Source organism: Bos indicus, chromosome 28, assembly GCF_029378745.1.
Source record: "Bos indicus isolate NIAB-ARS_2022 breed Sahiwal x Tharparkar chromosome 28, NIAB-ARS_B.indTharparkar_mat_pri_1.0, whole genome shotgun sequence".
Lineage (NCBI taxonomy): Eukaryota > Metazoa > Chordata > Mammalia > Artiodactyla > Bovidae > Bos > Bos indicus.
Window position 1 is genome coordinate 30,687,777 of NC_091787.1, and position 576,716 is coordinate 31,264,492.

Genomic DNA, 576,716 nt, shown 5'->3' on the forward strand with positions numbered 1-576,716 from the left:
AAAGTGAAAAGTGAAAGTGAAGTCGCTTAGTCATGTCCGACCCTCAGCGACCCCATGGACTGCAGCCCACCAGGTTCCTCCATCCATGGGATTTTCCAGGCAAGAGAACTGGAGTGGGGTGCCATTGCCTTCTCCATTAGGGAGCCCTATAAGAAGTGGAAGGTGGTGTTGGGAGAAATGGAGAGGAAATAGTGGAATCAAGTTCAAGGCCAGTTGTTCCAGTCACGCTTGAGCCAGGCAAGAGCTGGCTAAAACGCCCCTGCAGAGGTTGGGCAGTTTCCCTGATGGGGAAGTGGATGAAAGCTGGCGCTTAGGAAATTGATCTCTGTCTGGGTCTGTTGGCCCCAGCAGCATCCCAGGGGCTCTGAAGAAGGACGGAGATGTTACATGGCACTCCTGTCTCACCTCCCCACTCCTCAGCAGTCACCATGACTTTTCATGCAGCCTCCATCGCACCTCTAACAGACCCTTCCTTTCTACCTTATTGCTGTAGCAAAGTGAACTGTAGCAAAGTGATTTCTATGACTAGTCTGTCTCCTTACCTGTAATGCTTCTCTCCTCCAACCAAATTATACCAAGTAATCTATCTAAAATCAGTTTTCATACTTTAAAAAAGTTAACAATATCTCATTCTCTACCTACTGAAATGTAAACACAGGTGTTGAATGAACTCTGTGGAACTCTATCCTTTTCCAACTGACACAGGCTGTGCTTCCTCTTCACCTGCCTGTCCTAGGATTTGGGGTGTTTATTTTCCTTTTTTTCTTTTTATTATGGAATATTCTAACACATGCAAAAGTACAAGGAACCCCTATAGACCTGCCTCAGTTGTCAGCAAATGATCAGTTTTGTTGCATCTGGACCTCCTCCAGCTCCCCACACACTACCTTTTTTTTTTTGGTTTGTGAGGTTTTCAATTCTTTATTTTCTTTCCTGATTTTCAAATAATATTTCTTATAAAAATTTGAAACATCACAAATGTACAAAGAATGTGACAGCCTTCCAAAATCCCACATTCCTCAGATAATAATCATTGTTCACAGTTTGGTGAACGTTTTCAGATTTTTTTTTTTTTTGCTGTGAATATATTATACAATATAAATAACCATATTTAATCTGCTTTGCAAATTGTTTTTCCATTCAACAATATATTTTTGACAGGTTCCATATTAGATCATGTAGATCCATCTTATTCTTTCTAACAATCAGATTATATTATACTATATGCTTTGCTGTAATCTATTTAACCAGCCCCTATGGGTGGACAGTTGAGAGAGCAGTTTCCATCTTTTCATTGTTACAAAAAGGTTACAGTGAGCATGCTTTTACATATTTATTTCTGCACTTGTGCAAGTATGTTTATAGGAAAGAATCCCAGAAGTTGAGTTGCTTAAGTTTAAACAGATGCTGTAAAATATGAAAAGTATATAAAAGTACTTATTTTGTCATTTTCTTACATATAATTAATCTGTCTTGTCTTTGCCAAATTGATAAATTTAAACTATTTCATTATGATATAAATTTATAGGATTCTAAGTTGAGCCTCTTTCCTTCTATTAACCAAGTATCAAAACTCCAGGGAGGAGGTGGAGACAGCATGTTACTGACAGAGGAACGTGGCAGAGGGAGAGCCTGAGCCTGGAGAAGTGGGCAGATTCTCAATGGCAGGTGTGTTGAACTTCAGGTTAAGGTAGCTGGACCATAGTACAAGTTATAAGGTTCAGACCAAGGAGTAACTAAGTCGAATTCTCTACATTCAAGATTTGGTGCCCTTGAGGAGAGCCTGAAAGCCTCCAGCCTGCCTCTGCATTCATTTCTATAAAGAGGCTTTTCCCCAGAGCCTGCCTTCAGACCACGAGTACTCTCATCCCACCCTCCCTCCTCAAATGTACCAGGACTCAAGCAGAATTTCAGCCAAAGATGGTGGACTTTGGGCTCATACTAAGATTGAGACACTTAAATCATTAGTAGAAGACATTTTTGTTAAACTGTAATACTTGAATTCCTGTACTTCTCAATGTGTACAGTAATTAATAGAAACCAAAATTATTTTTTGTATAGGACTTGGATTCAGAAAATTCAGTATGTAGCCACTAAATTCATCCAACCAGTGTTTCCCAGAGGTTTCCTGAGTGGTACCAGGTATTATTGCTAGATAAAGGGATACAAAGGAGAATAAGAGAGACTTATGGTGTGGTATGGGCTTCCCAGATGGTGCTAGTGGTAAAGAACCGACCTCCCAATGCAGGAGACAGAAGAGACGCTGGTTTGATCCCTGGGTTGGGGAGATACCCTGGAGGAAGGCATGGTAACCTACTCCAGTATTCCTGTCTGGAGAATCCCAGGACAGGGAGCCTGGTGGGCCATGGTCCATAGGCTCACAAAGAGTCAGACACAACTGAAGCGACTTAGCACACACGTATGCATGCGTGCATGGTATGGTATGGGAGGAATGACTTCTATTTCAAAATAAAATGTCAGTATCCCTACTATAAACAGATATAAAAAACAAAACTGACAGAGAATGAACCAGCAAGAGAGACTCTCTGATCTGTGTTCAAAAGAACAAATACTAAATGCAAACAACAAAAAAAAAATTACCATGTTTAAAATTACCAAAAGGAGATAGTTCAAAAATATAAGAAATAATGTTTTAAGAAGTTAGCCACAAGTGAATATGAACTATAATGAAAAAACTTGCTTCAAAATATGACTCATTTGATAATTTGGTTATAATATACAAGAATCATGAGCAATTAAAAATATTTTTATAAAAAATGTATAAACTGAAATTAACCATAGAGAAACATCAGAAAACCCAAACTAAAGGAAATTCTACAAAGCAGCTGGCCAGCAATCTTTGAAAACATCAAGATCATAAAATCTAGGTGGAGGAACTCATCTATATTAAAAGAAATTAAGAGAGAAAAACTAAATGCAATCAAGATTGGATCCTGGTCTGGTAAAGAAGGAGCTGTTGGAGGCTTTATGTGGACAATTAGCAAAATTTGAGGGACTTCTTTGGTGGTTCAGTGGTAAAGAATTCGCCTGCCATGCAGGAGACTCAGGAGACACGGGTTCAATCCCTGGGTTAGGAACATCCCCTGGAGGAGGCAGTAGCAGCCCACTCCAGTACTTTTGCCTGGAAAATTCCATGGACAGAGGGGCCTGGTGGGCTACAGTCCATGAGATCACAAAGAGTCAGACGTTGCTGAGTAAAATCTGAGTGTGGACTACAGATTCCGGTCAGTTCAGTTCAGTCGTTCAGTCGTGTCCTACTCCTTGCAACCCCATGGACTGCAGCACGCCAGGCCTCCCTGTCCATCACCAACTCCTGGAGCTTACTCAAACTCATGACCATTGAGTCGGTGATGCCATCCAACCATCTCATCCTCTGTCGTCCCCTTCTCCTCCTTCCTTCAATCTTTTCCAGCATCAGGGTCTTTTCCAATGAGTCAGTTCTTTGCATCAAGTGGCCAAAGTATTGGAGTTTCACTGCAGATTAGATATCAGTAATTTAACAATGTTAAGTTTTCTGAATTTAATAACTGTATTGTGATTATAAGAGGATGTCTTCACTGTTAACAGCAAAGATGAAAATGTTTAGGGGTAAAAGTCTACAATTTGCTTTCAAATAGTTCATTTAAAAGATAATTTTAAAAAAGATAATAATGGTATATAGTGTATAGTGAATAGTGAAAGTCGCTCAGTCGTGTCTGACTCTTTGCAGCCCCATGGACTGAATTCTCCAGGCCAGAATACTAGAGTGGGTAGCTTTTCCCATCTCCAGGGGATCTTCCTAACCCAGGGATTGAGCCCAGGTCTCCCACATTGCAGGCAGGTTCTTTACCAGATGAACCACAAGGGAAAACCCCCTAATATATTGCATCAAGAATGGTAAAGCAAATGTAGCAAAAATAAGAACAATTGGTGAAAATAGATAAGGAGGGTTTGGGAGCTCACTGAAATGTTTTTGCAACATTTCTGTAAATTTTACTTTTTTTTTTTTCAAAATAAGAAGTTAAAAATTAAAAAGTCTTGGGAATTCCCTGGCTGTCCAGTAGTTAGTGCTCTTTGCTGTCACTGTTCAGGGTCTGGGTTCAATCCCCGATTGGGGAACTAAGATCCCGTAAGCTGTGCCATATGGCCAAAAAAATAAAAATAAAAAAGCCTTCTTTTTTTTTTTTTTTCCACACAAGTTTACTCTTAAGTATACAATAGATTCCAAGACAACACTTCATTCTAGCTATAGATGGCAATAGATGTTATGGCAGGCAATCCAGATATTTAAACAGGAATGGAACTAAGAATCATCATTGCCTCAGGCATAAGGAACAGCTTACTTTCTGCCAGATTTCTTGATTCCACCTGTGGCCAGGGGGCCTTTCTCTGAGACTTTGGCTTTTAGCTCCTTTAGTTTGGAGAAGGCAATGGCACCCCACTCCAGTACTCTTGCCTGGAAAATCCCATGGACGGAGGAGACTGATGGGCTGCAGTCCATGGGGTCGCAAAGAGTCCGACACGACTGAGCGACTTCACTTTCACTTTTCACTTTCATGCATTGGAGAAGGAAATGGCAACCCACTCCAGTGTTCTTGCCTGGAGAATCCCAGGGACGGGGGAGCCTGGTGGGCTGCTGTCTATGGGGTCGCACAGAGTTGGACACGACTGAAGCAACTTAGCAGCAGCAGCAGTAGCTGCTCCTCCTGTTTCTGCTTGCATGCCTCATCTCGTCCATCTCTTGGCTTGCTTTTTGGGCTGCTTCAGGTGCTTCTTCTTGCCACCTTTGCACCCGACACGCCACCTGCCCAAAAAAGCCTTTAGGGTATATAAAGATAGAAAGATATTTCCAATATTTCTGGTATGGTAGAGATCATTATTTAGAGTGGCTCCATCAGGCTTTCTGGGAAGAAGAGGCTAACCATTTGAGTAAAGCAGAATTGGATGCCTGAACACAGCCCTTCGATGCCCCTTGCTCTTGGATTATAGCTGTTAGAAAAAAACAATACCAGTGGCTGAGCTGCAAAATAAAATCAGTGGGGCCAAGGTGCAACTTTCTGCCTCTGCCCAATATTGCCCCTGAACAGCAAGCAGTGAATGAAACCCTGACAGCAACCTGACCCACCTCTGCCAAAGGTGGACAGTTGTTCTGTACACTCTTCTTTTTCCTTTTTTTTTTTTTTTATGTTGAATTTTCTTGATTCTTCCTTGTCAGCCCAGGAATGCTCTGAATTTTCTATGGATTGGAGTCAATCATTTGCATAGCACAGTCTGGGCGGTCCTGTTCTTTGCTGTTGGAAAGGAATTCTGCTTTTCCTCCTAGGTCCCTGAGAAGAGTAGAGAGTCTTCTGAAGCTGCCTCAGGCCCTGTAGGGGAGCACTTGCCTCCACCCCCAGCCCCAGCCCACTCATCTGGGAGCCACAGCACAGTGAGTCCCTGAGGGGCTGTGTCCCACTTGGATGGTGGGCTGGGGCTGGGCCAGGTGGGAGGCTGGGTGGACTGGTCAACTCTCAGTGTGACCTTGAATATTGAGGCCGCCAACATCTGAGGCTGAGGTGAAGTAAAGTGTTAATTGCTCAGTTGTGTCCCACTCTTTGGGACCCCTTGGACTAGAGCTCGTCAGGCTCTTCTGTCCATGGGATTTTCTAGGCAAGAATGCTGGAGTGGCTTGCAATTTCCTTCTCCGGGGGATCTTCCTGATGCAGGGATTGAACCCTGATCTCCTGCATTGCAGGCAGGCTCTTGACCGTCTGAGCCACCAGAGAGGCTGGGGTAATACCTTGAAATTCACACATTTTGTTACAAGTTGACCATGACTGTTTTGTGGCAGAAGTGGATAGGGCAGGAGAATATTTTTCCCTTGTGTACTATGCAGATTTACCTAGGAGGCACAGCTGTTTGGCACTTACTCACTAAGTGTAACCACAATCACTGAACAGGTTCTTTTGGGTGCTTATCAGGGGTTCAAGTGATGAAGCAGATATTCGCAGTCCCAGCCCTCAAGGAGCTCAAAAAGAGCAAGAAGAGTCAATGGATTAGGACAATACAGCGTGTCACAGCACAGAAAGAGCAATTTCCTAGAACCTTGACAATATGTTTTTTATTTTAAAGCTGAATGGCAAAAACCACACAAAAAATTAAAAGCTAAGTGATAAACCGGAGGAGAAAATTTGCATATGTTTCAACTGAAGGGCTAAATGAAGAAAAAAAAAGAGACCTACTACTCAATAGAAAGTGAGGCCAAAAGCAGACAATTCAGTGAAAAGGAAACACAAATGGCTGTTAAACATATGAAAAGGTGCTCAACCTCACTCACAATAAAAGAAATGCAAATTGAAATTTCAATAGAATACCACTTTCACCTTGGCCAAGAACGCAGGTTGACAACACTGATGAGAGCTTCAGAAACAGCCCTTCTGATATCTTTGTCCAAGAGTGCGTTGGAACCTCTGTGCGGCAAGTTGGCCATAAGTGTACATTTTTATTTATTTATTTTTTTTTCTTTTATTTATTATTATTTTTTTTATTTTTAAACCTTACATAATTGTATTAGTTTTGCCAAATATCAAAATGAATCCACCACAGGTATACATGTGTTCCCCATCCTGAACCCTCCTCCCTCCTCCCTCCCCATACCATCCCTCTGGGTCGTCCCAGTGCACCAGCCCCAAGCATCCAGCATCGTGCATTGAACCTGGACTGGCATCTCGTTTCATACATGACATTTCACATGTTTCAATGCCATTCTCCCAAATCTTCCCACCCTCTCCCTCTCCCACAGAGTCCATAAGACTGTTCTATACATCAGTGTCTCTTTTGCTGTCTCGTATACAGGGTTATCGTTACCATCTTTCTAAATTCCATATATATGCGTTAGTATACTGTATTGGTGTTTTTCCTTCTGGCTTACTTCACTCTGTATAATAGGCTCCAGTTTCATCCACCTCATTAGAACTGATTCAAATGTATTCTTTTTAATGGCTGATGAATGGATAAGAAAGCTGTGGTACATATACACAATGGAGTATTACTCAGCCATTAAAAAGAATACATTTGAATAAGTGTACATTTTTAAATACACATCTTTTGATTCAATAATCCCAATGCTAGGCACTTACCCTACAGACACAGAATTTGCGGAATGTTAACAGTTGAGTGAAAAAAAGCAAGGTACAGAGCCAGGCGTATCATACGCTATCAGCTGAGTTTCTATCTGAAGCCACATGTCTGGACCATAACTTTCTTAACGTTTCCCCTAATGCTGGATGCATTGTGTCCCTGTTTTTATGATCATAAACAATCCTGGAGGGACTTCCCTGACAATCCAGTGGTTAAGACTGTGCCCTTCCTCTGCATGGGGGCATGGATTTGATCCTGGTCGGGGAACCCCACATGCTGGGGTTGCAAGGAAGGGCAAAAAAAAAATAATACTGGATAGACATGTTTTGTACATGAATCTTTGCCTACATGTCAGATTATTTCTTTGGGACAGTCTGGATTACTGGCTCAAAGAGAATTTAGAATAACAGCCACTGCGGCATCCCTGTGTATTAAGCCCTCTGTTTTTTCCCTTCAGCCTCACAACAGCCCTGTGAGGCAGGGAGAAGCGCCCGTTGTTCTCATACTGGAAAAAACAAGTGTAAAGTAGGCAAAGTGGCTTGTCCGCGGGCACACAGCTGGAATGGTGGGATCAGGACTCACACTTGCTTGGCTCCCACGGCCCTGCTTTAGAGTCCGCTCATCTGCACGGAGCATTGTTAAGGCTCTTGATAAACGCTGTCAGATATTTTCCAGAAACTTCACGTCAGTTTATGCTCCCAGAGAGAGTGTCACACTTAACCACACCCAGGCCAGTGTCGGGGGACTCCATGCTTTCATTTTGCTTATTTGGAAAGGGAAAAATAGGGTCTCACACATCTTCAATAACTAGGAGGTCTGGACATTTTCCATATGCTTATTAGCTATTTATACTTTTCCTCATTAAAACAGGTTTGTTTATTTATTTTTGGCTCTGCCGGGTTTACCTTGCTGTGCGAGCTTTTCTCTATCCGTGCTGAGCAGGAGCTACTCTCCAGTTGCGGTGCATGGGCTACTTGTTGCAGTGGTTTCTCTAGTTGCACAGCGTGGGCTCTAGGGCACAGGCTTAGTGGTTGCAGTACATGGGCTTAGTTGCTCCTGGCATGTGGGATCTTCCTGGACCCGGGATTGAACCTGTGTCCCCCTGCATGGGCAGGTGAATTTTTTTACCACTGAGCCACCAGGGAAGCCCTTTGTCATTTGTTAAAGTGTTCTTGTTGGACTATATATTCTTTAAAATATATCAAACTTTCTTTAAAAATGTATCACATCAATTCCTATCTAGTCTCCGTAAGAACACTGGCTCATTTTGGCTAAAGCAGCCGCCCAGGCAACCGGATGGGTTATGCCTGCTCCCGTGTCCTTGGCTTTACACTGGAGATCCAAGTCCAGGAGGATGGGATGACCATGGCAGAAACTGAGTACATTCATACTGAGAAAGGTGGCAGCAAGGAGTTGGATGTGATGCTTAAACAAACCCATAGGACGTAGGATAATGTCCCATCCACATGTTAATTGCTTTCTGCTAGAGTAACAGTTATCTGGGATCATCCTCCCTGAAATGACCCTTTCTGCATGATGGCTGATGCCAGGCTGGTGATGACGCTCAGGCTGGACCCCGCCAGAGGCAGGCACATTTTCAGAACGGAGCAGAGGTTGTCCGGGAGGGAGCCTGCCAGTTTCCAGAACCTTCTGGCTGATTTCCCTGCTTCCATCTGTACAGGCCACTGGGGTCATGTCCACCAGGGAGGTCAGGAGGGAAGTCTGGGCTCAGGATCCTGGACTGCAGAGGCCATGCCAGCCCCAGGCCCTGCCTGGCTGGCTCTTCTGGGGTAGGTGGGGGCATGTGGTGTGGGAGGCAACCGAGCAGGGAAGGGAAGGCTCCTGTCAAAGCCAGCTGAGCCCTGTGAGTTTTCTCTGCCAGACATCAGCCCTTCAGCAAGGTGAATTCTTTCAGAAAGAGACTCGCTCACATGCTGCAGAGGCATCCACAACCTGTTGGTGAATTCACACTAAAAGACAAAACAACCACCGGGCTAGTTTAGCAACTTTAGTTAGTTTAGCAGCTGATGCTCCATCCCTTTGAGCCCAGCCCCTGCTCAGGGAGGTCTCTCCGGAGTTACTTTGTATCCAGCCACCCCAGGCTTGGCTGTGACAGCGGAGTGACGTAGATGGCACTGTGGGATGTGGAATGATGAAGGTGCAGAGTGTCTCCTGGTAGCTGGTGGGGGACAGCGCCACAGACACGGGTTTGCGCCCCGGAGTCCCTGCCTCAGCACCCACCTGTTAGGAGCTTAGTATACTCACTCATTTCTCCTCTCTCTAAAAAATATTCTTGTTGAAATTAAGTGAGAGGCTTTGGCATACCAGAAAGTGGTATTCCTATGTTCTCACAGCCTGGAAGTGGTTCGGCCTCTGGACTCCTGGAGACCTAATGTGGAGGTTCTTCTCTGTCACTTTCTCCTCTCCATCGAGTGCCAGGAATCCTTCTTTCTGCCCCAGAGGCTGCTTCGCCTTCCTGGCCTGCAGCCTTCCCGTGCCTTCCCTTTCTTGGTGGAGCCAGCTTCCTCTCTGACCAAGAGCCTTGGGCCTGGGTGCCTGGGTGAGGTCGTGTGCACCTCAGGGGTTGCCTCTGTTGCACAGGCGCTGAGCTGGCAGTGCTAGGAGGGCAGGTTGCTCAGTGGCTGCCTGGACTCCTAGACAGCCCCACAGGGCCACTCCTATGGAGCAGTGGCTGGAGGCCCGGCTTTGAGTTCATACTCCATCAAGGGACAGGTAAAGGGATTTCTGACCTCCACACAGCCACTCAGCACCTCAAGGCCACAGTTTCCTAGTCTGTAAAATGGGGGATAATAGCAGTATTTAAAGAGGATTTTTGTGAGGATCAAATGAGCCAATTCAGGGAAATCACTTAGCCCTGTAAGTACTCTGTAAGTGGTAGCTGTTATTAATAATATTGTTAGGCCAAGCACTTAAAAGCCATGCTCAGCCAACATGTTCCCGCAGTCCACTTCAGCATCCCGTGTTCCCACGCTGTTTATCCTAAGAGGTTTTGAGTGGAGCCACAGAATTACACAATACCATGCCCAACATGAGTCCCCCTTCTTTAACTGACAGGAACAAAATGCACTTCTCCTAGCCACCTTGCAAATCAGCTCCTGTATCATTTGTCATTTCTTAGAGCTCAAGACTAGGCTGAGAGACTGCAAAAAAGGACGTGGAGTGGACTGGGGCAGAATGTCTTTCTCTTAAGAAGCAGCAGTTTTTCCAAGAAACACCCATATTTAAAAAAATTCAACTTACAGTGGTGACAAAATTAGTTATTTGGTAGCCAACAAAGCCATGCTAAAGTAGTAAAGTGATTCCAACTTAGTGTTTCTACTGTGTTCAGAAATACAGTAGATTCTAGCCTGAGAACGACACGACCACCCCAGACTTTCCATAGTTTTTATTTACATGGAGAAACACATCCTTTAAAAAAAAAAAAAAAAAAGCATTGTATCTTTAAGATTTAAATAAATATATCCATTTATTGATTTGGCTGCCCTGGGTCTTAGTTGCAGCATGCGGCACCTAGTTCCCTGATCAGGGAAGGAACTTGGGGCTCTTGCATTGAGAGCCCAAAGTCTTAGCCACTGGAGCACCAGGGAAGTCCTGGATCCACTGTTTAAGTCCCTTCATCTCGACAGTTTCACTAAAGCATTCTGGGGGAAATCCAACATAATATGATATACCTGAATATCCATCACAACCCTGGTCAATGGGCAGTCAGCTGGGGTGCTTGGAGAAAAAGGATAATTAGTGAGGAGGGAAGTGTTTTTACCTCAATGACACTAAGATTTTTAAAAAGGTATTTGTAAAGTACTGCACTTAGGAAATACATTAATTTAGGTTCTGCAACTCTACTGCTTGCTGTAATAGACACACTTCAACACATATCTCTTTGGCTTAACACAACAAAATTTATTTCTCCTGTTACACACTAAACCCAATTGTGGGATCTGGGGAGTCTTCTCCATTTAGTTACTCAGGGGTCCAGGCTGATAGTGGCTCTGCCAACTTGTAGCTTCTTGTCTGTAACACATGGCTTCTGAGATGCTTCAGCAAGGAAAGATTGGCAATGGAGAACCACTACCCTGGTTCTTAACTTCCTTGACCCAGAAGTAATACATACCACTTCTGCTCAGAGTCCATTGGCTGAAACTAGCCACATGATCTAACCAAATTGAAAGGAAGGCTATGAAATATAGGGGAACGTAGGGAATACTTGGTGAACAGTCATCTCTCTGCCTTGCCATAGATTAGATACTACAAACTACAAATAAACTGAACTTGGAGTTGTTATTTTAGATCATCAATTAAGATTTAGGAAGCAGAGTCAGGAGCCATTATAGACTCTTTACTAAAGATTATCATTAGATGTGTGGCGCAATGGAAAAAAAGGAAGATATCAGTCCCAGCTAGTAGATATGCCAAGTCACATGGGCTACTGAAGTGAGCCGCATGGAGCACTATAATAGGTCACAAACTGCAGAAGTGGGTAGCTAAAGTAGTTGTGGGAATAGGAGGATTTCCTCAAAGTATGGTCTTCTTGGTCTTAGAAACTGAGATGGGTGTGGTTTCAAGTCTGTGTGTATATGTATGTATATATATATAAGTATATATATACCTGTGTGTATGTATGTGTATGTCTGTGTGTGTGTACGTATATATGTATATACTGCAGCCATGAAATTAAAAGACGCTTACTCCTTGGAACGAAAGTTATGACCAACCTAGATAGCATATTCAAAAGCAGAGACATTACTTTGCCAACAAAGGTTCATCTAGTCAAGGCTATGGTTTTTCCTGTGGTCATGTATGGATGTGAGAGTTGGACTGTGAAGAAGGCTGAGCGCCGAAGAATTGATGCTTTTGAACTGTGGTGTTGAAGAAGACTCTTGAGTGTCCCTTGGACTGCAAGGAGATCCAACCAGTCCATTCTGAAGATCAGCCCTGGGATTTCTTTGGAAGGAATGATGCTAAAGCTGAAACTCCAGTACTTTGGCCACCTCATGCAAAGAGTTGACTCATTGGAAAAGACTCTGATGCTGGGAGAGATTGGGGGCAAGAGGAGAAGGAGACGACAGAGGATGAGATGGCTGGATGGCATCACTGACTCGATGGACGTGAGTCTGAGTGAACTCTGGGAGTTGGTGATGGACAGGGAGGCCTGGTGTGCTGCAATTCATGGGGTCGCAGAGAGTCGGACACGACTGAGCGACTGATCTGATCTGATCTGACATATATATATATGTCGTAAGTCATGTCTGACTCTTTGCAACCTTATGGAGTGTATGTAACCCACCAGGCTCCTCTGTCTATGGATTTTTCTAGGTAAGAATACTGGAGCGGGTTGCCGTTTCCTACTCCAGGGGATCTTCCCGACACAGGGGTTGAACCCACGTCTCTTGAGCCTCCTGCATTGGCAGGCAGATTCTTTACCACTGAGCCACCTGGGAAGCCCGTGTGTGTGTGTGTGTGTGTGTGTATATATATATATATATATATATAACCAAATGTAGTATATAATAAATAAAACATACCCATTGATCAAACGCTGAAATGTTAAATGTTTAAAAACATTAATGTTAATGTTTAAAAAATGTTAATGTTTAAAAACTCTCCAACAAACATACATAATTTAGAAAAAATGGTTTTAGAAAACTCAGTTTTACAGTGGTTAGGGAATGTATTCATCCAACCTTCATATGTTGAATGAATGCCTGTGAAGAAGTATATGGGACTTCCCAGGTGGCTCAGTGGGTAAAGAATCTGCCTGCATTGCAGGAGATGCATGTTTAATTCCTGGGTTGGGAAGATCCTCTGGAGGAGGGCATGGGCAACCTACTCCAGTATCCTTGCCTGGAGAATCCCATAGACTGAGGAGCCTGGTGGGCTACAGTCCATAGGGTCACAAAGAGCCAGACACGACTGAAACAATGGAGCGTGCACACATGATGTATATGACCGTATACAGAAAATATTTAAGCTTAGGAAGTTTACAGTCTGCTAAATGAATTTTATAAGATAAGCAAATAGATAACAGATCCTTAACTTTTTATTTTACTCAACATCATTTATTAATACCATGTACAGGGCAATTTGGGAACTATACAAATGAACCCAATCCCAACCCTGAAGTTTCTGGCCAAGGTTGTTATGAACAAGCAAGCTCTCAACCATGGTCTCCCACAAGCAGTTCTGTTACTAATCCTGGGAAAGGTGTAAAGCAGATTAAACTGCTCACCAGGCTGACCTTCTCGACTGCCTTTAAGATGTTTTTGACTTGCTAACTTGAATGATGGGATGTGGACTGCATTGAGAACCTTATAGTTGGAAAGGCTCACTCAGGCCCTCTGTCTGCAATTCTATCAAAAAATTGGAGTGATTATCACACAGATATCATACACACAAACTGTCTGAGAAGTTGGAATATTCTGGTTAGTCCTAGTAAGTTACTTTTCAGTTTCCTTAGCTGAAAAATTTATCCCAAACTTCAGCCACAATAGAAATATTGATTGAAGTAAAAAGTTAGAATACTTGCCAACATATTATCTTTCGGTGTCAGGACTTACAACTAATTTCTGTTTACTTTTCTCCCCTTTTTCTTTATTATCCACACTTTCTATGACAATATGTATAAATATGTTATAATTAAAAGATACGGTAAGAAAAAACATATTCAGAAGTTTCACTCTTTCATCAGTTCTTTAGAAACTTTATTTACAAAAACAATGACCTTTTGGGAATCAGGTAAGCCAATAATAAATTAGTAAGAGCAGAGATGAATTTCAAGATGTTGCCACTCTGGATTTGTCCAAGGACACACATTAGTTGCTGACAGAGATGGATACAAATCTGGTACCTACTTTTATTTTGGTGCTCTCTTCCATATTCCTTTGCCACTATCTCTCTGAGCTGTATATTTTCTTTCTGTATTAAATATAGAATAAGAGAAAACCATCTTCAGTTAGTTGAGCACATTGAGTTGGGCATGTTGGAGAAAATTGTTGATGATTAGATCAAATATGATCTATACTTTTTGCCCCTGGTAAAGTGTAAAATAGTCCAGTGATTCCTGAATGCACTCTGGTCAGGTAGCCAGATTCAGAAGTAAAGTTTCAAAGTCTGCATTGAAATGGAGAAAAAGAGGAAGAAAGAAAATGTACATGTTGATACAGTCATCCACTTTCATTTCATGGGTGGGACTATCCTGTATTCAGAAAGTTCTTTCTTTTTTGTAATAATGCAGATGCATCAGTTCAGTCGCTCAGTTGTGTCCAACTCTTTGTGACCCCATGGACTGCAGCACGCCAGGCCTCCCTGTCCGTCACCAACTCCTGGAGTTTACTCAAACTCATGTCCACTGAGCTGGTGATGCCATCCAACTATCTCATCCTCTGTTGTCCCTTTCTCTTGCCTTCAATCTCTCCCAGCATCAGGGTCTTTTCAAATGAGTCAGTTCTTCGCATCAGGTGGCCAAAGTATTGGAGTTTCAGCTTCAGCATCAGTCCTTCCAATGAATATTCAGGACTGATTTCCTTTAGGATGGACTGGTTGGATATCCTTGCTGTACAAGGGACTCTCAAGAGTCTTCTCCAACACCAGAGTTCAAAAGCATCAATTCTTCAGCGCTCAGCTTTCTTTATAGTCCAACTCTCATATCCATACATGACTACTGGAAAAACCATAGCTTTGACTAGCTGGACCTTTGTTGACAAAGTAATATCTCTGCTTTTGAATATGCTGTCTAAATTGGTCATAGCTTTTCTTCCAAGGAGCAAGTGTCTTTTAATTTCACGGCTGCAGTCACTATCTGCAGTAATTTTGGAGCCCCCAAAATAAAGTCTGTCACTGTTTCCACTGTTTCCCCATCTATTTGCCATGAAGTGATGGGACCAGATGCCATGATCTTATTTTTCTGAATGTTGAGTTTTAAGCCAACTTTTTAACTCTCCTCTTTCACTTTCATCAAGAGGCTCTTTAGTTCTTCTTCACTTTCTGCCATAAGGGTGGTGTCACCTACATATCTGAGGTTATTGATATTTCTCCTGGCAATCTTGATTCCAGCTTGTGCTTCATCCAGTCCAGCATTTCTCATGATGGACTCTGCGTATAAGTTAAATAAGCAGGGTAACAATATACAGCTTTGATGTACTCCTTTCCCGATTTGGAACCAGTCTGTTGTTCCATGTCGAGTTCTAACTGTTGCGTTTTGACCTGCATACAGATTTCTCAGGAGGCAGGTCAGGTGGTCTGGTATTCCCATCTCTTGAAGAATTTTCCACAGTTTGTTGTGATGCAGATGCGTACATGCATGCTAAGTCAATTCAGTTGTGTCCGACTCTTTGTGACCTTATGGACTGTAGCCCAGCAGGCTCCTCTGTCCAAGGGATTGTCCAGGCAAGAATACTGGAGTGGGTTGCCATTTTATTCTCCAGGGGATCTTCCCGACCCAGGGATCAAAGCCTAGTCTCCTTATGCCACATGGGTTCGTTACCACTAGTTCTGTCTGGGAAGCCCCAGTAATGCAGACAGTGTATGGCCATTAGGTCTTTTAAAAAATGTCCTTATTATCAAAATTATAAGTTTGCAGCTTTGTCATTTTCCCCAAATTTAAAATTCAAAGGACTGGGAATCATTAAATGAAATCTTGGTATTGTTTCATTTTTCTTTTTTATAGCCTGGTGCTAAAAACTGAGTCTTCATTAATACTCTCTTAAGTCTCAAAACAAAACCAAAAAGATCCTGAGTCCTCTGTCCTCTCATCAACATTTAGCTAATTTTATAATCTTTCACCATCCTCTTGTCTTCAGAATTTCTCACTTGATGCTGAGGCATCCTCCTGATAAATATAAAACAATGGTTCTGAACTGTTGACTGCACAGGGTGCTTAAATACTAATGCTAATAAACAGGCCCACCCCAAACAGTCTTAGGTGTCCTCAGGTGGGACTTGGTGCTAGGCTGATTCAAAAGTTCCTTCGGCTGATTCTAATGTGCAGCCAGGGATGGGAACCACAGGTGTGTGTGGTGGTTGTTAAGTAGCTTCTATGGGTCAGGCTCTAGGGCAGTTTTACAGATGAAAAATCCGGACCATGTAATAGAAAAGCTCATTAGGACAACAAACTGGCAAAATGTGACAACAGAGTGTAAGTGCTTTTATTCCGTAATTTGACAAACAATAACAGAGCACTCAAAAGCGCCACAGCTGGATTGCTCCCGGTTAGCTTCAAGTCCTGTGGGCTACCTACAAAGACCAGGGAAACTTCACAGAAGAGGCAGCAGCCAAGCGGGGATTTGGAGGTATCTTTTTTTCAAGGTCTTCATCAGATAAGGTAGAGAGGGCAGGCATGACTGCGGAGGGAACAGTGTGTGCTGGGCACGGAGGAGTGTGTGGGGCTGGGAGAAGCCGGAGATGAGATAATGGTTGGGTGCAGATGTGCATAGCCTTAGAGGTAGACTAAGGAGTGTAGACTTGGTTCAGAATGCTTTTAAATGACACTAAAAGTTTTTAAGCTGGAACTAATGGGGTAAGAGTACAAAATATTGGTATTTAAAACAATGCAGACTTTTCATACACACCTATAGCTTGAATTTGCTAGCCTATTTAAAACTAATGGTTTGACTGATTGCCCTTCACCCCCTTTGCCCTTGACTGACATAACCAGACACTGTGACCTTGTGGGGATACAGTTTCCAGTCCCAGTGGCAGGTGGAAGGACAGTGGAGACTGTTGTTTTTTTAAGTGACTAATTGAGTGTAAATAGACTTCATCCTGAGCTTTGGCCCAGACAGATCAGCTCAGGGTCTCTGCCTGCTGCCTCCCTTCCTCCGTTTCTTTCATAAGGCTTTGTTGGTGCATCTGTGGATATGATCCCTTATCAGAGTGTTTGTTTGACTTGCTTCAGAGCAAGTAAACAAACCCCAAAGATCAAGCCCTTCAGTTCCCTTCAGCTCCTGAAGCTATTCTGCATTCTTTTTCACTCTTACTCAGGACTGAAGGACAGATAGGTCAGACCATGGAATCATCTCAGTATACTAGGGACTATAACCTTCTGGCTAAGAAGCTCACAAGATACATTACTTTGCAGAAAGACAAGGATTCAGCCTAGGCCAGTGGTTGTCAAATCAGGGATCATAAGCTTCAAGCCAAGTCATGGGCTAAAAATGTAGATTTGGGAGACTCACTGTAGACCTACTGAATCAGAATCTGGGGTTAGGCCAAACAATCTGTGTTTTAAGCACTCATTCCCAGATCATTCTGATGCTGCTGATCTGTGGACCACATTGAGCAGTTCTGGTCAGTGGTGCCCACTAGCAACTCTTTTGGGGAAGGGGGAGGACTCATCAGATGGGCCCCTGGATTCATAATCCTTCAGTCCAGTCAGCTTGCAAATTTTGCGCTGGGCTTGGTTTTCAAGTTATTTCTAGATTAAGTTATTAATTGAGCTGTTTAGCTCAGCTGAGGCTTTGAGATACTATAGATAAAGAGAGGTTTAGAGGAAGCATTAAGTATGTATCTCTGGCTGTGACTCTGTTATCCTTTCCAGTCCCACTTACCTGAAGAGCCAGGATTTCTCAAAAAGGACCAGTAAGCTTAGAGGGGAGTATCATTGGGAAAGCAACACAGTCCCTTTCCTTGCCATGCCCTGTTAGAGAACTGTATTAAGAAAAGAAGCTCAAAAAAAAAAAACACATCAATTTGTTGGATAAAGATAGTTCCATCTTCTGCGTTTGCCAGGTCCTGGGGTTACGGGAGCACAAGTTTAGGCAAATGAGACCCTTTTCTATCTAAAGTGTCTGTTCAGGTCTTGATGCACTGGAAATCCATCTGGCTAACTCATTAGTGATAACAAGTGTTAGATGCTCATAAATCTCCCACGATTCATTGGCTGAAGACATCTTAAATGCGGACTTTTGGCTTTAATTGTCTTTGGTTGCTTCTTTAGCATACTTTAGTTTGTATAGATATGGAGTTTTGAAACTTGTTTTTAATTAAGACATGGTTTATTTTTATTGCTTGAGATAAAATGCAGGCTGGGAGGCTCAAATCTAAGTTACAAAATAAAGTGCATCTGGGCAGACCACGGGAAAAAAAACAACAACAAAACAGAACATAAAGGCCGAAGTGTGTGCCAGGATTCTTAGATTTACTTAGTAATTTCTTGGAGAATAAAAATCCCAACACCTGCATTATAAAAAAAAAAAAAAAAAGCATACCTTATAAATGTCCTTCTCTTTGAAATACCTAAATGAACTAGACTGAATTATAAACTAATGGCTTGTAAAAATTCACCTTGAGCCAGCTACTGAAGATATTAAATAAAAGAGGTAGGAGAGGCTACAAGGAAACCCAACCTGCTGTTTGTTTGTTTTATCAGTAATGTAACTCAAAAGTAGCCAAGCCCAGAGCTTTCCCTGTGTTTTGTTTCCCCAAGCTGAGCCGGTGAATGCCAAGATTTAATCTAAAGAGGTTTGTGTTTTAAAAACTAACAACCAAGTAATAAAACACCTATAAAAGGGATTTATAATGGAACGGGTGACAGTTTTGAGGGTAGTATTACAACTCTTCTGCTCCCCCTCTCCCCTCTTCTGTCCTTTCATCCAATTCTGCACCCTTTGTCTTAGTTCTTTTCTCACCTTGCTGCCAAGAAGCATGTAAGTAGGGGCTGCTCACACCCTAGAGAAGCAAACCATCTTAAAAAGTGAAGTGTGTTTTAGCTCTGCAATCGATGACTGCGCTGTGCTGCTGCTTTTGTTTGTTTGAGAGAAGTTGCTCTAACAAAGTACCCACCTAGCTTACACAGTGGTTGCTATGTGAAGTTGAAGATGCTGCTGCTGCAGTGTCACTGCCATGAGGATGCTAGAGTCAACCAGGGCAGGAAGCCTGGGGATTCCTCTCCCTGGTACCATGTGTCACCCTGTCAGGGCCCAAGATCGCCCTGGGGCAGACTTGAGTCAACAGGTGGTTTGCCATCTAGGCCACCATGCCTGAAACTTGGTTCTTTTACAAAGTCATAGTTCTCCTCCCCTCACGAAGCAATGGCGCCTCGGAAGGGAAACTTCGTACTCAAACTCTGTAGGAGCCATTTCTCAAGGCTACTTTTGACTATTTTCTGAAGTCTCCCCTGTCAGCATCCCACCGGTCTCCGGGAAGAACGAGGGAGTCTCTCTTCAGAGTCTGGACGGCGCTGGAGGCATGTGGGCAGCGTCAAAGTGGCCTCGCCTGGGCGGCCAGATGAGCCCCCAGCCTCCCTCTTGTGGGCCTCAGGAACTCGGGGGGCCCAGGGGAAGCCTGGAAAACCGAACTTCGCCATCAGCCTTCCTTCGAGCGCTGGCTAGAAGAGAGGGGGAAGGGCCCCCCCTCCAGCCGTCTCCCCCCGCCCCTAGCCCCTCTGCCACCCGGCTGCATCGCCCAAGAAAGCACTGGGAACGCAGCTCAGAGCTCTCCAGCTCCTCGCAGACCGGGAGAGGGCATCGAGGGGCAGCTTCCCCCTCCAGCGGCGTCTGACATCCCCACTCCCACCCAAGGATGCCGCCGCCGTGCCCTGTCCGCAGTCGCTGAATGTCACTGCTCCCTCTTCCTCCTGATCAGGGTAGACACAGCTCCCGAAGCATCCCCCACCCCAAAACTGCCGCGACCGCCCAGGGTACAAGACCCAGCAGAGGACGAAGTTTGGGGCCCACGGCGGCGGGGCGGGGAGGGGGGGCGCTTTGGCGAGGACCGCACCTCTCAGTCCCAGCCCAGGCGGGCACACTCCCCGCCCCAAACGGCCCAGGCGTCCCCATCCTCCCGCGGACACCGGCATCCCCGCCCTCCCCCGAGGGCGGCAAGCGGAGCCCCCCAGGGCGGAGGCAGGTACCCCCGGGGCGGGGACTGGGGCGGGCGGGGTCCAGGCTGCGCCCCCGGCCGGGCCGGGCGGGCTAGCTGGCGGCGCGGGGGGAGCGGGGCTGGGCGGCGCTGCCTCGGGCTCTGTGCGCTGCAGCCCGGAGCCGAGGAGGAGGAGGAGGCGGAGGAGGAGAAGGAGGCGGCGGCGGTGGGTCCCGGGCGGGGGGAGCGCGGCGCTGCGGACCCGGGCGGCTGGCAAAGGACGAGGCGGAGGCTGAGGAAGACAGCGGGGAGACCCGGGCTGCAGCAACAAAGGGCAGCAAACGATTGGCCGGGCTGCAGGCGAGGTTAGCCCGGGACCGGGGTGGCTGGAGGCAGCGGCGAACGGTGCACGTGCTTGCAGACACGGGCGAGTGTGGAGCCGGGGGGTGCACGCCCGGCGGGTAAGGGCTTGCTCCCCCTCGGCATGGGATGGCGAGGAGGCTGCAGCGACATCATACTGCCTGCACCCGGCCTCGGCTTGCAGGGTAGGGGTGCGTGGGGGGTAAGGATGCAAGCCAGGGGGCGGGCGAGTAGTCGCCCGGGACAGGACGGGAGAAGGTGGAGGAGGGGGCGGGATGGAACGCTCCAGGCGGCGCGCCCGTCCGCGCGCTCCACCGCAGGAGCTGGCGACTGAGAACCTCGAATTTTAACTTCGCGTGCCCGCCCGCGCGCGCCCGCCCGCTCCCACCCCTAAATCCTGCGGCCGCCGCCAGCGATCAGCTCTCACACAAACTTTAGCTGCGGGCTAGGGGGTTCGGGGTTGAGTGGGGGAGGGGAAAGGGAAAAGGCCCTCTGATTGGCGTCGTCTGCAGCCAATAAGGCCAAGTACCTCTCCTGCGAGTAGACCCAATCCCTTTCTAGAGGTAGAGGGGGCGGGTAGATGGAAGTAGAGGTTGCGTGGTGTCTGGCGAGAGAAAAAGGGCTGGACCAATAGGTGCCCAGAAGGGGCGGGCCAGGCGGTCTGTTGATTGGTACTGGCAGTGGGCCCTCCCCCGGGGTGGTACCGGAGGGGGGGCTGATGGGTCGAGGGGTGTGCCTATGCGGAGGCGAGATGACCGGCAGGATCCTGCCCCAATGGGCTGCAGAGTGGTTAGTGTGTGGGTGATGGACAGACTCCTAGGCCAACGGGTGGCCCTAAGTGTCTGCGGTCTAGTCCAATGGAGCAGCACTAGGGCGGGACCGTGGCTCGGGTTTAATGAGACTCCATTGGGCTGTAATCAGTGTCATGTCGGATTCATGTCAACGACAACAACAGGGGGACACAAAATGGCGGCGGCTTAGCTCCTACCCCTGGCGGCGGCGGCAGCGGTGGCGGAGGCAACGGCACCTCCTCCTGGCGGCAGCCGCGGCTTTTTTCTCAGGCAGCGGCAGCGCCCCCGGCAGGCGCTGTGGCGGTGGCGCGCGGCCAGGTCTGTCACCCACCCCGCGCGTTCCCAGGGGGAGGAGACTGGGCGGGAGGGGGGCGGGAGGGGGGAAATAGGGGGCTTGTGACGCCCCTCCCATAGGCCTCTGCGCGAGGGTCACCGCGGGGCCGTTCGGGGTCAGGCTGCCCCTGAGCGTGACGGTAGGGGGCGGGGGAAAGGGGAGGAGGGACAGGCCCCGCCCCTCAGCGGGACCTCCAGGGCAAGGGGCGGGGCTCGAGGGTAGAGGGGCGGAGCGATATCGGGTTGGGGGCGGGGTTCGGGTGGTCGGAAGGCGAGGGCTTGTAGGGGTTTTCTGAGTGGGAGGGACCTACTAGGAACGGTAGGGGGCCAGTGAGTGTCTGGGAAGTGCACTCCCAGGGAGGGGGTGGGTGTGAGGGGAAACGAGGTGTGCAAGCAGGTGCATCAGGGAGGGTGAGGAGAGTGCAGAATTGGGAGATGTGGAAGGAGGACCGAGGGGCAAGTGAAACGGTGCAGAAGGGTGAACTTGTAGATATGGGGGTTGGGGGGAGGCAGAGTAAGAATGGATTTGGGTGTGGTGGATATGGAGTAGTGTTGAGAAAGCGGTGCAGAGTAGATACTGGTTTGGAGGAAGTATTGAGGAAACGGGGGTTAGGTACATTTACTATGGGGGGAAGGAGGTATCTGGGTGAATCGGCATGAATAGAAAGGTTTGCTAGCTTTGGGGTATAGAAGCTTGGAAAAAACATGGAGGGGTGGGAAACGGATATTCTTTAGAGAGTCTCCGGAAGACAGAAGAGCAAACTTAAATTCCAAGGGAGCCTACTTAGAATTTAGATATATTCTAAATTATTAGATATATTTTGCCCCGAGGTGACCCTTGCCCAAAATATATCTAACAGAAAGTCTCTTAGGAGTCAGGGGGTTCAGGAGGTGGGAAAAGGTGACAGGTGTGAAGAAAGGTAGGTGGGACTGGGCGAATGTGATTTGGATTGAGTCGGGAAGGCATATGGGCAGAGATGTTAGTGTGGGAGACAGGGTTGTTAGAGGCTTCCCAGGTGGCTCAGTGGTAAAGAATTCACCTGTCAGTGCAGGAGGGTGGGGGACAGGTTTAATCCCTGGGTCTGAAAGATCCCTTGGAGTAGGAAATGGCATCCCACTCCAGTATTCTTGCCTGGAAGGGAAATTCCATGGACAGAGGAGTTGGTGGCCTACAACCCATGGGTACGCAACTTGGCACACACTTTGGATTTCTTGGGTGTAACTTGAGCTGGAGTCAGCAAAGGGGGAACTGGGTGTCTGTCTCAGAAAGAGGCTCCTTGTGTTTGCATATTTTTGAATTTTTAAGTACTTTGGTCTGAGTGCAGGGAGTGGTAGGAGACAAAGGGCAAAGGCAGAGGAGGGGCTAGGTGACAAATGTGCAAAATAGGAAAAGAGAACCAGTGAACCAAGATTTGGGTGGAGGTACCTGGAAATTCAAAGTGAAGAAGAGCATATGAACACTCCTCCATATATGGACAGGAGGTGGGAGTAGCTAATGGGAATAACTTACACCAAGATAGTGTTCTAGTTCTGTGGTACTCCAAAAAAGGTGTGTGTGTGTGGTATGACTGTGAGTAAAGTACATTGATTTTCTCGGATAATCTTGAAGTGAAACACTCCATTCTTTTTTATTCATAAATTCTTCACACATTTATCAAAATGAATTTGGGCAGGATTTTTTTTTTTCCCCAGAAGGAAAGGATAATGCATTTTTCAATAAAGGATAAGATTCTTACCTGAGAACTTGAACTTAGGGTCAAAGATTGAGATGGTGAAGTGATAGTTAAAAAGAGAAGATAAAGACAGAGGGAGGGTTTAACATTAAAGGAGGAACTTAGGAGAATGACTGGCTGGTGGTGATGACAGGGTCAGTTGAAATTTTGCCTACCAGTCAAGCCCAGGCCTCTTGAGTAGAGTGAATGTTACATCATAGCTGTTACACCAAATGTTTCTCTCTCTCACTGCTTGTGCACATAAGGTGGGAACTGTCAGATATAAGGCATCAGGGGAGGGAAAGTTAAAATAAGGTGAATATTGGAAGGTAGTTTAGGAAGTTGGATAAATAATGTACTTCAGAAACTTTCATGGACTGTTGAATACCAGTCAGAAGAAGGCTTAGCCAACTGGTACAGTTTTTAAATGCCAGGGTTCCTAACGAGTGACTTTTCATCTCTTAGTTCTCTACACAGTAGTTTCAGTGTTCTTGTATACAGATCCCTGTATTTGTATCAAGTGAGAGAAAAGGAATTGTTTTATGGAAGCAGGTATGTGTGAGCTACAGTGATCAGTCTTCGCCTATAAAATAGTGAATGACTAGTGAACGGGAGAAGTGTGAGCAACGGAGATTTCTTCTTGGTAGTGCTTTAATTTGCTTTTCCAGAACGCCGTTAAGCAGCTTTTCATGGGACTCCCGTAATCTTCCACGATTTTTCTATCATTGGTTCCACTCTTTTTTTTGAAAGGCTGTAATATGTCCAAGTGGCCATTTTAAAAATAATTTTATTTCTTTATTTTTATTTTTGGCTGCTCGTGGGTTTTCTGTAGTTTGTGGTTAATGGTGGCTTTTGTACGTGGGCTTCTCACTACAGTTACTTTTCTTGTTGCAGAGCACAGACTGCAGGCTGCAGGGGCTCAGCAGTTGTGGTTCCCGGGCTCTAGAGCACAGGCTGCATGGTTGCCGCGTGTGAGTGTAGTTGCTGTCTGGCATGTGGGGTCTGCCAGGACCAGGGATCGAACCTGTGTTTCCTGCATTGGCAGGCAGACTCTCTACCACGGCCAGGAGCCACCGGGGAAGCCTCATCAGTTCCACTCTTGCTGGATATTTGAGTTGTTTCTGGTGTGGGGAAGTTGTGAACTAATGTTCCCTGCCAGCGTTCCCATGCTCATCACCTGGTATGAGTGTGCACAGTCTCCGACTGAGGTGTGCATCTGCGAATAAACTGCTTCATAGGCAGCGTGAATGTTAATGCTGCTTATTCCTATTGTCCTGGTGTTAGTTGTATAATGCTCAGTCGTGTCCTACTCTGCGACCCCAGGCTCCTCTGTCTAAGAATACTGGAGTGGGTTGCCATTTCCTCCTCCTGGAATTAGTATAACACCTTTAATTCTCAGAAGTCTCTGAATTTGGATGATGATCTGTATGTTTGCCCTAGTCATGGGGTATACTTGTCTGCAACTTTACTAGGTACCAGTTTGACTATTTTCCAGAGTTGTACCGGGTTATACTTCCTCCAGTATATCTGTGTATCTGTATGTATATCTGAGCTCCCTGGCTTCTTACTCTTCACCAACTTGACTTACTCCTGTTAGTTTTTCAGCTCAGCCAATCTGGTACACTTTGCCTCTCCCTTATTAGTAAGGAGGTTGAACAGCTTTTCATTTATTTATTGGCTACTTGGATTTCCTCATTTGTAAAGTTCCTGTTCAAGTCTGTCCCTGCACCCCTTCCCCCTTTTGTAAATTGGTCCTTGTGTCTTTTTATAGCTATGTAGTAGTTCTTGCTCTAAATATGAAACTCTGTCCTTTGTGTGTGTTGCAAATGCCTTCCTTCATTCTCTGGCTTGCCTTTTCACTCTTTGTGGTGTCTTTTAATGAACAGAACTTCTTAATTTTAATGGAGTCAAATTTAATGGTATTTTCTTTATGGTTAGTGCTTTTTGTGTCTTGTTTTAAGACTTTTCCTGCCCTCAGGTTAAGTAGATATTCTCCTATCAATTTTATCTTCTAAATCTTTACTGACCTTAAAAGATGTATGATCATGAGGAAAATACACGTTTCTTGACCCCGTCCTCACCATTTCAAATCTCTTTTTGCTCTTCTTCACTTTTTTCTATTCTCTGTCTTGAATTTTTCTTGGCTGTAACTATAACTAAGGCAGGTGCTGACTTTCCCTATCGCATAGGAGAAAATGGTCATATAGACAGAAGTTCAGCTAGATGAGATTTTACAGGTCTCTAGCTGACTGCATTGCCCTTTTTCCTTTTATGAGCTAGTATTTTATTGTGTTCCTGCTATGTGTCCTCCGCCTCGGTTCTTTCATATTTGTTATCTCAGTTATTCCTCTTTACAGGTCTACAAAACTACATTTTTCTCATTTTTACAGGTGAGAAAACTGAGACTTAGATTGACTCAGTAACGTGCCCTATATCCCACAGCTTAGGTAGCTGACAAAGTGGGGACTTGATTCCTGAACTCTCTAGATCCATCCCATCATAGCACATTGCCTTGTTGAATAAGATTTCATGAGCCTGTTTGACAGTATCCAAAACCGATGATAATAACTTTCTTTTTTTCCAATATAACATGTTTTATTTTAAGCACATATAGAGATAATTATTGTGAAACTGGACAAAACTATCAACCTCTCTGTGTGTTAAAGTAAGTTAAGTTAGTGAGTGGACCTTTAGAGGTCCTTGGATGAGCAGTAGAGATTCTGGAAGCCCTTGAAATTGTATGCAAATGTCTGTATGTACTTGTATTCCTATTTAAAAATAGATCTGTAATTTTCTTGAGATTCTCAGAGAGCAGCTTTAATTTGTTTTAAGGAACTGTGTGATAAAGTTAATGCAGAATTCTGAAATGATGTGTATTTTCAAAATAATCTTTTAAATTTAAGATGTCAGATTTTTTTCCCAAATACATTGTTTTTTGCCTTTGTCATTAAAACCCAACTAAAGCTAACTTGAGGTTAGAATTGAATAGGAATTTTTAAATGTCAGGAAAAAAAGTCACTCTAAATTCAGTTGATTATTTCTTAAGTGAAAGTGCTTGGTTATGATATCATTATTACTTACTAATCAGTGTACCCTGGCTCCAAAGGCCTGATGACTTCGAATGACTTTTCATCTTGTCTCTAAAATCCTGTTTTAGAGACGGGGATCAAATTTCCTGTGAGGTTCCTGACAGTGTAATTAAAGTTTAGAGACTGAAACTATTGAGCACTTAAATTTAGGGATGACTATGCAAACAGAATTCATAGGCTTCACCAGGAGATTTGGGACGAGTCTCTACTAATTTATGATGATGATGTTGAAACTAATCTTTGCTAGGGATTATGGAAGACATAATAGTTTATTGATGGTTCAGTTATTGTTTGTTGAAGCAGATTTACACAATTATAGTTTAATGACATAACAAGGATACTGTCAACTAGGAGAGCATGACATGAAAAATTAAACTTCCAATTAATATAATATGTATTAGTTGAAATTATAATTTTCATGGTGATTTAGCCTCTTAGAAATCCTTGGAAAACATTATTAGCTTTTGAATTGAAAACTCTATGCTAATGAGTAGTGAGAAAGGACTTAGTATTATTCTAAAAAGATGGGAATTAAATATTCAATTCAACTAACATTTATGGAATGCCTACTCTGGGCTTGCTGCTGAGTTAAGCTCATAAATATAAGTTGAACAAGATTGATATTTGGGGAGATGACATACTGATTACTTTTGTTTGTTCCTTCAGTCATCCTTCCCTTCAAAGTACACTGGATGAATACCATAGCCAGAATTATTCACACGTTCAGCACATTTGTGTGTGGGGGGGTGTGTGTGTGTGCGTGCACACACGCGCTTGCATTCCACTCTACCTTGTGTTGCTACTCCTGTTCTGGCTTTCTGTTACTTCATCTGTCGTGTTCGCATGCCTCAGCCTGGTTTTCGTCACGTCCAACTTTATTTCTTCCTCCTAGTCAAAACGTCCCTTCTCCAGTCATGCACATGGACTCAGTGTCCCTCTATTCTGACAGCTCGTTCTTGTTCTCTGCCTTCTCCCAGATTTCCCTTCATTCATTCACTGGTGCATCCATTTCACAAATAGGCATTGAACCCCTCTTACGTTCAAGTTGTGGTCCTTGGAAATCTTGGGGCATGCCACGATGAATCAAACATGAGTCCTGTTCTTCAGAATTTTGCAGTCTAGTAGGGGAGATGAGGTAAGCAAAATACGGATTAGAAATATCAAGTGATAAGAAAGCTAAAAGTTTCCTGTTAGACAAAGTGATGTAGGGCTTCTGAGGAGGTATCTGTGGAGAGAACAGGCAGTTCATCTAAGTTCTGCCTTTCAGGGTCCAGTTTAAGTCCCATCCATCCAAGGGATGTTCTCCCGTCCATACTACTGAGGAATAGTCACTAGTCACGGTTGTTTTCAGACTTTGTTCCTTCTGTATTTAGAGGAGCCCTTTCTTTGAAGTGAATATTATAGAGAAGACCATTAAATATAGAATAGTTAAGGCAGAGATGCTTTGTTTGGTGCAGGGATTATGGTGGCCCTAGTGTGTAACCCACAAGGGCATCTGCAGGTGGTTCTGAAAGCCCAGGCACTTTCTCACAAGAGCGCCAAGGAGCCTAGTTTGAAAGCCAATGGAGAGACAGGAAAGCGTTTAGCATCTGAATTAAAATCTTTCATGACTTACTGGTCTGAGGTCTTGACAGTCAGGAATCTGTTTTTCTTGTGCAAAATGTGGGCAACAATGCTACCTTACAGGGTGGTTTTGAGGTTTACTTGATAATTATGTAATCTATGGCTTGCCCCGGTGGCTCAGCGGTAAAGAATCCACCTGTGGTGCATGAGCTGCAGGAGATAGGGGTTCAACCCCTGGGTTGGGAAGATCCTTTGGAGGAGGGCATGGCAACCCACTCCAGTATTCTTGCCTGGAGAATCCCCATGGGCAGAGGAGCCTGGCAGACTATAGTCCATGGGGTCTCAAAGAGTCGACACGACTGAAGCGACCTGACATACGTATGCACGTGATAATCTATGTAAAGAGCCTGGCTCACAGTAGGTGTCAGACAGTGGTTGCTATTATTATAGTTTATTGCTCTATTTCTTAAAAAAAAAAAAAAAATTGGTGAAATTCATATAACATAAAAGCATTTTAAAGTGAACAAGTCAGTGACATTTAGTATAGTCACAGTGTTATGTGACCATGACCTCTATGCAGTTTTCAAAACATTGTCATCACTCCAAAATAAAGTCTCTTACCCCTTAAGCCTGGAGAAGGCAATGGCAGCCCACTCCAGTACTCTTGCCTGCAAAGTCCCATGGACAGAGGAGCCTGGTAGTCTACAGTCCATGGGGTCGCAAAGAGTTGGACACGACTGAGCAACTTTACTTTACTTAGCCCTTATGCCAGGCTTCCCTGGTGGCTCAGATGGTAAAGAATTTGCCTACAGTGTGGGAGACCCGGGTTTGACACCTGGTTGGGAAGATCCCCTGGAGAAGGAGTAGCTACCCAATTCAGTATTCTTGCCTGGAGAATTCCATGGACAGAGGAGCCTGGCAGGCTACAGCCTATGGGGGTCGTAAAGAATCTGACACAACTGAGTGACTTTCACTACTTTTCACTTTTACCCATTAATTAGTTTCTCCTCACCATCTCCCCCATCCCTGCCCAGGTCCCACCAATCTATGTTCTGTTTCTAGCTTTATCTATTCTAGGAGTTTCTTATTAATGGGGTTAAATGATATGTAACCTTTTGTGTCTGGCTTCTTTTCACAACATATTTTTGAGGTTTGTCTATGTTGTAGCATGTATCACTACTTCATCACTTTTTCTTTTTTTAAAGGTTTGTTTAATTTTATTTTTGGTTCTGCTACTTTTCTTCGTTGTTTCACACAGGCTTTCTCTAGTTGCAGTGAGTCGGGGCTCCTCTTGGTTGCAGTGCTCAGGCTTCTCATTGCCATGGCTTCTCTTGTTGCAGAGCAGGGGCTCAAGGTCTGAGGGCTTCAGTAGTTGTGGCTCAGGGGCTCTCCAGTGTAGGTTCAGTAGTTATGGTACCTGGGCCTAGTTGCCCCTCAGCCTGTGGGATCATCCCAGACCAGGGATCGAACCTATGTCCCCTGCATTGGAAGGCAGACTGTCAACCACTGGATCACCAGGGAAGCCCCCACTGCATCATTTCTTATTATGATTGCATACTATTCTAGTGTATGGATATACCATATTTTTTCACCCATTTATCTGTTGATGGACATTGACCTGTTTCCACTTTTTTTGGCTGTCGGGAATAGTGCTGTCGTGAACATGAGTGTACTTGTGCTTATCTAAGTCCCTGTTTTCAGTTCCTTGGGGTGTGTATCTGGAAGTGAAATTGTGACCTCATACAGTAATTTTATGTTTAATTTTTTTGAAGAACTACCAAGTTGTGCTGAATTGCTTCTTATCCCCACAGCATCTACCATAGGGCTGCACATGCAGAACAGTATCTCACTAAATTTGCTGGTTGTTCTTTGGTAGTGTTTATAACCTCACCTCCCAGTTCACATGTTTTGGGTCTTGAGCATTAATTTTGAGAAGTAATTGCACGCAGGATTTGAACGTTAAACCAGTATTACTGTATGGATGAGGTCTGATGTCCCAGAAGTGTGTTCACTGAGTGCTCTTTGGAGCAACTGTGCTAGTAGTCTGTGCTGGGTGGTTATAGAAGAAAAGAAGTTAAGTTCCCTTCCCTTAAACAGTCTATATTCTTTTTCAGATGATATTGTTACGATTTGTGGATCCTTACTCAGTTACATAATAGGCTATGAAAAAATCCAGGAGCCTATAAAAGTGGGAGAGCTAAAAATAACTTTTGTCAGTATGACAGAAGAGTAAACTCTACTATTAATCTTTATTTTTTTCTACCACTGCTTTTGGCTCATCCGCAATCTCATGACTCGAGTGTTATGACATTGATTTTGAAACAACACACAGCCTTAGTAAAAGCTTAGAGGAGGCTTCACATAGACTTTATGATGCAGGGTATTTTGACTCTTCTTATGCTGACATGAGTATTTCTGAATAGTGTTGATATTTTTATAATACTAATGAAGCCAAAAGCTCAGTGTTGGACGAAGCATTTCTCTAGATTTGTTTAGAATAGTTTGTAATGAATGATGTAAATAGTGTTTTATTAAAAACTGTATGATACAACCATATAATTTACTCATGTTACTTTGTAGTTAAAAATAGTGATTCAAAACCTTAGAAAATAGAGTAATTTAATTTTGATGTAGCATGAGTCCCCAGAATTAATTTGGAATGACTCATTCTTGGTTTTGATAGCCTTTTAGTCCAACTTTCAAGCTTTTATAGAAAAAAATGAAAACAGCATAACAGTTTTTAGGGTTATACTTGTGATAGCATGAGCTGTCTACCTATGGGACCAATCCTAGGGCTTTGGAAGAAATGGTGTGGCTTTGGAAGAAATGGTGTGGATAATTCTGAATCAGGGGAGGCAGGGGGTGGAAAGCATTTCTAACTGGCTTTTTAATGAATTATGCATTTTTTTTGGCCTTGGATTTGTCTTTCTAGTTAAATATTGTTTAGACTAAAATTAAATTGGTTTTCAATCTATTCTCTTAACATATACCAATTTACAGTGGGGCCATTGGGATGTCAGAAACAAACCAGCCTAAGATTAAAAAATTTGCAGTGGATAATATACAAAGTGGATAATATACATGTGTTTAGTTGAGAATTGGCTACAGATAAGAGACTTATGATTTTGTTCCTTTCTTAGCTGTGTGTGTATGTTTTTAACACTGATTCAGCTTGTAGCAAAGAGCTGTGGGGTTACATCTGCTTCTGCCTAATTAACTCTGTTGGTTGGTGTCAGAGGAGAGCTAATTTTGAGATTAAATTGAGGAGTAAGGTGTGTGTCTGTGGCTAGGGGAGGGGAGAAGGAGGCTCTAAGGTTGCTTGGTTGGTCTGCACGGTATCCAAGTACAGCCTGTCATAGGTTGTTTCACATTTATTTTTTGCCTCCCTCGTGGCGATGAAAGAGACCACCTGTGGCGCAGGAGACTCGGTTTTGATCCCTGGGTTGGGAAGATCCCCTGGAGAAGGAAGTGGCAATCCACTCCAGTATTCTTGCCTAGAGAATTCCATGGACGGAGGAGCCTGGCGGTCTGTGGTCCCTGGGTTTGCAAGATTCAGACACAACTTAGCGACTAACCACCACCACCTGAAATGTGTCCTGTGCTGACATACTGTGGAAACTGGTGTACCTTTCTCTTAGTTGCAGCTGTTGGCCGTATCGTGATAGCTCCCAGTACTTAGATACCAGATGACCCTTGGGGTAAATAGCGAATGTTGCCTGGAAAGTTAATATTGACCTTTAAACAATGTTTGACTATTTTTTTTTCCCATCCAGACAAAATGTTATACCTGCCTGACTACTTGAGTAATAGCAAGTTGTTTGTTTTTTTTTTTTTAAATGATGAAATACTTTCTTAGTCTCTATCGCAAACCTGATTTTTTTTTTAATTTTTAAAAAATCCAAATTTTTTAAAATTTGGAGGTCAGGTCTAGCTTTGAAGAAGCCTGAAAGTTTACTTCCTGAGGTACTTGTCGTGGGGCTTCTTGTCAAAGAGAGCTAACTTATCACCAAATAGGGTGTATCAGTAAACTCACTGTGTCTGTCTGGATTGAGTAGCCTGGAGATCCAGAGATGGTTGCTGAATTTAAGGGGTGTCCTAATGCCCGAATTAACATTTACATTTTTTTCTTTTGGCAGATTTGCCTGACGATCTGGACAATCTTCTTTTTTGTCATGGACTGTTAAAACACTTGGAGTTCCAATTCTGGTATTTTGCCTTTTTTTTCATTGTATTTTTCAAATGTAAAAGTGTCAGTCTGGTTGAAATGTGTTGGTCATGGAGATGAACAGTTCTTTTGATTGTGGGTTAGGATTGTGGTAATAGCTTGTCATGAAGGTGTATTTTGAGTATTAGTTATGAAATGTATTTTGTTTTAATGTATGTTCATTGGCCTGTGTAACCAAAATGCCTGAAAGCAACTTTGCAATATTAGATACTTTTCTGTGACCTCTTTTCCTGCTTCCTGCAGTTGTATTTTGTGCAATCAAATTAAATTAGTTGATTCATCCTGAATAAATGATGAAAGATGAAATAATTACTTGGACACGGTGAAATGTCTTCTAATGAAATTTTGCCCTGAACCATTTTACTTTGGAAAGATCAGCTTCCTGTTCTAAACTTGCTAAAGCAGAATGATTCCTGTGTTCTGTCCTGAAAGTGGTTGCAGGATGAAAGCCAGTGATTTCATTCTTAAACACACTGTGTTCCAAGTCTAACATTTTTGTCAATGATTTATGTAATGACACAAAGGGGAGTGCTTATTAGATTTGCAGATGACATAGATGACAGAATCAGGATTCAAAACAGTTTTTAACAAGTTGGAAGATAGACTCAAACCAATAAGATGAACTGTGATAAGTGTAAAAATCTGAGCATGTATTAAATTTGTATGGGGTAGAGAATGAAAATCCTCAGCTTAACAGTTTTTTTAAAAGAATATCTGAGATTTTTAGTTGGACTGCATGCTTGGCATGAACCAGTTGTGTGGCAGTGCTGGTAAGAAAGTTTATGTAACCCTGGTATAATTGGATAATGCCTGGACTGCCAGATTTTAAGATGAGCATTAGCCTAAGTAATGAGTGAGCATGAGAAGGAGGTGCTTGGAAACCTGTAATGTGTGGGCATGTTAAGGAATCGGGATATGAGTGGTCCAAGGTGGGAGTGGAAGTATAATGGGGTTTGATTGTAGTGGTTTTCAAAAGATACTTGTTTTCAAATATATGAAGGCTCATTGTGTTTTCAAATATATGAAGGAGTGTAGTATTAAAGAATTCCTTGAGTTTGTTCCAGGGGAACTAGAACTAGTGGGTGGAAGTTATGGGAAGAAAGATTTTGGCTTCTGTGAGCAAGAGATATATTACAGTTAGAGCTGCCCAACAGTGGCATGAGCTGTCTTAAGAAGTGACAAATCCTCAGTCACTGAAAGTATTTTGAGACTTTATGGCCCGTCTGTTGGGGAATTGAACAAGGGATCTTTTACTGTTTAACTAGAAGTTGGATTGGATGACCTATAAGATCTCTTTAGTCTGAAGTTGCTAAATCTGAATGGAGAAGAACAGAGTGAAACTATAATATACTAATTGCAAAAAGGACAAATCCTTTTTGAAACTGCCACTTTCAAGCTAGTATAGTTCAGTGGTCCAGTTTTTTAGCAACAGAATCTTTGAAAGCAAATGTTAAATTCTTCAGTGTATCTGCTTAAATTTTTTGGAAAAACATTATTTTACCCTTTTTAAAATGTTTATTTTATTTCATTTTTATTTTGTTTTTATTGTTTTACCAACTCTTTGCACCCCCATGGACTATACAGTCCATGGAATTCTCCAGGCCAGAATACTGGAGTGGGTAGCCTTTCCCTTCTCCAGGGGATCTTCCTAACGCAGGGATTGAACCCAGGTCTCCTGCATTGCAGGCAGATTCTTTACCAGCTGAGCCACAAGGGAAGCTCATTGTACTCTTTGAGGTACATTAAATATAAATAAACAATCAGAGATAACTTTATAATTTTATGAGTCGTTTTTCAGAGTGTGTAGGCATTGTATTAAGTGGAAATGATGATAGCGGTTCTGTGCTGTGTATTAGATAATGTGTTCACTTAATTCTCTCAACAGTCCTGGAGGGATATACTATTATTGCTCTACAGGTAAAGTGACAGAAACTTAAGTCGTTTACCCAGGGTTTTTCTGCTTGACATGGGTAGGGCCAGCATGTGAACTACTAGTCTTAGTTGCAGAGGAAGAATAGCTGGAACAAGCAGTTGAGGCTCAGGTGAAGGCGGAACGGACTTCAGTATAGAATAAGGGCCTGTGAGCCTGGAGTCTACCACTGACTATTATCCTGTGTTCCACCTTTCCCCCAGCATCAGGTTATCCATACAGTCATCCTGCAGATTACAAGTTATATGTGAGCACACTCTGAAAACTTCAAGCTGTTTGAAAGAGTTTTAAGATGTGGATTTTATCTGTGAAGAGCAAGATTAGAGCCCAGTTCTGACTCAACTCTCAGACCAGGGTGCTTTGGCTGGTGCTCTTGGCAGGTGTTCTCAATCCCAGATTGGAGATCTAGGGGATTTTTGTGTATATCAGGAGGGTCTCAGAAAGCAGTGTCAGTGTCTACCTGGAATAGGATGTGTACAAATCTTGCTTGAATTGAGCAGTTTAATGAGCTAAGCGGGTAGAGACACCTAGAGGGCTCCATTATTCAAAAGGTGACGGGTTATGTTACCACATTAATTTCAGTTTTCTTGCAACCTGTGGATGAGAGAGTGTTACAGAACCTCTTCAAAGGGCTGGGGGAACATGGTTCTGTAGCAGAGGCTTAGTGGGAAATTTTCTTATGTGTGAGACTTGAGAAATATGTAGAATGTTTAGCTGAAATAGAAGAGTCAGGACTATTGCTTCTTTTTTTTAAGTTTAAGATTCTTTTTACGTTTAATGTACTCCCATCAGAGTTTTTTCCTTTTTTAGAAAAAAATATTTAGTTTTTTGGCTGTGATGGGTCTTAGCTGTGGCATTTGGGATCTTGAGTTGCAGCGTGTGGTATCTAGTTCGCTGACCCGGCATCAAACCCCGGCCACCTGCATTGGGAGCACAGAGTCTTAGCCACTGAACCACCAGGAAGATCCCCACCATCAGATTTTTTGCACCATAGATTTATTTTGGTGTTGATTTTATGTTTATGGTAGATACATATCTTGAACCACTAACATGTAATTTTATTAGTTTCAGTGAAGGTTATCCATTAAATATATATTGATAACTTAGATATGATCTCTTAAATGCCCCATAAACTACTCATATAAATAACAAATGAAAAATCCTAAAAGAAATTCCTTTTCAGACTGTGACCCAATTTCTGGTTGGAAAATATAATCATTGTGGCTTTGTTACATAATACCTGCTTGTCATTATTTCTGTGGACATTTTGCATCTGAAAAAGTCTTTTACTTTATTTTTAGAAGTTTCATTATTAAGAGTTTTTCCTTCTTTTTTATCTTTTAAGGTTTTGATTTCCTGGTTAAAGATGTTCTTCACCTGAATGCAGTTTTTCCTATTGGTCGAATAAGACAACTATCAACTTTGCCTGTTCATCCTCTTTTAAATCTCTAAAGGATGGATATTTGTGAGATGTTGCTTAATATGGTCTGGAATAGTCTGCCCATTTGTTGAATTGTAAGTGACTTTTAAATGTGCAAGTTCTGTTAAATACAAGGAGAACCTCTATGGGTAACTTTTGTACTGAAGTCATTTGTCAACCATGGTAAAACTTGCAAACCCACTTTATACAGAGTGGATTCTTGAAGCTATACAGAAAATAAAAAAGCAAAAGCAAAGGCCCTCTGAAGAGAGAATCTGCCATGCCGTCAGCACTTCCCATGGGTTGGATAAGAAGACAGTCTCTGAACAGCTGGAACTCAGCGTTCAGGATGGCTCAGTTCTCAAAGTCACCAACAAAGGCCTTGCCTCCTACAAGGACCCAGACAACCCTGGGCGCTTTTCATCAGTTAAACCAGGCACTTTTCCTAAGTCAACCAAGGGGTCTAGAGGATCATGCAATGATCTGCGCAACGTGGATTGGAATAAACTTCTAAGGAGAGCAATTGAAGGACTGGAGGAGCCAAATGGCTCCTCCCTGAAGAACATTGAGAAGTATCTCAGAAGTCAAAGTGATCTCACAAGCACCACCACCAACCCAGCCTTTCAGCAGCGGCTGCGACTGGGGGCCAAACGCGCAGTGAACAATGGGAGGTTACTGAAAGACGGACCGCAGTACAGGGTCAATTACGGAGGCTTAGATGGCAAAGGGGCTCCCAAGTACCCCAGTGCTTTCCCATCTTCGCTCCCACCTGTCAGCCTTCTACCCCACGAGAAAGATCAGGTAAGTGCAGACGAAATGTCAGTACTTTCTAAGTATTGCCCATTTGACTTGTACGGTTTCAGTTAAGTTTTACACAGACGCAAGTTCTGAGTTAAGTGTGATAAAATCAAATGTTTTGCCTCTGCGCAGTCTTTTATATTTTAAGAGATATACTTATTTTACAATAGAAATCGCTCTCTATTGTTCTACAAGGTGTTGAGGGCTTCCTCATTGGTTGACTAAGAATTTAATATGATGATTATGTGATTTGTTTTTTAAACTCTTAATTGCTAATCCGTGGGGGCTTAAAGGGCCCAGGATAGATAACTTCGCTCTTTACTCAAGGCAGGATCGTATATTTATTTCAAAAATCCAAGAAAGGCCATTGCATGGTTTTCTCTCTTTAAATTATTACTTATTTTTTTTTTAGCTTTATGAGGTATAATTGATTTATCTTCCTCTTTATTGTTGTTTCCGAGAAGAAGAATCTTTAAGATTAATTATTTTAATACAGATAGCTTGTGCATTACTGGAACTGTTACAATATGTGACCTAAATCCTGCCTGTTTCAATTTAAAGTCATTTATTACTTGTTCACTTTTCTCATCTGGTGAAAGTGAATGTTTATTTTGTCTCATCTGTATCTTTCTTATAATCTTTGGTTTCTCTGGGCTTTCTGTTATTTCTAGGATAGTTATACATTTATGGCAGATTTCTCCTAAAATTACTGCTGCAATTTAAAGTCTGGTTATGTAGGGTTATCCTTTATTTTATTTCAAAGCTATTGAAGTTACCACCCAAAGTAAACCCAAAATAGAGCAGCAACAAATTGTTTATAATGGTTTCAGCCCTCCAGTTTATCTGTCTATCCCTTGAGGGAGTGGATGTATTGATGCCAGTTATTAATAACTTTATGTCTTGTAAACTGTTAGCCATTGTTGATAGACAGGGTGGTGGTTGTATGAGCAAACTGCATTTTCAAAAGTGATAGAAGCAGTGTCAGGAAAAGCTGTTCTCCTGAGGACTTGTTTTTCCTCTTTGGATACTGTTGCCCTTGAGATAGCCCCTGCTTCCCTCATTGCGTTAAGCTGATAGAGGCTCAGCTCTTGCAAACTAAGTGGGACCAGGTGATTTGCTTTTCCATGGACTAATCTAAACCCTAGCATTTATTTTTTAACTGTATTTTTATTTTATTAATTTTCCTCAACATTTATTTTATCCTTGGGTGGTATTTGTGTTTGTGTAACCAACCCCCAGTTCTTTGTGAGAGAATGTGGGCATAAAGAAAGAAATAAGTAAACCTATGAAATTTTCTTTTTAATAACAATTGTTTTAAGAAAATACAGCAAGTGACTTAAATCCTAATTTCTGTTTCTGACACAGCCACATTGAGCACTTCTGTTTCTCATTAAATATTTTTATAAAAGCTTACGCCATAAGGAAATTCCTTAAGGGAATGTAGAGCCATTTCTTGATGGTTTTGGATGTCTTTGTTTTAAAAATATATGCATTACTCTAAGGCATTAATATATTAAAGCTTTATAATTATCAGGTACATGGACTAATTCAGGCAGCTTTAGGCAATTTAACAGCATGTTTTAATAATTTTGTGATCCAGGGGAATATCTTAACTTGTGGTAGAGGAATCATTACAGGTTTTCCACAGTCCCTTTCCTCTCCTTCTCTTTAACCTTGCTCATCGTTATTTTTGCCATTCTTATCATATTTTTTTCATACAGCATCTATACAAAAGTATTTTTAGTCTAAGACTCTTGTCCAGAGGTGTCTAGAATTGAGAACAGAGTGATTTATTGCTTAGCATGCAAATTGTTCCTGCTCTTTCTGTGATGCTATTCTTTAAATTGTCCAGTTAGCATCATCCTATAACAAGGAATGCTGAGAAAATGTGTCCTGTAATTTTTATTTGATGAAATTGGGAATTGTATTGAGTAATCATAATCTAATTCTTAAAAGAGGACAAATAAACATAAATGAAAATCAGATCAAGTCACTTTGGCCAGAATGTACTGTATTGCTTCCATTGTATATTACAATGGCATTTTTCCTTGAAAAATGTAATAAGAACTACATTAGAATATATTGCCCTTTGAGATTACAAGGGGTAAATAGTTTAAAACCCTGTAAACTTTCCAAGTCAGTGTAATAGAAATTCTTATCCTGGGTCCATGAATGAGTTTGGGGTAGGTAAGCTAACAAATCCCCTTAAATAGAACAGTCGTTTGTATCCACATGTTTTCCTAGGGTCAGGGTCTGTAATTTTTATCAGATTCTCAAAGGGATCTAAAGTGTCAAAGAGCCAGTGTGAACATTTTTATACTGTAGAAAATATTTTTGAGTTTGTTATACAAAAACCTATATATGTGTATGTGTGTATATATATATATTAATTGTTACCTTTCCATTGTTTTTGCTTCAGCTGTTGAACTTGGATCTGTATGTAGACTAGTTCTCCTATAGCTTCATGTATATAGGACTTGCTCTAATATATTTGAAAGGCAAATTATCATTGTTCTTCTGCTAGAAGTCTGAAGAATTCACAGTGTGGGAGGACATTTATGATATAAATGGCCACTATACAGAGATGAAGTCATTCAATCACAATTTAGCCGACCAGTATCTTTTAAGAAGCTGTTACTCTAGTTACTCTAGTTTCATTTAATTGTAAAAAAGAAAATAAAAATAGTGAAAGTAATAACATTTCTTAAGTGTTAAATGCTGGCACTATTCCAGGTGCTTTACATTTATTGCCTCATTATCACAATAACTGTGAGGGCCATAGATTATTATCCTTTTATAGATGAAAAACTGAGGCTCAAAACCTAAGCAGTTTATCCAAAGTCACTTACAGAGCTGGTGAACGGTGCAGCCAAGATTCTGAGACAATCTGACTCTAGACTTCTTTACCACTGGGCTGTATACTGGTCAACAGGTGTGGCTTTCATTAACAATAAAAGTATCTCTTTCAATTCCTCAAATGCTTTGAAGCAGTTTTCCCCCCAACTAATAGATTTTTGGCATTTTAAATTTGGTAACTGCAATGAGCTTATTACAGTTTTTAAAGCAGGTACTGTTTATAATATTAGCAGTATGAAAAAGCAGTAGGGAAAATAGTAAATCTGTGTCTAATTAGATTTAACATCATCATCATTCCTATGCATGACTGCTAGGAGGAATACAATGCAAGTTAAAATAGAAGGGCTCCTTCCTTTCTAAAATGTAATTGCACATCTTCTGATAGTCTAGAATTCAAATTGGATATTACCATACTGGCTTCTTAGCATAACTTCTTTGTATTTATTTAAGAAAGCTCTCTTTGGTGAGGTGATATGGAAACGAATTAAACCACTGAAGATAAAAGTTTATCTTTGACTTGATGAGGGAACTCCTAAAGGATAGTGTTAGAGTTTCTCATTAAAAATGGTAAAGCTCAATTAGGTCAGATTATGAGGACTTTGGAAAAGTCAAATATGCTAAGAGAGACTTTAGTTATCAGTATGCATTCTGTAGCATTAAGATTCTATTTGAACATTTGGGCTTTAGCATTTTTTTTTAACTTTACCATATTGTATTGGTTTTGCCATATATCAACATAAATCCGCCGCAGGTATACACGTGTTCCCCATCCTGAACCCTCCTCCCTCCTCCCTCCCCGTACCATTCCTCTGGGTCATCCCAGTGCACCAGCCCCAAGCATCCAGTATCGTGCATCGAACCTGGACTTGCGACTCGTTTCATATATGATACTATACATGTTTCAATGCCATTTTCCCAAATCATCCCACCCTCTCCCTCTCCCACAGAGTCCAAAAGACTGTTCTATACGTCAGTGTCTCTTTTGCTGTCTCGTATACAGGGTTATTGTCACCATCTTTCTAAATTCCATATATATGCGGTAGTATACTGTATTGGTGTTTTTCTTTCTGGCTTACTTCACTCTGTATAATAGGCTCCAGTTTCATCCACCTCATTAGAACTGATGCAAATGTATTCTTTTTGGGCTTTAGCATTTTAATAAAATCAGTTTGGTTCAGTTTTAAGCAGATTCCTCAGTATTTCACTTTATTGGTAATATCTTCCTAAAATTTATTAAGTGTCAAATCTTGGTATGTTTCTAGTGCAGTACATATTATTATAATAGGAGCTCTCATTTTTGGCAGCTGTAGTTGGAAAGGGAGACACTTCTAATATCAGGTAGGGCTTTTGATGTTTTTTTCTTGAAGAAATGAAATACCTGTATTATAATACTATGAAAAAGCTTCAAACATAATTACCACACCAGTGATACTGTCAAAAAGAAAAAAAAAAGAATGAGTTTCAGAAGGAGCACAGATGATCAGAAATGGGGCTGAGAGATAAAACTATATTAAAAAATCACTGTTTGTGCTCTTGGCCTGTTCAGTTGTTTATTCTATTTGTCCCTCACTCCTTTTAGGGAGATATTTTATTTATGGTTATTGGTTATTACTATGAAATAGTTCCTTAAATAGAATAATTTTTTTTTAAAGGAAGTGTAATAGGGAAGAACAAATCTGACTCCATATTAGATCTGTTTCCTTTTTTTTTTTGAGTTTTCATAAACAGAAGGTTAATGTATATCCTACATCAATTTCCTGTGTTGTGTAAATGCCATAATTTAAATAACTTAATTTTTTCTTTTCTTCAGTTTTCTCCCTGCCCCCCTCCTCCCTCTCTGGGATTTTTTCAATCGCCTGTACTTTGTGAAGGACCATTCACTAGTCCATATTGTTCTTTGATGTGGCAGGCTTCCAGAAGTTTCTCAGCTGTAGAATTGTCCATGGCTGCAGACAACTCTGGATCTTTTTGACGGAAATGTGTGTATCTTTTATCTGCTAATCATGGAGTCCAAACGTCCTCTCTGTTGTCCTTCTCAGTCCTTCTTTGAATTGGTGTGCTTTGTACTGCAGATGTCACATTTCTCAGAGTGCTTAGCTGTGTGCATTCAACTGAAAGTTGGAAAAAGCCCTAAATACACCAAAATATACTCTTCCATGTAACCTGAATTTTGGAATTGGAATGGATCAAAGTCAGTTTTGGAATGACTGAAGGCAGACAGAGAGCTGTTCTGTCGTGTGAACGACTAGGGGAATCCATATGTTCTTTCCCAGGTCAGGGAGGGCAGAGGATTGCTATGCTGTTCCTGTGTTTAAGCTTCAGAAGTTCTGCGGAATAACATGCGCTGCTTTTGTGAGCAGATAGTACTGGTTACTGAGGGGACGTTGAGCGCCCAGGAATTGTCTGAGACTAGTTAGCCAGGTCAAGGGAAGGACGGAATGAAGAACACCTGTGTCTTTCTTACTCGCAGGGGTGACAGTGTGTTCCACTTTTGAGCTTGTATCTAGGTGGGACTTGTGTACACTTCTAATGAAATACATTTCAGGTAAAATAGAAACTTTAGAGGATTTTGGACTCTTAAAATGAGTGTGAAATACTCCTTTTAACTCTTTGGATCTTAGATATGTTTGATATTGTAGCTGCCTTTTCCTGACCTTGACATGATACAGAGAAGAGTATTTTCTGATTTCCTAATGATATTTTCTTTCAAGCATTGAGGATGCTAAGGGTGTAGTTTTGTAGTTTCTTGACTAATTTTGGATGTTTTGAGCAGCTTTCAGGAATTTACTGTTGTATTCCTTATACCTATTTGGATTATAACAGCTATATTTCTTTCAGTGCTAAGAAAAATCTAGATTTTTATAGCTTTGACATTGTTTAACAGTTAAGTGCTGTTTGCTGATTTATTCTGACTGTATCTTGGATGGCAGAGATATTTATTCATCCTTTCCTTTCAAACTTTATTTAATAAATAGTACATTTTAATGTATCTCAGAACAAAAGTTTACATTCTTTTTATGTATTTTATCTTTGTACATGGTAATATAAAAAGAATACATGTGATTGTTTTATCACTGTAATAGCAAATTTTGATTGGAAAATTCATGACTTCGGGTATTGTTTATAAACTTATAAACTTAATTTTTCTGGCCTATACATTAAACTACAGTTTAATGAAACTACAGTTTAATAGTTCTCTGGTTACACCAGCATTTCAAATGTGAATCAGCATACTTAAGTACTTTGATTTCTCCAATCTATTAATGTTTCTAAGTACATAAACATCAATTACTGGAGTGGGTTGCCATTGCCTTCTGCGAAACATCAATTAGCTCACTGAATTAAAGTTCACAAATGAGTCATCCATGTAATTTGTGACGTTTTGAGTTAGCAGGGCCATGAGGAAAGTGTGTTTTTGTTTGTGTGTGGGTTCCCTTATCTCACTGTCTTCAGGTGGTGATGGGGAGTTTATATAAGTAAAAGGAGGAGGCCTGGCGGTGAGCCTTGTGAAATGCTAGTCACTGTTACCAGGCTTATACTCTGGACTAGACTGCTTTCCCAGAGAAGTCTCTAGGAGTTGCAGACGGTATACTGTTGTTTTTCCTTTTATAAATGAACCTTTTAATTAGCAGAGTATTAATTAGAGTGTAACTTTTTTTTCTTTGGTGAAATATAATATATTGAAAACTCTGCAAAATGGACTATACACGCAAAATTTTAGAGTGAAGGATACTAAACTGTGAGGCTGGTTTCTTCAAAGATACAAAATAAATACTAATCAGCGGTCTAAGCAAAATCCAGGAAGGATTTGTGTTAATTTGACAAGTGGGTTTAGAATTCTTTAGCCATTATTTTTTAGAAACCAGCTTTGTTCATACATCCTTTCTGTAATTTGCTTCACTTTTGATCTTTGATAAAACCAGCTGCAATTTTGTTTCATTAACAAACTTAACTGGTTAACAGATGTTTGTTTTGGCTTGATTGTGTCCTTTCTATTAAAACCAGTGTAAGCATACATAGAAACCATGCTGGGCCTTTTCCTGTCTGTAGTTAGACAGGCGTTTCAGAAGAGCAACTTAATTTTATTTACAAGTTCAATTTTTGTCCCTCTGTGCTATTACAGTAGGTGTACAAACATTTTAGCTCTTGTTCCTCCTGTCAGGGAGGTCTGAGGTCTTTTGTTCTTAATCCTCCATCTGTTAGTCCAGGACACCCTCCCCCGCTCTTCTGTTTTAGCATTACGGAATCTTAGCATGCCGAAAAAGGTATCGCAGAATTGGTAATTGAGATATCAGTGACTCTTCCACAGTTCAAGGGATGGAAAGGGACTAGCCTGGTAAATTTAGATAATGTCTTGCATCTTCTTTGATGTTGGTAAGCTGCCATATGGAAAGCAGTGAGGCCTGCAGGAAGGAGGTGAGCCTTGTCTGGGCTGTCTGTGATGCTCACAGCGATGTGGGCTGCGAGCCAGAGGCGACACTTGAATGTGTCTGTAGTACTTTCTGATGTCACCAGTCCTGAGTTTTGTCCATGGTTGACTGCCATGCCTGTGACCGTCTTGGATCATAAATGAGAATATGAATTTCAAGAAACGGAGAGTAAGGGTAATACTGGGTAAGAGAAACGGTAGTAAGAGAAGCAGAGAATTCGCAAACTAAAATCCAGTTTTAAGGACCTGCAGTGATGATTCCAGTTGGATATTTGATCAACTTGTTTCCCAAACTGGTATTCTAATACCATGTAGGAGCTTCTACCTTATATCGAAATCCAGCTGCAGCTGTTGAGCCTTGGGATGTGAGTGAAGCAGCAGAATGCAAAATGTGCTAGTGGAAGAGTCTGCAGTTTGAAGAATATGAGCTATTCCAGCTACAGTGCTGGCCAGGCATGAGGAGGCTGGGGAAAGGTAGGCAGTGTAGGCAGCCTGCTGCTTCTCAGGTGGCTCAGTGATAAAAAACCTGCCTGCCAAGTTGGGAGAAGCAAGAGACCCAGTTCAGTCCCTGGGGCAGGAAGATCCCCTGGAGGAGGAAATGGCAGCCCACTCCAGTATTCTTGCCTGGAGAATCCCATGGGCAGAGGAGCCTGGCGGGCTGCAGTCCATGGGGTCACACAGAGTAAGGACATGCCTGAGCACGCATCACTCGCACTCAGTGGGAGCCAGGAAGACGTCTCCCCCTTAACCTTGTAATTTATGAAATTGCAATACTGTAGATAAGTTGCAAGAGTAATACAATAAGTGCTGTATTTCTTTCCTCTAGACTCACCACTTGTTAACATTTTCCCACACTTGTTCTTTCTCTCTTTCCCCTATTGTGTGTGTGTGTGTGTGTATACACATATATTCATACTTATGGCTGAACTATTTGAAAATAGTAGCAAATATGATGTTAAATTATAATTACAATTATATATCAAGGAACATTTTCCAGTGTATCCACAATGGTATTATCTCATGTAGAAATTCAACAGTGAAACAAGAGTATTACATTTAATAGACAGTCACAGCTTCAGTTCAGTTCAGTTCAGTCGCTCAGTCGTATCTGACTCTTTGCGACCCCATGTATTGCTTCAGATGGCCCCAAAGTGTCGTTTATAGCTTTTGTTTTTGAGTTGGAATCCAGTTAAGCATCTTGCATCACACTTGGTTATCATGTCTCCTTTAATAGGGACCCGTTTTCCATCTTTATTTACTTCTCCTGTCAGTGACATTTTTCAACAGTTTCGCCCAGTTATTTTTGTAGAATGTCCCACAATTACTGTTAATTAGTCTGATTATGTCCTTATGATTAAGTTCAGAGTCAGTATTTTTGGTAAGAATACTACGTGGGTCATGTTGTATATTTCCTGTTTCTGGTCACATCTTTTAAGGTGGTCTTATTACTGGCAGTGCTTATTTGATTAGTTGCTTAAGGTGGTGTCTGCCAGACCTCTCTTTATCAAGGCACCTTTTTCCTTTTGTAATGAATAATTTGTACAGTATCTCGTGATCCTCTGAGACCATGTGAATAACCTTTCATCCAGTGTATATTAGTTTTCTGTTACTTGCTGTGACAGATCACCACAAATTTAGTATTTTGAAACACTGCAAATTTATTGTCTTACAGTTCTTTTGGTTGGAAGCCCAACATGGGTCCCATAGGATTGCAGTCAGGGTGTCAGTGGTTCTGTGTTCCTTTCTTGGGGCTCTGGGGGAGAATCCGTTCCTTCACCATTTCCCGCTTCAGGAGGCTGCTTGCATTTCCTGACTAATGGCCTCTCCCTTCACCTTCAGAGTCAGCAGCATCTCATCACTCTGACCATTTCACCATAGTCACATCTTTCCTCGACCAGCAGCCTGGGCAGCTTTTCAGGGATTCATGTGGTTAGATTGGGGCCACTTAGATAATCCAGGATAATCTCCCCATCTCAAAGTCTTTAACTTAATCACAGCCATAAAGGTCATTTTGCCGTGTAAGGTGACAGATTGACAAGTTCTTGGCATTAGGAAATGGCTCTTGGGAGAGGGGGTGGCATTATTCTGCCTGCCACACAGTGGATTCAATATCCTCACCTAAATCAACTTTTGCATAAGAGGTTGTGGATCTTTGAAGATTGTGGTGCTCTAGGGTAATGGCATGGTTTAAGTCTGCTTAGAAAGGAGTGGAGGCTGGGAGGCAGACGGCTTGAGTTCTAGGTCTGATGGTACGTCCTGAATCATTTCCATGAGGGCAGGAACAGGGGCTGCCCCCGCTAAGTACCCCCACTTCCACTTAGCGTCTCTTTATTTCTGAGTCGAAGAACTGAAGAATGGGTTTGGCAGTAATAGCTTGGGAGTTTTTACCAATAGGAGTCTGGATATCCAAAATGTTTTCTAACACAGTACATTTAAAGTTGTAGATAAGGCTCTTTCATTTAAATACAGAGTGCAGGAAAATATATTGCGTATATAATGTGGGGGACTCTTTGGTGATATTTTGAAGACTAAGTAACATCTGAAGAGTTTTATGTCTATTATTTAAATCTGAATCCTCATAGAACTCTTAAATAGGCTGATAAAGAAACTGACTTATTTAAAAAAGAATAATATCTTGGTCACAATGTTATATGTCAGTTATACCTCAATAAAGTTGGGGGAAAAAAAGAAAAATATTCAGGTGAATGTCTATTATGTTCTTTCAGTTCTTAGTAAAAACTGAGGAGGAAAAAAAATCACATCAAGATTGACAAAGGCATTGAACCTTCCTTTCCTTTCATTCCATAGTGTTTCAGTAGAATCTTCTGCAGTAGCTGCAATTAGTTGGCATGCCCTGGTAATACTGACCTTTTCGGTTGTTAAAGAAAAACTGTTTGTTATCCGCCTGTAAATGTGCTTCCTAGAGCTGATAAAAAAAGATAATCTCATCTGATGGGCTCTGGCCCTCTGTAAACCTCCTTTCCAACTTATTTTCCACCAGCTACTGAAATACAACAAGATGCCAACAAGTACTTCCTCACAGAGCATTTATACCAACTTATATAAAATCATCTCTTTATTGGAAAATTGTGTAATGTCTTGCTTTCAATTTAGCATAGCATGTTGGTTAGCAATAAATCTTGTTAGGGTAGGAACACAAGCTATAGGCAGTTTGCAGAACACTGATCAGGGGCAAATTATGTGTGTTTTTCCAGCTTCTAAAAATTTCAGAGCAAGAAGAAATAAATAGTTATCATCAAGACCACCGCTTTCTAGGTTGTTTTACAATCTGACATAGTAGAACGTCACCGTGTATCTTGCAGTTAAGTGCCTTGACTCTCCTAAAATACGTTGTTTGTGCCTTGACTATTTCAGTTCCAAGTTCTGTCTGTGATACACAACAAAAGCAAAAGAATGTGGTTAAAACTTGGTACTTGTGCCTTGTAAAATAGCATAATAAACAGCTCAGATTTGAAGTCTGTACAGAAAACATGCAAGAAGATATTAGTATGAAATATTGATACTCAGTACTTGCTAGGTACCAGGTAAATTTCTAAGTATTTAATATATACAAAATAACTTTACATGAACCCTGAGAGATAAGTCCTGTTATTGATGGAATTTTACAAATGAAGAAACACAGTCCAGAGATGTTTCCTTGCCCAAGAGGACACAGGAAGTGTCAGAGCTAGTGTTTCAGCCTGGCATACGACTTGGAGTATAGCCACTTCACACCTTCTCGTCTTCTCACTTACTTGGATGGAACCAGCAGATGCCTATTGAATTCTTGTAACGTATAAAGCTCTGTACTAAGTGCTATACAACTTACATAGTATAAGCTGTATTCAAATTGTAGTTAGAATTACCAGTTGAAACATTCATAAACATACAGCTGTGTGGTACCTTTTCAAACGACCAGTGCGGTGATCTTCATTTTCACAGTGATTGAAAATTTATTTCCTTCAGGAATGAGTAATAGCAGCCAACGTTTATATACTGCTTACTGTGAGTCAGATACTACTTAAAGTGCTTTACGTACTTGCCTGTGATGTAGTACTTCTTTGCCTTCTTATAAGGGAGGGGACTGAAGCACGTGAGGTTAAAGGACTTGCCCAAAGTCTCATGTCTGTTGTGTGGCGAAGTGGAGCCAGAATTCAGGTCCAGGAGTCTTGGCTCCACAGTCTGTACGCTTAATTGTTATGCTGCTGCTGCTAAGTCGTTTCAGTCGTGTCCCACTCTGTGCGACCCCATAGACGGCAGCCCACCAGGCTCCCCCGTCCCTGGGATTCTCCAGGCAAGAACACTGGAGTGGGTTGCCATTTCCTTCTCCAATGCATGAAAGTGAAAAGTGAAAGTGAAGTCGCTCAGTCTTGTCTGACTCTTAGCAACCCCATGGACTGCAGCCCACCAGGCTCCTCCATCCATGGGATTTTCCAGGCATGAGTACCAGAGTGGGGTGCCATTGCCTTCTCCGAATCCTTATGCTATACTCCCTTATATTTTCCTCTAGAAGAAAACTTCTTTTAAAGAAAGGGTATTGAAACGAGTATGCATTAAGTTCTTATAAACCTGGACCTCTAAATGCCTTTTAAGTGTTTATAATAGGAGTCACTGAAAAGACTTAAAATTTGTAGTGTGACCTCATCTAATGTAGCTTTTCCCAAACATCCTGAGGTAGAAGGAAATGGTACTCTTTAAGATGATAAAGATGCTAATAATGTTCTGAGTTTTAAAGTTCCTGAGAGATTCTGGAATTTGACTTGCTTAGCCTACGGTTTCTCAAGATGGTTTGATAATGGGCCGTCCTCTTTCTCCTCACTCCTTACAGTAGCTGTTCACTTGTCTAGAAATCTTTACATTTGGTTAAACACAGCTTGGATAGTGCTAATGTCGGGTTATACTGCTAAGTCCTTTCCTCATGTCTCCCAAATACTCATCCCAAGGGAAGCCATTGACTAATTGACTTTGGGTTTGTGCTTCAGAACAGAAAGCCTCAAATCATCATTTTCATTCCTTGTCTGAGTTATGAATTAGTTAAGTGTTAGTCGCTGAGTCATGTCTCACTCTTCGTGACTCCATGGACTGGAGTCCACTGGGCTCTTTTGTCCATGGGATTTTCCAGGCAAGATTACAGGAGTGGCTAGCTATTCACTTCTCCAGGGAATCTTCCTGACCCAGGAATCAAACCTGAGTCTCCTACATTGCAAGCAGATTCTTTACTGTCTGAGCCACCAGGGAAGCCCTAATTCATTAAAACCATTGTGTAGTTCTTCAACTAGAGAATAACATTTTAGAGTAGCAGGTGGCCTTTGAGGTCACCAAGTTCAGAGGTTTTAAGTTGATGTCCCAGTATTCCTTTTAGGGGGTTGTGAACTTCTGAAATTGTATACAGAATGTTAGGCTTACATGTTTTATGAGTATTTTTTGAAGCCTCTCATCTCTCCCCTCCTTCAGCAGGTCACTTGACTTTAGACCAGTGGTTTCCCAACTTTGCTGCATGTTTGAATCATTGGAAGAACTTTTAAAAATTCCATGCCCAGACCTCATCCCACCTGTTAACACACCATGTCTGGGTGGGAGGCAGGCACGAGAACTTTTTAACAATCTCTGGAGGGATGCCAGTGTGCAGGAAAAGTTTAGAAATCACTGCCTGGGGCTAACTTTCTTCTTTTATAGATGAGCAAACAGGGACTACTTTGTGGTTGAGGAAACAATCTAAATATGTTAATTGGACAGGGCCCCCACTGTTGCTAAAAGAGATCTTAGACATCATGTGAGAAAGAAGTCTTAGGAAAAAGAAGCTCTGGGGGCAGAATGCTTTGGTTCAAATCCCGACTTTTCCACTGGGCGAGTAGCCTTTGTCTTGGTTTTCCCAGCTGACAAATGGGGACGATAAAAGCATAGACTGCATAGGGGTAGTTTTGCTGCACTAGAAAGGGCAGCTGAACAGAGTCTAGCGCTACGGGAGGCACAGTTGCCCGTGGCCTCGCTGCTTTGAAGCAGAAGTGATGCCCTTATCACCTCATAAGGAAGGCCTCCTTTCCTACTGGAGACTCGCTGTAGTCACGCAGGCCACCAGTGGCTACAATTTACGTTTCTTTGTTGTTTTTCCCCTCATTTCTTGTTATTTAAATAGTAAGAAAAAGAGTATATTTTCTAGGGTAATGTACATGTACAATAAACCTGTACATGTTTATTGTACAGGTTTTGAGAATACAGAAAAGTTCAGGGATGATAAATACTATGTAAATTTCACTCCAAAGATAACTAGCATTAAAAGTTTGTATTTCCTTCCAGTCTTTTTTCCCCTACCTGTGTATTTGTTCTATTTAAATAAAAAGATGTTAGCTGTATAATTTTGTATTTTGCTTTCTACATTTAAAATATGTTGTGAACCTTTCCCCATATTAATTCTTTGAAGTGTTACCTTAAAAGACTGGTAGTATTTCGTATGTCTTTGTTGCTTAACATTTAAGATGTTCCTAACTTTTTTACTATTACAACTAATCCTGCTACTAAAAATTTGTGTACGCATGGGTAATTATTTCTCATGGGATAGATTATTAGAGGAGTATACTGGGGCATAAACATTAATTCTTCTTCTATGACTTGTGAAATATATGGTAAAAAACGTTTCAAAAGGTAGTACCAGTTTACACTCTTGGGCAGAGTAGAGAGTCCCTGGGCATCCACTTGCTTCTTTAGTTCAGTTCAGGGGCTCAGTTGTGTCCGACTCTTTGCAGACACTGCACACACTGCACCCATGGACTGCAGCACGCCAGGCTTCCCTGTCCATCCCCAACTCCCAGAGCTTGCTCAGACTTGCTTCTTCACCCTTATTTATTTATTTGGCTGCACCGAGTCTTACTTGTGGCATGTGGGATTTAGTTACCGGACCAGGGATCAAACCCCGGCCCCCTGCATTGGGAGTTGCAGAATCCCAGCCACTGGACCACCAGGGAAGTCGCGGCCTCATCCTTACTTTTTATCTTGCCCATGTGGTAGACGGAAGAGTGGATCTCTCTTACTTTACTTTGTATTTCTGTGATTACGAATGACTTGCACGTTTCTGTTTAGCGGTCATTGCTCAGTAGCTGTAGTGTTGTGGTCATCCATCCTTCATTCCTGTGCCTGGAGGCAACCATCTTCAACTCTTCAACCATATTTAGTCATTTCTTCTGGAAGTTAGAGTTCTTTGTTTTTAAACAGCATTCTTATAATGCTGTTTCTTGAATTTCAGTTTTAGACATTTTCTCTTGACTTCTTGCCAGGGGAAATAAGGATAAAGTTCTCATACACCCTTCCCTTTCCCATTGCCCTTCTCATCTCAGTATGATTAGGTCATCATTTTTGCTTAAGTAATTGTATTCAGTGTGCAAATATTATTTAGTTGTGCCTTGAAGTATACTGTTATCAATTTTGGTGATTTTTGTTGTCTTTTTTAAATAAGTAAAGATTTGTTTATTCATGACCATGCTGGGTCTTGGTTGCTCTGCGGGCTTTTCTCTAGTTGCCGTGAGCGGGGCCGCTGTCTGGCTGGGTGCACGGGCTTCTCACTGCGGTGGCTTCTGTTGCAGAGCGTAGGCTCCAGGGCAGGCGGGCTTCAGGAGCTGCAGCTCCCAGGCTTTAGAGCACAGGCTCAGTAGTCGTAGCGCATGCGCTTAGATGCTCCTCAGCATGTGGGACCTTCCAGGACCAGATATCGAACCCGTGTCCCCTGCACTGGCTGGTGGTTCTTTACCACTGAGTCACTAGGGAAGCCCTGTTTTGTTTTGTTTTGTTTAGAAAATTCTCCATCCTGAGTTCAGAGAGACATTTACTGTTTTTTCCTTCTAATTTTTTGTCTTTATACTTAAATCCTTAAAATCATGTGCAGTTTTAATTTTGGTAAATGGTGTAAGAGTCTCTTGTTGTTGTGTTGTTTTTAATAGCTGACATTGTTCCAGGATCATATAATAAAATTCTTACTTTCCCCACTAATTTATGATACCTTAAAAAAATCACATCATAACTTTTTATCTGTCAGAAAGCTAGATCTCTCTTAATACTCAGCTTCATTTTTACCTTTGACAATTTTGATTCAGTTAACTTTGTAACATTTATTTCACTTAACCTCATTTAGCCGAATTGTCTTCCAATTTTGCTTTGGAATGTAGGGGAGGACAGAGGAGGCAAAAGGCAAGTGGCCTCTACAGTACAGTATTCCCATTTTCAAAGACTTATGGAGTGCATATCCCTGGAAATCATTTGCTGTCTAAATTCTGCACATCTCTAGAGCGCCTTAGCTAGCCTATTATGTCAGCCTGTATTTCACTAATTGCTTATGATTATTTTGTGAAACTGAGGGGTCAGAAAAGAATGTATTTTACCCAATTAGCTATTGTTTTTAATGACATGAAGTGCATTTGTCAGAGACCCTTGCTGTGTTCAACCTGCCACGGTTGGAAGAGAGTGAGTTTGCTCTTGGGCATGCCTGAGCTGGCGCCCATCAGACTGTCTCCTGGCCTGGCATTGGATCTTCCCAACTATCCCACTGCCATTCAGTATCGCCCAAACGTTTATACTTGGCTGTGAATTTCCTAAATTTACCTCTGTTGTTAAGATTTCTGTTTTGTTCCATTGTGATCAGAGAATACAATTTATATGATTTCAGTCCTTTTATATTTATGCCTAACATATGATCTGTCCTGAAAAATGTTCTGTATGCTCTTGAGAGGAATGTGTATTCCACTATTGTTGTGTGATGACATCTGTAGATTATCTGTTAGGTCTGCTTGGTTTGTAGTTCTGTTCAAGACTTGTTTCCTTGCTGATCTTCTGCTTGATTATTTTATTATTGAAAGTATAATATTGAGGACTCCAACTGTTACTGTTGAATTGTCTGCTTCTTTCATTATTACCAGTTTTACCTACTACTGAGTGTATTGTCAGGCTCTGTTGTCAGGTGTGTCTATATACATGTTTAAAATTGTTATATTTTCTTGATACATTGACCCTTTCATCATTATACAGTATCCTTATTTTCTTTCAGTAACAATATTTATGTTAAAACATTTTTTTCTGATAGTAATATAACCACTTCACCTTTGTCTGGTTATTATTTTCGTGGTTTATCGTCTTCCTTTCTTTTACTTTCTAATTATTTATATCTTTGAATCTAAGGTGTACCTCTTGTATAGCATAAACAGTCCTGCCATGAAGACTTGAATAAAAGTATTTGAATCTGTGTTCTGTCTTCTTTTGGATATATACCTAGGTGTGGAATTGTTGAGTCATACCGGAAAAGGCGATGGCACCCCACTCCAGTACTCTTGCCTGGAAAATCCCATGGACAGAGGAGCCTGGTAGGCTGCAGTCCATGGGGTCGCTAAGAGTTGGACACGACTGAGCGACTTCACTTTCACTTTTCACTTTCATGCATTGGAGAAGGAAATGGCAACCCACTCCAGTGTTCTTGCCTGGAGAATCGCAGGGACAGGGGAGCCTGGTGGGCTGCTGTCTATGGGGTCGCACAGAGTCGGACACGACTGAAGCGACTTAGCAGCAGCAGCAGCACGATAATACTGTGTTTAATTTTTTGAGGAACTCCCTAGTTGCTTTCCACAGTGGCTGCATCATTTTACATTTCTACCAGCAATGTTTTGAGAGTTCCAGTTTCTCCACATTCTGACCAACACTTGTTCTTTCTCTCTTTCTTAACTAGTGCTCCCTTATTCTCCTTTTCAGAATTTTCACAGTTAGTTGTGCTTATTTTTCCACATAGACTTTATTTATTATTATTGTTTTCTATTTGGTTGTGCCACACGGCTTGTGGGCCCTTAGTTCCCCAACCAGGGATCGAACCTGCACCCCCTGCATTGAAAATGTAGATTCTTAACTACAGGACTGCCAGGAAGTTCTCCACGTATAATTTAGAATGAGCTGTTTAGTTTTCAAAAGCTCTTGTAATTTTATTGGAGCTTTTAGGGTATAGAATGGCATTCTTACAATAATACTAAAGCTTCTACCAAAGAACAGATGTATCTTCCATTTTTTGATATGTTTTATTACTTCAAGTTTTCTTTATTGTGGAAAATTTAAAGCATATGAAAAATCAAGAGCAATGCTCATGCATTACCATGACACTAATTCCTCATGACTACTCAGGTTTCATTTATATTCCTACACATTGTCCCTAGCCCCTCCACGGCTGAATTATTTTGAAGCAAATCCAAACACATTTTGTTTATAAATATTTTTGTAATATAACCATTATCATCCATTTAAGGTCCTGTATGTGAATGTAAGTGTGTAGACTGAGTATGAGCAATGTGTACTGAAGGATTTTAAGTTTCTGTTAAATTAATTCCTGGATATGCTATTTTTAGGGTGCTATTGTAAATAGAAACTTGTTACCCTTTCTAATTGACTCTTTTTAAAATACAAGATAGTTTTTTATTTTTTAAATACAAGATAGCTATTGATTTTTATGTATTAATTTTGTATTTAGCCACCTTACTGAGTTCTCTTTTTGTTCATAATAGTTTTTAGTTATTATCTTGGGTTTTCTGGCCAAGTAATGCTGTATTGGCAAATAATGATCATTTAAATTCTATTTCCTCCTTGCTAATTTCTATATCTGAAATTTTTCTATAGTCTGTTTTTATCAGCTTTATTTATTTATTTTTTTTATCAGCTTTAGTACTTCCTTAATGATGTTAAAAAATACTGGTGACAGTGGATATGTTTTGGGGGAGTACTTCATTATCTCTCAAGTATGATACTGTCTTATGTATTTATCTTGTTGATAAAGAAATTTATCAGGTATAGATTTTTTTATTTTATTCAGTATCTTTTCAGCATTTATGGAGAGAGTGATTTTTCTTTGATCTTTAATATGATGAATTATAATAACTGATTTTCTAATATTGACCATTCTTGCTTTCTGAGTATGAATTGCAAATGTTCATAGTGTGTTATTTGTTTAAAGATTTTAATATTTTAATAGCAAAATTTCCTGGCATGTTTAAAATTTTCAGTCTTAGTAAGTTCACTCACACATTTTAGAAACATGTCTGTTCCGTAAAGAAGCATTCTTATTAGTAAGGTATTTCCTTGTGCCTTTTTGTTAAGCTTGTATTAGAGGACAGTATTCAATATTGTGTGTGAGAGAGAGAGAGAAAGAGAGAGAGAGGGAGAGGGAGTGCACATGGGGGCTTGAGGAAGAGTTATAACACAATATTGGGTTTTAGAAGCTATGATATAATAAATTGTAATGCATGATATAGCCACATCTTTGTTGTAACAAACCATAATGTAATAGTTTTTACTAAAACAATTTAAATATTTTTACCACTAAATTGGAATCAACATGTCTATTTTTTTTTGTAGAAATGTTGATTATGATTTAATGAGATAATGCATTGGAGCACCTGACTTGGTGCCTATTCAGTAAAAGAGATGAGCTAGTTATTTTGGACATGTATAAACTCTGAGAAAAATTTTTTAATTATTTTATTTGTAGCTTTGAAATTTTTAATGAAGCACATTCTGGCATATACCTCTCTCTTCTGACAGTGATCTTTTGACTGTCCTTTTTCAAGGCCTAATCAAAAAAGAGTAGGTATTAAGTGTTTTCCTTATAGCTTTGCATTCTGTAAGTTTAGTTTAATAGCAGAGGTTAAGTTTTTTTTTCTTTATTAATTATTTAGATTACCTATCCTCTATTCTCAGGGTTTTGGTTAGTTCAGTGTTTTCACAAATCCAAGTTGTGTCTCCATTACAATTTTTGCCAGTTTCATATACCATCTATTAATTATTTTCTTAATATTTTCTTTCTTATTGCCCTACTAAAGGGATAACAACCAAATGCCATGCATGAATTCTGTACCAGAAATTGGGGGATAATTAGTTATGTTTGAATTTGGGCCAGATTTTATGGGAAATTTCCTGGAGAAAGAAATAGCAACCCACTCCAGTATTCTTGCCTAGAGAATCCCATGGACTAGAGGAGCCTGGTGGGCTATAGTCAATGGGGAAGCAAAGAGTCGGACACAACTGAGTGTCTAACACGTACACTTAAGGGAAATTAAGGCATTACTGGTAATGTTCTTCATGTGATAATGGTATTTTGGTCATCTAAGATTATCTCCTTATGAGTTAGGTAATACCTTCTGTAGTATTTAATGATAAAGTGTCATGCTGGTGCAGCTGACTTTCAAGTGGTTCATCAACAACCATAACAAAAGTATGTGTGGTTCCCCGGTGGCTCAGACGGTACAGAATCTGCCTGCAATGCAGGAGCCCCGGCCTTGATCCCTGGGTGGTGAAGATCCCCTGGCAAAGGGAATGGCTCCACACTTCAGTATTCTTGCGGGGAGAATTCCATGGACAGAGGAGCCTGGTGGCCTGCAGTCCGTGGTTTGCAAAGAGTCTGACACGACTGAGCGACTGACATTTACACACACATGTGTATGTTTAGATAGATAGAAGATGTAGATAGAGCTATGAGGCAAAATCTTAACAATTGGTGAGTTTAGGTGAAGGGCATACAAGCATTCATTGTACTTATACTCTTCTATAGGCTTGAAATTTTAAAAAAATGTAAATTTGGAAAAATAAATATAATTACAGTACTCGCTGTCTGTGGGGTTGCAGATTCGGACAAGACTAAGTGACTGAACTGAATAGTACTTGTTAAAAATTAAATGGCCTTATTTTCTTTACTTTGATCTACTGCAAAAGGAAACTTTTCATTACTGTAAGTGGAAAATATGTATTCTATATCATAAACAGAAGATAGTTGTGAAAGTTATTATTTAAAAATTTTTAATTAAAAATATATTTGTATACTGTTATCTGCCAGGAGCCCAGGCTGGCCTCTCAAAGATTTAGCAAATGTTAGAGAGGTGTTAAATATGTATTAGCACCAAACTGAGACTTTCTTCTTGGCTTAATAAGAAGGTATGAGAGAAAATTGCAAAGGGAACAACGGTTTTCTTATTCTGGGTGATGTAGATTGCTTCAAATTATCTTGAATCTCACCTCAAAGCATCTTGAATCCTACACTTTGAGAAATGCTGCATCCATTGATTTTAGTGTAGTGTGTTAGAAAGAAAATAAACTTGTATACTGTTTATAGTTCCTATTATGTCTTTGTTTTTAAACCTTCTGTGTTGAATCATCATCAACATCATTATTATTGGGTAGTTTTGATCACTACAGATGCATGTCTAGCTGAATGGCATCTTGGCCTTAAGGCAGATGTCAGATTCTGCAGTCTAAATAGTTAGTGGTTTCTTGCTCTGAAGTTGCTCTTGTCCTTGGGGTTTTCCTGGGGTTTTGATCTTTTTGTTTTCCTTTCTCTCTTTATTTTTTTCTTTCCTGCTACATTGTCCCTGCTGTTATTTGGAAGCCACTAGGTCGCTTTGCCTCTTGAACAGTGAAAGGACCCAGATCGTGTCTGTCTCACATTTTGTTATCCCAGCACAAGACTCAATTGAATAAAACATATTACCCATCTGGCCTGGAAATCTCAGTGGCACTCAAAATAACTTACTAACAAGTTGTTGGATCATGAAATCTTGAAATTTTTCTGAAAGTTCAGCTTCTTTGTAGCTGTTGCTAAGAGAGAAACGTCGTTGACATGAGGGACATGAGGACATGTCTGCATACGGCCAGTTGTTTTATAGGCATTTGGCTCTGCCGCCTTGCAGATGGTTAGACTCTGGGTGGTGGGTAAATGTGTGCCGATTATCTTATTGAATTAAGGTAACCTTTTGTCATTCATTGAATTCTGCAGACCAGTTGGTCAGTGAGCAGCTGCTCTGTGTGGCTTGGTTTGGGTTTGGAAGCACACAAAGGCTATCTTAAAGGGTGGTCAGTCTAATCCAGGTATTCAACAAAGCAGGAGCGAAAGCCTTCTTCCTCCTTTGACACTGTTTTCTATTCTGACGGAAGCAAATGAACAAAAACGTTTTTGCTTCTTGCTCAGTTAACTAAATGATTTAAAGCAGTGATTTATTGAGTGTTTGGATGAGTGCATTTTTGTAACCTAATGTTTTAAGTTGGAAAAATTATCCTATCATAATATTTGATGTTAGAAGCATTCTAGTTTTAGGGCAGAGTCTGTGTTTGAAAATGCTTGGTAGACTAATGGAGTTGTTGTCTTTTTAGTTTATTTTCACAGATATCCTGGAAACCAAAAGCATGCCTTCATGATATCATCTTTTGGCAGATTCCGGCTGTATAATTTTTGTAGGGCTATTTTGTTTTGAATCTGCCATATTTTTATATGAATTCTAGTCTCAGTTTCTGGAAACTGTTTCAGGAGGCTTTATTTTTAATAAAGGGGTTCTAAATTGTTTTTAGTAAATTGCCAAAATTGTGTGGCTCATTTCATCTTTAGGAAAGTTTTTCTTGGACTCATCTTTTTGGCTTTACTCAGAGTACAGCGTAGGGGGCCTCAGAGAAAGTGACTGGCCACTAGTTGATTTCCTTGTTGTCAGAGAGAAGTCATTTAACAATGATTGATGAGTCATCTGATTTCTCTAGTTTGGTCATCTGTTAGGCCTGGGAGACTTTTGATTCAAAGCCCACTTTTTCATTTGGATTTATATGCTAGTAATGATCATGATGTCTATCAACATTTATTAAACACATACTGTGTGCTAGGCTTTGGACTTGGTCCTTTACATATGCTCTTTTCTTTTATCTGCTCAACAGCTTTATGAGGTAGATCTCATTAGTTCCATCTCAAGAGATGATGAAACAGCCTCCCAGGAAGGGTAGCTCGTCCAGTGTCACGCAGCTTATTAGTGCCTGGGCCTTAGTGGTCCAGGGCTCTCAGCCTCCAGGGTTTGTCCTCTCTCTTGCCATGCTGCTATTTTAATGAAGATCTAAGCCACAGATTTTTGGTCAAGCCTTAGAGTAGGCAGAAACTTCTTTAGGGCTTTAGATTCTGTCTGTGCTTATCTTAATTATGGTGAAAATAATAAAGCAACATTAAAGGAAAATTTTGAAATGTGAACACTGTCCTTAACATTGCCACCCTCACATAACCATTTTATTTTGTATTTCTCTTTCAGATTTGTCTCTATGCATGCCCTTTTATATAACTATAGTCAAATCATATCCATAGCTGTATATTCTGCTTTTTTTAAAAAAATACTATTAATTCATAAATATTTTCCATTTTAAATGTGATTCTTTTAAAACATTTTTCCTAATCTCTTTGAACCTCCCATCCAAATGAAGTCCCTTAAGTAATTCCAGCGAAGTACCCGATACTTTATCTTATCAGCACTTATTACAGCCTACAACTGCATATTTATTTGTCTGGTTATTATTTAACTTCAGTTGTCCCCCTAGGTGGAAGAGCTCCATGAAGATGGAGGCCTTTTTTCTTTGTTCACCTCTGTTGAGTGAGCGCAAGGAGTTATATTATTTATTAGCTAATATTAAATTTTTGTTTGTCTTTTACTCCATTGCAGGAACACAGAGTCTGTCCAAAAACAGTTGGACAGATTTTCACCAGACTTGGAGAGTTGTGGCAGAGTGTGTTTAGGATGATCAGGAGATGTGTCGTATGTTTTCTGATCCTGTCTGTGTCTGAGATAGCATACAGAGACTTAAGAAATGAGACCTAAAAGCAGAAGTCCTCAGGGTGGGTCATTGGAATTGCAGCCTATGGTTTACATTTTAGAGTTGAGTAGCTTCTCACTTGGGCTATTCCATATCTTAATCTAGAATGAGGGGCAAGCAGCAGTCTCTTTATTTATTGATGACCACTGAATCTCACAGTTACATATCAGCTCATTTCAAATAGATCCATTTGATCTTTTCATTTTCACTTTGCTTCTTTAAACATGAATTGTCTTTTGAAAGCGATGATTTTAATCGCCACTTCTCTTCTGTGAAACACTTGTGAGCTAATGGAACAAATTAAACAGTGCAGGTGTTTATAGTACAAAAGACATGATCTATCGACGTCTGAGGCTAGAATTTTGTTAGAAGAGACTCTGCTACTGTATAGCACAGGGAACTATATTCAGTATCCTGTGATGAACCATAATGGAAAAGGATATGAAAAGAATATATGTGTATAATGAATCACTTTGCTATACAGTAGAAGTTAACACAACATTGTAAGCCAACTATACTTCAATAAAATAATTTTTTTTTAAAAAAAAGAAGAGACTCTGTATGTTATACATAACTCTGTGGGATATATAGTGATTATTAGGATGGTCAAAAATAAATCAGATACTCGAAATGTGTAAGCAAGCCAACTGCTTGGTAATTTAAAAATCTTGGCAAAGTAATCCGTAGACTCCTGCAACTGGAAAAAAGTTGAAAGAGTCAAATAAAAACAGTTCATTTTCAATCTCTGACATTTTAAAAACCAGTTTTGAGTTTAGGGTAGAAGGTTGCCCTTTAGAGTGTCTGGACAACAGACAGACTGGAATCCATCTCCCAGCCACCACCCTCCCTGGTTCTGGGGGCTGTGTTCCGGGCACAGCCTGCTACCAGGGCCCTCTTGTTTCTCCTGCAGGCTCAACCTGCTCTTTAGGTCCCATAGAGGATGCTTCAGCCCTTCCTGTCTTCTTCCCACCACCCTATGCCACCTCACCCCACATAGCCGAATATTTGCCAAATAGCCACATGCTCTGGTACCTGTGCTGGATGTTAAACCAACAATCAGATGTACATGCGTCCTGTCCTGGACGTGTCGGTACACGGCTACATGTGTCAAGCTAAGGCCAGAGCCAGCACCACAAGAGGAAAACTACCACTGAATTCATTAACGGAGAATACACCCCTTAAATAGCCTTACGTTATGCACCGGCCTTCGCATCCTAGCAGACTTTTCACCTCTTCACGGACAGTCTCCTGGTCTCCTCTGGGCCACTGTAGCACTGTGGTCCTTATTGTCCATCCTGCTCCTTGGCACTGTCTGTAACTCGTCAGTTCTGTGGGCGCTGACATTCTAGGCTGATTGTCAATTCCTTGGAGAGTGAGACTAAAGCTTAAATTGATAACATCCATGCTGCCTACCACAGGGGCATACTTAATTCAATTAAGAAATCACAGACTCTTGAGGTTGAAAAAGACCTTGTGGGTCATGGGGCTGAGCCCGCGCTTGAGTCTCTTCTGCAGAATCCTCCCAAGTGGTCATGCAGCCTCTGCTCCCGCCACAGGGAGGATGGGGCCCCTGTGCCCAGAAGCAGCTTTTGTTCTAGGTTCTGTTGGTATCTGAATGCTCGCATATTTTGAGCTGCTCTCTCCTCTGGGTCCAAATAGGGCTGAACAAGAGCGAGAAGGGAACTATTGAGAGCCTACTCTGCCAGATACGGTGCTGGCATTTCACTTAGGCTGCGGTTCAGAAGTGAGCACTCACTGTTGCTCAGCTGTGCGCCCTGGTTCACTGCTCCTCACCTCTATTCAGGAGCCTGTTTCCCTTTGTTTCAAAGGACCTGCAGGACCCTCTGCTCCCACGTGGGCTAAGAGCGAGGCATTATCCTTACTAAACATTTGAGGAAATTGAGGCCCAGAGAGAGTTACGGCCACACAGATGGGAAGCTAACCCCGTCTTCTGACTCCAGAGCCAGCCCTGTCTCTAAAATATTGTGGCCTTCCCCTTTCAAGCTGAAGACGTGGATCTTTCTCACACTTGAAACCACCTTGTGCTGGCCCGCTAACCCCTCTTGTCACCATTGATCTTAGAAACCTTCACAGTGCTTCCCTGAGGGTGTGCATTCACGCTGACTGCCCCCGGCTGGGCCCACAAGCGATTGCTGTCCCTTCAGAGGGGAAGTGGTCTCACTGAGTTGTCCCTTCCTGTGTGCGATCTTACACAGTGAGGTCTTGACAAGGCCACTCTTTTTAAAGAGCCGTTTGTTTATTCTTTCATTTATTCACTCAAAAATATTTATTGAGTGCCTACTCTGAGCCAAACACTGTTCTCTTTTCACAGAATTAGGTGCTGATAAGCAAATAAGCCAACAAGGTATATACGGACTGTTAAGTGACAGGAAGGTAATCAAGAGTGAAGTGAGACAGAGGAAAACCAAGGATGTGTCTGTAGACACTGTGCCCTGGAAGTCCCTGGGTAGAGATGAAAAGATGAGGAGGGGTCGGCTGTGGAAAGAGCTGAGGGGCTCCAGGAGGGAAGGGAAAGAAAAGGGCAGCTTGTGTGGCTGTAACCGAGAGAAACAGATCAGCAGGGAGTTTAAAGTTGGGGAACAACAGAATCTGACTTATGTTTTTAAAATTATCCAGAGACCTGACACCTACATGAAATGTGCAATCCTGGATTGAGGTGGGGGAGGTAGGAAATGTTAACTCTAAAGGACAGTGCTGGGATAAATGGCAGAATTTGAATACAAACTGCATATTAGATAATAGTATTGTATCAATATTAAGTTTCCTAAATTTGGTAACTCCTTGTGGTTATGAAAAGAGTGTCCTTGTTCTTAAGAAGAGTGAAGAGTCTTGGTCTTTGCAGCTTATTCTCAAATAGTTCAGGGAGGAATAGAAGGTGACAAATATGTTAGAGGACGTATGGCTGTTTATTGTAATATCCTTGCAACTTTTCTGTGGGTTTGAAGTTTTTTTTTTTTCCCGAAACAAAACTTTAAAGGTCTCTGAGGCTGCTGTGTATGAGAGGAATTACAGGGGATCACCTACTCCAGTGTTCTTGCCTGGAAAATCCCAGGGGTGGGGAGCCTGGTGGGCTGCCGACTATGGGGTCACACAGAGTCGAACACGACTGAAGTGACTTAGCAGCAGCAGCAGCAGCAGCAGAGTAGGGGTAGACAAGTCCAGAAGGAGGCTGTTGGGATGATGGAGACGTGGATTGCGGTGTCACAGTGGGATGGAGAGAAGAGGACAGATTTGAAATGTGAATTGGAGCTAGAATTATTGGAACTTGCTGATGGAGTGGATGTGGTGGCCTGGGGAAGAGCAGGAGGTTGAAATTGTCTCCTTAGGGGAACAGACTGAGTTCCAAAAGAATCTTCTTCCCAGAGTACTCTCACCCCAATCCATTCTACTGAAGGCAGCCACTTTATGAGTAGTTAACATAGTGATTTATTTTACAGGTGAGGTGAGGCTCAGGGCTGTGAAGTGGCTCATTTGAAGTTGCCAGATGTAGGCAGAAATTTTACTCTCTTTACCCAGAAGAAACAAAATATAGGCATGAGTTAAAAATGTTCTTCAAACTGAATCCTATCCCATCCATTGGTTGTGAAATTGATGTTGTAGTTGTTAGCAGCTTTAGAACACATGTATACCTGTGGTGGATTCATTTTGATATTTGGCAAAACTAATACAATTATGTAAAGTTTAAAAATAAAATTTAAAAAAATAAAAAAATAAAAATAAAAAACAGTAAAAAAGAAACGTTGTAGCATGTCCTGTGTGGAAAGGATACGTAATGTTTCATGAAACTTCAGTTTTAGTTAAATATGTACATATGTGTATTCTCATCATGATATAAAATGTGTTATTTACTTTGAGTTACCGTTGAAAATTGAAGCACCATGCACAGGATCATTGTAAACAGGTCTTACAATCCCCGTGGGAATAAGAAAGCAGAAGATAAACTCACTTGGGTGGCTACTGTTGGCTGTCCTGTGTTTATTTTCTTAATGATTGATGGGCTTTAAGTCAGTGTGTTTTTTGTGGACTTCATAGTCATCCTCCCCTTCCAGTCTTGGAGTCTGCAAATATTGAGTGCCTGCCGTGTGCCAGGCTGTTGTTCTAGGCAACAGCAATGAGCAGAACAGCTCTGGCCCTCAAGGAGCTTATCTTTAAACACGTTACCAAGTGAAACTTTAAGATTCCTTCAGTTTTGTGAGTGATCGGTGCTCTAAAGGTTTAGGAGGACTGATCTAGGAAGGCCTCTCTGAGAAGGTGACATTTGAGTTCAAACCCAAGTGAAACTGAAGGTGCAGCTTTGCTTCAGGGAAGAGTGACCCAAGCAGAAGCAATAGCCCAGGCCAAGGTCCTGAGCTGGAAACAAGCCAAGGGTGTTGGCGGGACAGAGCAGTGGCGAGGGCATCAAGGGAGAGTGGAAAGCGAGGAAGTGAGATTTAGGATATTTTTTTTGGAGACGAAGCTAACAGGACCTGTTCGCTGTATAGCACAGGCATCTGTATTCAGTATCCTGTGATAAACCATAATGGAAAGGAAATATATAACACGTATATAATGGTGGTGGTGGTTTACTCACTAAGTCATGTCCAACTTTCGGCCCCATAGACTGTAGCCCGCCAGGTTCGTCTGTCCGTGGGATTTCCCAGGCAAGATTACTGGAGTAGTTTGCCATTTCCCTCTCCAGGGGATCTTCCCAATCCAGGGATAATTGAACTAGGGTCTCCTGCATTGCAAACAGATTCTTTACGGTCTGAGCCACCAGGGAAGCCCTAGCGTAGTAAAACCATTGAGTAGTTCTTCAACTAGAAAATAACATTTTAAAGTAGCAGGTGGCCTTTGAGGTCACCAAGTTCAGGGGTTTTTAAGTTGAGGTCCCAGTACTCCTTTAAGGGTGTGTGTGTATATGTGTGTGTGTGTGTGTGTGTGTGTATAGAGAATAGCAGTTCACTCCAGTATCCTTGCCTGGAGAATCCCAAGGACAGAGGAGACTGGCGCACTTTGGTCCATAGGGTGGCAAAGAGTCAGATATGACCGAAGTGACTTAGCACATATATATATATATGGGTGTATATATACACATACACACACATATATATGTATAATTGAATCACTTTGTGGTCCAACAGAAATTAATACAACATTGTAAATCAGCTATACCTCAATAAAATTAAAAAAAAAAAAAGCTAACAGGACCAAATAATGGATTGGATATAGGATGTAGAGGGAAGGGATACAGGGATAAATCTAGGTGGATGATGGAGCCATTTACTGGTAAGGAAGACTAGAGGCTGATGTAGAAATATGATTGTAGAGGAAAGTAATTCAGTAGTTCTGTTCCTGGCCATGAGTTTCAGAGGCCTGTTGGACAAACAAGTGGAGACCCAGGGTGGTCAGTTGGATGGTCAAAGTCTTAGGTCAGAGTCTGAACTGGAGAATTTGAGAGCCATTAGTATATAGCTGATATTAAAAGGACTGAGATTGGATGAGCTTCCCGGGGTCAGGCTGCGGGGTTGGGTAGGCCTGGGGTGGGTGAGCTGGGAGTGTGGATCAGAAGAGCAGAGGCCTGGGGACAGAGCCCAAGGGCAGTTAAGAGAAAGGTGGAGGAAAAGCTCTGTGAGCACCTGGAGAAGATGTTTTATGGAGGGAGGGGGAAGGGCCCAATATCAATTTATGTAACAGCTGATTCCCTGCTTTTTTGAGCCCTGGACTTACTAGCAGTAAGTGAATTTATTTATTCTGAGACGTTACTTCTCTGTGTGAGATACATGTTTTTAATTTTTTTATTTGATAAATTAGAATAGTACTCATTTCACAGATCTGTTTGGTAAATTAAATTAGGAAATGCACACAGTGTTTCAAACAGTCCCTGCCACACAATAAGAACTCAGTAACTCCTAGTTTTTTGTTGGAGTGGTGCTTATTGCAAGAAATCAGTTTTAAGGTCTATATTCCAGGTTAGCATAGAGGTAAGTAGTAGCAGAAATGGCTGTGTGTGCTGTGCGATAATCAATTTGGTTTAGCTAGTTCTCTGAGATATTTAAGGAGTCTTGCACAATGAGGGAACCTTCTTACTCGATTAAGTAATAGAAAATTGTCTTTTTCTCAGACATTTAATTTGCTGTTTCTTCACCACACATTATCCTTCCTTTGTTTTTTGTTTTTTGGCTGTGTCATGCAGTATCTTAGTGGGATCTTAGTTCCCTGGTACTGCTACTGCTAAGTCACTTTAGTCGTATCCAACTCTGTGAGACCCCATAGACGGCAGCCCACCAGACTCCCCCATCCCTGGGATTCTCCAGGCAAGAACACTGGAGTGGGTTGCCATTTCCTTCTCCAAAGCATGAAAGTGAAAAGTGAAAGTGAAGTCTCTCAGTCGTATGGGAATCTTAGCGACCCCATGGACTGCAGCCTACCAGGCTCCTCCATCCATGGGATTTTCCCTGACCAGGAATCAAACCTGAGCTCCCTGCCTTGGAAGCACAGTCTTAACCACTGAACTGCCAGGGAAGTCTCTGTCCTTCTTTACTTTCAAGGTCAGGGGAGATATTAATTTATACCATACTGCTACCTTGTCGAACAAATTATTGTGTAAAGGAGCTTCTTAGATTTGACAAATGAAATCTCAGGAGGAACTCGTTAAACCAATAAAATTAAAAATTCTAATTCCCATTGCTTTCTAGTGTGTACCATTTTATTCATCTCAAATAAACATACAAATTCAAGCATCCTATAAGACAAATAGATGCCTTTTTAATTAGTGGCTCTTTATACAGAGTTTTTATCATCATGAAAGTTTTAAACCAAGAAAAGAACAAATATTTGCAGTTGCAACTTCATGTCAACTTTGCCCACTCTTTGAACAGCTCTGAAAATGTAAATGTATCTCCCATTTTTTCACTATGGCAGTAAAAAAATATGCTTTGACTTCTTAGGATCATGTCCCCTCTGTTATGTATGGAATGTGGGAGATACATAGAAGTGTTCTTTTTTGGTGACCGATGTTACTGTTTCTCATGCAAAGACTTGTTTATCAAAAGCTGATCTTTGCTTGTGTGTGTGTGCTTTTCATGGTACTATTTCTTAGGCATCTCCAAATACTAAGGCAGAGTTTTATTTTGAGGAGTTATTGCTTTGTTAAATATTGTAGAGAATTATTTCTCATTTAAGGAGGCCTTGTAGTCCATGGCAAAAGTAAGCCAACTACAAGGGTTTCTGGGAGCAGAAAGAATAATGTAGTGCTAAGGTTTTATGTGTCAATGTGGGCAGTGTAATACTTTACACTAGATTTTTAATGATGCTTAAATATGTGGTGGTTTTAAGATCCCATTTGAAGTGAATAAGCTCTTTAGAATTCATTGAAATAATTTAGAAAAGGGGGGAATTATTTTGCCAAGATTTGAGAGATATGTACTTTTTTCCAAAGCTTTACTATGGCTTTGATGCTGCTGAAAGTGGCTCTGCCAAATTTCACCTTTATATATGGTGGTTATATTATGCCTGGAACCAAAAAATGATTTTAGGTGACTTAGGTGATTAAAATATATTTAATATATGAATCTTCTTTTCTAAAGTAACAGAAATAAGATGAAAGACTAGATAAATCCTATGTCTAGATTGAAATAGTTAGTTCTAAACATTCTGAACGCTAAGGGGAAAGAGAAGCATGGTTTTTAAGATTCTCACTGTCAAAAGCATAGAGCTATGAAGAGAGAACATTTCTCCAGCCTTTTCTGAACTTAAGGATAATATGTTTTTGGATTCTAATTCTATATAATCAACAGTGAGTAATAACATTGACAGTCTCTCTGCCCACTCTTTCCTCTCCCCTCAAAGGTAAATACCCAATTATAAAAATAATGCATGCTGGTTGTACAAAAGTGTAAAACAAATAAAAAATACATCTGTCAAAATGAAGTTTCTCTGAATGACACCTCTGTCTGAGTAGACATTTCTCAGTTCACAGAAAGGGATGGCTTTAAATCACAACTCAGTGGCGTTATTTGTAAGGAGCCATGATGGCGAGTTCAGCACATAGTTATTGGGCATCTCAGATTTGCCAGTGTTAGGGATACAGAAATGATTAAGACACTACTCTTTTCCTTAAGAAACTCAAGGATAAATGGGCTTCACTCTTTGTCAGTGACCCATGAAATATTTCTGTCTGTTTCCTGGCTACCTATTATGGGTATAGTATGTACTGGCCAACCAGGGAGACTCTAGTTGGGTGCATTGGTTACTCACTAAAGAACTAGTTATGAACTAACGTTCATGCTGATGCTGTGTTCTAAGTAAGTGGGCTGGGCATGAAGAAGGAGAGAAACTTGTTTTTCTAGGCAAGGGTTTGCAGAGGAAGGAAATTTTAGGTTGAGATTTAGTGTCAGAGTGCCCCAGACAGCCCCGAAGTGGGGATGGCATTCTAGGCACAGGGCATAGTGAACCCAGAACTTTGGAGGTGTAATCCAGAATGCACGTTTGGGAGACGGATAAACAGCAGATGGCCGAACAGAGTGTATGGCTTGGAGGAGGGGGAGTGTGAGGGAGGATGAGGCTGAGAGGATGGTAGAGCTGTGTCCAGTGAAGAAACTTGGATTTTATTCTGTCAGTAGGCTTTTAAGCGGAGGAGGAGAGATTTGTATTTCAGATACATGACCGGTGAAGTGTGACAGGTTGATTGTCGGGCAGAGAGAGTGGAGGCAGAGAATAGTGTGCAACTGAGGTCAAGGAGAAGCGTGGTCTCGGGTGTGGAGCAGTGTCCGAGAGGACACACCAAAGTACTGAGACGTCTCTAGTCTATTGTGTGGGATGAGTGAGAAGAGTGGGGAGCAGTGGTTGCTGAGGAGAGGGCGGGTCTCTGGGAATACTGACATTCAAGGATCAGTCCAGGAAGGGGGCCTGGTCTTCATTTTATTAGGTATTTTGAGCAATTTTACTTTTCGTTTTCTCCCTGATCAGCAAATTTTTTTTTCATTTTATTTTTAATAATTGTATTATAGATATCTCGACTACTTTGATCCACAAGATACTTTATTATCTAATACACACACATATACGTTAATATATAAATCTTTATATAGAGAGTAAAGCCTCTTTATAATAAACTTAGACTTGTTTATACCCCCCTTTTTTTTTTTTTTTTAAAGAAACTGTGGTGAAGTTATATGTGCCACCATGTGGAGCTTCATCTTGTCCTCTCCTCATTTAGGCAAACTGGTGCATCTTTCAAAGCACCCTCTCCAGCCCTGACAGCCCTGGGTCAGAGGCTGGAAGTCTTTGGGCTGGTGCTAGGTCCTGGCTCCTCTGCCTCCTAACTGTGAATGTGGGCCTTTCACTTTTTATCTCTGAGCCTTAGTCTGCTCATCCATGAAGCAGAAAGATTAAGTATCTATTGAAGCTTTAAAAGTTAAAAAACATTTGTTGATTCAAAATGGAATATTTCCAAGAAAACTATATGACATTTTGAAGAGGCCATTTTGATATTGTAGATTTGACCTTCATGCCTCTTTCCTGACTATGAAACAAACTATTAACCTTTCAGCTTTAAAACATTTCCTAGTTGTATACACAGCAAACCAGCAAATACCCCTATCCCAGGTCTGATCCATGCTGTACTCCATCCCTGAGCTTTTTTTTTTTTTTTTAATAAAATATATATACCTGGTATAAAAATGAGAACAATTCACTTTTTAATATTGTTTCTCATGATTTCCTTTAAACCTGGAGTAGCCTGATGACTCTTTCTCAAGAAGTTTCACAGATACTGTAGGTAAGGGACATTGGATAGTAGAGAGTCAAGAGCTTCAGTGGAGGTTGAACAGGCAGGGGGTTTTTGTCTCCTGCAGCAGCCAAGGTGGGCACTCCAAGGCTGCCAAGAAGCCGTGATTCCACCTTTGCATCTTTCTGCTTTCCATCCTTAGCACTGAGGCCTTCCTCACACTCGTCTCGTTCTCACAGTGTAGCTTCTTTATGTGTAGTCACCACTGCTGTGTTCCACCAGGGAGAAGAGGGAAAGGGCCAGGTGCAGCAGCACAAGCTTTCTCCTGGGGAGGCTTTTCCTTTCTGTTCAGGAAATGGGGCATCTTGTCCACCACAGGGGCCTGTGCTTGTACTTCGTTGCCTCAAGCTAAGTCGCATGGTCGTCACAAGCTGCAAGTGCTCTGGGAGGTCACGAGTTTAACTTTGCAGTCTCTCTGGTTTGAAGGTAAAGAAAAAGGTGGTGAGAATGAGTTTGTGTCAGTCATTCTGTTTAGTATCTGCCCTTGATAGGGTGACATTGTCTTGGTGTAGTTACTCACTTCAGAGTCTTATTTAGGGTGACCAACTATCCTGGTTTGCCTGGGACTGAGAAATTTCCTGGGATGCAGAGCTTTCAGTACTATATAGCCTGGACAGTCCTAGGAAAACCAGGGTGGTTGTCGCCCTAGTCTTACCATATTCTCTTGGGCCTAAAAATACAGAAGTGAGTTATCTCTTGAAGATAAAATCACCTTGGCTGGGCTTACAAAGATTGAAAGGCAGCTTAATAATTTAATTTTAGTACTAATTTAATAGTATCAAATATTTAATTGTAAATTATACAAAATAATTATCAGATTATTAAATAATAATGATGTACAGCAAGAAATAAGTGATATTGGATCCATGGAGCATACTGGAAGCAGAAGCTGCTTAGTACATCTGAGCTTTTGACAAAGGGTCTTTGGGCTGCAGTGTTGCTCAACTCCAGGGGGGCTTTGTTCACTCCAGCCTGGGGTGAATTCTGTAGTGCTAATGCTGTTCAGAAAAGCCTTTCTAAGGAATTCCCTGATGAAAGTGAAAGAGGACAGTGAAAAAGTTGGCTTAAAACTCAACATTCAGAAAACAAAGATCATGGCATCCGGTCCCATCACTTCATGGCAAATTGATGGGAAAACATTGGAAACAGTGACAGATTTTATTTTCTTGGACTCCAAAATCACTGCAGATGGTGACTGCAGCCATGAAATTAAAGACACTTGCTCCTTGGAAGAAAAGCTATGACCAATCTAGACAGCATATTAAAAAGCAGAGACATTACTCTGCCAACAAAGGTCCATCTAGTCGAAGCTATGGTTTTTCCAGTAGTCATGTATGGATGTGAGAGTTGGACTATAAAGAAAGCTGAGCGCCGAAGAATTGATGCTTTTGAACTGTGGTGTTGGAAAAGACTCTGGAGAGTCCCTTGGACTGCAGGGAGATCCAACCAGTCAATCCTAATGGAAATCAGCCCTAAATGTTCATTGGAAGGATTGATGCTGAAGCTGAAGCTCCAGTACTTTGGCCACCTAATGCGAAGAGCTAACTCATTTGAAAAGACCCTGATGCTGGGAAAGATTGAAGGCGGGAGGAGAAGGGGATGACAGAGGATGAGATAGTTGGATGGCATCACCAACTCGATGGACATGCATTTGAGCAAGCTCTGGGAGTTGGTGATGGATGGGGAAGCCTGGCATGCTCTAGTCCATGCAGTCACAAAGAGTTGGACATGACTGAGTAACTGAACTGAACTGAAGGAATTCCCTGTGGTCTCGTGGTTAGGACTGTGCACTTTCACTGCTGAGGGCCCAGATTAGATCCCTGGTCAGGGAATTAAGATCCCACAAGCCACAAGTGGCAAAAAAAAAAAAGCCTTTTTAACGGGAACAGACCAAGTTCCTGGTCTCTCTGCAGGTGAAGCTTCTTCTCTGGACACGGCAATTTTGTTTCTTCACCCTTTCTGAGCTTCTGTTGCTGACAAGTCTCCCCTTCTGATAGACAGTCTTTGGATATTTTATTGTCTTCAAGCAAATATTTTTTTGAAAAATTGAGATATAATTCATATATCCTAAAATTCACCCTTTTAAAAGTATACTGTTCAGTGGTTTTATTAGTATATTCACAAAGCCATGCAACCTTTACCACTACCTAATTTCAGAACATTTTCATTACAAAAGGAAACCTGTACCCACTTGCAGTCACCTCAGCCCCTGGCAGCTTCTAGTCTGTGTACTGGCTGTTTGGAATTTGTCTGTTTTGGACCCTGCATTTGAATGGAATCATACAGTTTGTGGCCTCTTTTGTGTCTGGCCTCTTTCACTTAGCGTAATGTTTTCAAGTTCATTCATGTTGTAGCATGAAGCAGTGATTCATTCCTTTTAATTGCTGAATAACATTCCACTATATGGATATGTCATATTTTGTTTATCCATTTATAAGTTGGTAGATATTTAGGCTGTTTCTACTTTCTGGCTATTTACCGCTACGAACATTTGTGTACAAGTTTTTGGGTGGACACATGTTTTCAGATCTTTCAAAATAGATCTATCTATGTGCATGTGTGCTAAGTCGCGTCAGTCGTGTCCGACTCTTTGAGACCCTGTGGACTATATATAGCCCTCCAGGGTCCTCTGTCCACAGAATTCTCCAGGCGAGAATACTAGAGTGGGTTGCCACGCCCTCCTTTAGGGGATCTTCCCTATCCAGGGATTGAACCTGCATCTCTTATGTCTCCTACTTTGGCAGGCAGATTCTTCACTGCTGAGCCTCCAGGGAAGCCTGAAACACACCTATATTCTCTTAGAATAAACCTAGGAGTAGAATTGTTGGGTCTTCAGGCAAATCTTACTCTGATTCTTTAAGGATACTGTGTATAACTTATTGTTTGACTCTCATTAGACAGCATTAGTTTTCCAAGATTGGGGGTAGATTAGGATTCCCCTCATTGGCTCTCTCCACTTCATCTGTAGGCTTATCGTGAGGCTTTCCTGAGATCAACTTGTGTAAAGTGAAGTGCTGGCCTGTAGCTGCACGTCCCTCACTCTTCTGGCATTTCCACTGCCCTTAGCTCCCTGCCTTCCCTTCTGGCCAGCTTCAGACATCCCAGACTCCATCTTCTGTCCTTCTGTCAAAACATAATAATTTGATATCTTTCACTGATACTTTTGATTGACTGATTATACTGAAAACAAGTATATGTTATTTCAGGCATCATTTACATGTTAAACTCTATGCTGCAGGCCAACACACTGTAGGGGTGGAGCTTTAGATGCCAAAAGCCCTCCTAGGCTTCCTGCTGAGGTTGACCTTGAAGGCAGTCTTAATGTAGACAGGCCCTTGGTGGGTGGTCTACAGGGGGAAGGGTATGATTGGAAAGACCCTCCCCTCTCCTTTCCCTGATGCTGAGACCCAGATCTGGATGTGGATGGGCTTCCAGAATCCTCCCCTTCACCTCACTTAGGGCCTGGAGCCCTGCCCCTCCTTCAAGATTTCCTCTGCTGTCATCCCTTTCCTGTTCAAATAGAAATTCCTCATATTTCTCCTCTTGCTGTTAAAGTAATCTGGCTTACTCTCTTTTTTCCTCAACCTCTTCCTCAAACTGTCTGATGCATATTTTATATTTTCTTGCATGTTTGACTTTTAGTTAATATTTAATGATAATTTCATTCTGCAGCCATCTTCTTATCTGACATCCTGGAACTCATCCCTGGGCTCTCAATTCTAGCCGCTGATAATTACGTTTTATAAAAAAGAAGTGTGATATTTGGATATATTCTCTTATTAGTAAAGGTATTACTGAACGTGAGGCTAATGCCATGCATCTGTAACAAGCTGTTCCGCTCTGTGAATACTAATGTAATTTAGAGAGAAACCTTTCTTTGTTAAACACTTTTTCTCCATGGGCCACATGTTTCCAGACCAATTTCATAGTAATTTGTGGTTTTTTAGGTATGTCAATAGAGATGCTGTAGCCAGAATGCCAGGATTTGGTTAGATAAACATTTTATAAGATTGCTTACTTTAAAAAATTATCTTTGTTTAAAAAAGTTAATTTCTTCCCTAATATCTGGTAAATCGAGGTTAAAACATTAGTTTTTTTTAATGTTTTAAACATTTTAAACCTGGTTTCTGAGAGTTGATATATTAGTGCTTTATTTACCTCCTTCTGAATTTTAAGAAATCAGTACCAGAATCTTATGGATTTTCTTTATTAAAAACAGCTAACTAAAAATTTCAGTGAATGATAGTGTGCATATAGTAACATATTCCTCATCATTTATACACTATTGGGAGAGTGACTCATGCACTGTTTTTGCTTGAGTTTCTAAGAGTTTGTAAAAAGTTTACAGACAGTCAGCAATGGAATTGAAATAATGGATGTATAAAATGGGAGATTAAGTTGTTTCTCATCTGTTTCTCTCTTACCTGGGTGAAATTTTAACCTCTTAAAAATTTCCAGTAAAGTCAAGATCAGTACTGTGAGCCCAGTATGGTTCTACCCATCACGGTCTTAAGTGTTTCCTGTCCCGTCACAGAACATGTATATTTCCAAAGGAAAAAATACAGTTTTGTTTCATGATGATAAACAGCTCTTTAAGGGCAAAGGAGTCAGGCGTAAAAAGATGGTCCCCATTTTAGGACTGTGAGGTGCGGCAGCAGGAAAAGGGAGATGCAAGTTAAAAGCTCCCCGTCCGTTGCCTGCCCATCATGCCTCCTGCTGCCCTCCTGGCAGAATTTTAGGGATGTATTTCAGTTAGTTGGAAATCATTGGCCTTAGCAGAAAACTGACCTGAAGACAGTCAAATTGTTTGTGACCCACTTGACTGGTCCTTAAGGTAGAGTACATCTCAGTAAGAAGTGGTAAATGAATGACCTTGGGTAGTAGGTAAGGCTCAATTTCTTAGACAGGGTGGTGGACAGCCCAGTAAGAATGTCACAAATATACACTCAAAATGTGTAAAATTCAGACTCTAATGTGCCGTTTTATACCTTGACTGTCCTTGGTAAGTTGTTATCTTGTCTTTACCTTCAGGCCTCTTTTGTCTGTCCACTGTCCACCGTGGTTTTGATTTTTTTTTTTTTTCCGTTGTTTATTTATTGTCCCTCTTACTGATTTCACCGTGGGAAAAACTTTTCTGTCAAAGTGATGTAACTTGCTTTCTGGATCTTTTACCTTGAAGTCTCAGTGTTCCTAGAAGTCTGCAGAAGATCACTTTTCTCTCACTCCCCATGTGTGTATTTTATCTGTTAAGGAAAGTGACATTTAGTGGGAAGGGGTGGGAGATTGGCCACATAGAAGAGGCTTCCTTTGTTCTAATTTACATATTTAACATATTCATGGCAACCTTTCTCCTAGTTGCAGATTCTGAACTCTTAGAGATTTTGTATGTACACGTAGTAAAATCCCTGGGTTGAAAAAATTTCTAAGTGTTTTCATACTTGGCCCAAGACATTAAGGGTTATATAAAAATTAGTTCCTTAAACGACCATTAACCAGAAATTTTATCTGGCCAGACAGAGGAGACATGTAACTTAAAGTATGCATTGCCCTCTGCCTAGCAAACTACTTTTGGCAACCAGAGATAGATGAGAACTATGCTGTGTTTAAATTTTTCATTGTCATGAGACAAATCTATTATTATAAAAGCTCTGCTGATCAGTGAGTGTTTCCTTCTGTTGATTTAATTAAAGGAGCAGTATATTTTTAATTTAATCATGGCAGTTTGATGATCTGATACTTATTGGATGCAAGCTAAGAATTGTTCAGTTTTTCAAGATTTATATTGCATCTAGAGTGGTGCTGCAGAGAAGGCAATGGCACCCCACTCCAGTACTCTTGCCTGGAAAATCCCATGGGCGGAGGAGCCTGTTAGGCTGAAGTCCATGGGGTCACTAAGAGTCGGACACGACTGAGCGACTGAACTGAACTGAAACAGCGCTGCTGTTAGCCATAGGGAAAGTCTTATTTAACAAAGGAGTAAGTTTATCAGACCTAAATATATTAGAAATGAACTTCTTTGAGAAAGCAAATGAGTCCAAAAATAACTCCAATGTAATTAATTGAACAAATATTTAGAAAATATTTCCTGTGTGTAAAGAACTATACTAAACGTGGAGGCCTTAGGAGTGAATTAAACTTAGGTGGTCCCCTCAAGGAGCTTTCTATTTGAGTCTTGCTGGGGAGGTTTTGATAAGCTGAGGGGGTGAGCTCTGTCCAAAGGAGCCCAGAATGCCAAGCCAAGTAGGGTGTTATCATCAGACTATTGAAGTCAGGATTCGACTTCAGGGCTTTGCAGCCTGGCTGGGGCTGTAACAGCCCAAGAAGGAACTGTTTACATTTGGGAGCATTAAGATCCCAACATCCAAGATTAATCTGGAATGAGAGAGGGTTGAGGTGGGACTGGGATTTCTCCAGGTGTACACTGTGAGAACCTCTGCTGAGTTCCAGATGTGTTTGAGCAGGCCCCTCAGGTCTTCAGCGTTTCTGAAAGATGGACTTTCCCAAGACTCTGGAAAGCTGGAGGGAGAGATACTGGGCATGAATCCCCCCACACCCCCACCCCACCTCTGCACACGCATTTCTCCTCACCTCTTTGAGGAGGGATTCTTAATAAATGCCAAGTTCGGCTCAACAGCCAGGATTATTTAATGTATATAAATATTCCCTTAAACAGAAGTATAGAGAGTGTAAGTAAGCCAGATTTTTAAAAAACTTGCAGCAAGAACTCAGCTTTTTCCCCTTTCAACTGACAAGATCCTGAGTTCAGTTGGCTGTACTCCTAGTTGGAAACCCAGGGGCAAAGGAAAAGCCACAGGAAAACAGGCTGCATCTGCTCCTGCTCTGTGTAGCCACCTCACTTGTCCATTAAGTTCTGTGATTTTAGCTAAATTAATCATGAATTTAGAGCAGAGAGGTGTGTGTTCCCACCGATCTGTGGCCCTCCGCAACCCTGCGTCTTCCCATTGAGCCACTAGGCACTGCTCAGGAGGCAGGGAGCTCGGAACCTAACTGTCCTGGGCCCTCTTTCTGGCAGTTGGGTGAGTCATGAGGGCCTGAAGGGTAACGCTCAGGCAGGCGGGGAGCAGTAGGTCATAGGCTGAGAGGGAGGCCGTGTAAACAGTGGCGAGCTGGAGTTAGTGATCTGATCTCATGGTGCAGATGTGGAGGGAGAAGGGCCAGGTTTTTCCCCTGGGGACAGGAGCCCCTGTCACACAGACTGTGTCTTGGCAGCTGGGCCTGTCAGGATCCAGTCACCAGAGCTACCTGCTGTGGGCACACACTCACTCTGGGTTTGTTTTTGCCAGGTCAGGGATGCAGTGCCACGTCCCTGTCACAGTCGGTTACCTCTGAGGCTGTGGTGGGTGTGGGTGTGTGTGTGTGGGCTTGGGTTGGCAGTCTTCACGTAAGGTGTCCAGACACTCGTGGTTCAGAAACTCAGCCACAGAGAGTGGGATGCTCGCCTCTGTGTGTCTGGGCCTTGGTCTCTGGCCTTGGGTCAGGAGTCAGGCTGACTGGTTTGGCACACAAGCCTGGAATAGGTTAGGCTTCTGCCTCAGACATTAAGGAAGGGAACTGGCTGGTCCTTCCTGGTGCCCACTGGCTGGCACCTGCCCATTTCAGAGGTGGGCTCAGGATAGCTGTGGAAATTTTCCAGTGTTTGGGTCGTGGGAGTGTACGCATTCTCCCCGTAAGCACTGCCAGGCCAGAACCCAGCAGAATTGCAAAGAATGAGTTACTGTTAGAAGAAAATATTTCCTATATGTAAGTAAACTCAGGTACAGATGGGAAATGATGAGTAAATTGGATTTGCAAAGATTTGAAACCTCTGTATCACCAAAGACAAAATCACAAGTATAATTAAAGGACAAGTAGGAGACTAGGAGAAAATAGACCATGTGTAATAGACAAAGGATAAATGTAGAGCGTATGAGAAACCTTCTGCAGAACAATCAGATATTTTTTTTCCTGTTATATTGACAGAAGTTAAAAAGATTAATAATGTTCTGTTTTGGTGACAGAAAAAAATGGATGTACTTTATATATAGTGAGTATATAAATTGTTCAGGTGTTTTTGGAAGGCAGTTTGACAGTGTCTATGAAAATAAAGTCATATACCTTTGATTCAGTAATTTTGTGTCTAGTACTGTATACAAGGGCACACACTTATTCTCTCTGTGTGAGCAGTGGTGAAATACTGGAAAAGCTAAATGCACAGTGGTATAGCCAGCGTATAGAATATTATGCCACGCCTAGTAACAGTGTGGTAGTGCATCTGTATGCAGCTGGTATGGTAAGCTCTCCCAAATACATTCTTAGTGAGAAAAATAAATTACAAAATTATCACATTATGTTAAAAAAAAACCTCAGAACTAGATCTATTTCTATATGTATTGTATTTCATAGATTCTTTATGTATTATGCATATGAAATCTATGTACAAAATAAATCCATTTCTGTTCTAAATGTATTTCATGGATTCCAAAGCATGTTTTTCACATTTTAACATTTTTTAAATCAGTGCGTCTATGTATATGGGGAGATAGAGCTGCCTAGTTATCTGTGTCATCTGAGTCATTTTTCCCTATCTTATATTTGATACTCAGCTCATCCGAGACTGTAAGGCTTGCATGGCTGAGAGATTGTTCAGCCTCATTAAGAAGGTAAGGAGCTGTGAAGTGGCAGTGGGAGAGAATTGAGTACTGAGGTCCAAGAGAAGCGTGGAGCAGGCGCTCGGCCCAGGGCCAGCCGGCATTGTCGCCTTTCCTGTCAGTGTGAAAGGTTGAAGGGCTCAGTCTACAAGGTGGTACCAGGTTAGCCAGGGCTAAGAACCGTGGGGTTATTCATCTGCTAACTAGGGGTTCCGTGGGACAGGCCTTGTCAGTGGTGTCCCTTCCACTGTTTGATTAAGGTAATGGTACGGTGAAGCAGGAAACAGGTCAAACGACAAAGCGTTAAACTCAGTGCTTCTGAAAGAAAGTGCATTGTCTGGGTGGAGAACCAAGTCCTGGTGATGAAGAGCCAGAGGAGTAAATGAGCTTTAATACCTGAGGCGGGTAACAAGGCAGACAGGAACCGTAGGTTGGGGGTGGGGTCTGCCCTGTTCTGGAGGCCGGAGCAGGAGATCTTTGTACGCAGTGCATAGTGTGGGTGTCTCCCCATAAAGTTAGAGCTACGTTGTGAAGGTAAACACAGACTGTAGTGCTAATGCTGTAAACTAAGTGAAGGTCGCTCAGTCATGTCCGACTTTTTGCGACCCCGTGGACTGTATGGTCCCTGGAATTCTCCAGGCCAGAATACTGGAGTGGGTAGCCTTTCCCTTCTTCAGGGGATCTTCCCAACCCAGGGATCGAACCCAGGTCTTCCACATTACAGGCGGATTCTTTACCAGCTGAGCCACAAGGGAAGCCCCCTGTAAACTAAATGACTGTTAAAAAGGTACAGAGTGTAGTTTCTTGTAAGAGGTCAGCTGGGGCTCTGGGAGCCAGAGGAAGGGAAGAGCACTCCCTGGGAAACCCAGGAAGATTTCTTGGCCAAGATGTCATTGGGGTAGTCACTGGAGGAAGAGTGGAATTTGAACCCCTTGACTTTTAAGGAGTGATGCAGGAGGAAGGGGAGAAGGGCTCATTGCTGTGAACAAGGGCACAGAGGAGAATATGAGGAACTGGGAGCAGTACCGCTTGCTGGTACAGGCATGTAAATAGGTAGATGGAAAAGGTAGATAAAAGGGACGCAGGAGGAAGTAAGATTTTAAAAGGTAGGTTACAGCTGGGCCATGAGGAGCTAAGAAGGCCAAGTTTAGAAGTTTAACTTTGATTCAGTAGGCACATATTTTACATTGAATCCTTTGGTTACAGAGTATTAAATATTTTTGTATCATCATTGGTTAATTTTTTTTAAAGTGGTCATTTCCGATTTAGTTTTTGAGGTTTTTTTTTTTTTTTTTAATATAAATATTCAGATCTTGTGTGTAGAGCACAGGGGTTTTGGGGTTTTTTCCCCTCGTGCACATGGTTGAATTTTAAAATTACATGTGTTCTATAAACTTTGTTTTTACTCTCTGCCTTCCAGCATTTGCAAATAACCACATCTCTTTCCCAGGAGATCATAAGAGATCCTAGCATTTATCTCCATTCAGTGAAAGTGAAGAACCGAGCCCTGTATGAAGAGGTGGAATTGAACATGAAAGATTTACTGGGAACATTGTTTAGGGAAAGCTGTGATCCCTGTCCCTTTGCTGTGACGTGATTCAGAACAGCTCTTCCGGTCCTGGCAATTCTTTACAGCCTTTCTTTTGAACTCAGCCCTGCTTCCGTTGCCAGCTTAACCTCGACGTTAGCTGGTACTGCTGCTTCGAGGGCTGTCTTTGGCAGGAAGCCTCCAGGCATTTTTCTGGTTTTGGCTCCCCAGGTATCTTGCTGAGCTGAATTGATCGTATCTGCAATGTGGAGGACCTAGTCTGAAATGTGGAGGGTCAGTTTGGAGTAGGAAAATACAGTAACAATTCTTGCTTTTTCTGCCACAGTATATAACTTATCAAATCCTCTTGTTTTCCCCTTGATGGTACAAGGAGTTGCACTGAAATGGTTATTCATCTGTGTCTGTGATGTTTTTAAAAATAATAATTTCACTGATATGTCACAACATGCATTATTTATTACTTTAGTAAATGGATAGTTTAACAAGCAGCAATTTACAAATTTAAACATGACAATTAACATGATCTGACATAAAAAATTAAATAATCTCCTGGCATCTTTGTCATCAGTGTTGCATTAATGATTTTAGCCCTTCTGGGAGCTTTCATTTTTGGTTGACTCTGACTGATGATGGCAGACTGTGGTAGTGATATGCTTTTATAAATTATTTTTTAGTCGGAATGCTATTAGCATGTAATGTGGACTTGCAGAAATAAAATTGTTTGTCATTGTCAGTGTTGTTTTGACCTATATTCTGGTTCTTTAAGGAAGAAGATAAGGAGTGTCTATAACAGACACTTGGCGTCCACTGTGGTTTGCCCACTGGTGTGCCATGGGGAGGGCCTGCCTTCTGCTATGGAAGCTGGTGCAGGTCAAATGCGCGTTTCCTGGTCTTGCCTCTTAGGAGTTACAGGAGTGGGCTCACTCCTTAGGCTCAGCCTGCTGACTGCTTTCACCCTGGAGCTTGAAACTGGAAAGAATGGTGTAAAATGCAGGGACCTTAGTAATGGCAGCAGAGCTACTAACATGGCCAGGATTTCATCTTCGTGTTTAGTCCTCATTGTACACATCAGTGTTGATACAGGTGGGCTTAGCTTTTACTGTTGTATGTTTCGCACTGATACCTCAACCCTGCTTATGTGCACACGATCGAAAGTTAAATGACAATGAGCACTGGGTGACAGACCGTTCAAGCTATTGTGTCATGACACTGCCTGCCTGCCAATATTTTGGGTTCAGCAGGGTTGATTTCTTTTTCTGTGCAGCAGTGCTTATCGGTGCAGTTATTTGAATATTTAATAGAGTTGAATTTTAAACTCTTCTTGGAGGAATTTTCGACTTCATGGAAGTACCTTGAATACCTGATAAATGAGTACCTCAATTTGATATAGCCCTTCTCATTTTTTATCCTATTAGTAAGGAAATATATATGGTAGTGTATTAAATGGGAGTTTTTCTTTTGCTTAAAATTCTGGCCAAGGTCCAGAGCTATAACCGATAGGTGGTAGGCACCCATATAGTCTCAAGAGAGATTCTAGAAGCATCTATCATGGGACTTGTAAAGGGGTGTCTAAATAGGTCTAGCAACTGTTACACCCTCCATCCTGCAACCCAGCCTCTGTCAGGAAGACTGGAAATGAGTTACATGCACGGAACTCCTAGGAGGAGAGAATGCTTTTCCTTGAGGGAAAGGAAGATTTCGCTCTGGGTGTCATTCTCTCAAGAGAATAACAGAAAGACTGGGATGATGGCTAAAGGAGATTGACACTTTATTGAATCACAGTCACCAGCCAGGTGCTGCTGTGGATTTAGGATGAAGTCCTAAGGAAGAACTCCTGAGGGAGTGTGGCATGCCTCTCCTGGAGTTTGGAGGTGTCTGTGAACAGAGGCTGGGGTCTTCCTCTCACCTGGAACTAGCTGTGTGGCTGGAGCTGCCTTGGGTGGGGAGTTGGGGGAGCAGTGTGTGGAGAGGGGGCAGCAAATGCCAGACACTTCCTGCCAGCTAGGAGGTCTGCTTGGAGGCCACCACTGAGTCTTCGTGAAAGAACTTCCCTGCATGTGCTGACTGGTGTGGGACCCCAGCAGAAAGAGGCTGTGGATGAATCATGGGCAGGAGCTGGGAGAGACGAGCCAGAGGGCCCCTTGCCTGCCTCAGCGGGAAGGAGGATCCAGAGACGGGGTCTCACTGGAGAGATCTGGCATTTGGGCTCTAGCAATTGGCAGGTGTTTTACAGGCCAGAGGACCACAGACAAATAGATGGGCATTTCCTTTTCCTTTTTCTGCCATTTGCCTCTTTTCATTCTCTGGCTCCCCACACTTTCCTCTCTGCTGGTCTTAGGGGAAGAGCTTCACATTAGATGAAATTAGCTTTGATATGGATTAGACTGGACTTTTTAGTACCCGAAAGTTTGACTGTATTTAAGATAATTTCTTTTTTAAACTCGTAACTACAAATATATAGTTCTAAGTTACTGAACTTGGAAAAAATCCTTTCGTGATGATACAGTCAATATTCTCAGCACCAGTAGATTAGAGCTGGGCTTTATAATTAAGTGCACTTTCACTTATTTTGTGTCCTGCAGATTTCAGGTGTACAGCTTGCCAACAGTTACTTTGTCAACTGAGAAAGGTGAAATTTCACTATAAACTGAGCATTGTAAACTTGCTAACTAATTTTATAGCTAGTACAAGTCATGGCCCTGTGATGGCATTTGGGACCCCTTATGAAGTAGCCTGAAACTCTGCAACTTTTCATTGCTTTTTTGGAGTGTTTTTGCTATTATTTATTTTTAAAGTGTGTGAAAAACATTAAAATTTACCATCCCAACCATTTTTAAGTGTAAAGTACACAGTACAGTATATTTTTAAAGTGCATAGTTCAGTAGTGTTAATATGTGCACGTTGTCATGTAACAGATCTCTAGAACTTTTTCATCTTGTAAAACTGCAAGTCTATACTATTAAACACTATTCCCCTGCCCCTTTTCCCCCTTCCTCAAAACCCACGGCAGCCACCTTTGTGCTTTCTAAGAGCTTATTTTAGATACCTCATGTAAGTGGAATAATCATGTAATATTTATCTTTTTGTGACTGACTGTTTTCACTTAGCATAATATCCTCAAGGTTCATCTGTATTGATGCATACGACAAGATTTCCTTCCTTTTTAAAGACAATGATATTCCGTTTGATGTATACACCACCTTTTCTTGACTCATTCATCCGCTGATGGTCATTTGGGTTGGTTCCGCCTCCTGACTGTTGTGACTAGTGCTGTGGCGAACATGGGTATGCAGGTGTCTCTTTGAGATCCTGTTTTGAATTCTTTTGACTATGTTCCCAGGAGTGGAATTGCTAGATCACATGGAAGTTCTATTTTTAATTTTTTGAGGAACTTTGTACCATTTTTCCTAGTGGCTGCACCATTTTAGATTCCCACCACAGGTCACTGGAGTTCCGATTTATCCACGTCTTCATCAGCACTGGTTATTTCCTTTTCTTTTGATAGTGCCCGTCCTGATGGACATGAGGTGCTCGTGGCATTTCTTTTATGATTAGTGACGCTGAGTATCTTTTCTTACACTTGTTGGCCGTTTGCATATCTTCTTTGAAGAAATGTTTGTTCAAGTTTTTTGTCCAGTTTTGAATCTGAATATTCGCTTTGGATCATTGAGTTGTAGCAGTTCTTAATATATTCTGGATGTGGCCCTCTCATCAGATATAAGATTTGAAGATGTTTTCTCCTATCTCATAGGTTGCCTTTTCACTGTGACTGTCCTTTAACTGTATTTTTTTTTTTTTTTTTTGCAGTTAAAACATTGATCATAATGATTAAATATTTTGAAATACTGAAAAGTTTAGGAAATAATATGACAGACTTTGATCAGATCTTCAGCATTTTCCCAGTAGGCCTATTGAGTAGTGCACGAAACTTGAATTAATTCCGTCATTTGACTAAAATGCTCTTCTCCCATAATCCGGTTGGCATCAGCCGTTCCAGCTTTGCGCACTCCCTCATCATTCCTCCTTATTCTCTCCACTCCTCTCTGTCCAAAGACGCCTCAAAAATACCGTCTCATCCTTTCGTCTGTGCCCTTCACACACACGGGTTTCTTTTGTATGGTGTAAGGCGAGCCTTATTTTACCTCGTGTTCTACCTTTTCATGCTCCTTTAAGACTCAGCCAGTCAACCAGCAGCTTCTCCGATGTGCTAAGTTGCTTCAGTCCTGTCTGACTCTCTGCGGCCCTGTGGACTGTAGCCGCCAGGTCCCTCTGTCCATGGGGATTCTCCCATGGCAAGAATACTGGTGTGGGTTGCCAAGCCCTCTTCCAGCGGTCTTCCCAACCCAGGGATCACACCCGAGTCTCTTATACAGTCTAGGTTATCTGGAGGTATTATGAGGGTTTTTATACTTTGCCCACTCCAATCAAGCAGTGTAAACTTCTAAAGCGCCCAGCTTGTCCTTGTCTCTTTAGTCCTCATTCCCGTGGACCTGCCACAATATCTAGCCCATAGTGTTTGGCGTGTTTAATGATTATGGCTAGAGAGAACAAATGCCTTTTTAGAAGTAGCAGAACTTTTTGCCAATTTTGTGTCTAAGTATCCTTTCTCTTCTAATTTTATCTGGTAAAATTTTGGCAGCTAATTGTAGATTTTATGAACTTACATTGGATTGCTTTTGTCTTCTGTTATAAAAGCAATAATTAGAGGAAATGATCCTTTTGAGAGGTTGCTTAATGAATTCTGCTTCTTTCAAATGTGCTGCTTTAAATCTTATTTCAAGTAAACTGAACTAATGCCCAAATTATTTCACTGTAGATTCCAGAGTATTATGATTAATTTCCTTCCATTAAATTCCTTTGCGTCTTTTCTTTGGTGGTAGTGGTGGGGGTAGGGGCTCAACAATCGAAAAAGTCTTTATTGATTTTACATTTAGTGTGGTTTACTCTGCTCAATTATATCGTTCAAATGTGAGTTTGTGTGTGGTATAAGATTGTGTATATTGGAATTCTATTTTCTCTTAAATTACTTTGTGTTTTATTCACGACTGGTGTTTAATGGTTTAAGATTTCAAAAAGCCTTTTCTTTGTAAGTCCTCAAATGCTTTTATTGTAATCCTGCAACCTAACCTTCTGGTTTCGCTGCCTCCTTCTCCACCCTTGAAACAAGCCCAGGCACAGACACACACTCTGGCATGCACCCCTGTGAGCCCGTCCGCTCCCCTGCCCCTCACCCCCACCTGTCAGAACCGAGAGCAGTAGCCGTGGTATCGCAACTCCCCTCCCCACTGTGGTGGCCCATGGACAGAGGTCTCTCATCTTCAGCTGCAATAAGCTGGTCAGTTCCTTTTACTTCCAATAAGCTCATGGGCAATGAAAATCCATTAGGTCATCACTACTTGGAGACTTTTTTCTTTTACCTTTTCGCAAGGCATGCTGCTTACATCCTCCAGAATGTAAGAGATGAGACCAACATCTATTTTTGTGTCTTAGCAGTGAACTTCATCCAAGACGGTCTTGATTTTGAAATGATTTTAGCTTGCATCATGATTTAAATTACTAGTCAAAAAATTTCAGCTTTTCTATAAAACATTCTATTAAAAATTTAAGATGTATTCCTCATGGCTTACACTCAGTAAATGAACACTATAAGCAGGGATCTGTGTTGTTTTTTTGGCTTTGAAAATTGAAAATTTGGGAGCTATTATGTTTTAGAACTTGAAAACTCCATAGGAAATTAAGTATAATTCAGTTGTAGATATTTTTGCCATATTAAATTAGAATTTTAACTATACCAAGACAGACACTTTTAAATTACTTTGTTCAGCAAAATGCAATAGATGCTTATGTGTATTTGTTAGACCTTTTCTTTGTCAATAATAAACTGCATGTTTGTTTAGTAAAAAAGAACAAAGTGCTTCTTACAAAATGTTCATCCTCTCAAAACATATGAAATGCATTTGTAAACTAGGCAAAATCACCTAGAATTTGGGTCCTTTCCAGTCTAGGTATGTAGCTTTCCTGTTCTTAGTAACTGGAGGCAGGGTTGTGATGGAAAGAACGGGGCCTGGGCTGTGGACAGACCTGTTTCTTCTTCCCGCTCCATAACTTTTCGCAAGTTAGGATTAACCTCTCTGAGCTTTGTTTTCTCATTTATAAGTTGGAAGAGGATTAGCATCATGTTTGCACATAGCACATGATACTAAGTAATTTATTTTCTCTAGACAGCAGCTTACATTTGTGAATTCCTTTCAGGTGATACTATTTATTTTTTAAATTTCATCTCATTGGATTTTTACTGCCCATTTAGATGGTGGGTAAGGCAGATATCATTCTCCTCGTGCAACTAAGAAAACAGGTTCAAGAGAAGTTTTATGCTGTATCTGTCTTATCTTTTAAAAAAATTATATTTCTTGATGGCTGTGCTGGATCTTCGTTGCTGCGTGCGGGCTTTCTTTAGTTGGGGCGAGTGGGGTCCACCCCCCCGTTGTGGTGCGTGCACTTACTGTGGTGGCTTCTCTTTTGGGGAGCATGGGCTCCAGGTATGCAGGCTTCAGTAGTCATGGCACACGGGCTTAGTTGCCCCGTGGCATGTGGGATCTTCCTGGACCCCAGGGATTGAGCCCCTGTCTCCTGCATTGGCAGGTGGAGTCTTAACCACTGGACCACCAGGGAAGTTCTATCTGTTTTATCTTTACATGGCCAGTCAGTGACAGAGCAAGAACTCCAGCTTGTGTCTCCTGGCCCCTGTCCCATGGTTTTCCCACAGAAATGCTATTTAATACTGTGAAATGGCAGGAAAAAAGAAGCATTAAGCAGGTCTCTGCTGATAGTCACTTTATTTTTCCAATGTAATTATATCTTTGGGGAAAAAAATGATTTTTTTTGATTTTTCATCTCCCAATAATTCCTTTATTTATAGTCAGTTAGTCCAAAGAAAGAAAATATTTTTTCATATATTTATGGAAGCAGCCACTATTTCTATGAAAGACTAGATAATATATCACCTTTCTAAATGGATTTTTTAAAACTCTGTAATCCAATGAATGGTTCTTGAATGCCTCTTAGCCTGAAGCACGTAAGGTGGATTGTGAAGATTTTATCGCTCGGGGTTTGTTCATTGTCACCACTCTCCTTTAGATGTGAAGTTGACCTCCACTGCTGTGTAAATGAGTGATCATCTGTTCTCTTGGAAAAAAGAAAACAAAAAAACCCCTGAGTATATGAGGTGTGACAGTGTTGCAATGAAACAGACTCACCAAGTCACACATCAATACCAGCGTCGTTATTTTTGGTCAAATGCATATCACATAGCTAGAATTTATCATCCTTATCCTAGTCTAACTTCAAATATCTTAGACCTAAGCAGCCTTTGTATTCTTTTCAATATGTAGCAACAAGAGATTTAAAACTTTAAATTAATTACACAGGTGGGACAGTAAGAAACAGTTCAAGATAAAAATCTCAAGGTAATGTTGTAGAAATTGAAGTTGTATAGAACTTCAGAAAAAAGAAGGATAAGTAGGATGGCCTTGCGGAAATGTGAGCTTAGCTGCATTTTGGTTAGAATGTTTTTCCTGTTATCTTATTGCTAATATCTAAACACAGATAAATCTGGCATTAACCTAACGTTAATGTTATCTAGAGACATCTAATGTTCAAAACAGAAAGTGGAGGTGGATTAGGCTCAGTTGGCGGCCCTCGCTCGGAGGATGTGGTCAGGGCTGTTTGTGTGCATCCGTAGCTCTGCCCCCTGCGTATGGGCTCACTGTGCCTATAGGCCCTCCCCTTGGCGACGGGGAAATGGCCGCCCGTACCTCCTGCCAGGTAAGTGGTTCCAGCCTCCAGAGACTTCTCTCTCCCAACACATATATAGAAACGGCCTTCCTAAGGCATGTGTCCACCCCTTAGACCAGCTGTTGTCACCAGATGCCTGGGCACTATGGTTTTGAGAATCATCCCTGTGAGTTGGGGGTGAGGACACTATGATTGGCAGTTCTCCAGGACCAGAAGTGGAAGTGGGTTCGCCAGAAGAAAGGGGGTGATGCACTAGAGGAAGAGGAGAGAGTGGGGAATGTGTGCACAGCAGCACAAATATCAATAATAACCCATCGTCTGTGACATAGGACTGTAAAACAGTTCTTAAATTGTTCTCTGGGTTCAGGTCGGTATTAAACACAGAGGAGTACTCTGAGTAATTCTAGACGGTTGGTCCGGGTGTCCCTGTTACAGTGGTTTCTAAAGCTTTCAAATCCTCAACTACTCTTTTAGCTAATACCCCATGGAAACATGTATTCTGAGTGTCCCAAGTGTTTGTGCTTTGAAATATCTATATGTACCTTTTATATTTGTGCTTTTATAAGTTGAAAAAGGTAATCACCATGGCCATCTATTTGGATGTGACAGCCTTCCATTTTATAAAATAATTACTATGGAATCAGAATTTTTGTTCAACCTGTGCTATTAGGTTACCTATCAAAGCCAACTGAATGAATGACTAAAAGGTTCAGATCAAAAGCAACTGGCTTAACTTCATGGAGATTTTCATCCTTTAATTTAAAATGTGTCTGTGTCTAACTGATTATCTCTCACATTTTATAAAGAAATATTGACGTCTTGTAAAGTATATGGTGACCTCACTTCTGGCTGTGTGGGCAGGCTTCACTGCAGGCCTCTGAAGCATTGATATTCCTGTAACCTTTGAGGCAAGATGTGTGTATAGTGTATTAATGAGCTGGTGGAAGTGATGTACAGTAATTTCATCCTTGGGTAAAAACAGATGTGAAAGATTCTGTTTTAATATTTAATCAGGCTCCAAGCCTCTGTTGGCTTGTTTAAGTTGACCTGACAGCATTATACCTGGAAACACTTTGAATTAAACTCTGAGTGCTTGACCTTGTTCAAACAGTTGTAATTTAATAAGGCTGCTGTCTTGGTGGAGATAGCGGGGCTAATAGGCAAATCCCTTTCTGGCTGGGATTGTTCTGTTTGTGAGTGCTGAGGGTGGGGAGGGTCAGAGATTACCAGGTTCTCACCAGCTTTGGGGAGGAGTTAGATTTGAAGAAACAAAATGTCTGAATTAAGAAATTGCCTTTTAGAAGGCAATTTAAGGCTTCGTCTTTTGTTTTAATTTTTAGCCTTACAGAGTAATGTTTTTAATGTAATTTTAGTCGGGCTCATTTTGGTTGAAAACAATGAAAAATCATTTGTTAAGAATGATTCCAACCAAGGGGGCTGGAAAATTCTCAGAAATCACAGGAGCCCTAGGAGAAGCACATGCCAGCTCTGGCTCTTTGTCTGTCTGTTTGTCCTTCCATCTCCTGTCTTCCCTGCCCAGCCATTCATTCATTCTCTTTTCCCTCTGGTCTCTGTCTCTGCCTTCCACAGCAAGTCTCTAGCTCCTCTCTCCACTCTCCTCTGCTGGTTCCCTCACTCTCCTTCCACCTTGTCCTCTACCTCATAGCTTCTGTTTACTTAGCGTTTCTTTTCTCTCACGCCACCGGTTTGTAGTGGTCCTTAGTAGTTTTACCTTTTTGTATCCTTACTGATGTGGTTTCTGTCATTAACAAGTTTGTTTCCTTATTCAGATTCCACATAGTGGGATGCTATGTCAAAGCTACTGTGTTATCTGGAACATGTACAGCAAATGGTTTTGGCTTGAAAGAATGTTTGGACCGAATACCATGAGTTTCCCAATATAAATGTGTGTGTGTGTGTGTGTGTGTGTGTGTGTGTGTGTGTGTGTGTGTGTGTGTGTGTATATGCTGGTTATAAGAGTGTTCTTACATGCTTATTGGGAAAAAAATGAGAAAAATTAAAATTAATCAAAATGCAATTAAAATCTCCTGTGATTCCTGCTATTCGAATAGCTAATCACTTTGGTATATTTCCTCTCGTATGTTTTCTTATTTGTGCATAAAAATTATATACACATTAAACACCCTCACCAAACTTGGAACCATATTGGTAATATTTTAAAAGCCTTCGTATGTACTGCTGTCACCAGTGACGTTTGTAGGTATACTCGGGCTGTGAGACTTGTATTAAAAGCCATGCAGTTTGGTATGACTTTGTTATTCTTGGACATCTGACTAATATTAAGTGTGGCATCCTTAATCATTTCATACTATCTTTTCTTTGACTTGTGTTATTTATCAGTCCCTTCGAGAGGAGTTAACTTTTATGTATTTCCAGCTTTCACTGTGTTTAACATAATGACTCATATAAAATAAATGTCCAGTATTTGGTGTCTTTTGCTTTGTTTTATGAAATAATTTCTGTATATGCTCTAAATACATTGATAAGTTTCCAGCTCAGAGAAATAAAAAATATGTGTGTGTATATATGCTAATATGCTGAGTTTATAGAAAAGGAACAGGGAAATACTAATTGCTTTAAAACTAGTGGAAATTTTGACAGTCCTTGTAGTATATGTGTCTTCTGTAGAAAGCTAGCTGGTTCTTTTTCAGGATGCCTTCCAGGATGGCATTCATTGTCTTGTTGGGTTTGCTGTGGTCCAGTATGGTAGGCAGAGTGCTAAGAATGCCCCCCGATGACCTTTGGCCTTTGAACAAGCCCCTCCGCTTTGAGCGTGGGTGTAACCTGTGAATGTGTTGAGCTGGCACGCCCACAATTATATTGCCTTGGACGATGAAAGTGGGCCGTGTCCATGTGGGCTAATGTAATCAGAGGAGCCTGTTAATAGCAGAGCTTGCTCTCTGGATAATGGGAAGAGAGAGAGATTTGAGGCTTGAGTAGGATTTGATTGTGTTTTGCTGGCTTTGAAGATGGAAGGGAATATATGCCTCAGAATGTGCATTGCTTCTAGAGGCTGAGTGTGGCTCCCAGCTGACAGCCAGCAAAGAAACGGGGACCTCAGTTCTACAACCAATAGGGACTGAATTCCACCAGCAATCTAAGTTAGCTTGGAAGTGGGTTATTCCCTAGAGGCTCAAGATAAGAGCCTGATCAACGCCTTCGTTTTGACTCTGTGATACCTTAAGCAGAGAACCCAGTCCAGTCAGCCTGCTTGGACTTTTGACCTACAGAACCATGAACTAATAAATGGGTGTTGCTTACTCCACTGTTTGTAGCAATAGAGAACTAATATAACCCAGAGTCTTGCTAATTCTTAGCTTAGTCAGATTTTATTTTTATTTTCTCTGGATATCAAGGACAGAGCTCTCTGTCACACAGACTCACATTTGCCTAGCTGAAGAACTGATGTATAAAGTTTGGGGGCCAGTATATATGTTTATTTGCCTAAGAAGTAATTATCCTGGGGGTAGTTGGTTTCTGTTATCTCCCTGAAAGCAGACCTGTGTAGGAAGCCAAGCTTGTATCAGTGGGCATGACATCTAGCCTGAAGAGCTAGATGATTTTAGTTTTTCTGTCTCATAGCAGGGATGCCAGTGTCCTGGACAGTGTTTGAATGAATGCTGCCAGCTTATCTGGAGACTCACTCTATTAGTTTTCAATTACTCTGTTAACAAATCACTGTAATTTAACAGCTTAAAACAACATTTGTTATCTCACAGTTTCTAGGGTCAGGAGTCCAGGTATGGATTAGTTGGGTCCTTGGCTCAGGGTCTCACCAGGCCACAATAAAGATGTTGGCTGGGGCCGTGATCTCTTCTGAAAGTTGAGTTCCTCATCTAAGCTCACTGGATGTGGGCGGAGTTCAGGTCTTTATGGTCCTAGGGTTGAGGGCCTTTGCTTCTAGAGGCTGCTCTTCCATATGACCCTTCTCCACAACATAGTTTTGTGCTTTTTCAAGATCCTTTGAGAATCTCTTATAGACTTCCAATCTCTGATTATTTGAAAAAACTCAGTCTAATTAAGTCAGGCTCACCTTAGATGATCTCTATCTTGATGGACTTGAGGATCAGTGGATTTGGGACCTTAATTATATCTCCAGAATTTCCTTACCTTGGTCACATAACTTAACCTAATCTTTGGGGGCTGGGGAGAACCCATAATATCCATGGTCCTGCCAAGGGGAGGGAATTACAGAGGTTGTATACACCCAGAGGCCGTCCTAGAATCCCGCCTACCACTGCTTTAGTCTCAGTGTCCACTGCTGACTGGCTTCTTGTTTCCCTCACCTTCTTTCAGTTCAGTTGCTCAGTCGTGTCCGACTGTTTGCAACTCCATGGACTGCAGCACGCCAGGCCTCCCTGTCCATCACCAACTCCTGGAGTTTACTCAGACTCACGCTCATTGAGTCAGTGATGCCATCCAACCATCTCATCCCTCTGTTGTCCCCATATCCTCCTGCCTTCAATCTTTGCCAGCATCAAGGACTTTTCAAATGAGTCAGCTCGTCACATCAGATGGCCAGAGTATTGGAGTTTCAGCTTCAACATCAGTCCTTCTAATGAACATTCAGGACTGATCTCCTTTAGGATTGACTGGTTGGATCTCCTTGCAGTCCAAGGGATGCTCAAGAGTCTTCTCCAAGACCACAGTTCAAAAGCATCAACTCTTAAGCGCTCAGCTTTCTTTATAAGTCCAGCTCTCACATCCATACATGACTACTGGGAAAACCATAGCCTTAACTAGACTGGCCTTGGTTGGCAAACTCATGTCTCTGCTTTTGAATATGCTATCTAGGTTGGTCATAACTTTTCTTCTGAGGAGCAAGCGTCTTTTAATTTCATGACTGCAGTCACCATCTGCAGTGATTTTGGAGCCCCCCAAAAATAAAGTCTGACACTGTTTCTACTGTTTCTCCATCTATTTGCCATGAAGTGATGGCACCGGATGCCTTGATCTTTGTTTTCTGAATGTTGAGCTTTAAGCCAACTTTTTCACTCTCGTCTTTCACTTTCATCAAGAGGCTCTTTAGTTCTTCTTCACTTTCTGTCATAAGGGTGGTGTCATCTGCATATCTGAGGTTATTAATGTTTCTCCCAGCAGTCTTGATTCCAGCTTGTGCTTCATCCAGCCCAGCGTTTCTCATGATGTACTCTGCATATAAGTTAAATAAGCAGGGTGACAGTATGTAGCCTTGATGTACTCCTTTTCCTATTTGGAACCAGTCTGTTGTTCCATGTCTAGTTCTAATTGTTGCTTCCTGACCTGCATACAGATTTCTTAGGAGGCAGGTCAGGTGATCTGGTATTCCCATCTCTCAAAGAATTTTCTAATTTGTTGTGATCCACACAGTCAAAGGCTTTGGCATAGTCAATAAAGCAGAAATTGATGTTTTTCTGGAACTTTATTGCTTTTTCAGTGATCCAGCGGATGTTGGCAGTTTGATCTCTGGTTCCTTCTTCTTTAGCTGTGTTAATACATCCAGTGTTTGGAAGTCTTGGCTTGGAAGCTGTTTTGCATAAAGCTGCTACATAGTTCTACTCATATTCAGTATGTATTGATTTTTAAGTTTAAATTTATAAAGCAGATTAATTAATATTTTCCCTTCAGTAATTGAGGAATGGAATGAAGGGAAATGTCTTCACTATAATTGCCAAGATCCTGACAACAGTGATGTCTCTTTGTAGTTTTATGACCTGAAGATTTTATATTATTAGGGGAATTCTGCCCTCATCAAACAGTTTTGTTTTGTGGCCACGTTCTCGGGATCTTAGTTCTCCAACCAGGGATTGAACCCAGGCCACGACAGTGAAAAAACACCAAATCCTAACCACTGGACCACCAAGGAAGTCCCCTCATCAAACTTTTGAGGACTATAACTTAACATTCTACGTAACAGATGGAGAAACTGGGGAGAGGAAATGAGTTGTTTGCACAATTAAATTATTAACCATTGAAGAAATGCCAGAGTATTGTTTGTTATTTCTATTCTACATTCTCTCACTATGAAGACTCCTGGTAAAAGGCAGAGTCTAAAATTAAAGCAATTAAGATAAAATTGTATTATGAGGATTTTGACAGTACCTAAACATAGATGTCTTTGTTCATTAAAATGAATGCTAAGGAGTCCAGAATGTGTTTTCATGAGGCAGGTTTTTACCACTGCCCATCTGTTCTGAGAGATATTTGCCTCAGGCCACAGTGGCCAGGAATATGGCAGTTAACCTACCTTGCTCTCTAGGGAAAAGTCCAGAAATGGGCAATGAATTAGTAAGTAAGAAGTGTTCTCTGAGCTATAGGCAGTCAGTTGTTGATTCACTGATGAAAAGGTAGGCGGCAGGCTAATGAAACACGACATTGAGACTCGGCTATTGACTCTCAGCTGAGCTGAACTGGGGATTTCTGCTGTTTTGCTCATTTTTCCCTGAGTGGAGTAGTTTGTAGGTTAAACATGCAGCCCTGGGAATCAGGCTGCCTGGGGTAAACCCTCATTCTCTATTTACCTCTGTCTCCCGAGCCTCTCTTTCCCTGTCTGTAAGATGAAGGGTAAAAGAGAGTTCATGTAAAACACTTCCTATGATGCTGAGCGCTAGTACTGGTGGTGGGCCCAGGAGAGATGGCTGAGATGGGAGCCATCAGTCCCAGCAGGGAGGGCTAGAATGGTTTAGAATTGCCAGTGCAGAGTGATAATAAAAAGCAGACTGACTTTCGTCAGTTTATTACTGTTTTTAAATTCTCTGCAGACAAGATACCCCATTATTGCCTGCACCCTGGGTGGAGTACTCCTTCCATCCAGCCCCTTGAAATGCCACCACTGCCTAGCCAGTAAATGCCCCCAAAATGTTTACTGCTTTTCTCACATTTGAGCCAAGGTAGGTGTTTTCATTAGAGAGGAATTGCTAGGTGAACATGGACTAATAACATTTGTGATCGTAGAGTGTAAAAAAATTGTTGTAATAAAAATAATAAGGCATTTTGAATACAGTTTATAAACCATTAAGAACAAAATGTAGCAGAATCTGACCTGAATAACGGAAAAATGAAGCAGTACTGAAATCAAAACATAGCTTTGCTTTTTTCTTTGTCTGAGTCCCTAACATTATAATACTTACAACTTGTGCATGAAGACATGAACTGTCCCTTCACTTATGACTTCAGTCTTACGTTTTGTCTGTAAACCATACTTAGACTTACAGTGCCAGCCTGAGCTTGGCAATCAAGATGGTCCGTGTCCCTAGTCTTGGCCGCACCACCCTTTCTCTAACTCATCACCCCAGACTCTCTGCTCACTTACATACGTTCCGTCCAGCTCTGCTGGACTGCTTCTTGGGCTTCAGCCCCTGGTGTGCTCTCTGGTCTGTGTGCCAAGCTACCTAAGTCACAGTTCTGCAGGTCAAGTCTCTTTGCATCAGTGAAGCCTTCCTTTCCAGATCTCTTTATTGCTTTTTCCTGGTCCTAAACCTTCTTTTAAATTTATAGCATTTGTTTATAGGACTCATTTTTTCCCCTGCCTGAAGATGTTGGCTGAGATGTCACTGTGGTCAGAGCAGGATGATCCCTGGGTTCTGCAGAGAGGGGGCTGAATGGGTTGGAAATGGTCACTGTTGCCTTCCTGAACTTCTCTTGTCCCATTTTCTTTTCAGGATACATTTGTTTCATAGTCACCTGTCTTCTCGACTCTTACTACAGATGGAAATGAATCCACCAGAAATTGCTTAGACTAAGTGGGCAAGAGAAGGGATCTTAGAAGCAACTTAATACAGAAACCTCTTGAGAGGGGATTACCCTGTTCTGTTTGCACACTGGTTGCTCTGTTTGTCAGAGGTGCTTCCTTAATATTGGGTCTGAAATTCCTCTTCATTCTGGTGCTCTCCAGTGCAGTTTCCGTGAATTTTTCGATGCAAAGTACATGCGAACCTTATAAAATTGCTGACACTGCACTTTTTTGGATCTGTGAAAATAGCGATTTTATATGGATCAACCCAGTGTATTCCTCCTGACTCTGTTTGGTTTTGTTTATATATTCTTCTAGTTTAAATAACTTTCTGTCACTTAAATCCTTAATATAAGTTCGTAGTTCCTTTTTACATATTTTTTGTGATTTATGTATATCCTTCCTCTGGTAGACCTCAGGGTTTTAACCCACAGCAACTCAGATTCTGCTTTGTATCGTCTTCCCCAAATCAACTGCAAATTCTCCCCCAACTGCTCTCGTTTTTTGGACTCTGAACCAAGGTTTTTAAATCACAATATCCACAGTATGTATACGATGAGGTTAGGGGGTGGTAGTCATTTGTGCTGGGCTCAGTCACTCAGTCATGTTCGACTTTGTAACCTAATGGACTGTAGCTCGCCAGGGTCCTCTGTCCACGGAATTTTCCAGGTGAGAATACTCGAGCAGGTTGTCATTTCCTTCTCTGGGGGATCTTCCCCACCCAGGGAACAAACCCATGTCTCTTGCGTGTCCCACACTGGCAGGCAGATTCCTTACCACTAGTGCTCCCTGGGAAGCCCAGTAGTCAGTAGTGGGGACACAAGAAACCTGAAAAGTGAAATAAGAGGTGGCCATCTTGGCCTTGTTAGTATGTAAATGAGGCCAGGCCTGTTCCCTCAAATCAGTTTTGGAGTTTATCCTCTTGATTGTGCAGAATTATTCCCTGTTTAGTTCTTTATTGGCTAGATACCAGGCTGCACTTCTCAGATTTGGGTTAGCGTTAAGCCAGAACTGGACTCCCACATCCTTCCTGGATAATCTCCTCACGTTGTGCATAAAGCCGTGGCTCAACTCCTCCCCACCGTGGCCGCATGTCTTTCCCCTCAGTTCTCTAGGGCTCTGGGTGGATACTGGCCTTCTGAGGAAAGAGTTCTGTGGCCAGAGATGCTTTCTGATTTGCTTGGACTAGCTTGAGTTCTACAGCAGTCTTAAATTTCTTTCCCCAAGTTTTTGGTGCACATTTTGTGAATGCTTGTTGTTCTTTACCTGTTCTTGTTTCAGAGGAGTAGAGCAGTTGTCATACTTAAAAGATGAGCAGATTGCCTGGCTTCCAAGCCCCACCCTGAAGCACTTAGATCCCAAACTGCTTGAAGGGAGGAGGTTATTGTGCTGTTGTGTTCAGCTGTCTCTTCTTTCCCCTAACGTTCTGTTTTACTGCTATTTTCTTCTTTGTCATTCAGTCCCTCAGTCGTGTCCGACTCTGCTCCATGAACTGCAGCACACTAGGCTTCCCTGCTGTCCTTTCTCTATCTCCTCGAGTTTGCTCATGTCCATTAAGTCGGTGATGCCATCCATCCATCTCATTCTCTGTCTCCCCCTTCTCCTCCTGCCCTCAGCCTTTCTCACTATCGGGGTCTTTTTCAATGTGTCGGCTCCCCACATTAGGTGGCCAAAGTATTGGAGCTTCAGCTTCAGGATCAGTCCTTCCAATGAATACTCAGCATTGATTTCCTTTGGATGGACTGGTTGGATCTCCTAGCTGTCCAAGGGACTCTCAAGAGTCTTCTCCAGCACCACAGTTCGAAAGCATCCATTCTTCGGCACTCAGCCTTCTTTATGGTTCAACTCTCACATTCATACATGACTATTAGAAAAACCATAGCCTTGACTGTACAGACCTTTGTCAGCAAAGTGAAGTCTCTGCTTTTTAATACATTGTCTAACTTTGTTACAGCTTTTCTTCCAAGGAGCAAATGTCTTTTAATTTCATGGCTGCAGTCACTGTCCACAGTGATTTTGATCGAGCCTGAAGAGAATGAAAACGCTGGCTTAAAACTCAGCATTCAAAAAACTGCTTTCGTGAGGTCATATATTTATTGAGTAAGATGAGGTAAAGGGATACATCCCATTGTTGTTGCTTTAGTAATCTGTCTACTTTGGTTAAACTCGAGTTTTTCAGTAAATTAGTGAATTCGCCTAACTACCTTACCTTGTTTTTCTCTCTGTCTGTAGTTATAACATGAAAAGAATTTATTACCTGCCTTTTGTTTTGTTTTGGTTTTGGGTCTGTGGCATTTTCCTCTGACTAAGTGTCCAGCAGCCTTATTAACGGATGAATTGGGGGCTTCCCTGGTGGCTCAGTGGTAAAGAATCCGCCTGCCAGTGCAGGAGACACTGGCTCCATCCTGGTGTAGCAAGATCCCACATGCCTCCAAGCAACGAAGCCCGTGCGTCACAACTATTGAGCCTGGGCTTCAGAGCCTGGGAACCACAATTACTGAGTCCATGTGCTGCAGCTGCTGATGCCTGCATGCCCTTGAGCCTGTGCTCAGCAACGAGAGAAGCTGTCCACAGTGAGAAGCCTGCATGCTGCAACTAGAGAGTATCCCCTCTCTCTGCAACTAGAGAAAGGCCCTTGCAGCCATGAAGACCCAGCACAGCCAAAAACTAAATAAATAAATAAATATTTTAAAAACAGGAGACATGAACTTAGTTTTTGAGGTTTAGTGCCCAAGTGACTCCACCTTGGAGTCTAAAAATACTTCATTTCTGGGTACTTAGAAATAAGCTGTTTACTTTTTTCTAAAGTTTTTGCTCAGGGGGAGTATAGTATCTGCTTGCCTGTTACTTTCTGAATTTTCTTCCTTAACTTTATTGTTGTTGTTGGCGTTTGCTCATATTCAGACTTCTGGCATCTCAGCCGTTCTCCCTGACTTTAAAAACTTAATGGACAGTAGGTCTGCTGCCTCACTGGTAAGTCATCTCAGCTTTAAGAGGAAGTTTACTGAAGGTTGGAAACTTGAACTTGTATAAAACAGATATCCAGACTTACATTTTATGGATGAAGGCAGGGAGTAAATACACGTACATACAGAAGCTAGGTCCTCTCTTAGCATTTCTTCCCTAATCTTGGGCTTGAGCCGACAATCGTGTCTAGCGTATTCCTTGCCATTTTCAAGATCCTCTTCTTTGATTCTTGCTAGAGAATCTTGGGTATTTGTCTTCATTCCTGAAAGAATATGTTTTTTAAAAAATATTTTGAGAATAGGCACTTTATTATGTAAAACATCTTCCTCTAAAATCTTCAAAGCAACTTTATTTTTATTTGATTACTCTGAATAGCCTAGCAGAGTATAATGTGTGAAGATAGTTGATAAACACTGTTTGCATTCCTCCGGGATTCAAGCTCTTACATGGCAGCCTATATGTGTGTGTGTGTCACTTGTGTGTATGTATGAACATATTTTTTAAAGTTGATTGAATGTAATTTTTAACTGTCTTCACTCACTTTAGAATTTAGTCCCCCTGCTGTTCTGTGCCATTTTTATAGAACCATGTCATTTTCCCTTGATGCCTTCCCTGTCTTTCTTCTCATCATGATTTTTAAATCATTATTTTGTAGTATTTGTGATTCTTATATCCATTCCAAATTACCTTTCCTTTAAAAATATTTTGATACATTTTCTTGAATGACTGTGTATGTCTGTAATCTGGGGAAAAAACAGTAAGTGTTTGTGATTACTTTTTAAAAAGCAGATTCCATTTTCTAAAATTATATCCCCTTTGGGTTTCTAAACTGGTTTCCTTCTAATTGTGTCTTCAGTAGCTAATGAGTTCAGCCTTCAAATATCCTAATTTCTAAGCTGTTTGGGCAAGTTACTCAACTGTTTTGCATATATTTATGTGATAGTTAAAGGTTGAAGGGGATAGATAGAGTTGGAGGACGAATCCTAACTTTCAGTAGATTTTCTATTAAGTAGCCATTCAGATGTATAATTTCCTATATTGTAAGTCTGTTAACATTGCTCAGTCATGTATCTTGTATTTAGCACTGCCTGTATTATAGAAAGGTTATATATTATATGACCATTTGCTTTCTCTTATTTTTCCCTCTTTAATTTCAGTTATAACCACTATGGGTGCAGTTTATAATATGGACAGCCGTGTCTAGTTTTTAGGCTTTCAGAATTACAAAAGAGGCTATAAATATTGGTTTATAACATTGCCTAATTACAGTCAAATTCATTAATGACCTATATGAGTTAGTGCTCTACCTGATGTCTGTGTCTGTGTGGTGGAGCAGAGTGATCATGGCACATGGGGCCAGTCTGGCAGGGCTTTCCAAACATGGTACCCCAGCATCAGCCCCAGGGGAGCCAGCAGCTGGAGCAGCATCTGCTTTTGACAACAGAGTGTTCTTGTTGCTATTGATTGGGTTGTTCAGTCAAGTGCAAAAAAAAGAATCTAACCATAAATGGTAGTTATATGATAATCCTAGAGATAAGTATCATGTGAAGTGTTACTTGCATTTGGGGATGTGAAGAGAGGGAAGGGGTAGGCAAGTAATCAGTGGGAGAAGTTTGGTGTCACAAGCTATTCAGTGGGAACTCTGCAGATAACTTTTGTTAGTGAAATCTGAAATCAAGCACCCCATACATAAACTTCAAACTAGATTTCAAAATATTCTCATAATGTTAATTGCTTCTGGAATTTCACAAGGATTGAATTAGACTTGGATCTTGCTACAGAAGCACATTATTCAACATTAGTCAAGCAAGAACTTGTATTTTAGAAATTTGCTCCTTTGAGAAAGTGCACATAGACGAAGAAAACATGTATGCTCGAGGCCAGCGGATAGATCTACATTTGGAGACAGAAAGCAAGCTGACCTGTGGGGGTCACCCAGGCCTTCCCCAGCAGAGACCCACACCCGGTGCCTGAGTCACCTGCTACTTAAACCAATACAGTAGACCTGCCCTCAAGCCCAACGTGAGCTTTAAGTGTTATTTTATTAGCAAGTCTGTAGCATTTTCTTCATGTAGTATGTCACTGCGCTTTCTCAACATATAATTAGTTAATCCAGAAATTAAAAGACCTGTGACAGAAAACAGATGCTGTTCTCACCAAAAAATGAGAAATAAAATTCAATCAGGTTTATTATTTAAATGAGTTCTTCTTAAATTGAAGAATTGTTATGTGGGTAGCTTTCAACATAATTTTCTTGGTATTAGATGTGTAGAACTAATTTGGATTTGGTTAATTTCATATTTATCACATTTAGTTATTGTTTACTGCCAAGGTTAAAGCAATTTATTTCTTCTAGAAAATTTTAGGATCTTCTGAATAAGGAACTTCAGCCAAACTTGGTAACTTTTTCAAAGTAACTGGCTCAAGAAATTAGGAATTTCTTTAATAATGAGCCATTTTTATTTTGAATTCAGCAATTTAAAAGGCCTGCATAGTTAGGTTATGATTCCAGTATACCCTCAATGCAAATGGATTTTTTTTTCCCCCCTGATATAGTCTGCTTTGTTTTCAAGCTTGTCCAGTTCCCTTAGAAGCAAAGAATGTATCTTTTGAGATAAAGCTTTTTATTAAAACCTGTTCTTTGGCAAAAGTAGTGATAATCATAATAATAAACCATTACTATATGTAGCTTTGAAAAGCATCCTTATAAGTTTCTCTGTGATCTTGAGAATCATGCTATACAGGCTGATAAATGCATATACTACCCCATCCTGCCGTGTACTCTAGCATTGTTCATTTTCCTCACTTCCCTCATCTGCCATGCTCCATGTGTTTTCTAGACTTTTCCCATAAGGTGCCTCATCCACCAAGAACCCCACTTCCTGCCTTCACTTCCTTTGTCCAGCTGGCTCTCACTCATCCTTTAGTCTTCAGTGTCAGTGTAACTGGAATGTGTCTGGGAGGCCTTCCTTGACTAGGCTCTGAGCGTCCAGTGCTTCCTCGTTCTCACTAATATAACATCATCACATTTATTAGTGGTCTCATTGTAAACCCCAATAAGGCAGGGACTGGATCTTTCTGTGTCTCCAATACTACCCCAGTGCCTGGCACATACTAAGTTGCAATGAATTATCTATAGAATGAAAGACTGTTTCTGTTCTTTATCACCAGTCTTTCAGATAAAGAATTAACTGGTTACCTTTGTCTTAAATTGAAACAATTTAAAGGTTACAAGTGCTGGTAGATCAATTCAAATCCGCCACTTCAATATTGCTGCTTGTTGCCACTGTTGTCAATATTCCGAAGACGATTTAAAATTCACTTACATTGCTTGCAATGGTTGTTTTTAAAAAATCTATATTTTTTATAGTGGTGTTGCCGTTGTTGTGACCCTGAGAGGTATCATAATGCCTTGATGGTAATCTGTCTCGTAGATCTGTTTGCATTTTCACTTACATCTATAGTTCTACGTGTTTTATTGAATTGGTGCTTCTTTGATAATTTGCTTTTTTCTCTACGTTAAACTGACCTCTCAGACTCGTATTTCTACCATCTCAGCAGTTTTTATTCAGGACATATTCTTCTGTTGTATTCTGTAGCATGGCACAGTGCTTTATGTAGAGCTTCGTTTCTTGTGCAGTGATGAATCAGAATGAAACATCTGCACAGTAGTACTGGATTTCATGTATAATGATTTCCATATTCTGTGTATCACTACGTTACATCTTACCCGGAGAGCGCTTATAGAGGCTGTATCTTTATTGACTGTGCTGCTGCTAAGCTGCTGCTAAGTCACTTCAGTCGTGTCCGACTCTGTGTGACCCCATAGATGGCAGCCCACCAGGCTCCCCCGTCCCTGGGATTCTCCAGGCAAGAGCACTGGAGTGGGTTGCCATTTCCTCCTCCAATGCATGAAAATGAAAAGTGAAAGTGAAGTCGCTCAGTCGTGTCCAACTCTGTGCGACCCCATGGCCTGCCACCTACCAGGCTCCTCCATCCGTGGGATTTTCCAGGCAAGAGTACTGGAGTGGGGTGCCATTGCCTTCTCCGATTGACTGTGCTGGCCATAGACAAATTTCAGGTCTATTAAATTTGCTTTGTAGTTCTCATATACTTTATTTGCTTGGGTTTTTTTTTTTAGTTATACTTGACACACTGTTTATGAATTTATTTTGGGTAAAAATTCAGATAGTATATATCTGGTTAATGGTTCCTTTGACCTATTTCATTATTTTTATTTACATTGTATGGCTGAACACTTTGTATAAAACTGAACATTTCTTTGTGACATTTCTATCATTTGAGAAAACAACTCAATCCAGCAAGCACTTTAAAAAATTATTTTGAATAAATAATACAGAAAAATTATGAAAATAGTGTAGTTTATATATACTCTTTAGCCCCCCTAATGTTTACCAGTTACATTGCTGTAATATGATTATCAAAGCCAGAAATGTATTAATACAACACTATTAAACTACCCTATAGACCTTATTAAAAAGCAGAGACATTACTTTGCCAAAAAAGGTCTGTCTAATCAAGGCTATGGTTTTTCCTGTGGTCATGTATGGATGTGAGAGTTGGACTGTGAAGAGGGCTGAGTGCCGAATAATTGATGCTTTTGAACTGTGGTGTTGGAGAAGACTCTTGAGAGTCCCTTGGACTGCAGGGAGACCCAACCAGTCCATTCTGAAGGAGATCAGCCCTGGGATTTCTTTGGAAGGAATGATGCTAAAGCTGAAACTCCAGTACTTTGGCCACCTCATGCGAAGAGTTTTCTCATTGGAAAAGACTCTGATGCTGGGAGGGATTGGGGGCAGGGAGAAAAGGGGACGACAAAGGATGAGACAGCTGGATGGCATCACCGACTCGATGGACGTGTCTGAGTGAACTCCGGGAGTTGGTGATGGACAGGGAGGCCTGGCGTGCTGCGATTCATGGGGTTGCAAAGAGTCAGACACGACTGAGTGACTGAACTAAACTGAATAGACCTTATTTTAATTTTACCAGTTTTCCACCTACTGAATTTCCTTGTCTCAGATCCAGTGCAGGATCCTACGTTGCCTTTAGCTGTTGTTTCTTCTTTGTCTTCTCCAGTCTGTTATACTTTCCTGTTCTTTCTTTCAGTCTCCTTAGCAAACAGTTTTGGATACTCACTATGTCCTAGACACTAAGGTTGGTGCTTGGGGCTAGAAAGATAAAAGAATGGAGAAGACATGGCCCTTCCCTTCTAGCTCTCAAGGTAGACAGTGTATACGCAAGTGCTGAGCACAATGTAGCATATAATACCTTCTGTAAAAAGCCTTTGTTTCGTCTGAATGGAGGGGGGAGAGTTCATACTGGCTCATTGGGTGACAGTGTTGAGGCGGCCTTTTCTGAAGAAATGACATTTGATCTGGTTGTTAAAGAATGAGAGAATTTTTCTTTTTGGAGAACTGGCATGGAAGAGAAGGACATTATGGACAGAGACAACATTATTGGCGTGAATGCATAACAGACAAAATGGTGACTGCATAGACTGGCACATCACTTAATTGAAATATGGAGCGTAAGGTATGTAGAGAACATAGTGAGAGATGAAACTAGTAACAGTTAAGAACTATCTTTTTTCATTGCTTTTTAATTATGTAGATATAGTCTCATATTTATGAGGTAAGTTTGGCTTTTTAAAAAAAGTTTCAAGTTAACCATACTTATAAGCTTTTAATTTGTAATCAGTGTTTCTAATTTTAGAATATATAGCATTAAGATTGTATTGTCTGAACAAAGGAAACATTTTCAACTCTTACAATGGAATCTAAAGTCTTCTAAAAATTCTGTCAATATTATGAATTTATTTTATAACATCTTTAAGCACCTGTTACATGACAGACATTCTTTTAGGTGAGGGATATAACAGCAGAGAAAACAGGAGAATTCCTGTCCTTGTTTCAGTGCATCTTAGTGGGTTTTGTTGTAATACATGAACTGACACGGCAGTGCCGTTCGTCAAGCGGTCTCCTGCCTCCCGTGTGTAATGCAGCGGGTTAAAGCATCGAATAACCATGTGACTGGGTCATGTAAGAGAAAAAGAGTTTTGTTGAGTTCAAGTTTGCCGGCACAAATAATTTTATCTTTATTTTGCATTCTTTCTTGATTATTTTTGCTACGTGTAGAATTCTGGGTTGTTGTTTTCTTTGACATGGTGAAGGACAGGGAAGCCTAGGGTGCTGCAGTCCGTGGAGTCACAAAGAATCAGACGCGACTTAGCAACTGAACACCAACAATGATTTTCTTTGAACGTGTGGAAGATAGTCCATTGTCTTATGACTTCATTTGTTAAACCAAGGAATCTGCATTTTAATCTATTTTCTTCAAATTTTATCTGTGAAGTTTTGCTGTGGTATGTCTAGATACTCATATCTTTTTATGTGGTCTACTAGGTATCTTTAGCAGCAGCAGTAACTTCTCCCCTGGAGAAGGAAATGGCAACCCACTCCAGTATCCTTACCTGGAGAATCCCATGGACGGAGGAGCCTGATAGGCTCTAGTCCACGGGGTCGCAAAGAGTCGGACACGACTGAGCGACTTTTTACTTTACTTTTACTTTACTAGGTATCTCAGTTCATATAAATTCTCAGCCATTATTTTTTTACTGTTCCTGCTTCATCCTCCTTATTCTCGCGTGTCAGCTTTCTTTTTTTTCTTTAGTCCTAGAACATTCTGTTTAAGATCTTTTTCTTTTTTAAAAAAAAGTTTATTTTTAATTGGAAGATAATGGCAATATTGTGATGGTTTCTGCCGTACATCAACATGAATCAACTGTAGCTATACGTGTGGCCCCTCCCTCTTGAATCTTCCTCCCTCTTGAACCTTCCTCCCTCTTTTCAGGTTTTTAATAAAATACATGTTATAATTTCTCACTGTATGCCCTATGCATACAGGACATACAGTATTTTTCTATGTTTTTCATCTTTTGAAAAATAAAAGATTTTTCTTTTATTTCTCTTCTTTATTTTTCATCTTTTTTTCTGAGCCATGCTTGAATTTTCTTCTCAATTGCAGTTTACTAGTTCTCTCTTCAACTGTATCTAATCTACCAATAAACTTATTCACTGAATTCCTGATTTAAGTTACTGTCTTTCAGTTATAGAATTTTTTAGTTATTTTTCACATTTGTCACATTTTTTAGTTGATGGTCCCCTGCCAAATCTTTAAGCTTGGTTTTTGTCTCTTTGACTATAATAATGTAATTGTTTTTTAATCTTAGCTTGTATTTTCAGCATCGGCAGACCTCAGAGGTATTGCAGGTTCGGTTCTGTAATATTGAAATAAAGGAGTCACACAAATTATTTGGTTTCCTAGTGCTTATAAGAGTTAGGTTTACACTATACAGTGGTCTTTTAAGTGTACCTTAGCATTGTGTATATAAAAAACTGATGCACATATCTTGAATAAAAATATTTTATTGCCAAAAAATGCTAACCATTCATCTGAGCCTTCAGCAAGCATATTAGTAACCTCAAAGATCACCAGTCACCTTAATATAACAATAGTAATGAAAAAGTTAGAAATATTACAAGAATTATCAAAATGTGACATAGAAACACAAGGTGGGGAAATGCTATCGGAAAATTGGTTATGATAGACTTGCTTAGTGCAAGTCTGCCCCAAATCTTCAATTTGTAGAAAAGGCAATATCTGTGAAGTACAATAAAGCAAAGTGTGCCTATATCTGGTATTTCTGCGGGTCTGATCCTGTCCTTTAATGTTTCAGGTAGTTCTGACGTACGGTGTCTTATCTCTCCATGTGCTTGATTATATGTTGGATACTGTTTTTGAAAAAACATTTTTATAGAAATAATTTGAGGCCTAGAATTTTCATGTGCCCTGCCTTAATGCCTTAGGCTGAGGCCTCCTCATCCCAGGGTCACAGTTCAGACGTTGTAATGTGTGTGTTCAGTTCTTCACTTGTATCTGACTCTTTGTGACCCCATGGACTGTAGCCTGGCAGCCTCCTCTGTCCATGGAATTCTTTAGGCAAGAATACTGGAATAGGTTGTTGTTCATTCTTTAAGGGGATCTTCCCAACCCAGGGATCGATCCTGAGTTTCCTGTATTAGCAGGTGTATTCTTTACCACTGAGCCACTGTAAATTGGACTGCAGATCCGTATGTAGGCTGGTTACTTATGTTTCCCTTCCCCACTTACGCGTGGCCCAACTTACAGTAAGGGTCGGACTACTAAAGACCCCAACTTCTTAGGCCCCAGAGGCCACCACAGTTTCACCTCAGCCTCTCTTCCTGAATAGGTTTAAAAAAAAAAAAAATGGAGGACAAATGCAGCTCTTGAGTGTTGGGCTTCTCTCTCTGGCATCCAGTTCTCACCAAATCTAACCCTGTCTGGTTAGCTCTTTGGTGCTTCTATGAAGATGTATTTGTTATCCAGCTTTTTACATTATCTTTACAGAAAGTTTGATATGAACTGCCTATTCGCCCATCACCAGAAGAGTGCCTCCAGCATTTACTGCCTCAACTATGCAGTTCAGGATTTTAGTTGGATTGTTCGTTTTTTTAATATTTATTTATCCTGGATTTTTAACCAGATCGTAAGCTTTGTGGATAAGACTTTGCCTAATATTTCTTATCTATCTCACATAGCATTTACTATAATGGTAAGTAGATAGATAGTTCTTTACAACTTGGTTGATTGGCTTATTAAAGGGCAGTTTTCCAACCTCCTATGTTTTCTCCTTTTTGTTCATAAGACTGCTTTTGTTCCTCAAAGAGTGATTTATTATAATTTAAAAATAGCTTTGATTTTTCTCTTCTCCCCTGCTTTTCCATCCCAAGGTGGGATAACCCCAATTAAACCAGCTGATAAAACCCTGGCACAAACTGGTGCCCAGGGAGCATTCTTTAGTTTTAATTTGTATGTCTTATCAAAGGAAAGATTGTTTAGATGTTTTAGAAATCCAAAATTTTGGTAATGAAAATATTTATGTAATGATTTCTTTTGAGCTTGATTTGCTGTGGATTTTTGTTTCTTTCATTTTTCCTTAAGATAAATGGTTTCCTAATGTAAATGGATTACTGTAATCTAAGTATTTTTTGAGTATAGATTTTTTAGGTGTGCAGTTCTCAAGTACAAACTGTCTTTTGCTCTTTTTTGTGCATCTTTCAAGTATGTCCTAACCACTAAGAAGGGGCATAACCTAGGAAGTTGTAGATGTGCTTTTCTTCTTTTATTATCTTTTATTAACATGCACTGAATACCTAGTGTATGACAAATGGACTTGCCTATTATATTCTCACTTCCCTTCCAAATTTATCCTTCCTTTGGAAGGTGGAGGGCAAAAGCAGGACAGCAAGACCCTTTTAATTCCCCCTCACCGTTGGTTCTTCTGTACTTTTGGCAATTCTCTAGTGGCTGCTTGAACTACTGGTTGTCAGACTGACCTGATTTGTTTCACTTGTAAACAAAATGGCTTAAGCCACTGTTGATTTTTGTGGCAGCTCAGTTGCTTGGAGCAAGGTGCTAATGAGACCCGGGTCATAGGTCCGGGCTCTGAGTGGGTTGGTAAGCTTTGCCCTGGCCCATGGCCACAGACCCCGACTCCCGTTGCCAGCTGTCGTGCACATGTGTGCCGTGGCTCATTATGGGGACAGAGCAGGGGGTGTAGATAAGACAAGGCAAATCTGTCATCTCTGCCAGAAAAGACAACTCCTACTGATGGGTCAGTAACCTTTTTGTTGGAAGAACAGCACATTCGTATTAGCTTCCGTGGATATGTCCATCTAAGTCTTTTTCTTAAAATAAACCCTTGTGATTGTATGGGCTGTCTGAAGCAAGTTTAGACTACTACTGGCATTTTAAAATGTGTTCGAATATAAGAATGGCCTTTCAGTTTGTTAAAGATCATTGTTCTCAATCAGAAATTTCTTACCATCAATCTCTAAAGTAGAAAAGTAATCTTTAGAAGTCAAATTTGATAAAGCACTAGAAATAAACTGTGAAATTGCTGGTAGGAAGAAATCATCAAGTTTAGGAAATGTCTCCCAGGTCTTTTTACCCCAACCACCCACTTCTAAAAGAAAACAAGGAAGGAAGTTAGGTAGGAAGGAAAAAGACAGACAGGCATGCAGGCAGACTGGGTGTTCAAAAAAAAAAAAACAACTTAACTAGAAAAACATACAAGTTTGCTCTTTACCGGAGCATTTTAGCAGATACCATCTTAGAAAAGGACCCAACAGATAGTTGAATAGATTTCCCTTTAGGAGCTTAGCTTTGATGGTCTGAATCAATCTGACTAGGAATTTAGACATTTCTTCATGATATATTTGGAATCTATAGATAATCTGATTCTTTTGGGACTTGAATTCTTAACTTAGATGGTGTAAAGCAAAGGGGAGCATGTGGGTGTGTGTGTGGGTGTGTGTGTGTGGGTGTGTGTGTGTGTGTCTGTTTCTTCCTAAAGATATTGCCTCGGTATAAAGTTTTTGGCTTGTATCAGTGAATCCTGGAGTATGGTTTGTACCACTGGTGGTGAACCGTGGACAAACCCTTCATTCCTATAGTCGTTACTTTTATTTTTATACATATTAGTGGGACAGAACCTGCTTCAGACTTCTCTTTTCATAGTTGTTACTGCTTAAGATGAGATTCTTCTTACATTCGTTTTGTTTAAAGAATAAGTGAGCCAAGTTAAAAACATTGTTAAGAAAATAATAGCACAGTTGATGTGTAGATGAAGCAGAATTGCTGAGGATGGTCTGGGAGTGACTAAAGATTGGAAAACACGTCTAAATTGTACTCTGCCACAGAAGAAGTGTAGACTTTTAGAAGCAGGCAGAGGTTATTGGAAAGATTGGAGTCTCCAATGTTTAGCTAGAAGGTGAATAAGCTGGTTGCTTAAGTTCCTGTTTATTTATTGGGTATATCCTCAGGTAGGTTAATAAGAGTTATATTTAAAACGGATCTTTGAGAAATGAACTCAGAACAATTTTAATGCTAAATCATGGGCAAATAATTGTATTACTAGAAGTAGCATGGAGAAGGAGAAGGCGTGGAAGAAGGAGAAGTCTGGCATTTTAATTTATCCATTAAATCAACCAGTATTTCCTGAGCACCTGCTGTATGTCAGGCTCTGTTGTAGGCGTTGAGGATACAGCAAGGAACAAAACAGACAGTCCTCTGCCCTCATGAAATTCATTTTACATTCTAATGGGAAGAGACAGATAATAAACAAGTAGATATATAGCACGTCACCTGGTGATGAGTACTGTGGAGATAAATAAAGCAGAGTTAGTGAGTGACAGGAATGGGAGGCAAGATTGCTATTTTAATTAGTTTGATTAGGAAAGACCTCCCTGAGAAAGTGACATTTGATTCTGAAGGATGTGCAGAGCATGCCGTGCATGGAGACGGAGTGTTCTAGACAAAGGCAATAGCTAGTACAAAGACCCTGCTCTTGGGAGTGTGTTCTGACCTATTTGGGAAACAGAAGGGAGGCCAGTGTGACTGGAGTGGAGGAGGAGAGTAGTTAGGGATGACAGAGGGGAAGAAAGACCCCAGCTTATGCCAGGCCTCAGGAACCAATGTAAGCCTCTGGCTTTTCTGAGAGGGGAGTCCTTGCAAGGTTTTAAGCAAAGAAGGCCATGATCTGAGAGATTTAGTTTTAACCAGATGTTCTGGCAGCTGTGCTGAGAAGAAACTTTGGGACGGCCCTAGGGAGACCGGCTAGGAAGGCAGGGCTGCAAACCAAGCAGGAGCTGTGATGGCTTAGACTGGAGTGATGGTGGAGAGTAGTGATAAGCAGCTGGATATAGTTTGAAGCAGAGCCAACAGAATTTGTAGATGGACTTCGATATACAGTGTTAGGAAAAAAGGAGACCTCAAAATTATTGGCCTGAGTAACTAGAAAGATGAAGTTTTCTTTTACTGAGATGCAGAGAGACAGTGGCAGGAGAGGAAAGGGGAAAAACAACGAAAGTACAGAGTGCACTGTACCTTCACATTTTAAATTTATTTTTGTTTAAAATAGCCACAACTCCCTGCCCTGTTGCACACAAAGGACCTGTGCTTGCCTTTATTCCGGATTTGTTACTGTAGATTTCCTGGAATACTTCTTAAAAACTATAAATAAAGTAGTCATAATATAGCTCATTTTGCAGATTTTTTTAAACTTCCTTCATAAGCTATTGGTTTCCAAATAGCAGTGTATTCTGCCAATTTGGTGACTAATTGGGTCAGAGGTTAATAGCAAGACATTCTTATAAACATCAATGGGAGTGGTGTCTCCAAACGTAAGCTTGTTTTAGGCAGAGATTCAAAGAATGGGAATGACTAAAAAACATGTTCCAAGCTGAGTAAATATTAAGAGTTTTAACTTTGAAAGGAAGAGACGTTATCCTTGGAAATAAGTGTCTTAGTTGGATGTTCTCATAGTCAGGTTTTCAAAATGAAAAGGTATTCATTACCATCAAACCATTACTTCTTAACCATGAAATTGCCTTTTTAAAATTAGAAATTCTGTGACTTGCTCTCTACTATGATGATTGGACATTTTTCCTTTTGCCAAAAAAAAAGGAGGAGGAAAGAAAAACAGTGTTGGATTCAGTGCCTTCCAGCCAAGAGAACTGCTCTTCTATCTCTGCATAGGCCAGTTAAATGCTTCTCACTGCTCTGTGATGAAATCAGATGATGAAATCTGTCAGTTTGCTCTATTGAATTTTTTTTTTTCCAACTTTGTTTTAATTGAGCCTTTGGGGCATAAACTATGTTTTAACATCTGAAAGCTAAAGGCCTAATATTGTGAGATAATCATTCTATACCTCCTCTCTCCCCAAGCCGCCCCCTCTCTCCCACTGAAAATTTTCAATGAAGAGGATTTCCTCGGTAGGTCTAGAGGTTAGTCTTGTTCCAGTCTTTCTGTATAATAACATTTCTTTTTCATAATCTTCACGAAGGCACTGGTAATCACAGTGGTTGGCAGAGAATAAAGCATTTTGTGAAACCTATACCTGGAAATTGAGTCACTTTTATTGCTTAAATTTCCTTCACAGAATAACATAGTTTCTGTTGGATGAGTATTTGTTATAAAAGCAAATTATTAAGGGTAGAAGCTGTTTATACAGGGTGACGTGTAGGAGGATATATGAACTCGATTATTTGCTCCTTTGTCTGTGTTTTCAAAGCTCTTTAATAATACCTCTTAACACTCATTGCATAGTGTTGCCATTAATTTTTAGGTGTCTGTATTCTGTGGGGTGGGAATTCTTTTATAACACAGTGCCCAGTATACATCATTCATTCATTGGGAGAATGTTCTGAGTGCTCACTGGCTGCCAGACATGTAATGGCGTGTGTGCTGGAGGCACATAGTAAGCAGAACAGATGCAGTTGTGCCATGTGGGGTTCACAGCCCGTGGCGGGGTCCAGGGATGGGAGACAGCAAACCAGTGATTGTGTAGATAACCATGCAGTTGTGATGGCAAGCACGAGGCACAGTGAGCGTGGAACTGGGCACCTAATATGTATATTGTGAAGACTCAATAAATGAATGTTGAATTTGGTTTTGACATTGAATGAATACCAGTAAGTCTCCTACATATAAACAAGTTCCAATCTGAGATCATGTTCTTAAGTCCAATTTGTTCATACATCCTACAGAGTTAGCCCAGGTACCCAACTAGCACAGTTGGTTATGTATTGATGGTACTAGAGTATCATAGGTTTATAATATTTTTCATACAATTCATACACAAAAATCAAAACATTTTTAATCTTACAGTACAGTACCTTGAAAAGCATAATAGTACAGTGCAACAGCTGGCATCCGGGGGCTGGTAACAGTACCGGCCACATCAGTGCTGCTTTTATGCTTGCTTCCAGGCATCCTGGGCTTGACATGAGGCTACTGTACGACTATACACTATACAGTACTGTGCAGTAAAGTACTCACAGCACAGCCGCTTATGGAGGGTCATGCACGTGACGGTGTATGTCAGACAGGTGAACTGGCTGACATGACTGGACATGTGAACGCATGTTTGTATCTTTGAAAGTTTGCAAGTTGAAGGTTTGTATGTAAGGGACTCACTGTACTTGAGGTTTTAGACTAGTCGAAATAAAATGTGTTTTTGAAAAAAAAACATTGGGGGGAAATACCATTGTATGTAAGAGAAAATGTAAACTACTTATTTATTTTATGATGGCTTTTTTTTTTTTTAATCTTTACTTGGCTGTACTGAGTCTTAGTTACAGTCTGAGTTGCAGCGTATGGGATCTAGTTCCCTGACCAGGGATCGAATCCAGTTACCCTGCATTGCAAGCCACTGGACCACCAAGAAAGTCCCTTTTGAAAAAAAAAAAAAAAGGGGGTTAACGTGACCCAAGTTCTTTCTTGGGTCCATGCCTCTGAACATCTTCACATGTGTGTTCCAGTCTTCTTCAGTAATGGCAGGCACTTACCCTTCCAGACCCAGCCTAAATGCCACCTTATTCCTTCCCTGTCATCTCACAACTCCTTTAAGACCGTGCAATATTTATCTGAAATCCTAGAGCTTGGCCCGCTGCTTCCCACAGAGGCGTCGGGCAGAGGTTTGTTTAACTAATGACTCTGCTTCCGCACCTTCCTCACTGAACCCTAAGACCTTGTTTTGGTTCAGGAAGGAGTGACCTGTAGTCCGGTCCGCTCCGTGCCTCGCTCCTTCATTTTGAGCTGTTTGTTCTTGCTTTTCTCACACAAGGTTGTGAGGATTAAATGTAGTAATGAGGAAGGAGGCAGGCATGTTGAGTGAATGTAAGGCAGTGGAATCATCATCATCAACAGTAATTATCACTACACTGCTGTTGTTCCTTAGAATACGCATTCCAGAAATGTAATTACAACATCTTACTGAGGACGCCAGTGTTCTAGGTTTGACCTAGATGTTAACGTAATAAACTATTCTCTACCAATTAGTGTGTTGGCCGAGCAGAGGTCCTTGACAAGGCCCCTTTCAGGCTCCTGTACGTCGCTTCAACCCCCACCCCCACCCCCACCCCCACTCCACTAGTACTGACTGCTAATGAATCAGGCGTCGTATCTGTCAAGCGGCAAGGGGCTGCCTGAAGCAGATCCCCGTGGAGTGAGACCTCGCTGTTTCTGTGGGTATAAAGAAGCCTCTCAGGAGAGCCTGAATGATTCAGGAAATCTGAACTGGGGAGCCAGCAGCTCAGCAGGAGACACCCCTCCTTGCCTGACTAAAGTCTGCCATAAGAAACCTTTTTTTTTTTGGCTCTGACAGACTTGCTAGGGAAATTGAAAATCTCCTTTTTAAGAAACAGATAATTTAAGATCCTTTCTGATTCTGAATGTCAGCAAGTGGTGATAGGCTGGATTACTCACTGGTGGGGTTAGGAGGAGGGGGACGCCGCAGAGAGCTCTGGGTTCTCTCAAAGCCCATCTCCCCAGCTCCTCACCCCTCACCCTGATTCAGAAGGTGTCTGTCTCCTGCTGGCATGGAATGGATGTTGTTTTTCCTACCCAGTCACCGTTGTTGGTGTCCTTCGCTGTTCACAGCAGTGCTGCCAGGAGACTGTTTGGTGGCTTCCACAGCCATCTTTGCCCTTGGACGCTGTGCTCTCCAGCCACGAAGTATGCAGACCAAGTTGTCATGCACTGCTTTTCAGTGCTGGCAGGTAGAGAGACCCTCCAAGCCACCCTTAATTCAGGAGGACGCCACAGGCTTACGCAAGCTAACCCAGATCATGAGTCAGGCATCTGAATTCATCAACAAAGAATGCTCTAGGAAAAACAGTTGGTCTACCTGGCATTTTATTATTTGGACGTTTCTTTTAGCTGGCAGTTCTGTTTCATCAAGGGTAATGTAATAATGCAAGAGTATACAAGGCAAAACTCAAAGAAAGATAATTGTGTGGCTGTAATATCAAATTTTTTACTCTGCTCAAAATTTGTGAAATTGTTAATCCTACTTTATGAATCAGGATATTTGAATAAAGCAAATGTCCATTGTTTATGTCAGAAGCAAGAGTTTGCTTTCTCTTTCCCTGATTAGATTGTCACTTACTTGATAGATAAGTAATTTTTAAAAAGTCTTATATGCTGATGGTGCATTAGGCCCCAAAGAGGATATAAAAGTATAAGACCTTCTCCCAAGAAACTAGTGGTATGATTGAATGGATAAGATTATGCATGTGAAGCAGAATACTTGATATTTTGAGTAGTAATCAAGTGTAATAGTGTATGGTTGATTTCAGCTTTAAGTGCAATGTGTGCAAGAAGAGATGAAAAATAGATATTATTTAGTAAAATTCACTACTTTAGAAGAAATAAATATTAGTAATATTTTTAATTCTGTCAGGAAGAACATTTTGAATCACTGATTTAGAGAGCCTAGGTTTTATCCTGAACCTTGAGTTTTTAGCTCCTTTATGTCATTTGACGTATGAACATGTCTTTTTGGAGACAGGAATCTTTAGTTTTTATACATAATTTTTAAAATTTCCATAGTCTTTTTCTTGAAAAATTAAGACGTCAAGTCAACAAGTATTTGTTGAACACTGACCTTGGGCCAATGCATGTACATTTTTCAGTTTTTAAACAGCGGTAGTGTAACCCTGGAATAATGCCTCTTAAGATGACTTTGATAAGTACAAGATGGTGAGTTGAGCTTTTAGCCAAGAACCTTTGTTTTCCCTTGCTGAATACATTTCTCTTTTCTTGTGTGGTAGAACTTGAGTTAGAAATGTTCAGACTGTTTCTGTCCAAGCCACATTCTCATTATTGTCAGGGTTTGTTTAGTGATTTATAATTGATGAAATAAAAATTTGCAAAGCTTGTGAGGCTCTGCAATGGGAAAATGCTGTGCCGTACGAGGGGTGGTGGTGCTTTGGGCCTCATCTAATGTATCTGGATGTGTGTCTTTCATGATTTTATGCCTATCTCTCCCAAACAGAGATTCTTCCTCTTAATGGAATTTGAAAAAAGATCATTTATCTTGAATGAAATTGGTTTCTTCTGTCTATTGCTGGGGGATTTAGTTTTCAACCAGAATGTCTGATCTGTTTTATGCGCCTGCCAAAAAAAATCCCAAAATACTGGCCGCCTGAGTTCTGGCTAATGTTTCCAGGCGCTCTGTTTTGAAAACATTCCGTTTCTACCCTGTGTTACAGATGCTCTTGCATACAGTGAAATCCTGTGATAAATATTTTTCAGTGAACATAAAGTATTTGAAAAATAAACGAATGGCAGTGTTATCATTAGTCATACATTGACTGAGCGCCACCAGTGTATTCATCATTGTGTACAGGACGTAGTCCAAGACACAATCCCTATTTAGTGGTTTTATGGTCTAATTATCTGTGAAATGGTCATGTCAGAAAAAACCAAGGAGCTATCAGTTGGGCAAATTCTTTGCAATCATGATTAATATGCTCTGAGTAATTAATGGGGAAGTATATGTGGCTCCTCCTGGCCTGCTAGTTTCAGATCTATTGGTGGTAATTGTGTATTCAAAATAATTCACAGTAAATTAAATAATTCTTTTTAATAATCCTAGGCTGGTTCTTACCTGTATTTTAACCCACTGAAGAAGAAAATGAGTGCAAGCAGGAGGTATCTACCATTCTTTATATTATTTAGATCTTAACATCAGTCAATAGCACATTATATTATTTGAAAAATGATTGCTTTGCAGAGACTGATGATCCTTGCAGCATTTATCCTTACTGGATTACTTTAAGGTACTTTGAGAATACTTAATATCTATTTAGACTTCTTTTGTATTAGAAATAAAGTATTTTACATTAAATAAAGTTAAAATGTATTAAGGTCAGATTTACAAATGCAAATATATATTTAAATTCAATATTCAGATTGAAGTTTTGTAGGCAAAATATTTAACGATATTTGTACTTCATTTGGGGAATCCCAGGGACGGGGGAGCCTGGTGGGCTGCCGTCTATGGGGTTGCACAGAGTCGGACACGACTGAAGCAACTTAGCAGTAGTAGCAGCAGTACTTCATTTACCTGTTCTTTTGACTCACACAGATGCGATATAGTGAGTATAGATACAAAAACTTATGTATTTGAATAGGATTTTTCCCATCTATTTGCAGGTGCAGTTTTTTGATAACTTTAATTCAAGTGTGATTGTGTGGTCCACTTGACTTCATTATAGTAGAAGCTTTCTTATTTGATGTGATAAGAATTGACCAATTAACCCAAAAAGGTATTTAAAAGTAGGAAACAAAAAACTGTATCAGTATATATGTGGCAACATTTTATTAATATTTTAACTTACAATAAAGTATGTATCGTATATATACTTGCCATTTGTTTTGTGGAGCTCCCAGTCTTGTCTTTGGGGATAGGTTGGAGTTTCCCATCTTTTTTCTCCACAACTTTCAGTCTCAGTTTCCCTAGATGCACTTGTGAAGTAATTAGAATGCAGAGTTCTTCTCGTTGTAATTTCCTCTAAGTCTTGTAATAATTTTTTTCACTATTAGTCAGATCTGTCTAAAAACATTCAACAAAGTGTCCATAGAGACTACAACTCTCTTTGTATAGCTAGTTTATTGGGTATTGGATAACTGTTTAATTAAGGTGCTTAATTATAGTAACAGGCATAACTGACATAAACAAATTTGAAAACAAACACAATTAAGCACAGACCTCAACAGGTGGAAGCAGAAGGGCATGGGTGTCCTAGAAAATAGCTTATTAGCCACTGGTGTTGAGCATTTTGTGGGGAAATCAAGAGCTCTGGACTGGGGAGGCTGTGATGTGGTGGTCAGTGAGGGAGAGCTTTGTTTCTTTTTAATTTGAGGCTCTTGCCAAATTGGATCTCCATCTAAAGGACATTCTTTTTTTTTCCTGTCATTCATTCCTGCATGAATCCTTGTGTATTTTCATCATTACAGCTGCCACCTCTCTCCTTTCCACCCAAGTCTGCTGCCATTAGCCTCTACTATTTGTGTCTATCTCCCACCCCCCATTTGAAATTTTGCATCAAAATTCAGCCCCCTGTAGAAGCCCTGTGGATTGACTCTACCCAACTTTTATGCTTTTGTTGATAATTTGTATATTATCTATATAGCTTCAGTGAGATAAAACTTTGAACACTTTGAATTTTGGTATCAAATACAGTATTCTGTATATATACTAAGTGCTCAAATATTTCTTTAGCCATATGAACCAATAAAATAGGACAGTTCTTCCCCTGGACATCCTCTCTGCAGTTTTATTGAGAAATAATTGATGTGACAGTTGTTGAGATGTTTGATTTTCAAGTGTTCACCATACCTTTCCTTTAAAGGCGGTGGAGGAAGTGGCCTTTTAGAATGTGACTTGCCAACCTTCCACAGAACATACTGTTGAAGAAAGCAAGAAACACATGTGTCTGTGGGATTATGTTGTCTGAACCATGTTCTTGAATCGTGCGTGTATGCTTTTTTCCCTGTAATTTGTAAACCTTCCAAAAGCACAGGTCATATGTTCTCCTTCTTTGAATTTTCTATGGCACAGTGGATAGAGACTCTGTGCTCTTGTACAACTGAAATAAGAAGCAGGTGCTGAAAAAATGTTGAGTGGCCAAAATGCCTACACCAAATACAACAGCAGCTCAGTGTCTTCCAAGCAGTCACTACATGCGGTAGTACTTTATATATGTGGTCTCGTTAATTCATGCAACTTTTGTTATTCCCATTTTACAGATGTAGAACCTAAAGGAGGAGTCAAATTCTTGGCTACGTTCACACAACCAGAAAACGGGAGAGCTGGGGCTCAAACGCAGGGAGTCTATTCCAGATTCTAGGCCTTAAATTTCTTTACTACAGTGCGTGTCAACAGGCTTTCAGAAATCTTCTGTAACAAGTTTTGAAAATTTAATGAAATATGATTATTTTCTTAACCAAACCAAATGGAGAACTAATTCTTAGGGGAAGCCAATTTATGCTAAGAAGGAAGGCCTTGGGAAGGCCTGGTCAGAAAATGAGAGAATGGGAGATCAAACATGGTGCTGACCACTACCCAGTGAAAAAATATCTACTTAATGTTGTGAGCCCTTTCACTTTATACACGTAACACCTGAGTGAGGATGGGAGCGTTATCAGGCTCTCACGTCTCATTGCTGGGTGACATCAGGAGCTCTTTTTTAGGATAGCTGTCCGTCTGTCCTTCTCCAGGACTCCTGGACCTGTGCCACTGCCACTTGGCTGCTGGCTTCAGGAGAGCTTGGATCAGAGTTGCTCACACCAGGGAGAACAAACAGGCTCTTCTCCTTAAAGTGTCTGCAATTATATGACCATAATTAGAAATAAAACCTTTAGGTAATTTGCAGCTTACAAGGGGAGACTTTCTGCTTACACACCATTTTATCCTCTATTGTTTCACATGCTGATCAGGGAAACAGGTTTCTTGGCCTAACAATAGATCATTAAATCCAACTGAGAGATGCAGATTCCCCACACTCCCTAATTTTGCTGCATGGTGTGGGGTTTATCAGGTGCTTTCTCAACTTTTGGTTTGTAGTATTACATGTTGTGGCGGCAAATACATATAGGAAGTGTTTCATGGGACAACCTGAATTCCTGCTATTAATTCTCTGGAAAAAGAGATACCCTACAAATAAATAACTCATGAGTAGAGACACTAGTTTTGGTGCTTGTGGTTAGGGTTCAAGTTTGTTGTCATGATAGTAAATGATAACATTGTTTGGGTGTTCAAAGAGATGGAGGTCACTGCTGTTTTTGTCTGGCGGTTTGAGTTGGAGTAGATTCTGATTAATTCATGAACCCCAACTGCAAGGTAGATGTTCAGTATTGATTAGACATATGCCCCTGGTTGTATGCTGTTAAAAAGGACTCAGTTGTGAAAATACTCCTAGAGCTAAATCAATAAGCTACTAAAGTTGTTTTTCTCCCATAAATGTTTGTATTTTATCCTTTAACTAAATGAGAAGGACTGTGAGGAATGTCTATGATCTGGGCTGTTAAAGAAACCAGCTGTATCTTTGGAACAGTACGCTCATATGTTAACCATTCCAGGTGAGTATAAATTATTCATATGTACATCTTAGCTGAGGATAACTCTGGCTTAATGGAGGAGACAGCATAACAATTTTCTCTGGGAAATTATCTTTTTTTTTTCTGGTGACATGGGTAGAGAATTTGCTCAGAGGACACCCAAATACTAATGAAAATTTCAAGGGCTTTGAGACATAGTTCCTCATAGCGTAAGGGTTTAAAAATGTCTACAGTTTCTGTGATGCTCATAGCCAGTAATTGCTAAGCAATTAGCTGTACTGGCAGAATCACTGGGAAGTTTTCTGCCTTGGCAGTTTTTTTCTGAAAACTTTATTAAATTTAGAGAGCAATTTCTGGCTGACTTTCCTTCCTCAACATACAGACTTGTCCAGAATAACACCCGTCTTTATGAAATCATCATGAAATCCACTGAACTCAGGAGCTTCTAGGCCTGTCATTCTCTCCTGGCCTTCTCCTCCAAGTTCCTAGAATGGACTGTTACCTCCCGCCGGGTGAATTTCCTGACCACGCCAGCCCCTTCCTTAAATCTTTACAGGGGCTTCTCATTTCCTTTTGCATCTCCTCTGGCTGTTTGCCCCATGCATCAAAGCCAGTCTCTAGCAAGCTCTGGATTATCTCATTTCCCTCATCTGCTGCTCAGGTCCCTAGCCTTCTCTCTCCATTCGTTTCAGTTCCTCTAGGTAGCACCTTCTCTGTGAACTCATTACTAGTCTTCTGAACAGTCTCCCAAGCACGATCATTTTCTTAGATTCTCTCCTCAACAAACTGTCCTTTTTCCTTCAGTTCTAAATAACTCCTGAAAGCCAATCTTCTGTAAAAGTCATTTTGAATTAAGTAGAGAATTGCCAATGGTCTCCTCTTCATCTCCTCTGACAATAAAAGACCTTGCGTGGCTTCTTCCTCTAATATCCATCCCTGTTATAAACTTACCTCTTGCTTCCCACTTCCAGAATGACCCTTGCCCTTGACTTATGTGTGTATCCCATCCTGCTCTAGTTACTGTTCCTAATTTAGAGACTCACTCAGGGGAGAAGAAGGCAGGCTCTGAGGTCGGCCTCCTAACACGGAATCTGAGCTCTGCCGCTTGCAGCTGTGGACTCCTTGGGGTCCATTATTTAACCTTTCTGGGCTGCAGTTTCCTCCTTAATAAGTTTGGAACCATAAGAACACCTCGCTGAGTTTGTTGAAATAATGTAAATACCTCACACAGTATCTGGCAGGTTTGCATGCAATAAATATTAGCTTTTATTTTTTTTAACAGGGGAAGAGAATGAAGAACACACCCTATTAATATATCTGTATATCTACACAGTATGTATATATATGTGTATATACATATATGCATATGTGTGCACACATCTGCATTCACTTGCATAGTTACATAGTTTAGAAAAACATTCAGAATATCATTTCTCTTTTAGAAAATGAAAATTACGTATTATAAAATACGAAACACATTAAGTTGAACAAAATCTTGGCTGGTGAGGCAAGGGTTTCAATAGAGGTGGGGAAGTGCACTACAGCATTTGTTTCTGCACACCTCCTGAAGGCGTTAGTGGTTTGGTCTTTGTTTAAAAGCACCAGAGTTCCATACGCAACAGAGTCCCACATGCATGTGTAGGCACTTGTTTGCTTTTCAGTGATAATGATTAAGGCAACTGATTTTTCTTAGGGAAGTTTCAAAAGCTAGTCCACCCCAACCTTAAGTAAATGAAAGAGAAATTAGTTTTTTTAAAAAAGAATAGTGTGAAGGAGAGCATTCTTTTTAAAAATGACTGTGGAAGGAAATGCTTCAGATAAGCCTGTCATGAGATTACACATATCCCTTTAAAGTCTGATGCATCTTCCGTACAGCAATCATTTAGCATGAGGATAATTAATTGCTTTTGTTTTCCTAGTTTTCCTACTTGTAATATTCTGTTAATGAATTTTATAAACATATTGAAACTAATCCTGGGCTGATGGGTATATTTTCCAAATAGAATAATTACCAGGCTTATGTTGATTGTTTATATTTGAAAATATTGAATGTAGATATTGTTGGATTGCTGTCAGATTAGTCATTTATTCCTAATTTACCAGAGATGTATCAGTGAAACATTTGTTTAGAAAATAGAAATCATTTTAGATATGAAACTTAAATTTCTTAAAACTAATAGTAAATGATTTAATATACCAGTGTTTTTTTGTATAATATTGAAGGACCCAGAAGTATGCAGTGGGCACATGACTTTGCATAGTGCTATTAATATTTATCATATCTTCGAGGTTGCTACTCTTGTAGATGTAAAAATTACTTGAATTTCTCTATTTTCATTTATGTAATTTTAAAGCTTACATCATTTTAGGTTGTCTTTTAATGCCAGTTTTATAAAATAAAATAATTGAGAACTTATAAGGAAGGGTAGCATGAAAGAGGCGACCAGAGTTACACAGTTTAATATTTGTAACTTTCATTTCTTTTCAAATGTAGATTTATTCCTGGTGATACAAATTGCTGTTTTCCTTGGCAGGCATTAGGAGCAAGTCTATGTGAAATTATGTAATGTCTGAAAAGTTATATTCATGATTAATTGGCCTATCCTAGAACGGTATTTGTGTGTGGAATAAGGCGATCATGCTTTTTTATTTGGCAGTGAGTTAAAGTGCCCCTGCTCAGATCGGGTTACTCTACAGAGCTTTTTTGACTGAGAACTGTATATTTAGCTTGATCTCTTTTTAAAAAGCGTAAAATGTAGCTTCGAAGCCAAATATGCTGGAATTCATATTGTAACCAGTGTTAGTCTTTGGATAACTTCAAAAGCAAGCTGTTCCACTCTGTCACACCTTAGTTAGCAAATGAAGCCAGAAGATTTAAAACAACAACATTATCGTCTCTTTGGCCTCTGAACTCACAGCCAGTCTTGATTATCTAAGGGTAGATTGTCTGTAGTGTCAAATCAGTTTTAAATTCTTCCTGACCTTGACCCAGGCTGATCAGTTACAATGATCTGTTTGTTTATCTAAGCTGGACTTTACAGGAGCTAGAAAATAAGGCCTTTAAACAATTGCCCTTTCCCATGTGTCAGCTTGAGAAATGATGACATTCATTACTAAGAACACAGTGATGGTGAACTTGATAACTGGAGACTGCAGTGATCCTGGAGCCCAACTGTAGGGAAAGTTAACTTCTGTTTTCTGATCTGTAGTGTAGAGATAATAGTGCCTACCTTCTGGTATTTTAATGATTGATTAAGCGCTTACCTGAATATCTGTTATTAGTGCTTTTCAAATGCTTGCTGCTGCTAATTACTGTTATTCCTGCTCCTGCTGCTACAACTGCTACCAAGCCAAAGACTGTGTTACTATGCCTAATAAAATAGTTCCTGTGGCAGGGCATTAACTCCAGGGTTCTGCTCTTCAGTGAATCCTCATATTGAAATGGTAAAACATATCCCAAAGTTGAATATGACTAACGTGGGGGTTACTCTTTAAAAGTATCTATATTCTTATTGCTCAAAGGTGTGGACCACAGATCAGCAGCTTAGTGTCACAGGAGAGCTTCTTTGAAATTTAGACTCTGACCCCACTCCAGAATTAATGAATCAGAACCTGCATTTTAACAAGATCTCCAGGTGTTTTATGCGTGCGTGCTCAGTTGTGTCTGACTCTTTGCGACCCCCATGAACTGTAGCCTGCCAGACTCCTCTGTCCATGAAATTTTCCAGGCAAGAATACTGGAGTGGGTTGCCATTTCCTGCTCCAGGGGATCTTCCCAACCCTGAGGTCGAACCTGCGTCTCTTGAGTCTCCAGCATTGGCAGGCAGATTCTTTACCGCTGCACTACCTAGGAAGACTGTCTATTAAAGATTGAAAAGTATTTATCTCCATCATTTCCCAGCCTCTCCCCAACATTCTCAAAATCATCTGAATGACTTAGAGATGACTACCAGCAGTGCACCACCAAGCAGCATCACGTGAGCCAGGCCCTCAAAACAGACAGGCTGTTCATTAGAAAGAAGGGAAGAAGGGAGGAAGAAAAACCATGCCTGCCAGTACTGATACTGTACTTCTGTAGTTGAGTCTGTGCTCACTGATTTTAGATTGTTTTTGTTGTGACATGGACCATGGAAAGAAGCACTGAAATTTTATGGGCTGGTAGCAAATTTCTTTGGCTCTGTAAGTTCCAGTGATCTGTCAAACTTACTTGGCAAAGTCTCCTTTTAACTCATGGTCTCAAAAATTAGTATGCATCCCTTATTTTCTTAAATATATACATACACAGTGCAGTCATCTTATAATCATGCTTCATTTACCTTTTTAATGTGAAGACGGTGTTCTTACTGTGCCGATCCTAAAAGACCAGTGGGTAGGAGAGTAGAGTTCCACGTGTTGTCCTTACTGTCCTTTGGCCAGTACGTCTCCCTCTGGTTTGTTTCCTCTGTGTAAATGTTGTGAAGATATATAAGAACATTGGTCTTTAATTAACTATGAATCATGGATGGTTGTGGAGGAACAGCTCTATGTATTATCACATACTAGGGAGTAAAAGAAATTGCTAGTTTTTTTACTTAAAATATGACCTTTCATCTATTGTTTAAAGTTAATTTGAAGAACAAATTTAAGTTAAAATATGGTATGGTTTTCAACTATTGTCAAGGAAAAATGTTGCTAAAGTGTTAGGTAGGAGTGATAGAGTGGCACAACTTTATGCTGTTAAAAATGCCTGCATTCTGTGACCCAGCAGTCTCACATCTAGGCGTTTATTCCACAGGTATATTTGCACACGCAAATGCACATATGTACATTTTTGTGGAAGCAAAAGAATAATAACCTCTATATCTATTGCAATGAAACGGGTTTCATGTACCTCAACTTTTAATTTTTGTAAGATGAAGGTATCTCACTTTAGCTTGTGAAAGGGGATTTGAGTGTCCAGAGATTAAATGTAGGATGGAGACTTATTTCCCATTCGATATGTCTTTCTACTGTTTAAATTTAAAAAATACACACACACACACACAACTTTAAATCGACAAAATGGCCCTTGTATTGAAGAAACTGAAGCCATTCAACACTTACAATTTTTTTTACTTCACTTTTAAAGCATCTTCATGTCCATAAACTCAGTCATCTTCCCTCAGACACACAGGAATTAAGAGTAGCCAGTGAATTCTTAGTAGCCTCTCAGTTCTGTGTATACTCTTGTACTTCTCAGACTCTTCCTAGCATAAACTGCCTGATGTCCTAATCATTCAGAGCTATGATTCTCGACCTGGGGTATCAACAGAATCTCTTTGAAGTTTTTAAAAAATCAAAATGTCTGAGTTGCCTATTTAATCAAAATCCATGTGTGTGGCTTAGGCATGTACATTTTTTTTAAAACTACATAGGTGATCCCAATGTTCACACCTGTTTAAGAACCCCTGAATAGAGAGCAATTATTGATAGGATTCCTCTTCTGCCAAAGCATTAGCTGTTACCTCCTCCCTCTCCCCTGCCTCTCAGAGTAGAATGGGCTCTCTGCTCTACATCCCAAGGAAAAGGGACTGGCACTCTGAATAACCACATGACTCTATATGTTGTATTAGAATAAAAATGATAGTGATAATAACAAATCAGGTTTCTGCATAAGAATCAACATCTTCCTGCATATAAAGAACATTGAAAGTAAATAGGGGAGATCAAAAGCTGATTCTTTGAAAACATCAATACAATTCAGAAACCTCTAGGTAGAACAATCAAAAAATAAAGGGAAAACAAATTATTGATAGCAGGAATGGAAGAGAGGATATCACTTGAAGATATAAAAAGAATAATAATGGAACATTATGAGCAATTTTATGCCAATAAATTGGGCAGCTTAGATTACATGAGAAAATTCCTTGAATGCCCACATCACCACAGCTGATACATACAGACAAAATGGCAACTCTGAATAGCTCTATATCTGTTGAAGAAACTGAAATCAAAACTTAAAACTGTGGTACAAAGGAAACTCTGTAAATGTCAGACAACAGACAACTTTAATGGTGAAGTCTATAAAATATTTAACAATACAAATGTTAGATTAATTCTTTCAGAAAGTAGGAGGTAACACAATTTTATTTCTCTTTGGTAGCAGTGAACATTCAGAAATTGAAGTACCATTTATAATAGCATCAAACCATATGAAAGTATATAGGGATGAATTTAGCAAAATATGCACCCTGTAAAGTATAACCATTATTGAAAGAAAGGAAAGAAGACCTAAATAAGTGGAGAAATATACCTGCTCATGGATTGGAGGACTCAGTAATGTTACAGAGTCAGCACTCCCCAAACTAGTCTACCTAGTCAACACAATCATGATAAAGCAAGCTTTGTTCTAGAATTTGACAAGTTGGTTGAAAAATTGAAATGGTGATACAAAGAACTTAGAATAACCAAAACAAATTTTGAAAAAGAAGACCAAAGTTGAAGGACTAATTCAATGGGAAGAAGAAAATCTCTACAAATTATCCTGGAATCGCTGGATATACATAAGGAAAAAAGTGAATCTTGACCCTTACTTCACTCCATACACAGAAATTAAGTAAAAATGCATCATAGACTTAATTTATAAATGAATGCCATGTAACTAGATGAAAATATATGATAAAGGCTTTGTAACTTTGGATTAGGCAAAGATTTTTTAGAGTGGACATGAAAAGTAGAAAAAATGGTAAATAGGACCTCATAAAAATGAAAAACTGCTGTTTCTCAAAAAAAAAAAAAATTGTTAGGAAAATGAAGAGATAAGCCACAGAATTAGAGAAAATATTCAAAGTACATGTATTTTTTATATATAAGTAAGCGTTAGCCCCTTCAGTTGTGTCCAGCTCTTTGTGACCCCATGGACTGTAGCCCGCTAGGCTCAGGCTCTTCTATCCATGGAATTCTCCAGCAAGAGTACTAGAGTGGGTTGCTCTTTCCTTCTCCAGGGGATCTTCCCCACCCAAGGATCAAACCCAGTCTCCTGCATTGCTGGCAGATTCATTACCATCTGAGCCACCAGGGAAGCCCTTTATATAAAGGAGTTGTATCTAGAACATATATCTTGCAACTCAGTAATGAGACAAACAACCCATTTTAAAAACAGATGTTATAGGGTGTGTTCCTTAGGAATCAGACACTGAGATAAAGTTTTATGGTAGGATATTTATTAAGGGAAGCCTTTAGTAATACCTATGCTTGTGGGAGGAATTGCAGTGAAGCAGCATTGGGCAGAGGAGAGGGTTGAGCAGCGATGCAGCTCAATAACAGCCATGGCTGACTTTTTGTGTAGTTCTTGGATGTGGGCCACTGCAGGAAGGAGGGTATCCTTTGGTGACGTGACTCTGCAACTGAAGCAGTCCCTGAAGGGAGTGACAGCTGACAGCTGCCTGCTGGTAGCATTTCAATAGCTGGGGCAACAGGTTTTTAATTGGGAGAAGGTTTGGCAATATATTGCAGTAGACCATGATGACAGGTAGACAGTCTGATAGAAATTGTACAAAGGAAGATGTGTGAATGGCCATTGAGCACAAGCCATCAGGTTTATGCAAATTAAAACCGCAATGAGATACTCTTACACACTCTCTAAAATGGTTAAAATTAAAAAGACTGGCAAAACCAAAGTGCAACCAGGAGTGTAAAATGGGGCAATTCACTTCAGAAACCACTCTTGACAGTTTCTTATAAAGGTAAACATATACTTACCATTTTACCCAGCAGTTTAACTCCTAAAAAGACATGAAAACATGTAACTCCAAAGAGAAATGAAAACATGTTGAATAGTGCATAGCATTTCAGCTGCCACATAAATCTCTGTGGAGGCAGAACATTGTTGGAGTTGGTGGTGTGATAATATTATTGAGAAGGTGACCAGCTACCATGTTAATATCCATCTACCTGTGCCTCATCTTTTCACTCTGCTTCCCTGTTTGTACCCGATTACAGTCAGTTCAGTTGCCTATATTAGGACTTCCCTGGTGGCTCAGATGGTAAAGCGTCTGTCTACAATGTGGGAGACTCGGGTTCAATCCCTGGGTTGGGAAGATGCCCTGGAGAAGGAAATGGCAATCCACTCCAGTACTATTGCCTGGAAAATCCCATGGACAGAGGAGCCTGTTAGGCTACAGTCCGTGGGGTCGCAGAGAGTCGGACACGACTGAGCGACTTCACTTTCACTTTCTGTTGCCTATATTTCTGAGCAGATGATGCAGGTTTCTGTTGGTGAAACTGGTAATGAGAATGTTTACCTTCACATCATGCCTAGGTGGCCTTGGATGTAGGCACCAGATTAAAATGGGTTCCTTGGGGCAACTGAGGAAACCAATCCTATGATTCCAACTATGTGATATAGTAAAGAAAAGATTAGTGGTTAACAGGATTAGAGGGGGGTGGGAAAGATGAATAGGCAGAACAGGAGGATTTTTTTTAGGCAGTGAAAAATACTCCCTATTAATATAAGGGTAGATACATGTCATCTTAAATTTGTCCAACTCCATAGAATGTACAGCACCAAGAAAGAACCCTTATGTAAACTGTGGGCTCTGGGTGCTAATAATGCGTGAATGTAGGGTCATCAGTTGTAACAAATGTATGAGCCTGGTGGGGGATGCTGATAATGGGGGACACTATGCATATGTGGGGGCAAGGGGATATATGGGAAATTTCTGTACCTTCCTCTGAATTTTGCTGTGAACTTAAAACTGCTCCAGAAAAAAAAAAAAAAAGAAAGGAAAGAAAAGAAATCTGAAAGATTTGTGACACTTGACTATGAATTGATTTTAAAATTCCATTTTTCAAAATCTAGGGTAGGGTTTATATTATATTGCTAATATTGTGACATACTCACTGAAAATAGTAGTTTGTAAATCCTAAGCTGACTTCCTATAACCATGTGTTGAATTTCCAGCTGTGTTGAGTCAGACTTTGATCCCTCTTGAGAAGATAAATGGAGTATCTGCAGTTTTTAATGGTAGAGGTGTAGGAGGGACGTTCAGATGAAATCTTAAAAACCAAGTCCCTGTCCAGATAAGAAATTAAAAACCCTGGGAAAGGCAGTTGTTTCTTTATCCTACCCCTCCCCCATTTGTAGGCCTCATTACACCCCCCACCCACTCCCACCCCGGCTGCTGCTGCTAAGTCGCTTCAGTCGTGTCCGACTCTGTGCAACCCCAGAGACGGCAGCCCACCAGGCTCCCCCGTCCCTGGGATTCTCCAGGCAAGCCCACCCCTGGCTAGGGGGGGAAAAAAAGAACAAATGAGATGCTATTGTTAAATGCTGTGTTCAGGATCAGATTTGTTTCCTTCCAATAGAATCACTTTCCTTAATCAGCACTCTTATAAATGGCACACCTGCCTAATTAGAACAAGTTCTAGACTGCAGGATATGGTGTGAGCATTTCAGTTACCTCCACACAATTGATAGCTATTGTGACTGATATTCTTAGAAAGTCTTCCCCTCTCTCCTCTTTTTATTCCTCTGTGGCTAAGCTTTTTATTATTTTATACTTATGACTCTGCCTTTGATTGTGGAAATTTCATGGTATGTGGTCATTGATGTTGTTTCTGTTTCTACGTTATTCCTTAAGTGAAAAAAGAGGTGATGTATTTATGGATATGTGTAGGGATGCTTTTAAATATTTTTATTTTATTAGATTTAATTTGCTTGTTGTCACTCTTAAAATACAGAGAACTCCCTTGACTGTGACAAGGAGGTGAAATACAGCAGTCACATTCAAGATCTCCATACATTAGCCATAATAAATCCTTTTGCCCTGAGTAATACAGAAACTCAATCCAGAGCCAGTGAGGATGATGTAGTGCTCCCTCACAGAACCAATCACCCACAGAGAAGCATAATGAGCAAGGGAGGTGATATAATAAAACCTCTATGGCCAGAGGAAAATTATGGGAAAAACTGTTGCCTATGAAAAGTCTTGTAATAAGTATATCTCCAATTATCTTCCGAAAGAAATTATTTAGGCATCTGCTCAGGTTAAGATTCATGACGGAAATGCAAGAATGGCCTTAGAATAAAGCAAAAGGGTATGTGAGCGTAGAGAAGATGGCGCTGGACATGTGAACAGAGCTCTGTTGTGCCCCAAGGATCTGCAGTAGCCCCGGTGCCACTCTGAGGGTGCGTGGTCACCAAATCTTCTTCTTGCAGAGGGGTGGCTGCACTGACCACCGAGGGGGACAAAATAACACTCTTAAAAAATAAGATGATTTCAATGATCACGGAAAAACTGTCAGAGTTATACTCTGAAATATGCTGTTTCCCAAGACCACGACTTAAGCCGATCACTATAAAGGAAAAAATCCTGAATGTGCATGATCTGTATCCTCATTAGGAGTGGGCTTGATCTGTTCAGACAGATATCCGTTGAGTAAGTGTGTTAAGTGGTGAGAAATGAAGTCTAGCTCTTTATTAGATAAACGGCAAGTAGAGTGCTGAAGCAGCCAAAAAATAAAAAAAGAGGAAGTATGTTACCCAAAAACATGAACAATGTCATCCTCCGTTGTCCCAGTGCTGTCACTTGTACGTTTTGTGGGAAGTAATTCATTACCAATAATAAAACACCAAGGCTTGTAAAATACTTTTTTTAAATAGATTGAACAGATTAATGCTTTTTTATAATTCTGTTACTCTGACCATGGTGTATTCATCTTTCTTGACTTCTTTTTTGTGTGTTAGGTAGTAGCACCTGAGTGTGGCCCCAGATCTATCTTGCATACAATCTATAGTGAGTGAGCCCCAATAGTTAATATTTGTGGGAGTGATGAGGCAGTTTTCCTCCCAGCTGATTTTTAAAATTTTCTATCTTGTCAGATTAGACCCACGGAAGTATTATGTCCAAACATAAGTATCAGTCACTGTAGAAGATCAGAATAGGAAAAAAGCAGTCAGATTAGACCTTATGGCACTCACTTTGCCACCAGTCATTGCTTCATATTAAAGTCATTAAAAATATACATTAAAATAAAGAACAGTAGTCAGTACATAGGGCCTGTTAAATCAGAGAAGTCAGTCTGAACCAAAAAGCAGTCTTTTCGTTTGTTCTTTCATTTATTCCATAAATGTATTTTGAGGCTGGAGCAATAGCAACAAATCTCTGCTCTTTTAATGTTTACTAAGTGAAACAAAACAGACAGACGATCCAGCATATGTCAGATAGTGATGTACACTGGGCAGAAAAATAAAGCAAAGCACGGAGGATCCAGAGGCGCTGCTGGAGCGCCCTTTGGAGAGAGTTGTCAGGGACAGCCCTTCTGATAAGGTGGTACCTAAATCCACCTCCAAAGGAAATGAGGGACCAGCCATGGGAAGCAGAAAGAGCGAAGAGCTTAGAGTCAGCAAGACGCCATGTCTTAATAGCTTTGTGACCAGAGGGAGCATTTAACTCACCTGTGACACAGAGACAGACAGGAGTCACCAGGCCTGTTTCACAGGGTTCGTGTTCGGCACAAGTGAGACACTTGAGAAAACCAGGAAACAGGAAAGCAGTACCTTGACTTCAGATTTCAGCGTGAAACGATAAGAGGGTACAAATTAAAGAGATAAATACAGCAGCCTTAAAACAGCCCTTTCATACGGCTTGTTGTGAAATTTTGAATTGAGTTGTCTGAGCTGAAGTGTAGAGAACTTTCTCCAAAGATGAACCATTTGATACTGGGGTGCACAAGATTTATATTCATCTTTGTTTGCCTTCATGGTATTATTTGTTTAAGATTTTATGTTTGTTTGTGCTTTTCTTCCTTTGACGTCTTTTTCTTTCCTTTCCCTCTGAGCTTTCCTTTTATTAAATCGGCTCCAGGCCTCTTCACTCTCAGTTGAGGCGATTTCTACCCTGTTCCTGTACTCTCTGATTAACTCATTAAAAACAAAACCCAGAAAACCCTTTAAGATGAATACTTATCATGGGGCTCAGAGCCTCCCAACATCCACCTTTTATAGAGAAATTCTAGACTCCAGATCAAATTATTTGCACTGATGTTTATTAAGGACTTGAAGTTGTTTGTTTACCCTGTTTGTTTTTATAGCCTGAGTGAATTTTGCAATAATTATAACAATGTTTGAACAGAACTTTGTAGCCTACAAAGTACTTCACACACTCACTCACATGGGAACTTTAGCAATCCTGGATCAAGACAACATGGACTCTATTGTGCTCTTTTTAAAATGGGGGAAGCTGAGACTCAGAGAACAGAAAATAAATTCAGGTCTTTTCATGATACAAGTGTGAATATATGAATGAGAAGTGCGGAATTGTTTCCAGCACTTGGCATTACTAAAATGATGTTTTATAAGTGAAAGTGAAAGTCGCTCGGTTGTGTCCGACTCTGCCACCCTGTGGAATCGTCCATGGAATTCTCCATGCCAGAATACTGGAGTTGGTTGCCGTTCCTTTCTCCAGGGCATCTTCCCAACCCAGGGATTGAACCCAGGTCTCCTGAATTGCAGGAGAATTCTTTACCAGCTGAACTACCAGGGAAGCCCTGTTTTAGAAGTAGATTCAAGAAATTTTGTAGATGACTCCAGGAGAAGAATCCATAAGGGATTGTGGAAAGAGAGGACTATGTCCCTGATCACTGTGAATGGTGACTGTGGAGACAAAACCCCCTTTGGTGTCATTGTCAGAACGAGGAGGTAAGCCTGGGTGCTCTTGCCTCCATCTGTGCATGACCTTTTTTTTTTGACAGTTACTTTGACTAACAAGACTAGCAAGCATCTTTTTTTTTTTTTCCCCTTCAGGGCAGAAATAAAAGTAACCATAAACAAATATAAAACTTACCTAAAATGAGTTGTCTTGAATTTAAAAATGTTTCCTCAGAAAATACTATTTTATTTTTATATTGAGGGTTCCTGAAGACTCTTAAAATGTCTTTTAAAGTATAATAGAATCAATAAAAAAATTAGAGCTCAGCTGGGAAGGGCCTTTGAAATTATCTAGCTACGGAACCATTTAACTATTTGATCTGGAAAGGATCTTTGAAAAGGTCCCAGATCCCAACTTGTGGGAGACTCCTTTTTTCACCCTGGTGTCCTTGACATCCTGATAGAGTCCACCCAGCCTCTCATGGCCTCTTCTGATTATGAAGACCGTATGGTTCCATTTATATGAGGTCCTTAGATTACTCAAACTCATGGAGACAGAAAGCAGAACGGCATTTGCCTGGGGCTAGAGGAGAAAGGCAATGGCACCCCACTCCAGTATTCCTGCCTGGAAAATCCCACGGACAGAGGAGCCTGGTAGGCTGCAGTCCATGGGGTCGCTGAGGGTCGGACTCGACTGAGCGACTTCACTTTCACTTTTCACTTTCATGCATCGGAGAAGGAAATGGCAACCCACTCCAGTGTTCTTGCCTGGAGAATCCCAGGGACGGGGGAACCTGGTGGGCTGCCGTCTATGGGGTCACCCAGAGTCGGACACGACTGAAGTGACTTAGCAGCAGCAGAGGAGAATAGGGAGTTAGTATTTAATGGGAACAGAGTGTCAGCTTGGGAAAATGGAAAAGTCCTAGAGATCAGTATGTTGGTGGTACAACATACTTAATGCCACTGAACTGTATACTTTAAAATGGTTAAGATGATAAATTGTATGTTATATGTATTTATATATATATATATATATATATATATATATATATATTTTACCACAATGTGAAAAATAAAGAAGCAAGGAAAAAAAATCATTTTGTTGCTGGAGGGTTGGGGCATGGGAAGCATGGAGAACAAACCTAACCCCTCCCCCAGAAAGATCACACGCACTGTCCCCTCCCAACAGCCTCTTCCCAGCGAACTAGCCCCAGTTCCTTCAATAGGCCATTGCATTTTGTTTTACAATATATTTGAATCATGATCAAGATAAGGACTATACATTATAATTGGCTGATAAGCCTTTTAAATTTCTGTTAGTCTATTGTTTCTTCTTTCAAATCTGTTTCTCTGTCTCTTCCTCTCTCACTCATTCTGTCTCCCTTTTAATTTATTTGTTGAAGAAACTGGGTCATTTGTCCTCAAGAGTTTTGGTACTCGCATCCCTCTGCTATGTAGACTGATACCTTCCTCTGTCCTCTGCATTTCCTATGAAGCAGTAATTGGATTGAGTTATTTTATTTTATAAATGCTGTAATCCAACTATATAATAACTCATTTTAGGTCTTTTTTTTTTTTTTTTAATAAGTGCCTTCCTAGCCTTTTGCTTGGAAAACTGTAAACATTGAATGGATAATTGAAAAAATTGAAAGAATCATGTCATGGACACCCTCCTACCTTTATGTAGATTCACCAACCATTAACATTTGCCGCATTAGCTCTCTCCCTCTCTGCACACAAACACACTAATACACATAGGGGTTTTTCCCCTGCATCTTTTGAGCTCAAGTGGTAGACATCATGACACTTTACTCCAAAATATTTCAGCACATAACTCCTAAGAACAGCTCCTGTATAATCAGTCAGAGTCTGGTTTGTGTATTGTCTATTAGCATATTACCCTACTAATCCAAATAATGTTCTTTATGGTCATGGCTATTTTTGAAAATTTTGAAAACCAAGTGAAGATCACAAATTATATATTTCATTTTCCTGACACTTTAGTTGCCTAAATTGGTTCTGCCCTTTTTTGGGGTCTTACCTGACATTGGCATTTTTTGAAGTGTCCCAGGCTAGTTGTTTTACATCATGTCCCTGACTTTGGATTTGCCTGATTATCTCCTTATGATGAGTCAGACTAAATGTTCCCAGCAAGAATACTGCACAGGCAGTGCTGAGTCCTTTAGCGCCACGCTTGGAAGGCACCAGATGTCAGTTTGTCCCATAATGGCTGCTAGGTTTGATTGCTTGATTAAGGGGGTGTCTACCATATTTTTCCATTGTAAATGTACCATTTTCCCAGTTTTTCTGTTTCCCCATAATAAATAATCTGTAGCATATTAAACATTGCTTTTTAAATAATTTTAAAAGCATGCTATTTGGTCATGGGAGAAATTGGATGGCAGAGATTATGAGCACATGAGAATTATTACCGTCAATGGAAAAAATAATTTTTAAACATTTGTTTTTCTTGATAGAGGAGAGACAAGGAGGGGAGGTAATAAAGGGGAGAAAATGGGCTTTACTGAAGGCAGATTTGTGTCTGAATCCCAGCTCCACACTTGAACCTGTGTGACTTTAGGAGAGTTACCTCACTCCTTAGAGCCTCAAGTTCTTTCCTATGATGGGCATAATAATATACATTCCTGGCAGGATTGTTAAAGTGATTAAATGAGCTAGTGTATGAGTGGCCTCTGGCCTAGCAGCTGCCCCAGGACCATCATGTGGGAAGTGAGGAAGAAATGGTCCCCAGCAGCTTGCAGAGTTTATACCTCTCCATGAGTGTTTGCTCTCCCGATGAGATTGAAATATTCATGCATGTTGATAAGAAAATATGATCAACAGGTAAGATGCCTTTTTGAAATTTCAAAGAAAGGAATTCAGAACTGGAAGATGTTTGGTTCCATTTTCAGACCTCTTAAACATGATTTGTCTGTAGTGGAATTGAGCTGCCATTTATTCAGACCTGTTTCTGATTGCAATCCATTTTAATCTATTACCAGGGATTATTTTTTGAAACAGTTTATATGTAGTCGGATTGAGAATAGTGAATCATAATAATCCCATGACCCAATTTACATGCCTTACTGTAAAAGTTTCATTTCATACAAGTGACAATTTTTTAAAGTTAATTAGACTCGGCTATACTGAGGTTAGCAAAAAGTGCTTTGAATTATCAATAATTCAGCAGAGCAGACATTTCTGTATAATGCAGTGGTTTTATAGAGTATTGTGAGATAGTTATCCCTAAAATGAATGGTTGTGAGCATACATCAGCATGGTGGGGCTTGCTTGAATGTGGCGTGAAGTGATATCATCTGTGCTTTCTATTATTGAGCAGAGTGTGAACCATCGGTCTTTCTGGCCATGAACTACTAGCAACCTTTGTCCTTTGTGTTACCTTTAGTTAAAGACGAAAATGAACATGAATGCTGGCTGATGGCCATGTCTTCTTACAGTGAAAAATTCATCTGGAAAAGAAAAATAGGATTGCAGATTTGGATTTGTTTCATTGCATGAATGATATGTGACATTTTGTAAATTATTTATCACTGCAAGGATGGCAGCAATGGCTCGAGCATTGTTATATCAAATGAAAGTAGGAATCCCATTAGTACAAGGACTGGGTTTTAGCTGGAATCTATCAGGGGAATGTTGTCACTTGAAAACCAGATTGTTCTTTTAATTGCTATTTAAAGGAACAAAAGTGTTCCCAAGGTACTGCAGTTGAGCATTTGCAAGTAATAACTGTGGATCCATAATTATGCAGTGCTGATTATCTGGCATTTAAAAAATGGTGGCAGGAGTCAGTGACCAATTTGTTGTAGCTTGTCTTTTTTGGTTTTTCTAGAACCGAGTTTTATTCTCTGCTTTTGAACTGGGGCTACAAAAATATATTTGCATAGTTACCTCAGAAAGTAAAGCCTGTGCATATTAAAAGAACAAATTAAACTGAAAATAAGGGCAAGATAATGAAAGTTTATATTGTAAGATGAAATTAACAGTCGTATTGAACAGTTTGCAAATGCTTGGTCATGAGATGATTTCTGGTTTTTGATGACATGCCACATTGAACCAAGATGTTTGTTGGAATCACTGTTACTATTTGAAATATTATTTTAGAATAAGGTTTTTTAAACTAGCATATATTTCTTTCATTTATTCACATATATTTTTATATAGTTAGCAAAAAACATTTTGAGTGCCTATGTGCATCAGGCTTTTGGAATAGAGTGGCTGAACAAATGAGGTTTATTCTACACTGATGTATATTTGGAAAGTTAGGCCTAGCAAAATCTTGTTTTTAATTTACATTTAAATAAAAAAAATTTGTGATTATACTAAGCTTTCTTGCCTTAAATTTTTGATTCACGAGATTCAAATATAAATGCGTTAGAGTTACATTCTGATGGCTAGCAGACAACGTGTGACGCTTGGAATATGCAGTAAAATTTTAGTTCTCATACCGTTTGGCTGTGCAAAATAATGTGACCAGACCTGTAGGCACAGTCAGCTCTTCGTATGGATGGGAACACTAGCGTTGCTGGTAGTCATAAATAACAATGAAGGCACTAAAATGTATGCAGATTTATACATTGTTAAAAGCAGTTTCCTTTGTGAGAGTTAAAGGGGTGCTAGGGATTAGACAAATGTTTTGTTTCTTTTATTGAAGGGGAATGTCAGAGATTGAGAGTTTATCCATTTTGTGTGGCATGGTGTGGTTTACTTTTGAAGACGTTGGTGTCAGAAAAGCCTTGTTAATGGTCTTTTGATCATCTTAAACGATCCTACAGAATTTTAAAGTTCTTAACATTTTTTTGGCCATGCCACGGAGCATGCAAAATATTAGTTCCCAGACCAGGGATCCAACCCATGCCCCCTGCAGTGGAAATGCAGAGTCCTAATCACTGAATCACCATGGAAAACCCCTTCTTTAGTTCTAAGGCTGTTATTATGTCACCTTTTAACATGCCAGTATTTTATGTCATATGTTTAATTGATGGATAATAGTAACCTGTACTAAAACACTTGATGAAATTTAAGCAATCTGGTCTGACTAGATGATATTCATAGACTGTAATACTGAATAGATGAATCAATTTATTGTAGGCATATAGATTATGGAAACGATTTGAGACTTCAAATGAATTCTTAATGTTCATTTCAGGAAGGTAATACATAATATATATAAAGGTTTTAAATTTCATTGGCTTAATAAAAATTATTTCTGAGTCTTATGCATTACACTTAAATGTATTATTCAGGCAGTACTTCACTATCAAATAATTTGAGGGTTTTTTTAATTATCAGAAAATATTGATATGAATACCCTATTCTTTCTTTGGTAAAGAAATATGTAAGACGCTTTTAATACTTTGTTTTTAATTTTGAAGTGGAAAGCTAAGTGTTTTTTCATTTTAATTTTTTCATAGCCCCGTGCCGATCCCATTCCAATATGTAGCTTCTGTCTGGGGACAAAGGAATCAAATCGTGAAAAGAAACCAGAAGAACTTCTCTCTTGTGCAGATTGTGGCAGTAGTGGTAAGTTGTTATTTTTTGTGTGTGTGTAAAGTGACTCCCTATTATAGCTACGTGCAATTTCTCTATCCAAAAATACTTGTTATTTAAAGCAATTATTTGATAATAGTGTAAGCTTTAAATTTAAAAAGTAAATACAGGTTGGGGGGAAGTGAGTATATTCTCACTGATATAAACAGTGTTGTATACGTTTATAAAATATTATGTATTCATATTTTAAATTAACCTTAGATTTCGTGCCAGCATTGGTAATTCAACGTGGAATATTCTACCTTGAAGGTAAATTCAGGGTAGAAAATTCTAAATTTTCAAGTTGATTGCAGCTAGAATCACTTGTTTTTATAACCTGAAGTCTCAATTTAATACATTTGAGTAGAAATATATAGTGTTTCGGAGAAGGCAATGGCACCCCACTCCGGTACTCTTGCCTGGAAAATCCCACGGACGGAGGAGCCTGGAAGGCTGCAGTCCATGGGGTCGCTGAGGGTCGGACACAACTGAGCGACTTCACTTTCACTTTTCACTTTCATGCGTTGGAAAAGGGAATGGCAACCCACTCCAGTGTTCTTGCCTGGAGAATCCCAGGGACGGGGGAGCCTGGGGGGCTGCCGTCTATGGGGTCGCACAGAGTCGGACACGACTGAAACAACTTAGCAGGAGCAATAGCATATAGTGTTTCACGTCCTGACACCTACTGGTGAAATATAATATTACAGCCCAGCTCTGTGTGACAAACTGAAGGGGATGCACAGGATTCTGGCAACTGCACTGATAACAATCCAGAAATCATCAGGCAAAAAAGAAACTCAAATTGCCCAGAGTAAGCTAGGAAAAGAGTGGTCTACTCAGAAAGTGATACTGAAATCAAGGAGCTACTGGGTAGGGATATTGTTAGTTGCTCAGTTGTATCGGACTTTTTGCAACCCCGCCCGCCAGGCTACTCTGTCCATGGAACTCTCCAGGCAAGAATACTGGAGAGGACTGGGTCATTGGTACATTGCAATATCCAAAAAGCTTTCAAGATTGCTGTCACCTCTTTTTCTCAGCATAGGACTTTAAGCGCACATTTCCACTTTTGTAATGGAAATTAAGTCACATTATGCTTATACTAAAAGAATTTGTCTTGGAATTTACTTGGTGGTGCAGTGGTTAAGACTGCACTTCACTGCGGAGGCAGGGTTCAGACTCAAGATCCCACAGGCTGCAAGGCTTGGCAAGAAAGATAATTAAAAAGAATGTGTCTTACCAGCCAGCCTTCCTTCTTAAGTTGCCTAGAGATATATATGGTTATATGTATGTGTGTATACACACACATACACAACTCAGCAGAGTGGCAGTTACTGAACTTTTAAAAGTCAACCTCTGTATTAATCTTTAAATTTTCTTCTCCTAGCCTACTGAAACTTTTCCCTGAAAAAATGTTATTTTAAAATTAACACCCAAGTATTGCTCTAGTTATAGTTAATTCTTTAAAAACATCAACAAATCTGCAAAACACAATAGCATTCTCTTGTTTAGCAAGTCAATAATATAGTATAGTGGTTAAGACCAAACTAGAAAGCTGGCCATAGCCCCTTTACTTCGAATGAGTTAACCATCCTCAGCCTCAGTTCCCTTATTGGAAACATAGAGATAATGATAGCATCTTATATCTTGGGTTGTGTGGAAGCTAAAGAAGAGAACACAAGTAAATAACCTAACACATGGTCTGCACTCTGGTAAGTGTACTCTACACATCAGCAGTTGTTGGTCTTTTTTTATTTTTGGCGGATCAAATTGTTTTCCTTGATTGCTGCAGGAAATTTAAGATCTTATTGTTTATGACAGCTGCGTGATGGTTGGATGGAGGAAATGTTTCACACTGAAGAATGACACTGCTGTGTAATGATTCTTCCTCCTCCTATGAAGGTTTAACTTGATAGATCCTAAATGGTTCTCCAGCTCTCAGGACTTGACTCGGAGAAATAAGACATTTCAAACTCTGCTTGAGAAATGCTTTCTGACAGTCTTTTTGATGGGCTTTACAGATTCATTAAAACTCTTCCACCTGCCATCATATCGTGGCTGGTGGCAAAAGGGCATGGAAACATTATCTGTATGTTCGGATTAATAAATCTCAATCCTTCACTCTCCTTGTTTTATCCTGGTGAGCTAGTGCCTCACTCATCAGTTCTGACTCTGCAGTTATCTTTTGGGTTTTCTCACGAGGCTCATTCTGAATGAATTATTGTTTTGTGTAACCGCCTGATCAATTTAGTAGTAGTGTTTAGTAGTAGTAGTGGTCTCTTGTCTAAGGTTTACCCTTTGTGATTTTTAAGGTGGTACTTTAAAAACACTCTTAACTGTTTTATTTCTTCAGTGTCTATTTGTCTGGGCACCTAGACAGATTAAAGTCGTACTTAAATCTGGAAAGAAAAGTTCCCTTCATATATTTCCTTACCTCTAGTGATACACTTACTTAAGTTGATAAGAGATCATTATCTTCCAGATCATATCGTCAAGGCTTCTTTCACAGGGTATAAAGGCGTAATTCTAAACAAGTACATCTTAGATTTTCTGATGTAACCAATCTCCCTTCATCTTTCCCAGATTGAAGCCTGCCAAAAGAGAGGTTTGAGTTCCTTTATAGTTAGAGGTGACTGAAATATTTTTACTCCTAAAGTTTCTTACTTTTCCAGAGTATATAGGTGTAGTGTTGGGTTTTCTTTTTTCAAAAATGGTCTCGTTTTCTCTTTTAACACATGGGGAAGAATGGATTGAGGATGCTGTCTAAAAGACTTATATCCAGAGTCATTTTGTGAGCACCCCGCCACACACACACACAGCATGAGCTAGAAGCTTTGGAGTTGAGATGTGGGTCATGGTAGAAATTCAAGACCTGGGATCGTCAGGTCCCTTTTTTTAGGATAGAGGATGTATGGTTCAGTGTGCTTCTCTGGACTCCCCTATGTGATCTGGCTCTAGTGTTAGGTTCACTTAATCTTCCCTTGTAATGCTCAAAATTCTCCAAGCCAGGCCTCAACGGTACGTGAACCGTGAACTTCCAGATGTTCAAGCTGGATTTAGAAAAGGCAGAGGAACCAGAGATCAAATTGCCAACATCTGTTGGATCACTGAAAAAGCAAGAGAGTTCCAGAAAAACATCTACTTCTGCTTTATTGACTACACCAAAGCCTTTGACTGTGTGGATCACAACAAACTGGAAAATTCTTCAGGAGATGGGAATACCAGACCACCTGACCTGCCTCCTGAGAAATCTGTATGCAGGTCAAGAGGCAACAGTTAGAACTAGACGTGGAACAACAGACTGGTTCCAAATTGGGAAAGGAGTACATCAAGTCTGTATATTGTCACCCTGCTTATTTAACTTCTATGCAGAGTGTATCATGAAAAACTCTGGGCTGGAAGAAGCACAAGCTGGAATCAAGATTGCCAGGAGAAATATCAGTAACCTCAGATATGAAGATAACACCACCCTTATGGCAGAAAGTGAAGAGGAACTCGAAAAGCCTCTTGATGAAAGTGAAAGAGGACAGTGAAAAAGTTGGCTTAAAACTCAACATTCAGAAAACTAAGATCATGGCTTCTGGGCCCATCACTTCATGGCAAATAGATGGGGAAACAATGGAAACAGTGACAGACTTTATTTTCTTGGTCTCCAAAATTACTGCAGATGGTGACTGCAGCCATGAAATTAAAAGATACTTGCTCCTTGGAAGAAAACTTATGACCAACCTAGACAGCATATTAAAAAGCAGAGACATTACTTTTCCAACAGAGGTCCATCTAGTCAAGGCTATGGTTTTTCCAGTAGTCATGTATGGATGTGAGAGTTGGACTATAAAGAAAGCTGAGCACTGAAGAATTGATACTTTTGAACTGTGATGTTGGAGAAGACTCTTGAGAGTCCCTTGGACTGCAGGGAGATCCAACCAGTCCATCCTAAAGGAAATCAATCCTGAATATTCATTGGAAAGACTGATGTTGAAGCTGAAACTCCGATACTTTGGCCCCCTGATGCAAAGAACTGACTCATTTAAAAAGACCCTGGAGAAGGCAATGGCAACCCACTCCAGTGTTCTTGCCTGGAGAATCCCAGGGACGGGGGAGCCTGGTGGGCTGCCGTCCATAGGGTCACACAGAGTTGGACACGACTGAAGCAACTTAGCAGCAGCAGCAGTCTTTAAATAGAAGGACTAAAAGAAAAATATGGTTCTTCTTAGAAAGCTTGGGGAGATTTTGTAGTTACAGTGCTCTGTTGTGACATGTCAGTGATTATAGGGAAAAAAGAATCAAATAGCTTGGCCTGGCTCAGCAGTGGCCCCCAGTAATGGTGGGAGCCCTGGTGTCATGGTCCAGTTCAGTTTCAGAAGTGAGAATTACAGAGTGGCTGGTAGCCCTGGTTGGCCTTACAGAAATGACCACTATCTCATACTCTAGAGTCCATTGGTTCTGGGATCGGATTGAGACTGCTTGTAATGATCAAAGGAATCCCTAATGTAAGACGTTTCTGTGAAAAAACAAAACAAAACAAAACCAAACCATAGCCTTGTAAAACAAAATAAAAAAAGGAAATATAGATAACAGCCCATAAAGAGCTTTTAAATGTGTTTCCCACATGTGCCTGTTGGTTTTTAGTCACCTCTTTCTATCTGAAGTATCATTTATATGATGTCACATTTAGACTGCTTAGACTTCACAGACCTGGGTAATAAGTGTTTCCTTCTGCTTACATCATAAAGTAAAGCCAATTAGAAATTTCTGTATTTTTAAGATGGCTCAGTGCTGCAAATGGGCAGTATTTTCTTTAACTGTGTTTTTTCTGCTAAAACTTTTGAAAAAAAATTATTCAAGTTTGCAGGTAGTAAAACTGTGAAGGGAGGTAAATAGTGCAAGGAGCCCCAGATGCAGCGCTGCAGTCCTCTTTACTTGCTGGCCATGGAACCGTACGTAGCTGTACACATCTGTGAGGTTTGGAGGGTGATGTCTGTATCCTGCATCCACAGGGCTGTTGTGAGGATCCAGTGAGATAATGCTATGAAGATCATCACTATCTATAAATCATCACACAAAAACACCAAAGGGCTGTTCGAAGCACTAATAGGAATGTGGGACTCATCACATAGTCTTCAGGTCTATGGAAATGCTGAGACTAAGAAGTGATTTTACTTGACTTTCATGGATCAGCCTACTTTGAAATTAACACTGTTATATTCTCTTTGCCTCATTAAGACCAAATTATCTTTAATTAGCTTCACATAAGTATTAGATATTATACCAAATGAAATTTTGTGTCTGCTGCTCAGATTGCTGGGTGGTTAAATCTTACTTACAGATGAGTTCTGTGCATGTGTGTTTTCAAATTAGCAAATCTAAGATAAGTGCACAGTTCAAAATTACAGCATCATTCTAAGTGGAAGCTCATTGACACTGGAGACAGCATGGCTGCTGAGATGCAGCTGGAAGATTACCTTTGTACAGTGAAGGAAGCCGGAGACGTGGAGTCGCGTACCAGTCTGTCCTCAGGAGCCCTGAAGTCTATCCTGGGTTTGTTTTATTAGTGTTAACCCTGAGTAAAACTTGCCTGCCTTCTGCTCCCAGGGAGCTGGTTGGTGCAATATACACATATATGTAGTCACTAGCTTCTTGATGTTACTGTGAGAAAATACCCCAGGGATTGGTTAGTTAGTTGTCCAGTTTCACACCGACTATACACAGATTGAAAACTGGGTTTGGAAGAAGCCCCTTAACTAGGAAGAAACCTAGAGATGGACTCCAAGAAGAAGGAGGGATGGAGGAGGAAGCCCCCCTCTCCACAAGCCCACAGCTGGATTGGCAGTCCATGCAGAGTAACAGGAAGCAGAAGCCTTGCTTCCGACCTGTTATTTCACTAAAATTCTGCTGGTATGATTAACAGTGACCTCCATGTAGCGAACTCTAAAGGTGCCTTCTAAGTTTTTTTAAAACTCTAGGGACTTCCCTGGCAGAAAAGTAGCTAAGTCTCTGAGTTTCCACTGCAGGGGGCACAAGTTAATCTCTTTTGGAGGAACTAAGATATCCTGCATGCTGTCCAGAAGCCTGGCAAAAAAAAAAAAAAAAGTCTAGTGGACATCTTTCAATCTACACCAAATACTCCTCTCAGTCATATTTGAGTTGTTGAGAATCTTTTTCCATGAAACGTTCTCATCTTTTGACTTCTGTGATTTCATATTCTCTGTGCTTTCTCTCTATCAGTTCAGTTCTTCCAGATCTTTTGTGAGCTCCCTGGCCTCTCTTCATCACCTCCGAGTTTCTTCAGCCTTTCGTCCTTGGCCCTGTGTTTCCTCACTTTGGTTCATAGCTTCTCCTGGGTTCCAGACCCTTAGATATAAGCACCTCCAGGACTCCTCTCCTTGACACTTCATGGGCTCCTCAGAGATAATATCCAAAACAGCTTATGAACCTTACACTGCTCCCTCCTCCCAAAACAACCACCACCACTCTAGCAAAGACAGAAATCTTAGCAAACAAACGACATCCTGCTTCTCCTCGGGGATTTCCCATTTCAGCAAACGACACACCACCAGCTACGCATTCAGTTCTAGAAGCCCTCCTCTGTCCTATTCTCTCACAGCAAGAAATTACCAAAAATGCATTGATTGTACATCCCAGTATTTATTCTACGTCCTCAGTATATCCACAGCCTTCACCAGACCCGCTCAGAGCTGCTATGATAATAAGCTAGCTTTCCTCTTCATATTCTTTCTCCTCATCCATTTTGCATACTTCAGCATAAATTACTTTTTTTTTTTTAATATAAATTACTTTTTAAAACCATAAATCTAATCACAGAATTTTTAGTGTCCACCAGTTAACCTTAGGAAAAATCCAAGCCCAAAACACTCTTCTGGATTGGGCTCCTGTTGACCCCTTTGCACATCACCATCCCTGTCATATAACCTATAACTATATGAGGTTATGTAGAGGTTGTATCAAACTTCTTTCCTCTTCTTAAATGTCCCCATGTTCGTCCCCGTGTTCTCCTGTCACTCTGCACATGCTGCTCTCTCCCACCCTGCCCGCCTCTGCTCCCCTCTGATCTCACTCATCCTTTTGGTGTCTTTTTAGGAAGGCCTTCCTCTAATCTCTTGCTAGACTTGCCCACATCTCCAAGCCAGCCTACCTCCAGGACTCCTCTCCTTGACACTTCATGGGCTCCTCAGAGATAATATCCAAAACAGCTTATGAACCTTACACTGCTCCCTCCTCCCAAAACAACCACCTGCTGGACCATGTGATCTGAAATGTCTGTCCTTTCCCTCATCGGGTCTTCAGTGGACAGGTAGTTGGTCAGATAACTGATGTGAGGGACCCAATGTCTTGAGTCTTTCATAGTTTTTCCATTGCTGCTATAACAAATTACCATACAGCTGTGAACAGAATTCAGTTCCTTGCATATGCAGGACCAGTGTCCCCATTTCTTGCTGTCACATAACCGGATTCCCTGCTTCTAGTGGGCACCTGCACTCCTTGGCTTGTGTGCCTCCCACTCCCCGCTGGGTGCAGTCCTTCTCCTGTGTTGAACCTGTCCTCCTCCTTTTGTCTCATGTTACTAACCAAGCTGGAGGGTTCTCTGCTTTTAAGTACTTGTGATTAGATTGGAATAATTACACAGATAATTCAGGATGATCTCCCATCTCAAGGCCTGTACCGTTGGTCACATCTGCAAAGCCCCTTTTGCCATGTCGGTTAATATATTTGTACGTTTTAGGGATTACAAATAGACATATTTGGAGGGCATTGTTCAGTCTACTACAGAGCCCATGGTTTTTTACTCCCATAATACTTGACTCAAAAATCACTTCTACCGACTTGTGGTCTCATTGGTACTTGTTTAATTTTAAACAGTACTCCTTTGGTTTCGCTGGATAAAACTGTTGTAAGTTATCAGTGCTTAAAATCTACTGGTATAAGAATGAGTGTGTGTGTGTGTGTGTGTGTGTGTGTGTGTGTGTAAACCACCATGAATTGTGTCAGCAGAGAGAACCCAAATTTTAGAGGGGATTGTTGAGTTTACAGAATGGCTAGAATGGGAGGTAAGGAATTGAATTATTAATAGCATGGTTGTCCTTTTTGTAATTACTATAGATTGTGTACTAGCGTATCAAGACTCAGTTACAGTCTTTTGTGTAAAGTTGGCAGTAAGAAAATAAAATGGAAATATTTCTTCATCCCTCAGCATCCTTTACAGAATCATAGAAATTTAGAGCTGGAAGGGATCTATGGCCAGTTCTCTTGAGCTAAATAAAGGTAAGATTGTTGCCTAAAGGAAAGATAGACTGAAGATTTTAGAATTTGATAGGGTAGCTTAAATGGTAGTAGTTGCAATATTATTTAAAGTGAGAGGAAGCAATAAGAAGAAGAATATTCCTTGCTCTTGATTGAAAGTGGCTGAAATCCATTAACTTTCAAAAGTATAATTAATTATTAAAAATTATTTTTATAGGATATCTGTGAGAAAAAAATAGTAAGCTATAATGTGATGTGAATTACCTTAGTTGCTGGATATTAAGCTACAAAGTACAAAAGCAGATTTTAATGTAGAGAAAAATTTAGTGCATGAAATTGAGGTCATATGTGCTAGTGATGTATGACTTACAGGAAGTAATAAAAAGGGAGAAAAAAGAGAAGTAAATGGTATACTTTTAAGCTGATGGGACCCATTTTAAGGGTGGAATTTAAATTGCTGTTCTTTAAAACTTGAGTTTTTACCCCTCACTATATAAGTGGGGGCGGGAAAACCCTGATCAAAGTAGACCTTCCCCTCCCTCTTCAGAGTATACTTCTTAAAGTCGAGAAGCGAGCTGTCTTTGTTTGCTGTTCCTGAGCAGAAAGAGGTGATTGATACATGTATATATACATAAACGCCCTCCCCCCACATTCATTTGAATGAGAGAAGCCCTTGTAAAAGAAAAGTGTCATAGGTTAAATGCATCTGCTGGGTGTCTACTGCCTGAGGTCATAATCCTATGACAACATTTTATTTGCTCAACATCTTAAATACAGATGTTTAGGTTTTTGTTGTTGTTGTGTTTTTTTTTAGCTCAGGAATAGTGTGCTTTTATTAACAGTATTGATGATTGCTTTTGAATGTTTTTACTTCAAAAAGCCAAATCTCCTGGTGGGTAGAATTTTATGAAGCACCTGTTAAGCTTTAGGAAGGAGGACCTTTTTGGCAGCAACCCAAAATACATATTTAAACAATGAGCCTGCCAAAGTCAGGAAATTATAAAACAGTTTTGAAATTGCAGAATCTGCTTTTTTTTTTTTTTTTTTTTTACCCCTCAGGTTTCTTTTGCAGCTTGGTTATAAGTTCTTTCACATGGGACTTACTAACATCTGTACTATTTTAAGACCAGATTTAGAAAACTAAAATCAAATTTGGAGGTCTCAGGTTTATGTGATAAAAGACCATCAGATTTTAAACTTCCAGAGTCTGGACTCACACTCCCCAAACCTTTCAGAGAGATCTATTACTCAGTGTAGCCTGGCTGACTTTCTTAAGTGGTGCTATCCCTTGGGGTCTCCAGTTTTCCTGTGTGAGGTGAGAGCTGCTAGATGAAAAGTGTGTCCAAAACAGGGTGGAAAAGCCGAACTCTCAGAAAAATGTGGGACACTTGCTAAGGGTGTGCTTCTTGGCGTGTTCTGTGTAGCCTGGACTTTGCAACTTCTTAACTCCCAAATTCACTGTTTCTATTCCTGCTTCCAGAGCTTCCCAGATGACTCAGTGGTAAAGAATCTGCCTGCCAAGCAGGACACCCAGGTTCGATCCCTGGGTTGGAAAGATCCCCTGGAGAAGGAAATGGCAACCCACTCCAGTATTCTTGCCTGGAAAATCCCATAGACAGAGGAGACTGGTGAGCTACAGTCAGTGGGGTCGCAAAGAGTCAGACGTGACTTAGCGACTTAAACAACAACTCCCACTTACAGATTTTAAATTCAGGAACCCGGGGCAAGATGGCAGTGGTGCCTTCTTTGTATATCCCAGCAATGGGGTAGTCTTTGTATACTCCTGAGTTTTTTTTCTTTTTTTGCATTTGTTCATTGTATTATGTTAAGCAGCGTCAGGTTTTTATTTAGTTAACTGTTGTTTTATGTTTTATGATTTCATTACACACAGAAAGTAGGAATCATTTGAACTTCAGCACTCTGCTCACAGGCCAGCAGGCCAGAAAGCTTTGGGGTAGATGGTGGTTGATGAAGAGGGCAAGGGCAAGAGATTTAACAGAAGGCACAGGTATGAGAACATGATCTGAGCATACATTATCTTCAAGTTCTCCAAGACTTGTGATTAGAATTGGTATACATTTTCCAAGTTTCTCTTAGGGAAAACATTTGTACAGTTACTCTGTCACATATCGGTGCTAGGGGGAAGGGCAGAAGGGAAAATATAATTTGGAATCTTTGATTTTTTTCATATTTTCAAGTTCCTAAGGTTCTTTGGCTGACATCGTCACTGTCTATTAAATATTAGTGAGTTTAAAAAATCGACGGCACCATTCCCATAAAGCAGTTTATTTTTTTTATTCTTATAGGGCACCCATCCTGTTTGAAATTTTGTCCTGAATTAACAACAAATGTAAAGGCCTTAAGGTGGCAGTGCATCGAATGCAAGACGTGCAGTGCATGCAGAATCCAAGGCAAAAATGCAGTAAGTATGGCTCTCAATATCCATCTCCAGGTAAATTGTTAGCTTTCAGTGTTAAGGCCTTTCATTTTTGTAGATCGCTGCTATTTTCTTTTTAAGTGTTTAGGTGCGTGTGATACCAAATTTCAGTAGGGATCGTGGTGCCGCTTTATCTTATTTTATTATTGTTAACCAGATAACAAAAGAATTTGTGGCCTTTTACAGTTGATTTCAGTCTCAATTAGTCTCTAATATGCTACATTACAGGATAATATGCTTTTCTGTGACTCCTGTGATAGAGGATTCCATATGGAGTGCTGTGATCCCCCACTTTCCAGAATGCCAAAAGGTGAACCTTTAAACCTATTAAAAAATGTGCTTTATTAGGTACACATTAGCCTAGTCCTAATGTCTGACAGCTCAGGAGTATATAGGTTCTTTAAGCATTTTTTCATCCCTCCCACCTTCCTTATACTTGTGGGTTTAGTACAGGTTGTGAGCAGAGAAGTGTAAAAGTTTATAATTTGGGGGTAATGTATATAATAAATACTGTAATTCGGACACCCGACTAAAAAGATGATTCTTCTCTTAAAACCACTCCCCATTAGAATAAATTTAGACTAGGTCGGTTAAAAGTTTAGAGTTTTCTCCATGTTGTTCAGTAGAGTGTTCAGAGGTAAAACATTACTTGTTCTCGATGATGGTGATAATGATGACCCCAAAAAAGCCCTATAACAGGAGCCATTACCATTTTCTTGGCCATTCGTTGATAATCTTGAACATGAAGATCTGAACCATCTTACATGGGTATATCCATATAGAATATGGATTTTCTTCTCTGTTTATTGAGCAGTCAGCCAAGTTTAGCCTTCTTTTTCTCATATGATAGTATATTGAACGTTATAAATAACTCTGCCTTCTTATTACAAAGTTTATACATTTTCATTGTGAAAAACTTAGAAAATACCGATTGACAAAAAGGAATGGAAAGAATAATCAATTAGAAATTCCTTCCCTGCCCCACCCACCCTTTTAAAAAGAAGTGGAAAATTCTGTACATGTTTATGGTTTTTCCCTCTTAACAATAGATTCTCATATTCCCACATCATTAAATATTCTCCCAAAGATAGTTTTTAATGAATGTGTAGAATTCCGTAGTATATAGAGCCGAGATTATAAACATGATGACTGTGGGCCACAGAAATGTTTTATTGAGACTTCTCTTAACTATGTAACAGAAGATCTGGTACTATATTTAAAGATTTTTGAATTTGAATTTGCCAGCACTCCATTCTGCCTCAGTCTCACTGCTACCTGTTGCTTTACATTCCAGCTTGCTTCAGTCACATATATTATACCTGGGTGGTTCCTGAACATAACTGATTTTGCAACCCCATATTTAAAAAAAAAAAATTTAACCAATTTCATCTAGTGAATATTACAAATATTTCCAATTTTTTCATCAACAATTATTGCCTTAAGATAAATTCCTCAGGGAGGAATTTCTGGATTGAAGGCTATGTCCATGAAAGGTCATGTTAGTTTTCAGGCCAGCCAGCAGTGTATGAGAATACCTGTTTCCCTGTATGATCATCAACACTCACCATTACTATATTTCATTGAATCTAAGACACACATTTTTAAAAAACATTTCAACATCTTTGAAATCAGATGCATCTTGTAGTCATAAATAGCTTAGATTCAATGTAATACAGTGTTACTGTTTAAAATTTTTACCAGTTAGAGAATAGAAAAAATATGTCTGATAATTATTTTCTTTAGTGAAATTGAACATTTTTTTGTGTTTGGTTATTGGCTGTTTGTATATCATCTTGTAAAGCACCTGTTTTTATCCATTAATCATTTTTCTATTAGGGGTTTTCACCTTTTTCTTACTGACTTGCAGAAGCTCTTTATATTTTCATGTAGTCAAATCCATGAATCTTTTCTTTATGGCTTCAGTCTTAAGTGTCAGTCATGCTTAAATTATGTAAAATAGCCATGTATTTTTCCTGGTGCTTATAACATTTAATTTTGTCACATAATGTTCATCTGCCTAGAATTTGTGTTTATAAAAGATAGGAAGTAATTATTTTCCTTCCAGATAGACTTCTATTTGTTCTAGCACCCCTTTCTGAATCATTTCATCCTTTCCCCACTGATTTGAAATATGACTGTTATGATATGCTAAACCTCTCCGTTGTTCTGGCCTTTTAGTTCTTATCCATTGACCTGCTTCCATATGCCACACTTCAAATTATCGTAGCTCCACAGTACTTAAACGTTTTAAGTTTTCACTTTAAAAACTATATGTTAGAATTATAACTTATTTAGTATAGAAAATTCCCAAAAAGAGATGATAAAACAAGTATTTTTTTCCTAGAAGTTCCAGTTGACTTAAAAATGTTCCGATTGACTTAAAAATGTCTCCCTTAAATCCAAAAATATATAATATCTGACAAGACTGGGTTTTCACGTGTGTGTACGTGGTGGAGGGAGGCTTGGTGACATGTTGGGCAAAACCTTATTGGAAGACTTCTCAGATGGGTCAGCCCTCTGCTCTCATCACCTTGACCCTGGGAAAACTGACCTTTAGTGACAGCTTCCTGAGCAGAATGACAAAAGGGAACGATCCACCTTCTAGGGTAAAGTTCTGCGTACAGGCATCCTTGGGCAGCTTATTACAGCTGCACTTTATATTTCATCTCTCTCCTAAAATGAAACATTAAAATATTTTTCTCATATATATATTAATTCAGGGATGTGGATTTGCCAAGTCTGCAGACCAAAGAAAAAGGGAAGAAAACTACTTCATGAGAAAGCTGCACAAATAAAACGACGATATGCAAAACCCATTGGACGACCGAAAAATAAATTAAAGCAACGATTGTTGTAGGTTGAGATCTTATCAAAAAAAATCTTTTATGTTGTGCTTTAAAATACAGTTGATTGTAACCCCCTTAGATCCCATTAACTTTTTAGCATCATTTTTACAAACTCAAGGGATGAGGAATATTTCTTCTTTTGCATAAGCTGTAGAAATCTTTTTGAAAATAACATTTAAAATTACAGTTGGCATTTTGAGGTCTTCTGTTGCCAGTATCTGTGATGCTTAGTGACATTTTTCAAGCAGCAGGACAGAAGCAGAATATAAGAATTGGAAACACTCATTGTGCCTACTTTATTACTGGCTGAGCATTAAAAGAGCTTAATTATATAAATATTTTTATAGGAATTTTTAAAACAAGAGAGGGATTTGTTCACATCTATAATGACTCTCTTTTGTTACCCCAGATAACATTTTAGAAAAATACTCGTTTCTGGTGCTAATGTAGTATTACAACTTTTTAAGATCCCTTTTATGAAATAGAAGCTTCTGAGAAATCTGCAAATGACTGTCCTAATGTTTGCCTCCAGAGAGTTAGACAGGACCATTTGGTATGTGCACATGTATACAAACATATAGACAAAATAATATATTTGCAGTAGCATGCAGTCCTATTGTATTGGCCAAAAAATTCATTCAGGTTATTGCATACCATCTTAGGGAAGATCCAAACGATATACTTTTTGGCCAACCCAATGCTATGTTAGCCCCATTTCCTCTAGCCTGTGGCCATGTGGTTGCCATTAAAGCCAAATAGAACATTTAGCTGGAATTACTGGAGAAGTAGAGAAAAGAGTTGTAATGAGTGTGTTTGTTTTTTTAACCCATGTAGAATATAGAACTGAATATCAGCATTAGGTAAGGTGTTTAGAAATGAAATCTGTAGACTTGCATATCTGAAGCAGCTGTCTGTAAGACCATTGCCTTTCTCTTTGGGCTTAGTGAAAGGGTCATTGCAATGTAGAAATGAACAGGAACTCTACACACAGTGAACAAACACCAGGTGTCTTACTTGCTTACTCTCCCCTCTCCCTTAGTTTTATCTGGAGCAATTCATTTTATTATTACCTGGTCTCAGGAAAACAGGATCCTCCTGCACTTCTATCTCCCAAAGGAGAAGTAGAAAATGCATACTCCTTTCTAGAGTGTTTTGTGAAACTTTATGAAAATCTTCTAACTGGTGGCCATTCTAATGTGGAATTTGTGTTAATTTGTAGAGGCAAACATGAAACATATTCATGAATAAAATCTTTCATATTAGCATCACTTGAAGTAGGAATTACGTGTTTTTGCGTTCATCCAGTGTTAAGCATTGTTCTTGAAATGGGACTGTATCCTCAGGGCCCAATTTAAAAAACTGAATTAGGATATAAACTTTCTAAACAAAGGACACAGCTGAAAATTACATCTGGCACCAATCCTAACTTTTTGTTTGTCCAAAATTGTCCTTTGAGCTTAGGAATTTTTAAGACAGTCTGGGGAGTTTTCCTTTTTACATGCTTTATAAGCATATTATCCTTTCTGGGCAATCGATTCCAGATACAGTCCAAATGTAACATTCCGATGCAAAACGTTTTATCCTGGATGAGTTGTTTACTGGTGACTCTCAGTGTGACACTCGAGATCTCCAGCTCTAACCTGATTTGGCTGACTCGGTGGCGTTGGGCGAAGCTCTTGGCGGTTGAGCTGCTTCAGATGGGCCTTAGTAGCTTGCTCCATAGACCTACGCCAGCCTCCCCTTTAGGGCGACCGCTGAAATTGTTCATCAAATCTCTATGTACAGGATAACCACTAAACTATGCTCTTCTTTTTGTAATTACTTAAGATATTTTTATAATTTAAGATCATATCATTTTCAGGCTTCCATTTCTTCATTACTAGCCGTCAGCTCAACTGATAATTTTTAAGGTCCGTTCTCGGGCCCCAGCACTGCCATAATTCACATGCACATGTTTCTGTTGTATAAAATTCTGCTGCAAAACGGGTGGCTTTCCAAGCCCTAGCCTGAGGCGAAGGCAGGCAGCTGCCGTTCCTGTAGGCAGCTGTGCTAGCAGAGTGACCTCCAGTCTCCATTGAGCACACAGCTGTATGAGCAGAACCAGCATCACAGGAACTGAAATAGCAGTCAGAACCAGTGTGTAAAGATTCTGATGCCAGGTGTCTGATAATGACCATGGTAAATGTGCTGCTTCTCCACCAGACTTTCCATGTCATGTCTGACCCGCTGTAGCTTTTCTTTAACCATTTCTTCAGTTTTTTGCTATTGTTGTCCTTTTTTCAGCAATATTTTATGCTGCAATTAATTGTCTCCTCTACTTAGAGAGTATTATTGGTTATCTTATCATCCTAAGCATAAAATTCTAAGAGGAAGAGGGTATTTTTTTAATGTTTACTTTAAAAAAAAATTAATTTATAGTTAATAACTAAATTCTGTTTCTATAAATTTTCCATTGGAGTTAAAATTGCTTCTAACTAGAGATTATATAAGTTTCTTCTTGCACTTCTAGATAATACTTATGACTTCTTTCCTTTAATACTTTTTTTTTTAAAGGCATTTCAGAAAATCACAATTATGTATCATGACACAAGGGGTAACATTTTTTTATTTAATTATAATGAAACCATTGGGTGATCTTTTAATCTCCTCAAAAATTTTCTTACTTATAATCCCCTTGGGTCCACATGATTCTTCCAGTACCTGTTGGACAGGCCCTGGCAGAATCATGACTTGCTAGCGTAGTGGCTGCAACAGAGAAAAGCACCTCAGTGAAGGCACACACACAAGCAGGGCTTTAGGGTCACAATTCAGTTTTTTAAGTTTAAGCCCATTGACTGCATCTAGTTGCTATAAACTTGTGTTAGATACCTTTACAATTTTATTATTAAATGCTGATACTATTCTCTAAATTTTTGCCTAGGTCTGTAACCAGTGATGAAGGATCCATGAATGCATTCACAGGAAGGGGGTCACCTGGTAGGGGTCAAAAGACTAAAGTCTGTACCACACCTTCATCCGGTCATGCTGCATCTGGGAAGGACTCAAGCAGCAGATTGGCTGTTACAGACCCCACTCGGCCTGGTGCCACCACCAAAATCACCACCACCTCCACCTACATTTCTGCCTCTACACTTAAAGTTAACAAGAAAACCAAAGGGCTCATTGATGGCCTTACTAAGTTTTTTACACCATCACCTGATGGTCGCAGATCACGAGGTGAAATAATAGACTTTTCAAAGCACTATCGTCCAAGGAAAAAGGTCTCTCAGAAACAGCCATGCACTTCTCATGTGTTGGCTCCAGGTACCACACAAAAGCTAAAACCTCCACTTTCTTCACTCCCACCCCCGACCCCCATCTCTGGTCAGAGCCCCAGCTCACAAAAGTCCAGCACTTCTGTTTCTTCTACCTCTCCTCAGAGTTCCTCCAGCCAGTCCAGCGTGCCCTCCTTTAGCAGTCTTACTAATAACAGCCAGCTGAAGGCACTCTTTGACGGACTCTCTCATATCTATACCACTCAGGGACAGTCTCGCCAAAAGGGACACCCAAGTTATGCACCGCCTAAACGTATGCGTCGTAAAACCGAATTCCCTCTCACAGCAAAGTCTAAAGCCCATTTCTTTGGAAAAAGAGATGTTAGAAGTAGGTTTATTTCTCACTCCTCCTCCTCTAGCTGGGGGATGGCTAGAGGGCGTATTTTTAAAGCAATTGCTCACTTCAAGCGAACAACTTTCCTTAAAAAGCACAGGATGCTAGGCAGGTTAAAATATAAAGTGACCCCTCAGATGGGGACCCCCTCACCAGGGAAGGGGAGCTTGACAGACGGAAGGATTAAACCTGATCAGGATGATGGTAAGCAAAAGGTCAAAGCTCCAACCAAACCTGCGTCCCGTCCCTTTCTCCCCAACCCCCGGAAAAAAAAGAATCAATCAATTCCTATTTGTCACATAGGTCTTAGCTATTTCTCTTGTTCTCAACTTCACTTTCATACAGAAGCAGTGAAACTTTGACCTTTTTCTAATGCTGACTAAACCTCCAAAACATTGTTTTTTCAACTAATACTCTCCCACTCTGGTGATTTCCTTCCATTTGTAGTGACACTAGGGCCCCCCCAGATGCCGTCATAGCGTTGCTTATGGCGCTGTGGTCCCGCATGAGCAGCCCCTGTCGCGCTTCCGCCACGCTCCTCCCCGCGCCACCTCTCCAGCCACAGCGCTGTGTGGCCTCGTGCTGTCCGCGCTTCCGGCAGCGCGGACGTGGGCTCCTCGTTTCCCTCTGTCCATTGCTTTCTCATGACAAAGTTCATCCTGCTTCCTTCTCAACAGAGCCTGATCTGTGATTCTGTGATGTGTGCTTTTTTGGATGTGAGTGTGTCTGTGTGTGTATTCACCTCAGGGAGAAAACTGATTTCATGATTTCATTTAACAAATTGGCCCGTTACATTTGGTATCCTTTATATAAAACAAAAGCCAAACTGTGTCATTGGGACAGAATGATAGATTTTATTGTCTCAAACATGATCATGGGAATTCTATACCTAGACATTGATATGCCTTCTAATCTTGGTTGAAAACTGTGATTTTGCTTTGTATTGCTCTTACTTTCCTGCGTTTGTTTACTGAAGCTATAAGAAGATGACAGTGATAATTCAAATAATTTGGGTACAGCAGGGAAAAGGTACTGCTGGATCTATGAGTAGTGCTTAGACGTAAAAGCTTATAAAGCTTTAAAAAAAATAAAATTCCCTATTTGCCCACTGTGCTAATTTGGTACCATTTTGGTAATTATATGGTGGTTATTCATGATGCAAGTCAGTAAATACACTTTCTGCTGGTTTTAAATGACAGATACGGAAATCAAAATAAGCATCAAACAGGAAAGTACAGATATAAATGTGATTGGAAACAAGGATACCGTTACTGAAGAGGATTTGGATGTTTTCAAGCAGGCCCAGGAACTGTCTTGGGAGGTAAGGCCAGGACACTGCATTCCAGAAACTAAGATAATATATGACTTTTGTATCTGACTGTTGTGAAATTAACTGCCTTGATTTTATAAAGAATCCCCTTCAAAATCCTTTGTGGTTCTTTAACTGCTACTATCATTTCTGTTAACTGTACATTCAAAAGTTCTGTCTTTGAGTTGTCTTCACTCTCACAAGTTGGTAATGGCTCAGCTAGTCTCACAAAATAGGCCAGAGTAGCAGTTGTTGAGGCAGATTTTGAAAAATGCTCCTGGTGGCTCAGCGGATAAAGCGTCTGCCTGCAGTGCAGGAGACCCAGGTTTGATCCCTGGGTTGGGAAGATCCCCTGGAGAAGGAAATGGCAACCCACTCCCGTATTCTTGCCTGGAGAATCACATGGACAGAGGAGCCTGGCAGGCTAGAGTCCATGGGGTCCCAAAGAGTCAGACACGACTGAGCGACTTCACTTTCACTTTCTAGGGGTAAAGGAATAGATTTCTGATTATTCTTGCTCAAATTAAGAAAATAGCCCTTTTAAATAGCTCAGTGAAAGAAGAAATCACTTTTAAATTGACCGGTGCTTCTTCCAGCTCAGACGGCCAACAATACGAAAAACGTCTCCTGATTTTAACTCCTGGGCATTGGTGAAGACAATATTATGTTGCATGATCAGTTGTAATTACTTTTATTTTCAATATCCAGTAATTTCTTTTAAATGATTTCCCTAAGATAGTAACTCTACTTAGCTTATTTTCACCAAAACGTTGAAAGGAAGGGCTATTGGACTTGTCAGAAACAAATTTATTATGGATTGTGAGTTTTTCTGTTAGTAGACCACATTTAGCAGCCGACTCATTGGAAAAGACTGATGCTGAGAAAAATTGAAAGTAAAAGTAGATGAGGGCGGCCTAAGATGAGATGGTTAGATAGCATCACTGACTCAGTGGACATAAATTTGAGCAAACTCCAGGAGATAGTGAAAGACAGGAAACCCTTGCATGCTGCAGTCCATTGGGTCACAAAGAGTCAGACACGATTTAGCAGCTGAACAAGATCACATTCTCAGGGCACGATATTTATGGATCGATTACCTGCTCTACCTCACTTCCTTTTGTGGGGAGTAGGGGTCTGTCTGAAGGTTCTTTGAACTTTGAACTAAAACTTGAAGTTTTAGTAGAAACCACTTGGACTAAATATTTGTGCTTATTTCTCCTTGAGGGGCCATTGGATATTTCCATTCCTCATTCTGCATTCTTTGTAGTGTTTTTCCCTTTGGCTAAGATAAAATATATCCCATACCCTCACCACCACCCACCCAGCCACCCCCGCCCCCCAGTCACTGAGATTTGAAGTCCTTAATATTACCACTTTGGGAGATTGTATCTGGCATTCATATTTAAACATGATGAACAGCAAGAAATTACCTGAAAGTTACTGCTAAACCTAAAGCCTGTTCTATCCAACCCAGTAACCCTGGCTTTTCCATTCAAGAACATGTCTTGGCTGTGTCAGGCACTGGGCTAGATCCTGGGAATGTCCCGATGAATCAGGCAGGCAAAGTTCTAACCTCCTGCATGAGTGTAAAAGGAGATGGGTGTCAGACTGCAGACTTCAAATTGGTTATTTAATTACAGTTGGGGTAAATGTTACTTGGTGGAGAAATAGGAACTGTTAACAGTGTGACAGTGTGTAATAGCTGCATCATCTTAGAATTTCCTCAGATTTAATACACTATAGCAGATTATTGACTGTTCATAGACATTTGTATGTTTTAACAGGTACTCACTTTTTTCCTATATTGGTAATACTGTTTCTTAAGAGTGTTTATATATGAATATGATACAAAGTTGACTGTTGTTTCACAAGGGCCTATAATGTTTTTTTCAACAACATGAAAATTCACAATTATGGTTAGCGTTGGTAGATTTTCATATCCATTGGTAAAAGAACCAAAGTGTAAGTGAAGAAATCCTCTTCTGAGACTTCTATTTTGTTTTCTTTCTGACAGAAGATAGAGTGTGAAAGTGGAGTAGAAGACTGTGGCCGGTACCCTTCTGTAATAGAATTTGGGAAATATGAAATCCAAACCTGGTACTCCTCGCCTTACCCACAGGAATATGCAAGGTAATGGAATAAGCCTGGCGGGTGTGCAGCCTTGACGTCTCACACGTAGGAAGGAGCCCTCTAAAACTGAAATTAGGTGATTTTTTAAGACGTAAATTTTGAGTGTCAATTTCAGGTGTTTCCAAAACTATTACGTTTGTCAGCACCTTATAGCAGTCGTTGTTCTCGATAAACACCGTATGCTCCTTAGTTACACCATTGTTGTAAATTTCGTCTTTAAACTTCCAGTCCATTTTTTTTTTGCTCTTGATTAACTGGGGAAATATTGTTTGTGTAAGAAACCAAATCAAGAAAAAAAAATGTAGCCATTGTAAAGTATTTGGTAGTTTCTTCTTGGTTGCCTTTTGCATTTTCCTAATTAGGCCTGTTAGTTTTATCTCATGATTTCTGGCATTTTATTGTCAAGTATTCTTTTTTTTTTTAACGTAAATTAGAACAAAAGACCTGGAGGAGGAATTGGCAACCCACTCCAGTATTCTTGTCTGGAGAATCCCATGGACAGAGGAGCTTGGCGGGCTACAGTCCACAGGGTCGCGAGAGTCAGACACAACTAAAGCGGCTTAGCTCTTAGCATGGGTAGCAAGAGAAGGGAATGTGGAAGAAAATAGGTGGGAGTGGGTAGCCTTCAGAGGCTTGACTTTTAGAGCCATCTGTGACTAACTTGCTAAAAATGAAGACAAAATAATGGTACTAGGATTTTCTTTTGTCCTGAACTAAGATTAGCTGTGAAATTGTCTTGAATTAATGTATCTAAAAATGGGTGTTTTGTGAACAGATTTTTTTTTTCCTTCAGGTATGTCAGGGCATACTTCGTTAGTATCTTCTCAAATGCTTTAGCCTGCAAAGTTTGGTAATCACAAATTTACTTTTCTTCTAGAAAAGATATCACCCTTTTCTCTTTCTCATGGGCATCTGCCCAGTCATCTAACTGGAGAAAATGGGGAGGATTTCTAGAAGTTAAGTGGGAGACTAAGAGTCAGGGGTTTTGGTTTCTGCTCCCAGTTTATATTGCTCAGCTCCGTGTTCCTAAACAGTTTTTGAAAAACACCAAACACCAATGAGCTTTTATATGTATGGATAATCATAAGTCATGTTGTTCTGAGAGCTTTGGATACATTTTGTATATGAATCTAAGATTTGAGATTTCCATGATGAGTCTGTCTAGTTCTCCCCAAAACCCTTCTCCCCATGTTTATATCCCAAAGCCCTTGAGAATGCTTCCAGGCATTCTCTTTTAAATACAAGCAGTGTCCACCTAAGCACAGCAGGGCACTGGTTAACAAAATGGTATCATTTCTAAGGAGGAGAAAAACTCAGCAGACGTGAGAAAGCTGATTGTCTAATGTTACTCAGAGTCAGTGGAATTGGTAGGAAGAGATAAGGTCATTTGACTTGACTGCATTTAGTGCTTTAGATTGTGTATAACTGATAGTAACCTTAAAGTTACCTCATCCATAAGAAATGGAGACAGCTAAATTCTAGGACTTCCCTGTCTTATAAGTACACAGATCACTTTAAAAATAATGAGTTCACTTCTCTCTGAAAAGATTTGTTATCATTACACACCACTGATTATATGTAATATTGAAATCATGACATTAAGTGTGAAATTTGAAAAATATACATGGATGACAGGATGCCATTGTTTTTAGAGTCATAGTTCCAAGTCTGAAAACCTTTTTTCTGTAGGACATTTCTAAGGAAAGAAATGATTTTTTGCACAGTAAAGACAGCAAATACTATCAGATGAAAAATAATGTGAAGTTTGTACGTTCTGTCTACTACTGGCTTTCTTTTTCCTTTTTAAACTACTTCTTTCAGATACTATTATACCGCCTTTGTGTGGCTTAGAGAGAATTGAACAATGTTTAATATTTCCCCCTGAAAGGAATAACCAATCAGATTATATTCTTTGGTTTTAAAATTTCAACAGATTACCAAAGCTTTACCTGTGTGAATTCTGTCTTAAATATATGAAAAGTAAAAATATTTTATTAAGACACTCAAAGAAATGTGGATGGTTTCATCCTCCAGCAAATGAAATTTACCGAAGGAAAGACCTTTCAGTATTTGAGGTAAGCATGTGTAAATAAAAAACTCAGCATTAGAAACCTAGTGCTTCTAATTGTTGACTATGTACTGATTTGTTCATAGAAGGTACAATGTTTATTCAATTTTGGCACTGAAATTCAGACTGCTTTTTCAAATATCTCCATATTTTGAAGTGTTTTTCTAACCATGTTAAGCAACCTTTGAGATTGATGATGAATTCCTACTTCATCACATTAACTTTTTTGTCTTCTCCCAAATCCCTGTCTGCACCAGATATATTCACCAGTGAATTTATGATCTCCTTAGCTCTTTGTAAATTCTACTCTCTTTGGCAGGAGAAATTAGCTTTGTTCAGCAGCTCCAGCCAGTGTCTGGCAGGTGCTCACTCTTCCAGGGAATTGAGCAGCTGTACATATCTCCTCAATACACAACCACCTGTGTTTCCATCCACTTCTTGGCAGGGTGGATAATCCTTTTGGTGAGACCTCAGCAGATGTTGGGACTCCCTCCCTTCCCAGTCTGGGTAGGTGGCCACCCCTGGAGAACTCTGCTGTTCACAGGAAGCCCGTGTGGCCATGTGTCTGTTGTTGTGTGTTCTTGAAGACATGTTGTGTTTTCAGAAGTGATTTAGTAGCAGAAGATCTTTGCTGGTATATCGTTTCATTGTTTGATCATGTTTTGTTGTCAGTTTCAGGGATCCAGCTTAGCTGAGTCACTTGTTCCTTGAAGAGTCCATGCCTTTGTTTGCTATTATTGCCTATTCACAGGCCTTCTCAGTTCTCTTACTCTGGTTGACCACTTCCATCACCCTGCCTTATTATCCTTTCTGTTACACATCTCAGTCATTGAGTTCATTCCTGAGTGCTCAGAACAAGCCTTCCCTGCACAGCAGATATGAGCTCCTCTTTCTCCGAAATAGTTTTACTTTAGGGTTCTCTTTTTCGGAGTTGTTCAGATTAGAAATTTATTATTCTACCCCCACATTTCTCTATAATTCTGGTCTGTAATGTCTTGCATTGAATTTAATGTAGGGGAGGGTCATGCCTAGGTTTCTCTCTTGGATCAGGCTCCCTGTCTCAGACAGTCTTGGGCCCATTGCTTTTTCCCAAGACTCACCAGAGAAACACGTGTATTGTGTCTTATGATCTTTCTGAAGCCCCTCCTCCTGGTTAAATCAGGCTCTCTTGGCAAGCTTGAAGGGAGAAGGGTTTTGTTGCTGGGAAGATTTGATGTGTTAGTCCTTACTAAACGGGAGGCACAAGGTTTCTCACCCTGGGGGCTGTTTACGTTTTGGGCTGGATGATTCTTTGGTATAGCGGGCATTGTAGGATGTTTAGCAGCATCCCTGGCCTGTACCCACTAAATGCCAGTAGCACCAAACCCCCTCTAGTCAGAATATCCAGACAGCCAATGTCTCTTGAAGGACAAAATCACCCACAGTGAGAACCACTGGGCTAAAGGGAGAGGCAGATGCCCGTTGCTGTCCTGTTGTTCATCCTGGGATGCTAACAGGCCAGCCCCAACCAGTTGAGACAACAGAGCTGTTCTCAGTTGAAGCTTAATTAATGAATGTCACAAGTTCAACTTAACTGTTGGCTCCTTCCTTGATGCCTTGGAAGCTTTCTTCTAACCAAAATAAAATGAAAATCAGTGTCTCATTGTTTCTCAAAGGACAGAACACATTGTTGGCTTTAAGTAATTGTTAAATAAATCAGCATAACTCTGCCAGAGGGGGTGAACCTCTCATAAATTCAGGAAAAGTCTTCTCGGGGTAAGAGAATCAATCTTGTTAGGCTAATGAGAATGCTCTAATTCAGGGTAGGTACTTTGGGACCATACATAGATAAGAAGGGAAAAATCAGAAGCAGATCTGTAAATTTTTTATTCATAAAAATAATTGAAGGAATTGGATTGGATAAGTGCCAAGTTCCCTATTTTAGAATCTGAGTTAATACTAAGAGTATAGCATGTGGGAAACTTTTGTCTTTGCAGTATCCTTAGTAACTTATAAAATAAATGAATAATAATCACAGATTACTACTTTCCTATCTTTTCTATATCCCTCTTGAAAGCATGTCATTTTAGACCTTTCACAACTGGTAAGACTTTTCAGCGTTGTCATCTCTCTATTTTTCTGGTTCAGGGATACATACATCTCTGTCTTTCTTTTTTGTAATATACTACCATTTCCAAAAGGACCATACTCCCAAAAACTTACTTTAATTAAAGAGAGAATTGTATCCTCTGTGCCTGTTGCCCATATTTGATCATGTTGCCATGTGTGGGACCTAGGTATCATCCAAGGGAAATGGTTATATGAAGTCTAAAAATAATCTGTGCATTATGAGAACTGGTGTGGTCCACAGGAGACTCAAGAACGATCAAGTTCATTGTCCAAGAGCTCTGGTTAGCAAATATCCATTTCCCGTAAGAAAAGTGCTAGGGAAATTCTTCTTGAATCTGCTGTGCTTTCTGTTTTCAACAAGTAACTACATTTGATCAACGAAATTGGCATCTATGCCTCGCCTCCTGTCTGTAACCATCAGTGTCACAGCTTGATTCTTTTATTTTGAAGAGAAGTAGACTGTAATCATGGTACTCACTGTAGGTTAAAATTCATCTCACTTTCTCTGTAAGTATTCCCAACATAGAAATTTTATCTTTTCCAATTATATTTAAAATGATGCTTGGGATAAAACCAAAATGGAAGCCTCTTTTGTGCATCCACGTCTCTGAGGAATCAGAATAATATAGTTTGTTTTATTTTTATGTGAAGCCCTTTGGAAACAACATAAAGTTTAACCGACTCAAGCAGCATTTTGATTGGTTTACGTTTCTTTAATTCAGGTTTACTTGGTTCAAATAGAGAAGGCATGCCTACTCATTTTTTTAGTTGTAATAAATAGTAAATAAAAATTACTCCTTTGTTAGCAATGTGTGGCCTTTCTTCAGGAAGTGTAAAGAGAAATTTAAGCTGCCTTAAATTTACCCCAATTTAAGAGAAAAGGTGGAATTCTGATTTGCCAAATGACAGCTATTTTCTGGTGAACTTTCTTGGTTAATGGAGTGTGTTAATTGTTTAGTTTGGGATTTGAAAAAATAAGTATATGCTTTCCAAAATACCATATAAAAGAAACAGTTTTATATTGAGTGGTATTTTGATGTTAAATAATGTTGTCTGTTTCTCTTTGCTAGGTTGATGGGAATATGAGCAAAATTTATTGCCAAAACCTTTGCCTGTTAGCCAAGCTCTTCCTGGACCACAAAACATTGTATTATGATGTCGAGCCATTCCTTTTTTATGTCCTTACAAAAAATGATGAAAAGGGCTGTCATCTGGTTGGATACTTCTCTAAGGTAAAACAAGAGCCAGTATGACCTTCATTTTCTTTTTCAGAATGTTTTTGGTAGAGTCCAATTCTTCAAACAAGGCCTTTTTATGACTCTAATTTGAATAAATGACATGTTTCTGAAAAGCTCAGATTCTTATTCAGAGCTCATGAAGAAAAACACATACACAAAAACCATGAGCATTGTGCCTAGGAAGTGTGTAAAAGACCTCAGCACTGTTAGCTGTGTTGACTGTCAGCATTCATGTAATGTTATAATTGCTGCCTTGCAGACCACCTAGCATCTTTCATTTTCTAAATTTTAAGCTTAGTGCCCTTTTCCTCCTAAGTGGTATCAACATGAAGGTTTCAGTATAATGTAGCATTTAAAAGATAATTCTCTTTTCTCCTTGTTGCATTCCCTCTGTGGTCTTCAGTATCTCAGTGAGTTGGAACATTGGCATTTGGACAGTTAAGCTGATATAATGGCTGGTTTTACTCTTTCGTCTGTTACTCTCTTTGCTATTGTTTTAAGATCTGAAGTAGCCTCCTCTTTAGAAAGCCTAAGGATCTCCAGCTATTAATATAGGGGAGCCCTTGACATATTGAGTGGCCATAGTTTGTCTTTTTCACGTGGTTCAGAGCAATTATCTCACATTCTTCTGTTCAAAGGCTTCTGAGATACATTAACTTGTATGCAATAAAAGGAATCTGAGTTTGGAGATATTTATCAGGCTAACCTTAAATTTTCTTAGGTACTTAGGAAATAGTTTAATATGCCAGAATGGTAATTATAAGATTTCTAGGGCAGAATATAAATGCTCCAAATCCTATAGCTTATTTATTTTAGGATATATGTTTACATATTAGGTGATAAGTGAACTTTAATTAATCTACTATTGCATAATGGAACACCTAATGGAATTGTCGTTTTCATGGAAGGTCAAAACTTTGCATACAGAAGTTTTTCTAAATTTAAGAAACAACCCAGAGACCATAAACAGAAACAGGAATAAGTGACAGCACTCATGGGAAACGGCCTCACCATTTTAATCCATGTATTTGGTAAAGCTCTAAAATGAAAAAGAAGACTGTTAAATTTAATAGGTTACAGATGATAGAGAATTAATACAAAGGAAAGCAATAGCTAGGAAATTTATATAATTTATAGAACATTTTACCTTCTGTATAGATGTGTCCAAAGAATTTAAAAGAATTTTTAATTTTTTCTCCAAAGAATTAAAAAGAATAATGGTCATGACTGTCCTTTCTGTTTGAAAATGGTGTTTCTTTAAATCTATCTGCATTTTAAAACAAATAGTGATGCCCATTGACATTGTTCTGCCTTATGTTGAATTGACCTCTAGGTCTTTGGTTCACAGTAACTCTTGGGGTTTGAGTCCTCTTTGTCACAGGGCACCCAACATTTTTATTTGCGTGCATGGTCAGTCTGACTCTTTTCAACCCCATGAACTATAGGGTGCCAGGCTCTGCTGTCCATGGAATTTTCTAGGCAACAATACTGGAGTGGGTTGCCATTTTCTTCGCCAAACATTTTACTTAGAACAAGCTAAACTTTTTTCATTTTGTCACTGTTTCTTTTATAGTATGGCAGCAACTGCTGTCATTTCTTACCATACTTGGAATATTAAAATATCCTTTGCAAGTGCAGTAAAAGAAAATCTAAAAAACAGCCATGCTAAAAGACTAGATACAAATTAAGCCATATTCTAACATCTCGGTTGGAGTTTAAAGGACTGTGGCCCTTTGAGATTAAACCAAATTCTAGATGTTATAGCCAAAGGATGGCTGAGATGACCTAGAAAAGTTTAGTGTAAATCATTACATGCATATATCTTTCTAAGCATGATGACTCAAAACAGGAAGGAAAGAGGGAGCAGTTGTTTAGAGTTTAGCTGTGGTAACATGTGTTTAAAGGCAGGGGGCAAGGATGAGGGGAAAGGACCACTTTGGGGTTAGATTTCCAAAATTGCCATACAGGTAAAAATAGTTTGGAATAGAGAAAAGACTTGTGTCAAGGATGAATCCTTTAGCTCAGAGTACCCCTCATTTTAGATACAGTGACCCATTTGTCTGACTTTGCAAAACAGACTAATTATGTGAATCCTTGCCGTGGGTGCACACATCCAGTGATGGGACCGTCCGGTTTCTTAGGAAAATTGACATACAGGATTTCTTACTTGTCATTTCTTGGAGACTCCACAGACAGCTCCAAATGTGCAAAAGTTGGGAGCACATCTTTTTCACAAAGAAATCTTTAATGCTGCCCTGTAGTGTTTTTTCCTCCACCATTTCCTGTGATCTTTCAAATAGGTTCATTAAAGATCTGGGTGTTCCAAAGTAATTCTTTGATGTGGTTAGTACCATTTGTGGTTAATCTAATTTGTGGTTTATAGTTGGCCAGAGCATTCACAACCTCAAAAGCCTTTTCCAGGTCTTCTCTGTGTAGGTTTTGGCGGCTTCTATGTACTGTGAAGAAAATGTTGCTGCTCTGATGCCATAGCCCATGAACATTACAAATTTTCCCTGAACTACAAGAACCATTTCCACTATATTCTCTCCAGTCTTCCTCCTGGTTTCAGACTGTTGGTAATCTGTTGGCCTCACTTTGGTTTGGAGGCTTGGGGATTTCTTCTTGTTGTTGTCTTTTTTGTTTTGTTGTCCTTCTTTGAAATATAGATTATTTCTCCAGCGTTTTACTTTGACTGTTTATTCATAAGAGAAATGTATTGTGCAAGTCTTCCCACACAGACACTGTTTTAGTTTCACTGTGGCCTTTAGCAAGGTGTTCTTAACTGATCCCGCTGGGTGACTCTCTGGATCTTCCCCCACCCTCTCTGCCCATCTCCCAGGTTGCTTGAGCGTAGAAAACCTTTCTTCCATACTGTGCTGTTTCATTTGACTCACATTTCCTTGGATTCTTTATTCATATTTCATGGTGCTGACTTTCAAGAATAAAGACGTAATTGAGAGGCATGCCTGGAGTGCGTAGTTTGTTTTTGGCTGATAGTTTGATTGATTAAGATGGTCGCATTATTCTGCTTGATCCTGACCCAACACGTCGGCTCACCTCAGTGGACCGTGGTATATGGACAGCGGCAGGTGCAGGGAATTGCCCGCTTTAGCAGCGCTCTGACATACTTGATCTGTTTCTCCTCCCCTCAGGAAAAACTTTGCCAGCAGAAGTATAATGTCTCCTGCATAATGATCATGCCCCAGCACCAAAGGCAAGGATTTGGACGGTTTCTCATTGATTTCAGTAAGTGAAGTACTGTATTTACTTTCATGATCCAGGGAGCTGATGGCTATTAAAGGAGAGCAGTACTTAAAACTTTATTTAACCTACTTTGTTGTTTTTATCAACAGATAATGGGTTTTCTACTTATATTTACATAGGTTAGAAAATCTTCCTCAAGTGAAAAATGTATTGCTGCTCACTATTGTACTCTAGGAAATTGAGACCCCATCTCTAGCAGTGTCACCAGCTCACAAAGCCATTACCCTGAATGAACCGGCAGAATTACATTCCATTCTGTGAGGCTCATGCTCATTAGCACCAAAAGAGGCAATTATTTGTGATTAAAGCCAGAGGAAGTGTTATTTAAAAGGATTTTCAGCTTTCTGAAATTCTGCCTATAATCTTGTGCAGTACAGAGCAGAAACAGGGATTTTTCTGTTTAGAAAAACAATTCTATAGGTAGCCTATCCTTGGAGCCTCTCTAGTAGAAATAAATATCTTGTTTTGTTTATTTCCCTTGTCTGTTAGGGAAATTACTATGGAAATGTTTGTATTTAGAGGTTGCCCAAGTAATACTTTTTATACACATTGTATCTGCTGAGTCTCCTCGATGAAAATCCGAATACTACTTTAAAGTATGCATAAAATAATGTTTAAAGAAAGTTGGTTGTTTATTTCCTCCTTTGTTTATATTAGATTGGATGTGTAAATACAGTATTAAGGCTGCATTTGGAGATTTTATTCAAACTATCCGGGTAACAGGAAGACCAGGTATCTTATGATAGTAATCACTTCTGACCATGTGAAAATCTGTTGCTAGGAACTGTGTGCTTCTTCATTACCAGAGTTAAACTGAAAGAAGGAAAACACAGCAAATCATGTAATCTTCATAAGGTACATCAGATGCAAAACCAAAATGTAAATATACTCAAGGAAAACCACGAAGTGACATGTTGAGTCTAAATCTATATTATTAGATGTTGAAATATGAAATTTTGGGTGTAAAAAATAACTATATAGCAGTGTTGGGCTGATTTGTATAATTTATTGACATTGAAAGATGGTATTCTTCTTTGAAGTATTTTAATTGATTATTTTTATATTTTCAGATGATATTTCTAGTCATTAATTCATTACCTTAGTCTTACTCTTCTTTCTTGATCTAGTTATCCCACGAAAGGTCGTCTTACCAGAAGTTCACCATTTTATTTTACAGCCCCAGTTGTAATGTGTTCTACAGGCAAATCCAGTTGTTTTATTTTGGAGCTTTTTGTGGCCACTGTTCACAAGTTGTCCCTAATAATTTTGGGTATGCCTCGCAGCCGTTTGAGCCTTGAATTTTGGATAGCATTTGCATGCTTACAGAGTAAGGCAGGCTACTTAGTTCAGTATTCGTGATCTTCCAACAGCTAGTTCCAGCCTCTCTTTGGGGCTTTTTCATGTATTATGTTGTATATTAACCTCCATTTCCTCAAATACTTTGAGCAGGTTCCCATATTTCCATTGTCTCTGCTGGGCCTTCCTTAAATGACCACTTCCTCCTTTTCTAGCCTCAGTCTATTCAAAATCCTACCCATTGTTAAGAACTGGCTCAAGAACCTCCTTTTTATTTTTTTCTTAATTGGAGGATAATTGCTTTACAATGTTGTGTTAGTTTCTTCTACACAACCACTAAATCAGCTGTAAGTATACACACATATCTACTCCCTTTTGAGCCTCCAGCCTCTTCTTTTTGATCCCATCTCCCAGAATTACATCCTGTTTTTTTCTTGGCTTTATATCTCCGCAGTGTAGCACTTAGATTCAATTCATTCTTTTGTAGTAATTATTTGATACAAGTGTCATGCTTCCAGCTTGCTGTAAGCTCCTTGGATACCTTCTTTATATTCAGCAGGGCAGAGCACTCAGTATTCTGCATTAGATGTATTTTTGCTCATTTGAATGGAGTCTCCAAAGTGATATGGTCACTGCCCATGATGATTGTCTACCTAAAGTTTAAAAGGGACTGGTACTTACCAGGTAAAAATGCAGGTCTCTAAATATAGTAGCCACTTATTTGTTCAGCATGGTCTGGTACAGAGGCCTTCTGCATAAAATAACAACCCAGGAACACATGCCAAATCTGTATGTTAACCATTTTAGTGAAAACTGTATTAGAGTCTACTCTGTTCTTTAAAACAACTAGGGAACACAGTGGAATCTATCTGGATGGCTCAAAGCCATCATGATGAATGCCATCCATTAGGGTGCAGCCAGGCAATGCAGTGCTAAAAGGTGTCATTTTAGATTTTCTCTTTCATGTACCCTTGGCATCACTGCACTGGAGTGGGTTAAGAAGTATGGTGAGTGATTTGAATAAAGCTGAAAGGGGATTGGTGCTGTTTCTTCAGAGAAGAGATCAGGGGAAGAATTTTATAGCGCTCAAAGAAAATGGGGACTAGTATAAACCAAACAAATTCAATTTAAAACCAAAAAATAATTCCTTGGCTGCACACATTTTAAAGAAGATAGAGTAGGCTGCTGCCAAAATTGATAGCCTCTCCTCGTTTGGAGTTACTTAAAATAATAGTAGATAAATATCTTTCTGTGATGATTAGATCCAGTCTTTTGCAGAAGGAGGAGATAAACCCCATGACCTCGCATAATCCTTATCGACCTTATAATTCAGAACTCAGGGCAAAACAGATAACCGGAGTTACAGATTTTCTAAAATCTGCTCTGTTTTTTTTTAAGGAACCTTTTAAGGGTTAAATTTATTTTATCTCTACTTGTACATGAGCCTGAGGGTCTTGTGGTCTGGGCAGGTATTTTCAGTAATTTAAAGAAGGTTGTAAGGCATGAAATCTCTATTTGGTTTATAATAACTACTGGTTCAGGAAGCTAAAACAAGACACCAGTAGAAAGAAAGCTGTTCACTGCCCAGCTGCCCACTGGCACACAGAATTATAGACATGGGCACAAAATGATGAGTGAATATAAAGAACTGTGACTCTAAAGCTCTGAACACTGCTCTCAACAGATGGCATGGTCATCCCAGGACCAAATGCTGTCCTTGGAATAACGTTACTGTGTGTGTCTTCCTAGGACAGCTTGTCTGGGATGTGTCAGAGCAGGGCTTCCCCAGAGGTCATCTGCAGATTGGCCCAAGTGACTAAGGGCACCTACTCCCAGTCTGCTCAAAGCCAACTTATAGGTTTGTAACTCTGCCCAAAACTTCAGTCAGAAGTGGATAGCAGAAGGAGTGACTTGTCATGGGTTGAAGCTGATACTCTATTTCTCTCTCTCTCCTGCTTTCTAAGATTTCCCTCTCTCCCTCAGTTAGAGAATTTCAAAGTCCTCCCCTTCTCTGTGTCCACACACATATACATACAACTCTCCATCCACACCAGGCATCTCACAACTCCAGAGAAGCCCCCTTCCCTCAAAACTTCTGTGATTCCTGCTTCCAGGTCTCCCAGGGTGAGGCAGTAGCGTGTCTCTGCCAGGCCGTGCCCTGTCCCTGCTGCCAGAGCCCCCCAGCCGTGCCTTGCCAGCTTACTGCTCTCCCTTCAATTTTGAAGTACTCTCAGACTCAGAGGAAAGTTCCCATCTACTCCACCCCAGACCCCCAGATACTGACATTCTGTCACGTTTGCTTTATTGTTCTCAGTCTTCCTCTTGCTCCCTCCATCCCCTCTGTCATTCTGTATTTCTTTTCCAGAATCATTTGAGAGTAAATTACAGACCTGTTGCACTTTTACCCTTACCATTTCAGTGTGTTCTTTAAAAAAAGAAAAAAATGCTCTCATACAAAACCATAAATTATCAAAACCAAGAAATTAATGTTGATTCAGCATTATCTGTTATCTAATCTACCTATCTTGTTCAAATTTCAAATGTTGCCAGTTTTCACTTATGTCCTTTCCAGGGGGGAAAAAAATTTTTTTCCCCAGTCCAGGATCGCATGTTGAGTTATTATATCTCTTGAGTTATTTGGAATAACACCTTAGTCATTTTTTGTTTTGTTTTGTTCTTACCTTGACATTTTTGAAGTATACAAACCATTTTTTTACACATTGTCCCTCAGTTTGGGCTCGTTTGAAATGTTTCCTCATGAGTAGATTGGAGTTCTCGATGTTTTGGCGGGAAGACACAGAAGTGACGCTGGGTCCTCCCGAGCACCTCCCAGCAGGATCACATGATCATTTCTTTGTCCCGTTACTGGTGTAGGATGATGCCTTTCAGATTTCTTCACTATAGAATAACACTTTTCCCTTTGTAATCAGTAATATCCTAGTAAGAAATACTTTGGAATTAAGTAAATATCCTGTTTCTCATCCAATTTTTACCTACTACTTTTAGTGTTTATTTATGATTCTTATCTAAAACAGTTATTACTTTTGTAGTTACCAGATAATGATTTTTAAAGTCCCAATGTATCATCTAGTTACTTGTTGATATTTGCTGTAAGGAAAGTGAGTGAAAGTGAAAGTTGCTCAGTTGTGTCTGACTCTTTGTGGCCCTTCCTTTGTGACTCTTCCATGGACTATATGGTCCATGGAATTCTCCAGGTCAGAATACTGGAATGGGTAGCTGTTCCCTTCTTCCCAACCCAGGGATCAAACCCAGGTCTCCTGCACTGCGAGCAGATTCTTTACCAGCTGAGCAGCCAGGGAAGCCCAGAGCTTCCTTTATTAATTTTTTTAGTTAAATAATCACTTCATTTATCTCATTATCCTTTAATTTATATAATTATGGATTACTTAATGAATTTTTATTTTATTCTATGGATTATAACCTGTAGCTGCCATTATTTATTTTGATATTCAGATTGCCCCAGATTTATTCTGTGCGAACTGCTTCAGACTGGCGCCTGTGTCCTTCTGACACGTCTGATCCTTCCTTACTTTCTGGTACAACAAACATGATGTGCCAAATTCATCTTACTCTCTCTCTGACCCAGCCCTGGAATCACACATTTCTATTTAAAAAGTCTTTAACTCTTTATGGTGAAAAACAGTGTAAAAACCAAGATCTGAGCACTTAGGTGTCCATACTGCTACTGGGTGTCATTACTTCTAAGGCCTCTCAAGGAGGAAGAACCAGGAAAGAAGAGAGATATGTTTATGTGTGTGTATGTATACACACACACATCCCTGTTATGAGTTCACTGAGCTTTGCATTCAGATCAACACCTCTGCAGAGTTTTCGTCTATCCTTCCGTATTATTGTGTTTGCAGCTCTCTCGTAGTGAGAAACCTGATTTCCATTACCTACAATATATTTATTAATGTGCTTAGTCCTAGAATACACATTAAATCATTTTAGGATTGCTAATCACATCACTGTATAAAACAGACCTTCTAATGAGAGGTCAGTAACTGTATATAGTTCTTCATGGCTTTACCTGAGTACAACTGTTTTCAAATGTTAAGAATATAGAAGAACATGATTTTCAAAGTTGAAACTGAATGAAAGGGTATACTCAAAGAAGTGTTACTCCTTCCTCAGCCCCATTCCTGAGCCTTTCCTTCAGGTCACCAATCTTATTAGTTTCTGTTTATCCTTTCATTGTTTCTTTTGGTACAGATACTTATGGAGCAGTGATAATCTGCTGTATACACTTTCAGTTGTCAGGACTGTGCTTGGTGGGGCAATGGGTGGGCAGTGACGCACTGTCTTTTACTTAGGCCCGCAGAGCCAACACCCTTCCTGGGGAGCAGGATGCAAAACCCAGGCTCCTGTGCTGACCCAGGAGAGACCCAGGGAAAACAGCTGATTCAGCAGTAGGTTGCAGAACATTGTGCCAGGGAGTGGTGAAACAGGCTGGCGAAAGCACATACTTGTGTGTTTGTGTAAACGCATTTATCTGATTCTAAACTGGATGATGAAGAAGGATGAGAGAAGATTCATTTCTTACCTCTTCATTCAACCTTGTTGATTGGGAAACCCTACATTCAGCTAAATACAAGCAAGAGAAATGAAGACACAGCTCTTGCTGGGTGGTTAATTAAGTTCACTGAGGAGACATCAGTTGTTGGACAGTATGTTTCTACAATAGATATTGAGAGCTCGTGGCATGAGAAGTTAAAGTGAAAACATTCAGGGTGAGGAAAGAGCATATTCAAAAGTGTGAGCATGTACAGAATCCTGTTAGATATTTAGGGTACAACAAAAGAAACTCCAGGTAGATTAAAGACTTAGAGATTAACAACAGAAAGAACATTTAGAAAGTAAAAGAAAGGATATCTAATTATTTATCTGGTCTTTAGATGGTCATGGACATCCTAAGCATTAAGAGAATGAAAGAAATCACACACAAAAAATAGACAGACTTCACTGTATAGTAAAGTAAAACTTCTATGTGGGAAAATATTAATATTTAAAAGCAAACATAATAGGAAAGATGTTTGCAACAAATATACCAGGCAAAGTTTTGTTATCTGTAGTATTAGACAAATATAAAAGTAAAGGTTTTGATAGTGTTAAAACATAAACCCTAAGGGGAAAGTGAGCAGAAGTCATGAACACAAAATGTGCAGAAGAGGAAAAATCATTGATGGCAGCAACAGCGCTGACATTAAATGTCTAATATGTGTCAGTCACCATCATAGGAGTCTGTCCTCACATCACATGTTGAGATGTGTGCTTTTAGCCTCATTGTCAAGGGTCCAGAAGTAGGAAAAGTAAGCCAAAAGAGGTCAGCATTTCAACAACAGCATCCATCGTCATAGCTGACATTTCTAAAGCACTTACTGTGTGTCGGGCGCATACTGAGTCGCCTCAGTTGTATCCGACTCTCTGTGACCCCATGGACTGTAGCCCGCCAGGCTCCTCTGTCCATGGGATTCTCCAGGCAAGAACACTGAAGTGGGCTGCCATGCCCTCCTGCACGGGCTCTTCCCGGCCAGGATTGAACCTGCATCTCTTAAGTCTCCTGAATTGGCAGGTGGGTTCTTTACCACTAGCACCACCTGGAAAGCCATATATGAGGTACTGTAACCCAAATTACACAGACTCACTTAATCCTTGCAGATACCCTCAGAAGGTGGTCACAGTTCTCTCTCTTTTGATGGCACAGAGACACTAGGAAACTTGTCTAAGATCACTCCTGAGGTACCCCATAGAAGAAGGCTAAGATAAGGTGTAAAAAGTATACTTTTGAGGACTGTGGTATAAGTGAAATTTAAAGAAGTAAATTAAAAAAGCTTAATTATCAAGGGCTGTAGGTTTTTTTTGTTTTTAAGCTTAGAGAGACTGGAGCACTGATGGAGAAAAACCAATGAGAAAACAAAGGATAACCAGAGGGGTTGTTCAGTACAAACGAGAAAAGGCATTTGATGAAATTCAGTATTCTTTCCTAATTTAAAATAATCAAGCATACTCATTTGAATCATAAGAATTCTAAATCTTATATTAACTTTTTCTTCTTTGTTTCAGACTTGACTTACTCTTAGGGGAGGGAGCTATAAAGAGTAGATGACAGTTGGGTCCAGGAGTCTACAAACTTAAATCTACAGTTTTCTTGAGACTAGTATACAGATGACAAGCTTTTCAGTTACATAAATTATCAGTTAACTTTACCTTCAGTCAGTCATTTTAAAAACAACTGTTTATTTGTAGGCTAATCACAAAAGTTTGTAAGCAACTTCGATTCTTGGCTTTCTCCACTGAGTATTAAAATACTGTATGATGTATCAGGGTTGTCCTTCATGGAACAGAACTTGCTCTGTTCTGAATATGAATGAAATTAATATTGAATGAATTCCATAATGAATTTCAAATTCATTATGAAATTCATAATGAAATATGCAAGGAAATATGAATGATGGAATGAGTTAGGTACTTATTTCCAGAAATCACCTTTGCTGATCTTTTCTATGATCTTGTGTGTCGAGAGGTTTCCCCTCAACTTTCATGAGGAATGTATACTATTTACAAACTCAATCTGTCTTTAGTGTGTGCTGCTAGAAGACGTGTGCAAATGACCCAGTTTTGTGCCTACAGGTTATGGACTTGGTCGTGTCACCAGTGTGGTTAGCAGTGTCCTTGTACTTGTTCACTTTTCCTAAGAATGAGATGTGGATTTAAGTCTCATTCTTAAGGAGTCCACACACCTGGATTTAAGGAAAATAAGAAATACAGTAAACTTTTAAGAAAGGATGCTTCTGGACACCATTTAATATCTAGTTTCATCCTCACTGAGAATTAACAGATTAACTTCCATGCCTCTTTCTTTCCCTGATCTGGTTCTATGACAGAGATCTCGTAGGTAGTTCAGAGAGTCCAGTCCCAGTCTTGTCTTTCCTTTAGCCTCTTTATAGCTCTTGGCTGATTTCTTGAGGAAGCACCACCTAGACAGAAAGCACCTTCTCTCCCTACTACTCTGCCTTTCTAGGTCCATCAGGCAGAATTAGAAAGTCACATGCTGCATCTCTACCTACAATATTGTGATGTTGAAAGTTCATATGATGTTGGTGATGTTAACCATGTTGCCTCTCTCAAAGAGACAACGTCTTCCCCTGTATCTTAGATGCTAGCCACTAGCTTAAATGTTATATATCTAAATACCGGGATACATCTGATAGTATTTCTGGTTACCAGCTAGCAACTTTCAGTTTGAACAGTCAGCCTTCAATAGATTACTTTAAAAGAGCTACCACTTACAAACTTTTCAGAACACAATTTAAGTAAAACTTAAGAAAACTATTAAACAAAAATTTAGAGTAACTTCATCCTACCTGAAAATTGCATGCTTTTTTTAGAACAAAATTTCTGATACTGAGTGGCCTGTCTCCTGTAGAAAATAGGAGTTTTAAGTTAGGAATCTAGTTGGTTGGGTTCCAATGTGCCACATTTTACCCGTTAGTAAATTCTAAAGAACCAGGACTGGACGGGAGTCACTAGCTTCTCTCTGAAGCCAAGTTGAGTACCATATCAGGACAAACAGGTTCTCCCCAAGAGCTGGATACTTAGCGTGGCAGGCCCTGGGGAGACACCACTGCTCTAGTGAGGGTCTCTGGGCATCTCTGCGCCATTGTGGTCAACTTAGGACTACACTTTCCAACGAGTGACCCAGGAACTGGTCCAGCTAGCCAGAGATGTTGCAGGCTCCATAGCTCTAGTGCTAGTCACCTCACCCTGAGCAGCCTCATCCTTTCACCCTGGCAGGCATGTGAGTATTATCTTCTCCCTGTTGGCTGGAGGCCATGCAGCACTCCCTGGGGGCATAAACTCTGTTGGGTAGGCTACAGGATAAATATTTCACTTTCCCCTATTTGTGAGCCCCACAAGCCAAGCATCAAAGATGTTTTAAGAGACCATGGCAGTGTGTCTTAGGTACATGATCTGATGAAACACTCTGACCGCCTGTGAGGAGTTAAGCAAATTGAATGAAGGAGCTGTATGTTTGACATGTGCTATTTACCTACTTTTGTGATTTTTATTTAATCGTTTTTCTTTTTATTCAATGGCACTGACTATTAAAAAAAAAAGTGCTCTAGGCTGAGTAAGTGCAAAGTCATTTAGAAAGTTGCATATGTCTTTTATATATTCCTGGTTTATTGTCCATCATGGAGGTACAGCCTTTGTTCTCTTCTGTCATCTCACCCCTAGAAGAGCCTGGCACTGCTCAGTCATGTCCAAGTCTTTTGCATCCCCATGGACTACAGCCCACCAGGCTCCTCTGTCCATGGAACTTTCCAGGAAGGAATACTGGAGGGGGTTGCCATGCCCTCCTCCAGGGGCTCTTCCTAACCCAGGGATCGAACTCACATCTCCTGCATTGGGAGGTGTTCTTTACTGCTGAGCCATCAGAGAAGCCCCTGGCACTGATCAGGTCTTTATTATTTATTGAATAAATGTTAAATGAATTACCTCAGGAAGAACTTTCTTAATATACTTTCTCTTCTCACATGTGATTCTTAGGACGAAGAATTTTATCTTATTAGAACATAATTAATTAGGTGTGGTTTGCTCTCTTCCAGATGATTGTACACCCTGCCTTCTGCTGAGGTCTCGTATTTTTGTTCAAGGGCAGCCTCTGTCTTAGGATCATATAAGTTGCATCAGAAAGGAAGCTGTCCATTATCTATATAAACCTTGAGCAGAGAATTGAGAGCTGTGACAAAATGCACATTTACACACAGTTGGTCAAAGAGATATTTATCTTTTCCTGCCTTCATCAGATAATTCGTTTCTTCATGCATTTATTTTGGAAGGAGAATTCCAACTTTAGTCCTAAGAAACTGTCACGGAAGTTTCTTTCGTTGCAGAGCTTTCCCAGCAGCTCTCCTCCCATGGTGAGTGCAGGCTGAGCAACCATTAAGGAATAATAAATTATGCTTTTGAAATGGTGCTCAAGTCCTTTATGGCCTTTTCTAAGATAGGAGCTGCTCCCCCCACCTCCACCATGACACTTGTTGGAAGATAGAACCAGCAGCTGTATCCTCAGACTTTGGCTGGGTTTTGGAAGACATGTTTTGACCTGTGTAATCAAATATAATGATGACATATCTTTTAATAGGATTCTAGTTTATAATATAATAAGGGAAATGGCTATTTTTCCTTATTTTCTCATTATAGTATGTTGTACTAGAAGCCTTTGTCATGACTGCTTTATTACGCTGGGCTGAAGTACAGTATATTTTAATATGCTAAAGATAACATCAAGGTTGAAAATTGAGCTCTTCAGTGATTTATTCAGAGTGACTGTTGCTGAATGTATTGAAATGAGTTGCATGAGGCAGTGCAGCTAACGATTTATTTATGTATCTTTTTTTTAACTAAGCTTGTCATAAATAAGAGCAAATAAATAGCTCTTATAGAATAGTTTGTATTCATGCATCAATGAAAACTTTGTAAATATGAAACATACAACCTGCAGCTACCATTTTGCCTTACATAGCTGAGAATGTTTCAAGTTTTGGCATGCAGGTGGATTTTTTTTTAACAAGTCTTTTGCCCGTTTCAATTGTTTACACTGACCAGCATTTGCAGCAAGTAGGTTTGAATCCCATTAGTGGGCAAGCTCCATTCCAGGTGTTCATATGAGAAAAACCTAGCCTTCAAGAATAAAGGGAACTTGGCAACACCGTCAGGGCTTCCCTGATAGCTTAGTTGGTAAAAATCTGCCTACAATGCAGGAGACCCTAGTTCAATTCCTGGGTCAGGAAGATCTACTGGAGAACGGATAGGCTACCCACTCCAGCATTCTTGGGCTTCTCTTGTGACTCAGCTGGTAAAGAATCCTCCTCCAATGCGGGAGACCTGGGTTCGATCCCTGGGTTGGGAAGATCCCCTGGAGAAGGGAAAGGCTACCCACTCCGGTATCCTGGTCTGGAGAATTCCATTGACTGTATAGTCCATGGGGTTGCAAAGAGTGGGACATGACTGAGCGACTTTCACTTCACCGGCAGCACCATCACGGGGGCCAGGACTTGTTTACTGCTTTACCCCAACCCACGAGCACAGTGTCACACTCATAGGTGAGCCCACAAAAAGTTTGCTGAGGGAGAGAAATAATGAATGCCCAAATGTAGTGTGTCCTCTTCTCTGTGTCAGTGACAGCACCTGTCCGACTGACCCAGCCAGATCTCAGATCTCCTCTCCATCTTTGGTTTTTTGCTTTTTTTAAATTTTTCATTCGTTGATCCCTTCATCCTTTCCTTCAGCCAGCACGCTTTGCACAGACTCTGCCGGGGTTGGCCTTGGTGATGAAAACATTAGGATAAATGATCTAGTTCTTGCTCACAGGAAATGGGCTCACTAAGGATGCTCCCCACCCACCCACCCAGTGTATGCTGTGTGTGCAAAGCACACTTGGGCTGCATCACTGCAGAGGAGGAAATGCTTCCAACTTCCGTTTCCATTTTCCCAGCTAAGATATATGCAGGGGAAGCATTTTTTCATTATTAAACCAAGAGCAAGAAAGATTTTGTTCCAGTTGGTTGAAATTAGTGCTATACCTGGTTTTGGTTTCAAGGAAACTATTTGTAAACATGTTTTGCAGCTTGTAGTAGTATGTTTGAAGTAGAATATTGTAAACATCCTCTCTCCAGGAAATTTCTAAATAATATATTTAAAATTTCAGTTGATTGTTAAGCAGAATTTTTTTTTTTATATCAATTTGTTTTGGGTTAAGCAATTTTCTTACATTTGTTTAGAATTCTGTTAGGAAAATACTAGTTAGAAACCTGATTATTTTTCTCCCTCATGGATTTGTGTTCCATGTGGTTCTACTCTAATATTAGTGCTGCATTTTCATGTTTACCAATATAAAAACCTTGTTTAATACTTATTCACATTGAGTCCTGCTTTGAGCTAACACCATAGAGGAGTTCCTTTTTTCCAACAAAATTGTTTTACATTAATGTTTATAAAGTGCTTTAAAATAGTTTGGTGGATTAAGAATAATTCAGTTATGCATTTGTCCACATTGAAAAAAATATGCAGTGTGATTATATAGTAGAAGGTATTGAAAAAAGTTGCTGAAATCTTGAGGAAAATATAATGCAAGTTGACCTCACTATACACAATATATTTGCATATGTCCTTGAGGGGGATGTTTTGGTGATAAAAGTATAAGAAACACAAGAGATTACTATTAGTCATGATTGCGGTTACTTATGAAGAAGAAAAGAAGGGTAAATAGGACGGGACAGGCGGGAGGTTTGTAGGGGGCTAGCTGGCAAGCTTCTACTTCTTGATCCTGGGAGACGGTTATAAGGGCAGTTGCCTTATGATAATCTATTAAGCTGTATATATTTATTTAATATGTCTCTGTGTTTAATTTTTGCTTTTTTTTGTTTTTGTTTCTTTTTTAAAGAAAGTGACGTTCTTGAAATAGGAGATCACGTCCTGTGTTATCTGTTTTAGAGCTTAGACTTTTACATGAACATAAGGGGATTCCCAGGTGGCGCCCCTGTAAAGAACCTGCCAGTGCGAGAGACATAAGAGATGTGGGTTCAATCCCTGGGTCAGGAAGGTCCCCTGGATAAGGGCACAGCAACCCACTTCAGTATTCTTGCCTGGAGAATCTCCATGACAGAGGAGCCTGACGGGCTGCAGTCCACGGGGTTACAAAAAGTCGGACACGACTGAAGCGACTTAGCACACACAAGTGTATTTGGTATACTGGCATCACCTTTATGTCAGACTTTGCAGGATCATTTATTTTTTATTTTTAATTGGAGGATAATTGCTTTGCAGTGTTGTGATGGTTTCTACTGTACAGCGATGTGAACCAGCCGTAAGTCTACCATATCCCCTCCTCCTGTGTTTCCCTCCCATCCCACCTCTCTAGGTTGTCACAGAGCACCAGACTGAGCTCCCTGTGTTATACGGCGCCTTCCCACTAGCTATCTATTTTACACATTGTAATGTATATATTTCAGTGCTATGCAGAATCATTTTTATGTGAAGGAAGTATCCTGAAATTTACTAGAATCGTAGCCTCTCAAATGTTAAGTCCGTTAGAAAACCAGCATTCCTGTAAATTATGCTTCTGCTCTTAAAACTAGAGAAACATAAATGAAGGGCTATATGTTAACCCAGGTGATAAAATAGAGGATGCAGGCAAGGAACGTCTGTGCAGAATAGGGGTGAACTAAGGAGAGAATATGGAATGGAAAGACCAAAGAGATAAAGAAGAGACACTGCAGCATCGGGATTGTTTTTCCTTTTCTCTTCCCTCCCTTCCTTCCTTCTTTCTTTCCTCCATCCCCCCACCTTCCCTCTCTTCTTTTCTTGTTCTTTTTTTCTTTTAATAACTTAATTTGTTTATTTTATTTACTTTTTTGTGTTTGATCTTTGGCTGCACTGGGTCTTCGTTGCTACATGCAGGCTTTCTCCAGTTGGGGTGCAGTGGCTTCTCTTGCAGAGCACAGGCTCAGTCATTGTGCCACACGGGCTTAGGGACCACAGCATGTGGGATCTTCCAGGATCAGGGAACAAACTTGGGTCTCCTGCACTGATGGGCAGGCAGATTCTTTACCACTGAGCCACTAGGGAAGCCCCCCACCCTTTTTTTCTTTTTTTGATCCAAAATGAGGGAAAGCAATACTGGCAGACATTGTAAGTGTAGGAAATTGCCCTTCCACCAAGAATGCTGAGTGTTCAGCATTCTGATATTTGGGGCAGATTTTTAGGCACTAGAAACAGTGCTTACAGAAGAGAAAAGATGTTTAAAAGTTAGATTTTTAAGAAAGGTAAGGAAAAAGGCTAGAATGTCTTAAAATGAGAATAGATTCTGCTGATTATTTGTTGCAAAAGCAGGCATCCTCCTTCTAAAGAAACAGCTGATTCTCTGTAGATTAGAAGTCCTTCCCTGTGGTTTGCCCAGTATTGGCGCTTTTCCCCATGAATTTAAGGAAGCTAATGAGATTTTTTTTTTCCCTACCAAAGCAGAAGAGCCGTATGAGGACTCTGACAGCCTTCTACCCCTGCAAGTTTCAGTTGCATCCAATTAAGAATTTACAGACCATAATGAATGTTTTTAGAGAGGAAATAAATTGAATGACACCTGTGAATTTGTTTTAAATGTTGTTTATTTTACCAGATAATTTAGATAAATCTCTCTTGAAGAGGAAGAGAAATCATGAGTTTTCATGAATAATCTGGAGCTTTTCAGAGGATTACTTTGAAATACCTCCCTGCCGACTTTTCATAAATTAAGCATAAACTTTCTTTGACCTCATCACACATAATTAAATAGCTGTTGAAGGGTTAAAACCAGCTAAAAAGCAATTCTGTATCTCGATCCCCATTCTCCAGCAAAATTATACAGGAAGTTTCTTTTGGTTCTCAAGCAGAGTAATTACAAGAGACAGTTACATAATTTACAGTTTCGGCCTGTTCATCCATAATCACACACTTCCACCTAGTTGCATATACCCCCATGAGTATCCGCATTATACTTTGATTTGTAAATGATGATGGCAGTGTAATTGATTGCTTGCATGTAGCATATTGAATTGATTCTTAAAAATGAACTTTAGCTGTTAACATATCTATTTGAATTCCTATTTACGTAGTTTGTGGTTCTTGTGTTCAACCATTACATACTGGTTAACAAATTAAATTCCCAGAGCTTTTTTCCTTATTAAATTTGGAAAATGTAGTGTTTGTCCACAACCTAACTAGAAAAGTGCCTAGAACACAGTGGGCATTCCACTGCTGAACGCACTGTTAAACAATCCCAACCTTTTGAAAGTTGGATGGACATTCTTTGATTACCAGAGACCACAGAATATAAAGGCTTACAGGTTTAATACTAGTAATACTGTGGCAAAAACTGTGCTAATATTAATATATTGTTAGCACAGCATTTGCTACAGTATTAACTAGTATTAAACCTGTAAGCCTGTATGTATATAATAACAGTATAATAATATTAGCACAGTTCCCTCATAGCTCAGTCAGTAAAGAATCTGGCTGCAATGCATGAGACCTGGGTTCAGTTCCTGGGTTGGAAGATCCCCTGGAGAAGAAAATGGCAACCCACTCCAGTATTCTTGCCTGGAGAATCCCATGGACAAAAGAGCCTGGCAGGCTATAGTCCATGGGATCACAAGAGTCACACACGACTTAGCAACTAAACCACCAATATTAATATATTGTTACTGGAGTCTCAGCTGTTAAGTACTTCTTGAATTAGGGAGCCAATCTAAAAAGTAGACTTTGAGAGATAATCACCTACTAACTGAAGGGGTAGTCACTGATGTCTTTTCATACCGCTAGTGATGATGCTTCATAGTTTTTTGTTTTTCCAGCAGCTAACATCTAACTGTAGCCAGTTGGACTTTAAGATCCCTATAGGATTAAAGGCTAGAAACTTCCAAGTCCACCGGCAAAGCAGCCAGTGACTTGACTGAATACCTCATCCCAGCCTAGCTTCCTGCCCCATCCAGCCTGCAGGTGCAGGAAGCTGCACTTCTGTCAAAATGGGCTCATCTGTAACCCGCTGGGGAGACCACCTTTTATTGCCAGAGGCTTTTTACTTCCAATCCTGTTTGAAAGCTTAGAGGAGATAAATAACAAGTGAAAAGAGAAGTTTCCGACTTCTATAGACCAGTGAAATAGCACTGTTTGTCTAAGTCAGCTGGGGTGATAGGCCATGCTTTGGTTTTAGAGAGTTGTCTCAAAGACAGACCCTTTTTGAAATGTACTTTAAAAACAAAGAGAAATTTTAGATTTTGCTTCCCACTTTTTCCTTTTTTCAGTCTTGCTATATTCTTACATCTGCTGTGCGGAAAGCTCGTCCGTCACTCATGATTGGAATTACAACATACTTTGTTCGGTTTTTTAAAATTATAACTGGGAAACACACACACACACACAAAGTATTGTGGGGCAGTTGTGGGAGAGGAAACAATGGAAAGGCAAGTTGCTCTTCTGTCTGTCTTGTCTCCCAAATGTGGTTTGAGATCAGTGGCCAGTGTCCATGCTGGTTTAAATGCTCTCCCTTGGTTGGCCGGGTAGGATTAGACCAGACTATTAGAATAACTTTGTCAGCCACCCTCCACTGAAGCTCAGTGGTCAAAAGAAGCTCCCGTTTTTAAAGAAGAGTTCAGATGTAATGTTTTACAGAGAACGGTCACCCAGGTGCAGCATTGTGGATATATACTCTTACATGCTCTGAGCAGATGCTTTATTTGAAATGTGTATGGGTTTAATGCAGTGATTAAAATGTTGTAACTGTTCAAAGTTAAATTTTTGTTACCAGGATTTTGCAAGTTTGATATAAAAATTGTGTCCAAGTTTCAACTTGGAAGAAATTTAGTTTTTGAAATAGTTTTTCAGATTGAATCTCTTGTGTGGACTTTTGCCTATTTACAAGAAAGGGCATAGTTTTTAAATGTCAGATTACTTCATCTTTAAATTTTTTTTGGTAAATTTGTTTTTCCCAAAACTTTCCAGAATTTAAAAGTGGTTTGAACTGTGGAAACCCACAAAAGGTCCCAAAGGAGGGCATTCTTCTGACATGTTTTTCTAATTTCTGTCACCTCAGATGTCATGGTACCAGTACTGTATTACTATTATCTAACCAAGGGTGCCTCTGAGTGATGAGTCAGAGCTTAACTTAATTTGCAATAGGCGAGGGCCTCATAAAAAAAACTAGTTACTTCCCAGATATATTTAAGGAAAGTTGTTTTTTTTTTAATTCTTGCCTTCCGCAAATGATTTTAGTTTGGGAGTAAGTGATAGTGACAAATTGATCATTTTGTTCTTTGTCAGAGGTGCCTCATCTTCCTAATAAGAAATTTGGGAGACTGAATCTATTTCATACATGATCACCTTCCTAGAAAAATTATATTTTTCTAATACACCAGACCAGGACCTTGATGGTGTGGTAACGTGGCATACGTAAACAAGTATTTCTCAGTTAAATGTTTAAATCGGTGAAGCTTCTGTGAAGTCTGTCACAGAGTTCTCTGCCAACTGACCCTCTTCTCCTCTCTGCCGTTAACTCTCAGGTGTCTCTGTTTCCCCCAGGATTCATCTTCTTCTTGGATCTCTCATTAGGCACCACTGCTACCACCACAGCCCTTTGTGGGGTAAGACAGAAATAGAGAAGTGGGATTGGTATACCACCTCTAACATTCTGGCCGAGGAGTAGTCCCCAAGATCCTTTGCCTAATATAAACCCTAACACTTCTGAGACCAGCCTAGCTTGAGAGGCAAGAGTTGTGATTGGATGAAATATGGACATCTGGAGCTTTTAAAAGGTTGAGTGATTCTAATGTGCAACCAGGGTTGATAACCTTTGGGCAAGACCACAAGATAGAAAAAGGAGAAATAAAGAGACAGTGTCACTCAATTAAATCAGTTATTAAAAAACCATTGACTCATTTTTACCCTGTGGCTGTCTCACAAGGGTCTGGCCCTGGTCATCCCCAACTTGGTAACTCATTCACAGATGTGCACCTTCTCCAACACAAGGATGCCACAGAGGGAGGAGAGTTCCTGCCTCCTGATGTCCTATTTATGAGTTTGTGAGTTTGTATATGCAGAGAATGACCACCCACTTTGAGAGGCCACGCCCACTCACAGACTCATGGAACTCATCTGGTAAATTCCAGTACGGTCTGTATGGTTATACACACGCACACCCCCGAAGCAGCAGGGGTGTCAGGCCCCACATACACATTCCCCAGGGTGGCGGTGGGGGTGGGGGCATGGCATGAAGGAATACCACTCCTCTTCCATGTAGTCTTGAAAGCAAGACAGGGGTGTTCAGTAAAAAAGACCAGTGGCCCCACCACGTGACTGAGGAAGAGCCCAGCATCAGCGCAGTCTGCGGAAGAGCCTGTGGGATCTTTGAAAAGGGAGATCATAAGGGGCACCTTAGAGAAACAGACTGGCGTGTGACCCAGGGCAGCCAGCCTTCCCTCTCCAAAGACTTGCTGTCTCCATTCTCTGGGTTTCACTGGCTCAACCCATGTCCCCAGGGACACACTTGAGTCTTCTGGAACATTTGGGTTTTGTTTCATCTGTCTTGGGACCATCTCCGGGTTCTTGCTGAAGCCCTCCAGCCATCATTGTTACTGTGGTTTGATGCGCTTGCTGTTTCCTAAGGGTAGTCCTTGAAGTTAAAGACTTGAGGACCAAAGGGAATTTGGAGGCACAGAAATGTGCTTGCTGGGAGCTTTTAGTCGCCAGTTTCTTGAGATCGTTCCTGAGGCAGAATATGTTTGCCTTTTTTTTTTTTTTTTTTTAATCATAGCTTCTTCCTCTAATTTAATTTATGTTTGGGTGGTTAGATGGGGATGGGGCAATGGAGTGAATGGAATGGTTTTCAGCTGCCTCAAGCAAAAGTAGGAAAAAGGAAAGGGAGCTGTTCGCTGCCTCCTTCTGTCCCAATTTTCTTTCTTTCCCCTACAATAAGGATAAGCAGTCATCAAATGACCAGGTTGAGATTTCTTTCATTCACTATGTTGAATAATAATGATAATAACACTTATTTTCTGTAATATGCCAAGCACAGTTCTACGTGCTTTGTATCCATTCATTTAATTATTATGACAACCCTAGGTGACAGGTATGATTGATTACTCTCCACACTTTATGGATGAGGGACCTGAAGCACAGAGGGATTAAATAACTTGCCCAAGGCCACACAGCTGTTACACGCGGACTCTGGATTCCATCACAGGCAGTCTTGCTCTAGAACCCTTGCCCTTAACCAACCTGTAGTGCCTCTTATAATCTGTCATACTGTGTTCAGTAAGTGTCGTATCGACTTATCATACTTGTGGCCTTGTTGCCCATCTTTACACATTCTTCTCATTTTTTATTTAATGCAGATGGTTTCAAAGTATGGTCCAGGGACTGCTGGGGATCTCGGAAGCCCTTTTTAGGGAGTCCGCAAGGTCATAAGTGTTTTCAAAGTTATACTAAGACACTGTTTGTCCTTCTCACTCTCATTCCCCCATGAGTGGACAGTGGAGTTGTCGAGAATTTCATGACCTGTGATACCACAACAGATTGAATACCAAAACAGATAGGAGAATCTAGCTGTTTTCTCTTAAGCTAGTTGTAGAAGAGTTTTGCAAAAATGTTAAACAGTGCTGCTACTCTTCTCACTTTTTATTTTATTTTATTTTTGTATTTTAGAAAATGATGTCAGCACATAATGGGTTTATGGGGTTTAAATAAATATTTGTCAATTTTTTTTTCTAAAATTAATATATGTAGCCCTTATAAACAGAAGCTCTTAAACCATTTGTTTTTAATGTAAAGAGGTCCTGAGACCCAAACCTTTGAGAATCACTGACTTCATGTATAAACCCTTGCTATTCAAGCATGGTTCATGGTATAGGAACTTGTTAGAAATGCAGACTTTCAAGCCCCACTCCAGACGTACTGAATCAGAATCCAGTTGTAACAAGAAGGGGATTGTTTGCACAGTGAAGGTTGGGAAGCATAGGCATAGAAGCTACAGACAAAGCCACTCTCCAACTCAGTAACCCTGGCTGAATTTCCGTCTGGTGGGGCTTTCGAGATTCTCCACCACCGAGGAGCTGGGTGAGGTCTTCTCACCGACATTCTTCAGCCACTGTCTTTTCATTGGCCCTCCTACTGCACAGGGCCATTGTAACATCCTCATCAAAGCCAGCAGCCTTATAGCAGAGTTTATTCCAGTGCTCCTCAAACGTCTGTGCATCAGAATCACCTGGAGGGCCTGTTAAAGCACAGGTGCTGGGTCCTGCCGCCAAAAGTTCTGACGAATAGGCTGAGGATTTACAGCCCTAACAAGTTGCCAGGTGATTGCTGATACTGTTGGTCTGGGGGACCACACTCTGAAAACCACTGGTCTTTAGGCTGTAGACTGAGAGGTCAAGCAGTGTTTATTCAAGCCATAAAATTATGGGAATATTGCCGTAAACTTCCATGTCTTCAAAACCAATCTCTTAAAATACAGAATATCTTTAAAATTAAAAATTTCCAATTTTGCCAAGGACACATCTGCGCAGTTAAGGATTCAGGCAGATCCAGATCACAGGCCATTTAGAATACTCCTCTTCAAACAGTGAGAAGGCTAAGGTTCAGCCTCCTTCTTTACTAATTGCAGAATCACCACAAAATTTCACTGAGGAGACAAGTAGCCTGTCAAACTGATTTATCTCTACTGTTCAAACTGATAACATGCCATTTGTCCATTTGGTCACAGAGCTGCTTAACCCCAGAAACCAGTAATAGATGAGTGTGGACCAGTGAATTTCCGAGTGTGGACCAGTGAATTTCTGTCCACAATCATGAGATCCATGGTTAGAGCCACTGGATTTCCTCTGATCCAGAGCAGCCATAAATCCCTGGCCTGGTGTCAGTTCCCAGGTTTGCAAACCCAATGCTCTCTATTGATAGGAACCCTTTAGTGGGGTTTGCTGAGCTAAACAGGTGTCTGATGAAAACTTTGTAATCCTTAAAGATTATTTTCCCCTAAAAGCAACTGGTTACTCCAGACCCATATAATCCAAATAGATGGGAGTTGGAAATACTTTGCCAAAGTCTGCCCTTTTGTCTTTGAGGAAGTGCATATGGTTTGGCTCCAGGTGGTAGAACATAACGATGTGCAAGGGTGAGCGTGGCTGCCTTGGAGAGGAACAGCCTTACCCGCGCCCACCCCCTTGCTGGAAAACATTACTCCACTCTGGTTTAGTCTACATTCTTATTAACTTCACTACTGATTTAAAAGAAAAGGAGTGTGTCATACTAATCAGGGGTTAACCTTGCGCTTAATATGCTGGGAGTGCAGTTAATTTGGGAATTTAGGCTGCAGAAACAAATCTTGACCTTAGATTGTTCCCTCCTTATCCTAATGTGGTAACTCTCTACCTACAGGAAGGCAACTCTCTACCACTTTTTTTCCCCTGCCCTTAGGAGAGAATTAACCTCTTCAAACACTGGGGATCAGAGCTAGTTAACATGAGGATTGCTTATCTTACTACAGGTAGGTCAGCCTCAACAGAGGTGAGGTGAATTTGGGTCCCATGCAATACAGCTTAGAAACACTTACTTCTTTGCAGACCTCGCCTTATTTTTCCTTTCCCTTTAAGCAAATACCTTGATAATCTTTTGAATTTAGTGCGTGGTTCATACACTAAAACTTAGACCTCACTTTCTCTTGGGTAAGTAGTTCCAGTGAAGCAAATAAGAAGCTAGCTTCCTCAAGATAGTTGATGTGGGTGAGGGGTGTTGGCCAGACAGCCTTAAAGTACAAGTCTCCTGCTCACAGAGTTAAGCGCTTTTCACCAGCACCTCTGGCTCACAATTTACAGGGAATAATTTCACCAGCAATTAATTATACTGCAGCTACTGGGATTTGTCCTCCAAACATCACTTTGTTTCCAGTCTGAACAGCCAGGTTTCCCCAGGGGTAGTTCAGGTTTTCTGACTCAAAGTATCCTGAGTTGAGGAAAGGCATTAGAGCACCACAGGAATCTATTCACCAGGGGTGTATTGTACTTGTTTCAGATGCTTCAGGATAATATACCGGCTTCCAAGATAAGTGCTTTTTATTTCCCTGCATCTTAGATCAATTATTTGGAATCTTTTTGGTAAGTTAAACTTAAGAGCTGTAACTTCACCACCACATCGCCATAATCACTTAGTAAGTAACTGTTCTTACTAAAAATTATTGTCATTGGGCTCTATAGTGATGCTAATTTGAGGAGCCTAGAAAAAGTAGAAGGAAACACAAGACGGCAAGAAATTCATGATTTAAACCATTCCATGTTATGAAGGTCAGAGTCATAAAGTGCCACCAGCTACAGCTTTTTTGAGGGAAAGTGCCTGCTGCAGGTAAAATTTAAATATGTATTACTTCAACCTTGTGCACAAATGGAGTGGAAAAGACACGGCAACTTTTCCTGCTAAACTGTTGTGTATATTTTAACATATTACCAATGACTTGACTTTACTACCAAGGAATCAGGAATTTGTCCTTGGTCATTTGTTTGTTGAAATGGATTCCGTTTAAACCAAAATTTCTCCTTCAGGAGAAAAGACTTTGTGAACTTACAGATGGCTCTTAGCACAAGTATAAGTTCCTTCCACGGCTGTAAGCTCCTTGAGGGGCTCATGAGTCAGAGAGGAGAAGGGAAGACTGCAGGCAGTGCTGCGATGTCTTTGGACAGTGGCATTGTGTGGTCTGCAGTGTGGTGGGGCCATCATCCTTGGAAACCTGCTTGGTGTGTTCTGGTTGGAGTTTGGGCTTGCAGTTTTTTCTCTCCCACACCGGGGAAAGTAGCACTTGCTGGCAGGTGTGGGTAGCCTTTGCAGCCTTTGCTAGCACGGCACAGAGGTGTTCTCTATGAACGTCCAGTGGGCTTGGTATACACGTTCTTGGCGGGGCTCAGTCACAGATCACAGACTGTGTCCAAGGGAGCGTCCCGGGGAGACAGCCAGTGAACACAGTGGGAGCAGCGAGTGCTGAAAGGCCTGTGCCTGGATGTTCTCCAAGGCCCCAGGTTGCCTAACCCGTCTGGTCTGAGGCCCTGAGAAGGTGTGTGCTACTCTCTCAGGGTGTGAAAGCATGAACAGTTGTGTCAGCTGTCTTTGGGGGGAATTCTGGCTGCTTCCCTTTAGCCCAACAAAGCACTCATGGGAAGAGAAGACAGAACAAAGAAATATATGTGCTTCCTGGATAAGGTTGCTCGTCGCAGAGGGGACATAAGGTTGGGAGGGCGCAACTTTGGTGGTACGGAAATCTGTCTGCTGGGCTTCGGGGTGGGGGTGCTTACTGTTCCCAACTGTGGGGTTCAGATGAGAGCCAGTGAGGCGCTAGGGAACTTCACAGTCACTGCCTCAGACTTAATTGTGGGATCCTGTGGACAAAAATGGATCGTTCCATGTGCACGATACTATGGTTCTTTTCCCCCACCCTCCCTGACTCCCATCCACCCCGGAGGTACAGAGCTGGGACCTCCAGCTGACCCAGTAAATTTCTCAGCATGTACCAGCACTTAGGAGGCAGGTGACAGATGTGCCAGTAATCTGTGTCCTGAGGTTCGGGTACCCTTTGTATTCTGGTGACAGCGCTTCTGCACACTGACAGGGCATAATCCGGGCTGGGTTCAGCACAGTGGCCATCCCTGTTAGCATTCCTGGCACACCGCTGTAGAAAGCCTCTGTGTGCAGCCAACTGACATGTCGGCAGTGCTTTGACCGTCAGATTTCATGGTGCTTGTTTGCATTCAGTCAAATACTTTGCACTTAAACATGAGTTAAAGAGACAAGTCAAAAGACTTCAGCAAAACCTAAAGTTAAATATGTGCCTGATCTTCATAATGGCGTTCAGATTAAAACCATCAAAATGCAAAATGCTGTGGTTATACCCTTCTAGGGTAAGGCTGGATTTCTTGTTGTATATTTCTGCATTATTTACAGTGATTCTGAGAGGCAGGAAAATGCACCAGAGACATTGCTTTCTCCTTTTAACAAAAAATCCAAAATTGAGAAAATTCTTGAAAATGCAGCCATTTTGGAAATGTAGATAAAGAAGAAAAACGCTGAAGATTTGGGTGGTTTACAAAGCAGCATGATTTTGTAATTGCTGCCACCTACTGTATGTAGTTGATGTTTGTTTAAATGTAGGAAGTTCATGAAGGTGAGGCTGTTGCAATAGATAATTAGAGCAAGGTAGACATCATTAGTTTATAACATTTCTTCTCTACTCAGTAAGTGGCTCTTAATTACCGAGACAGCCGCCAGCTTTCATTCATTACCTTCAAGTGGGTTTAAAGTTTTTTCTCATTTTAAAGTTCCTTTGCCAAGGAACCTTCACGGTAGTGCTGTCGGGTACGTGTTCAAAAGCCTACCAAGCTCAAGGCTTTTCTGCGTGTACATGAAACAGTTTGTTTTAAGGAGGTTGTTTTGTTTTAATTTGTAGGAGCAACGGTTGGATTATAAATTAATTTCCATGAAAGAGGTGAAAATAGAGCTAGTGGAGCTGATAGGAGTTGCAGCAGTTGACTTGAAAGACGTTCTTTTATTAGTCCTGAAACAAAGCTTTAGATCCGCCGCTAGTTAAATGTAACAAGCGATACAGAATCTCAGTCAACAGAGACCCTTGTCTTTTATTAAGACCCAGCTGTTAAAGGGTCATTTGGTTCTTCCTGTGGAAAATAACCCCCCCATTAATGTTCGGGGTGGTCCCTTGACAGGATTTCTGAGTAAGTGCCTGACATTTAGTTTTTGAAAGGATCTGAAGTCAGGGGACTTGGACGTTGAGACTTATCAGAAGTAATGTGTTCAACTTTAAATTCGTTAAGTATGCCACAACGTATGCCTGAAACGCTGCCATCAGCTAAATGAACTGACTTACAGGGCTACTGTAAAGGATTCGGGGGCATAAGCCTCGTGGATGTCAGATCCACGGTAATATAACTGGGAAGAGACTATACATGAAATGAATGCACTTCTCCGATGTGATGTTCCTGTGTGATATGTTGTGATGTGATGTACCCTGTTGCTACTTACAGTGTAAGTCTTACATTATTTTGAGTGGCCCCTGCTCCAGTGTCTGAGAACACCACAGTGAGGTCGACTTTTGCTTTGTCTGCCCTAGGCTATTTGCTTTCTCGAAGAGAAGGCCAAGCAGGGTCTCCTGAAAAGCCACTCTCCGATCTAGGCCGTCTCTCCTACCTGGCCTACTGGAAGAGTGTCATCTTAGAATATCTCTACCACCACCACGAGCGGCACATCAGCATCAAAGCCATCAGCAGAGCTACGGGCATGTGCCCCCATGACATCGCCACCACTCTGCAGCACCTCCACATGATTGACAAGAGAGATGGCCGGTGAGCACCCGTGTCCTGGGCGACCCAGCTGCCTCGTAACCATCTTACCCCAGAAAGGGTCCCTAAAGTTAGGCAGATTCATTCTATTTAAATATTAGAGGTTCCCCAACAATATTACAAAAACTTTTCTCCTAAAAAGAAAACAGGCAGTGACACTTCTTTGCTAGTCAAATTTCAGTTTGCTCCACATTTTCATTGAGAGCTTTCTGGTTTTTTGTAACCCAGGTAATGTTAGTGCTAGCAGAGATCAGTATCGGAAGGTGAAATGAAATTTCAGCTTTTGATTGCACTTTTTTCTGCCTCCTCACATTACAGATTTGTCATCATTAGACGGGAAAAGTTGATATTGGGCCACATGGAAAAGTTGAAAACCTGTTCCCGGACCAATGAACTTGATCCAGAGAGTCTGAGGTGGACTCCAATCTTAATTTCTAATGCTGCAGTTTCTGAAGAAGAACGAGAAGCCGAAAAAGAGGTAATTTGGGTTCATCAACCTAAGTTGTGTAATTTCAATCTTGTAGCATTTTTAAGCTAAGGTCATTAACATCATTGTCAAAAGCTTGGTTATGTAGAGAGAGCTTGTGAAATGATATGGCACTAATTTATCCTAAGTGAGGTTGCATGGTAAGACATGATAATTTTATTGAGTATGAAAAATGAAACGTTTATCATTGATCACAAAGCAGCATTTTTCACTACTGACAGCATGTAATCAGATCAAATTTGGTGCTGAGCTCCAAGACTGCAGTGTCAATCGATTCATTGTGTTTATGAATTTGCTTAAAGTGCTCCATGCCAGTGAGCATGTAATGTAGTGATAAGGACTCAAATCAATTCGCTGCATCATTAATACTGCTAAATATCCCATGAAACCCAATCTTCTTTGATTTGTTATCCTAACTGATGCAAAAGAGTTCTGAGATGATGCAGCTGGAATGCTGCTTGACTGGCTGATTATCCTGATCAGAAACGACTTAGAGATCCTTTGCCTTTGATCCTTAAAGGCTCTGACTGTATAACTGCCCTCACACTGACCCACCATTTTTACCTCCCCTTTAGGCCGAGCGGCTAATGGAACAAGCTAGCTGCTGGGAAAAAGAGGAGCAAGAAATCCTGTCATCTAGAGCTAACAGTAGGCAATCACCTGCAAAAGTACAATCGAAAAATAAATATTTGCATTCCCCGGAGAGCCGGCCAGTGGCAGGGGAGCGAGGGCAGCTGATGGAGCTGTCTAAAGAGAGCAGTGAAGAAGAGGAGGAGGAAGAAGAGGAAGAGGAAGAGGAGGAGGAGGAAGAAGAGGAGGAGGAGGAAGAGGAAGAAGAGGAAGAGGAAGAAAATATCCAAAGCTCTCCTCCAAGATTGACTAAACCACAGTCAGTTGCCATAAAGAGAAAGGTATGTGTCTGTTTAGATTTTCTGTCTTGTGAGTCAGTTTCAATCAAATCTTATTTGTCATCGCAAATATTCTATTAGTATTTGTTTCACTCTCCATTCTTTAGATGTAGTTTATTTGTATCCAGTCCCACGGATCATATATCCTCAGCCTTTATCCTACAGTCATGATTGTGTTTACTCTTTGTGGTTTGATGGTGCTGTGACAGGAAACCAGGGACAGGCGGCTTGCTAGTCTGGTAGTTACTGCCACCTGCTGGTTTGCGGGACTGGAGTAAATCAGGTTGTGGGAACAGGAAAGGGCCCAGGGGAGCACTTAACCACTCTCCAGTCAATTTTGATGAAAACCTCAAGGCCTAGAGAGGATAGGAGACTTGTCCAAGGTCGCACAAATCATTAGAGATGGAGCCAGAACCAGACAAATGCTCAGACTCCAAGCCCAGTGCTCCTGATGCTATTTCCTTCTCTTGTCCTTGGCATAGAATTGTCAGAAGGTATTTTAAGCCCATAAGTTTAATGCTGGTATTTTGGATTTGTGCAAGTACAGATTCTTGACAAGTCTCCAGTCGTAGTAGCCTGGTGGTTTCTATAGGTACACATTCCCGGTGCAGAAGTTAGAAAATTGATTTTGTCTTTAGGTAACTGCTCAACCCAGATCTGCTGTCTTTGTCTTCAGTGTCTCTCTGCGACACGCAAAGGGGCCAGATAGTGTAGGATATTCTAATAGTGAGAATGCAAGTTAAGGCTCTGCCCCAAGGCCCCGCTGTGTGGCTTCTGTCAAAGCCCCTGCTGTTCTGACTCCCAGGGTGGTTGGTGCTCCATCGTCTGAACCTGACTGTGTTTAAGTGGAAGGGCAGCTGGGGCAGGCACAAGAAGAGCATCCCACAGAGTGGACTTTAGGCTTCTGAATCATATTTTGGTTTCTACAAGGAACATGTATCCATGTATTATGTATATAACAAAAGAAGTTTGCTTCAAAAATAACAAAACCCAGAATTATCCATGGCGTGTTAAGTGCCTACCATCACACAAAAGGACTCAACCTAAAGAAAACCAGTTCTGCATATTGGCTAAACCCACGTTTGGGAAAATTCTAATGGATTAGAGAGTGCAGGCTGACTGAAGGGATTAATAATCATAAATACTAAAATACAGAATATGACTATCAAAATTTATATGTGCACTTCAGTGAACATCCGGACAGTTAAAAATGTGAGACTCCGTAATTCTTGGATATAGTTTACCTAGAGTTTGAGTTTTAATCAAGCATTTTGTACTCGTCTTTGCAATGTACTTTCAGTAATTTTTCAGACCCATTATTGACAGATTACATCTTAGCAGCAAATCTACCTGTTATTCTTATACTTGGATTTTGTATCATTGAGTACATCTTTCTTGGAAAAAATATTTTATGTTTTCAATTATGGAAAGTCATTTGTGCCAACCTCTAATGCAATTAGAAAAAATTGTTATATCTTACATAAGTAAGATACATTCCACATGTCTTTACATTTTCTTTAGATGCCGTCCATGTTAAAATATTTTGTAAAATTATCAGCTGCCCTCATCCTTGCAGGCCACCAGTACATGACTCTAATGTTGTCTGCAGAGTAATTCTTTCTTCAAGTACTCTTTCTTCTTTCCTTTTCATTGTTCCTGAATTCCTGTGAGATGGGGAATGAGGGGCTAGTCTTGTGTACCGTCGTGTGTCTTACAGTGCCATGCTCGTAGTAGGTGCTCCTTGAACAGTTATCCAGTGTTACAATGAGTGACCCAGTGGCTAGTTGACTGTTGAAACACTCATAGAGACGCTGATGTCCATGATGATTTAATCACTATAACGTATAGGATTTTGAAGCCAGCAGGTACTACTCGAAAATAATATGCCAGGAAAGCAAACCTTAGCTTTTAAAAATCCACAGTGCAGCTGCTAGGATGTTCCCTCTCAAAGCATCTGTTTGAGTAAACAACTGTTTTATTTGGAAAACACTTGTCTGTGTAGTAGGCGCCCGAGAGGGATGTTAAACATCAAATGGAAGGTTAAGTACAAAGGCATTACAGAAGTCTTTACGTGTAAGTCTCAGACACGCATTCAGTACATGTTTGCCGCATATCGACTCAGCAGTGTAATTTCTCATGAGCTCTGATGTATTATGTTTGGAATTAATTTCAGAGGCCTTTTGTACTAAAGAAGAAAAGGGGTCGTAAACGCAGGAGGATCAACAGCAGTGTAACAACTGAGACCATTTCTGAGACGACAGAAGTACTGAATGAGCCCTTTGACAACTCAGATGAAGAGAGGCCAATGCCACAGCTGGAGCCTACCTGTGAGATTGAAGTGGAGGAGGATGGCAGGAAGCCAGTGCTGAGAAAAGCATTCCAACATCAGCCTGGGAAGAAAAGACAGACAGAGGAAGAGGAAGGAAAAGACAATCATTGCTTTAAGAATACTGACCCTTGTAGAAGTAAGTGGAGGAATTATAAAAACCTTACCCTTGTGAATTTCTGTTTGTTATTGCCAAAAACCAGGCACCTGAATTCTACCCAAAGGCATCTCTGAGGTGATACCGACCCACCAGAAATAAGTGCTCATCTGTCCTTTCTCATTCATAAAAGGTTCTATCCCTTCTTCCTGGAATTGGATTTTATGTTAAACAACTTCTAAGGCCAGAACATCCCTCTAGGTGGGTTCATCTTACTTTCCAGAAATTGGCTTATCCTCAAAAACTTAGAAGTCTGTCAATAAGAAACACATTGCACTTCCTTGATTCTAATATGTACTTTTTTTGACATTTAATACTTCTGAAATCAGAGTATATATTATTATTATTATTGATGTGAGCACTGAATGTTTTTCCCTGGAAAACAAATGTTAGTAAATTGATGATGAATCATAATCAGTGGTGTCTTCGGAGATGTTCTTATCAAGAATCATCTAAACCTACCCACACCATCACCATTAGCTTTGATAATATAGGATAATGTGTAAATCAGGAAATTATCTTTCCTTTCAAATTACTGTTTAACAGTTGCTGTTACAGAGACATCCCACCCCATCTTCTAAAAAAAAGAAACATTATTGACTCTTCTTTGATGCCCTATTTAAAAGAAACCATCCCTTGCCTGTTGGGCTGGGAACTTGAGCTCCCAGCTGAATGATGAGGATTTGTGGGACATTCTTTCTACTCTCCAGTTGAAATGACTCTATTCAAAACCTTACTTTATTTTAGTCTAGAGAACAGGCCATCTCACTTTCCTGGAAACCACAGGTTATCACTCTTGCCTTTGAAAAGCCACAATTTTAAGAACATGAGCAGGCAGCTCCTTGACTTTCTGAATTAACAACAATGCTATTGCTACATACCTGTTTTGCGGAGGCAATGACATCTCACTCTGGGTATGGAGGAACCAAGCCTGTTCATTAGTCATTTTTTGGCATGGAATTTGAACCTTATTCCACTTTTTAGCTGTGTTCTCAGGAGTCTATACATGAATCATCACTGCCTTCATTCTCTCCTTTGTGCCACTTGCCTTAACAAATTCCAAGTGGCTGTATTATACCTGATTCCTTTCAGGATCTTCTTTCTTAAAAAATAGTTATTAGAAATTTCATCTTCTGATTAGCAGAGTTTTCCTAAAAAGGCTAGTAGATCTAGTAGCATGTGGAGTGAGAATTGGAGTCCAGAGTCACTGGTGTGCCTGTTCCCTGTTTGTGCGAATAGAAGTGAAGCCATTTGAACATCATGAGAGGTCTGTTAACTGGGTATTGTACTTTGCACTTCTGAAGGATCAGTCTATAGTACACGTCTTTTCAGTTAGCCAGCTTGAATGTAATACAGACAGGTAAGTTTACGTGTAATCCTTTTATTAATAGGTGAGCCCAGTGTTTACCCTGCTCTGCGCTGATTGGATTAGAAACCACTCCATTCTGGCAGAAGGGATCTCTGTTCCTCACTGGTTATTAATTAGATCTTGTTTTATTCTCCAAAACAGTGTTTCTAATAAGACTGTTTCTCTTTATGAAGCTTTTTCTTTAAAGTGAACCCTCCAGGAGATCAGTGGGGCTTCCCATGTAGCGCTAGTGGTAAAGAACCCGCCTGCCAACGCAGGGGATGTAAGAGACATGGGTTCGATCCCTGGGTTGGGAAGATCCCCTGGAGGGGGCCATGGCAGCCCACTCCAGTATTCTCGTCTGGAGAGTCCCATGGACAGAGGAGCCTGGTGGGCTACAGTCTAAGGGGTCACGAAGAGTCAGACACGACTGAAGCAGCTGAGCATGCATGCAGGAGATCGATATGATCATTAATTTTATAAAGATATTAAGACTTGTGTGTTTTATGTTTGTATTTATTCATTTATTTACTTGTTTGCTTATGTTTATATAAATATATATATTTATTTTATAGAAATATATTTATATTCATACATACATACAACTAACAGTAAAAATAAGATTAGCTGAGCTAAAATGAACCTGACAGTTATGGTTTGTTTCTTATTTAATATTCAAACCATACACATTTGCACATGGATCCAAAATGCAGTGTGGATAGAATTAGTGATAAAAAGAATACTTGTATTTTAAATGTTCAATAATTTCACGGTAATTACATTATAGTGTGTGTCAGGCAGAAATGATCCTGGAGTAGATTAGAAATGTGTTTATGTTTTGGTTATTTAGTTATTCATTTGTTTCAGAGGTACATAGTTTATTTTTATGCCAGAGAGAATATTCAAATCAAAGAAAATAATGTCATCTGAGATCATTTCAAACCAGTAAATGTCCACAAGCAGAAGTTCACTTTCTCAGGATAAATATGCGAGCTAGGCTTCTATTCCTTTCTCCAGTTTAGTGGTGATTGGGATATGAGCTAACTTTAACCTCTTTCACCTGCATTTCCTAATTTGCAAATATTCAAAATGATTCTTTTCACATTGTGGAATTCCAGGCTTTTGTGTTAGAGAATATTTTGTTTGTTAAACTGAAATAAACTTATTATAGTTGCTTATATAATAATATAAGCACATTATTATTCATGTGCTTCCTATAAAAAAGCACAACCTTCTGTAAAGAATGGGTTATGTCGGGGGGGTGGGTAGGTATACGGTGTGTGCAGCATGTATTATTTTCCAGACCTAGGTTATTCCCTCAGTTGTTTTTTTTTTTAACCACAATATTATTCTGTATCAGGTTTTATTATATCTTTAGCATCAAAGCTTAAAGTGCTAAATCGAAAATCAGTATTTGATAAATTATTTACAAGAATGAATTCAAATTGTTTATGGTGATGCTTTCTAAGATTTTATTCTCCTTCCTCCCCCTTTCTGTCTCCTCGCTAAGACAATATGGATGATGGTGCAAATAACTTGAAAGAAGCCAGTAGAGACAATCCCGAACCTCTGAAGTGCAAACAGTGGCCAAAAGGAACAAAGCGTGGTCTGTCTAAGTGGAGGCCAAACAAAGAGAGGAAGACTGGATTTAAACTGAACTTGTACACCCCGCCAGAAACACCCATGGAGCCTGATGACCAGGTAACAGTGGAAGAACAGAAGGAGACTCCAGCAGACAAATCCAGCCCCTCTTCCACCAGGATTGAGGAGGGGGTCAAGGAAGCCGTGGAACCCCTGCTGCCTCAGGACGAAAACGGAAGGGAGGAGACGTGTGCACCTGTAAGTCCAAATAAATCACCGGCTGGAAAACCTGAAGACGATGTAATCAAACCTGAGGAGGAAGAGGAGGAGGAAGAAGAAGAGGAAGAGGAAGGAAATGTAGAAAAAGACCCCAGTGGTGCCAAGAGTCAGGAAAAAGAGGAGCCAGAAGTCTGCATGGACAAAGAAGACCCTGTGCGTTTGGATGATCATGAAGAGGAGGAGGAAGAGGAGGAAGAGCCATCTCACAACGAGGGGCATGATGCCGATGATGAGGATGACAGTCACATGGAGTCTGCTGAAGTGGAGAAGGAAGAACACCCAAGAGAAGCCTTCAAAGAAGTACTGGAAAACCAGGAGGCTTTTTTAGACCTTAGTGTCCAGCCTAGTCATTCAAACCCAGAGGTCCTAATGGACTGTGGTGTTGACCTCCCAGCTTCGTGTAATAGTGAACCTAAGGAGCTTGCTGGAGCCACTGAAACTGCCCCTGAATCTGATGAGGAACCCCCAGGAGAGCAGGCACAGAAGCAGGACCAAAAGAACAGTGAAGAAGTAGATTCTGAGTTCAAAGAGGGAAACACAGCCACCTTGGAAATAGACTCTGAGACCGTCCAGGCGGTTCAGTCCTTGACCCAGGAGAACAGTGAACAGGACGACACCTTTCAGGATTGCGCCGAGACTCAAGAGGCCTGTAGAAGCCTACAGAACTACACCCATGCAGACCAAAGCCCACAGATCTCTGCCACTCTAGATGACTGCCAGCAGTCAGACCACAGCAGCCCAGTTTCATCCGTCCATTCCCACCCTGGCCAGTCAGTACGTTCTGTCAGTAGCCCAAGCGTCCCTGCCCTGGAAAACAGCTATGCCCAAATCAGCCCAGATCAAAGTGCCATCTCAGTGCCGTCTCTGCAGAACATGGAGACCAGTCCAATGATGGACGTCCCGTCCGTTTCGGATCATTCGCAGCAAGTTGTGGACAGCGGGTTTAGTGACCTGGGCAGTATCGAGAGCACAACCGAGAACTACGAAAACCCGAGCAGCTATGATTCTACCATGGGCGGCAGCATTTGTGGAAATGGCTCTTCACAGAACAGCTGCTCCTACAGCAACCTCACCTCCAGCAGTCTGACACAGAGCAGCTGTGCTGTCACCCAGCAGATGTCCAACATCAGCGGGAGCTGCAGCATGCTGCAGCAGAGCAGCATCAGCTCCCCCCCGACCTGCAGCGTCAAGTCTCCTCAAGGCTGTGTGGTGGAGAGGCCCCCAAGCAGCAGCCAGCAGCTGGCACAGTGCAGCATGGCCGCTAACTTCACGCCGCCCATGCAGCTGGCTGAGATCCCCGAGACTGGCAATGCCAACCTTGGCTTATATGAACGGATGGGTCAGAGTGATTTTGGGGCTGGGCATTACCCACAGCCGTCAGCCACCTTCAGCCTTGCCAAACTACAGCAGTTAACTAATACACTTATTGATCATTCATTGCCTTACAGCCATTCCGCTGCTGTAACTTCCTATGCAAACAGTGCCTCTTTGTCCACACCATTAAGTAACACAGGGCTTGTTCAGCTTTCTCAGTCTCCACACTCCGTCCCTGGGGGACCCCAAGCACAAGCTACCATGACCCCACCCCCCAACCTGACTCCTCCTCCAATGAATCTGCCACCACCTCTGTTGCAACGGAACATGGCTGCATCAAATATTGGCATCTCCCACAGCCAAAGACTGCAAACCCAGATTGCCAGCAAGGGCCACGTCTCCATGAGAACCAAATCGGCGTCTCTGTCACCAGCCGCTGCCACCCATCAGTCGCAAATCTATGGGCGCTCCCAGACTGTAGCCATGCAAGGTCCTGCACGGACTTTAACGATGCAGAGGGGCATGAACATGAGTGTGAACCTGATGCCATCCCCAGCCTACAATGTCAACTCTGTGAACATGAACATGAACACCCTCAATGCCATGAACGGGTACAGCATGTCCCAGCCGATGATGAATAGTGGCTACCACAGCAATCATGGCTACATGAATCAGACGCCCCAGTACCCTATGCAGATGCAGATGGGCATGATGGGGACCCAGCCATATGCCCAGCAGCCAATGCAGACCCCGCCCCACAGTAACATGATGTACACGGCCCCCGGACACCATGGCTACATGAACACAGGCATGTCCAAACAGTCTCTCAATGGGTCCTACATGAGACGGTAGGCAACATGGGCTGTCACAAAACCCCTGGGCATCTCTCGGATTGATCTGCACAAATACCTTCTAAGAGTACGATTTCAAAACCAGCAATTGGTGTGAATGCAAAAACATTTGTTGGCACCATTTATTATTAAAAAAAAAAAAAAAGCTGTATGCAGCAGAAAGCCTTATAAAGTTGTTTTTCTTTTTATCTTTTTTTTTTCCTTTTTCTTTTTTGGTACCTTTGTTTCTGTTACTTTTATATGAAATTCTCTGCAAAGGAAGGCCTCTCTTTGGACTACATATGGAGGCAGCCACTAGCTGTGACTGCTTCCATTAAACAATGTGGATATCAAGCCCCGCCCCACCCCAAATTATCTGTTTTAATACTGAACCTAGAGCATTTTTTTTTCTCCCCTGTCCACTCCATGTAAATGCCTTGACCATTTTCAGTTCTTGTATATTTCGTTGAGGTGACACTTCAGCATGCCGCTAATGTCTTTGTTAGTGACAGTGCATTTGGTAGTACTGTACGAGTGTTGTGCTAACAGTAAGCCATTTCTTAAGTTTTTTGCCTTGATTAGGGTGCCCTAATTTGAGGGTTTAAAAAAAAAACTATATTTTTGTTAATTATAAAACTGTAAAGAGCTATAAAAGCTATTCCCATTTGGTTAGTCAAAAGGGTTTTATTGCTAAATGTTTGGTGTAAAGTTGAGACCCTTTTCCATTTTGGTGACAGATTTCTTTGGGGAAAAAAAGGCAGCTTTCTGTTTTATAAATGCAGACTTCTGTTTATTGAATGAAGCATATCTCAGTGTTTATCTGTCAGGTTTTGAAACATTTCATATATGTCCAAATACTTGGCAGGATTTAAAAAAATAGTGAATTTGGTGTAAAGTTGCTATTTTATGGAAATGCCTCTAACTTTACATTTTCATTCCATCTGTAGATTTTTCTATCTTTATAAAATATTGGAGTTATTTTTTAAGGAAAAATAGAGAAGTAGCTTGTGAATAGCTCAAACTAAGCTTACAAATCGCATGTAAAAAAAGCAAAAAAAAGTTATTTGTGTCTGTTTATATCGCTTCCTTTTTTGTAGCCTTTGTACCTGTACAGGGTGACTGTAAGGGCCAAGCAGGAGAGGCGTAATCCTTGTATAAAATAGGAGCCAGCGACACTCTTGTATTTATCTGTTCTCTTTTTAGTCGGTCACTTCAAAAAAAAAAACAAAAACAAAACAAAAAAAGCTGTACATTTTAACATAAAATAAATTATGATGAGCCATTTTTAGCCTCTTGTGTCCTGTCATATTATGATTGATAGAGAATGACCAATTGAACTGTATATCATGTGTCACATCTCAGATCACATTCACATTTTGGGAAAATAAATTATTTAGTGTAAATCGGAGTTAAGAGATTTTCTGATTTGTTTTGACTTTGTGGGAGGGGTTGGCAATAAATAAGAGTAATATCTAATAAAACCATCACATATACCAAATACCTATTTAATAAATTAATTTATAATGGATTTTAATGCTTTTCATGAAAGTTTATTTTATGCTAGTGCATACCTTCTGTATGCCAATCATTGTCTTTAAAATAAAGTGAATTTGTTTTTTTCTTTTTGACTTTGATCTTCATTTGCAAAGGGATCCTGCCCAAATATCCAGCTGCCTCGTTTGTACAGTCTGTATAAAATCCCCTTAGGGCCTAGTCCATTGGTAGCAAACTTCATTTTTATAAACAGTAATAACAACAACAAAAAAAGCACCCAATTTGGACTTGAATGTTTGAAATATCATTTTCTTGAATAAGCATGCAAGTTTTGCTCTGTCATGAATGAGTGATTGGATGTTATTTTTAGAATCTAAAGTTTAGGGGGGAAAAACGTCATTGTTCACAAACATTCTGGCATTCAGAGAAAGCCCTGTCTGACTGTTAAAACATTTGGTGATTAAGTGACAAGCCTAGAAACGAATGCTTGACTCGGCCCCGTGTGGGAAGGAGGACAGTGCACACAGCCCGGGGTCCCGGGCCCCGATGGAGGGCTTTGCCTCGTGCACTCACTCACCCTTACCGTTTTTCTCCCACAGTTATGAAGCAGTCTGGGCTTAGTGTCAAGATTTTATCTTTTGATTCCTCCTCCCCAAAACTGTATAGCAAGTGGGGGAACATCTGTAGTAGCTGGAGGGAGGGCTTCCAAGAAGACACTTCTGCAAAGGCTGTTGTCACCAAGGGGAGAAGAGAACGTTTAAGGTGCTTTTCTGGTAGGAAAGGAAACTTCTCCTCCTCCTTCAGAGCAGGAAGTGATGGTGTGCTGTTGTTGGAATCAACTGTTGGCATCGGTTCTAGAGCTGCCGAGGATCTTAGCAACCCGGTGGATCCACACCTCAGGCAAGAGTCTGCCCCTAGGAGGGGTAGAGGGCTTGGGGGGATTTGCTAACCAGCTGACGCGGAACTCTGCAGAACCTTCCACAGGCCCCACCGGGAAACCATCTCATATTTAGTCTCTTCTCTTGTGTTAAATAAGGTTCTTTGGGGACTGAGATTGTCCTCTGTTCCACGTATTGCAATGGCTTGTAACCGCACCCTATGGTTTGTGTGGCGCCTGGGCTTACCACACTCTGCCTGCCTCACAGTCCTCCAGGGAGCTTGAGGAGAAGTCCCAGTCACTGCCTCAGACCTGCCGCACCAGAATTTAAGAACGGTACTGGGGACTCCTGGTGTCCTACAGGCTCCCCAGGGACTGCAGCACACCTAGGAGTGGGAGCCCCTCTGCGGGCCCCAAGTCCTAACATTCATCACAGATGGAAAGGGTTGGTGGGAGAGAAGCTGCTGATCTGAGCCTGCTCTGCACTTGCCTACTCTCACTTAGAGAAATCAGCTCAGCCTTAAATGTGACACCAGGGAGCCCAGAAAACAGGAACTTGGATTCATCAGGAGAAACAGAGTCATTATTAGGTTGAGACCCATGAACAGGCCATACCTTCTAGACCCAGTAATGTGTTCTTTCATTTAGAAGAATTTTTTAACAAGTGATTGTCAGTTGCCAGCCTGGCCTTTTTACTGGCGCAGGTGGTGCCTACCCAGGTGTGAAGGCATTGGCTTTCCTTGCCAACATTCCATTTTAGAAAAAATGACTCACAATATCACAAGAAAAAAAGTCACAAATATCCATCCTTTGCAGGAAATGGGGCAAACAAGCTAACTAATTGTCCAAACACACTGAACTGAAATCTGTGAGCAGAAACGAATTTGATTCTCTCCAAATCATAGTCTTTTTTTCTAGAACACTTTACTCTGAGAGAAGGCCATAACTTGTCAGCTCTCTGATTTAAAGGCTTAGCGAACTCATACGTAATGCTTTTAAAACTGTTGGGTGCTATACAAATATAGGTTACTTTGTTGTTACAAGCAATACTGGTTTACAGTACAAGTAGTTACATTATGAAGCAGGAGCTTCAGTTTCTTTGCAGCGCACTCCTGGTTTTCTCCCTTCTCCTGGTTTTCTCCCTTCTCCATCTTCCCTATTCTCCCTCCTCCAACACCCAGGCATTCGGGCACTAGGGCTTCCTCTGTTTTCTCTCATTATCTCACCCAGTACAATGACTTCAAACACCACCTCTATGCAGATAGCACCCAGGATTATATTGCTAACAGTGGATCTTCCTCTGAGCTCTCTCTGTAGATTGAAGGTGAAATCATGGGTCATCTTTTGTATGTCTTAGACATGATGTAACTGGTGATCTCTAGCCCCTCCTTCCCCCATTTCTGCCCTGGTCAACCCCATCTCAGTATTAAGGCACCACCAAGAAACCAAATCACTACTTTCCAGTCCTGTCCCTTAAAGCAGGCTTTGTCTGTTCTCCAGGATAATTCTAAAATAATCTTGAATGCTAGTCGCCTGGTGCTATCTTAGTCCAGACCATCTTCCTCTTTCCTGTCAACAGTTCAACACCCTCTTACTGGTTGCCTCACCTCCCTACAATCGATTCTCTATATTTCAGCCAGGGTGATTTTTTTTCTTTCCAGAGTGATCTTCTTAAAACATAGATCAAACCATTCCCCTGCTTAAAAACTGATTGTGGTTATTCTTTGCACTTGGAATAAAATACAGTGTCTCTACCGTTCTGTATCCATCTCCTGTCTCACCCACAAGCCCCAGCTTCACTGATGGGCAGTTACTGAAACACACTCCCACTGGGTAGAAACACACTTCTTTGCCACCTCGGTGCCACTTCACCTGTGCTGTTCCTCAGCCTAGAATGTTCCCTCCTCATTTGGAAAGTGCTCTCCTTGAAGTCTCATCTCACCCCATCTTCTCAGGTCTAAAGCGGGTTTTCCCCTGCCTCATCCCCACTGCATCTCTCCCTCAGTACCTGCTTCCCTCATCCCATGTCGTTACAGCAGACATTTCTGCACTGGCCTCCTAACCCAACTTTTAGCATGCGGTAGGTTCTCAAATACTTGTTGACCAAATGAATATATCATTTCTGAAGAATTTAAACGCTTTTGCAAAAACTTCTGTTCTTCCTTTCCTCTACCCCTGGCTCCTATCTTAAAGAGGCCAGGCTTTAACTTCAAAGTGATCTACTTCTGCTTTGCTCGACAGGACTCATAGCCCCACAAAGGTGGGAACATGTGGGAAGGTGGAGAGAAAACACCACAAGAACCCTCTGAGGGACACCAGCAGCCAATGGACCTATCCTTCCCACATACGGCTTCATAAATACTTCACGATGGTGTATAAAAGTAACATCTCATTAAAACGGAAATATTTCTTTCTGGACCAGAAATGGTCAGACCTAGGAGATAAGAACTGAATGTAGAAGAGCTGTTGTGATCTTGTAATGGGAAAGTTTAAGTAGGGGCCACTGGAATCGCTTTTGGTCCACACCTCTTTTCCAAGAGCCTGTGTATAGGGCTTCCCTCACCCAAATCTGAGTCATTATGAGGATCCATTATGGGCCAAGGTGACCCCAGAGCAGATCACGGGCAATCCCAGGGAGCCCTACGAGGGCTCACAAAAGCAGGGCAGCACCCCTAAAGTCACGGGGTGACCCTCGGGTGGCTTTACAAAGCTGCTGAGCTCCCAGTGGGTTCATTTTCCTGTTTTCCCCGTAGGCCATTATCATTTCAGGTTTTCTGTTCTTTGACTACTGGCATCAGCATCATTCTCTGGGTTCTGTCTGGTATCCAGTTTCTAGTTCTAGAAGACATCTCCCCCAGCTTTGTTCCTGCTGCTGCTTTCTCCTCAAGAATGGAATCGTGATCGTGGTGATTGGATTAGTGGGGCATGGGGGTGGGGAGCAGGCTCACAAGGCTGCCTGGTTCGCGCATTCCAGGGCAAACACAGTTGTGAATATTTTATACGGGGACTGAAAACAAGCTCGTGTTGCTTGGACTAGAATCAAAATGAAAGATTTCCAGTCCCCCAAAGTCTCTTTTCAAAATTATTGGTTTCCCTGGTGGCTCAGTCGATAAAAGAATCTGCCTGAAATGCAGGAGAACCAGGTTCGATCCCTGGGTCGGTAAGATCCCCTGGACAAGACAATGGCAACCCACTCCAGCATTCTTGCCTGGAGAATTCCATGGACAGAGGAGCCTGGCGGGCTACAGTCCATGGGGTCACAAAGAGTCCGACACGACTGACCAACTTTCTGAACTGCCCTGGCTCCCTGAGGAAGGCGGGGAAGCCAAGAGGGGTCCTCTGTGCAGGGTCTCAGGACCCCCACTCCCCACCCCTCCCAGATAAATTGCTGTCTACAACTTGCAGAGAGCAGCGTCTCCGGATGGTGACCTGAGCATGTGGAGTCTATCGAAAAGAAGACGCAGCAGCGGCCTTTAGGGAAATCCCTGTCGCCCGCACGTCCCCACCCCAGGAGCAGACCGTTTAACACAGCTCTCCCAGGCACTTTTTCTGTGGTTAGAAAATAAAGTTATATTTTAAAATTATATTTTTAAGAATGTGACTTTCAGACAAAGCCAAATGTTTAATCACAGCACAATGTCAACAGATTTTTAAGTACTCTTCTCTGCTTCCATCTTACAAAAAAAAAACAAGAACGGCGCCTGCGCGCTCACCTGTAACCAATTGTGCCGGGAAGCCGGTCCGCGCCATTTTGCAGTGAAGCCAGGCGCCGGGCTCGTCCCGGAGCCCACTGTGAATGCCCCCCTGTTCACCAGCCCCCGCAAAGTTTAGGATTGTTTGGAAGGAGTCAAGCTTTGGTTTCATGTCCCTTCTCTGCGACAAAAGAAGTCACGAGGCAGAGCTGTTTTCAGCCTTCCCTCTCCGTTCCCAAACGTCCAGCTGGCCCCGCGAGGGGGCCCTACGGCTCCTGCTCACACTTCTCGGCGTCCTCACCCTGCTGGGCCTGTCGCCTCTGCTGCACCAGCTGCCTGTCCAGTTCCCGGAGCTGCTTCAGAAAGCCCCGGTTGGGTAGGACGCAGCGGTTCTTGGCCACTTGTTGGATGGCGTCCACCAGGGTCATGTTCCTGTGGATCATCAGGTAGGCCAGGACCAGAGTCGCCGACCGGCTGCGGCCCATGACGCAGTGAACCAGGATCTTATCTGAAATGGAGAGGGGAGAAGAAAGACCCACATTGGAGAGGCAGGGTGGCCTGGAGGTTGGAGCGTACGTGTGGGGCTCAGGTGGAACCCGCTCAAATCCTGATCCCTCTCCCATATTGTAGGACCCTGGGCAACTTACTGAGTGTCTGGGAGCCCCAGCTTCCCCATTTGTAGAGTGGGAATACCATCAGTATCTTCATTAGTGTCCTTGTAAAGGCATTTGCTTAAAGCACTTGGTATACTGCTTGGCGCAAATCAAAGGCCCACAGATGTTATCGTTGCCTCGGTGAGGAGGAGGAGGGGTTGAAGTTGATGCTTCCTACCTGCCAAAGCGCCTCCAAGTGAAAGCTCCATCAGCGTGCAGGAGTAAAAATTTTATGATTTTTTTTTTTTAGTGCTCACTTAAAATTTCTTCATGTTTATAATATATTCATATTATTTATTTTCTTAGTGCTTATTTTGAATAGGGCAGCCAGTAGAGTTCAGATTTCAAAATGTATAATACGGTGCCCATTGAAAAGTCTCCCTCCCACCCAGCTCCTCAGTTCCCCAAAGTGACATGTATTACCACTTCTTCTTATGGAGAAGTATCTGTGCCTATACATAGCAAAAACATACTTTTTTCTCGTCTTTCCTTGCCCAGAAGGTAGCCAATTTTACACACTTTTCCGTACCTTGCTTCTTCCATTTAACAGTGTGTCTTGGAGATCTTTGTATATCAGCCTCTGAAGAGTTCTCTCTTTGTTATTTTTTCTTGTGGCTGCACAGAGTTCCTCTGTATGGATGAACCATAATCCACTTTAAGCAGATGCACTCCATCCCTTCCATGACTGCAGGTGGATTGTGGAGAAAGTCAGGCTTTCTGCACCATTTGCAGTCCTGATGCACTTAACCTCAGTAAGGAGAAAGTTACCCACAGTCCTACGAGACAGAGGGCATGGTCTGCTTGCCATGGTATCTGTGAGCATCCACATGACCCAGTCTGCCTACAGAACCCTAGCCTATTCTCCTGCAGGCCTGGGTTCCAGACTCAGTTCTGCTCCTAACTACTTGGGTTTGGGGTTAGCCACTCAGCCTGTGGAGCCTCAGCTTCCTCAACTGTCAAAAGAGGCCACAACCTCAGGTCAGCTGTGAGCAAAATCAAGTCAGTAAAATTCACAAGATAAGATTTTTCAAAAATAATTTTACCGTGTCATGTAGTACAACCACAGGATGACTATTCTTACAGTCTAGATGATGAACTCGTCATCTAGATCAGTGGTTCTTTAAGCATGATTTAAGACCCTGGGGGTTCCTAGGATACTCTGCGGAGATCTATAGAGTTAACACTATTTTCACAATAGTACTATAGTGATATTTGCCCCGTTCACTGCTTTGACTTTTGCAATGATGGTGCAAAGGCAGGGAGGAGGAATTGCTGGTCCCTTAGTGTGAATCACAGCAGAGGCACCGAACTAGACTAGTAATCGTTGTGTTCACCACCAGGCACTCGTGGGGGAAAAACAAGCCAACTTCCCTTAAGAATATCCTTGATGAAGCAGTAAAAATTAATTTTATCAAATTTCAGCCCTTGGTTACACTTCTTAATATTCTGTGTGATGAAATGGGATATACATATAAAGCACTTAGGCTGCAAACCAAAGTACAGTTGTTATCGCAAGGAAAAGCTTATGAGATTGAGTTGCAAGCTGAATTTTGCTAATTCAGCTTATGGTGTTTGATGAAATACCATTTTTACTTAAAAGAATGAATGACAGAAAAACTATGGTAATTCAAACTTGGGCGTTTGGCAGACTTTTTATCAGAAGTGAACGAAGTGAGCCTGTCACATCAAAAAAAAACAATTGACAGTATCTGTTGCCAGTGATAAAAAGCAAGCTTTCAAGCAAAAAGTAGAATTTGGGGAACACTTGTATCTACCACTGTGAGATTGACAGTTTCACAATACTCTTAGGATTTTTCTGTTAAGATCAGCAGTGATATTAACAAATGTGTCTTTAGACAATGTACAATGAAAAATGTCAACATTTCGAAGATCTGCCTAACTCAGTGAACAAGACTTTCTGTGGGACCAGTGAGAGATTACAGAATCATGATGGGTAAAAAAATTCATTCAGAGTTCAAGACAGACCAATGGATTCTCATGTAACAGAGTATGACATTTATAGATATGGTTTCAAATCCCAGATCACAACTCGCCTTTTAAGAAGCTATCATTTGTCAAGTTTTGGTGTAATATCAAAGAAGAAAATCCACAGTTTTCTGAAAAGGCTATTAAGGTATCCCTTCTTTCTCCAACTACATATCTCAGTGAGGCTGGGTTTTCTTCATATACTTCCATCAAGACACTGTATCACAACAGATTGTGTGCAGAAGCAGATGTAAGAACCCACTTGGATTCTCTCAAGTCTGACATCAAAAAGATCTGCAAAAATGTAAAATAATCCCACAAGTCTCCCTAACTTTATTTTGGAAAATGTAATTTTTTCATAAATTGTTTTATGCAGTTGGTTTACTTTATTATTTTTTAATGAATATTCTCAAAATTTTCAGTTTTTATTTCTAATAAAGATTGATAGATCTAACCTACATAAATGACAGCTCTTTGAGGCCTTCAGTAATTTTTAGGAGTGTGGAAGAGATCTGAGACTGTAAAATTTGAAAACTGGAGATCTAGAAGAATTTCCACTAGAAAAAAGCTCCCTTTGGTCACCATCAATGGCAACAGCTGGGCCTGATGAGAAGCCACCATGAGAAGCTGCGTTCCATCCTTCAGGCCTCCGTTTGGCAGTGCTCTAGAGTAGAGCCCACAGAGCGCATCAACATGCTTTATCTCATTTCATCCTTAATACAACCTTCAAGGTTTCATTATTCTCATCCCTGCTTTACAGATGGGGAAACAGCCTCAGGGAGGCAAAATGGCTGCCAGAGGTCACCCAGAAAGATGGTGCCACTGCTGGAAACAGTTCAAAGCAACTTGTTCTTGAGACCCTCCTGTGTGGTGGCTCCTTGCTACTGTGCCCTGGCGACAGAGAAAGCAATGCGATTAGCATCTCTGGCTGTCCCCTGCACGGCCATACCACCATCCCAGTGCAGTGGTGGCCCTCTCCTGCGGTTCTAGGATCTGTTTGCTGGGGCCAAGCTTAAGCTGTGTGACCCCAAAGTTGTTCCTAAGTCTCAGGCCCCAGGCCTGGAAGGATGACCAAGGAGAAAGATGTTCACAGATGTCACTGGGTTTGTGGAGCACCGTCAGGAGATACAAAGAGCTTGGCAAAGAACACTTCTGAGGGGACGCGGCTCTGTGTCCCTCTCATCCTCATGGAATACACACACTCACACACACAAAAGTGCTGATTCGGAAGGAGCCTCATAGAGAACTTAATTTTATCGTGATTCATTTCCAAGAGTGTGCACAAGCTAAGCAAGCAGGCCTCCAGTCCCGGTAGCTGAGCTGCAAGTGTGGCCGCCTTTTCCTTGTGCACCTTGGTTAGAAAGGCCAGAGGGCCAGAGCAGCGCTGGCTTCTTCAGCACTGGGTAGGGTTTGGGGGCGCTGGCCCTGCCCAGGGGCATGACTGTGCTTCTGGAGTGGAATGACTACCTCTGGCATTCTAATCCCCACAGACCGTTCCAGAGGCTGCCTGGCCTCTTGCCAGCTCTGCTGATAACTAAAGCATTTCTTCCTTTCCTGGCAAAAAGGGTAATTCTTTCTGTCATGACTAAAGACTTGAAACAGACGAAAGCTGTAGTTCATTAAGTCTTCAGGGAGCCTGAAGTCTGTTAAGTGGGAGGAGGGGAAGGGCCAAAGAGTTTGCTTTTACGATGGCAGTGCTAGTGCCGTCAGCCTCGTGAGCTTGGTGGGTCTCCTCGGGTAGAGGAGCTGTTCCCAGTGTCTCAGGGCACTGCTCCCTCTGTTCTGTGTCTCTTGCTAAGCAGCACCCTTGTGGGCCCAATGTTGGATGGTGAGAACCTGCTCTCGGGAGAGTTGGGGAAACGAGGGGAGGAAGGCTGCCTTTGGCCTTTTCACAGCATGGCCCACACCAGAGAAAGCCGGCGGCTCTCTGTGAGGTAGATGCCAGCCAGGGTTAGGACCCTGAGGGAAGGGATCATTGTCAGGGTTGGCATTTTCTAGATCGGTGATTTTCTACTTCTGTGTTACATCGCGTTGCCCCCTGGCATAAAATTCACAGCTAACGCGTACATGGGCTTAGCCCACCCCGGATCTTCCAAGCACTTTGCACATTTTAGTCAGTCCTCACAACAACCTGATGAGGTAGATAGAATCAGTGCCCCTGTTTTACAAAGGAGGCAGCTGAAGTGCACAGAAGTGCTGTGTCTTAGTCACACAGCTGGCAGGACCTGATTCAAGCCCAGGCCACTGCCACTAGAGACATTAAAGGCTATAAAGGGGCCTCACAGGTATGTGTATATCAGACAAGAGTTTTACAAAATAATTAGCACTTCTGCCACATGCCAGGCATGCTGATGGCTTCTGTTCTTTCCTAATCTTTTGAAATTTTCAGGAAATACTAGTCACAGCCTCTAAATTGATTTCTCAGTCCACTGATAGGCCACAATTTATGTTTGAGAAATGATTTCAATTAAGCATTCCTCCTTTGACCTTTTACGAAAAAGGTGAATTCCCACAGTTTTATGAGGAAAAGTCAAATCCAGAATCTCTCGTTGTTCAGTCACCTAGTCATGTCTGACTCATTGTGACCCCATGGATTGCAGCATGCCAGGCCTCCCTGCCCCTTAACATCTCCCAGAGTTTGCCCAAGTTCGTATTCATTGCATTGTTGATGCTGTTCAGCTGTCTCGTCTCTACTGTTTACCTAGTGGCACGTTTTCACTGGTGACAGAAGGTAGGCCTTGGTCACTCCAATCAGTCATACAGGCCAAGCCTGTTAATCACCAGCTCATCCCATCCCATTCCCTCGGTTTGAGGGGTATGCCCTTTGTCTCCCACTAACTACCTTGGAACCTGCAAAGGCAGAGTTCGTTCTCCTCCCAAAATGGTCTGCACCCATGGAAGTCCTCAGAAAAAGGATATGTGGCATGTTTTAGAACTGCCAGGCATCAGGCCTGTTCTTGCTGCAGTGGGTTAGGAGACTCTTAAACACCCTGAAAATCTTGGTCTGGTTAAAGTCAGAAGCACCAGAGAATCAGCCTCCTCCTCAAATGCAGACTTCATTTATTTATTCATACCTTCCTTATTCATAATAGATTTTAAGATGGCTTCAAAAGCAGCCTATGGACTGTTGGTTTAAGACAAAGAAAGGAGAGTGGTGACACTCAAATCTGATCTTTAGAACCTCGTGGTATCTGCCCTGGGATTTCTCAGAAGATTTCATTAAATGAAAACTACAGTAACTTAGCTCTGAGGATGCCATGCCAAGAGCAGAGAAGGCAGTCCCAATGGGGCTCCGGTGGCAGTATTTTGTCCTTCTTTTTCTGATGAAGCATGATAATTCAGTTCAGATCCTGCAGTCAGCTGGAATGTCTCACCTTTCATGATATTTGGTGACTCCTTATACTGCAGTCACCAGATGCTGAAAATAGGGACGAAGGACTCTTCCGTGAGGCCTGAGTGACAGAAGGGATGCCCATTGGCCTCTGATTAACTCTGTGACCCTCACTGTGTCATGTGACTTCTCTGGGTCTCTGTTTCCCTAGCTCTCAGGGCAAGACACTGTTATCTCCCAAGATTTTTCAGGAGTGACTGATGTTGCTTGGTGAGTTATTTCAGCACGGTCAGATCAAGGTAGGGTAGACATGGGGTGGGCCCCGTGAGGCTGACTACAGACCACAAGTACAGCTCCGCAGCACCACGAGGGATGCTTTTCTGCTTTTCAAAAAGAGACTGACTGTGAGGGGCAGTGTGGGAAACTATGCAGCAAGCTGGAACTAGCCAAGGAAGAACAGGAAAGACGGAAAAAGACACACCTTTCTTTGCCTTTTGGCCAGACTGTCCGTCAACACCTCTTACAGCAAGAGTATAATAAGAAACATACGAGTGCATCTGGCTCTAAATGCTACAGGAGCATCCTGTGGTTTTCCAGGGTGTGACAAGGCCCATCCAGGCAGCCTGCGCATGTGCCATACAAGCGAGCACATACTGTCTCCACTAATGGAGGCTCTGCTGATGCTAACTAGCATTTTATTTTGTTACTCTGACTACTCAGGGCACAGGTTACAAACTGACAGCCATTGGGTTTCTTTTGTTTGGTCTTTGCAGCATTTTAAGAAATTTTCAACGTGTTGCCAACACTTAAAATTTGAGCAATTTTATGTTAAAATCCAGGTTGGAAACTTTTCCTGTAAAGTCAGATCTACCACATCAGCACTGATTCTCACAAGATGATTGCTGGCTGGGACTGAGTAGCAGCTGTCCCCTGTGGAGGGAATACGGGGCTCTTGGCTTAACCATAAGAACCCCTCCCTGCACCCCATGGCCTCCGGCACAGCCAGCGTCATTCATTTATGGCATCTGCCTGGGTCCTGAAGGGTTGGTGTCTGAGCCCTCAGCTTGAGGAAGTCTTTAGATATGCAGATACAAAGGGCACAGAGAAAGGAATCAGCCCTCCCACCTGGTAACAGGGTCCTGTCCAGTCCTGCTCCCCACCCCCAGCCAGCTGGTGTAGGCTCACACTCCCTGCATGTCCTCTGACCTGTGGATATGCTTTTCTCTCTTGATGCTTTCTTGGCTAGCATGATGCTTTTGGCCGCACCGTCTGCCTGTCACAAGCCACAGCGATGCTCTGAGATCTGCCCAGGCATAAGCATATGACCCCACAGCCCATTCTTTCCTAATTCAGCCGTGAGTGGGGGCGGACTCTAAAATGGCATGTCAGGAACTGGGCAAGCTGTCCTATGCGTGTATTATGCCACCGAAGTTCAAAGTTGGAATGTCTTTTTTCCTTTTTTTTTTTTTTAACCCCTTTGGGGATTGGAAACTTTATTATGATGATATGCACGTGCTGGTGTGGTTATGTGCTTCGCAGTGCGCAACCTTTCTTTATCAAACACATCTGAGAGCCTGCTGTGTGCCAGGTTCTAGGCTAAGTGCTTTTTGTGGGTTACTGCTGATCCTCATTATAACCTTTCAAGGTAAATATTTTCATCACCGGATGGAGAAACCAAGGCTTAGAAATCACATTGTTAGTAAGTTGTGCAGCATGAATTTGAAAGCAGCCCTGTCTTCTCCGAAGCCAGGCCCCTTCCATTAAGGGGATGGTTGAAGATATAGTAACGGCAAGTTGAGCACATTAAAGAGAATCGGAAGGATCAGGTGGTTGAATCTTTTTGTTTTTTAATGTCAAATATGTTTTCAGTTAACTTCAAATAGTGTAAGGCAAATTTCACCTTATGGTGATGAGTCAGAGTCCAGTTGCTTTTTGATCCTGCTTGGGACCCAGAATGTGCCTAACACAGAAAGATGATCCATAAATAGACTCATAAAAAGGATGACTTTGAAATGAGGCATCCCCCAAGACGAGCACTGCAGCTCCGTGTGTTGTTTTGTTGTTTCCCCTTCACTCTGACATTGCTTTCTGAACCAAAATAAAAAACAAGGTCTGAGACTCTCCAGCAGATGTGGCCTTGGCCCAGCTGCAAGTTGCAGCTTCTGCAGCAGGCTAGTTGGTCAGTCAGTGAGCCTCTTTATTGTAACTACTTGTGGCCAGAAAGACTTAGTAACTGTATATCCTGAATTATGTGATGACTCCATAATTCAGTGTGTGACACATGGGGCTGAAGCCAGAGCACAGGTCAAGGACTTGAAGCCCCTCTGACCTCTATGGAATGCCACTGAAATGCAACCTGCAGTCATCATGGAATATTATCTCACCCGGATACATACCTACACTGTGCCCTTCTCTCGAAAATAGCCTTGCAGCCTTTACCTGGATTAGGGCAGCTAAAACTGCATTTGGAGCACAAGGACTAGCACCGTGATTTTTAAAGATGGTTATTAATTAACCTTGAAAAACTTGGACATTATGAGCGTAAAACTCAGATTCTCATAGTTTGGCACTTACAAAGAATAAGTTGTCAGCTTTCTTTTTATTTTTTTCTTGAAAGCCTCATCCTTTAGTTTTAAAAATTGAAATACAGTTGATTTACAGTGTTGCATTCATTTCTGCTGTACAGCAAAGTGATTCAGTTATACATGTATATATAGTCTTTTTAAATATTCTTTTCCATTATGGTTTCTCATAGGATATTGAATATAGTTCGTTGTGCTATACAGTAGGGCCTGGTTGTTTATCCATTCTGTATATAAAAGCTTCCTTCTGCTAATCCCGACTTCCCACTCCATCCCTCCACCAAGCCCCTCCCCTCCCCCTTGGCAACCATCAGTCTGTTCTCTATGTCCAAGAGTTTGTTTTGTAGATAGGTTCATTTTTTGTCATATTTTAGATTCCACATGTAAGTGATATATGGTATTTGTCTTTCTGAGGTTGTCAGCTTTCCACAGGACAGTTCACTAGACTGAATATGACTGGGGTGAGAGGATGGGAGAGGCGGGTATGAGCTAGGCTCGAGAGCAGGAGAATTTGAAGTCTCTATACTTCCACTCAGATTAGCTTCCTAAGGTTTTTCTAGCATCGAGGCCCTTGGCTATTAGTCTGGTTTGGACCCAGGCACAGTTAGCATCTTGGCAGCACCCCAGCTTTGAGGGCTCCCAACCACCCCTGGCGTTCAAAGGATGGCTGCTGTGCCTTAGGGAAGAGACTCAGGCCTAAGACCTCTCCTCTGAGCCCTCCCGACTTCCCATTAGTGGCAACCGAGGCCGAACCCCAGCAACAACAGCACCGTTCAGTGAGGCTTAGAGACTCCAGGGAATCCGACATTTCCAGCTACCCTGGCAGGGCAGAATTTGAGAAGGGAGCTTACTTTAAGCGTTCTTATGCCTCTTCCCACCAGGGTGAGGGGCGGGGCCGTGGACTGGGGGCGGGGCCTCGAGGTGGCCGCGGGCGGGGGTGGGACCTCAGGCGGACAAAGGTCTCTTACTGTGATCATAGCGGAGGGCAGCGTCAATGAAAGCGGCAGCTGGGTAGAAGAAAACGCTGAGGTCAAAGCTGGGCAGGTCATCAGCCTCGACGCCATGGTACTCGATGGCCATGTCGCGGTAGTAGTCGGGCCCCGTGTCCACGTTCCAGCGGCCGTGGGCAGCGTTCAGCACGTGGGTGAAGCCTGCCTTCTGCAGCCCATAGCGGTCCAGCGCGGTTGTCCTAGGTGCGCGAGAGAGAGGCTTGTAGGCAGAGCCCTGGCCAAAATCTGGGGAAAACTCGAGCTCAGTCCGCGGGTTTTTGCCATCAATTGTAGCTTCTAAATAGGCCTGGCCACTGAAATGAAGGACTTCCCTTGTGTAAGCCCTGCTCTTGCTGACCCCCTGGCCGCTTTGCCTTTTTTATATTTCTGGTTCAGCAGTTTAGAGAAGTTGGAGAGTGGGCAACCTATTCATTTGTCCATTCACTCTTTCATTCACCAAATACGGAAGAACTTGGTGCTGGACACTCCAGGGGTGGCAGGAGTGGACCGTCAGCTGCCAGGTCTCCTCTGAGGCCATCAGATAACCAGTTCATTAGGCCAAGCTGAAGAAGTGCGAGGGAGAGGGCCACCTCCACAGAGTCTCAGGAGACCCCTTAAAGCAGCCCCTCCTCTGATCCCTTGGATATTTCTGGGGTTTGAAGGGTGAGGGTCAAATGAATGGTTGAGAATGGGTCATCGAGTGTGAGGATATGGCAAAATTCTTGATCATGATGTTCAGGAGATTGGTGAACACTATACGAACTCTTTGCTTTGATAAGTAAATCATTGCCTCATCGGGCGAAGCACTGTTCTGAGAGAGTTGTTTAAGCAGCCTGTTGGAACTGATTTTAGGAAGTTCCTGAAGCCAACAGTGAGATTATTTTCTCGTTTATAGCCTTATCTTTCTAGGCAAGATTTTTCAGGAACAAAGAGTAAAGTCTTGTTAAAGTAGGTGGCCTTGGAACATGGACAGAGGAAGCAGGAGTTATCATTCCTTGAAGGGCTAGGAAACACTTTATTGGAAAGAGGGTTTTGAGCCTGCCTTACTGTAGGTATCAACCAACACTTGGTGATGGAGGAGAAGAGGGAGGCAAGGACATGCCAAGCCAAAGAAATAGTACAACCTAAGGGATGGAGGCTGGAGATAATTAAAGCCGTTCAGGAAATGAATCTCCTGTGTGCCAAGCACTGTCCTGGGTACTGATGCTGCAGCAATGAGCAGGTAGTCAAGGTCCCTCTGGAAAGCAAATAAATGAATGGTCCATTTCAGATAGCAGTAAGCTGTGCAGAATCACTGTGGTCCTGCTTTAGGTAAGATGGTCAGGGAAGGTCCCTGCCGGGAGATGGCATTGAAACTAAGACAACCAGGTGATAGGGGCCTGGGCAAGGGAAGAGGGGGAAGGAACGTGTTTTCTTCAGGCAGAGGCAACAGCAAGTGCCAAGAACAGAAGGGAGACTTGCGTGGCTGTAATCGCGAGGGTGGTAGTGGCACAAGAGGAAACCGAAAGCGGGGGCTGGGTCACGGTGGACCCTGGAGGTCATGGGGAGAGTCTGGATTTTATGCTCGGTATGGTAGGATGCCACATGCTACAGAGGCGTTTAAGGAAGGGGTGAGTGTTGTTTACTTTTTAAAGATCGGTGTGGCTGATGCATGGAGATGGATTGAAAGGAAGCAAAAAATAGAAGTGGGGATCTCTTTTGGAGGTGTCACAGTCATGTGGTCAAGGGAGGAAGGTGGTTGGACTGAGTCACAGCAGACTTGTTGATGGATTGGAAATAGGGGCAGGAAGGAAGGGACTGGTTTGGGCAGAGCATAAGATGTGAGAGGAGAGGAGAGAAAGGTCTGGAGAGGGAGTGTGGGATCTGACCATGGAGTGCTTACAAGTCAGAATGTGCCTTTGGGGGTTAAGAAGAGCTTTTTGCGTTTGAAAGAGGTTTTTCTGTTTGAGGCGGGTGGGTCCCATCTGAGATTTGAGATGACATCTCCCTCAACAGTGCAAAGTCCAGTTCTGCAGCTTAGGGAAGAGGTGACAAGGTCTGGAACCGTAACAATAAGAGACCAAAAAGTGGCAGTGTGCTCCAGCTGAGGGCTCATCTCAAGGCCATTGGTAAGAGGATCTGGACAGAAGTGAGCATATTGAATGCCAGCATGGACCAACACCCTGCACCTCCATGCAGCAGAAACACATGCCAAGGGCCCCGCATCTATCACTGGTTTCCTGGGGCTTTTTGTTGGTCTTGAGAGGAGCCACAGTGAGCTTTTAGAAACGTGCAAACAGCCCATGGGGACAGAGGCATAGGGAGGTGTGGGGTTCCACTGAGCCCCCCAGCTGGCTTTTGGGGCTGCCATGCTGACTATGAAACACATTATGCTTTCAATTTTTCCTCAGAAAAGTCTGTTTTTCATTTTTCTCCTCGCCCCAAAGTATGTATACAACAAACATTATGCTTTTGGGATGTAGATCTGTGCTCAATTAAAGCCTCCACTAATGCAGTCCATCTTGCCGAGTAGCAATCAACCTCACTTTGAGGTTGAGCTCAGTGGAAAAATTAAAATTAACTGTCCTTGACAGGAAGTTCCTACCCACCATAAAGACTGGTCTCTCTGGGTTCTGCAGCTGGGTTTCAACATAATCAAATGGCAGTTTGAATAAATAGCAATTTGCACTTTGCTCCTTTGGGGGTCAAGGATCAAGGTAGATATGCAACAAGACTTATTTCGTGACACATCCACATTCACCCCTCCCTCCCAGAGCTGGTTTTTGACTGTGTCTGAAAGAGAGAAGGGGGTTCATGGGGAGCATTAGACCTGGTGGGTATCCTGAGGCATGTTGCAGGTCTTTGGGCTCTGTGGCTCTCTGGGCCCAGAATGGGGGGTGGTGTCCTCTGAAGACTTCCCCCAGCTTGACTTACTCAGAGTCTAGGTGAGGGCTCAACGGCAGCAAGGGGATTTGCAGATACATAAAGTGACTCTTAGTAGACAGCAACTGTTTGGAGGCAGGTCCCCAGTTGGCCCAGACACCCAGCCCATCTGTCGCTGGGATGATTGGAGGGTGCCGCTTGCCACTGTGTTGTTTTATTTTCTTAACTTTCAGGGCCATCTACTCAGATATGTGGGAAAGACTAAGAAATGTGCCTCCGTTGAAGGAGAAAAGCTCAAAAAAAAAAAAAAAACCACCAGGGTTAAGAAATTACTCCTAGAATCTAGGTGATGCAGCAGCCTTAGTTGCTGGTTGTTTAAGAAAAGTCCTAGATGTTGGTAATCTGTTCATTTTAAAAGTGTCAGCTAACTGCAAAACTAGCACATGTTCTCTGTAGAACATGGAAGACAAATATGCTCCCCCCAACACAAAAACACATGTATTTCTACTCCTTAGAGATAAGGACTATTTGCCTTTTGAAATAAGGTCTTCCAGTTGTTTTTCCATGAATATATTTGTATATTCTATTTAATGGTTGGGGGTAATATGGTAATATTATGATAATGGTAATACCACACATACAGTTTAAAAACTTTGCATGGTGATAGACTGTAGACATCATATTATGTCAGCATACAGCCTGCAGTAGCTGCACACTATTCCCTCCCATAGATGAACCTCAGTTTTCCCTCAAGTCCTTAGCTTTGGAGGTTTGTGTTCTCTCTCTCTGGTCTGTCTCTCTGTCTCTATCCTGGAGAGAGAGTAGTGGTTATTATAATAAGTAACTATAAACAAACAACTTGCTGTATCTTTGAACACATCTCTGTGTCCTTGGGAGACAGTTTTTTTGAAGTGGAGTTGCTGGGTCACTGGGCATGAGTGTTTTGAACACAACTGATACTTGCTACTAAATTATCTTCTAGAAAGCATGTTCAAATTTACATTCTGATTTTTGCTCATTGCTAATTTCATAGACAAGAAAAGGTGTCTTGTTTTTGTTTATTTTAGTGATGCCATTGGACACGTTCTCTTACATTTGTTGGACTTGTACAGTTTTATTTATTTATTTTTTAAATTTTTTTAGCTATGCAGTGTGGGATCTTCGTTCCCCTATCAGGAAGCAAACCAGCACCCCCTTCATTGGAAGGGCAGTGTTTTAAGCACTGGGTCACCAGGGAGGTCCCCTGTACAGTTTCACTTTTGAAGAACATTGTTATATCCCTGTTTTTGACCCAGTTCTCTTTGGCACTTCTCCCTGCCTTGTGAACCTCTGGCCTCAAATGTGGATTCTGAATCTGGTTTGGAGGCTTAAGGAAGGGACTCTCTTCTCCTGAGGTCCAGTTTCCTCAGAGACCTTCCCTCCCTTTCTCCTTCCAGCCCCTCGCAGTTTCTCCAGGAAACTTGCTTTACCCAGCACCCCTTCCACCTTGAGGGGTGACAGGAACAGTCTCCTTGGACAGAGCTCCTGGCATCCAGCCTTTTCAGACCCCCAGGCCCTATGATTCCCGTCCTGCATACCTCAGCACCCGCCCAGAAGCCCATTTCCCACAGGTGTGTGTTCTCAGAAGGGAGGAGGGACATCACATGCATGTACACGTCTGCCCCAGCCACCCACCAGCTGCTCCCGTGTTGCCAGGATTCTGCCCCGGGCGTTGATGAGCGTCCACTGCTGATGGGGAGGTTCTCCACACCCTCACCTGTGAGGACCTGCCGACTCCCCACACCTACCTGTGGGTGCCTGTTCACCATGGCCCACATCCTGCCATTTTTTGATGCCTGTGACACACACTGGCTTCCCTGGTGGCTCAGTTGGTAAAGAATCTGCCTGCAATGTGGGAGACCTGGGTTCGATCCCTGGGTTGGGAAAATCCCCTGGAGGAGGTCACGGCAGCCCCCTCCAGTATTCTTGCCTGGAGAATCTCCATGGACAGAGGAGCCCGGCGGGCTACAGTCCATGGGGTCGCAGAGAGTCAGACACGACTGAGCCACTAAGCACAGCACAGACACACTGGTGAGTGTGACACTGCTAGTTGTGGTGGCACGTCATTTTGAGAGCATGACCCTGATGGTGACCTTCTTCTCTGGAGTCTTGGCCACGCCTACTCCTCGCAGGTGAATTTTAAAACAGGCACAATTCTAGTTTTTGGTCTCCTTCAATTCATCTGATATGAAGGCAGAACTCACTAGCGGTCTGTCTTCTGGGTGTTCTGTTACTTGCCGATGATGAAGCTGTTGGGCTACGAGACCCTGCGGAAAGCACAGGGCACGCAGGTGTAGTTTGTAAGCTTAAACTGCGGCATGAACCAGAACAACGAACCTTTGGGACCCTCAGATTTCTTTATTTGTTAAAGAGGACCAATTACATTGGCAGTACTTTCCTTGCAAGGTTCTTGAAGAGTTGAGTGATGTTGATGATATTCAAGTTTCTTTGAAAGGTTAAAAGATAAATTCTGAACAAGGAGGAGGTGGCAAGCAACAGGAAGATGTACAACGAAATTTATTGGTGGTTAGCTCTGGGTAATGGGGTTATAGGGAATTTTACTGTTCTTCCTTTTGTCTGTGTTGTGTAAATTTTCAGTAATGAATGTGTCATATATTCACTTAGTGTTTAAATATATGCCAGGATTTTTATTGACATTCTATCCTTAGTTCTCAGGAGAGATTGACTGTCGCAAAAACCTAAGGTGGTCTCCGTGTTTTTAACTCCTTAGGAATCTCTCCATCATCTTCCCCACCCCACTAGGCTCTAGGCCTCCAAGGATTGAGGCTAAGTGGGAAAAGACAATGTGTAGAAGGCCTGGTTTCAAGACATCCCGTTGTATTAATGATTAGACAAGTCATTCGGCTAACCGTGAAAGGAAATGGTTGGCATTGCCGGGGGCCTTCGCTAAAATACTGCCACCCAGTGTGAGAAGGCCCAGTGGGGGCAGGACCTGTGGCACCTCTCCCCTAGCACCTTGCCCATGGCTGGTGCCCAGCTGTGCTTAGTCGCCTTTGGTACTTGGAGGCTCGGAGTCCAGATTTTCTGGCTCTTGCAGGTGACATTCAGCATGTTAAATTGTCAACCTTGGCTGTGCTTTCACTGCATCCTAGTCAAGCCGTGGCCCACCCTAAAAAAAGACAGTCAAATTTTAGCTCTACTTGGTGCCTCAAGGCTGAATTGCTTCTTTCTTTTTGAGGGGAAAGGTTGCAGCTGTCCGGGACCAGTGAGAGGTCCTGTCTCCATCTGAGGACTGTCTCAGCCACTGCTTTGCTTTCACCTCAGACCCTGATGCTGGGAAAGATTGAGGGCAAGAGGAGAAGGGGGTGACAGAGGTTGAGATGGTTGGATGGCATCATTGACTCAATGGATGTGAGTTTGAGCAAACTCCAGGAGATAGTGTAGGACAGGGGAGCCTGGTGTGCGGTAGTTCATGGGGTCACAAAGAGTCGGATACAACTTAGCGACTTAACAGCCCTCTCCAGCATCTTTGACCAACCAACCTTCGAGATGCCTCTGGCTTCAAAGGCTGATGGTCTCCTTGGGAGCAAAAAGGAGGAGAAAGAGTGACCCCTTGGCAAGCGAGCGCAGGCTGAGTGGGGCAGGTGCAGGCATTTGAAGAGTCAGGCTTGATGGGGAGAAGCTGCTGGCTGTCGATGGCCCTAAAAGGCAGACCTTGGAGGCGACTGTAATTTTAATAAAAATAGAGTCCTCGCCATTCAAGCAGCAGAGCAACTTCACAGAGCCCTGGCACTGGCTCACAGGACTGCCTCTGTTGTGAGAGGGAGGAGAGATTTCTCAATGATGCCTTGCTGTGGGGAGCCTGTCCTGCCTGGGAATTTGCAGTCACTTTGACTGTAGCCAGGATACTTGCCCTCCTGCTGACTGTCAGGGAGAAAAAAGAAAAAAAGATTTTGCTAAGCAAATGAAAGATGTGAATGAGATTAAAGTGAGAATATTTAAATTACAGAAATTTAGTGCTTTCAAGCGTCCTGAAGCACTTGTGAAGCACCCATTTAGGGACTGCTGATTGATAAGAGGTGATGAATTATTCTTATCTCATCATTGATGCCAGTCCCTGGTTCTCTGGAGGGCAACACTTGGTTAACCTAATTTGAATCTAATTTGAATGACTTAAAAGTAATAAAACAAGTATGTGCTTGAGCCTAATAAAGCCTAATTTATTTAATAAGACATTTCTTAAAGAATTTTACTTCAGAGCTGGAAGGGACCTTTGAAATTATCCCTTTATTTTACAAATAAAGAAACTGAGTCCCAGAACAATAAGTTGTTTTGCCAAAGGCCACACAGAGTGGCCACCCACACTGGGGCTTGAACTCTCTGCCTCAATCCCCGCTGGACTGGACAGCTTTTGCTGTACTCCACACTGTTCCTCCAGTTCCTACTTGGGGATTCAGACCCCCTACCAAGGCATGGGAGAGGGTGGCTATGCCTTGAGCCCTTGAGGGAGGAAAACTTCCCCATGAGGACATCCAAAAGGTGGCTGCCTAGGGGGGCCTACTGACCCCCAGCGCTGAGCCAGCGCACTTCACATCAACCACATCACTCTCCCATCTGTGACCTCTTCTTGCCAGGCTGTGGTGGTATTGGGCGGGGTGGGGGGGTGCATCTCTGCCCTCCCCAGGCTGGTAAGCAGTGGGAGCTTGGAGTCACCAGGCATCCCATTTGATGATCCCCTTGGGATAAGCTAGGCATGAGAAAAGCTTTAGAAATTCTAGAACCCACAGGCTTGTAGGGCTTTGATGTGGCACTGCCCCCCCACCCCACCCCGGCCTTTGGCCACCTGGGTCCCTGGAAGGCCGGGCCGGTGTCTGTGGAGGGAGCTGTCTGGAGGAGGCCCATTAGGAGGGACCTTCCTTCCAACCTGGCCTTGGGTTTATGATAGCATCTCATGGGAGAAATGTGACTGGGGGTGTTTTCTATCCCAGGGCTGCCCTTGACACACAGGGACCCTTAGTGGCAAAGTGTGATGACTGTTTTTTACCTTCTCTCACACTGTGAGGTGAGTTTCCAAAACCTGCCTGAACTCTAATAGTTCACACTCAGTGCTGGAAACTGCGCTCAGCATCCAATGTATTAAACCATCAAACCCACATCTTATAGGTAAAGAAATCGAAGCTCAGAAAGTGTGAGTGACATGCCTGAGGCCACATAGGAGTCAGTATTTGACCCAAACATTGTGCAAATGCCCAGCCATTCTGTTCTTGAGGTGAGAGGAGGGCAAAAGAGTGAGGTGCTTCTTGGGGATCAATCTGGTCCTTCCCCCATTTATGCCATGTTTTAGGATCAAATCTAAGGAAATAATCTTAAATATTAAAAATATATTTATACTTAAAGATGTCCACTGCAGCATTATTTATAAAAGCAAGAACATGAAAATGACTGCTATATCTAACAGTAGGAAAAGTGGTTAAATAAATGATAATTATGTCCATCTGATATATATAATTATAGTTATTATAATTAAGTATATGAGAAGTATATAATAAGGGGAAAGCTTTTGAATGATGCTGTGTGGAATAAAGACAAAGATAAGATGAATAATCCATATGATTGCAACTATTTTAAACCAAAAATAGCATATAGAAAGTCTAAGAGGAAATTACTCCAGTATTAACAGGAATGGCTTTGGCGTGGTGGACTTCAGTGATTGTTTTGGGAGATTCAAAAGTTTTCTTTAACATTAATCACTGTCTTATTATTAAAGCTAGTCTTTTTTAGCGCTTACTCTGTACTTGACAGCACACTAGTATTTGACGTTGTTGCTGTTGCTCAGTCACTCAGTCGTGTCTGACTCTGCGCCCTGCAGCACACCAGGGTTGCCTGTCCTTCACTGTCTCCCAGAGTTTGCTCAGACTCATGTCCATATATTATCTCAATCCATACACCCTTATGAAGAAAGTTCACTTGTCAACATATTATACCTAGGGAAATAAAGATGTCTATAACTTTATACAGTGAGTTTATATTACCTTTAAAATAGGAAAACAGTATATTTACTATACTTATTTAATAATATTAGAAGATATTCAGATCCCCCACACACACCTTTTATTGCTACTTCAGTATTAAACATTGTTGTCCATATATCCTTATGTATTGGTACTCTTATTTCTGTATGTTTCATTTCTTAAAGTGATATTTGGAGTCACAGTGTGTGCATACATTTTTTATTTTGAACTAATTCTAGACTCCCATAAAAGTTGCAGAAATAGGGACTTCCCTGGTGGTCCAGTGGTTAGGATTCCATTCTTAACTGCTAAGGCCTCAGATTCAGTCCCTGATTGGGGAACTAAGATCCCACAAGCCATGCAGTGAAAAAAAGTTGCAAAAGTAGTACAGAGATTATTTGGCAGGAAAAAAAAAAATACTAATACATGCTTCAACTTGGATGAACCTTGACAACAGGACGCTAAGCGTAAGAAGCCAGTCGTGAAAGGCCGTTCACGTGAAGTTCCCGGTTAGGTAGACTCATAGAAAGGGAGAGCAGGCTGGGGGTTTCTCAGGCTGGGGGGATATGGGGAATGGAGTGTGATTACTTAATGGGTTTGGGGTTTCCTTTTGAGGTGAGGAAAATGCTTTGAAATTAGATAGTGGTTGCACAGCTCTGTGAAATAATAAAACCACTGAACTGTATACTTTAAGAGGGCGAGTTTTACGGACTGTAAGTTATATCTCAATAATGCTATTATTTTCTAAAAAGTAAACAATGGAGACCCTATTTAGGACAGCCCAGGTTCCCCTAATGTTCACAACTGAGAGATGATGTGATAAATTATGGCACACCTATACTAAGGAACACTGAAAGTACAGAATCATTTAATTCCTTTTTTCCTGCTAAAATTATTTAAAAGAAATAAAAATCCTTTAAGTGTTTGCGTATGTTTCCTTATGTTTGCCATGATATACATAAAGTGAGCTTAATACTGGTTACTCAGGGCAGAATTAAGAGAGGACAAAGGGAGATTATGCAATTTGTGTTTAAAACTCTCTGTTTAGTTTAATTTAGTGTAAAAGGGCATAAAATTTTTTTGTAACTTTTTCCATTTAAAATTAGTAAGAAAAAAAGAGGGATGCTGCCTCTGGATATCCCATGACTAGACATTTTTAAGCAGCAGTTATTGAAAATCACACATGAATGGGTCCTATGCCATCTGACTCCTTGGAGAGGTGAGTTGTAAACTGGAATCCTGGGGGGTGGAGGGAGGAGCAGGAGCGCTAATCCGGATGAAAGCTTATGAGTTAGGCAAGACTGCTTTTGAATCCAGCTCTCAGCCACTTAACAAGCTGTGGACCTTGGGCCCATTATTTAGCTGCTCTGTGCCTCGGTTTCCTTATCTTTAAAATGGGAGTAATGAGATGACCTCTCACTGGGCTGTAGTGAAAATAAAGTCAGATCACTCATGCAAGATGCGTAGCCCAGTGCCTGGCGCAGAACAGTCAGTAAATGATAGGTCTTACTATTTTTATTTTCCTTCTGGCTCAGTGGTAAAGAATCTTCCTGCCAGTGCAGGAGACACAGATTTGATCCCTGGGTTGGGAATATCCCCTGGAGAAGGAAATGGCAACCCACTCCGGCAGTATTCTTGCCTAGGAAATCCCATCAACAGAGGAGCCTGGCATGGGGTCGCAAAAAGTCAGACATGACTTTTAATGACCACCACCACCACCAACATTACTGTTATCACTATTATTATTTACAGTAGGCACTTCCCATTTTTTTGAAGAGTGGGGCATGGTGGCTATAAAAATCTAAAGCAAGGGAAGTAACCTCAACTTTGCTAGGTCTATCACACTTCCTGATACAGAGGGTGATGTGCTCTTATGCCACCCACCTGAGAACTGACTTTATTCTTGCTTGTCTTATCCCCAGCTAAAAAAAGACTACATTTCTTAGCCTCTCTTGCAGCGAGGAGCAGGGGAAGTCTTTGGTGGACTTCCCTTCGGGAAGATGTCCTTTTCCTCTACCTTCGCATGGTCTGGATCCTACAGTTGGTGACAGGAGCCCTACTAGCAATGTCAGGTCATGAAGCAACCTTGAAGAAGGAAGCCACACCTGGGGGATGGTGGGGCCCAGGCGTGGGAGCCTGAGCTGCTGATGGCCCTGGAGTTGCCATGCCAGCTCTCCTTCCTCTCCACATCTTTTATGTGAGACACACCAACCGCTATCTTACTTAAGCCCCTTTTCTGAGTTTTCTGTAATAGGAAAATAAACCTAGCCCTAACTGATAAAGAGTTCTCTCAGAACCAACCTGGAAAGCAAGAGCTCTTGGTGGGAAGGTAGCAAGGGCTGTGACCTGGGAAGGGCTGGCTACCAAACGTGAGGCTGAATCTGGGCACTTACTCATCGCCGATGTAGAGCTTGGGCCAGACCTCGTTGACGTGGGTGTACTGGGGACTGCCTTTCCAGAAGAGACGCTCCAGCTCGAAGGCTCCAGGAGTACAGTAATCCTCAGCCTCCCCCTCCTCCACCTTCGGCAGCAGCTTCTTGGCAGATGGGTAGACGTTCTTGAGGCCTGTCTTCGATTCTCCGGATGTCATTTTGGAGCCAAGGGATTTTCTTTCCTTTCTGCAGCTGGTCATGAGAGAGGATCAGGGTTGGGGTTAGCAGGGACAGAGTTGGGTAAAAGCTAATCTGAAGATGTGGCAGGAATCTCCCCGCTTGCTCTGATCCTCCTTCCTTTTCCTAGGTTATGGAGGTCAACAAGGAAGGTCATGATGGCAGTTAACACTTCCCTGACATTCCAGTCCCCTGCAGAGCAAGCATGCTACATGCCCTCTGACATGGGCATATGGTACAGACCCAGGACAGACTTTGGGTCTAAGAAATCCCTGCAGGCAGCCTGTTCTTTGCCATCTTTCTTTTAGATTTTTCCCCTTTGTTGGTGCCTACTCTTTCCTTTATGTGACTTGAGTCTGCAGGCTGAGGCCATTTTGAGCATGAACAAGAAGGCCCAGAAGGTCCCTGGCCTTCCAGACCCATGGTATTCAGTGTCTGCAGAGAGCTGTCGTCCAGTGGAAAGGGCACATCTGGGGATCCAGAACCTGTGAGGTCTGGGCAGCCAGGCATTTCCAGGGTTTCAGAAGCCTTGGGGTGGGAGGAAACTTGGCTGTGTGAGGGTTTGTCAACTTGTTAGAAGGTTGAACACAACATTGGCCACTCTCAAACTAGGAGGCTGGCAGTTGTGTTAATTTAGTGGTCATCCAGAAGAGACATTCCAAGCTAGAAAGCTGTGTCTGCAGATCAGGATGTTTGTAGAGCTTGTCAGCCTCTGTGAATAGAATGTGTGTGAACAGTTTCCATTGTCCCCAAGGAAGTGAATCTCCGTGGAATTGGGCACCGTGTGTTCTGTGGGCTGGGTGACCAATACACTCAGGCAGCCTGGGAAGGGAGGTTGTACTCACAGTGCTGGGAAACTGTAGGGAAAGAAGAAGGGGTGGAGTCACTGAGAAACTCATGGACGAGAAATGGGGAGGGAATGCTATTCATATATTTAACAGATCCTTATGTAGCACTTAATGTGTGCCAGGCACTATTCCAAGTGCTTTACAATTATTAACTCATTTAATCTTAACAACCCGAATTAATAGGTGCTGTGATTATCTTCATTTTGGAGATGAGGAACACTGTAAATTGAGGATGTTTGTAATAGGTGATCTTAGTCTTCTGAGAAAAAAATAATTGCCATGGGCTCACCCGGTGGTCTAGCAGTTAAGAATCCACCTGCCAATACAGGGGACACAGGTTTGATCCCTGGTCTCAGAAGATCCCACATGCAGCGAGCAACTGAGCCCGTACACCACAACTACTGAACCTGTACTGAGCCCACGAGCCCCAACTACTGAAGCCTGAGTACCCTAGAGCCCATGGTCTGCAACAAGAGAAGCCACCACAATGAGAAACCCATGCACTGCCACGAAGAATAGCCCCCACTCACCACAACTAGTTAAAGTTCACACGTAGCAATGAGGACCCAGCGCTGCCAAAAATAAATAAATGAAGGAATAAATATATATTTTTTTAATTGCCGAGAGGGCAGGGGTCAGAGTGGAGGATACAGCATGAGGAGGGGCAGGCCCCAGGGACTTAAAAATGTAAAAAATCCCTGGGAACGTCAAAGACCAGTAGCATCCTATTGAAAGGACCCAGAGCACATCTCGGAGAGGCTCCCACTTATCAAAAATGGGACAGTTTGAACATGAATAACAAAAACAACTGCAGCTGATAGAAACATGTCAAGCACTTAAGTCGTGATGATACGTAAAATAATCATTCACTGTTAGAAGATGCTAGGGAACCAGCTCATTGTGAAGACAGGTCAATAAACAGAATCTAGCATTTGTTGTTCCTTTCTGATACAAACGCTACTACTGGGTAGATGAGGGGAATTTTCTTTTATAGAAGAACTTGAATAGAGAAGGAAGAAAGCACCATTTTACATCACCTGAGGAGCTAATGGATGCAGGAGCTGAGCACTGACAGCTGTGACCTAAGAAGTGACAATCAGACGCTACGGGCCTTCTGATGGAGAAACACACCGCCACCACCACAGAAGGCGTTTCACCAAAGGAAGAGCTGGATCTTTGATCAGAGTCCTCAGAGGCTAGATCTAGCAACTGCTTTGCAGGAGATTCAGAGGACAGTTAAATTATACCTCGGGGTCTGATCTTCTGGAAATATGTAGTGAAATGTTCACGGATGAAATGATATAATGTCTGGGATTTGCTTCAAAAATAATACCACTGGAAAATGTAATATATTGTGTATGGGGTGAGGGGAATGGATAGAGGTGTGATGAGGAAGGATTTGCCAAGGATGAGGGCTGCAGGTAGTCACTGTTACTCTCTGTATGCATGAAAGTTTACATTAATTTTTTTTTTTTTTAGAAGAAAGGGGCTGAAACTACTGCTCTGGGAAGTTTGATTCAGCCAAGTTGACAGTAGATGAATTAAAGGATCACTGGCTAGCAGTCTTTGGTGATCATGGGAGGTCAGGATCTGTGACTTTTTCCTGCAGGACCCTGAGTGGAGGGGTGGGGGCAGTGGGCTGCAGAGGCCTCTCTTTGGAGTCTGTGGAAGTGTGATCTAAAGGCTACCTCCCACAGAATCATCTGGCTCTTGCAGATTCATGAGTTGTACCCTGAACCAGGGTGGTGTCTAGGAGTCTGTATTTTAACAAACTCCCAAGTGAGTCTCATGCTAACTAAAGTTTGATAATAATTGCCCAAGTATGTGGTTCAAGAGTCAAGGAGCTGTTGAGTCAATAGAAGGGTAGGAAGGGTGCTCAGTATGCTTTTCCTTGTTCTCATTGAAGTGCAGACCCAAGTCTTTAGCCCCGAATAAGGATGTGGGACTGGGACAAGAGAGGGGCTAGATAGCCTTTTGCCGAGGTTCCCTGAAGATGCTCCTTTGTGTTGTTTGCAGCCTCAGTGTCTGACGTGTAAGAGGGGATCAGAAAGTATTTATTGAATGAGGGAATGGCCTAGGGAGTGAATGGAAGGAGTGAATGGATGACCGAGGGCAGTGAATAAGACTGGGGGCTTGTGCTAGGGGCTTAGTGGAGTTGATGGGGCAGGAAGGAGCCTTGGGCTAATTTGGAGGAGGACGGAAGGTGAGTGAGGAGCAGAACACAGGATGGACAGTCCCCTGCAGCAGGGAGTTGCTCAGACCCGATCTCTGCTCTGGGGCATGGCTGCTGGCATTTGCAGTCACCAGGAAGGCGTTATTTCAAGGAATGGATGGAAACGTCTGTGGAGGAACCAGCACAGGCACCCAGTCTCCTGAGAGTGTAAGCATACTCTGCCTGCTGCAGGCCTGAGGTGCTTTAATTTTGAGAGGTCTGGAGCTCAGCTTGTCCATGGCACCAGCTCTTCCTGTTTAACAGTGAGTCACAGCTGGGAACTGAAATGTGAAGGTTTGAGCCATTTTGAACCCTGACTGCTACCAAAGTAGGCTTCAGAAGATGGGATTTTAGGGAGATGCTGAAGTAACTGCATTCTGAACCCTCTGCCTGCCTCCTTTGATCACTGAAGCTGACCTCACCCTTGCTGAGGCTTGTCCTCCTTCATTATACTGTGGAGGGAGCCATCCCCATCCCTGTGCTGAAAGCCTCGGCTGGATTTCCAGACAGAAGCGGAAGTGGTGTGGTCTACCCAGAGCAGCTTGGCACGCAGAGGGAGCTCTGGGATCTATTATCCTCCAGCATGTAGATTGAATGGGGGGGAGAGAACAAAGCACAGAGCCGTCCAGAAACCACAGACCTGTAATCTTTCCAAATCCTGAAGGCGGCTTGTGTGCATCTCTCTGCATGGCTCCCAAATCTCTGGATCTCATAGAGGCCAGGAGCGTCTGTTTCCCAGATCACAGCCAAAGTGGAAGGGAAAGACAAACCTGCTCTGTTTGGTTTCCATAGATTTGACCTAAAGATTAACTGCCAAGGTCTCAATGACACATACAATATCAATCACAGGCTAAATGTCATAATGAGAGCTGGGCAGGTTGTCAAGAGAGGCCTCCAGGTTCCTGTTACAGCTTCATATTGAAAGGTTTGGTCCCAGGAAATCAAATGTCAACTTGATGGCTACTTGGCCTTTATTTGCAGCATCAGCTTGCCTCTTCTCAAAGGATGATAGACTCAGGCTCCTTCCTGGAGGGGCCAGGCAGATAACAGAGGAGTTAAGTGCATTGGGTGTTAAAGAATAAAACAAGCAAAAGTCCAACTATTGGCCTCAGGTAGGAGCACTGGAAAAGACTCTGATGCTGGGAAGGATTGGGGGCAGGAGGAGAAGGGGACGGCAGAGGATGAGATGGCTGGATGGCATCACTGACTCGATGGACGTGAGTCTGAGTGAACTCCGGGAGATGGTGATGGACAGGGAGGACTGGCGTGCTGCGATTCATGGGGTCGCAAAGAGTCGGACACGACTGAGCGACTGAACTGGACTGAACTGAGGAGGCATCAGGGAGTGGTGCAGACTGTGGCACAGTACGAGCAAACGGCCCCACTGAAGGGGGCAGCAGCTTGCCATTCCATGTGGGAATGCAAGCCCATATTGTCATTTTTATGAAAAGTCAGAAAGCCAGAGTTTTGTGCAAAATCAGCTGATGTAAAAAATTTAAGTCAGTAGGCAGCTGCACTAGAGACTGGTCTTGTCCTGTTCCATTCCTCAGTTTGGATCACTGCAGTGGACAGCTCCGTTATACACAAAAGACTTCGTCCCTCAAGCCCCTTTATTTCCCTGATTGAGGGTATTTTCTGGTCTTTGCACTGATCCTGTTTATTGAAGCACCTCACAACAACTTGTTCTCAAACCCTGGTTTTAGGGTCGGCCTTGGAGGGAACCCAACTAAGATACCTGATCTTAAAACATTCTTAAGACACTGTGATCTTAAAACATTCAAAGACACTGTGATAACAGAGAACGCAGAGACTGAGTGGTACTTGACCTATGAGGCCCAAGCGCCGCTTCCCTCTGTGAAACAGTAGCCTTGCTTTGAGAAACTATTTCCAGGAATAATCAAAATTGGGATCCCTCGTTAATCCTGACTCCATGTCAGATTTTTCAGTGGTACAGCTTGTGTTTGATTAAAGGTTTCCCTTGCCAGTGAAGAAGGGCTAAAGCTGAATTTAGAAATATAATTTTGACACCATGATTTGACTTTATGTAAAAAAAAATTTTTATGGAATTTAGGATTAACATAAGCACATGACTCTATACAAAGTAGATAACCAGGGACCTACCATATAGCACAGGAAACTATGCTCTATGTCTTATAATAATCTATAAGGGAAAGAATCTGAAAAAAAATGTATATATGTATATTCTTTTATATAACTGAATCACGGTACTGTACACCTAAAACTAACAATATTGTAAATCAAGTATACTTCAATTAAAAAAACTTTATATTTTATATATATATATATATATATATATATATATTTTTTTTTTTTTTTTTTTAACTAGGGAAAAAATCACCAAATACTGTAAACAAGTAGCAGGACTCAGAAAGATATTTTTGTGTGTCTTCTATTTTGGGATTCTTTATAAATAATCATATTTTATAAGAAATAACCACATCTGTATTTTTTCACTGTGCTGGCCAAATAGAACAGTCTGGGCTGGAAGCTACTTGTGACTTTTGATTTATGATTTCCACTTCATCTGACTTGCCTCCAGGGCCTGGCTGTTTCCTGGGGCTCCTCTACCTCTCTGTCCCTCTCTCCCCACATTCACTGGCTGGTGGCCCTCCTGTACTCTCACAGCCTCAGCAGTCACTGAGGACTCGAATCTACATGTCTCATCCTTCCTGAGCTTTGCCTTCTTTGATAAAATGGAACTGTAACAAGAGGGTGAAGATGCTTCAAAAACAAACACTTAACCTGGATTCTTTTGCTTTCTAAGGTGGAGGATGGAAGGAGCATCATTCATTTCAGCAGGAAACTTGAGTATCTAAGTGGACCCCCTTGAGCCTGCAGAGATTGGCCAGGTAGCCATGTCCAGGAGTGAGAGCCACAGAATAGGCCTCCCGATTAACCAAAAAACACCATTGAAGGATCCTTTTGATGGGGAAAAGGTGAGTCCTAAAGCATATTTCAGAAAGTGATGGAGTGAACAAAAAGCTAAATTATTCTGTACAAGAAAGCAAGGGGAGTTCTGAGCCTCTAGAACATCCCCAGAGCGGGTGTGAGGGGACTGCTGTAGGCTGTGGGAGGCAGGGCTTGGGAGCCAGGTGAGGAGCATCCAGGGCACACAGCCACAGGATTCCTCAGAACAGGGATCCCCATGCTAAACTCTGTGGTTGCAGAGTCGGACATGGCTGAGTGACTGAATAGCAACTGACTATATCAGTCTTCCCAGTGGCTCAGTGCTAAAGAGTCCTCCTCCAATGCTGGAGACGTGGGTTTCATCCATGGGTCAGGAAGACCCCCTGGAGAAGGAAATGGCACCTCACTCCAGTATTCTTGCCTGGGAGATGCCAGGGGCAGAGGAACCTGGCAGGCTACAGTCTATGGGATCGCAAAAGAGTTGGACATGACTCAGCGACTAAACAACCACTGGCTCTGTCAGCCCTCTCGTTGTCACCCTGAAACTTCAGTGAACCTGTTAGATGGTACAGACTGCTGTGTTTGCTGTGGTTTTGAGAAATCAAAGGGGAAGAGGCTTGTGTTGGTGGAGAGAAGAGACCAAAGTGTGTGAAGCAGCATGTATAGTCTGATTCTGTTCTTGTACAAAAATACATTTCACCAAAACATTAACACTAAGCATATGCTTATTTTGAATGATGAAATTATATGAGCTTATTCTTTTTTCTAAGGAGCCATCTTTTCTAAGGTCTCTTGTGATGAACATAGAATACTTGAGAGTGTATGGCGCGGGGGAAAGCCTGTGAAGGTTCTGTTTGAGAACTGTTCTGGGTGTTGTACATGCACTTTCTAAACCTGTGGACTGAAGGTACAGACAGGTGGCCTCAGGACAAGGCCTGACCAGGAGTTCCTGCCATGACACACAGCACCGAGCACCTTCCAGGCTATGTGAATTTCCCAGTGGCAGGGCTGTAGCCTTCGTGAGCCCTCTGGTGGCAGAGCCAGGCCTAGGTCACGTCACCGAGTCATTCTGGTCCTTCAGTGCTTCCCGGAAAACCAGAAGTGAGTCAAGTTTTGTGGGTTCTGAAGTGTATACAGTTTCTTTAAGAAAAAGAAAACCCAATAGGTGCAGGGACTTAGAAGAGGCCAGTGCAAGTGTGGGGTGTTGACTCTTTGGGGGTAACTCTACCTCTGAAGGAAGCTTGCTTCCCAAGCTTCCCTTGGACTGGAGACAGACCTCAGGTGGAGAGGGCAGCATCCATCCCCGTCCCTTGGGACTCTCTGACTCTGCTGAGCCTGGTCTTGGTTAGGCTGATTCGGCCAGCATCAGGGCTGCTTTTTGACTTCACCTCAGAAGTTAGGCCTGGCCCTGCTCACCCCCACAATCCACCATATTCCTCTGTTAAGTGCCAGGCCTGGGCTGGGCCAGAGAGGTCTCTGCCTTCTACAAGTTTCTGGTCTAGTAGAACAGTTTATAATTTAATCTTCTAAAAATGAATCCTCTTCCTTTGAAGGTATCCTGTATTTATGGACATAACATATTTACCTTCCTAAATGCGTTGGGCTCTTGGGGAAAGTTAGTCATGACACCACCCAAGTTGGGCTTGGAATATGCCTTGAAAGAAGGGGTAGAGTAAAAATGTTATTGTGGTTGGGAAAATTACTCTATTAGGAGAGTAATACCTACCACCAGGGTACGTGGAAGGGCAGAATTTGGCAGCAGTATATGTATATGAATATACATGTTTTTAATTTACCGCAAGTCATGCTTGTCTTTATGCATCTTAAATCTGCGAAAATGATCCCAACTAGGAAATAAAAGTTGTGGGATTTTTAAAATATTAAAACCTGGACGTGAAAACCCTAGGAATTTTTTGTTGCCTATAATTTAATTCCTCATATATCAGACACAACCCAAGTTTAACAGATTTTTCTTTTCCTTTTGGATTCTGGCAAATATGTTAATAGGAGGCAATTATGTGAATTAATGTAAAATCCTTTTATTAAAAAAAACAGAGAAGGCTTCATTTAAAGAGGTAATTTAATATTCCTTCTAAGATGGGGTTGATGTCATTAACTTGTTTGATTAACTCTTCAAATGGTTTCAAAGTGCTTCAGGGTGGTAATTTATGAACTCCTAATTGATTTTTTTCAGTCTTGGTTTGGCAGAGTTGGGCCTCCCGGAAACCGTGAGGAGGCTGGAGGGCCACATGCAGCTTCCTTCCCAGACAAGGGGGCCGGCCGGGGTTGCCTTGACCTCCACGACCAGCCCCACAGGGGAGAGGAGGCTGTGGTACAGGGACCGCAAGAGCCTCTGACCGAGCAGTGGTGGTGTAAACGCTGCAGGCGGTTACACAGCTCATGAATTCAGGAATAGCTGGCCTTTTAGCCCCTCTCTTTCAAGGGTCACTTCCCATTATGTGCCACCTCAAAATGTGAGGCTTCCTCGTGATGGGGGAAGATGTGGGGGTAGACTGTGGGGGTGCAGCTCTCACCATGGTCTCACCCCACCCACTTGCCATCCGCACCACTCTCACTCACTGGGTCCACCTCTCTGTGCTGTGCAGAGGAGGCTTTAGGCCGTGTGAAGGCTGTAGGCCAAGCTCCCACCTCTTACAGTTGCTAACACTGTGTTAGGAGCTAAGTTCTGAGCCCAGAACGCGTTAGGAATAGGGGTAGAGCTGGGGGCCAAAGGTCTCTTGGGGGGTAGTCGTGGCAGACAGGATGGGGCATTAATACGTCTGAACATCCTCCTCTGGGTGATGGGGCTCCTTTGCTCATGGGTGAGCAAAAAAAAGCTCACATAAAAGCAGAGCTTTGGGGAGGAGGAGAAAGGTCTCTCTCCAATTTGTTAATATCTGGTGCCCATGCCAGGCTGCGATGAGACTTGATCCCCTATTTGCTGTGGAAGTGGTGGGTCCAGAACCATGGAGGGTCACCTGCCCTGGAGTCAGGCTGGAGGGGACGCACAGAGCTCTGCCTCCTGACACCAGGACCTGGAGTGGCCTTGTGCAGGCGGGAGTTCAGGCAACGAGGGAAGTGGGTGAGGTGTCCCCCACCCCCACCTCACGGAGGGCCACCTGAGCACAGTGGCTACGTGGCCAGGCTCTGAGGCACACTGGCCTCGCTGTGGTCTGGGCTGTGTGATTCTGGAAAAGCTACTCCAAGGCTTTGTGTCTCAGTGTGCTTATCTGAAGTGAAGGTGACAAGGCACATCCCTCCCCGGGCTGCTGCGGTCCAAGTAGTAGGTACATGGCCATGTGACTACCTAGAAGACAGGCTCTCTGAGCTGCGCCTCACATGTGGCCAGCCAGGACCCCTTGCCAACTCACAGGGTTGCAGTGTCTGGAGAAGGCCAGCCCTGGCTCCAGGGAGTGCAAGCTGCCCCCTCCCCAAGTGGACTCAGCTGGGCGTCACCAGGGTGACAGGAAACACAACTAAGCCCCCGGCCTCAGGGTCCCCTCTGCCCCTTGTCCCCTGTGAGGCTGTCAGCAGCCACTGGAAATCCACCCTCAGTTAGGACTCAGGGTCCCCTCCAGTCCAGTGCCACCCTAGGACCGACATGCCCCCAGCAAGGGCTTCCAGCTCGTCAGATAGTGGAGGGCCATCGCCCCAACCCCCCAGCATGGATCTGTTTTTGCCCCTGAAGAGTCCCTGACCTCCCCCTGACTCCTCAGACCCTCTCCCACGTCCCACCTCCCCCTCCAGGCCCAAGCTTGTTCCCCTGTACAGGATTCAGCTCAGAAGCCCTTTACGTGCTGTTGGCAAATGTCATTTGGTGGGAACAAAATGCTTCTGTTGTGAAGAAGACAAAGACGAGGTCACGATGGAAGGTTCAGGGCATAAGAACACAGACCGAGTACAGAGCCCCTCAGATGCTGGGCCTTTAGTGGGGCGGCTTCTCCACACACACACCTTGCACCTTCCCCCATCTTACTTGAAGTGTTTCCCCTTGGAATGTTCTCAGATTTCCTCAACACTCAGAGTCCCCCACTCCCAACTCTTGGGTCCAGGCCCGTGAGGGGCCACTAGGGCCACAGAACAAGGGCCCAGGGTCTAATGGGAGAGCCTTGGTCTGAGATACAGGACATGGTCCCACCTTCCTGCCTATAGGCGCTGGTGTCTTGGTCCAGAGGCCAAGTCCCTCAGTGACCCAGTCTCCTCGTCTCTACCAGAGCAATCATCCCCAACCCCACCCTCCCACCAGGACAAGAAAAAGCTTCAAAAATAACCACTCTGTCCAAATGATGTTTAGGATTACCGAGGACACAGGAAGCGTTCTCATCCACAGGGTTTGAGGACTTAGTTGTAATTTGTGCTGCCCCACGCTTGATGTGAGTCACCATGGGTGTCTCCATTTCCCTCCCCCCCACCTCCTGCTGAGGTTTTTTTCCCCTCTACTGGCTAAATGGATAAATGCAGAACCTTGCTGGAATATGATATGTGAGGCAATGCATCCAGTGCCTCAGAAGGACCCGATGAGATTTAACCCACCCTATTATCCTTTAGAAATGGTCATTCAACTGGAAGCTTAGATTTAGAGGAAGAGAAGTGGAGAAAATTTCTTGGGAGTCTTTAGGGAAAGACGGAGCAAGAAGCCTGTCAAACTGAGAAGATGTCAGCTGGTGTCTGCTGTTCCAGAGACCAGGTGGAAAGGGGTCCTCTGATCCCCACACCCGGGACCCCAAAGAACACTCGACTGAACCCAAGAGATGCCAGTCTCCCCACCAGAGGGCCTTACCTGTGCGTACTGGGTCCTGGCCGGGTCAGGAGGCGCTGGTCCGTGGGGCGTGTGGCGGCCGCACACCCAGCCACTCTGGCATCCAAGAGCCTATTTTTAGGGTCAGATCTGCTGACGCTGACCTTGTGTTCTGCCCAGTCTGTGAGGAGACCTGTGGCATCTGCTTGCAAAATGATTTGCCAGTGTGACCTGAAACCCTTGACTTTGGGAGTCCTGTACCTGGAGCATACACGCTTGTCCCCAGCCCAGCCACGGAGGCGGGACACATGGCCACTAACGCGGGGACAGGCAGGGGGATTTCCTGGCTTTGTTTTCTTGGGATGGATGAGGCCAGGTGCCTGCGGGGCCCTGCCTGGGGCTCTGTCCTGGAGCAGCTGGAATGGGGGTGTTTTGCAAGCTGGCACAGTGCCTGTGCAAGGGCAGGGGGCCTCCAGCCTGGAGAACTCTTCACTCCAGTATTTTCTGGGAGTTTGTGGAGCTGTCTCTGAGGAGTGAATGGAATGGTTGCCACATCATGCAGGGTGATCAGTGAACCACATCCATCTTCCAGAGAAACTGGGAGCTTGGGTTCATTTGCATTGTATCCCTTCTTGTGAGACCTTCTGCAGGTGTCCAACCCGCGTCTGGGCTTCAGTGGGGAAAATAATCATAATGCCACCCTCTTATGTTGTAATGAGAGTTACATGAAATACAGTGTGGAAAGTATATAGCCAGTGCCTGATACATGCTAAACATTTTAAAAATACTGGATGGTATTAGGAGGCCAAAAATATTCCCAATTCAACAGTCATTCCCAGATCTCTCTTCTTAGCGATTCCTTCTCTCAGCCTCCCATCTCTTTGGCCCAGCCTTCTTTGCTCCTGGGACCCCACCACCACCCCTACTGCTATGGTCCTCTTTTTTAGGGCTGCAGGGGTCGGGGAATAGTCCTGTCCAGGCTCCTCTATTTTTTTGGTAAAATCATTCCGAGGCTTCCTATAGTTCCTTTTAATGAGTGACTTGATTTTCCATCCTTTCCCATCCTGTCACCCTTTTTTGTGCATCCTTCAGTGTGTGACGGAGAAGGCAATGGCACCCCACTCCAGTACTCCTGCCTGGAAAATCCCAGGGATGGAGGAGCCTGGAAGGCTGCAGTCCATGGGGTTGCTAGAGTCGGACACGACTGAGCGACTTCACTTTCACTTTTCACTTTCACTCACTGGAGAAGGAAATGGCAACCCACTCCAGTGTTCTTGCCTTGAGAATCCCAGGGACGGGGGAGTCTGGTGGGCTGCCATCTATGGGCTCATACAGAGTCGGACACGACTGAAGTGACTTAGCAGCAGCAGCAGTGTGTGAAGGATTAGGGGGAGTGGGTAGGGGGTCCCCAGTCTCTCTACATCCTTCACTTAGTAGGGTCTTCTTATGTTGGGGTCATTATATTGCCCTCTACAACTTTGTATTCAGCAAACCAAAACACAATTCGCATGTTTAATGACTGCCAATTTCATTTAGAGCGATTATCTCTTCTAGTATTTTTCATTGCGAAACTGCTAAGAAAGATTTTGCTTTTATTGATTTCTTGGTGCAGAGAATATGCACAAGGCAGAGTACTCAGGATCTAAGCGTACAGGGTGTATTAAGGAGGTCCAGCTGTCAGGGTCCACATGTCCCTGCTGTCACGTGCTGGAGGCAGAGGCCCTTCTGCAATTGCACTAAGAACTGGAGAAGTCAGAGATGCTGAAACTAACTGAAGCTGAAGAAAGGTTTCCATCTAGCTGGGAGCCTGGGGGGCCAGTCCCAGCCTCAGTCCCAAACCCAGCCCAAGTTAAGGGCTGAGCTGAGCGGGCAAAAATCAAATAGCTAAAGACATCTGGGATGGATAGAGAGATAGGTAACCATCAACAGGGCAAGGTAGTATTTCACACTGTCTAGAAGGATGGCCAAGGAAAGATTGATATGTGTTGCTGGATTATCACCTCCACTAGACTAGCCCCTAAATGCTGTGATCAGAAGACTGGTGACTCTCTCCCCACACCCTACCTGTTGCCAATCCTTCACACATTAAAGGATGCCCAAAGGAGAGTGACAAGGGTGGGGAAGAGTGGAAACCACGTAATTAATTATGAGAAACTATAGGAAGCCCTGGGAAAAGTTTATTAGAAAAGAGTAGTGGTAGTAGGGGACACCTGCTCCATCTTTTAGTTAGCTGAAGGGCTCACCTGTGAGAAAAGACCGCCTTCTCTGCACAGCTCTCAGGGCAGAATTCAGGCTGTGGGTGAATGCTCCAGGATCTGCCTAGTGTGGACACAGCACACATACCATTATGCCAGGATGGGAACAAGCCAGGTGACCATCGGCTGGACTCAGAGATGTCTCTAACTGTTTAAGATTCCGAGGCTAATCCACCAGGATTCTGTGCAACAGCATGCCGCCCTAGTGCAGGCAAAGTGTGATCTGTAGAAACAGCTGTTGTTTTCATTGTAGCTTCTTAGGAACTTAACGTACATATGGCAGCACTTGACATAGGTTTCCTCCCAAAGCCACTGCCTTCTCTGACTCAAGTGATTTTATTAGCAAATTCCTTTCCCCCAGAATCTCCCTCTACTTTCTCCATTTTCACATACAGGTAGACACTACTCTGGATCAGAATTTCACTTATGCGCAGTGGCAAGGTATGGTAGGCAGAATACACACACAGTCACACTCATGCACACACCCACAAAGGTGTCCACATCCTAATGCCTGGAACCTGTGAATATGTTACAAGGCAGAGGGGAATAAAGGTTGCAGGTGGAATTAAGAGTGCCAATCACGAGATCTTTGAATAGGGAGAGTACTCTGTATCACCCAGGTGGGCCTGATGTAATCAGAGTGTCTCTTCAAAGTGGGAGAGAGAGGCTGAAAAAGGGAGTTGAGTCCTTGTGAGAAGGACTCAGCTTCCTGTTACCAGCTTTGGAGATGGAGGAAGGGGCCACAAACTAAAGAACAGCCTCTGGAAGCTGGAAAAGGCAATGGATTCTCCCTTAGAATCTGCCCAAGGAATGTAGTTCTGCCCATGCCTTGAGGTAGCCCAGTGAGACCCACATCAGGCTTCTGACTCCAGGACTGTATGAAGATCAGTGTTGCTTTGAGCCACTCAGTTTGAGGTGGCTTGCTATAGCAGCAGCAGCAGGAAAACTAGTATGTGATATTTGACTACTACCTGACTTTTCTGGGTTGAAAAGATCCAGAGGGTTCTGTGCTCTGTGGACACCAGAGTTTATGCGGATGCTGAATCCAGCCAGAGCCCAGGGAGAGGGTGCCCTCCCAGATGGAGCCCAGAGGGCCAAGGCCATATCTCAGCAGCACACGGGTGTAGTCTGATGGCTCGAGGTCCTCTGCTGTCCACAGTGGTCTTTCTTCTTTTGTGTTAAGAAGAAAGGCAAACGGACTGAGGCCTGTGTTCTGCAGCCCGCCCAGAGCCCTCCACGGCATCTCCAAGGACCGCTGTCCTCTGGAAGGAGTCCAGGTAGGACAGCTCTCGTTTCTCTGGGGCAGTGTCCCCGCAGCCTTTTTGCCTCTCCACCTCACTGGCACGTGTCGCCTTCCTCTCCTCCAGCCTCACCCCAAGCTCGACTCCATGCTCTTCTGTTCTTCCTCCAAAGCACCACCCACCCAGCTCCACTGCGTGTGGCAGAGGGGGCCACAGCACAGAGCAGGAGACAATTCCAGATTCCATGTCTGAGCTCCTCAGTCTTAGGAAGTTGTTGGCTGGGCCCCACTCCCAGGGAATGTCTCCCTCTTGAGACATCCGTCCCTGTGCCTGCCATGTTCACGAGGCTCCTCGCTGTGTGCACAGTTGTCGCAGCTTTCCTTTCCTTCCCTCCTGGGCCTCTCCCTCTCTCCTCCAGAGCTCCCTCAGGAACCTCCCAGATTCCTGCTCTCCAGTGATTATGCTGAGCACATCAGCTCCCTCTTAGTCTCAGCCTTCCAAGCAGAATAAGCTAGGGGCCTCCCTTTCTTATCAAAAAGCCCACCATGGCATTTTCCCGGATAAGTCACTGTCACCCATCTGAGAGAGGAGTTTTTTTTTTTGACTCCCCTAGACAGTATCATCCACAGACCCTGGAAGAAGGAGCCCTTCGCTGAGCTTCTTTCTTAGAGATCCCCACCTCTGTCTCTCTCTCTGTGTCACTCACACACACACACACACACACACACGCACACACACACACACATGTATTGAGATGCTGCTGAGCACTCATTTGAATGGCTAAAAACAAGCAAGAAGCTGCCAGTGCCAAACCTGGGTAGGAATGTTGGGGATCGCAGTGACCGTTCTGTGTGTTGGTCATAGTGGTGATGACGCAACCGTACGAATTTGTCAGTAAAAAGGCAGAGTGAACTTTGCTGCATGTAAGTTTAAAAATTAAAAAGGATGTGGGCAACTCATTCACCCAGGGTCTGGCTCTTCTCACAGGCACCTAGTGACCCGTAACTCCATCCGCTTTTGCGATTAACACCATTTAGGCCACAGAGAATGTGCTTGCCCTTCCCTTACTCAGTGTCCTCGGAATGAGAAGTGACTGAGTCTGAATTCCTTGAAGGTTGGTGGGTTGTGTCACTGCTAGCTCGGGGTCCCAGAGAGGACTGGAGCCGGGAAAGCGGGACGGCTTATCCTGCTGAATCAGGCGTCGGCTCAGCAAGCACACGGACCTGGAGGTGCTGAGCACCCGTGGTGTCTGCGTTCTGCTCCAGGGCTCTGGAGGTGACCTGGCATTAGTGTGGTATTCCCAACAGTCACACAACAGCTGAGGGATATTTTGGTGTGTTAAACAATTCATAGACTTCTTTAAAGCATATATATTATATGCAGGTCTAGATGTACTGTGAAGCGAAATGCCACTTCTTTACATTGACTACTAGAATCATCCGTCATTTTGTTTTTGTAACAGTTGTTTATATAAGATTTAACAAAGCTTTCAGAGAATTGAGTTAAGATTTGGGGGTTTATTTAGATTGTTTTGATTTAAAACTTTGATATCCAACAATTATATATTCCTTTTTACTTTTAATAGAAACTTTGAATGTTTTTTTAAAAAGAACTCTTTTAAAAATACACGTGGAGATGTTTCCCATGTTTTATTTTCATTTAATTTGCATTTTGATAAAAATTTCTTCGTTCACTTTGAATTGTCCCTTTTATTTTATTCTTCAGATCAGCACTGTTTAAAAGATATATAATGCAAAGCCATGTTTGCAACTTAAAATTTTCTAGGGGGAGTTCCCCATGGTCCAGTGATTAGTATTTGGTTCTTTTACTGTCACGGCCCTGGGTTCAATCCCTATTCGCAACTCAGCCAAAAAAAATTTTTTTCTAGTAGCCACATTAAGGAGTAGAAAGAAACAGGTGAAATTAATTTTAATAATGTATTTTATTTAACCACACCTCAAATATTACAGTGTCGATATGTAATTGGTATGAAAATTATTGAGATATTTGACATGCTTTTTTCTATATGAAATCTTTGAAATCTGAGTATCTTACACTTATAACACATCTCATCTTGGACCAGTCACATTTCAAGTGCTCAACAGCCCAAGGGGCCGGGGGCTCCCATACAGGGCAGCCCGGGCCACTGAGAGTGAGACAAGACCTTGTGCTGACGGGAATCACAATGGGGGTTTCCATCCATCCAGGCCTGACCCACCTCCTTCCAGCCCAGGTTGTCCCCGGTGTGTGGTGCCTTGAAGGCTTCTGTGACTCTCCGGGGAGCTTGCTGGCAGCCAGCAGGGCCATGTGTACTGTGGCGTTATCACTCTTGACTTTGATGACCTAGCGATGTGAAGACTTGGTGTTTGGAGAGAAGACCTAAGAGCTGAGGATGTTTCTCTGAAATTGATACCTCTGTTTATCTGCCTGGCTGTCAAAATACTGGGAGTGCCTGCTGCCAGCCTCCTCCTGGGGGGCTCTGGAGCCCTGAGGACCCAGGGCATGGGCTGTAGGTCAGGGTCCCCCCCAACCCCCCCTTTTCCAGACGACTGCTGTTTGAGCCCTGCTTGAGTCTGTCAGTGATCTCAGCAAATGGGTAAATTGCGTCTCTATTAGCACCTCTGTCTGCATGCCAGGACTTGTTTATTTTACAGATAGATGACTGTTTCCTCTTCACGGCCTGTTAGTGTGTCAAAGTAACATTGATGAGGCTTGACAGTGTGATTATTCATGTGTGGGAGGCAGGAGAGTGGAGGAGGAAAGGGCATGTGCTTGTGAAACAGGACTTGGATTCAAATCCTGTCTCGGCCACAACTCTGAGCTGGTACAAGTCCCTTTGCTTCCTTGAGCCTGTACATTGTATCTAATAACACGGTTTACCTATGGGGTTACCATGCAGATTAAATAAAATGATGCATATGAAGCCCTTGGCTTGGATGAAGCAAACATTATACACTAGCCATTGCTGTTCTCATTCTCCCTCAACTCTGGTTAATTGTTTTTATCTCCCACTGGATAGGTTAAGAAGCCCCTCAGTTCAGTTCAGTCGCTAAGTTGTGTCCGACTCTTTGCGACCCTGTGAATCGCAGCACGCCAGGCCTCCTTGTCCATCACCAACTCCCGGAGTTCACTCAGATTCACATCCATTGAGTCAGTGATGCCATCCAACCATCTCATCCTCTGTCGTCCCCTTCTCCTCCTGTCCCCAGTCCCTCCCAGCATCAGAGGCTTTTCCAATGAGAAAACTCTTTGCATGAGGTGGCCAAAGTACTGGAGTTTCAGCTTTAGCATCATTCCTTCCAAAGAAATCCCAGGGCTGATCTCCTTCAGAATGGACTGGTTGGATCTCCTTACAGTCCAAGGGACTCTCAAGAGTCTTCTCAACACCACAGTTCAAAAGCATCAATTCTTTGGCGCTCAGCCTTCTTCACAGTCCAACTCTCCCATCCATACATGACCACTGGAAAAACCATAGCTTTGACTAGATGGACCTTTGTTGACAAAGTAATGTCTCTGCTTTTCAACATGCTGTCTAGGTTGGTCATAACTTTCCTTCCAAGGAGTAAGCGTCTTTTAATTTCATGGCTGCAGTCATCCTCTGCAGTGATTTTGGAGCCCCAAGAAATAAAATCCGACACTGTTTCCACTGTTTCCCCATCTATTTCCCGTGAAGTGATGGGACCAGATGCCATGATCTTCGTTTTCTGAATGTTGAGCTTTAAGCCAACTTTTTTCACTCTCCACTTTCACTTTCATCAAGAGGCTTTTGAGTTCCTCTTCACTTTCTGCCATAAGGGTGGTGTCATCTGCATATCTGAGGCTATTGATATTTCTCCTGGCAATCTTGATTCCAGCTTGTGCTTCTTCCATTCCAGCGTTTCTCCTGATATACTCTGCATATAAGTTAAATAAGCAGGGTGACAATATTCAGCCTTGACATACTCCTTTTCCTATTTGGAGCCAGTTCTGTTGCTCCATGTCCAGTTCTAACTGTTGCTTCCTGACCTGCATATAGGTTTCTCAAGAGGCCCCTGCTGCTGCTACCGCTGCTAAGTCGCTTCAGTCGTGTCCGACTTTGTGGGACCCCAGAGACAGCAGCCCCTAGAGAGGATTAAATGAACATTTAATCCTAATAAACCATTAGGTTGGGAGCTGAAACGCCCCCTGTGTGCTTCACTTATTTATTGAAGTGATGCCCTACTCTGAGTCCAGGCCCTGTCCTTGGAGCAGGAAACCAGGGCCTGCCCTGGATGAGCTCATTGCCCAGCGGAAAAACAGAAACCTCTGAACACACACCAGCAGCAGGAGAGGCGAGGGCTGTGATGGGGGTGCACAAGGGACTGAGGTTGCCCAGAAGAGCTGAGAAACTCAGTACAGATGCTCCGAGAAGGCCAGCCTTGGCACTGGGGGAAGAAGGCTAGGTGGGAGCATCTGTGGTAATGTACCGGTCATCCGTGAACCCAGTAGGCACTCAACAAACACTCGCTGCACAGAGAGTGCTATTACTCCAGACTGTCATCGACGTTTTCAGTTCAGTGCCAACCCACGAAAGTGTAGTTATGACAGGTATCTTGTGCCAATTCCAGTTAGATTCGGGGCCATTGTCTGGGATAGGAAAATACACACAGACACCCATGTATCAATATATAAACATATGCACACACATGTATATACAAGTATAAATACGCACACCCGTATATATACACATAGATACACATGTAGACATATGTTAATATATGGGGGCTCCCCCGCTGGCTCAGTGAGTAAAGAATCCGCCTGCAATGCAGGAGATGCAAGTTTGACCCCTGGGTTGGGAAGATGCCCTGGAGAAGGAAATGGCAACCCACTCCAGTATTCCTGACTTGGAAATTCCATGGGTGAAGGAGCCTAGTGGGCCTACAAAGTCCATGGGGTCACAAAGATTCGGACAAGTTTAGCGACTAAACCACCACCACCACATATATCTATAAGCTGAACTGAGCTGAGTTTTAGGGAGGGGTTGACTCTGACACATTGTGTGCAGTGGACCTTTAGTCACAGGCTGAAAAGGGGCAGAATTCACCAGGGAGAGTTTAGAGAAAGAGATATCAATGAAGGGACTGCATACAGAGTGTGAGTAGGGTTAAGGGAACAAGCCAGGGATGCTGAAGCAGCCAGGCAGTAGAAAGCCATGGGCTACAGATGTGCCCGTGACCCAGCTTCCACCAGGCAGACGAGAACAACACTCTCAGGGCTGGCAGAGCAGTGAGGTGGAAGGCACCGGGGTCCCTGCATGACCCCTTGGAGCTGAGTCCCCTAACCAATCTGGACTGCCCACCTACCTTTGAACAGTGACACCAGAGAGAAATAAACAGTTACTTAAGTCACTGTGCTTTGGACTCTCTCACAGTAACCTAGCCTGGACCCTAATGCTTTGAACAGCTAGTGTGGTTACACCAGAGTGAAGAAGAATGAGAATGTTGGCATACGAGCGCCTGTAACCATGGGCCTTGTGGTCATGGTAAGGAGTTTGGGTTTTATGCCAGGGAGGATGCATACATGATTTGATGTGCATTTTAAGAACATTTTGACCGGTATGTGGGGAATAGAATGTGGTGAACAAGTATTATACCCGGGAGGGGTCTGCTCTGGTGGTTCAGGGAAGAGATGCTGGTGCCTTACGGGCTCAAGGATGGTAGTGACAGGGTTCCTGAAAAGTTAGAGTCCTGGTATGTTTTGAGGGCTGATTGTAAAGAACTACCTGGTGATTTTGACTTTGAGGTATTTGTTGTGAAATGAAATGATATGAAGTACTTAATTAACACAGGCCTTAGCACATAGTGGGGCTGTTGTTTTAATAAAGGTTCTCTGACTGTGATGGTGTAACTTTTCCCTGCACAAGTTGCTGATGAATCTTAGGAAAGAAGCTCGTGTTTTCATAAGCAACTTCACTACTTTGGTGTCTGGTCACACAGTCTCAAACTTGTCCTTGAGGCCAGTTCTCGAGGGGCATCAGGTGTGCCCAGGGCCTGAAGAGACCCTCACTGCCACAGTCAGTCTGGCTTAGAGCGGGTGGAAAATTCACACACACTCCCTTCCCAGAGCACCTCTCACGTGCTGGGCAGAGTTCTACAAGTGGAGGGAAAGGTAACAGCAGGAGAGGCTGCGCCACCGTCGTCATGTTGCTGTTCTTCTTTCCTCTGGGATGTGCAAAGGAACTGAGGCCACTCTATTTATCTTTAGCTCTTCTAACCTTCCCTGCAAGCCCCCTCCCCACCTGCTGGGAATTTCAGACACTTAAATTTGCTAAATAATAACATCCCAGATTTCCAGTTAAAAGCTCAAACTCAGAATCCTCTTCTACTGTGCAAGCCAAACTGTGGATATATTGTAATATGGATTGTGGAGGTAGTACATCAGGGTTTGCTGCAAGAGCCATAAAGGTGGGGAGGGAGCCTTGATGCTGTGGGGCCCTTTGAGCCTGGCTGCTGCTCATGTCAGGCAAAATGTCCGCCTTCCAGAAAAAATAAGTAAAGAGCAAGGCACTCTCTATACCTTTCACTTCGTCCCCGGGACCCTGTCTTAGAGAATGGAGGTCACCGCTCCTGCCCCTCCTCTAGTACTTGTTCTCTCCAGTCACTCACTGCCTTTTTCTTTCTCACCGGAAAATCCTCTGGGCCTCCTCTTACTGGATTTGGCCTCTTTTTCCCATTTGTCAGGGGCTATAAAAGTGAAGTGACTTCCAGGTAGGGTTGACTGATTTACAAATACATTTTTATTTTAAGCATCTCCTCTGTGGGCTTCCCTAGTGGCCCAGTGGTAAAGAATCCACTGCCAATGCAGAAGACTTGGGTTCGATCCCTGGATTGGGAAAATCATCTGGAGAAGGAAATGGCAACCCATTCCAGTATTCTTGCCCGGGAAATCCCATGTACAGAGGAGCCTGGCGGGCTGCAGTCCACAGGGGTCATAGAAGAGTCAGACATGACTTAAGAGACTAAACAATGAGAACAAATGTCCTCTACAATATTTGGGACATATTTATAATAAAAAATTATTTGTTGTTTATCTGAAATTCAGATTTAACTGGTGTCCTATATTTTATCTGGCAACCCTACTTCTAAGCAACTTGTTCATGGGGGAGATGATATAAAAGCACAGCCATTGAATATTTTCAAAATATTATGCCTGATATAAGGCTTTACTCCTGCTGGTCTCTTGGCTGGACAGACTGGCCTCTCATAAAGAGGGAGGCTGCCCCCCACCTCCTCTATAGCACGGGCTGTTCCCAGTTCCTCAGAGGAGCCCATTGTGTGTGTGCTGTATGGAGAAGGCAGGGGAGACCATAAAGCAACCAACTTTGGCTTCCTGCCCTCCCTCAGTCCCCTGCCCATCACACCAGGCAGGCTTCCCTGGGAAGTGGGTAGCCCCATCCTGCTGGCAAAGCTGTTGCTTATCTAGAACTTTTACGAGCGCATTTTTATTGAGTTGTAATTGGAAAAAAAAAAAAAACTCCAAGACATTCCAGATTTTTCTCATAAGCCTGCTTCAGGCATCTGTGTGTGTGTGTGTGTGTGTGTGTGTGTGTGTGTGTGTGTGTGTGTGTGAGACTGTGGGAAGCATTTAACTTTTCTCTCTTCTTCCCTAAGTTAAGGACCAGAATAAAGATGAACTGGGGGTCTGGAGAGCCTGTAAAACTCTTTTCATTAAGCAAAAATTCTAGTGTTTGGATAATGAGGGCTTTAGCTAAGAGGGCTGCATTTATCATTACAGTCTAATATCCTAATGTAAGTTTACAACAATATCTAAGAAACTTATATGTAATAGAATGCAGAGTCTCTTATATGTGTAAAACTCCTTGGCAAAAGTGTATAAATCATATACATTACTTAAAAGAATGAGAAAGTAAATCCAGATGATGGCCTCTTAGAAATGGGCTGGTGGTGACCACCTCACTGGGCCCCATCACTGTTCTGAGAAGCTAATGGAAAAAAAACTGCATCTCTCTTGGGGCCTGTGTGACCAGGCCTCCCTTCCCCAGCCAGGAAGGATGGAGATCCAGATATTCCTTCCCAAGGCCCCTGCCTTTCTCAGCAGGAAGGAAAGAAACACCAGCTTTTGTGGAGGACTTACTGTGTGCCAGGCACTGGGCTGCTCCCCTGTTTCCATCATCACAAGAGCCCTGTGCAGTGTGGCATCTGTCCTGCTTTTGCCCTTGAGGAATGTGAGGTTCAGAGCAGCTGACTGTCAGTCCAGGCTCACATAGCTGGTTAAAGGATGGAGTCTGAATGGAAACCCATGTCCAAGGCTCCTGTTCTTCCTGCCGCCCCATTCCCACCCTGGGCCACTCAGCTCAGCAGTGGCAGTGTCTGTTATAATCTCCTTGTCTGGAGATGTATTGCTGCTTCTTGGGAGGCACAAAACCAGACGGAGAGTGAGAGGGGTAAGGCTAGCTCCTCCTGTGCAGTGGCTGTTTCTGCGACAGACCTGCCTCCACTGACCCATTGTCCTGCCCAACTCATTTTTTTCAGGGGATACCAAGGATCTGATGGAAATTCAGGAAGGAAATAGTTGAGGTTCTTTCAAGGACCCAAGGATAAACTCACTCTCCAGTGACCTCAGGGGTTCATTGTAAGAACACACTGGAAAACAAGGAATCTCCTGGAGAATGGGAGTATCTCCCAGAATACACCATAACTCCAGTGACCAGGTTTACGTGGGATCTCATCAACTGTCAGCTGCTCTTCATCAATGGCAGCCTCTTACATCAGACCAGTCCACAGGCCTCTGACTACCTGAGGGTCAGGAGAATAACAGTTAAGACCAGCTTGGCTGCAAGTAACAGAGCCTTGAAAAACAGGGGCTTAACCAAGACAAACATTTCTTTCTCTCTCATGTAAAGGGGGTGTGGAGGCAGTGGAGTCCAGGACTAGGAGGGATCCAGGCCAATCCCATTCTCACCCTTAAGTGGAACACACATTGCCCTTCAGGGAGACTTATCAGAAGTTCCACACAGTAATTCACTACATCTTATTGAATAGAACATAGTCACTTGGCCAAAGTTACCTACTAGGGAGGTTGAAAAACATTCTACTTTGGCTGGGTGCCACAGTAGAGCTTACTTGGTGGCTCAGATGGTAAAGTGTCTGTCTGCAATGCAGGAGACCCGGGTTTGATCCCTGGGTTGGGAAGATCTCCTGGAGAGGGAAATAGCAACCAGCTCCAGAATTCTTGCCTGGAGAATCCCACAGACGGAGGAGCCTGGTGGGCTACATACAGTCCATGGGATGGCAAAGAGTCGGACATGACTGAGTGACTTCACTTTCACTTCAGTGGGTACATTGCCACCCAGCTAACAATTGAGGTTCTTCACCAAAATAAAAGGGGAGGATGGACATGGGGAACAAATTGAAGGCTGTGCCCAGGTGCCCATCCTGGTGCAACCGTCTACGGCTAGGACAGCAGAGCCGTAGAGTCATAGGGTACAGAGTGTGTGACACCAGGAGTCCCTCGGAACGAGGCACTGAAGTGAGGGATCTTTCATGGGCTGTACAGAGTGCTGTCTGTGTGGGATGGTCTATGAGGGGCCGTGAGAGCCCCTCCACCTCACCCCAAGTTTCCGCTTTGTAGTCCTGCCTGCAAGTTCAACAGTCAAGTGAAGATGTGCCTCGCTAGCACCCTTGTGATCCTGGGGAAATTAACCTGCCCTCAGTTCTTTATACACACGTGTATTTTCTCATGTCTGCTTAACGTGCAACCCTCTGCCGTAGTTGCTTCCAGAATCAGGAGGCTCTAGCAGTCAACAGCACTAAGCTAGAGCCCTGGGAGGCTTGAAAACTAGTCTGATGGAGTCCTAGTTATGGGTCCCAGGAACCCCAGTGTGGCTCTAGAGGGTGTAGGAGACAGAGTCATACCTGCCCAGGGCTGTAAAAGGGTAAGTGTTTCGAGGGATGGGCTGATGGAAGGCTCTGAAGTAGGGGCTGGGATGCAGGAAATCTCAGAGGAGGGGAGATTCTAGCAACTCCCCAGGAGAGAGGGCCAGGTTAACCAGACATCAGCGAGCTCAAGGAACATGGATAAAGAGATTAGTGCAGAAACCTGAGGGCATAACCTGAGAAGAACTGAGTGATCTGAGAAGAACTGAGTGATCTGGGGAAAGGGACAACACTGGTAGCCCATTCCTCCTGCCTGCCAGGGACGGGGGAGCAGGGCAGCTAGCGGTAGGGTGGGGTATTTCCCTTTGAGTTTTCTTCAAACCAGGTTTCCCTGAGGCCCCAGGACTACAGAGTTCATACTGTAGCTGCCCTGGGGAGGAAGTGGAGGAAGCAGGTGTCAAGGCCAGGCTGTGAACCAGAAGCCAGCAGACCCACAGGGGCCTCCTGGGGGCCAGGAAGTCAGCAGGAGTGCGTTTGCCTGGAAGTTAGGTAGCTGTAGCTTAGAACAGAGCTTGAGAGAGGAGGGGGATGTTCTATTCCTGGCAGCCTCCCCACTTTGTCCACCCCAAAGCCTTTACCAACAGCATTCCCCCGGGCCTCTAACCATCCTCTGCTCTCCAGTGGGGCTCTTGGCAGAGAGAAGCCAGGGCTTCACTGTCATCTGTCCTCCCTGTACTGTGACGCTGCCTTCATGCACCCAGCACCTGGGTGGATTGATGTGACTGCTCTGTCCTTTTTCCATTCACCCGTTCCTCCGGAGGCTGATTTAGCGCTTAACAGCTGGGATTTCTGGTCAGACTGGCTCTGCTGCTGTTGACCTGTTGACGAGTAAGAAACTACCCCAAGCATTTGTGGCTTGAGAGCATTTTGTTTTATCTCATGATTTTGCGGGTCCTTAATTCAGGCAGGGTCAAGTGGACTGTTCTTCTGTTCCACGTGGCACTGACACCTATTCCAAATGGTATCCAGTTGGCAAGTGTGCTGATCTGAAGGGTCCAAGAGGAGGTCACTGTAAGGTCTGGGGTCTCGGCTGGAAGGCTGGACTCAGCAGGGCCGGTCAACCAGTTCCCCTATACATGGCTGCTCCAGCCTCATGGCCTTGGGGGAGTCAGACGTCTTGTGGGGTAGCTTGGGGCTCCCAAAGAGAGTGTTCCTAGAGCTCCGGGCAGAAGTTTGTGAGGCACCTTACGACCCAGCCTTAGAAGTCCCAGAACATACCACTTCTGCCCCAAATTCCATTGGCAAGCAAGTCACTAAAGACCAACGCAGAACGAAGGCTCAGAAAGTGTTTAAGAAAATAGCTTGCTGACTGAGTTTGTAGTATGATTCTACCACTGCTAGCTAAGTGACCTTGAGAAAGTTTGCTTAAACTCTCTTTGAACCTCAGTTTTCACATCTGTAATATGGGAATATTAAAAATAGTATCTACTGCTATGGCTTATAAGAATTAACTGATTATATATATCTCACAGGGGGCTTCCCTGGTGGTTCAGATGGTAAAGCATCTGCCTGCAATGCAGGAGACCCGGGTTCGATTCCTGGGTTGGGAAGGTCCCCTGGAGAAGGAAATGGCAATCCACTCCAGCACCCTTGCCTAGAAAATCCCATGGACGGAGGAGCCTGATAGGCTACAGTCCATGGGGTCACAACGAGTCGGACACGACTGAGCGACTTCACCGTATCTCGTATCAGTGCCTGCTCTGGGAACGCCTACTCATGATCACCAGTATCTGCAGTTTCCTTTTGTTCTTGGGCACCCTGCTAGACCACGTTTCCCAGCCGCTTCTGCACCCAGGTGTGACGTGACTGGGTTCTGGCCCTGGGAACTAGAGGGGAAGTGATCTACATCCTCCCTTCTTGCTGCCGCTTCCACCCATCAACTTGTGTTCTGAGAGATAAACTTTGTTGGTCAGAGCCACAAGCCTGCTTAATGCTCAGGTTAAGCTGCTCAAAGTTAGCTGCTATCTGTCTTAACCTCTCTGCATTGATGTTCTTGTCTGTAAAATGGGGTGATAATTGGACTTACCTCATAGGGTTGTGAGGATTAAATGAAATGTATAGTTGACCTTTGAACAAGGGGGTTAGGGCCACAGACCCTCCCACAGAGTTGAAAATTCATGTATATAACTTATTACAGTTGGCTCTCCTAATACACAGTTCCTCTGTTTCCATGGTTCCTCCAGATCTGTATCACTGATTTACATTGGTGGATTCAACCAACCATATATCGTGTGGTACTAAAGTATTTACTCTTGGAAACAACCTGTCTATAAATGGACTTAAGCAGTTCAAACCTGTGTTCCTCAAGAGTCCGTTGTATAGTTTGACTGATGGGCCTAGCTTCCCTTTGATCATAGTTATTTCATCTAAACCCTATAAACTGGTCATGATTACCTTTTTTCTTGATGCAAGATAAGCCATAATCAAGCCTCTTGAAGGTTTTCAAAAGATAACATGAATTTGCAGTATTTTAGGCCTAAAACAAATAATGGGCTTCCCTAATAGTCCAGTTGGTAACGAATCTGCCTGCAGTGCAGGATACCCCGGTTTGACTCCTGGGTTGGGAAGATCTGCTGGAGAAGGGATAGGCTATCCACTCGAGTGTTTTGGCCTTTCCTTATGGCTCAGCTGGTAAAGAATCCGCCTGCAATGTGTTCGATTCCTGGGTTGGGAAGATCCCCTGGAGAAGGGAAAGGCTACCCACTCCAATATTCTGGCCTAAAGAATTCCATGGACTGAGTGACTTTCACTTTTTTCAAAGCAAATAATAACAGCATCATTTAAATACAGAATATTTCCTAAAACCCATTTGCTGGTGGGTTTTAAATATAGAGAATCGGTTGTTTCTCATTTTAAAAGTTTAGTCAATTTATATTTTTTAACTAGGAAATAGTTTAAAAATACCAAAAAAAGGAAAACCAGATATCTGTACTCCCACAACTCAATATTGTCAAATTTTAACATTTTGCCATATTTAATTTCTGTTTTTTTCCTAAAGAAATAAAACATGATGATGAAACTGAAAAAAAAAGATAGGTAATGTATCTAATATACTCAGCATAGTACCTGGCATACACAAAGCATTCAGTACTTGTCAACAAATTGTAAAAACTTTTTATTTCTTAGCTACCCTTCAAGCAGCTTCCTCTAATGTTAACTTCTTATATAACCACAGTCCAAGTTCATGGTCTTAACAACACCTCACTTCTTTCACGAGCCTGCTCCATAGAACAGGAGGAGCAGATGCTTTATCACAGACTTTCTGGGCCAAGTGTGGCAGCAGGAAGGCTTCCTGGTGGAGCTGCCAATCTGGAGCTCAACCTCTGTTTCCTCGGGTGCTCTGGGGCATGTTTTTCTTTCCCTGCCTTCTTCACCCCATATGCCCAGAATCTGAGTCCAACCCTTAGAGCCCCAAGAAGGTAACCTGCAGAAACAAACGCCCCAGGCCCAGGCTACGGCTCTGTTCCAGATTCAAGGTACTCCACCCAGCCAGCAAGGGCCAGCTGCCCACAGTTATAGACCCGGATGTTGATTTAGAGACTAGTTTCTGGAGCCACTATTTTGGATCCTGCTGACCATGCACGAGCAGGAAATAGCAACAAGGGCTGAGCTGTCAGGCAGAGCAAGGGGATCCAAGGGAATTGGGGGTGGGCAGGCTGGGCTATGGGGCAAGGATTAGCTTTGTCTGCTCTGGAGAATTATAGGCCTCACTAACCCAAGGGAAAAGCCGAGAGGTTCTCCATCCTGCCTGGTTGGGCGCAGACTTCTGCTGGGACATGTGTTTACCTTTTGGAAGAGGCCCAGAGAGCACCTGAGGCAGCCAGCTGGGACTAGGAACCACTGCTGCGGGGAGGAGAACGGGAGCTGCTGGGCAGCACCTGTCCTTCGCGGCTAGAACCCAGAGATCCTAGATCCGGCAGGCAACATCCAGCCTCATTTTAGCTTCTCTGAGCCTAAGTTTGTTCATCTGTAAAATGGGGATATTAAGTCTCTATGACCCAGAGAGGGTGGTACATGTTTGTACGGTTCATAAATTGCAGGAGTGAGTGGGTCCTAAAACACATCCTGTGCTCGGCTCCCTGAGTTGAGCACCATGACTTGGAAATAGGTCTACTGGTTTGTTCAGAGGTGACTCTTTTTTTTGATTTGCAACAAAGGAAAAGGACTTGCCCTCTGAAAATAGAGCAGATGGCAGCGAAGGATACAGACTCCTTAAGCCCCCAGGAGAGGGTCGGGCTGTCCCCAGAAAGCCTTGGCAGGGGAGCAAAGAGAGATGTCATGGGTGGCCCAAGGAGACAAGATGAGCTGGGAAGAGGGTGTCAGGGTGACCAAATGGTGAGATGCCGTGGCAGGTGGGGCTGGGAGGAGAGGAGGTCCCCTATGGAGGCAGGCCCAGTCCTGGGGCCAGGTGGGGAGCCACTCCCCCTGGTGGCCCCCGTAGAGAGGGCACAGTAACACAGAACCCTCCCTGAAGGTAGGGTTACAGCCAGAGAGGGTGGGAGTCTTGGGGTCCTTGAGCCCAGAGAAAGCCTGCTGAGAGGCTGCCAGCTGGAAAAGAATGACAGAGTTCCGGGCACTTACAATTCAGATGACGGGTGATACACAAGGGGTAGATGGACATTTTGGTAGCTTGAGAGAGAACACTTCACTGAGGTTTGCAGGGTCCAGGGGGCTCCCCAGAAGTGACATCTAAACTGAGACATCTCAAAGAGACCCCAGTGAAAACGTGTGAGGATGTGCTTTCAGGCGGTGTAACCTGAAGCATGTATAAAGCACCAAGAGGTAAGAGAGTGGAACATTTCTGGAAAGTGCAGGTGGATTTAGCATTTCTTAATTACACAGCATGTATGGGAACAGAATTAGAGAAATGTCTGGAGACGTGAGAAATTCTCAGAAAATGAAGAATCTTTATACTTTGTCAAGTTGTCTGTCTTTGAGGGGCTGTAAGTGTTAGATCAGATTTTCATTTTAGTAAGATGTCCGGGGCCTGCGTGGAGATTGGGAGGGGCAAGGCTAGAGGCAGAGAGACCGTCGGGCTGAGCAGGAAGCCAGGTGAGAGGTGAGGTGGCTTGAATTTGGGTAGTCGGCAAAGATGAAGCTAAATGAGCAGATCCGAGCTCGCTTGAGGAGATAGAGTTGGTAGGCCAACTGGAAGAAAGGCAGGAGTCCAGGGTGACACCCACCATTGGCTTGGGCGATAATGTCCATCAGAACCCTTCACTAAAGTGGGAACTAGGAAGAGGAATGGGTCCAGGTGGGAGGTGATGAAAAGTTCAGTTTGAAATTCAAGTGCAGTATTCAAATGAAGGTGGCCAGTAGTATACTGAGGTTTTTGAGCTCAGAAAAGAAAACTGGGCCACCACGGGGGTCTGAGAGTCATCCACCTAGAGATGTGAACTGAGGCTGTGGGAGCAAGAGGACCTCCCCCTCCCCCAAGGAGTGAAAACACAGAGGGAGAGAAGATGCAGAGGCCAGAACTCTCAAAGAGACCTTGCCATTCAGCAGGGGTCAGCTGGAGGAGGCAAGGGCTCCATAGGAACCGGCAGAGAGGTCAAAGGAAGGCCAGCCCATCTAGTCCTCATAAACACCTCACGTACAGTGAGGAATTGGGGGCTTTTTGCACTGTTTTATTTTATTAGGGCACAAGAAGAAACGCAAAGCCAGTGTTGCGCTATCATAACCATCCTTCACCAAGAATTTTGGCATGTCTCCTACCCTCTTGTTTAATGCTTCTGTTAGGCTTCTGTGATTTCAGTCAGTGCTTTTGAAAGCAGACTGAAGATGAAAAGCCTGACTGGATTCAGGAGATACCAGCATGTGTGTGCACAGCACGTTTTGACAGTCGGTTTTGATACAGGGCAGGCATGTGAAGGATGGTGATGCCTCAAACTTTGGTCTTTATTCAGACAGTGGACTCAGACTCTGTCTCTAGACTGCCATCATAGGTTGTCTAGCCTTCTGGAACCTCCTGACCATCCTAGGAGTGAGCCACTGCCCCACAAACCACCAGAAGATGAACCTTCACCAGCAGATGAACTCACCAGAAGATGAAGTCTTTATTATGATGAACCTTTTATTATAGAGACAGACTGAACTCTCTTTTGCATAAAGAATCTTTGGATTGGGTCAGGGAAAATCCACCTGCTAAAGGTCATCACCAGCTCTCCCTGCCTCTGCCTCAGCTAAGCCCCCACTTGCTATTTACATCTCAAGGTCACCGGAAACAAGGCCCCCAGGTGCAGGCTGGTTAGGTGGGCCGTGCCGGCCAGAGGGTCAGGATTCCAGGCTGCCCACCAGGTCAGAGCCGCCCCGTCTCCCGCCCCAGTCGGTTGTCCAGGACCTGGAGCTGCCGGAGGAAGCCCGAGTTGGGGCAGATATCGCGGTGGGCCTGCACTGTCTGGATGGCCTCCACCAGCGTCATGTTCTCGCAGATCATGAGGAAGGCCAGGACAACTGTGGCAGAGCGGCTCACCCCCATGGCACAGTGTACCAGCACGCGGCCTGTGGGGAGACCCAGCCGGGCATCAGGCACCCATCCCCGAGGGAGTAGGAGATGCTTCTGCCCAGCTGTCACAGCATCCCTTACTGCTCAGGCCCGAAAAGAAAGGGACTCGCTCGAGGTCATATAGCATGTTAGTGGCAGGGCTAAGGGTAGCAGCTGGAATCCCCTTCTCCTGCTCCAGGGTGCTTCCTTTGCCACAGGCATCGTTTGCAACTCTAGCATGGTGAGGGTCAGTACTCCTGGAGTCCCCTGGGTTTGCATCAGATTTCGCGGGTGTCCACCCACCTCCCTGTCCTCCATCCTTCCCTCTCCCCTGCCCCTGCAGCTCCACACCAAGGCCTCAGCATAGAGGAACCCACTCCAGAGCCCTTGCTAGGTCTTGGACCTTCTGCCAACACCTGGCCTCTTACTGAGGGATATGGTTACCCTGATGACCACACTGGACCTTAGTTATATCTATGATTGTTAGTCTCAAGGGTGAGGTTCCCCCCAAAGGGACTGCTCACTAAATGCTAGTAGTGAGCCCCCTGGGGTGGGAGGGTTGCTAAAGGATCCCACCATCCACGTATTGGAAAAGTAGATAACCCCAGATCCCGCCTGCACCCCTCTCCATTCCCATTCTTTCCCCAGCAGCTGACCTTGGGGAACACTGAGGGCACTTCGGATGTATCGAGCAACAGGCAGAAAGTAGACACTGAGGTCAAAGAAGGGGTTGTCATCAGCCTCGATGCCATAGTACTCCAAGGGCATTCCGCGGTAGAACTTGGCACCTGTGTCCACCTGAAACTTGCCTGCGGCAACATTCACAACATGTGTGATGCCCAGCTGGGTCAACTTTTTCTTGTCCCGGGCTGCGTACCTGGAGGGACACAGGAGGAGGTGGGGTAGAGCTCACTGAGTCTGCCCTGGCTGTGCTGGAATTCACCCCTTGGCCTCCTCTGCTGACCTCTTCCAAGGGTAGAACCTGGAATCAGTGAACTGGTCTGATTCAGAAATGAAGGGGCTCCATTTCACTCAGGCCAACTTTTCTGGAGGGCAGTTCAGCCACATGCATTAGAAGCCTCAAAAACGCGCACTTGCCCCAGCCTCCTAGGAACTTAAAGAATTCCAAATGTGCTCACAGACAAATGTAAACTGTATCTAGTGACATTTAAGATAGAGAAAATTGGGGGGCAGGGAGAATCACTAAATAGCCTGTAAGAGGAGACTATTGATACAGCTGAATGAAATACCGCACACCCACTAAAATGTGGCAGATAGATGCAGGGGAGCAAGAAAAGGTGTTGGTACTATCCTGAGAACCTATGAAAAGAACAGGATAACAAAATAGAATGTCGCTTAAAAGTGCATTTAAAGTATGTTGTGTGGTTCCATTTAAAAAGTTTCCTATATAAAGCAGATTACAAAATGAGATTATAAAATGATACCATTTTTGTAAAAAAAAGAACTGTGAAAAAGCATTTATGTATGTATGTGTGTATGCATTTTTTTTTTAAGTCAAGGATTTTATAACTGGTTATCTGTGCATGTAGGGGAGATACATATTTGTCATATTGTTAATAAGATATTGATCTATATTTTCTAAATATTAAAGAAAACTTATAACATCCACATATATTCATCCATATGTTCTAGATTTTAAGACAACTTTTAGGGAAAATGACTCATATTGCACACTGTGTCTATATATATATCCTAGAGAAACATGTGTGGTTCCTAGGGTACATGTACTAGAATGCTTTTAGAATTTCTGTTTATAATAGCCCCAAAGTGGAAACAATTCAAACAGAGTGGATAAACTGTGGTATTTACATGCAAATGAATAATATATAGCAATGAACTGTATGCTACACATACTGCTGGCATCTCCCAATTTTGAGCAGACGACGCCAGGTACAAAATACCCAACATGCCTCGATTCCTATCACTTTAAAAGCTGGGCAAAACTAACACAAGTGGTGAAACTGTAAAGAAAAGCAAGGAAATAACTATTTCAGTACTCAGTGGTTATCTACAGGGGAAAAGGTTATGCCGAGAAGGGTTCAGTGGAGGCTTCCGGGGCACAAGTAATGTCTTATTTCTTGACCTGGGGTCTGAAACTGAGGCTTTGTGCACTTTCTTGGATATGTTCTAGTTCCCCAAAGTAGTAACAGTGTAAAAGGAAATAAATATGTGAAAAGAGATGGTCGGAGGCAAAGAGGGTGCCAACTCTGCTCCTCACAGGCTCCGGGCAAGGGTCCCCTTCTGCTCCCCCCAGCCCCCACCATGGCTCGTACTTACGCGTCTCCCAGGAAGAGGTTGGGCCAGACTTCATTGATGTGGTTCAACATGGCAGCCCGACGGACCCACAGTAAGCGCTGCAGCGAGGCCAGCGTGGGTGGCTGGTAGGGGGACACCCGGACTGACCCATGGATCTTGGGCCTCCGGAGGTCCTGCTTCTGCAGCGAGTCCATCCTAGAACAGAGTGGACACTGCAGTGGCAAGGGGCAGGCTCCCCACAGGTGGGTCCAGCTGACATGGAGGCCCAGGCATGTGCATTGCCCAGGTGCCACTGGGATGCTTCAGAAGGGCCTCAGTTATCTCAGATGAGGTTATTAACCAGCTTGACTGGGGCTGAGGCCTAGACCCTTTCCACAGGAAATCAGGAGCCAACCCCTTGTCATCGCTGTGGAGCCAGGAAGCCCTCTCCCCTACCCTCTCCAGAGGCCCCTGGTGTTGGAAACTTTGTTCAAGGGCCCCTCAAAGCTCCCTGTCGGAGAAGGCAATGGCACCCCACTCCAGTACTCTTGCCTGGAGAATCCCAGGGACGGGGGAGCCTGGTGGGCTGCCGTCTATGGGGTTGCACAGAGTCAGACACAACTGAAGTGACTTAGCAGCAATCCAGTGCAGACCCCACCCCTTATGTCTCTGGTTACTTGGGAGTTTGTAAGGATGAGAACTCCAGATGGCTGTGGCCCACAGAAGGCACTTAGACCCCGACAACCGGGCAGCTCATCTCAAGCCCCGTTTTTCTGCTGCTTACAGGGCTGGTCCTCAGGCTCCCATCCCTTCCCACCTTCAGGTGCTTGAAGGTCAGAGCCCAGCTCTGGAGTTAAGGAGCCTGGGCTATGAACTGACCCTTGTTGGCACTTCCCTGCTGAATGCACTGATGCCTCTTGGGCGCTGGGGCCTCATTCATGGAAAGTCCCTATTTTACATAGGAGGAAGCTGAAGGTCAGAGAGAATAATTGGTTAAGTGATGCTCAAAGTTGTATGGTCACTAAGGAACAAGGCTAGGGTTTCAGTCCCATTCTTATGCCTTCAGGTCCACCCCCAGCCTTCGCATTACCCACTTTGAGGACTCCAGAGTGGTTGCTAACCCATCTTTCTCTACAGGGGAGCCTGCTGTAGCTGTTCCATGTCTGCCTATAGGCCCTGGGATTTTCCTCCTTACCCCTGTGACTCAGGCCAGTGCTGCAGGTCAGGCCTCACCGCGGTGGGGTGGCTCGTATCAGGAGTCAGCTGGCTGAGGGAATCCGAGACCCTGCAGAGCTGGGATGTCAGTGGCACCAGAACCTGGGCCTGGTGCTGGGCTGGGAAGGAGTGCCTCTCTTGGCTAACTGGCCCTGGCCCCTTCAACCAGTAACTAGGGAAGGTACAAACTGGGAAGAACTTCTTTGTTCTGTGGTTGGCGGTGCCAGGACCAGGAAGAGAAATGGGCACCCAGGAGGCCACTGGCTTGGCCAGGCTCACCCAGCGGGCAGTGGGAGGGCAGGGCGGAAGCGAAGACCCGGCTTTCCCTTTCATCCCACTGTGACCTCTCAGGGCAGGCAGAGTGGCCTGCCACCTACCTACGGCATGGTCTGGGGCCAGGAGTGGGGGAGTGGGTGCAGGGACAGGACCCAGCACGTGAGCAGAACGAGGCAGGGGCAGGTTCCGCCTGGAACACAAACGCTGTGAAGCGGCTAGAATTCCAGGTCCTCCCCTTGGAACCGGTGGGGGTGGGGCCTGAGAGCAGACGCAGGCCCCTGTGGACTGAAGTGCAGTCCTTCCACACCTCCGGATCCCTCTCTGCTTGGTGTCTCTTTGGGGTTAAAGGCTCTTGGCCCTGGGAGATGGGAGGCTACGTGAAGTGGTAGGAAACGAACTTTAGAAAGCGTGCAGAGAGCCTAACCACAGCTCATTCTGAGGTCAAGAGCAAGTCTTAGCTCCTGTCTGGGACATGATTTCTCTTTCTTATCTTAAAGATACTGGCCTTGCCTGCTTTAAGAAGTATCTGGAAGGTCTGATCTGAGAATGAGAGAGGAGTGGCTGGGTTTGCAGAAACTACAGGGAAGAGCAAAGTGTATATTGTTGGCGTGCGGAGAGGTCGACAGCCACATGGGTCTGGAGCTACCAGCTGGGGCCGCAGGAGTCCCAGGTGGGGTGAGATGGGGCTTTGGGAAGCCTTGCGGGCGCAGCTGCAGGCCTCTGAGCTTGGTGTGGGGTAAGGCCGCCACCCAGTGTCCAGTGGGTGTCTTGCAGCTCAGCTGTGCCTGGGACCGGCAAACTCCTGCTGAGACAGAATTTGTCCCTGATCCTCCTGGAGGCTCCTGGGAGATGGAGGAGCCAGCAGAGGGGTCGGGGATGAGAGCTGCTAGGCCACAGCCCAGCCTCAGCCTCCTCAGGGTCTAGGCCCAGGTCTGGAGAAGGGGGCCTTTTCCTTGAACATAGGAGTACTCGTTGTTAGGCCTCACCTTGGACCTCACACCCAATGCTCATGGATATACCCGCTACGTGTCTGCTCTATCCTGCGAGGGCCCAGCCCCCACCCAGCGACTCATCCGTAGAGCTCTGGGCACACCCACAGAAGGGAAGTTGGTGGCTGCAGCAGGCCCTGGTTTCTGCCATCCCCAGATCTAGACTGAGAGTCCTGCCTGACCCCTCCTCCTGCATCTTCTTGGCCACAGCTGGGTGAAACCTGGGCCCGATGTCCAGACAAGATCGGGTGCGTCCAGGGTGACGTGGCTGTAGACATGGGCCCCACGTCCAGCAAGGATAGGCTCTGCACCCCGCTCCCTCCGATGCCCCTTCTGCCTCCTTCCTGAGTCTCCCCCTAAGCTGAGCAGCTGCCCCTGTGGGCGGTGCTCTTCCCGCTCTTGAGTTGCTGCTGTTTACAAGTTCAGACACCTGTTTTCTGCCTTTGTGCCCCTCCTCCCCTCTATGTTGCTGTCGCCGGTGCCTCTGTCTCCACCCCCTCACAGGAGCTCATGCTTCCACACAGCCCCCCAGCACACCACCTGACATGCCACAGCCTCAGACCAAGGCTCAGGCCTCTGCAGGGCAGGGGAGCAGCTGTCTGCCATCCACCCCCTCCCGGTCTTCCCTCCTGCTCATTCTCTCCTCCCCCTCCAGGCAGACCACATGGGACTGTGGCCACAGGAGAAGTGGGGCCAGAGAGCTCAGGGCAGGACAAGTGAAAAGTCTGGCGAAGGAAGCCTTGGGGAGGGTGGCAGGCAGGCGGCCAGTGGGGAGCTGCCTGTGACCCTGCGCCCTGCATGCTGGCCTTGGAGGAGGGCAGACCTGGGCCAAGTTCTCGGGTCTGGAGCTGGGATCTGAGTGGCCTTCTCAGCCAGTTTTCTCAGTGGAGCTGCTGTGAGAATGCCATGAGACAAGGAAGTGTTAAGGGCACCTCCCCCAGTGTCCACCTCCTGGTAGATGCCGAATAAATGGTGCATCTTACTCTTATTATCATCACTCTTACCCTTTGAAGCCTCAGTCATATCCCATGGGACAGTGAGGCTTGGTCTCTCTTTGTGTTCCTTAATTTGTCTTTCTCTATCCAGTAATGGTTATTGTATTTACCACTAACTAAGGATATGCTTTGTATCAGACAGAGCTAAAGGCTTAAATTTTTCTCACTGAATTCTCACAGCACCCTTATGAGGCAGATAACATTTACTATCCCCATTTTTACAGATGAGGAAACTAAGGCTCAGAAAGATTAAGCTCTATGCCCAAGGTCACACAGCCAGTAAGCACAGGAGCCAGGATTCAAGCCCAGGTTGATCTGATTACTAGGCTTCATCTGTGCCTCTATCTCCGACCCAATCTCTCCGCTAATCCAGTGCAGCTGCCTCTCCCACCCCCGACATGCACAGGCACAGGTGTCCTGGCCCTCTTTACCCAGCATGCTCTGCAGCCCCCAGAGTAGGGGCACTTACCCACCTGTGGGGGTATTTGGCCCAGGCTGTGGTCTTCTCTGACGGGCACTTTTTGCTCCCAGCTTTCAGACGCCTGTCTCTGCACACTTGATGCTGTTTCTATTTTTTGATTGGAGTTTAATTATAAAGCATGATGTGCTGCTCCCCTCCTCTGGCCTCCCCCTGCCACTCCCCACTCCCCCACGGGTCTCCTGGCACGGTCATTGCCAAGCCCAGCCAGGCACCTGGCCCCGCTGGGAGCAGAGGCAGTCTAGCAAGGGGGTCTGCCTGTGGCGTGTGTGGATGTGGTCATGGATTGTGGGGCAGGAGTTAGGGAGATGGAATAAGCCTATTGGGAAGGTTCTTTGGTCTTCATGGGGAGCACGTGGAGTATGGGCAGCAAGTTAAAGCGAGAAGGCGTCTCCAAGGGGGAGAGCGGGGAAGAGAACAGCCAAATCATGTCCCAGCTGGCAGCGCTGACACCAGAACCCAGGCCCAGGGGCCCCTCGCTGGGAGCCAAAGGTTATAGGACTGGCCCCAGACTAAGATCCAGATCAGGCTGAGGGAAGTATGGGCAGAAAGACAGACAAAGATCTAAGTGGCATTCAGAGCAGGTCTTTGGAACAGGCCCGGCCTACAGTCAGAAACCGTGCGTCTGGAAACCAGCCTGTTCTCTGTGAACCCCTTCCCTCCCCCAGAAGACACTCCTGGAGCAGACCTCACCATCCCTTTAAAGTCCCTTCCAAGGCTGACAGCTCAGTTAGACACCTTGGGTTTGGGTCTGTTAAGAATTCTCACTCTTCAGAGACCCTCCTCATATACCCATGCTTCAGTATTCTTCTCCACTCACACCCCCAGATGACCGCAACACAGATGATTACCTGCAGCCACGCCTCCTCTGGGTCTCTGAAGCCCGAGCTCCAGCAAGCTGGGCTCAGCCCTTACTGTGGCTACCTGAGCCCTGGCGAGGGCTGATGGAGGCAGCTGTGGCCACAGGCTATCAGGAGCACTTAGAACCGCCCCTCCACTCCCATGTCCCCCCACTCCTAGGGGAACTTAAAGCCCCTGGGAGAGGAGTCCTCAGGGCCTGGCTGAGAGGGCAGCCCCTTCCCACCTGTGAGAACTGGAGGCCATGGCTGAGAGGGAGTGCAGGCAGCAGGAGGAAGTGGATGGAGTTGCAGGCTCTAGGGCGGGCCCCGCACTGGGCTCTTACCATCTTCTGGGTATCCACGTGGGCCACAACCTCCAGCAGCACCAGCAGGGCCAGGGCAAAGTGGCAGAGCCCCATAGCAGGGAGTAAGGCCCAGCTCTGGAGGAGAAATGAACTCCATGTTACAGGCAGGTAAACCGAGGCTCAGGTTGGCCGGGACTCACCAGGGCAGGGACAAGAGCTGCCAGCTAAACCTGCTTCTGCCTTGAGCCCCTGTGTAAGATCAAGTGGGTTATGGGTGCCAAAAGAGATAAAGAGGCAAGTTTGAGGCCCAAGGCTCTTGAAGAGAGATGACCTGTCCCCAAAGCCCCCTTACTGCTGAGTCTTCAGCCCTAGGACTACTGTGTACAGTCACACAGGTTGCTCACTGCACAACTCTTGGGGACCCCAGCTTCACAGACTATTTTGTGGATGTAGCCCCAGGAATTGTGCAAGGCTATAGCCCAAGTGACTCCCCCAAAGCCAGCTGCCTGAAAAGAAGAATGCAGAGGTCTGAGGTCAGAGGATTTAAGGCCCCAGGCTGAGGAAGTGGGGTGACTGCGCATGATCAGAGATGTGCTGTTGTCCCAGTTCCCACAACCTGCCTAAAATGAGCAAGATGGGAAGATGCTCTTCCCATCCCCCTCTCGGCTGCCACACCTGCAGAACCCACACAACAGTTTCCCACCCAGCTTTGCCTTAGGCCTAATCCCAACCCCAGCTATAACCCCTATTTTCTTTCCTGGCATTCACCCTCGAACTAACCGAGACCTCCTTCCTGCCCCAATTCCCAACCCCAAGATGCTCATCCTCCTAACAGCACATGGGAAAGGGTTGATATTGCTCACGTGCTCCCCATGCATAGGCTGGTTATGCATTCGGAGACAAAAGCAGCTCTTATCCGTGGTGGGCAGGGGGGAGATTCGTTCATGTCCCAGGGAGGCTCTGGCAGGAGGAGAAAGCTGCTACTCTCCTAACTCCCAGAAGAGCCCAGGACAGTGTCCCACTTCCAGCTGGCAGCCCTTCTGATCCACTGGGTGGTGGGGCACAGCCAAAGTCAGGGTTGAGGAGAGATGAAGGAAGGAACAGTATGGGTAGCAGGAGCTGGAGTTGGGATAGGGGAAGTGGAGAGCATTTCTGGAGGCTTAACCTTCCCTCAGATGGCCCTCAGTGGGGATGGAATATAAGGAAGATGAGCTGTTGGAGCCAGACAGGAACAGCCCCAACATGGGCATGGTGGGAGAAGAAGGGCAGTGGGCATTCTGCAGCTGCCTCACAATCTGGGGGCCCCACAGCCTCTCCATCCCCAGGAAGAGACACCCCTGCCTCCTCTCAGTTGAGCAGGAAGAAAACACAGAGCTGATGCCAAAGAAATTACAGCAGCACCTTGGCAACCATCTGTGGGCTGGGAGCCTGAGATGCACCATTGCTGCTGCATAGGGAGAGCCAAGCTCCTTCTACTGGGCAGCTGGGGAGACTGGGGCCTCTAGCAGGAGGGAGGTGGCTTGGGCAGAGGACATAACAGAGATACAGGGGATCTGTCCCTTTTCTGCAGCCTAAGGCCTGAGGGCTTTTGCTCCAGATGCACTGAACACGCAACAGGAGGAGGCAGAAGGTAAATGGATAGACTTCAGGAAGGCTTTATGTCCTCTGGGGTCCCCAGAATCAGAGAGGGAGGGAGGTTAGGGAGGGTCCTTCTGCAGATCTGAGATCACACTGGGTGGGGTATGAAGGTAGAGAGCTGGGTGCTGAGTCCAAGGCAAAGAACTGAAGGGCGTGACGACAGGAGAACTTTGTATCAAGCAGGGCTTGTGTGAGGAGGTTGTGGCCAGCGGCAGGAGCACGTTCTCTTTCTCCATTGTGGGAATGGATGCGCGGGGCTGACATGATTAACTAAACCTGGAGCAACAGCTGCAGCCACACGTTTCACCAAGGACTGGGATCCAGACCTGAGGGGAGGGCGTGCAGGGGTGTGGGAAGGGCCAGACAGCCCTCAGGTACAGGACCAGCTGTGCTCCTATCTTGGTGGGGTTCAGGTGAACCCCACAGGCTTTTGGCCAAGGAGGTAGGGCAGGTCAGCACCAGGACCAGTTTGGAAGGCCTCACCTCTTCCATTTTATGCTTCCCACCCCTTTCTTTCCCAGCCTTTCCATCTTCTCTGGCTCTGGAGAATCTGTGGGTGGGCTGGGAGTAGGGGGAGGGACTGGCGATCAAGCTGCCTGAGCCAGGCCTAGGATGGGAATGGGCCAAGCCCCTTTCAACCCTCTCTTCCAGCCCCACTCAACCCTGAAACACAACCTCTGAACTGCTCTCATTCACGTCCTCTGCCAGGCCTCACCCAAGCCCTTATTCTAGTTGCACCCTTGCCCTCTGCCCAGCCCTCACCTAACCTGTCACTTGTCACTGCACCCAGCCTTGGCCCCTCACACCCTGCCCAACCCTCACCTGGCCCCTCAGCTCCGGCCTGCACCCCGCAGCTGCTGGTCCAGCCGGCAGAGCTGGTGAAGGAAACCTCTGTTGGGGAAGACCCATCGGCGCTCCCTCACGGTGATCACCGCCTGGCGCAGGGAGAGCTGCTGGCGCAGCATGAGGTAGGCCAGGACCAGTGTGGCGGAGCGGCTCACCCCGACCACGCAGTGCACCAGGACCTTGGCTGAGGAAGACATCCTGCTGAAAGACCCTTTCCCACCAGCCAGCCCACCCAGTGGCTGAGGTGGGGACCCAAGTTCCTTCCCTTGCTCTGCTTTGGGTGTATTCTGTGACCCTCTGCAAATCACTCAACATGTCTGGGCCTCCATTTCCCAATCTGTCAAGTGGGTATATCAGCACCTCTTATGCCTACCCTTGGGATGGGGTACACACACCCCAACACGGCTTCTAGGACTCTCTGTGGGCTGGCCCTGCTGACCTTGCAGCTTCACTGCAGGCTGTCTCACCCCAGCTCTCAGCTCTGGAAACACTGGGTAACTTGCAGTCCCTTGAAGCTGTCGCGGTCCCTGGCCTCCAGCCTTCCCACATGCTCTTTCAACTACTTGTAAAAGTCTTTCCCTTCTCTCAGTCTGACTAACATCTACTACTCATTTGTCAGGATTCCACTGAGATACGGCTTCCTGACTACTCATGGTATCACTTGGATCACAAAGCAGCTCATCCTTTTTGCATGGGGCCCAATGAATACTGTTGTAGAGGGAATTCCCCCCAACTTCCTGATCCGAATCCAGGACCCTGTCCTGTGCTCCCATCGCTCTTCACTTTTACTCACTCACCTGAGTAGTGCTCAGATGTAATACTTAACATTTTGAATGTCTTTCCACCAGGGACCCTGCTTTGCTTAAGGCAAGTATCTAGTGTCCCCTTATCTAGCTCCATGCCTGTCACAGAGAAGATAATAAATAGTTGATGAATGAATGGGTGAAGAAAAATGAAGGTCAGGATGCTTTGGATTGAAAAGTGCTATGAGCCACAGTCTTGTCTTTCCCATGACTCAGATGAGAAACCGAGGTATAGAGAGGAACACTGGCTCATCCGGGGTCGCGTAGCAAGGGGCACAGCTCTCACCCAGGATGAACACGAGGCAGCTTCCCCAGGCTCCTTTGTTGCAACCCAGGTATTAGAAGACTTTTTTTTCCATTTGAAAGTACTTTGGGGCAGAAACCAGACATCTAGATACCAGATGGCAATCTCCCAAGGCTGAGAGATGCAGAGAAAGAACTGTTTTATTGTTTGGGAGACCTGGCTTCCAGCCCCAGGGCTGCTCCTAACTTGGGGCATGACCTTGTACTTCAAAAAGCCTTCAAAAGGCCTCCCTTTCCCTGTCTGTGGAGCAATGCTACTGGATAAAGTGCTGGGACACTGAGCAGAGGATTTTAAAAACATGATGACTTTTTACAAACTAGGGATGGGAGGGCACTGATGTTAAAGGGGAAACTGGACATCCCCCCATGACTGAGCTGGGTAGAGCATGGGTTCAGATGCCAGGTCCTACCCCCAGGCGTGCTAAGGGCACGGTGGATGAAGTCAGCTGCAGAGGAGAAGTAGACACTGATGTCGAACTCAGGAAGGTCGTGGGCTGGCACCCCCAGGTAGCTCACACTGCTGCCATAGAAGTCAGGGCTGCCCTGACAGTAGAGGCCCCCGTGGGCGGCATTCAGCACGTGGGTAATGCCCAGCTTCCATAGCTCAAAGCGGTTATTTGCTGTGGCCCTAGGGAGGGGAGGAAGGGAAGCCATAAGGTCTGGGAAGGAGGCGTTGTCTGGTCCCCTGCTTCAGAGCGATGAATCCATTAGGGTCCAGAAGGAGCCAGAGGAACTTGTGGGGTTCACGGCTCACAGCCTCACCCAGGAGCTTTCTAGTAGGGGAGCTGGTAGTACAGGGATGTAGCTTTAGCCTCTCTTTGCTTCCTGAGGCAATCCACCCCTGCCATGGCCAAGACAGGAAGGAAAGGATTGCTTCAGCCCTAGGACCCAGCTGCACCTCCATTCTTGCCCCATGCCCGGCCCTGCACATCGGCTCTTCCTGGCCACTACCTCATACCTGCTTCTAATCTGCAAATATTTAAAGGTGACACCTTCCTTGATTCACGTCCAGTCAGCCTTCCTCACCCAGTCTGTGGCCAGAGGAGGAAGGCTGGAACCGGAAAGGGGAGCTCTCTGCCCACCCCATCTCTCACCCCAAATCACCACGATTCCCGGTCCTTTGCCCCACCCCATCCCCAAGACCCACCAGTTCTTCCTGATGTGCCAGAAGACTCTGGGAACCTTTGGGAGCTCCCTTCTTTCAGGCAGGCAAAAGTCCCTGCTCCCCCTGGTGGCTGCCCCTGATCACTGCACTGTTCCTAGCACGAAGGGGTCCTGGAGAAAGTCCCTGGCTTGGGAAACTCAGAGCAGAACCAGTTGCCCTTTCTCTCACCCCAACACCCCATCTCTGGTAAAGATCCCAAGAACTGTCTCTCCTTGTCCTCACCCCCACGTCCCTTCAGCCAACTACCACTCACGCATCTCCTATGTAAAGGTTGGGCCAAACTTCATCCACGTGGCTGGAAGAAACCTTCCCTGCCCTCAGGAGCTCCTCCAGTTCCAGGACGCTGGGGCAAGGCGTGGCTTCGGCATCTCCCCTCAGCTGTGGGAGCGAGGCTTCCGCCATGGGCCAGCCCACCCACCCCTCTGTCTCTGTGGTCACTCCTCTCTGCCTCTCCAGTGTCATTCCTCCTTCCTAGAGACTGGCAGGGACAGGTGAGACAGCAGCAAGTGACTCAGCAAATTACAGGGGCCTCCAGAGAAAACAGGACGTTTTCCTCCCCAAGTCACCTCCTAGCCTAAAACTGCCTGACAATAGAGAATCAGATATGTCTCTGCAAGTCACTTTACCTCTCAGCCTCAGTTTCTTCATCTCTCAAGTAAGAATTATAAGGATTAGCTGAAACAAAAGATACTCTGAGTCCAACACATAGTAGATGTTAATAGATTTAGAGTTCTGTATAAGGCTATTTGGTTCTGAGGACTGCATTAAGGTAGAGATCCAGGTGCAGGAGGTGGTTGGCTCCAAGGATGCATGATGGGAAAAGTTCTTCAGGTCTGGGTGGGTCACATACTAAGTGGAAACTGTATGACTGTTGGATGAGCTTCTGGATTATGGGACTCAGGGGAAGTTTCTTGAGGTACAGAGTCTGAGAAATGTGGAGAGGAGGCCTGGAGGACCTCATCTAGAGGGTGCCCACAGGGTTTGTGGGGGAAAGTTTGAACAATAGTTCTGTTATGAAGATGGCTGATTTCTCAAAAGAGAAGGCTAAAATGTGTGCCAGAGAGGCAGAAGGGAGAGTTGAATGTTTCCCTCGACCTTCTGAAGAGCCAAAGAAAGGGCTGTCATCAAAAATATTTTTGGGTGGGAGGGAGATTCCTCTGCCTATAAGGGCTTTTGTCCTCACAGCAAAAACAGAGAAAGATCTGTATTTGTCCTTATGCCAGAGGTCCTTGTAGGCTGAAGTGAGATGTCTTGCCCACTCTCAAATACCTTCATGAAGGCTTTGTGGTGGGGCACGAGCTGTAGTGGGGAGGCTCCCAGTTGCACCTGGCTTTGAGTTTGGTTTGAGGGTAAAGGCCATACCAGGGCATTCCATGGAAGCAGGCTGCACTCATGTCCACCCCAAAATCTATCCCCACTCCCATCAGAGCCACTGAAACCTGCCTTGCACCGCCCGAGGAAGCAAGGTGAAGAGGGGGCTGGAGCCCAGGTCGAAGGCGGTTTTACACTTGGTTTATGCCACTGCTAAGCCTGAGGTGGGGGCTTCCTTCAGGGTGGGGCAGTACAGTAAAGCGAGAAGAGCACAGGTTCTTAAGTTAGACTTCAGTAGGAATACTGGCTTCGGCACATATTAACTGCCTAACCTGAGGCAAAGTTGCTTGGCCCTTCTCTGTTGTGATACCCTGCAGAGGTGGAACAAGGATTAAGCGATATATTTATATGGCATTTGGCATAGGGACAGTAAGAGAGTAAAGGGGCAATAAACGGTAATGATGACTGGAGGTTGGCTCTTGGAGAGGAGCTGGCTCCCTGCCAAGGGATTGGGGAAAAGCCCCTCTTGCCCCCAATTTACTAATCCCATAGGCCCCGCCCCGCCTGTACTAGCGCCTCATCTCTCATCTCGTTAGCTTTGGACCAAATGCATCTCTCTCGAGTTTCCTTGCAGCCGTTTCAGATCGCAATCCTCCCCTCACGCCCATCTTGAACCCCGAGCCTCTTCCGGTTTTGGCTCCACCCCCTAGGGCTCCGCCTCCCGTCGATTTTCCCCGCCTCGAGAAGCATTTCCGGTTCGGATTTGAGCAGCTGCCGGCGCGGATGAGACCGCGGCCGGAGCCGGGCTGCGGCGATGCCTGCGCGCAGCCGCCACCGCCCCAGCCTCCACTCCGGCTCGCCTACCCGGGCTCCGCCCCCACCGCTTGAGGCGTCTCTCTCCAGGGAGGCCCGGAGGGCACCGGACTCCGGCAGCGGCTCGGACGCCGACCCGGAGACGGGTCCGGGGACCCCGATTCGGAACAAGGAGGTGAGCGGCAGCTGGGGTGGAGGAGAGGGGAGTTCGGGGTGGGCGCGTGCAGCAAGGGTGAGTGGGGGAGTCGGGGATGGAGGCGGGTGGGGGTGCCATGGACAGAATTCGCAGGGGCCGTGGGAGACGGTTGAGGGAGCGTGGAGAGTCCCCTTTAGAACGGAATCTGAGGGAAATGGAGGTTGTTGAGCCGAGGCCCTGAGGCGGGTGACGATGGCCCCAGACTAAGGAGTAAGTAGAGGCCGAGGGGCGAGGGAGAGGGTGTGGAGGCTGAGGGAGATGTGGCCTTGAAGAGGCAGGGCATGGAGGTTTTGGAAAGCCGGGTGGAGGTGAGGGGGAAAAGACCGAAGGGTCCCAAGGAAATGTAGGACTGGAGGGGCAGATGCTCTGCGATTTGGCAGTGGGAAGAGAGCCGATCCAGGGTCGATGTTCCCACTTGGCGAGAGAGAAGGAACTGGGGTGGGACTGACGAGATTGCTGACCTAAGGGGTTGGTACTAATTAGGGGAAGGATTTAGGTTTGAAGAGGAAGGGGCTCTAAGGTGGCAAGTCGTCTGGCCTTAAAGACCAGAAAGAGAGAAATGGGGTCACGACAGAAAAGGAGCCCTTGGGGGCTCTAATTTAGGGCTTTGGCGTTTTCACAGGTGTCTTTCATAGCATGGAAGATCTCTGGGGTAATATACTTGGATTATGGAGCTTTCTCGTTTGTGGACAGTGAGTCCTTATAAGAATCTGGGGTGAGAAGGGTGTTCTTTAACACTGATTTGCCCAAAAGACTAGGAGAAGTAGTGAAAACGAAGTGATGTTTGGAAAAGATAGTGAAAGGAGTGATTCTGAATATAAAGATAAATCCTTTGAATTTATTCTAACAGTGATAGCGTGTTTCTTTTTTCGTTTGTATTTTATTTAAATTTGTTTTGTCTTAAATACCTGACAAGTTTAGGTAATCTTAAAAAATTTTTTAATACTTTATTAAAAAAAAAAAACTAAAAAACGAGTTTGGACACTTAGATTTTGCAGATACTCAGTACTCACTGATTTCACTGTTGACAATTTGAGTTGACACATACTGGTCACAAGGTAAAAATACGATCACTGCAAGTATCTGGGTTAAAAGTATCTGGTTTTATCTACCTAAAAAAGTAGATAAAACTGTGTGAAAACATCACAGTCCAGGAGACTGCCAGACCTTTCTCTCTCCCATGACTCCAGAATTGGAGTTATCTCTTGAAAACTGGAAGGGTACCCTTGACAGATTTGCAGGACCAATACTTTGCAGATATTGTAGAAATAATATTTTTAGTAGAGTTATCTAGAGTAAGAATAGAGGATGCTTGTAGCTGGCAGTTAACAGCACTGAGATAGGTGGGTACACAGACGCCTTTTACTGTATGGAAGACATAGTACCAAAACCATGATTGTGCCAGAAAAATGATGATTACCATATCTATATTTGGTTGAAATAGGTTTGTTTTTGTTTTGTTTTTTGTAATTGTTAAATAACATGGTTTGGTGAAGTGTTTGACTAGCCACGTCTCATATGTTGTTTTATAACTTTTTATGCAGTTACAGGTTTACAAAGTTGTTGGCTTTTCAAAACAAAGTTTTAATCAGGTATTTCTAGTCTAAATGGGTATCTTAACAGTTTAATCTTAATGAGATGATAATTTACTTATTGCAGCTAGTTACTAAATTAGTGTATGTGTATACACTATATGTCATATTTTCAAATGCTCAGTGGACTGATAATTATTTCTTCAAAGGAGAGATGAATTCTTAGCCTTGCTTTTAGCTATTGTTAAAAAATTAGCTCCTTTTTCTTTAAATTAATATAGTTGAGAAAGTGTATATACTGTTGTTTATTTGTTTGTTTACCCTCACTAAACTGAGATTCTCTAGAGATCTTATCTTCATACTTAGCTCTAAATAAAAGTCTTGGCATGTAAAAATTTGCTGCACTGAATTGAAGTATAAAAATTCTTGAGATTACATCTTAATGTTAGTGCAGAATTAAAGGAACTTTTAGATGAAGTTGTACAGTTAATATATTAACGTGCCTAATAGTTATTTTGTCTTTGTTTAGCCTTGGCAATTTTCACAGCCACTTAGTTGTAAATAAAATCGTTTTTATGGTAGAGCAGTTACTCTTAGGCAAGACAATATGTATTACTCCCAAATAAGTCATTATGATTGCAATGGCAGAACATGCAGATATATTTAGATAATCATTTTTGATTTCAGTAGCATCTTGGCCATTCTGCAAAGACTCTTCACACTTCACAGTTCCTCGTAAGCATTTTTATTTTGTTAATCACTAGATCCTCAGTGCTTTTTCAAAACTTTGCCATAGATGATTTAGAGACATTTTCATGATTTTTCTTAGAATTGAAATTTGAACATTGTTTTGAGGAAACTGTTGAATCACAGATGTTCTAGTGAATATTATTATTTTGTCTTGTAACAGTAACCATATTAACTAGTTATTCTTAAAAAATTCTATAGGCCTTATACAATACTGTGGTGTTAATAGTAGGATGTACCTAGCATGGTCATTATCATGACAGTGGTTCTTATTTACGTGTTTGTGCTTCTCTTGGCTTTGAGAAATCAGGAGGTTAACTTAGGCACCCTTTGAGAACATTTCAGTGTTTATATGCTGCCTTTTTCATTGTCTGGTAATTTACCATCTGCAGATGTGGATATAGATTTGTGATGTACCTTTACCCTCTCCTACCATACACATAGCACCATCATTAGTGGATCTTAATCTCCCTGACTTCAGGCTTCTATATTTGAAATGTTTTGTTACTTCACTAAATTCTGCACCCTATTAGTAGTAAAGTCACCGCACTGCAGAATGTAACATAATGTAAGTGTATCTTGGCTTTTGCTTGGGATAGTAGAAACCAAGAAAACTTGGTCATAGTAGTTGCAGCATAGAGTTTCACCATTAAATAGTGCTTTATGATATGAGCCCTATAAGAATGTTGTGGAGGCAGAAACCTATTTTTATATTTGTCTTGAATATTTATTGTGAGTTTTTGTATAGCTTTTGAATTGTGGCTGAGACAAGAGAGGTGGTAATATGTCTATTATCTTGACCCTCTTTCTGTTCTCTTAAAGTTCTTGATAGGTAAGAAATTCTAGTATGAAGTGAGAACCATGAATTTAGGTTCTTCCTGTAAGTTAAACTGTGTTACTGAGTTTCTGGAGATGCCTGCAAGCTGGTTTTAGTGTGGAACTTTGAGAATAAATTAAATTGATGTCAGTTGCATCAATGTAAATTGGTATGAAAGTCAAAGATTCCCAGAATCATACATTGAATTTTGGAGCCAAATCCATTGTATTTGCACAATATTGTAATGGAGCGTGAAGTCTTGAGCCAGTTTTTCATTTTCCATTATGCTGATTTGATTTAGAGGTGTAGCATATTTAAAAATCTTTACCAGTCTGTCAAACCACTACTAGCCTGCTCAAATATTATTTTAGTGAGTAGAATAAGAATCTGAATTTTATATACTTCTTTACTGGTGTGCTCTGGCACGCAGCCAGGTTAAGTATTCTTCATCAAACTTACCAGTAAATTTTAGCCGTTGTGTAAAAACTTTTACTATAACTGAGGATGTAACCTACACAGTGTTGTCTATAAGATTCTTATTCATTGAACTGAGACAGTTCTGACTGTGATACAGAATTAGGTGCAACCTAACAGTGGAAATCTTAATTTAAATGCAAGTTGGAGCCAGAAAACTTTTGTGTTCTGACAAAAACATGACAACTTTTTTAATAACGGTAGATAACAGTGCATGGTCTGGGGCTGAAGTGCAGCCAAGAGAGTGATGATGTAACTGAAGAGGCAATTTAACATATTTCAGACGTGCTGCCCCAGACTCTACTGCCCAGGAGTGGGATATAGCAGAAGGGTAAAAAAAAAAAAATCACTGCTAGTACAGAGTGAAGTAAGTCAGAAAGAGAAAAACAGTTATCATGTATCAGCGTATATATATGGAATCTGGAAAGACGGCACTGATGAACCTGTATGGAGGGCGGCAGTGGGAGCATCAACATGGTGAACAGACTTGTGGACACAGTGGGGAAAGGAGAGAAATCAGGAGGGTAGCACTGAGACATCAATATCACCATATGTAAAATAGATAGCCAGTGGGAATTTGCTGTATGACGCAGAGAGCCCAAATTCAGTGCTCTGTGACACCGTAGTGGGGAGATGAGGAAAGAGGTTCAAGAGGGAGAGGACGTATGTACACCTGTGGCTGATACATGATGCATGGCAGAACCGGACACAACATTGTAAAGCAATTATCCTCCAATTAAGAATAAATAAATTTTTAAAAATTACTGCTAGTGTTTCAAATATGGTAGTAAGTGGTTCTGGGTCTTTGAAACTGTTTTGTAATTATAGCAGATTTATAGATACTTGGAAATGGTGCTTACTAAGAAACAAACCATCTTTTGATAACTGTAAAGAGAAAATAATAGTTTTTTGTTTGCTCAATGAAAGTCTTTTAATTTAAGATTAAACAATTTTAATGAGATTTTTAAAAAGCTGCATAGTCCCAAATACTATAAACTGAGAGCTAAATGACCAAAGTAAATCTTGTCCTCTTACATTTTGGTTTGCTTTCATAAAAATTACTTTTATGCTCTGACTTATGGATCTGCACACTGGTATAATTTGTCTCTATTACGCATATTAAATAAACTTTATTAGATAAAGTTGGATTTAAGCTTATTTTAGTGTGAGTGCAACTGTAATGTACAATTGCTTTAAGGAGAATAGATTAACATTAACTTCATAAAATTAAAAAAAAAAAATCTCTTCCCCATTTTTTGTCTTGGGACCCTTATGGCAGAAAGTGAAGAGGAACTCAAAAGCCTCTTGATGAAAGTGAAAGTGGAGAGTGAAAAAGTTGGCTTAAAGCTCAACATTCAGAAAACGAAGATCATGGCATCCGGTCCCACCACTTCATGGGAAATAGATGGAGAAACAGTGGAAACAGTGTCAGACTTTATTTTTCTGGGCTCCAAAATCACTACAGATGGTGACTGCAGCCATGAAATTAAAAGACGCTTACTCCTTGGAAGGAAAGTTATGACCAACGTTGATAGCACGTTCAAAAGCAGAGACATTACTTTGCCAACAAAGGTCCGTCTAGTCAAGGCTATGGTTTTTCCAGTGGTCATGTATGGATGTGAGAGTTGGACTGTGAAGAAGGCTGAGCGCCGAAGAATTGATGCTTTTGAACTGTGGTGTTGGAGAAGATTCTTGAGAGTCCCTTGGACTGCAAGGAGATCCAACCAGTCCATTCTGAAGGAGATCAGCCCTGGGATTTCTTTGGAAGGAACGATGCTAAAGCTGAAACTCCAGTACTTTGGCCACCTCATGCGAAGAGTTGACTCATTGGAAAAGACTCTGATTCTGGGAGGCATTGGGGTCAGGAGGAGAAGGGGACATCGGAGGATGAGATGGCTGGATGACATCAGTGACTCGATGGACGTGAGTCTGAGTGAACTCCGGGAGTTGGTGATGGACAGGGAGGCCTGGCGTGCTGCGATTCATGGGGTTGCAAAGAGTCGAACACGACTAAGCGACTGATCTGATCTGATCTGATGGGTATTATATTTTAGATTTTATACATCACTTGGAAATGGTAATTTTTAAAAAAATTTACTGGATACCAAATCATGAATAACTTCCTAAAACAGCACATATATTTATGAACCAAATTTCACCAATTGTTTTAAATTCCTTTCAGTTCAGTTCAGTTCACTGGCTCAGTCATGTCCAACTCTCTGCGACCCCATGAATCGCAGCACGCCAGGCCTCCCTGTCCATCACCAACTCCCGGAGTTCACTCAGATTCATGTCCGTCGAGTCAGTGATGCCATCCAGCCATCTCATCCTCCGATGTCCCCTTCTCCTCCTGCCCCCAATCCCTCCCAGCATCAGAGTCTTTTCCAATGAGTCAACTCTTCGCATGAGGTGGCCAAAGTACTGGAGTTTCAGCTTTAGCATCATTCCTTCCAAAGAAATCCCAGGGCTGATCTCCTTAAGAATGGACTGGCTGGATCTCCTTGCAGTCCAAGGGACTCTCAAGAGTCTTCTCCAACACCACAGTTCAAAAGCATCAATTCTTCAGCGCTCAGCCTTCTTCACAGTCCAACTCTCACATCCATACATGGCCACTGGAAAAACCATAGCCTTGACTAGACGGACCTTTGTTGGCAAAGTAATGTCTCTGCTTTTGAATATGCTATCTAGGTTGGTCATAACTTTCCTTCCAAGGAGTAAGCGTCTTTTAATTTCATGGCTGCAGTCACCATCTGCACTGATTTTGGAGCCCCCAAAAATAAAGTCTGACACTGTTTCCACTGTTTCTCCATCTATTTCCCATGAAGTGATGGGACCGGACGCCATGATGTTCGTTTTCTGAATGTTGAGCTTTAAGCCAACTTTTTCACTCTCTTCTTTCACTTTCATCAAGAGGGTTTTTAGTTCCTCTTCACTTTCTGCCATAAGGGTGGTGTCATCTGCATATCTGAGGTTATTGATATTTCTCCTGGCAGTCTTGACTCCAGCTTGTGTTTCGTCCAGTCCAGTGTTTCTCATGATGTACTCTGCATATAAGTTAAATAAGCAGGGTGACAATATACAGCCTTGACGTACTCCTTTTCCTACTTGGAACCAGTCTGTTGTTCTATGTCCTGTTGCTTCCTGACCTGCATACAGATTTCTCAAGAGGCAGGTCAGGTGGTCTGGTATTCCCATCTCTTGAAGAATTTTCCAGTTTATTGTGATCCACACAGTCAGAGGCTTTTTTCTGGATGTTTTTCTGGAACTCCCTTGCTTTTTCCATGATCCAGCGGATGTTGGCCATTTGATCTCTGGTTCCTCTGCTTTTTCTAAAACCAGCTTAAACATCTGGAAGTTCACGGTTGACATATTGCTGAAGCCTGGCTTGGAGAATTTTGAGCATTACTTTACTAGCGTGTGAGATGAGTGCAATTGTGCGGTAGTTTGAGCATTCTTTGGCATTGCCCTTCTTTGGGATTAGAATGAAAACTGACTTTTTCCAGTCCTGTGGCCACTGCTGAGTTTTCCAAATTTGCTGGCATATTGAGTGCAGCACTTTCACAGCATCATCTTTCAGGATTTGGAATAGCTCAACTGGAATTCCATCACCTCCACTAGCTTTGTTCATAGTGTTGCTTTCTAAGGCCCACTTGACTTCACATTCCAGGATGTCTGGCTCTAGGTCAGTGATCACACCATGGTGATTATCTGGGTTGTGAAGATCTTTTTTGTACAGTTCTTCTGTGTATTCTTGCCACTCTTCTTAATATCTTCTGCTTCTGTTAGGTCCATACCATTTCTGTCCTTTATCGAGCCCATCTTTGCATGAAATATTCCCTTAGTATCTCAATGTGTGGTTTTTGAAGACAGTGTATGATATTTAAAGTGGACAGTTATTTCAGACAGCTGTACTCCAGTATTTTAGAATATTTATGCACACACACGCAGGCACACAGACACACACAATCTAGTGAAACTACAATAAAAACCCAGCCTGCTTATTTATTTATATATTTATGTATTCCATTGCGGTTTATTACAGGATATTGAATATAGTTTCCTATGCTGTACAGTAGGACCTTTTTGTTTATCCCTTCCATATGTAATTGTCTGCTATTTGCAAACTCCCAATCCGCTGCTCCCTCCTCCACCTTGGCAACCACAGTCTGTTCTCTGTCTGACTCTGTTTCTGTTTCGTAGATTAAGTTCATTTGTTTCATATTTTATGTTACATATATAAGTGGCATCATGTGACACTTATATATCTGACTTACTTTGGTATAATAATCTCTAGGTCTGCCCGTGTAACTTCAGATGGCATTTCATTCTGTAAGAAAAATTCAGTATATTTAAATCACTATAATCACCATCTGGACAAAGACTTTGGTTCTGTAGAACACATGACAAGTAAAGGTTTTATTTTGTTGATAATGTCTTCATTATGTCTAAAAAACTGCATAATGATAAATTAGAAGCCATTTAGGTCTCTTGTGTGTTTGTGTAATTAAGACCAGGGGAGTGGTTTGTGTCTTTCCACTTATTGGTGCCTGTCACTTTAGGAAATTTTCCCAGTGAATTCCCAAATTGTCATAGTATAGCAGTTCTTTTGGTGTCAGCAATAATCAATTACATCAACCTATGACATACTTTTAAAATACGTTGGTGAGTGGTATGTTCTTGTTGAAATATTTTTGTTTAGTTAAATTTGATATTAAATAAATGATTGAGACACTCATGTTGACATAGAATTCTGCATTGGTTAGCTGGAATCACTATTCCAGCTTTGTGTTTCAGTTTTTGTTGCTTAATTGCACTATTGTTTCCCTTAAATATAATTCCACCTTGAGTAAAACCTTTATAAAATTTTAACGGTTGTTTTCAAATACTCATTTCTTTTGTATTAACAAAAGATTTCAAGATTTTGTATTAACAAAAAGATTTCAAGAGTTAAGAGTGGGTTTGATTATTAGTTGATAGATGACTGATGCTAATTTAATTTCAGGTGTAGGGCAACACCAGCAAACGGCGGAGTTGATGGGGGCAATACCAGCTTACATTTACTGAGAATTTCTCTTTGTCACACATGACTACAAATGCATTACTTGTATTAGTCCTTGTATTCTTTACAACAAGCCTGTGGAGTAAAGAACTAGTATTCTCATTTTACGTATGAAAATAGTGACTCCCAAAAATGTTAAGTAACTTCTGTAAGATCACATAGCATTTAGCTTGTGAATGGTAAATCCACAGTTTGAACCCAGGCAGTTTGATTCCAGAGCCAGTACATTTTTTTCTTTTCGGGGAGAAAAAAAAAGGACCCCACTTACCTGACCAGGGACTGATCCTGGGCCACAGTAGTGAAAGCCTGGAGTCCTAACCAGTAGACAACCAGGAAACTCCCATGACCCCCTACTCTTAACTACTATGCTTTGTGGTTTTTATATCAGATTCTGTGGTGGAATAGCTGTCTGAAATATTTAACTCTCTAGCTCGGGTTTCTTAAGCTGTAAATTAAGAAATTGTACTAAATCTTGCAGGTCACTTCCAATTCTAACATTGTAAGAATTCTTTCATCCTGACACAAAACATGATTTTAATATTTCTCATTATTCTTTTTGAAATATCTTGATCTGTTGAAACACAAAGGTTCAGTCATCTTCCAAAGTCACACTGTTAATGGATAATGGAGCTCAGTTTGTACTCAGATCTCTTATTATCTTGGTCTTCTTGCTATTTCTTTTATTTAGTATGTGTGTGTGTGGTTGCATTAATAATTGAGTTGAATTTATTTTCTTAATTTTCAGGTCATATCTGTTTGTGTGATATGCTTCAAACAAATGAGAAATGATATTGCTTTTTATTTTCTTAAAAGAACTTTTCCCCCCTGATTATCAAGTATTGCAACATGCTTATTGTATAAAATTTAGAAATATTTGATATAGAGAAAGAAAGAGTCCACCAAGCTATTGATAGCTTGGTATTTTATTTATTTTTAAATATATGCATATGCTACAAATGCTGTGTGCTTTTTAGGACACTTTCTCCTTTAAAATTTTTAAAAATTTTTTATTTTGAAATAATTATAGATTCATAGGAAGCTGTAAACAGTGCAGAGGAATCCCCATGTACTTTCAGTGGCCACATCTTGCATAATTATAGCACTATATTAAGACTAGGAAATTGACATTGACTCAGTGTGTGTATATGTATGTCATTTTTTCCTGAGCAGATTTCTGTAACCATTAATCTACTCAAGATATGGGAATACTTCATCACTGTGAAGATCTTCCTTGGGTTAGCCCCATCCCTCAACAAACTCTCTCTAACCTCTGACAGATAACATTTAACCTCTGTACTGTTTTATACCAGTATAATTTTGTCATTTTGAGGACAAATGAAATCATACAGAATGTGAGGTTTTAAGATTGACTTTTTTCGCTCAGCATGATGCCCTTGAGACCCCTTCTAGTGTGTGTATTCAAGGTTTTATTGCTGTGTTTTCCATAGTATGGATGCATCACAGTTTGACTATTCATATATTGTAGTATATTTTGTTTTTATATATAAAAATAATTTATAAAAACTCAGCAATTACAAGTAATGAAGCTAGGGACACTTGTGTATAGGTTTTTGTGTAGACATAAGTTTTCATTTGCCTGGGATAAGTGCCCAAGAGTACAATTGCTAGGTCATATGATGAAGTTATGTTCAGCTCTGTAAGAAATTGCCAAACTATTTTCCAGCATGGCTATATAAGTTTACTTTGTCACCAGCAGTGTGTGAGAGATCCAGTTTCTCTGCATTCCTGCCAGAATTTTTTTCAAAATTTATTTTAGCTATTCTAGTAGGTATATAGTGATATCTCATCATAGTCTTAATTTTCATTTCCCCAGTAGCTAGTGATGCTGAACATCTTTTCATGTGCTTATCTGCCATTCCTATATCCTCTTTAATAACATGCCTCTTCATATCTTTTGCTCATTTTTGTTTCTTTTCATCCTAACTTCAACCCTCATAATCATTTTACACTCTTCTGACAAGTATTCTTTCTAAAGCACACTCTGATTATATCATCCTCTTTTCCAACAATCTCTAGTGGTTCTGCATTATCTGTGGAGTAGTCTCAATTTGACCAAAGTTTCCATTATCTGGCCCTAGTATATATTTTCAACTTACTATACTACTATTCCCTGTGCCCTAAGAATACTAACAGTTCTCAATTGTTTTCTGTCTTAATACCTTTGCTCCTGTAGTTTTCTCTGCTGGTGCACGTTTTCTCCATCTCTGCCCAGTTTTTAAAATCTCAGCTCAAATGTTACTCCTAAGAACTTTTCTGTGATCTCACCAACAGGAAATAGTTCAGTTCAGTTCAGTCGCTCAGTCGTGTCCAACTCTCTGCGACCCCATGAATCGCAGCACGCCAGGCCTCCCTGTCCATCACCAACTCCCAGTGTTCACCCAGACCCACGTCCATCAAGTCAGTGATGCCATCCAGCCATCTCATCCTCTGTCGTCCCCTTCTCCTCCTGCCCCCAATCCCTCCCAGCATCAGAGTCTTTTCCATTGAGTCAGCTCTTCGCATGAGGTGGCCAAAGTACTGGAGTTTCAGCTTTAGCATCATTCCTTCCAAAGAAATCCCAGGGCTGATCTCCTTGAGAATGGACTGGTTGGATCTCCTTGCAGTCCAAGGAACTCTCAAGAATCTTCTCCAACACCACAGTTCAAAAGCATCAATTCTTCGGCGCTCAGCCTTCTTCACAGTCCAACTCTCACATCCATACATGACCACTGGAAAAACCATAGCCTTGACTAGATGGACCTTTGTTGGCAAAGTCATGTCTCTGCTTTTGAATATACTATCTAGGTTGGTCATAACTTTCCTTCCAAGGAGTAAGCGTCTTTTAATTTCATGGCTGCAGTCACCATCTGCACTGATTTTGGAGCCCTCAAAAACAAAGTCTGACACTGTTTCCACTGTTTCTCCATCTATTTCCCATGAAGTGATGGGACCGGACGCCATGATCTTCGTTTTCTGAATGTTGAGCTTTAAGCCAACTTTTTCACTCTCCTCTTTCACTTTCATCAAGAGGGTTTTTAGTTCCTCTTCACTTTCTGCCATAAGGGTGGTGTCATCTGCATATCTGAGGTCATTGATATTTCTCCTGGCAATCTTGACTCCAGCTTGTGTTTCGTCCAGTCCAGTGTTTCTCATGATGTACTCTGCATATAAGTTAAATAAGCAGGGTGACAATATACAGCCTTGATGTACTCCTGTTCCTACTTGGAACCAGTCTGTTGTTCTATGTCCTGTTGCTTCCTGACCTGCATACAGATTTCTCAAGAGGCAGGTCAGGTGGTCTGGTATTCCCATCTCTTGAAGAATTTTCCACAGTTTATTGTGATCCACACAGTCAAAGGCTTTGGCATAGTCAGTAAAGCAGAAATAGATGTTTTTCTGGAACTCCCTTGCTTTTTCCATGATCCAGCGGATGTTGGCAATTTGATCTCTGGTTCCTCTGCCTTTCCTAAAACCAGCTTGAACATCAGGAAGTTCATGGTTCACATATTGCTGAATCCTGGCTCGGAGAATTTTGAGCATTACTTAACCAGTGTGTGAGATGAGTGCAATTGTGTCGTAGTTTGAGCATTCTTTGGCATTGCCCTTCTTTGGGATTGGAATGAAAACTGACCTTTTCCAGTCCTGTGGCCACTGCTGAGTTTTCCAAATTTGCTGGCATATTGAGTGCAGCACTTTCACAGCATCATCTTTCAGGATTTGAAATAGCTCATCTGGAATTCCATCACCTCCACTAGCTTTGTTCGTAGTGATGCTTTCTAAGGCCCACTTGACTTCACATTCCAGGATGTCTGGCTCTAGGTGAGTGATCACACCATCGTGATTATCTGGGTTGTGAAGATCTTTTTTGTACAGTTCTTCTGTGTATTCTTGCCACCTCTCCTTAATATCTTCTGCTTCTGTTAGGTCCATACCATTTCTGTCCTTTATCAAGCCCATCTTTGCATGAAATGTTCCCTTGGTATCTCTAATTTTCTTGAAGAGATCTCTAGTCTCTCCCATTCTGTTGTTTTCCTCTATTTCTTGGCATTGATCGCTGAAGAAGGCTTTCTTATCTCTTCTTGCTGTTCTTTGGAATTCTGCATTCAGATGCTTATATCTTTCCTTTTCTCCTTTGCTTTTCGCTTCTCTTCTTTTCACAGCTGTTTGTAAGTCTTCCCCAGACAGCTGTTTTGCCTTTTTGAATTTCTGTTCCATGGGGATGGTCTTGATCCCTGTCTCCTGTACAATGTCACGAACCTCAGTCCATCCGGCACTCTATCTATCAGATCTAGGCCCTTAAATCTATTTCTCACTTCCACTGTATAATCATAAGGGATTTGATTTAGGTCATACCTGAATGGTCTAGTGGTTTTCCCTACTTTCTTCAATTTCAGTCTGAGTTTGGCAATAAGGAGTTCATGATCTGAGCCACAGTCAGCTCCTGGTCTTGTTTTTGCTGACTGTATAGAGCTTCTCCATCTTTGGCTGCAAATAATATAATCAGTCTGATTCAGTGTTGACCATCTGGTGATGTCCATGTGTAGAGTCTTCTCTTGTGTTGTTGGAAGAGAGTGTTTGTTATGACCAGTGCATTTTCTTGGCAAAACTCTATTAGTCTTTGCCCTGCTTCATTCCGTATTCCAAGGCCAAATTTTCCTGTTACTGCAGGTGTTTCTTGACTTCCTACTTTTGCATTCCAGTCCCCTATAATGAAAAGGACATCTTTTTTGGGTGTTAGTTCTAAGAGGTCTTGTAGGTCTTCAACTTTAGCTTCTTCAGCATTACTTGTTGGGGCAATTCTCTTTTTTATTTTTAGCAAGTTACTTAAGTAAGCACTTTATTAGCATTCTTCAGAGGGTTAAATAAGATAATAGATATAAAGAACTAGCAGCTGTAATTCCTTTTATCTTTTTAAGAAATGACTTTCTTCAATACCCACCTGTAAAATCTTTCAGGGTAGGATCTGCTTCAGATTTGTCTAGGTCAATGCCACATTGCCTAGTATGCCTTCAGATAGCAGGTGCACAGTGAATATCCAGTTGATGAACAAATGTAACAAGAGGGCATCTTAAGACTGTCCCCAGTGCCGTCCTAGCTGACAGCTCTATGCAGCAGGCAGTAAATGTTTGGGAGTGAACAGTGCAAAATTTGTGATTCACAGAAAGCCATCATCATCAGGCAGTCTCATTACTGTAATCATTTTTTTAAGTTTTTTTTTTTTTATGTGGGCCATTTTTTATTTTTAATTTATTGCAAAATTGCTTCTGTTTCCGTTTTGGTTTTTTAGCCATGAGGCCTGTGGGATCTTAGCTCACTGACTAGGTATAGAACCTGCACCCCCTGAATTGGAAGGCAAAGTATTAAGCACTGGACTGCCAGGGAAGTGCCTCATTAATGTAATCTTTGATGTAACTGAAGACCTTTGATAAATTCTTCTGCTGATAACTAGAAAATATTCAGTATTTATAAGCATCAAGCTCTGCAAAACTACATGCACCCTTAGCTCTTGTGAGATGGTGTGGTGTAATGAATAAGCAGATGGACTTTGAAATCAGATTGTCTAGGTTGGAGTCTTGTTTGTACTAGTTACTAGTACAAGTTTCTCTGTTTCAGTTATCTGTAAGATGAGAAAGATAATATCTATCTATATGGTTGTTGAGAGGGTTATTTGAGCATATTAGTAAAATATTTAGAACATGCTGGCACTTTGTAACTGCCTTAAATGTTAGCTGATCTATTTAACAGATATGTTATTACTTCCTGAAAATACACTGAAAAGAGTTTAGAATTAAAGGGAGTGAGTTAGGTATATAGTTAGTTGACCCTTGAGCAACAAGGGTTTGAATTGTACAGGGGCACTTATTTGTCAATTTTTTTCAATAGTAAATAACTGCAGTTGATCAAATCCCTGGATGCAGAACCATGGGTATGAAGGAACTGCCCATTTGGAGGGCTGGCTAGAGGTTATATGCAGATTTTTGACAGAACAGAGGGTGGGCATGTTATTTTTAAGGATTAACACTGCTGCTGCTGCTGCTGCTAAGTCACTTCAGTCGTGTCCGACTCTGTGCGACCCCATAGATGGCAGCCCACCAGGCTCCCCTGTCCCTGGGATTCTCCAGGCAAGAACACTGGAGTGGGTTGCCATTTCCTTCTCCAGTGCATGAAAGTGCAGATGTCAAATACCTTGTACTTGAATATCTTGCCCACCATATCCCTGTACCACTGATTGGATGCCTCATTGTGCTATGCTTAGTCACTCAGTCGTGTCCAACTCTTTGCAACCCCATGGACTGCATTGCAGCCCGCCAGGCTCCTCTGTCCATTGGGGTTCTCTAGGCAAGAACACTGGAGTGGGTTGCCATGCCTTCCTCCAGGGATTCTTCCCAATCCAGTGATTGAACCCAGGTCTCCCACATTGCAGGTGGATTCTTTATCGGCTCAGCTACCAGGGAAGCTCGTGTATATGTTTATATTTTATTCAGTTGTATCATGCAGATTATACGAGAGACAACAACTCAACATAAAATCAGCCAGTGTATAATAGGTGTGCACAGTCACCTCAAAGTGTATAAGAGGTGTGCACAGTCACCTCAAAGATTAGTTATCCAAGCCAGAAGTAGAAGAACAAACAGAATTAGATTGAGTGATGTAACATAGTGCTTTGAAACTCTTGGTATGTATCAGAATCACTTGCAGAACTTTTAAAAATGTATAGGTGTAAAGCTCCTCTATCCTGAGAGATTCCGACTCACTTGTCCTGTAGGGGGGCATGGGGATTGTTGGGACAGACATGTTTTTAAAATTTAGATTATTCTCATATACAGCCAGGGTTGAAAGCCATCATATATGTAGTTTACTTAGAGCATAGGCAGAGGAGGAGTCAGAGAGAGTTGGCTTTTTATATCCTGCACTGTGCAGAAGAGAGACAAACAAACTGGGAGATAGAAACAGCCTTTTCTAGATAGGTACTCACTGTGTGGCACAGATGGTACTTTAGGTCTCATAAGAGTCTGGATTAAATTTTGCTTAATAGCATCTGTTTTTCCTTGTTCTGATTACTTACTCTACAAGTAACATTGTGCGTACTAAATCAGCCTTCTAGATATATCCAAATTATAACGTTGTGTCTGAGACAAGGTGTTTGAGCATTCGCTCTAGACACTTATCTAGTGTCGGCATTCTGGTTGTGATTTTGCTGTTAGTCTCCCTTGGTTTTGATGAACTTTAGAGGTACTGACAAGGTCATATTTTGAAGCTTCAAGACTGGATACCAGATCCTGGTTCCTTGTGAATTTACCAAGTTAGTGACCAGGGGTTGTCTCTGGGGAATTAGACATTCTAAATTTCTTGATTTAAAACTATTCTGAAGTCCTGAAGAATTTTTAATAAAATTTTGTAATTAAAATAGGCATAAATAAAAGGAAAATTTTTAATCTTTTTAAGAGTGTGTACTTTCAACAATGAAATAACCAATCTAAAAGCAGGATTTTGTTTTATTTTTTTTAATGATCTTGTTCAAAAAGGCTTTGGGAATTGAGTTCAGTTATTTTGATTACTGCTACTTTTTTGCACATTCATTTAATAATACTTATTGAGAACCTATTATGCGCTAATCACACAGACCTTAATAGTGTTCTTGGTAATCCATACTATCTTCTGTAAAAATAAAACAAAAATAACCTAACAAAAGCCCACTAAACTTTCTTGCTGTCCTAGGTATTAGATATTTTTTTGTTGTTTACTAAATACATTCTTATTTTCCTTTTTCTCCCCCTTTCTTTAATTTTTACTGTGGTATTTGTGTATTTTTCTTATTCTTGATATTGTTGAACCTAACTAATAGATGAAATGGCCAGATATGAATATTTGCTTTATTTACATTTTTAATGGGACATTTTATTACTCTAAAGTCCTTTTCTACTGACATAGTGTTCTTGGTTGAGGAAAAGATAGTTGAATAGCCTATTGTAATAAAACATGTCATTCATTCCAAGGATAATGGTATATAAATTTAATAAGAAGAGCAGATAAAACCATATCGTTCTTAATTAATTTACCAGGAAATTAAAGGAAACAGCATAAAGTTATTTGCCTTACCTAGAATTTTACCAGATTGTGGACCTTATGAGTTAGTTTGAAGCCTTTAACTTTGGGTACTTTACTTGCTTTGAAAGATGACAACTTGAAAGACTGAAGGGCTAAAATGATTATATTCAGTCAGGGTTCAGTTATAAGAGACAAACTAGTCTGTGGACTGGGCTGCTGAGAATGACTTCTATTGTTTTGTTTTGTTTTTCGTTTTGTCTGTGCCAGATCTTAATTGCTCGATGTAGGATCTTTTAGTTGTGGCATGCAGACCCTTTAATTGTAGCTTGTGGGATCTAGTTCCCTGACCCGGGATCAAACCTGGACCCCTACACTGGGAGCGCAGAGTCTTAGCCACTGGACCACCAGGAATGACTTCTAGAACAAGATTTGAACAAGCCTGCTAGCGGAGTGCTACCTTTGCCGCAGTTAGCAAAGGTAAATATTAGGGTATCAGAAGGCCAGTATGGAACTGTTAAAGAACACACCATTTGAACAACAACCATAACAGACCAATTCAAAAACGAGCAAAAGACTTGAATAGACATTTGTCTAAAGAATATATACAATTGCCCAGAAAGCAAATAAAAAGATGCTTAACATCCCTAGTCATTAATGGGACTCAGATCAAAATTACAGGAGATACCACTTCATACCCATTAGGAGGACCATTATTAAAACCAAAAATCAAAAAAAAACAAGTGTTAGTAAGGGGTGTGGAAAATTAAAACACTTGTGTGTTGCTCTTGGGAATGTAAAATGATGCAACTGCTTTGAAAATGGTATGATGATTCCTGAAAAAATTAAGCAATTACTCAAATGACCCAGCAATTCCACATCTGGGTGTATACTCAAAAGAGGTGAAAGCAAGACTTGAACAGATATTTGTATACACTCATGTTTATAGCAGCGTTATTCACAATAGCCAAGAACTAAAGGCCACCCAAGTGTCCATTGATGGATGAATGAATAAACAAAATGTGATATATACATACAATGGAATATTATTTAGCCTTAGAAATGAGAAAGGTTCTGACATATGCTAAAACATGGTGAACCTTGAAGATACTCTGCAAAGGAGAATAAGGCAGACACGAAAGGACAAACACTGTAGGATTCCACTGGTTGTGTCTCAATTCAGTGCAGCTCAGTCTCTCAGTCGTGTCCAACTCTTTGCAACCCCATGGACTGTAGCACACCAGGCTTCCCTGTCCATCCACCAACTCCCGGAGCTTGCTCAAACTCATGTCCATCGAGTCAGTGATGCCATCCAACCATCTCATCCTCTGTCGTCCCCTTCTCCTCCCGCCTTCAGTCTCTCCCAGCATCAGAGTCTTTTCCATTGAGTCAGTTCTTTGCATCAGGTCGCCAAAGTATTGGAGCTTCAGCTTCAGCATCCGTGCTTCCAAGGAATATTCAGGACTGATTTCCTTTCGAATGGATTGGTTTGACCTCCTTGCAGTCCAAGGGACTCTCAAGAGTTTTCTCCCAACACCACAGTTCAAGAGCATCAATTCTCAGTGCTCAGCTTTCTTTACAGTCCAATTCTCACATCCATACATGACTACTGGAAAAACCATAGCTTTGACTAGATGGACCTTTGTTGGTAAAGTAATGTCTCTGCTTTTTAATATGCTGTCCAGGTTTGTTGTACTTTTTCTTTCAAGGAGCAAGAGTCTTTTCATTTCAAGGCTGCAGTCACCATCTGCAGTGATTTTGGAGCCCCCCAAAAATAAAGTGTGTCACTGTTTCAATTGTTTCCCCATCTGTTTGCCATGAAGTGATGGAACTGGATGCCATGTTCTTAGTTTTCTGAATGTTGAGCTTTAAGCCAACTTTTTCACTCTCCTCTTTCACTTTCATCAAGAGGCTCTTTAGTTCTTCACTTTCTGCCATAAGGGTATTGTCATCTGCATATCTGAGGTTATTGATATTTCTCTCAGCAATCTTGATTCCAGCTTCTGCTTCATCCAGCCCAGCATTTCTCATGATGTACTCTGCATGGAAGTTACATAAGCAGGGTGTATATACAGCCTTGATGTACTCCTTTCCCAATTTGGAACCAGTCCATTGTTCCCATGTCTGATTCTAACTGTTGCTTCTTGAAATGCATACAGGTTTCTCAGGGGGCAGATAAGGTGGTCTGGTATTCCCATCTCTTTAGGAATTTTCTTAAAATTTAAGGATTTTAAGTTTATTGTGACCCACACAGTCAAAGGCTTTGACGTAGTCAATAAAGCAGAAGTAGACGTTTTCTGGATACTGGTTGTATCTAGAATAATAGAGACAGAAAATAGAATGGTGTTTGGCAGGAGCACGAGGGAAGAAACAGTGGAGAGTTTTCATTTTGCATGATGGAAAAGTTTTAAAAATAAGTGGTGGTTAATGATTGAACAACAATATAGATGTACTTAAATGCACTGAAGATTTAAGTGCTACGCGCTTAAAAATGATTGAAACAATAAAATTTCAGGTATGTATAGTTTAACACACACAGAAGAAACGTATCATCATATATGTGATGCAGGCATTGGAAAGTCAGTACTGCTGCTCTACAACTGCAGCTGCTTCCAGACAAAAAGTGAGTGATTGTAAACTGGAGAATTACATACACACTCACACCCAACATTTCCATAATCTTTCTTGCAGATACCAAACTTTAGAAAAATGTGGCCCCTACTTCACTTTCTGCTTTTGATACTGTGCAGGGGTCCCTGTGGGGTTCCTGGGCACAAAGCCCTTCTGTGTCTCGCATTTCTTTGATTATAGGAAACAGCCTTCATTCATCTTCCGTCACCTTCCCTGAGTCCCAGTGGGCAGATTCAAGCAGTTGTTAATTAGGAAAGGGATGGGAGACCAGGGAGAAACAAACAGCCCAGAGCAGCCTTGGGGCAAGGTCCTATTTCCCTATCAGAGGATACACACGACACCATCTTTGAGCTGTTTTGCAGATACTGAAACCCCCTCCAGGTGGGAGAAGTTAATGATTAACAATGATATTCTGTCCACTAGCATGTAGACCCCAGACCAGTTGGACCTGAAGGTTCATGATGCTGACTCCTACTTACCTCACCATCAACCTATCAAAAGAATGTCTAGGAGCTGATCACACCCTCTTGGACAATTACTGTAAAATTTCTCCCTGTCTTCCCCAAGTTGGGACAGATGGTTTTGAGGGCATTTGCCTGCTGTTTCCCATTTTGCCTGGGAAAGCAGTAAAGCTGTTCTTTTCTACTTCAGCCAAAACTTTCTCTGAGATTTGATTCAACACTGGTGTACAGAGAAGCTCAGCTTTCAACATCACTTTTCCACATCTCATGTCAGAGGATATAGTTGGCTAAACTTAATTCACATTTAGAACCTTAGTGGCAAGGGATCCTGGAGGATAATTTTTAGTTTTTTAACCTCTGTAGTACAAAAAACAACTGGAGGGAGATTGAAAAGGATGCTGAGTGCCATTTCACCGTATTTGTCACAGACACTGAGTCAGTAGTGATTCACAGATAGTAATACTCCTTGCGTCAAGTCATCATTTCCAGTGGCCAGATTGTCCTGTAGCTGATCAGTCACAGAGATAGGGAAGGGCAAAACACAGAGCTTTAGTGAGGCAGAATAGGGAGAGTTTGTTGATAGACATTGTCTCTTTTTGTAGTTCTGGACTGATTGTGCTTGGTTTGTTACACCTAATATACAGTATTTACAGTTTTAATATAGTATTCATAACTGAGTTATTTATATTATTGTGAAGATAATAATTTAGTGCTTATCACTCCAGTGAATGCATACCACTCATTGATTAATGAATAGCTATGCTTCTGTTAAGAAATACCAGATTTGGGGAGGACTTCCGTGGTGGTCCAGTGGTTAAGACTTAGTCTTCCTAAGCACTGGGTGCAGGTTTGATCCCTGGTGGGGAAGCTAAGGTCCCACATGCCTCATGGCCAAAAAAGCAAAAACATAAGCAAGATTGTAACAAATTTAATAAAGACTTAAAAAAAAAAAAACAAATACCAGATTTAAAGTTCTTGTGTTTATGAAAGCTGTTTTCATTGTGTTAAGTATGGAGATAAGATCATAGGAAATAATGAATTATTTTGCTGTCAAGCTGTTGAAATCTCTAATCAATGTGAACTAAATTTGGAGAGAAATATTAATTTGCTAGTAAATGAACAAGTTGATATGCTGAAAATTGAATTTTTGAATAGGTTTCAAAAATTTGTCAGAGTCCATCCAAAAGATAAGATATCTGTACAGAACAGTCAGATACTTTAGTTTATGTATTATCTATGAGTTGGAACTAAGTTTGAGTAATGCCTGTTGGTACGATTCTGCATGAGTGGACTGTGTTCTCAGTGCCTTGTATTGACCTTTGATGACTAATTTCTTAATTGCAAAATAAACTGCTTTTAAGTTGTCTCTCAAGTTGAGATCTTTCCTTTATGTACCCATTAACATTTTGGACAGGCACCGTCATGCTTTTTGATGTGGGTCAAGCTTTTTGATGTGGATCAGGCTTTAATGACTACCTAGGAGTTAGTGTCCAAATAACATGTCAGAATTTTTTGATTCTGTTATTCTACTTCTAGAAATCTAACCGAAGACACTGCAGTACTGTTTGTAATAGTAATAAAATTGTGAACAGTTGCCAACATTGGGAAATCGGCAGATTATTGTATGGACATACAATGGAATGTCCTTTTCAAAGGATAGTTTGATGACATTAGACAGAACTCATGCAACAATGTTAAGTAAAAATGTATTACATGTGGCATGATTTCTCTGTAGAAATTTTATGTATAGAAAATACTATGTATGAAAGATAAATTAAAAAATTAAAAGTAGTAGTTCTTGAGGCAGGTGTAATTTTGAAATTATAATTTCAGTGTTCTTCAACAGATACATTGTTCTTCTGTATATTTTTCTGTCTTTATTATAGAAGTATATACTTTAACAGATCAAAACAATGCAGAAATTTGTAGAGTAAAAACCATAAAATTATGTCCTTAAGTCACCTAGCTAGGCAAATGAAGTCCAGTTTATCAACTTGTTCTCTTAAGGATTTTGTTTTTGTTGTCATATCTAAGAAATCTTTACTTAACCTAAATTCAAAAAGATTTTCTCATATATTATCTTTTAGAAGTTTTCTAGTTTTAGATTTTACCTTAGGTCTATAATCTATTGAAGTTAATTTTTATATGTGGTGAGAGGTATGGATTACTGTTTTTGCATATACATATTCATTTGATCTAGCATTTGATGAAAAGACTATTCTTTCTCCACTGAATTGCCTGTGCACAACTGTATAAAATTATATATCCATAAATATGTAGGTCCGTTTCTCAATTCTCTGTTCTGTTCCATTGATTTATTTTTATGCCAGTACTCAGTTCAGTTCAGTGGCTCAGTCATGTCTGACTCTCTGCAATCCCATGGACTGCAGCACGCTGGGCCTCCCTGTCCATCACCAACTCCCAGAGCTTACTCAAACTCATGTCCATGGAGTCGGTGACGCCATCCAACCATCTCATCCTCTGTTGTCCCCTTCTCCTCCTGCTTTCAATCTTTCCCAGCATCAGGGTCTTTTCCAATGAGTCAGTCTTGTAATTAGTTATCTAATCTTATTCTTTTTCAAGCTTGTTTTGGTTATTCTGTGTCCTTTGCATTTCCATATCAGCTTTTGAAATCAAGTTTATCAGTATCTACAAAGAAACTTGTTGGGATTTTGATTGGGACTGCATGGAATTTATAGACCAAATTTGATAAGAATTGATGCATGTCAGTGAAAATCAGTCGATCTAAGAAAGAAATAGAAAATTTTATTTGAGCCAAACTGGAGACTATAACCCAAGAACAGCATGTCAGAAAACTCTCAGAGCTGTTCTACCAATTAGAAGTGTAGGCATAGTTATGTGAGTTTTTGTGTTTGTTTGTTTGTTTTTTTGAGACAGAGGGCTGTGCATTAAATGACATATTATTGACAGTTTAAGACTCCATATCTAAAAGTCTTGTGGCCTCTTAACAAGATCAAGAAGGAATGTTATCTTTTAAGGAGTTGTCTTGTTGATGCTAGAAGAATGTTGCACTTTATGGCTGAGCAGGTGTTTCTGCCAATGGGGGAGGTTTGGTTGATGCATAATGCAGATATGCAGTTCTTGGTGGTGAAGGAAGAGGCCAAAGGCAGAGAAAAAAATTTTTTTTTAATTTTATGTTTAAATTTGTCTTGTCTTGCTGTAGAATATCAATGTTTTTGTATATAAAATATGAATCCTTGTAAAATACTACTGAATTTGATTTGCTGAGATATGTTTCAGATTTTTCCTTCTATGTTCTTAAGGCTTGTCAGGCTATAGTTTTATTTTTTTGTAATGTCATGTCTGGTTTTGGTATCAGGATAATACTGGCCTCATGGAATGAATTCAGAAATATTCCCTGCTTTTCTGGAAGAATTTTATTTTAGTAGTCTGTTTCTCCCAACTTCTGTGCCATTGTTGACATGTATTTTACTTAGGTATTTACCCCATGTATCTACCATTTCTGATATTCTTCCATGCTTTGCGTAGATTCTTATTTTCATATGATGGCATTTTTGTCCTGTGTGAAGGACTTCCTTTTCACATTTCTGGTGGTTCAGGTTTGCTGGAGATGAAATTATTTAGCTTTTGTGTGTCTGAAAAAGTGTTTATTTTACCTTTGTTTTTTAACAACATTTTACTGGTCATAGAATTATAGGTTGATTTTTTTTTTTTTTTTTTTCCTTTTGGTGTTTTAAAGACATTATTTCACTGTCTTCTAACTTCCATTGTTTCCTGTGAGGAATCTGCTATCATTATCTTTGTTCCTGTGTATGTAATGTATATATCTTCTCTTTTTACTTTTAAGATTTTCTCATTATCACTGATTTTGAGTAATTTGATTATGTTATGGTGTGGTATAGTTTTTTGTGTGGTTCTAATGTTTGAAGTTTATTGAGCTTTTTGGGTGTGAGTTTATAGTTTTCACCAGATGTTGAAAAATGCTGGCCATTGGTACTTCAAAATGTTTCTTCCTGTCCTCTCCTGTCTCCTCCCTTCAGGCCACATAAATGCATCTATTAGATGGTTTGAAGTTGTCCCACCTCTCACTGATGTTCTTTTCGTGTTGTTTCTTTTTCTTTTTTTTTAATCATGGTACAATATACATAGCGAAATATTGTAATCATTTTGAAGTCCATAATTCAGTGGCATTAAGTACATTTACTTTGTGGTGCACCCATTACTGTCATCCATTTCCAGAACTTTTTCATCATCCCAAATGGAAACTTTGTACCCATCAAACAGTAATTCCCCTTTGTCTCCTATTGCTCAGTCCCTGGAAACTACTATCTGCTTTCTGTCTCTCTGAATTTGACCTCATCTAAAGTGAATCATACAACATTCGTCCTTTTGTGTCTGACTTACTTCATTTAGCACAAGGTCTTCAAGATTCCTTTGAAAGACTGAATAATGTTCTCTTCATTTTAAAAAGCTCTCTCCTGTGTTTGATTTTGAATAATTCATATTATGTCTTCAAATTTACTGTGCCTCAGTAGTATCTAATCAGCTATTAATCCCATCCAATGTGTTTTTTATTACATATCTTTGCAATTTCATTTCTAGAAGTTTGAGTTGGATCTTATGTGTCCATATCTCTATTTCACTTTTTGAACATATGTAATACAGTTATCATATCTGTGTTAACATCCTTGTCTGATAATTTTATTATCTGTCTGTTCTGGGTCAATTTCAATTGATTTTCTACATGTTGTAGGTGAGTTTTCCTACTTCTGTGCATGCCTGGTCATCTTTGATTGGTTCCCAGACATAGTGATTTTACCCGTTGGGTGCTGAATACTTTTGTATTCCTATTAATATTCTCCCGCTTTGTTGAGGGATATAATTAAATTACTTGAAAACAACTCTGATCCTTTTGATTCTGCTTTTAAGATATGTTTGGCTGAACCAGAGACATGTTTAGGTTTAGGGCAGGATTTCTGCATATCAGCACCAATTCTTTGTTGTGAGGGACTGTCCTATGCATTGCAGAGTGTTTTAACAGTATCCCTAGTCTCTAGTCTTTAGATGAGCCCCTAGCTGTGACAACCAAAAATATCTCCAGAAATTGCCAAATGTTTTGGGGTGCCAGTTGCCCCCACTTGAGAGCTCCTGTTTTAGGGTTAATTTTGCCTTTCTACTATGGAAAGATCTTGCTGTGTACTCTGCCCAGTGCCCCATGAATCATGAGATTTTTTTTTTCCAGCCTGCTTATTTGCAGTAGGTGCTTTTAGTGATCTTGGGTGAGTACTAGGCATTATTATCACCTCTAATCTTTCTGGGTGGTTCTTTTTTCAGTCTTATTTGGTTTCCTCACATACAAGTGTTGATCAGCATTCAGCTGCCTGTTCAAGGGAGATTCTTTGCAAATCTCTGGAGTTCCATCTTAGTCTACGTATAGTGTTATAACAAAATTACTGTAGGCTGAGTGCCTTAACACATCTATTTCTCATGGATCTGGAGGCCAAGGAATCCAAGATCAAACTGCCAGCAGATTTGGTGTCTATGAGGTCTGCTTCATAGGTGGTCTTCTTTTATCTGTGTCTTTACAGGGCAGAACAGCTGAGAGAACTCTCTGGGGTATATAAGGGCATTAATTCTGTTCATGAGGATTCTGCCTTAATGACCTAATCACCTTCTAATACTATCCCACTAGGAGTCAGAACTTCAATACAGGAATATAAGCATTCAGTCTATATCAAGTTCTCTGTCTGTCTCCCCTCTATTATTCTATCCCGTGTACACTAACCACCTTGATTCCCCTAGACTTTCACTTCCATCGCCACTCACGTAGTCTGCTGGGCCTCACCCAGATTATATCCTACACCGCTCACTCATGGCAGGGGCAGTGGGGCTCACCTTGTTTCCTCCTCTCAAGGGTCTCCTTGCTGTCTTGTGCCCACTGTTTTGAAACTGGTTTTCTCTCCATATATTTTGTCTATATTTTGGCTGTTTCAGGTGGAAAAGTAAATCTGGTTTCTCTTACTGCATCTTGGTCAGAAACAGAAGTCCCTTTAACTGATAGTTGATTCATATTAATTATTGATTAAAGCTGAAAGTATTCTGAAATGTTTACTAATTTCTTCATTCTGTATATTTGTATGAAATCTATAGCTGTCATATTCTTCATTAAAAGTTTCCTGTTCCCTGTAGGTCCTGTGGTACAACAAAAATACTATGTTGTCCTGAAGCCTTTTATCATCTTCTAATATACCTCTTTAGTGCAGGTGTTCATAGTGTTAACTAAATATGGGCCTCTAACTGTATGTAGCAGTAGAGAATTAAAGGGCATGCCCTGACCTGATGAAGTACAGCAGGGCAATGTGTCATGCTTTTAGGGCATTGCCACAGCAGGTTCAAAGACTTCTAGGGAGCTTTCTTGTACGACAACTCATATTTTCTAGCAGCTGAAACACCGGCATCAAAGCCTGTTTGTTAGTTAAATTGAGGATATAAAGAACAGATTGTTAGCCAGATTGGAGGTGATACAAGACAGAAAAAAAAAAAATATGAGAGAGATCATTTTGAGCAGTGTATGAAATGAAACTCTACTGAAGAACAAGGCTAAAAGGATGGGAGTGACTTGGAACCCACTGGTGGTAAGCTGTTAGAAAAATGAGAAAGTGAAATAGAAATAAAATGACAGAAGGAATCTGGCCTTATTTTGTATGAGATGAGCCTCTCATACTTTTTACATTGTAATTGTTGCAGAGTTCATAGCATGTACTTGTTGGATATTCAGGGTTGAAGTAATTTAGTCAGAGAATACCTTGGGGAAAAGATATGTATGTAGTATGTAGGATGAAGCCATCTGGCTGTCTATATGTATTAAAATATAGAAAAATCATTTTAAATGGAGCTATATATATGTAATAAGTGATATAAAATTATATACATCAATGTGTGTAAACTCCATGAGTTGAAGTGAATAAATCATAATTCCCTGTCCTTTGGGGTGGTGATGCTATATTGTAGGTAAAAAGACTAAGACTGGAAAGCTGTTGTGGCTTTATACTGTTAAAAGCTTTGTTTGGAAACACTGATGTAAGGTTTCCAAAAACTAGGTTTGCTTTGTAGTAATCAAAATATAAACATTTAATGAGCATGTTTCTTGTTGGCTGAATATTTTTGATGGTGTAAAAAGTACTTATGTAGCTGAGTATTTGCCTTTTTCAGGTAATTATAAGTATTTGTGGCAATAGTTTGTGTTGGCTAGAAGAATGCAGAAATGGCAGCTTTTTACTTTTCCTCCACATAAGGAAGCATAGAAAGTTTTCATAGCCAAAAATGCTTATGAGGGAATGATAAGCACTAAATGAATGCTTATAAGGGAATGATAAGCACTAAAACCAGGAGTTACTACATCTGGGAGGAGAGAAGGGTATTGATGTTTTGTTTTAGTTTTTAAAACTTTTAAAATCAAGTTTAACACATGTAAAGTATAGCTCATAAGTGTACGGATTGATGAATATTCAGTGTATAACTACTATTCAAATTAAGAAACGGAACATATGTATTGGAACTGTTTAATTTTTTTTTTTTTTCCCCAAGCTGGGTAGTGGGCATGTGAGTATTTGTTGTGTCATTCTTTCTTCTTCTTTTTTAATGCTTTAAAGTTTACCTACTGTGTTTTTTAAAAATCATCTCAGCAGAAAATGTGGTCTTTAGTAATTTGGAAAATGTCAGAAAACCCACTGACTTTAGTTGTTGAGAAAGTACTTTAGGTTTTTCCATGTAAGCCTTTGTCTCCCATGTATCTGATAAAAGTTTAGAAGCCTGATACAGGCCCAAGTTACTGAACACTTTAAAATAGAAAAAGAACATAAACAGAACTGTGTGGGATCAAAGTAGTAAAAATTATTAGTATTTTTTGAAATGGTACATTCCTTTTATAATTGAAGTATAGGGAATTCCTTGGAGGTCCAGTGGTTAGGACACAGCACTTTCACTGCTGAGGACTCAGATTCAGCCCCTGGTCAGGAACTAAGATCCCACAAGCTGTGTGGTGTGGCCACAAAAAAAAGAAAGAAAAAATTACTATAATTGCAGTATAAAATATAGCCCCTCAAATTTGTGGGCATTGAAGTGTTTTATCACTAAATCACAATGATATTTTAAGAAGGAAATTCCTTATAAGTTCTGTAATGGAATATTCAAGGTATAGGAAGAAATGAGCTATTAAGATATTTATAGATATTTATATCTGGTAAAGATTTTATATCTATTGTAGAAATTATTTGTATAGTAGATAGAAATATGTCTCATCTTAAGGGGTTTCCTGAAATTAGTTTTCCATCTACCTTTGTGGGTTTTTGGTTTTGTTTTGTTTCTTTTTGGAATCAGTTGCTGTTCAGTTCAATCAGTTGCCAAGTTGTGTCCAACTGTTTGTGACCCCATAGTGCGCCAGGCCTCCCTGTCCCTCACCATCTCTCAGAGTTTGCCCAAGTTCATGTCGATTGAATCAGTGATGCCATCCAATCATTCCATCCTGTCGCCCTCTTCTGCTCCTGCCTTCAGTCCTTCCCAGCATCAGGGTCTTTCCATTGAGCCGGCTGTTCAGAGCTGTTAGTGATTGCCTTCCGCTCTTCCTTCTGAGCTGGGAGCTCATCTTTTGGTGTCATATCTTTTTGCCTTTTTATACAGTTTATGGGGTTCTCATGGCAAGAATCCTGGAGTGGTTTGCCGTTGCCTCCTCCAGTGGACCACGTTTTATCAGAATTCTTCACTGTGACCATCTGTCTCGGGTGGCCCTGCATTGCATGACTCATAGCTTCACTGAGTTATTCACGCTGCTTCACCACGACAAGGCAGTTTAGAGGCAGGAGAGATATTTATCCCTCAAACGTGAAGATTTCTAAAATTTGATTTATTTTCACATATGACACATCTTTCTGTATATTTCATTTTATGAAAGTGTTGAGTTATTTTTCTCAATTGTTCTCACCAGTAGTCTTTTTCTAATTAAGTTATGGCCTGCTATGGTATGGGAAAGCCACTTGTAAAATATTACCAAAAAAACATTTTATAAAACTGTTTGGTTATTAGCTTTTCCTCTGCTACTGAATTTATGTGTATAAACTTATTAGAATGTAAATCTATTGAAAACTACTCATTAATGAATAATTTTATTTCTTTTTTCTTGTCCAGAAGCCAATATAGCAGTGTGGATGAATAACTGTTTCTGGTGTATTTATGTGTTTAATCCTCAAAGAAGTTGTTAGGGCATGTTGAGTTTTTGTTTATTTTCCTATTTTCCCTTGACAGACAGTTGAAGAAGAAATGGCTGTTCCTAATCAACTCTGCATTCGCCGCTGGACTACCAAGCATGTAGCTGTTTGGCTGAAGGATGAAGGCTTTTTTGAGTATGTGGATGTTTTATGCAACAAGCACCGACTTGATGGAATCACATTGCTTACATTGACTGAATATGATCTCCGATCTCCTCCTCTGGAAATCAAAGTCTTAGGGGACATTAAAAGGTTAATGCTCTCAGTTCGAAAATTGCAGAAAATACATATTGATGTTTTAGAAGAGATGGGCTACAACAGTGACAGTCCCATGAGTCCCATGACTCCATTTATCAGTGCTCTTCAGAGTGCAGAGTGGCTCTGTAATGGGGAGCCTTCACATGACTGTGATGGACCCATCACTGATTTGAATTCTGATCAGTACCAGTATGTGAATGGTAAAAACAAACATTCTATTCGAAGACTGGACCCAGAGTATTGGAAGACCATACTGAGTTGTATATATGTTTTCATAGTATTTGGATTTACATCTTTCATAATGGTTATTGTCCACGAGCGAGTGCCTGACATGCAGACCTATCCACCACTCCCAGATATATTCTTAGACAGGTAAGTTTTCTTTCTAGTTACCAAATTTGTAGAAGATAGTTATAATAGCAGTGATAATATATTCATGACAATTAGGTTATTACTGTTGCTTTGGTTGATATATACTTTCCATTTACTTTATCTGGTAATAGTAAAGATAGTCTTTGGAATTGCCTTTTTCCCTTAAACTAGACCTTAAGTCTAGATGAGTAGAAAGAACCACTCCTTATTTTATTTTTCCATGTTATATTTCTATTTTTCTATGTTATAGCTGTAATATTTTCTATATTTACGTTATAGCTCCTTGGGCACTTCATATTTTAAAAGGGTTTCCTGGAGTGTTATTTGTAATAGATGGAATTAGGTTATTATTTTTTTTTTTTTTTAAAGATGAACAGGGTTTTGCTTTTCTAAAAATGTGGGGAAGTCTCCTGTGTCATCAAATAAATTAGAATTATCACAGATGCTACAAACTGATTGTTGATAGTATTCTGTTGGTTTATAAATACTGAGTGCATAAAAAAGAATACAGTATATTAAATGAAAAATAGGAATAGAACAAAACTTGAAACTATAGTTTTTTATATTTGTGATTTTAAAACGTCTTTTTAGTTTGTATTGCTATCTTATTTGTTTTTATAAAATATTGTACCCTTCTGAAAGTGCCTTATAGTATATGGGTTTTTTTTTTAATGAAGTGAATTACAGTGTCCACGTTAAGGTGGCAGAATGACATATATATCATGTTTTATTCTCTCTCAAGCCCTGACAAAAAGCATAGTGAAGAAGTTATGTTTGTTTGTTGGTCATAAATTATAAACACAAGGAAAGGGCAGATAAGAGAGGAGAAAAGAGCCGTACATTTTTGAATGTTTGAAAGCAGATGGGTGAGTAGCAACAAGCAGAGCTAAAGTAACCTAATTCTAAAGCAGCCATCAGGAAAACTGAGAAACAACCCAATCTAAGTTGCAGATTTCTCAAAGCTCTGGATACTATGAGCTTTGAGAAAGGGTGATGCTAAAAGAAAAAAAAAAAGAATTGAATGAAAGCTGTTTAAGAAACTGTTAGATCCTTGTATCTCCTTCCCTGTTTTATTGTACACATTTTTTCCAACAGAAGACCCTAAGGAAGTAAAGAAGATAGCATGTGGATAAGAGTACTCTAGGCAGAAGAAACAGCAGGGTGCAAAAGTCCTGAATTGTTAGTAGGCTTAGCATGTTTAAGGAACACCAATTGAGAGATGGGGAGAACAGTTGGAGATGAGATCTAAGAGCAGACAGGAATCCAGACTGTCTGTGTACTTGTTGACAATTGTAAGGACTTTAGCTTTCATTCTAAGTGAAGAGGGAAGCCATTGAAAAGCATTTAGGATAAGAGCAGAGTGATCTAATGCCCATTTTAAAAGGGCACTCTAATGGTTGTTGCATTGAGAACAGCATGAGGATGGGGATGGGAAAGCAGAGGTTAGTTCAGTTATTGGAATTCATCTAGACAAAGATGAGGTGAGTTGGATTAGGATAGTAGTGGTACACACATATATGTGTGTGTGTTTGCAACAAGATTTGCTGATGGATTTGCATGTAAGGTGTAGGAAAAAGAGAGAATTCAAGGATTATTCCAAGATTTTTGACTTGAGCATCTGGAAGGATGAAGTTGCCCTTTATAGAGGTGGGAAGACTGTGGAAAGACTTCCAACTTCTTGGAGAAAAAAGTGAGGGTTTGGTTTTAGACATGTCATGTTTGAGGTATGTTTTACACCAAATCAGATGTCAAGTAAGAGATGGGAAGATGAGTTAGAGTTCAGAGAGTCTGGGCTGAAATTTGGGAGTTACGAGCATAAGTAAAACTGTGATAATTGGTTAATGTCTCCTAGGTAGTGAGTTTAGAAGGGAAAGGAAGAAGATTGAAGATTGATCCCAAGAATAAGTATAATATCTAGAGGTCAGAAGAGTAAGTCAAAATCAGTAAAGAAGACTGAGGAAGTCAGGGCAGAGAGAGCAAGAGAGTATTCTGGAAGCCAAGTTTGTTTGTTTTTTAAGTATTTTTAGAAGACAGGAATAATTTATAATTAACTGTGTCAGATGCTACAGAGGGGTCAAGTAAGATGAGGTTAAATGACTGTTGACCCTGACCAGGGCAAAAGCCTGATTGTAGTGGATTCAAGAGAGAATGTGAGACTGGAATATACCCAAAGGTATATCTCCACACATATGAAGCAGCATATGTACAAAGTTATTCATTGTGACATTATGTGTAAAAATTATAAATATTGGAAATACTGTAAATGCTTATCCACAGAAAACTGGCTGAATACACTGTGGTATACTTACACAACAGAGTATTATCTAATCATAGAAAAGAATGAGGAAGATTTCTGTGAACTGATGAAATGGTTTGTAAGAAAAACTCAGTAGCAATGAAGCACCATGAGCATCCAGATCATGGTTCCTAAATCCCAACCTCTACTAAAGGAACAGACCAGGACTCCTTAGAGAAATGGCTGATTTTAAGTTTGGAGCATGGTAAGCATAAAATGAGCATGAAATAGATCTTATGCCATAAAGCAAGGAAGTGGAAACCAATGGAAACCTATCAAAATAACATATGATCTGGTTTTAAGGGGCTCCCACTAATCAAATTAGGACAGTCAGAACATCAAGAAGCATAATGATGGTAATGAATTATAGTATACTAAGAATCTATGAACCCATAGTGATAAACAAAACCAAGAAGAAGTTCCTCAAGGGAATTATAAGAGAAGTTGAAGAGCCAAACCCAAACACAGTACATGAACTTTAATTGGATCCTTGATCAAGAAAAAAAAACTGCTGGAAGAACATTTTAGGGATAATTAGGAAAATTTGAATATAGATTGCATATCAAATGATACAATATAACACTAAGTATTACAGTTTCCTGGGTATAATAGTGTATTGGGTTATAAAGAAGGTACCCTTGATCTTAGGACATATATGTTGAAGTGTTTAGAGAAGAAGTGTCACAATGTTTGCAACTTTTCAGGAAAGATTTAGTCTTGGAGAGAAAGTATGTGTGTGTGTGTGTAGGTATGTAAAGAAAGAGAGAAATAAAGCAAATGTGGGCAAATGTTATTGTAAACAATGAATAAATTTAAATAAAAAATATAAAGTGTTTATTTAAAGTTTTTTGTTGTTGTTGTTATCAGAATTTTTCAAAGTTAAAAAAAGAGGAAGGGCAAAGAAATGATGTGAGAGAGAGAAGGAAAATGGGAGGAGAGAAACTGGAAACAATCAAGTCTTACAGGCCCCTAAAAGTTTTCCTGTAAGGGCAGCAGAGAAATGGAGCTGTAGCTTGGAGAGGAGTCACCAGGGTTTTATTTTGGATGGACCATATTGTATAGCGTGGCTGTTGTATTGATGATGGGAATGACCCAATTTAAGGGAGAGAATATGAGAGGGTATAATTGATGGAGTAATGTCCTTAAGTAGATAACAAGGGGTTGGATCTTGTAGGTGGGTGAGGCAGGTCTTTCTTAGTGACATGATCTATTCATTCATAACAGGGGAGGATAGAAAATATGGAAACAGATATAAGATTGCCAGTTGTGTTGGTAGAGCATGAGGAAGTACTCTGCTGATTGTCTTTATCTTCTCTGAAAACAGATTTAGAAGAGAGAGAAGGTCAGAGGTTTGAGGAGAAAGGATAAGTGTGAAATGGCCGTCTATGAATGAATAGACTTGTGTGATGTAGCAGCAGCACTAAGGGCCTGCTTGAAGTTAATAGGTTGACTTCGTGTTTTTTCACCACTCAACTGCACAGATACAGGTATAGAATAGGTAGATAGTTGGATTTCGGTGGGGTCAAAACTTTGCTAGGCAGTACAATAAAGGAAGAAGAAGAAAGTGAGTGAGTATAATGACTGACTTAGGTGGATAAGGAGGTATGGGAGGATATGAAGTAGGTGAAGGACAGAAGAAGTGTTATTAAGATCTATGGATTTTGGGTCTCAGAATTATTAAAGTTGGAGAACTAGGAGGAGTAAGATGGAAAAACAAGAAATGTTGGTTAGTATAGGATTCTTGACCTTGAGCTGTGAAGAATAATCTTGGTGATGACAAGATCCAATTTATAACAGTGGGTGTAGGTCACTGAAGTAGAGTCAAAGAAGAAGTTGGAGGAAAAGTAAAAAGAGGAGTGAGAAGAACAAATATCACAACAGAAGAAGCTTTGGAGTGATATTGAACCAAAAACTCAAATCTCAAATCAGAGAATGAATGCTGAGGTTCTGTAGATGACTATAACAAGGCATAATGAGAAAAAAGAGGGGAAGTGATCATGAGGATTTTATTTTAAAGTGTACAATCGAGTGGGTTTTAGTATATTTATAAAGTTGTGCAGCCATCACCACTACTTCCAGAACATTTTCAACACTCTAAATAAAGTCATATTATCAGTCCCACCCCATTTCCCTTCTCCCTCTAGGCTCTGGCAAGCAGATCTACTTTCTATGGATTTCTTGTGGACATTTCATATAATGGCCATACACAACATGTGGCCTTACTTTGTGTCTGGCTTCTTTAATTTAGCATACTGTTTCTAAGATTCTTCCATATGAGTAGTATGCATCTGTACACCATTCCTTTTTATTACAGAATATTATTTCATTGTATGGATATACTGCATTTAACTTATCCATTCATTAATTGATGAATGTTTGAGTTGGGTTCACTTTTTGGCTACTATTGATACTTCTGCTATGAACATTCATATACAGAGTTGTGTATGGACATATGTTTTCAGTTTGCAGTGGGGATTTGAAACCAAATTTTGCCTAACATGCTACAGTGCCACCAGCTACAAAGCCTCATGCTCCTGAATATCAGCTTCATTCACAGGAGAATAGTAGCAGGAGCTGTCAGCATTCCTTCCATATCCTCTTGGATTGCTTTTCCATTTTCTTGCACATTTATACTCCCAGCATCCAGCAGTTGTGTGTCTTTGTTAGAGGACTGCTCTTGGGCTGCTGGGATACACTTTGCCTGCTTAAAAAGAGAACCAGACATGCTTGGAACTTTCCATCCTTAGCAGCAGCTCTTAACCGATGATGTGAGGTTGGGTATATGTATTTCATTTCTCTTTGCCCAAGTTAGGAACAGCTTTTAGGTTGGACCTGCACTGTCTCCCAGGTTCCCCACAGAACTGAGCCAAAGTTGCCCTTGCCTGAGTTTACCACAGAGGTTTGCTTGATGTTTCACCCTTGCCTTGCTTCCTTGCCTTCCTGATCTCATTTCCCCATTACTCTATGGTTTTCCCTTGGGAACATTCCTAATCACTTTCACAGTGATCTTTGTTGTGTCAAGCTTACTTGACACAATTCCAAGAGCTTCAGCACATCATAAACAAAAAATTAGGAAACAGATGCTTTTAGAGGTAGGCCCACTTACATGTGAGGAGAGATAGCTAATAACCATAATAACAAGGGAGGAAACAGAAGCACTGTAAAAAGCACACATAAATTATGGAAAAGCCACATCAATCTCAGGCTTAACTGCCTTTAATTTCTCAGTAGTCCCTGAGGTCATTACCTTGTCCAGTGTAATAGTCTGTGTTCATAGTAATGACTCTGAATTATGAAGGAAAATTAAATTATATCCCGAAAAAAAAGGAAAAACATGTATACTGCACTTTAGAAAACATTGCATCAAAATAAATTTGAGATATTGAAAACACATTTGACAATTTCCTTACAATGCTTCACTAAAAAACAAACAGGAAAAAGCAGAGATGGTGGTTCCCAATAATCCAATGAAGGCAGAAGCAGTGATAATAATGAAAATTTGTAAAGTAGAAAGCTAAGTGCCTATTGTGAGATTAAGGACTAGCAGCGCCTAAGAGGTGAGTTTATTGGTACTGCGGTGCTCCAGAAAAACTTTCAAAACAAGAGGCATTAAGCATCTCTCAAGACAGGGTATAGATAGAAGCTAAATATGGGAGAACTGGTTAAAAATCTATTTAAGACCTGTTCTACTGCAACTGAAGACAGGTAGTTTGTTCTCGAACATAGTTGATGGGAGGGTCTCTGGACTCGGGGACACCATTCCCAGATGAGAACAAAGGGGCGTGTTTCATTGTATTTTCAAGGTGATTAACTATAAATCTATGGACTGATCACAAGACTTCAAGCTCCCTTCCTTAAGTAGCCAGACTAACTTCCCATCCCCAGTCATACCAGCCCCAATCCTCCAAGCAAGGGAACAAATTCCTCTCCGTGGAAAACCTGCAGAAGAGAAAAGGACTGTAGATACTGGAGGGTGCACTGACTTCAGTATTAATAGGTTGTGGCACATGGGCTCAGTAGTTGGGGGTCCCCGCTCCAGAGCATAGGCTCGGTAGTTGTGGCACATGAACTTAGTAGCTCCACAGCGTGTGGGATCTTCCCAGATCAGGGATTGAACCCGTCTCCTGCACTGGCAGGCAGATTCTCTACCACTGAGCCACCAGGGAAGCTCTTGATAGTTTCTTAAGAAGTTAAACATATTCTTAACATAGAACTCAATGATGTCATTCCTAGGTATTTGCCCAAGAAAAATGAAAACATATGTCCATGCAAAGACCTGTTCATAATCACCCAAACCTGGAAATAGCCAAGAATACCCATAGCTTGTGAATGGATAAGGAAATTGTGGACAAAGAATTGTACACACAGTTACATGGATGAATCTGATATATATTACATGAAAATAGCCAGATACAAAAGGTGTTTGGACAAACATTGTTTGATTGCCTTTATATGCCATTCTAGAAGAGGCAAACCTGTAGGCATCAGAAGTCAGATCAGTGATGGCCGCACAGCTGAAAGTAAAGGAGGAGACTGATGACAGTGAAGGGACACGAGAAGCTTTTGGAGTGATGAAAGTGTTCCGTATCTTTATTGTAGTGGTGATTCATGACCGAATGTTTGTCAAGGCTCATGGAACTCTATAGATAAAAATGGTGAATTTTTAAATTAAACCTCAGTAGATTTGACATTAAAAACAAGTTCATCTTGTAGTCCCTCATCTGAGAAAATAATTCAAGGATACACTACATCAAAACTAAGAAGTAAATTGAGAAAGAGGAGGACATGCTGCTGCTATTGCTGCTAAGTCACTTCAGTCGAGTCCGCCTCTGTGCGACCCCAGAGACGGCCGCCCACCGGGCTTCCCCGTCCCTGGGACTCTCCAGGCAAGAACACTGGAGTGGGTTGCCATTTCCTTCTCCAGTGCATGAAAGTGAAAGTGAAGTCACTCAGTCGTGTCCAACTCTAGCGACCCCATGGACTGCAGCCCACCAGGCTCCTCCGTCCACGGGATTTTCCAGGCAAAAGTACTGGAGTTGGGGTGCCATTGCCTTCTCCAGAGGAGGACATGGGATTCAGGAAATAGTGTATCCAATATAGAAAAGAATTCCCAAGATGAGGGTTAAGTTTTACTCTAAGAAACACCATGCAGAAGGAGTAGAAAATGCAGGCGTTCTAAAGAAGGAGCTCTTGGATAGATTTCTCTATCTCAATTCTCAGTTTCTTGATATTCATAGAATAGTCTGGAGGTGAATTGGTGATAGGCACCCAAGAAACAGAACAGGAAGTTCCTAGCTCCAGAGAATTGTAAAAAGTTTTACAAGAGATTGTATTCCATTATCTTAACTATGAACTACACTTAAAATTTTACATTAAGTAAAAGCCAAAAATTATTTGAAACAGAATTATGAAATAATATTGAGAGCATGGGGGAGAGAGAGAATGTGTGTGTGTATTTGTATGTGCTTTTGTGTGTGTTATCAGAAGATACAATGTCAAATAAAACACAAGAATGAAAGTGATTGCCTTTGGGGAGCAAGAATTACATTTAGGCTGAGGGTGAGGCAGTAAAAGTTTTTACTTTTACCATAAAAACTGTGTGCTTTGTTGCTCAGTTGTGTCTGACTCTTTGGGACTCCATGAACTATAGCCCCAGGCTACTCTGTCCATGGGGATTCTCCAGCCAAGAATACTGGAGTGGGTTGCCATGCCCTCCTCCAGGGGATCTTCCCTACCCTGGGATCGAGCCCAGGTCTCCTACATTTCAGGTGGATTCTTTACTATCTTAGCCACCAAGGAAGCCCATTTACATATATACCTTTTTAAAAATTGTTTTAAAAGTTTTAAGTTTTTAGAAGTCATTTAAAGGAATCTTTTATCTGAAAATTTGTATTATGTGAAATAACGTTTTTCCCCATAATGCTAGATAAATAAGGCAACAACAGATTAAAAATACACAAGAGGAATTTTTTTTTGAGGTAATAGGTAAAAGATGAGTCCCTGAATGAAGATGATTGTCTCTCTTCAGTTACTCTGAATAAGGTTTGAGTAGAATGTTAATATCTTCCAGATTTCATGTTTTCTTTTTTAAAATACCTTTAGTTCCTTAGTTATAAAATTAATGTGCCATAGTATGGAAAATTTTAGTGTAAATTAACAAAGAATAAAAATACAACTCAATAATCTTATCATTCAGTGATGACCTATTTGGAGTAATTCATTTCCGTCTTCTTTTTCCACCACACTTCTCATTCCTCCTCCTTTATTTTTCTTCCTTGTTCTTTTTCTTCCTCTTCTCCCCACCCCCTTCTTTCTTTTTAATTGAGAAAAGTGACACGTCTTTTACTGGTGGGTAATCACAGGCGCTGCAGATTTAGTACGGAAAGAGAGATCAATGGAAAAGACAGAAGAAACAGAAATATAAAACAAAGGAGGGCAGAGAGAGACAAGAAAAGAAGTAAAACGAAACAAAAATTCTATTTACTTTGAAAACAAAATACACTAAACAACCAACCAAAAAAAAGAGTAGTTGAGTTCAAGTCCTGACAGTGTGGATTCTGAAATGCATATCACTTAAGAAGTGAGCCTTTTCCCCCCTTCCCTTTTGGGAGCAGTCCTGTATCTGGGTCTGTCATGCTATGGGGAAGGAGAAAAGAGTTGTTACTTCTCTGCAGAGAACCATAACTGGGAATCACAGACAAAAGAGGTTCAAATAGTTTCATAAAACTATTTTATGAAATAGTTTTTTTTTCCTCAGGTTTTCCATATACCATCTTCTAAAAGAAGTAACAGATAAAGAAAATACTTTTTTTTTTTTTCTTTTAATATTTCTTTATTTGGCTGAGCCAGGTCTTAGTTGCAGCATGTGGGATCTAGTTTCCTGACCAGGAACCGAACCCTGGTCCTCAGCCTTAGGAGCACGGAGTCTTAGCCACTGGACCACCAGGGAAGTCCCAAGAAAATACTTTTAAGGTCATTATTAGAAGAGTATCTTATTGAAAAGGGTGGCACCATTTGCATACATGTACTTCATGTCAGTCCAAAAATGTAACTTTCTTCCTTTCCAGCGTTCCTAGAATTCCATGGGCCTTTGCCATGACAGAAGTATGTGGCATGATTCTGTGCTATATTTGGCTCCTGGTTCTTCTTCTTCACAAGCACAGGTACCTCTCTTATTTAAAATTACAAGACTGAAAATGTTTTGACTATCTTATGTAAAGGTCATCAAACCTTGTTTCTTCCTTTGCTGTTTCCTTATTAATTTCCTTCTCTAGTTATTATAACATTACAGTTATTGGTACAGAAAAATATTTTGGGTTTGATCGGCAAAAGAGTCAACCTGAGGTAGTACCTATATATTTAGTAATATTCCAAATATACTTTGCAGGGAAAGATGGTGATATATAGCCATGGGCTAACTACTAACGGTCTAAGTCTAGCCTTCCCTTTCTCTGTAAGCAAATTGGAAATGTCACCGTCTATAGAAGGGTTGGGACCCCTCCAGGGAACAGTCTTCTGTCAGATGTTGGGGTGGAAGAAACTATTCTCTGCTTGAAGGAGGCCCAGTAAAAAGAGAGATCATTTTGCACATCATGCACATCTAGCAAGTGTAGTTTACTATAGATAATATAGGAAATTGCTGAATAGGAAAGGTGCTTCTTTTGTACTTTCACAAGAAATATAAAGGGAAGAATTTTTTCATTAAAAAAGAAAGAGAAGCATAAGAGAAGGCTCCTTTCTTATATAATTAAAAAGGGGAAATTATTTAAAAAATAAGACATAGTGTGAACTCTAAAAAGCAATATAAATTGATTTATTTACAACAGAAAAACAGACTCACAGACATAGAAAACAAACTTATGGTTAGCAAAGGGGAAGTATGTGTGTGAGAAAGGAAGGGTGAGAATAAATTAAGAGTATGGAATTAACAGATACACACCACAGTACTGTAATATAAAATATATAAGCAACAAGGATTAAGGCATAGTAAAGAAAAAATTAAAGAACTGACAAAGTTTGTGGATCTTCTGTCTGTTGTCTTTGGATACTGAAGAAGAATAGGGACATTTGCTTGATTTTTTATTCTTTCTCCTCACCAGGAGGTGCTTAAGGTAAACCACAGCGATGGGCTTTTGCTCCTAAGCAGCAGTTATTTCATTGCTTTGAAGGTGAAAAGAAAGTTTGACGATTGCTGTTGTCACACTTTTAGGCCATATTGCACTTCATTCTCTTTTACTCTGCAGGAATGTTTATAACTAGATTGCTTAAAACCAGAAGTGGTTTAAAAACACGTGTATCACTGCTGCTTTCTGATTTAACTTTGCCTCACAAGACCCTGTAGATCTGAATTGATCCACTCTTTCAGAACAAGAGTTGAGTTTATATAGGAAACCTTGGTAGGTTTGGCAAAGTGCAGCAACTAAATGCAAGTTTTGATGTTTACTTAGTCAAACAAAGTGTTTCTCAAAGTGGTCTTTGTGCCACTTTCATTAGAATCACCTGGGCTCTCGTTAAAACCCAGGTTCTTTGTTATCTTCTTTAAAAACCTCACAAAATGATAACTTGGAAGAAAGAAGGCAGAAACCTTTGCTCTGGACTTTCCACCATATGATAAGAAAATTCTCCATAAATCTTGTGTTAAGATATTTTTATTGCATCACTGAGCTTGCAGGAAGACAGAAAAATCCCAAAGATCCCCAAACACACATACACGTGAAGAAGAAAACAAAGAAAAAATAACCTATGATGTAAAATCAGAGGAATGAATACACATCTTTGAAAAAAGCAGGGTTACACTGGTTGTATTGCCAAAGCTGAGATAAGGAGACTAAGCCTTAGGTATGTAACCAAGTTGAGTGGCTGATAGGAGAACTCCCAGATTAAGCTGTGGATCTTGGAATGGGCTAGACTGTTCTCAAGTCAGTAGTGCTAACTGACTCTCAACAAATTTAATTCTTCTCTGGATGATAGTGTATTCAATTTAGGCTCCTGTGGTTTCTCAAAATGTTGGAGAGCAGGGCCTATTAAGAAAAGTAAGAAATGGTAGAATCCTTCTGCTTTGAGTTGGGACCCTCTCCATTCAGTGTTAGTTCTTCTCTTTCTTATCTTCTTTTCTTCTTTATTATAGTACCACAGCTTCAATAGTGAACCAGAAATGAAGCAGATCCTGCAGAGACGGAAACCTAATCTGAAATAATTTCAGTTTCTAAAATTGTATTAAAGTGACCCCAGATTGTTAAATCCCTTAACAACTTGCCAAAAGAGATATCAGATCTCTCTTTGGGAAGACAGTATAGACTTATCAATAAATTTAACTCTAAAAAATTTTATATACAATATCTGGCACTCAAGTAAATAATAAAAAAAAAGCACACAAGTATGTAAGAGAATATGATTAAAATTTAAGAGATACAATAAATAATGGAATAGACCCACAGTGGATCCAGAAAATGGAGGTAACAGACACAGATTTTAAAGTAATTCTGCTGACTAGTATAAGTAGCTCACTAGTCACCAACTCTTTGCGACCCCATGGACTGTAGCCTGCCAAGTTCCTCTGACCATGGGATGTCCCAGGCAAGAATACTGGAGTAGGTTGCCATTCGCTTCTCCAGGGGATCTTCCCAACCCAGGGACCAAACAGTGTCCTGCATTGCAGGCAGATTCTGTACCGTCTGAGCCAGCAGGGAAGCCACCAGGAAAGCCCCTGCTGACTATGTTCAAGATAATTTTAACAGAATAAAATGGAAACTCTAGAAGCAAACACACTTTTTAAAATCCATGAAATTGAAAATTCAGTAATGAGTATGACATCTGGTTGAATCCAGCAGAAGAGGGGATTAATGAATCAGAAGATAATTTGAAGAAAATATATTTTTAAAGATAGAAAATAGATTAAATTTTTTGGAATACTGAGGGGATAGCCTGAAAAAGGTGTAACTTATGGATAATTAGTTCCTTGAGGAGAGGAGAAAGACAATAAAGCACAAGTATATTTGAAGTGAAAAAAATTAAATCCAGATTTCTGGTCTCCATCCCAGGTGTACACACTGCAGTTTGAAACTTACCTAACCTTGTGTTCAGTACTTTTTTGAGGGTGGGTGGGAGGAGCATTTAAAAAATGTATAAGCAAAGTCTCTGTACTTAAGAATCTTCTAATCTGTTTTCGCTTAAGACATTAAAAAAAATTAACAGTACAAGTGATTTCATGCAGTTTAAAGTTTCTGTTAGAGATGTGCTTAATGTAAAACTTAGTATTAAAAAACAGTATTTTATGGCTTAAATTTAAGAGAAATTAGAGAGTTTATTATATAATTAGTTATTAACCAATTTACAGTGTCATTAATGAGCAAAAAAATTCCCTAGAATCACATATTTAACTTTACTTCTCATTAAGTAAATAAGTTATGACAATATATGAGTACTGTTAACTAACACTAAGCTAAGTGTCAGGCGAGGGACTATCTTCTTTCTTGTGTAACTTTTGCTTTTTCTTAGTCATATTTTCTTAAAGTAAAATGACGCTCTTAGGTCTGCAGTGTCCAACATGGTGGGTGCGAGCTGCATGTGGCTGTTCAAATTTAATTTAGTGAAAATGAAATAAAATTAAGTTCCTCGCTTGTACGTTTCAGATACTCAAGAGCCACATATAGATGGTTTATTAGTGCAGAAATAGTGCATTTCTATCATTGTGGAAGGTCCTGTTGGACACTTCTCTTACATGGTCTCTAAGATTTCTGTCTTCAAAGAATCTAATGGTTTTCCTGCTTGTTCTCCCTCGAAGTAAACATTAGTTGCCTGGGGATATTTTGGTTTGTTTTCTTCTGATCTTTCTTCCTTTTTGGTCACTCTGTTCACAGGTCCATACTTCTGCGAAGGCTTTGTAGTCTGATGGGCACTGTCTTCTTGCTTCGCTGCTTTACCATGTTTGTGACCTCCCTCTCCGTGCCAGGACAGCACCTTCAGTGTACTGGAAAGGTAGCCGCTATCTTCTTTGTCATTCTTCCCTCTTACTCTTAGTGTGTTGATGGCTTAGATGTGTGTATGAACTAAGGCGTAGATTTTGCTTTAAATATTATTAATAAAATGTGCTTTTTAGCATTTTTGGTATCGGTAATAAACATGTAGAAATAATTTGGTAAAAGTCTTAAGCCAGAATCTGCTTCCCTGTTACTTCTATCCATCGATCCTATCTAGTTCAATGCTGTAGAGCTGAAAAAAAGTACAGAAAAAAAGTAGCTTTCAATTATCGTTTTTCCTTTCCCACCATCCTCAGCGTCTTTAGGTGCTCATATTACATGACTCCGGACCTTTCACTGTCTTCATCACTCCTCTTTACAAAGTGTTGTGGGACTGGGGCTCAAGGTCTGCCCCAGCCGCTTCACCCCACATCGTCCCCATGCTAGATCTGGGGAGCTGGGAGGAGTCTTGTGTCTCGTCTTCTGTCTCCATGTAGTTTCGGGTGTTTTTCTGGTCGTGTCCTGGATTCCGATAAAATCAAAGAAACTGCTTTAACTCTCAAAAAAAAAAAAAAAGTGTTGTGGGGACTTCCCTTGGTGGTGCAGTGTTTAAGCCTCTGCTTCCACTGCAGGGGGCACGAATTTGATCCCTGGTCAGGGAACTGGATCCCACCATGCCACAGCTAAGATCTGGCGCAGCCAAATAAAATAAAGTATTTTTTTTTTAAAAAGCAATGCAGTTCAACCATATTCCATTTAAAATATAGTACCCACTACTCTAAACTTTGCTCTTTCAGAGATGTATTTAAATAATGGCTGATTTTTTTTTGTTTTTGTTTTATACTTTATAGGTTGTTTTGGTATACTGTAGACATACCTTCTCTTCTGGCTAAATTGAGAGAGGATAGCTTATACAGATGGGAACAAAAAAAAAAACAAAGTAATGAATTATTAAAGAAAATTTGTTTAAATCCTGAAGATCATTTGTGCTTTGTATACAAAATTGGCTGTTGTGACTCATTAAATTTGGACAAAAGGATTTGTTAGCCCTCTTTTTTAAGCCTCCATGCTTTAGTTATGTGTTCCCAAATATTTTAATAATATACTAACACGTTTCTTGTTATTTTAATGTTGTTTGTAAAGTGTAAAACAAATTAAGTGTCAGTTCTGCCACTGCAATATAAATAGCTGAAATGCCAAGGAAGGAAGACGAAGCAGCTAAAGGAGATCAAGAACTAAAAATATAGCCCTGAGCTGAATGGTATATAAACTTTCTCAAGGTATAAAGAGACTGACCAGTAAGAAAGGAGGAAGGGGTAATGACATTTAGGATTTAGTGTAAAGGAAATCTTTTATTTTTTTAAGGTAAAAGATGCTTTTGTTTCTTCTTCACCCACCTCCCCCCGCAAAAAGGGAAAGTACTTCTAGTTACCAAGTTACATAAACTTATTGTAAAATTTCAAATTTTATAAAAATACGTAAATTAAAAATTCCCTCTTCTTTCACCCCACCCCATAAATAATACTGTTAAAAGTTTATATAGCCACACAGACTATTTTTAACCATGCTTGCACATTGCACATTGTATAGATAGTGTTTTTTAAACAAAAGATAGGATTATATTGCTGACATTGTACTTCAGCTTATGTTTTACTTAACAATGTGTTGTTTACTTTTTTTCTGAAAAAATACATATAACTGTACCTCATCTTTTTAATAGCTGCAGAGTATTCCATTGTACAATTTACCACTGTCCAAGTGGCATGCATTTAGGTTATTTTCAAATCTTACTCTTTATAAATAATGCTGTCATAAACATGCTATTTCACTTATTTAATAGTCTTAAGATAAATTCCTGGAAGTGGAGTTATGAAATTAAAGGACATAGCAATTGTGATACATATTGCTGACATTTTCACTAGGAAAGACCACTTTTTACTGCTGTCACCACACCGTGCATGTCACTTTTCCCATCACACTGCCAGTACTACATTTTATCAATTTTTGAAGTCACTGTCATTCTGATTAATGAAAGATGATGTCTGAGACTTTTATGGTCTTATATTTTAAATTTCAATCTTTAATCTCTTGACTGAAATAAAAATGCACAGTGTGAGAGCTTTGAGTTTGAGACCAGCCTCTTAGGAACTATGCTAAAGAAGTAAGGGAAGCAGGTAGCATATATGTGATCTTGGAGAAAGTGATCGAGCCACACATCTTGGTAGAAAGTTGCTGCTAGGCATGAGGAACAGGTGTCTTAGTCAGTGATTTCAGTGCTTTTTTAAGTATGGGTGCAAGAAATTGTGTTCATAAAATTTTCTCCTTGGGGGGGCGGGGAGAAACTGTCCTGAAGGCCTGCTGCTGCTGCTAAGTCACTTCAGTCGTGTCCGACTCTGTGCGACCCCATAGACGGCAGCCCACCAGGCTCCCCCGTCCCTGGAATTCTCCAGGCAAGAACACTGGAGTGGGTTGCCATTTCCTTCTCCAATGCATGAAAGGGAAAAGTGAAAGTGAAGTCGCTCAGTCGTGTCCGACTCTTAGTGACCCCATGGACTGCAGCCCACGAGGCTCCTCCGTCCATGGGATTTTCCAGGCAAGAGAACTGGAGTGGGTTGTCATTGCCTTCTCCGGTACTGAAGGCCTATTCTGTCTGTTTTCGCAGAACACAGAGTACCTCATTCCTGGTCTCTGTCCTGATGTCCTTTCAGGGTATGTTGAGGGTCAGGGACTACAGTGGCTAATGACTTAATTCTTGTACAACTGGATAGCAAGTGACATTCTTTAGCTAGAAAATCTGCTGAATTTCTGTGCACAGTGTGAAGGAGAGATAGAACAGTTTCCCCCAAATCGATTAGAAGAGATTTTAAAAAAAAATAAGTAAGCTTGTTACAGTGAAAGGAGAATTCCCTGTAGCTGAGGAATTTAATTGCGGGTCAGCCACTAAAGAAAAGGATATATATGCATAGGGCTGCAACATGTGTTACAAAAATAAATTAGATACCATCCCTCTACAGTATGGACAGCCCTTTTTCTGTCTCTAATGACAGTTTTTCATTATCAGTTAGCTTAATGTGGGTATACCTATTCAGATCTGCCCTAAATACTATTAATTGCTTTGAATTATAATATAACCTATTTATTGACCTGTATTTGCAGCAGTCATTAAAATTAGAAAGTTAAGATAATATTATCTATCAGTCAAATCCCTTACAATGAACTCCATAGGGCTTTTACATTGTAATAAAGTAATTGCTTGAAATCTCATTCCCAAAAGTAGTGGGTTTGGAGACAGAACCAAGAACATGCCTGTTTTTTTTTCTAATTTAGTGATGGAAAGGAAAGAAACAGTTAAAGCAAATTTCTCGTCAAAATGTCTCAATTCATTCTATTGTGTTTCAGTTTTTATTTTTCTGGAAAGATATTTGGGGCATTTCATGATTGGAAAGGATAGGGAGACAAGTAATTGGGCAATAATTGCTTTTCTTTTTTGTACTATAGTATTTTTAATTTATTGCAGTATAGTTGATTTACAGTATTGTGTAATAATTTCTTTTTTTTTTTTTTTTTTAACTGGCATCACTTGTTTCCTGTCTTTGGCTGAGATATCTTCCTAGCAATCTGTTCTTCACTGCTTGATTTTTTTACTCTCACTTGCATAACATCTCTAACCCTATTCTCATTAGAGGTCATGGAAATAAGCAAACCATGTATATTTTAGTATCTCCTTTCCTTTTCTCTGATAATAAATTTCTCTCCCTCTCCTGCCATCAACTGAGACAGAAGGGGGAAACTGGTTAGTGTATAATCAGGTGAGATTTCTAATGAATTGGCGATTCTAATGAGATTGTTCCTCTTGTTCATTGGCCATAGAATCTTTAAGATGTAGGGCTCTAGAACTGGACTCCCTCTGTTCATGTCTTTTTACTTATTAGCCGTGTGACCTCTCTGAAGCCAGTTTCCTAATCTACACAGTTATCAGTTCATACAATTTTTGTGGAAATTAAATGCAATAACATAAGGGCATATAGTAGCATGCTGCACATAGAAATGCAAATAAAATTACAGCAGTTTTTTTATATTGTTATTATGTGTCGTTTCCAAGGCAAACCATTCAATATCACAGTAATCCAAGTCTATGCCCCAACCAGTAACGCTGAAGAAGCTGAAGCTGAACGGTTCTATGAAGACCTACAAGACCTTTTAGAACTAACACCCCAAAAAGATGTCCTTTTCATTATAGGGGACTGGAATGCAAAAGTAGGAAGTCAAGAAACACCTGCAGTAACAGGAAAATTTGGCCTTGGAATACGGAATGAAGCAGGGCAAAGACTAATAGAGTTTTGCCAAGAAAATGCACTGGTCATAACAAACACCCTCTTCCAACAACACAAGAGAAGACTCTACACATGGACATCACCAGATGGTCAACACTGAAATCAGATTGATTATATTATTTGCAGCCAAAGATGGAGAAGCTCTATACAGTCAGCAAAAACAAGACCAGGAGCTGACTGTGGCTCAGATCATGAACTCCTTATTGCCAAATTCAGACTGAAATTGAAGAAAGTAGGGAAAACCACTAGACCATTCAGATATGACCTAAATCAAATCCCTTATGATTATACAGTGGAAGTGAGAAATAGATTTAAGGGCCGAGCTCTGATAGATAGAGTGCCGGATGGACTGAGGTTCGTGACATTGTACAGGAGACAGGGATCAAGACCATCCCCATGGAAAAGAAATGCAAAAAAGCAAAATGGCTGTCTGGGGAGGCCTTACAAATAGCTGTGAAAAGAAGAGAAGTGAAAAGCAAAGGAGAAAAGGAAAGATATAAACATCTGAATGCAGAATTCCAAAGAATAGCAAAAAGAGATAAGAAAGCCTTCTTCAGCGATCAATGCAAAGAAATAGAGGAAAACAACAGAATGGGAAAGACTAGGGATCTCTTCAAGAAAATCAGACATACCAAAGGAACATTTCATGCAAAGATGGGCTTGATAAAGGACAGAAATGGTATGGACCTAACAGAAGCAGAAGATATTAAGAAGAGGTGGCAAGAATACACAGAAGAACTGTACAAAAAAGATCTTCACGACCCAGATAATCATGATGGTGTGATCACTGACCTAGAGCCAGACATCCTGGAATGTGAAGTCAAGTGGGCCTTAGAAAGCATCACTACGAACAAAGCTAGTGGAGGTGATGGAATTCCAGTTGAGCTATTCCAAATCCTGAAAGATGATGCTGTGAAAGTGCTGCACTCAATATGCCAGCAAATTTGGAAAACTCAGCAGTGGCCACAGGACTGGAAAAGGTCAGTTTTCATTCCAGTCCCAAAGAAAGGCAGTGCCAAAGAATGCTCAAACTACTGCACAGTTGCACTCATCTCACACGCTAGTAAAGTAATGCTCAAAATTCTCCAAGCCAGGCTTCAGCAATACGTGAACCATGAACTTCCTGATGTTCAAGCTGATTTTAGGAAAGGCAGAGGAACCAGAGATCAAATTGCCAACATCCGCTGGATCATCGAAAAAGCAAGAGAGTTCCAGAAAAACATCTATTTCTGCTTTATTGACTATGCCAAAGCCTTTGACTGTGTGGATCACAATAAACTGTGGAAAATTCTGAAAGAGATGAGAATACCAGACCACCTGATCCGCCTCTTGAGAAATTTGTATGCAAGTCAGGAAGCAACAGTTAGAACTGGACATGGAACAACAGACTGGTTCCAAATAGGAAAAGGAGTTCGTCAAGGCTGTATATTGTCACCCTGTTTATTTAACTTATATGCAGAGTACATCATGGGAAACGCTGGACTGGAAGAAGCACAAGCTGGAATCAAGATTGCCGGGAGAAATGTCAATAACCTCAGATATGCAGATGACACCACCCTTATGGCAGAAAGTGAAGAGGAACTCAAAAGCCTCTTGATGAAAGTGAAAGTGGAGAGTGAAAAAGTTGGCTTAAAGCTCAACATTCAGAAAATGAAGATCATGGCATCTGGTCCCATCACTTCATGGGAAATAGATGGGCAAACAGTGGAAACAGTGTCAGACTTTATTTTTCTGGGCTCCAAAATCACTACAGATCTTGACTGCAGCCATGAAATTAAAAGATGCTTACTCCTTGGAAGGAAAGTTATGACCAACCTAGATAGCATATTCAAAAGCAGAGACATTACTTTGCCAACAAAGGTCCATCTACTCAAGGCTATGGTTTTTCCTGTGGTCATGTATGGATGTGAGAGTTAGACTGTGAAGAAGGCTGAGTGCCGAAGAATTGATGCTTTTGAACTGTGGTGTTGGGGAAGACTTGAGAGTCCCTTGGACTGCAAGAAGATCCAACCAGTCCATTCTGAACGAGATCAGCCCTGGGATTTCTTTGGAAGGAATGATGCTAAAGCTGAAACTCCAGTACTTTGGCCACCTCATGCAAAGAGTTGACTCATTGGAAAAGACTCTGATGCTGGGAGGGATTGGGGGCAGGAGGAGAAGGGGACGACAGAGGATGAGATGGCTGGATGGCATCACTGACTCAATGAACGTGAGTCTGAGTGAACTCCGGGAGTTGGTGATGGAAAGGGAGGCCTGGCATGCTGCGATTCATGGGGTCACAAAGAGTCGGACGCGACTGAGCGACTGATCTGATCTGATGTGTTAAATGCCTTTTAAAAAAAGTGACCATTGCTCAAACTCTTCCTCAAAATGGATTGCTCTTTTAAGTTTTATGTGTGGGGGTTGGGATTAGATTTGGCTACTAATAACAGGAACTTTATGGTGGCTATAGTTTAATAAACAAGCAATGATTTATTCTCTGTCGTAAGAGAAGTCTGAAAATAGGTACTTCACGTCAGGTGTTTGATAATTTTATGGAGTTATCAAAAATCCATGATTCTTCTGGCTTTCTGCTCTCTTGTCCTAACACTTGGCTTGCATCCTCAAGGACACTTTGTAGTCATGGTGACTGCCAGAGCTTTAACTGTCATGTCTGAGTTGTAGGCTGGAAGAAGGAAAGGTAAAGAAGACTTCCTCCAAGCTGTTGTCTCTTTCATTGATAAGTAGCCTTCCCAGAAATCTTCTAGACTTCCACTTTCCATCTTACTGTACAAAACTTAGTCTCTTAGCCACTCCTAGCTGCAAGGAATGATGAGAAATGCAGTGTTATAGTTGAATTCATCACCTCTTCTAATTGATTTTAGAACTGTTACTACTGAAGAAGGGAAAGTGGATATTGAATGGTAGCCATTATCTCTGTCATAGCCTGTTTCTTATTGGCAAGAACAGGCAAGCAAATACTACTGTGTTATAGGGTATAAAACTTGGCAATGCTTTTGTGCTGTAGTAAGCTTTTAATTTCCATTGGATCATAGAAAAAGCAACTGAATTCCAGAAAAACACCTACTTCTGCTTTATTGACTACTCCAAAGCCTTTGACTGTGTGGATCATAACAAACTGGAAAATTCTTAAAGAGATGGAATACCAGACCACCTTACCTGCTTCCTGAGAAACTTGTATGCAGATCAAGAAGCAACAATTAGAACTGGACATGGAACAACGGATTGGTTCCAAATAAGGAAAGGAGTACATCAGGGCTATGTATTGTCACCCTGTTTATTTAACTTCTATGCAGAGTACATCATGTGAAATGCCGGACTGGATGAAGCACAGCTGGAATCAAGATTGCCGGGAGAAATATCAGTAACCTCAGATATGCAGATGACACCACCCTAATGGCAGAAAATGAAAAGGGACTAACGAGCCTCTTGATGAATGTGAAAGAGTGAAAAAGCTGGCTTAAAACCCAACATTCAGAAAACTAAGATCATGGCATCCCATCCCATCACTTCATGGCAAATAGATGGGGAGACAGTGAAACAGTGACATATTTTATTTTCTTGGCCTCTAAAATCACTGCAGATGGTGCCTGCAGCCATGAAATTAAAAGACACTTACTTCTTGAAAGAAAAGCTATGACAAATCTAGGCAGCATATTAAAAAGCAGATATGTTACTTTGCCAACCAGAGTCAAATCTATGGTTTTTCCAATAGTCATGTATGGATGTGAGAGTTGGACTATAAAGAAAGCTGAGCTCTGAAGAACTGATGCTTTTGAACTGTGATGCTGGAGAAGACTTGAGTGTCCCTTGGACTTCAAGATCAAACCAGTGAATCCTCAAGGAAATCAGTCCTGAATATTCATTGGAGGGACTGGTCAAAGCTGAAGCTCCAATACTTTGGCCACCTGATGCGAAGAGCTGACTCATTGGAAAAGACCCTGATTCTGGAAAAGATTGAAGGCAAAAGGAGAAGGGAAGGTGAGATGGTTGGATAGCATCATTAACTCAATGGACATGAGCTTGAGCAACCTCTGGGAGATAGTGTAGGACAGGGAAGCCTGGTGTGCTGCAGTTCATGGGGTTACAGAGAGTCAGACACGACTGCGCGACTAAACAACAACAACCTTTTCATAGTAAAGGAAGTCCTAGTAGAGAAGTTTGAATTGCATTGATTTCACTGTATGTGTGCTCAGTTGCTTGGTCATATCTGACTCTGCGACCCCATGGACTATAGCCTTCCAGGCTCCTCTGTCCGTGGGATTCTGCTGGCAAGAATACTGGAGGAATGGGTTGCATTTCCTACTTCAGGGGATCTTCACAGCCCCAGAATCAAACCTGCGTTTCTTGCATTTCCTGCATTGGCAGGCAGATTCTTCACCACTACACCACCTGGGAGGCTATTGATTTCATTAAATTACCAGAATATTTCTGAGTATAGCCAAGCTTTGACCACCCATTATTGGTGTCTGCAGTTAATTACAGTGGGAGTCTGTTTGATTTTGCTTAGCTCTGTCATTCAGTCTTTGAATTTCAGTGGGAGTTGTAAGAGCCTCTATTGCCCTAAGCATTTGAAACACTAATTCTTAGCTTTCTTTATAGGTATATGGCAGTGTATGGGAGAAATTACACCGGGCCTTTGCCATTTGGAGTGGCTTTGGTATGACCCTAACTGGCGTTCACACTTGTGGAGATTACATGTTCAGTGGCCACACAGTCGTCCTAACTATGCTGAATTTCTTTGTCACTGAATGTAAGTATTTCTTTAGTGCTTCTCTACATAGCAAATGACTGGCTGGCTATACAGGAGGCTGTGGGAAGGGTGTTAAATTCTATGAAGAATGGGAAAAACAGATCTAGGAAACGCATGACGGAGAAACATTGGAAGAAATGTTGGAAGAAATGATTTTAAAATGATCTTTCTGTCCTTTTCTCAGATACACCAAGAAGCTGGAATTTCTTGCACACTTTATCCTGGGTTCTCAACCTCTTTGGAATCTTCTTCATTTTGGCTGCCCATGAACATTATTCCATTGATGTGTTTATTGCCTTTTATATCACAACGAGACTCTTTTTGTACTACCATACTCTAGCCAATACGAGAGCATATCAGCAGAGTAGGAGAGCAAGAATTTGGTTTCCTATGTTTTCTTTTTTTGAGTGCAATGTTAATGGTACAGTCCCAAATGAATATTGCTGGCCATTTTCAAAACCAGCAATAATGAAAAGACTAATTGGATGAAGACTATCTTTGTAATGGGCTCATGACTAAAGATGCAGTCATTGTTGAAAGTAACTTTGTGTTCTCCCCCAGGTTGTTCCTGAATGGTTTTTTGCCTATATGTTGACAAAGTTCTCTGTCCTGAGCAAGGCTGTGACCATAGCAAGCCAACAAGAACAATCAAGAGTCCTTACCTGTCTGTCAACAGAAGTTTAAGTAGATGTTTTCTGCCTCTTCTCTTTAGGCAGACTTAATATTATGATTGAAGTCAGGCTCTTAGCTTTACGTTTTGACTATTTGCCTATTGAACTTAAGCTAATCAACTTAAAGCAGTTTGCTGGTTGAAAGATGTAAAAAGAAAAAAAAAAAATTCCCCAGTAGGACTCTAGGCAAGAAATATTGAGAAGAATACTAATAATTTGTTAGGTTCCTTATTTTCTTCAGAGGAAAAACCCCTACCCAATGAGCAGTACTTGTTCTTTGAACGAATCTCTGTGTCTTTCTAAAAAAAATGCAACTCTGGGAAGTGATCCATTTTACTGACAAATTAATTTTTGCCTTCTGAACTGTCTGTAAGAAAAGTATACTGAAGATACCAGGATCCTTGAAACGAGAATGAAAGAGGCCGTATATAAGATGACAAAGTACAAATATAATGCTGGCATTTTTTTCACCAAAATTAACAAAAGATTCAGTTCTGTTTTTGTTCTAAGGGTTTAGTATGATCATCAGTAAGTATTCATGAGGGAAAAAATGTCTGCATCCATAAAAATAAAATTGGCTTAATTTTAGTGATGAAAGTCCCTGGAATAACTGTGCTGTGACTGTTAGCCGGATAGATGACAGGCCAATTTTATGCTTTTTAATGATGTTATTTAATGAGCAAAATGAGAGTTTTTATCAGATGTTAGATAAAGTTCTTATGTCCTTAAATGGGGATGTTTGCATGCAAATTTTTGTCTGAAATTTATAACAGGTTGCAGGCATAATATAACTATTTGGTTTTTGAAATTTCTCATCTTGACCATCAGACAGCCTCAGACATATTTGGATATGAAAAGGTTTTGTTGTTTTTTATTTTTAAATACAATTGTGTACATACATTCTTTCTATTTAGCTTTAATTTGGCAGTCAGGAGTAATATAACTTAGTTGCTGTTTACAACACTAGAAATTTAGTACCTTAAGTAATTTGACCTCTGTGATAACCTCTGTCACTTTAACTTTTAATGATTTTGTACAGTAGTTCTGATAGTAGGATGGTTGTAGAATTAGAAGTTGAACCCCAACTCATGAGCTTAGCCACTTGGAATATTAATTGTGTAGTTTTGCATTCAGTTTTAAAACAAGGAGTTAGAAAAGGTGCTGGCATATTGAGGTCTAAAATTAGGCCACTTAGCAGAAACATGCTGTTTATATAGTGAAATATTTTATTTTTGCACTTTGAGTCATACTCCCACCCCCTGTAAGTTACAAAGGAGCCTGAGTGGATTGGGCGGGAAACAGATATAATGCAAGCAAGTTTCAGCTAGTGCTGAGTGACCCCAGTTTGGGTCTTCTCTGAATATTGTTTTTTTATTTTTCACTTGAGAAAATGTCATGAGATAATTTAGTTTTATTATGCTTTTAAATCTCATACTTTAGAATCTGATAATACCTTAAATTGTTGATTCTGGTACATTCTGGGGATGAAAATGTCAACATTTCATCCAAGGAAAGTGCATTATCATGAAAGTTGAAGGATGTTTCCTATGCAGAGTAGTTTGACCCTTGAATTCAAAAGATACATAGCATCCACTTTTTCCAAATGACAGAAGAAGCCTGAATTTAGCTAGGAAGGGACTGATTTTGGTTTTTGGAAAAATGTTTGGAAAAAATCCGTGGCACCATTAATTCAAGAATGTTGAATAACTACTTAATGGTAAATTTCCTAACAGCAGTCTTCTTTCCTTCATATGGATTTTATTCTAGAACAAAATAGGAAAAAAAAAATTACAACTAACTTTGCAGAGCTATTGATACTGAGAGTGCCTAACAGCAGACTGCAATGAGGAGTATAAAATAACTTCCCAACCTTCCTTTTACCATATCCATTTTGAGGAAAAGGTAAGCTAGATTTATAATTTATTGTTATAACTATTACAAGGCAGTGTTTACATACATTAATCATCTCCAGGTCTCTTCCTTGGAAAACTTTGAGACAACATTTTTTTCCATTTCTTTTTTTAATATAAAACTTATATTTTTGTTACTTATTGTTTTGTCTGGAAATTTCCAGATTTTGTCTTTGTATCTTTTTTTCTTGTAACAATTTTGTTAAAACCATAATGAAAGTAGAATTTACATTTTGACTGTGACTGTGGCTAGGTAGAGAAACTGCATGCCTTAGATCTACAGATTTTTCACCTTGTATGCGGTTTCAAACATGTAAGAGGTTTACCTCATTAAACACTGAGACTTCGGTATAGAGGGAACCAAGGCAATTTTTTGTTCAGGGATGCAAACTGGAGGTTATACTGAAAGTCTTCCATGCAATTTCTGTCTTCTTAGGGGCAGCATTACCTTTTTTTCTTTTTTTAAAATTCCTTGCAGGACAGTGTTACTGAAGGTTAGTTGAAGTTTGTAGAGAATATCAGGTTTAGAAGAAGGCAAGTTTGCTATTATCACCACATAATTTGGGAGAAACCTTTTTTGGCTGTGCTGCAGAATTTTCAACATGCCTGTCTTCTCCATAATCCTCTGTAGCCAGAATTGCTTAGGTAAAAATACACTTTCCATATGCTAGGTCTGTTTATTAGTATCACTTTAAATCAGAATGTAGTGAACTCGGCCACAGAGCCAATCAGTTAAAGGAGTGTGGACTGTTCACAGAACTCCACGCTAGAGACCTGCTGATGATGTAACTCTGGCACTGCAAGTGGCATTCTTCCCTACCCTGTACCTGCTTAAAATTCTTACTTAATAAGGACAGAGGTGCCAAATCCTTTTATAGCTAATATGAGACCCTATGTTTTGAGGACACCTGTTTGGAAAGTGTTATTTATATATTCAAAGTGATATTCATAACACTAACCTGCTTTGACTGTATTCAGTAAAAAAGCAATTTCGTTGTCAGTTTCATAGTAAACTTTTTTTAGAGGATTCTTGTTCCATAATGTTTTAGAACATTAACCATATTCTTGTTTTAAACTCTTTAATAAATTTAATTCTTTGATTGTCTTCTTGTAGACTTAAATTATCCCTTACTAAAAGTAATTATAGTAACAATCATTTGCCAGTTCTTTGCAGGCATTTGAGATAGGCTAACTCTTTTATAGAATAGTCCCATGGCTTTCTTAAACAGTATTGGTTTCATTTAGAGAGTTTCAGAGCCAACAAAGCATGTCAACTGTAATGCCGTCTTTACTTGGCTGTGACAGTTTGCATTTGTGAAATGTTTAATCTGAATTACCCTGTACTGCTGTAGAGGAAATTGTTAGTAACATCAAAAGTCAGACTGTTGCTACAAGTGACCAGTGAGAAAGGAAAGAGGTTGAGGGATTTTTCCTTCTCTTTTAATAGCTTTGAATGACTGAAATTACTATGGAAATAGGTTTTGGTGCCCCTCTCACTTATTCCTCACCCCCAGCAAAGACCACCAACTTCAAGTAACTAAAATGTGGCCTATTATTTTGCATTAAGTTGAATTAAAACATCTGTGCAATCTATAAGCCATAATTCAGCTTCCCCCAAAGTTAATTTTTTAGACTATGGTTCTACCTTATATTAGCCAAGGACTTTTTCTCTGTGTACTCCATGTTTATGCATAAAGAAGTTTTGTACCTAATATGGAAGGAGAGGGAGTACTATGTTAATTTTGCTGTTATTTCAGCTCTGTTTCAATCTGAACTACTAGGTTGTCTGAACTAGTGAAGCATTGTTACCAGTTAGTAATACCATCTTTAAAATGTTCAATTTTAATAATTTTTTATTCAAAGAATCTATGACTTGTTAGGACAATTGAAGTATTTCTGATATGAAACAAAAGAAGTGGAGACTGGTACTTAATGGGGGAAGCAAAATTAGCTTGGGCTAAGATGGGCATGTTTTGTTCTATGAATTCTACCTAAATGTCACCCAATGTGCAGAGAAACTAGTATTACTTGAAGATGTGAAAGTTCCTGTGGTAGCCATACCTTGAAGCACAGTATTGTATATAAGTAAATATCTCAATTCTAAATTAAATCCAGATTTAACTAATATATATTATTTTATATCTTTGTTGTATTAAAATGTTTAAAAACACTAAAAATAAAACATTTGAAAATTGGATTGTAGTCTCTTCTTTAAATGTCTTTGCATTATTAATGCAGCTGCTTTATGTTTTATAAAGTGAATTTTTTGTTTTTGCAAATGATTGGGTCCTGCAACTTTAAATACTAATGTATTGTCTAGTCCCTGGCATGCACTACTTCTTAGTTGTCTATTAGATAAGCCATTTGCCCTTTCTCCTTTCTTTTCCGCAAACTAGGGAAAGAAAAGTGATATTACTGATGGTTTAAGAATAATTGTAGATTAAGTTGAGAAGGAGGAAAGGGAAGCAAACAGCTGTTTCTTCCTGGGCACATTAAAGTTTGTGTTTGTCGGTTTAGGGTTTATTTTAATTGTAGATTTTATAGGAAGGTACCATCATCTTGTTGGATCAGCTTTGGAGATAATGATAAATAGGAAAAGAAGAGAAAATAGTTGTTAGGGGTAGCTCAGCAACTCAGAGCCGTGGAAACACCAAACAAATGAGCTGCCCACTGCTGTTGCTGGTGTAATGTGAATGTAGGATATAATATACTTTGTATCCAAAATGGTCTGTCTGGTGCCGATGCACCTAACCTATTGAAATGCTGAACTGCCCAGCATTAAGTGGTGTGTGAGCCAACTCTGGGAATACTAAGTATTGTCAGAAGACCATGTGAGTTTATTAATTCATGACTGAATTTGTCTTCATGATCGCTACTAATTGTAGCCTCTCTGGTGCTGGCACCAGCTTGTATCTTGGGGACTCTGGAAAAGAATTGTCCAAAACAGACTGAGAGGCAGCTTGGTAGAATGGAAGATGTGGTGGATTTAGACTCTGAGGACCTAGGTATGGGTTGAAGCTCTGCTGCAGATTAAATTGGGCCTTTTCTTCCAGCTTCACTTAACCTTATGTGTAAAATGTAGGGGGACGTGCCTACCTCATACGCTGTGTTAAGAGCCACATTATGAAAGTATTAAAGCCTTTATGACTCAGTACCTGGTATATCATACTGAACTATTACTTGAATTTAGGTCAGTAACACAGGGCCTGTACTCTAGGGAGTTAATAATCTTAGGTTAGGATGACCTAAAAATGGAACTAACAACATTCATTGGCAGAATAGAGCAGTAGTTTTAAAACTGTCTGGGTGAACATCTCGGGTACTGGAAGGGAGTTGAAGCCTGTACCATTTTCATCCAGAGTTGGTGTTTTACATATATGGCTTTCCTAGTTGGCTTTCCCTTGAAAAAAGGGTTGAGAATAAGGGAAGTAAATGTTTGGAAACCACTGAGGCAGACGAGTTTACTGTCTTCATTTAATAGTAGCTTGAAAGAGGAAGGGCTCACTGGGCACTGAGGATCCAAGAAAAAATCACTAAACCTGTGAACCTTGAACTGAACCCTCCTTGAAGGATAAATCCACTAGGTGTGATAAAAGGTTTAGAGGGCTCTAACTGTGATGCAAAAAATTGGATTTATTTGAGAATAAGTTTGGAAATTATTGACAGGGTATATGATTTTATTTTAAATGGAAGCATTAGGAATGCCTGTTGCCAGGGTCTAAATTGTTTGGACAGGTATGAATAATTCTTTGAAGCAGGAGTTGGTAAAGAGCAGAAGTATAAGTCTAAAAGAGAGAGGAAGGATGATGGAAAGTACACAGAAGATCACTGGAGACAAAAGGCCAGAGGGACCCCAAGGTAGGTCGGGGAACCAGGACTGGGCATAGCTTGTAGGAGGCCTTTGTACCCAGTCAGGGAAGATCAAGACACCAAACAAATGAGCTGCCCGCTGCTGTGGCTGGTGTAATGTGAATGTAGGATATGATATACCTAGTATCCAAAATGGTCTGTCTTGTGCCGATGCACCTAACCTATTGAAATGCTGAACTGCCCGGCATTAAGTGGTGTGGGAGCCAACTCTGGAAACTTGAGGATGGTGCTGTCATAAGAGAATGCCTCAGAGGAGCTCAGTGATCACCCTCAGCTGTAACTTAGAAATAAGACCAGATGATAGCTGAAAGGCCTCTGCTGGAGTAGCATGATATTTAAATGCTAATATGTACTCAGTTCACAGGGCTCCCCAAGAGAGCCAGAGATACAAAACCACCTTGACCTACCTGTTCATATTTCAATTGTAAGAGCCTTGTATCCCAATCTAAAGAGAATACTTGTACCTAGTTTTTTTTTAGTTGGAGTATCAGTTCAGTTCAGTCACTCAGTCACGTCCAACTCTTTGCAACCCCATGAATCGCAGCACACCAGGCCTCCCTGTCCATCACCAACTCCCAGAGTTCACTCAAACTCATGTGCATTGAGTCGGTGATGCCATCCAGCCATCTCATCCTCTGTCGTCCCCTTCTCCTCCTGCCCCCAATCCCTCCCAGCATCAGAGTCTTTTCCAATGAGTCAGCTCTTCGTATGAGGTGGCCAAAATATTGGAGTTTCAGCTTTAGCATCAGTCCTTCCAATGAACATCTAAGACTGATCTCCTTTAGGATGGACTGGTTGGGTCTCCTTGCAGTCCAAGGGACTCTCAAGAATCTTCTCCAACACCACAGTTCAAAAGCATCAATTCATTGGTGCTCAGCTTTCTTCACAGTCCAACTCTCACATCCATACATGACCACTGGAAAAACCATAGCCTTAACTAGACGGACCTTTGTTGGCAAACTAATGTCTCTGCTTTTGAATATCCTATCTAGGTTGGTCATAACTTTCCTTCCAAGGAGTAAGCATCTTTTAATTTCATGGTTGCAATCGCCATCTGCAGTGATTTTGGAGCCCCAAAAAATAAAGTCTGACACTGTTTCCACTGTTTCCCCATCTATTTCCCATGAAGTGATAGGACCAGATGCCATGATCTTGGTTTTCTGAATGTTGAGCTTTAAGCCAACTTTTTCACTCTCCTCTTTCACTTTCATCAAGAGGCTTTTTAGTTCCTCTTTACTTTCTTCACTTTCTGCCATAAGAGTGGTGTCATCTGCATAATTATATTTCTCCCAGCAATCTTGCAGGATTATATGGTAGTTCTATTTTTTGTTTTTTAAGGAACCTCCATACTGTTCTTCATAGTGGCTATACCAATTTACATTCCCACCAACAGTGTAGAAGGGTTTCCTTTTGTCCACATCTTCAGCATTTATTATTTGTGGACTTTCTGATGATAGCCATTCTGAACAGTGCAAGGTGGTACCTCATTGAAGCTTTGATTTGCATTTCTCTGATAACTAGTGATGTTGAGCATCTTTGCATGTGTTTTTTGGTCATCTGTATGTCTTTGGAGAAAATCCTATTTATTTCTTCCGCTTATTTCTTTATTGGGTTGTTTGTGTTTTTGCCATCAAGCTGCATGAGCTGTTTATATATTTTGGAGATTAAATCCTTGTTGGTCACTTGGTTTGCAGATATTTTCTCCCATTCTGTGGGTTGTCTTTTCATTTTGTTTATGGTTTCCTTTGCTGTGCAAAAGATTTTTAAGTTTAATTAGGACCTATTTGATCATTTTTATTTTCATTACTCCAGGAGATGAATCCAAAAAGATATTGTTGCAATTTATTTTATTTATTTATTTTAAGTACCAAGGATCTTTATTCTTAGGTCTGATATTTAATCTGTGGCTAAAGATAATATGTCACTATTTAGAGAATAAAAGGTCCCATTATTTTCATTCAGGTCTTCAACACACCTTATTCTCATACAAGATAAGGGTTGGTAGGGGATTAAGGAGGTACACAGAGGATAAAAAGCAAAAGGGAACAAACACTTTTACAAGCATATCGTTCCAGTTACCGTGAAGGTTACATTTCAGGTTAATTTACAAAAGTAGTGACACAACCATGATTTCAGTGAAAATCAACACATTATACCTTTTAAAAAACCAATTCAGAAATACTAAGGCAAGCATGCAAAATTCAAAGTATAAAAAAATGCAAGGGCTGGCTGCCCAAACAGGTATTTCCCTCAGAAAGAGGGATTTGAAAATGCTGCACAGAACCAAAGGAATTAGAAGCTGAATTAGCAGACCCATTTCCTCAGTTTATATATGAGGCAAGGGGGCAGACTGGTAAAGCTTACTCAGCCAGATTAAGAATGTATAGACATCTAATTCCTGGTGCTATTTGCAACTACACATATCTAAAATACAAGGAGATAAATATCCAGAATACATCAAACCCACTGATTTAAAGAAAACATTTCAAGGGAGGGGGTGAAGTTATTATAGCATAGCAGCACATTACACATATTTAAGAGATTAAATGGAAAGAAATGATCTCTTATTTTAATGCTCAGTTTTGATCAACACAAGTTTCCAGCCAACTTTCTGATGTAGAGCAAAACAAGTATATTCTTCAGTTTTCTTCTACATTTTTTGGGGCCTATCTTTCAAAACTGAGCACCAGGTATTTTTAATGTAAGTAATGGGATGTTATATGTACATTCTAATTACACATTTTAGGAATAAACAAAATGCGTATTTCAGTAATTCATAGTGTATTTATAAAACTGACCCACACCATTGCCAAAATAAAACACTACTGAACTTTTGTATTTTTGCCGAATGGTACCTCAATTCCCTTTCTGTGTAAACAAGCTGCAAAATTATTTTTAAATTACAGTATAATAAGGAAATGGTAGAATGGTGACAACTTTATTAACATGCAAATCTTTCTGGAAGATTAAATCACAGATTCTGTCCTATATTTTGTTAAAGTATTGGACATATGGCTATAAGGTGTTGGATGGGAAAATGAAGATGATCATTAAGTTGAGTGTTTCTCCCGTTTTATTTGTAGCATAGTATTTAACTTGGCATCTTTTATCATTGGCGAGTTTTTTCATGGTAATGATCTTCCCTGAGAACTGATGGAAGGTAAGTCCTATCTGGTCTGAGGGACAGTCCAGAGGACCCAGTTGGTCTCCTTGTCTTAAATTTCTATAAAATATAACTTATTACTTGTCTGCTCACCAGCGGCTGTTGTTGGCTGTACCATCACTTATGAGATATTCCAAGGACTCAAATTTACCTGTCCCAGATATAGGGCTGCATTGTAGGTGTGTTGGGCCTGACGTATGGAAAATGTTTTGAAAGAATATTTGTCTAACATTTATTGAACATCTACTATATGCCAAATAATGTTTAAGCACTGTGCTTCAGTGCTGAGCAAAACAAAGTCCTTGCCTTCAGGACACATACTTTCCAGACCATGAAATATATGAGAAAGAAAAAAGCACCCCTATTAGCTGTCAATTAGCTTAGTTACAACGGTATTCCCTGGTGGCTCAGGCAGTAAAGAATCTGCCTGCAATGCAGGAGACCCGGCTTCGATCCCTGGGTCAGGAAGAGCCCCTGGAGAAGGGAATCGCAACCCACTCCAGCTCTGCCTAGAGAATTGCACAGACAGAGGAGCTTGGTGGGCTACAGTCCATGGGGTCGTAAAGAGTCGGACATGGCTGAACGACTAACACTTTCACTGAATATAATGTTACAGAACATCAACAGCAGATGAGGACTCTGCATGAGCATGAAGGGCCTTCAGTCATAATTCAGCCTGAATGAACACTGTGCACCACAAAATAGTAATACACCCCTCCTTCCTGATGAATACTAGTAACTACGAGGGACCTCCCTAGTGGTGCAGTGGTTAAGAGACCACACTCCTACTGTAGGGGGTATGGGTTCAATCCCTGGTTAGAAACTAAGATCCCCACAAGGGGAAACTAAGAGTCCCCTTGGTGTAGGGGAAAAAGAAAACTAGTTACTAAGATGCTGAATTGCTCCAGCTTTCTGCAAACACTCAATCTGACCTAGCACCCTTCTTGTTTTCTTGAACCCTCTGTAACATCACCTAACACAAGCCCAAATCCTGTACAAGTCCCTCCTAAAACCCTTTCACTGAGATTCCCCACTCTTCTGCATGCTGTTCAGTCTCTGTTGCTACAGGGAGTTTAATTTAGAAAATTAACTTTGACTAACGTGTATTCCTGGTGGTCTTCGGCTGGTGGGAATTGACTTTCTAGGTAGCCGAAAGTAGTGTTGTCTTTCTGTCACTCTCCCACACATACGCACACACACACGCACACACACACCCAAACACGATGAAAGAAACGAAGCATTTGTTGTCTGACGGCATTAAAAGGCCTGCAGAGGTGACTTGCACAGAGGCATGAAGAAAATGAGGAAGGACCATATGGATATATAGGAGGGAGGGAACAGCAACGGCGCCGGCCTCTGGGGCAGGCTTGGCATGTTCTCCAAGCAATAAGGGCAGTTTGGCTTAAGAGTGAGAAGTGAAAGGGTGATTGGAAATGAACTTAGAGAAGTAGCCAGGGCTCTAATCATGAAGGCTTCAAAGGCCCTGGTGCAAACTAGATTTTTGCGTCCAGTGTTATAGGAAGCCATTGAGAGGTTTTGGTTTTGTTTAGGGGAGAGACTTATATCTGTCTCCCACTCAGCCATTGTAGTGAGTGTGACATTGCCTTTGGGCTAAGGCAGGGAAGTCCTCATCCACCCACCTTTTTCTTTATGGGGTGACTTGCCTGGCCTTGGGGACAGTTTCACCAAGTTCTGGGATCCTTTATCTGGAGCACAGAAGAATGAAGAGTGCAGAAGGGAATGAAAACTTCAGCAGAGCCATAGGAGAATGCACTCTGAGCTCAGAAATGCTACAGTGGGATGAAGCCACAGCGGATGTAATAGGAAACAGGATTTTTCTTTTCGCGTGAATAAAAAACTTCACAAGCTGTCAAACTAGAGTTACAAGCGCCTTGTTTTTACTTCAGAGGTCGGCCTTTGCAGATGGGCACCAGCAGAGGGCGCTACAAACTTCAGCAGCCTGTGTGCTTTTGTCGCAGGCACAGAATGAACTACAGAAGTTGCGGTCTGGAACAAAGAACAATAGATTGTTAAAACACATTAGATCCTACCTTCTGAGTTTGATTCCACTGATCGGGGGAATGTGCATTTCTGGCAGGTTCCCAGGCAATGCAAATTGGTTTTGGAGTCAATCACCTAAAAAGCCTATTTTCAAAGCTGGGTGCCCTTCCCTAAGAGCATTTCATGATTGGATGGGGTGAGAATACAGGTATTCACAAAGCTCCCTCATTCCCTCCTCTTAGGTGGATGTGAAAGTTCACTGAACATTGTAAGCATTATCTCTGTGCTTGGTTGCTTAGGTGTCCGACTCTTGGCAACTCCATGGAATGCAGCCTGTCAGGCTCCTCTCTCCATGGGATTTTTCAGGCAAGAATACTGGAGTGGGTTGCCATTTCCTCCTCCAGGGGATCTTCCCAACCCAGGGGTCACGTCCTGTGTCTCCTGCATTGCAGGCAGATTCTTTACCTGCTGAGCCACTGGGGAAGCACCAAGTATCATATTTAGCTTTTTATCCCCCCATTTCATCTTTTAATTTTGGTTTCTGATTGTATATTACTAATATATATAAAACACATTTAATTCAGGGATGTTGATCTTGTATCTTGTGACTTTGCCAAACTCACGTATTAGTTCTAGAAGTTCTTTTGTAGATTGCTTAGGATTTTTTACATAGGTAGTCTTGTCATCCATGAACAGGGACAGTTTTATCCCTCCCCCTTTCCATCTTGAACTCTTGTTTCCCTGGTGGCCAGAAAAAGATCTTCTAACCCAATTATGTCATGATATTCAGGAGCAGATAATGTACCAGTTCACAAAGCAATTGACAATATTCTGAATCCTAAGTGTCCATGGAGGACACTTGGGGGGAAAATATCTGCAGTGATGATAAGACTTGGAGATGAGAGAGACCTAGTCTTGATAAAATAGTTTGTTTTCAGTGGCCAGAGCTAGAGAGTCCAGCCTTACCACAACCCTGCCACTCTAAGCCAGGAGTTTCTGAGTTGCAGCATCCCAGGGGATGGGATGGGTTAAGTTGGCTTAAGCCTTGGAGTGGACCAGGGCTTGGTAGAGGGGGATAGCCCATTTGATAGGTTCTGGAAATTGGTAACTGCATTCTCAGGGAGGCCTTGAAAGGGAAAGCAACAGACTGGGCTTCTAATGTAGGCACTGGGGATAGGAAGTGTCTTTTCCTGGGCAGTAGTTGAGTGGGGGTGAATGACATCTGAGAGCAAAGTCATGTGTTTGTATCCTCGCTCCCTGCACACTGCCTGGAGCCTTCGTACCTTGGCACTGGAAGCATAACTCCCTGGGCTCTCCCTTTGCCAAACCCCTTTTCCTGGGAACTAGTTTCTAGGGTCAGTGTACTAAGAGTTCCCATTTTCACAGCTTCATCCTTCCTCTACTATACGTAAGGGTAGCCATTGTCTTCTCGAGGAAAATATCAACGTGTATAAAATGCATTACACTTTCATTTCCCTAGCCATAGGGTAGCATGTTTTAGAGTAGATTCAGAATTAGTACTGCCTTTGGCCTCCCACTCTGGGCTCCACCTCTCATCCTTTATATTCCTTGCCATTGGGAAAATTATTTAAAATAGAAATGGCTGATAAGCTCAGCTATCACACTGTAATAGGTCTTGACTTAGAAGGGAAGGAACTTTGTTCACACAGTTTTCTAGTTTTGATGTAGTGGGACTGTGGGTGAGTTCAGGCAAGTCACCAAACCACTTTCAAAGTCAGTTTCCTCCTTTGATATAATGGAAGGCAGAATAGTACAGTGGTTTAAGGGCATGGGCTCTGACTCAAGTCTTGGCTCCTCTAATTATTAGCCGTGTTAACCTTGGGAAGTTCCTAAGCCTCTTTGTCTCTCAGTTTTCAGTTGATGACAGTACTTACCCTCTAGGGTTATTATGAGTATTTATGAGTTAATACATGCAAAAGATATAAAACAGTACTTGGAACGTCGTGAGTGTAAGATAGCTTCATCATCATGATTATAAGGATCCAGGGAGTTGATATTGTGAAAGTACTTTGAAACTGGAAAATGATACCCACCTTTGACAATTACCTTATCAAAGGTATTTAACTAGATGCTGTCTAGGTTGATCATAACTTTTCTTCCAAGGAGCAAGCGTCTTTTAATTTCATGGCTTTCTCTGATTGCAGAGAGTGGAGGCTACTCTCTAGCTGCGGTGCACTGACCTCTGATTCCGGTGGCCTTTTCTGTTGCAGAGCACAGGCTCTAGGTTCTCAGGCTTCAGTAGTTGTGGCACACAGGCTCAGTAGTTGCGGCTCATGGGTCTTAGCACACACAAGCTCAGTGTTTATGGCACACTGGCTTAGTTACTCTGTGACATGTGAAATCTCCCCAGACTAGGGATCGAACCCATGTCCCCTGTATTGGCAGGCAGATTCCTATCCACTGCACCATCAGGGATGTCCTGAGGTTATACTATTACTAGGCGAATTACCACTCTTGAACCAAACCTCCCTAAAAGTGAGTTCTACTGGAGAGTTAGGGTCTGTGGGTGAGCAGTAAGCCCTATTGATACAGGGCTCTCTTGCTGGCCCTATTTGGCCATTCTGTTAGATTATGCTGTCAACCGCACCCTCTGAAGGCTTTGGTTGAATCTGCAGAAGTTTGTCCACTCAGCCACTCAGTTTTTCCAGTGTTCTGTCTCTGCGTGGTCCAGAGTCTGGGGAAGGTTTTCTTTGCTTTTCAGCCCTCTGCACTCACCCCACATCATACAGGTGTTTTTGCCATGTCACCAAGTCCTCTATGGTAGAATGCATAAGCTTTTGTACTGTGACTTCACTGTTTCATCCATCGAGAAACAAAGTCTGTTTCCCTAGCCCTTGAAGGTGCTCTGTCTGTGACTTGCTTTCACTAATAAAATGTGGTAGATTTGCTATGTGACTGTGGAAGCTACTACTTTCACCTTCTTGGGATGCTGACTTGAAACTGCCATGCCACGAAGGAGCCTGGGATGAAAGATCTTGTGAGGTGAGAGAGGCCCCTCCGGCCAAGATGTCCCAGCTGAGTTCACTCCCCGCCTCACCCATGCAGCTGCGTAAGTAAGCCCAAGGGAGACCGGAAGAACTGACCAGTCAGTGCCCAGGGTCATAGACATAAACTGTTTTAAGCCACTAAGTTTTCGTATGGTTTGTTCTGTGGCAGTTGATAACCCATATACTTTACATTTTATTTCTAAAGCCCCTTCCCATTGGTCTTCTATGTCTTGAAAGCCCGTGCTTTACATCTTTAACAGCTCAGAGTGTGTTTTTCCAGGCTTCTTGGCCAATACCCAGTTCCATACTGTCCTGAAGTCTGTTTTCACGAAGCTGGTCTTGGCTCTGAGGCTGTTGTATTTTAAGTGCAAATCTCACTGGTGAGTCACTGGTGCACTGTTGCTTGGTTTTGCCTGGAATTAAAAGGACCCATTTGAATGCAGAGTTCCAAAGAATAGCAAGGAGAGATAAGAAAGCCTTCCTCAGCGATCAATGCAAAGAAATAGAGGAAAACAACAGAATGGGAAAGACTAGAGATCTCTTCAAGAAAATTAGAGATACCAAGGGAACATTTCATGCAAAGATGGGCTTGATAAAGGACAGAAATGGTATGGACCTAACAGAAGCAGAAGATATTAAGAAGAGGTGGCAAGAATACACAGAAGAACTGTACAAAAAAGATCTTCACAACCCAGATAATCAAGAAGGTGTGATCACTCACCTAGAGTCAGACATCCTGGAATATAAAGTCAGGTGGGCCTTAGGAAGCATCACGAGGAACAAAGCTGGTGGAGGCAATGGAATTCCAGTTGAGCTATTTCAAATTCTAAAAGATGATGCTGTAAAAGTGCTACACTCAATATGTCAGAAAATTTGGAAAACTCAGCAGTGGCCACAGGACTAGAAAAGGTCAGTTTTCATTCCAATCCCAAAGGTAATGCCAAAGAATGCTCAAGCTACTACACAATTGCACTTATCTCACACGCTAGTAAAGTAATGCTCAAAATTCTCCAAGCCAGGCTTCAGCAATATGTGAACCGTGAACTTCCTGATGTTCAAGCTGATTTTAGAAAAGGCAGAGGAACCAGAGATCAAATTACCAACATCTGCTGGATCATGGAAAAAGCAAGAGAGTTCCAGAAAAGCATCTATTTCTGCTTTATTGACTATGCCAAAGCCTTTGACTGTGTGGATCACAATAAACTGTGGAAAATTCTTCAAGAGATGGGAATACCAGACCACCTGACCTGCCTCTTGAGAAACCTGTATACAGGTCAGGAAGCAACAGTTAGAATTGGACATGGAACAACAGACTGGTTCCAAATAGGAAAAGGAGTATATCAAGGCTGTATATTGTCACCTGCTTATTTAACTTATATGCACAATACATCATGAGAAACACTGGGCTGGAGGAAGCACAAGCTGGAATCAAGATTGCCAGGAGAAATATCAATAACCTCAGATATGCAGATGACACCACCCTTATGGCAGAAAGTGAAGAGGAACTAAAGAGCCTCTTGATGAAAGTGAAAGAGTGAAAAAGTTTGCTTAAAGCTCAACATTCAGAAAACGGAGATCATGGCATCCGGTCCCATCATTTCATGGCAGATAGATGGGGAAACAGTGGCAGACTTTATTTTTCTGGGCTCCAAAATCAGTGCAGATGGTGACTGCAGCCATGAAATTAAAAGACGCTTGCTCCTTGGAAGGAAAGTTATGACCAAACTAGACAGCATATTAAAAAGTAGAGACATTACTTTGCCAACAAAGGTCCGTCTAGTCAAGGCTATAGTTTTTCCAGTGGTCATGTATGGATGTGAGAGTTGGACTATAAAGAAAGCTGAGCACCAAAGAATTGATGCTTTTGAACTGTGGTGTTGTAGCAGATTCTTGAGAGTACCTTGGACTGCAAGGAGATCCAACCAGTCCATTCTAAAGGAGATCAGTCCTGGGTGTTCATTGGAGGGACTGATGCTGAAGCTGAAACTCCAATACTTTGGCCACCTCATGCAGAGAGCTGACTCATTTGAAAAGACCCTGATGCTGGCAAAGACTGAAGGCCGGAGAAGAAGGGGACGACAGAGGACAGGATGGTTGGATGGCATCACTGACTCAATGGACATGGGTTTGGGTGGACTCTGGGAGTTGGTAATGAACAGGGAGGCCTGGCGTACTGCGGTTCGTGGGGTTGCAAAGAGTCGGACACGACTGAGCGACTGAACTGAAAAGAACCAACACATATGCTGTCAAAATTTTTTAATTAAGAAATCACAAGTTTAAATTTCTGCCTGTGACAGGGTGAAGCAATAGGGTCCAGATTTACCCTTCCATTTCATTGATGCCCCCCATCATCCTAAATATGATATTCCAGTTGTGATATGGACCTAATACTGAGCCAGCCCATGCCCCTCCCTTGATCTGGACTGTCTATGTCCGTCGTTTCTCGCTTGTATTTTCATGAAGGAGGTAGAGCCTGAGCAAGCAGTGTCTGGTAGCTTGTGATCTGGCCTCAGCTGACCTCTCCAGCCTGGCCTTGCTAGGAAAGCCCTCTTGCTGCTGCCTCCTCCCCTAACATCCCATCTGTGGTAATTTCCATCCTTGTCATATTATTTGCAGTTTGCTGCACATGCCATGTTGCATGGTCATGCCTGGGCATTCCTTCCCTATGCAGAGCCCTTCCCCTCCTTATCTGCCGCACACACACACCTTCCACTGTTCCTGATGCTTGCAGGATGGTCCCTTCTTAACCCCACAGTCCTCTGTTCATAGAGGAATTCTTGCGCAGGCAGCACTTTACAACATTAGTTCATGTTGTCTTTCTTTCTAGACTGTGAGATTGTTGATTTCTAATTAGTCTTTGGCACAGTGTCTCACAGATACTGGTTGCTTAATAAACATTTGAGGAAGGAGGGGGGAGAAGAAGGAATGTGTGTTACAAAATCTGAAAGAATAGAGATCCCCACCACCCCCACCCCACCACCTACCCTAGCCAGAGGAATATGGAGGAATATCTGATACGAAAACTGAGTGTTCCTTCTGAGTGTTGAGTACAGTAGCTTTGTTTCATTGCTTTGTTAATTGGGACTGCACTAATTTGTGAAGGAATACCAACGTGTGTAGTTCATTTTATACCACTTATAAACACGGGATCTGTTCAACTGAAATCCTGCCATATAAGCAAGAGCAAGCATTTCAAATATTTCCATATACACAATTGATGGACTGAATGAGAAAATATTCTCATTTGTTCATTAAAACAGATTTCCCTTAAGACCTATACTGAGGAGCAACTTATTAGCATAATCCCACTAGATTCCTAAAGGTAATAAAACTGAATTTCCTTTAATATGCTTTATGAATCAGTCAAACCAACTCTTGTCAGCTGGACCTAGTGAATCTGAATTAACTATACATGAAATCCTTGACACTGCAGAGGGCAGAGTGATTCATTCAAATGGTGTTTGGTAAAAAAGAAAAAAAAGTTTCATTGTAGCTTGTCTCATAAAATTGCTGGAAGCTTAAAGAAAATGGGTGCTGTTTTGAAGGCAGTGAAGGAGATGTCCTTGGTACACTTTGGCTTCTAGATTTGAAATGCATGAGCTTGATAGTTTTCTTCTTGTGAGGGAACTGTATACAGCAGCAGCCCTCACTCTTTTAACAGGCACCCCTCCTGGTGACTCCCCTTCCTGCCAGTTGCTTACTTCTATATACATATCATGTGTAGAACTTTCCTGGGGCACTGGGGGGCCTTAGATGGGCCATAGAGGTCATCCTGTTTGAAGGGAAGAACCCTTGCTACACATGAACACACTTGCCTCCTGGGGGAGGAAAGAGGCGACTAGTGCTGGCCTGTACCCCTTAGGCTGCTACCTACAGCTTTTCTACTGTTGGCTCAAGTATACTAGAGTCGGGTTTCAAGAATTAATGAGGTTTGGGGCTTCCCTGGTGGCTCAAATGGTAGAGAATCTCCCTGCAATGCGGGAGACCTGGGTTCGATCCCTGGGTTGGGAAGATTCCCTGGAGGAGGGCATGGCAACCCACTCCAGTATTCTCGCCTAGAGAATCCCCATGGGCAGAGATGCCTGGCAGGCTACAGTCCATGGGGTCACAAAGAGTCGGACACTACTGAGGGACTAAGCACAGCACAGCACAATGAGGTTTTAGGAAGAGCTGAGGCCAGTGTGAAGGCCTCCCCTCCCATCAAAGAGCAACAGTGAGCTCGTGGGACAGATTATGCCCTTTCCTGACCCTCCTCAGATGCAGAACCACAGTTGGGCACACAGGCAGAAGATCTAAGAATTTCAGTAACTTCCTCCCACACCAACCCCATAACAGGTTACTTTGAGGGGCTACCACTGCTATGCTGTGCGAAATTTCCCCTACCAAGTCAGGGTCTAACACCAACATGACCTGACACCATGTACTGAATGAGAAGGCAGTACTCTGAACTAGGCAGGAAAGCCCACCCTGGTTCTCTATGTTCTAACTGTGTCCATGCATTGACATGGTGTTTATTATTATCGATCTTTGCAATTTCCTTCTTTCACTTTTCTTCCGTTTCTTCCTGGTTGCACTAAGCTTGGGTATGAGGCTTTTACTGCTAAAATAGCTCTTCCTGATTGTGTTTACAGGGCTCAGAGTGCTAACCTATGCACAAGAGCCTGGGAGCACACCTTTGGACTTCCTGGCTCTCTTGTAGGCAGTTATTTCTGAAAGCATGATTCTTTTATATATTTGAATATCATATGTATATTTTTATAAAATTATATACACATGTCCTATCTTATACCTGTACTATGTATTGTGAATATTTACATTTCTTGTACCATTGGTTGACTTTCCTAATTGGCTCTTCTGTCCCTTTTCCCTGAGATGCCCCTTTCTTTCTGCAAGGAATCATTTTCTTTCCACTCAATTTAACAGCTTATTTTTTAGTTCACTGTGAATAAGGCTCTTAAGGGGAGTTAAAGATTACACTGTCCACCCTCAAGACTTTATAAACCTGATAAGGAAAGTAGAAAAAACACAAATGACTATAAACCCTTATTATCATTCAGTCTGTTGAGTACCTGCTATATGCTCAGTGGTTGGAGTGGAATTTTTCATTTAATTCTTACAAGCCTTGCGAAATAGTGGCGTAATAGTGGCAGCTTGTTGGAGAAATCCCTCGAGGCTATACCACTAGCAAGTGGCAGAGTTGGGATTTGAACCTGGGATGCTGTCTTCTAGAGGCTGTGAGCCTCCTTTCTGTATCACGAGGCCTCTCAGTGCAGACCATAAAAAGCAGATGCCATGAAAGTGATGTGAGGTTCCAAGGAGGAGCTGAATCTGGAAGGGCTTTAGAAACACGTTTGAAATAGGTTTGCCAGTTTACATTCTCTGAGCAGCAGATTCCAAGTTGGAATTAAAAGTACAAGAGTTTTGCTGAGGGATATGCCGGAGACAGACAAAGAACAAAAAGCAGAAGCAGCTTCAGATTTTGATACAGGAAGAAGACAGGGTAGGAAGAATTCCAGGTGGCAATACACCTCTAAGGAAGTTTCGGCAAGGCCAAAGGGGCATCTTGTTAGAGGAGTCCCGTGTCTTGCAGGGATGGACCTGCATGAATACCCCTGTCATGCTTGGTCAGCAGCAGCAGCTTGTGTGGCTTCACTGGAGCCAGAGCAGTGACTCTGCCATGCTCCTCACAGCAGCAGATGTGAACAGTTGCATTTCCATGGCTGCCATGATAGCCTTAGAAAAACTGGTTAAGTTTCAGGGGTAGCTATGTTGAGAATGGCATTTGAGATAGCACACTTTCAATGGAACACTAGGTTCTCAAGATCCTTGTTGGAAAAAAAAACTGGAACATATTCTTTTCTCCTTTCAGAGACTCATCATGCACAATAATTGAAAGCTCTGTGAAGGTCCACTTGAAGAAACGAGTTAACCTTAGTTTAATACAGCAGTTCCCAAACCTATTTGACTACAGAGCTCTGTGTATGTAAATTCTATTAATGCTCTGTGTAATTAGTATTCAACAAAACTCTGCGATTTCTTAGATACTTAGGTATGGGCCATATGGTGAAGGACTTCAACCTGTATCTAACCTGGGCTGCTTTAGAGAGGGGTCTGAAGAAGGGAATCTGCACTCAAGTTGTATTATCTGGCAGTGGTGACTAGAGCACAAGAGTGACCATCAAAGTTCATCCCTGATTACTTACAGCCATAACCCGTCCTGGGATTGCCCCATCTCCAGAAACAGCATGTGAATCATTTGGAATCTAATTGCTTTACTTCTAATCCAAGGTCTAGGAGAACTGAAATTGGTGGAAGGGGTGGTGGGTTCACCCAGTATCAAACTGACCAGCCTCCTACAGCCAGAAATAATGGCCTATTGTCTGGTTTCCCTCTGTACTGAGTGTCCAGGCGGCAGCCAGTCAAGCTGCCCTTGTGACTTTCCTAGGCCTCCGAACTCTCCCTCACCCTCCTTTCACTGCCTCCCACACCAGCCCCAGAGACACAGGGCAGCCACACAGTAGATACAGACAGCCGTGGGATGTGTCATGAGACATTCTCGGTGACCCAGTGACAAGCTAGCTTTCCTCTCCCCTTTTACCTTCATTATGGAGCTCACGCCAGGGAAAATTTTTGAAGGCAGCTATCTCTGTTAATGGGCCATGACAAGGCCGGTCCAAAGCAGTGGGCTCTATGAACATTCCATGTATATGGTTAATCTCCTGCAAGGGGTAAGGTTTTGACAATGGGGACGGAATGTGAATGGTTAAGAGCATGTGCCCTGATTCACAGCTGGGTTTAAATTTTGTCTCCAGCACTTAAAGCTATCTGTGTGTACTGGGCTAGTTACCTAACCTCTGTAGGCTTTTCTCATTTGTAACAGGTATACAGGCCTCTTTATAGTACCTGTGTTCATAGGGTTGTTTTAAGAATTAAATAAAGCATATGAAGTGTTTAGTACATACCTGGCACAAAGGAAGTGCTTGATATATGTTAGCTGTGTTTATCTTGATTGTGTTTATCCTTTCTAGGGACCCCCTGGTGGCTCAGACAGTAAAGAGTCTGCCCACAATGCAGGAGACCCTGGTTTGATCCTGGGTCGGGGAAATTCCCCTGGAGAAGAAAATGGCACCCCACTCCAGTAGGCTTGCCTGGAAAATCCCATGGATGGAGGAGCCTGGCAGGCTACAGTCCATGGGGTCACAGAGTCAGACACGACTGAGCGACTACACTTTCACTTTCTTTTTGCATCCTTTCTGGTGTCACTATTAGATACTGGGTGGGCGGATAAAGTAAGAAATGGTTCCCACCATTAAAGAGTTTGATAGGAAAGGTAGGAGGCAGAATATTTTTTAAAAAACATGATATGTAGGTAAATTTTACTTTAAAGAAAAACACAAATATTGTAGGTATGCTACAGGATTTAGGAGTGAAGTATACTAATGTCTGCAACTGACTTTGCAATGCATCAAAAAGGTAAGATGGATTGGTGAATGGATAGATGGAAAGATATAGGATAAAGCAAATATAGCACAGTGATAATTATAGAATCTAAGTAGTGGATATGTTGGGGTTCACTGAACAATCTTTCATCTTTCCTGCATGTATGAACATTTTCATAATAAAATATTGGGGAATATGTAATATGTTATGCCATAATATAAACAATGCCATAGAATTTCAGAGGGAAGAAAATGAATGTGTAACAGGTAGGTCAAGAAAAACTGGTGGGAATACATTTGAGTTGGGCTTTAAAAGGATTCAGAGGGTTTAACTCAAAAATGGTGAGGACAGGAAGCATTCCCGGTGGCTGAAGAGCAAAGGCCATATTACTAAAAGCACTGTGATTTGGGAATATGTGACTTGAATTAGTACAGGCAGCAGGAGGGAAACATGACTGCGATGAAGAGTAGAATCATGGTCCATGTTCCTTATATGGGGGACCTTATCCAACAGATAAATGGGAGCCACTGAAGTTTCTTGACCAGGAGTCTGCATTTTTCCTGTCACTTTGGGCTAAACTTTCTTATAGAGGAAGGTGTGAACTTTTTCAAGAAACTAAACTGTTTAATCAGGGCTCTAATTAGAACTCTGGTCAAGACCAGATTGCTGACTGGATGACAAATAGCAAAGTTCTTTTATATCAGTCTCTATACCAACTCAACAGAGAAGGCAATGGCACCCCACTCCAGCACTCTTGCCTGAAAAATCCCATGGGCAGAGGAGCCTAGTAGGCTGCAGTCCATGGGGTTGCGAAGAGTCTGCCACGACTGAGCTACTTCACTTTCACTTTTCACTTTCCTGCATTGGAGAAGGAAATGGCAACCCACTCCAGTGTTCTTGCTTGGAGAATCCCAGGGATGGGGGAGCCTGGTGGGCTGCCATCTGTGGGGTCGCACAGAGTCGGACACGACTGAAGTGGCTTAGCAGGAGCATACCAACCCAGAACCCAGAACACTGGGATATCAGTTGAGAGGAACAGCATGAAATTTGCACTTAATTGTGTCCTGACTGTTAAGCTATGACTCTACTACCTGTTTTAATCATCACATTTTATACTATACACTAAATCAGAATGGGATCCACAGGGCATGTGTCTGGAGAGCTTTAGAATGCTCCTCTTTTCCCCTCAGGGTTTCCCTGGTGGCTCAGATGGTAAAGAATCTTGCCTGCAATCCAGGAGACCTGGGATCAGTCCCTAGGTTGGGAAGATCCCCTGGAGAAGGAAATGGCTACCCATTGCAATATTCTTGCCTGGAGAATGTCATGGACAGAGGAGCCTGGTGAGCTACGGTCCATGGGGTTGGAAAGAGTCGGATGTGACTGAGCAACTAACCCTTTTTTTCTTTTCCCTAGGGACTGCTGGGACTTGATGGACAGTGTAGATCAGAGGTTTTCACATTTCAGTGTGCCTGAGAATGGCAGCCCCAGTGTTGCATGCACAAAACCAGGCACACTGTCCTTTATGTGCAACAGGTCCTGGCTTGACTTTTGAGACCAGTTGATCCTAAGATGACCCTTGCCCCCAGCTGTGGGTCCCCCAAGCATTTTAAGTCCCTCTGTTCATCTGTGCTCTCCTTAGCTTTCATCTCAGTCCTGTCTGTGCTTCCTACTTCCTGGTGTGTCCTCCCGCTGCTACCTTTCCTGCCTCCCCATGACCCAGTTCAGTTCAGTCACTCAGTCATGTCCGACTCTTTGCGACCCCATGAATCGCAGCACGCCAGGCCTCCCTGTCCATCACCAACTCCTGGAGTTCACTCAGACTCATGTCCATCGAGTCAGTGATGCCATCCAGCCATCTCATCCTCTGTCGTCCCCTTCTCCTCCTGCCCCCAATCCCTTCCAGCATCAGAGGCTTTTCCAATGAGTCAGTTCTTCGCATGAGGTGGCCAAAGTACTGGAGTTTCAGCTTCAGCATCATTCCCTCCAAAGAAATCCCAGGGCTGATCTCCTTTAGAATGGACTGGTTGGATCTCCTTGCAGTCCAAGGGACTCTCAAGAGTCTTCTCCAACACCACAGTTCAAAAGCATCAATTCTTTGGCGCTCAGCCTTCTTCACAGTCCAACTCTCACATCCATGCATGACCACAGGAAAAACCATAGCCTTGACTAGACGGACCTTTGTTGGCAAAGTAATGTCTCTGCTTTTGAATATGCTATCTAGGTTGGTCATAACTTTCCTTCCAAGGAGTAAGCGTCTTTTAATTTCATGGCTGCAGTCACCATCTGCACTGATTTTGGAGCCCCCAAAAATAAAGTCTGACACTGCTTCCACTGTTTCCCCATCTATTTGCCATGAAGTGATGGGACCGGATACCATGATCTTTGTTTTCTGAATGTTGAGTTTTAAGCCAACTTTTTCACTCTTCTCTTTCACTTTCATCAAGAGGCTTTTGAGTTCCTCTTCACTTTCTGCCATAAGGGTGGTGTCATCTGCATATCTGAGGTTATTGATATTTCTCCCGGCAATCTTGACTCGAGCTTGTGTTTCTTCCAGTCCAGCGCTTCTCATGATGTACTCTGCATATAAATTAAATAAGCAGGGTGACAATATACAACCTTGATGTACTCTTTTTCCTATTTGGAACCAGTCTGTTGTTCCATGTCCAGTTCTAACTGTTGCTTCCTGACCTGCATACAGATTTCTCAAGAGGGGGTCAGGTGGTCTGGTATTCCCACTTCTTGAAGAATTTTCCACAGTTTATTGTGATCCACATAGTCAAAGGTTTGGCATAGTCAATAAAGCAGAAATAGATGTTTTTCTGGAACTCTCTTGCTTTTTCCATGATCCAGCGGATGTTGGCAATTTGATCTCTGGTTCCTCTGCCTTTTCTAAAATCAGCTTGAACATCAGGAAGTTCACGGTTCACATATTGCTGAAGCATGGCTTGGAGAATTTTGAGCATTACTTTACTAGCGTGTGAGATGAGTACAATTGTGCGGTAGTTTGAGCATTCTTTGGCACTGCCTTTCTTTGGGACTGGAATGAAAACTGACCTTTTCCAGTCCTGTGGCCACTGCTGAGTTTTCCAAATTTGCTGGCATATTGAGTGCAGCACTTTCACAGCATCATCTTTCAGGATTTGAAATAGCTCAACTGGAATTCCATCACCTCCACTAGCTTTGTTCATAGTGATGCTTTCTAAGGCCCACTTGACTTCACATTCCAGGATGTCTGGCTCTAGATGAGTGATCACACCATCGTGATTATCTGGGTCATGAAGATCTTTTTTGTACAGTTCTTCTGTGTATTCTTGCCACCTCTTCTTAATATCTTCTGCTTCTGTTAGGTCCATACCATTTCTGTCCTTTATCAAGCCCATCTTTGCATGAAATGTTCCCTTGGTATCTCTAATTTTCTTGAAGAGATCTCTAGTCTTTCCCATTCTGTTGTTTTCCTCTATTTATTTGCATTGATCGCTGAGGAAGGCTTTCTTATCTCTCCTTGCTATTCTTTGGAACTCTGCATTCAGATGCTTATATCTTTCCTTTTCTCCTTTGCTTTTCACTTCTCTTCTTTTCACAGCTATTTGTAAGGCCTCCCCAGACAGCCATTTTGCTTTTTTGCATTTCTTTTCCATGGGGATGGTCTTGATCCCTATCTCTTGTACAATGTCATGAACCTCATTCCATAGTTCATCAGGCACTCTATCTATCAGAGCTCGGCCCTTAAATCTATTTCTCACTTTCACTGTATAGTCATAAGGGATTTGATTTAGGTCATACCTGAATGGTCTAGTGGTTTTCCCTACTTTCTTCAATTTCAGTCTGAATTTGGCAATAAGGAGTTCATGATCTGAGCCACAGTCAGCTCCTGGTCTTGTTTTTGTTTACTGTATAGAGCTTCTCCATCTTTGGCTGCAAAGCATATAATCAATCTGATTTCAGTGTTGACCATCTGGTGATGTCCATGTGTAGAGTCTTCAAGAGAGTGTTTGCTATGACCAGTGCATTTTCTTGGCAAAACTCTATTAATCTTTGTCCTGCTTCATTCCGTATTCCAAGGCCAAATTTGCCTATTACTCCAGGTGTTCCTTGACTTCCTACTTTTGCATTCCAGTCCCCTAAAATGAAAAGGACATCTTTTTTGGGTGTTCTAAAAGGTCTTGTAGGTCTTCATAGAACCGTTCTACTTCAGCTTCTTCAGCATTACTGGTTGGGGCATAGACTTGGATTACTATGATATTGAATGGTTTGCCTTGGAAACGAAGAGATCATTCTGTCGTTTTTGAGACTGCATCCAAGTACTACATTTCAGACTCTTTTGTTGACCATGATGGCTACTCGATTTCTTCTGAGGGATTCCTGCCCACAGTAGTAGATATAAGGGTCATCTGAGTTAAATTCACCCATTCCAGTCCATTTTAGTTCACTGATTCCTAGAATGTTGACATTCACTCTTGCCATCTCTTGTTTGAACACTTCCAATTTGCCTTGATTCATGGACCTGACATTCCAGGTTCCTATGCAATATTGCTCTTTACAGCATTGGACCTTGCTTCTATCACCAGTCACATCCACAGCTGGGTATTCTTTTTGCTTTGGCTCCATCCCTTCATTCTTTCTGGAGTTATTTCTCCACTGATCTCCAGTAGCATATTGGGCACCTACTGACCTGGGGAGTTCCTCTTTTAGTATCCTATCATTTTGCCTTTTCATACTGTTCATGGGGTTCTCAAGGCAAGAATACTGAAGTGTTTTGCCATTCCCTTCTCCAGTGGACCACATTCTGTCAGATCTCTCTACCATGACCCGCCCATCTTAGGTTGCCCCACGGGCATGGCTTAGTTTCACTGAGTTAGACAAGGCTGTGGTCCTAGTGTGGTTAGATTGGCTAGTTTTCTGTGAGTAAGGTTTCAGTGTGTCTGCCCTCTGATGCCCTCTTGCAACACCTACCATCTTACTTGGGTTTCTCTTGCCTTGGGCGTGGGGTATCTCTTCACGGCTGCTCCAGCAAAGCGCAGCCGCTGCTCCTTACCTTGGACAAAGGGTATCTCCTCACCGCCGCCCTTCCTGACCTTCAACGTGGAATAGCTTCTCTAGGCCCTCTTGCGCCCACATCGCCCAGAGCCCTCTAGAACCTTGTTCCCATTGTAAACAAACTACCCTAAGTCCTCAGGTTCACTCTGCTCACCATAGCAAAAACCACCATTTCCCACTGATATACTGTATCCCACGAAGAACTACTCATTTCCCTACGTTGTCCAACATCCTAGGGCTGCGCCTGCGGACAGGAAGCATGGCCACAGTCTTAATTCCTCCTCCCTATTATAAAATCACCTCCTTTGAGATTCGTGCTGACGGTTCTACCATTCTTCACTGTGGTCGTCCTTTATGACCAGCTTCCTGTGTTCCCTGAGGACTTTGGGACCTGACTCAGTTTTCCTCTCTACTACTTATCCTTGCAACATACTGGTAACTTCTGTATCCCTGCCAGCAACTTGGACCTCTTCCACCATTGCATATTGGGTGTGTGGGGAGCGGGCGGCTCCAACAACCAAGCCTCACCTGTCCTTCACCACCTTCAACTCCAGGGAACTTCACTTCCACTTCATCCTTCCATGGCTGCTCACCACCCAGGCCAGTCCACTGCTAAATCTTATATTCCAACATCCCATATTCTAACCATAATCACAGCTTAGGGTTCTTTCTGTCTCTTTCACTTGTCTCACCTCAATAAATGTGTGTTTCAATTGCATAAAGATTCCCAGTGCCTATCCCTTAAACCTGAGCAAGAGGATCCCCCAACCTGAGCCTCATACTTGAGGGGTCTCCACTCTAACCCAAACCAGTCAATCCTAAAGGAAACTAACCCTGAATATTCATTGGAAGGACTGATGCTAAAGCTGAAGCTCCAATACTTTGGCTACTGGATGCGAAGAGCCAATTCTTTGGAAAAGACCCGAAAAGGAAAAGACCCTTCAAAAGATTGAAGACAAAAGGAAAAGAGGGTGGCAGAGGATGAGATGGTTAGATAGCATCACGGACTCAATGGACATGAGTTTGAACAAACTCCAGGAGATGGTGGAGGACAGGGAAGCCTAGCATGCTGCAGTCCATGGGGTCAGAAAGAGTCCGACATGACTTAGCAACTGAACAACAACACTCTAACCTTCTCAGATTGTGCCTATTCCTCCAGGGTGAGGAGTCTGCAGGCCCAAGGAAACATGCTCATCAAAGCCATGCTCACCCTCTTCATATCTGGACCAAACTCTGAATACAGATCTCAATTTTCCCTGTTGAAACAGCCCTAGGACTGCTTCTGGGGCCTGCATGGGCTTTGTCCTCAGAGTTGTTTCTCCTGAGCATGGACTAAACTGCCAGTGACACACTGCTATGAGATGGTCAAGGAGTGAGCTATGTGTGGGAGGATGGAGCTTGCATGTATAGGCTAGGGTATACCCTCACACTGTGGGGCAGAAAGACAAAGTGCATATCTAGGGCTGGCTCTCCCCATGTGACGTCATCTGGCACGGTCAGGAACAGGACTGAGTCATAATAAAGGAACGTTGAAGATTGGCCTGGTGGGATTTCAGAACTGCTGTGGACTCCACTGTATGTCCTGTTTCCCCGCTTTGACCAGGGATTTCTTTAGCAGTTTCTGTGTGCCTTACCTACTCTGTGTGTGTTGGATATGTGTATTTATGGGAGTAGGCAGCTTCTCTTTAGTTCATACATCTTCAGATTAAGGGAAACTGTACTGGAACCGCTGTACTTAAAGAAACGATACCAGAGAAGCCTCTTGCTGATGTGAATGTGGAGATCTGAGGGAGGTTTTAGGACGGAGTTAGTGTATTTTCTGTGTAGAAGAAATGTAATGTGACCAGAGTGTTGACTATGATAGTTTAAAATATATCCACAAATGCTTTGACACTCCTTTCAAAAGGAAGAGACTAATTTCTCTTGCCTTAAGGGTGGACTGGTATTAGTTAACTCACTTCTAACAAATAGAATAAGGCAGAAGTGACAATGTGATTTCTGAGGTGGGATCATGTAACAAATTGTGGTTTTTGTCTCTCTTTGGGATCACCGGCTCTGAGAGGAACCAGGGGCTTTGTCAGGAAGACACTCAAGCAGTCCCTCTATGGAAGGAGCCATGTGGTGAGGAATGGAGGCTTCTTACCAAGAGCTACATGAGGGAGCCACCTTGGAAGCCAATCCTTTAGCACAATCAGCCCTTCATATGACTAGGCCCAGCTAGAACCTCACGGGAGACTCTGAGCCAGAACTACTCAGCTAAGCTTAATTTTTAACCCATGGGAAGTTTCAGATACTAAAATGCTTGTTGTTTGAAGCTATTAAGTTTTGGGGTGATTGGTTACACAGTAATAGTAACTAATGGTCAGTCATTCTTGACCTCACTTGACCACTCCTCAGGATGTGACACTACTCAGCACTCCCTCTCCCATTGAGGCTTCCAAGAAAGTATTTCCCCTCGAGTTTTTTTTTAACCAGGCCAGTCTTTGTCAGTTTTCTTCATTAGCTTTTCCCTGAAACAACCAATTATCCTAAGATTTCTACTAGCTTTATTCCTATCACATTGCTTACTGATTTTAGTCACACCTATAATTCAGTCAGTCAGTTCATACCTACAATGGAATATTATTTAGCCTTAGAAATGAGAAAGGTTCTGACATATGCTAAAACATGGTGAACCTTGAAGATACTCTGCAAAGGAGAATAAGGCAGACACGAAAGGACAAACACTGTAGGATTCCACTGGTTTTGTCTCAATTCAGTGCAGCTCAGTCACTCATGTCCGACTCTTTGCAACTCCATGGACTGCAGAACGCCAGGCTTCCCTGTCCATCCACCAACTCCCAGAGCTTGGTTCAAACTCCTATCCATCCAATTGGATGATGCCATCCAACCATCTCATCCTCTGTTGTCCCCTTCTCCTCCCACCTTCAACCTTTCCCAGCATCAGGGTCTTTTCAAATGAGTCAGTTCTTCACATCAGGTGGCCAAAGTATTGGAGTTTCAGCTTCAGCATCAGTCCTTCCAATGAATATTTAGGACTGATTTCCTTTAGAATTGACTGGTTGGATCTCCTTGTTGTCCAAGGGACTCTCAAGTCTTCTCCCAACATCACAGTTCAAAAGCATCGATTCTTTGGCATTCATCCTTCTTTATGGTCCAACTGTCATGTCCATACATGACCACTGGAAAAACCATAGCTTTGACTAGACAGACCTTTGTTGCAAGGTAACGTCTCTGCTTTTTAATATGCTGTCTAGGTTGGTCATAGCTTTTCTTCTAAGGAGCAAGTGTCTTTTAATTTCATGGTTGCAGTCACCGTCTGCAGTGATTTTGGGGCCCCCCCAAAACAAAGTCCCTCACTGCTTCCATTGTTTCCCCATCTATTTGCATAAACTGATGCAACTGGATGCCATGATCTTAGTTTTTTGAATGTTGAGTTTTAAGCCAACTTTTTCAGTCTTCTCTTTCACGTTCATCAAAAGACTCTTTAGTTCCTCTTCACTTTCTGCCATAAGGGTGGTGTCATCTGCATATCTGAATCATAATTAAAGCTAAAATTTTCATGCCAATGCCTTCTACCAAGACCTTTCTCCTGGGCTTTGTAACTGCTTATAAGGGAAATAAACTGTGGAAAATTCTGAAAGAGATGGGAATACCAGACCACTTGACCTGCCTCTTGAGAAACCTATACGTAGGTCAGGAAGCAACAGTTAGAACTGGACATGGAACAACAGACTGGTTCCAAATAGGAAAAGGAGTATGTCAAGGCTGTATATTGTCCCCCTGCTTATTTAACTTATATGCAGAGTACATCATGAGAAACGCTGGGCTGGAAGAAGCACAAGCTGGAATCAAGATTGCCGGGAAAAATATCAATAACCTCAGATATGCAGATGACACCACCCTTATGGCAGAAAGTGAAGAGGAACTCAAAAGCCTCTTGATGAACGTGAAAGAGGAGAGTGAAAAAGTTGGCTTAAAGCTCAACGTTCAGAAAACTAAGATCATGGCATCTGGTCCCATCACTTCATGGGAAATAGATGGGCAAACAGTGGAAACAGTGTCAGAGTTTATTTTTTGGGGCTCCAAAATCACTGCAGATGGTGACTGCAGCCATGAAATTAAAAGACGCTTACTCCTTGGAAGAAAAGTTATGACCAACATAGCATATTCAAAAGCAGAGACATTACTTTGCCAACAAAGGTCCATCTAGTTAAGGCTATGGTTTTTCCTGTGGTCACGTATGGATGTGAGAGTTGGACCGTGAAGAAAGCTGAGCGCCAAAGAATTGATGCTTTTGAGCTGTGGTGTTGGATAAGACTCGTGAGAGTCCCTTGGACTGCAAGGAGATCCAACCACTCCATTCTAAAGGAGATCAGTCCTGGGTGTTCTTTGGAAGGACTGATGCTAAAGCTGAAACTCCAATACTTTGGCCACCTCATGCGAAGAGTTGACTCATTGGAAAAGACTCTGATGCTGGGAGGGATTGGGGGCAGGAGAAGAAGGGGACGACAGAGGATGAGATGGCTGGATGGCATCACCCACTTGATGGACACAAGTTTGGGTGAACTCCTGGAGTTGGTAATGGACAGGGAGGCCTGGCGTGCTGCGATTTATGGGGTCGCAAAGAGTTGGACACGACTGAGCAACTGAAGTGAACTGATAGGAAAACTCTAGAGTTGCTGGTCCCTGGCTCCTCATACTTACTTGAAATGGAATCATCCTCTTGATCCTCACACCTGTCCCTCTTTCCCACAGTCCTTCCAGCAGTGCGTGGCTCCACTGTCCTCACAAGTGCTCAAGTCAAAGTTGTTGCTCCCAGGCACCCCAGGCTCCTCCTCAATTGCTGCTTTCAGGACCTTAGGCATTCGCCTCCAGCCAGTATCTTTAGACTAATCCTGCAACTTTTTCTACAGGTTTTTCCAGCTTTACTTAATTACTTGTGGTTTCCAAACAGTTCTTGCCATTTCAAACTCCTGTATGGCTTTGCATAAGCCTCTTTCTAGAATTTGTTTTTCTTTCCTTGATTTGTTGGCTTTCCACTTTTGATAAGTCCTACTTTCAAACTTTAGTGCTAGAGTCTCCTCAGCCTGACTGTGCCCATAGTTCTCTTGGCTTGTGTTTAGCATCATGCTTGCAACTTTTGAATTCTCCATCCTAATTTGTAGGACAATTTTCCATGTTATTTCTGTGTGTCTTATGAGTGACAGCTTTTATCTCAAACTATCTTCTCAAGAATGTTTGCATAGCAAACAATCTTGGGGGAGAGGGGTAACTTCTGGGACAAGAGGCAGATTTTATTTCCATTGAAGTATAATAATGTAATGTATGTGTCTTGGACAAAGGTTGGGCAGGTTAGCAGCTCCTTACCTAGATAGCATATTCAAAAGCAGAGACATTACTTTGCCAACAAAGGTCCATCTAGTCAAGGCTATGGTTTTTCCTGTGGTCATGTATGGATGTGAGAGTTGGACTGTGAAGAAGGCTGAGCGCCGAAGAATTGATGCTTTTGAACTGTGGTGTTGGAGAAGACTCTTGAGAGTCCCTTGGACTGCAAGGAGATCCAACCAGTCCATCTTGAAGATGCTTAGCCCTGGGATTTCTTTGGAAGGAATGATGCTAAAGCTGAAACTCCAGTACTTTGGCCACCTCATGTGAAGAGTTGACTCACTGGAAAAGACTCTAATGCTGGGAGGGATTAGGGGCAGGAAGAGAAGGGGACGACAGAGGATGAGATGGCTGGATGGCATCACTGATGCGATGGACATGAGTCTGGGTGAACTCCAGGAGTTGGTGATGGACAGGGACGCCTGGTGTGCTGCAATTCATGGGGTCGCAAAGAGTCAGACACGACTGAGCGACTGAACTAAACTGATAAAGCAGGAGGTTTTCTAAGCTTAGAATTCCTCAACTGTGACACAAACACATGGTATGCAGTTTCTACCTAGGGTGCTTTGCAACACCTCTGTGGAAGGGGAACTGATGTGAACCCAGACCTTATGCTGCATGCTGAGCCATAAGTAATAAAGTCCTTTGTCTGATCTTCGAGTTTCATGTCTTTCACCAGCATCTATGAACCTGTGAAACTATGGCAGGCTAACCTGCTAGCTTACACCCAGAGAAAATCTTGAACTCTTCCCAGTTCTTGACACCTTGCCACATGAGGGACTGTAAGTACCTTGAGAGAAGGAGCTGTGTCTGAATGGACTTTGCTTCCCTTGTGAGTGACACAAGGTAGTTGCTCTGTAAGTGGTGGCTGCTCCTGATGCTTTGGTCCAAAAGGCTTTGGATGTAAGCACTCAGACATATTTACTGAATACAACTTTGAAATAAATTTTCATGATTCTGCTCCTGGTTATTAGGTACTATGTACGTTCGTTCCTTGGAGTTGTAGAGGGTGAAGCCTCAGATCTATGTTCTGTGGCACAGTGAAATTATTTCAGTCAGTTCAGTTCAGTCGCTCAGTGAAATTCTTTGGGGGTTATAAATGCTAGACAGTTCACAGAGTGAATAAGCCCTACTGCAAGTAACGAAGGTACCTGAGCAGAATCTAGGTTTTTCTGGGAGGTGGTGTATTATGCTGCAGTTGTGACGGGATGGCATTCTCTGCCAGGAGCCTCACAGTAGCATCAAACATGGCCCGAGCAGACCAATTCCTTGTGGAACCAGGCTGATTTCAGACCAACCTGTTTGTGCTTGAATGAAGGAATTAACCAGTGCTTCTGGTGCTTGGGCTTCCCTTATGGCTCAGCTGGTAAAGAATCCACCTGCAATGTGGGAGACCTGGGTTCAATCCCTGGGTTGAGAAGATCCCCTGGAGAAGGAAAAGGCTACCCACTCCAGTATTCTGGCCTGGGGAATTCCATGCAGTATACAGTCCAAGGGCTGTAAAGAGTTGGACACGACTGAACAACTTTCACTTCACTTCACTTCACTTCTTCTAGTGCTTCAACTCTTACCAGCAAAGACTCTTACCTTCTTCTAACACTTTACAATGAGTAATCCCAACCACGACGAAGCAAGATTGCTGGCTGGGGTTGCTCTGGGAGGGAAATCACAGCCTGCAGCTTTTTATTCAGGTTTGCATTGTGGAAGCCTATCTAATTATCCTTTTTTCCTGGTTTAGGAGGATATGGAACCTTGGCAGCATTTGAGCAGAGGTGACTCTCAGAGCCAGAGTCCGGGAAGGAAAAAACGGTTTGCTCATAGTCTATGGTTGTTAATGGCTATTAAAGGCCACTTCATCTCATTTAAACTTAAAAGAAGCTGGGGTACAGAGGGGATAAATTGCTGATATTGGCAATAGATTCCGAAGCTTAAGCTGACTCTACTTACATCGCATTAGACGGCTCATTTTCTTATTCCCTTGGTTCTCTTCTTGCACACCCAGTGAACTTGTGTGCAGCGTTCTAATGCTTGGTCAACGTGTTTCCTAAAATTTCCAGCAGGATTGACTCATTAAAACCTCTTCAGTGCTCTGAGCGTGTAAGGCAATCTTACCTCTAACCCGGACAGAGGCGGCAGAAAAGGAACCCTAGGGCCTTAGCCCGGGTGGGGGCGGGGGATCGAGGCAAGGCGGGGCACCCCGAGACATGCTCAAGTTTGTTCAGGGAGGGGCAGCCCAAGAGAGCTCCTCAGGCCGAGTCCTGCTCAGCAGGGCAATTACACCGTGGTGGGAGGCAGGACGAAGTAGGGAGTGCCCGAGGAGCAGGAGGTGCGCCTGTGCTCCACTCCTTTCTCCCTGGGCCAGGAGACATACAGGGTTTTTCAGAAGCGCACGCTGCACACGCACAGTGTAAAAGAGGTAGTGCTCAGCTGACTCCTTCCTAGACTAGGGATTGGCTCTGCAGGGTGTGCGATCTACAGGGGAGAAAGGGAGTTGGAGAGATGTACGTGACCGGGGGCTATGCAGCCGCGCCCAGTCGCGCCGAGCCCAGCGCAGGCACGCGCCTGACGCCCCGCCCTGCCCGTGACGTGCGCGCGCGGGGCCTCCACCCCATCCCCCGCCGCGCGTTACCCCCCGCGCTGCCTCCGCCGTTCCCCGCCCCCTCGACTCTGGGGCTGCCCTCGTCGCTGCCTGACCCAAGGTCCGGCAGCTTTTACTTTTCCGGCCCCCGCTGAGGGACCGAGGCGGCCCACCCCAGGGGAACGGGTGCGCTCGGGACGCGTGGTCGTTTCGGAGCAGGTTGGAGTGAGCAGGGGGCGGCGCTGCGGGGACAGGCGCGGCGGGCAGCCCCAGGGGCAGCGGCAGGGTCCTGGCGGGGGGAGGACAGGGTTGCGGCGGGCGGAACGGTGTCTCCTTCACTTCGCCCTCCAGCCGCGGCAGCTGCAGCCCGACGCCGAGCGAACTGAACGGCCTCAGCTGCTAGCGGAGCGGCAGCGGCGCCTTCCCTTCCCCCCCGGAGACCACCAGGTACCACCACGCCCGCCTCACTCGGACCCTGGGCCTAGGCCCTGGCGGCCAAGCAAGACGCCTGAGTCGGACTCGGGGTCGGCCCTGACTCCCTAAGATGGCCGCGCTGCCCCGCGGCCCCTTTTCCCGATATCTGAGACCCCCTTCTGGCCCCTTGATTCGCTTTTGACCCCCGCTGACCGCACTTCTTGTCCCTCCCTCAGATCACCTCTCCCCACGGCCTCGCCATGGCGACCTACGGACAGAACTGCGCGCGGCGTAAGTCGAGCGGGGTTCTCTGCGGGGTGGGGCGCCGGTGTCCCGGCAGCCGAAGCCTGTTGACCAGAAAACCGCAGCTTCTTTCCTTGTATGCTTTCCAAGGGCTTGTAAACTCACCCCTTTCGGTAGCCAGTCCACTGTCTGACTTTCCTGGCTCTGCGGAGGAGGGTGTGAGTGGCACGGATTTTGGGTAGGGGGACTAGGCCTGGGGAGTTGGTCTGTGGCCCCATTCACCTTCAGTTTTTGGACGTGCATTTGATGAACTCAGAAGCAAAAAGTTATTTGTCAGATTCAGCCTTTGGAGGATTGGGCCGGTCACTTTTTTAGAGGAAGTAGTAACCACCCTTCTGAGAGCGCAAGGTCATTACATGTGCTCCTAAGGGCGTGGACGCGCTGTGTAGAATGAATGAGCTGGTGTGGCGAGCTCAGATTGCTTGCCCTTAAGCCTCATAGCATTGGCCGAGGACTTGAGTGTCATATTAATATGTTTAAAGTGTATTGGATGTTTAGTTGATGCAGAAGCTTGAGTTAAACATATATAGCTGCATTTTTTTAAGTTCCAGTGTTTAGGTTGCCCAAATGTGAATTACTTTTCTCTTTCCATTCTAGAATATTGCTTTGGCCTCAGTGTGGATACTAAAGGATAAATGGGGGAGGGAAGGGGACATGTGTTAGTATTTTATTTTAACTCATTTGGTTAAATTGGCCCATTCCAGTGAATTTGGGCAGATACATCTTTACGTATAGGTATATATGTGTATGTGTTCGATTTTTTGTACTAGTCCCTTCCTAGGAAGTGAGGTTATAAACACTGAAAATTTAGGAATAGAAAGTCTGGAGGGAGTTTCTCAAGTTTGTATAGTTACTTAACTGTTATTATCCATTTTAGAAATAAGCCTTTGGTGCTGATATCTCGCTTATGGAGTTTTATTGTCGTTTTATTGTAGCTTCTAGTGATTTCAAAAACCAAGTTGGCCTGCTTGGATTTAATGATAGCAGTGGGTCCTAAGCTAGTTTTTGGGCAGACTGGGAGAACAAGGACATTAACACAGGAATGTTTCTTTCCACCAGCAATGTGTATTCCTCCATCATATGCTGACCTTGGCAAAGCTGCCAGAGATATATTCAACAAAGGATTTGGTAAGAACTGTTTAAAAAATTCTAGAAAATGTGTAAGTTTGTACTGCTTGGTGAAATGAATAATTTCTTCAGATAACTTTCCTGGTGAAAGAGTACCGTAAGAGTCTACATTCCCCCTCCATCCCAGTTTTCTCCATTTTTTCATTCTTTAGTTCAAGAAATTTACCTTTAAGGGAAAAAAAAAAAAATTATGCTTTTATTTACTTTGAATGATACAGTTTAGGCCTTGGTTGACTAGAATTATGTGTTTGTTTTTTTTTGTTTTTTACTGTTTTTGGCTTTTATGGTGGTGACTTCTGAAGGATTATGGGGTTTTTCAAATAAATTTGGATTTTCTTGAAGATTTTGTTTCATACCCCACCCTCCCTATCCTTTTAGCTCTTTTTGAAGTTGTTTAGATTATTAATCCCAAAATGCAGTATGCCTTTAGGACAAATGTTGTAAATGCCTGTATTATAAGTTGTTGACAATTCTCGTATTTAAATTGAATCGATTGTCTGATCTGATATTTAGGTTTGAAAAGCTTTCTTTAGTACATGCTTTGTTAAAAATGATTTGAAAGCCTTTTTGAGGATGGGTGCCAAATACACATTGACACACTAGGCAGAGCTTCCTGGAGATGTTCTGTCCTTTGCATGTTAGTTTATAGAATAATTAAAATTGTTTTCATTTAGATACTGTGTATTAACACATATTTATCTTCCTGTAAATATGTGAACTTTTTCTTTTTTAATGTAGAGTCAGCCATTGGTATGCATCTTATTGTACAAAAGAATCATTTTGTTCTTCTTTGCTTTCTACTTGAAGGTTTTGGGTTGGTGAAACTGGATGTGAAAACAAAGTCGTGCAGCGGCGTGGTGAGTGTTGGGCATTTGATAAGTTCTGACAAACTTTTATGTAACTTCAACACATAAAATAGTCATAACTGAAAGATGTCTACCCATTTTATTTTAAAGAAGAGGCAAAAGATAATTTCATTTCAAGAGAATTTTATCTTGATTTATTTTGGCTTTAGATATGATTTCTGATTTTCATGTGTTTAGCCATGCACAAGAAATTCAGAAAAGACACTTAGTCTTGTGGTATTCTGTTTACTCAGTAAGATTGCAAGCTTGAAGGTAGGAAACTTGTTAAACTTTTTTGTAGCCCATTTAATACCTTTGAAAAGCCTTCAGGGGGACTTCATGATGGTCCAATGGCTGAAACTTCATGTCTGCAGTGCAGGGGGCCTGGGTTTGATCCCTGGTCAGGGAACTAGATCCCACATGGTACAATTAAAGGATTCTGCATGCTGTAACCAAAAAGAGGATGTTGTATGCTGCAGCTGAGACGCAACACAGGCAAATGAATAGATAAATAAATATCTTTTGAAAAAAGGAAAAATACTTAAGAGTCCTGGGCATAAAAATATTCAATAACTCTTAATTTGGGTGTACTGATTATTTATATAATGGTCATAATCTAGCAGCCCTCCTTGGGGGGAAATTTCCAGTTGTATTTTGTGAATTTAGAGAGTCTTAAATTTGAGTATTTTTAAAGAGGTTAATATTTTGATATTTGTATGTCTTAATTCTGCTTAACAAACTCCCTCAAAGAGAGTAAAGTAAAATTAAATTTTGTGCAATTTTTTTTTCTCCTAAAATTTTTTGAGATTCTTTAGGGGATGGGTATAGTGTGTGCATATTGGATGTTATTTATTTAGATAAATTCTTTCTGTAGTTAACTCCCTTAATGTATGCAATTGGTATTTACGTAAATTAATAATTTTGTAGTTTCTTAATGCCTAGATTTGGATTTCTGGGGTTTTATATTGGTCACATCTGTTTGGTTTCTTTGGTCAGAAAGGAAGCCTGAGTATTCAGTGTGGGTGAGTGACTTACTAGCCCAGGGGAACAGGTTACAGAAAGCAGTGACTTGGTGTTTGTGTGTGTTCACTCTTCTAACTTGTTGGCCCCTTTTAAACAAGTTACTGAAACACAAAAGCCCTTCTTAAAAAAAGTAGAAGATTCAGTTCTAGTGTTTAAAATTGTACTTGCTGGCTGAAGGGACAAAATCAACTTTAAACTGGGGAATAATCAGAGCAGTATATCTAGTACTAGATTGTTTGATAAATCAAAATCTTTGTTTGAAAAGAAAGGCTTATTGTGGACAGGAATTTTATGAAATTAGACTTAAGAACATGAAGGGTTTAGAGAAGCCTGATGAGATACAGTATGTTTTAATTTACATTTAATGTATGTAATTCAAAAACATACTGATCTTAAAATAGGTACCTGGCCCCAAGTAGTCCCATTAATGCCTGGTTCTGTTTTCTCACCTGCATTGCAAAGATGTCTAGGTTACCCCAGAATGTAGACGCCTAAGTGTCTTCATGAGGAGTGAAAGATATAAGCTCTACTGGTGGTGTCATCTGACCCAATTCTGGTCCCAGATCATAGTGTGATCTTCATTTTATGTCTTGAGCACTCCTAGACATGTACTCAGCATGAATATACATATAGACATAGCTCAGTCTATGGGCTATTGGGTGGGACCTCAAGAATCATTAATCATTGTCACTCAGGGTTAAGAATAGATATTTCATACATACTTACATTTCAAGTATCTGTTAGAACACAGCTCCATATATTTTATATTGTTTTAATCATTCCTTTTGTGTTCAGTTCAGTCGTGTCCGACTCTTTGCGACCCCATGAACTGCAGCACACCAGGCCTCCCTGTCCATCACCAACTCCCGGAGTCCACCCAAACCCATGTCAGTTGAGTCAATGATGCCCTCCAACCATCTCATCCTCTGTCGTCCCCTTTTCCTCCTGCCCTCACTCTTTCCCAGCATCAGGGTCTTTTCAAATGAGTCAGCTCATTACATCAGGTGGCCAAACTATTGGGAGTTTCAGCTTCAACATCAGTCCTTCCAGTGAACACCCAGGACTGATCTTTAGGATGGACTGGTTGGATCTCCTGCAATCCAAGGGGCTCTCAAGAGTCTTCTCCAACACCACAGTTCAAAAGGATCAATTCTTCTGCACTCAGCTTTCTTTAGCGTCCAACTCTCACATCCATACATGAGCACTGGAAAAACCATAGCCTTGACCAGACGGACCTTTGTTGACAAAGTAATGTCTCTGCTTTTTAATATCCTTTTGTGTAGAGCACATGAAAATATGCAAAACTTTGACAAAATCAGACCCATTTAATCCTCCAGAGGTAGGAGGTTTAAACTTTTTAAAGTTGTGGTAACTGAGACCCGGAAAAGTGTCTTCCGTAGTGTTACTCATTTAGTAAATGCCAGCCAGAACTTGATATCAGGACTCCTAATTTTATATCCAGTGTTCTTGCTAACACAATCTGGTGCATTTTACTATGGGCATTGAGTGCCAAGCTTTAACTCAGTTTCTATTGATGAAAGCATGTAATTTCAGGAGATAGTATGTAAGACTCTTATGTAGTATATATGACCTAAGGAATTGAGTCTGTGTCACTGCAGAGCAGCAGTTACACAATTGATGTTTTGTAAGTGAAAGATGATTGGTCTTTTCTCCTATGGATATAGTTTTGGATATTTCCGCATTCTGCAAGTATCACAATTTCAGGTTGAAATTCTCTTCTTATCTCTAAAAAGTTTATTATCAGCCATTTTTAAATTTGGCTTTCCCATATAGAGTATAACATTGGTAGTCAAATTAGAACCCTCAAGGCATTTTAATATTTTATCTGGGAAGAGTTCAACTGCTTGCCTGTATACTGAGCTCATAAAGATTAGATTTCTGGATTATCTGTAGCAGATTTTAAATTTCAGATAAGCTCTTTCCATTTTATACCTTCCTTTTCAGTTGGTATACAGTTAGGGATTGGCAAGTTATTTATATTTGCTACAAACAGAAGATTATGTGATATATTTTAAATCAGTCACTGCACAGATTTTTCTTTACTGATTATCTGTTCTACAGAGTATAGTTCATATTATGGATGATATGAACCAGTTACAAGGAATTTCCTGCCACCAATTTTTTTTTTATTGAAAATGTGAAAGATGATTGGAAAGACGTAGAACCTGAAGAAGACTATGTCAGAAAAACCGAATATTGAGGTTACCAAAGAATTAAAAACTTTGTGTCATATATTCTTTCAGTGGAGTGCTTTTCCTTTTAGGGGTTTTCAGGGACCATTTCATAGTAAATTGTGTGTAAACTGATTTTAATGGAGGGAGTCTATGATTAGCCATACTGACCTATTTAGTGTTTCATTGAATATTGGGTAGATTGGAAGCAGTTCTAAAATACCCATTCACTATCCCTCTCCCCGCACTGATTTTTTTTTTTTTTTTGAAACTCAGAATCACTTAAGCAGAAATTTCCTTAAAAACTTTATAGTTTGTTGTTCACTTGAGAATCATATTCCAGTAACTTTTGATTCGTTGGTTGAAAATGTCAGCAGTAACAAGATGGTAGTCAGTAATTAACAGGCTAGTTTGTCATTCTTGTATTTACTCAGTAGCAGAGGGTTAGGAGTGTTTGGGAAGCTAGAAAAAGGTATTAGTGAATTACTAAGGGTTTCAGTGGATTTGTGTAAGTTAGAAAGTATATTATTGTAGGCTTACAAGAAAGTTTCTGAACTTTTTTATTGTCTTGTTAGGAATTCTCAACATCTGGTTCATCTAATACAGACACTGGTAAAGTTACTGGGACCTTGGAGACCAAATATAAATGGTGTGAGTATGGTCTGACTTTCACAGAAAAGTGGAACACTGATAACACTCTGGGAACAGAAATCGCTATTGAAGACCAGGTAACATTTTGAAAATGTGCTTTAGTATTAATTATTTTATTTTTGTGTTTCAAAAAGGAAATAAACTGAAAAAAAATTGTTTTTCTCTTGAAATAGATTTGCCAAGGTTTGAAACTGACATTTGATACCACCTTTTCGCCAAACACAGGGTAAGCATGGGCATTTTTATCTGCTTTAAGTTTAAAGCTTTCTTTGGTGTATTTAAGGAAGGTACACATTCAGGTGCCGTGTGTTGGCAAGTTTCTGTTTTTGCCTTTGGAGCATGAGCAGTATGGTTCTTGGCTTGCCTTCAGCTATTTGCCTTTTATCACTGTGGCACTAACTTGGAATGAACATTTTTTTTTAATAGGTTTTTGTGACTGATAGCAGCTCTGCAAAGCATTCTTCCTATAGTGGTGGCAGTCTAGTCACCCCAAGTGCCTTTGGCTTTTAGTTCATTGAGCTGTGGGTTTTTTTTTTCTTTTTTTAGCCTCTTATGATTATCTTGCTACCTGTTTGGAGGCATACCTTAGAGATACTGGAAGTTTGGTTCCAGATCATCGTAGTAAAGTGAATATTGTGAAAAAGCAAGTCTTCCAGATTTTCTAGTTTCCCAGTGCATATAAAAGTTGCATTTACACTAGAATATTGACTAGTAAGTGTAAAATAGCATTATGTTGGGGGAAAAACAATATACATACCTTAATTTGGATGGCATCACTGACTTGATGGACTTGAGTTTGAAGAAAGCCTGGCATGCTGCAGTCCATGGGGTCGCAAAGAGTCAGACGTGACTGAGTGACTGAACTGATACCTTAATTAAAAAATACTTAAAATGCCAACCTTCGTCTGAGCCTTCAGTAGTAACATCAAAAGATCAGTGACCACAGATCACTGTTACAAAGATAGTAATAATAAAAATGTTTGAAATGTGAGAATTACCAAAACGTGACACAGAGGCACAAAGCGAACAGATGCTGTTGGAAAAAACACCAACAGATTTGCTTGATGCAGGGTTGCTGTAAACCCTTAATTTTCGTGTGTGTGGGGAAGTACTATAAAGTGAACTTCAATAAAACAATGAAGTATGTCTCTACTCCCCATTATAGTGAGATTGATTTAAATCTATTTTGTACCCTCTGTCTATAAATCTGTTTTTACTGGCATCAGTTTTAAGTCAGTTTGTTCTTTTTCTAGAAAGAAAAGTGGTAAAATCAAGTCTTCTTACAAGAGGGAATGTATAAACCTCGGTTGTGATGTTGACTTTGATTTTGCTGGGCCTGCAATCCATGGTTCGGCTGTCTTCGGTTATGAGGGCTGGCTTGCTGGGTACCAGATGACCTTTGACAGTGCCAAATCAAAGCTGACAAGGAATAACTTTGCAGTGGGCTACAGGACTGGGGACTTCCAGCTACACACTAATGTGTGAGTATTTCTTTTTTGGGATATTATGATGTGGGACCTCAGAGTGGTGTTGATGTCCAAAAAAGATCATCTTTGGGCATTTCTTGAGTGCCCTCTCAGAAGTGTATAGAAATGTTACTCTGTATAAAAATGTTACTCTGAATTTTTTTGCTGAGAGAGTAAAGTAAATGTTCATTTCACATGAGGCTTGATGTGCTTGGGAGTTTTGGAAGAGGCTAAGACGGGTTCTCCTTGGTGGTCTACTGGTTAGAATTTGGCGCTTTCAGTGCCATGGCCTGAGTTCAGTCCCTGGGCGGGGAACTGAGATGCCACGAGCTGCACAGTGTGGCCAGGGAAAAAAGCTAAGATTCTGCCGATTGTACTGGTGCTTCCATGTGATTGTCTGTGATGCGTAAGGTGCTCGTTTGACAGGATTGCCTAAAGTGTATAGAGTTTTTTCTTAACCCAAAGTAAATGGATATGTGGAAAGGACTTAAAGAATTCTTTCCCTTACAAAAATGATGCATTGGTGTGTAACAGAAGTAAAAGAAGAAAACCAGAATTGTCCATAATCCCACCACCTAGATATATAATTTTTGTTAACTACTAATGCTTTGATGTTTCACCTTTTTATATGTGTGTATATAAAATACATGCCAGAAAGACTGTTTCATAACCTTCTGCACTACGTTCATGTATCACGATCATTTTCCTGTAGCGTTATGTATTCTTAGTGATTGTTCGTGTTATGTATTCTTAGTGATTGTTCGTGGCTGCGTGGTAATTCTGCTGAATGGATATACCATGATTTATTTGACCAATTCATGTTTTTAAAACTTGAAAGTTTTTAGTGAAACACTAGAGACCCATGTAAGCAATGGCTTCTATTTAAATGTAATGCTATAGTGTCAGCCATGTGCCTTAGACATTATTACGTCGTCTGGTCTAGATTGACTAATTTAAAATATCTCATAGCAATGATGGTACAGAATTTGGAGGATCAATTTATCAGAAAGTATGTGAAGATCTTGACACTTCAGTAAACCTTGCTTGGACATCAGGAACCAACTGCACTCGCTTTGGAATTGCAGCTAAATATCAACTGGATCCCACTGCTTCCATTTCTGTAAGTACTCTTGTGGGCTTAGAATGGGATTTTCATTGTGGGACTTAATCTTTGGGTCTATTAGATTGTGTTGAAAATTGTAACTGTGGTTGGAAATTGTAATTGTGAACCACAGTTTATACACAGATTGAGATTAGAGCTTGGAATGCTGGTGTTCTGTGGAGATAGTGTTAGATGTTTGCTATCCAGGCCACAGGAGTGTGTTTTAATTAACCTCCAAGCTACTGAAGTAGTACGAAAAGTGAAACTGTTGGTCGCTCATTCGTGTCTGACCCTCTTCGACCCTGTGGACTGTAGCCCGTCAGGCCCTTTGTCCATGGGATTCTCCAGGCAAGAATACTGTTGCCGTTCCTTTCTCGAGGGCATCTTCCCGACCCAGGAATTAAACCCAGAACTCCTGCATTGCAGGCAGATTCTTTACCGTCTGAGCCACCTGGGAAGCCCACTGAAATACTATAGATGATAACTGTGAGCCCCAATCCTGTCCAGGCCCAGGGAAGCCAATGTTTTGGGCCCTGGGCAGTTCTCATTCTTGCTGGGAACTAATAGTATTATGTTACTTTGTGTCTGACTTTAATGGTTTACAAAATATCTTCTGATTTGATCTCAGCAGCCAGTAGTACACATGCTGTTTTGCAGGTGAAAAAGCTAAAGCTTGGAGAGGAGAAGGACTTAGTCCACTGCTAGGGAGGGAAGGAAGTAAGGATAGTCCAGGACTGGACATGCAAGTCTTTCAGTTTCCCTCCTGTCTAGGGTGTCCAGGTAGCTCATTTTGCTTTGCCTGGGACTATCCCAGCGTTAGCACTGGAAGTCCTACAGAAACTTCCTCCCCTTTCCCTCAGGTTAATTGAGTTGCATGGCCACCCTAGTCCTGTCCTTGGACATTTTCTGCTGTTTCTTCCTTCAGTCATAGTGGATTGTGGTAGGAGGGAGTGCAGTGTCTGAGGGTATGCAGCACCGGCTCCAATGTCAGGCAGATCAGTAACTATTCTGTGTGTTGGTTGGTTACAGGTCAGGCACTGTTTTTGCTGGAATGAGAATTAAACCTTCATGAGAGTTACTTCTGTTACATAAAATGATCTTCATTCCTGGGGACAATATGTTTTAATAGTTTAGGTAATTAAGTTTTAACCCCATTCTTGTTTCTTAGCAGAGTTGTTATCAGAGAGAATGAGAAGCACCCAGAATGCTTTTCCCATTGGCAAAACAGTGATTCATTTATTTTCCCCTTCTCTGTTTCTAACTACACCTTAGCAGTAAAACCCTCAGGATCCACACTATACTGTGGTAGCTGCATTGCTGTTCTTTTCAAATGTATGTTTCTGGCACCCTCACAGGTTCAATACCAGCAGAAGATGCAACTTTCAGTCTAAAATGGGAAGAATGCAGCTTGGGACTTGTGTTTCAGTGAATGACTTCTGAGGATTAATTTGGAAATGTATTTAGCATATCCCACCTAAGTTGTGCTGCTGTTACTATAATCAAGCATCACCCTTGAAGCCTTGCATAATGCTCCATCAGTTTTGTGGTTGATTCCTGAAATAGTAGGAGCTGTTTTATTGTCTGGGCTCTTGATTTGTTTGGCAGGCTTCCCAAGAGGCGCAGTGGTAAAGAATCGCCTGCTAATGCAGGAGACGCAAGTTTGACCCCTGGGTTGTGAAGACCCTCTGAAGAAGGGAAGGGCAACCCACTCCAGTATTCTTACCTAGAAAAATTCCGTGGACTGAGGAGCTGGGCGGGCTGCAGTTCACAGGGTCACAAACAGTTGGACGTGACTGAACTACTCAGCACCCTTGATTCGTTTGGTGCAAGATGGTTACTTGTGCGCATTTCTGCCTTAGATAACTAACTCACGTGGTCATCGGAGGCTCGTGAAGACTTGGCTATAGCGCCAAGTGAGCACAAGTGTCGTTTATGTGATTTTTGCCTGTATGTCAAGCTCTGCTTGTTGCTACCTTTTTGTTTCCATAGCGCTCAAAATGCTGAAGAGCAAAGGTACCTGCCTAGGCAGCCTAGGCCATGGAGATTGGGATGAGATGATCCCATTACAGCCATAGGCCTCTGGTGTGGCTTAATGGTCTTAGAAATGGGAAAGAATGGAGCTAGAAGCTTCTGACCATGTCTTGCTCTCCAGAATTCCTCGTAGCCTTTGAAAGTCTGTGACTAAAATCCTAAAATAGTGGAATTGTACAGGGAGGGTAGGGATCTGGACTGGTCAGCAGTGCTCCGTCAGAATATCTTCTGAAGCACAGTCTAGTTACATGCAGCCAGGACCCAGGTTTGTTCATGAGAGGTGTAGGAAAGTGAGGTAAAGAAGTTGTAGTCAGTCTGTTTCTTCAGAGGAAGTGCTTATCATTCGGAGATTTAGAACATGCATGGTTTAGATTCTTAAGGAAGACCCTTAAAAGTGGTGTGTGTCATAGTCACAAATTTATACACACGCCATATCGTGAAGGTGGTGTGTATGTCATGTTGTGTAGTTAGCCTGGTAAACTTCCATTACTCACATTCTGGTGTGGTTTTGTTGTGTTAGATTCAGCAAGAACAATTTTTATGCAAGTACTTAGGATTTTGAGCTCTGTAGACAATTTAGGGTCCTCAAAGATAGCAAGAGTTTTGTGTCCTGCTGACAATTTGAGTTTAGTAGATAAGAATTAAGTGGGGCCTGATTTTTGCTTCAGTTCAGTTCAGTTCAATTGCTTTGTTGTGTCCGGCTTTGCAACCCCATGGACTGCAGCACGCCAGGCTTCCCTCTCCATCACCAACTCCTGGAGCCTACTGAAACTCATGTCCATCACGTTGGTGATGCCATCCAACCATCTCGTCCTGTGTTGTCCTCTTCTCCCGACTTCAGTCTTTCCCAGCATCAGGGTCTTTCCCTATGAGTCAGTTCTTCACATCGGTGGCTGAAGTATTGGAGCTTCAGCATCAGTCCTTCCAATGAATATTCAGGACTGATTTCCTTTAGGATGGACTGGTTGGATCTCCTTGCAGTCCTTAGGACGCTCAAGAGTCTTCTCCAGCACCACAGTTCAAAAGCATCAATTCTTCGGCACTCAGCTTTCTTTAGAGTCCAACTCTCACATCATCACCTCCACCATAGTTTGGCCTAGGTCAAGCAACAGGGAGGGAACGCAGCCCCGCCCATCAGTAGAAAATTGGATTAAAGATTTACTGAACATGGCCCACCCATCAGAACAAAACCCAGTTTCCCCCCTCAGTCAGTCTCCTATCAGGAAGCTTCCATAAGCCTCTTATCCTTATCCATCAGAGGGCAGACAGAATGAAAACCACAATCACAGAAAACTAGTCAAACTGATCACATGGACCACAACAGCCTTGTCTAGCTCAAGAAAACTATGAGCCATGCCATGTAGGGCCACCCAAGATGGACAGGTTATGGCAGAGTTTTGACAAAATGTAGTCCACTGGAGAAGGGAACGGCAAACCAGTTCGGTATTCTTGCCTTGAACAGTATGAAAAGGTTTTTGCTTAACTTAATACAATATTAAACTATTATCTCACATGGAAAAGTGAACATGTCATGATTGCATGATAGGAAAATACCTAGGGCCTTTGTCTCTCCATTCAAAAATTTGTCTTACGTTTGTTTTTGCATTTTATCTTAGGCAAAAGTCAACAACTCTAGTTTAATTGGAGTGGGCTATACTCAGACTCTGAGGCCTGGTAAGTTTTAAGGATTGTTCTGATAGTATTTTCAAAATCACTTTTCATTTCTTAGCTTCTTTTGTAAACCTTGCAGACATACTGAAGAATTGACAGAAGTACAATGAACACATGTTTACCTTTTGCTATAATATTTTATTCTTTTTTTTGTTTAATGCTGGGCTATTTGGAAGTTGTAGCTATGACGACATTTCCCTAAATGGTTTAGCATGCCAACATTGTCCTTCATAGCACAAGACTGGTTACTTACTTTCTTGACTTGTGCCTGAAATGCCTTGTAGTAATTTTTATTTCTCCAGTCATTGTTCACTCATTGCTTTGGTTGTTTGATCTCTAGAGTCTCATTTACTTTACATAATAATTGGAGCCTTGCTTGTTTTCCAGAGCAGTACTTCTCTAATAAGGTGCCTGAATCACTTTGGGAATCTTACTAGAATCCATAGATCTGGGGCATGGGGTTCTGTCTTTCTAACACGCTCTTAGGTGATGCCGGTGTCACTGGCTCTTGAACCAGCATTTGATTAGCAAGGTTCTGAAGCACTTGCAGCCTTTCCCCCATACTTTGACTACTCTGAAACCTGAAGAAAAGAATGGTGCCATGAACACTCATCTTCCCTACACTGACCAGTTACTAACATTTACTGTGTGTTCTCTCTCCTTGTCTGTATACATAATCCTTGTCTCTTTTTTTTACCCACATATTCTTACAAATTAAATGTATATTTTGCAAACATACAGACACACCAGCCCTAGCATACATATGAGAGTAAGACATTTTTAACTGCATCGCTTTAAAGACATCATAACTATAGCACTGTTTTCATAGGTAAAGAAATGAACAGTTTAAAATAATACCTAATATATAGTCAATGTGCACATCTCCCTACTTGTCCCAGAATGTGTCTTAATTGTAGCTTTTCCTTTCCTGGGGTCCAAATTGTCTTTTAGTCTGGATAGTGCATTGAACATGATTGTGTTTTCTAGAGCTATTTTGAGTTGGTTTTTTTTTTTCCTGTTTGAGCTTTATTAACATTTTTATGCTCTGTGACTTGATGCTTTCCTTGCTCAGGATCGTGCCAAATGAATTGCCTGGTCTATCAGGTATCCCAAGTGCCCTCTGGTGGTTGGCACTGTAGGTCAGCTGACAAGCTGAGAAAAAGTGACAGGCTGTGAGGTGACTGCTGACTCCCATGAGGTGTTGCAGGTACATGATGGTTGTCTGCTTTTGTTTACAGGTGTGAAGCTTACACTGTCTGCCCTGGTAGACGGGAAGAGCATTAATGCTGGAGGCCACAAACTTGGGCTTGCCCTGGAATTGGAGGCTTAATTCAGCTGAAAGAAACCTCTGGAAATGGGTATCAGAAGATTTGGCCTTAATATATTTCCAGTGTGACCAGCAGGCTTCCCCACCCCACCCCCCGAAGGTGATCAAAACAAAGGATGATCTAAACAAGAGCTGTATTTTAAATATTTAGACAGTTACTTGTTAGCTGGTTTCTAGTTCAATTGGTTGTCTATCTAGTTACCAATACTGCAGTCATGCAGTCACCTATACATTATTTAAATGTATTTAACTGTTAAATGCGCTACCCACCAATAATGAAATAGACATTTATGAAAACTGTGCAGCTGTGTGCATGTTTGTTTTTATGCTCCTTTTAACGTTGAATATTGCCGTTGAATGAGATGGATCAGTGGATGTCTTAAGGTTAAAATTTTTTGTTATATTCAACCATCATTAGAACTACTTTTGGTATCCTGAAACATTACAAATTATGAATAAAATGAGTATACGTTATTAATGACTCCAAGTATTTGCAGAGTTAAAAACTTGGCAGCTAGGGTCAAATATTCCTGGTAGGATATCTAGCTAGTACTTTATTTTTCCAGTGAGCATTTATTTTGCTCTTTTTATAAATATGTGCCACAGAGTCCTCTGACCCGAGAATAACTCCATAAAATGTTTAGACTACAGTAAAATAAGAATATAGATGACTTCATGTCTTCAGTTTGTAAATTTGTATAAAATTACATTGGATCCTTAATAACTCCAGGAAGGATTAGTGAGTAAGTGATGAAGAGAAATGAAGGGATGGTGCTGAAGGTTGTATATACACACCATACCCCTTTGGGCTACTGCTATGGAAATGATCCAGGCCCTCGTTAGGTGGGATGGGACTGGGTATAGGGAAGTGGAATAGGGAGTAGACAGTGTCAGTACCCAGACAGTCTGTATGGGCCCCAGTGAGAGGTCTAACTCATTTCTTTCCAGGTAGACACTGAAAAGCTTGGGCCTAAGTTTGTGAGCAGAGTGGCTTCAAGCTAGGTGGCCATTGGCCTTAATCTGAACTTGAACTGAATGATAGCAATTAATAGATGATTCTGGTTGGAAAAGTAGGAAGGGGGAGTTTTGATGGGAGGAGAGTTGGAACAGTATCATTGAAGGTTAGAGAAGAGTTTTGTTCAACACATTCATAATACTAGATCTGTGGCATAGTTTGTAGACAGAGAACAAATAAGAAAATGTAGTACTTGGACTCATTATCCAAAAGTGATACATGCTGAAAATTTCTAGGTCAAGAAGAATCGGTAAGAGAAACCCAGATAAGCTGTCCACACAGATGGAATGTGGGGCACAAAGATCCCTCTGATTTTACTGTTTGTCCTAAGGGACTGGCTGGAGTGCCCCACTGTATAAGACACACTTAATGGTAGTAAGTTGGGATTTGAACCAGTCTATTTTGAGTCATGCAGGACCTGTTGCTAGGAAGGAAGGAAAACAAGAAAAGATGTCTGCAAGCTAGGTGTGAAAGTGTCTGTACTTAAGAGTAGAATGGACCTGTTCACTCATGTGCATCCTAGTATGCTTTTATGATCGGGAGAGAGGGAAACAGGTTTTCAACCAGGTTCCTGAGGGTTGTCTGAAATGCAGGGTATATCCGAGACGCCAAAGGGTTATGAAAGTTGTCAGCTGTGAGCTCATGGGGCTCCTGTGGCCTTGGTTCTGGCCTCTTCCAGGTTTCCTTCTACTTCAGGGCTACTGTGGTGGCAAAACCTAATTGTATTCTAGGCTGATGCTATTTCTGCCTGAAGCCTGAGGCAGTTTTAGTGGAAAGAACACTTCATATATGAGCCTGATCTTCATTTCTGGTGTAGAGGTAAGATCTTCCTACAGACTGGGGAGGTGTAAACAGGTTTAAACCAGAAGAATGAAGCACCTCCCCTCCCCTCCCCACCCTCAGCTTACATAGGCTTAAAGAAAACCTAACATTCTCTTTGTCTCCCTCTGGGGAACTTGTTAAAAATTGCTTCCTACCTGTTGGACTGTCTGCTTCACACCTCTGGCCACTGATCCCATGTCTCATGTTCCCAGGACTTCTGGGGAGGACAGAATGTATATACTCCAGTCAACACTGAGGTCCTCAGTCAAGGGGCCTGGTCCCAGGTGGTGGTGACTATGGCCTCCACTGCACAGGTGAAGCCAGGTGGTTTTGTGAGGACGTGGGCCCGTGGCCAGCAGAATTGGTGTAGCCTACAACAGTACCCAGTGCGAGGCCCCTTTCCTGCCGCCAGATGCCAGTTTGTTCTCCACTAGTGTCCTAGCTTCAGTGAACAGTAACTTCACTCGTTTGCTTCTCTTAGGAAGAGATGTAAAGAGGGAGTCCAAGAGGCCTCTACCAATCTTCCAGCCCTTCGGTCCCCTGGAGGTAAATCTCCACAGGGATCTGGGGTTTCTAACCAGTTAGTTACATGTGGGTGGGTCAGTTAAAACTTAGTATCTTGCCTCCAGTCAGCTGGAAGCTCCTGTGGTCAGGCCACAGCCCCCTAGTGCCAGCGGGTCCTCTGGAGTATGCCAGGGAGGGGATGAATGTCTGGCCAAAGGTTCCCTTTTGGCGAAGAAGTGGCTTTCCCTCCCTGCACCACTGAAGCACAAGAAGATCGTGTCCCAGGCCTCACTTTATTGTCAGATTCAAAGCAGGCGTGTAATGGCTGGGTTCTCAGGGCCCCTCCCTTGATGCCACTCACTAGGGACCAGCCCTAGATCTTGAAGGCTAAGGTGAGGCCGTCGCCCAGGGGCAGGAGGCTGATGTGGACCCTGGCATCCCGCAGAATGCGCTCGTTCAGGTTTCGTACACACTGGGCCGCCTTGTCCTGTGGTTTAGGCTGCAACACCTCTCCTTGACACAGGACCTGCGGAGGGGCGGGGCATCGTGGGGGCGGGGCCTGGGGAGCCTGAGCAGGAGGCGGGGCGAGAGCTGGAGACCTCAGAACTGAGCAGGGCAGAATGGAAAGCCCGGGAACTCAGCTGGAATCCCTGGGGGAGGAGCTTAAGTGACTGTTCTGGGCAGGGCTTTGGAGCAACGGCGAGGAGAAGCCTGAGGAAAAGATGGACCCAGGCCAAGAGGGTCTCTTCTACCCCCCGGGGGCTGCCCCTTACACTGAGCACAGCGAGGACACCTCCGGGTCGCAGCAGCTGCAGACACCGCTCATAGTAGGCGGTACAGTTTTCCTTATCGGCGTCCACCACAGCGACGTCAAAGGTGCCGGCCTCACCTGCGGCCAGGAGCTCGTCTTGCGGGGGAGGAGGGGCAGAGGTGGCTGAGTCCGCAGGCCCCAGCAGCCAGCAGCCCCCGCCCAGGCCGGCCCAGGCGCTGTGGCCATTCAGGTACTCGAGGGCGCTGGCCTGCCACCCTGCGTGTGGCCGCGGACTGGGTGGCGGGGGGCTGTCACGCCCAAGCCCGCCTGGCGGACCGGGTCACTGGCTCACGCCGAGTGGTCCCATTAGGGAAATGGCGCCCAGGCCCTTTCCACTCCGTTGCTCACCCAGGGTCTCCAGGGCGGGCTTCAACCGAAGGTCGATTTTGTGCTCCTCTTCAGCCTGCAGGAGTGGGGTCAGAGTCAGCATGTCCCTTCTCCTGGAGCTGGGAGTGGTTGGGCTCCAGGGACCTGACGAGGGCTCAGGTGTGGGACACTTACCTGCCTCCACAGGGGACGCCCCAGCTCGGGGGGCCCTGCGTCCACCTCGCAGGTCACCACGCACCCAGCCGGGGGAAGGGCCAAGGCCAACGCTAGGGCTGAGTAGCCTGTGAAAGTGCCTGGGAAAATGGACACGGACAGGCTCAGACCAGAGTAGGATGACAGCCCGGTGACTCCAGTCCCCGGTGTCCCCGGCCGTGTGCCTACCCAGGTCCAGTGCCTTCTTAGCCTTGATGAGGCGAGCCAGGTTGGCCAAGAGCTGGGCCTGTTCGCGGGTCATCATGGAATCCCCCTGTGGCTGCTCCAGGGTCAGCTGCGTCGAGGAAGGAGAAGGTCGCACTAGCTCTGCCAGTCACCCCTCTGCGCCCCAAGTTTATAGTCCCAGGGGCGTGGCTGTGGGCGTGGCTCAAGGGCGGACCCTCCGAACGCTCACTGTGCCCGGCCTAGGGAGCCCGGAAGCCCAGAAAGGGACACTGCCGCAGCCCAAGGTCACACGGCCACGTGGGTGCCTCCCAGCCCAAGCTGGGCGCCCAGTCCCACTCTCGTCCCTGCTAACCAGCCGCAGGCTCCGCAGCGCCGGGTGCTCCCGTATGGAACGGCTCAGCAGATACTGCCACAGGGGGCTGTCCTCAGGCGGCAGCAGGCGCTTCTCTTGCCGGGATCGCCAAGGAGGGAACCATCTCCCTGCCGGGGAGGGGTGGTGCCGGGTCAGGGCCTGGGTCTCGAGTGCCAGGGGTTAGTTAGCCTCAGCCGCAGTCAGCCTCGCTTCTGCGCCCGCCCGCCTCCCCTCGAGGCCTTTGCCTAGGATACCGAAAGCCGGCGCTACTCACCCAGAAAGAGGCCGCTGGCGAAAGCAGCGCCCAGTGCGGCCGAGCCCAGGGCCAGCGCAGCGGGCACAGAGATTCGGGGTACTGGCTGGGTCATGGTGCGGGCCGGAGGCAGCTGGCGTCCAGGTTACTTGCGCTGGGGCTACTGGGACCGCCGCAAGACCCGCGGACCCTCGGGGCTCCGCCTTGCCGGGGCAGTGTCCTCGGAGCCGCGGTCTCGACCACCATCTGGCGGCCACATGGCCTTACTGCAAGCCCCCGCCCGAGGGGTTCTGGTGTCATCTGGTGGCCGTTTCAGCAACTGCGCCGGGCAGGGAGGAAGCACTACATCAGGTGTTTGGGTTTCTTCTTCCGACGCCAGAGGTCTAGAGGCCTAAGTCCCAGAGGAAAATTTGAAGTGGCTCAGATAGTAAAGAGTGTGCCTGCAATGCAGGAGACCCGGTTTCGATCCCTGGGTTGGGAAGATCCCCTGGAGAAGGAAATGGCAACCCACTCCAGTAATCTTGCCTGGAAAATCCCATGGATGTAGGAGCCTGGCAGGTACAGTTCATGAGGTCTCAGGGAGTCGGATTGAGCGACTCACTTTCACTTTCTGGCTATGCTTTTTCCTCATCGCTACCGTTTTTTTCTGAGAACCCCTTGGGGCATATGTGAGTGGGTGAGTAGACTGTCGGTATAATAGGATAGTAACAGGTACAAAATAATAGAAATTAAAGGAGCCCTGGAAGTGACTGAGAGAATCAAAGGAGGCCTCTTGGGGGAGGTCACCAAGGATGTCAGGTTGGAGGAGTGTGTGTCTGGGGGGTACACAACCATAGGAGGGGTTCAGGAGCCCTGGGGCAGGTCTGGTTGATGGGGTGCTGAGACAATATCCTTAGCTAGAATCCTGGGTGCCAGCTGGACTTGGGTGTGAGATCTCGGACCCATCAGTCTCTCTGAATCTCTGTTTTTCCTTGTGTAAAACTGGGACCATCATCTTAACATTAATGACACTAGAGCACACAGCCTGGCACACAGTAGGTGCTCCAGAAACGGCAGCCGTGGTTATGGTCACAGGTTGGAGGGAAGACATCTTGAAGAGGGGACATCAGAGGGCAGGTGAGTCTCCCTTGCAGGTCTGTTCAGCAGGGATGCAGGGATACTGGCCTCTGAATAGCGAGGAGAGCACCGGCTGTGTGCCGAACGGGGTGGGCGAATGAGAGAAGCTGTCCTGGCTTGTGTTCATGACGCTGAGCTCAGAGACCACAGGACACAGGGAACTGGTGAGCAATCCCAGCTTCACAATTTCCTCTTCTGTAAAGTGGGGTTCTTAATAGTCCCAACCTCTCTGGGGTGGGGGTGGGGGAATGAAGTGAAAAAATCCAGGTGAAGGATTCACACAGAGCCTGGCACTTAGTGGGCTATAAGTGTTACAATTTGAATGAGTCAAATTCCATCGGCCGCTGCTCCAAGGCTGTCCCCTGACACCAGCCCTTCAGAAAACGCACTGGGCAGACTGAAGCTCCGCTGCAGGGAGCTTCCCAGGCGAGGCTCGGCCCAGCAAGGCTCAGAGACCTGCTTGCTCGGGGGCTGGTGCGGGGGCGGCTTGGCTGAGGCTGAAGACCGGGGCGAACTGAAGAGGCCCGGAGCCCAGAACTGACCCGAGCTGTGGGAGCCCGGGCACGCGGGTAGACCACGAGGAGACCACGAGGAGTGGGGGGCGGGATCGCCTTGCAGACCCAAGGGCTGATCCTTTAACCAATCAGCCCGCGGCCCCCCAGGAGGGGTTACGGGAGGAGCCTGTTGTCTGGGTGCTGGGTGGGTTCCAGTCAGACCTCCTAGTTCCTCCCAGTTCCCCCCAGTTCCCCATCGCCAGGCAAGCGGCCTGCTGGGAAGGGTAGTGCGTTTCCCCTTGCCTTTTGATCTTTTGCATTCTGCTTGTCCCCATAAATGTTTCTCTGACCTGACTATTCTCCAGGGTAAGGACTGCGGCCACTGTTCTCTCCCCACCACCCGCTCCCAGCTGAGCACACAGCAAGTGCTAAATAAATGCTCTCTGAACACCGAGCTGGGGAAGCCTCTGGCTCCTGGCTGCCGGAACTGCCTGTCAGGACAGCGAGGGGCGTTTCACTGAGCATCAGACACTATCATCCAGCCTCCTTGTGGGTTCAGTTCAGTTCAGTCGCTCAGTCGTGTCCGGCTCTTTGCGACCCCATAAACCGCAGCACGCCAGGCCTCCCTGTCCATCATCAACTCCCGGAGTCCACCCAATCCCATGTCCATCGAGTCGGTGATGCCATCAAACCATCTCATCCTCTGTCATTCCCTTCTCCTCCTGCCTCACTCTTTCCCAGCATCAGGGTCTTTTCAAGTGAGTCAGCTCTTCGCATCAGGTGGCCAAAGTATTATTCCCATTTTCTGGAGGAGAAAACCAAAGCTCAGAGAGACTACTTCACACTTACTCCCCCAGCCCTGATTTGTTAACCCCTCTGACCCCCTGGTGGGAGGGGGGTCCCACAGTGAGCTCTTTTGACCCAGAGGAAACCAGACTCCCAAGAAGTGCTTTCCTGGCACCTCCACCGAGACCCTTCCACCAAACCAGGTGGTACTGGGGCTGTGGGCTCGGCCTGGCCTGCAAACCCTCACTCTCCTTCCTGTCTGGGGGTCTGGGTTTGGGCAACCCCCCAGCTCACACCAGAGCCTCCATCCCCGAGCCTGGCTTCAGACTGGAGCCTGTGGAGGTGGGGGGCAGCCGGGGAGGGGAGGCATGTCACCATATATCCCCGTCAGATTAAAAAACTAATTTGAAAAGATTAATGTATTCCATTCTTGTTACGCTGGCTCTGATACCTCTGGGCCTGCGGCTGCTCTGCCTCCTGATTATTGAATTTTTATGGCCTGGTAATTAATTGCAGATTCCCTGTTTTGTTCTATTTCTTTTTCTCTGACATTTTAATTTCAACAAAAAGCAGTGGTCTCCATGCAGGTTCTCTCTGGAGATCCTAATGGTCTATAAAACAGAATGACTTATAGACGTGGCACCCACTTCAGTTGGCGAGCAATTGTTTGAAACCTTGCTGATCACGCAAAATTTAATTTTTCCACCTCCCTCCCCTAGTCGCTACTCATTTCTTGTCTCTTCCATTACAGTGCCCGTATCTCAGCTCACAATGAGGGGAGCAAAAAATGAGTCGCCTCGGAAACTGTTACAGTGCCTTTCCCTCAAAGGCCGGGGGCTAAAGACAAGGCAGGTTTCGATTACTTTCCTTGGAGGTGGCCCCAGTGGTGGCGGTGGGAGCTGGGCCTCCCCAGAGGGCCACACGGATGTGGGCAGCTGCCCCCAGGGGTGAGGGAGGGCGAGGGTCTTTTCTGCCTCTCTCAGTTGCCCTTTTGGCCAAGTGCAACTGCCACATTAAGCACCAAGGTGCCCATGGGCTCATGAGGGCAGGGAGGATGGGTGCCCATATGTGCTGTCAGTCCACACCAGGAAATCAAGGGGTTTGACCCCTGCCAAATTCTTAGCCAGACTGGGTCGCTGGAAACAGTTGTTCACAAAGACAGATCTGGAAGAGGCTCCTGCACTCCATCTCCCAGCCTTGCTGACATCACAGAGGCTGGGCACCTTCCCCTAGGGACCTGCAGGACTGGGCAGGGCAGGGGCAGAGGAGTAAGGTCACGGGACCAAGTTGGGCCTAAAGGATTGGAAATTCAGGTACCTTCAGGCGGCAGGCAGGCAGGCGAGCGGAGGGCGGCAGGGGGCAGTAGGGACTGTGGCGCTCCAGAACTCACGCCCCGTCAGAAGGTGTGGTGGCCACTCAGCTCCAGCCAGCACGGCCATGTGGGAAGCAGTGTGTGTTGTGGCCGGAGCTTCTGATTTTTCAAGAGAGGTTGGAAATCTGGCTTTTAATGCGAAACCTCACAATCTGAAACATTTGGGTTAGATTTTTTTTTTTTCTGAAGCTCCGTGTCAGCTGAACTGAATACATCTTTGATCTTCATGTCTGATCTGGCCCACAGGACAACTGTTTCCTCTGATTTGGAACACAGATCGGAGACATGAAGACACAGAAGTGGATTCTGTTGGGGCCGCAAAGGCCTCCCTGCCCGGCTGATGGCCCCCAGTCCCATGACCCTGCCCCAGGAATCCTCCTTCCACCCGTGGGCCCTTCAGTCCTCTTCCTGCCCTCGTGGGCCTCTTCCCCAGCAGCTGTGGTCTCCCGGAGGTGGTGCCTGTGGGCCTCTGTCTGGGGCTTGCTGTCTTTAGGCCTCCTCTTCACAGAGAAGCTTGTGGCCTGGAGTCCAACCGCAGCTGGCTGAGTGATGCTGAGATTTTCACCTAAGACTTTGAGGGGCAGTGACTCCAAAAGCCCCCAGAGTCTGTGTGAGTCCATGGACTCTGGGGGCTGTGGTGGGTGGGGTGGGCTGATGCAGACAGACCATGAGTCAAGGGCCTCTGGGGCCCCATATTCTATTCCTACCTCCTCTGTGTTGAAATGCTGTAGAGCCAGTGCTGGGAGTGCCCTGGCTTCTTATGCCTGTTTCCTCACCTGGACAGGCCAAATGGGAAGTGAGAGCATGGGCTCTGGAGTCAGAGGGACTTGGGTTCAAACATTGATTGGTCCACCACTCACTTTGTGTCTGAGCTCAGAGTTTCTCAGCTAGAAAATTGAGCTTGACTCTTCTGTCTTAGTGTTCTGTGCTGTGTAATGAACTATCACACGCTGAGTGACTTTAAAAAAGCATGCCATTTTTAATCTCGTGGTTCTGTAGGTCAGGAGTCAGGCTAGGCCAGGCTGATCCTCTGCTCAGGGTCTCACCATGTGGAAGGCAAGGTGGCATCTGTGGGTACAGCTCTGCTTGGGCTCTGGGCCCTCCTTCAAGGTCTCCAGTTCTTGGCCAAATTTAGTCCCTTTTCACAAAACCCCTCCGTCGCAAGGCCAGCAAAGGCACCTTGAATACTTCTGGTGCTTCAGCTCATTCTGCCTTCCTTTACTACTTTTCAGGGTTCACGTGATTCCTGGGACCCATCCAGCTCATCCAGGACAATCTCTCCATTTCAAGGTGAGCTTGTTAGTGACTCTAGTTCCATCTGCAAAGTCCTCCTTGCCGCGGAAGATGACGACCGTGAGAGTGATGGTGGTGGTGGAGATGAGAGGGTGGCAAAATTCAGCACACCCTCGAGCCTCTCAGAGTTGCTGTAACAATTAAAATACCCTACTTAGCGCTCTTCCCTCCTTCCTTGAGAACCACGGTGTTAGGTATTTAAATACCAAGGATTCCCTGCTACTGCATGGACAGGATGGGCAGTAGGCATGTTTCTCACAGCCACCCTCTCAAGTGGTTAGCATTGTCCCCATTTTCCAGATGTGCAAACTGAGGGTCCCAGAAGTCAGGTGACATATAAATGGCAGAGCCAGGATATGAACCTGTCTCCATCTCAGCTGCACATAAGGGTTTGTCATCTCACCACTGGGCCCAAGTCCAGAGCTCATGTGTCTCTGGGAAGTTCACTGAGCTCTCTTGAGAGGCTTCCACCACGTGCCAGGGGTTGACCTGTGATATGATGTCACGGGTTCAGCCCAGGTCCTGGCATTTGGGTGTCTCCGGGAGTCCCCAGTAGATGACAGGTGTGTGTTTCATGGCGTTACCTGCTTCTTTCTCTTTGAGGGATGGCTGGGGTGCCACTATCACAGCCATTCCTGGGCATCACGGCTTTTGCCGGACACCTCAGCGGATCCTCAGGAGCCGCCCAGTGGTGAAGACTTCATGCGGTCCTTTTGAGAAACAGCAAAGAAAAGTCCCCCTGCAGCTCTTCTCTCTCCACCTTGAAATGGTGGCCTATGTTGTGAGTCCTTTCTTCCCTAAATTAAGACAAATACACATGTCCCAGACTCCCCTGCAGGCATGGGACCTGGTGCCCACAATCAAATGTACTGCACAGGACTTTCATGCAAACGTAGCTTGTGAGTCTGTGGTTGGAAGGAGAGTGATGCTGTGACAGTAAGTGTGACGGAGGTGGAGGTGTCTGTTCCTGCCCAGGGTGGCTGTGGTGGAGCCTCTGCTCAGAGGGGTTTTCATGAGAATGGTCCCATGCTGTGTAAAGATGAAATGCTTGGAACTGTAGCAGCTATCTTGTGACCATGAGGCAACAGAGTTAAAGATTAAAATAAATAAATAAAAACAATGAGGTTGCTGAATGGTCCTCAAAGACATTGCCCAGACATTGAACCACCACGCAGCAGCTGCTTACCTCCAGCCTCCTTGTTATGTGAGAAAATGGAGCCCTTTGTGCTTAAGCAATGATTTAGCTATATATTCTTTTATTTGACTTTCAAAGTCTTCCTAACTAATACAGACACTCTAGCAGGATGGTCTGTGCCCAGGGGTGGTTGACAGTTGGTGCTGAGATAACCGTTTGCTTTTTTTTTTCAGGATAGATTTACAGATTCCGCACTGAACTCGAAATCATGCTCTGCAAAGGTAAGGCCTCGTTTTCCTCAGGGGGAGTTTTCTCACAGGGATTGCCCCATCCCTCTCTCACCTGACAAGTGCAAGTGCGAGTACCAGGCATCCCTTCCTTAATCCCCCCGCGAGGTAGGCGTGATCACCCACCCTCTATAGACGGGGGCCGTGTGGGGTCTCACACCTAGGATGTGGGGATTGGTTCCAGTTCTGTATGGCCTGGGGTCTCCCATGCCAAAGTGAGTCTCTTTGTGTCACGGCCATAGGTGCCAGCGCATCCCCGGTGGTGATGGTTTTAAAGAACCCCCCTGCCAGTGCAGGAGACAGAGGATGCTGGTTCCATCCCTGGGTCGGGAAGCTTCCTTGGGGAAGGAAATGGCAACCCACTCTAGTATTCTTGCCTGGAGAATCCCATGGACAGAAGGAGCTTGGCGGGCACAGTCCATAGGGTCGTGAAGAGTTGGACACGATTGAGCAACTTAGCACACATGCAGGGGTGCAGGGGCTTCTAGGAGAGTGGAGGACCAGGGGAGAGCCAGGGTCAGGCTTGGGGAAGCCCACGACCTCCCAGCATAGCGGTCAGGTTTCTGCTGCAGCAGGGCTGTGCACCAGCCCCAAGTCTCAGCAACTTCCAAAATGACCACCTGCTTTTCTAGCTCCTGGGTTGGAGGGTCATCTGGACTGCTTCTGCTTCAGGTTTTGGGTCCACATCTTTCTGCAACAGGGCTTCTCTGATAGCTCAGTTGGTAAAGAATCCACCTGCAAAGCAGGAGACCCCGGTTCAATTCCTGGGTCGGGAAGATCCGCTGGAGAAGGGATAGGCTACCCGTTCCAGAATTCTTGGGCTTCCCTTGTGGTTCAGCTGGTAAAGAATCCGCCTGCAATACAGGAGACCTGGGTTCCAAACCTGAGTTGGGAATATTCCCTGGAGAATGGAAAGGCTACCCACTCCAGTATTCTGGCCTGGAGAATTCCATGGACTGTGTAGTCCATGGGGTTGCAAAGAGTCGGACACAACTGAGTGACTTTCACTTCACTTCTTTCTGCAACAAGCAGCTACCTGAAGATGCTCTTTCCCAGAGGATAGCACAGGTGCAAGAGGCCAACCACACGGGTGCTTTGAAAGCCTATGCCTCAGTCGGCTGTGCTGATGCTCCCACAGCCCCAGCAAGTCACTTGGCCAAGCTCCTCATGGGGGGCAAGTGTGTGTACTCCACGCCCTCCATGGGGCAGCCCCTGTGAGGTCACGTGGCAAAGGGTGAGGGAGGAAAGAGTCAGGGTCAGCAGTCCAAGCCACACACAGATCCCAAGGACCCCCAGGCATCCCCAAAGCCATGAATGCAGAGACCCCCAAGGGGCAGGACCTCAGCAGGGGCAGGTGGACCAGGGTCACTGCCTCATGCCTGAGCTTCAGACTTCCCAGTCTGTTTCTCAGAGGAGGGACCTGGAGCTGTGGGAGTCAGAGTATTACCTGAGGTCACAGGGCAACCTCCCACCTCTGCCCACCCCCACTGCCATCATCCTAAACCCAGATGGGGAGGGGGCAAGGGGTCAGGGCACCTGCCTCCCTGGGGATGACGAGCCCCTTTCTTCCACCCCCATGCTCAAGCATATACCCACTTCCCCCAAGACACCCGGACACAGAGCTTGGGACTCAAGTATTCCAACTGCATTGCATGGAGACCTCTCAGTGCTCGTTGACTTCTGGTGGCCCCTGAGCTGGCCTGGAGACATATTCTGTTTGCCTTGATCAGTATTTTGTTTCTGTGAATGGAGCCAACATGAAACAATCAGAAACTTCACATAGAATTCAGATTTGATTTCCGTTTCTTTGGAAAGAGCAGCAGATTTGACAACACTGGGCCGGTGTTGCTGCAGGGCAGTGGCAGGTGCTGTGTGGTGCCTGTCCCCATCCCCCACGGGTCCTGTGCCCTTGCCCCAGTCCTCACCACTCCCTGCTGCCTCAGGTCCTGAGAGCTTCCCCCATATTCCACACTGGTCTTTGTGCTGCTGGCACATGATGCTGGTTTAATCCACTCCCAAGAAGCTCACAGAGGAGAGACACCTGTTCAGGGTACACAGCCCATAATGGGCTTTTGTTTTTCTTCCTCTCTTCCTGAATAAGAATTTCATCTGGATTTCAAACAGAAGTTCCTCTTGTGGGCTCCAAATCAGGACCTCAGACTCTGCTGCCCAGCCCAAGGTCAAACCGTTTATGTCATGGTTGAATCTCAGAATATTTCTGGCATTGCTTCCCTGAGAACACAGTCACCTTGACTGGAAAATCTACACTGAGATGAAGCTTTGGGAGATGTTTTGGGGACCCAGGTCCCTGAGTTATGCAGGGAATCCCCTTGGATGTATAAAAAAAGATCCTAATTGCTGATACTTACATAGCAATCCCTGTATGCCAGTCACTTCTCCTAACTTCATATTAACTTGCTTAATCCTCGCATAAACTTTGTAAGGGGGAAGGTACCATTTTTATCCCCATCTTGCAGATAAGAAAGATGAAGCACAGGGAGGTTAAGCAACGTCCCCAAATTTGCACAGCTTGTAAGAGGTAGAGTTGAGATTTGAACCCAGGTTCTCTGGTTTCAGGGCTTATCGTTTTTAACCACTGAAGTATCCTAGACGAAAATACCTATTGTGCCTAGTCACTCAGTTGTGTCTGGCTTTTTGCAACCCCATGGGCTATAGCCCACCAGGCTCCTCTGTCCATGAGGAGTCTCCAAGCAGAATATTGGAGTGTGTTGCCATGCCCTCCTCCAGGGGATCTTCCCAACGCAGAGACTGAACCCAGGTTTCCCACGTTGCAGGCAGATTCTTCACCATCTGAGCCACCAGGGAAGCCCAAATACCTATTGAGGTGGCCAAGTTTCCTATAATGTCTCATTTCACCCCTGAACTTGCCCAACAAGGTAGGGTTGGATTTGGCTGTGAGAGACAGAAAAATCTAAAAGAGAAGTTAATCTCTGTTTTGTGTAGATGCAACTTAGAGGTGGCAAGGAGGTTCCAGGGTCAACTGGGACTCGGGCTTCTCCTCCGCCGCGCTGTCTTCCTCATCTTGTGGTGTCTTCTCACTGAACAGGATGACTGCCTGAACTCCAGCCATCACACCTTCCATCCAGTTTTCAGGAAAAAGGAAGGGACAAAATGTAACCTCCTTCCTTTAAGGAAACTTCTTCAAAGTTTCATAGGCTATTGTACTCGCATCCTTCTGATCAACACTTAGTCACATGGCCACACTTGAGCCTGGAAGTAGTCTATATTCCAGAGGATAATATGTTTACTGAGAAATCAGTTCTATCATTAAACTTAAAAGAGAGACTGGATATTGACTCAGCACCATCACTGTGTTGTTTACAGATAAAGAAACTAAAACTCAACGAGATGAATGACCTGCTGGAGGTAACACAGCCAGGAAGAGGTGGAGCTTGGATCTTCTGTCCCTGGGCCCTGTGGAGCAGGTAGGGCTCTGAAGATACACTCTGCCGGTTTCCTAGGTGGTGAGGAGGACTATGGGTATGTACATGATTCCCTTCCCAGGCCCCAGGAACACCCAGCGCCCAGGTCCTGCCAGCCAAGCAGCTTTGTGCCTGCAAGCCCTGGCAGCCTCTCTGGGTGCAGATCCATCACCCCGGCACCAACCATGCCCTGGGCCTGACTCCATCCATCCCTCTAATACTGCATCGACTGTGCTCAGGCACGTTCCTCAGGCAGCCTCAAGAGCGCTGAATAATTCAGGTCTGCGTAATGGGATAATGAATTCACTGACAACTCAGTGTGGTCTTGGTACTTACATTTCAAGAAATACTGACTCCCCAGGCCCGCTCTGCAGGCTGGAGACGTACACACGCCAAGAAACTGTTGCCTTTACCTGCCTCGTGGGGTTCAGGCCTGATTGAGTGGATGCCCTACTTTGGTCTCACTCACTGTTCAACTGCTTGGGCGAGTGGGGAATCTGGGGGGCAGGGGGCCTGTCTGGTTGGAACTGTGGGGCGAGGTGGAAGTGGAATCACAGAAGCTCAGACATGCAGAGCCGGAAAGGACCCTTTGGTTCTGCACACCCATCTTATGAACCGGGAAAATGAGGTTATGACAGGGACAGGCCTCTGCTCCTGCACGCTGCGCTCTGTGGCTGGGAACGCCGGGAATGGATCAGGAATCTGGGGAGGAGATCTGCTTTTTTTCCTTCCTAACTCTCTGGTTTCCTCGTCCCTCAGCTGTAGAGAGTTGTTGTTAATGACTCCCAGCTGCCCCTTCTGTGGAGATGGGACCTCAGCCTAACAAGAGCCATTTCTGGAAGGCCCGGCCTCTCTGCACGACCTGGACAGACTGTGGCCATGACCGGCTGATGTGGTGCCAAAGGCCACCCCGAGCCTCAAGGTAGGATGAACGCTGATGCTTTTAAGGGTCCAGAACCCTTGGAGGGCCGGGCTGTGGCTCAGCCCCAGCTGAGACCCTGTTCTGGCCTAGCTTTTACTGCTCCCCTGTCCGGCTTCCCTCACTCCCCTGTTCCTCAGAGCCTCTGCCCGTCCCCACCAACTCCCACCCTACATGCCCCCCATTGCTATAAATCATCTGAATGGGAATGCCAGACTCAGGCTCTGCTTCTGAAGAACCCTCCTGAGACAGTTGCGTTTCTGGTTCTGAATCCTCCTTTCTTATTTGTTTAAAAAAAAATTTTTTTTATCAGAGTATAGTTTGCTTTACAGTGTTGTTAGTTTCCACTATACAGAAAAGTGAATCAGCTATATGTATATGTATATCCCCCCTTTTTTGGATTTCCTTTCCATTTAGGTTACCGCAGAGCACTGAGTCAAGTTTCCAGAGCTCTAGAGTGGTGAGGGACAGGGAGGCCTGGTGTGCTGAAGTCCATAGGGTTGCAAAGAGTCAGACGTGACTTAGCAGCTAAACAACAATAGGAGGTTCTCATTAGTTATCCGTTTTATACGGAGTATCAACAATGAATTGGAGAAGGGAATGGCTACCCAGTCCAGTATTCTTGCCTGGAGAACTCCATGGACAGAGGAGCCCGGTGGGCTACAGTTCATGGGGCTGGACTGATGGACAGAGGAGCCTGGTGGGCTACAGTTCATGGGGCTGGACTGAGTGACTAACGCACATCAACAGTGTGTGTATCAATCCCCATGTCCCAGCCATCCGACCCCTACTCTCCCCCTTGGTGTCCATGTGTATTTTCTATGTCTGTGTCTCTATTTCTGCTTTGTAAATAAGATTGTCTATACCAGTTTTTTTTCAGATTCCACATATATGCATTAATATACGATACTTGTTTTTCTCTTTCTGACTTACTTCACTCTGTGATGACGAGGTCTCTCCACATCTCCACGGGTGACCCAATTTCATTTCTTTCTATGGCTGAGCAATATTCCATGGCATATATCGTTATCCATTCTTCTGTTGATGGACGTTTGTTCCCATGGCCTGGCTATTGTAAATAGTGCTGCTATGGACATTGGGGTACGTGTATCATTTTGAATCACACTTTGCTCTGGGTATATGCCCATTAGTGGGATGGCTGGGTCACATGATAGTTCTGTTTTTGGTTTTTTAAGGAACCTACGTAACTGTTCTCCATAGAGGCTGTATCAATTTACATTTCCACCAGCAGTACCAGAGGGTTCCCTTTCCTCCACACCCTCTCCAGCATTTACTGTTTGCAGATTTTGTGATGATGGCTCTTCTGACTGGTGTGAGGTATCTCGTTTTAGTTTTGATTTGCATTTCTCTAATAATTAGTGACGTTGAGCATCTTTTTGTATGTTTGTTGGCCATTTGTATATTTTCTTTGGAGAAGTGTCTATTTACATCTTTCACCCATTTTTTGATTGGGGTTGTTTTTTGATTTTGAGCTGCAGGAGCTGTTTGTATATTTTGGAGATTAATCTTTTGTCGGTTGCTTCATTTGCAAATATTTTCTCCCATTATGAGGGTTGTCTTTTTGTCTTGTTTATGGTTTCCTGTGCTGTACCAAAGCTTTTAAGTTTAATTAGGTCCTATTTATTTATTTTTGGTTTTATTCTCATTATTCTAGGAGGTGGGTCAGAAAAGATCTTACTGCGATTTATGTCAAAGAGTGTCCTGCCTATGTTTTCCTCTAAGAGTTTTATAGTGTTCGGCCTTACATTTAGGTCTTGAATCCATTTGAGGGTTAGGGTAAGAGAATAAGATTAGAACACCATACACAAAAAAGAACCTTCCATTCTGGGGACTCCTCCTGCAGTGCTAAGAGGCTCAGGGCCAAGAATGCTTGGCCCTGGCTCTGCTGTGCGACGGTGAGGAAATCACTTCTCCACCCTGGGCCTCAGTTTCCCCGCTTGTACGGCTGGAGTTGGGGGAGCCTCTCTCATGTTCCTTCCAGCTCTGAAGGTCTGTGATATGACTTGAAGCGCCAGGAAGCCAGTGCCACATGTCCATGGAGTCCTACCATTGAGACTTTTCTCTGAAGGCTTCTTCAAAATGTAAAAGCATTTGCAATGAGAATGAGTTTCCTTATTTTTTTTTTATTTGTAGTTATTTATTTATTGGCTGCACTGGGTCTTCGTTGCTGCTCAAGGGCTTTTCTGTAATTGTGGAAGGTGGGGGCTAGTTGTAGTGTGCAGACTCCTCACTGTGATGGCTTCTCTCGTTGTGGAGTGTGGGCTCTAGAGTGCAGACTCAGTAGTCATGGCACACAGGCTTACTTGCCCCGCAGCATGAGGGATTCTCCTGGACCAGGGATTGAACTCATTTCCCCTACACTAGCAGGCGGATTCTTATCCACCGGACCACCAGGGAAGCCTTGAGAATGAGTTTCATGTAGGTGACCATGCTGCAGGCAGATTCTCTCAAGGTGGGATCCTTGGGTCACCTGAATCCGTCACTGGAAGGGGACTGCCTTGTTGGAACTGTGGGGTGAGGCGGAAGTAGAATCACAGAAGCTTGGACATGCAGAGCTGGAAAGGACCCTTTGGTCCTGCACACCCAGTTTATGAACCAGGAAAGTAAGGTTGTGGCAGGGGTGGGCCTCTGCTCCTGCACACTGAGCTCTGTGGCTGAGGATGTTGGGGATGGCTCGGGAATCTGGGCAGGAGACTGCTTGTTTTCGTTCTAACCCACTGGTTTCCCCATCCCCCAGCTACTGGAGGTTGGTGCTAATGACTCCCAGCTGCCCCTTTGCTGGAGACGAGTCTTCAGCCGAATGAGAGCCTTAAGGCCAGCCCACCCAGCATGCCCTGGGCAGGCTGCAGCTGATGACTGGCTGGTATGGTGTAAAATGGGCACCACTGGGGGCTACCACTGAGGCCTACTACTGGGGACTTTTCTCTGAAGGCTTTTTCAAAAGGCAGAAGCATCTGAGATGAGAATGAGTTTCATATTAAGTGATGATGCTGTAGGGCAGACTGTCTCAAGGTGGGATCTTGGGTCACTTTAATCCATTTCCTGAAGGGGTGTATATTATTATTGTTATTTAAAAATACTCACTTACTTGGCTGTCCTGAGTCTTCGTTGGGGCATGTGGCATCTTTAGTTGTGGCATGTGGGAATCTAGCTCCCTAACCAGGGATTGAACCCAAGGAGCATGGACTCTCAGCCTCTGGACCACCAGAGAAGTCCCAGGAGTGCTTATTATTATTCCCCTTCCCTTCTTCCCTTTTTTGAATATGGTATGTGATGTCTGGAGCTGCAACAGCTATCTTTCAGTCATGAGGAAACAACATGAAATGTAAACAATAAGCTAAGGAAGGATGTCCCTGATGGTCCGGTGGTTAAGAATCGACCTTCCAGGGCAAGGGATGCAGGCTTGATCCCTGGTCGGGAACTAAGATTCCACATTCTCTAGGGCAACTAAGCCCGTGTGCCACGATGAAGATCCCACATATTGAAACTAAGACGCAATGCAGCCAAATAAATACTTTTTTTTTTTTAAAGCTAATGATAGTGAAGCAGAAATATAGAAAGAAACTCATTTTCAGTGGCATTTCTGAATCATTGCACAAAACCTGACAACTGCCTCTAGAATCTCAGTATATGAAATGATTATCTTTATTGCTGAAACAAGTCCTGCTTGAATTTTCTTTTATTTGCAGCCCAAAGTTTTCCAAACAAACCAACAGTCTTTATCTCATTGAATCATAACAGCAATCTTCTAAAGTAGGGATTATTATTATTGGCTCAGATAAGTGACATAGCTAAGGCCACACAGCTGGCAAAGGGCAGCTGGAGCTTTCAGGTTGGGAGGAATTTTGATAATTGATGAAAATGTAACTCCTGTCTCCACTGTGTGTGTCCCGCTATAGTCTGGCCACTGGGAATAATCTCCCTTGTCATTCTGGTCTTTGGTCATTCTCTCTCTATGCATCCACCCTAGGGCTCAGCTTAGAGATTCGGGAAAGGTCCCTTGTCGGGTGGGGAGAAGGAGGTGGCAGGTAGCCACTGTCCTTGCCAAATGGAGTGTGGCCAGATTCTGGTACCACGGACAAGGGGAAGACTGAACCCATTCTGGAGATGATTCTGGCCTCTAAACAGTTCTAGTCTCTTGGATGTGGAGTTACAGTGAAAGGGAGAAAGCTCAGACACAGAAATAGACAGAGGGGTGGAAGGAGAGGGAGACAGAGGCAGAAGTTGAGGAGGAGGAGGGGGAGAGGAAGAAAGAAGGATGACAGGTTTCAGAGATAAACTTTGAGACAAACATAGCCGTGAACCTCAGCTCAGACACAGGCTAGCTCATCCCCCCGCCCCACCCCCCACCGGCTTCAGCCTCTTCACTGTGTGATGGAGAGGACTGGGACACCTCCCTCGCTGGGACAAATGGCTCAGCACTGACCTGTAATGGACACTTAGTCAGTGGGCCCTTCTGTCCCCACACAGACCAGTCTGATGCTTTGGAGGGTGCTCTGAGGGTGGAGGCAGGACTGGAGGCAGGGTGATGCAACCTTAGGTAAACCTTTGTTTTGCCTTTTCTGGGGAGCAGAGGCCTCTTGAAGAAAGGCAGGTAGCATTTATGCATGTGTGTGTGTGTGTGTGTGTGTGTGTGTGTGTGTGCGCGCGCGCGCGCGTTTCAGACCAAGTACTTTAAGTGGTCAGAAAGCTGGATATTTCCCTTGACAGAAAAGAAGCCTTCTTGATTAGCAGTAATACCAGAAATGCCTTTGTCTCCTGAACAAGAAGGTAGGTGGGGTAGGGGGAAGAATTTAAAGAGTCATCAGAACACAAGGAATTGGAGAGCCACTGCTGGGGTTAGCTGGGGGAAGAACCACTGCTCCAGACTCTGAGACTGAGCCCTCAAACCTTGGGGGTTGATGTGTGTGTGTGTTGAGGGGAGCCCTCTGTGAGGGGCCTCCTGTCTACCCTGGATTAGTGGGGAAGCAGGAACAGAAATGGCCCCAGACTGAGCAGTAAAAGAAGGTTCTCTGTCAGGAACATAGAGCACCTGGGGGTGTGGGCAGCGAGGAGCCTGGGGTCACCTTTGCCCTGGGTGCTCTCTGGGCAGAGTGTGTTCTCCAGAAGCTGGTGCAGAGCCTTGACTGAATGAGTGAGCCCTGGGCTCTGCCAAGCCTGGAGGCTGTGAGTGAGGATGAAGGAGGTGGTGCTGCGGCATCAGCTGGGGGCTCAGGGCCTGGGCAGGAGACAGTGGCCCCTCTCCCTGCCTCACGCCCTGCTCATGTGGCTAACTCCTCGTTCCTGGGGGTTCAGGGAAGCAGACTGTGCTGTCTCCCTCAGGTTGGATGTGCCCGTGACTGAGTTGGTGCAGAGGCTTCAAAATGGGTCTATGAGTCCTTAGACCCTCTTCTCATAAAGAAGTGGGGTCTGGTCCCCTCACCCTGAGCCTGCGTGACCCTCCTTGAAGAGAGTGTGATGGAGGCGATGTTCTCTGACTTCTGAGGCCAGGTAGCATCTCCCAGATTCTCTTGGGAACTTGCTCTGGGAGCTGACAGCTGCCCTGTAAGAAGTCCATCTCTACAGAGGCTGCCATGTGCAGAGACCACGTAGCCTGAGAGAGGTGCCTCAAGGCCCCCAACTCATCCATCCCCAGCTGTTTGAGTCTCCCTTGCCCAAGTGTGAGACATGTGCTTGAGGAAGCCTTTGAGATGACCCCAGTCTCAGCCATCCTGCCTGTGATGCATGATGGACCCAGAGTGAGAACTGCCTGCAGTGCAGGCAACCTCCAGATCCATGAGTAGAAGAAATGATCATATATGAGGTTCCTACAGCTGCGTAGGTTACAAATGACCACAAACTGGAGGCGAGGGTCTAAAATCAAGGTGTTGGCTTGTTCCTTCCGAGGGCTCTGAGGGCAAATCGTTCCTGCCTTCCTCCTAGCTTCTGGGGGTTGTAGGCAGTGCTTCCTTTTCTTGGCCTGTGGATGCATCACTCTGGCCGCTGCTTCCATCTTCACACTGTGTTCTCGCTGTGCCTCTGTGTCCACATAAAGGACACTGTCACATTTGATTAGGGGTCCCTGGCACAGACATACAGGATCTGTGCCATGTAGGAAACCCAGGTTCCATCCTTGGGTCAGGAGGGTCCCCTGAGAAGGGAATGGCTACCCACCCCAGTATTTATTCCTGGAGAATTCCATAGACAGAGGAACCTGGAGGGCTATAGTCCGTGGGGTTGCAAAGAGTCAGACATGACGGCATGACTAACACTTTAACTTTTTTAACTCTTCCATGTATTCCAGTATTACTTCATCTTGACTAATTACATCTGTAATGACTCTGTTTCTCAAATAAGATGACTTTCTGAAGTAGGTTGAGAATTTAATATATCTCTTTGGGGGGGGCATAATTCAACCATGACATATAGTTATCATTTTAAGCCATTATTATTTTTTAAAATTAATTTATGTATTTCTGGCTGTGCTGGGTCTTTGGAGCTGTGTGTGGGCTTCCACTAGTTTTGGCAAGCTGGGGCTGCTCTCTGTTGCGGTGTGCAGGCTTCTCATCGTGGCGGCTTCCCCTGTTGCTGAGCACAGGCTCTAGGGCATGTGGGTTCAGTAGCTGGAGCTCACAGGCTCCAGAGCAAGGGCTCAGTAGTTGTGGTCCATGAGCTTAGTTTCCCTGGCAGCATGTGAAATCTTCCCAGACCAGGGATTGAACTCATGTCCCTTGCATTGACAGGCAGATTCTTTACCACTGGAATACCAGTAAAGTCCAAACCCACTATTTTGAACCTATTCATTATGTAGCAGTATTTACTCAGAACATGAGAATGAAGGGATGGCTAGGAAAGCAACTAAAACATCAGTGGAAATGTAATTTACCAGAACATCCCTCTAGAAGGCTACTGTATGTGGCTGAGATAATCAGTTTCCTAATTAGCTTGCAGGAAGTGCTGAAACCTCCTCACAAAAGACGGATGTTCCAGCAACATCATGTGCTTGAATAATAACAGACAGCTTCTCTAATGCCTTCTTTTCTTTTTTTAAAGTTAAAGTGTTGATTTTTTCTTCCTTTGAGTATTTATTTATTTGGCTGTGCTGGGTCTTAGTTGTAGCATGTTTGATCCTTGTCGCTTGCTGAGACGTGCAGAATCTTTTTTAGTTGCAGCATGCAAACTCTTAGTTGTGCCATGCAGAATCTAATTCCCTGACCAGGGATTGGACCCGGGTCCCTGCATGGGGAGCTTGGAGTCTTAGCCAGTGGACCAGCAGGCAGGTCACCTTAATGCCTTCTAATGTAGGAAAATAACTTGAGTTTTGCTTTGTAAGGTATTCCTCCCCCTTAAATAAATGTTGAATATTAATTTAAAGAGAATCAGTGTGATTATTAGAGTGTTCCTGGCCTCCATGTCTATCAGCATGGCCTTGTCTACTAACACCTCCCCCATCAGAGGTCTGATTAGCTGTGGGCTACAGTTGCCTGGTTAAGTGTCTAGTTTCTCCATAGACCAGAAGCAACCGTGAGAGCAGAGTCGGGCCTTGTCTTGCTCTCTCTTGAATTCCCAGCACACTTTTTGGCACATAGTAGGTGCTTAATAGTCTCTGAAAGCATGGATGTTGGAAAAGGGACAAAGGGACTTAAAATCTATACGATGATGAAAGGCATATATATATAAATATATCAGCTACAAATCATCTAAGGATGCTAGAAAAATATTTTTGAAAATTGAAATTCTTTTTTGTTAATGGAAGAACCTTTAAGAAAATAAGGGAACTGAGAGGCCAGGAACAAAATGGAAACCTCAGTCCAGGGAAATAAGACTGCTCACACCTTGAGGACTTCTACCTAATTTCTACTAATTATCTACCTTATTGGCAGTGTATAGCTTGAGCTTCTGTGGCACAAGAAAGACAAGGAAGAATCAAGGGATGATAAACATGACTGGGAAAAATTGAAAAAGAACCAAACAAAGATTCTGGGAATTTAAATATATCACATATGAAATTAAAAACCCAGTGGAACAGCTAGATAGAATAGACACTGCTGGAGAGGGAATTAGGAAACTGGAAGATAGATCATAATGTAGCACAGAAATAAAAAATGAAAGAGGTTAGGAAGGTTAAGAGACATGGAGGATGAAATGAAAGGATGTAATATATGTCTAATAAGATTTTTAGAAAGTGATTAGAGGAATAATGGGAGAGAGGTGATATTCAAAGAGGTAGTAGCTGAGAATTTTCTATGATTATTGAAAAGCATGAATCTTCAGATTCAGCAATTCCAGAGACTATCAAGGTAAATAAACGGAAGTCCATATACAAATACATCATAAACTAATTAAAGAATATGAAAAGCAAGTAGAGATCTTAAAAATATCCAACAGAAAAAAAAAATTGTACCATAAGAAAGTGGTACAGTGGGAATGTGCTGGGCCCAAAATCCAGAGGCCAATGGATTCAAAAAAAAATTGTGTCATTCACAGCTTCTGTAATTAAAAGAAATTAGGCTAAAAGTCTATTAGTTAAAATAGTATAAATAGTAACGATGAAAGACAGAATAATAATGACTTTAAAGGACTTTGAAAATTCACACCAACCAAGGACTGTATACCCCAGTCTCTAATAAGACTGAAATAATTTCTTAAAAGATAATTTATCTTTTAAGAATAAATCCAGATCCTAGGTATGTACTAAAGAGAATTGACATATATGTCCATATAAAAACTTGTACACAAATGTTCATAGCAGTGTTATTTATAAGAGTGAAAAAGTAGAAACAATCTGCTGCTGCTACTGCTGCTGCTAAGTCACTTCAGTCGTGTTTGACTCTGTGCGACCCCATAGACAGCAGCCCACCAGGCTCCACCGTCCCTGGGATTCTCCAGGCAAGAACACTGGAGCGGGTTGCCATTTCCTTCTCCAGAAACAACCTAAACAATCTAAATACACAGCAGTTTATGAATGGATAAGGGCTTACCTGGTGGCGCAGACAGTAAGAATCTGCTTGCAATACGTGAGTCTCAGGTTTGATCCCTGGATCAGGAAGATCCCCTGGAGAAGCAAATGGCTACGCACTCCAGTATTCTTGCCTGGAGGATGCTATGGAGAGAGGAGCCTGGCAGGCTACAGTTCATGGGGTCACAAAGAGTCAGACACAACTGACTAACACTTTCACTTTTTCATAAGTGGATAAGCAAAACATGATATATCCATGCAATAGGGTATTACTTGCCATAAAAAGGAATGAAATTCTGATCCATGCAATAGCATGGTGAAACTTGAAAACATTATGCTAAGCAAGAAGCCAGACGCAAAAGGTCACTAATTGTATGATTTCATTTGTATAAAATGTCCAGAATAGGCACATTCATAGAGACAGAAGGTAGATCTGTGGTTGCCAGAGGCTGGAAGGGAATATGGAGCAACAGCTAATGAGCATGGGCTTTCTTTTTGGGTGATGACATGTTCTAGAATTAGATAGTAGTGATTTTTTGTTTGTTTTGTTTTTTGGCTGTGGGTACTTTTTAGCGTGATGCATGGGCTCCTCTAGTTGTGGCGCTTGGGTTTAGTTGCTCCATGGCATGTGGGATCTTAGTTCCCTGACCAGGGATTGAACTTGAATCCCTTGCACTGGAAGATGGATTCTCAACCACAGGACCACTAGGGAAGTCCCAGGGGTGAGGTTTGTTAAACCTTACAAATACACTAAAGCCACTTAATTGTACACTTTCAAAGGGTGAATTTTATAGCATGTGAATCAACAAAAATGCAAAAAATAGTAATAAGGGTAGAAATAAGGACATTTTCACTTACACGCATACCTTGAAGAAGTTGCAGTTTCAGTTCAGACCATGAAGATAAAGCAAATATCTTAATAAAGCAAGTCATACAAACTTTTTGGTTTCCTAGTGCATATAAAAGTTATGCTTTGGGAATTCCCTCGTGGTCCAGTGGTTAGGATTTGGCACTTTCACTGTGGAAGGCCTGGGCTCCTTCCCTGGTCAGGGAACTAAGATCCCACAAGCAGCACAGAGCAGCTAAAAAAATTTTTTTGTTTGTTTAAACTATAGTCTGTTAAGTGTACATTAGCTTTATGTCAAAAAAATGTACATACCTTAATTAAAACATATTTATGGCTCAGAGGGTAAAGCGTCTGCCTGCAATATGGGAGACTGGGGTTTGATCCATGGGAGAAGGAAATGGCAACCCACTCCAGTACTCTTGCCTGGAAAATTCCATGGACAGAGTAGCCTGGTAAGCTATAGTCCATGGGATCGCAAAGAGTTGCACATGAGTGAATATGAGTTCAGTCCAAAAAATGCCAACCATCTTCTGAACCTTCAGTGAGTTGTAGTAGTAACATCAAAGATCCCTGGTCACAGATCACCACAGCAAATATAATAGTGGAAAATATTTAAAATATTGTGAGAATTACCAAAATGCGATGCAGAGTGATGAAGTGAGCAAATGAAGTCAGAGAAAACAGTACTAATGGACTTGCTTGATTCAGAATTGCTACAAATCTTCAATTTCTAATAAACACGTGTGTGTGTGCACGTGTGCGTGTGCATGCTCAGTCACCGAGTCATGTCTCACTCTTTGCAATCCCATGGACTGTAGCCTGCCAGGCGCCTCTGTCCATGGAATTTTCCAGGAAAGAATACTGGAGTGAGTTGCCATTTCCTACTCCAGGGGATCTCCCTGGCCCAAGGATCGAACCCACATCTCTTGCATCTCCTGTATTGACAGGTGGATTCTTTACCACTGCGCCCCCTGGGAAGTCCCACTGCACAAAAAGACACAGTAAAACTTAAAACTGTTCACTTAAAACTGAGACAGTTTATAACCAACAGATCCCTACTCAAGGAGTTTCTGAAGGATGAACCCAAGAAGAAAAGTGATCTGAGGAAAAAAGTCTCAGATACCAGAAATAACGATGAATTGAAAAAATAGTAAAAATAGGGGTAAATACAGACAAACACACTGACTGTCCAAAACAGTGTCTGTTCCATGGGGTTAAACAGGAGATGGAGCTAAATGCCTGGACTTTTAAGTAAAAGGAATTAAAGGTTTTGAAGCACTTTGTATTGTTTCAGAGAAGAGTAAGATATTGATTAACTTTAGACTAAGTTAAGTTAGGTAATAATTTCAAAATGCTGAGTCACCAATAATAAAATAGTAGAATGCCCATCCTCTATACAGTAGAAGGGGGGAAAAATGGAATGAGTAAAAAACCTCAATTAATTCAAAATAATGCAACAAAGAAGATGAAAATAAATTCTTAGGAAGCAGGACAAATTAAAAACAAAACAAGATCGTAGAAATAAGGTCAAGTATATTTGTAAGCTCAGTAAGTATAAATAGACTGAACTCTCCAGTTAAAATTCATGTGCTATCAGATTAAAGAACAGAATAACCAAATGCTGCTCACATGAAACATGTCTAAGACATATAAAAAATTATAAGTAAAACTATCAGAAAAATGCTAACCAGAGACATGTGTAAAACATGAGGACAGATAAAAAAATTGTAAGTGAAAGAGTGAAAAACTATTAGAAAAATTAAAACCAAAACCAAAAGAAAATTGGCATAGTTACGTTACTATCAGACAAAATATTAATTGACTTTGAGGCAAAAAGTCATCTTTTCAGATATAGAGGGTCAATGCATGCAATTTAAATTTACAAGGAGAAATCAGTAGTTTTAAATTCATGAATACCAAATAATGTAAATCCCTTACCAGATATATTATTTGGAAATATTTTTTACCATTCTATGGGTTGCATTTTCTCTTTATTGATAGTGTCCATTGAAGCACAAAAGTTTTTAAATTTTATTAATAAGTTCAGTCTATCTTTTTCTTTTTCTTATTTTGCTCATGCTTTTGGGGTCATATCTAAGAATACTTTGCCAAATCCAATATCATGGAGATTTGCCCCTGTGTTATCTTGTAAGAGTTTTAAAGTTTTAGCACCTACATTTAGGTCTTTGATCCATTTTGGGTTAATTTTTGTTTATGGTGTGAGGTAAGGGTTCAACTTCATTCTTTTGCATGTGGATATCAAGTTGTCCTGGCATCATTGTTGAAAAGACTATGCTTTTTCCACTGAATGACCTTTACACTGTTGTCAAAAGTCAGTCGACCATAGATACATGGGTGTATCTGTACTTTCGGTTTTAGGTCCTTGATCCACACATCTAGCCCTGTGCAGTACCACACTGTCTTGATTACTGTTACTTTGTAGCGAATTTTGAATTCAGCAAGTATGAGTCCTCCTACTTTGTTGTTCTTTTTCAAGATTGTTTTGGCTATCCCTGATCCTTTATAAGCCTTCCCTGGTGGCTCAGGTGGTAAAGTGTCTGCCTGCAATGAATCAGCCTGCCAATTTCTACAAAGAAGTCAGCTGGGTTTCTGACAGAGATTGTGCTGAATCAGTATTCAAGTCTTCCATTTCTTTACAAGGGGAGCATATCTCCAATCAGTTGGTACACAGGAGTAGGGCCAAAGGACATTCCTGACCAAGCTGGTCTGGTGTGCCCCGATGTGTGTGTCCTCAAGAAGTCACATTCAGCATGGGTGTCACTGGGACTGGATGTGTGTATTGAGTGTGTAAATAGCCGAAATAGAAACCCAAGTCTTCAAGACCCTTCCACGCTTGTCCTCAGGACTGTAGTAATGGATGATCTTAAGTTGGGTGCCCCACGCAGCAGACCTCGTGCTGAGGATTTGAGTGAAAGCAGTTGTGTGGGAGGTGGTCTCAGGAAGTCCTGGAAGGGGAGTGGGAAAGGGTCCAGGGAGGGGAGACAAGTCAGCAGAGTGTGTCTAAAGGAGCCGGTCATTGCTGTGGGCATCTGGGACTCAATTCCACTGGATACCTTTATGAGAGAGCAGAGAACAAGGGTTCTCAACTTCAGCACTACTGACATGTGCGTGCATGCATGCTAAGTCACTTCAGTCATGTCCGGCTCTGTGGGACCTTATAGACTGTTGGGCTGGATAATTCTTGATTATAGGGAGCTTTCCTGGGCATTGTTGGATGTTCAGCAGCATCCTGGCCTCTACCCACTAGATACCAGTGGCAACTATCCAACCAAAATGTCTCCAACCATCCAACCAAGATGTTGCCAAATGTCCTCTGGGAGGCAAATGGTTGAGAATCACTGGTATAGACTCGTTTCAGAATTGTCACATCCAAGAGGGAAGGAAGCTGGGGTAGATACACACCAACTGCCCTTCATCATTGTTAAGGCTGCTCCTGAAGGTGTCAAATCCCTGAACCTTTGTCCTGTCCTGGGGATCTACTGACCATGATCCCAGCCCAGAGAAAGGTCTCAGGCAATGTTGCAGGCGCCCATAGTAAGAAGCCACCAGCATCCATGGAGATAATGAGGCCTGCAGGGATTATGGACACTCACAGTGCACCTACCTGGATTGTGCCCCATGAGGCTTTCAGTTCTGTTCAGTCACTCAGTCATGTCTGACTCTTTGCCACCCCATGGACTGCAGCACGCCAGGCTTCCCTGTCCATCACCAACTCCCAGGACTTATTCAACCTCATGTCCATTGAGTCCAACCATCTCATCCTCTGTTGTCCCCTTCTCCTCCTGCCCTCAATCTTTCCCAGCACTGGGGTCTTTGCCAGTGAGTCGGCCAAAGCATTGGAGTTTCAGCACAGCATCAGTCCTGCCAATGAACATTCAGTACTGATTTCCTTTAGGATAAACTGGTTGGATCTCCTTGCAGTTCAAGGGACTCTCAAGAGTCTTCTCCAACACCACAGTTCAAAAGCATCAATTCTTCGGTGCTGAGCCTTCCTCATGGTACAAATCCCACATCCATACGTGACTACTGGAAAAACCATAGCTTTGACTAGATGGACCCCTGTCAGCAAAGTAATTTCTCTGCTTTTTAATATGCTGTCTAGGTTTGTCATAGCCTTTCCTCTAAGGAGTAAGTGCCTACCAGCCTCATGGCTGCAGTCTCTATCCACAGTGATTTTGGAGCCCAAGAAAATAGAGTCTCTCACTGTTTCCATTGTTGCCCCATCTATCTGACAAGAAGTGATGGGACCAGATGCCATGATTCCAGTTTTCTGCTATGTTGAGTTTTAAGCCCAAATCCTCCCCATGTCTGTAGCGTGGCCTGAACATCCATGTTCCTGGGGCTTGTGGGTTCTACTGCATCACTGTGTTGAAACCAACCTCCCCCCATTCCCTCCTGCCCCAACAAGGCTTTGGCCCCTCAGCTTGCTTCCTAGTTTTCCCATCTGTTATCGTAGGCCTGGCCCAGCTCCTTCAGATTAAGGAAAGATGACTTGCAAAGACTTATAGACAGAAAAGACCCTAAATGATGTTTCTCCAGGTGGAAGGCACTGGTGGAAAAGGTGCTCACAGAATTCTGCCTCTCTCCCCGTCTCAGCTCCCCGTACCCACTAGAGCCTCTAAGGATTTTCTTCTTTTTCAGTATGCTCTGTGATTTGAGCAGTCTTACCTCTTCTCTGGGCCTCAGGCTTCTATAAAAAACATGGATCTGGTCGGGGTGACGCAGATGACCTTGAAATGTCTTTCCATTTCGAGTGGCCTCTGAGAGCCCTGGGAGGCGGTTGGGAGACACCAGGCAACCAGAGTCCAGGGGCCAGCTGGAAACTGTGACAGCTCAGCCCCCAGTGGTGTCGCTGGCCTCTGATCTCCACTGTGTGCCCGACACTCAGCCTGGTCACAGCCCAGCATGGCCTCTCACTCACTCAGGAACATCTGCTACAGCATTTACCACGTTAATAGATTAGCTTTGAGAATCGGGCAGGTGTTTTCCACCCAAGCCAGAAAACATCAAAATCAGATTGCTCTCCAAGCCTTTCCGCACAAGCAATCGAGTTAGAATGACTCATACGGTCTAACAGATAATAAAACACACATAACATTTGCTTTAAGGTACAGGCGGGGGTATTTTGTCCCGCGCTTAGGAGAAACAAAAACTCACTCTATTTGGGAATAGGGTAATTGAATACAGATGGGAGGAGGTAAATGAAAGAATTTAGCAAATATCTCAGTGGAATAGCTAATGGGAATGAGACAGAATAGGAAATTAAAAATTATTCGAAGCAGATGGACCATTCTTTGAGTTTTTAAAAATTTATTAGGGCCGCGAAAAAATGTGTCTGTTTATTTTCTACGGCCATGAAATTAATGACTTGGTGAGTTTTGCTTGTGCAATTTTATGACTGCCATGTCATCTGTCATAATTTGGGGGCTGTTTGATATGGATTTATGAATTTCCCTACCGCCCCACCCCTCCCTGATTTATTGGTGTGGGTCATATGTGAACTAGGCTGTCCCCTATCAAGGGAGCAACACCAATGGCAGCATAACCCCATGGGCCCTGGGTGGGGGCCTTGGGGGATTCTTGGCCTGGAGGTGAGTGAAAAGCTATGGAGGGTGACTCTGGGGCTGTGGGAAAGGGGCAGGCCTGACCTGGCTGAACTTCCTCTGTAGGGATGACCCCAGCCTACCCAGGCTGGGGAGGAGGTGTTGGGAAGGGGTTTCCTGCAACCCACTGGAAGCAGGAAGCCAATGGGCTGCTTGTGCTTGGCTGAGAGTGAGGTAGGGGCTATTGCTGTTGCTTCAGCCCAGCTAAGAGCCACATGGCTTCCTGCCCCTTCAGTCCGCACAGCTGGGCTCACCTGCCTCCAGATTGGAGGCTCAAGGGAGAAGAAAACTCACATTTATTGGGAATCTGTGTGCCTGGCCACGTGCTGGGGGCTCAAGTGCCTCTTCTAGATTGGTGGTTTTTGGCACAGGGGACTGGTTTCATGGAGGACAGTTTCTCCATGGATGGGGAGTGGGCGGATAGTTTGGGGAGGACAGTTTCTCCATGGATGGGGAGTGGGCGGATAGTTTGGGGAGGACAGTTTCTCCATGGATGGGGAGTGGGCGGATAGTTTGGGGATGATTCAAGTGCAGTACATTTATTATGTACTTTATTTCTACTATTATTACGTCAGCTCCACCTCAGATCATGAAGCATTAGATCCTGCAGGTGGGGGATCACTGCTCTAGATGGTGGTTAAAATGGGGCTTTACAACCAGCAGATTTGGGTGCGGTTTAGCTCTGATTCTTCCCAGCTGTGTGCCTTTGGGCTGTTTATTACCCTCTCTGAACTTCAGTTTCCTCCTCTGTAAAGTAGGAGTAGAAATGCCTAAAGAAAGGGCTGTTTTGAGGCTCAAAGGCTATGATGTAACACCTCAGCACATAGCAAAGTGCTGGCAAATGATTGATAACCATTATTATTATTAAGCATCTTGATGTGGATATGATTATTTCTACTTGACAGATGGGGACACTGAGGCTCAGAGAGGTTACATGAGTCACATGTTTAAAGAGATGGAGCTGGGATTTCCACACAGATCTGCTGTTTTTTTCCATGACTCTGAGGCCCAGCCTGTTCTGAACTGGGAAACTCCAGACCCTGGGGGGCACAGTTCAGGGCTACAGACTCATGACCCTGTCCACTGGTTCCTTTGCCTGGGCCTGGCCTGGTCCCCATCTGGTCTGGGTGTCCACCACACACTCAGTCCTGGTGACCAGTCCCTTCTGCTGCTTGGGTTGCCTATGGGGACAGGGCCTCATCTCCACCGCATCACTAGGGCTAGCTGGCCACCTTGTCCAGGTGTGGGTGGGAGGGGCTGTCCATCCTCAGGACCAGGCCCATCCTAATCCCCTACCTCCCCTGACCCAGCTCCCAGAAGACGCTGGAGGCAGTGGGTGTGGCTCAAGGGCCTCTCAGGCCAAGGAGTTCTTTGGGGACCAATATCTGCCTTGGCCAGATGTCATGGTGTGTGGAGTGTGACTTCCAGACAGGCTGCAGGTAGCTTGAGTCACATCTGAGCTGTCCTCCCTTTAGGTCCACCTCTTCCCAAATGTTCAGGCCCTTCATGCCTCTCTCAGCACCTCCAAATAACAACAGTAATAACTCCTATTTCCCCAGCATCTGAGATGAGCACTGGTTCATGCACTCAGCCATTTATTCCTCCATTGGTTCAGTGTTTATTGAGTGATTTTTAGGAGCCTGGCACTGTTCCAGCACTGGAGATACAGTGGAGACTAAAACAGACATGGTCCCTGCTCTCACTGAACTTACATTCCAGTGGGGCGGAGAGGCAACACATTACTCTCTAATATGTTAGGTAGACTTAAGGACTTTGAAGAAAATTAAAGTAGGCTTCCCAGGTGATGCTAGTGGTAAGGAACCTGCCTGCCAATGCAGGAGACATAAGAGACATGGGTTTGGTCCCTGGGAAGATCCCCTGGAGGAGGGCATGACAACCATATGTTATTAACCATAATTTTACTGATGAGGATACTGAGACTCAGAGAGATCAGACCACTTTGCCAAGGTCACACAGCAGACAAAGAAAGGTTCCAGCCCAGAGCCTCTGTGAATTCTTCCCATTGTACCATATCACTTCTCTGCATATTACAATTGGGTGACACAGCAGAGTGAGACCTACGGTCCAGAGGGAGGGTGAGAGCTGGATACAACTGCAAAGTAGTTTACAGTTTCACGTGTCTGGAAGGTGTGGCTCTGAGTGCAGGCAGGGCTTGCTTCTGTGGCCAGGAGGCCCGTGGCGGCCCCAGCTGTAAGAATTCTTTAAGACTGAAATGCTGGGCTCTGACAGGGCAAGATGGATGAGAGCACTGGGCTTAGTACCCGACTGAATTTCCTGAGCAGTTTTCATCCAGATGGTCTCTGGGAGGATAAAGTTTAAGAAGATTGATTCCCTGGGAAGGGAGGACAGGAAGGAGAAAGGGCTCCTGGCCTGTCTGCCCACAGTGGAAACATCTCTTGTCTTCGAATAAAGGAAACTACGGCTTTGAAAGCTGTGACTGGATAGGCTTAGTGGCTCGTGTGATTTGCAGGCCTCAGGTGAGGGGCAGGAGGACAGGAGAAGGGTGGCGATGACTTTCCTGTCTGGGAGGGGGGCGGAGGGAGAGGCGCCCATCCTTCTGGATGGGGGCATCTGCAGCCGCTTCAGTGTTAGGGGCCCCCTCAGGTCCAGTTTCCTCAGCACCCCCTGGATTTCTCACTTCCTCTTTTAACTCTGGATGACTTAAGGTTCCTTGTTGACCCCAGGTGCTCACAGCTTCATGCCTCCGGGTCTCCTGTCTTGCTGAGCCTGGGCTTGGAAGACCACCATTCTGTGATGGGGTGGTACTGTGTGTGTGTATGTGTGTGTGTGTGTGTAAATGATAAATGATACGGGAACTTGTATCATGGCAGGAAAGCTGGCATGAAAGTTGCAGAAACCTTCTGGGAGAGACAGAACAGAGACTTGAGGGTATTAAGCACTTCGGGGATCCGTATGTTACAAGCTGTGAATGTTCTGAAATGACTTGGTGATAGCTGCACATTTTTGTGACTCGACCCAAAACCAATGAATTGAATACTTTCAATGAGTATTCTCATGGGCTTTGTGAATTTTATCTCAATAAAGTGATTACTAAAGCAACAACAAAAAGACACAGTGGTAGGGAAGGCTACTGAGATCCTTGAGATAAAGTCATCGTGGGACAGGCTTGGGCCTGGTGGGTCGGTTGGTGGCAGGCAAGGTGGCTCTGGGTGAGGCAGAGAAGATAGCAGAGACTACAGTCTGCCTCAGTCCAGCTGTTTTAGTTTATGCTCTGAGATTTTGTGTGTAGCAAATTGTTTTTAAAATATATACTTCTAGAAAATTTCAAACAGATGAAGATACCAAAGGATTAAGAAAATGTCAATCAGAACACTTTAAATATCCAAAAAGAGAAAAGTATAATGAATTCCTGTGTACCCATCATCCAACTTAAACACTTATCAACTCATGACCATTTTTTTTTTCATTCACCTCCCCGTTCACTTCTGCCCTTTCTAGATTATAGAGTAGCAAATCCCACACATCACGTAATTTCATCGGAAAATAACATTATCATATGTAAAAAAAAAAAAAAAAGTAGTAATTCTTCAGGATCATCAAATATGCAGCCACTATCCAAATTTCCAAATGCTTCATTAATGTCTTTTTTTTTTTTTTTTAATTAGAGTCAGGATCTAAATAAGCTGCACATTGTGATGAATTGATATATCTGAATCTTTTTTAATCCATAAGTTTCTCCTTCTGTTTTTGTTTTTCTTGAAATTGGCTTGTTGAAGAAACTGGAAGAGATTCTTACAGCATGGATTTTCCAATTGTATGTTTAATAAGCTCCTCTGGACCCTGAATTTTCTGTAAATTGAAAGTTGAGGTCTGATCAGATTCACATTGTGTTTTTTATTTCTGGTTTTGGCGAGGCTGCGTCAGTGGTGGTGGTGTATTATCCCATCAGGAGACACATCGTGTCTGGTTGTCTGTCTTTGTATGATGCTCAGTGTCTGTGTTCATAAATTTGTAAGGGCCGCGCAAGCTGTCATATTCCTTCTGCATTTGTTAGCAGGGAGAAGCTTCTCACCTACTGTCTGCTTTCCCAGTGCTACAGCTCATCTAGGAAAAGCAGGGTGAAGCTGGATTTGTCCTTTTATCTACTGGTCTTTAAAAGAATGAGTCAGTTTCCCGTCATCCTCTTGAGTTTATTTGCTTTTAGCATCGTTATGAACCTGGAGATTGAGACATATTTGGTGAATTTCAATCCATTGCAGTTAGTTTTGTTATTGATGCCTTGCTTGTCTCATCTTTGTCCGGTGTGAACACTTCACTTGGCTTCCAAATCCTTTTGGCACCACTCTAGTGGTCTTGGGGCTTCCTAGGTGGTGCTGGGAGGGTAAAGAACCCTCCTGCCAATGCAGGAGAAATAAGAGACACTAGTTCGATCCCTGGGTTGGGAAGAACCCCTGGAGGAGGGCGTGGCAACCCACTCCAGTATTCTTGCCTGGAGAATCCCATGGACAGAGGAGCCTGGCGGGCTATAGTCCATAGGGTCGCAAAGAGTCAGACACGACTGAAGCAACTTAGCGCAGTGTGCTAGTGGTATTTGAAGGGTCCTTGCTGGTTGATACGATGTGGCTCATCTTGTCCATTCCCTGCCTCAGAATTAGGATCAGCTGTTTCCTGTGGATGAATAAACCTAGATTTTGGGGCTCTTATATCCTGTGTACTGTTTTGGTTTGGGCACCGTGTGACTCAGAGAGCTCAACCTGGTCCCACTGCTGTGGACAGAGCATGTGGCCAAGGTCTCAATGTAAACAGCACTTGCTCAAGAAAGCCTTTGCTACTCCCCCCGACCATATCAGCAACCCCTCTTTTACATCATATTTTTATTTTATTTTTTTATTTTCGGCTGTGCTGGGTCTCCCTTGCTATGCTGGCTACTCTCTCACTGCAGTATGCTCCTGTTGCACTAGGCTTCTCATTGTGGTGGCTTCTCTTGTGGAGCATGGGCTCTAGGGAATGTGGGCTTCAGTAGCTGTGGCACAGGAGCTCAGTATTTGCGTCTCCTGGGCTCTAGATCACAAGCTCAGTGGTTGTAGCACACGAGCTTAGTTGCTCTGTGGCATGTGGGATCTTCCTGGACCAGGGATTGAACCCATATCTCCTGCATTGGCAGGCTGATTCTTCACCACTGAGCATCAGGGAACTCGCTACATTTCTTGTTTTGCTCATTTTGGTAACAGTCATTCTTAGTCACAAGCAATAGAAATTACCTCTGCTAACTTAAATGGAAAAGGGGTTGATTTTTTTTTTTTAAGTATGTATCAGGATATTGGTTTGGCTGTACTGACAGATCAAGATAGAGGACTTATTTCTCTCTTGTAAAAATGTGAAAACGATAGGCAGCAGGGCAGGGGGGCTATAGGGTGACTCTGCTCCTCAGGATTGTCCAAGACTCAGGTTCCTTCTGTCGTGTTGCTCTCCATCCCCTGTGACAGCACTGTCCAGTAGAATTTTTGGTGATGATGGAGATGTTCTCTACCTGTGCTGTCCAATACAGTAGCCACTGGCCACATGTGTCTATTGTGGTTATAGTGACTGAGGAACTGAGTCTTAAATTTTATTTCACCTTAATTAAATTCATTTAGGCTCATGTGACCAGTGGCTCCAGTGTTGGGGTGTGCCTTTAGAAGTTGTCCTCCTCTGCCTGGCTGTGAAAGGGACTCCGCCAATTTACCTTGTAGATTTCAGGATGGAGTGGAGGAAGAGGGGTGAGAAGCTTCTGAGGACGCACACGGTTCTTGTTGTATCCCGTCGGTCAAGACTGGAGGGACAAGCCTCGCTGAAAGGGAGTCTGGGAAGTGAAGTCTCTAGCTGGACAGCTGTGTGTCCAGCTGACACTCAACCGTTGCTGTTACTAAAAGGAAGAGGTGGTGGGGAATAGATATTGGTAGACAGTGAGAGACAAGGAAACTGGGTAGCTTTAAACTGTTGCCAGGAGTCAGGAGGTAAGGAAGACTGAGAACCACACCTTGAGGCCTCTAAGGCAGACATGAAGCTCAGAGTTCTCACTGTGTTGCTGATCCTGTATCTTTGTCACTCTGTGACTTCTGGGTCACAACTGTGGGGTTCATATTATCACCCCAAATCTTACAGCAGGATCCCCAAGTTCCATAACTAGCTGTATGTTCATCATTTCACCCTCAAATTCTTGGAGAAAAGAACTATCACTATTCTCCCTCCAATCTCAGCTTCCACCTTCACATCACCTTCTTCTCTTTGTGTCTGTCTTGAATCTCCCTGTGCCTCTCTCTCATGAGGACACTTGGCCTTGGATTTAGGGCCCACCTAGATAATACAGGGAATGCTCCTTTTCTAAAGATCCTTAACTTATTCACATCTTTTGCCATATAAGGAAATAGCAGTTCTCAGAAAGGACATAGACATATCCTTTTGGGGGTCACCCTTCACCTCTGCTGCTGCTGCTAAGTCGCTTCAGTCATGTCCGACTCTGTGACCCCATAGACAGCAGCCCACCAGGCTCCCCCGTCCCTGGGATTCTCCAGGCAAGAACACTGGAGTGGGTTGCCATTTCCTTCTCCAATGTGTGAAAGTGAAAAGTGAAAGTGAAGTCGCTCAGTCACGTCAAACTCTTCGCAACCCTATGGACTGCAGCCTACCAGGCTTCTCCGTCCATGGGATTTTCCAGGCAAGAATACTGGAGTGGGGTGCCATCGCCTTCTCTGACCCTTCACCTCACTATAGCCCAACTCACAAACCTGGTAAAGAAGGTCGCTGGGTTTCACAGTTCCAGGGACATGGCGTTTAACCTGGTGGCCCTATTGGTGACAGTAGAGCTAGGATCTGAATCCAGGCCAGCCTGATTCCAAAGCCCACTGTTTCCATCTAGAATTTAACCTCTAGAGCTTTGAAAGTTAGGGCAGTTCAAGAACAGAGAGATGTAGTTGGTGGCACACTTTTCTCATCGTTGAAGAAGTTCTCATCCTGGATGAACTCTCAGCTCTGCCATTGTGGGTTTTCTTCCCTCTCTCTCTTCCCTCTCTTACTACTTAGTCCCTCCCCTGCACTGGTGGGGTGTGCTGTGCCTCTAGAAGAGAAGAATTCTTCACATCTGTAAAGTGCTTTACCCTTTATGAACAGTTTCATATAATATAAAGTTGAGGACATTTTTTTAAAGAATTGGCACCACTTATTATTCTTGATTTGAAAAGCAGAAGAGTTGAGATCCTTTGGTATTTTTCAAGGAAAAATAGCCTCCAGATTAAGTTGATTTTGTAGCTGACCCTTGCTTGATTTCTTCTTGAGGTCAGTTGCCTTTGATAGGAAAAAAAACCCAAAAACTCCCCACGCCTGCAGCCTGAGGAAATGAACAGACGAAGGAGGCATGAACAGCCCAAGGCAGCCTGTTGTGGGGGCTGCTGTCCAGGGCAGGGGGCTGTGGAGAAGGAGCTGCCCATAGGCCTTGCTTGCCTCTGTGCGGATGCTGGTTCTGGGCTCTTCAGGGCTGGGTGCCAGGTGGGGAAGCAGTACCCAGGGCACCAGCCTCTGACTGGTTGTGGCTGCTTTTCCCTGAATCCTGGTATGTACACCCTCGAGAGTACTCATGCCTGCTCACTGCAAGACTGCTCACATATCCATATTCAAAACTCACATCAACACACGCTGGTATATATGTGTGCATACACACACACACACACACACACACACACACACACGTGTCTATGCTAGCACTTTTTAGCCACTTACTGTGTACGAGGCTTCCCAGGCGGCTCAGTGGGTAAAGGGTCCTTTTGCAGTGCAGGGCACGCAGGAGATGTGAGTTCGACCCCTGGGTTGGGAAAACCTCCTGGAGAAGGGCATGGCTGCCCACTCCAGTATTCTTACCTGGAGAATCTCATGGACAGAGAAGCCTGGAGGGCTACAGTCCATGGGGTCGCAGAGAGTCAGACACCACTGAGTGAGTGATCACACATCTTACTTTACTGGCACCATTTGATCAAGTGCTTTTCATTCATGAATTTGTTTCAGTCATTACCACAACCTTGTAAGATAAGTAATATTATTTGCTCTATTTAACAGATGTTGAAACTGAGGCACAAAGAGGCTCAGTCACTTGCGTGAGTTGGATTTGAACCCTGCCCATCTGGGCCTAGGGCTTCCCAGGTGGCGCTAGTGGTAAAGAATTTGTCTGCCAATGCAGGAGACACAGGAGACATTGGTTTGATCCCTGGGTTGGGAAGATCTCCTGGAGGAGGAAATGGCAGCCCCCTCCAGTATTCTTGCCTAGAGAATCTCATGGGCAGAGGAGCCTGGTGGCTATCGTCCATGGGACTTCAGAGAGTTGGATAAAACTGGGCACACGCACGTGCGTGCATGCACGCACACACACACACACACACACACACATCTGGGCCTAGAGTTTCCACACTGCTTCACCCTGGCCCCCATCTATTCTGCTGTGACACATATGGTTACACACATACACATGTTGCACCACTCACAATGCTACCAATTCGTGTGCAAATGCACTCTGACATACACACTCACTGCTGACCCTACATGTGCACTCTTGCTGCCCCTCTGGCCTTCCTTCCCCTCCCAAGGACCTGTTTTCTTCCGAAGCCAGTGACTGAGGCCAGGCCAGCTGGGTGTCAGGGTCAGGATGTGGGTAGGGTGGCTGCTGACAGGGTGATGGAAAGCAGGAAAGTCACAAATAAGCAAACAGCCCCGCCTGGACACAGCTTCGCAGAGTGTTTCCTGAATGTCCAGGGACTTGTTTATTTTTCGACGACTGTCCAGAGCCGACCCCATGTCTTTTCCTTCCGAATGGCCGTCTTGATGGAGCCACGGTGCTGTGGGTCTGGCTGGCTCAGAGCTGATGTTTACAAATGTCTCTCTTCTCTAACAGAGGCTGGGAGGCCCTCGTGGGGTGGGTCCCGTCTTACTTTTCAGCCTTGTCCTTCCAACCCTGGATTCCAGCTGCTGGCTGGCTTTGTGATCCCTCACCCTTTGGCCTACTCCAGCCCCTCTGCCTTTGTTTGAGCTGTCCTCTGTGTGGGGTGGCCAATTCCTGTTCTCTAGGTAAATCCCACTCTCCTTCCTGGATCCAACTCAAATGACACTTCCTGCAAGAAGCCGTCTAGGATTCTTTCAAGGTATAAGGAATCTCTTCATTTTCCTGGCACTTAAAAAAATTAAATTTTAATCATGGCAAAGTACACATAACATAAAATTTGCCATCTCTAAGTGTACAATTCAGGAGTGTTAAGTACATCCACATTATTGTGCAACCATCACTACCATGCATTGACAGATTTCTTTATATTGCAAAACTGAAACTCAGTTCCCATTAAACAGTAACTCTCCATTCACCCCTCTCTAGCCCCTGCAACTACCATTCTATACTCTGTCTCTATGAATTTGACAACTCTTGGTACCTCATATCAATGGAGTCATATAGTAATTTTTAATGGGACTGATTTATGTTACTTAGCATAATATTCTCAGTGTTTATCCATGTTTCAGCGTGCATCAGAATTTCCTTCCTTTATAAAGGCTGCATGTACATACCACATTTTCTTTAATCATCCATCAATGGACATTTGGATTGCTTCGACTTTTTTGCTATTGTGAATACTGCTATGAACATGCGTGTATATCCCTTTGGTACTTTGTTCTTTCACAGCCCTTGTTTGTCCATTCATTTGCTGATGGATATTTGACTGTTTTCCAGGTTTTGACTATTACAAATAAAGCTGCTATAAATATTTGTCTACAAGTCTTTCTGTGGACCTATGCTTTCATTTCTCTTGGATAGATATCTGGGAGTGGGGTGGAAACGCTAGGTGTATATTTAACTATCTAAAGAGACTGTCAAACTGTTTTCCAAGTGGTCATACCATTCTACATTCCTAGCAGCAATATGTGAGAGTTCCTGTTCCTTCATATCCTCACCAACACTTGACAAATCTTTTTAATTTAAACTAATAGGTTTGTAGTAGTGTCTCATTGTGTTTTTGATTTATATTTCCCTATTGACCAACCTAGATAGCATATTCAAAAGCAGAGACGTTACTTTGCCAACAAAGGTCCGTCTAGTCAAGGCTATGGTTTTTCCTGTGGTCATGTATGGATGTGAGAGTTGGACTGTGAAGAAGGCTGAGTGCCAAAGAATTGATGCTTTTGAACTGTGGTGTTGGAGAAGACTCTTGAGAGTCCCTTGGACTGCAAGGAGATCCAACCAGTCCATTCTGAAGGAGATCAGCCCTGGGATTTCTTTGGAAGGAATGATGCTAAAGCTGAAACTCCAGTACTTTGACCACCTGATGTGAAGAGTTGACTCATTGGAAAAGACTCTGATGCTGGGAGGGATTGGAGGCAGGAGGAGAAGGAGACAACAGAGGATGAGATGGCTGGATGGCATCACTGACTCGATGGACGTGAGTCTGAGTGAACTCCGGGAGTTGGTGATGGACAGGGAGGCCTGGCGTGCTGCGATTCATGGGGTCGCAAAGAGTCGGACACGACTGAGCGACTGATCTGATCTCATCTGATTGACCATTGTGGAGAAGGAAATGGCAACCCACTCCAGTATTCTTGCCTGGAGAATCCCAGGGACAGAGGAGCCTGGTGGGCTGCCGCCTATGGGGTCGCACAGAGTTGGACACGACTGAAGTGACTTAGCATGCATGCATGCATGCATGAGTGCATTGGAGAAGGAAATGGCAACCCACTCCAGTATTCTTGCCTGTAGAATCCCAGGGACGGGGGAGCTTGGTGGGCTTCCATCTAGGAGGTTGCACAGAGTCGGACACGACTGATGCGACTTGGCAGCATTGACCATTGTTTCTCATTTATATATGTATGTTTTTCTTTGGGAAACTGTTCAGATCTTTTGCTGATTTTTTTCATATTGGGTTGTTTGTTTTCTTATTACTGAGTTTTCAGAGTTCTTTATATATTCTAGATTTAATACCTCTATCAGATATGTGATTTCAAAACATTTTTCACAGTCTATGACTTGTCTTTTTTATTATCCTGATAGTGTCTTTAAAGAGTAGAAAAATTGAACTTTGAAGTCCAAGTTATTATTTTTTCCTTTATGTCTTATGTTTTCAATGTCATATCTAAAAAATTTTTCCCCAACCCAAGGTCAAAAAAATTTCTGAAATTTCTACAGTTTTAGATTTTGCATGTAAGTCATGATCTATTTTGATTTTTTTTACATATATATATTTAATATCCTCTTCCATTATAGGTCATTATATGATAGTATAGTTCCCTGTGCTATATAGTAGGTCCTTGTTGGTTATCTATTTTATATGTAGTAGTGTGTATTATTTTAATCCCAAACTCCTCTAATTTATCCCTCTTGCCCCTTCATTTTCTTTCTGTATTTTTTTTTAATATTTTTAATTGGAGGATAATTGTTTGACAATGCTGCATTGGTTTCTGCTGTACAACAATGTCAATCAGCTATAAGTATATATATGTCCCCTCCCTCCCATTACCACTGCCATAAGTTTGTTTTCTATGTCTGTGAGTCTGTTTCTGTTTTGTAAATAGGTTTTTATTTGTATCCTTTTTTTTTTAGATTCCATATATAAGCAATATTATATGATATGTCTTTCTCTGTCTGGCTTACTTAGTGTGATTGTCTCTAGGTGACGTTATTTCATTTTCTTTTTATTCAGTTCAGTTGCTCAGTCGTGTCTGGCTTTCTTTGACCCCATGGACTGCAGCACACCAGGCCTCCCTGTCCATCACCATCTCCCAGAACTTGCTCAAACTCATGTCCATTGAGTTGGTGATGCCATCCAACCATCTCATCCTTTGTTGTTATATTCTTCTCCTGCCTTCAATCTTTTCCAGCATCAGGATCTTTTCTAATGAATAGCCCTTTGCATCAGGTGGCCAAAGTATTGGAGCTTCAGCTTCAGCATCTGTCCTTCCAATGAATATTCAGGATTGATTTCCTTTAGGATTGACTGGTTGGATCTCCTTGCAGTCCAAGGGACTCTCAAAAGTCTTCTCCAACACCACAGTTCAGAAGTGTCAATTCCTTGGTTCTCAGCCTTCTTTGTGGTCCAACTCGCACATCCATACGTGACTACTGGAAAAAACTTTCTGTAGCTGAATAATATTCCATTGTATACATGTACCACATCTTCTTTATCCATTCATCTGTTGATGAACATTTAGGTTGCTTTCATGTCTTGGCTATTATAAATAGTGCTGCAATAAACATTAGGGTGCTTCTTTTTGAACTATTTGTTTTTCTCCAGATATAAGCCCAGGAATGGGATTGCTGGCTCATATGGTAACTGTATAGTTTAAGAAACCTCCATACTGTTCTCCATAATGGCTGCAATTTATATTACCACCAACAGTGTAGGAGAGTTCCTTTTACTTCCCTAGCATTTATTATTTATAGACCTCCTGATGATGACTATTCTGAACTGTGTGAGGTGGCACCTCATTGTAGGTTTGGTTTGCATTTCTCTATAATTAATGATGTTGAGCATTTTTTCATGTGCCTTTTGGCCACATATATGTTTTCTTTGGAGAGATGTCTTTAGATTTTCTGCCTATTTCTTGATTTTTTTTTTAATATTGAGCTTATGAGTTGTTTGTATATTTTGGAGATTAATTCCTTGTCAGTGGCATTGTTTGCAAATATTTTCTACCATTGGAGAAAATATTGGTATTTTGGGTTGTCTTTTTGTTTTGTTTATGGTTTCCTTTGCTCTGCAAAAGCTTTTAAGTTTAATTAGGTCCCATTTGTTTATTTTTGTTTTCATTTCCATTACTCTAGGAAGTGGATCCAAAAAAATCTTGCTGAAGTTTATGTCAAAGAGTGTTCTGCCCATATTTTCCTCTAGGAAATTTTTAGTATCTGGTCTTACATTTAGGTCTTTAATCTATTTGAGTTTATTTCTGTGTATGATGTTAGAGAATGTTCTAATTTCATTATTTTATCTGTAACTGTCTAGTTTTCCCAGCATAATTTATTGAAGAAAGCCTTTTTTTCATTGTATATTCTTGCCTCCTTTGTTTCATATTAATTGACTGTATGTGCATGGGTTTGTTTCTGGGCTTTCTGTGCTGTTCCTTTGATCTATATTTCTGTTTTTGTTCTATACTGTTTTGATGACTGTGGTTTTGTAGTATAGTCTGAAGTCAGGGATCCTGATTCATCCATCCTCTGTCTTTCTTTCTCAAGATTGCTTTGGCTACTCACAGTCTTCTGTGTTTCCGTACAAGGTTAAACTTTTTTTTTTTTTTTTTTTTTGCTCTAGTTCTATGAAAAATGTAGTTGGTAATTTGATAGGAATTGGATTGAATCTTTAGATTGCCTTGGGTAGTATAGTCATTTTGACACTATTGATTCTTTCAATACAAGAACATGGTATATCTTTCCATTTGTGTCACTGTTGATTTGTTTCATCAGCATCTTATAGTTTTTGGAGTACTGGTCTTTTGCCTCCTTAGGTAGGCTTATTCCTAGATGTTTTATTATTTTTGATGCAATGGTAAATGGGGTTGTTTCCTTAATTTTTCTTTCTGACCTTTCATTGTTAGTATATAGAGATACAACAGATTTATGTATATTAATTTTGTATCCTGCAACTTTACCAAATTCATTGTTGAGCTCTAGTAGTTTTCTGGTAACATCTTTAGGATTTTTAATGTAGAGTCACATGTCATCTGCAAACAGTGAAGTTTTACTTCTTTTTAAATTTGTATTCCTTTTGTTTCTTCTCTGATTGCTATGGCTAGGACTTCTAAAACTATGTTGAATGATAATGGTGAGAGTGAACATCCTTGTCTTGCTCCTGAACTTAGAGGAAATACTTTCAGATTTTTACCACTGAGTTTGATCTTAGCTGGGGCTTCCCTAGTGGCTCGACGGTAAAGAATCTGCCTGCAATGCAGGAGACCCAGTTTTGGTCCCTGGGTCAGGAAGATCCCCTGGAGAAGGGCATGGCTACACAATCTAATATTCTTGCCTGGAGAATTCCACAGACAGAGGACCCTGGAGGACTACAGTCCATGGGATTGCAAAGAGTTGGATACAGCGATCCAAGGAGTCGCAAGGAGTCAGACACGACTGAGCGACTGAACTGAACTGAACTGAACTGAAGCAACTTAGCACTCATGATCTTAGCTATGAGTTTGTCATATATATCCTGTATTATGTTGAGGTAGGTTCCCTCTATGTCCACTTTCTGGAAAGTTTTTATCATAAATGAATGTTAAATTTTGTCAAAAGCCTTTTCTGAATCTATAGAGATGATCATATGGTTTTTATCCTTCAGTTTGTTAATGTGGTATATATCATACTGATTGATTTGCAGATATTAAAAAATCCTTGCATCTCTGGGATAAATCCCACTTGATCATAGTGAATGATCCTTTTAATGTACTGTTATATTCAGTTTGCTTGGAGAAGAAAATGGCAACCCACTCCAGTACTCTTGCCTGGAGAATCCCATGGACGGAGGAGCCTGGTGGGCTACAGTCCATGGAGTCGCCAAGAGTCGGACACAACTGAGCGACTTCCCTTCCCTTTACATTCAGTTTGCTAGTATTTTGATGAGGATTTTGTGTCTATGTTCATCAGTGATGTTGGCCTATATTTTTCTTTCTGTGTGTGTGGTATTTTTGTCTGGGTTTGGTATCAGGGTGATGGTGGCTTCATGAAATGAGTTGGGAAGTGGTCCTTCCTCTGCAATTTTTTGGAATAGTTTCAGAAGGATAGGTGTTAATTAACCCAATTTTTTTAGATGGTATGAGGTCTAGATTGAACGTGATTTACGTATTCAGTTGTTTCAGCATCATTTGTTGAAAAGACTATTTTTATTCACTAAATTGCCATTTCATCATTGTTGAAAATTAATTCATATCTGTTTATGTGTAGGTCTTTTTCTGTTCCATTGATCTATTTGTCCATCTCAATGTCACTATCACACTATCTTGATCACTGTGGCTTTATAATAGGTCTTGAAATCAAGTAGTAATAGAGTTCCAGCTTTGTTCTTTTTCAAAGTTGTTTGGGCTACTCTAAGTCTTTTGTATTCCACATGGATTTTAGAATCAGCTTGTCAATTTTTTTTTAAATCTGCTAGGATCTTGATTGGGATGGCTTTGATCCTGTACATCAATTTTTGGAGAAGTGATATCCTAACCATATCCTGACCTATGAACATATGATATGTCTCTCTATTTAGGCCTTATTTTTCCCTCAGCAATGGACATGAGTTTGGATAAACTCCGGGAGTTGGTGATGGACAGGGAGGCCTGCTGTGCTGTGGTTCATGGGGTTGCAAAGAGTCAGACATGACTGAGCAACTGAACTGAATGGTTTGTAGTTTCTAGTACACAGGCCTTACACATCTTTTGTTAGATTTATCCCTAGGTAGTTCATATTTTTGCTATTGTAAATGAGATATTTTTTCATTTTGATTTCCAATTGTTAATTATAAGTGTATAGAAGCATAATTGTTTTTGAAATTAATCTTGTGTCCTGTAACCTTTTAAACTAATGTATTAGTTTTAGTAAGTTTTTGTAAATTCCAATGGATTTTCTATATAAATCATCTTGTCATATACAAATAAAGACAGTTTGCTTTTTTGGCCTTATTGGATTGTCTAGAACCTCTAGCACAGTGTTGAATTAGAGTGACAAAATCTAACAGCTTTATTTTGTTTCTGATCTTAAGGGAAAACCATTCAGTCTCTCACCATTAATTATGACGCTGGCTGTGAACTTTTGATAGTGTCCTTTATTAGGTCAAAGATGTTTCCTTTTATTTATGGTGCCTGAAAATTTTCATCTTGAATGGGTGTTGGATTTTGTCGGATTCTTTTTCTGCATCTGTTGAGATAAGCAATTAGCTTTTAGCCCCTTCATTCTTTTAATATGATGTATCACATTAATTGATTTTTGGATGTTAAATCAACCTTGCATCTTTGGGGTATAAACCCTTCCTGGTCATGATATGTTACTCTTTATTTACCAGTGGATCCGATTTACTAAAATTTTGTTGATAATTTTTGTATCAAGTTTTATAAGTTGTATTGGTCAATCGTTTTCTTTTTTTTATAAAGTCTTTGGTATCAGAGTCATGCTAGTTTCATAAAATGAGTTCAGAAGTATTCTATGCTCTTCAGTTTTCTGGAAGAGTGTGTAAAATTAGAATTGGTATTCTTTCTTACTTAAATGTTTGATAAAATGCACCAGTGAAGTCTCTGGACCTGGGAAGTTTGTAACTACAAATTCCAATTCAATATCTATAATAGATACAGGAATAGTCAGGAAATCTATTTCTTCTTGAGTAAACTTTACTAGGTTGGTGAAATTTTTTGGCCATTATTTCTTCTTTCCCCTCACCTTTTCTTTGGGGATATATGAGGTATAACATCCACGTATATAGTAGTCCGCTGGAGTTTTTCCACACTTTGCCGATGACAAGCTAATTTTATCGGGTCTTTTTTGTGTCTTCCATGTCTCTCCTTAACATGTTTGCTGTTTATTCTAGCTTTTAAATATGGATACAGTTATAATAACTGTTTTGGTTTTCTTGTCTGCTAATTCTAATATTTATATCAGTTCCAGATTTTTACTGATTGATTTTTCTCCTTTTTATTGGTTGTACTTTATTATTTTTTTTCTTTTTGCATATCTGGTGACTTTTGATGAATGCCAGGCATTTTGAATATTACTTTGTTGGTGCTTTGTATTCTTGTAAGTCTTCTTGGGCTTTGTTCTGGATGCTTGGAAACAATTTGATCTTTTTGTGTCTTGCTTTTAAGATTTGTTAGATAGAAACAGAATCATATTAATCTAGGATTAATCTTGTCTCACTACTGAGGCAAGACCCTTGTAAGTGTTTGACCCAATGCCTGTTGGAAACAGAAGATATCCTTGTTCTTCTAATCTTTTTGGGTAGTTCTTCCCCTGGCCTTTGGTATATACATCCTTATATACCATTCACTACTCAGTACTCTGCTGGGAATCAAAGTGAGAGCCACCTATCCCTGGGGTTGTCTCTCTGTGCAGCCCTTCCCTCTCCAGAACTCTATCCTGCAAATGTCAGATGCTCTGGTTTCCTCAGAGACCATCATAGCTCCATCTCCTTAACTCATTAACTAAGCTCTGCCTGGGGCACCCCCTCCCTTTGCGGCATCCTGGAAAATCTCTCAAGGCAGTAAGTTGGGGAAAGTGCATGGCTCACCTCATTGATTTCCCATCTCTGTTGGATATTCAGTGGCACAAAATTTGTCTCGTATACTCTGTACCGTGCTTTAGTTGTCTCAGGAGGGAGGGTAAATCCAGTCCTTGTTGTTTTACTGTGGCTGGAAGCGGAGGGTGTTGGTGCCCTTTGGCTTTTAGCAATAGTGCCATCAGACTGGCAGGCAGCAGTTCTGGGGGAGACTGAGGTGGCTCATGGGGTTGACTGGAAGAAGGGTCAGTTATAGAAAGGGCGAGCATCTCTGAGCCTGTGGTTGCATATCTGTTATCTGTAACTGCACATCCATCTGTACATCCATCTGCACATCTGACATGCATCCTGTTGGAGTCTGGGAAGCTGTCTATGGCTGGCCTCTGGAACAGAGTCCCTCCTTTTGTCTGCTCAGGTGAAACTCCAGGCTTTTCAAACAATCACTCTGCCAAATTTCTGGATGTCCCACACCAGAGTCCATGAGACCTGGGCTGGCCTGAGGACAGGCTGCAGATGAAGCAAACAGATGTTGCCTTTTGTAGTGTGGTTGGGAAGTAGAGTGGTTTTCCTATTTTGAATCAGCTGGGGCTCATTTAGGGCCCTGTCTCTCTTTCCCTGTCCACAGCAGCCCAGTAGGCCCCAGGCTGAACCTTCTGTAGTTTCTGGCTCAAATGCTGGGCTTTCTGAGCATAGAATGGGCCTGGTTTTTGCTATCAGCCCAGCCCAGGCCTTGGAGGGGCACGACTTGATGTTTTGCTCTTTGGATTTTTCCATGGGCCTCCAGCAGAGCCTGTACCATCACACTTCCAGGAGATCCAGTCTTTTCCAGGACTGTCTCCTATTCCTCTCCTGCTCGTGTCGCCTGTGTCAGGAGGTAAACAAGGGCTAACACTGCCCAGGCCAGCTCCAGAGCATCCAGCTCATTCTGTGGCCTTCTATCTAAGGGTGGACAGTAGTACATGAAACTGTGTCTATGGCAGGTAGCAACATTCCCATGACACTTGGAATAGAAGAAAGGTGTGCTTTTTCCATTTTGTTAACATATATATTTTATTGACGTATAGTTGACTTCCAGTGTTTCAGGTACACAGGGAGGTGGTTCAGTTATATGTATACACATGTTATTTTTGAAATTATTTTCCATTATAGGTTACTACAAGATATTGACTGTAGCTCACTATGCTGTACAGTAAACCTTCATTGCTTGTTGCATATCTACTTTTTAAAATTAGAAATCTAGCATTCTATTTACACTAAGTTGAACAAGTGGAATCAAAATGTCATAAATTTTTAAATTAGGCAAAAGTTCGTAAGTTTTCTAAAGTATATATTATATATTATTTATATATATGCATACAAAACCTTTTTTATTATGCTTGATAAAGCCTTGAGAAAGGACATCAAAAAAAAAAAAGGAGATGGAGATGTTGGAAAAGATAAGCTAAATGAAATGGGAGCACTGAATATGAAATCGAAAAAGTGAAACAAACCAGATAACAGTGAAAGATCAGCATACAGTCCAGTTGTTTTTAAACATGACTGCTCACTAGAGGAAGGTGTATTTTTTAAAAATCAAATTAAAATTGGTTCAGAGCCCTGCTTATCAAGACGGATAATCAGTCCTAAAATTCTAGAACTTGTTCAGACCAAAAGAAGAGTGGGGGATTTAATGCAATCTTAATTGGATTAGGTATCAGATCAGATCAAATCAATTGCTCAGTTGTGTCCGACTCTTTGCGACCCCATGAATCGCAGCACACCAGGCCTCCCTGTCCATCACCAACTCCCGGAGTTCACTCAGACTCATGACCATCGAGTCAGTGATGCCATCCAGCCATCTCATCCTCTGTCGTCCCCCTCTCCTCCTGCCCCCAGTCCCTTCCAGCATCAGAGTCTTTTCCAATGAGTCAACTCTTCGCATGAGGTGGCCAAAGTACTGGAGTTTCAGCTTTAGCATCATTCCTTCCAAAGAAATCCCAGGGCTGGTCTCCTTCAGAATGGACTGGTTGGATCTCCTTGCAGTCCAAGGGACTCTCAAGAGTCTTCTCCAACACCACAGTTCAAAAGCATCAATTCTTTGGTGCTCAGCCTTCTTCACAGTCCAACTCTCACATCCATACATGACCACAGGAAAACCCATAGCCTTGACCAGATGAACCTTTGTTGGCAAAGTAATGTCTCTGCTTTTGAATATGCTATCTAGGTTGGTCATAACTTTCCTCCCAAGGAGTAAGCGTCTTTTAATTTCATGGCTGCAGTCACCATCTGCGGTGATTTTGGAGCCCAGAAAAATAAAGTCTGACAACTGTTTCCACTGTTTCCCCATCTATTTGCCATGAAGTGATGGGACCGGATGCCATGATCTTCGTTTTCTGAATGTTGAGCTTTAAGCCAACTTTTTCACTCTCCACTTTCACTTTCATCAAGAGGCTTTTGAGTTCCTCTTCACTTTCTGCCATAAGGGTGGTGTCATCTGCATATCTGAGGTTATTGATATTTCTCCCGGTAATCTTCATTCCAGCTTGTGTTTCTTCCAGTCCAGCGTTTCTCACGATGTACTCTGCATATAAGTTAAATAAACAGGGTGACAATATACAGCCTTGACAAACTCCTTTTCCTATTTGGAACCAGTCTGTTGTTCCATGTCCAGGTCTAACTGTTGCTTCCTGACCTGCATACAAATTTCTCAAGAGGCAGATCAGGTGTTCTGGTATTCCCATCTCTTTCAGAATTTTCCACAGTTTATTGTGATCCACACAGTCAAAGGCTTTGGCATAGTCAATAAAGCAGAAATAGATGCTTTTCTGGAACTCTCTTGCTTTTTCCATGATCCAGCGGATGTTGGCAATTTGATCTCTGGTTCCTCCCTGATGACCTGAGAAATCTATATTCTAGGGAAATTTTCTCACAGGTCCATAAGGGGACATCGAGATGTTCACAGAAACATTGTAGGTCGTGGTGTGGGTTTGGCGGCAGTCTGGCTGATATCCTGCCGGAGGTGGAATACCAAGCGCAGGGAAAGCCTTACAGTGCAGTCTCTCTCACTCTACCATGGCCTTTGTTTAAATTCCTCCTGTGACGAGCAGCTCAGAGTGACGTGTTATGTTGCTGCAAAGCTCAAATTGTGCCAGATTACTTCTCACTGCAGATGATCACAGTGAACTTGGTGGAGGTATGCATTTGGAAGAAACATTGTATATTCATTCATTCATTCATTTGACAGCTGTGGGTCTACAGCCTCTGCTAGGTTTGGGAGGTGCAAGGGTCTCCACTTACAGTCTAGTGGAGAACCAAATATTAAACAAACATGTCGTCAAATCTGTGATTCTAGCAATAAAGAAAAATAACAGCACTGGTGTGATAGAATTAAAGTCCCTGGGGGGATAGATAAAGGAAGACCCCTCTGAACAAGGAACACTCAAATGAGGCCTGAGAGCTGAGTAGAACTGAGAGGGGAAGGGAGTGGAGCAGTGTGTTCCCGGTGGGGTCCTAAGGCATTGGCCCCTTCAAGGAATCCTCTGTCTGGTTGGAGGGAGGTATGTGAACCAGAAGGAGCAGAGGAGAGGAGTCTGGGGACAGAGATAGGGAACATGCAGAGCCTGCTGCTTGATAAGGTGACCACGTAATTTATCATCCAGACTAGGACACATTGGAGACCGAAAGGGTGCTATTTATAATAACGATGGGATCACAGGTCACCCTACTGCAGGTCAACGTAAAGAGTTTGAGCTTTATTCTCAAGGATATGAGAAGCCTCTGGGGTCTGGAGGAAAGGGAGATATGACCTGATTTGTACCTGGAGGGCCTGAGATGGGGCCACAGGACTCAGAAACCTCCCACCTTTCTTCCCATCCATGTGGAGGAGCCTCTTGAGAAAGGTTTGGGAGATATCAGAAATCTTCAGGTGACAGCAGCAGCCAGGAGCCCAGAAATGGCCTTGGAGTCCAGTGGGAAGGGCAGGGAGCTAGTTACTGTGAGCGTAGCAACCCCACCCCACCTCCCACCCCCGTGGCCTTGGTTTAGGTGCTGCCTGTCTCTTGCCTGCTTCCTGACAGAGGCAGCTCCCAGCAAGTGAATCTGCCCCTGGTTGGATAAGGAAACAGTGATGAGAATTTTCCCATGGGTGCCACAGATTTGGGGCAGTGTCGGGGTGAGGCCCTGTCCTGCCCCAGCTGCAGGTGGAGGTGAAAAGGGAACAACCTTTGTATAATAGCCTAGATCAATTCAACTGTCAAAGATAATATCGAACAAGAGTGTGACATATATGAATAAGATGATAAGGCTTCCATTTTGGTGCCCTTGGTCTCCAGCATGCTGGTCTCCACCTTCCTGTGGGCGAAGTCTGCTAGGAAGGGCTCTTCTTCCCAAATGAGCAGACAAAGGCTTGACTAGATAACTCCTTTTTCCCTCTCTCTAACCCTTTACCCTAAAACTAAACTAAGAGGAACTAAAAAGCCTCTTGATGAAGATGAAAGAGGAGAGTGAAAAAGTTGGCTTAAAACTCAACATTCAGAAAATGAAGATCATGGCATCTGGTCCCATCACTTCATGGGAAATAGATGGGGAAACAGGGAAACAGTGTCAGACTTTATTTTTCTGGGCTCCAAAATCACTGCAGATGGTGACTGCAGCCATAAAATTAAAAGATGCTTACTCCTTGGAAGGAAAGTTATGACCAACCTAGATCAGATCAGATCAGATCAGTCACTCATTCATGTCCGACTCTTTGTGAACCCATGAATTGCAGCATTGGCCAGGCCTCCCTGTCCGTCACCAACTCCTGGAGTTCACTCAGACTCACGACCATTGAGTCAGTGATGCCATCCAGCCATCTCATCCTCTGTCGTCCCCTTCTCCTCCTGCCCCCAATCCCTCCCAGCATCAGGGTCTTTTCCAGTGAGTCAACTCTTCGCATGAGGTGGCCAAAGTACTGGAGTTTCAGCTTCAGCATCATTCCTTCCAAAGAAATCCCAGGGCTGATCTCCTTCAGGATGGACTGGTTGGATCTCCTTGCAGTCCAAGGGACTCTCAAAAGTCTTCTCCAACACCACAGTTCAAAAGCATCAATTCTTCAGCGCTCAGCCTTCTTCACAGTCCAACTCTCACATCCATACATGACCACAGGAAAACCCATAGCCTTGACCAGATGAACCTTTGTTGGCAAAGTAATGTCTCTGCTTTTGAATATGCTATCTAGGTTGGTCATAACTTTCCTCCCAAGGAGTAAGCGTCTTTTAATTTCATGGCTGCAGTCACCATCTGCGGTGATTTTGGAGCCCAGAAAAATAAAGTCTGACAACTGTTTCCACTGTTTCCCCATCTATTTGCCATGAAGTGATGGGACCGGATGCCATGATCTTCGTTTTCTGAATGTTGAGCTTTAAGCCAACTTTTTCACTCTCCACTTTCACTGTCATCAAGAGGCTTTTGAGTTCCTCTTCACTTTCTGCCATAAGGGTGGTGTCATCTGCATATCTGAGGTTATTGATATTTCTCCCGGCAATCTTGATTCCAGCTTGTGTTTCTTCCAGTCCAGCGTTTCTCATGATGTACTCTGCATATAAGTTAAATAAACAGGGTGACAATATACAGCCTTGACGTACTCCTTTTCCTATTTGGAACCAGTCTGTTGTTCCATGTCCAGTATTGAAAAGCAGAGACATTACTTTGCCAACAAAGGTCCGTCTAGTCAAAGCTATGGTTTTTCCAGTGGTCATGTATGGATGTGAGAGTTGGACTATGAAGAAAGCTGAGCGCCAAAGAATTGATGCTTTTGAACTGTGGTATTGGAGAAGACTCTTGAGAGTCCCTTGGACTGCAAGGAGATCCAACCAGTCCATTCTGAAGGAGATCAGCCCTGGGATTTCTTTGGAAGGACTGATGCTGAAGCTGAAACTCCAGTACTTTGGCTGCCTCATGCCAAGAGTTCACTCATGGGAAAAGACTCTGATGCTGGAAGGGATTGGGGGCAGGAGGAGAAGGGGATGACAGAGGATGAGATGGCTGGATGGCATCACTGACTCGATGGACGTGAGTCTGAGTGAACTCCGGGAGTTGGTGATGGACAGGGAAGCTTGGCGTACTGCGATTCATGGGATTGCAAAGAGTTGGACACAACTGAGTGACTGAACTGAACTGAACTGAACCCTTTACCCTACCTGAACTGAAGACATGATGCTTTCTGGTACAGCAGCCAGTTTGTAACCAGAAGGTGAGAAGCTATCAATAGAATGCAAGGATGGTGGGACAGGAAGATAGAAAGAGTCTCTGGGCTCTTGAAGTCATTGTTGAGCTGCACCAGTCCTGGATGACCTGTCTTGGCCTTCCTGTTATGAGAGACAATTAACCCATATTTGTGTAAGCTGCTATAGCCCAGCATTCAGTGTCATGCCTCCAATGTCTGGCCTTGACTTCCACCCCTGTGAAGCAGCTGAGGCTTCCAGTTTTGGGAAGCCCAAACTGGTCATAAACACCCTCTTCCAACAACACAAGAGAAGACTCTACACATGGACATCACCAGATGGTCAACACCGAAATCAGATTGATTATATTCTTTGCAGCCAAAGATGGAGAAGCTGTCTACAGTCAGCAAAAACAAGACTGGGAGCTGACTGTGGCTCAGATCATGAACTCCTTATTGCCAAATTCAGACTTAAATTGAAGAAAGTGGGGAAAACCACTAGACCATTCAGGTATGACCTAAATCAAATCCCTTATGATTATACAGTGGAAGTGAGAAATAGATTTAAGGGACTAGATCTGAGAGACAGAATGCCTGATGAACTATAGACGGAGGTTCATGACATTGTACAGGCGACAGGGATCAAGACCATCTCCAAGAAAAAGAAATACAAAAAAGCAAAATGGCTGTCTGAGGAGGCCTTACAAATAGCTGTGAAAAGAAGAGAAGTGAAAAGCAAAGGAGAAAAGGAAAGATATACCCATTTGAATGCAGAGTTCCCAAGAATAGCAAGGAGAGATAAGAAAGCATTTCTCAGTGATCAATGCAAAGAAATAGAGAAAAACAATAGAATGGGAAAGACTAGAGATCTCTTCAAGAAAATTAGAGATACCAAGGGAACATTTCATGCAAAGATGGGCTCAATAAAGGACAGAAATGGTATGGACCTAACAGAAGCAAAAGATATTAAGAAGAGGTGGCAAGAATACACAGAAGACCTATACAAAAAAGATCTTTGCGACCCAGATAATCACGATGGTGTGATCACTTACCTAGAGTCAGACATCCTGGAATGTGAAGTCAAGTGGGCCTTAGGAAGTATCACTACGAACAAAGCTAGTGGAGGTGATGGAATTCCAGTTGAGCTATTTCAAATAGCTAAAAGATGCTGCTGTTAAAGTGCTGCACTCAATATGTGAGCAAATTTGGAAAACTCAGCAGTAGCCACAGGACTGGAAAAGGTCAGTTTTCATTCCAGTTCCAAAGAAAGGCAATGCCAAAGAATGCTCAAACTACCACACAACTGCACTCGTCTCTGATGCTAGTAAAGTAATGCTCAAAGTTCTCCAAGCCAGGCTTCAGCAATACATGAACTGTGAACTTCCAGATGTTCAAGCTGGTTTTAGAAAAGGCAGAGGAACCAGAGATCAAATTGCCAACATCCACTGGATCATCGAAAAAGCCAGAGAGTTCCAGAAAAACATCTATTTCTGCTTTATTGACTATGCCAAAGCCTTTGACTCTGTGGATCACAATAAACTATGGAAAACTCTCAAAGAGATGGGAATACCAAACCACCTGACCTGCCTCTTCAGAAACCTGTATGCAGGTCAGGAAGCAATAGTTAGAACTGGACATGGAACAACATACTGGTTCCAAATAGGAAAAGAAGTACGTCAAGGCTATATATTGTCACCCTCCTTATTTAACTTATATGCAGAGTGTATCATAAGAAACGCTGGGCTGGATGAAGCACAAGCTGGAATCAAGATTGCCAGCAGAAATATCAATAACCTTAGATAGGAAGATGATACCACCCTTATGGCAGAAAGTGAAGAAGAACTAAAGAGCCTCTTGATGAAAGTGAAAGAGGAGAGTGAAAAAGTTGGCTTAAAACTCAACATTCAGAAAACGAAGATCATGGCATCAGGTCCCATCACTTCATGGGAAATAGATGGGGAAATAGTGGAAAGAGTGTCAGACTTTATTTTTGGGGGCTCCAAAATCACTGCAGATGGTGACTGCAGCCATGAAATTAAAAGATGGTTACTCCTTGGAAGGAAAGTTATGACTAAACTAGACAGCATATTCAAAAGCAGAGACATTACTTTGTCAACAAAGGTCTGTCTAGTCAAAGTTATGGTTTTTCCAGTAGTCATGTGTGGATGTGAGAGTTGGACTATAAAGAAAGTTGAGCCCCAAAGAATTGATGCTTTTGAACTGTGGTGTTGGAAAAGACTCTTGAGAATCTCTTGGACTGAAAGGAGATCCAACCAGTCCATCCTAAAGGAAATCAGTCCTGGGTGTTCATTGGAAGAACTGATGTTGAAGATGAAACTCCAATATTTTGTCCACCTGATGCGAAGAGCTGACTCATTGGAAAAGACTCTGATGCTGGGAAAGATTGAAGGCAGGAGGAGAAGGGGATGACAGAGGTTGAGATGGTTAGATGGCATCACTGACTCAATGGACATGAGTTTGGGTAAACTCCGGGAGTTGGTGATGGACAGGGAGGCCTGGCGTGCTGCGGTTCGTGGGGTTGCAAAGAGTCGGACACGACTGACCGACTGAACTGAGTTGAACTGAAACAGGTGGTACAATGGTAAAGAACATGCCTGCCAGTGCAGGAGACGTAAGAGACGCAGGTTTGATCCCTGGGTCGGGAAGATCCTCCAGAGGAGGGTGTGGCAACCTACTCCAGTATTTTGCCTGTAAAATCCCACGGACAGAGGAGCCTGGCGGACTACAGTCCATAGCGTTGCAGAGTCAGACATGACTGAGTGACTCAGCAGGTCCCTGTCCTTAAAGGAGGAAATGAATGGCAGAAAGAAGTGAAAGCTTCTCAAGATCATGAACCCGAGCCTGGCCTCTCTTCTAAAAGGATGACCTTGGGTGAATTAACCTTGCTGGATCTCGGTTTACTTATCTGTACTTTGGAGACAATAAGGAGCACTTGCCTCACAGGGTTGTTGTGAAAAGAATGAGGAAATAAATGGAATAATGAGAAGAAAAGAAAGACAGAAATCCTGGAATCCCTGGATGTAAAGTAGCTGATCAATAAAAGTCAGCCTCCTCCCCTGTCTGAGTTACAGGGAACCACTCCTCCAGCCCCGGCTGTCAATTCGTGCACACACTCACTGCGTATGTCACCCTTCCTGCCAGGAGAGGGTTTTGCATTATGGAACCCTGAGTTTTAAATTAAGTGTCAAATATAATTTGGCCACACTAAGAATTAATTATGTGACTGCCCTAGAAAAGCCAGGGAGCTCCACTCCACTCTGACTGTGAAATCGGTGTCCACCCACAAGGGAGGGACCACCCCACCCCACCCCACCGCCCCCCCCCCCCCCCCCCCCCCCGTTCCCTCTCCCCCAGGAAAGTGAACGGAGGGGAACAGGCCTTGTGCTTTGCCCGCTCAGCATCTTCCACCTGGACCCTCAGCAGCAGGGCTCCTTGAGGAGCTACCAAGGGGTGGGACTGAGGGCTGGAGCAGAAAGTATTTCTAGGAGGTGTGCCCCCTGTCACCGCGGGCCCCACCTCGGCTCCCTCCACCCTCAGTGGCTTGTGCACATCTGTCAGCTGCAGAGGCACATGTGGCTGTGTCCATCCTTCCCCTTTAAGGGAAGGGAAGCATTTCCTGAAAGGGTGGTGGGGGAGAGGGAGACAAGCGGCCAAAAGGGAGGCCACATTTGTCTCCATGACAAACCAAGGACAAAAGCTCAGCCTGGAGCATTGCGGGAGGGGCCTGCCTCCTCTGGAGGATGGACAGAGCCCTCCTCCTCTGGCCTGGGGTCCAGGGCACCTTAGGAGAAGGGAGAGACGGTGTGCGGGGAGTGAGCAGCTGGGCCTGGGCATCCAGAACCCTCACCAAGTCAGCAGCCGCCACCCCTCACCCAGGCCTCCCCTCGCTGAGGAGTCTGGGTTTAATTTTCTGGTCAGGCCAGAGAGGAGGAGGAAGTGGACGAGGAGGAGGAGAAGAAAGGAGCGAGCTGAAGTTCTAATGCAGTCGGCTGGGATCTGTCACTCAGCGCACAGCCCGCTGACGACTCAGGGCAGCCCCAGCTGTAAGCAGCCCATGATTTATGGACACTGAGTGAACTCCTGCGGCAGAAACCAGCCTTGAGATCAGAGCGGCAATAGGGCCCTTTTTTTGGCAGGAGACAGGGCCTGCATTTTTCTCATTCATGCCAAACTGCTTTGCACGGCAATTAGCTCTGTCCTCATTTACTCTCCAGTCCCAAAGGGTAATGAAAGTCATATATCATCTTCAAGACTGCTAATTATTGAGCTCGCTTACAGGTAGGCTTTGTAACTGTGAGAAGGGCCTGTCGGCCCAATATTTATTACTCTTCCAATAAGTAAGCAAAGAGGGGAGGGTGCTGAGGGAGAGGGGGGAGGGAGGGAAAGAAGAGGGGGAAAAACAACTTTCTTGAGAGGCCGCCCAACCCCAGCCCCAGGATCTCTGACATACCTTCTGCAAATGTGCTCATCAGAGGGGAAACATCTTTATTCCACAGAGCCATTTTTCATGTCCTAACAAACGAACCTGCGAGAGAAAGCTGAGAGTGGTGAGGAGGGAGGCCTGCGGAGGGGGAGGCTGGGGTCTGCTCAGGAGAGTGGGGAAGGGACAGAGTGTGGGCATGGGGGAGGAGAGCACGGTAGAGAGCAGAGCAGAAGTGAAAGACAGAATCCATCCCGCCGCCACCCAGGTCCTGAACATTCTCCCATCATCCTTGGGCCTGCCAGATGGATGGTGGGGGCAAGGGTCAGGACCCAGGCAGGGATTAGCTGTGTCTGTCACTTCAGGACCTGGCGTGTGGAAGGGCTGACGCTGGAAAGGGTTTCACCTGAGCCCTTTGCCTTTATTTAGTTGTCCTGCAACCAAATGGATTTGCGTCTGGATGGTAATCCAAACCAACAGATTTCTGTAGGTGTGGTTAATGGAGGGGAAGGTGGGCCCTTATTTCCACTCTTAAATATAATGACTTTTTAGAAAAACTAAACATAAACATTAACCGAGTTACTGATGGTTGTTTTAAAACAGTGTGATTCACTGAGGAAACCAGAATTGAAAGAAACACGTGTACCCCAATGTTCATTGCAGCACTGTTTATAATAGCCAGGATATGGAAGCAACCTAGATGTCCATCAGCAGATGAATGGATAAGAAAGCTATGGTACATATACACAATGGAGTATTACTCAGCCATTAAAAAGAATACATTTGAATCAGTTCTAATGAGGTGGATGAAATTGGAGCCTATTATACAGAGTGAAGTAAGCCAGAAAGAAAAACACCAATACAGTATACTAACGCATATATATGGAATTTAGAAAGATGGTAACAATAACCCTGTATATGAGACAGCAAAAGAGACACTGAAAAAAAAAAAAAAAAAACAACCAGTGTGATTAAAATCAGAGCTAAAGAAATACAAATATTTAAGGACCGTTAGATGCTATACTCAATGTGCAATTAATATTTATTAAGTGCATCCTTAGTAAACATGTCAGGTGTTGTTCTATGTCCGAGGTTACAGCAGAGATCATGATGGACCAGGTCCTTGCCCTCATGGAGCTTCTAGTCCAACTAGATCAATCCATTCTCATTGACTGTGGTTTATTTTCTACCAGATGTAAATGATAATAGCAGCTGACTTGAGTCATAAAGTAACATCTCTTTAGTGTTTACTATGCACCAGGCACTGCACTGAGATGTTTCTGTCCACATTTCTCATTGAGTCCCCACAACCTTATGTGGTTGGCTCTGTTGCGATCCTGGTTTTATGGATAGATTCAGTTACCTATCCAAGGTCATACAGCTAGTTAGGACTGAACAGAACCCATCTGGTTCCAGATTCCATTCCCTAAACCATGGCGACGTATTTTCCTTAATTCATTCTGGACAATTTACATTTCTAGTTAATGACTTTGGTGCATTGGTCTGTTTGGGCATTAGAAGTCCTTATGGACAGATTTTCCTCTTCTGTCATCAGCAACCCTTTCACTCTGGGCCTCCATGGATGTCAGACACACTGATTTCAGGCTAAATTGGAGGAAGACTGTAAGGTTGACTGGAAAGTCCTTGCAGTTAGCACCAGATGCTCTGGAACCGTTCCTTGACGGTGCTGTGTTAGAGTCCTCCCAGCGCTATTCAGGGACATCACAATGGAACCTTGAAATTGACCATGGTAGGAGTGTTTGCAGTATGGAAAATGGCAATTGCTACAAGCCAAGTTTTGGTTGGTTTCTTTGTTTCCTGAAGAGATGATGTAACAGCACACCACAGGGAAGGACCCAGGAAAAAGGGGAAGATATGATGCTGTAGCTCATGGTAAATTCCTAGTAATTTCTCTGCATTCAACTGAAGTGCAGAGAACGCTAGAGAGAGAGTCTAGTGACCTGAGTTCTAGACCTGGTTTTTGCCTCTGAAGGATCCTGACTTGCGCTCTTTGTCCTCATTTGCATAGGGTGGCCTCTTGGGTGCTACCACAGTCATAGGATTAGGTATAAAAATACTTTCATAAAGAGCCTAGAGCTATAAAATTAAACTTTTAAAGGTTTTTCTCATAAATATAAGGCAGTTCCCATCAAATATATACAGTGGGCTAGGGCTGTAGATATACGTGCAAAACATATTGCTCTGTGAACCATGTGAGTATGGAGGACCTTCGTCTACTTCCTCTTTCTTTCTTCACCATTTCTGGAGCTAGACAAACAGAGTCAGAAAGCTACTTCTTCCCACCTCTGTCACCCTAGACAAGTTGCTTAGCATCTCTGTGCCTTAGTTTTCTTCTGTTTGAGATGAGGGTACTCAGTGGTGTCCACTCACAGGATGTATGAGGATTGAAAAGGATGCTGCGCATTGAATGCTGGGCACTGGCTTGACACAGAGGAAGTCCCAATACCTCCTCAGTGTTGCTGCCATCTTTCCCCTGCATTTTCTCTTTCTCTTGCAGGGAAGAGTGCTCTCTACCCACCTCCCAGCTGCCAGGGCCCCTGTATAGAGGGCCAGGGCTGAGACAGAGGGGCTGCCCTCACCTTCCTGGGAGCTGACCTTCCTAGGAGCTGGCCTCCCCTGCTGGAGCCTCCCAGCCCGTAGCAGCTCTGCAAACCTTGCTTTTCATTCCTTAAGCTCCCACCACTGAGAGTGAGGTGTGCTCCTGGAATCTCCTGTTCTCAGGTGTGGAGGCTCCAGCTGAAGGGGTGTGGCCTGGACTCTGGGTGGGTCAGCTGGGAGGACACCAAAGAGGCCACAGGGTTCTCCAGTCCAAGCATCCTTGATGCAGTCTATCTTCTGCCCAAGCGATTCAGAAATGCCCTTATGCACAGCCAGCTTCTGGTCCTTGCAGGAGGGGCTCATGGTCCTCTCCTTGTGTGGTGACCATCTGTGGGGTAGCTGCCCCCCTGCCTGCTGCCTCCCATGCTGCTGCTCCCTGGCCCTGGTGCCTGGAGACTCTGGTTCTCTGATGCCATGCTGCTCCCTACTCCAGGTGACGTCCCCACAGTCTATGAACACGTGAACAGGATGTTCTCTTTTTCTGTCCGTCCCCTGCCTCTGTCCCCTGATCGTGGGGGACAGATGGATCTACCAGTTTGGCTGCATGCCCTGCCCCTCCCATCCTTGCCCCTCATCCTCTGTCCTGCCTTCTCTCCAGACCACCCTGGCACCCACTTTCTACTCCTCCCCACCCTGGGTTTGCCTCCATTTCCTTTCTCAGTCTCCCATTCTTGTTTCTTACCATCCTGTTCCCCACTTACCAGGGTCTGGCCTTGTGATAGCTTCTGGGCTTTTGACTTGAGGCTTCTCCAGAGTAGGTTGAACCCACCAAGTCTGGAACAGGGCAGTGATGAGGGGAACGGGGGTCCCCAGCAAAGTCAGGCCTCAAGGTCCCTCCCTGGTCCTGCTGCTCTCTGTGGTGATGTCATCATCTGTACCCAGCTTCTCCTCTTAGCAGGGGCATGGCTGCCAAAGCTGTGGTCTCACATTAGTGCCCCTGGAGGATGAAGGCTATCTGTATGTGGTCTAGTTAAAAAATCCTTAGAAGGATCCTGTTGTCCAGGCTCAGGACCTGGACTCAACTCTGGAGCCATCACCATGCTGAGCAGATAGGATTCTAGGATGGGCCAGGCATTGGCCCCCTGCCCACTCTTGTTCATGGTCGGATAGAAGTGTTGTCCAGAACAAAGCAGAAGCTATGCTAGTATGGAGGCATGCCTGTCCGGCAGGTGGACGTGGACTGCCCAACATTCCACAGCGTTAGGGCAGAGCCAATCCTGATGGGTTCAGAAGTGCAAGTTGCTTGAGCCTGGCCTGAAAATGAGCTGTCTGCCTGGCATGAGGGCTGAGGTCAGAGGGAGGACTTGGGGGGAGGAAAAAAATCAGAAAAGACTCACTGCAGCCCGTCCTTGTTCTGGGCCTCAGCAGATTTTTATTCATGGACGAATATGTTAAAAAAGAAAAGAGTGAAGTGAAGTGAAATGAAGCCGCTCAGTTGTGTCCGACTCTTTGCGACCCCATGGACTGTAGCCTACCAGGCTCCTCAGTCTATGGGATTTTTCAGGCAAGGGTACTGGAGTGGGGTGCCATTTCCTTCTCCAGGGGATCTTCCCAACCCAGGGATCTAACCCAGGTCTCCTGCATTGTTGGCAGATGCTTTACCCTCTGAGCCTGAATCCTCTTGAACTGACACATCCCCTGAACACCAGCATGAGAATTCTGGATTGCAAATGACAAAAACATATCTAAACCTAGTAAAAGCGAGAAAGGGAATGTGTTGACTTCCCTGCTGTGAAGGTCAGTGGTAGAGTGGGCTTCAGGCTTAACTAGATCCAGGGACCTGAAGAAGTCATCAGACTTGTCTTTTGGGCCCTACTCCTCTGATTCGCTCCTGCAGTCAGCTGGTTTCCTCTTCCAGGCAGTGGCAGCCTAGTCTTGGCAGCTCTGGGGTCCTAGTCTCACTATTTTCAATCCAAAGGAATGGAGAACATCTCTCTTTCAGAATTTACCTATGAAGAGCCAGGGAAGGACTCTGATTGGCCTGACATAGGCCTCATGCCTATCCCTGGGCCAATCTTTATAGGCAGAATAATAGGATAGAATGACTGGCCAGGCCTGGATCACACGTCTTTCCCAGAGGTCAGATATCTCACAGGTATCCAAGGGCAAGAAGCAGTGCAACCAGGACTCATGGGCCAGGGATGGGCCAGTCAAAAACTGAAGCTATGCCATCTTCTGGATCTACCTGGGATTTCTCATCTGCTTCTTTTTGCCCACCTCCTAATTCTCTTACTTCACTTTGAAGATCAGCATTTCCCCCACTTCTCCCAGCATGTCCATGGCTCATCATGGTTGCTCCAGCCCCAAACACTACCTGAATTCGTATTTTCAAGGAAAAGAGAATCTGATTGGTTGCAGGGATAAGCATTCACTACTGGAATGATCATCTGTGGCAGACGGTAGGCTTATATGGTGCAGACATGCCTGCAAGGTTTTCCTCTTGAGCAGACCTAGTTGTAGCCGTGCCTTAGAGAAGAGGGCTATGGGTGAGTGGGCACTTCAGAACAAGACCTCATCCTGGTCCCAGGTGACCCAGAGAAGAGCAGAGCATGGCACCACCATTCTAGCCCTCAAGTAGCTTAAAGCCTAGTTGAGCAGACAAGATGCTCATCTGAGCCAGGGGTTATAGGAAGTCGAGGAGGGCACGGTCACTGTACGCCAGGTAAGCAGAACAAGCAGAAAGGTGGGGGGAACAGAGCTGGCCTTTCCAGGTGGGCAGAGAAGAAAGGACAAGCTTCTCTAGAGTGTGGAGCAGACGTTTCCCCAACAGATGCTTCTTCTTCACACCTGAACTGACTCACTTGACTTAATATGCAAATGTATTTGAATTATTACAGGCCTTCTTGCCTCCACACCCAAATCCCTGCCAGACTTCTCATAACACCCTTGATCCTTGGCTGACTATAAAGTGACCCATCCTCTCTGTTGCTCACTGTCTCTGGATATGTGTGTGGAGGTTGTAGGGAGTTTTTCATGACTTTTTGGAAGGTCAAGAATGTCTTCTCTCCCCAAAAGCCAAAATGAAAACAAAAAAGCCCTCTAAGAATAAAAGGAGGAAAATAACTTTGCACCTGGAGAAGGTAAAGAGCCCTGCAGCAGAGACTTCGCCCATGTTCGGATGAAGAAATAGAGGTCTGGGAAAATTTGAGACTTGTCCATGTTCTCATGGTGGGACTGGGAACCTGACTTCTCATCATGCGCCCCTGCTGGCCAGTGGGGAGTGGGCCTGGCTAGGGGTAATCTGCGTGTGTGGGCTGAGGTGATGCCCCACCTTCGCACAGAGAGAGTAGGGGCTTGGCCCAGGAAATGTGACCCAAACCAAGTTCTGTTGGGAATCCTGGAGGGTCCAGAGAGTGGCTGAGAGGTTGGGCAGCTCTGTCAGGTGGCGGGGTGAAGGTTCATCCAATATGCTTTATCTGGGGAGATTTCACTTCCTGCCAGGGAAAAAGGAAGAGATCTTTGTGTTTCTCTGCTGGGTTTTTTTTTTTTTTTTAACTTTTCAGACAGATCAGAAATCAGATCCTGTCAGATAAGCCCAGTTGAAAGGAAAGAGGCAGAGGCCAGCACAAAGAGGTTTCCTGGCCAAAATCACACAGGAAGAACCCAGAGAGACCCTCCCCCTGCAAAGGAGGGAGCTCCGGCTTCATGTGGGCCTCACACCTCGCTTTCTCTAAGGATCTTGCTTTAGACTTTTAATATTTCCAAATGAGGTTTTATTTATAGTGATTATTTTATTATTGTTATTTGTATGTGGCTAAAAGCCACGGATTGTAAATATAAACTTGAAGATCTCACACTTCTCACCAGGATGTGGCATCTCTGCCTAATTTCAGGCAGGGGCGACCTAACCAAATGGAAGTAACTCAAACCTCACTTGACCTCTGAGAGGCCCAGAAGGCAGTCACCCGAGGGCAGAGGACTGTGAGGAAAAGGAGGGAGGGTGGAGAGGCTCCGAGAGAGTCTGGAAAAGAGGGGTGGGGGAGCCAGGAAGGAAAGAAAGAGGAAAACCAGAGGGAGGAAGAAGGGAGAGGGCCAGGGCGAGCGGGGGAGAGGGCAAGGTGACCGCGGGTATCAGTGAGGGGCCAATTGTCAAGGTTCTATCTGCGCGATGATTGATGGGAGCCTGGGTTTTTCTGTCAGCCTGTCACGGCGCAGGAATGTTTAATGTTCTCATTATTGGTTACGCTGTTGTGTATATTTCTCTGTCAGCACCGCGGACCCAGCTGAACTGGCAGAGCACTTCAAAGGCCTGCGGGTCATTCATCATCCCCATGACGCTCCGGCAAATGCTCAGCTTCAGCTCTGCGCCAGGGATTTGTTATGACTTGCGAGCCGGCTGACAGACAGGGCTGTGGCGGCCGTGGGAGGGGACAGAGGGGGGAGGCAGCCGCGCAGCCCTTTTTGTCACTCTGGGTCCATGGCAGCGCCCAGCGCCCGGGCTCTGCGGCTCCCGGGGCCATAGGTGCAGACCCGCACAACGCCCCCTCCCCTGGCGGTCACCGGAAGGGGGCGAGGAGCACCCCGACTAGGGGCCCAGGTCCCGCCCCGCTCGCCTCCTGCTCTCCGGTCAAGTCCAGCCGGCGGCGCCCTCTCCCTTCAGTCCCACCCTTCTCTCCGCTAGCGGTGGGTCTCCAAAAGTTGTGCTGAAAACCCAGAGGTTGGGGGAAAAAAAGGGAAACTTGCAACCGTCCGGGGGCCCGGGGAGCGGCGGGTGGGGAGGGGTGAGGGGAGAGCTGAATATCGGAGCTTTGTTTCCTTTCCCAGGCCGTGACATGATTAATCGTTTTCTTCTGATCTAATTTTGGAACATGAAAAACAGCACATTTGTCTTGAAGAAAAATGATGTGCCGAACTGCGCAGATGGAAATTTCGAGCAATGAGAAAGATTAAAGTGAAACCCCACTCCTTAGACCTAATCATGAGTTGTAGATTATTCTGTCGGCCCAGCCAGATGGTAGCTCTGATTCCACAGCCCCTTCTTATATTAATGAATACTAGACTGTTATATTTGACTTAGGTAAGTGAAATGTCTATCAGAGCTAATGGACTGCCAGCCAGCATAACACATGTTGTACCGCTAAGGGTCCTTGCTGCATTTTTCATGTTTTATACTAATGTAGAACATTTTGTTTCCTACTGTTTTTCATCATTGTCACTGTTTGCTAAATATTTTCACATGGAAGTGGGGAGAGGGAGACAAAGTCAGGAGGAAAAAGAACCCCCCTCCAAACTTGTGTCCAAAGCTAATTTCCTCCCGTTGGGCTTGGCTATAACTCTACAAGTAAAACAGTCACCCGGAGCAATGCGTACAGGAACTCAATAGTAACGTGATTAAGTTCCTAGTCAACAAGACTACACTCGACTGTATGTTAACAAACCTAATTATAGCCCCGTGGTGATAGATTGGGCCTGGGCCCTTGCTGCACATCTCTGAGGTCATGTCTCCAAGAGCAGCTTGACCCTCTTGTCCCAGGGAAGGGGACTGTCCCAGAGAGGAGTCCCAGGCTCAGCTTGGGAGAGGGGCTGTTCCCCCCTAACCCCTTGGTCCAGCCCCTGAGGAAGGTGGGCAGATGCCAGGAAGCACTGCAGAGCAGGAGGTCAGAGGTCTGAGCATCTGGGCGGTAGGCTTTCATGATGGAGGCTGGGTGGGCGCTGGGAGCTATTGGCCCCATCCCCAACGTGAGCAGTATCAGAATGTCTGAGATGAGAGTGTAGTGATCCCAGATCGTTGGTTCCGTGCCGGCATGGGGACTTCCCCACTCTGGACCCAGTAGAGGGTGGCTCAGGCCCTTGCCCTTCTTCTAGATGCCTTGCTGGTACATTGGGAAGGCCCTGAAGAGCTTGTTTGTGAAGGACCTCAGCCTGGGGTAGGGGGTGGTGTTCTGGAGAAAATGAATCCCAGAGATGGACTCTGAAAGGTGTCTGGGTACAGATAAGATGGAGACAGTTGAAGGACATCTTCAAGGGGTGATGTGTTGAGAAAAAAAATGGAAAGAAATACTCAGATGGAGCAGAAACATGAAAATGCCTGGAGAGAGAGAGAAGGAAGAGAAGAATGCAGAGAGGCATAGACGCAAATATGCAAAGAAATGTACATACCAACCGAGTAGATGGCTCCTGAACTCAGAGGAACTCTTCTTGCTCCAGCCAACATGAGTTCTCTGAAAAGCAAGTCTGACCCCTGCTTAGAATTCTCTCTTGGCTGTGACTCCCACAGGAGTTATTTCAAGTGCCTTGTCTGGGAATTGATGACCCTTTTCCCTCTGCACCTAGCTTACCTCTCTCGCCTCTTCTCTCACCTGTCCTCAACTCTGAACCCCACTTTTGGGTATGAACCTTCATTTGAGCCTTCTCTAGGTCTGCAAGAATGCCAGACTTTTTCAGAGCAATTTGCTTTTGTTTGGGTTTATCTCTGTCTACCCCTCTTCCTTGCATTCTTTCTCTGGCAAACTCCTACTCATCCTTTAAGATCCAGTTCCCATGTGTTCTTGATTTTCCCCAGGAGGCAGAAACTCATTTAGGTTAGCTCTAGTAATGGGGATTAGTGTTAGAAGGTGGCAATAAGGACACAAAAATCTAGGGATCCAAGAACAGCTGTATAGCTGAGCCTCTCAACTTTTCTGATAACTGGCTCATCGATGACCTCTCCCATTTTTTAAACCTTTTTATTATGGTATAATACATGCACAGAAATGTGCACATATCATTAGAATATAGCTCGATGAACTTTCACAAACTGTAACCCACAAAGAGCTCAGAAAATAGAACATGCTGTACTCTAGTACCTACCCACTGCCTCCCACTGGTTCCCCTTCTTTGTTTAATTTTTAAGTGCAATTTTCACCCCAACTTTTGTCCACTGTTTACTCTGACATTTTGTGGGTTTTCACTGGGTATGGGGTTTTTTGAACAGCTTTATTGAGTTAAAATTTACATACCATAAAATCACCCATTATTAGTGAACAATGTAATGATTTTTAGTAAACTTTAATAATAGAATTGTGCAATTATGATCGCAATCCAGTTTTAGAACATTTCCATCATCCCCTCCCCAATCCATTCTCTTGGGCCATTTTCAGTCAATACTGGGTTCCAGCCCTAGTCCTAGGCAGATTTAGGTCCATGATTCATTTTAAAAAATATGTTACAAGTCTTTTGAGGCATTACTCACATGCCATACATTTCATTCTTTAAAAAGGTAAAATTCAGTGGTTTTTACATATATTAACAAAGTTGTGTAAATATCATCACTGCCTAATATTCCAGAACATTTCACCACCTGAAAAACAAAAACAAAAACACACCCATTAGCAGCCACTCCCCAGTCCTCCTTCCGCCTGGTCTCTGGAAATCACTAATCTACATTTTGTCTCTCTGGATTTGCCTACTATAGCCATTCAATATAAATGGAATCATATGATATGAGGCCTTTTGTGTCTGGTTTCTTCCACTCAGGAAAATGTTTTTAAAGATTCATCCATGTTCCAGCATGTATGAAAACTTCTTTCCTTTTTATGACCAAACAGTATTCCGCTTACATGGATTTGCACCGTTTTGTCTTTTCATTTCTCACTGATGGACATTTGGGCTATCTCCACTTTTTGGCAGTTATGAATAATGCTGCTATCAACATTTATGTACACGTTTTTGTGTGCACATATGTTTTCAGTTTTCTTGGATGTGTATTGTAAGTAGGATCGCTAGGTCATATGCTAACTCTGTGTTTAACTTTTTGACTGTGATTCATTTGAAGTTAATTTTTGTCTATGGTATGAGGTAAGAGTCTAAGTTCATTTGTTTTGCATGTGGATATCCAGTTGTCCCAGCGTAACTTAAAAAAATCTTGAACTAGCCCTGAATTTTATCAAATGCTTTTTCTACATCTACTGAGTGAGGTATTGAAATTTCCAATTATTACTGTTAGATTGTCTGTTTCTCCTTGAAATTATTATATGAGGTTTGTCCTTTATTCTTTTAATATGATATACTGTATTAATCTTTAAATATTAAACCAACCTTACATTCCCATGATAAATACCACTTAGTAATGGTGTTTAATCCTTTTGATACATTGCTGAATTTGGTTTGCTAGTATTTTGTTAAGGATTCTATTGTCTCTGTTCATGAGGGATATTAATTTTCTTTTTTGTGGTATCTTTAGCTTTGCTTTCTGGGTAAATCTAGCCTCATAGAATGAACTAGGAAGTAATATTCCCTCCTCCACTGTTTCCTGAATTTGTAAAAGACTGGTTTTATTTCTCCTTTAAATATTTAATATTTGATTACCAATAATTCCATCTGTGATTATGGTTTGTGTGTCTGCCCTCTGAGGCCTCTCGCAACACCTACCGTCTTACTTGGGTTTCTCTTACCTTGGACGTGGGGTGTCTCTTCACAGCTGCTCCAGCAAAGTGCAGCCACTGCTCCTTACCTTGGGGGAGGGGTATCTCCTTACAGCCTCCCTTCCTGACCTTGAACGTGGAGTAGCTCCTCTCGGCCCTCCTGCGCCTGCGCAGCCACCGCTCCTTGGACGTGGGGTTGTTCCTCTCGGCGCCACCCCTGACCTCGGGCCTGGGGTAGCTCCTCCTGGCCGGCTGCCGCCCCTGACTTTGGGTGAGGAGTAGCTCCTCTCAGCCACGCTTTTCCTATTTGGAACCAGTCTGCAGTTCCATGTCCAGTTCTAACTGTTGCTTCCTGACCTGCATATAGGTTTCTCAAGGGGCAGGTCAGGTAGTCTGGTATTCCCATCTCTTTCAGAATTTTCCACAGTTTATTGTGATCCACACAGTCAAAGGCTTTGGCATAGTCAATAAAGTGGAAATAGATGTTTTTCTGGAACTCTCTTCCTTTTTCCATGATCCAGCGGATGTTGGCAATTTGATCTCTGGTTCTTCTGCCTTTTTTAAAACCAGCAGAGTACATCATGAGAAACGCTGGGCTGGAAGAAGCACAAGCTGGAATCAAGATTGCCGGGAGGAATATCAATAACCTCAGATATTCAGGTGACACCACCCTTATGGCAGAAAGTGAAGAGGAACTCAAAAGCCTCTTGATGAAAGTGAAAGAGGAGAGTGAAAAAGTTGGCTTAAAGCTCAACATTCGGAAAACTAAGATCGTGGCATCTGGTCCCATCACTTCATGGCAAATAGATGGGGAAACAGTGGAAACAGTGTCAGACTTTATTTTTGGGGGGCTCCAAAATCACTGCAGATGGTGACTGCTGCCATGAAATTAAAAGATGCTTACTCCTTGGAAGGAAAGTTATGAGACATTACTTTGCCAACAAAGGTCAGTCTAGTCAAGGCTATGCTTTTTCCAGCGGTCATGTATGGATGTGAGAGTTGGACTGTAAAGAAAGCTGAGTGCCGAAGAATTGATGCTTTTGAACTGTGGTGTTGGAGAAGACTCTTGAGAGTCCCTTGGACTGCAAGGAGATGCAACCAGTCCATTCTAAAGGAGATCAGTCCTGGGTGTTCTTTGGAAGGACTGATGCTAAAGCTGAAACTCCAGTACTTTGGCCACCTCATGCGAAGAGTTGACTCATTGGAAAAGACTCTGATGCTGGGAGGGATTGGGGGCAGGAGGAGAAGGGGACGACAGAGGATGAGATGGCTGGATGGTATCACTGACTCAATGGACGTGAGTCTGAGTGAACTCCAGGAGTTGGTGATGGACAGGGAGGCCTTGACGTGCTGCAATTCATGGGGTCGCAAAGAGTCGGACATGACTGAGCGACTGAACTGAACCGAATTCCATCTGGGTATAGACTTTTCTTTGTGGGAACATTTTTAATTACTCTCAGTTTCATTTTTCATCGTAACTTTATTCAGATTTTCAATTCTTTTTGAGTCAGTTTTGGTAATTTGTGTACTTCTAGAAATGTGTCCATTTTATCTTAATTGTCTAACCTAATGACGTAAAAGTTGTTTATGTTTTCTCTTATAAACTTTTAATTTTTATAGTATCAGTAAGTATATAACTTCTTTTTTCTTGATTTGAGTATTTTCTGTTTTCTCTCTCACCTTCTAGATAATTTGGCTAGGGGTTTGCCAATTTAGTTAACTTTTTCAAAGAACCAATTTTTGGCTTCATTGATTTTCTCTACTTTTCCTTTCACTGATTTTTTTCTCTGTTGCTGCTGCTAAGTCGCTTCAGTCGTGTCCGACTCTGTGCGACCCCATAGACTACAACCCACCAGGCTCCCCTGTCCCTGGGATTCTCAAGGCAATCACACTGGAGTGGGTTGCCATTTCCTTCTCCAATGCATGAAAGTGAAAAGTGAAAGTGAAGTCCCTCAGTTGTGTCCGACCCTCAGCGACCCCATGGACTGCAGCCTTCCAGGCTCCTCCGTCCATGCGTTTTTCCAGGCAAGAGTACTGGAGTGGGGTACCATTGCCTTCTCCGGATTTTTTTCTCTAAGGATGTTGTTTAATATACTTTTTTTTTTTTTTTTTGCATTTTTCCCTATTTCTTTCTGTTAGGTTTCTGATTTAGTCTTGTTCTGATTACAGAACATACTTTATATGATTGCAATCTTTTATAAGTTATAGAGAACTGTTTTGTGGCCATGCATATGGTTTATGCTGAAGAATATGCCATATCCTGTTGAAAAGAATGTTTATTCTGCAGTCTTTGGGTGCGGCTGTTATATAAAATGTCAATTGGGTCGAGTTGATTGATAGTTATTCAATTATTATATATCCTTTTATCTGGTTGTTCTATCAATTATTAAGAGTGAGATGTTGAAATCTCTGTTTATTATTATTGAAATATCTGTTTCTCCTTTCACTTCCATCAGTTTCTGATTTATGTATTTTGGAGCTCTCTTGTTAGGGGCACATACATTTATAATCATTACTTCTTCATATTAACTTATCATAATAAAATTTCCCCATTTTATCTCTAGTGATAGTTCTTGTCTTAAAGTCTATTTTGTCGGATATTAATATAACTACTCCTGCTCTTTTATGATTATTATTTTCCTGAAATATATTTTCCCATCTTTTAACTTTAACCTATTTATGTCTTTGAATCTGTGGTCTTGTTTACTGCACTTGGTTTGTCCTGGCTTTTTCCTTTTAAATCCAGTTTGATAATCTCTGCCTTTGAATGGGGTTCCTAATTCATTCCCTTTTAATGTAATAATTGATATGGCTGGATTTATACCTCTCATTTTTCTATTTGTTTCATATCTTTTTTGTTTTATTGTTCCTCCTTTACTGCCCTATTTTATGTTAAATAATTATATATTTAGTTAAAAAATATTTTAATTTCTATCTTGTTTTCTTACTGTATTACTTCAAGTTATTTTCTCAGTGGTTGCTCTAGAGATGATAGTATTCATTTTAACTTACTTCAGTCTATTTCAGAATATTACTGTCTTAATTCTGGTAAAATATAGAAACTTTTTCTAACACATCTTTTATTCTCCTGTTTGTGCTATGATTGTTATATGTATTATTACATCTGTGTGTTAATAAAGTAAACAGTACTGAGTTATTTATTGTTACAATCTTGTATTTTCTGAAAGAAATTAAGAAAAAATAGAAAATATATATACAGGGTTTTCTTATATATACTCATGCATTTATCATTTTTGGCAGTCTTTGTTTCTGTGGATTTATGTTATTAATTCGGGTCACCTTCTTTTATCCTGGTTAGTATTTCTTGCAGACAGACATGGTAGCAACAAATATTCTATACGTTTATCTAGAAATGCTTTTATTTTACCTTTATGGTTGCAGGATTATTTTAGCAGGATACAGAATTCTTGATTAAACAGTTTTCTTTTCTTCCAGTATTTTGCATATGTTGATCCACTGCTTTCTAACCTTCATTTTTTGTGATGAAAAATCAGCTGTTAAGTGTATTTTTATTCTTTTGTACATGATGAGTTGATTTTTGCCTGCTGCTTTCAAGCTTTTCTCTTTGTCTTAGGCTTTTAACAATTTGACTATGTGGATCCAACTTTGAACCTCTTGTATTGATCCTGGTTAGGATTTATTGAGCTTCTTGGATATGCAAATTAATATTTTAAATACATTTAGAAAGGTTTTGTCTATTATATCTTTACTTTTTATACCCCTTTCATTTTCTACTTTCTTTCTAAGATAACCTTTACAAATTTGTTGGCACCCTTAATATTGCCTCACATCTCTGCGTGTGTGCACAGGCTTTGTTGACCATTGACGTATGGGTATCTTTGGCCCTCTTTAGTCTCTGCTGTACATGCACAGTCTCTGGTCAACCCAGGATATATGAGAAGATTGTCAAGTCCCTTATGGCTATCTTAACTCCTGAAACTTCTTGATAAATTCCTGGCTAGCCCACTAGTCATTTGTTTGTCTGCACCAACCCTAAAACCTCAGCTTAATGAAGATGATGGGCCTCCCTGTTTGCTTGCTGCTGGGATTATCTCGTAAACTGACAATGCTATAAATAAAATGTGCCCCCTCTAGCATCTAGTGAAGCTACTGGTTGTCAGGTCACTGGTAGAACTGAGGGAAGGGGAATGGGGTGTGAACAGCCCTAGACTCGTGGTATTCTTATGCATGGATTGATAGTTTTAATAAATAATTTTTTCTTAGTTGTTGTGTGCTTTTGGTTGAGTTCCAAAGTGTGAAACATTTTGGTTTGCTTGCTTTTTTGGCTTGGTTTGTTTTTTGTTTCTGCTGATTGATCTCCATTTAAATATTTCTGTTTTCTCTGTAACAAAAAAAGGAAATAAATGGTGTGCTGATTAGAAAACAAGTCATTACTAATGAGAAATGAAAAGTTATGTGTACACAGAAACCCTTGCATAAGTGTTTTATAGCACTTTATGTACAATAGGTAATAAGAGGACACAACTCAGATGTCCTTCAGTGGGAGAAGGATTCAACTGTGACACATCAATACCATGGAGCACCACTCAGTGATTAAAAGGAACAAGCTGTTGATAGAGCAACCTGGACGAAGCTTCAGAGAATTGAGCTAAGTGAAAAAAAAAGCCAAACCCTAAAGGCTCTATACTAAATGATTGCATCTATGTACTGCTCTTGAAATGAGAAAATTATAGAATGGAGAACAGATTAGAGATTACCAGGGGCTAAGGTGGGGGTAGGAGCTTGAAGGAAGTGGGTATGACTATGACAGTGTAGCATAAGGGATGGAAATGGTCTATATCCTGGCTGTATCTCTGTGAATATCCTGGTTATGGTACAGTTTTGCAAGATGTTACTATTTAGAGAAACTGGGTAAAGGGTATGCAGGATCACTCTGTATTACATAAAAATAAGGAGTTTAAAGAAAAACTGGCCTCTCTTAATCATCTGTATAGGTATATGTGTCAGCTGTGATACTTAGAGTAATTAAAAAATATTCTTTTAAAAATCTATATCTTCTTTGATATATGCTGTGAATTATTAAGGGAGGTATGTTAAAATAATCCATTATGATTGAGAAATGTCTGTTTCTTCTTTTAGGTCTGTCAATTTCAGTTTTACATATTTTGAGGCTTTGTTATTGCATGCATATACATTTAGAATTACTCAATCCTCTTGGTTGATTGTGCTTTTAATCACTGTGGATATCACTCTTAATATCTTGTGATGCTTTTTTCCTTTAAGTCTATTTTGTCTGATTTTAGCTTAGTGACACCATCTCTCTTTTTGTTAGTATTTGCATAGGATTCCCTCCTAGTCTTTTACTTAAAATTTTTTCTGTATCTTTATTTTTTTATGAACTCAGCTTAAAGTTTTCTTTATTAATGACATTAAAATTTTTGAAAATTAATCATGCTTGTTATAAAAATATTATAACATACTAATAGAATGAAGCTCAACAACTCAGAAATAACCATGAAAAATATCTGGATGAATTTCCTTCCAGAATTTTTTATACACATAATTTTACATGATTTATACTCATCAGTATTTTTAAAATTCATGTCGTAATAGTTATGAAAATATTTTCACTTTGGCAAGTATTCATCTGTAACATTTTAAGTTGCTGGAGAGTATTTTATAATATGGATATACTACAGCTTATGAGAAATATGTTATTAATAAAATATATCTTTATTTTTAAAGGATCTCTCTTATAAACAGGGGCTTCCCTGGTGGCTCCATGGTAAAGAATCTGCAATTCAGGAGTCGTGAGTTTGACCCCTGGGTCAAGAAGGTACCCTGGAGAAGGGAACAGCAACCCACTCCAGTTTTCTTGCCTGGGAAATTCCCTGGACAGAGGAGCCTCATGAGCTATAGTACATGAGATCACAAAAAAGTAGGACACGACTTAGCAACTAAACAACAACTCTGATGAACAACATCTGCAATTGTTTTATTTAACATAATATGAAAATTTTGCTTTTTAATTGGGCTATCTTGCTTAGTTATATTTATTTATTTATTTTTTGTGTATTGTTATTTTTTTAATAAATAGAAACCACACCACTTCATTTATTACAGAGAAGAATGAGAGGCAATAATTCGAGGGCCCCAGGAAGCTTTTTCATCCATAAGATAACAGAAAGGATTATCACCTTCACCGCCCAAGCCATTTATTAACATTTTCTTTTGATCTCTGATCTCCCACCCACATCAGTGCGCCACTTCCAGAATGGAACCCTGCCTTCAAATCTTTTTTTTTTTTTTATTTTATTTTATTTTTAAACTTTACAATATTGTATTAGTTTTGCCAAATATCGAAATGAATCCGCCACAGGTATACCCGCGTTCCCCATCCTGAACCCTCCTCCCTCCTCCCTCCCCTCCCCTCCCTCTGGGTTGTCCCAGTGCACCAGCCCCAAGCATCCAGTACCGTGCATCAAACCTGGACTGGCGACTCGTTTCATACATGATATTATACATGTTTCAAATCTTCTACTAGTTGGAAGGCTGGTCTATCAGTTTGTCTTAGTAACGGAATGGAGGTCCCCAACTCAGCTGAGGAACCTGGACAAACCTTCTTTGATTTCAGCCTCATCCCAAGGCCCATAAATGTTTTCTTTAAAAAGCTGCAAGTGAATGAGGTAGAAAGGGCAGAGACATGAGATGGATACCAGCAGAAGGGCAAAGAGTATGGCTCCCACAGCACTGAGGGACAGCAGGCCTCCTAAGGCTGAGAATGCAAAGAGCAGTGTGACCCCCACATAGCTGCGGGGCGTACATGCCTTCAGTTTCTTCTGTAATATGGGCCACAGGGCAAAAATCTGGATGGCAGACATCGCCATGATGAAGGCATGGAGGGATCGGGGCAGGCGGGAGGCAAGGCAGACAGAAGCAAAGACGGCCACATTCAAGGACAGAGTGCAGGATGCAATGGCAGCATTGGTGCCGTAGTCAAAGAAGATGAGGTGACCTAACAGCATGAAGACTGCCATGGCATAGACGGTGTCAGTGCTGACAGACTCTGTCAGGGTCTTCAGCACTGGTGAAAAGCCATATGTGAAAGTAATGAAGACTTGGGCACCCTTCAAGTCAGCCCTCCGGGTCCGCTCACTCTTCTTCCGTCCTTCATCTCCATCAGTGAGATAAAACAAAACATAGCCAATCAGTGAAGAAGCCAGGCCGGTCCCAAAAAGCCACTGAGGGGCCAGAAGACCCTCATCCATATACCACCAGATAACCACAAAAACACAGACACTGCTCAGCTGCTGTATCACCACGCTGGACTCAAACACCACAGCCCAGTATTGGTATTTCTGGGCATAGATGTTTTTCCAGAGCTCTTCGAGGAACCTCCGATCCACGTAGTTATCAGGAAAGGGCTGTAGCTCATACAAGACCTAATGCCACCTGGCCTCTTTGGTGTTAGCTACAGGCTGGGCACACACTATCCTTTCGCTCAAACTCAGGCGACTTCAATCTCCCTTGCAGAAGTCCATATTGTTCTTGTTCTTTGTAAAGTTGAAGTAAGACTTCTCTGGAAAGTCCACGCTGAGTTGTGCTTGATATTGTACTGACCTTCCCTTGCTTTCAAAGGCAGCAACCCAGGCCAGGCCTACAGTAGATGAGTTTGTTCTCTGAGGCAGGACAATGCAGCTAAGTTCCTGCCCGCGAGTTCCTAGGGGTGTGCGGCCGGGGAAGGGCGGCCGCCTGCTGCTTAGTTATAGTTAATGTAACTATAAGTGTATTAGGGTTTACATCTATCATTTTATTTATTCAGTATTTATCCCACGAATTCTGTATTTCTTTTTTCTCTCATTTCTTGCCTTCCTTTAGATTAAACAAATATTTTTATTATTCCATTTCTTCCCTCTATTGTCTTGCTATTTGAAAATTCTTTTATTATTATTTTTAATAGTTTCCTTAGAGCACTGTACATACGTCTTTGATTTATTAAAGTTGAATATAAAATAAAAGTTGAATATAAAGTAGTACTTTTAGCACTTTCCATATCATGCAAAAGCTTTAGAATGCTTTAATTCTATTTTCCACCTCCAACTTTTATGCTTTTATTTTCATATGTTTCAATTGTACATATATTTTACACCTTACATGATACTATCATTTTTCTGTAGAAACAATATTCATTTTTTCATTTCTTACAGTTTGCCTTTCACTTGGGGTTCTCTCCATATCTTGATTTTTTAAAAACGTTTACATATAGTAAGCTTTATTTTTTGTGTGTACTGTTTTATGGATTTTGTCCATAAAATTCACAGAGTCATTTGGTGACTCTCAGAATGGCACAGGGCCACCACCAAAAACTCTTGGTATAGAGCAGTTAATCACCCTTAAATTCCCCTGTGGTCAACTCTGTTCCCAACTCCAACCCCTGAAGATATATGTAGCCTTCCAGGTCTGACTTCTTTCCTAGGACTATACATTTAAGATTCATACATGGTATCGTGTGAATCAATAAATTGTTTCTTTTTACTGCTGAGTAGTATTCTATTGTATAGGTGTCCTGTACTTTGTTTATCCATTTGCTAGCTGAAAGATATCTGGGTTGTGTCCAGTTTGGGATAATTATGAATAAAACTTGTATAAACATTCATTTATCATAAGCATACATTTTTATTTCTCTTGGATAAATACCTAGGAGTAGGATTGCTGGGTCATACGGTATGTGTATGTTTAATTTTTTAAGAAACTGCCAAATTTTCAAATTTGGCTGCCAAATTATTCAAACAAGTCAGTCAGTCTTTTTAGTTTTAGCCTGTCTAAAAGGTATGTAGTGTATCTCATGGTGGTTTTAATTTGGTTATCCCTAGTGACTAGTTCGGAGAAGGCAATGGCAAGCCACTCCAGTACTCTTGCCTAGAAAATCCCATGGATGGAGGAGCCTGGTAGGCTGCAGTCCGTGGGGTCGCTACTAGTCGGACACGACTGAACGACTTCACTTTCACTTTCCCCTTTCATGCATTGGAGAAGGAAATGGCAACCCACTCCAGTGTTCTTGCCTGAAGAATCCCAGGGACGGGGGAGCCTGGTGGGCTGCCGTCTATGGGGCCGCACAGAGGCGGACACGACTGAATCGACTTAGCAGCAGCAGCAGCAGCAGTGACTAGTTATGCTGAACATCTATTAATGTGCTTGTTAGCCACCCATATATCTTCTTTGGTGAAGTGTGTATTTGGGACTTCTGACAAGTTAGCTATTAGGTTGCTTGTTTTTTCTTTTTATTGTTGGGTTTTTAAGAGTTATTCATATATTCTGTATACAACTCTTTGTCAGAAATATAATTTGCAAATATTTATTTTGAGCCTATGGCTTGCTTTTGAATTCTCTTAACAGTGTATTTTGGAAAGCAAGAGTTTTTTGTGTTGTTTTTTTTTAATTGGAGGATAATTGCTTTACAATATTGTGTTGGCTTCTGCCATACAACAGTGTGAATCAGCCATAAGTACACATAAGTCCCTTCCCTCCTGAACCTCTCCCTCACTCCCCCACCCCATCTCACCCCTCTGGGTTGTCACAAACCACCAGGTTGAGCTCCCTGTGCCCATACAACAGCTTCCCAGTGGCTATCTATTTTACATATGGTAGTGTAAATATGTCAGTGCTAGTCTCTTAATTCATCCCACCCTCTCCTTCCCCTACTGTATCCAAAGTCTGTTCTTTATGTTTCTGCCTCTGTTGCTGCCCTGCAAATAGGTTTATCAGTACCATTTTTCTAGATTCCATATATATGTTAATATACAAAATTTGTTTTTCTCTTTCTGACATATTTCACTCTGTATAACAGGCTCTAGGTTCATCTAATTGTGTCCAACTCTTTGTGACCCCATGGACTATAGCCCATCAGGTTCCTCTGTCCGTGGGGTTTCTCCAGGCAAGAGTACCGGAGTGGGTTGCCATGCCCTCCTCCAGGGGATCTTCCCACCCAGGGATTGCACCCAGGTCTCCTGCATTGCAGGTGGATTCTTTTATCATCTGAGCCACCAGGGAAACCCCATGCAACACGCACAGGTTCTTCTACCTCACTCAGTTCAGTTCAGTCGCTCAGTCATGTCCGACTCTTTGCGACCCCATGAATCGCAGCATGCCAGACCTCCCTGTCCATCACCAACTCCCGGAGTTCACTGAGACTCACGTCCATCGAGTCAGTGATGCCATCCAGCCATCTCATCCTCTGTCGTCCCCTTCTCCTCCTGCCCCAAATCCCTCCCAGCATCAGAGTCTTTTCCAATCAGTCAACTCTTCACTTCAGGTGGCCAAAGTACTGGAGTTTCAGCTTTAGCATCAGTCTTTCCAAAGAAATCCCAGGGCTGATCTCCCTCAGAATGGACTGGTTGGATCTCCTTACGGTCCAAGGGACTCTCAAGAGTCTTCTCCAACACCACAGTTCAAAAGCATCAATTCTTTGGCGCTCAGCTTTCTTCACAGTCCAACTCTCACATCCATACATGACCACTGGAAAAACCATAGCCTTGACTAGACGGACCTTTGTGGGCAAAGTAATGTCTCTGCTTTTCAATATTCTATCTAGGTTGGTCATAACTTTTCTTCCAAGGAGTAAGCGTCTTTTAATTTCATGGCTGCAGTCACCATCTGCAGTGATTTTGGAGCCTCCCAAAAATAAAGTCTGACACTGTTTCCACTGTTTCCCCATCTATTTGCCATGAAGTGATGGGACCAGATAGCATGGTCTTAGTTTTCTGAATGTTTTAAGTTTAATGGTTTAATGTTTTCTGAGTTTTAAGCCAACTTTTTCACTCTCCTCTTTCACTTTCATCGAAAGGCTTTTTAGTTCCTCTTCACTTTCTGCCATAAGGGTGGTGTCATCTGCACAGATATCTAAGGTTATTGATATTTCTCCCAGCAATCTTGATTCCAGCTTGTGTTTCTTCTAGCCAAGTGTTTCTCATGATGTACTCTGCATAGAAGTTAAATAAGCAGGGTGACAATATACCTCACTAGAACTGACTCAAATATGTTCCTTTTTATGGCTTAATCATATACCATTGTGTATATGTACCACAGCTTCTTTATCCATTTATCTGCCTATGGACATCTGTGTTGCTTCCATATCCTAGCTTTGTAAATAGTGGTGCTATGAACTCTGGGGCTTCCCTGGTGGCTCAGACAGTAAAGAATCTGCCTTCAATGCAGGAGACCCAGGTTTGATCCCTTGGTTGGGAAGATTGCCTGGAGAAGGAAATGGCAATCCACTCTAGTAGTCTTGCGTGGAGAACTCCGTGGACAGAGGAGCCTTGTGGGTTACAGTCCATGGGGTCGCAGAGAGTCGGACACAACTGACTGCTAACACATTCATGATCACTGGGGTACATTTGTAGTTTTCAGTTATGGTTTTCTCAAGGTATATGCCCAGTAGCAGGATTTCTGGGTCATATGGTAGTTTTAATCCTAGTTTAAAATTTTTTAAATTTATTTTTAATTGAAGGATAATTGCTTTACAGTATTGTGTTGGTTTCTGCCAAATATCAACATGAATCATCCATAGGTATAAATATGTCCCCTCCCTCTTGAACCTCCCTTCCTATCCCATCCCTCTAGGTTGTTCCAGAGCCCCAACTTGAGTACCCTGAGTCGTACAGCAAATTCTCTATTTTACATATGATTATTGTATGTTTCCATGTTACCGTCTCCATATGTCCCACCCTCTCGTTCCTCCCCACCGCCCCCATGTCTGTAAGTCTGTTCTCTATGTCTGTGTCTCCATTACTGCCCTGCAAATAATTTCATCAGTACCATCTTTCTAGACTCCATATATAGGTGTTAGTATACAATATTTGTTGTTCTCTTTCTGACTTAGTTCAGTCTGTATAACAGGCTCCAGGTTCATCTACCTCACTAGAACTGACTCAAATGCATTCCTTTTAATGACTGAGTAATATACCATTGTATATATGTACTTCTTTATACATTCATCTGCTGATGAACATCTAGGTTACTTCCATGTCCTAGCTGTTGTAAATAGTGCTGCTATTAACATTGGGGTGCACTCGTCTTTTTCAGTTATGGTTTGCTCAGGGTACATGCCAAGCAGTAGAATTGCTGGGTCATATGGTAGTTTTCAGAGAAGGCAATGGTACCCCACTCCAGTACTTTTGCCTAGAAAATCCCATGGATGGAGGAGCCTGGTGGGCTGCAGTCCATGGGGTCGCTAGAGTCAGACATGACTGAGCGACTTCACTTTCACTTTTCACTTTCATGCATTGGAGAAGGAAATGGCAACCCACTCTGGTGTTCTTGCCTGGAGAATCCCAGGGACGGGGGAGCCTGGTGGGCTACCGTCTATGGGGTCGCACAGAGTCAGACACGACTGAAGCGACTTAGCAGCAGTAGCAGCATGATAGTTTTATTCCTAGTTTTTTAAGGACTCTAAATACTATTCTTCATAGTGGCTCTACCAATTTACATTCCTACCAACAGTGCAACAGAGTTTCCTTTTCTCCGCACCCTCTCCAGCATTTATTGTCTGTAGATATTTTGATGATGGCCATTCTGACTGGTGTGAGATGATATCTCATTGTAGTTTTGATTTACATTTCTCTAATAATGAGCGATGATGGGTATCTTTTCATGTATTTGTTGGGCATTTGTGTCTCTTCTTTGGAGAAATGTCTGTTTAAGTCCTCCTTTCACTTTTTAATTGGGTATGTTGTTTTTCTAGTTTTGAGCTGCACAAGTTGCTTGTATATTTTGGAGATTAATCATTTGTCAGTTGTTTCATTGGCAATTATTTTCTCCCATTCTGAGGCTGTCTTTTCATCTTTTTACAGTTTCCTTTGCTGTGCCAAAGCAAATCAAGTTTAATTAGGTCCCACTTGTTTATTTTTATTTTAATTTCCATTACTTTTGGAGGTGGGTCAGAGAAGATATTTCTGTGATTTATGTTAAAGAGTGTTTTGCCTATATTTTTCTCTGAGAGTTTTATAGTTTCTGGCTTTACATTTAGGTCTTTAATCCATTTTGAGTTTATTTTCACGTATGGTGTTAGGAAGTGTTCTAATTTTATTCTGTCCAATTTTCCTAGCACTACTTATTGAAAGGGCTGTCTTTTCTCCATTGTATATTCTTGCCTCTTTTGTCAAAGATAAGAAGCCCATAGGTATGTGGGTTTTTCTCTGGGTTTTCTGTCTTGTTCTATTGATCTGTGTTGCTGTTTTTGTGCCGTTACTGTACTGTCTGATTACTGTAGCTTTGTAGTGTAGTCTGAGTCAGGAATGTTGATTTCTCCAGCTCCATTTTTCTTTCTCAAGATCGTGCAAAGCAAGAGCTTATTTATTTATTTTATTTATTTTTTATTTCTTTTTTTTGTGGATCATGCTTTTGTGGATTGTGCTTCTAGCGCCTAATGTAGGATTATGCAGATTTTCTCATGTATTTCTAGATATGAGAAGTTCTGTAGTTTCATGTTATACATTTAGGTTTATGACCCGTTTTGAGTTAATTAAAAAAAATTTTATTTTATTGAGATATAATTTGCATACCATAAAATTCACCCTTTGGAAATGTACAATTCAGTGGTTTATAGTGTATTCACAAGGTTATGCAACCATCACCACTATCTAATTCCAGAGCATTTCATCATCTTAAAAAGGAAACCCCAGTAGTCACTGCCAAAGGCCCTCCCCCAGCCTTCGGCAGCTACTAATCTACTTTTCGCCTGTATAGATTCTTTCACTTAGCCTGTTGTTCTCAAGTTTCATCCATTTTGTAGCAAGTATTGGTATGTCATTCCTTTTTATTGCTGAATAATGTTGCATTGTATGAATACATAGATTTATTTATCCATCATTCAGCAAATATTTGGATTGTTTTTGGCTATTATGAATAATGTTGCCATGAATATTCATATAGAAATTTTTATGTAAGCACATACTTTCAATTATCTTGCATATATACTTAAGAGTGTTTGAGTTAATTTTTATATAAGGTGTGAGGCATGAGTTGAGGTTCTTTCTTTTTCTTTTTTTTCATAAGGACATATAGTTATTCCAGCACCACTTTTGGAGATAACTATACTTTCTCCGGGCTTCCTCCATTAAATTGCCTTTGACCTTTGTCAAAAATCAGTTGAATCTGTCTTTAGATTGTTTTGTTCTATTGATCTATATGTCTGTCTCTTTGCTAATATCACATTGTCTTGATTACTATAGCTTCATTGTTTACGCTAAAGCCTTAGACTGTGTGGATCACAACAAACTGTGGAATATTCTTAAAGAGTTGGTAATATCAGACCACCTTACCTGCCTCCTGAGAAACCTGAAGCAACAGTTAGAACTGGACATGGAACAATAGACTGATTCAAAATTGGGAAAGGGGTACATCAAGGCTGTATGTTGTCACCCTGCTTATTTAACTTATATGTAGAGCACATCATGTGAAATGCCAGCCTGGATGAAGCACAAGCTGTAATCAAAACTGTGGGGAGAAATATTAATAACCTCAGATATGCAGATGACACCATCCTTATGGCAGAAAGCGAAGAAAAACTAAAGAACCTACTGATGAAAGTGAAAGAGGAGAGTTTAAAAGCTGGCTTAAAACTCAGCATTCAAAAAACAGAGATTATGGCACCTGGTCCCATCACGTCATGGAAAATAGATGGGGAAACAATGGAAAGAGTGAGAGACTTTATTTTCTTGGGCTCCAAAATCACTGCAGACGGTGACTGCAGCCATGAAATTAAAAGACATTTGCTTCTTGGAAGAAAATCAGTGACAAACCTAGACAGCACATTAAAAAGCAGAGACATTACTTTACAAACAAAGGTCCATCTAGTCACAGCTATAGTTTTTCCAGTAGTCATATATGGATGCCAGAGCTGGACAGCAAAAAAGGCTGAGTGCCAAAGAATTGATGCCTTCAAACTGTGGTGCTGGAGAAAACTCTTGAGAGTCCCTTGAACTCTAAGGGGATCAAATCAGTCAATTAAAGGAAATCAACTCTGGATATTCATTGGGAGGACTGGTGCTGAATTTGAAGCTCTAATACTTTGGTCACCTGAAGTGAACAGCTGACTCGTTGGAAAAGACCCTGATGCTGGGAAAGATTGAGGGCAAGAGAAGAAGGGGGCAACAGAGGATGAGATGGTTGGATGGCATCACTGACTTGATGGGCATGAGTTTGAGCAAACTGAGGGAAATGCTAAAGGACAGGGAAGCCTGGCATGCTGCAGTGCATGGGGTCACAAAGAATTGGACATGACTTAGCGACTGAACAACAACATTGCTTTTTTTTAAAGCTTTGCAATTAGGTAGTTTTATACCTTCAACATTGTTCTTCCTTTTCAAAATTGTTTTGGTCATTCTAAAGCCTTTGCCATATATATTTCAGAATCAACTGGTCAGTCATGATTCAAAAGAGTATACAGAGATTTTGATTGGGATTTCATTGAATCTATAGGTCAATGGAAGGTATTGTTATCTTATTAATTTGATTCTTCTAATCCATAAATACAGATTATCTTTTTATTTATCTAGGTCTTTGCTTTCTTTCATCAATATTTTGCAGTTTTCAACACAGAGATCCTGCACATATTTGTTAGATTTATAACAGTCTTTCATTTTGGGGGTGGTATTTAAATGGTTGAATTGTGGTGCTGGAGAAGACTCTTGAGAGTCCCTTGGAATCAAGGAGATCAAACCAGTCAACCCTAAAGAAAATAAACCCTGAATATCATTGGAAATGAAATGGGAATCTGAGTTCTTGTTTGCAGAGCCGAACAATGAACTTCACGAACACACAGACACTCATGGTAGTAAGTGAATAGGATTTATTGAAGAGAAGGAAGGTATAAAGCTCTCAGCATAGGCACTGAGAGAAGATAAAGAGTTCCCCAAAGGCAGGACTTACAGTAGTTTATATCCTTACCAGTATTCTGTACATTTTTGGTTGGCTCCTGTCCTTAAACTATGTCATTTCTAACTAATCCGTTTAAAGGTCAAAATGTTTAACTTAACATCTTTATGGCTTCTCTTGCTCCTTGGATTAAGTCATCACCCTTTTTCATGACCCCTGGCCATTTTACAATGGACCAGATGTATGAGCTAAAGATTAATGATAACCGTTTTTTTCCTTTTGGGCATATGAAATAGAAGTTAATTACTACCCTTCCCTGGATAATATCAGACCAAGGACACATTCCAGAAATTTGGGACAAAGGGTATAGCGTTAGGTTAATGGAGCGAGATGTTTATTGAAAACAACACCGAGGTCTCACAGTCCTACACTGACTGCCTAGCAATTTCTACCTCAGAAAGATGGATGTTGAAGCTGATGCTCCAGTACTTCGGCCACCTGATGCAAAGAGCTGACTCATTGGAAAAGACCCTGATGCTGGGAAAGAATGAGGGCAGGAGGAGCAGGGGGTGACAGAAGATGAGATGGTTGGATGGCATCACCAACTTAGTGGACAAGAGTTTGAGCAAACCCTGGGAGATAGTAATGGACAGGGATGCTTGGTGTGCTAGAGTCCATGGCGTCACAAAGAATTGGACATGACGGAGTGACTGAACAACAACAGCCTTCTTTATGGTCCAGCTCTCACATCCATACATGACTACTGGAAAATCATAACTTTGACTATATGGACCTTTGTCAGCAAAGTAACGTCTCTGCTTTTTAATATGCTGTCTAAACTTGTCATAGCTTTTCTTCTAAGTAGCAAGCATCTTTTAATTTCGTAGCTGCAGTCACTGTCTGCAGTGATTTTGGAGCCCAAGAAAATAAAATCTGTCACTGTTTACACTTTTTCCCCATCTGTCTTCCATGAAGTGATGGGATAGGATGCCGTGATCTTAGTTTTTGAATGTTGAGTTTTAAGCCAGCTTTTTCACTCTCCTCTTTCACCTTCATCAAGAGGCTCTTTAGTTCCTCTTCACTTTCTGCCATTAGAGTGTTGTCATCTGCGTATCTGAGGTTATTGATATTTCTCCCTGCAATCTTGATTCCAGTTTGCGATTCGTCCAGTCCAGCATTTCACATGATGTACTCTGTGTTGACGTTAAATAAGCAGGGTGACAATATACAGCCTTGTTGTACTCCCATCCCAGTTTTGACCCAGTCCATGGTTCCGTGTCCAGCTCTAACTGTTGTTTCTTGACCCGCATACAGGTTTCTCAGGAGACAGGTCAGGTGATCTGGTACTCTCATCTCTTTAAGAATATTCTACAGTTTGTTGTGCTTCACACAGTCAAAGGCTTTAGTGTAGTCAATGAAACAGATCTTTTTCTGGGATTCCCTTGCTTTCTCTATGACCCAACAGATGTTGGCAATTTGACCTTTGGTTCCTCTGCCTTTTCTAAATCCATCTTGTGCATCTGGAAGTTCTTGGTTCATGTACTGCTAAAGCTTAGCTTGAAGGATTTTGAGCATAACCTTACTAGCATGTGAAATGAGTACAACTGTGCATTAATTTGAACATTCTTTGGCATTGCCCTTCTTTGGGACTGGAATGAATCCCAAAGACCTTTTCCTTTCCTGTGGCCACTGCTGAGTTTTCCAAATTTGCTGACATATTGAATGCAGCACCTTATTTAATAGTATGATCTTTTAGGATTTTAAATAACTCAGCTGGAATTCCATCAGCCCCACTAACTCTGTTCGCAGTAATGCTTCCTAAGGCCCACTTGTGGATTGAACTAGTTTAAATCTGGTTTTCAGCTTTTCTGATGGCTTATCTCTTTATGTAATCTAGAAGTAAGGTTAGCTCTTACTTTTTGGCTATAACTTGTTACATGTCCCAACTGAAAGCTGGAGATGTTTTCTAAGTTAGCCATTTTTGGCATCCCAGAATTCATTTTTTAAATTAGTCCAAGGAGACTGCCGAATATCTACTCAGCTTCTGGGACCCTCACATTTGTCTACAAATTTGCAGATGCTTGCAGGGGAAAATGTTCCCAAATATTCAGGTTCACACATTTGTCTTCGTTTATCTTTGCTATCTCGGACTCTCAAGTCTTTAGTGCCCTGGTAATTTTTCTTTTTGTTCAAACTTGCTTTCCTAGTTGCTTTTGGTGAAGAGGTTGGTCTGAATAAGCTAATCCACCATATCCAGAAGCAAAACAAAGATCATGGATTTTGGAGCCAGACCTCCGGGATTCAAATCTCAGTTCTTTAGTTGACTTGTCCTCTGATCATGAACAAGGTGTTAACGTTTTTTAAGCCTCACTTTTCTCATTACTTAAAATGGTGATAGTAACAGTAGCTCCCTTCTAGGGTTATTGTGATGATTTAACAAGTATACATAAAGTAGTTTGTATACACATAAGTGTACTTTCCTACTCACCTTCTTGTTCTGGCCTCCACTGTTCTTATAGAGAAGCCAGTTATTGTTATTATTACTACTTTGAAGGTAATATTTCTTTTTCCCTCTGTTTTTTAAGGTTTTTCTTTGCCTTTGTATTTTGGTAGCTTTACTCTTATATGCTGGTGTGAGTATGGTTTTATTTATTTATTTATCCTGTCTGAGCTTCTTAGCATTTCTTATATCATATATACTTTTAAAATATGTAGTATATGTCTAAGAAAAGAGCCTGGAATCCAAAAGCTGCTCTATTGTTATTCACTTATTATTTTTACTTGACATGGTCTTCTTTCCAATCAGTGTTGTTTCCCACTGTGCTATGTGATTTACAAATCTTTAATAGGCTCCACTGGCTAGTAGATGAAGTCCAAACTCATCTTTGTTTAAGTCTTTATTGAATTTGTTACAATATTGTTTCTGTTTTATGTTTTGATTTTTTTGACCATGAGTCACGTGGGATCTTAGCTCCCCGACCAGGGATTAAACCCACACTTTCTGTATTGGAAGGTGAAATCTTAAACCACTAGATCACCAGGGAAGCCCCAACCTGTGATATATTTAAAACTCTGAGGCCCAAATCAAACCAGGCCAACTGTATCAGAATTTTTGAGGTGGGATACAGATATTAATCAGTATTTTTGAAAGAGCCCTGGGTGATTCCAATGTTCAGCCAATGCTGGGGGCTTTTCACACCTTAGCTTTCCTTCCTTTGAGCAACTTTTGAGGGCCTGGAGAAGTACCTGGAACGTGATATGTTCTAGGGAGAGAGAGGAAACGGATGCAAAAAATAGAGGGAAATAATTCATGGTGGCACCATGGTGATATGCCTGTGGGAACTCTCCACTCTTTGGAGTGTATGCTCCATTTTGTGGTTTGGTTTTGGGAGGGGGCAATGTTGGTGACCCCCCTTTTATCTCTGTATCGATCCTTCTCTCAGTTCATGCTCACCTTTCCCTCCTGAATTTGCCTCCCTCCTTTATTCAAAGAGTTGTTGAAATATCTCCAAAAGAAGATTTCTGGGTTTATTTGAAGGAGGTTGCATCTCACACATACTAAAAAAAAATTTTCAAGGTGGGACTGTCTGAGGAGGGAGATAGGGTTAAGGATGGGAGCTTGGGATGGCCAGAGGCACCGTGTGACTTGGCAGCAAGTGAGAGGAGCATTGGAGAAGAGATGGGAGAGCCTCTGGAAAACTTATTGGAACATAAATTGTCACCCGGGATAACCTCTGAATGTTTAGGGAGCTGCTTAGTGTGTGCCACTGATGGTAGAGTTTTAGGCACTGACTTTGGTGGGCAGATATTTTTTCAAGAGATAAAGGGAGAAGTCCTATTCTGTGGGCATCTGCCAGCAGTGAGGCAAGCCCTTTGTGCCACATCTGCTGATGGCTTCAGGGAAGGGAAGTCCTGGGTGGAAAGGAGGAGACTGGGGGAGAGGGGATGGCGTGGTAGGGAGTGATTTTAAACATTTTGGTGCTACTTAAGCTATGATGACATAGCGTGCAGGTCTTCATGAGAAGACCTTAACCAACTGTGTTTCTCCTGAGCCAATGGAATAGCAGTTTGTGAGGTGCTGAGATTCAGAATGCTTTCTTGGGCTACCTCTCTGCTTAGAGCAAGAAGAAGTGACATGAGATTTAGAATAATAATAATTGCATATAATGCAGGGAAAGGTCTTTCAGCTGTACTGATGGGAGTATAAATTGTTCAGTTTTTCTTGAGGCGTGTGGGCAGCATGAATCAAAAGCCTTAAAAATGTTCCTACAATTTGACCCATCAATTCCACTCCTAGGAATATGGTTCTAAAGAAATAGTTGACAAGCGCACACAGATCTGTGTATATTGTCATTCATTTATAAGCTTATTTACGATAGTAGTGGACTTCCCTGGTGGCTCAGACAGTAAAGAATCTGCTTGCAATGCAGGAGTCTCAGGATATACACAGTTTGAACTCAACTAGGTTACCTGAGTTATAATGAATCGAGTGTAGTGATTTTTAACTACAGTCTTAAAGTAATATATCTTATTAAGTATAGATTTGTGTGTTTGTGAATCTGTGCTGGAGCTTCCCTGGTGGCTCAGGTGGTAAAGAATCTGTCTGTAATGAAGGAGACCCAGGTTCAATCCCTGGGTCAAGAAGATCCCCTGGAGAAGGGAAGGGCTACCCAGCCTAGTACTCTTGCCTAGAGAACTCCATGGACAGAAGCAGGCTACAGTCCATGCGGTGGCAAAGAGTCAGACACGACTAAGTGGCTAACACTTTATAGTAGTAAACTGAAAATAGCCAAAATTTCCAGCAATTAGGCATTAAATAATTAAATAATAACTGGGGACATGGAATACTATACAACTAGGAAAACAGATATTACTGCTCCTCTGTATTTATTGAAATGGAAAACTGTTTATGATAATCAAGCAAGAAAAGCAGATCCCAGAACTACACTCACCATGAGCTTGTTTCATTTATTTTGTTTTTTTTTCCTTTCAGACCATTATTTTATTAAGGATGACTTCATGCTAAGACTGTATCACATGGGGAGCTCAATTTTACACTGACTACTGCCACAAAGTAGTTTATTACTACCAATAATAGGCTGCGGTCCATGGGGTCGCGAAGAGTCAGACACGACTGAGTGACTTCACTTTCACTTTTCACTTTCATGCACTGGAGAAGGAAATGGCAACCCACTCCAGTGTTCTTGCCTGGAGAATCCCAGGGACGGCAGAGCCTGGTGGGCTTCCGTCTATGGGGTTGCACAGAGTCGGACACGACTGAAGTGACTTAGCAGCAGCAGTGTATAAATTACTTTGCATAGTATTTGACATATAGTAGGTTGTATAGAGGTAGAAAAAGTAAATATCATTTTCAGAAAGTCTTTTTAATTGTTAGAGACTTTAACTCTTTGGAATGGTTTAGTTCTTTAGTTGAATAGTAAGTAGGATACAAAATTTGAAGTTTGGTGGCAAAAAATCATGTAGTTGGTATAGCCTCAATTTTGAAAAGCACGGAACATGTGCCTGTAAGGAAAGTCTGCAAAGATATGTTTATCTTATTAATGGTGTTTGAGTAATGTTGCATTATAAGTGATTTTTATGTCTCCCCCTTTTTTGCTTTAATATGCCTAACTTCCTTGATAGAACAAACTGTATTTATTACTCTTTCTCTTCACTCAAAGTCCTAAAAAAGAAAAAAAAACCCAGACTTTAATTACTGATATAAAGTAAAACAATAACTTGTTGGTTGGCTGAGAATTGCTAGAAATTAATAAATAGTTTGGAAATTATTTAGTAAATTCTAATTACTTAGCAAAAGTAATTAAAATATTTATAAGCGAACACCCATAAAACACCGCCAAGCAAATACATTACTCAATAAATGGTTTAATTAGTATTTCATTACCAGAAATTAATCTCAGTAACCAAACATTACTACAAATTACATGTAGGGTGGACAACTTATTTTACTGCTATTAATGATTTCAATTATGAAGTTTGTGCAAGTCTAATTCCTTCCCGCTTCTCCCGCCCTCCTCCCACACCCACCTGGGTGAGTTCCCACACACTGGGCCTGAGTTAGGGTGCTTGGGACTGGTCTGACATCTTCCACATTGTTGAAAATCCCGGGTTAACAGTTTCCCTCAGCTTATTTCCCAGCTGTCTTGCAGAAATACTTGCCCTGGGTGCCTCTTAATCAGCTGGAATCAGACTCCAGGAGCTGGTGGGCTTCTTACCACAGATATACTCTCCTCCAGAGTCTTCTAAATCACTTGGCAGCAAGGCCCAATTCCCTCCCCAGGACTGTGCCAAGGCCCTCCAGCACTGGTTTGCACTCCTGGTTCAGCTCTTAGGCTGGGCTGGGCTGCTGCTAAGTCATGCCAGGAGCATCTTCGTGCAGTTGAGAAAAAAATGAGTCCTTTCCACCAGACGCAGTCACACATGAAGGTGGATTTTTGCCCAAACATGTTTCTTTCTCACGTTCCCATGGAACAGACTCTGAGACTTGAGATTTGCATGCAGGCATCTTCCTGGGGAGTGGTCTCAGGAACAGTCCCTGAGTGAGTGGCGAGGGAAGTAGGATTGGGTCGTAAGGAATACAGCCCCACTGGAAACTCCTGGATTGAGGCAAGGAAGGGGGCAGGCCTTTGTTATTTCAAATGAGCAGACAGCAGAGCAGATGTCACTCTGGGGAATGACATGCCTCTCTTTGGCTGAGGACAAATCCTGGAGAGGGGCTCAGTTGCCAACCATTACTGGGCAACACTCTTGGCAGCTGGAGGAGTGAGTGCCTAGGCTCTGAAGGAGGAATATGAGCAGCACACGTTGCAGAGAGACCTAGTTTGATCCCTGGGTTGGGAAGATCCCCTGGAGAAGGGAAAGGCTACCCACTCCAGTATTCAGGCTTGGAGAATTTCATGAACTGTATCGCAAAGAGTTGGACACGACCGAGCAACTTTCATATTCACATTCACATACCAGCATCCACTCCAGCCCCCTTGTGTCATGGACAGCCTGAGCAACCACACGTGAAGGTCCTCATGGGAGGGGCCTGAGGCCATGAGTAGAATGAGCTTGAGTTGTCGCATTGTCTTATTTGGGTTGGGAGGAGTCTGACTTCTGGAGTTAGGATCCCCACTTAGGTACCAGCTGAGACTTACGCCGAGACCACAAGCTCCGCGAGGGCAGGTCTGTATTTCATCGTATCTCCAGAACTTAGCACAGTTCATGGCTCAGTAAATATTTGCTGATTGAATCTATAGTAGTAAAGACAGTCACCCCAATGCATTAATATCCAAATGCATTAATGTCCTGTATTACACTTGATGATGGGAGATACATAAAATCTGATCCTGGAGGGGTCAGGGGAAGAAATGAACTTGAGTTGAGACTCAAAGAATGGGTAAGAGTGAGCCAGACAGAGTAGGGTGGGAGTAGGGTGCTTCCCAAGCCTCTGAAGATAGGGGTTTGCCTTGGCCACCTCTTGAAGGATGTCTCCACCTGGGGAAACAGAAGGGACTTGAGAAATCACACTCACTGACTTTCTCTTGTTATCTGTTGGTGAAATGTATCCTTTGTTCTTATCACAGCCTTATCTGGTAGAAGACTCACATGTCAGAGAGCTTTTCCACTGTGGTTTGGCTGGGCAATGGCGGCATGAAGGTAGCCTACAGGTGCTTTCTGAAGTGAAAGGTACAGGCCAGGATCAGGATCACACCCAGAGGTGGGGACGCAGATCCCCTGGGGCTCCCCTTCCGGGCATCAGGCACGAGGACATCACGTGTTGTGGAGGAGCTGAGACTGGAAGAGCTGGGCTGCACTGTATCTAATCTCTTCCTCCCTCCGTGTACTCATCTCCCTCCTGCCTCTGGCTTTGTTCTGCTCCGGGCCTGTTTCCAGATTCCTCGCTGCCCCAGGAGCGCATTCTGCTCATTTCACCTCCACTCCTGTGCATGTGTCCTCCCCTTTCTCCAGGACCGCTCCACTCAGAAAACCTATCCAAAGCCCCTCCATGGAGCCCTGACCCATGACTCCAGGTCATAGTGAACTCACCCTTTCTGCCTTTCTACAGCCCTCAGTTGTGGATTCTTTAGAACGGAGGCTGGTTTAGAAATCCTCGGCCTGGTACCATACCTGGTCGAGAGCAAGGAGGTGGGGAAAAGCTGGAGGTGAGCAGGAGACCTGAAGGAAGACCCAGTGTTGCCTGGTCGGCACTGGGCAGTGTGAGCAGTGGCTGGATATCTGCTGGCCTCCCACCCAGGTGTGCCATGAGGGGTACCGTGGGCCTGGCTTCTGCTGTTGATAGTGGTGGCAACAAGGAAGGGAGGGAGGAAGATGGAAAGTTCCTGTTTATCATGTCTGGGACTTTGCCTGCCTTGTCCTTAATCAGTCTACAGCTAATTAGCCGCCTCCCCCACCCCACTCCCTGCCCCGCCGCCGCAGAGCTGAACACCATTAATCACCAAGGAGAAGGCTGAAGTCAGCAGGCCTCCTGCTCAGGAGAATCCCGGCTCCTTGGGTGGGCCCTTCTTGCCTGGGGCATTGAGAGGACCGTGGGATGCAGGAGCTCCTTTGGTAGGAATTTGGGGCTTTTGAGAAGGTGCCGTGGAGCCCTGTGCCACCTAGAACGACCGTAGGGGGAAGATGCGGCATCTTCCTCTTTGCTGCGACATTCCAGTTTTGCTTGTGGTGACAGTGTCTTAGCCCCAGACAAATGGCTCACTTTCCCAGACTCCCTTGTAGCCAGGAAAGGCATGGGACACAACTCAGATCAATGGGGCGTTGAGCTGAAACCTGTGGGCTCTTAGGAAGGCTTTTCCTTTCTTGCTGCTGGTGCTGCCCTTCTTGCCCTTTCTCCTTTTTGCCTTGAATGCAGACTTAAGGGCTAGAGCTGCAGCAGCCATCAGCCTCTATGAGGGAAGGATCAAGAGAAGTGTTTTGACACCACCATGAGCTGATAACCAGTGCCAGTAACTTGCCTACCTCCAGATTTCTGTCAGATGAAAATAATCTCAGTTTAGTCCACTATTGGTTGATATTCTGTCACCTGTAGCTGAATCCACTTCTAATACAGAGGGGAACTCTGGATGGTGCAGGCTTAACTACAGAGATACCCATGGTACCCAGAGTAATCCAGATGTTCCTGGACTCACTAGCCAGTGTTCATGAGGGAGGTTATAGTCCTCACAGGCCATCTGCTCTGCCCTCTCTCCTATCCTTCAGCCTTTAAAGTCTCATTTTCCAATGGTTTTTAGACACCCATGTTATTAAGAAAGTATCTGGGTGTGACACTGATGCACCAGTCATGTTAAACTCTGTGTAGTGGAGTGCCTGGGAAGACAAAACTAGATTTTCTGGCAAATGAGTAGTGCTCTTTGCTTGTTATGCAGTGCTTTGTAAAGTAGGCAAGCACATTGCTCTGGGAAAAGGCTGAAGAAAGGAATTATGTGATTCTGAGAAGGTTTTGCTGAGCTGATCACAGAGGCAGGATATTTGCATTTGGGAGGACTGAGGTTGAGACCCTGACTGACCTTTCCCTTTTGAGGTTTAAGATTACTGGAGCCTTTCTGATGAACGGAATTGGGCCTCTCTGAGATCCTTTGGCAAGAAAGGATGGAAGGGGTCCCACAGGAGAACCTCGGGATCAGGAAATGGAAAATCTGGATAGGTGAACCAAGCTAATAGCAGGCTTAGGTGCTTGTTAGGGAGGCTGGTACCCACCCAGCAGTTGACAAGGCAGAGACTCCCAGGCATTCTGGTTGAGGTCGTGCAGTGGGAGCAGTGGATGCACTTAAGAGTGTGAGATAAAAGAGCTGTAGCCTGAAGTTCAAATGTGGAGCCCTGCTGTATCCAGGGCTGGGTCAGGACTGAGCTGTGGATGTGGAGATGGCGAACTGCGCGGGACCAGTTTTCAACAGCGACCCCTTGTGGCAGCAGGCCGGGCAGACTGTTCTGTTCCATCTAAGCCCGGCTTTCAGACATTGGACACATCCTGGTGCACGGAGTACATGGCTCCAGTTCCTGGGCAGCTTGTGGAAGGTAAGGGGAGAAGGACCCTAAGGGCAGAGGGGTAGTATATCACAGTGGTTAGGAGGGTGGACTCTGGAGTCAGACTGTTGGGTTCAAGTTCCTGCTCTGCTACTTCCCTGGCCTGACCTCATGGGTTGCAGACCTGTACGATCTCACAGGGGCCTTCCTTAAACAGGCCCCGTGCTGGGCTTAATGCTTGCTATCTTGACTGTCTTAATAAATTAAAAAAAATCTATGAACCATATTTTAGTTTTTGGCTTCTTTTTCAAAACTGAGGTATAGTTGATTTACAATGTTGTGTTAGTTTCAAGTGTATAGCAAAGTGATTCAGTTACATGTATATATATATATATATATATATATATATATATAGGAGAAGGCAATGGCACCCCACTCCAGTATTCTTGCCTGGAGAATCCCATGGACGGAGGAGCCTGGTAGGCTGCAATCCATGGGGTCGCTAAGAGTTGGACACGACTGAGTTACATCACTTTCACTTTTCACTTTCATGCATTGGAGAAGGAAATGGCAACCCACTCCAGTGTTCTTGCCTGGAGAATCCTAGGGACGGGGGAGCCTGGTGGGCTGCCGTCTATGGGGTTGGACAGAGTCGGGCATGACTGAAGTGACTTAGCAGCAGCATATACATATATATATATTTGTTGTTGTTTAATTGCTAAGTTGTTTCTGACTCTTTGGGATCTCGTGGACTGTCACCTGCTGGGTCCATCTTTCCATAGGATTTCCCAGGCAAGAATACTGGAGTGAGTTGCTATTTCCTATATATATACATTCTTTTTTAGGTTCTTTTCTCTTGTAAATTATTACAAATATTGATTATAGTTTCTTGTGCTATACAGTAGGTCCTATTGCTTATCTATTTTATATATAGTGCTGTGTATATGTTAATCCCAAACTCCCCCCTACTTTGGTAATGTAAGTTTTTTTCCTGTGTCTCTGAGTCTATTTCTGTTTTGTAAATAAGTTCATTTGTATCATTTTTTAAAGATTCCACATATCATATGATATTTGTCTTTATCTGGTCTACTTCCCTTAGTATGATAATGTATGCTGCTGCTGCTGCTGCTAAGTTGCTTCAGTCGTGTCCGACTCTGTGCAACCCCATAGACAGCAGCCCACCAGGCTCCGCCGTCCCTGGGATTCTCCAGGCAAGAACACTGGAGTGGGTTGCCATTGCCTTCTCCGATGATAATGTATAGGTCCATCCATATTGTGCATTGTTTCATTCTTTTTTTTTATATTGAATAATTTTTGAACAAGTACTCTCTTCCATTTTCATTTTGCACTTGGCCCTGCTAATTATGCAGTCAGTCCTTCTTGGCAAATGTATTCTCTGTGCCACAATTTCCCCATCTATAAGATGGATTAAGAGAAAACAGCAATGACTCTGCCTATCAGAGAGTTGTTGTAAGATTAAATAAGTTATATACATAAAGTAGTTAGAATCTGGCATGTAGTGAGCTCCATGTAAGTGTTAGCCGTTGTTCTTGTTTCTGTTAATTTAGGGCGATGAAGACTCCAGCAATTAATCTGCAAAGCACAGAGACATGACTACATTTGCATCTCCAGCTAGTGAAGCAGATCATGTCAAGCACATGGGGAACAATGCAAGGAGAGGAAAATGTGACCCCTGGACTCGCTTCTCACACAAGATGAGATGCCTCATTAAGCCCACATCCTTCTGGGCCCACAGGGCTGACAAGAGAGGGGAACACGGGGCCTGAGAAGTGTGGAGTCAAGGCCACCTTCCTGCGACAGGGGCTGGCAGCAGAAGTGGGCATGGCCCAGAGGGGCAGGCTGGGGCACCTCCGGAAGCAGCCTGCCCCCTCCCCGCAGGGTCAGGCTGTCATTGGACTCACGTCCTTCCTCTCAAGGAAGAATGGCCCCGCCCCAGCCTTCCCTCCAGCCTGGACCCATCTTGCATTTACAGACCCAGAGCAGAGGATAGGATGCTGGGAAGGATGCTCTATTAGGATGATGATTCTAAATAAACTGTATCTATTGGCACATTACCTACTCACAAAAAGAGGAGAAATCGTAGGTGCCCAGCCCAGTGAATCCTCTAAATGTGAACTCACTCAGTTCAAGAAATAGGACATTCACAGAAGTCAGGAAGCTCCCAGCCATGCTCCCCAACTAGTCCCTGCCTCCTTCCCCAGTCAGCCACTAGCCAGAATATCATTTTCTAAAACCACTAGATTTCACTTTTCCAAATTGTTTACTTTGGAAAATGTAAAATCTACATTCCAAAGTAAGTTGGAGTAATAGAATAGGATCACCCATATACTCATCTAGATACACCAATTGTTAACATTTTGCTACATATTCTCCACTTTCTCTTTCTGTCTTCCTTTCTGTGTCTTGTTTTTTCTCCCCCATCTCTACACGTAAGATTTTCTGAACCATTTGAGAGTTATTTGCAGATAGCACAACGTATTTCAGTATACATCCTGAGAATGAGATCATTTACATGGTGCAATTATCACAATAAAGAAATTTAACATTGCTGCTGCTGCTAAGTCACTTCAGTTGTGTTCGACTGTGTGTGACCCCATAGACGGCAGCCCACCAGGCTCCCCCGTCCCTGGGATTCTCCAGGCAAGAACACTGGAGTGGGCTGCCATTTCCTTCTCCAGTACATGAAAGTGAAAAGTGAAAGTGAAGTTGCTCAGTCATGTCCGACTGTAGCGACCCCATGGACTGGAGCCTACCAGGCTCCTCCGTCAATGGGATTTGCCAGGCAAGAGTACTGGAGTGGGGTGCCATTGCCTTATCCTATAATATCATTATATAGTATACAGTTGATTTTCATATCTTCCAATTATCCCAGTGATATTATACACACACATGTGTGTGTATATAACCCAAGCATGGATCAGAATTTGCATTTAGTTGTATGTCTCTTTCATCTTCTTTCATCTAAAACAGATTCTCTCTCTGTTTTCATGACACTGACATTTTTGGAGAATATAGGCAAGTTTTCTAGAATATTTCTGAGTTCAGATTATCAGATTGTTTCCTCATAATTTAGTTTAAACATTCTTGGCAAGAATGCTATAGGAATTTTATTATATATAGATATATATTCTTTATAATTAATTTAATGAATGATAGTAGCTTCAACTTATCAAGTGCCCATCATGTGATTTGGGGATTATGATGTCCATTTTACAGACCAGATGACTGAGGCAAAGATTGGCTTAAGTAGTTTTCCCAAGGTCACATGGTCAGAAAGAGGAAGTACCAGGATTGGGTTTGTCTGACCCCACGGCCCATGCTCATAGCCAGTTCAACCCACTGTTGGTGATGACTAATCTCACCTGAAGCAGGCCTGAGACTGCACCCTGGAGGGCAAGGATGTGTTATGTTTTCTGATGAATTCCAAGCTTAGTCAGGGCCAAATCCAGAGTGAGGTTCCATGATTGTTTATTGAGTGAATGGATGAATGATTGTTTAATGGACAAAGATTAGCCTGGAGTCCATGGACCATTGGTATCAAAATCATGCAGAAAGTTTGTCAAATACACATCCATGGCCACCACTGTCAACCCATGGAACCTGAAGCTCTGTTGGTGGGACCTGAGAATCTAATGATAGTTTTCCTCAATATCCTGATTGAGTGAAAAAAGCATGTTTCAGAACAGAGTGTGCTGCATAATTCTGTATGTCTTTTTCTCTGTGGTTTAAGCTTGTGCATGAGTGCTCAGTCATGTCCAACTCTTTGTAACCCCGTGGATTTTAGCCCGCCCGGCTCCTCCATCCCTAAGATTTTCCAGGCAAGAATACCAGAGTGGGTTGCCATTTCCTCCTCTAGGGGATTTTCCCAACCCAGGAATCAAACTCTTGTCTCTTGAATCTCCTGCATTGGCGGGTGGATTCTTTACCACTGGCTCCCAAGGTTATGTGGTTAGATATAGAGTTACAGTTTCGAGAAGGATGTGAGAACTGTTAACAGTATTTACCTCTGAGGAGTAGGGCTGGGGCTCTGGAGAAGGAGAGGAAGACTTGACCTTCTCCTGATGCACTGTTAGAAATGACACAAGTGATTACTTCATACATTCTTTTTGTAAAAAATTAAGCCTTACAGATAAGTAGATTAATTAACTTATCACCCAAACTGAACATCTTTGAGAGTGAAAGGAAGTGCTGTTATAAGTTAAACCAGCAACAGAGGAAACAGAGGTCATTCTGGGCAAACCTGGGCAAGCGGTCCCCCTGTGCAGGCCAGCATCCCCTTAGATCACCTACCCTCCTGGTTACAGCCACCCTCTTAATCCGTGATAACCACTGTTTACCAGCCTGATGTGTATTTTACAGACCCTTTAGAATGGTATGTAGCCACTGAAGGCACCTTGTTTGAGACTTCTCTTTTAATGCAAGTGATATCACAGTAAATATATCAACATGTGAGTTGTTTTTTCTCACTCAACAATATATGTCTTGGAGATTTGGCCATGTCAAGCCCATATGGGGGGTCTGCTTCATTCCTTTTAACTTTGCCGAGTGTTCCATACATGGACTTTTTTCCATTCTCTGGTGGCTGGATATTTGAGTTCTTTCCAGCCCCTTAGAATGACTAACCACACTGATGATTATGCCGAGTGCGATACTGTCCAGACAGCGGAACCACCTCATGTCCATCAGAGGTCAGTCTAACGTTAAAATAGTCTCAGGAGATGACATTTTTGAGGAATAACTGGACTTATGAGCAAGGTTCCTCACCAGGCTTGAGGCTCCTCCACATGCCCTCTTCAGGGAAGGTAGGGGTTTAAGAGATGGGACTGCCCCCAGCTTGACCCTCAGAGACTCTCCCAGTGGCCTTGGCCTCTCCAGGCCGTTCCTGCAGTTGAGGTCCACCAGAAGCTCCTGTCCCCAGGCCTGGCTCCTCCAGTCCCGCTGCTCTTCCTCTTCTCCCCTTGCCGCTCCTGCTCACCAGGTTCTTGCACTCATCTGGGGTGACGCTGGCTGTGGTGGAAAGAGACAGAGTGTTTGATTCCCAGTTCTACCTCTGATGGGCTACGTGACCTTGAGTGAATCCCTTTCCCTTTCTCGGTCTTCGGTTCTTAATTTGTGGGATGGGGAAAATGGTGCCCACCTCCTGGGCTTGTGAGCTCTTATGTGGGATAACACAATAGGTCACACGTGTGCCCCGTGACTACCATGAGAGTGCTCCATAAGTGGTCACTTCAGTCCCCTTCCCCTGTCTCCCCGTTTGTATGGATTAGTGTCCACACAAACGGAAAAGCTGGTGGGTGCTCCTGAGGATAGAGGTTGTGTCATCTCTCGCTTTGGCACCATCCCCACCCCTTCAAGTCCTGGCACAAGTTCAGGACACATTTGGGGGTCCCAGGAGGGAGGGAGTGATATAAGGAGGCTGTATTTATTCACAGTCCTGAGAGGCTAGAGTGAGAATGACAGGGAGACAATCCCTGCTCTTGGACAGATCCTTCGCTCATGGGAGTTTTTAATCTGATGGGGCAATGGTTCCTAATTCTAGGATCTCCTGTTTGGTGGAAGAGACCGTTTCTGCCTCTTGAGGATTTTTACTCCCCTGTTGGGAGGGGAAGTGGTCAGTATACCCTGAAGTACCTCGCCTGTTGATGGAGACATGTTATCAATTCCCAGGGAAGTTTCCAGACTGATTGAGGAGACATACATCTGGGGTGTCTCCCTAACTTCCACTGACGATTTCCATTTTGTGTGAACTTTCCTTCCAGCATCCGTTCCTTAATATATACATGTGTGCTGGCTGCTCTGTCTGTAGGACTGTGAGTTTCATGAGGGCAGAATTGATGTCTCATCTTTGGGATTTCTGGTCCCAGCCTGTTGTTGGGCATCCTAAGGAGTGCTTGAAGACTGGCCACATTCTCAGGGGCTCCCAAGAGTCAGCATTCTCAAGCTACTCAAGGGCAGACGAATCAATCAAGAGAATGAGTGAGGCCTCAGAGGGGACAGCAAGGGGTGGCCTGGGGTCTGCCCTCACGGCCTCTCTCTGCTCCCTTCTGGAAGCCACCGTAGCTGCGTCTATGGCATCTCACAGGAGCGCCCCCGCAGTCTTTCCCCTCACGGGAGCTGGGTGCTGAGGTGGGCCCCTCCGTCTGCGTAGGAGAGGAGACACATCAGACCCAGGGCTGACGGGCATTTATGAATTAATGAAAGAGAAAATAGGCACATTATACATACAGATTTGTCCTTAATGAGGGGAAAAGGCATTGTTTACTGACGTTCGGTTCTAATTATCCACGCACAGGGCCAGCTTTTCTCCAGCAGCACCATGTGCCCCCATTCTCCTGTCTTCCATCATGTTCCTTTAGCCTCGTCAGTGTCCAGCTGGGCACCCAGTCATCCCTCGAAGCATCAGCTCCCTGTGCTGCCCGAGTAGCCAGCTCCTGGGTGAGTCTGCAGGACCTTTGACCCTGAGACTCCCAGCTTGTATCGTCTCCTCTGCTCAGCGGGCAGGCAGATATGAGGACAGTGTTGCTAAGGCTGTCAGGGCAGCACCCTTGGAGAACTCAGGAATGGCTGCTTTTCTGGGGGAAGGGGCTGCATGGTAGCAGGCAGGACCCAACGGCGAGGACAGATGGAGGCTGGCGGCTACAAGCTGGGGACTCCCCAGGAGGCAAGGGCTCGGGAACACTACCCAGCAGTCCCATCCTTTGTGGGTTCTCTGAAACTATCAAGAGGGAAGGGGGCCCCATTGGGAAAGGTGAATAGCAGCGTCCGTCACGCCTCCCTGAAGCCATGGCTGAGGCGACACCTGTCCATTTTCTACTTTAGCAGCAGCACAGATGAGGTCACTCTGGGATAAACAGATAACTCCTTGCTGCCCCATGAGCTCCTCTTTCCTCCCCAGGTCCCAGCCCGCTACCTGCTGCTTGTCCTCCGTGCAAAAACAAACTTGCAACTGAGATGGGAGTTGGGACATGTGTGACTATTGCCAAGGTGAGGTCACGGATGTCCCTGCCCAGCTGAGGACATCAGTGAGGAGAGAGGAAGCTGAAGGAGTGATGCACTGGAAGGCGGTGGGGGAGGCGGCTCGGTCAACCCCAAGCCCTTATCATCAGGGGCACGCTTGATCTGTCTTCTGGAGCCTAGGCTGGGAGGGGATGTGGTTTTCCCTTGAACTTTCTGGGTGGGTTACAGGTAGGAGTTCTAACTTGTTGATGCTCAGAGTGCCTTCACCACTCTGGCAGTAGGGTGTGGGGAGGGGGAAAGTTGGGGAGGTGAGAGAGGTCCAGGAAAGTGTGGCTCAAGTTTACTCACAGGCCGTTACACTGGAGGCAAAAACACTATCTCTGTGACCCCTGGACAGGAGCACATGCAGTGACCCCACAGCACAATTCTGAGGGCTTGACAGAAGGGAGGACTCAGTGGCTGATTCAATAGGCAGCTGAACAACTTCTGTTTGAAAGTACATTTGAAAATTTAGATAAAATGGACAAAGTCCTAGCAAAACACAAATGACCAAAGCTGACGATGTTGCTGTGTGTCGTGTGTGAGTTGCTCAGTTGTGTCTGACTCTTTGCAACCCCCATGGACTGTAGCCCACCAGGCTCCTCTGTCCATGGGATTCTCCAGGCAAGAATACTGGGGTGGGTTGCCATTTCCTCCTCCAGGGGGATCGAACCCAGGTCTCCTGCATTGCAAGCAGATTCTTTACCATCTGAGCCACCAGGGAAGCCCCAAACTGACAATAGAAGGCCTAAATCATCCTATAACTATGAAAGAATATGAACCCTTTAAAAAAATTGAAGTATAGTTGATTTACAATATTACACTGTGTTAGTTTCTGGTGCATAGCAAAATGATTCAGTCACACACACACACACACACACACACACACACACATTCTTTTTCATATGCTTTTCCATTATGCTTTATCACAGGATATGGAGTATAGTTCCCTGAGCTCTACAATCGGGCCTTGGTGTTGACCTGTTTAATCTATAGTGGTGTGTATCTGTTAATCCCAAACTCCTATTTTCTCCCTCCCTCACCCCCTTTCCCCTGTGGTAACCATATGTTTGTTTTCTGTCTGTGCATCTGTTTCATAAATAGATTCATTCATGTCATATTCTAGATTCTGTATATAAGTGACATCCTATGGTATTTGTCTTTCTATTTTTGGCTTACTTCACTTAGTATGATAATCTCTAGGCTTGCTCATGTTGTTGCGAATGTTATTATTTCATTCTTCTTTATGGCTAAATAATATTCCACGATACATACACATATACCATGTCTTTTTTATCCATTCTCCTTTGTTGCACCTTTGGTTGCTTTCATGTCTCGGGTGTTGTAAACGGTGCTGCTCCGAGCTCAGGGTGCATGTATCTTTCTGAATGACAGCTTTTGCCGAACAGATGCCCAGGAGTGGAAATGTGGATCATGTTGCAGCTCTATCTTGAGTGTTTTCAGGAACCCCACACTTTTCGACAGTGCTGCACCGATTTACATTCCCACCACAGTGTAGGAGAGATCCCTTTTCTCCACCCTCTCCAGTATTTGATATTTATAGATTTCTTAAATTCTGACTGGTGTGAGGCAGTACCTTGTTGTAGTTTTGAGTTGCATTTCTCTAATAATTAGTGATACTGAGCATCTTTTCATGTGCCTGTTGGCCATTTGTGTGTCTTCTTTGGAGAAATGTCTGTTTAGGTCTCCTGCCCTTATTTTGGTTGTTTTCTTTTTGTTGTTGTTGTTATTGACTTGTATGAGCTGTTTATATATTTTGGAAATTAAACCCTTGTTAGTGCAAATATTTGCAATATTTGCAAATATTTGCTCCCAGTCTGTAGTTGTCTTTTTGTGTGTCTTTGTGTGTGTTTCCTTATTGTGCAAAGGCTTATACGTTTGATTAGGTCCCATTTGTTTGTTTTTGCTTTTATTTATATTGCTTTGGGAGATTAACCTAAGAAAAGATGGGTATGTTTTATGTCAGAGAATGTTTTGCCTGTGTTTTCTTCTAGGCGTTTTATGATATTACATCTTGTCTGTAAGCCATTTTGAGTTTATTTTTTTGTACAGTGTGAGCGTGTGTTCTAATTTCATGGACCTATATGCAGCTGTCCAACTTTCCCAACACCATATGCTGAAGAGACTGTCTTTTTTCCATTGTATATTCTTGCCTCCTTTGTTGAAGATAAATTGACCGTAGGTGTTTGTTTATTTGGGGGCCTCTGTATTCTGTTCCACTGATCTGTGTGTTTGTTTTTGTGCCAGTACCATGCTGAGTTTTTTGTTTAGTTTTTCTAAAAAAAATATTTATCTGTTTTGGCCATGCTTTGTGGCTTCTGGGATCTTAGTTCCCTGAACAGGCATTGAACCCCAGGCCATGGCAGTGAAAGCACTGAGTCTTAACCACTGGGCCACCAGGGAATTACCTACCACACTCTTTTGGTTACTGTAGGTTTGTAGTATTATCTGAAGCTGAGAGGGTTATGCCTCCAGCTTTGTTCTTTTCCCTCAGGATTGCTTTGATAATTCTGGGTCTTTCATGGTTCCATATAAATTTTAGGATTATTTATTATTATTCATCCTAGTCCATTGAAAAATGTCATGGCTAATTTGATAGGGGTCACAATAAATCTGCAAATTGCTTTGGGTGGTGTGGTCATTTTAACAGTAATAATTCTTCCAATCCAAGAGGATGGAATATCTTTTCATTTCTTTGAATCATATTCAGTTTTCACTGTTGAGTATTTTATTGGCTGTGGGTTTGTCATAAATAGCATTTATTATGTTGAGAGATGTTCCCTCTATATCCACTTTGGTAAGAGTTTTTATCATGAATGGATGTTGACTTTTATCAAATGCTTTTTATGCTTCTATTGAGATGATCATGTGTTTTTTTCTTTTGTTGATATGATGTATTGCATTGATTGATTTGCACTTATTAAACCATCCCTGTGACCCTGGGATGAGACCAACTTGATTATGGTGTATGATCTTTTTCACATGTCATTAGATTTGGTTTGCTAACATTTTGTTGAGAATGTTTGCATCTGTGTTTGTCAAAGTTATTGGTCTGTGGTTTTCTTTTTTGGTAGTGTCTTTGGTTTTGGTGACAGGGTGAGGGTGGCTTCATAGAATGACTTTGGGAATATTCTCTTCTCTTCCGTCTTTTGGAAGAGTTTGGGAAGGATTTGTTTGTTTGGTAGAATTCCCCAGTGAAGCCATCTGGTCTTGGACTTTTGTTTGCAAAGAATCTGAATCCTTAATTGAAGATTTTCTCACAGAGAAAACACCAGGCTCCAACTGCAGCCCTTCCTGTGGCAATTATTGGGCATTTGCTGCTATTAATAAAGCTGGGACTTCAATCCACATTCACTTTCCTATACCTGTTTTCTATACATTAAAACCCTGAGAGAAGTGAGTTATGTTTTAATCCTTACTCAACCCAGAAGAAATGTCCTGCAGCATCTTTTCATAAGCACCTCCTATTTATTTGCAGATTTGAGGGCAACCAAAGGGCCTTTCCAGAGAAGGAAATGGCACCCCACTCCAGTACCCTTGCCTGGAGAACCCCATAGACAGAGGAGCCTGATAGGCTGCAGTCCATGGGATCGCTAAGAGTCGGACAGGACTGAGTGACTTCCCTTTCACTTTTCACTTTCATGCATTGGAGAAGGAAATGGCAACCCACTCCAGTGTTCTTACCTGGAGAATCCCAGGGATGGGGGAGCCTGGTGGGCTGCCATCTATGGGGTTGCACAGAGTTGAACATGACTGAAGCGACTTAGCAGCAGCAGCAGCAGCAAAGGACCTTTCATGAGAATATTTTTTAAGGGTCTGTGTGCCAAGCAAGTCAGCTCTATTGATCTTATTTAATCCACACAAGCATACTGCAGGAGAGACATTATCATCTTCATCTGAGGTTCAGAGAAGTGGACTGACCTGTCCAAGCCATAGAGTTAGTGGGGGCCATCTGACTCCAAAGTCCCCTCCTTTCCCACTGGGCCGCCATGCTGCCAGGACAAGCCTGCCCCTTCCTCAGGGAAAGGAAGGTCATGACTAAGTCCTCTCCCCTCCCCACATACCAGCTCCCATCTCCAGCTTTCAACATCTGGGTTAGAGTTCCAAGTCCCTCCCACTGTGACTGCAGTGCATGGAAATTTCTTCAGTGGGTCAATGACCCTCTTACATAATAGCCCCCAGAACTAAACCTGGCATCGAAAGGCATAGATGGATATTCTGGTTATCTATTGCTAGGTTAAAAATTACTCCAAACGTAGTGGTGTGAAACAACTGTTGGTTACGCTTTTAGACTCTGTGGAGCAGAAGTTCAGATAGCATACAGCAAGGGTGCTTGATCTCTGCTCAGTGATGTGGGATCCTCAGGTGGGAGTTTCAAAGGCCGAAGGTGACTCAGCCACCGGCGCTGGAGTCATCTGAAGGCTTGCTCACACATGTGTCTGGTGGCTGGTGCTGGCTGTTGTCTGGGACCTTAGCTGGGACTCTCAGCCAGAATATCTTCATGAGGCCTCTGCAGATAGCTTTGGCTTCCTCACATTATGGTAGCTAGATTCCCATGAAACAACCAAGTGTAAGCATATTGGCTTTTTTGACTAGCTCTGCTAGTTATACAATATCATGACTGCAACATTTTGTTAAGTAACCATGAAGCCCAGCCCAGTTTCAAGGGGAGGAGAAATAGATTCCACTTCTTGATAAGAGAATGTCAAAGTTCTAGAAAGACAGGTGGGACTGGAAATGTTACTGTGGCCATTTTGGGAGAATACACTGTACTTCACCGGCCCAGCTTAAGAGGAACCTCTCCACACAGGAGGAGCTGAGAGGTGCGCATGATTTACTTCATTCATTCAGTGCACACATGGTGTTCACCGCACGCCAGGCATTGCCTCCCCTCACGGTCCCCGGCTGCCCAGCTGTTCCGCCCCAGCCCCACCCCCACCCAGGTGCATCCCGTAAGGCCCCAAGAGATTTGATCGAGAGGAGAGAACTTTGGGCTTAACTTTCTCCAGCCTTCCGGGAAACATTGCTCTGGGTCACTGTGGCTACAGCCCAGAGAATAATTTCTCCCTCTGGGGACTGCTGTTGAATTGAGATTTTATACTCCTGTTTCTGCAAGAGCAGACATATTGAACAGTTTCTGTTTTCTGAAGAAAATAATAAGTTGTTTTTTACTTATATATATAGCTCTTATTTTGTGGCCCTTGTGAAACAAGTGGTTTCTTAATAGGAAAGAGGTTCCTGCCCTTTGGTGAGACTCAGAAGTTGCAGAATCTTTTTGGTCCCTGTGGTGTAAAGCAAGAAGCTAAGAGAGCTCCTTAACCCTTTTCTTTAGCATGTGAATGTGGCTAGTATAACTGGTTCACTAACTATCACTCTGAAAAATATAATGAGCTGGTCAAGACAAGTTCGGGCTTAGCTCGTATAATGATAATCACAATAATAACCAATATGTGTCATACTCCAAGCTCTGGGTTGAACATTTTATACATTGTTCATTTAATACTATTAATAATGCTGTGAAGAAGGTACTAAAATTGTTTTCACAGATGAGGAAACTCCTTACTAAGGTTCGGAGAAGTTAAGTGATTTGCCCAAGGACACACAGCTAGGCAGTGGTCGGACTGAGATTTGAATCTAGATCCACGAACTGCAGAGACTGTTCTTTTAACATTGCACCATGCGGTACAGATAGAAGTCCTGGTAGCTTACAGGGAGAGTCAGGAATCAGAGTACCATAGGCTGGGTGTTGGGCCTGTCTTGGGTACCAAGGGGTTACTTTGATGCCTCAGTCTGCTTCTCTGTAAATGGGGATAATACCTACCTGAGTTAGTTACATAAAGCACCAGCATTGTCCTCCAGACCCAGTGGACATTCAGTGCTGATTGGGGCATCCCCTTCCCTCCCTCCTTCCTCTGTAATTTACTTGAGCTTCTCCTTAGGGTGGGGGGGCCTCCCTGCCCAGAAGTAGAGGGATGGACAAGATGACTTACCCTTGACTGTTCTAAAATCCCTGGTTCCCTGACCTCCTTCTGGATTTCGAGATTCCGATCCCTCTCACTGTGCTTTTCATTGGGAGAACTTGAAATGATTTTTATAAAAACTGCAAATGTACAAGGTAATTGAGTCTTCTGTTTTATTACCCTGAGCTGCCTGGACCTTGCCTGGCCTCCTCCTCACTCACTAAGCTGCTGGAATAAAGTTGGAAGTGTTTGCACTGGTAATATATAGGACTTAATTAACCTGGCCTTTTATAGCATTTCCAATGGAGGGTTGGAACGAACTTCGAGGCAGCTTGAGAAAAGGGAAGGGGGGCCGGGGTGGGAGTGTGTATGTATGTACAACGCTCGATATTGTTTTTTTTTTTTTTTTCTTTCCTGTTCTTTTCTCCAGTACTTTAATCAGCATTTAATGGCCCAGTTGAAAATCCATCATTCGGACCCAGGCACTGGTGGGAAGGGCTGGAAGGGAAGCCTGCCTTCTTCCTTCCATCCCAAGCCCTGCAGCAGGCCATGGAGTGGTCAGTGAATCTGGCTACACCAGCCTCATTCCCAGAAACTTCCAGCAGCAGCCAACTCAGCTCATCTCAGATAGGAGATGATGAATGGACATTAACACGTGGACTCTCTAGTTGGCCACCACCACTCCCTACTCAAATGCACACCAACCTAAGAAGGCTCCGTGGGGTCGTATCCTCATTCCAGGGAGCCTGATTCAATCTCCTGTCCTCTCTACCGCCCCCCACCCCCGCCCCGCTCCCCTTCTCAACATTCCCGCTCCTTTCCCCTCCTAGTCCAAAGCCATCCCTGAGCCGGATACTCTCCTAAACCAGCCTAGGAAAAAGTGACTCAACTCAGATCCACCCTGGGCACAGGGGCATGGGTTTATAACAGCAAACGTATGCTGTCATGCCTTCCAACCATCATTTAGGGAGGTTTCCAAGAAAGGGCAGTCAGGGTAAGAGCCTCTCAGCAGCTGCCTGCTCCAACCATCGCTCCACATACCATAGCTCATAAATCCTGTCCTGACGCTGCCGAGTGGTTACATCATCCCAAACCTCATGCAACAATTCGATTTGGAAATAAAAAGGCAGGTGTTAATTGACTCACTCCCTCTGCACCTTTGCGGTGCCCCTGACCCTCGATAGCTTTTAACCTCGCGGTTAATAAAAGTTTGGGGCCCAGCCCCAGCACAGTTCCTCATTCATTCTTTCATAACGTCAGCACATTCCTGCTGAGTGACTGTAATGCACATGTCATTGACCAGTCCCTTCAGGGAGAGGGTTAGGTGGCCGAAGATGAGCAAGAAGCATTTCATGCCTAAAGAAAGCTTCTAGCAGATACTCACAAATGACACTGATTTGGGCAGCAGGTGTTCCGGGCTGCCCAGAGAAGGCCTGGGTGTGGCTGGGGTTTTAGAAGAGTCTCCAGCTCTTGAGTTGATCGCTCTTAAGTTTGTCTGCTTAGCATTCATCCCTCCTCTGAGAGCAGCCAGATTCTCCTTTGGGGAACCCATATCACTTCCACTAAGTCTCCATGGTTTCAAATGGGCTTGGATGTCTGGGGTCCTCTGGGCTCAGCCCACGAGTAGAACTAGATCCTCAGAGCAGATCAACCCCCTGGCCACAGTGGTTGGTTCCGTTATGGACATGGTACGGGAGCCATGCTAATAAAATCTCTTGACACAACTACCAGGAAGGAGAAACTACTTTTTTCCATTGGGTTGGCCAGCCGTCACCTTGCTCTTGCACAGTAGATGCTTCCTGAGCCTCAGAGTGAAGCCATCCCTTTACTCCTTCCTGTAGGAGCATGTTTAGCTTCAGGTCACACTGCCCCCTGCACCACCATGAGCAGCTTCAGTTCTCATGTGTGTGTATTATCCTTGGTCCAAGTGACCCTCCGTGTGCCTCCAGCTAGACTGTGCCCAGGAAGAATTTCAAGGAAAGCAGAGCTGAGAGATAGAAAGAAAAAGATTGTTGATGGGTAACTGGATCCAGCCTCATCTAAGGCTTAACCCTTGAACTTTCAGTTAAGTGAGCATGTGAGTGGCTGAAATTCTATCTCTGCTTACATTTTGTGTAAGTCAGTTTCCTTAGAATTTCCATTGCTGGTTCAGTCCTCGAGTCCCAGGCTTTTTAGATACTGGGGCCAATTGGAAGTCAGCCTGTCCATCCCCCAGCTCAGTGGTTAGGAGACCTAGGCTCCTTTGCACATCTGCATTTGTGATAGCACTGCAGGGCCAAGCCCGGCAATAGAGTGGGTGGAGCAGATAACCATACGGCACTTTTTAAAAAGGCCTGCGCTCAGGAATTCCATGATGGGTCAGTGGTTAGGACTCTGCACTGTCACTGCTGGGGGCCTAGGTGTGATCCTTGGTCAGGGAAATGAGATCCCACAAGCCGTGTGGCACGGCCAAAAAAAAGGCCTGCGCTACTGTGACTCTGACAGTGAATGCTTCCTTCATTTGGCAGCCTGGACTCCTCTCATCTCCTCCCCAGTCCTGGCCCTGTTGAGGTTGCTGAGCATCCACACCTGTCTCGAGACCCATGAAGAATTCAGAGCTGAATACTACTGTCCTTCTCCCCCGCCAGAGGTGGGCATGGTCCCTTTTCTAGGCCTTGGAGGATAATATTCCACAAAGGCCTGTTCTGGGGCGTTGGTAGGCCAGACCAGGACAGGACCAAGAGCAGGCTCATCCCAGCCTGAGTATCCTGCCAAAGGGCTATTCACATATGGCATCCATATTTGAGAAGAGGCTCAGGCACAGAGAAGTCAATGGAGAATTTTCAAATCATGGGTGGGCTCAGATCCTCGTGGACACCTGATTTACTGTTATCTTTATTTTGTCACGTTTATCCATGATTTGACTTATCCTAGGATGCGACAGTGCATCCTAAGGGGACACAGACTGATTGGAGGTAGACAGAGGGTTGGGCAGTAGACCTGGGGAGACAACTCCTGGGATAAAACACACACACGGAAATCAAGAGCTGCTCACGGGAGTGCAGAAGGCAGCATGGCCTGAAGCCAGAGGCCCTCCCTCGATCACACCAATTGCTGTGTGTCCTTCAGTATGGTTCCTAATTCCTCTGACCTCTGCTTCCTAGATCTGGAGGGGCAGACTGTATAGGATGAACTATGGAGGCAGAGAGATCTGGTTACATCCCAGCCCTCACTCCCTCGGGCAAGTCCCACTCTGAGACTCGCTTCCTCATTATTATTCCTCGAAAGGAATCATAAAGGTACTTCCCTTTTTGAGTCATTTTAAGATTCAGTGAGATAATTAAGTGCTTAGCACAGGGCCTGATATAATTTCTCAATTAATTGTTATTAATGTTAATATTATTCTATAAAACAAAGGGCATATTAGAAGATCAAAAGTACTTGCCAAGAATTGAAGCGCTAATGAGAACAATCGTTGTTTTCAGGGTATTCAAAAGCCAATGTGAATTGAACACCTACTATGAGCTCTTTGGGCTTCCAGGTGGCACAGTGGTAAAGAACCCACCTGCTGGTGCAGGAGACCTAAGAGAATCAGGTGCGATCCCTGGGTCGGGAAGATCCCCTGTAGTAGGAAATGGCAATCTGCTCCAGTGTTCTTGCCTAAAAAATCCTATGGGCAGAGGAGCTGGCTGGGCTATAGTCCATGGAGTCGCAAAGACATGACTGAGTGAACACACACGTGTTCACGTGCACGCATGCACACACACACTCGCGCTTTTTGCAGTAAAGACCCAAGTCCTGTTTTTTCCACTTTGAGAGGTCCTTACCACTTCTGAAAGTGAAAGGTGCTCAGTTGTATCTGACCCCATGGACTGTCACCAGCCAGGCTCCTCTGTCCATCAGTTACCACCTCTAGCACACAGCAGATCTCCATCAGGATTCCTCTCGGGCAGGGGTTTTTACTTCCCTCCCCTTCTTCTTAATGGTGGTATCTTTTCCTTTTCCTGAGAAAACTTATAAGGGAACTTGTATCCCTCACATATGTCACTCAGGGGACTCTTAAACCCTATGCATCCTGACTGCTAATTTCTTTTCAGACATGTGTCCTTTTCCCTAGTTAGATCATCAGTACCTTGAAGGCAGGGACAGGTCTTAAACTTCTTGGTGTCCCCATAAATCTAGGTACAGAGCAGGCCCTTACTTATCAGTATTAGGCCCATGAGCCCTTGTCCAGCCGGGGACTGTGTGTACTATTTGCGTACAGACTGGACATGAGAGAGCACTAAGGAGATTCTTAGGAATGAAGAGGCCCTCTGCCTGACTGCAGAAGGGATGCTATATTCTTTCTGGTCAAGCTGACTATTCAGAATGTTCTTTCAGAAACAGTAGCAGTCAGAAAGACCTGGGGACTCACTCGCCTGAAGCCCTGCCCAAGGCCACAGCTACCCTGGGTAGCCAGCCTGGCCTCCCCACCAACCTCAGGGCTGTAGCTGAATAGTGTTGGCCTCCTAATAAACACAGTACCAGTGCCAAGTCCTCACTCCACTGGAGAAATAGCCCTGCACCCCTCGATCCCATGAACATTTCACACCTTAATGCGGCCATATTTTTGGAAAGCCAATATGAGCTGAATAGCTTATTGGTATGCAGCTCCGGGTGGGGGTAGGGGCTCCAGGGAGGTGAGGGGCTCACTGCAGAGGGGAGGTAATTAAGCCTCAGAATGTTCGATGTATTCCCCAAAAGGAGGGTGTCTGGGGGTGTGAGTTTAAGAGCAATGGGCTTGTCTAGGTGGTCTGTGTGCACAAAAGCTTGACCACTGTTGGGAAGTCCTAGCACGGCTCCCACCCTCCCTCGGCCCAAGCCCCCACCCCAGCAGAGCCACCCACTCACCCTTTGGGTCGGTAACTTTACATTTCCCAAGCAGACCCTATCAGCAGCTCTTCTCAGATAAAATACATCATCATTTGCTCCATTAGAAAATAAATGTATGGCTATATTATGGGATTTGCATTCCATTACCTTGGTTTGCATGCCATAAAACATTTATTACACCCTTGGGCTAAAGTCTTAATAATGACTGGGTGCGAGGCTCTAATGTGGCGCCGGTCCTGCTCGGGAACCAGAGATTAATGCCTTTTGATGTCACCCAGCTAATAATTGTGTTCACCAATTTGTCCCATCAGAAGACATTAGAGTCAGGCCCTGTGCGGGGATTGTTGGGGACCACTGTTCAGCTTTAACTGGGAGTTGGGGCTCCTTTTTCCTGCCCCCTGCAATCTAGTCTTACTCAAAATGACCAGAATAAAATCTCAGAGCCCTCCCTGTACAATCCCCCCACTTTCCAGCCCTATGCCATGGGCAAGTCCCCACCCCTGGGTTCGATGAAGCTACAATGAGGGTTTAAATAGTCTGCTTTCCTGCCAGACACAGCAGCAGCAACAGTGGCAGCAGCTAGTGCACACACACACACACACACACCACACAAACTCATACAAACCCATGGATACCTTTCCTTCACCCCAGGGAATGATGGAGTTCACCCCTGAAATCACCCTAGATGGAGTGAATTCAGGGCTTCCTATCATTTCCTCTTCCTCCCAGGAGACCACACCATCATCCTTCCTTGTTCTAATGACAGCCGTCTTCACTGCCCCAATACGATGGGGCCCACCTCATCATTGAAAAATTCACTGAAACCACCATTCTTCAAGTCAGCTGCCACTTAGGAGACCAAAGGCCCCCAGCAGCCTGTTGGTTAAATCTATGTCCGTCCTAGGCCAGCCCTGCCCTACACCCAACCAACCTCAAGTCCCTTGGATCTCTAGTGCAGAGGTCCCAAGAGAGATAAGCCTATGCCCTGGGGGAGATTCTGGTTGTGACAGAGGAAGAAGAACACTCTACAAGGGTGTGATGGGTCTGCAAAAGTCACAGATGAAACGCCTGAGAGCACATTGCTTCTGATTCTGCACTTCTGGGAAGGCTAATGAATCAGTTGGGGCCTAAGGGCAGAGATGGAGAGGAGGTGATATGGAGGATGGGGTTGCCCAAGAAGGGGAATGGTGGGAGCAAAGTATGGAGGGGAGAATGCTTGGAGAATGGGAGCGGGTAGAGGAAAGATTACTATGAAAAGATGGAATCAGAGCAAGAAGCACTGTCACTGTGGGGCTGAACTCTGAGGGCAGGGGGGTGAGAGAGAGAGGGGTCTTTGTTCTGTAGTGCTGGGCAGGTTCCCTGGCTGGAGTGGCTGAGCTCAGAAACAGGGAGCCCAGGCGGATGTCTCTGCTGGTCCAGAAGTGAGGCCATAAAGGCTGGACTGGGGCAGGGGTGGGAAGAAAGGGATGAAGAAAGGAAGCAGTAAAGAGAAATCAAGATGAGGCTGGGAACCACCAGCTGTGGGAGAGTCTGGAGCCGCCGATGCCTCTAAGGTAGTCGTTCTTAGTGGGGCAGTGCTGCCCAGGGGCTAGTTTGGGCATTTGTGGGGGTTATTTGTGATAATAATGTTGGCATTTAGTATGTGGGGAGGGAACCAGGAGTGCTTTCTGTATACCACAATGTTCAGGACAGTTTCACGCAGTGAAGAATTCACCCTCATCCCATGTAACTTCAAAAATTCCTTTTGCACAACAAAGGAAACTATAAGCAAGGTGAAAAGACAAACTTCAGGATGGGAGAAAATAATAGCAAATGAAGCAACTGACAGAGAATTAATCTCAAAAATATACAAGGAGCTCATGCAGCTCAATACAAGAAAAATAAACAACTCAATCAAAAAATGGGCCAAAGAACTAAACAGACATTTCTCCAAAGAAAACATACAGATGGCTAACAAGCACATGAAAAGATGCTCAACATCACTCTTTATCAGAGAAATGCAAATCAAAACTACAATGAGGTACCATCTCACACCAGTCAGAATGGCTGCTATCAAAAAGTCTACAAACAATAAATGCTGGAGAGGGTGTGGAGAAAAGGGAACCCTCTTACACTGTTGGTGGGAATGCAAACTAGTACAGCCTCTATGGAGAACAGTGTGGAGATTCCTTAAAAAAATGGAAATAGAACTGCCATACAACCCAGCAATCCCACTGCTGGGCATACATTCCAAGGAAACCAGAATTGAAAGAGACACATGTACCCCAGTGTTCATCACAGCACTGTTTACAATAGCAAGGACGTGGAAGCAACCTAGATGTCCATCGGCAGATGAATGGATAAGAAAGCTGTGGTACATATACACAATGGAGTATTACTCAGCCATTAAAAAGAATACACTTGAATCAGTTCTAATGAGGTGGATGAAACTGGAGCCTATTGTACAGAGTGAAGTAAGTCAGAAAGAAAAACACCAATATAGTATATTAATGCATATATATGGAATTTAGAAAGATGGTAATGATGACCCTATATATGAGACAGCAGAAGAGACACAGACATAAAGAACAGACTTTTGGACTCTGGGAGAGAAGGCGAGGGTGGGATGGGTTGAGAGAATAGCATTGAATCATGTATATTACCATATGTGAAATAGATTACCAGTCCAGGTTCGATGCATGAGACAGGGCACTCAGGGCTGGTGCACCGGGACGGCCCTGAGAGATGGGATGGGGAGGGTCAGGATGGGGGACACATGTACACGTATGGCTGATTCATGTCAATGTATGGCAAAAACCACTACAGTATTGTGAAGTAATTAGCCTCCAATTAAAATCAATGAATTAAAAAAAAAGAATTCACGAGAACTAAACATTATCATTAGAGTGAATAAATATCATATTTTTCTGTTAAAAAAAAAAGAAAATATTCCAAACAAGTACCTGTGGACCCTGCAACCCTAGGGGCCACTACAGTAAGTCCCCAACTTACCAACTTTCAAGTTGTGAACTTTCAAATACATGAACATGCGTTCGCGTGGACAATTCCGTAAGTTGGTTCATGTAGTTAGTTCTGGCGTACATGGTCACACACGTGCCTCCCTATAAGTGGTTGTGCTTTTCGGCACTTTATGGTACCGTGGCTGTGCATCCCAAGGAGCTTACTGGTGAAGGCCTGATAGAATTGGAGGGCCAGAGAAAGAACAAGGAGAGACAAGAGGAGGAAGACATCACTGAAGAACCAAAGAGGTTCCCAATGCAGGGAAGGGCAAGGGGGTTTCTTTACTTGAGGAGGCACTGTTAGGACCCAGACGCAGGACCCAGACGTGGAATGGTGCATGGAAGTGCCACAGGCATTCAGAGTGCAGTCCAGTGCCACTGAGTCATCAATGAGGAGGAAAAAAAAAGCTACTACCCAGACATCACCGGATCATCGTTTCAAGAGGGTAGATGGAATTGAATCCAGTAAGGAACCAGAACCTGTGCCGTTAATGTCGGGCATGAGAGAAATTGCAGATTGCCCTCCATCTCCTGTTGTTGATGACCTTTTTTCAGCTCTACCGTCTCCCTCCGTTTTCCCCTCCTCCAGTCGGTAACTCTTCTTGCTTGTTCTCTAGATGCCAGCCCCTGTATGCCAGCTGTTGTCCTGTCCAACTATACCTTTCAAGATACTGTACTGTAAGATTAAATGTGTTTTTATTTTTTTGTGCTTTTTAAAAATATTTGTGTGAAAAGTATCATAAACCTATTTCAGTACAGTAATATAGAGACCGTTGTGTTAGTTAGGGTACCTAGGCTAATTTTGTTGGACTTACAGACAAATTAGACTTACAAATGTGCCCTTGGAACAGAATTCATTCATATGTAGGGGACTAACTGTATTCACTTGTGTGATGAAGTAAATGATTGTGCAGTGCGTAACCTGTCCAAGTGGCAGTTGGTCCTAGGTGTGACATTGATCCTGGTGGAAAAATTTGTTTACAATGCTGCTGCTGCTGCGTTGCTTCAGTCGTGTCCGACTCTGTGTGACCCCATAGACAGCAGCCCACCAGGCTCCCCCGTCCCTGGGATTCTCCAGGCAAGAACACGTTGTTTACAATGACGTGAGTCTAAATCCAGCTTTGTTTTACATATATACACAGAATATCTTTGCATGGTTTTAATATACTCTGAATTTTATAGGAATGGAACTCCCATGACAACTGAGGGGACAATTTGTCTTCTGTTCTGAATCTCTGTACTGAACTTTACCAAGCATTGGTCACCATTTCAGAAACTGTTGTTCATGTGGGCACAGTACTCGTGGCCCTTAAGTCACCAGCACACCCCTCTCCATGGCCAGAGGCACTGACAGCCATCCCCTCGTGTGGTTTCACGTTTAGGTGTAAGTATTTGACTTCCTTATTGTTGCTGAGCATTTACATATTGAAATATGTATTCTTTTATTGTAACTTACTTTGATTTCTCCTTTATATTATAGTTGGGTCAATATGTTGATTTTTTTGAAATTATGTGGATAGATTGGTTATATTATCTCTGCTCTCCATCCTGGGGTAGTAAATGAGGCGCAACAAACCCAATAATAAAAGGAGGCTGTGGGTCTGATCGGCTGGGAGCTACAGTTGGGAGAATTCTAGCCTTGACAACTTCTCCAAGAAGCCTGTCTGGTCACTTTAATCCCACAGTCCCACTGAAGCCTGCTTTTCTGCCTTTCTAAATGAAGTTCTTTGTTAGATCTATTTTCCACTTCTTTCCATGATTGTCATCTCCTGAACAATCTTGTCAACTGTATTCCTATAAACATGTAAGCTCCCTAGATACAACCTTGAAGGGATCACTCTTTATGGCCCTACCCAGGCTCTGAAGAGAAGAGCCTTGCTGACTGAAGTGCTCAACTCAGGTGGAGACAAGGCGCCTGTGGGTCAACACAAGAAAGGGGCATCCGCTGCAAGTAACGAAAAATCCAGAAAACCCTGTCACGCAGCGTGAGAGACCCTTGACTCTAGAATAGAAAAGTCACAGGTCTCGTCAGTGTAAAGACTGATTTGTGTGTGTGCTAAGTTGCTTTAAGTTGCTTCTGGAGAAGGCAATGGCACCCCACTCCAGTATTCTTGCCTGGAAAATCCCATGGACAGAGGAGCCTGGTGGGCTGCAGTCCATGGGGTTGCTAAGAGTCAGGCACAACTGAGCGACTTCACTTTCACTTTTCACTTTCATGCATTGGAGAAGGAAATGGCAACCCACTCCAGTGTTCTTGCCTGGAGAATCCCAGGGACGGTGGAGCCTGGTGGGCTGCCATCTATGGCGTCACACAGAGTTGGACACGACTGAAGTGACTTAGCAGCAGCAGCAGTTGCTTCAGTCGTGTCCGACTCTTTGCGATCCTGTGTGCTGTAGCCTGCCAGATTCCTCTGTTCATCACATTCTCCAGGCAAGAATACTGAACTGGGTTGCCATTTCCTCCTCCAGGGGATCTTCCTGATCCAGGGATCAAACCCATGCCTCTTATGTCACCTGCACTGAAAGGCAGGTTCTTTACGACTAACACCACCAAAGGCTGATTAGGGTAAAAAAAATTAGTGTGAAATCACTGAATAAACAAACAAGCCACCCCAGTTCTGGGACCATTGGAAAACAATGTATCGGGAGTTCAAAGAGTGGACATGTTGAGGACTTGAAAAAAATATCTGACGTGGTGAGATAGTAGCTTCAAAGCGACTTATGCAGGTAAAGAGGCTTCCTTTGTAGATGGGAAGATTGGTCAAGCACAGAGACAGGGTTTAGATAAGTTAATGGATGACAGGGTCGTCAAGGGTGATTAAGGGGAACTTGGCTCCTCTGGAGGTAAGCGGTGTCCTGGAGTCCTCACCCGAGGTGGACAATGAACCCGGGCCCTGGAAGGAAGGAGGCAATGCCGGAGTCTCTAGTTATTTCTAGGGGTCCCCTGAATGGATGCAACAACCCACTTCCATTTTTTTTTTTAAAGAGAAAAGAATAAAAAGAGAAGTGGTTAGATCACACACAGTCTGAGTCTTTAGAGAGAGGGGTTTTTTTGTGGGTATTTCAGTTCAGGGGAAGCATGAGACAGAACTCAGTGGGAGTGCAGAGGGTGTCCAGAATTCCTAATGTAGTTGATGTCATCACTGAAGTTCTAGGACTCAGACTGCCTGAGTTCACATCCTGGCTCCATCGTTGAGTAGCTGGGTGACCTTAGGCAAGTTACCTAACCTCCCTGTGCCCCAGTTTTATTGCCCATAAAATGGACATAATGGTATTGTTACCAAACTCAACTGCTCACCACTTGAAAGCCAACACTCAAGAGACTAGAGTTCATAGGAAAGGAAAGTTTGCTTTATTCAGGAGGCTGGCAACCTGGGGAGAAGGTAGATTTGTGTCCAAAGGTCAACACCCCATTACTGATCAGGGGTCAAGAGCTTTTAAAGAAGAGTTTCAGGGGTGCAGCAAAGTGAATCAGTTATACATATATACACATCCACTCTTTTTTAGATTATTTTCCCATATAGACCATTAGGGGAGAAGGCAATGGCACCCCACTCCAGTACTCTTGCCTGGAAAAATCCCATGGACAGAGGAGCCTGGTGGGCTGCAATCCATGGGGTCGCTAAGAGTCGGACACAACTGATCGACTTCACTTTCACTTTTCACTTTCACGCATTGGAGAAGGAAATGGCAACCCACTCCAGTGTTCTTGCCTGGAGAATCCTAGGGACGGGGGAGCCTGGTAGGCTGCCATCTATGGGGTTGCACAGAGTCAGACACAACTGAAGTGACTTAGCAGCAGCAGCAACATAGACCATTAGAGTATTGAGTAGGGTTTCCTGTGCTATACAGTAGGTCCTTATTAATTAATCTGTCTTATATATGAAAGTGAAAGTTGCTCAGTCATGTCTGACTCTTTGTGACCCCATGGATGGATAGTTCATGGAATTCTCTAGGCCAGAATACTGAAGTGGGTAGCTGTTCCCTTCTCCAAGGGATCTTCCCAACCCAGGGATCGAACCCAGGTCCCCCAGTTCTCTCTCTTATATATAGTAGTGTGTATACATCAGTCTCAACCTTCCAGTTTGTCCTTCCCTCCACCCTTAGCCTCCAGTAGCCATAAGTTTGTTTCCTACATCTGTGACTATTTCTGCTTTGTAGGTAAGTTCATTTGTATCCTTTTTTTAAGATTCTTCGTACAAACTGTCTTTCTCTAACTTCAAACTAACATTGTAAATCAACTGCTGCTGCTACTGCTGCTAAGTCGCTTCAGTCGTGTCCGACTCTGTGCGACCTCATAGACAGCAGCCCACCAGGCTCTGCTGTCCCTGGGATTCTCCAGGCAAGAACACTGGAGTGATCAACTATACTCCAATAAAAGAGTTTTCTTTCTTTTTTACATTCTCTCAATGTAATTAATCATCCTAGTAAACTAAAAAATAAAAACAAACTATGGTGTAAAAAGAAAAAAGAGGAGCTTAAGGGTGTGGAATGACACAGTTCCGACAATCATCTTGAAACCAGTCATGCAGTAGATCTGCATTATCTTGCCTGTTTTGGGTACAGTTAATCTTCAGTTCCAGGGTCAGTTTGTTCCCATTTCCTTGGGGCCCGTTCTTGGAATGGTTTACGATGGAGCAGCTTATGTCATGGCTGCAGCCCAGTCACCATGTAGTTAACTTCTTCCACCTGGTGGGAGTTTCCGTATCTGCAAAACAGCTTAAAGGATATGGCTCAGAATATTATCCACAGCCCTTGAGGGGAAATGAGAAGTCCTTGACTTTGTTTAGTGGTTAACTATTATTATTTTGTCTTGTTTGACTGTTTTCCTTTATTTCTGCATTTTCTCACTTCTCTGATTAAATTTATTCTTTGGCTAAAGTTTCTCTACAGACAGGAGGCATGGCGGGGGTGGGAGGATGGGGGTGGAGCAGGAATCTGTCCTGGGAAGGCCCGTTAAGGTCCTGTTGCATTACAGGATTACTTTACTGAGTTGTGAAGATAAAAGTAGTTAACATGATATATGAAAATGTTTAGAACAGCATATGGTGTATGTAGTGTTTGACACACGTGTGTGATAGTTGTTCTTATTACTCCTGAGAGCAGGGCCAAGCATCATTAGCCCCACCTCCCTCCCTACTGATGAACCAATGAAGTATGGCTCTGGGGAGCCAAGGGAGGAGCTGGAAGTCAGAGAAGTCAAGGCATGGAGGTCAAGTGCCTTGGCCTTGGTTCTCTAACCACTGTCTAGAGTAGCAACGGCATTAGAGGTGGAGGTTAGCCCCTTGGCCCCAAAGCTTCAGTTCAGTAGGGGGCAAAGAGTGACTGTGTGCCCCCAAAACATTGGATTGGAGAATGTGGCACTCAGGAGGGGGTACTCTCTCTAGTTTCATCTCTTATGTATGAGCCATTGCTTAGAAGCAGTCCTATTGAGAGAGTTGCTGAATCCTAGATTCAGGGGAGAAAGTACCAGGATGGCTGGAGGGAATGAAACCCAGGCAGCTCACAAGAGCCTGGGTCCCTCAATGCGGCAGGGTGGGGAAAGGCAGGCATCGTGACTTCTCATTCCTTCTCTGCCAGGCTCAATGGCCCACTTACCCTACTTACCCTCTCTGCCTGTTTCTCCCTGTATAAATGCTGTAGAGGGCATTGTTTCCGAGGGGTACTAGGGAACTGTGACTTTAGACCTTCAAGGGGTCCTAGAGGGTACAGCAGACACTGCCAGGGCCCACCCCACCCCCTTGTCCTTACCACGTGGGTGCTCTGAGCCCGACTTCTGGCTCCAGCATCTGCAGTTCTTTGTCTGAGAGTTTTCTCCAGCCACTGACGCACCTTTTGTGTGCAGCAGCTCAGAAGCAGCCCTCCACCAGAGACCAACAGGATCATTGTATAAATATCCTAGCTCCTCCAGCCCATGGATGGCAACAGCTCTGAGATGTAGTTCTAGGTTGTCCCCCAGAATGTCCCCAGTGGGAGTGAGCTCCAGGTACCCACAGGACTAACTTGCTTTATAAGTCACCCCTTATCCTTTTCTTCCCCTTCCTGATTCACTTCCCTACTCCTGGGGTCACCTCCCAAATAAGCTACCTGCCCAAAGCTTCATCTCAGCATCTGCTCCTGCTGCACTAAGGCAGAAGTTATCTGGCTGAACGACTTGGGGTTACTGAAGTAAGATAATCACCAGAACATGCTTGCCTGTGTGTGCAGGGAGTAATAAATGCCCACCTAGCAGGGCCCCCACATGGGCCAGAAAGCATCAGAATATTTGCATCATTAGGAAGACGTCCCTCCCTCTGCTCAGGAAACGATCATCCCTCCATCCCCAATCTGGGGAATCTTGTTGGGGGTAAAAGCTCTATAGTGAGACCTCCTTCTGGCTTCCCTCTTACCAGCTGTCTGTTCCTAATAACCCCACCCACGTGCTGGAACCTCTCTGACTTGGTAGTGCAGGACGCTGTCACTTGAAATTAATTGCAACTAATTAAAAATGATCCGGTTAGGACAATTGCACAATGGCGCTCCGGAGACCGCTTCATTCCCAGAGGTTCAGTGGCGTTTGCGACTGCCGCAGCCCCAGCGGGCCGTACGGAGCCATACATCATCGTGTCATTTTACATTGTTATTTCTCTGAAAGCAGCAATTTAAAAGAGTCTCAGATGAACCTTGAGCAACTTCGCACTAAAAAGAAAAATGTTACTGTCCAAGATCTGTAAAATATAACATATAGGCTCAAAGAGGCTGCTTGACATGAAAAGCGGCCTTAAGTTTGTGCTGTGATTTGCATATAATATATAATGTTGTAGTAAAAGGAACCCACAAAGCAGACAGTGGCTGTAGAGCATCGATCCTCAGCCTCTTTGTTCAAACTGGGTCACTTACTGTTCCCGGTTATTATTTTATCATGGCCATTCCTCATGTGAGGAGACGGGATGGCACCTAATCCATTGGGTTCTAGGCACTGCCGTCTCTCCGCCATACTAGTGGGAGACCCTGGGTCCTCCTGGAGTCCGATTCTGGGAGCACTGCAAGTCCCAAGTTGCCCTGTCGCTTTCCAAGCTGATGCCGCTAGGACAAGAGGCAGTTCCGAGACTTGGAAGTCCTGCTGAGCAACGTAGCAGACCCCCACATCTTATTTCAAGGGAACCTAGACAGCCCAGTAGTGAATTGTGAGCCTATGTATCTGGGCTACAAATCTCTCCTTTCAAGCCCACAGCTGCCTCACCTCACTTTTGTGGTCTCCATGGCACCCTCCAAACCTCTCCACATCTACATGGCAGGGGAAAAGAAGGCATTTGAACAGAAAGGGGTATGTCAGAAAAAAGCATCTTCCAAATTTGTTTTTCTAATGCTCTGGTTTATTCTGCAATTAAAAAAAAAATGAGGTGACTTTCTAGGGTACTAACAAAAATAAACCTCTGCAAAAGAGAAAAAGAAGTTAAAAAATTAAAAATCAAGATTTTTAAAATTAAAGGGCTCGGAGAAATGTAAGAGACTACACAGATGAGAGGGGAAAAAATGGCAAGCGGGTATGCATACCCAGTTTTATGTAATTACTAAAATTGGGCTCTGGGCTTTGTGGACACCAGAGCAAAAATGGAAAATAAGAAACATGATTAATTATCAATGTCAAGTGGTCCTAAAAGCAAAAGCAAACCAGCTCCTCAGAAGAAACAAGACATTTTTTTGCATGGATCTTGTGTGGGTCATCCAGTGGTCAATGTCCTCATGGCATCCTGGTGGTCGAGGCAGGGGTAAGGCTTGTGAAGACCTCCGCGTTGGAAACTGGGGCCATAATCTGGTGACGTCACCTCTCTGGGAGATCCAGGAGAGGAGGATTAAATGTGCAGTTCACCATTGGCTGCCTTTATTCAGGGATAAGACGTAGGTACTACAGGAATGCAGGGACTAACCCCAGCCTCAAGTATTATATGACACACTCATATGTGGAATCTAATTTTAAAAAATGATACAAATGAACTTATTTACAAAACAAAAATAGACCCACAGACATAGAAAACAAATTTACTGTTACCAAAGCGGAAAGTGGGGAGGGGATGGGGATAAATTAGGAATTAGGGATTAACATATACACACATCCCCAAATTACTCTCCATGAATAGTGTTTCTTTATAGCAGCTCTGCTTTTTTCCCTTTAGCACCTTCTTTTTTTTTTTTAACTTAAATATAGTTGGTTTACAGTGTTGTGTTTAAGGTGTATAGCACAAAGAATCAATTAAACATAAATATATATATATACACATATATATATATATAGTATATATACATATTCTTTTTCAGATTCTCTTCCCTTATAGGTTATTAAAAACATTTATTATAGTTTCTGATGCTATATAGTAGGTCCTTGTTGTTTATTTTATAAATGGTAATGTGTATATGTTAATCCCAAATTCCTAATTTGTCCCTATCCCCTCCTCACTTTCCGCTTTGGTGACTGTAAATTTGTTTTCTATGTCTGTGGGTCTATTTTTGTTTTGTAAATAAGTTTATTTGTATCATTTAAAAAAAATTAGATTCCACATATGAGTGTGTCATACAATATTTGTCTTCCTCTGTCTGACTTACTTCAATTAGTATCATAATCTCAAGGTTCATCCATGTTGCTGCGAGTGGCATTATTTTGTTCTTTTTAATGGCTGAATAATATTCCATTGTTTATATGTACCACCTCTTCTTTATCCATTCCTCTGTCAAGGGACATTTAGGTTGCGTCTATATCTTGGTTATTGTATATAATGATGCAGTGAACACTGGGGTACATGTATCTTTTTGAATTATAATTTTCTCCTTACTATCATCGTGTATTATTTGGGGGTTTTAAAAATAATTTTTTAAAAGTCGAGAAAACAATGCAATTTTGTTAAGAAGAATGAAGCAGATCAGTGTTACTGAAAAAGTAAGAAGGGAAGAGAAAATCTGGGTAAATGTAGATCAGATGTCTAAAAGTGGTTATCTTGGGGAGCTAAGATTATAGAAGACTTTTACTTTTAAGTTAATCCTTTCTGTAACATTTTTATAATAGATATTTCTTTAAAAATTTTAGTAGTTGTGGCTCTCAGGCTTAGTTGCCCCCACAGTATGTGGGCATCTTCCTGGACTAGGGATCGAACCCATGTCCTCTGCATTGGCAGGCAGATTCCCAACCACTGAACCACTAGGGAAATACCGGTATTTATATATATTTTAAGTTATTATAATAATAATAATTTAAAAAGCAACATTTTAAGTCAACCTGAGGGATTGTCAAATTGACTACCTTTTATGAAAATTAAGAAACCTAATCAAGACTTATCAGAATGAATAGCTACCCTACTTCTGTTGGGCAGTGAGCCAGAAGAGAATCTGTAAGAAAGATAAGAATTTTTCTCAAGGAAACAGTGGCTGTCTGTTCTGGCACGCAAGATGAATGACCCCGACTCTGACCTCTCAGAGCACTGATGCTTACCTGGGTTGGAGCTTATGGCAAAATCCAGAGGCTGGTGTGGTTCTGAAAAAAAATCACATTTAAAAATTGTTGTTGTTTCATGGTAAAATAACATATTTGAACTATTACTTAATTTTTAACAGTTCTGGCTATTTCCTTCTCTTTGTCTCTCCCTGACCCCCTCTCTTTTCAAGGTAGCTTGTTCTATACTGGGTGCCTCAGGGAAGAGATGGGGCAGCAGAAAGAGAGAGAAAAAAAAAAAGGCTCATCCTTGCTTTTGACTTTCAAAGACTTAGGGACAAAGACCCAGGGAAAGGAAAAATGATGATCAGAGAGACTATCTTACTCTCAAGAGTAGAAAATGGGGAAATGGGAGGATTAGAGGGGAGGATGCTGGGAGGATCAAGGCCGATGCTGGTGGTGCAGAGACAGCCTCCAGGGAGCTCAGAGCTTCCACTCAGAGAAGATGAATCAACATCCTGGTCCACAGCCTCTGTCTAAGGGCTGGGAGGGGCATCAGGAAAGTCCTGGAGTCCTGCAGGGCTTCAGGAGAGGGTAGCTCCCTCTTCTCTCTCTAGGCAACTGCTTTAGTCTTTTCTCTCACTGCCAAACATCTTTTTTTTGTTCCTCTGTCTGGTTGGCTGAATATGGCTGCTTCCAGGTTTCATGCCTTGATTTAACACCCAGAGCCAGACTGACTTCTCTCTTGCTTCTCTCCCTTGCTCCCGGAGCCATCTGTGATTGGCCTAGCTTGGATCAGGTGCCCAACAGGCGTCCCCAGGTGCCCCTGGACTATTCTGCTGTGTTTGGGGGCTGAGGTCTCTGTTGCAGTCACATTTGGTGTCAGCTTTCCCTTCATCCCAGAGACATTACTTTGCCAACAAAGGTCCCTCTAGTCAAGGCTATGGTTTTTCCAGTGGTCATGTATGGATGCGAGAGTTGGACTGTGAAGAAGGCTGAGCGCCAAAGAATTGATGCTTTTGAACTGTGGTGTTGGAGAAGACTCTTGAGAGTCCCTTGGACTGCAAGGAGATCCAACCAGTCCATTCTGAAGGAGATCAGCCCTGGGATTTCTTTGGAAGGAATGATGCTAAAGCTGAAACTCCAGTACTTTGGCCACCTCATGAGAAGAGTTGACTCATTGGAAAAGACTCTGATGCTGGGAGGGATTGGGGGCAGGAGGAGAAGGGGACGACAGAGGATGAGATGGCTGGATGGCATCACTGACTCGATGGACATGAGTCTGAGTGAACTCCAGGAGTTGGTGATGGACAGAGGCCTGGCGTGCTGCGATTCATGGGGTCGCAGAGAGTCGGACACGACTGAGCGACTGAACTGACTGAACTTCCCTTCATCCCAGTCCTGTCTTCCTAGTTTCCCTACAGGTGGCACTTCCCCATAAACCTGCTGTGTGCAGCTCTCCCTCATCTCAGCATCTGTCTCCAATCTAAGATACTCGCCTTGCAGACTTTGTCCCTATAGGATGTCTGGGGTCAACACTAAGGTCTGTGGTCACTTACCTGTCTGGAAATTGCTTCCTTAGAAAGCAAAGGGGCTCCAAACACCATTCCACATCAGCAGACAGTGGGAGATTGAGGGAAGAGCACTGGGATGAGAGAATTTGGGAGCCCTGGGTTCTGCCACTGGTGAACTGTGTGACTTGGCTAGTCAGTCACTCCTCTGACTCACAAGTTTCTCAAATGCAAAACAAGGATAGGAATTTCCCACCTCACAGGGTTAATTCAGAGTTCATTGAGAGGATCTAAGTAACTGGGTCTCTAACAGGGCTTGGCACAAAGTAGAAATATTATACATATGTGAAAAGGTTGGCTTTCAGAGCTTCCTGCCCATCTCCATACCTTCCTCCCTCTGTCCCCACGCCCATCCTACTCTTTCATACCAGGACAGGTGTGGCCATCAGCAGAAGGACCACATGACCCTCACCAGGAACCTCTAGCTTCATGACCTGTCATCACTTTCTTTGGCACTCTGCAGAGACTTTGCATACACTGTATGCATGTTAAGTTATTTTAAAAAGACAAGCCCTAGTGTGTCATATTCTCTGCTCAAAAGGCTTCCCATCCCACTTAGGATCTAGCACGCTGGCCCCATCATCATTCTGACCCTTTTCTGCTCTTCATCCTCTCTTACTTTCTCCAGCCATGTTTGTCTCCTAGCTATGTGTCAAACACACTAGGCACATTCCCACCCCAGGGCCTTTGCACATACCACACTCCCTCTCTCTGGAATGCTCTTCCCCCTGGCTCAGTCTCTCACACCTTCAGGTTCTTACATAAAGTCAGTGAGACCTTTCCTGACACCCCCATCCCCATTTAAAATAGCAAAACTCCCTTCATATTGCCTCTCCCCTCTCCACTTTAGCACTTGTTACCATCTGATGTGCCTTGTATTTTATTTATTCATTGCTTATCTTTATTAGAGTGTAGACTCCATGAGGACGGGGCGTTTTGCCCGTTTCATTCTCTACTATAGCCCATGACGGTATCTGGCATTCTATGAGTGCTCAGTATAATTCTGTTGAATGAATGAATGAATGTGTTTACAGGCACTTGAAACTGAAAAGCACAAACGTACTGGTGAAAGCAATGGTACCTCAATGTCAGCCCATGGGAAATGAGGGACAGAAGACCCAAGCTTAGCTAGAATCTCTAAGGTTTTTTGCCAGGCCAAAGCAGGACCCAGGCTCTCCCCTGCTGCACCATCTAGAGAGTGTTGAGGGCAGGAGCCACCTGTCTATTAGCTGAGTGTCCACCTTAGTCCCTAGCAGGTAGCAGATACTCCGTGAATGTTTGCTGGTTATGCTAATGCATCAAGGTGCTGGGAGCCAAGGGGCAGTAGCTGTGCCTTTGGTCACAGGGGAAAAGATGCTGATCATCCGCCTCTTATCTCAGCCCTCGGCATTGGCCAGTGTTTCCCAAAGTGTGTTCTGTAGAACCCCAGTGCTAATACGTGTTATGGATGCTAATAGGTGTTAAGTGGGAAAAGGGTTTTGTGGTCAAACAAACTTGAGAAATGCTGGATTAAATAAAGTAAAACTTGTTTCCTGACTTCTGGACTCTTAAGAGTCTTTAATATGTCAATATAAATTTATAAGTCCAAGAGGGGGCTTATATTTTGAAAACGTTTCCATACTTATCTGACCACAAAGCACGTTTTTCAAAGAGAGTGGGGTTCCACTGAGTTTTCTTTGGGAAACACTGACCTGGCTCACACCTATCAGACACAAAAGAGATTTGGAAGGAAATCTAGTGCATCACTCCCTCTTCACAGGGAAGGCAAGAGAGGCGAAGACCAGAGAGGTATAAAGGGATGGATTGCAGGAAACACAGCAAGTTGGGTCCTGAGCTAAAATTCAACCCTGGTCTCCAGGACACTTGCTGCCTTTGGTCTTAACTGCTGTGGTTCTGAACTCTGGCTTGTCAGGCCCACTTTGTCACTTGCACTCTCAGAGTCACAGAGACCTGGAACAGGAAGGCCCTCAGAGACATGGAAGTTCCACTCCCAACCTCACTTCCTGTTTGTGACCCCAGCTTCCCGGCCATGACCCACCTCTGGGCTTGCAACCTGTACCTGGCTATCCAGTGCTCCTCACCAACACCCCCCCTCTGCCCATCCCTGGTGTGGGTGTTCCTGCCCACAAACCCTGGTTTTCAAAGTGTGGTCCCAGGGCCAGCAACGTCAGCAGCACCTGAGAACTTGCTAGAAATGCAAATTCTTTGACTTAACTTAGGACTTACTGGATAAGAAACTCAGGAGGCAGAGGCCAGCAATCTGTGTTTTAAAAAGCCCCCAGATGGTGCTTCTTTTTAGTTTTATTGGATTATAGTTGACTTACAATTTTGTGTGAGTTCAGGTGTACAGCTAATTGATTCAGTTATACATACACATATTCATTCTTTTTCGGCTTCTTTCTCCATATAGGTTATCGAAGAATATTGAGTAGAGTTCCCTGTGCTGTACAGCAGGTCCTTGTTAGTTACCTGTTATATACATGTGTGTGTATATATAATATATATAAAACATGCACACTACACACATATGTATACTCTATGTATGTAGTGTGTATGTTGATCCCAAGCTCCTAGTTTATCTTTCCCCCCAGCCCATGTTCCCTCTTTGGTAAACATAAGTTTGTTTTCATTATGTATATTTATAAAACAGAACTTATTTTCTGCTTTGTAAATAAGTTCATTTGTATCATTTTCCAAAATTAGATCCATGGATGAGTGATGTCCTGTGATATCTGTCTTTCTCTCGCCTGAGTTCACTTTATGATAATCTCTAGGGCCATCCATGTTGTTGCAAATGGCATCATTCCGTGCTTTTTCGTGGCTGAGTAGTACTCCGTTGTGGGCATGCACCACACCTTCTTTATCCGCTCTTCTGTTGATGGACGTTTGGGTTGTGTCCACTCTTGGCTACTGTAAACAGTGCTGCCATGAACTTAGGGGCGCACATGTCTTTTTGAATTATGGTTTTCTCTGGATATATGCCCAGGATTGGGATTGTTGGATCACGTGGGAGTTCTATTTTTAGTTTTTGTTTTCCAGGCACCTTCGTACTATTCTGTACAGCGGTTGAACCCATCTGCCCCTAGATGCTTTGACTCACACTAAGGTTTACCGACCGCTGCTCTCAGCTGACTGACTCCGTTCAAGCAGCTGAGGGAAAGGCCTTTTCTTAACCTCCAGGCCCCCTAGTAAGCAGAGCAGGCACCTTCTCTTTTCTCGGTAAGAGTCATGGAAAACCCCGGACACAAAAGCCTTTTAGAGATTCTTACAGCTCAGTGGGTTCCAGCCACTTGAACTTGGTGCCACCTAAGCCCTGAAGTTAATTTCTACTCAGCCCCATTTTATTAGTTGGTCTAATTGATAGATACAATTTTATAAAACAGCCCTGGGTTGGGGGTGGTTCAGGGTTGAATTACCCACTCCAGTGTTCTTGCCTGGAGAATCCCAGGGATGGGGTAGCCTGGTGGCTGCCATCTATGTGGTAGCACAGAGTCGGACATGACTGAAGCGACTTAGCCGCAGCAGCAGCAGCAGCAGGCTTGAGTTGCATCTGTCAACACAGTCAGCACCACCTCTGAAAGAAATCATGGTGGGAGGAAGGCTGTGCAAAGCCCACTTTGAGGGATCTGGACATGTCTGAGGCTTACCTCAGTCCACTCAAGCCGAGGTGGGACCCTTTCAGTGCCTCAGGAGAAGCGCTTCAGCTGGGTTTAATAGCTCGATTCTGGGACATTTTCCTCTCAAATCCATCTGCTTCCTGTATTTCCCTCCAGGCTGTTGTGGGCCTGACTCAGTGGTGACTTCAGGTGAACAGTTCTCAGGAATGCCGTTGTGTGCAATGCAAAGTCTATGTGGCCAGAGGTGGTGGTCCTCGGACCTCTACTCTCTTCCCTCAGAGACAGGAGAAGCCCTCTTCCTGCTCTTCACCCACTCCTGGTTCTTCCGGTGAACAGGAAGCCCTTCAGAAGGGCCCACTGGAAGGTTGGCTGGAAGAAGTGGGGAGGTGCTATCTGCTGGCTTCTGAGAGATGCAGCCGTGAAAGTCTCCATGTTGTATCTCCTGTCATGGAGAGGGTATTGGTCACCCACTCACTCACTCACCCGCTCACCCACTCACTCATTCACTCACTGACTCACTCACTCAGCCCGGGCGGCAGTGCCAGCTGCTGTGGCAGCCCTCCATCCATCCTTGTCATTCAGGGGCCTCTGAAAGTACGCCTGTCAATATAATGCACGGCCTGTTGAGGGGAAGTGACATTTTGAATAGTGGACACTTTTCCAGGAGCATTCATCCTGGGTCAGCCTCATGATAAATAAACACGTGTGGCGTCTGGAGTCAGCAGGCAGGATACAATGCCCGAGACGCCAGCACAGATGCACATACCATAAGGCTGCGTTGACGGGATAGAGGTGGGATGTGAGAGCAGGGGGAGAGGGAAGGCTCTGGGAGCAGACTTGGGAAAGAATTTATCTCCCTTCTTCCTCCGGGGAAAACAGAAAGCAAAGGGAGCTTCAATTTCCCTTTATCCCTGAACCACCAGAGGGGGCTTCCCATCACCCCCTTTGCTCCTCACCTGTCCCCACCCCCCGGCAAAAAGAACCCCAGTCCCTATCTTAATTACCCCTAACAGTGTCCTAAACAAAGTATTTATAAGGCTTACTGCATTTGTCTTCCCGTTCCTATTAATAAAGTCTGGGAATGGAGGGAAGAAATATGGGTGGGTGACAGGGTTTTTAATGGTGCCTCACCTTAAATGCATTTTAAAATATGTAAATCAATAAAAAAATTATTTGTAATAGCAGCCTAAGAGTGCTGGTTAGCCTGGCGCAGAGTGAAATGCATGCTACAAGCCCTATTACCATACATCCTGGGAGCTGTAGTTAGGATTAATCTGTCAAAGGGGATGGTTTAGTGTTGATGAATATGACATGTGACCATTAACGATGTTGATTTTATCTCCCGAGATTAGCATGATTTACTTCGGATGGATAATAATGTCATTTGCTTGATGCAGTAGATCTGTTTACGAGCTGATTAAATTGTAAGGCCTTGCCTCATTTCATGCTATTTGGTTTACAGCTTCATTACCACAATCACAAAAGCTGGGGAAATGTCCCACATTCCATGTCACAATAAATCACTGCTTCCCGTGGCTGGGATGGATTTTAGCAGTTCTGCCCAGCACGGACCATTCTTGGCTTCCCACTAATCTGTGATCCAGAATACATTAGGGGGATCTTCAGGAACACTGGGATGAGAGGGGGCAGGAATCCTCTTGGATCTTTTAATTGAGATTAAAGAAGTCCTTGAGTAATTAGCTGTAACAAATTAGCTTATCATTTAGACAGTGAAGTCACTGTTTTTGTTGCAGGGGCGATTACCGTAAATACACAGAAAAGTGACGCTCAATGAATCGGAGGGATGCTCCTAAGCAAATTTCATTTTCACCCTGTTATCCTTTGCTCTGGGAGAGGGGTGGCCTGGATGCAAGGTGTGTGTGGGGGGTCTGTGCGTTAGATTCTCAACCCTGCCATGCTTCTTCAGAGTGGACAGGGTGGGCCTGTGCACCACACACCCACAGCAGAGCCCTGGCCACCTCAGCACTTTGGGGTGGGGTGTGCTGAAGCAGAGGGAAGAGTGGAGGGCATCTGGGTCGGAAGAGAATCACAGACCTGTTCACACCAGCTCTGCATCCAGAGTGGCCTGGTAGCGGGATTCTCTACTCTGTGCATGTAGGAGAAGGAGGGGGCACGCGAAATGGAAAAGACACCCTTCAAGAAGCTGGGGAGGCAGAAAACAGGCTGGGATGACTGTATTTCTCATAACACCTGAGAGTTTTTGAGTTCTTAGTAAATGCCAGGTCCTATTCTCACCACAGAGACCACTCTGTGGGGTTGGGATTATTATTCTCATCCCATGTTACAGATGAAGAACTGAGCCTCTGTGGGAGGTTAAACAATGTGCCTAAGGTCACAGAGCTGGTCAGAGCAGAGGCGGAATTTGAACCCCGGGCCCTGGAGCTTGGCACACTGCCTGTAGGCCGATGTCGTCTTTTGTTCAGAATGAGGCCATTGGGGCAAGGGCGGAGACTTTTTAGGACTTTTGCTTCTTACTCCTGAATTGAAGCCTGTGACCTTGAATGGGTCCTGTCTGCAATTAATTAGGATCAACAGTAATCAGGAGTGCTGAGATCAGGTCTTAAATAGGAACTTTAGTCAGATTTTGTGATGAGCGGTCACAAAAGATGTAAAACTATACTTTCTGAAGGTCAGGTCTTTGGGAATAAAAGCAATCATTTCAACGGGCACAGGTAGCTTCTCTCTGCTTTTTGGCTGAGTACCTCCCTAGGATGCTATGGGCCGAAGGGAAAGATTGTGAACCCCTGAAAGTTCTGCAGAAGAGGTGGTCCTATTCCAAAGCTCCATGCAGATTCACTTCTGAACTTGAGATGTGGTCCTCAGATGCCTGCATCCCTTAACCAGAGCTCATCACTGTCCCCTTACAGTAAATGACACATGGCCCTCCAGTCTTCATTCTCCTTTTGTCCTGTCCTAGAACCCTAATGTATAATTGATTTTAACAAAATGCATTTCCAAGCCTCTTTTGCAGCTAGATGAGCCATAGGACTAATACGGCTGCCATTTATTAAGCATTTATTCTGAGCCAAACCCTGTACTAAGTGTTGGTTGAGACAAAGATACATAAGGTTCAAACATAGTCCTCAGACAACCTGGCTGCCACCTGTCTGTCATTTGTTGATTTGGCAACCTGCCAAGTGTTTAATTGATCTATCAGTCAATCAGCATTTCAGCTACTTGATCAATGGCTGGACCTTTGGTCTGTTAGGAATTAGTCCTAGTATTGAACCCTCCAGGTGCATAGAGAACAGACTCTGGCCACAGATGTGGGATGTGTAGAATTTGATGCAAGGCACAAGGATAAATGCCCAAGAAATCAACATGCTCTTATCTTCAGTTCAGTTCACTTCAGTCACTCAGTCGTGTCTGACTCTGCGACCCCATGAACTGCAGCATGCCAGGCCTCCCTGTCCATCACCAACACCCGGAGTTCACCCTGACTCACGTCCATCGAGTCAGTGATGCCATCCAGCCATCTCATCCTCTGTCGTCCCCTTCGTCTCCTGCCCACAATCCCTCCCAGCATCAGAGTCTTTTCCAATGAGTCAACTCTTCACATCAGGTGGCCAAAGTACTGGAGTTTCAGCTTTAGCATCATTCCTTCTGAAGAAAACCCAGGGCTGATCTCCTTTAGGATGGACTGGTTGGATCTCCTTGCAGTCCAAGGGACTCTCAAGAGTCTTCTCCAACACCACAGTTCAAAAGCATCAATTCTTCAGCGCTCAGCTTTCTTCACAGTCCAATTCTCACATCCATACATGACCACAGGAAAAACCATAGCCTTGACTAGATGGGCCTTTGTTGGCAAAGTAATGTCTCTGCTTTTGAATATGCTATCTAGGTTGGTCATAACTTTCCTTCCAAGGAGGAAGCGTCTTTTAATTTCATGGCTGCAGTCACCATCTGCAGTGATTTTGCAGCCTACCAAAATAAAGTCTGACACTGTTTCCACTGTTTCCCCATCTATTTGCCATGAAGTGATGGGATCAGATGCCATGATCTTCGTTTTCTGAATGTTGAGCTTTAAGCCAACTTTTTCACTCTTATCTTACACATATGCAAAAATTAACTAAAGACTTAAATGTAAGACTTTTATGTTGCCATGAAACTCCTAAAGCAAAACGTAAGGACACACACATAGGCACAGTAACTATGTGAGCTGATGAATGGGTTAACTAACTGGATTGTGGTGAGCATTTCACAAGGTGCCCCAATAATGCTCTGGCTGTGAAACTGTGCTCACCTCCTTCCCAAGCCCCACCCAGCCACGGCTGCCTAGTTGGGGATCCTGGCTCTGGAGTCAAGTCCCCCTGAGGTCTCTCATCCCCCCAGAACGTGGGGCTTCTAACCACCTTCTTATCCCTGATCCCCCGGGTCTAACTCTTGGCCACAGAGGTTTTCCCTGTGACCCTCATCCGTCTGTCTCTCCAAGTTCAACATTTGTTCCTTATGCAGATATTCTAAGGGGAAGTGAATACATTAAAGGGAACACAGCGACTTTCCCATCCCTTGTGTTTGAAGACCTTCTGCTCCCCTACCATTTCTCTGCCACCGACTGTCTTCTTGGCCCTCTGGGGATGGAGAGAAAAAGGGTGCAGCCTGGAAGTGTCCTTTGTAGGGAGGACAGTGGGACCCAGCCTAAAGGGGCCAGAGAGGCGGCCATGCTGGGGCTCCCGAGGCTGGTCAAAGCAGCAGGCTGGGGGCTAGATAGACAGACATGTCATGGCAGGAGAAGGGTCAAGCAGAAGACAAATAGAGAAGTGTGAGGATGGGCAAGGTCAACCCAGGGTTATTCCTTTTCTGTGAGGTTTGGGGTAGTCTCCTAGGGTGGGAAAAGAGAGTCTGACATGTATCAGTTATCTATTGTTACAAGCAAAAGACTCCAAAATGTAGTGGCTTAAAACAATAACATTTATTCGGTTCATCGGCAGCTTGAGTGGAGCTTTGTGGGGAGGACTTGTCTCTGCTCCAGTCGGGATCACCTGAGGTGGCCTGAAGGCTGGGGGCTGGAATCGCCTGAGTCTTATCACTCCATGCTGGTGGTTGACGCTCCTGTGGGCTGAGACCTCAGCTGGGCTGTTGCCGCAACACCTACATGTAGTCTGTCCATGTGGACGTTTGGTTGAGCATCCCTAGAGGAAGTGGTGTCACCTGTCCTGACAGCCCCAGTCACGTGGTATCACTTCTGCTCCCATCACAGGCCTGCCCAGGTTCAAGGGGAGGAAACTCGAGCCCCACCGCTTGAAGGAGGAGTGACAACTTCATAGCATAAGAAAAATGCATGGGGCGGCATGTGTGGCCACCGTCTTTGGAAAATACTGTTGGCAAAAGATGTGGAAGCATCCTAAGCGCTCATCAGCAGATGAATGGATGAATAAGATGGTACATACACACAATGAAACATCACTCAGTCCCCGAAAGAGCGGAAGTCTGCCATTTGCTGCAATGTGGATGGACTTAGGGAGTATGTTGCTTAGTGGAACGCATCAAAGACAAATACTCTGTGCTACTAGTTGTATGTGAAGTCTTAAAAAAAATAAAATGAATGTACAGGACAAAACAGAAACAGACTCACAGATACAGAGAATAAACTAGTGGTTATCATGAGAAACGCTGGGCTGGAAGAAACACAAGCTGGAATCAAGGTTGCCGGGAGAACTATCAATCACCTCAGATATGCAGATGACACCACCCTTATGGCAGAAAGTGAAGAGGAACTCAAAAGCCTCTTGATGAAAGTGAAAGTGGAGAGTGAAAAAGTTGGCTTAAAGCTCAACATTCAGAAAATGAAGATCATGGCATCTGGTCCCACCACTTCATGGGAAATAGATGGGGAAACAGTGGAAACAGTGTCAGACTTTATTTTTGGGGGCTCCAAAATCACTGCAGATGGTGACTGCAGCCATGAAATTAAAAGACGCTTCCTCCTTGGAAGGAAAGTTATGACCAACCTAGATAGCATATTCAAAAGCAGAGACATTACTTTGCCAACAAAGGTCCGTCTAGTCAAGGCTATGGTTTTTCCTGTGGTCATGTATGGATGTGAGAGTTGGACTGTGAAGAAAGCTGAGCGCTGAAGAATTGATGCTTTTGAACTGTGGTGTTGGAGAAGACTCTTGAGAGTCCCTTGGACTGCAAGGAGATCCAACCAGTCCATTCTGAAGGAGATCAGCCCTGGGATTTCTTTGGAAGGAATGATGCTAAAGCTGAAACTCCAGTACTTTGGCCACCTGATGTGAAGAGTTGACTCATTGGAAAAGACTCTGATGCTGGGAGGGATTGGGGGCAGGAGGAGAAGGGGACGACAGAGGATGAGATGGCTGGATGGCATCACTGACTCGATGGACGTGAGTCTGGGTGAACTCCGGGTGTTGGTGATGGACAGGGAGGCCTGGCGTGCTGTGATTCATGGGGTCGCGCAAAGAGTCGGACATGACTGAGCGACTGAACTGAACTGAACTGAACCCCTGAGGAGAGGGGAGTTCGGAGGGGTGAGATAAAGGTATGGGATTAAGAGACACAAATTACTATGGATAAAATAAATAAGCAACAAGGGTATGTTATAGAGCACAGGGAAATATAGACATTATTTTGTAATAGCTTTAAATGGAGTATAGTCTATAAAACTGTGAATCAAAATGTAGTACACCTGAAACTAATATAATATTAAACATCAACTACACTTCAATTAAAAAAAATTTTTAAAGGAAAAATAAAAGCAACTATTGGGTTGGCCAAAATATGTGTTTGGGGTTTTTGTAACATTTTATGGAAAGCCCCAAATGAATTTTTGGCTAACCCAATGCTATTGGCAACAGGACTGTTCCTCACAGGACTTCCTCAAGAGTCTCAGGCTCCATGCTTAGTCCAATTTTCTTCTTCTTGCCTTGCACCTCAGATTTCAGTTCTCTCTTCTGCTAACTACTCAAAAACTTACATTTCCACCCCCTGCAGGCATGAGAAACTTCACCTACACAAGTCTACACTGTGTATTCTCTGCTAAAGCCTGCTGCCCCTTGGAATTTTTTCCAGGTACCCAGACGTGGTGACTCCTGGTGAGCCCTCTGACCCCAGGTCTGTTCTCCTCTTCTTCCTTGCACATGGTCACAGGGCAGAAATAACATTGCACAGCCTCCCTTTGCAGCTGGCCAGGTGACTATGAGCAACGTCTTCCTCACTTGTTCAGAAGGACACTGCTTGCCCCAGACTTCCCCGCTCTCCCCTTCCCCTGAGTCGGAATAGCACCCATATCTAATCACACCAGTGAGCACAGCATCCTGAGGGGATGAAGGAACACCAAGATGGAAGGCACTTGGGCCCCTGAATGACATCACGGAGCAAAGCAGCTTCATAAGCATAGATGACGGAGGCCCGAGAGAAACATCCATCTGATTTAAGTCACTGTATTTGGGGGAGGGGCTTTCTCTCTTCTTTTTTTTTTTACAGCGGTGCAGCCCAATACCATAGGCTAAGACCTCAGGATCACATGTGCCCTTCCTCTCTCCTTTCCAACCCCTGCCCTTCACTGAGCCCAGTCCATCCTGCCTCCTTGCCATGCCCTGGGATGGTCCTGGCTTCGCGTGTCCTGCAGCCGCCCCCCAGCTCTCATCTCTCACCTTCTTCTGTCTGAACCACCTGATGTCTTAGTCTCCGTATCTCCAGTCTCATTGTTCTATCCCATAACAGTACGCCTCTGCACAAAGACCTCTGATGTCTCCCCATTGCTTACTGAAGCACAGGACACCATCTGTTCCCACCACGTTCCCACCCACTCCCCTTGCCACCACCACATCCCTGCCAACACCCTTATGGGCAGTCCTGCCTCCATGCCTTTGATCTCACTCATCCGTTCTCCTGATTCCCAAGATCCCCCATTTTCCACCCATTGAACGCCTAGTCATTGTCCAAACCCAGATCAAGTGCTGCCTTCTCCGTGAAGATTTCTGCATCCTCCTGTAGAACTGAACCCCATGCCTCCAGTGAGATAGCCCTTGTCACAGCTCACCTTAAGGCAACAATATCTTCTGTGAATCACTAGACTGGACGGGAAGTTATCTGAGGGCAGACCTGGTGTATCCTAGTCATCTTCCCACTGCTTCCACGCCTGAGAGAAGGCCGTGTGTGCAGCGGGGACTCCCGATGTGCTTGCCAGTGAATACTCGCTTTCTATGTCTGGTGGACCACACCTTGGACTGGGCAGTGGTTTTGCTACAGGTGACCAAGGTTGCCTTCCCTCTGCCCTTGGGGATGTCCCCAGGGAACCCCAAGGGAGGCCAGAGGGGCTGCCCTTCCCACATTTCCCTGGGGGCTGGGGAAGGAAGCAGAACCTGTCAGTTGAAGTACACAGGTTTTAAGCCATGGGCTTTGGAGTGAGACAGCTTTGGCCTTGAATTTTCATTCACCACTTGTTGGCTGTGTGACTTCAGGCATGTTAACTAACCTTTCTGAATCTCAGTTTTCCAACAGGGGATTAATATAGCACTATCTCCTAGGGATCTTGTAGGGATTAAAAAAAAGATAATATAAAGAAATATAAAGCTCTTGGCATGAGGAAAATGCTCACTAAATGATAATAATCATAATAATCCATTTCTTTCCTGTGGCCCGAGACTCTGCTTGGTGAGAGGGCACCAGGGAAGGCTCCACCCTATGCCTGGCCCACTGGAATCCTTGCTGTTGGATGGGGTTTCTCTATGGACCAAAGTTAGAGAGAGTGCATTGTCACAGCTGTCTTGGGTAGTTTGCTGGGTGCTCCCAGAAGGTAGAGGAGGGAGCAGAGCTGGTTTCTAGTGAGGCTGGAGGGAGGGTCCAGCTGCCTGTGGCTCACCCCAAAGGGAAAGGGTTAAACCAGAGCTGGCTGGTGGTAGTCACTAAGGGTCCAGTGGCAGGGAAGGCCACTGAAGCTTCTGGGCAGCCAAGCACTGCCCCCCACCTGCCATATCAGGTGGGCTGCCAGATGCTGTAAAGGATCTGGACTCCAGCTGACCAGGCCCAGGTTCTAGGACAGGGGAGGGCAACTGGAAGATAGTCTGCCTACTCTGGGGTCAAAGAGGAGGCTGCATTCTCCCTAACTACCCCCTGCACTAAGCCTGGGGGAAGCAGACCCCATCCAAATCGTCCTCACTGGGAGGAGGATCCTTGCTTCCCATGCACTGGGGTCTGAGTGGTTGGATGTACAGGTTGCAGCAGTTGGAGTGGGACTAGAATGTGTGGGTCCAGTGATGTGCTAATAAATGCTTAATAATCAGCTCTCTCTGGAAAAAAAAAAAGTCTTCACTTACAGTGTTTGCGAATTGCTATGGTGTAAATATTCCCACCATGGCCAATTTCAAGCTATCAACATACCACCACAGAACGGGGATTTGGGAAGAGATGTGCACAGCTGGCTCTTGTGAGCCCGTATGAGCCGATTCCGGCATGCTGCTGGGTGGGGCCTGATACCTGCATCAGGGTCAGGCGAGTTTGTGTGGCTTCAGCGTACAGGGAAGTAAAGGCCACCCCACAGTGGGGATCGGCATGAAACTAACGGCCCTGGAGTCTAACAGCCTAGAACACAGTCTCAGCTCTGCTGCTGCCTGGCTGTGCGGTCTTGGGCAAGTCACTTTAACCTCTCTGTGCCTCCGTTTCCTCACCATAAAGTGCGGCCAATGATGGTGCCCACTTCATAGAATTATTGTGAAGGTTGCAAAGGTTAACACTGGCCTGTGGTAGGTTGACGTAAGTTGTTAATCACCACAGAGTATTTAGAATATAGCCTTGTTGAGAAAAATTTAGAAAGGAAGGCCCAGAGTCCCTCAGGGTGTTTCCCAAGGGCATGTTTCTTTTTTTTTTTATATTTAAATCTTGGATTTCCTTTAAGATCAAGGATTGAAAATCTGCAGGTCCATGAGCCCCCTGAAATTATTTTTCCAATGTTGAGTATGTGTACTTATTTCTATAGAGAGGGGCCATTGCTTTTATCGAATTTTCAAAAAAGGTTGTGGTTTCTGCATCCTTCCCTCAACCCACAAAGGGCTTAAGAACGAGTGATGTGGAGGGTATAGAATTCCCATACCAAAGGAATCACCCTTGGAGAATGCTGGGGAGAGGTGTTTATGAAGCATGGGAAAGAAAAATGGCAGACAGAGAGAGACACGCAAAGTCAGCCCAGAACCCTGAAATGTCTCCCTTTTTGAGACCTAAGGCCGAGGAAGCTTCCAGCAGCAGGGCAACCAATCTGCTCACATGCACAGATACCTGTTCCTGCTTTTTCCTTACCCTTTCCAGCCCTAGGAGTCTCCTCTTGCCTTCCCTACTCCGCCCCCCTCTCCTGACTCCCCAGGACCCTGTCCCAAGGGCCACCGCTGTCTGGGTGTATGGAGGCAGGATTAGAACTCACTTGGGTGTCACTATGATTCAGCAATAACGTTTGCTTGTTTGTGTCTTGTTTCTTTTACCTTTCTGTAGTTACACTATAATTAGTTAAGGTAAAGTTAGTGCAAAGTTGCGTGAGCACTGGACTGCCTCTGCTCTGAGTTGGAGACTGTATTTTTGCAAATAACGTGGAAGGAGGTGGGGGGTAAGTTTACAATGCTACTCCCTTTCATCCTGTGGGATTTTTGTTTTCCTTGATGTTTTTTTTTTTTTTTTTTTTTTAACAAATATGATCCCTCCTTCTTGGCTTGGTATTGTGTGTGGGGTGAAGGACCAAAATGATCAGGTCTCTAACCGAAGATCTTTATAGGAATAAAAATTACTTTTTTGACAAATCCCACTCTAAATCATTGCAGTATACAACTCCAAACACCTAGAGGGAACAAGAATGACAACTTCTGAGAGCTTATAAGTACCACCCCTGCCCACTTTATCAATAAGGATCTGTGGTTTAAAGAAGCAAGTCATCAAATAGTGACCCCTGGAAGGCCACCACCAAGAAAGCTGTCTCCTGATTCCAGTGCTAGGTTACCCCATCTGTGGATTGCAGGGGAGTCTAATGTCCTGTCCCTGTTCCCACCCTTTTCGCTCCCTTGAGTATCAGAACCCTGACTTTATTTGAGGCAGCAGCGTGCCCAGGTAAACATTACATTCCCCAGCATCCTTTGCAGCTAAGCATGGCCACGTGACTAGGTTCTTCCTAATGGGGTATAAGCTGAGGGGTTGTCTGTGGATTCCAGAAAGACCCATTAAAAAGGGGTGGACCCTTTTTACCTCTTCTCACTCCTCCTTCCAGCTGACTGTAATAAGGTGATAATGGCTGAGCTCCAGCAACCATCCTGAACTCAGAGACCACGTGAGGATGAAGTTTTCCTGATTGAGCTGGCATTGAGGAAGGCAGAGGATCCTGGGTCCCTGATGACTGAGGGCCATTCTTAGTTTGGACCACCCACCTCCAGACTCGGAGAAGAGAGTATTTATCTCCTTCAAGCCACTCTTTAAGGGTCTTCACTATTGTCAGCAAATGCAGTTTCTAATTGACATGTGGAAGCTTGCCGGGCCTCATTTTGTGCCACGGGCAAAGACAGCAGAAGTTTCCCTCTAGCCCACTGCTGCTGCTTCTCCTCCTCTCTTTGGAAGAGTCATCCTGCCCAAGTGAGCCCAGTTCTTTTGCATCTTTCCTCCATTCTGTCTTTTTGTTTTCCTCTGTCTCCCTCTGTCTCTTCTTTCCCTCCCTTTCCTTCCTTCCCTCTAACATTTATTGAGCATCTACTAGGCTCCAGGTACCAAGCCAGCTGGCGCGACTAGAAACCAGAAGAGGAGACAGTCCCTCCTCTCCAGTGCCTCAGAGTTCAGGCTGGGAGCAAAATGTAAAGAAAGTATGATGGGATGGGCAGGTGCTACAGGAGCAAAGAGAGCAAAGGGCACTGAATCCAGTGGAGGGACCTGGGGGACTTCCCAGAGGAGGTGACACTGCCTGAGATTTGAAATAGGAGTGTTGAGTTACTGGCAATTAGAAAAAGAAGGCCGAGGACAAAGATTCCAGGCCCAGGAACTAGCCCAGTGCAGCACAGTGGTTAAGGACCCAGTGCTGGAGCACAGACATGTGACGTCTCTCTAATCCTCAATTTCCTCTCCTGTAAAAGGAGGATAGTAGTAGTAATAGGGCTAGATGAGTGCCTGGAAGTAGACATGCAATGCATGCTGCTTATTAAATTATTGTTGTTGGTAAATGTGCATAGACAAGTATCAGTTTCGGAGACTAGTTTCACAGAGACCATAAGTGACTTGTCCATGGTCATACAACCACGAAGAGGCACCAGTCAAACCCAAGTGTCCTCATCCCTAGTCTGGTGGCCTTTATTCGTCCACCCTCTGCCATTGCATTAAGTGCTGAGGGAGAGATCAGTGTGTGGTCAGGGGGAAACACGGAGGGCTTCCTGGAAGAGATGGGTCTTGAGAAAGTTTGGAAGGATGGGGAGGGAGAAAGGCATTCCAGGGAAGTAGTGTATGATGAGCACCATCATCAAAGGGGTTTGGGGGCTAGCTGGCTGGCAGAGGGTCTAGACTGTGAAGACTGGTGAGATACAGGTAGAACAGGCAAAGAGAGGCCAGGTCAGAAGATGAACCATGGCCAGATGACCAGATAGTAGAGTGAGAATTCGAACCAGTGAACCACAAGGAGCCACAGTTAATTCTTGAACGAGGGGGCTGATCATAATGAAACTATACTTTGGGAAGAGAAGAAGGAAAGAAATCTATCTTTACTAAAAGCCAGTACGGGCCAGACAGAAGATTGGGAATTTTCATATTAATTATTTCATTTAAGCCTCACAACAACCCTATAAAGTTGGCATCAGTTGGTAGCTCAGACAGTAAAGAATCTGCCTGCAATGCAGGAAACCCAGATTCGATCCCTGGGTTGGGAAGATCCCCTGGAGAAGGAAATGGCAAGCCACTCCAGTATCCTTGCCTAGAAAATCCCATGCACAGAGACAAGCCTGCCAGGCTGCAGTCCATGGCGTTGCAGAGTCAGACATGACTGAGCAACTAATACTTTCATCCCCACTTTACAGAGGAGACAAGTGAGGCTCAAATAAATTGAGTCATAGAGTTTGAGCCAGGGGTGGGTGGAGCGAAAAGTTCAATTTTAGACCAGCCTGACCCCAAATTTGTGCTCTTCACACTGTACCATGTGGCTTTAAGCTGTTCCCACTCTCTGGACGCCCTTTGCACTGTGAGTATCCCACAGTGCTGCTGCTTCACCAGGGGCTCAGCAGTCTTTCTGCAGCCCAGACAACCCCTGGGTGAGCCCTGGGTTCACATTGAGGAGAGAGATATCAGTAGCCCCAGGACTTTGGGGGATGCCCCAGCACAGGGTAGGTGAAGTGCTAGGGCCCTGGGTCTGATAGAAATGGTCATTAACTGAATTGAAGCCTCAGCTGAGAGGGGGATGAGCCCTAGCTTGGGAGCCTGGCAGGAAGTGACAAACACCTGAGAATGTGAAATGATAAGATGTCTGTATTCACTTCCAATTAATGGTGTGGGACAGGCAAATAGGAGAAGTAGAGAGGAGATGAGATTGGTCATGAGCTGATACCTGTTGAGGCTGGGTGATGGGTTTGTGGGGCTCTAGTATACCATTCCTTTTACCTTTGTGGATGGTCCAAAGCCTCCATAGTAAAAAGTAAAATAAGGGTCTGCCCTGGCAGTCCAGCAGTTAAGACTACATGCTTCCACTGCAGGGGGCATAGGTTTGATTCCTGGTCAGAGAACTAATATCCCACGTGCCGGGTGGCCAAAAAGTTCAGGGGAAAAAAAGAAAAATAACAACAACAAAATGCTAAGAACTTAAAAAGAAAAACAATTCTGTCTACCACACTCTCTCCCAGGTGAATCAGAGTCTCTGCCTCCCAGGCATTGTTATACTTTAAAATCGCCTCAGGTGACAGCAGTCAAGGTGAGAACCTCTGCCTAGACTCCATCACTCACTAGCTGGTATCCTTTGCCTGCTGAGCCTCTGTTTCCTCGTCTGTAAAATGGGGGTAAACCTTCTGTCAACCTCATGGAATTGCTGTGAAGTTTAAATGGGATAATACAGGATAGTATGGGCTGGACATAAGCGTGAGCAGGTCAGTCTGCATTTTAGTCACTCTGAGCATCACCAGGCCTCTAGGCATGGGAGGTGAGGAGCCCTAAGCCAATACGTGCAGAGGAAGCTGGCCATCAGGTAGCCCCACAGGGACAGGCCTTGCCTTCTGGGCAATTTTTATACCTTTTCCAAAGCACAAGGGCTTTTTTTTTTTTTTTTTTTAATTTGCCTTTCCTCACTGCTTAAAGACCACCCAGCACAAAGACATCAGGGCCACTCAGTGCCACTGCCAGAGGTACAGATGGGTGCAGGGGTTGAATGGAGAGAAAGACTTGGGCTTTCTCTGCTGGCCTTGCCATTGGCTTCCAGGATTTAGCCTTAGTTTCTCCATCTGTGTCAGGGGTGAATAAAGAGATGGGAAGCCCTTGGCGAGGGGTTAGGTCATAGGAAATAATCAGAGAATGGAAGTGAATGGATGCATGAATGGGTGAGATTCACTTCACTATGACAAAGTGACCTGTCAGAGCCTTGATGCTGGCGATGGGAGCTCCCCGGCTTGGAGAGGGGCCCTGGACACCTGGGCAACTCCTCTGGGGTAGAGAAAGAGCACGGGGAACACAAAAGCAGAAGCTAGAGCATGTGGAGAAGCGCAGAGGACATGGTTCGTAGCGGGAGAGGAGCGAGGAACTAGCAGGAGGGAGCTACCAGACACCGCTCGGAAAACCGTGCTAACGTGGAGGCGCGGGGTCTCTGTCTGACACCCAGCCTGTGTCCCGCGCGCTGGCCAGGGTTCCGTGTCTCTCGCCCGCTCCGCCGGGCTCCGCAGCGCCGCCTGGCGGACACACTGCGCTCCGCTCTGGCTTTGGCGGTAGCCGCCGGGCGCATCCCGCCGCAGTTCAGCAGACAGGGGGAGAGAGCCAGGGGCGCGCAGTGAGGATGGGGCGTCTTTTTCCTGAGGGGGTCGCGCCTGGATTGGACCTGCAGTACATACTGGCACCCTCTGCTTACTAACCCTGTGCCTGGGATGACTCAGCTCCGTCGCACACGTCGGGGGACCATCCCCGATCCCCGGCCCCAGCTCCGGAATTTTGCTGCCTCTAAGTAACTTCTCCGGGAAGGAGGTCTCATTAAAATTTTAAGGCGTTTGGGGTTTGCTTTTTGTTACTATACTAAAATACCAAGAGAGGGCGTGAAGGCACGAGAGGGCCTAGTTTGTCTCCCTGACGGTCCCAGGCCTGAAATTCCAGGGCTAGGGAATTTCTAGGCCCTTCCCGCCCAAGTGGGTCCCTGCTGGCGAGGCGTGGTGGCCCTGTCGGAAGATGCGAGGCCAAGGAAGGCAAAGCGTGTGGGTCGGAATGACCAAGGGCTTGGGGCTGGTGCTGGTGATGGGTGAACAAGGGCCTGGCTTTTACGTCGCGACCGTGGGCACTTGAGTCCCCGGGACTCGGGCCGCACCACCTCCTCGAAGGTCCTCCTATCCTGAGTGTGAGTGTGTGTGTCCGAGAGCCTGGAGGTGACAAGCAGCCCCATCGGCCGGGGTTCTCGATAAGCCGGGCCCAGCCAGGCCCAGCCCAGCTTCTCTTAGCCGGACCAGAGTGGGAGCTGGGCTGCAGCGTCCCGGACTTGCTGCGGGCAGACGGCTCGGAGGCGCTGGAGGCTGCCCCCTCCGGGTAGGCGGCACGGAGCCCGAGTCTTCCTCTACGAAGTCTTCTCCAGGCGGAGGCCTGAGAGGCGTCCCGGAGGTCGCCGGGCCCGCTTTGCGTACAACCCGGGAAAAGGCCCCTCAGGCGTGAGGCTGATGCTGGGAGGAGGGTGGAAAAATCTGAGTCACCAACCCCCGAACAAATGGCGGCGGGGGCCGTGCGGTTGACTGACCGAGGCCCGAGGCCGAGGGCGGCCTTTGAGCGGCGGTGAGCTTCCCGAGGCAGCAGGGGGAGCCTGACGCCGAGGGAGGCCGGTGGCTGGGAGAACCCAGAACGGCCTGACCCTGGGGAGAGGAGAGTTCGGGGTCCGCGCTCAGCGCCGCGACTCCGAAGTCCCAGGATCCCAGAAAAGGTGCGCTCTGGACCAAACTGCGGACCCGCCGGGGAGAGCGCCCCAACAAGCAGAGAGCAGGACTGGCGCCCTGGTGTAGGGGTATGAGTGTGTGATCGCGGTCGGGGTGGGGGCTGGGCCTTGGACCCCTCACTCCCACCCCGCCCCAACACACACGCGCACACACACACGAAGATTAGACCTCTTTTCTGCCTGGTTCCAGGGGCTCTTCAGGCAGCTCAGTCCCGCCGCGCAAGCTGGGGAGAAGGTAGCGGTGCGCGCTGCGGAAATCGCGCCGGGACCGAGGGTCGCGCCGCGACTTTGCCGAGCGGAGCTCGCGACCCAGAACGGCGCTCCGCGTCCACCAGGTCGCCCCAGCGAGGCTGACAATGGGCGCCAGGACCCTTGCGGGGTCGAACTGGAAGGGGCTTCCGGGCCCCGGGCCCCGGCGCTTTCTCCTGCGGCGCAGACTGGGATAGAGCGTAGACTGCAGAGAAATCGGGTTTCGGAAAAGCAGCATCGGCGCCGGCCTGACGCAGGTCCCGACTCGGGAGAGAGGAAGGAGCCCCGGGGGGAGGGGGTTGGCTGGAGGGGTCGGCTGGTGGCCGCCTCTAGCCCTCGGCAGCCGGATGAAGAAAAGGATAAGCGAACTCATTTTCCTCGGAGGGACAAGAGGGCTCCAGCGCGCTCTCCTCCCCAGGCCTAGGAAACAGGTTCCCAAGCGTCCTCCGACCGCCAATCGATCCCGGCTGCCCGCCCGTAACCGATGATGGTAGGAAAGCAGAGAGGAACTGCGGGCAGCGGCACCTCCCCCGGGCCGAGGCTGGGCGGGCGAGTCCGGACCTGCGCCGCTCTCTGCACAAAACGAAACCCAAACTCCTCAAAATCTTAAGAGGGAAATTTTTTAAAATCCCCTTTCCCCTCTTTCACTTTTAACAAATCAGCTACTGGGAGAAAAAAACGAAATGAGCGCTAGCTGAGGACACTTATCTTTTCAAATTGTGAAATCCCGTTTAAAAATATTTCCTCCAAGGCCAGCCCTTCTGAAGCCTTTGCCTCTTCCTGAAAATTCCAACTAAACAATCGGAATTTCGACCACGGTCCTGGGAAGAAGGAATAGCCGTGAGGCCCAGGGAACCCACTGTGGCCAAATTGCCATGCTCTTGTTTCTCTTTAACCAAGGGGGGAAAAAAAAAAAAAAAAAAAAGATAAGAAGTAAAACCTTTTAATACATCAAATATACGGAATTTTAATCTTTAAAGCGATACATTGTCTATTATTTTAGTACATGACGTAAACCTTGTCCCCTTTTCAGCGGGTGGACTTAAAAATTAAAAATAGTTAAGTGTTCCTTTTAAAGAACAAAATAAGGCAAATGAGGTTTTGGAATAGAATTGTTTTTCCTTTTTTTTTTTTTGTTTTCTTCCAGAATACATACAAAAAAATACCCATTCTCTTTTGATGGTATACACCTTAAAAATAATTGCAATTTGAAATCAGAGCTGACAAATTGTGACTTGTTTTGTTTTTGTTTTTTCATTTTTGTAACAAACATGCATGTAAATTTGTGTTTCAATCAGACATTAAATAAGAACGTACAATATACAATCATAGCAATTTTAAAGTAACATTAAAGAGAAGACCTCTAGTTCTGTGGCGGTTTTGTATTTATTTGTAATCTACAAGGGATGGGAGGGTTTGTTTTCCACATTTTTAACCCTCAAGTTTTAATTTTTCCCCCTTCTTCCTTTTTACCTACAGAGCTCAAACTAAGTAATGCACTTTTGAACCACGGGTCCGCTTGGAGCTAACATAAATAAATACCAGTGTCCACCGATGCAGTCCTCAGATGAACACTTTTCAATTATTTTTCCTTCTTTTTCTATAAAAAGTCAAACGATATTTTTTTTTTCAACTTTTATAAAGTTTGGGTGGGGAGATGAGAGGTGGGGGAAAGGGGACTTTCCCACCGGGTCTCGGTCGCTGTTTCGGGTAGATAGATACAGTATATATATTTTTTCCTTTCCTGGCCCCGGTCATCCCCACGCGCGGGTGACAGTCGCCTCGGCCCTGTTGCCGCCCCTCCCTCGGCTCCTCCCCACCCCTCAGTTCTTTTCTTTCCCTCGATAGCCCTCGAGACCGCCCTCACTGGTACCCCAGCGCCGAGGCCGTGGTCAGTCTCTGTCCGTAGAGGGCATAGGGGGAGTAGTACGGTCCGGTGGCGGCGGGCACGGGCACGGGGGCACCGGGCGTGGGGAGCGGGCTCTTGGAGTAGGGGTGGTAGCGGCTGCTGAGTCCCAGCGCGTGGTGGGGGCTGCGCAGCGCCAGCGTCCCGGGGCTGCCCGGAGCGCCCGACGTGGGGATGTGCATGTGGCAAGCCATGGCGGCCGCTGCGGCGCTGGCCAGAGACGAAGAGCTGGGGTAGCCCGACAGCAGTTTGTCTGTCCCGGGGAAGGCCGTGTGGGTCCGCAAGTGGCTCAGCAGCTCTTCAGACGTAGCGAAGCGCTTGTCGCAAGGCCCGTTGGCCGACACCCAGTTGCAGATGTGGGGGAGTGGGTCGTTAGGGAGCATGAAGCCGTAGGGGTAGAGGGGGTGGCCGGCCAGAGAGGGCGGTGTGGCGCCGGCGGCCGCGGCCGCGGTGAGCGATGAGTGCACGCCGTGCAGCGGGTGCGTGGGGTACACCAGCGGGTATCCGGACTTGAGAGCCGCGGCCGCCGCGGCCGGATCGTGAGCGCACGATGCGCTGGCTGCCGCCGCCCCAGCCAGGTGACTGGCGCAGTGGTAGCTGAGGCAGTACGGGTCCCGGCACAAACTGGCTGTCATCACGGACGGCGGTGACGCTCCGGCCAAGGGGCTTGAGCCGGCGGGCTTGCTGCAGCCCAGAGAGCCCGCTGCAGCCGCCGCCAGCTGAGCCCCAACTAGGCTGCCAGGCTTGGTGGGGTCGAGCGCCACGCCGTGTGGCAGGAACTGGGGCGGGTAGCCGGCGTAGGCCCCAGCCAGGCTCCCTGGGTAGGTCATGCCCGCGGGAGGCAGAGGGAACACTGTTTGGCCCGGCTTGTAGGGCGACACGGGCGCCACTAGCCCAGAGCCCAACACAGAGGAGGAGGTGGGCGCACTGGGGCCGGAGCCGGAGCCTGATGAGCCGCCGCAGTCCGAACCTAGAGCCTTGCCCCCGGGGCCCCCATCTGGGTGCTGGTTCACGTCCACATTGATGCCGCCGCCACAGCTAATCCGGCCGTGCGCCAGCCCCGTGGGTCCCCCTTCGGCCGAGGAGCCCCCGGAGCCCTTGGTGCCGCCACCGCCGCCGCCCGCCTCGGGGTCCTTCTTGTCGTCCTTGCCATCCGGGCCGCCCCCGGCCGAAGGCAGCATGCCTCCTGGCGAGCAGGCCGAGGCGCTGGAGCTTGGGCTGCCTGTCCTGGGCGTGAATGGCTGGCAGGTGGCGCTCGGTACCCGGAATCCGGACTTCTCCGCCGAAACCCCCCCGCCGCCGCCCCCGCCGCCCCCTCCTCCGCCGCCGCCGCCGCCTCCCGGCTCTTTCTTATCCGAGCCGGGTTTGGAGTACGGCTTGAAACTCGACTTGTCTTCCACGCCGATGTCGCTCAGCTTGAGGGGGCCCGACTTGGCGTCCTTGTCGCCCCCGGCGCCGCCGCCGGCACCGCCCGTGCCACCCCCATTGGAGGCCACTGAGGAGAGTTTGGACGAGGGCGAGGGGTCGGGCTTCCCGATCTGCGAGCATGTTTGGGCCAACAGCGCCAGCGGGCTCTTCTTGGCATCGAGCTGCAGGGTCAGAGTGGGGGTGGGGGGGGGCACAAAGAAAGAAGGGGAAACCCTTTAGAATTCTGCCTTCTAGGTTTCGAGCGCACCTCCGCCACGACCCGTAAAGATCCTTCCAGCCCCGAGGCGCAAGTCTAGGCGACACCCCTTCTACACACACATTCTCTTTCTTGAGAAAGGCCACAGCACCCCCACCCCACCCCCAGCCCCGCCACCAGGATCTTTCCTGTCCTCTCTAAGCGATAACTGGATTAAAAAAACCCAACAAACTCTAAAAATGTTTTGGTTTCTGACTCTTTGACCCAGAACTGTACTCCCCACCCCCACCCCTAATGCTTCAGAGTAAGGGCTCGGGTCGTTGGCGCCTTAGAGGCTGTGTACAAATACGAGCTTCTGGGGAACCAGAGGACCGGGACTTTGGAACCGCATTTTGGACTCCCGTCTGTCTTCTGACCTGAGAGTGAGGGGGCCTGGGTCGAGGTAGGTGCTTTAACACCAATGGGAGAAACAAGTTTTGATTGCCTTGGTTCCTAGCATTCACACCCCATTCTACCTCCTCCCCTCTTTCCGCCCTAGTTTTAAGGTGCGGGAGCACGATCCTCTCCCCTCATCCCAGAGCTGAATCACTCCGATCCCCCAACCTTCACCCCCTGCAGATCACAAGAGAAAGAAATCCCGTGGAGGGGCAGCCAGGGTGGTGGTCCCAGCGCGATCCGTGGATAGGGTCCTTACCTCTATGGGGCTGACGGGAGTGGAAGGCAGGGGCTGCAGGTACTCAGGGTGCAAAATGTGGCCAGTCCGTGCCGTCAGCATCTTCAGCACCTTGATGGGCAGGCGGTTAGCCTGGCGGAGAGGGTCAGAGGGGGGCACGGCGTGCACAAAAGGCTTGGTGCTGCCGGCCGGGGACGAGCCTGGGCCGGGGCCGGAGCTATTTCCAGAGAGCGCGCTGGTCCAGGCAGGGTCCGCACTGCCGCCGCCGCCGCCGCCGCTGTGCTTACTGCTTCTTAAGGCAGAAAGCGAGGGCGCTGTGCTCATGACCCACCCGCGCGCATGGGAGCAGCGGGGGGAGGGCTCCAGGAGGCGCGGGGCGGGCTCCGGGCTGCGCTCTCGCCGGGGGAGCAGGAGCAGCAGGAGGAGGTGGAGCTGGCGCGGCGGTCACCGGCGCCCAGCGCGCCTTCTTGGCGCCTGGAGCCACAAGCGAATAATCCTGGGTGGCCCGCAGCGGAGCCGTGGCCGAGCGGGAGGAGCCGGCCCGACTGCGGGAGTGCCGGGTGGATAGCCGTGTCGGCCTCGGGCTGTGCCCCTGCGCTGCGCACTCGCGGCCCGGCGCTGGCGCTGCTCTCCGCGATGTGAGCCTCTGCCTGTCCAGCCGGGGCTCTGGCGAGGAAACTCACTTCAAAAGCAGCTGCACCGAGGGGGAGATTAAAGCCTTTGCCGCCTTCCAATCAAATGGGAGCCCGAGGTGATTGGAGGGTCAAGGGGATGTGACGCGTCCCGCGCCGCCGCCGCCGCCGCCGCCAGGACTCTCAGCGCTGGTTTTAATGGGCAGCTCCCTCTGCGCCGCTCCCCCTGCGTGTCCCCTCCCTTGATTTCGCTCGGAGGACGAGCTGGACATTTATTCTACGTTTGCTATCTGCCGCCTCCCTATCTTTTCTTCCTGGTCGTCCTTCCTTTTCCCCAGCTGGAGAATAAACTGAAACCAAAAGAAGGGTGCTTGCAAGGAACAGTTTGAGGGTGTTCAGAAGGAGCACCAGCAGGAGTCTGGACAACGGCCGCACTGTCAACTCCAGGGCCGCAAAGGAGGTCCGCACCCCCAAGTATTCTCTCCCCTGCCTCAGTAATTGAAATCTGCGGTGCAGCCGCCTGGGTAAGGAAAGGTGGGGAGCGAGTGTTGGAGGAAGTCCGCCCGCCCGCTTTGATTTCCCGGGATTCGGCGGCGGAGAAACCAGAAGCTAGGTGGGCAGCGGAGGCGGTGGAGGCAAGTCTCGGCTCTAAGCTAGGTTCCCCGCCCTTCCCGGCCACGTGACTCCCGGAGATGCGCAGATTGGGGCAGGAGGGGGGTCACATGTTTCCTCTGTTTCACACTCAGCGCCCCCCCCCCCAATTCTTACTCTCCTCTACCATCCTCTCTTCTTCTACCCGCGCCCCCCCTCCCGAGTTCTTTGGGCATCTCCACCCCTCCATCAATTGTCAATGTTCCTCGACCGCAATCAATCAGTTATTTGTCAGCTCTTGTCAATCCGCCGGTGATTTATGTCAGCTTTTGTTGCTGATTACAAGGCGGGTGCGACTTGAAGGGAAAAAGGGAGAGGGAGAGAGAGACGCAGAGGAAGGAAGAGACTGAGGGGGAACTGAAGGAGGGGGAAAGAGGGGCAGCCTCCTGGGATGAGAGGCGGGGGCTCTAAGAAAAAGAATGAAAGAAGAGAAAGAGGCGCTCAGTGTCAGGAAAATGAATAGTGAGAGTAAAGTGCGCAGGTGCGCCAAGGGCGCTGAGAAGGGTGCGCTGGCCTGGGGTGTGCGCAATCCTCTAGGTACTGGAGAGAGAGATAACACCCTTCCACCTCTGGGGATTCCGTTCCTTTGGGGCCACGCGCAGAGTCCCGAGCGCTCTCGGTATCCGAGATAGGCGGTGGCGACGTCCAACACGGGAGATTTTTTTACCCCCCAAGCCATGGTAGTCCCTTCGGGGTACGTTGAGTGCAGTCGTCAGGCTGCCAGCTGGCCCTCTCTCCCTCCTCCCTAGTGCCCTGACTCCAAACTCGGAGGCTTCTTTCTAAGAGCCACATTACCAACGTAGCCTTGAGTTCTGGAGGTCAGAGGTGGGGTACCCCCACCTCAGTTCTTTGACACCCGTCCCCCATCGTGGCTAGGGCTGAGAGGCTGCGAAGAAGAGGCCTGGCGTGTGTGTTTGGGGCAGATACGTTCCAGGCTCAATCAGGCCCCCTCTCCAGCCCTCCCTCACCCCTGTCATCCCCGCAGTCTTGGTAGCCAGGGTTACTCTGGGCTGCTCGCTCGAATTTATTGAAATGCCGAGCCAGGACTGACCAGCGCGGGGAGAGCAGAGGGAAGAATCAAGACAGAGAGGGTGGGTGGGGTGGGGAGGGGGATGCGGCGGCTGCCTGTGGGAACAACCGGCTCTTCCAGGGAAGCGGAGCGGGACCGCCGCGTTCCCCTCGATTTGCACCGTCACTCGGGCTGTTGGGAAGGCAGAGGGGAGGCGCTCTACGTGCCTCCGTGTACCTGGATCTGAGTGCAGAAGTGTGTGTGAATGCCTGTGCCTCTGTGTGAGTTTTCAGGGCTTTGGTAGCGTCCGGAGCGAATTCGAGGGGGTGGGGTGACCTCCAGAAACTCGCAGAAACTGGAAGGGGGCGAGAGAAGGGTACATCCCTTTCCTCGGAAGGACTTGGAAGACTTTGACTCTCCCCTCCCCACCCCCCCTTTCCGCCCCGGCTCTTCTTTTGTTGTCAAGTCCTTTGATAAATGGTGGGGCTGGGAGCGCTGGGGAGCCGGGAGCCAGTCTGTACCCGCGCGGGGGGGCGGGAGGGGGGCCGGGCCTTGAGACCCGGTTTCCACCCTCGCTTACCCGGTCGGTGCCCCGTCGGCGCCGAAGTCGGGTCTGGGACCTGCCCTTGGCGTGCTCGCGGTCTCCACTCTCACCACCCCATCCCTCCCTCCCTCATTTCTGTCTCTGTCTCCCACTCCGCACAGGTACCGAGAACTTTCTAGGGGTGAGTTTTAGAATTTCTCGTAGGCATTCTTTTTTTGCGTTTTAATTTTATCCCTTGATTCTTTAGATTGGTAAACTTCATGAGATGGTAACTTGACTAAAGATACTTGGGAGAAGCGGGGAGTGAGGCGGTGTGTATAAAAGGAGTTTGTCGGTGTATGTGTTTAGGTGTAAGAACACACCTCCGTTCAAGGGGCTTTGGAGTGTCTGCCGGTGCGACAACGGAGGAAGGTGAGTCCATGAGACTGTGGCGCGGCCACACGCGAAGTTGTGAAGGCTGTCTGAAATAACCTTTGGGGAGCGAGTCCCAGGTGCCGGTTTCTGACAACCGGACGGTTCTGTGTCTGCAGAGCAGAGCTTTTGAGGGTGCCTGTATCCTGCTGCTCTGTTAGTGTCTGAGTCACTGGGTTAGTGGTTGTCGAAATGTCGCCCAGATCTCCCAGCCCCGCGAGCCCAGCCATGGGCCCCGCGTCGCCGCAGCCTCTCGGCGAGGCCCGGACACAGAATGCTGGGGGCGGCGTCCAGAGATGGAGGTGAGGTGACCGCGGGGGACCCTCCCTTCCCCCCTCCCCCCAGCTCTCCAGCCAGCCGTCTCCAGACTCAGTCCTTTCCCTCTTCTGGAATTCCAGCAGCTTTCTTTTTACCCCCGGCAGCTGGGGGAACCAGAGAGTGGCCCCTGTGTCCCTTGGAATAGGCGTGCCACGGTGTGGTCGCACATGCTCTCAGGCCTGCAAGATGCAGCGCGCGCGCGCGGGTCTTGGTCTTCGCGCATTCGCTCTTCGAAAAATCGAACTCCGAAGGTCCGAGCGCACGGGGGCGCCTGGGGGTCTGCACTCCCAGGGTTTTCGGGAGGCCGCAGCAGCCGAACCTGCGCACCTCCAAGGGGAGGTCAAATGCCCGAAGGCCGTGAGGCCGTGGGGGTAGGGGGAGTTATTAATGACTCCGCGCTGGGCCTAATGCCTCCAACCCCCAGCGGCGATTGGCGTGGATGTCCTGTGGATTTTATTTGCACACAATGGAAATGATTTGTTTTCTCTAAAAAAGGAGTGGGCTTGGCAGATATTTGAGGAGGGGGTGGGAGGAGAAGGAAAGAGAGAGAGCTGAGGAAAAAAGTTTGAAAATGCCTTGAACTATTCACTGTCGAGATGGCTAATCAGTATTGAGGCCGGAGGGCAGGCGGGCCGCCTTTCACCGCCGCTTCCCTTTCATCTCGGGCTCGGCGGAGGCGCTCAATTAAAAGCCTATCAGTTTGTAAGTAAATCAACGCCTATCAGAGTTGTCACATCAAACAAAACGATTATTATTGCAGCCCGCCTCCCCTATTAATCTCCCTCGAAGATAATCCGCCTGACAGGTCAGGCCCGGCGAGCTGGAAAGCCTGGCCCAGAGCGTCCAAACAGTCCTGGACTGGCGCGCGCCCCTTGGGGCACCCCCTGTTCCCCGTCCCGCCCCGCCTCGTGGTCCCCCGGGAGTGGGGAGAGAAAGGGCGCGCGGAGGCCACTGGACCCAGGCCCGCCCCTCCGGACTGGGAGCCGAGCCGAGATTCGCTGGGCTGGTGGGGGACGGTCCTCGGCGGCACTAGCCTCCTCTGGGGCCAGGGAGGTACCAGGCTTGCCGTTGCCAGCGCCTGGCCTGGTCCCTGGGCCTCACCAAGGCCTGCACTCTTCTTGGCTCACCTCCTCTGATTCTTCCCCCACCCCCTTGTCTTTTTTGTTTCCTCTTTTGCCTCTTTCTTGGCTCTCAGCCTTTTCTTCCTTTTCCCCCTCTTCATTTGTACTTGTTCTCCTAGCCAGGGAATGTCTCCTGTTCTCTCTCCCTCCTCTCAGTATACGGTATATACCACTTCAGCGCAACCACACTCTCTGAAGCAGGGCATTCTCAGGGCCCGGGTTACGTCTCTGCGGCAGGGTTGCCTCAGGAGTGTGTGCAATTCCCAGGAATTCAGTACCAAGTCCTTCTAATTTCTCCTCAAGCAGGGATTGTCAGAAGCTCTGCGCCTGTTTAAGGGTTGGGTGTATTTGGAGGGGTGAGAAAAAAAAAAAAAAAAGACCAGGTGGTGAGATGGGTGGAGGGTGGCAAGCTCCCTATTCTGGAATTAGCATTTGGTGTTGGAATTTAACAGCTGCAATGTCTCTGACCTAGCTGGTGGCGTTGCTTGGGCTTTGCAAACATGCAGGGGAGACCTATGGGGCATCTGGGCCTCTGTACTGAGTATGTGAGGGGGTGCCTAACATTTCATAAGTAAATACGCCCAGATAACTGCTTCTATAGCCTCAGCTGGCCTTTCAAGGGCCGGGCGCGGCTTGGATTCCGTAAGGGTGTGAAATCTTGGCCTTCTTCCGTTTGGCCTCTGACTTCGAGTTTTGAGGTGCTTCGGAACCAAGCGAGACTCGCCCTATTCTTCGCTTTTACTCCAAACCGATAGGCCTAAATGCGCACTGTTGGAGCCTGGTGGAGCCAGAATTAAGGTGTGCTTGAAGTGTCCGAGGGGGAGGAGCTGCCCGCAGGACCTGAGGCCCTGGTACCGGGAGTGCTGGCTTCAGTGCTTCGGAATCTTCACGCGTTATCTGGGAGAACCCCCAAGGTGCGGCATTGTTGCCTGTTCCGGCGGAGACTCTCCCAGTAGTCGCCCCAAGGTCCGAGGCAGCGGGTATCCCAATAGAGTCCACCTCAGCTTGCTGAGCGCCCGTAGCTGCAGAACCTGTGGTCCCTACCACGCGTTCCCGAAAGCCCCCCCTATTTGTGCACACTTTCCACAGCCAACCTAGTAGTAATATTTATTTCCTTACCTAGAAATATTGTATCCGTGCAGTGGCTCAATTATCTGCGCGCCTGCTTTTTAAAAATGTATTTATATCACTTCTGCCACGCCGCAGATATTTAAATAAAGAGGTACACATACCGCGGCACACCTCGACGATGCGGAACTCGCTCTGTCTGTAGAATATATTCACTGGGTGGTTATTTGGACGTAAGCGCTATCTCGAGCCCAGATTACACCCAAGCAGAGGCTGTAAAATGACACTTGCTCCAGAATTTTCCCAATTCAACTATATGTGCACACACCGAGAATTTAATACTATTTTATATCCCTCTACATATCTAAATATTCAGATGTTATGTTACATGCCCTTGAAGCCGGAAGCAATCCTGCAGTTCACACTGGACTTGGAGCTGTTTGTATAATTTTCATCACCCTGCACTTACAGATGAATCTTAATCTAATAAATTCAACCTTGTCATTTTTAGAATCGACGTAATTTCTCTGGCTGCGGGTGCGCTGCGTGTATCAGAATAAATCCAGCTCTCAGGCATCCAGCAGGAAACGGCTCCCGGTTCCCGGGTGTGGAGACGCCCCATCCGCCCAGCTCAGGACGCGAGGTGGCTCCTCGTGCCCAGAAGGCTGCAGGTCTGGCCTCCGAGGGAGGCTGGACTATCAGCGCCCTCGGCCTTAGCAGTCTCTCCCGGTGGGCAGTGCCCGGCAGCCCCCACCTTCTGCCGGTGCTTCGGAAACCCGCCGGGGCCGAGTCCGCCCGGGGCGAAAATTGAAAGCAAATTCCACGGCAGACGGAGCTCGAACTTTCTTCAAAGCAAGTTTGCAGCAGAGATTCGGTGGTCGCTTTGAGACGACAGCGCGCTTTAGGGGTGTGTCCGAGCGCAAAGTGGGGAGGTGGGCAAAGAGGGTACCTGGTGGCCGAGCTTGGTCCCCGGCGAAACGCGAAGGAAGGCGCCTCCCTTTCCTTATTTCTCGCCAACTTCTCGGGCCCTGCCCCGAAAGAAATAGTTTCCAAGGTGCCGCGGACGCTCAGGATGCGTTTATGGGAATCGCACCAGGGAGAAGGCGACTTTGTAAAAGTTGCCGAAAGCTTTGCCCACAAGCGTCCGCCCAGCGGGGCTCAAGAAAGCTTGGGACCAACTCGCCTTCTCCCGGGCAGAATGAGCCCCCCTGGAGAGTCCCCTGCCCAGCGCTTTCCCCTCACCTCGAAAACGCACGTAAATAACCTCCTGCTGCCTGCACTGCAAACTTCCCCCCGCGCTGCCGCGGTTGGCGGGCGAGGCCCGGACGCAGAGCCAGCCCGCAAGGCCGCTCGTCTGCCCGCTCATCCCAGCCTTGAGATAGGCTTGCGCGGAGATGAGAGGATGAGTGTGGTTCTGTCTCCCACTGGGCTGCCCACTTGGCTGCCCAGACCATCAACCGTGGACCTCCCAGAGCAGCGCTTCCCCTGGGGAGAGGTAGTCTTGGGGGGCTGACGAGGGCGCAAACTGCGCGCGCGGGGGGAGAGGGGGCGGCCGCCGGTCTCTCCGCGGGGCCTGTCGCCCGGCCGGCCGCGGCGGGTGAGTGATGAGGGCAGAGAAGGGCGCCCATAAATCGCGGGTGTCAGGGCGAAAAACTCTCTTTATTGTCTGCGTGATGGATGGGCCCGGGGACGAGACACCAAATACTTCGTATCGCCTTTAAATGGGAACACATTTTCCGCGGCCATAATTCATGTTTTTTAAATAGAAAGTTTGAAATGTTGCCTATATTTCACCGGCCCTGACATATTTATGAATCGCTCCCTGCATGCAAATATCATTATTTAAAGCGCCGGGGAGAGCTCAGGGGAGGGGAGGAGGCGCGGCCCCCAGGGCGTGGGGGTGGTGAACCGGGGCGAAGCGAATGGATGGGGGGTGCACACCATCGCCCTAAAGTGCGGACAATGAGGCGCAGAGGAAAGCCGTGTCCGGAAGCCCAGCGCCCTGGGGGGCTCCCCCACCGCCGCTGGATCCCTCACAGCAGCTCGGGGAAGTTTGCGCGGCTTGGGATCCCTCCCCCTGCCGGGAGCCCAGGGGGCATTTTGAGTCCGTCTCCGAGGCTCTGATCCTAGCCACCTTTTCCAAGAAGGAAGTTTAAAAAAAAAATACTTTTAACAAACGCAAATAATAACAACCAAAGTGTTTCATGTTCGTTGCCATTGCTTCAGTTTTTATTGATTTTCATTCCGCAAACCTGAGACTGCGCGCCCGGGCGGGGCGACTGTCAGACCCCAGTCACCTCGGGGAGCGGGTGGGGGAATAACCGTCCTGTGCCGCGGCCTCGACCCGCCCCCACCCAACCAGCTCATCACTTCTGAGACACAACAGAGCCTGCGCAGGACGCGGGGACACGAATGATACGGCCCCCAAGCTCTGGGGGCTTCAGTCCCGCCCCCTCTGTCACCCCGGTGCTGTGTAGGGCTCCTGGGGTCTGCGTCCGCCCTCCCCGAGCCCCACAATCAATACAATCACTCTGATTTAAAAAAAAAAAAAAAAAAAAAGCTGGGCACGTGCTATCAGCTCTCCCCTGCCCGTCCAGCCTGGGAGGGACCCACACCTGAGCCCTCGCTAGCCGAGTCTTTACCTGTGCGGTTCCCCGCGGCGCTTGCGGCCGCGCCGGTAACGCAGGAATGGAAGGGAGGGCGGGGGAGTGAGAGGGACAGAACGTACCACCCGGGACAGCCAGATACACAGCCCCGGGGGCCTCCTCTTCGGACTGGTGGTGGGGCCCCGGCCCTACACGCCCTAGGAGCCGAACTGCGCTGGGCACAGCGGGTCGGGGGAAGGGCGAGGGGAATCAGCCTCCGGTGGGCGGGGCGGGCCCAGCAGCACTTCCGCCGGGGGCGGGGCCGCGGGCTGCAGTGCCGGTCCCACCCCTCCGCGTCGCCTGCCCGCCCCCGGCTCACCCGGGTCCACCCCCGCCGGCTGGGCAGCGGTTGTCGCGGCGCGATCCAGCGCCTTGGCGCACAACCCGAGACTCACAGGACAGTGGACAGGTCCTTTCCCCTGCCTAAGGTTGTATCTAAGCATTTTTAAATCAAAGGACTACAAGCACATACCCTGGCCCAAACTCTCAGGTAAAACTTTGTCAAACTTTGGTCTTTTGGTAGTCCCAAGACCTGACTGGGTCAGGGGTTCTCGAACATTCTCTGGTATCTGAAACCAGTCATACCTCAGACAGCAGGGAAAACATTTTCGTGCCCATAGGGTCCCATCTGTCTTTCAGGAAGGTTAAAAACAAAAGCTAACTCTGTTAGAACGTTTGTTTTCTGTCGGACACTAATTAACATTAACTCTGAGGTAAGTACCATGAATGGCCTGTTTTATAGATAAAGAAATTGAGGCATGGAGAGAAGAAATTGGCCTTGCCTCGGGGCATCTCATCTGTATCCTCATCCCTTCTTTCCATCAGACCCCCAGCAACTCAACTCATCACCCTAGAGGAATCTTGCTGGGCTTAGTTACCTTGTGGGGGAGTGTGTGCTGTGTTGTTAACTGCATCCACCTGCATCTGAGGCCTTGCTGAGCAGGAGGGGCCCACCCAGAGGAGGAGAAAGGAATAAATAAAGTGGGCTCAGCTCAACTCCTGGACAGCTCCCAGTCTGATGGGGAAACTGGACCTTTGAGCTCCCCTGCTTGTTTCTCTTCTAGCTCTTCAGCAGCCAGAGTGATCTTTAAGAATTGTTTTAAAAGGTAGACTAGGTTTCTCCTGTCTCCTACTGCCCCTCATTCTGAGTTTTTGCCACCCGTGGCTGCATTTTGGTTACTCAGAGGTGCCATACAGCATCTCACCTCAGGACCTTGCTAAGGCTTTCTCTTCCATCTAGAGTGAACTTCTGCCCTCCTCTTCACCTGGCTCACTGCACTTAACCACATGGGATTTTCTGATGAGAGGCTCTCCTCTTCACTGGATGGTAACTTGACCGGGCAGGGACTGGAGCTGTCCTTTCAAGAAATGAATGAAGAAAAAGGCACTAATTTGTACCATCAGCTGTGCTGAATGAACGATAACTTTGGGGATTCACTTCACTTTTGGGGGTTACCAGTAAGCATTCTTTGTTGTCTCATATCTCAGGGTGTTTTTTCAGTTTAATAATGGAGATAGCACAAACTTATGGAAAAATAATGACTATTCTGAGTCTTTATATTGTAAATATAAACAAGTCAATGATCAAGGAGGTTGGGGAAGAAAATATACCAATATGTATGGTTTTCTAGTTATTTATTTTGGTTTTCAAAGTGCATGATGTGTTGGGTGACACAGTTTAATGGAGACATTCCTCCCCCATCACTGCTGCTCCCACCCTCCATGCATGTATGTCCTAAGGCTGTAGCCTGGGCTCCTTCTTTTTCTCATTTCACATATTATTGCTATGTGTTATTAGCCCTGTATTATTAGTCCATTATTATCTTCTGGCTGAGCTGCTACAGCACAAACCTTCTAATTCTGTGTATCCTTGGCCTCTCTTGCCCCTAATATATTATACATCATCCTACCAGCTTAATTTTCTTGCTCCCATCATTCCTTTGCCCCCAAATCTTCAGTGACTCTCCACTGTCCACATGTAACACTTGACACTTTGTAATTTAGTTCTAAACTTCTTTTAAACAGCTTTGATTAAGTTGCATTTCAAAGTTATAAACGAAATCTATGTTCACTTCAACCAGCAAAGCTCTCAAAGATACGTAAAGAAAAACATGATCTCACCCGTCTCCTCTCCATTTCCCACTCTGTCTCCTGAGATATGCAGTGTTAACAGCCTGGGGTGTAACTTCTGTCCCTGCACCATGCTCAGCACGCTCATATAAATTACACTCAAATGTATGGGGCTCTTATGTTATTGCTTGTTTATACAAAAATGATTATACTAGGGTTGTCTGCAATTTGTTCATTCTTTCTCAGTAAAAAATGAGTCTATAGATAGAGAGCTAATTTATTCCTTTTTTTAGCTGCATAGTACAAATCTTTGACTTATGATGGAGTTAGCTGATAAACCCATCCTAGCTTTCTGGGTAGTTCAGCTGGTAAAGTTGAACATATCATCCAGTTGAAAATGCATTTAATGTATCTTAATCTACCAACCTAGTAGTTGGTAGATTACCAACTACAATCTATCAACATAGTTCAGCCTAGCCTACCTTAAACATGCTCAGAAGACTTTCGTAAGTCTACAGTTGGGCAAAATCACCTAATACAGGTCTATTTTATAATAGAGTGTTGAGCATCTCATGTAATTTATTGAATTCTGTACTGAAAGTGGAAAGAAAGAAAGGTTGTACAGGTACAGAACAGTTGTATCAGGTGTTTCCCGTTGTGATCGTGGGGCTGACTGGGAGTGGCAGCTCACTGCTGCTATTCAGCATCAGGAAGCTATCATAGTGCATATCAGTAGCCCGGGAAAAAATCAAAACTGAAAATTCAAAGTATAGTTTCTACTGTTTGCCTGTCACTTTCATACCACTGTAAAGTTGAAAAAAATCTTAAGTCAAACTATTGAAGTCAAGGACCCCCTGTATTCCACAGAGTGGATATACCTCACTTAATCAGCCACTTCCCTGCTGATGGTCATGTAGGTTGTTAACAGAATTTTCCTCTAATATATTTTTTGTGTCTATATCCTTGAAATCCATTATTTTACTTCTGTAGGATAGATTATCAAAAGTACAGCTGTCTACACCCCAGTCAAGTCTGATGTTCTCTCTGCATGCTCTGTGTTTTTCAGCTCCTCTGTCCTCTATTCCTGGAAGGCCCTTGTTCTCTGTGCTCATGTGTCCAACTTCTGATCCTAAAATGCCCAAATCTGATACCAGAATTTAGTTAAGTTATCTAATATCCACCTCCTTCCTTCTTCCTCAGCTTAACATTGTAGCAGTGTGCCTGGGCTAGGCAGTGGTGCAAAATTGGTGGGAGCCAATCATGACAATCTTGTTTCCATTTTGTCTGATGATTCTTACAGCCAGGGATGGTCATGTGACGCAGTCTGGGCAAATGACGCACAAGTAAAAGTAAGGCAGTGGCAAAGTAGGAGGGGCAGCTTTGGAAAACATTGTTTTCTTGATCAAAGGAAATGATGCAGTTGTTGTGACCCTTCCCTTTCCTTTCTTTCTCCTTTCTTCCTTCCATGGGCTTGGATACAATATCCAGAACCATAGCAGCCATCTTTGACCATGAGGAAAAGTCTGAGAGACTAGCAGAGAGAGACTTAATCCTGATGTCTCTGGGACACAACAATTTCTAGGAATCACCTGGTTCCAAAAAACTTTTGTTACATTAGAAAAATAAAATCACTATTTGTTTAAGTCAATGAAATTTTTTAAAAAAAATATTTGCAGCCAGGCATATCATTTACCTGTCCCATCTGACTAACCTTATTTCCATTTGGTGTTACCACCACTGGGGGCTTCCCAGGTGGGACTGGTGGTAAAGAACCTGTCTGCCAATGCAGGAGACTTCAGAGATGTGGGTTCAATCCCTGGGTTGGGAAGATCCTCTGGAGGAGGGCACAACAGCCCACTCCAGTATTCTTGCCTGGAGAGTCCCGTGAACGGAGGAGCCTGGCGGGCTATAGTCCTTGGGGTTGCGAAGAGTCAGACGCGACACGACTGAAGCGACTTAGCACAGCACAGCAGTACCACCGTTGGAATGTCACACAGTGGGCCAGAACAGTTTGAGAAGCCTGTTAGACACTTGCCTTCAAAGGTTCTTGAAGTATGGGTTTCCACAGTCACTTGGGAGTGAAGTTTGGTCACACCCCTCACCCTTAGTGTTATCTCCTTTTTATGCCTAGCATCTGAATCCTGCTTCCTGCTTGTTGGAATAAAGGACCTGTTTCCAACTACAGAAGCTGAAGTGGTCGCATCCTCCTCCCTGTCCCTGGCAGCTGAGGCTCCTCAAGAGGTGAGTGGAAATTTAGGGTGGATTATAAACCCTTCTCAGCAGCAGCATTGGACCCGATGCAATGGCATTAACCATTTAGGGAGGCAGTGAAGCAACTGGCCAGTCGCTGCTGTGTCCACTGTGATAGTGGCGGCTGCTCAGGCAGTGTCTAATCAGACTGTTGTAGTATGATCAGTGACATCCTCCGTTTCCGAGCCCCTGTCTCTACCATTTCCGAAGTCCGAGTCTCTAGACCTTTTACTGATTTTCTAAGCTTCCTGGTATCCTTTTGATAGGTTTCTTTTCTTGCTTAAACTAGCTAGACCCAGTTTATGTCACTCACAATCAATAATATATGTTGGTCTGCCCTAGCCTCCCTCTTGGATGGCTTCTAAACAGATCTGATGGTGACTACTTCTTTTCTCTCTTTCCATCTTTTTTTAAATTGAAGTGTAGTTGGTTTACAGTGGTGTGTTAATTTCTGCTGTACAGCTAAATCACTCAGTTATTCACATACATACATTACTTTTTAAAATATTCTTTTTCCATTTTGGTTTATCCCAGGAGATTGGCTATAGTTCCTTGTGCTGTACAGTAGGATCTTGTTTATCCATTTTGAATGTAACAGTTTGTATCTGCTAATCCCGAACTCCCAGTCCATCCCTGTCCCTCCCCTCCTCCTCCTTGGCAACCAAGTCTATTCTCTATTTTTGTGATTGTTTCATAGATAAATTCATTTATGTCATATTTTAGATTCCATATCTAAGTGACATCATATAATATTTGTTTTTCTCTCCCTGACTTTACTTAGTATGATAATCTCTAGTTGTACCTATGTTGCTGCAAATGATTTAATTCCATTCTTTTTTATGGCCAAGTAGTATTCCATTGTGTGTGTGTGTGTGTGTGTATGTATATATATTTATGAAATCTTCTTTATTCATCTATCCTGTGATGGATATTTTGGTTTTTTCAATGCTTTGGCTATTGTGACTAGTGCTGCTGTGAGCCTAGAAACGTGTGTGTTTTTGTTTGTTTTGTTTTTTGCAAAAAAAACTCCGCACTTTACTTCAACCTTTATCCAAAAATGTAACAAATGTTAAAAATGTGTAGTCCTGAGCTTTAGATGCTGACCTCTGACCTCATAGGCAAGTGAAGAGAGAGATGCTAGAAGTTCAGAGTTCCTCCCATTCCTGGAGAAAAGGGAAGCCCGGGTGAGGTACATGATTAGAATACCAAGGCCCTATGGAGAATGGGACCCCCTGTCTTCTAGCACCAGACCAAGGCCGCACCCACCCCACCCCACCCCACCACCAGCCATCCTCTTCAATGGAGAAGTCACACAATTCTTGAAACTTGTACAGGAACGTGGTGTGTGGTGCATGTGGCCGGCAGCTAGCTCACCAGAGAGGGTTAGAGCCTGCCCCTCTGCTTCACAGCAGGCAGGATGGGGCATAACTCAGCTGCCTCCTCCTCACTCCCCTTCTCTTTGCTCTCTTCCTTAGGAAGATCATTGCTTGTAGTGACAGTCTGGTGCCGCCCAGTGATCCACACGGGGCCAGAACCTGACATCAGGCAGAAGGTTATGGGTGGTTGGAGCTGGAAGTCATCCACACTGAACATAGGTTGGCAGGACGACTTGAGGTTGGCCACAGGGACTTTGATCTCCTCGTGGTCATGGTTCTGCACTATGGCTTCTACCGCATTATTCTCTCAGTGAGGCAGAGCATGGTCAAAGCCAGCAGGAGCTCTGTACCATCCTCTTCTGCCTTGAAGCTGAAAGAGCAGGTGTGGCCCGAGAGCTCACAGCCAAAGAAAAAACAATCCGTAGTGACTGGACCAGGACTCAGAGACCGCCCGTCGACCCTCCCCTCCCCCCACCCCCCAACCCAGACCCGACTCTCCTGATTCAAAAACACCAGGGCGGCAGCAGCACCAATGGCCTTGCTTCAAGGGCTGTCTTTTTAAATTATTGTTTAGTCCAGATATATGTCCAGAGTGGGATTTCTGGGGCATATGAAGTTCTATTTTTAGTTTTTTGAGGAATCTCCACACTCTTTTTTTCATAGTGGCTGCACCAACTTAAATCCCCATGACGGTGATTACTTCTTAGAGGTGCCCATGGGCTCCTCGGGTGATACTGGTGAGGACCCCAACACTAAGCAGTCTGACTGAATGTCTACAACCTCGCCAGGCAACAATTTCAACAGAAAACTGGTAAGTTCAGTAATGAGAGCCAGTCAGGCCAGAATTGAGTGAGAAAACATAATGTTCAGATGATTTTATGAGATGCCTGCTTGGTCTTCTACCCTGTCCTATGGAGCCTCACAGTGTTTCGTTATTTACCTCTTACCAAAGCCCAGTGAGAATAAAATGATTATCCCCTCTGGTTTGAGAATGTGCAGAATTTCTCCCCTTCACTTCTAGTTTTCTCTCCCCACAAGCCTCAGTGGCACTCAGTGAGTTTGATTAAAGTTTCTAAGGCATCAGAGATACTATCAAATCAACCACCTTAGGTGACAATCAACTCTCATTCTTCTCAGCAGAGTTCAGTAGCCTAAGTGCCTAGCACTTCAGCGCTCAAAAGATGTTTGTGGAGTGCAGTCAATGGCCCAGTGGCATGGGAACACCTCTGGGCTACGTTTCCTTGGGCGAGTGGTGGCCTGAGACATTTGAGGTCTCGTGTTTGAGTACAGGGTAGACTCACGGAAGGTGTTGTTCAGCCACTCAGTTGTCTCCGACTTTTTTCAATCCCATGGACTGCAGCATGCCAGGCTTTCCTGTCCTTCACCATGTCCTGCAGCTTGCTCAAACTCATGTCCATTGAGTCGGTGATGCCCTCCAACCACCTCATCCTCTGTCGTCCCCTTCTCCTCCTACCTTCAATCTTTCCCAGCATCAGTCTTTTCTAATGAGTTGGCTCTTTGCATCAGGTGGCCAAAGTAGTGGAGCTTCAACTTCAGCATCAGTCCTTCCGATAAATATTCAGGATTGATTTCCTTTAGGATTGACTGGTGTGATCTCCTTGCAGTCCAAGGGACTCTCAAGAGTCTTCTCCCAACACCACAGTTCAAAAGCATCAATTCTTTGGTGGTCAGCCTTCTTTATGGTCCAGTTTTCATATCCATACGTGACTACCGAAAAACCATGGCTTATTAGGAGGTTTTCCCTCCATCCTTTTCCCAATCCCTGACTTTGGCCAGGATGCTTCATGTCTCAGGGCTCAGTGTTTCTTCTTTTTCTGTTTCTATTTCTAACTTTACTTCTTCCGTTTCTTCTCCCTTACCTTTATTATTTAAAAGCACAAATGATGTCACCCTACTTGTGTTCTCTGCAGAGTCTGCCGTATACATCAACAATATTCAGTAAATATTGGCTACATTAACACATCTTCAGAGCTTTTTCTTTCACTGTCCCCAACTTTGCTACTGAGCCTTCTTTCTACCACGGGGCTCTTCTGCCACATTCTCCCAAGTTTTGCTTGTAGAGTCAAAGGCCTTGCCATGTCTTCAGTTTCCCTGCCCTGCTTCTTCAGAAGAAAAGGGAGCCTTTTTGCCATTTGCTGGTGGGGGACTGGCCTTTTCAGCAAGGATGGTGGGGTGTGGGGGTGAGAAGTGGAAGCAGTGGCCTGAGGAGCTGGCTGCTGTGCGGAGACTTGTCCTCCACCAGGCTTGAGAGGTGGGGAAATTGGGGATTCTGGTGAGGATTAGCTTTGCTGGATCATCAGCAGCATCTTCAGCCTCTTTCCCTTTCTAACTAGCCACCAAGTTGTGCAGATTGATTTTCCCTTTGACATGGGGGCTTCACAAGCACTTCTGGAATGAATGAATGAGCTATCTCTTGCAGAACTGAAGTGTGAAATAAGTCAGTAAACATGCCAAAAGGAGGCCGGAGGCTATGGAAACCGATGTAGATTGGCTCAAAATGTCATGAAAATGAAAAAGTTGAGGGACAAGGCCTTTCTAGGGAGAATGCTGGTCCCCCTGCCCCTAGGTGCTTCTGCTTCAGTCCGCCTCACCTTCATCTAGTAGCCTCCTGAAGTGTCTCCTCTCAGGCCCACTTCCCCAAAACTGCTTTAATCGGACCTTCTGTTGCCTCAAGCCCTCCTGGGTGACCTGTGTTCTGCCAAAAAAAAAAAAAAGAAAAAAGTTTCATATGCCTTAGCTCCTCCCCTTCCACCTTCTTACTGTGAGAGCATCTACTGCCCACGCAGACTGGCCATCCAGCCAGAGTGGGATCTTCTCCCTCATACCAGGACACCCTCCTTGGTCTCATCTTTGCTTCTGAGGCTCTGTTTTGTAGTATCTGGCTTCCCCTCCCCTACCTCCATCGGAGTAGATCATAGTGCTTGAGTGTGGTGGGTGCCCCGGGTCCACTGCTTGATTCCACACTGCCACACTTCCTAGATGTGTGACTTAGGGCAGGGTTCTTAACCTCTCTGAGGTTTCAGTTTCCTCCTGTGCAAAATGGATGTAATAATGGTACCTACCTCTTAAGTCACTGGGTAAATGAAATGCAACAATGCATGTGTGTGCCTGGCACACAGAAAGTGCTCAAAGTGGTTATTACTGTTATCCCCCGGGTTCTTTCTTACCTCTGAACTCCTGGAGTACTGTCTGGGCCACTCATCTGGCACTTAATTGTCTACTTATTGATGATATCTTTTATAAGCTATTCATATCGTTTATCTTTTGTATGTGTGTGTTCAACTTCCCAATTAGATTTTAAGCTCCTCTAGGGCTGAACCAGATGGCTTCCTTTCTGGAAGCACAGAGTCTTAACCACTGGACCACCAGGGAAGCTCCACAAATGAATCCTTACTAAGATGAGGGATAACATATCCAGTGCTTGCATCAGTTCAGTTCAGTCGCTCAGTCGTGTCCGACTCATAAGCATGATTTCTCTTACCTCATCACAGTAATCTTATGAAGCACGCAGTGTTATTTTCATCTTCTAGATGAGGAAACTAAGGTTTGTAGAGAGGAAGTCGCTTGAGTTCCAAAGGTAAGAACTCTTTCCTGCCTCACAGTGGCCTCCTTCAGCTTTCAGAAATTCTGGCACTGGCTTCCTCTTACGCTCTGATGCCCAAACACGTCTCTCTGGTAGCCTAGGTCAGTATCTCCAACAGCTTTCTTTTCACATGCCCCTTTTGAGAGAGCCTTTAGAGGTATTTCATGAAATGGAAAAAGCTGATTTATGAAAGAGCAGGGGCATACACACACCCATGGCTAATGTATGTTACCTAGGGACTTCTTGGCTGTCCAGTTAAGGACAGTTAAGGCTCTACCCTTCCACTGCAGGGGGTGAGGGTTCAATCCCTGGTTTGGGAACTAAGATCCCACATGCTCTGTGGCCAAAAATAAGTAAATAAATAAAAAATTTAAAATGCATGTCATCTAGAAAGCAGGCTATAAGGTGTTTATGTGACCAATACCTTAGGGGGTGGAATTATGAGTGAGTTAGCTTTCTTCTTACCTGCTTACTGTAGTTTCTACCGCAGACACTTACCACTGTTATGCTGTGCTGTGCTGAGTCGCTCAGCTCTGTCTGACTCTTTGTGATCCCATGCACTGTAGCCCGTCAGGCTCCTCTGTCCATGGGGATTCTCCAGGCAAGAATACAGGAGTGTGTTGCCATGTCCTCCTCCAGGGAATCTTCCCAACCCAGGGATTGAACCCAGGTTTCCCACATTACAGGCAGATTCTTTACTGTCTGAACCACCAGGGAAGCTGAATAATACTGGAGTGGGTAGCCTATCCCTTCTTCAGGGGATCTTCCTGACCCAGGAATCGAACCGGAATCTCCTGCATTGCGGGTGTATTCTTTACCAACTGATCTATGAGGGAAGCCCTTATCACCTTTATAAACAGAGGTAAAACGATACAAGTTCTGTTCGTTTAACAGAGAGGAGGCAGCGCTGTCAGAACTCTCTTTGCTCCCTTGCCCCTTCCAGTTTCCTTTTACTAAAACCTGCACCCCCTCAGAGGCAACCTCTTTCCTCTCCTTCCTTCCTCCAGGCACAGAGCCAGGTGGGCAGAGGCCCATCCCTGGTACTTAATTAGTCACAGGTTTGAAATGCAGGGGCGGGTTGGAGACAGAGGAGTGATTGGTGTGGGGTGGGAATTTGGGGATTCTTTTATCCCCTGCATCTCAAAGGCTGACAGGCTCTTGAGGGGTGGAAATGACTGGTAATTAGTGAACCTTCTACGCACGCACTAAAGACGCACTTCACAGTCTGCATGACCTCTGCAGCCCGGTGAGGCTTTGTTATGTAGATGCTCTTAATTGGGTGAGTCACTTACTGCAAACAGCTTTGGGAGAGAGAACCGTGGGCTGTTTCTGGGAGGCTTCCTACCAGAGGTTCTGACTTAGGAGCTGGGGGCGCTGGCAGCAGTGGCCTCTTAGAGGCTTCACTCAGACCGGTAGAAGTGGTCCCCATGTCTGGGAGTCAGCATGGTGAGCCGTTAGGGGGCATGTTAAGTGTTGGCCTTCATCGTCTTCTTGCCTCTGTTGTTCTCCTTCTCTATTTCCCAGTTTATAGATCACCTCTTCTGGGCAAGGCTGAGAGTATTTTGAAATATAACTGGGTTCCCTACAGTCAAGGAACTGACCACCTAGTTGGGAAGATAGTGGCAGAAATCAATGCACATAACAACATCAAGTTGCAGGCATCAATGCCAAGCACACAGGAGAGCCTTTTAATGATGTTTCAGACCCCAAAGCAGTCATTAAGGGTTGGAACATTGGAGATCCTTGTCAACAAGGTGAGCAGCCCTTGGAAGTGGTTTGGGGAGAGGAATTCCCCAGGATGAGGAGACTTTATGAACAGAGGTACCACCAGGTCACTGTCACACCATAGCACACCCCAGCACTCTGAGCTGGGCTCGGACAGCAGTGCATGGAGTGCAATGGGAGTGGCTCGCCAGGTCCTCAAGTGTGCTGCGCTCACATTACTGTCTTGTGCTGCTGTTGATTCTAGGATGTCCTGTCTCCTGCTTTCCTCAGAGGAGGGCACACTGTGTGTAGACTTTATCTTATTTTAAAAATTGAAGTATGATTGATATACAGTATTGTTATTACTGCTGTACAGTAAAGTGATTCAGTTATATATAATACATTCTTTTTTGATATGTTCTTTTCCAGATTTATCATATGATACTGAATATAGTTCTCTGTTTTATACAGTAGGACCTTGTTATTTTTCCATTCTATATGCAGAAGCTTTCATCTGCTAGCCTCAATCTTTTGTACCGCCCCCCAACCCCCGCTGCCTTGGCAATCGCTGGTCTGTTCTCTATGTCTGTGAGTCTGTTTCTGTTCCATAGATAGGTTCAGTTGTGTCCTATTTTAGATTCCACATACAAGTGATATCATGAGATATTTGTCTTTCTCTCACCTACTTCACTTAGTATGATACCCTCTAGTTGCATCCATGTTGCTGCAAATAGCATCATTTCATTCATTTTCATGGCTGAGTAATATTCCATTGTGTATACACCACATCTTCTTTATCCATTCCTCTGTTGATGGACATTTCGGTTGTTTCCATGTCTTGTCTATTGTGAATAGTGCTGCTGTGAGCATTGGGGTGCCTGTATCTTTATGAATTTGTAGACTTTTAAATGCATCAGACCCCTCTGCCCCTTCTCAACCCATTATTTTGGTGAATGGCACCGTCTTGGCTCCCTCACCCCTGACTCCCAAACAGACATCAACTTTTGGCAATTGGGCTGCAGACTTTTTGCAGTCTCTCCTATCAGGCCCCCGCCATGCTCTGTGGGGGTGGGAGTGTCCTTTCAGAGCCTGTGAGGACATTGTCCTGTCCCTGCTCGCCCCCTCCTGATCTGTCCTTCCCATTACTGTGAGACCAGTGGTCCTCCAGCACAAACGTGACCACTTTTCTCCTGTTGTGTGCACAGTGGGGTCTGTTTAGCTCTTTATGATTTGGCCTTTGCCTACTTCTTCTGCTCTCTTCCTGTCTGCAAGGTCACCAGTGACCTCCCTGTTGTTAAACCCAATGGTGAATTCTCTGTCCTCAATTTACTTGACCTTTAGTAGCACTGGACAGGTTAATCACTCCTTCTTTTATTCCAATATTTTATTTACCAAAAAATTGCAAACTTATGAAAAATTTAAGAACAGGATGATGAATGCCCAGTGCCTTCACCTAGACTCTTCAGCTCTTAATGTTACCATGTAACATGTATTGTTTTCTCTCTCTCGTACACACACACACGTTTCCCTCCAATCCCAAATCATATGCAAGCTGTAGGCATCTTGATGTTTATCTTAATTTCTTCAGCTCACATCTCTTAAGGAGAGAACATTCTTTTATGAAACTTCAGTACAATTAGCACACCTGAGAAAAATGATGTTAATTTAATATAATCAGTTATGTCATTAAAAGGTTCCAATTAAAGCATTTCCAATGATCTGAGATGTCTTTTTAGTTTTTCCCCCCAGTTCCAATAGCCAGTAAAAGATCATGCGTTGCTCTTGGTTGTCATGTACAACCAAGTACATGTACAACCGTGTACAACCATGTACAACTCCCTGTACTCCCAAGATTAGTGCATTTTAATCTAGAACACTCAGCCCCGCTTTTGGCCCCATGATATGACATTTTGGACAGTCTAGTCCAAAGGTCTTTTTTTTTTTTTTTTTTTACTTTTTAAAATTGAGATATAGTTCATTTATAATATAATAAGTCTCAAGTGTACAATATAGTAATTCACAAATTTAAAGATTATGTTCCATTTGTAATTATTAAAAATTTGGCTGTATTCTCTATGCTATACATATATCCTTGTAGCTCACTTATTTTATACATAGTTGTTTGTTCCTCTGAATTCCCTACCTTGATCTTCCCCACCTCCCTGCTTCTCTCTCCCCACTGGTAACCACTAGTTTGTTCTTTTATATCTGTACTCTATTTCTTTTTTAAAAAATATTCACTAGTTTGTTTTATTTTTTAGATTCCATAGGTGAGTGATAAGGTACAATATTTGTGTTTCTCTGTCTGACTTATTTCACTAAGCATAATACCCTCCAAGTTAGAACCGTTGTCTTAAAGAATGTTCCACTTTTTGATTTGCCTGCTTCCTATGAGTAGATTCTGGCCAAACATTTTGGCAAGAACAGCATGTGGGTGGTGTGTACTTCCTCTTGTATCACATCAGAGGTCTGTATCGTCAGGTTGTCTCCTCACTGGATGCCAACTTTGAACTCTTGGGTAGGTGGTGACTGCCAGATCTCTTCAGTGTAAAGGTACATTCTTCCCTTTGTAATTTATAGGCAATCTGTGGAATGATACTTTGAGACCATGTGAATTTCCTGTTTACCCGATGCTTTCAACAGCCTCTGGTGATCCTTGACTGAATTGGTCATTATGCTGGAACTCCGTCCCTTTGATCACTTTCTTTCTTTGGCTTCTGGGGTCTGACTTGCTTTTGGTTGGTCCTTACCTCTCCAGCTGCTCATTCTCAGTCTCTCTGTGGTTCCTCCCCTTTTCCTTGACTTCTAACTGTTAGTACTCTAGGGCCCAATCTTCAGATCTCTCTCCTCTCTTGTGGCTTTAAATGACATCTAAAAGCTGAGGACTCTGAAATTTCTAACTCTGGTACAGATCTGTTTCCTTCACTTTCATATGCTCAACTTTCTCCTTGACATTTCCACTTGTCTGTCTCAAAGTCGTATCAAACTTCTCAGGTCAAGTGATCCCGATTCCCTGCTTCCCTTAATTTGCTCATCCATTTCAGTGTGACAGCTCCATCCTTCTAGTTGCTCAGGTCAAAATCTTGGACTTACCCTTGACTCCTGTGTTTCTCATACCCTCCATGTCATATCCATCAGGAAATTCTGTTCATGCCATCTTCAAGATGTATTAGGGATTCTTGTCTCCTGGATTCTTGCCATAGCCTGCTGTTTGATTTCCCTGCTTCTGCCCTTCCCTTCCCTGGTCCGTTCTAAATACAGTAGCCAGAACAATACTTACAAAATGTGGGTCCTCCGCTCATGCCTCCTTATCCCCATCTTGGAGAGCAAGGCCAAGTCCCAGCTTCAGTCTGTCAGGTGATAGATGATCTGTCCCCCATCCCCACCCTAAACCCTGCCCTGCGATTTCATTTACTGTTATTTTTGCCCTTGCTCACTCCACTTCAGCCACTCTGACATGTTTGCTGTTTCCCAAACCTGCCAAGGCCTGCTTGGCAGGGACTTGGCACTTGCTGTTCTGGCTGCCTGGAACATTTTTCTCCTAGATGTCCACCTGGTTCTCCCTTACTTCCGGCAAGTCTTGGCCTACATACCACTTTCTTACTGGGGCCTTCTGATCACCCTATCTACCCCTAACACTTTTCTTTTTTGTTGTACCTTGTGGCATGTGGGATCTTAGTTCCCTGACCAGGGATCGAACCCATCCCCCTGCAGTGGAAGCGTGAAGTCTTAACCACTGGATCACCTACCCCTGGTACTTGTTATCCCTTTTTTCTGCTGTATTGTTCTCTTACTTAGCACCACCTGACATATTCTGTATTTTCTTTTTTATATCTACCTCTTTAGGTCTTCCCCGTAGCTCAAATGGTAAACAATCTGCCTGTAACGTAGCAGGCCCCAGGTTCAATCCCTGGGTCAGGAAGATCCTCTGGAGAAGGGAATGACAATCCACTCCAGTATTCTTGCCTGGAGAATTCCATGGATAGAGGAGCCTGGCAGGCTACAGTCTATGAGATCGCAAAGAGTTGGACACAACTGAGTGACTAACACTACCGCTACTACTACTGAAAGTAAGCTCTGCAAGAGTAGAAACTTTATCTTCTGTACTGCCTTGTCCCGACATTAGTGTCAAGCATACAGCCAGCACTCAATAAACATTTTTGAATAAATGAATTGAATGAATGAATTTCCATTACCTCAGGATAAGCTATAAACCCTCCGAGTTCAAGTACCAATAATTTGGGAATTCCCTGGTGGTCCAGTGGTTAGGACTCCATGCTTCTACTGCAGGGGGCACTGATTCGATCCCTGGTTGCGGAACCAAGATCCCGCATGCCATGCAGTATGGCCAAAAAGAAAAAAACAAAAACAAAAACAAAAAAACACTAAAACAAATAAGTACCAAAAATCTACAGTGTATTCTTTGCCTGCCAGTTTGCAGTAGATGGGCAACCAAGATGTGTCTCAGATTGGGGTTCAGGGCTCAGATCGCAGCCACGAGCTGGAATCCATGAATGCAGCATTGGCGTGTGTCTCTTGTGAGTGCACTTACGTCTGTGTGTGTGTGTGTGTGTGTGTGTGTGTGTGTGTGTGCTTTTGTGTGTCTGTGAGAGTCTGTGCTGGTGTAGTCATCTGTCAGGGTCAGTGATCCTTCTGCGTTCTCTTCTCCAGGAAGACCGCAGGTGCTCCACAGGGCTGTAGGGCTCTGTGTGCCTGTGCCTGTCTCTGCTTCTGGCTGCAGCATCCTGAAGCCTCAGCCCCCCTGTGCTCTGAAGCTGAGGAGCCATCCAGAGCCTGCAGCGGCTGTCTTGGGTACTCATCTTTCTGGTTGGGGTGACACTCTACCCTTGGAAGCACCCGAGTCCAGGTTCACCACGAAAGCACAGCAAAGTGAGAACACGACAACATGGCACTGGGAGAACATGCAGAGCTTCTGCATTTGCTATTCCCTCTGCCTGGAAAACCCTTCTACCAAGTCTTCTCATTGCTGGCCCCATCTTACTATTCAGGCTTCGGCTCCAATGTTGATCCCCTTAGAGAAGCCTCCCCAGAACACCCCACAGCCATCTGAAGCTGTGCAGTTTGTGTCCCCCCAAATTAGCACCCTGCCCCCACTCTTTATTGCATTGTCTACTTTTGTCTTTATAGCAGATGTCAGTGCTACCTGAAATTATGTATTTCACATACGTGAAATTACATTATTTATCTGCTTGTTGCCTGTGTCTTTCATGTAAACCTCGTGGGAGTAAGGACTGTCTTTGTCTTGGTCCTTGTTCTGCTCCTGGTGCCTGTCATGTAGTAGGTGCTCAGGAAATTTGTTGACATTCTCTCTCCTTATTTTGGGGAGCTGTACCTACTTACCTACTTATGTGTGTGATGTGCGCAGGTTGCTCAATTGTGTCTGACTCTTTGTGACCCTATGGACTATACAGTCCATGGAATTCTTCAGGCCAGAATACTGGAGAGGGGAGCCGTTCCCTTTTCTAGGGGATCTTCCCAACCCAGGGATTAAACCCAGGTCTCCTGCATTGCAGGCGAATTCTTTACCCACTGAGCCACCAAGGAAGTCCTACTTAACTTGTATTTTTATTTTACTAATAAATAGTTTCTTAGATTTGTTAGTTTACATTTAAGGAAACTGAGGCTATTAGGAGTGAAAGATTCTGCATGGGCTCCCAGCTGGCTGGTACAGAGCTAGGTCTTGAACCCAGGACTCCTAGGCCAGGGCATTGGCCACTCTAAGGCATGACCAGCCCTTCATCTGACCCTCAGCACCGGTGAGGTCAGGTGTAGCTGCCACCTCTCTGGCCCCTGGCTCAGAGCTGCAGAGAGAGCTGGGGTTCCTTTCAAAGAAGTGAGAAGAGACGCAGAATTAGTATTGGTAAATTATGCCAGAACCCTTGCATGTACATTATTATTATTGCCCCCATATATTCTAAAATAATCCCTGTAAATAATTATAAAAATAAATCTCAGTGACAAATTCTTTCTTTTCTTTTCTTTCCAGGAACACATTTATTCATCCTAATCTCTTCATGGGTAGGACAAATTGGAGCACTGGGTAGTGAATACAATTTGCAAATAGGCAATATAAGTAGAGAGAAAATTAATATGTATTCCTCAGCACTCTAAAAGGAGAGGAAGAACATTAATAGCCATTTCCTTGCAGATATAACTTTGAAAATGTTATTTCTGATCCATCAGCGTGGGGCTCCATATGAGGAAAATGGTTACAACGTGACAAGAAGTGATTAGATGTGAAATGGCATCTTCCTGGCGCTCCTCCCGTCTCTTTATCCTGTTCTTACTGGGACTTAGGAGGAATTCTGTGTTATTTTGTTCAGCAGATCACAGCGCTGGCCTGGGGTCTGCTGCTCATTGGCTGGGTGACCTTGGGCTGTTTCCTTTCACTCTCCCAGCCGTGGTTTCCACAGCAGTAGCTGGAGCAGATGACGTCTGAAGCCACAGTGAGTTTGGATGATTACAAGTCCTCACTGCTTGAAGTACCTGAGAAACATAAGAGATGCTAGGGCACCACCTACTGAATCAGAATCTTAATTTTCTGAGTTCATATACTTTTTTTAAAGTGACATGCCTGACGTCTCATAATTTTTAAAAATTTTTTTACTGAGGTGTAATTGATTTACAGTGTCACGTTACCTTCAGGTGGTGTTTGTTGTTCAGTCGCTTAGACGTGTCCCAACTCTTGCTACCCTATGGACTGTAACCTGCCAGGCTCCTCTATCCATGGGATTTCCTAGGCAAGAATATTGGAATGGGTTGCCATTTCCTCCTGCAGGGGATCTTCCCGGCCCAGGGATCAAAACTGCATCTTCTGCATTCACAGGTGGATTCTTTACCACTGAGCGGCCAGGGAAGCCCAGTTTCAGGTATACAGCAAAGTGAATCTCATATGCAAATACATATGTTCACTCTTTTTAAGATTATTTTCCCATATAGGCCATTACAGAATGCTGAGTAGAATTGCCTGTGTTATACAGTAGGTCCTTATTAGTTATAATTTTATATATAGTAGTGTGAATGTATCCATCCCAATCTTCCAGTTTTTCCCTCCCCCTTCCTTACCTCCCAGTGACGGTAAGTTTATTTTCTATATCTGTAACTTTGTTTCAGTTTTGTAAATAAGTTCATTTTTATCCTTTCTAAAGATTCCCTATATAAGCAATATCGCATGATATTTGTCTTTCTCTGGTGAATTCTATATATATTAATTGAAGTTGGGAGAGGTTTTTCCTCTAAGTGGCAGAAACTCGTCAAGCCAAGCTGGGATTCTGGAAGGGTCACTGGGCCTTAGACCCTGCTCCCTTCTTCCCCACTGGCCAGTATAAAGTTGAAGAGTGTCGTCTGGTCAAGGATTCCTTTCCCTTTCCGAATCTGAACCCCTGTCGCCACATCAGGGATGACTCTCTTTTGCGCTCAGCTAAGGACCTGGAGTGTCTGGCAAGTTCCAGGCAAATTGGGGAATATGATTTGTTTTTCACTGCTGTCTTCAGGATTTGTGAAAATAATGCTAAGACATCAGCAGATAGCAGTCTCATTTGTAAATTCTTATTTTTTTCCCTGGTGGTCTCCTCCTATCTTGTCTTTAATTACAAAAGTAGTAAGTGCAGGTCGCAGAAATCACAGAAGAAAAGCAGAAGCTCCTTCCCACACCCCTTCCCCAAACCTGCTCCCTTCTCTGCTCCTGGTGGATATTTGCACTTCAGTAGAGAGACAACAACAGAACCTTTTAAGATCTAAAGAGAAGGGAAATCGGAGGTGCTGAGAATTAAATAATAGTAATTATAATTAGGATACTAGTAAATAATAATAAACTAATATCTGTGCAATGAATACTCATGCCAGGCATTATGATGACATTTAATATACATGAAACAAATGAATTGTTCAGAATGGAAAAGCAGAGAGGTGTTCTGAAGTATAGATCATCCTCAAGTCGCCTCACTAGTGTGCACAAACTGCCAAGAGGGCCCTGGAAAACTCCCCTCTCTCCTATACTTCCCCAACCCCTTTTAGACTGAAATGAGTCTGCTTCAGCAACAAAGAGCATTTTGTATGCAGACATTCTGCCTTTTTTTTTTTTTTAATTGAAATCTGAATGTGGTGAGTCTGAACTAGGGGCTGGGGTGTGATTAATTACAGCAGCCATCTTAACCTGCTCAGAGGCTGGGCCTGAAAGAAATGAGGCCAGGCCGAACAGAAATTCAGTTAAGGATAGGGAGGAATGTGAATAAAACTTTGTTAACTGGCCCCTGTCTTTCTTTCAGCTGCTGATGCATGGAGTTGGAAGATTTAAGGAATCAGTTCCTGTTTCTCTGGTTCTGGCCGACCCTAGAATCAACTCCCTTGATTGGAAATAAACAGGATTTTCCTTTCTGTCCCCAGGAATGTGACGGAGGAAGGACTCTAGGGGAAAAGGCCTCGTCTGCCAAAGAATAATAATAATAACAAAGATGACAGTAGGAATAAAATATCGCCCTCTTCATGGAGGGCAATAAGGAAGTATCCCGTTATATGTGTTGAGCCTTCTCACTCTCCATATACATATGTTAGAACTTCAGAATGTAGCCCAGGTTTGATTTGAACTTTCTGTCCTGTGGCTGTCTTGAGTGTACTGAACAAATTGGGCTACATGTCTCACCTTTGGTTTCAGAAAATAGGACCCCAATTACAGCACTTCGTGTTGACATAGTACCTTAAATGCCTGAGTATGAACCTCTTTCCTGGAGGGTGTGTCTGTGTCATGAGTGCCCCCAGTGCCCGGCATGGGGCCTAGCCTTTGGAAACTGGGGCAGAGGGGCTGTGATAATAAATGGGTGAGGCAGGGAGTCCTCCAGCTCCCTCTCTCTTGGCTGAGGAATGGGATGAACCCGGATGACTGCATGAACCTTCCCTTCCCCTTGGTGCTCCTGGGGCAGGGAAGGAAGAGCTTTATGCAGGGAGAAACCCCAAGAAGACTCAGCCTCTCTGTTGATTTCTGCAAACTCCTTGTGTTCTGAAGGAATCATTTGCCCACTTCTGGGCCAGCTGTATATGAGTTTGCTCTCTCCCCTCCCAAGGGGAGGTCCATGTTACCTGAAGAAACTTACCTTTTGCTATTTCTATTAAATTTCCCTTTTTCGTTAAGAAGGTGGTGAGGTAGAAGAATGTCCCTGCCCTGCTCACTCTTCTGATCTTCCTTGGTTCAGAGATACAGATAATTTTTCTCCTTCTCCTCTCCCTCCCGCTCCTTCTCCTTCTTCCTCTGTTCTGAAGACTGACTTCCCAAAGCTGAGGGGAGTAAGGAGAGGTGAATCCAGTCTGTTCCTAGAGGAGCCCTCCTCCACTACGTTAAACAGACTTTTACTCTGCTGAATAACTTTCAATAGCTCCCTATTGTCATCAGTTTACATTTCTAACATTAAAGCCCACTTTAACATGAGCTGTCTTGAACTTTGTGCTTTGTGATTTCCCAATGCTCTCTCCCCGAGTCAAATAGCCTTCCTAGTGTGTTCACTTAGTGGAGACGAGTGGTTGGAGAGGCATTTGAGGCAAAACCAACAGCCAAAAGGCAAGCAGAGGAAAGGAGGCCGGAGAGGCAAAGGTTGATGGGATATAAAAGGTCTTGAGGGACGTAAGTATGATGATTGGGGCTCAAGATTTGGGGCTGTATTATTAGACTGGGAGGAGGTCATTGAAAGATTTCAGGTAGGGTCAAATCCAGCTTTTAGAATGATAGCTGGGGCTATGTAGAGAAGGGAACTGCAGTGAGGGGGTTTGGAAAAGTGGCAAAGACCCCTGCTGACTTCGGTGTCATTGGTGGATAGGGTCTGCAGAACAGACTTTCTGTGCTCAGAAGACATAGCCATGTATGGAGGCAGGGGCATGGATGAAATGACCTTAGGCACCCTCCCCCTGGTGGGAGGCAAGAGTGGGGTTCCAGTTTCATTTCTGAGTAGGTTTCAGTTTATTTCCACATGTTGTCTCCTTTGGGTCAAAGCCCTTTTAGGAAGGCCAAGGGGAAAGGTCCCCGGGGAGGGCAGAGTATCACTTCCTCTTTTTTCAGGCAGGAAAGGCAGACAAAAGTGGACAATGGACCAGAGAGGGTGCGTCCAGCAGAGAAGGAGGGAGGAGCCGGAGGGACTGGCCCAGGGCAGGAGGCCTCGGAAGATTCCCTTTGATCCCCCTTATCTCTGGAGGGCAAGCTTGCTTATTTGGCCAGTGGGGCCTTTTGTTGCAGCATTTCCTGGAGCCCCCCAAAGTAAACACAACCAAGTCTGTGTTCTTACAGCTCTACTTTACTGTGTCTGCTCCTTCCAACAGAGAGAAAGAGCAGGCGGGTCAACCCTCTGAAGTCACCCCCACTCATCAGAGTGCTGACAATAAAGATGCATGTTTTAGTGCGTTAGCGCCACGCCGGAGAGAGAACTGTGATGGCCACAAAATGCTGAACCACCATCGCAATCATCATCATCAACTGCACAACTAGGGCTTTCTAAGACCTAAGGTTTAGATCTATGGAGTGATAAAACAGGAACAATGAAAAGGCCTGTGAACACCCTCTTTGATGGAGGTGGGAAGCTACAGTCATCAATAAGTCTACTGAACTGAGGTACTTGCAATGCTCATGAGACCTGGAGTCTGGTGTGTCAGGAGTCAGTTTTCCCTTCTCTGTTCAAATAGTGCTTATGCCCACTGGTATGAAAGGAGCAGGGTGGAAAGGCTAGTTACCGCTGGGCTGGCTCTCAGTTGCAATAGGGGATGGGTGATACATGAAATTGAACTGGAATCTGGTAATTTTTTTGCCAGCAAAAGTCTGTTCAAAGATACGGTTTTTCTAGTAGTCATGTATGGATGTGAGAGTTGGACCATAAAGAAAGCTGAGTGCCGAAGAATTGATGCTTTTGAACTGTGGTGTTGGAGAAGACTCTTAAAGAGTCCCTTGGACTGCAAGGAGATCCAACCAGTCAATTGTAAAGGAAATCAGTCCTGAATATTCACTCAATATTCAGCTGAAGCTGAAACTCCAATACTTTGGCCACCTGATGCAAAGAACTGACTCATTTGAAAAGACTCTGATGCTGGGAAAGACTGAAGGTGGGAAGAGAAGGGGACCACAGAGGATGAGATGGTTGGGTGGCATCAATGCCTCGATGAACATGAGTTTGAGTAAGCTCCGGGAGTTGGTGATGGACAGGGAAGCCTGGCATACTGCAGTCCATGAAGTTACAAAGAGTTGGATGCGACTGAACTGAATAGCTTTGTGCATCCTGGTGATGAGGTGTGAAGGCAAAAACAGGCATGGAGAAAACTGGGGCCCTTTCAGTGGAGGACAGGCATGAACATCCATTTGCGTGCCCACAGGGCCTGACTTCATCCAGACAGAAGGCAGCAGAGGCCCCCCTTCACCTCCAGATGCAGGGAAGATGTGTGTGGGGAGCTGACTCCTCCGATGACTTGCAGCCTCACATTTAACATTTCCCTGTGAGATTAGAGAATAAATTTGGGAACAGCATTTGGCTCTTCTTCCTGGGGAGTATTCCTGTCAAGTAGGGTGCTACTAGCTGAGCCAGTGCTTTACTTACAGAAAAATTCAATTTCTTCCTGCTCCCCATGCAAACGGAAACTCCATCAAGTATCCTTTCAATCTCTTAACTATTCCCCTTCCCTCATACCCTCAAAGTTGGGGAGAGGAGTTTCGGCCCAGACGCCCCTCCTCCCTGCAGTTGAGGACAATTGTGTAATCCGGATTGTGACACAGAGGAAAGTCCTAGCTCTCCATGCTCCTGGCTAACGGCTCAGATGGGGAGCTCGTGATGGGAGGCCTCCCCACTCCACTATCCTCCAGTTCGCCCCCACCAACGCGGCAGGGCTCTGGGCGTGAAATGGGAGACTATCCCTGTTGTCTTGACCCCTCCTGAACGATAGGGTCCTGGGACGCCCGGGGTGGGGCGCCGAGAAGCCAGGCGGTTCGCCCGCGCCCCCGCCGAGGGTGGGGCGCAGGAGCGGCGGGCACCTGTTGCGGCGCGCGGGGCGGTAGCTGAGGCTCACCTGCGCGAGGCCCGGCCCCGGGCGGGCGGCGGGCGCACAGCGGAGCCGAGGTTCCGACGCTCGGTCCGCGCCTCGGGCTTCCGCCGGGTCAGCTGACCGCCCAGTGCGGAACTAAGCGCCGGCCGCGAGCTGCCGCCGCCACCGCGCTCCTGCTCGGCACTCGGTACCGCGCGCCCGCCCCGTCGCCATGGCCGGGCTTGTGGTCAGTGGAACTCAAGTAAGTCCGCTGGGGCCACCCCGCCCCCTCCTGGGCACGGTCGGTCTGAGGATGGAGCTCTGGGGCGAGCGGCGTCCAGAGGTCAGACGGGTGCTCCGTGCCCCACCTCGGGGCCGCGTCTGCAGCAGCCGAGTGAGGCAGGCCTGAGGGGAGCACAGACGCGGGAGGAGAGGGCGGGAAGACCCTCAGGTCGCCCGGACCCCTCCAACCCCAGCGCTCAGTGACCAGAGACCAGCCTGCGGACCTCTCCGTCAGGTGGAGTGGGCACCTCTCACAACCCACGGTACTTTTTCGAGCCCACAAAAAAGTTGTAATTTCTTTCATAATCAGAAGGAAAAAAAGAACCTTGTTAAAAGAAACGTTTTAATACATTTGTCTTTACACCAATACGGTTATAGAATAGAAATGGTCGGTTTAGAGTTTTCTTTTTCTTCTTCCCAACGACGGAGGTAGGAGCCTCTGAAAGACACAGTGAGATTCACGATGCCACCGTGCAGGCGCTGGGTTGCAGGGCTTCGCTGCAGACTGGCTCCTGTTCCTAACCCTAAACCCCTTATCAAAGACCGGTAGAAGGCTACAGTGCTCCAGTTTTATTTCGCACCTGACTTCTTTAACGGGCGTCCTTGCGGATGGCAACACTCTAGTTTCCACGTGGGGTGATAGACACCCAGCTTTACTTGCTGTCAGCCCTGTAGTGACGCTTTAGTTGTTTTTAGTCATTGCTGGAGGGTTGGACTCGACTACTGGGGGGCCAGGTGCCTTTTACTTGCTGGAGAAGCCAGGTGTCCCTTATAAGCTCTGACTGAGCCGGCCCTCCTCCTCCCCTGCTTTTCCCGGATGCCCTAGAGAAATGGTTTTGAGGTTTTGCAGCTCTCCCCTTGGATTGCTTGAGGCAGGTAGTGTCAGGCACAATTAGATTTTGAGATTACTTTAGGCTTAGGGAATGTTTCTCTCTTCTTAGAGTTCAGGAGTTAGCAGGCCAGGGAGGTACTAGCTTGGGAAAGATATTAAAATGAAGTGTCTTATTTACCTTGCAGAGAAAAGGGACTTTCTGGGAGTTAATAAGGCTGCAGTGGGAAGGGCTAGAGGAAAGGGCCTCTGCCCAAACTGGGTCCCTGACCCTCAGAACCTAGGTCTCTGCATTTCAGAGCCAGGAGTCTCTGGGTATAGCTGCTTCCAGCTTCACAGAAGAGTTGACATGGGCCTGCCAACCTTCCCATGTTTCCCTTTCTCATCCTCTATTTCCAAAGCTCAATTTTTTTGTTTTCTCTTGAGCCCCTTGATTTTAGCCCATCCCAGACAGCCCAAGGGCAGTGACCTGTGAGGGAGGCATTTTGGGCCCTTGGGGAGCTGCCAGGGGAAGAGCTCAGCAGGCAAGTTGGGGGAAATGCCCTTGTGTCATAGGTGCCCTGTATTCTAAACCTGCAAGGTCAGTGAATCTGAGTGGTGGCTCAGGGCGTTAGGTCTTTTTAAAGTTCTGCCTTTTGCAGCCATTGTAAGATACAGCACCTTGAATGTGTATCACATGGTCCTTCTCAAACTTGGGATCCTTCTAAAGGGTGGGGGGAGGAAACCCACTCCCCATGGGCCCACACTGTTACTGTTTTTATTTCAATGTTGCTTAAGTATACGATCATAAAACCAGATAAAACTTTTTCTAAGTTCATATTTATAAGCCATAGACCCCCAAAAGGGATGGCTTCAGTGTAAAAATGAAAACCATAACACCCATAAAATTAAATGATGAAATGGATGATGTTTGCTGAAACTCAGTCACTGCTTTCGATGCTGCTGTGGCCTGGCGGCTCTGGCCCTGGGTTTTAGGAGTTGCACAAACCTGTAACACCACATGCTTGGGGATGTTGCTGTCCTCCCTCCACTTTTCTCTGTACAATGTTTCAACATGGATCTGACTCCATTTGGCTTTCTGTTGGCATGAATGCATCATTTATATTCAGCACGAAGGCTTCAGTCTTCCTTCTCCACCAGCTTAGGACAATTATAGTAATGGGATTAATACAATTGCAGACACAAATGCAGACTTGGAATTGGGATACTGAAATCTCATACCTGAGAGACATGGAGTAAAAAACCCCTTCCACAGGGACACTGGTGTGATTCACTACCTACCTAGTGGCCACTAGGTGCCAAGGACAAAGCTGTGGGCTTTAAATATGTTAACATTTCATCCCTGTAACATACATAAAATGAGGAAAATATGTGACTCATGGGCTTATTTAATGAGGATTGACTAGTTAAAGTATCAATAACCTCAGATATGCAGATGACACCACCCTTATGGCAGAAAGTGAAGAACTAAAGAGCCTCTTGATGAAAGTGAAAGAGGAGAGTGAAAAAGTTGGCCTAAACCTCAACATTCAGAAAACTAACAGCATGGCTTCTGGTCCCATCACTTCATGGCAGATAGATGGGAAAACAGTGGAAACAGTGGCTGAATTTATTTTTCAGGGCCCCAAAATCACTGCAGATGGTGATTGCAGCCATGAAATTAGAAGACGTTTACTCCTCGGAAGGAAAGTTATGACCAACCTAGACAGCATATTAAAAAGTAGAGACATTACTTTGTCAACAAAGGTCTGTCTAGTCCGGGCTGTGGTGTTTCCACTGGTCATGTATGGATGTGAGTTGGACTATAAAGAAAGCTGAGCGCCGAGGAATTGATGCTTTTGAACTGTGGTGTTGGAGAAGACTCTTGAGAGTCCCTTGGACTGCAAGGAGATCCAACCAGTCCATCCTAAAGGAGATCAGTCCTGGGTGTTCATTGGAAGGACTGATATTGAAGCTGAAACTCCAGTACTTTGGCCACCTGATGCGGAGAGCTGACTCATTTGAAAAGACCCTGATGCTGGGAAAGATTGAGGGCAGGAGGAGAAGGGGATGACAGAGGATGAGATGGTTGCATGGCATCACCAACTCAATGGACATGGGTTTGGGTGGACTGCGAGAGTTAGTGATGGACAGGGAGGCCTGGCGTGCTGTGGTTCACGGGGTCCCAAAAAGTCGGACAGGACTGAGTGACTGAACTGAACTGAACTGACTAGTTAAGAGCCAGGTGGGAGGCTTTTAATAAATATGAGTTGTTACATTATTCTTAACACCTTTTGGAGGTGGTTAGTGTTTAGTGTATAGAAGAAGAAACAGAGTCTATGAGACTGTGGCCCATCCAAGGTAATGCAACTAGTTAAGTAGCAGCACGGGGATGCCGATTCATGACCAGAGTTCTTTCTATTCATGGAGCTTTCAGTACTGCAAATCTAAAATTAAGGATGGCTCACCTCCAAGTGGGGGCGGACATCCTGAAATAACCTCCTTTCAATCTGACTATTGACAACACTCCCCCCATCCTCAAAATCTGTGAGCCAGACTATCTCAACTGCAAAGACAAACCTTCCGTGTCTTGCAGTTTGGTAATTTTCTGCAGCTTCTGCTCAGAGAGCTGAGTGTGTGTACATGTGGAGATCCTGCCAAGATATTATTTTTCTTTCTGGTATTCCTCTCTATAGGGGTCTTGAACTTGATATGTTTTCATTTCCCTGATAATGATGTCTTTTTCTGTTGTAATTCCACACGATCGAAGTCTTGGGGGCACATATTACATACGATAGGCAAACTAAAAGTATGAAACTTTGTTCTTCATTTCACTCAAAATCAAGATAATTGACTGAACGCAGTGCCTTCTCATTTTGGGTGGGCTCTTGCTTCCGTGGCCTTTAAATCTGTTAACCTCTACATCCCTTCTCTTGTTTAGTGAAGATGCAGACTATTTTTGGTCTGGCTCTTCTAGTTTCCTGTTTTATGTTAGGTGGTCCCATGCTTCAAGAAGTCTCCTGACATCCTGAGATGTAATGTCTTCCACTCAGGAGCACTTAAATAAGTCTCTCCTCTCATTATGGGTGTTGTTTGCCGTGTCTGGCAGTGACTGCTTGCTGCTTTTAAGCCTTTTCCAGCCAATTTGAACCCTTCAGCATGGTTGACTTAACTCCCATCTCAAAAAGCTTCCAGTTTACTGTAAGGGTGGTCCAAACATATACATGGCTTATCAAGTTGGTGTTCTTAGTAAATTTGGAGACTTGGTCTTCATCTCTCTGAAATAGGAGCAAGTTGTGCTTTGTTTAGTTCTCCTGGGATACAGTAATGTTGTTTAGTCTTTCAGTTATTTCCAACACTTCTGCGACCCCATGGATTGTAGCCTGACAGGCTCCTCAGATTTCCCAGGCAAGAATACTGGAGTGGGTTGCCATTTCCTTCTCCTCGACCCAGGGATTAAACCCATTTCTCCTGCTTGGCAGGCGGATTCTTTACCGCTGAGCCACCCGGGACGCTCTGTGATGTGAAGATCATGGAATAAAACAAGCTAATGGCAGTTTTGTCCGACATGCTGTGAGTGGTTGAATGCTTCATGGTGGTAACTCTCCTTAATGTTTGTTTGCTCTGAAGTGGAATTCTACAGAAAATAAAAGGGAACCAATATTCCTCTTTCTGCAGGCTCTAATGCTCTTCTGGGACCTTTGACATGGCATCATGAGGTAGTTCTAGATCTTTCAACTAGGAAGACTCATTTTGAGGCCAAAACATGATGATAGCTATCTGGCATTTGTTGATCAAGAATATCCACATTGTCATGTGCATATTTAAGAATTCCATGGCCTCCATGTTGGGTGTCCTTATTCCTGGTGCAGAATGTGGTCCAGACTGTCCTTAAGAAGAGGTTCTATTCAGGGCAGGCCTCTGGAGTCTTAGTTTCCTCATATAAAGCATGAGGGATTTTGACCGAGTCCCTGCTAAATTTAATCCTTTGTAACCTATGAGGAAAGAACTCAGTTTCCACACTGAAAGCTCAGCCTCTCTGCTGCATATATAATGGAGGTCTTGAATGATTTTGATATGTATAAGATGGGTAAAAGGGATAGGTTCTCAGGTGAGCACCATGGGCCTAGGGGTCAGTGTGAACATATAATGCAGAAGCAGCTGCTGATGGTGAGCAGCTGAGTGAAGTCCCTAGATTCTCCAGTCTCTCTGGAGAATCCTTAATCTCTGCTTGGAAGCAGGACTTAATTTGTTACATGAGAAGATAGGTGGCTCTTATGTACAGAAGGGAGAGGTTACCATATTGAACTTACAGCCCTTTAGTTTTTAGTCTGTATCTTCCTGAGTCAAAATTATTTTATTGGAATCAGCTATTTTTTTTCTGTCTTTTCTCCCCATTTTAATCTTCCAGTAATGAAGTTACTGAAGGATAGTGAACACAGGATATTATATTGTTGGCAATTGGTCCCCATTGGATAGGAAAGGGTTGAGAGATGACTTGAAAAATTGAGGGTGCCAGGGTGCAGTGTGACTTGTTTTATAGGTGGAGCCATATGAAAGTGCAGTTGTATAGTTCTACGATGGCAAGAGTAATTTTAACCATTTTAACGTAATACTGAAGATGCAAGATGGCCACCATATTCTTATTCTCAATTAGGAATCACAACCCCTCCACCCCTACCTCCAACCCCTAGGACACCTCTCATTCCAGGATGTCTTGACTGTATGTGAAGAACGAAAGTTTGCAAGGCGAAAAGGATCAAGGCTGTAGCCTTGTAATGAGCTGGAATTTCTACTGAGCGGTTGAGGATGGGCTCCTTTTGTGGGAAAGCATCGTGTATTGTGGCCCACTGCTGACTGGTCACTGGTTTGTCTTACTGGTTTTGGAATTAGTTGCCAGTCCTGCCTTCACTGCTACCTGTAAAAATAGGTTTCAAAAACTCAGTGCTTGGAGCAGTGAGAAAGCCCTCTGACCTCCCAGTCAGAAATTTTGGGATCAAATTTCAGTTCAGCGTCCTAATATTGGGCATACACTAGGTAAATAATAATAATAAAAGTAAGTAAAAGAATGCTTACGGGAACACCTCTGCCAGCAGAATGGGGTTGATTGCCAGGGGCTCCCTGGAGGACAGAGTCTTGGAAGCTCCGGCCACCCATCATTGCCCGGTCGCCTTTGAGTCGGCTGTGTTCAGAGTTCGGAGGACATTTTATACATGGTGGTAATAGGATGGGGTTGGCGGTCTGGGGAGGTTTTGTTGTCCAGCCCTATTTGTTCCAGCACCCGGCAGGTTGAATGCTGGTGAGTGCATCTGCTGTGTCTTGTGAGGTAATGTGCATAACAGGGTATTTGGTGGGGGGGCAGCCAAGGAGAGGGAGCAGGAGAGCCAAGGGGCAGCTGTTGGGAAGGCCCCTGAGTGGGAGGCTGATTGCTGTGATTATATCAGCATGCTCTGACGTTGGGGTTTTTTTTTTTGGACATCTGAATCCGGCCAATTTCAGTCCAATTTCCCTTGTGCTGGGATTAGTCTCCATCATGCTAAGTGTACCAAGAAAGGGGAGCTGTTGGCAGAGTCCCTGAAGCCAAGTCCTGAAGCTGACTTGATCAGGGAAACAGCCGCAAATGGGGCCTTCTTGTGTGCAGAGCGCGTGTTTCAAGTTGCGGAAGCAATCATCGGATCAGTGGCGCAGGGCTGTGAGCAGCTGGGTGATTTCCGTTGGCCACATTGTTTCTGTTCCATTTTGATTTCCAGGTGTCCTACATAGGCCAGGACTGCAGAGAGATCCCAGAGCACCTCGGCAGGGACTGTGGACACTTTGCAAAGAGGCTTGATCTGAGCTTTAACCTTCTGAGGTATGTAACCTTCATGAGACAGACCAGGCCTGGGAGACCCAGGCCCCAATGGTGAAGGCCTGCAGATAAAAGCCAGACAGCCCAGGTCTCCAAAGGGACCCCAAAGTTGTGACTCTGCTTCACGAGGTCTCTGGCTCCCCTCTTGCACCCACAAAACAGTGAGTGTCCTCTGGCTTACATGTGTCCCTACCAGGGGGCCGTCAGTGTCACTTTGTTCTTTTCCTTCCTCCCCGATGCCCATGCGTCATACTAGAAAACTCTTGGAGAGGAAGAGAGAGAGAACCGGCAGGTGAGTTGGGGGCATTTAGGGATGCTTTTGTGGATGACCCCATCGCGTAAAGATTTGCTGAATCCCAGGTAGAGTGTGTGTGTTCTTCTTCTTTTTTTTTTTTTCTTCTTTGCCTTTTTATGAATTGAAACTTTAAATATTTGTGATGATGATTTCTCCCAGATGGTATTTCAAAGTAATTCCAATGCTGTTGGCATGGGGTAGGTGGGAGGGAAGCTCAAACAACTGATCCAGACTTGGCAGAGAAGGTAAGTGTGATTGTCTATATTATTCCAATGGAGAAAACAGTTATTTCTTCCTGAAAGGTTCTGAATTGTGACTGGTCTGGGGACTTGGGGGAAGGTGCTGGGAGGTTCTAGGAATATCAGTGAGATAAATGGGCAGGAATCCGGGTGGTGGCTTTTCCTAAGGAGGTGGCTCCGCTCACAGCTTTCTCCTAAGTGTCTCCTTGAGAGCCGTGCTATCCTTTGATGGAACAGACTGTCTCCAGGTGGAAGGAGAGATGAGGAGCTGGAGTCCCACCCCAGGGCTCCGGTACTTTACTTCCTCCACAGTGTGGAGTCTCTTCTCTCCAAGGCAGGACACTCGGGCATTACAGATTCCAGCGAAGATGGACAAAGCTTGGGGCTTGAAGGCACCAGAGGGTGGAAGGGACTTTAAGTGAAGCTAGCAGAGCTTCATGGGCTGGTGCTTAGGAGCTCACGGCTGTGCTGAGATGCATCGTCTCCACAGAAGGGGCATCCAAGGAATTGTGTTGGAAGGGAGTGGGCGCAGTGTGCTCCCTGACTCTCAAGGGGTTTGTGGGCTTCTGAGAAGATGTGGAAACAGAAAAGTCACAGAATAATACAGAGTGATAAGAGGGTGCCAAATAAACTCTGACTCTGAACAAATGAAAGATTTGGTCTGTCCCCCCTGCCCAAGAAGGGGACAGAATACAGTCTCAACTGATGGTGCCTGAGACACGTGTGCACCTTAAACAGCTCCCCAGAGTAGGCCTGGGCAGAGGCTTCTTCCCATGTGACTGGCCTCTGGGTGTTTGGGGCTCTTGACTCAGGCAGTGGCTGCCCTGCTCCTGGGAGCCCGGATGTGGGTTTGAGGAGGCTGGGCCCTGGGAGGGGGTATGAGCAGTCACAGGTCATGGGACTAGGCTGTCAGGTCTGAGGAAACAGAGCTGTCTTTGTCACATTATGGGGCCCTGCCTCTCTGATGAGAAGGGGTTCTTGGCTCTGAGAGGCTGGATCTTTAAGGATTTATCATAGGAAATGATGGGGCCTGGAGGCAGGAAAATTTTGTGAGAAGGAGATAGGTTAAAAAAAAGAGAGAGGAATTAAGACTTTTGTTAACTTTTTGTTGAGAGGAGAAGAGTTTTTATAAGTGTCGAGTTTGAGGAATGATCCCTCAAAAGATCTGGTCAGGAACCTGTTCTTGCTTGTGCTGTGGTCAATGTGTGAGTTGAAGCTGGGTTGGGGCAGGGATGAGCCATGGAGGGGTGAGGTCTCATGGAAGTGTTTATATGAGGACTTGGGTAAGCTGGAAGCAGTTACAGACCAGAATGCGGAAGAGTAACTCTGACTTGATGTGGTTATCGTGAGATTGACTCATCTTTGATGGTTTTATTTACCTAACTTGGGGGTTAGGTAAATAAGGGGAGGTGGCATTGTTTCTCTTGGGTGTCAGAGGAAGATGTAAGTTTACGCAGGTCCTTTGCCTTCAGTTGGATAAAAATTCAAAGATGGTTTAGATGCTTGTCTAATTCCTCTTTGGGGAGAGAAAGGGAGAAGGGAAGAGAAAGATCATAAACTTACCTACCACACAAATGGGAATGTGATTCCTACCAGGCTGAAGGGATCATCATATCCAGAGGAAATACTGCAGATCCCTGTCCCACCTTTTGTAAAAGGTTTCTTCCCAGCCCCATCTTGTCATTTCCACGGGATTTGGTGGGGAGCATATCACCCTATATTTGCTCTGCACCTGGATTTACCGTAGCTCGCGGTTCTAACTCTCTGCTCTGTCTTCTGTTCTCCGTCTTGGCAGCCTATCTGGTCCCACTCTTGACACCTGCTTCATCTCCCTTGAAGCTCAGTACAACATTACTGTGTATTATGCCAGTTCAAAGTGTACTGGGAGAGGTAGGGTGGTAATTTTCCGTGCAGCAGGAGACGCTGGGATAGTGTTGTTCCTGAAGTCTTCTGGGTACTCCCTTGCCCTGGGGAGTTTCTCCCTGGCTGTTCCTCTCATCAGGATCAGGTCTCCTGCATGTGACCAGGTGCCCCTCTTTCCCAACCACTTTCTCTGCTTTCCATGTCCCTTATCTTCTTTCCAGGGCTACCCTCAGAAACACAAAATTCTTCTCACTTTGTTATATTTGGAAGGATCACCCCCCTTCTTCTTACAGGACATCTCTGCAGGCTTCCTTATCTCATCCAGAGAGTCATGTCAGGGTGTTGCCTTAAATGGAGCCATAGCCGCTAATACAAATTTTGCTACTCCCATAAATTACAGAATCAGCTGCAATCTGTTTGTGCTTTAGACTGAAGCTTGTTTTTAGGCAAGGAGTTCTGCTTATTCATTTACAAATATTTAATAGTACACATGGCACAATTTTTAGAAGGAACAAACCTGTAACCAATGAAAAGAAACTCTCCCTTACATATATGTCCTTTGCTTCCTGGTTCCTACCTGCGCTGGTAACTATTGGTAGTTGATCTTTGTCATCCTCCAGAGTTAGTCCATGCATATACTAACATGAGAATTTCTCGTGGGGCTAGATTCATATTACTTCTTGCCAAGATGTTAGTTAAAAGAGAGGCACTAGGCTTCAGTTAACCACTCATGATCAGGACATCCTTCTGTGTTGTCTTGCTGTTAATTCAAAGCCATTCACCATCATCATTGTTAATTTCGTTCATGAAAGTGATGTTTCTGCTGATTTGCTCTATGGCTACCCATTCATGCTGGAGGGGAGGGTGGTTATGGATTTATAAGCTCTGAAACATTATTTTTTTCTTCCCATTACACCTCAGGGTCTTCTCTCCTGCATTAGCTATGAATCCATCCCTCCCTTGATTGGGTTGTACAGTAGTAGACTGGTTACCTCTCTGTGCAAAAAGTCTTGGAAATTGAGGCTGTGTTCCTTCTGTGACTCTGTCCTGGGAGGATGAAAGTCCCTGGACCAAGTATGTTCCCTGACAGGTTGGAAAGAGAAGCAAGACAAAGATCCAAATAAAATTCCGGCTCCCTTAAAAGACTCAGACATACCTACTCTCTCAACTTGGATCTCATTCTTCCTGTTATGACAAGATGAGACCCAGGTGAGCCACAAAGACAATGAACTGGGACCAGCTCTCTGGACACGATTCCCAGGGGTAGGTAGGGTCCTGCCATCTCCCCTGTAATGGCCACAGAGGGTTTAGGAAGCTTATTAGGTAACAGCCAAGAGGAGTGAAGTTGTGTCCCTTGCACTTGGATGTGTTAATGATCACGTATCCATCCAGTGTTTATATCTACATGAGAGTGTACTTTAGATTTTATTTTTTGAAGACAATCTGCTAAGTAATAAAGTTATGATCGGTATAGAAATCTTGGGAAAACCAGAAGGGTATGAGAAACTCGCTTTCAAATTTTTGCTGATAATCTTACCACCCAGGAAGCTCCACTGTTAACATTTTATTGTCTTGGGTGTTTCATGATGCCAAATATCTTTTAAATGATGCTATTGCTTACATTGTGTTGGAAGCATATTCCCATCTCAATAAATACTGCATTACATGTTTTAATGGTTTCTCATTTCTTCAGTTCAGTTGCTCAGTTGTGTCCGACTCTTTGTGACCCCATGGACTGCAGCTTACCAGGCTTCCCTGTCCATCACCAACTCCTGGAGCTTGCTCAAACTCATGTCCATTGAGTTGGTGATGCCATCCAACCATCTCATCCTCTGTCATCCCTTTCTCCTCCCACCTTTAATTTTTCCTGGCATCAGGGTCTTTTCCCATGAGTCAGTTCTTCACATCAGGTGGCCAAATTATTGGAGCTTCAATTTAAGCATCAGTCTTTCTAATACTTACTTCTTATTGTTGGACAGTTAAATTGTTTCCAGATTTTTACTGTTTAAATCTCTCTTATAAATTGCCTTGTGATACTCACTGATGAATATCTCTGATTAGTTGTTTGGAGCAAATTCCTGGGGATAGAATAGTCAGAAGGCCTTGATGGCAGATGGCAAGTTACCCCCGAGAGGTGATACCAATCTATGCTACCAGGAATATTTGAATATCCATTGTCCCAAACTCTTCCTTTAACTCTTTTTTTGCTTGCTTGTTTTTTCCTTTTGAGGTTTCATATTTTACTTCTCTGATCAATACAGAGAATCCTCTGCCATCACCAGTGCTGGTTCCTTCATCAAGGAAAAGAGAACTTGGTAATAGCTTGTTGCAGCTTTCATTTTGCTTCTCCCTGGACTGGGAAAGGACAGTGTTCTCTCTGGTGGCCCGTTTCTCTCTCCCATGGGCCCTGAGTAGGTTGCCCGCTGAGCTTGTGAACACAGTGGGCAGAGCAGAGTTCCCACGGCACACAAACACACCTATGTCAATATGACAATGAACTTGAGAGGGCTTAATTGGTCTATGGAAACAGGAAGCTTACATTTTAAAAATTATTGGCAGTTGCATCTTACTTAGCATCACTCTGGTAAATGTACTGGATGGGAGAATTGCTTAGGAGATGTCTTAGGTGAGAGCTTGCTGCTTCTCTGACTTTGTCAAGGATGACAGTGATGACTGGGGAGTTGGGCAGCTCCAGTAAAATCGTGGCTCTGTTCTTCCCACCAGGCAGAGAGGTGGCCACTGGGTGCACTGGCAGATCTTTGAGGATGAACATACCACCACATCAATGCCTATTTACTAACGGCTGGGCAGAAGTGGGCCTGTTAGCTTGCTTCCCAGTTGGGAGAATGGGCAGTGTAGTGAAAAGAACCAAGGCTTCGTGGTCAGACCATCCTGTCTTGAAATCTTATGACTGTCACTAGTTGTTTAACTGCCCTTGGGCTAGTTAGAAAAATATTGAATGTGTAACTGTATAAAGTGGCGGTTTAGTCACTCAGTCATGTCTGAGTCTTTGCGACCTATGGACTGTAGCCGCCTGGCTCCTCTGTCCATGGAATTCTCCAGGCAGGAATACTGGACTGGGTAGCCATTCCCTTCTCCAGGGCATCTCCCTGACCAAGCGATTGAACCTGGGTCTTCTGCACTGCAGGCAGATTATTTACCATCTGAGTTACCAGGGAAGCCAACTGTGTATAAAGTGCTTAACACAATTAATAGGTCTTAAGTAAGCATAGCCAGGGTTTGTTCTTAGATATGGCAGTAGTGAAGCTAAAAACCCACCCTTGACTATCCATAAGGGCGATTTCACTCTCTGATAGTCATTGGGATTCCTCACAAACATTCAAGATTTCCTCTTTCTGCATGTGGTATGTTTGCACACCTTTGTATCCTTTGGTATGACCAATGGGCAGAAACTTTAAGAGCCAGCACATAATTTGCAACTTTCTCTTCTGCTTGCTATGATTGTCAGTCTTGGGTTCTGACCATAAATGGCCAGAATCCATTGCTGATCTATGTTCGACATAGATTGTAAATGAGAAATTTGTGTCATAAGACAGAATATTTAATACAGCATAGCCTAGCCTCTTCTAACTGGTACAAATACCTTGGTTTGCCAACTGTCTGACATTGCATAGGCTAAACCCACTTTATCTTACACACATTTATCATCATTCCCAACTAGAAGCATTCCTTTGTTCAAATTACAGTAGGAATGAGTAAGGGAGAGTTCCCTGCCTAGACTCTTAGGAGAACAGCTCAAAGGGCATGTTCTGTTGGTATTGGGTCTTCATCAAAGACCCAATTTCTTTGCCATCAGGGCCCTTGTTCATATTTGTTTTCAAATCCCAAATATAGTGGTCTTACTTGGGGAGCTCACTGATATTGGAGTGGGGGTGGCAACAGAGCTCTTGCTGGTGAGACTTGAGAGGAAGAGATGATGATGGGAAAGACGAGGTTTAGTAAGAGAAACTGTTGGTGAATTTTCACAATAGTTCTAGGGTCTTGATAAGCCTTGAGTGATTAAAGGAGGCAGGGTCTACATATTAGAAGCCGTGTTCTCTCTGAGCTGGGCAATGCTATGAAAAGTAACCCACCCCACCCCACCCCCGCCTTTTTTTTTTTTTTTTTGGTTCTAAAAATATCATTGGCCAGTCTAGTGTCTCTAACTGCCAGCTGAACATACAGTCAAAAAGTGAAGTGGAAAACGAGCTGGCAGGTAATATTTAATGTCTCAGTAGCAAGACTGCAAGACTTATAGTTCTTGACTTATGCACTTTCTGAAGTGAGCTTTGTGACTGTGCACGCAAGCTTAGTTGCTCGGTTGTGTCCAGCTCTTTGTGACCCTTAGGACTGCAGCCTGCCAGGCACCTCTGTACATGGGATTTTTCAGGCAAGAATCCTGGAGTGGGTTGCCATATCTTCCTCCAGGGGATCGTCCCAAACCAGGGATCAAACCTGCATCTCCTGTGTCTCTTGCAGGCAGATTGTTTACTCTCTGAGCCAGCAGGGAAGCCCTTTGTGACTGTGTTATTACCAAAACCAGCTTCAAGTCAAACAGGGAGGGAGGGAAGATGGTGAGGGGAGGGGTAGCAGGCCACTGCAAAAGAGGTTTATATGGTACTTTCCTGCCTCTCTCCCCACAAAATTTTCAGATTCCCACCCATTGGCCAGAAAATGGGGGTATTGAGCCATAGAGTATAAGACCAAGCTGGGGAAGTGGTGGGCAATTGGTGAGAGTTGTCTGAGAGGACATGGGGCTTTCCCGAGGTTCAGCTTTCTTAGACATGGTGCTCCTCTGTGCAAATATGACTTGCAGTGTGGTTTAGAAAGGGCTTTCATAAACCTTGTCTCCATACAGGGTTGCCTCCAGGATGAGAAATTCCTAGACATTTTAAGTGAAAGCCTTTTATTTCTCATTTCACCCATTTAACTCCTTCAGAATCTTGTGTTTATTTTTTTCTTATTTTTTTTAGCCTCACATTGTGGCATGTGGGATCTTAGTTCCCAGACCAGGGATCGAATCTGTACCCCCTGCTCTGAAAGTGTGGCATCTTAACCTCTGGATCAGAAACCCAAAATCTTGGGTTTCCTTTCTTGGTAAAGTTTCTCCCCCTAAGCTGTTTGGAGCTCGGGCCCCGCTGGCTGCTCCCCCTCTCCCTCTGCCCTGCCCTGCTCTGAGGTCATCATTATGCACATGGTGATGCTGCTCTGTGCTATCAGGGTGGCTGCTGGGGGCAGTGGTGATTTGAGGGAATAGGTGCCGGGAGAGACAGGTGAGCTTAACCCTTTCAGACTCTCTACTCACTGGTCTTGCATCTTCTAAACCATGAGGTTCTATCACATTGATGGGGTGAGCATTTAGTGGGTGAGGCCTGGAGTAAGGCCTCACCTTACTTTGGGTGAGGCCAAAGTAAGACAGCTTTGGACAAAAGAGCCTTCCCTCTGCCATGCCGGCTGCACTGTGTCGAGGAGGACCTTTGGGTCCTGTCAGAGAGAGCTTGGGAACAGCTTGCTTCATGAGAGAAAGCAGGCCCGTAGATAAGTACCCAGAGGTGACTTGCTAGGTTGTGCAAAGGAGTCCAGGGACAAGGGCTCAAATAAGTGATACCAGTCATTATGTTTATTTTCTTATTAACACAGGACCGGTGTCATGGAGTACTTGCTACATGCTACGTAAGGCTGGGCAGAACACCTACTGGGTGTCAGCTCATTCAGTCTTTGCACCGGCCTTTTACATATGGAGCCACTGAGGCCCAGATAAAGGAGGAAATCTCCCTCAGACCACACTGATGGTTAAATGGGAGAGCTGGGATTAAATGGCTCCTGTGGTTTGACTTCAGCTTTACAGTTATTCTAGATTGCTTCTCGTGATTTAAATCAGTGTTTTCTTTGAAGATGGGCAGTCATTTTTCCCCCCTGCAGGGGGGTTTGTTTTTTAAAATCACAAATGACCTGTAGAATTCACAGTAGCAGGATCAGAGTGGCTCCTACAGCTCCAGGTTGGAGCCCAAAGAAGCCTTAGAGCTGTGTCTGTTACATTTCCTTCTCTCTCCAGTTTCTCCCAAGCCTTCCTGATGTACAAAGACCTTGTGAGGCCTGGGTCGGCTGGGAATTGAGGGTTCCCAGAGACCTCATCCGTTTTATCGCCACCACCTCCCTCCCACCCTGGGTGTGCCTTAGATGGCCATGGCCACTGTCAGGGGAAGAAGTGGCTTAGCATTTGCCGTGGCTCTGCTGTCGCAGCCTAGGGATGAAGAACCTTGAGACGGATGACTGTGTACATGACTTTTGGTTCTGGAGGGAAAAGAAGGTGTGTGTGTGTGTGTGCACGCACGTGTGCACGCGCGTGTGCACGCGCGCTTGGACTTACACTCACTTGCATGCACACACCCACCTCGTGAAAAGCCTTGTTCCTCTTGTCTCCTCAGGGACTGCCGTGTTGGTGATTTCAGCTGTTCCTGCCCCTTTATGATGAAAGGGGAGCGATTACGCTTTTTTTTTTGCTGGGTGTCTGTGTTTAGTTGCAGGGATGTGATAACTACAAGTGCTCCCTGGCCGAGACTTTCCCCATAAAAGCCCTCTTCTGTCCCAGCTGCTTTCTCTTCGCCTTTGCACTCTCACCCTCATCAGTGCTGCAGCACAAGGTCGCTCAGGGTTTTAAACGAGGGAGAGACATACACACATGCTCAGGTTTCCTTTTAGAGTTTAAAGAAAAAGACACCTCCTCCTCCAGACCCATCATTATGGGAATCAGCTATGTGCCCCCCACCTTTGCACCACCTCCCTTAAGCTCCTCTCTGAGTTTATACAGAACCCAATTTTTCAGTCTCTTGGGTGTCTGCTTTTTCTCTGATTCTGAAGAAATAAGAGACGGGTAGAGCAGGGAAGACCGACAAAAGAGCTTTTTTTTTTTTAAAATCCCTGAACCATTTTTGAGATAAAGCAAGACTTACTAAAAACAATTGGCGAGGAGGGTGGGGAGAGGGGGTGTTAACCCCCGTACACGGCCTGTATTCTGCAGCTGGAGAAGTGGTTTAAGAAAATGCACCATTGTTAAAACTTTTTTTTTTTTCTCCTGATGGATTTATTTATAAGGTAGAGAAATATTTTCCCCATAATTGGGTAACTCTTAATAGTAGCAATTGCATATTTATCAGTGTGAGGGGCTGTTATTAATGTAACTGTCAGACCCAAACACATTTCTGCATTAAATCCATTTAGTATGTGCATTATTCGGGCTCGAATGTCACCGGGACATCAAAGCCCCGTAGGCATGGAGAGCTCAGTGCCCTGCTGTGGCTGAGGAACAGGCCCTTGATCAATAAATGTAACATGTTAATGCAGAGCAAATAGAATAAAAGATTTCTTTGACAAGACAAGAAAAATCACCTTGTGGCAGCTGGCATGTGATGCCGTTTCTGGGGAGACTCTAGCAAAGTTGATCTGACAAGTAAAGAGGAGAGATGATGGTTGTAAGGTGCTTTTGTTTCAAACTTCTTTCTTGACCTGTCAGGTTTTGAAGGCGCCTCAATGGCTCTTTTTTGTCATGTGAAAATTGTAGTCCTAGGTAGTTATGAAGCAGTTATCTCTTCTCAAATTGTGAATGCTGCTGTTTAATTGATTCACTTAGCATTTGAAACTGTCACGCATTAATAATTGCGAAATCCTGTAGATACTGCGCGAGTGTGTCATGCTTAAATGTGTAGTTATCAGAAAATTAATATCCTTAATGAACCGGTGCTTTCAAACTAACATTGCATGAAATCTCTTTTGCCCTTTCATTTGCCAAAGCCACATCCGCCAGTTTGCCGAGAATCACCTCTCGACAGTTTGGTTTCTTGATGCCCGACAAATGCCAGCTTTGCTGTGGGTACATCGCATGCTCAATGACAATAAATATAGTAATTATACTGGAGTTAGTAATTAACATAATTGTAGTCAATTACGACAAATACAGTGCAGAGCTAAATAAATGAGAGGGGAGAAATTAGCAAGCTAATTGATTTATCTGTACTTGGCTTTCTATTACAACTGGCAGGGCTGTTTTTCTTGGGGTGGGGGGAGAGGAGGGGCAGAAATCCCCACAAGGATTGTTTACAAATAACTGATTTTGTTTTGAAGTTGCTTTGTCTTTTGACGTATTATGCATCACCCACCCCCCAACTCTGCTTACAAGGAGAATAAAAGGAAAGAAAAAGAGAATTTAAATGCCAAGGGAACATTTTGTGAATTTAGCTACATCCAGCCGAATGCTGCAGCTAAGGGGAGACAGGATTTAGCTTTTGCTAAGTCTTGAGGGGTTGTGTTTTCTTCTCGGCTATTGTCCTGGTAAAAGAAAGTTTGAGTGTGTGTGTGTGTGTGTGTGTGTGTGTGTGTATGTGTATGTGTATGTGTTGTGCATGCACGAAATCTTGTCTCAATCAATGATGTGGTACTTTCCTGGAGGATACATTTGGGGATTATATGTGTGTGTTAATTTGCTCGGTTTTGTGCTGCTGGCTTGGGGTAGGAGGAGGTGGACATATTTCACTTGGTTTAAACCCACTCGCTTTTGTTATGCTGTTTTCTTTGGGTACTCAGGGAAGGGACAGGGAAGGATCGGCCAGTGTTTCTGGAGAGGCTAGGGGAGGGGCTCCAGCAAGGACCCACTTTCTCCTTTCCACATTTCAGGGTTGGCAGGGATCCTGGGCTGTTGCACTCCTGAGGTTGCCTGGAAAGTTCTGGGGTTTCAGTGCGCGTGTGTTTCTAGCTGGTTTATTCTGTGCTGCCCGGAGCCCTGGGTAATGATGTTGATCATGCGTCTCTGTTCTTCGTTCACCTCTTTTAACAAGACTGCTGTTTGTGCCTCTCAGGGAAAACCTGTGCGTGTTGTAAGGCTTGGGGTCACATCTCAGCCCTGCTTTTTTTTTTTCCTTGCAACTTTTAGAAACAAGATTTTTTCCCTCTACTTTTTGATATAGGAAGGGGACTAGCAGCCAGAGATTTTTAAAGGTTGGTAGTGCTTAAAATCTCACTTTGGTCTCACCCAAGGTTAAAATTGAGTGTTGTCAGGACATGGCGGTTCAAGTATTCAGCATCAGTTGTAACCTTATCAAAGCCCTGTTAATCCCCTGAAAATGAAGCAGTTTAATAAATTAAAAATGTGTTTCAAAGCCTTTTACTTTGCTCTTTTTGAAGATTCCACTGGATACATTCTGAATCTGATAGGAATGGGACTCAGAGGCAGCAGTTTTATTTGTATGTAGATGGTACATGTAATCATGTGTGACTTTGTGTGGAATTCAGTCTTTCTGTTGCAGTAAGATGCTGCCTGTATTTTGGAACACCAGAATGTACTCGGACACTGCTTAGTGTGGTCATTCTTCATGTGCACTTCATTCGGAAATCAATATCTGATGTGAAATATTTATATACAAGGAATCATTTGAATTATTTAATGTTTGCCAGCATAATGGCCTTCCTGATGAAGTCTCAAATTATTTTAGTAAGTGCATGGACCTTTGGAGCAGAAAAGACTTTCACAGTTAGAGGTGGGGGGCGATACTTGGAGTTTGAGCATGATTTAGTTTGGTATGTGTTCAAGACAAATTGATGATTTCTCTGTGTGGCTTTGTTTACCAAAAATAGATAATTTCCAGATATTGTATACCTCCAGAGAGAGCTGTGAGCACCTCTGAGAAGCAGTGAGGTGAGAGAAAATTGGTGAAGAAAAACCCTTTTGCTGTTGACCACTGTCAAAATGGGGGCATCTGTAGGGTTGTTGCTGTCTGTAGTCTGTACTCAGCTGCTGGTTTTTATACTCCGTCTTTTCTCCTTTTCCAAACTCAGATGTACAGCAGATGTGAGTGGAGCAAGAACGTAGGATGGTGGCAAAGGAAGCCTCTTTCCATTTTTATTATTTTACAATTAAAGTTGCCCTAATTGGAACTAACTTTTTTTGCCCTTGTGCTGCTAAAAAATAACAGCACAGGGCATAATTTAGGTGAATTCTTTTCAAACAGAACACTGTTTGCAAAAGCTCCATTTTTCCAAGACACTCTTTAGTTTCACCGAGGCAGACTCCCATCTAGATGTTTAAACATGTGAGTTTTGAGGTGCCTTGTTCCTCAGAAATTCTAATTAGTTTTTATATTTGTTCTGCAGCAGCTCTGATGATTGGATCTGCTGAAAAGCATTTTTGTGGGGTTGATGGGGCAGGAAGCAAGAGGGGATGAAGTCAAGAGCCTTTCCTGTCAGTCCGCCTTGAGAAGCTGAAGGAGGGGGCACTTGCCTGCTTGGCCGTCAGTTTTCGGGGTGCGTTGGAATTGCCTGGTGGAGTGCAAATTTTATTTCAGGGACTTATTTTTCAGAATGAATTTCTTGTCCTTTCTAAGTATATCACCGTGGTAGCTCACCTCCTCTGGATTCGAAACCTCCCAAGAGCAGGCAGTGATGAAGACTCGGAGGGTGGGCCTGGGAAGGCAGGCTGTCTTCATCGGTGCTGACAGCTGAATCGTGAGTCTGTCCTGGTGGCTCTTGTGAATTCTCCCCAAATGCCTGAGCTGAAATCATATCATGGAAAGCTAACCTTCCTTCCAGTTGTAATTGGATGTAGCAAACCAGCACCCTGAATTCTGTTCTTGGAGGCTGGGCTCAGGTAGGGAAAGTCAGGCTGACCTGGGGTATAGAAAAACAGAGGCCACCAGTGACTCCTGAAGGTCATTCTGTCCGGTGTCCTGCCTCAGCGGGACACTGCATTTTTTCCAGCCCACTATGTGACACCCCGGAAGAATGACTGTAGAGGTAAATTTAACGATAT

General features: G+C 43.6%; 9 protein-coding genes and 2 pseudogenes across 28 annotated transcripts in view; 5 read left to right on the plus strand and 6 right to left on the minus strand.

Annotated features, from left to right (window-relative positions):
- Nucleotides 1–4,339: 4,339 nt before the first annotated feature.
- LOC109553634 (translation machinery-associated protein 7-like) lies at nucleotides 4,340–8,792 on the minus strand (annotated as a pseudogene).
- An 11,094-nt stretch (nucleotides 8,793–19,886) lies between these two features.
- KAT6B (lysine acetyltransferase 6B) lies at nucleotides 19,887–202,101 on the plus strand. Of its 6 annotated transcripts, none has more exons than XM_070781996.1 (18): nucleotides 19,887–19,980; nucleotides 31,917–31,986; nucleotides 35,281–36,156; nucleotides 136,586–136,694; nucleotides 147,266–147,381; nucleotides 147,625–147,706; nucleotides 150,117–150,249; nucleotides 153,163–154,094; nucleotides 155,090–155,211; nucleotides 157,214–157,329; nucleotides 159,263–159,404; nucleotides 162,577–162,738; nucleotides 165,897–165,990; nucleotides 191,018–191,249; nucleotides 191,565–191,724; nucleotides 192,309–192,644; nucleotides 194,815–195,106; nucleotides 197,983–202,101. In XM_070781996.1, the coding sequence occupies exons 3-18, from the start codon at nucleotides 35,536–35,538 to the stop codon at nucleotides 200,496–200,498; spliced, it is 6,165 nt and encodes a 2,054-aa protein (XP_070638097.1). In that variant the 5' UTR covers nucleotides 19,887–19,980; nucleotides 31,917–31,986; nucleotides 35,281–35,535; the 3' UTR covers nucleotides 200,499–202,101. The 6 variants fall into 6 exon arrangements, with proteins under 6 accessions (XP_070638097.1, XP_019809363.1, XP_070638096.1 ...); XM_019953804.2 differs by lacking the exon at nucleotides 19,887–19,980 and adding an exon at nucleotides 20,174–20,297; XM_070781995.1 differs by lacking the exon at nucleotides 19,887–19,980 and adding an exon at nucleotides 20,906–21,401.
- A 4,314-nt stretch (nucleotides 202,102–206,415) lies between these two features.
- DUSP29 (dual specificity phosphatase 29) lies at nucleotides 206,416–238,445 on the minus strand. 3 transcript variants are annotated; one of them, XM_019953809.2, is made up of 4 exons: nucleotides 238,331–238,445; nucleotides 227,347–227,577; nucleotides 216,060–216,280; nucleotides 206,416–207,047 (listed from the first exon to the last, which is right to left on the minus strand). In XM_019953809.2, exons 2-4 carry the CDS (start codon nucleotides 227,541–227,543, stop codon nucleotides 206,806–206,808), a joined length of 660 nt encoding a protein of 219 aa, XP_019809368.1. In that variant the 5' UTR covers nucleotides 227,544–227,577; nucleotides 238,331–238,445; the 3' UTR covers nucleotides 206,416–206,805. The 3 variants fall into 3 exon arrangements, with proteins under 3 accessions (XP_019809368.1, XP_070638108.1, XP_070638106.1); XM_070782007.1 differs by lacking the exon at nucleotides 238,331–238,445 and adding an exon at nucleotides 231,263–231,282; XM_070782005.1 differs by lacking the exon at nucleotides 238,331–238,445 and adding an exon at nucleotides 228,941–228,982.
- Nucleotides 206,874–329,371, plus strand: SAMD8 (sterile alpha motif domain containing 8). Of its 3 annotated transcripts, XM_070782003.1 has the most exons (7): nucleotides 206,874–206,985; nucleotides 233,408–233,579; nucleotides 301,660–302,252; nucleotides 311,616–311,711; nucleotides 315,408–315,525; nucleotides 324,443–324,593; nucleotides 324,778–329,371. In XM_070782003.1, the coding sequence occupies exons 2-7, from the start codon at nucleotides 233,499–233,501 to the stop codon at nucleotides 325,080–325,082; spliced, it is 1,344 nt and encodes a 447-aa protein (XP_070638104.1). In that variant the 5' UTR covers nucleotides 206,874–206,985; nucleotides 233,408–233,498; the 3' UTR covers nucleotides 325,083–329,371. The 3 variants fall into 3 exon arrangements, with proteins under 3 accessions (XP_070638104.1, XP_019809540.2, XP_070638105.1); XM_019953981.2 differs by lacking the exons at nucleotides 206,874–206,985; nucleotides 233,408–233,579 and adding an exon at nucleotides 272,355–272,589; XM_070782004.1 differs by lacking the exons at nucleotides 206,874–206,985; nucleotides 233,408–233,579 and adding an exon at nucleotides 272,707–272,820.
- Nucleotides 257,754–270,760, minus strand: DUSP13A (dual specificity phosphatase 13A). 11 transcript variants are annotated; one of them, XM_019953937.2, is made up of 9 exons: nucleotides 270,544–270,753; nucleotides 269,536–269,753; nucleotides 267,996–268,048; nucleotides 265,575–265,670; nucleotides 264,387–264,481; nucleotides 261,634–261,723; nucleotides 260,481–260,654; nucleotides 258,839–259,059; nucleotides 257,754–258,199 (listed from the first exon to the last, which is right to left on the minus strand). In XM_019953937.2, the coding sequence occupies exons 1-9, from the start codon at nucleotides 270,750–270,752 to the stop codon at nucleotides 257,997–257,999; spliced, it is 1,359 nt and encodes a 452-aa protein (XP_019809496.2). In that variant the 5' UTR covers nucleotide 270,753; the 3' UTR covers nucleotides 257,754–257,996. The 11 variants fall into 11 exon arrangements, 10 of the variants coding, with proteins under 10 accessions (XP_019809496.2, XP_019809493.2, XP_019809494.2 ...); XM_019953934.2 differs by having other exon boundaries at nucleotides 265,476–265,670; nucleotides 270,544–270,752; XM_019953935.2 differs by lacking the exon at nucleotides 269,536–269,753 and having other exon boundaries at nucleotides 265,476–265,670; nucleotides 267,996–268,203; nucleotides 270,544–270,752.
- Nucleotides 329,372–359,946: 30,575 nt separating the features above from the next.
- VDAC2 (voltage dependent anion channel 2) lies at nucleotides 359,947–374,114 on the plus strand. The gene is made up of 10 exons (XM_019954015.2): nucleotides 359,947–360,106; nucleotides 360,310–360,364; nucleotides 361,436–361,504; nucleotides 362,312–362,361; nucleotides 366,140–366,292; nucleotides 366,389–366,441; nucleotides 367,469–367,696; nucleotides 368,651–368,801; nucleotides 372,431–372,488; nucleotides 373,724–374,114. The coding sequence occupies exons 2-10, from the start codon at nucleotides 360,334–360,336 to the stop codon at nucleotides 373,813–373,815; spliced, it is 885 nt and encodes a 294-aa protein (XP_019809574.1). The 5' UTR covers nucleotides 359,947–360,106; nucleotides 360,310–360,333; the 3' UTR covers nucleotides 373,816–374,114.
- A 2,313-nt stretch (nucleotides 374,115–376,427) lies between these two features.
- COMTD1 (catechol-O-methyltransferase domain containing 1) lies at nucleotides 376,428–378,522 on the minus strand. Its single transcript, XM_019954016.2, has 7 exons — nucleotides 378,296–378,522; nucleotides 378,022–378,149; nucleotides 377,673–377,778; nucleotides 377,466–377,584; nucleotides 377,313–377,367; nucleotides 376,927–377,060; nucleotides 376,428–376,679 (listed from the first exon to the last, which is right to left on the minus strand). The coding sequence occupies exons 1-7, from the start codon at nucleotides 378,387–378,389 to the stop codon at nucleotides 376,527–376,529; spliced, it is 789 nt and encodes a 262-aa protein (XP_019809575.2). The 5' UTR covers nucleotides 378,390–378,522; the 3' UTR covers nucleotides 376,428–376,526.
- A 71,341-nt stretch (nucleotides 378,523–449,863) lies between these two features.
- Nucleotides 449,864–519,540, minus strand: LOC109553741 (phosphatidylinositol N-acetylglucosaminyltransferase subunit C-like; annotated as a pseudogene).
- Nucleotides 519,541–520,010: 470 nt separating this feature from the next.
- LOC139180379 (translation initiation factor IF-2) lies at nucleotides 520,011–522,233 on the plus strand. The gene is made up of 4 exons (XM_070782042.1): nucleotides 520,011–520,076; nucleotides 520,292–520,442; nucleotides 520,571–520,791; nucleotides 520,913–522,233. Exons 1-4 carry the CDS (start codon nucleotides 520,011–520,013, stop codon nucleotides 521,393–521,395), a joined length of 921 nt encoding a protein of 306 aa, XP_070638143.1. The 3' UTR covers nucleotides 521,396–522,233.
- ZNF503 (zinc finger protein 503) lies at nucleotides 521,899–526,279 on the minus strand. The gene is made up of 2 exons (XM_070782008.1): nucleotides 525,196–526,279; nucleotides 521,899–524,466 (listed from the first exon to the last, which is right to left on the minus strand). Exons 1-2 carry the CDS (start codon nucleotides 525,496–525,498, stop codon nucleotides 522,835–522,837), a joined length of 1,935 nt encoding a protein of 644 aa, XP_070638109.1. The 5' UTR covers nucleotides 525,499–526,279; the 3' UTR covers nucleotides 521,899–522,834.
- Nucleotides 526,280–556,655: 30,376 nt separating this feature from the next.
- Nucleotides 556,656–576,716, plus strand: part of LRMDA (leucine rich melanocyte differentiation associated) — a 1,201,191-nt gene continuing 1,181,130 nt past the window's right edge. Inside the window, exons 1-2 of the mRNA XM_070782009.1 lie at nucleotides 556,656–556,845; nucleotides 563,424–563,524. Of these exons, the coding sequence (XP_070638110.1) occupies nucleotides 556,816–556,845; nucleotides 563,424–563,524 (131 nt within the window). The 5' untranslated portion in view covers nucleotides 556,656–556,815. The remainder of the gene's footprint in view (nucleotides 556,846–563,423; nucleotides 563,525–576,716) is intronic.

Coding starts and splice junctions, on each gene's coding strand:
- KAT6B (XM_070781996.1), top strand. CDS start 35,536: ATGGTAAAACTTGCAAACCCACTTTATACAGAGTGGATTCTTGAAGCT. Junction 136,695..147,265: donor TGCAGATTGTGGCAGTAGTG/GTAAGTTGTTAT, acceptor TTATTCTTATAG/GGCACCCATCCTGTTTGAAA. Junction 191,250..191,564: donor ATTGACAAGAGAGATGGCCG/GTGAGCACCCGT, acceptor CTCACATTACAG/ATTTGTCATCATTAGACGGG.
- DUSP29 (XM_019953809.2), bottom strand. CDS start 227,543: ATGACATCCGGAGAATCGAAGACAGGCCTCAAGAACGTCTACCCATCT. Junction 216,281..227,346: donor AAGCTCTACATCGGCGATGA/GTAAGTGCCCAG, acceptor TCGCGCACCTAG/GACAACCGCGCTGGACCGCT. Junction 207,048..216,059: donor TGCCCTCCGCTATGATCACA/GTAAGAGACCTT, acceptor TCTCCATTTCAG/ATAAGATCCTGGTTCACTGC.
- DUSP13A (XM_019953934.2), bottom strand. CDS start 270,752: ATGACACTGGAGAGGCAGAGAGGAGTGACCACAGAGACAGAGGGGTGG. Junction 264,482..265,475: donor ATGGCCTCCAGTTCTCACAG/GTGGGAAGGGGC, acceptor ATCAAAAAATAG/AAACAGCATCAAGTGTGCAG. Junction 259,060..260,480: donor AACCTCTTCCTGGGAGACGC/GTAAGTACGAGC, acceptor GTGTCCCTCCAG/GTACGCAGCCCGGGACAAGA.
- SAMD8 (XM_019953981.2), top strand. CDS start 272,416: ATGCCTGCGCGCAGCCGCCACCGCCCCAGCCTCCACTCCGGCTCGCCT. Junction 302,253..311,615: donor CCAGATATATTCTTAGACAG/GTAAGTTTTCTT, acceptor CTTCCTTTCCAG/CGTTCCTAGAATTCCATGGG. Junction 311,712..315,407: donor CTTCTTCTTCACAAGCACAG/GTACCTCTCTTA, acceptor CTCTGTTCACAG/GTCCATACTTCTGCGAAGGC.
- VDAC2 (XM_019954015.2), top strand. CDS start 360,334: ATGGCGACCTACGGACAGAACTGCGCGCGGC. Junction 366,293..366,388: donor AAATCGCTATTGAAGACCAG/GTAACATTTTGA, acceptor CTCTTGAAATAG/ATTTGCCAAGGTTTGAAACT. Junction 366,442..367,468: donor ACCTTTTCGCCAAACACAGG/GTAAGCATGGGC, acceptor TTCTTTTTCTAG/AAAGAAAAGTGGTAAAATCA.
- COMTD1 (XM_019954016.2), bottom strand. CDS start 378,389: ATGACCCAGCCAGTACCCCGAATCTCTGTGCCCGCTGCGCTGGCCCTG. Junction 377,779..378,021: donor CGCTGCGGAGCCTGCGGCTG/GTTAGCAGGGAC, acceptor TCCTCGACGCAG/CTGACCCTGGAGCAGCCACA. Junction 376,680..376,926: donor GTGTCCTCGCTGTGCTCAGT/GTAAGGGGCAGC, acceptor GCCCCTCCGCAG/GTCCTGTGTCAAGGAGAGGT.
- LOC139180379 (XM_070782042.1), top strand. CDS start 520,011: ATGACCAAGGGCTTGGGGCTGGTGCTGGTGATGGGTGAACAAGGGCCT. Junction 520,077..520,291: donor CTGGCTTTTACGTCGCGACC/GTGGGCACTTGA, acceptor TGCTGCGGGCAG/ACGGCTCGGAGGCGCTGGAG. Junction 520,443..520,570: donor CCCGGGAAAAGGCCCCTCAG/GCGTGAGGCTGA, acceptor AGCGGCGGTGAG/CTTCCCGAGGCAGCAGGGGG.
- ZNF503 (XM_070782008.1), bottom strand. CDS start 525,498: ATGAGCACAGCGCCCTCGCTTTCTGCCTTAAGAAGCAGTAAGCACAGC. Junction 524,467..525,195: donor CTCCCGTCAGCCCCATAGAG/GTAAGGACCCTA, acceptor CTGACCCTGCAG/CTCGATGCCAAGAAGAGCCC.